Consider the following 563,864-nt stretch of genomic DNA (forward strand, 5'->3'; position numbering starts at 1 on the left):
TTATGATTCTCCCCCACTGATGAAAAAAAAAGAGGTCCAGATAGATGAAGCCCCTTGCATGGGCCACTTGGCTTCTCCGGGCTTAAGTTTGCTTTATGATCTCCAGAGTCAGGGAGACAATGAAATTTGCTTATAAGATGAGCCTAACGTCATGCTTGGGGCATGTGAAGGGCACATGAAATGTAGGCCATGATTTTTCCTATTATTTCCAGGCTCAGCCAACAAGTGGCACAATCAGGAATCAAAGCATCCAACGTTGACGTCCCCATAAGCGTTAAATGCAATCTAAGTTTCTAGAGCAGGGTTTCTCGATCTCAGCACTGCTTAACATTTGGGGCCAGAGCACTCTTTGCGGTGGGGTGCGCATGTTGGAGGAGGTCATCAAGAACATGTAACTGCAGATTTGACCCACCAGGTGGGCGAGAAGCTCCCCCTCCCCTGTCCTTGGAGTGTTCACTCCCCTGGGCCTCCCTGCACGAGATGCTCTCCCAAGGACACAGCCTTGAGATAGTGATGTGGTGTTAAGACCATCTGGATGGTGTATGGGACTGAACCCAGTTAAGGCCTTTATATACATTTTTAAGATTCTGGCTGCTATAGTGTAAGATCTACTTGTCTGCGGCCACTCGAGACAAGCCTGGTAAGTAAGTTCTCCTGCTTATCAAACCTGCCACCTACCAATCTGAAATGGCCTGACTTTCTCTGGTCTTGCCCTGCCCTCCAAGTACAGGGGCTGGTTTCAGATTGCACATGGGAAGCTCCCTTGGAGGTAGCAAAAACATTAGGATGTTGAGCAGCATTCCTGATCTCCACCAACTAGATGCAAGTAGCATCACCTCTCCCAATCACGACAACCAAAAATGTCTCCTGACATTGCCAGGTGTCTCCTGGGGAACAGAATCCCCACCCCCACCCCCTGGTTGAGAACAACTTCTCTAACAAGTTGGCATTTTCATGTTACCATCATCATGTCATTATATCATGAGGAACTCTTAGCTTCAGATGCTAATATAACCTGTTCTCTCTAATTCTCCCTGTGACTAGGAACTTCATTTTGCTACCCTGATTTACCAAAGATGAAAATAAGCTTCTGAGGGGTACCTGGCTGGCTCAGGCAGTAGAGTGTGTGACTCTTGATCTCAGGGTTGTGACTTTGAGTCCCATGTTGGGTGTAGAGATTGCTTAAAAATGAAAAAAATAGTGGCACCTGGGTGGCTCAGTGGTTGAGTATCTGCCTTTGGCTCAGGTCGTGATCCTGAGGTCATGGGATCGAGTCACCTATCAGGCCCCTTTGAAGGACCTGCTTCTCCCTCCGCCAATGTCTCTGCCTCTCTGTGTGTCTCTCATGAAGAAATAAATAAAATCTTTTTTAAAAAATGAAAAAAGAGAGAAGGAAAATAAGCTTCAGAGAAGTTCAGCAATTTGCCCAAGCTCCCTTGGCAAGGAAACGACAGGGCTGAGCCTCAAAACCCAACATTTGTCAGCTACGTAGGAATCTGCAGGGATTAAAGAATTCTTGGCAAAGTTTTCAAAGTGTGAAGATGGTATCGTGGTAAGGTTTTTTTTTTTTTAAGAGCCTGTTTATCTTGTAGAGATGCATAATAAAATATTTATAGAATAATAAGATTTCTGGAATGACTGGGACTTGCTTTGAGATAATAATCCCAGATGTCAAGGTGGATACGGTGGGGTTGGCCAGGGGTTGATAGCAGTGGAACCTGGAGCTGGCGGTTCATTATACCATTCTGCTTACTGTGGTGTTTGAAACTCTCTGCAGTGAAAGTGCAATGTACTCTTCCATCCCTGCTCTTGGGAATAGTTATAATGATCATTATGTGTTGGGTAGAGGCTGAGCCCTAGGCGAAGGGATTTCCACACCTTTTCTGCCTAACTCTCCTCCCCCCTGCCCCCTTGGAAGAGAGGAATCCCCGCAGAGAGATGTTAATAACCCAAATCAAAGTCAGCCTGGAAGGAGGTGCCTGGGCTAGAAGGAGGATGAGCGGGGAAGCGGCGCCCCCTGGAGGTCAGCGCAGGAGCTGCCGCGTGAATGGGCGAAGCCGCTTGAGCGCAGGGCAGAGCAGGAGGGGGACGCAGGAGAGGTGCTGCCTGGCCTGGGGGGCCACACTCTGCGGGGAGGGCACATACAAAGCCCCAGCAATAAAGATTAATAATAATAAATACGTTTTTCATTTGTTGTGGTGATAAAAGTGTGATCTTTTAAACAATGTTTAGAAAAATTAGTGCAGAAAAATCCACAATGAATGAACTGTCACAATTTTAAATATAGTGAGGTGAGTATATAAATGCAGGCTTGGATTCTGTTTTCATTAATATTTTATTTTTATTTTTAAAATTTATTTATTTATTCATGACAGACAGACAGACAGACACACACACACACACACACACACACAGAGGCAGAGGGAGAAGCAGCGTCCATGCAGGGAGCCCGACGAGGGACTCCATCCCGGGTCTCAGGATCACACCTTGGGCTGAAGGCGATGCTAAACCGCTGGGCCACGGGGGCTGCCCTTCATTAATATTTTTAAAAAGATTTTATTTATTTATTCATGAGAGACACAGAGACAGGTAGAGACATAGGCAGAGGGAGAAATAGGCTCCCTGCAGGGGGGCCTAGGTGGGGCTTGATTCCAGGACCACAGGATCACGCCCTGAGCCAAAGGCAGATGCTGAACCACTGAGCCACTCAGGTGTCCCTTCATTAAGATTTTGTTGTTTGGTTTGGGCACAGAGTTTTTGTGTGGAGTTTGATTTTTATAAAACATGACTTTAAAATATCATTTATCTGTAAATCAAAACCACAATGCGATAACATCTCACACCTAGTAGGACACCTATGATCAAAAAAGTAGAAAATAAGTATTGGCAAGGATGTGGAGGAATTGGAACCCTTTGTGCACTGCTGGTAGGAATGTAAAGTGATGCACCTGCTATGGAAAACAACGTGGCAGTTCCTTGGAAAGTTAAGCATTGAATTACCACACAAGGTGCCGAGTGGCTCAGTTGGTTAAGCATCTGTCTTCAGCTCAGCTCATGGTCTTGAGGTCCTAGGATCGAGCCCACATCGGGCTCCCTGCTCAGCAAAGAGTCTGCTTCTCCTTCTCCCTCTGCCTTCTCCCCCCACTCATGCTCTGTCTCTTTCTCTCTCTCTCAAATAAATAGATCTTAAAAAAAAAATTACCATATAATCTGGCAACTCCATTACTAGGTATATACCCAAGAGAACTGAAAACAAATGTTCAAACAGATTCCTATTCAAAAATGCTCAGAATGTCACTAACCAAAATAGCCACACATGGAAACAACTCAAATGTCCATCAGTTGGTAAATGGATACACAAAAGGTGATCAATCCATACAATGAAATATTACTCACCCACAGAAAGGAAGGAAGCAAGACACATGCTACAATGTGGAAAGAACCTAGAAGACATCATGCTAAGTAAAAGAAGCCAGTCACAAAGGCCCATAGAGTGTACGATTTCATTTATATGAAACGTCCAGTTCTTTGGGCTTCCAGACCACACTTTAACATCCTCAATAAAAACTCTGGACTCTCTCCTGGACAATGACATGCATGCAGTTTTGCTCACAGTCCCAGAGTCTATGGACCCTCTAATTCCTCCTGTCCTTGATCGGAGCCCGACCAGTGAAGTTCTGGTTAAGAAGCTCAAAGTCAGACAAAAATGCTGAGATACAATCATTTAAGGAAGACCCAAAGGCATAATTTGTTACTAAAGAGACACTTACCTGCATGCAGAAGAGACAGATGCTAAGCACAGCTGTCACTTCCTGAGTGTTTATATGTGCAGAATAAAAGGACTGTTCATCCTTCTTGCATCTGGCATGATGGATTGTAGGTGAGAGGAGGTAAGTCTCTCTCTTTCTCTTTATGTACTTCTCTGTAGTCTACATTTTTAATAACCAGATTGTATTATTTTTACAATTTAAAAAAATCTGAAAGATTCACAAAGTCTTTGCCTTTACAGGGCATGGGGAGCAGTGTGTTTCTTCAGGAGACAGTCTAGGCTGTTCAGCCAGGACATTTATGTGACAATCCAATAGCACGTGCCCATCTGTGCATCCAGACAGAACAGGCTCTTCACTCACTTACCTAGCTGCAATTTTGTTCCAACAGGTTCATGGTTGGGAGAGGTTCCTCTGGGCGTTTTGTCTATGGGTATATCTGTTTGCTGAAGCCGCCGTAACAAAGTACCACAGACTTGGTTGGGGGGCGCTTGAACAAGAGAAATGGATTGGCTCACAGATCTAGAGAGCAGAAGTCTGACACCAAGGTGGCAGCATGGTTGGTTCTCTCTGAGGGCTGTGAGGGGGGGGGATCTGTTCCAGGCCTCTCTCCTGGGCATGCAGCAGGCTGTCTTCCCCCTGTGTCTCCTCTTCTTACAGAGACAACCATTGTATTGCGTTAGAGCCAACCCTAATGACATCATTTGAACTTGATCACTTCTTTAAAGGCCCTCTCTTGGGATCCCTGGGTGGCGCAGTGGTTTAGTGCCTGCCTTTGGCCCAGGGCGCGATCCTGGAGACCTGGGATGGAATCCCACGTCGGGCTCCCGGTGCATGGAGCCTGCTTCTCCCTCTGCCTATGTCTCTGCCTCTCTCTCTCTCTCTCTCTCTCTGTGTGACTATCATAAATAAATAAAAATTAAAAAAAAATAAAGGCCCTCTCTCCAAATAAGGTCACATTCTACAGGACCAAGGGCTGGGAGTTCATCCTATGAATTTTGGGAGAACAGAGCTCAACCCAGAACATTGGGTGTTTTATTCACACATGGTTGTTAAAGTATGAAGTTGAGGATGGGCCTCATGGCTCCGTGTTGGGGTTTATTTATGGCCACCATCTCAGTAAACAAAACCTTCACCCCTGCCCACCTCATCCTCCCTGATCTAGGATTGCCAGTGAGGGAGATACGCCATCTCCATGGAAACCCAGGGATCCTTCCAAGAGATAACCACTGTTGAACAGTCCTTGTATTCTATGCACATATAAACACGTGTGGGGGAAACATTTTGTGTTTGGACCAAAATGGCACCTTGCTTTTGTCACATAATAATAAAACATGGATACCTTTTCTTCACGGTGGTCTCCTGGAGATATCTAGTTCATTCATTTAATTAAAATTTTTTTTCAGACTTTATATATTTACTCATGAGAGACACACAGAGAGAGGTAGAGACATAGGCAGAGGGAGAAGCAGGCTCCCTGTAAGGAGCCTGATCTGGGACTTGATCCCAGGGCCCCAGGAACATGCCCTGAGCCAAAGGCAGATGCTCAACCACTGAGCCACCCAGGCATCCCTAGTTCATTCATTTTAATGACTGCATAGAATTCTATTGAGTGGATAGGCTGTAATTCATTTATCCAATTTATTCTATTTGAGTCCCGAGGCCTGAGAATCAGGGCGCTCAAGATGCACGTATTGATCTGAGTCCAAAAGCCTGAGAACTAGGAGTGTCTATGTCCAAGGGTAGGAGAAGGTGAATGTCCCAGCTTAAGCAGAGAGGTGGAATTTGTCCTTCCTTTTTTTGTTGTTGTTGTTCTATTTGGGCCCTCGACGAGTTGGATGATGCCCACTGGCACTCCATGGGCAGTGGAGTGGAGGGCCATCTGCTTCACTCAGTTCACCAATTCAGATGCTCATCTCTTAGCATTAGACACCATCTCAGACACATCCAGAAATCATATTTGACCAGGTCTCTAGGCATCCCTTAGCCCAGTCAAGATGACACCTAAAATTAACCATCACAGTGATGGCATTTGGAGATAAGGCCTTTTGGAAGGTGATTAGTTTTAAATTTTTAGGAGAAGACAGTGGGGCCGTCCAGCTAAGATTAGCGTCCTTATAAGAAGATGAGGACAGATAATAAAAAAAGAAAAAAAAGAAAAAAAGAAAATGAGGATAGAGAGGAGAAGCCATGTGAGGAAACAGCAGGAAAGCGACTGTCTGTACACCAAGAGTTGGGCCCCGACAAGACATCAAATGTGCTGACACTTTGATCTGGGACTTCCAGCCTCCATGCTGCAAGAAATAAATATCTATTGTTTCAGCCTCCCAGCCTTTGGTATTCTGTTATAGCAGCCGGAGCAGACTGAGACAAGGAGCTTGCTGCATACCAGGTCACATCATGGCGGAGCCCAGACAGGGCCTGGTGGATGTCATAACACAGTTCCATGAAAGAAGAGGCTTAAAACAACAGAAATGGATTCTCTCACAGTTCTGGAAGTCAGAGGTTGAAATCAAGTTGTCAGTAGAGCTGCACCCCTTCAAGTCTCTAGGGGAATATCCTTCCATGACTCTTCCAGGTTCTGGTGCTGGATGTCAATCCTTGGCATTCCTTGGCTCTGTTGTCACATGGTCTCCTCTTTCTTATATCTGAGTTCAACTTTTTCTCTTCCTATAAAGACAATAGTGCTATTGGATTAAGGCCCAGCCTGGGGTCTCACCCTAACATGATGACACCTGTCAACACTCTATCTCTAAATAACACTGGATTTGTAAGTGCTGGAGATTGGGACTTCAACATCCCTTTTAGGATGACACAATTCACTCCGTAGGAGCAGATATTTTGTGTGACAAAATGGTAAGTACATATAAAGCCATTCTACTGAGAGTTAAGTTCAGTGGCTATCTTCAGGAGAAGCACTTGAATGAAGATTGGAGTCTTTTTTTAGGGAACATCATTTTCTTTTTTTTTTTCCTTTTTTTAAAATTTTTATTTATTTATGATAGTCACAGAGAGAGAGAGAGAGGCAGAGACACAGGCAGAGGGAGAAGCAGGCTCCATGCACCGGGAGCCCGACGTGGGACTCGATCCTGGGTCTTCAGGATCGCGCCCTGGGCCAAAGGCAGGCGCCAAACAGCTGCACCACCCAGGGATCCCGGAACATCATTTTCATTTGAAATGTCTGACCAACCGTGATTCAGACTTGGCTGTTTGGTAGACATTTTCTCAAAAATGAACAAAATGAGCCTGTCACTCCAAGGAAAACAACTCGGTTCTGTTGCCAATGATAAAATTCAAGCTTTCAAGGGAAAAAAAAAAGAATTTTGGAAAACTTGCATCTGTTGCTGTGAGCTTGACTACTTTCTGATATTCAAAGAAAGGCTTTTCTGATAATATGGGCAATGATTTTAATGGCTGGGACTCTCTGATATTGAAAAATGAAGTGTGACAACCTCTGTATCACCAGTGAACTAATGTTTTCCAAATGACCAATGCATGGTGTTATAATCAACATAGGAGATCCATTCAGAGTGCAAGACAGATGGCTAGCAGCTTTTAATGTAACCAAGTGTCGGGGGTTCATGGTGGCTGCCAAAAAGATATATTCAGGTCCTAACCCCTAGAAACTGCAAGTGTGATCTCTTTTTAAAAAGATTTTTTAAAAATTTATTCATTTGAGAGAGAAAGAGAGAGACAGAGAGAGCACAAGCAGGGGGAGAAACAGAGGAAGAGGGAGAAGCAGACTCCCCACTGAGCTTGGAGCTCGATGTGGGGCTCAATCCTACGACTCGGAGATCGGGACCTGAGAAGAAGGCAGACACCCAATCACCTGAGCCACCCAGGTACCCCATGCAAGTGTGATCTTATCTGAAAAAGAGTCTTTGCATATATGATTAAGTTAAGGATCTCAAGATGAGATTGTTCTGGATTACCTAGCTGGGCCCTAAACCCAATGACAAGTGTCCATATAAGAGTCAGAAAAGAAGGCATGAACAGAGAGGAGCAGAAAGCTATGGGACAGGATAGTGAAGGCAAAGATTGGAGTGATAGAACCACCAGAAGGTGGAAGAAGTGAAGAAGGATCCTTCTAGAGAGGTTGGCATGTGCAAATGCCCCAGGGGTGAGAGCACATGCTGTATTCTAGGAATTGCAAATAGTTCTGTGAGATTCAATATTAAATATAGCGAATTTAGATATAAATTACAAGAAATAACAAGATGGATACCCATGTACCCACCACCTAGTAAACTTTTTCTATAAAGGGCCAAATAATAAATATTTTCAGCTTTGCAATTCAGACAGATTTTGGCTCTGCTATTCAGCTCTGTCATTGTAACTCGAAAGCAGCCATAGATGATATCAAACAAATGGGCACAAATGTGTGCCAGTAAGACTTTATTTCTGGACACTGAAATTTGCATTTCATGTAATTTTCACATGCCGTGAAATAGTCTTTTTTTTCCCCTCCAGCTATTAAAAAAATGTGAATCCATTCTTAGCTCGAGGGTCATACAAAATCAGGCCACCTTGATCTAGCTGAAGAAATAGAGTATTTCCAATATTTGAAAGCTCCCTGCACCCTTCCTTGTTGTTTGTCTCCCTCTCCTGACAAAGGGCAGCCTTGACCTTGTATCTTGTGTTCACAATCTCTTAGCTTATATGATAGTTTTACCATATAAATATGTATCCTGAAATAATGTAACATTAGGTTTGTATGTTTTCGGCTTTCATACAAAGGGGAACAATGCTGTAGGTATTCTGATACAACTTGCTTTTTACACTCAACATGTTTTTGAGATTTGTCCATGCTCTGGACAAATGAGATTTGCTCATTTTTACTGCTGCATGGTATTCTGTTATATGTAAAGCAATTTGTTCATCTCCTGTTGATGGACATTTGCATTTGTTTCTAATGTTTTTTCATTAGAATTTTCTGGAACATTCTGGAGGAATTTGGGTCAAAGTTGGAGGTGGTCAGACTGATGGGTTAGAAAAGGAACTGCCTCACCCCCCAGCTATTTGTCAGGCAGGCCTCAGTTATAATAAGAAGCAATTGATTGTGGATCAGATGGGTGCACACATGGAGAAACAGGTCTTGGAGGTCCATTCTCCATCTGTAGTTAGGTTTTCCAGTGACTGCTTCTCTGAGAGACACTGAACCAGAACTGTGCAGGTCAGCCACTCTGGGATTCCTGATGTTCAGAAACCATGTGAGATAAGAAATGTTTGTGGTTTTAAGTGGCTACAATTTGGAATGTTTCATTACGCAGCAACAGCTAACTAATACAGAACTCAAACCTTTCAGCTCCTTGTCTAGACCATTTAGGATGCCCTGCTTTTCCCAATCTGAGTCTGTCTACCTTATTCCCACAAAGAGTCTTTAATAACTTTTGGGGAATATAAATAATAGTGAAAGGGAATATAAGGGAAGGGAGAAGAAATGTGTGGGAAATATCAGAAAGGGAGACAGAACGTAAAGTCTGCTAACTCTGGGAAACGAACCAGGGGTGGTAGAAGGGGAGGAGGGCGGGGGGTGGGAGTGAATGGGTGACGGGCACTGGGGGTTATTCTGTATGTTAGTAAATTGAACACCAATAAATAAATACAAAAAAAAAAGAGTCTTTAATAACTATTTCAGCAGCAGAGGACACCCTAGAGGACTCTAGTGCAACCCACAGAAGGGATGATAAAGGTGAGGTTCTAGACCACAAATCCCAGTGAGGGATTGGCCAGCTAGGAGGGAGTCTACCATAGATGGTAGGGTAGGGGGATAGGGGTGGACATGGGGGGCAGCTGCAGATGTATGTCTTCTTAACCAGTCTAGCCAGAGATTCTTTGGGTGTTTTCCTAACATTCTCACATCCCAGCCTATATCCATGCTCTGGTCTCTGTCTGAACATTTTTCCCAACATCTTTTAATCTTCCCTGTGTATTTTAAGACCCCAGGCAAACCACTCTCCTCCAGGAAGTCCTCATCAACCCTCTACAACCCCTCTGAATCCCCCATGGCATTTCCTTCTGTCTCTCAGGGAACTCCTTGAGAGCAAGGCTCGCGCCTTTGCATCTCTGTGACCCTGGGGTATGGCACAGGGACAGGCATACTGAGCATTGGCAAGTGTTTGTTGAATGAATTCATGCCTACTCTGATGTTATAGACTCCATTTTTGTGCCCCACCCCCCAAAATACATAAGTTGAAATCCTAACTCCCTACGTGATGGTATTTGGAGGCAGGGCCTTTAGGAGGTGATTAAGGTTAGATTAGACCATGAGAGTAGAGCCCTCGTGTTGGGATTGATGCCCTTATATAAAGAGACAGGCTCTCTTTCTCTCTGCTCCCCACCATGTGAGGATCCAAGGAAAAAGTGGGTGTCCACAAATGAGGAAGAGAGCCCTCACCTGACACCAGATCTCTCAGCACCTTGAACTTCCCTGCTTCCAGAACTATGAGCAACATCTGTCATTTAGGCCCTCTGGTCTTTGGTAATTTGTTATAGTGGCATGAACTAAGACACTCGTTTATGGTCTGCTTTTACCGAGAAAATGTTGACACTTGGGGGATGGTAAGATGTCTATTTATGGTGTGGCACAGAGTTCGATACAGCTGTTGGCTTTACCTAGTTAACTGTATTGTTCATTTCTTCTATGAATTACCAGATTTTTAGAGTTAGAGTTTTAAAAATCATCTAGTCCAGGGGTTGGCAAACTTTTTCTGCAAAGAATCAGAATAGTCAGTATTTTCAGCTGTGGGGGCCAGGCGGTCTCTGTTGTAATGACTCAACTCTGCTGTTGTAGCTCAAGAGAGGCCATTGGCAGTATATAAACAAATGAGGGTGTCTGTGTGCCAATAAAACCGTATTTGTAAGCACAGGCAGTGGGCCAGGTTTGGCCTGTAGGCCATAGTTTACCTACCTTTGACCTAATCCAACATTTTCATTTAACTAGGGAGGGGTTTGCCCAGGGTCACGTGGGAAGTTGGGAGCAAAACCAGAACTTACTCTCAGGCCTGCCAACACCCTATCTTTATGCCTTCACTTTGATCTCTTGATTGGCTTCTATGAGCTCAGTTCAACTCATTTCCTGCGCTAATTGAACTGAGACTTTTCCCAGATGCCTCTGGGCAAGTACCAACCAGAAAGGGCAATGTAAATACACTTCTAACCACCTGTGTCTGTGGTAGCTGGATGGTTGCCTTACCTTCCCAGAGGCAGAGACTCTGCTACGATCTTCCCACACATGTATCTCATGCTTCCCTAAAGAGACTCAAAGAGGTGAAGTGTAAGTGGAAAAGCATAGGTTTTGAAATGAGTTAGAACTGGGTCCTAATTCTGCTTCACTGTGAGCTCTGCGTGACTGCTGGCAGGCTACTTTGCCACTGGGCCTAAAAGTTGTCCTATAACATGGGAGGAACAACCCACGTCAAAGCCAAACCACTTGTAAAATACCTGATTTTGTGCTTGGCATGTTGTGAGCACTTAATAGGAATTCCTAGGTATGGTCATGGCCGGGATTTGCTTACAACAGAGTGGGCGGCTTCTAGGGTGGTCCTGGTACTCACACTTTTGTATAAGCCCTACCCTTGAGAGTATAGGACTTGGGATTGGCTTTTAATGAACAGAATATGAAAAAAGGGATAGTATGTGGCTCCTTGGACAATTAAATACACAGTCACCCCATATGATCCAGAAATTTCCACTTCCTGGTATAGATCTCAGTATATATCCAAAATAATACACAAGGAAACTCTAGATGATAGAAGTGTTCCTTATCTTGATGATGGTGGTGATTACATGGGTGTCTACATTTGTCAAAATTGGATAAATGGCATGGGGGGTGGAGGGAGGATGAGGATGATGGAATGCCACTTTCAAGATTAGGTTGTAGAAATCTATGACCTAGAAATTCTACTCTGAACTGTATAACCCAAAGAACTGAAAACAGGCATTCAAACAAATGTTTATAGCAGCAGTGTCTCAATGGCCAAAAAGTGGAAATAACCCAAATCTCCAACAATGAATAAAAGGATAAACAACATACCGTATATGCATGTAATGGAATATTATTCAGCCATAAGAAGGAATGGAGTTCCAACATATGCGACAATGTGGAGGAAGCTCAACGACACTATGCTGAGTCAAAGAAGCCAGACACCAAGGTCTATGGTGTGTGATACCATGCATATGAAATATTTACAACACGTAAAATCCAGAGACACAGAAAGCAGATTGTGGTTGCCAGGGACTGGGGCTGGGAGATGGGAAGTGACGGCTATGGGTACAGGATTACTTTTGGGGTGATGGAAATATCTTGGAACCAAGTAGAAATGATGGTTATACAACATTGTGAATGCACTAAATGCCACTGAATTGTTCACTTCAAAATGATTAGTTTTATGTGACATAAATTTCACTGTACTTAAAAAAGAAAACCCCTCTATGACTTCTGTTTTGCTAACAGGGAAGAAACTTCTTGTTGGCTACGATAAAGGAAGTTGTCAGGTTGGAAAGGCCCCTGTGGTGGGGAATTAAGGGCAACTTCCTGCTGAAAGCTGGTGAAAAACTGAGGCTCTCAATGCAACATGCCATAAGAAACAAAATTCTGCCAACAATCATGTGAGCAGGATCCTTCTCAGGATGAGACCTCTTCACTCTTAGTTAATCCTTACAATGACCCAACATAGAGACGATGCTTGAATTTTAAGATGTAAAGTCACCTGCTCCGGGTCACACTTTTAGTGGGCTTACATGAGCCCGAGACCCTGCTCATACCCCCAGCTCTGTGGCCTCCTGCGGCTAAGATCTGTAAGAGGTACAAACAGCCAAGGTACAGTTTGCTTGGTAAATATTATTTTGATTCCTCTTCCCTTTCTTTGGTAGGGAGGGCAGAAAGGCATCACTTAATAGTTAAAAGAAGACTTCACAGATTTCTCTCTACGGGGGAAGACTACAATATACCCTGCATTGTTGAGCTGGAATTGGAGGTTTCTAGGCAAACTCATGGCTGATGATGGGCATAGATGACTGAATACAGATATGTGTGTATCATATTCGTACATATATTTCAAAGCTCTGAGCTTTGGGATCCAGAGGCTCTGCTTCCTCATCTTTCCTGCTTCAATAACCTTCCTCTCAATAGAAGGCAGAGTCTTCAAGAGATATTTGCACACTTGTGGTTACAGCAGCATTTTTCATATTAGCCAAAAGGTAGAAACAACCCAAGTGTCTATTTATGCGTGGATAAGCAAAAATGTGGCATAGCTATACTGGAATAATATTTATCCTTAAAAAGGAAGGAAATCCTGACCCAGGCTACAGCATGGATGAACCTGGGAGACATTATGCTAAACAGAGACATAGTCAGAGGGAGAATCAGGCTCCCTGTGGGGAAACCGACGCGGGGCTCAATGCCAAGACCCTGGGATCACAACCTGAGCCGAAGGCAGACGCTCAACCATTGAGCCACCCAGGTGTCCCAATGCAACTGTATTTAATGCCACTGAACCATGCATAGAAACATGGTTAAGATGGAAAATTTTATGTTGTGCATTTTACCATAATAATAGTAATAATGATAATGATGATGATGATGATAAAAGAACATTTCTTTCAACCCAAGACAGAGGAAGCTACTGAGCATGACTCCTGCAGCTATAATTAGGCTGGACTTGAGAGCCTGGTCTTCAGAGTTCTTACACCTACAGGGGCTGGCAGGGTCAGCCTGTCCCGCCAATCATCCTCCAGCCAGACAGTGGCCTACCCACCTCCTTCCCAAAATAGGCTGGGAGGCTATTTTGGTACAATCTGTTCTCTCATAAAATGAGATCCCAGAACATCCATCCCTGCTTCCAGGAGGAGAGCGGCTTATCACCCACACCCACCAGGTGCTAGATGCGCCTCAACAGAAGTGCTCCGGGGAATTACAGATCTGGTCTTGGGAATCGGGCTCCAGGCACTCCCTCTAGTCATCCTGAGAGGAAATTGAGCCTCAGAGAAGGGGAGTTACTCCCCCAACACCAGGCACCTTGCAGACAAAAAGCCAGGATGCGAACAGGTCTGAGAAGCTTTGCAACCTATTCTGTTTTTCCTCTCTCTCTCTCTCTCTTTTTATTTTTTTTTAAGATTTCATCCATTTATTCATGAGAGACACACACACAGAGGCAGCCTGCAGGGAGCCTGATATGGGACTTGATCCTAGGACCCTGGGATCATCACCTGAGCCAAAGGCAGACGCTCAACCACGGAGCCACCCAGGTGCCCTGTTCCTCTCTTTTTTAGATGAAGGTGGAATTCTCAGCCTACATATCTGGAGGCTTTGGCAAAGACACACAGTTGTGGATTCCCCACCATAATCAAAATATAGCACCGTTCTATCCCCCCACCCTGTTCTGCTGGCCCCTTTGAGGCAGTCTCTCCCCCCACTCCTCAGGCCTGGCAACCATGGATCTGTTTCCTGTCCCTATAATTTTGCTCTTCCTAAAATATCCTCTAATGAGAGCACACAGCTCTCATAGACTCAGCTATAGTCTGAGTCTGGATGCATTTGCTGGGCAAATGCCTCTGAGACACATCCGTGTTGCTGTATCTGCAGCTCGTTCCTTTTCATCACTGAGTACTATTTCTTAGTGTGATGAGACCATGGGATGAGGTTCATCCACTCACCAACTGCTGTACATTTAGGATGCCTCCATTTTTTTGGTGATTTCCCCAAACAGCTGCTTTGAACATTTCTTGCATGAACACCAGTCTCTGTTTCATTCAGAAATGGGATTGCTGGGTTATATGGAAAACAATGTTTCATTTTGAGAGAGACCATCCAGTTGTTTTCTACCAGCACTCTGTGAGCATCCCAGTTGCTCTGAGTCCTTACCAGCACCAGCATTGTTACCTATTCTTATTTTATTTTATTTTATTTTATTTTTTAATTTATTTTACTTAAGATTTTATTTATTTATTCATGAGAGACACAGAGAGAGAGGCAGAGACACAGGCAGAGGGAGAAGCAGGCTCCCTGCAGGGAGCCTGATGTGGGACTCGATCCAGGGACTCCAGGATCACGCCCTGGCCCTGGGCCGAAGGCAGACGCTAAACCTCTGAGCCACCCAGGTGTCCCTCTATTCTTATTTTAAACATTCTAGGCAGTATCATATTAACTTGCTATGGTGGCTCTAATGACAGACTGAGCAGCTTTTTAGTAGAAATTGATTTTCTTGGGGACGCCTGGGTGGCTCAGTGGTTGAGCATCTGCCTTTGGCTCAGCGTGTGACCCAGTGATCCAGGGATCAAGTCCTGCATCAGGCTCCCTGCAGGGAGCCTGCTTCTCCCTCTGCCTGTGTCTCTGCCTCTCTCTCTGTGTCTCTTATGAATAAGTAAATAAAATCTTTTTTAAAAAAAAGAAATTTCTTTTCTTTTCTTTTCTTTTTCTTTCTTTCTTTCTTTTTTTTTTTTTTTTTAGAAATTTATTTTCTTACAGTTCTGGCAGCTAGGAGTCCAAGATGAAGGCACTGACGGCACAAGTGTTTTCTTCTGAGGCCTCTTCATCGCTTGTAGATGGCCATCTTCTCCCTGGGCCCTCAGATCAGCTTTGCTCTGCTCAAGTCTGTGTCCTAATCTCCTCTTCTTATGTGGACCCCAGTCAGACTGCAGTAGGGCCCACCCAAAGAGCTCATTTTCACTTAATCACCTCTTTAAAGACCCCTTCCAAATATGGTTACCTTCTGAAGTATTGGAGATTGGGAGTTCAACTTGTGAATTTTGAGGGGACACAAGTCAGCCCCTAACAGATATGCCTGGCATTTTGTTATAGTTTTCACATGTATTTATTTCATGGGATTACATGCCATCCATGTATTCTCTTTGATGAACTGTCTGTTCAAATCTTTTTTAAAAAAATAGATTTTAGGGATCCCTGGGTGGCGCAGCGGTTTGGCGCCTGCCTTTGGCCCAGGGCGCGATCCTGGAGACCCAGGATCGAATCCCACATCAGGCTCCCGGTGCATGGAACCTGCTTCTCCCTCTGCCTATGTCTCTGCCTCTCTCTCTCTCTCTCTCTCTCTCTCTGTGACTACCATAAATAAATAAAAATTAAAAAAAAATAGATTTTATTTATTTATTTCAGGGAGATAGAGAGGGAGAGAGAGATAATGAGAGAGGGCACAAGCAGGGAGAGGGACAGACAAGGAGAAGCAGATTCCTTGCTGAGCAGGGAGCCTGAGACATAGGGCCGGATCCCAGGACCTGAGCCAAAGGCTCATGACCTGAGCCAAAGGCTCATGACCTGAGCCAAAGGCTCACCCTTAACTGACTAAGCCACCCAGGCGCCCCTGTTCAAATCTTTTGCCTAGTTTTTTATGGAGTTTTTTCTTTCTTAAGTGAAATTTTTTTTTACATTTTTATTGAGATACAATTGACATACAATCAACCATACTTTTTTTTTTTTTTTTTTTTCAAATAGGCTCCACAACCAACGTGGGGCTTGAACTTACAACCCTGAGGTTACCAGTCCTGTGGTCTACCGACTGAACCAGCCAGGCATCCCTAAACTGTGCACATTTGAAGTATATAATTTGATAGGTTGTGATGTGCACATAAGACCTGTGAAATCAGTTATCCTTAACTACGATCAGGATAGTTAAGATTTCCATCACCCAGTTTCCATGTGCCTTTTTGGCCACCACCCACCCCCCCACCCGGCCCAAGCATCCACTGATCAGCCCATTGCCATATATTTATTTGCCTTTTCCAGAATTTTATATACAGGGGCTGGAGGAGTATATATCCCTCTTTACGCGGTCTCCCCCACCCTTCAATTGTAATGCAATTGAAGCTCACTCCTGTTGTCACTGCTGGCTCCTTTGGCTAATGGAATCGGTGAGCACAATTCTGCTGGGTGGAGCAGTTATTCATCCCCTCACCTTTTTTTTTTTTTTTTTTTTTTATTTATTTATTTTTATTTATTTTTATTTTTTTTTCATCCCCTCACCTTTTGATGGACATTTGTTGTTTCCAGTTTGGGGCTATCACAAAGCGCCTATGCGCATGGGTGTCCATGTCTTTGCAGGGACACATATTTTCATTGCTCTTGGGCGAGTACCTGAGAAGAATAGCTGGGTTATATGATAAATGAACATTTGCTTTTTTAAAGAAGCTGCCACTGTCTTCCAAAGCAACTGCACCATTTTATTGTCTATTCAAATCATTTGTTTATTTTTATTCGGGCTGTTTGTTTTACTATTGAATTTTGAGATTTCTTTATATATTCTGGATACGATCCTTTTTTTTTTTTTTTTTGATTCTATTTATTTGAGAGAAAGAGATCATGAGCTGGGGCAAGGGCAGAGAGGGAGGGAGAAACAGACTCCCTGCTGAGCAGTGAGCCTGGCCTCCATCCCAGGACCCTGGGATCATGACCTGAGCCTAAGGTAAACACTTACTGACTGAGCCACCCAGTTACCCTGGATACAATTCCTTTATCAGATGTGTGATTGCCAAGTTTTTCTCTTAACAAGGCCCTGTATGGACTCTTAACTGCAAACCTTGATTGCCCCATTAATTCACCCATCTATCTACAAAGGGCATTGATAATCATTATCCCCCGGTCCCCAAGAAGCAAATAGGCTTGGAGAAGGGGAGGCCTTGTGATCTGTCGGTGGCACGGTGAATATTTGAACCCCAAACTCAGACTCTACCCACTGGGTCCATCCCTTCTTGGTGATTGGGGGCTGTCATGAGCCTCATCTCCCTGCAAACTCTGAGTATCTCTAAGGACACAGAACCCTACTGTGTCCTGAGGCCGAAAGCAGGAATGAAAGAGCCAAGGCAATGTGCTTCTTCCATAACAGATTTATTTGCTGAACCTTCATGCCGAGCCTTGATAAACATGCAAGAGGATGAATTCGGAGCCTCAGGACCCATCCGGCTCCCAGGTGTCACCAATCAAGGCACTTTCCCAACAGCTGGGCAATACCTGGGACCCTGCTGCCCCCGTGCTGATGTTTTTTGCAGCTGTAGGCTGCTGCCCTGAGCACCCCTGTGCGGACGACAGCTCTAAGCCGGCCCCGTCTGGGCCAAAACACTGCCGGAGACTGGCCACACCTAATCTACCCATCCTCAAGGGTGTCCTGATAACAGGCTGAGATGGAGGGGTGGTGGTGGTGGGGTGCCGCTCAGCTACCATTCCCCTCACTCACCCCGAAGCATGTTCCCAGGGCCCAGCAGCAGCACAAGGCCCACCATAGAGCAAGCCAACTCCTCTGGGTGATTAAAGGAGCCCTGGAGGCCGCTAGCATGGGGGAGGCCCAATGTGTCTAGGGCCCGACAAGTACTCAGAACCCCTTTACAGACCTGGATCTTGGGGCCCCTGCCCAGCCAGCTGCATTTCTTTGGTTTAGGGGTGGCCTGAAGCCAAAGATAAGAACAAGCCTTCCTCACCCTCCGAGCTCTCAAGACTGGCCTAGATGTGTCAACTGAAGGCCTCCTCTGTGCCAGGTAACTTGTTGTGGGGGGGCGGGGGATGTTCTCTGATCCACAAACACAAATAGTCTAAAATGCAAAGCTGTTCTCAAGCACGAGGAACATCCATCAAGGCCTCCCCACCCGACTGCACGGTGCTTAAGAGTTTATAAGGCACACACCAGCACTTCCACACAGAGGAGGGCTGGGCGTCTCCACTATACAGAAGGGGAATGCAAGGCTCGGAGGGGGCAGCTTGCCCAATGTTGTCCAGGAGGAGTAGGTAAGAAGAGACAGAAGTCACAGCAGCTGCCTCACAGCAGACACTTAGGAATTGTCCATCAAATTCATGAGTCTCAACCTGACTTGAAGTTCTTTTAGAGTCAAGATGTAATTTTAGAGAGGAAATAATAGAACCAAGAATATAACTGCTAGGGTTTCTGGCTGGGGCCACTGCCCGGATGCTGTGGGCCTCCCCTCAAATAAAGCTGTGTTGCTATGGTGGCCTGGCAGAAAGAGAGGGACCCCTCCATTCCTACAAATGCCCCTCACCCCCATATCTCACTTAACCCCCCCACATCAGCCCTGGAGGGTGGACTGTCAAATGGCCCCAGTTTGCAGACTGGGAAGTAGAGGCCCGGAGAGGGGAGAGCTGAGTCCAGGATGCCCCCGCACCGGCTCTGAGGGTCTTGGGTCAGGGTTCTCTCCCTGGCACCCCTCAAGGCCTCTGGGCCACCCACTAATCTGCCTTCTTGGTCTTCTTCTTCCTGGAGCCCTCACTCAGCTCCTCTTTGGACTTAGCAGGCAGGGCTGAGTGTGGCGAGCCGGGCCCACCGCCACCATGGGACCCGCCATGGTTGTCATGGTGATGGTCGCCCCCCCAGGAGGTCCCAAACAGCACAGGGCAGATGTAGCCTTCCAGGACATCAAACGGGGAGCTGTGGGAGTGAGTGGCCGTCAGGAATACCTGAGGTGGGGTGGCAGAAGGATAGGGAGACAGCAAGACAAAGGGAGATGGAAGCGGAAAGCAAAGTGGGGGGAGGGGAGAGGAGGGAAGAGGGGAGAAAAGGTCAACTATGTCAAGGTCAGAGGTAGCACAGACCCATCCCTCTGGCTTTATGCACCCCCAGGAGGGTGACCAACTATCCTAGGCTTCCCAGGATGCAGGACTTCTGGTGCTGAAACCCAGACAGTATTGGGCACCTGGGGACAGTTGACCTCCTCCCTCCCCTTAGGGGTCCCCCAACCCTTGGGCTCAGAGAGGAACAATGCTTGGCCTGTGGCTGCTCACTCCCTTCCCCTTTTCAGTGGCCTATAGGTCCCCTCTCAGATCCATGGGGAGGACTCTGTAGTCCCCCAAGGCCCCTCCTGGGTGAGCTAACCCCAGCTCAAAGCCTCAGGATCAGACCAGGACCATTCCTTGTCTAGCCTGGGTCCTTGGTGTCCTGAGCATACCTTCTAGGGTCTGGTCCCTCAGCTTTCCATCGCTCAAGCATGAGGTCCTGATTGTCCAGACTCTATGCGCCCCTGCCCCACTCTCCAGCCTTTGCTCAGCCTGGACCCTCAAAAGGGTCTCCCCTGCTCAGAAGGCCTTATTCTCCTTACCTTGTCCCCACCTGCTGGACACTCCTCTTATCAGACCTTCCTCCAATGCACAGACCTAGTGCCTTAGGGTTGCCCTTTCTGGGACCCGAAACTGGAAACCTGAGCTCCCAAGCTGGAAGCTGGAAGTCAGGGCAGGAGGGCTTACCTTGCAGGACACCATGAACATGGTGAAGATGAAGATAAGGCTGGCTTTGGATACCGGGAGCCAGCGGGTCTGCTGGAGGGTGAAGAGTATGGCTCCGTACAAGCTGGCCTTTGTGGGGCTGGAGGGGGGCAGCCTCTGTTATTGTGGGATGCCATGTAGCTCAGGTCTTTTTCCCTCTGGCCCAGACCCTCTACTCCGCCTGCCCATTGCCACCCCAGCTTCTCCTGAGTGTGAAGCGGGATGATGCCTGCTTGCCAAGGATAAGGTGGTGTCTCCTTGCACGGTCAAGGGTGGCATATCTCTCTTTGGCCCAAAGAGAGATATGCCTTTCCCCCCGGCTCCTGGGAGGTATCCGCTAAGCCCTGGACATGCTTTGCCTGAGAGGAGTGTCTTTGTTTACTTGGGGACTTTGGGTCATACCAGTTAATAACGACGTGATTTAAGGTGGGGTCTTGGGCCACGTGGTATCAGCTCGACCTCTGGAGGGGCTGGAGACAGGGCAGGCATGCAGGCGGTCAGCTATGTCTGTGTGACCAAACCCCAGTAAAACACCGGACACCAGCACAGTGCCCCCGGAGGTGGGGTCACAACACATGGTTCTTCTTTTTTTTTTTTTTTCACATGGTTCTTCTTAACCTTCCCTTTCTTTCTTACAGGATAGGTTTTCAATATTTTAACTTGTTATGAAAGAGAGACCCGTGACTTCTGTTTCCAACGTCTGTTGTTCACTGCTGTCCTTAATGATGATAATTCTTCCGGATATTTCCAAAGCACTCACCAGGTGCCAGGGCCAGGGAGTTTATGAGTGTGATTCCATGGAGCCCTCACACTCAGCTGATGAGGTGGAAATAGAATCCAAGAAAGGAAACCACTTGCCTACTCAGTGGCAGGCAACACAACATTCTGGGGGCCCATTTCCTTGTCGGTGAACTGAGGGTGGGAGTAGATTTTTGGCAGGGACAAAATGAGATAATGCTCTTTTTTTTGAAGGGTGGAATGGGAATTTTCATTGGTATATAGGTGAGCCTTTAAAAAAATTTCTGTCATATTTTAATGGCTACCACTTTATTTATTGTAGATTGGGAGAAAATTTAACTAGTCCAAACCAATTAGGTTTTTAAAAATCTATAGGCTGGGCAGCCCGGGTGGCTCAGTGGTTTAGTGCCGCCTTCAGCCCAGGGTGTGATCCTGGAGACCCAGGATCAAGTCCCACGTCAGGCTCCCTGCATGGAGCCTGCTTCTCCCTCTGCCTGTGTCTCTGCCTCTCTCTTTCTCTCTATGTGTCTCTCATGAATAAATAAATAAAATCTTTAAAAATAAATAAATAAAAATAAAAACTCTATAGGCTAAATGTAGCATGGAGCCCGAGGTCGGGTTCTGGATGCTGCCACAAGGTCCTGTCCACGTAGTCCCAGCCACACTCCCCACCAATGCCCTGTATCCCATGCTCTGTACTCCTCATTCCCACCCATATTCTGTACCCTGACCCTGCGGAACTGGGCAGAATCATTGCTCTTTTCTGACTTGACATTGGCAGAGGTGCTCACCTCTGTCCAGAGACTCCTCCTTTGCCAGAAAACTCCTACTCACTCTTCAAAACCCAAATCAACCCAAATCAACTCCCTGCTGCTCTGCCTGTCCCTTTCCTCTAGGCAGAACCATGACTCCCCTTCTGTTCCATGACCTCTGGAAGCTTCTGAAAGACAGAATCAGGCTTCTAAGTTACCAGGGCATCCAACCCAGGGTTGGGCCCCAGAGGCACCTATACGTACAGGAAGGATGGGGCGGGGGATAGGATACTCACAAGGACATGTGCAGGATCTCATTGGTCTCTGGCTTCCAGACCCCTCGGAGCAGCTGCTCAAAGTTGGACATGAGGGCGACACCAGAGCCTACGAGACAGGGTGCTCCTGAATGAGCCTGCCACCTCCAGCTCCCCATTCTTCTTGGCTGAGTTCCCAAGGAAGCAGCTTCTCTGCTCCTAGAGTCTTTTCCAGAGGGACACTGAGGCTGGGTGTATGATAATCAGTTGCAGTGGGGAAACTGAGGCTCAGGAGGATTACATGCATACTTGGAACAAAACCCGCATGAAGGAATTGAGATCATATTCTATCTGCAAGGTATGTTTTGAACAACAGCGTTGTCTGCCCTGATCCTCCTAGTCCAGGACCCTGAGCCGTGCATGAGGCTTTTGGAAGTCTCTCCATCCTAGGCTCTCTCCTCCTTAGGGCTCTGAACTTTCAGTCCTTCTCAAGCCATTTGCCCTCTGGGAGGCATGCTATACCCCTAGGGAATTCGTTCTATAGCACAGGCTTCCTGGAGAGCGAATAAGGAGACCCATATGGGACATAATGGCTGAAGTTCTAAAAGAACCTTTCCATTTACTCCAAATGTACTGGTCAAAGAGGCTTGGACACCTACTCCAGGAATGGCCACACTGAGGTCCCTGGTATGTACCACTGGACCAGTAGTTCATATCTGGAATGACTTTGCCCCCAAGGAGGCATTTGGAAATATCTGGAGACATTTTTGGTTGTTGCAACTGGGGTGAGGCTACTACTGGTGGGTTAAGGCCAGGAATGCTGCTCAACATCCTACAATGCAAAAGACTGCCTCCACCACAGGGCATGATCCAGCCCCATGTGTCAATGGTGCTGAGTACACTGTGGCTCAGTGGAGGGTACTTCTAAGCCCTGGCATTTTGGCAGTACCCACTTTGGTATAAGGGAGCAGGGATGAGGTGCCCAGTGGTATTAGCACCTGCTTGAGCCTCCTTTCCCTGTCTTTCTGTTACTCTTGCTGCACTTCTACAATTATTGTTGGATTGTCTATTTCTCCTTTAACTTCTTTCAGTTTTTGCTTTATATATTTTGGTGCTGTTTTTAGGTGCCTATATGTGTATAATTGTTATATCTTCCCAATGGGTTGACCCATCACTGTAAAGTGCTCCTCTTTATTTTTAGTAACATTTTTCGTTTTAAAGTCTATCTTGGTCTGCCTCTTAGCACAGCTAGAGGAGAAGGAAAAGGAGGACTTCAAAGTAGTAGGAATGGATGCTGAATTCAGAGGACCTGGAGTCAAACCTAGCTGCACCCCCTTAGCTGTGTGACCATGTGGAAGTCATTTCATTTCCTTCCTCAGTAAATAGGGGGTGATGTTAGACTTCTCCCGAAGCAAAGTCTTAAGAATCAAATGAGATTAAGCTGTGTAAAGGCCTCAACTCAAGTCTGCCCTGAGTCATAAAGTCTTAACTTGGGGTCCACGAACCCACACAGGAAACAGAACTACTTCATTTTCATGTGCCTCACTGAAATACACACTTTCCTTCCATTGTGAAGGAAGGCAGTAAGCTGATAAGGATTTGCAAGGCTGTGACTCCAACACCAATGGAATTCATGGATTTTTTTCCTTTTTCACAATCCCATTGTTGCAGATGGTTTCATAATATCATTTGTGCTCGACAACACTTCAAAAGTTCAGAAATACCTATGTGCTAAATGAATGGTCTCTTACTTAATGCATTGGTAAAGATGTATAAAATTACTGTATCATATTAAAACTTTTTGGTAACTATTTTATTAAAATTTTTTTTGATAACTATTTTAAAATAATGGACCTCTTTTATCATCTCGTATATTTTATCTTATGCATTTAGAAACATAAAAGTCTTTACCGGGCTCAAAGAGGACCATGGCCCACAAAGGTTAAGGACCGCTGTAGTTATAGGGGTGTGGTTTCTTCTCCAGGAGGCATTTGGCAACACCTAGAGACATTTCTGGTTGTCACACAGGTGGGTGCTACTGACATCTGGTGGGAGGTGGCCAGGGATGCTGTTCAATATGTTACAAAGCACAAGACAGCACCCACCACGAGGATGATCTGACACCAAACATCAGTAGTGTCGCAGTTGAGAAAACCTGCTTGAGAGACAGGTGTCATTGTCTCGTTGTCCTATTTATCTCTGACAGTTAAATTCTGGAAGAACCTTCCCACTAACTTTAAAGCTCTTGGCTAATGAGGCTGGACTCCCACAACAGTCCTCTGAGCCTGGAGTAATGTCTGGCCTGACATGTACCACTGAGCAGGGGTTCTCAACTGAGGTGACTTTCCTTGTAATCATGGTCCTGTTTACCTTTGACCCAGCCAGTGGCAATCATGACGAACCACCCGTGGTGGTAGTGGTGATGGGCGTGATGGATGCCCACGGCGATCTTCCGGACTCTCACTACCTCCTTCATGGCCACGAATATAAGTTTCACAGGCAGGAAGCAGACACACTTGTAGAAAAGGTCCAGAGGGCAGAAGAAAATCAAGTACCTTTGGGGAGAGAGCATGGAATGTCAGGGGGAAACAGACTGTTGGGGGTCCCTGGGAGATGAGATGGTGCCCAGATCCCCCTCCCCAACTTGCCGGGCTCAGGAGAGAGCTGGGCAGTGGACAGCAGTGCATTCAGGTCCACCGTGGAGGTTGTGTGATGGGTCCTGTTTCCTCCAACCTCCTGCCTCCCACTTCCCAGGTGGCTGGATCACCCCTGCCCCCAACTCTGCTCTCCCACACCCCACCAGCCTGACAGTGCTTACCAGACAGCTGAGGCCAGCAGGACGCTGGAATTGTTGCTGAAGTAGTCGATCAGGGGCTCCCCAAGGAGAAGATCAGCCAAGATGTAACTCCCGAAGCAGTGCAGCATGGCACACAGCCAGGATGCCATGGGATGGCGTCGGGAAAGCTCGACTGCTCCTGGGGGGCATGGGGGTATCCCCACTGTCACCAGGGTGCCAAGGGTCTGCTTTGTCCCCATACCCTCTGGTCAGCCCATCCTAATTCAACTGCCTTGCAGCTTGCCCACTTCAGGGGAAGAACTCAGGCTCAGAGAGGGGACAATGATGGTACTGCCAGCTTACATTTAGCAAGCACTTCCAGGTCTCAGACGCTGGGTTTACTTTTATATGAAGGACTCGTTAAATCCTCATTGATAATCACAGCCAAGGGATCACTCTCGTTATCCCTATAAGAGAGGGAGGCGTGGACACAGAGCAATGTACAGATGGGAACACTTCCATGCGGCTTCTCCCGCCTTGGGCTGATGCCAAGATCCCTACAGGCTCATGCCTGCCCTCTTGGTCTCTCCCTCTTTTTAAATTCTTTTATTGTGGTAAAATATACATGAAATGTGCTACTTTAACCATTTTTAAGTGCCCAGCTCAGGGGGCATTAAGCACATTCACATTGTCATGTGACCCTCACCACCATCCATCTCTAGGACTTTTTCATTGTTCTCCACTGAAACTCTGTCCCCATTAAACACAGACTCCCTATTCCCTCCCCCAGCCCCTGGCTCCCACCATCTACTTTGTCTCTGTGAATCTGACTGCTCTAGGGACCTCAGGTGAGTGGAATCACATAGTATTTGTCCATTTGTGTCTGGCTTATTTCACTCAGGATAATGTCAAGGTTCATTCACACTGTGGCAGTGTCGAATTCCTTCTTTTCTAGGGCTAAACAATATTCCATTGTATGGATATTCCACAGTTTGTTTATTCACTCATCCATCAATGGACATTGGAGTTTTTCTCACCTTTTGGCTATTGTGAATAATGCTGCTAAGAACATAAGTGTACCAATGTCTGTTTGAGTTCCGGCTTTCATCTCTTTTGGGGATATACCCAGAAGTAGAATTCATGGATTTTTTTGAGGAACTGTCATATTGTTTTCCACTGCGGCTGTACCATGTTGCATTCCTACCAGTGGTTCACAAGGGTTCCAACTTCTCTGCATCCTCCCCAACATTTGTTGTCTTCTGTTACAAGCTAGTGGCATAGAGAAGGAGCAAAGACACAAAAGCAGAAATGGCCAAGCACAAATGCCATCCTCTGGGAAGGCTTCCTTGCTCTGCTAGGTCAGTCACTCCTGCCTCTGGGCTCCCATGACCCTGTGGACTTCATCCTATTATGGGTCTCAGTATTTTATTTAATTTTTAACACTAAGAGAAGGTAGATTAGAGATTGCTTAGGCTGGAGGGAATAAGGGAGATGGGAGGGTGACAGCTAAAGGATACAGATTTGTTTCTGGAGTTGATGGGTACACAATTCTGTGAATATACTAAAAACCAATGAATGAGATGCTTTATAATTTTTATTTTTAAAAAATATTTAATTTCTATGAGAGAGCAAGAGAGTATAAGCAGGGGGAGTGGTAGACGGAGATGGAGAAGCAGACTCCCTGCTAAGCAGGGGGCCAGATATGGGGCTTGATCCCAGGACCCTGGGATCATGACCTGACCCAAAGGCAGATGCTTAACCAGGTGAGCCACCGAGGTGTCCCGAATGGGATGCATTCAATGGGTGAATTGGGTGGTATGTGAATTATGACTCAATAAAGCTGTTATAAAATAAGGACAACAGAAAAAAGGTGACTTATTTCAGTTTCTGTAACTGAGGATACACACTCATAAATGATAGTAAACTGAGTCTTTGTATAAACCCAGGGCAACAAAATACAAAAAAGAATGGTCTGGTCTTGCTTAGCAAAGAGAAATAGGAATCCAATCCATCAAGAAGATGGCTCAGTACACTGGCCTCCAATTTGGCTGTATATCAGCATTGCCTGGGGACTTCATAAACCAGATACCGGAGATCCATCCCAGAGCATCTCAGTTGGTCAGTCTGGGGTATGGCTGAGCTTATGGACTTTTTAGTGTTCCTGGTGATTCTGATGGGCAGCAATGTTAAGCACCACACAGAGATAGAAGAATGAGCTGGCTGATGTCCTGCAGCCCTGATAACCCAAGATCATCTATCTGTGGCTAGGAGGATAGGCTCTCAAGGACAAAGGTTTTCAAACTGTGTTCGTAGGAACCCTGGGGCTTGAACTCATGACCTGGAGATCAAGAGTCATACATTGTATTGACTGAGTCAGCCAGGCACCTCCTATCTTTATGTTAATGTGGTCATATCTCCCTATGGCCACACCCCCAAGTTGCGCCCTGGGTGTCTCCTGGTGTGACAACTGTGTCATCTAGACTCCTCCCCTCCCCGACTAGTTTCACTTTCCAGAGAATGCCTTTAGGATTAAGTTGTCAGGCACAGCTATTTAGCTCTCAAGGCCAGGGCTGGTACCAATAACTCTCCTTAAGCAATTCACTTGAATCTAATGACAATTCCACTCAGTGTGGGCGTGAGATGACAAGGTTACATGTGATCTATTAATCAAAAACTAATCAAAAGATATGATCTGTTCAGGTTTGTTTGTTTTTTTTTAGATTTATTTATTTATTTTAGAGAGAGCGCATGCACTAGTGGAACTCAGGTGGGGGAAGGGAAGGAGGAGAGGGAGAGAGACTCTCAAGCAGACTCCCTGCTGAGCACGGACCCCCCCCCCACACCAATGCAGGACTTGATCTTATGACCCCCGAGATCATGCTCTGAGCTGAAATCAAGCTTTGGTGAGTAGGGAGACCTCATCAGTCTTACCTGTAGCTGCACCCCCAGCACATGGTGGTGTGACACATAGTAGCTGCCCAAAAAATAGTTGTGAGTGAATGAACTACTGCCCTCATGGAACTTACATTCTAAATGTGGACGAACACCTCCTAGGCATTGAGGTTGCTGGGTACTGTGGGTCGCGCTATAACAAAACCTCCCCTGTTCCACATATTTGTGGAGTTACTATTTTGTCCCAGGCAACTATATGCCTTCACTCTGCCCTTGAGAGCTTTTAACCACACATAATATGAGGATCAATATCCCCACTTGCAGTGAGTTATGTGGGGGGCCAGTGTCCCCCTGCCCAGAATTCACATCTACCAGAACTTTAGAACGTGACCTTATTTGGAACAGAGTCATTGTAAGGTCTTTCATTCCAAGAAACATGAAGCTCACTCCCTTCTGTAGAAGGAGCTGCCTTCTTAGCTTGGTCAACCTCACAGAGAAGTAGGGGTGGGTGGTGGAAATATCTGCCCCTCCTCCAGAGGGGAAAAAGCCCAAGTTTTCCTCTACACACACATTGGGAATTGGGAGGATCTACAGGCATAACCACCTTGGAGGCAATTTGCTAATACTGAGCGAATCTGAGGCTGTGCATTGCTTATGTCTTAGCAATTCTGTTCCTCGCTACTGACCCAAAAGAAACCAGCAAAGGAGATGTGGAAAGGATTTCACTGCCACATTGTCACAGTGGAAAAGTAAAGTCTATATCTTTCAGTGATGGGGTGGAGAGTCACACACAGAGTCAGTATTTAAAAGTGAACTGCATCTACATCCAGGCTCAACCGCATGTGTCACTGCTTTCCTATGGGGCTGGATCATTTCCTGCTGCAGTAGGGGCTGTCCTGTGCTCTTGGGATGAAGAGCAGCATCCCTGGCTTCCACCCACTAGATAGCAAGGGCATGTTCCTACCCTGGTTGTGACAGCCGGAACTGCCTCCAGATATTGCCAAATATCCCTGGGGACAAAATCTCTTCTGGAGATAAATCAACATGGATAAATCCTTTGCGGTTATTACGGAGTAATAAGGTTAAGTTGCAAACTGATATATTTACGTATATTTTATGTATATATTTAAAACACAACACACTCTGAGTAGTTCATAGACACGTATATAGTGAGAAAGTGTAATTACAGGCATGAAACAATACACGGGGATTTTAGGGTGGTGGTCACATCTAGAGAGGGAGGAGGGAAAAGGGATGAGGTTGGCTGTGTCTCTCAATCTATTTATTAATAATCATCTGAAGTGGGGCAAGTGGGTGGCACAGTTGGTTAAGTGATCGAATCTTAGTTTTGGCTCAGGTCATGATCTCAGGGTTGTGGGATCAAACCCTGAGCTGGGCTGCACATTCAACTTGGAGTCCGTTTGAGATTCTTTTCCTCTCCCTCTGCCCTTCCTCTCAACTTGCATATTCTCTCTCAAATAAATGAGTAAATAAATAAATAAATAAATAAATAAATAAATAACATCTTTTTAAAAAATCTGAAGCAAATCTATGTTCACATCTGTTAAGTCTGTGTGGAGGGGAAAGAGGTGTCTGTGATACATGTTCTGTGTGTATGAAATATTTAATCACCCAAACTAGCAAAAACAAGAGTCACCTGGAAAGCTGGTAAGCAGGAGGGACACGGGGTGCTCATCTGTTTCATCATACTGGGCTCCACAGGCTCCCTCATCAGACCCTCACTACCTGTCCCCTCTCTGATGGCCATGATCAGAGGTCCAGGAATAGGAGGTGGGCAGGGGGGAACTGTGCTATATCCTACTGGAAGAACCCAGCAAAACGTTCTGGAAGACTCTTAAAAAATCATGTTCACAAGCAGCACTATTCACAATTGCTAAAGGGTAGAAACAACCCAAGTGTCCACCAACAGATGAATGGATAAACAAAATGTGGTAGATTCACACAATGGAATATTATTTAGTTTTAAAGAGGAATGAAGTCCTAGCATACACTACAACATGGACAAATCTTGAAAACAAGCCAGACACAAAAGGTCACATAGTGTATGATGTCATCTATATTAAATGTCCAGAACAAGTAAATTCATAGAAACAGAAAGCAGATGAGTGGCTGCCAGGGGCCGGGGCCTGGGGGGATGGGGAGTGACTGCTCATGAGGATGGGGTTTCCTTTTGGGGTGAGGAAAATGTTCTGAACCTACATATTTCATAGAGGTAGAATCATATAGCCTTTTGCCTCTGGCTCTTTCACTGAGCACAGTATTTTTTTAAAACATTTTTTGCTTTAAGTTACATATCTTTTAAGATTTTTAAAAAAGATTATTTATTTATTTATTTACTTATTTATTTATTCAGAGAGAGAGAGAGAGGCAGAGACACAGGCAGAGGGAGAAGTAGGCTCCATGCAGGGAGCCCAACGTGGGGCTTGATCTCAGGTCTCCAGGACCACAGCCCAAGCTGCAGGCAGCGCTAAACCACTGCGCCACCACAGTATTTTTAAGGGCAATTTTCATTTTTCTCTGCTGTAAGATAGTCCATCTTAGGAATAGATCACAAGTTATCTACCCATTCTCTTATGCAAACTACATTTTATAATCAGGAAGCATGCCTAATAAGAGTTGTTTGACAGAAAGTTATAAACACAATCCTCTTTCTCTTCGCCACCCCCAATTAACCATGTGACCTTGGACAAATCATTTTTCTTCTGTGTCCTGCTCCTTCTGTCAGGTGTGAACCCCAATCCTTTCTTTTCCTAGCTCCTAACAAGGGCTGGAATTGAAATTTCCCTCTTCAATCTCACCCTGGAGTTACAAGCCCAGAGTGCATCTTTTCCCTGCCCTCGAAGTTGTCCTAAGTCTCAGCATTTACAAAGGTCCTACAGTATGAAGCAGAATGTTCTCTTCTCTTCTCTGGGGTGTCTATTTAAAATGCTGCCAGCTGAGAGTTAATCCTTTGGAGCAGCTGGTGGGTCCTGCAAGGGCTGGGTCAGGTGAGGCACCCATGTTTTGCAGAAATGGATACCTCTGCATCTAAAAATAACCCATAGGGGTTGAATTCTTTCCAGGGTCATTCTTGTGCCCTCTGGGACCATCCCAGGGACTGAGGCCATGGAGCCCGGGGTGGAGGTAGTTTGTGGGAGTAAAGCAGGCTCCCGTGTTTGCACCATGGGTGAGTCCTGGTGGAAAAGTCACTGACTCAGGTTCGGCTCTGCTGCTAACTCTGGTGTGGCCTTGAGCAAATAAATGGTCTCCACCAGCCTCAGCTTCCTCTGCTTTCAAAAGAAGAACATGAGAGCACCCCCTGCCAAGTTGTATCATCGATGATTCAATGGGGTGTGTATGATTGTCAATATGATTCTTAGCATTATCAAACTTATCTCAGCAACCCCAGAAAGAGCAAGGTCAGCCTCCCCATTGCCACAGAGGCCAAGACGGAGGCTGATGGGGGATGAGCCTGCCCTGAAGATCCTTAGCAAGGTGATGCTAAGAACCTTCCCTCTAGCTCTTTCCCTTTGCCATACTCCTTCCTGAGTTCTCTTGCTGGGTTTTGGGGCAGCACCAGGAACCAAGAGAATGTGGATTGCAATCCCAGGTTGGCCACTAAAGCACTCCCCTCTCATTGGGGGAAGCTTTTGACTCCTGTCTCTGGGCCTGAACGGGCGTATTTGTGTATCACGAGGGTGCTATCTAGTGACCCACCATCCCAGTTGGCCTGACCAAGGGGTTTCAGGGATGTGGGACTTTTGGTGCTTGTTCTAATGGAACCTGGGCGAGGTGATCATCCCAGTGCTATTATTCCTTTCAAAGGGCACCAGTGAAGACAAAAAGAAATTGCTTAGTGCTTAGCAATTATGCACAAGTGATTCTTAGCATGGAATTGAAATGGAAAGTACCTGTGGGTGGAAATTTTAGCTGATGGATTTCTAAAAATCAGCTCTGCCTTAGGAGGGAGGAGGAAGCCGTGACTGCGTCCCTAGTTCTGGCCTGAGATAGGCACTATAACAGTCCCTCTCTGGGGTCAGTGTCTTGTCTATGGATGGCAGGGAAGCACTAGAAGGTTCCCAGGGCTCTGCAGTGGCTCTGTGCTCTTTAATCTGAGGTCTAAACATGGGAAGTATGTTTACAGAGCTTCTCAATGACTTGAAGGCAAGTCTTCTCCTGAGCCTTCAAGCTCGGGTGTCTGCCTTGGTTTCTTCCCCTGTAAGAGATGGCAGCCCCTGCCTTGCAAGGCTGGAGGATAGTCAGCCCCCCACCCTCAAAAAGCTTACAGTTCATGCAAGATGTTTCAAAACAGGGGTCAAGGAGCTGTCTCCTTAGCCCCACATTATTTATTTTAGAAGATCAAACTGCAACCAAGATGTCTATTCAGTAGATGAGTAACTATGATGCATATATACTATGGGATATTACTCAGCGATGAAAAGAAATGAATTCTCAAGCCACAAGAAGACATGGAAGAAGCTTAAATGCCTATTACTAAGTGAAAGAGGCCAGTCTGAAAAGGCTACATACTGTATGGTTCCAATTCTATGATATATTGCAAAAGCTAAAACTATGGAGACAGTAAAAAGATTGATAGTTGTCAGGGGCTTGGCGGAGGGGGCAGGATGATTATGTGCAGCTTGGGGGATTTTTAGGTTAGTGAAACTACTGTATGATACTGATATGGTGGATACATGTTATACATTTGTCAAAGTCCACAAAATGTACAACACAAAGTAACCCTAATATAAATTCTAGACTTTGGTTGATAATATGTGGTAGTGATAATATAATTATAATGATGTAGGCTCATTGATTATAACAAATGTACCCCTCAGTGCAGAATGTTGATGGTGGGGAGGTCAGAGAGTACATGAAAACTGTACTTTCAGCTTAATTCTGCTGTGGATCTAAGGCTGCTCTAGAAAACAGTCTATTAATTTTTTTAAGAAAAAATGTTATTCTTATTTAAAAATTTTTTAAATTTATTTTTACAATTTTTTTTAAAACAAAAAAAATGGGATCCCTGGGTGGCGCAGCGGTTTGGCGCCTGCCTTTGGCCCGGGGCGCGATCCTGGAGACCCAGGATCGAATCCCACATCGGGCTCCCAGCATGGAGCCTGCTTCTCCCTCTGCCTGTGTCTCTGCCTCTCTGTCTCTCTCTGTGTGACTATCATGAATAAATAAATAAAATCTTTAAAAAAAAAAAAATAAAACAAAAAAAATGTTTGAGTAGCCAATCCATAAACATAAGGAACTGAAAATCACATTTCCAGCTAATCACTTTCCAGCTTCCCTTGAAAAATCACTTCTGGATGTCTGGATCTCACCTGGGGACAGTACCCACCTGGCTGGCTTACTGCTTCCCATATATCACCTGCCTGGCCCTTGAAAGCATTGGAGTTTGAGACTCAGTCTAGATTATTGGTTCTCAACTGGGGGCAGTTACATCTGGCGACATTTCCAGTTGTCACAATTGGGTGTGCTACCAGCATCTAGTGGGTTGAGCCAGAGATGCTGTGAAATATCCTGAAATGCCTGTAATAGCCTCCACCTACAGAGAACGATCTGGCCCTCACTGTCACTTAGGTAGAGGTTGGGCAACACTGGTGCACAGAGTTGATTCTTAGCTGGGGAACTTAAAAAAAAATACTGACACTGGTACCGTGCATAGTGCTCCTGATTCAAATGGAGGAGTGCTGTCGGAACAAGAGGAGTCTGAAAAGCTCCCCAGGTGAGTTGAATGTGGAGGCATATTTGAGAACCACTGGTCTGGAAGGTTCTTTGGTTAGGCTGAGGCTTAAAAGTGTCCAGGACTATCATTCATTCATTCAATCATGCAGCCGACATCCACTGCTTCCTCTTCTCTTCTTGCAGAGAGTTAGGGGTCCTGGAGCTGAGCCAGACCTGGTCCTCTCTGCCCTGTTAAGGAGCTCCAGGTCTAAGAAGGAGCTCCTGCCTCTTTTCATCCATCACTTCTTAAATGTTATGCAGATTCTGGTTCAGCAGGTCTGGGTTGGGGAGGGCCTGGCATTGTGCATTTCTTAACCAGCTCCCAGGGGCCATAGATGCTGTTCACCTGAGGACCACACTTCGAGCTCTGTCCTCATTCAGGATTCTCATGAAAGCCTGACCCAGAAAATGCCCGCATCCCAGGAAACACATCCTCCCATGGCCTTACAAATAATTGTAACAAGTGCCTTAGACCCTACTACCGACAAAGCTCTCAATACATCTTCACAATAGCCAGGCAGAAGAGTTCAGGATTATGTTCTGACGAGCCTATTTCATAGGCTAAAGCTCATGGAGGCGCAGTAACCAGCCTGATATTTAGTCAGTGGTAGAGTAAAACATCTGACTCTTAATTCAGAGATTTTTCCTAAAAGCCAGCTTGGCTGTCAGCTTCACAGGTGTGCTACCTTTGCAGTTGCCCAAGACCCTGTGTTTGGAAGGGTCCCACATTCAGCTTAGTGCTCTGTTGTCTCCATCTTGAAATTCTGAATTTCTGAGTGAGGGGCCCTGTAGATTCTGTAGCTGGTTCTGTAATCTGGCACATAGATTCTGGGAAGAAACCTTTATAGAGGCTCAGCAGGAACACCAAACAGGGGGCTAACAGCTAGGTCCAACACTTCCCTTTTCTAAGGGGAAGCAAGTACCCCAGGGAAATTGCAGTGAGTCTTGGGGTCTGGCAGACCTGGGTTTGCCTCCCAAGGCTGTCATCTACCAGCTGTGGGACCACAGGTTCGTTGCATATGTAAATTAGCTTAGCCACTATTTCCTATTTCCCCAGGTACAAACAGAGGGGGTTTGAATTGGGCAAGGGTTTCTGAATCTTGACAGCATGCAGTAATCACTGGGGAGGGGAGCTTGAAACATGGGCATGCAGGGCCCTATCCCAGATATTCTAATTCAATTTTTCTGGAGTGGAGATGAGATGGGGGGTTAAAAGCCCCCGGGAGACCCTAATAAGCAGCTAGAGTTATGAACCACTGAATCTTCCCTACCTTCAGGAACCTTCAGGCTCCAGTACCTCTAGTTCAGATGATTTATTTACTCTGGCAGAAATATCTAGACCCCCCTCCCTCCCCTCGCATGCTCCCAGCCAGTGAGGACCTCTTTCCTCTAGACACTTGTGTCCTACATCCTTACATGGCTCCAGCCCTCTACAGTTATAGATTTCCCAAGGTGTGCTAGGTTCTGTACTTGCCCAAGGGACTGGCCAGAGCCACCAAAAATTCATCTTAGACAAGGAAATGCAGTCCTGTGCTCATGCTAAGACATACAAAGCTTATTTTGCTTTGCAAAGTAACTGATCTGCAGAATAGCTTTTAAAGAATAGGCTCTGGCTTGTGAACGGGCAAAAATAAAATGGAACAAAAATACTTGGCAAGCAGAGTATGATCCCATTTGCATAAAATCGTGCTTTACCATCTCTAAGTACAGGGTTATAAAGGCACAGAAGAGAGGTCTGGAAGGATGGGCAATACCTCAACGTAATGATCTCTTTTGCGTTTCTCAGCTTGATTTTTAAATACACAGAAGCCCCCTTTTTTATAATTTGAAAAAAAAAGGTATTCCATTTCGGAGAGGAGAATACAGGGGTAATTTACATCTAAGTGGGAGAAAGGGTCACTAAGTTTCGGGATGACAGATCCCTTTTCTAAAGCTAAATTCTCTAGTCCGTTTCGTTTGCTGGTGTGCTATACTTGTTAAAACGCTAGGAGATGAACAAGAAACATTCAGTGAGCCTTATCTAAAAATAGAGCACATTCTAAGGAGGCTATTTACCATTATCTAAAAAAAAAAAAAACGCTTAAGAAAAAAAAAAAAAAACCAACAACAACCCAAGAACCAGAGTCTCTTTTTCCTTCTGCGATTCTCCGCGAGGGTCTGGAGCTGGCGGCCGTACGCTAACCCCAAGTCACCCTGCCCTACGGCCGATGCTGCTCAGTAAGTAGAAAGGATCCGCGCCACGGCTGGAAAAATTCCCGCCGGGAGCAGGAGACCCAGCTCCGCTCGGCCCGAGGAGGAGGGGAGATCGCCCCAGGGCCGCAGCGGAGCGGGGGCACCGGTGTCACTTTCTGCGAACAGGATTACTGCCCCCAGCACTGCCGGCCCTTATATAGACACTCAACAGCCGCTCGGGCTCTGCGCGCCAAGGGCAAGGAGGGAGGTCACGGCTGCAGGCGGCCAGGACACCTGGGCAGGCCAGCAGCGCCGACCCCCGCCTGCGCCCTCACCACGGCCTGTGCCGCTTCCTCAAGTCCACGCGACCCTGCCGGGACCCCTGACCTTCTCTCCTAGCCCCCTCCCCAGCACCCGTTCCCTCCGCTCTGTGCAGCCGCATTCCTCTCCAGCCCTCCCCCACCCCGGCCCCCCCATCCCGGGGGCTTCTCTCCTTGCCCTCCCTCTGGTCTTCTCCCTCCTCCTGCCCTCTCCCCGCGGAGGAACCGCACGATCCCGGCACCTGCTGCTCCCCGGATCCAGCCCCGGGGGCTGTGCCCCGCCACGATCGGGGGCTTCCCGCACCTCGCCACCCGCAGGTTTACCCCCGCCCCGCGATGCCGGCCCCCACGGGCTCCTCGCCCTGGCTCACCTGGCTCATACTTGAGGTAGAGGATGGAGACGATGAAGTAGCTGAGGTCGAAGACGGGGAAGAGCGGCACCCGCGAGAAGCTGAGCGCCAGCTCGCCTAGGCTCAGCGCCGAGAGCAGCTCCATGGCGCCCGCCGGGTCCCACCCCAGACCCCGGCCCAGTCCGTCCCGCAGCCCGCGGCCCGGCGACTGCGCCCCCGCCGCTGGACCCGCCCCCGCCCGCCAGGCACCGCCCCCAACCCGGCCCCCGTGGGAGAGGAGGCGGGTCGCCCCGGGGCGGGTGGTGGGGCCGTCTTGTCCCCAAAAGCCCAGTCGGTGTCCCAGACTCCGTCCCTCGGGCCATCACGACCCTCGTCAGCCCAGCAGGGAGGGTGTAGGGGTCCCTATGGTGTGATTTGGACAGGCTGGCTGCCCATTGGGGGGTCCTGCATCCAGGAGGGATGGATCAGTCAGGACTCCTTAGGACCCACGTCCCCCGGAGCCCTTGGATCGCGACCTGCATCCTCTGTGGGTCCCGGCCAGTTGCGAACCCCATCTTCCCGTGCCCTAGAGGGTCAAGACCCCCGTCCTTTACGGAGCTGTCATGACGCTAGGCCTCCGTGGGGCTCCGTAAGTCATGACCTCCATTCCCCACCGGGATCCCGATTCTCCGAAGGGACAGCTCGGTCGGCCCTCCGCCCCCCGTAGCTCCAGCCTAGTGGGGATCCCTGCCTCCCCCCGCGGGAATCCTGCCCGGAGAGCCCCCTGCGTCAGGACCCATTCATTCCCCAGTGCGGCTCAGGGGGCAGGAGGCCGGGTTCCTCCGGAAGCCGAGCGGGAGACCCCAGCCCAGAAGGAATAGTTACAGCGCCAATCCTCCAGCGCGCCGGGGCCACACGCCTGCGCGGCACGCCTCCAGCGCGTAACCCAATCCCGCCCGGGATGACCAACGCTCCCGGGTGACGTCACGCTCCCGCCCCGCCCCTTCTTCGCTACCCCCGAGGCCTCCCCAGCGAGCAGGGGCGCTCGTTCTTTCCTAAAGGGACCTGGGCCTGCGGAGGGCGGGACCCTGCCTGCCTTGGCCTTCGATTGGACCAGTCCTCGCCCGCGCGGCTTCAAGATTGGTCGGCTCTTGCCCTTCTCTCCGCCCCCTCCGGGACTTCCGCTTCCGGTTCTGACGGACGCTTCGGCCGTAACGATGATCGGGGACATCCTGCTGTTCGGGTAATTAGGGGGGCCAGAGGCTGGGGTAAGAAGGGTGAGAGGGACGAGGGGCGGTCCAGGTAACCTCATTCTCCCTTTGCAGGACGCTGCTGATGAACGCAGGGGCGGTGCTCAACTTTAAGCTGTGAGTAGGCCGCTTTGGATCGCGACTCCACCCAGGGGACCGTAGCCCCGCCCCCCGCGAGCGTGAGCCCGCCCCGCGCTGCAGGCCACGCCCCAAGCCCCAGCCAGCCCTCTGGCCACGCCCCCAGCCTGGTCCTCCAGTGACCTTTTGCTTCGAGGTGACTTGAAAGCAAGGCTGCAGTTTCTCGGGGATCTCTCTTCCCGCATCCTGGAGAGCCTCTGGCCCTTCCCCTCTCTCCCCCCCACAATTTCTTTCTTTCTTTTTTTTTTTTTTTAAGATTTTATTTACTCATGAGAGACAGAGAGAGGGAGAGAGACACAGGCAGAGGGAGAAGCAGGCTCCACGCAGGGAGCCCGACACGGGACTCGATCCCCGGTCTCCAGGATCACGCCCTGGACTGAAGGCAGCGCTAAACCGCTGAGCCACCCGGGCTGCCCTCCCCCCCAATTTCTTAGCCCTATTCTGTACCCGCGGACCAACCTCTCGACCCTGGTGGCTGCAGCCCTGTGATTGATGGGTAGTTGATGGCCCAGAAAGGGGCATTGAACCACCCGAGGTCACAGAGCAAGTCAGCTGCAGGGCTAGAGCTGCAATTGAGTGTCTGAGGCCTTCAGGGCTAGGGGACTGAGTGGACTTTATGTCCCACCGAAAGTGGACACTGTCTGTTCCTCTTTGTAGGAAAAAGAAGGACACGCAGGGCTTTGGGGAGGAGTCAAGGGAGCCCAGCACAGGTAAGGCCTCCTTTCTGGACTCTGACATTGGTCCATTGGAGAGAGGACAATTTTTTCTCACCAAGCCCTACCTTAGTTTTCTTTTCAATTGTGTCTGTGTGTATGTGTGTGCGTTTGTGAGAGGGAGAGAGAGCGAGATGGGCCTAATGATGTGCTGTTCCTTCTGTTCACTTCTATCACCCTCTTCTTTCTCCTATCAGAGCTCCCTGGGTAGCTCCTCTAACTTCTTGCAGTTATAATTTTCTTTTACGCATGCTATCATCTGCAGTTATGATTTTCCTTTACGTATGCTATATTTGCCCCTCACACTTGATCTTGCTTGCTTTGGCCCATTCCTGTGTCCTTGAGGTGCCTATCCTCCAGCATGAATGAATGAATGAGCAGGTACCTGTTCTTTCAGAGTGCTGCAGACCTGTTCTTTTTAAATTAGGTGCCAACATTAGCTTCCAGATAAATCAGATGTCATGTAAGGATTCAGATGTCTGATTTATCAAGAAAAATCTGAACATCCTAACAGCTCAGGGTTCAAGCAACTTCTTGGCACCCTTGGATCAAGTTGAGAAAAACAGGACCCCAGTGAGGCAGGGTCTGTGGCCTCTACTTCCTCCCAGCCCCAACCCCCTCATCTTTATATCATCTTACCTGTCCTGGAGGCCCTGAAATTTACACTTTCTGACGAATTTATTCATGTAACTGAAACCTAGTGGGACCTGCACATGACTCTTGTGTCCATGCATTTATTCATTCACCAAGCATTTACTGAATACTTGCCACGTGCTGGCCACTGTGCTGGATGCTGGGGACACGGCAGGGAATAAGACAGAAATTCCTGCCTTGTGGGTTGTACTACTCTGGGGTGGGACATGCAGTTCCTAAACAAGGAACCAATGGTGATGGAGGTGATGTTAGGTGAGCATAGTGTTGGGATTGCTGCTCCAGCTGCGGTGTGTGGAGGGAAGTCCCCCTGAGGGGGGTGGCATTGCAGCCATGGGTGCCATGATGGAGTGTTTCATGAATGCGATAGGAACACAAAGGCGCAGTGAATTTGATGACGATCTGACCACTCCCTTTCATTGGGTGCCTAGTTGGTGGTGGCTGCCTTGCCAGGTGCTTCCTGTGGGTGTGTCACTCCACCTCTATCCCTTTTAGATAGGAAACTGAGGTTCAGGGTTGTGGCTTGACTTGCTTGTGACCATGTAGGAAATCAGTGACTGTGTCGTGCTTCAACCTGGGTTTTTCTGCCCCCAGAGGTGGTCTTCTCAATCACTAGTCCATCCATCCATTCATTCTTTGGTTCATGTGTTTCATTCAGCAGCTGTATATATTGGTTGCCCATTGTGTGGAAGGTATTGTACCAACTCCTGGGGTGGTGGTCTAGAGATCTAAATTGGAGCTGGGGTGGGTGGGAGAGTAGAAGGACTTGATGGTGGTGAGAATGTCAGTGATCAGGATGGTCACAACAGTGACTTCTCTCTGATCAGGGGCTCTCTGCATGTTCCTTCCAGCCAGTCCTCTGTGCTTGCTGCTGCCACTGTGGAGGATGTGCCTCTCCCTGTGCCTGGCTCACCCCTGATATCGTAGTGGCTACATTTGTTGAGAGCCGTCTGTGTGCTAGGCACCGTGCTTCCTAGTGACTTGTCACCTCCATTTACACAGGAGGAGGCTGGTGTATGTATAGGCTAAGGACTGAGCAAGGTCACCTGTGTGGGAGGGCAGGAAACTCCTGCCGGTGTTTAAGGTTGGAGCTTATGCGCTTCGTCGAAGTTTTCTGACCCTTGCTCCCCGACATAGGCTAGGTTGGAATGCCCCCTCCCCCGCCATTGTATGCTCCCATGGCACCTGGTATGGTGAATAGTCAGGTGTGTGATTTCTTGTTTAGCATTTTTCCTGCGTGTGATCTTCTTAGGGCAAGGATACCTATCTTTTTCCTTTGTTCCTCCCTGTGTCCCCTGAGGTTGGCTATTGCCCAGAACAAGTGGCCTTCAATTAGCATCTGTTGATGGCAGGAGAGCCTGTTTTTGTGATGCTGGGCCCAGAGAAGGGCCTCGCAGGCAGTGCCTCTCAGACATCCTGGGGATGGACCTGTGTTTGACATTTGCAGTTTGGGCTGGGCTGCATGTGGCTATCCCAGTGGGTTGAATAATACCGGGCTCGTCTAAACTGTTTGCTCATCGTGTATTGGATGGTGCTGCGGTGCCAGGTGGCTGTGTAAATTTCTGAGCTCCTGCCTGGTATTCTGTGCTTACTGGGCAGCCCTGGTCTAGAGATGACACTTTGGTTGGCACCCTTGTGGATTACCCCACCTGGACCCATTTATTTCATTCTGGAGGATTAGAGAGGGAGGATGATTGACTTAAAACCCTGGAGGAAGGTTCTGGAACCCATGCCTCTAGAATCTTAACGTACTAAACTGCTTCCCCTTGGAATGGGTTCTGTTCTGTGGCATTGGGGGAACTAGTGTAAGTCATCATCAAAGCAGAACTCCGCTTTTACTTGCCTGAATTAGTATGCTTTTTCAGTGCCAACACCAAAAACCCAGCCCAAAGTGGTTAAAGAAAATTGAAACCTCCAAGGGTAGAACTGTTTTCAGGCACCACCCAGACTGAGGCCTTAAATCAGCTCTCCTGCATGACCCTCTCCAGCTCTCTCTTTCCTTCTGGGTTGATTTTACTATCAGTCTGGCTTGTGTTGACAAAAGATGACCCTAGAGCAGAGCTTGGCACAATTTTTCTTTTCTTTTCTTTTCTTTTCTTTTCTTTTCTTTTCTTTTCTTTTCTTTTCTTTTCTTTTCTAAGATTTTATTTATTTATGACAGAGAGAGAGACAGAGAGAGAGAGAGGCAGAGAGAGAAGCAGGCTCCATGCAGGGAGCCCGACGCGGAACTCGATCCTGGGTCTCCAGGATCACGCCCTGGCTAAGGTGGCGCTAAACTGCTGAGCCACCTGGGCTGCCCTGGGCACAATTTTCTGTTAAGGTCTCAGATCGTAAACATTTTAGGCTTTGTGGGTCACACATTCTTGGTGCAGCATGTCAACTCTGTTCCTTGAAAGCAGTCATGCGAAAGAGAGGCATACCTTGTTTTATTGTGTTTGCTTCTTTTTTCAAGAAAATATTTTATTTATTTATTCATGAGAGAGACAGACAGAGACATAGGCAGAGGGAGAAGCAGGCCTCCTGCAAGGAGCCCAATGTGGGACTCGATCCTGGATCCCAGGATCACGCCCTGAACCAAAGGCAGATGCTCAACCGCTGAGCCACCCAGGTGCCCCTTATTGTGTTTCTTTATCATGTTTTGCAGATACTGTAGTTTTACAAACTGAAGGTTTGTGGCCACCCTGTGAGCAGGTCTGTTGGCACAATTTTTCCAATAGCATTTACCCACTTCGTGTGCCCATTTGTCACATTTTGGTAATTCTTGCAATTTTTTCAAACTTTTTCATTATCACTGTATGTGTTATGGTAATCTGTGATCAGTGATAATCTGTGATCAGTGATTATGACTTGCTGAAAGCTCAGATGACGGTTAGCATTTGTTAGCGGTATTTTTGTAATTAATGTATCTACGTTATTTTTTAGACATGATGCTACCACACATTTCATGGACTATAGTGTAGTGTAAACATAACCTTTAGATGCACTGGGAAACAAGAAAATTCATTTGACTTGCTTTATTGCAATGTTCTGGAACTGAACCCACAGTATCTCTGAGGTATACCTGTATAAAAATAAGCAGGCATAGATGTATTTTGATAAAGCTTTATTAGTAGACACTGAAATATGAATTTCATGTAATTTCTGTGTCTCACAAGATACTGTGTTGGTTTTCTTTTTAACCTTTAAAAAGTGTTAAAAACGTTCTTAGCTAATGGGCCATACAGAAGTAGGTGGTAAGGGCAGGCTTTGGCTCACAGGCCATTGTTTGCCAACCTCTGCCCTAAAAGACTGGGCTTACATCTTCCTGGCCAAAAAGGGTGATAGAAAGCAAGTTCCTCTTTCCCAGTAGTTGAGACAAAAGTCCTAGGATTGACTCTTATTGGGCAGACATGCCCCTCCCTGAGCCATTCAGAGGCTGGGGGCTCTCAGGGTCTGGTTAGTGGCAGCTCCTGCCAAAGGGCCAAGGTTTGGGGAGCAGAGGTGACCCACAGGAAAAGCTATGCTGCCCCCAGAATGTGGGTCAATGGGATCGGGGCAGGCAGACACTGCAGAAACACACTGCAGCCGTCTCAGCAGAAATGTCAGCAGGGCTTGTAAAAACGCGTTCTGACTTTCCAGGTGACAACATCCGGGAGTTCTTACTGAGCCTCAGATACTTCCGAATCTTCATCGCCCTGTGGAATGTCTTCATGATGTTCTGCATGATCGTGTAAGTCCAGCCTGCCTGTCCCCTTTGTGTCCCAACCCTCCGTGTTGTTCTCCAAGGTGACCCACTACCTGGTTGTTCTCTGGCCTCTCTGTCTTCATTTTGGAGTCACACTTTCTGCTTTCAAAATAAGAACTCTCCGAGCTAGAGAGGGGAGCAGGGTCTGCAAAGGTTAAACTGTGTCACTGTGGTCTAGGCTGGAGCTTTGATTGGAACACGGTGTTCTCTGAGTCCTGGCTGTTCCTGGCACCTAGCAGAGGCTGCCAAGAGATGCCTTCCCTTGAGCCCATGGCCCTGTCCACCTCTTGCCAGCTCTGCTGTGTTTAGCCTATACTTGGTATCTGCCAAGGTGGAAAATGTGGCTTAATGGCCACTGTGCTGCTGGGTCCTGCTTCTACCCTGTCAGTAGCCAGCAGAAGTGTATTTATTCAGACTTTTTTTTATCTGTTTTCATGCCCATTTTCCATTTCCTCATTAGGCTTAAAAAAATCGAATTGGATTGGTTTTCCTTCCACAGTCAGAGCCTTAATTTTAATGCTGCTGATAATGAATTGTGAGACACAGTAGTGTTAAGCAGACTCAGGGGAAAAACAGTAGGAGAATCTGGCAATCACTTGGGCTAATCATGCTGGGCTGGTTCCATTCTTGTCCTAAAGAGGAAGAGAATGAAAAGTCAGCTCTCCCGAGTAATTGAGATTCTGAATTTGGGGTTGCTGGGTGATCCTTGTGCCAGCCCAGTGGCTGTTTGAGATGATTCCTGGACTTGGGAGATTTTTTTTTTTAAAGATTTCATTTATTTATTCATGAGAGACCCACAGAGAGGGACAGAGACATAGGCAGAGGGAGAAGCAGGCTCCATGCAGGGAGCTTGATGTGGGACTCGATCCCTGGACCCGGGATCACACCCTGAGCTTAAGGCAGATAGATGCTCAATCACTTAGCCACCCAGGTGTCCCAGGACTTAGGGGTTTCACTGGGCTACGGAAAGTGTTTTAGAGCCCAGAATGAGGACCGTGATATATGCCCAGAGAAGCCCTTTTCGGGAGCTCATATGAGGCCTGCCCGGGTACAAAGAGGGCTTGTGAAGAAATCAGGGAATTTGCACACGATAGGGAGTATCATTAGGATTCACAGGAAGTAGGACAGTGTCAGGTGGTGCTCTTCCAGCTTTGGTCTTTCCAGGTTCCCACTTGTGCTTTCCTCCCTTCATTTATTTACAACTATTCAGCGTGGGCTGTGCCTTGGGCTTATAGCTGAGACCAAGATAGGCATAGTTCCTGCCATCAGTGAATGCACAGTATAATAGATGGGACAGGAACAGAAAAATAAATAGGGAAAAAATCACTAATGAGGTGAATGGGAGGTTCTCAGTTTAGGAGATGGTCAGAAAGAGGCTCACAGAGAAGTGCTATTTAAATAGAAACCTGGGCAGCCCGGGTGGCTCAGTGGTTTAGCGCTGCCTTCAGCCCAGGCCGTGATCCTGGGGACCTGGGATTGAGTCCCACGTCAGGCTCCCTGCACGGAGCCTCTTTCTCCCTCTGCCTGTCTCTGCCTCTCTCTCTGTCTCTCATGAGTAAATAAATAAAATCTTTCAATCAATTAATCAATCAAAACCTAAAGAACATGTAAAAGCCTTGCCATTTGCAGAGCCGGAGAGACATGATAGCATGTGCAGAGGTCCTGGGGGCAGAGAAGAACACTGTGTTTTCATCATTCTTTTATGTCCATCAGCTTCATCATCCTCTCGCCCAGCTAGCTCCCTTTACTGTTCATTTGCTGGCCTGTGACCAAGATGGTCACCTTAGGCTCTGTGACCTCCTGGCTCAGCCCAAGGCTATCTTTGTCTGTAGCCCGGTGTCCTGATTTTGCTTCCTGGGAGCAGAGCCTGATTGACCTAGCTAGGTGTGACTCAGGTCCAGTTAGATTGGGGTTATCCTGATTCCAGCATAATCACTTAGGTCAAGTCAGCAAACCACAGCCCATGGGCCATATCTAGTCTGCTTCCTGTTTTCATGAATGAAGTTTTATTGTCATACAGCCACACCTATTTCTGTGACTGCTTGTGCACTACAGCAGAGGGGTTTGAAGCCATGTGACAGAAACTGCTAGGCCTACAAAGCCCAAATTCTTCATCCTGTGGGTTTTTGCCGACCCCTGACCTAGGCCATCTCTTTCAGTAGGGGCCACAAGTGAGGGAAGATCCTCTTCAGAAAAAGGTCTGTCAGGGAGGCAGTGAGTAGCTTTCCCAGGATATTAGAAAACTGGAAATCACTGGGGGCACTTGGGTGGCTCAGCAGTTGAGCGCCTGCCTTCAGCCCAGGGCGTGATCCTGGAGTCCTGGGATCCAGTCCTGCATCAGGCTCCCTGCATGGAGCCTGCTTCTCCTTCTGCCTATGTCTCTGTCTCTCTCTCTCTGTCTCTCTCTCTTTCTGTGTCTCTCATGAATAAATAAATCTTTAAAAAAAAAAACAAAAATGGAAATCACCTAAATGTCCAAGAACGCGGGAAGAGTCAGGTAACTCAAAAGGATGCCCATCCAAGCAGCTGTCACGGCACTATCACTGTTGATGTGCTGAAAGTTCTGTCTACATGGGGGGCAATGTTTTGCAGGTAAAGAAGGCTGCCTGTCACTTATATGCACACTCTGGCCTCAGTTGTGATTTGCATATAGCAAACATTGAGTACATGCCTGAAGTCTGTGGAGAAAACCCTTCCAGCCAGGGAGTTGGAAGCATCTACTCCAGGCTGTCCACAGAGATGACTGTGCTCAGATTGGAGAAGAGATTAACAGGGCCTGAGAGGATGGTTTGCGGTTCCCTGCCCCCACTTTTATATTGTTTGAGCTGAGCTACTTTGGAAATTTTTAAAAGTCCTGAAAAACATGAAATTTGGAGAGAAACGTGCCTGAGTGTTTAGGAACCAAGAGTATTGATATCTGCAACTTAAGTATGAAATGCATCAAAAATAAGGTAGATAAATGAATAGGTACGCTGTAAAGCAGAATTATTTTTTATTTATTTATTTGAGAGAATGAGAGCATGGGCTGGAGGAGGAGTAGAGGGAGAAGCAGACTCCCCGCTGAGCAGGGAGCTTGACATGGGACTCGATCCCAGCACCCAGAAATCATGACCCAAGCCAAAGGCAGATATTTAACTGACTGAGCCACCCAGGCACCCCAAGCAAAGTTTTTTTTTGTTGCTGTTTTTTAATTCAAGAGAGAGGACCCCAAGCCAACTCCCTGCTGAGCCTGGAGCTTGACGTGCGGCTCCATCTTATGACTCCGAGGTCATGGCCTGAGCCGAAATCAAGTCAGAGGCTCAACTAACTAACCACCCAGGTGCCCCAGTAAAGCAGTGTTGATTGTAGAATTGAGGTGGTATATATGTGAGTGTTCACTGAACTATTCTTTTAACTCTTCCATATGTTAAAATCTTCATGATAAAATGCTGGGTGGGAAGACAGGGAGAAAAATGAGCGTGTCAAACCATGGAGAATGATTAATAAGTAAAAAGTGGAAGTCAGTCTTTACAGTTCAGAGTTTTGTAGTATATTCATGGGGTTTTGAAACCCCTGGCATAATCCAGTTCTAGACATTTTCATCACCCCAAAGGGAAACCTCAGACCCATTAAGCAGTAACTGCCCATTCTTCCCTCCAGTTCCTGGTAATCAGTTAATCTACTTTCTGTCCTTTTGGATTTGCTAGTTCTGGGTATTTCATGTAAATGGAATCGTAACGATATATGGTCCCTTTTGTGTCTGGCTTCTCTCATGCAGTGTGATGTCTTAAAGGTTCCAGCGTGTTGTAGCGTGTGTCAGCACTGCATTCCTTTCTGTGGCTGAAGAATAGTCCATTGTGTGTCTGTGCCACAGCTTGTTTATCCTCTCATCAGTTGATGGATATCTGGGATGTTTCCATTTTTTTGGCTGTTTATGAGCATTGCTGATACAAATACTTGTGTACAAGTTGTAGTGCAAACTTAAGGTTTCAGTTTTCTTTGCTCTATACCCAGGAGTGAAATTGCTGGGTCATATGGTAACTCTGTATTTGTCCTTTTGAGGTTCTGCCAGAGTAGTTTTTAAAAGTAGCTGCAGCAATTTGCCTTCCCACCAGTAGTGTATGATGGTTCCAATTTCCCCCACATCCTTGCCAACGCTTGTTATTGTCATTATTTTTTTTTAAGGATTTTATTTATTTATTCATGAGAGACAGAGAGGCAGAGACACAGGCAGAGGGAGAAGCAGGCTCCATGCAGGGAACCCGATGTGGGACTCAATCCAGGGACCCCAGGATCACGCCCTGGGCTGAAGGCAGGCACTAAACCGCTGAGCCATCCAGGGATCCCCTATTGTCATTATTTTTGATTAGAGCCATCCTAGTGGATGTGAAGGTTGATTAGCATTTCCCCAATGGTTAATGACATCAAGCCTCTCTTCATGTGTTTATATTGGTCATTTCTATATCTTCTTTGAAAAAATGTCATATAAGTCCTTTGTCCATTTTTAAATTGGGTTATAACTGAGTTATAAGGTATTTTTTTTTATAGTCTAGAAACCAGTTCCTTACCAGATACATGATTTGCAAGTATTTTCTCCCATTCTCTGGGTTGTCTTTTTTACTTTCTTGATGGTATCCTTTGAAGTGCAAAAATACTTAATTTTGATAAATTCTAATCTATTTCTGTAGTTTCATCGTTTGTGCTTTTTGTGTTGTAGCTAAAAATCGTTGCCCAAACCAAGGTCATGAAGATATAGGACTAAGTTTTGTTTTAAGAGTTTTATTATTTTGGGATCCCTGGGTGGCTCAGTGGTTGAGCCTTCAACTCAGGTCGTGATCCTGGGGTCAGGGGATCAAGTCCCACATCAGCCTCCCTACATGTAGCCTGCTTCTCCCTCTGCCTATGTCTCTGCCTCTCTCTCTCTCTCTGTGTCTCTTGAATAAATAAATAAAATCTTAAAAAAAAAGTTTTATACTTTTAATTTTACTCGTTAGGTCTACAATATACTTTGAGGTAATTTTTACATATGGTGTGAGGTAGGGATCCAACTTCATTCTTTTGATGTGGTGATCCTGTACCATCTGTTGTTCTTTTTTCAAAAGGCCTTTTTATCTTGGAAAGAGTTTAGATTTAAAGAAATGTTTCAAAGATATATATATATATATATCTTTATGTAGGAACTCTGTTATCTTCACACACACACCCCTCTCCAGGCCTTTCCTATTCAGATTTTCTTCACTGAATAGAGTTAACTGTAATCACCTGTTTACTCAAAAATACCTTTTTTTTTTTTTTTCAATTTATGAAAGTCATCACTGACTTACATTAATAAAGAATGGGCTAAAATAAAATGTTATAGATTCTGATGAAGGAGATACTTTCTTAAATAGCTTTTTTCTTTTTAAAACGTACCATGTTGGGATGCCTGGGTGGCTCAGTCAGTTCAGCACTGACACTTAATATCAGCGCAGGTCTTGATCTCAGGGTTGTGAGTTCAAGCCCTGTGTTGGTCTCCATGCTGGATGTGGAGCCTAGTCAAAATAAAATAAAATATACTTTTTGGTAGTGTTAAGTATATTCCTGTTGTGTAACAGAAAATTTACTTATAAAATCAATAAACAATATAAAATAATCTTAAAAATAGTGACATAAAATATTTTCTGAAAGTGTTTTCCTAGCTAGAGCTTTCCATCCTTTCCATCCTCATGGCCATTTCTGCCCTCTGACTTTTCCAGGCTGTTTGGCTCCTGAGCCCCAGATACACACCTTCCTGGGAACCAGGAACCAGGAACCACCTTCCCAGATGCCGAGTCTCCCTTCTTCCGTTCCTGACGACTTCAAGAATGGTTTTGACCGGAAAACCAGCGACCTTCCCAGAAAGCCCAAGTTCTTGGTGGGTGGAAAAAATGTTTGCCAAGCTGCACACGGCTTCCCAGCCACGTCATTGTTTTCTTTTCAAAGATATTTTCACTTTGGTCTCTGCGTTGAAATGCTGTCTACTTAAGGAGTTTTAGGAGGGCTTATGGAAGGGGATGTGATAACATTGCATTCCCCACAGACAAAAGAACGTGTCTTGATTGTTTTTTTAGATTGAAATTCCTCTTCTACCAGCCTTCTACGAGAAACTCATTTCTGGATGTTTCTTGCTTTATTTTTAATAACCATCCTTTTTGGTTCCAGTTATACAGATTTTTCAAAATAATTTTTATCCAGGGATCTGAAACAGAAAGGTTGGCTTTTAAGATTGATGCAGCTTCTTTATTGGACTATGTTTAGGAATAACAAGCGGGTTCATTGTTTCTGGGCCTATGTCCAGATTCCTTTCTTGTCTCAATGGGCTCTGCTTGGCCACTGAGTGTCACTGAGGTCATCCCCAGGACTTTAAGGGTAAAGTATTACTGATTCCCATGGAAGAGAGGTACAGAACAGTTGGCAGGCACAGATGTGGGTTTTAGGAGAAACTTTGCCCTGCCTTAAAGCCCTTCTGTTAAAGTAACTCTTGGGGCCACTAATTGTATAGTTTCTGGAATGAGAGTGACATACGTGGTAATACTGGGACCCAGTTCTGAAAGCTTGAAACTTGGGGTCTTCTTTTCAAATGAGTGATTTCATGATTGAAGAGCAGTGAGCCTCATTCGAGGAAATACAGCATTTTGGACAGAAGCTTCTTTGAAAGGCAGGTCCTTTAGCGCCAAAATGAAATGCCGGTGGTCAACATCCAGACCCTACAGTGTTTCATTTGTTTGTTGTGGTTTTTGAAATCCTGATTTGTAGGTAAACCTGGTGGGAGGAAGAAGTAAATCTACGGACTTTCAGAACTCAGCATTGAAAATAAAACTCATTTCTAAAAAGGATCTTTTGTTTATACATTTTTTTTTTTTTAAACCAAGAAGTTAGTTGACTTCCAACTGGAGTTGTTTTGAATTACCCTCTGGGAAACGCTGAGGAATCATTTTGGAGGCTGTCAAAAAAGTGAGAAAAGAAGCACTGTTAGATTTCCCCCTTTTGGATTTTCCTTAAAAAATGTCAGGCCAGAATCGGGCAAATGTGCTTTTGACCTGGCTACTTTTAGAAGTATTGAAAGAGCCAATGAGAACAGTAGGGTTTTGCTAGACCAGGGTCAAATCCACTTTTACTGCTGCTTAGCTGACATTATTCTGCTCTAGTGCTCCTATAATTTAATTCCCTTGTCAAACCCCGGCCTACAGTTTGTCAGTATCAGGGAACGTAGCTGTTGAATCGAGCTTCATCTGGGCCTGTGTCCTTGTCAGCAAGAACAGGCGTGTCGAGATCTGGGCTGGTCATCCCTCCAGCTGTGTCAATGGTGCGAGGAAACCGAGGAAACCTCGCTGCCTTATTCAGACTGCTGCTGATGTTTCAATGAGGCGAGGCATTTGTAGTTATGGGGATGAATCATGCTCTGAGAAGAGAATGCTGTCATTGAGATTTTGTTTCAATAGTTGTATTTTTTCCCAGAGAACTGTTACCTCGTTGTTAAGCTCCTGCAAGCAGTGTAGCTTTGGAGGCTGCTGTCCATTTTAAAAGTTGCATCTCCCGGATGTTCATCTTTAGGAAGCTTTTCAAGAACCCTGGTTCACATAGAAGGTTATCGAAGTTTGAGTTTTGGGTGCGTAGTGTTGCCCAACATTTAAGTGCTCACGTTCTGGGCCAGTTAGACCTGGGTTCAAGTCCCATCTCTGCTCCTTGCCAGTGGGACCTTGGCTGCTTGCTTCCCCAACCCTTGCCTCAGTTTTCAGTTTCCGAAATGGGTCTGGAAGTCCCATCTGCCAGGGGTCGTTGTAAGGGTCAGCACCTCAAATGTGGGCCGACTGATTGAGCACCTGGCACCCAGAAAGCAACTGAAAACCCGGGTGTCCTCACTGCCAGCATCTTCTGTACTCTCACCCGCATTCGTGCATGCAGTCTGCACACACACCGTCAAAGGGATGTGACATCATTTAAAAGCATTAGAAACAGCTTTCCAGCATGAAAAACCTTCTCCTGTCTTCCTGTTTCCTTTCTAGCATTTTCATTACATGTATCGATATTCAGGCATACCTTGGAGATATTGCAGGTTCAGTTCCAGACTGCCCCAATATAGCGAATAATTGCAATAAAGCAAGTTAAATGAGTTTTTTGGCTTCCCGGTGCATATAAAATGTCGACACATTTATGTTTACACTACACTGTGGCCTCTTAAGTGTGCCGTAGCATCACGTCCAAAAAACCAGCGAGCTTACCTCAATTAAAAAATATTTTATTGCCAAAAAATGCTAATTGCCATCTGAGCTTTCAGTGTGTTGTAATCAGTGATCATGGATCACCAAAGCAAATACGGTAATGATGAAAAAGTTTGGAATGTTGTGAGAATTAGCGAAATGTGACACAGACACAAAGCGACCAGATGCTGCTGGAAATATGGGGCCAAGAGACCGGTGACGGCAAACCTTCAGGTTGTAGAAAACACAGTGTCTGTGAAGTGCAATGAAGTGAGGTATGCCTGGATACGACGTGGCTTGATAGGAGATAAGGTGGTGTAGGGTCTACTGTGTTCATTTCAGCGTCATTTCCTTCATATTTTCTGGGCTGCCAGACAGGCTTCATGGTGCTGGGTTTTAATTACCTCACGATGTCAGTAAATCTCTCTTTGACCTTGGCCCTCTTGCCTGTCCTCTTGTATGTGCTTTGAACTTGTACTTCGCCCACTGTTATAAATGCCATTGTGATTATTATTGTGATCTTTGTTGGCTCCCTTCACTGGTGCTTCTGCAGAACCTAGGGAGGCCACATCATTGTGTACCACCACTGGAGCTTTAGTGGCTTCTGTTTTGTTTTATGTTCAGGTTTCTTACTTACTATCAATGCATGTTCGTTGTAGACACAATTGTAAAATACAGCCTTCCTCTAAGGAATAAAACCACCGATAATCACCTTCCCCACCTTCCCTCATCACTCAAGGTACACATCCTTCTGGCTCTTTCTCTCTGCATGTGCCTTGGGTATGGTGCACACATTTTTGTTACATAAATTGTATCTTTGTATCTTTAGCCTGCTTTTGTCACCTGAGAATACATTTCTATATTTTTTCCTACAATTACCGTTCTTAATAACTGCAAATAAGTCTTTATAATGACGTGACATAATTGCTTTAACTTGTCCCAGCCAATGGAGACTTACTTGAGTTGTCTCAAGTTTTTATCTATTATAAATAACACTGTGATGACCATCTCAGTATCATCCTGAATGAATTCTGGGGGTCACCTTTTTTTTTTTTAAGATTTTATTTATTTATTAGAGAGAGTGTGTGCATAGCAGAAGGAGAGGGAGAAATAGACTCCCCACTGAGGTTGGAGCCCGACGTGGGGCTTGATCACAGGGCCCCAAGATTGCCACCTGAGCTGAAGTCGGGTGCTTAATTGAGCCATCCAGGCACCCCTTGGGGTCACTTTTAAAAAGAGATCTGTCTTGACAGCTTTGGGTTAAGAACTCCAAAGAAAAATGCATCTTGGACGGTTTGCATCTTCCTTGTTCATTTGTTCATACATATGTACCTTCATATATATAAGAACTGGGTTCTAAATCCCCATCAGCTTTGACTGGGAGTGGTATTAGGCTACTTCAGTTGGTTTTAACCTGTTAATAAGGACGAGATTTTTCAGGCTTCATCTAGATAACTTTCTTTGTGCAAGCGACTGCAGTTGATATCACACCAGTTGGCTTTCCACCTTGGTCTTGATTAGGGACCTTAACCACCATCTATGTAATAAATACCCACTGCTACTTGCCCAGAAGCATGTTACATGGGGTCACGGCCAAGTGAGAAGCTGCATGTTGAGAATGAAAACAAGGCCGCAGTTGGCCACACCTTTTCTTTGGGATTCATGTTGGAAACCCCCTTTCGTTTCCTCCACTTTGGCATCTCGAGAGGTGGAACATGTCCTTTCTTTGGTGGGTTTCTCATTGCACTTCAGTTTCAGTTGTTCTAGAGCAGAAGTCAGAAACTATGGTTCCCAGGCAGAGCCTGGCCAGCTACCTGTTTTTGTAAATAAAGTTTTATTGGCACCCAGCCACACTCCTTCGAATATCTATTGTCTAAGGCTGCTTTAGTTCCTTCTTGATATAATGGCAGAGTTGTGACAAAGACCATCTGGCCGATGGAGCTGAAAATATTGTCTTCCTGGCCCATTTATGTGATACATTTGCTGACCTCTGAGCTAGGGGACGATAGAGAATCTCAAGGTGCCCTTTCCCCCCAGAGCCACTCAAGTGGAGTTATCAACATACTTTGTGGTCTAGATTTTAATAAATACATTCGAATTTGCTGAAAATTGAGCCAGCCATTTTCAAGCATATGCTTAATAGACCAAAACATAATTTTATTTCTCTTGATAGTTAGGGGAGAGATCTCTTCTGGGCTCCCTGTGATTCTCCTGAGTGAGAGCTCCTCCGCGCCAGCCACACAATGTGATAATGAGATCGGCTCTCCTCTGAAGTGGTTAGATTTGAAAAGCCATCGAGGCTGTCATTAGTGAGGCATTTTCTTTTCATTTCAACTGTTTCATTATCTCCTCCTTAACCACATTTGTGTTTATGAAATATTTGACAAGCCTCCCGATGTTTTCCCATGTTGATGAAAGACGTACGCTGTTTGTGTATAAAGCAAAAGGCCTGGTCTTTTTTAAAGGAAGATATAAATTCTACTTGGGGGTTTGTTTTCATCATTCCCTTGATTTCCATTATTGCACAGAGAAAAGTACTTGATCCGCTTTGAGCCCCTCTGGCACTTGAGAGTTGCTGGAAATGAGAGTTTGGTAATAGTGAGCATTCCTGCATGAGAAATTGAACAGAGGGGTCTAGAGCAAGATAGAAATTCAAAGTCCACATTTTTCTTTCTTTTTTTTTTTAAGATTTTATTTATTTATTCATGAGAGAGACAGAGAGGCAGAGATGTAGGCAGAGGGAGAAACAGGCTTCCCGCGTGGAGCCCGATGTGGGACTCGATCCCAGGATCCTGGGATCACACCCTGAGCTAAATGCAGACACTCAACCACTGAGCCACCCAGGTGCCCCAGTATTGTGTTGTATTGTATTGTATTTCCTTTTATTTTATTGTAAAGACATAGGTGGATTCTGTTCATCTGTGTTTAGTTCACATTATTGTTACAGCTGTTAGTGATAAATGTGGGCCACAAGGCATGGAGTATGCTAGGGGGAGTTGTAGAAATTCTTTTAAGGGGAATAGAGCTTTAGTGCATTTAATTAGAGTTTATTCTGCGAATCAGAGGAAAACATGGAAAGGATGGTTATAGTAGAAAGCAAGGTAGAGGTCTGGGCTGGACCCAGGCTCTGTCCCTTACGGAGTGTCATGTGGGGCAGTGAAGTAGCATCTTTGTACCCCCATGTCGTCATCTATGATATGAGGACAGTGAGAGAGAGAGAGCTTTAATGTGTACCTATAACCTGCCTCACACTTGGTGGGCATTCAATAAATGGTAGTATTTTTGTTGCTGTCATTTCTTTTGTTAAAAGACCTCCTTGATGGGTTTTGTGAAGCTTAAATGAGATAGTGCCTTAGTCTGCTTGGATCATTATAACCAAATGCCACAGACTGGGAGATTTGAACAACAGACATTTCTTTTCTTATGTTTCTGGGGTCTGGGAGTCCAATCAAGGTTCCAGCAGGACTGGTTCCTAGTGAGGCCTTCCTCTTTGGCTTGCAGACTGCTGCCTTCTTGCTGTGTGTTCACATGAACTTTCCTTTGTATAGTATTTGATCAAGGGCCCACCCTATGACCTCAGTTAACCCGAGTTACCTCCTTAAAGGCCTTAAATCCATATATGGTCACTTTGGGAATTAAAGCTTTAACAGATGAATTTTAGGGGACACAGTTCAGTCCATAACATATGGTCAAAGGTCTGCCTGTAGTAGAAATTCAGTAGCTGTGAGTTCGTGTCCTTTGCTAATATGTTTCAAGGCATTAAGAACTTCGAAGAACTCCCTGTGGCCCAGGAACGCTGACCCTGATGACTGATACAGAGGGATTTGCCTCCTGATGTTCCCTAGTGTAGTATTTGCGTGAAATGGAGTGATGGCTTCGATCATAGTGTCTCAGGCTTTGGTGTCCTCATGAATCCCTGAGGGGTCTTGGCAAAGTGTGAATTTGACATAACAGGTGGGGGGTGGGGGGATGGGGGGAAGGGGACAGGCTGCGGTATTGCATTTCAATCAGCTCCCAGGTGATGCCCATGTTTCTGATCCCCAGACCACACTTTGAGTAACGATGCTGTCTGTTCAGTAGCCACTAGTACCCTGTGGGGCTGTTGTGACCCCAACCCTTGAGTCCCAAGTACATTTCAAGTGCATTTCATGGCAGAAACCTCTAATTGGGCAACACTGCCTCTAAAAAAGAGAGAGTAAAAGGCTTTCTTTGTCAGGGACCTGCATGAGTTGCCCGGTGGCTGCTGTGACAAATGGCCACACTTCATGGCTTAGAATAACACAGATTGATGACCTTACGGTTCTGGAGGTCAGAAGTCCAAAATGGGTCTCACTGGGCTAAAATCAAGGTGCTCGCAGAGCTGGTTTCTTCTGGAGGCTCTAGAGGATAATCTATTTCCTTGCTTTTTGCCACTTCTAGAAGCTGTCCACATTCTGAGTCTGCAGCCCTTCCCTCTGCCTTCCAAGCCAGCAATGGTTGTTCAGGTCTTTGTCCTGATATCTGATTCTGCTTCTGGTTCCTTCCTCCTCACTTAAGGACCCTTGTGATTACATTGGGCCTACCAACTGGGATCATCTAGAATAATCTATCTTAAGGTCAGCTGATTAGCACCCTTACTTCTGTCTGCAACCTTAATTCTCTCTTGCCATGTATCATCATTTATTTGCAGGTTCCAAGGATTAGGACTGGGACATCTTTGGGGGTGGGGTGATGTTATTCAGCCTCACACAGGGCCAGACAGTAAATACTTTTGGCTTTGTGGACCACACAGTCTCTTGCTTAGCTGTGCAACTATGCTGTCATAGCATGAAAACAGCCAGAGGCAGCACACATCTGACCAGGCCTTGCAGGCTGTATGACTTCTTTTTGTATCTTTAACTTTCTTATGGAAAACTATGAACACGCAAAAAAGTAGACCAGTGCTGTGATTTCCTGTGTACCTGTCAGCCGGTGGGTTTTGAATCTTATGCTTTGTTGTACTTGACTGATTGTCTGCACCAAACATCTGTTACCCTTGTAGTCAGGAAAGAAGAAACACACACAAAGATGTCAGCATCAGAGCATCTAGGAAACGTGAGGAAAACCACCATCATTACCACGTTTTGAGGTTAAAAAGAGAAAGACACAGATAGAGCTTATGGAACATTTATCCTTCTCCGTACTCCTCTTCCACAAGCCTGGAATGGGGAAGAGCTCGAGATGTTCTCAGGGCAAGCGGCAGCTCCTGTTAGATGGGCTGTGGGTTAGACCCTTTTCAAGTAGGACATCTGCTTGCTCCTGTTTCCTGAACTCTCTTTGTGATGTTTTACTGAGAGAAGGAAATCTCATCCAAGTTTGGTGAAATCATCCAGCTCTGAGATTCATTTTAAGACAAATGAACTGTGGAGTTGCTGGGATGATGGGAGGAGGGAACCTTAGCCATGGAGGGCTTTGGAGGGGGACGGGGGGCGTTGCAGTTGGGGGACATACAGTTCCCTGGTTTGACCACTTTGCATCAAAATTTTACTCCTTCTTGGGAGTCTGTGGGCCTCAGCAACCTTGGAAAGCACACTGCAGGTTTGGGAGAGGCCAGGAGGAATTTTGATAAATGGCTTGGTCTTGTGCATATGTGTTTGTGCGTGTGTAAGAAGGAGAGAGGCGTATATGGACAAGTACGTGTGACATGTGAGGTATGCGTATGGTATGTGTCATGCGAGTTTGTGGCCTGTCAATGTGTGTGATACATGATGTGTGTGTAGCACGCATGTGATGTGTTCTGGGAGTTGCAGTATGTGTGTGTGTGGGGCAGGTGTGGTGTGAGATTGTGAGATAAAGGAGGTGTGGAATGCGCCCATGTGCAGTGCATTTTGTGTTACATGTGCTGCGTGTGATATGTGTGAGGTGTGTGGGGTGGAGCTGGCATGTGATGTCTATTTGTGTGTTACATGCACCATTAGAGGTGGGATTGGGGTTCCTTTTTTTTTTAAGATTATTTATTTGACAGAACGATTAGAAGAGCACAAGCAGAGAGAATGTCAGAGGGAGAGGGAGAAGGAGGCTTCCCGTTGAACCCAGAGCCTGGTGTCGGGCTCTCTCCTAGGACCCTGGGATCCTGACCTGAGCTGAAGGCAAATGCTTAGAAGACTGAGCCACCCAGGCGCCCCTAGGGTTCTTTCTTGAACTGCACTTTTTCTCTTACTACATGGACAGAAGTCAGTCATCATGCTGAGGCTTTATACACATAACCTTTATGCTTTGGCACAACAAGTGGTGGCCAAAGTATCACTGTCATCCCATGTTTCCTAATGAGGAAATTGAGGTCAGTCCAGGGAAGTGACTTGCCCAAAGTCCCTGAGGTTATTAGCAGACCTGACATGAAGCGTGGTCCCCTGACCCTTTTCTCTTCCTGCTGCACTCTCACCAGAATACTTTATTTGGGCTCTACCACCTGCTTGCTGGCATGGATTAGGAAAGCATGTGGCTCGTGCCAGCACACAGTAGCTCCTTACCTGTGAGACCTGTCCAGAAGCCTGGGATACCAGAGCCAATTCCAAAGTCAGAACCTCTCTTGCTTTCTAGCAGCATGCTGCATATATGCCACGACCCCCCTGAGGCATCTGCGCTAGCGCTCTCTCATTGAAGAATAGTATTTCTTTAGCAAAACAGCCTAACATTCACACAGACCTGGCCCAGCAAAGACCAAACAGCCTTGGACAAGCTTTGCCAACCAAATGGGTGTCATGCAAAGTTAAAGAAATTCTTTGGGCTTTTTGAGCAGTGGGGTTTGGGAACAATGGAGAGGGGGTCATGGGCCTGCACTGTGAGTCCCTACCTTGTCCCTTACTTGCCAGTGATTTGGGGACAGGTCATCACTCCTATTTGTGTGTCAGTTTCTCTGTCTGTGACACCGATGGCTCAGGACCTAGTGTTGCCAGGACTTGACACTCTTCCTCTCTGTGTAGCTTGTAGTGTTTGTAGGAAATACTTTCTAGATCATATAACCTCTCATCATGTTGCTTTCAATGTCAAAGTGCAACACTGAGCTTTTGTTTCTAGGACATTCTGTTGGCCAGTTTGGGACCTTTTACTGTGGCTTCTGTCTGCTCCTGGTTGCTTTTTGACATCATTCCCTTGGTTCTTACTGCTCCTCAGGGAAATGGCTTGTACCTGATTTGGTTCATTATGTTTCTCTACTGGCCTTTGCACCCAGAGTTCTGGGTTAGGGTCATCATCTTGTCCAAAATCCAGTCACATGACTTTAGCTAGGCCACTCCTCTGAGGAACATGGACCGGGGTACCTGGTTGGATAGTTAGGTGACCAGTGTGATAGGAGGGGAGAAAACCCACTCTTAGGGATGGTGACGAATAAGGCTGACCAGGAACCCGGACAGTGTATATATGTGGCATGTTCCAGTGGGTGATATGTGTGACGTGCGGTGTGTGGCAAGCGGGCCTCACAAGGCCAAGGGCTTACATGAGATGAAGTGGGAGTCCCCTAAGTTTTAAAGCAGAAGACAAGAAGATCCAAACCCTTTGTCATCCAGAGCTGTCTGGAGCAGAAAAAAGCTACAGCAGATTGGTACTTTATCCTGCGATTCCTTTACTGAGGAAAAAAAGATGATCTTATTTCTGTGGACGCTTCAATAAAATGTTTATCAAAATCATTCACTAGAGAATTAAAACAGTCCCTGATTTTATTTCTTTGCTTAATAAGAGTCACTGCGAGAACATAAAACTGCATTAAGCAAAATGACAGCCTCTACTCTAGCAGTGATTTAGATCACTTTATCAAGTGATTAGATTATTTGAGCACTTCAAAGGCACCATTTTAGCAAGTTTTTTTTGGAGGTCTTTTTTAAAAAAAGAAAAGGCAAGAAGAATTTTATGATTACAAACCAAAACCAGACAAAATCGGTTTTACAGTCTCCCAAGCATATTACCTTATGTGTCTTCTTAAGAATTAAGTGCAAATGAAAGAGATCCATAGGAGTATACCTGTAGCTACCAGAAAAAAAAGCATGGGCATTCACCAAAAAAAAAAAAAAAAAAAAAGGCATGGGCAGCAGTGGAAAAGTGGAATCAAAAGAGAGAGTGATCCTTTATTCTCTTTGTGTGTACATGTGTGTGTTAAGATGATGTGCGCTGTGTTGTTTTTATGTATGATTATTCTTTACCCTGTACTTAGCTGAAGGTCAGCATAATAAAGGAGATAATTAAAGCTTAAAAAGAAAATAAGCTACCTGGACATGTGTGTGCTGCAGATCGGAGGAGAGAACTGTCAGCAGGCAAGATTGGGACAGGGCACAGGTTCAGGAGAGGACAGAAACAGGAGACACGTGGCCAAAGATAAACAGGCGGGAGGTGCCTGGGAGTTAAGGAGCCATGAGGGCCAGAGGGCATGGTTTGGCATTAGAAAGATCCAGCCTGAAATCCCAGCTGCACCATTTGGGGTGAAGGGGTCATGACTGTGTGTCTCTTCACTGCTGACCTCAGAGTCTTCCTTCCTTGTGTGTCACTTGAGGATTCCATTAGCAACTGTGTCTCTGTTAGCTAGCACTGAGTAACAAATGACCCCAGTACTCAGTGGCTTAAACCCTCTATTATTGAGTCACAGTTCTGTGGGCAGGAAATAGGATGGGGCACAGTGGGGCTGGCTCTGGGCTCCGAGGGCTTCTCAGATCACACGCCTGGCACCTCGCCTAGGGTGTCCCAGCCTGCTAGGATTAGGCATGTGGGCGTCAGTGTTGTCTCTCACTGGGAACCTTGTTCTTCACAGAGGCCTTGGGCCACTACCACTGGTTGAGTCCCTATATTCTGACGTGGCAGCTCCGTGTTCCCAGATCTGCAAAGGTGGATGCCACCCTGCTGCTGCTGCCTCTTTTTCATTTCTTCTCGTGCCTTTTTATGGCTAATATTCCAGCTTATGGACATACATTTCATCAATCTGTTCACCAGTTGATGGACATTTGGTGTTTGTACTTTGCACCTATCAATAGTCCTGCTGGGGACTTAAACCTGTACAAATCTATGAGTGTAGGTTTTCAGTTTTCTTGGCGAGATTGATAGGGGTGGATTTGCTGGGTTGGGTGTTAACTGCTAGGCCTTCTTAAAGCTTCAACCTGGACCAGGTAGGGCATGGTTCTCCTGCATCCTCTAAAGCAAATTGTAGGCCCCTTCCCCCAGAGTCAAGGGGAGAGGCTGACACAAGGGCCTGACTGCCCAGTGGGGTTCATCTTGGTCGTCAGGTAAAGCCCTCAGTGTGCAACCTGACACATGGTAGGTACTCAATGTTATTTTCTTTTTTTACTAAGAATAATACAAAACCAGGGCAGTAGGGAAAACATAGTCTATTAGGATTTAGATGGACATCCATCATAGGCAAATCCATGTTCAGGATTTTGGAGATTATGGGCACGCTTCAGATTAGCAGTATCCAAATCAGAAGATGATAACTAAAGGCTACTAGAGGTCAGAATAACCCAAGCACTGGATGAGGTGAGGAGGAGGCACTCCATGTTCATTCTAGAAAATGCGAAACTTCAGGGACCAGTATCAGAAAAAAGATCACCTGTTATCCTGCCTGTCAGAGATAACTACTATAAAAATTTTGGCTTCTTTCCTTCCAGTATTTTTTCTGTGCATTGGGTGCATGAAGTATAGATTTAATAAAACCAAAATTAAGATTGTAATGTATATATGGATTATATACTGCATTTTAACATGTAATATGAAGTTGGGAGCATTCCATGTTGTTCAATACTGATTTCAGTGCCTGAGATTATCTGTCATCTGGCTGTCTAAATCTTTTATTTACGTATTTTTGAAGTATAATGTCCAGCTTTGTGAAATTTCTACATGTTGCATACACCCATAAGACCACTACCCAGGTGGAATTACAGAATCCTGTGGTCCCTTCCTGTCCATAACCTTCCTGTTTGTGAGTCGACCCCTAATTTATTTACATCCTCACCTTTTACTGAACACTTGGGTTGTTTCCAGTCGTTTGCCCTTGTAAATGATGCCGCTGTCAACTTGCCCGTATGCACACATTTGTCTGGATCTGATTGCTTGCTTTGGATACATTTCTAGAAGTTGTGAAATACTGGGGCAAAGGATATGAACATATGGAAATGATGTCAGTCAAAATGCTGTTAAACATCTTTCTTAGTCCTGCTGTCTCCAGAGTGGCTTTGTCCTCTGGTGTTCCGGTCCTGCTCAAACAATATACTGGGCCCCCAACCTATTTCCAGTGCTTGGCTTCTCAGGAGCAGGCTTTGTGCCTCTTAATATGCCTTTGTGTCCTATCCCGCTACTTGAAGACACAGTAAAGTTATTTGAAGTTCTCTGGTCTGTCTTTGGAGCCATTCCTAAAAGCAGTGATATGGGGACTATTCAAAACCAATTGAAATTTTTTTCACTTTTAGAAAAAATAGGACTTGCTGCAAAGCCAAGCAGGACTCTGAAGCCCATCTCTTGGTACTTCTGAGATCGAAAAGGTTGAATGAGTTAATATATGAGTGTTTTCAAAAATTTCCCACCAGATGTTAAATTCAGAGTAAACAAATTGGTCAAAGTGGGGTAGTGGTTTGCTCGTATTCATTTTTCCTATTAATCATCAAAGCCCTCACATACTTTATTGGGATAAGTCCAATCACCTCGCCTTTGAATTGCCCAACTTCTGGGGGTGTAGGTGTCTAAGGAGGCACAGTTGCCTTTCCTTTCTGAATGAATGAGTCCACCTGGCGAGTCCCTGCCACCATGTGGTGTCGCTGTTGAAGACTGGTCCTGAGCAGTTGTGGGAGCTGACCTGCTCACAGCTTCCTTCTTTGATGTCCTTGCCTGTCCATCTGGCTTGAGCCACTGAAGTTCATTGAGGGAGAAGGAGCTGGCTCCCTCACTGCCAAGCTTGGCTAAGGATGCTCTGCACCCAGGCTCCTAAAACCACCTTCCTGCCACTTCCCATGGCAAAAGCCAAGTCATGGACTCAGAGCCTCTTACCTTTTTGTGGGCCACCTCACTAGCAGGTGTGATGTTCCTTTTCAGGGGCATCACAAGCACAAAATATCTTGTCTTCTCAGAATGGGGGCAGGATAGATGTTCTTGGGACCACACTGTTGTAATGGAAGAACCATTACAAGAGGATTTACCTTGAGCCCCACCTTTTTTTTTTTTTTTTTTTTTTAAGATTTTATTCATGAGAGAGACAGAGAGAAAGAGGCAGAGACACAGGCAGAGGGAGGAGAGGCAGGCTCCATGCAGGGAGCCCGATATGGGATTTGATCCTGGGACCGATCCTGGGACCGCAGGATCACACCCTGGGCTGAAGGCAGGCATCCCTAGCCCCACCTTTGTGTGTAACAGAAGTCATTTCAAGTATCTCTTCCTTGAAGCAGGAAGTCTTGCTAGGTGAACTGCAGTATCTGTCCTGGACCTAAGAGAAGCTAACAGTTTCTTTTTTAAAAGATTTTGTTTATTCATGAGAGATAGGGAAAGAGAGGCAGAGACATAGGCAGAGGGAGAAGCAGGCTCCATGCAGGTAGCCCGATGCAGGACTCCATCGCAGGACTCCAGGATCACGCCCTGGGCCGAAGGCAGATGCTAAACTGCTGAGCCACCCAGGGGTCCCCGAGAAGCTAACATTTTCAAGACTCTCATTGAGTGGTGATCTGATTTTTAACCACTACATCTATGTTCAATGTGGAATAAAACTATATACATATATGTGTGTCTGTGCATCCTAATGTGTACAGTATTTAATATTGCATTCATTTGTTAAATATTTATGGAGCCCCTCTATACGCCACATCTGTGGAGCTGAACTGTATACCTATGTCTTGGTGTGTGTTTAGAGCTGGCCATGCAGAACTCAGTCATCTTAATGTTTAAAAAAAGCAGGTAAGTTGAGTGCTTTCCACATTTTTCTTAAATAACATGACCCATGCAGAACAAATTGCTTCTCTGTGACCCTTGATTAAAAAAAAATAAGATCTTGTACGTCTGAGTTAGAAATTAAAAGAAAGGCAGAACCAGAATATGCTTGGGGGAAGAGCTTGTTGATTTTGCTTATCTTAAGTGAGATAAAGAGTATCTCCAAATGGGCTGGTTTCCAACCTGGACCATGTACACAAATCACCTCATTTCTACGAGGGAGAGGAAATTAAAGGAAGTATTTTGCCCGTGTTTATTTTCTTCTACAAGTGTGATGTAAAACTTTTCACATGTGCAGAAGGAAGCAGCCACAACCACGTGCAGAAACAGCCGTTTTTGCAAATAAAAATGCTTCCCAGAAGCATGACAAATGCAAGACTAACAGGTGTAGCACAGATCCGAGGCGCGCGTGTGGTTCTCATCAGCTGCCTCTCTCCTGTTTTAAATCTAGGTCTTCCTGTAACAACAACAACAAAAAGTTCTCTCTCGGGAGGCTGCGGCTAATAACCCACTCAGCCTGCCTTCTTGCCCCATAACAGTATCGGGGCTTCCAGGCAGCGAGGTGGGGGTGGGGAAGGAGACTCCACTTAGACTTGACATTGAACAATTCTGGGTTTGACCTAGAACTCTGGGTGACCTTGGGCCTCAGTTTCCTCTCTTGTGAAATGCTTTGTTCAGAGAATGAGGGTTTCCGTTTCTCAGCACCCTCCGCGCCAGCAGGGTTCTCCACCGGGGCCGCCCTGCCGGCCAGGGGACGTCCGGCGATGACTAGACATTTCTGGCTGACCTGACCGGAGAGCGCCACCGGCGTTGAACGGGTAGAGCCCCAGGATGCGGAGTACCCTAAAATGCGCAGGACGGCGCCTGCGGCCGGGGCCCGCCCACCCACGTCATCGGTGCCCAGGATGAGCAACCCCGGCGGACTCGGGTTTGCGACCTCGGGGTCGGTGGGCTCCCTGGGCGGGCCGCGGCGTTTCCCGAGCTGGCGTGACGGCTCCGCCTCCCCCCGGAGGCGCTCGGCGACCCGTTTCCGTGATCCCAGCACGCCCAGCGCCGCAGACCTCCGCCCTCGGGGGGGCGCCCCCCGCTGACCCTGCCGCGCGCGCTACCACAACGTGGACCTGTCGCCCTCGCCCTCGGGGCCGAGGACCCCCGGCTCGGAAAACGTGGCAGCCTCCCCCGCCCGCGGCTCCCGTCACCTCCGTCGGTGGGGAAAGCTTTTCTCCCCAGTGAGGAGTCCTTCCGCTGCCCCCCTCTGAGGCGGCCGCCCGGGGCGCCCAGGTTCAAGGACTCGGCGCGCTCCGCGCGTTTCCGTCGGAAACCTCAGTTCCCCACGGCCCGGCCGGGGGCGGGGCCTCCAGGCGGCGGCCGTTGCCCCGCCCAACCGCCTCCCAACGGCTCCCTCGGCCGGGCGGTGGGCGGGGCGGGGCGGCGGTCCAGTGCGCTTGCGCGCGCATGCGTGTGGGCCCTGGGCGGGGCTCGCGCGCAGCCCCGCCCAGGCCCGGCGTCTCCGCCCGCCCTATCTCCCAACCTCCTCAGCGTGGCGCCGACGCTGCGTGCGGCGCGGGTTACCCAGAGTGCTCCGCGCGGGGGCAGCTCACTGGAGTTTGGTTCTCGAGGCGGCGGCAGCAGCGGCGGCGGCTCCGGTGGCTCCTCCTCCTCCTCTGGTGGCGGTGGCGCCCCGGGCCCGAGCCCCGGCTCCCCTCTCCGCCACCCCGCGCGCCCCCTCCTCCCCCGGCGCCGCGGGGAACATGAGGCTCCGCTCCCGGAGGCCGGCGAGTGAGTGACCCCCGTCCCCCGCCTCAGCCCGCCCGCCCGCTGGCCCGGCCGCTCCCCCCCGCCTCGCCCAGGCAATGACAGCGGCTCCGGCGTCTCCGCAGCAGATCAGGGACCGGCTGCTGCAGGCCATCGACCCCCAGAGCAACGTAAGTACCCGCTGCGCGGGCCGGGACGGAGGCCGCGTGGGCCCGGGACCCTCCCCCTCCCCAGTGCCCCTCGCCCGCTGGGCTCCGGGGAACCCGCCCGACGCCCACCTACCCCCGAGGGCCGCTGCCATCCCGGTCTCTCGCCCCACGGGCCCGAGCCGGGGGCAGGTCGGGCAGTCTGGCGGCGCTCGGTACGTGAGGCCGAGGCTTCCGTGCGGCCTGGGCGGACGGAGCAGACGGGAGCTGAGGCCAGAGCTTTCCCTTCTTTCTCGCTCCAGCTCTACGACCCCTGCTGCTCCTGACGGAGCTCACCCACCTCGCCCTTCCCCGGGGACCCGCGACCCCCGGGAAGTCCTCCCGGCGTGGGGGGAGGGGAAGGAGAAAGGCTGTGGAGCAACTGGTGTCCGGGGTATGACTCGGGAGCCTATGCCGCCTGTGTCTCGGCCTTTTGGGTGATCAGGGAAGTCCTCCTTCCCTCTTCTCCCGGCTGGAAGCACCTTCCTGGCTTCATAGGGAACCCCCAGCCTACTTTGCCCTTAGCCGGTTGCCCAGGGCGCGTGGAGAGTCCCCCCTTGGTTCTGCCGGTGGACATGCCTTTGCCCGATCCCTCCTGGGAACGCTGCTGACGGTAGATGATCTCGGGGACGGTGGGATTCTTCCTATTACCTTTCTGGGCCTAAATGCCCGTTGCGTCTATAACCGAGCCAGAGCCCCGCTTCTTGGTGTGAATTAGAGGTGATTATTTTCTCTCCTGTTTGTTCAAGAGCCCTCCTTCGTCTATCCCTTCCCCTCACCTGAGTGTTCCAGCTTGGTGGTTTGTCACCTAGACGGTCAGGGTTAACCCCAGAGTGTGGCTTTCTCAGACGGAGGTCCACCGAGGCTACCGTTTGCAAAGGGATCTCCTCTGCCCCCCTTCGTGTGTGTAGGGGAAGACTCATAGTGTTCTCATATTTTCTCCAAAGGATTGTTGGCAGTAGGGGTTATTTTCCCCTGTGGCAGGAGCAGGTTGAGCAATAGGAAGATGTTGTGGTATCCAGGTATGAAGCGAGCCCCTGCATTTGCTGGGAGACCAGGAAGTGGCCATTAAGATCACTTTTTAATATGCTGGAGATCGAAGGAAAAAATATTATCTTGGGCTAGGTAACTCAGGTTTCTCTTTCTGTAGGGTTTTTGTTTTTCCTTACATGAGTTTGACTAATTACTCTTAACACTCTGTTTTAGGTTGGTATTTTTAGAGTTATTCGCCTTGGCTTGTATAATTTTGGTAAAAATTGCGAAGTTATGATCTTAAGACGCTGGTTTTTGTATCATAAGTAATCCTCTTCAGGCCCCAATAAGATCAACTTGGTGGTAATTGTCTTTAACAAATGTCGTATACATTTTTGTTATGACTTTGGGGGTGGAGTAGGCGCAAGCTATATAAAACCTTCTAGAATTTTTTGCAGTACCTGGTGCTGCTGCAGTTTCCAACATTGAAATATTAGAGGACAAAACAAGTGACACGAGAAACGTAACCTTGGTGACTTTTTGCATCTTTTATCCAGAGTGTTAATTTCTTGAATTCCATGTGCTTGTTTGCCTTCAGGAGAGTCTGAGAGGTTGCTGAGATATTAGCACTGATCCTTAATGCCACCTAGGAGAGCTTTGGGATCAGGAGGTGCTTTGACAGGCGGTCACGATGTTGTAGATTAGGTGGAGCAGTGACCTCAGGGGTTCCAGTGTTCTGTAAGGCTGTAATCTAAAAGGTTCCTAGGGAGAGAGGAGGAAGGAAGGTTAGCCAGAAGAGAGAGAAGAAAACAAATCTCAGTTTTTTTGTATTTTAGTGAGTGCAGAGATGATACATTCATAGAAGCCCATGGTTTTAATGGCATGTAGTTCACATTTCATATGGTTTGTTTTGAGGGACTACCGATGGGTGTGCATAGAGTTCTGCTAATAAAAGTGTGGTGAGTGGAATTGGGAAACATGTCTCTGAATATGAGCGATGAGGAAAGTGCCTCTTTAAATGCTGCCATTGCTAGTGACCATCCATGAGCCTCGTCAGAACCTTTTGACAGGAGTGTGGCTTTGAGCAAACTCCACTGAGAAACTGGAGCCGTGGCAGAATAGGTTACCGGCAGAGATGGTGCGACCATAATTTTGCAGTTTCTCTGGATTGACCTGGGCTCAGGTGAGAGTGAGGTAACTACAAGAAAGCATCGCTGGCGCACAGCTGCTTTTCTCTACCTTGCCCAATTATGAACTCCACTTTGGGATAGTTAGTTGACACATATTTAAGATACTCATGGAAAAAAAAATGGGGACAGTGTTGAAGAGCCAACACTAAAATTAAACCTCTTCTGAGAGAAGCGACACAGAATTGTGTCATATAATGCTTACCTTTATGGGCATGCAGTTATGGTTAACAAACTTAGCTTTTGCTTAAAAAATCAATGTCAGGCAGCTGACCTAATACCCACAAGTATCTGAGAAGTTAGTGAAGTAACAAAGTAACTGACCATCTCCTTGACAAATGAGTCCTTAAGAGGAAAGTTGTCTTTATGTTCTCAATTCTAGCCTCTGGAGTATTTGAATTTCTACAACAGCAGGCTCTGAGTTAATAATTTTGTCAACTCAGTAATAAAGCAAATCCTTTATACTCTGTTTCAAAAAGCAACTAACAGTTTTTTCAGAACAACCTAAGCCTTACTCTCCTTGTGGCATATGTCAGCCAGGGTGTTGAAAATCTCTGAAGTGCAGTGTGCGCATTTGTCCCAGCTTAATCTTGGTGCACAGAGTTGGGGGCTGTATCTTCCTTCTGCCTAGAGATTGGAGTCTGTCCACCTAAACACGGTCTCTTCAGCAGGTGATTAGGTTCTCGTCTGTGTCTGTAGAACACTCGTTTCATAGGAGTCTTCCTGACCAGAATGTGGGCTTCAGTGAGTATGGTTTGTTTCTTTTTCTAGAGCAGAAGCATTAGGTACTTTAGAGACTGGTTAAACTGACTGAACCCTAGAATCCTTCTTGGGCCTGTGAAGCCTGTGTGACTGCTATATGCGCTGAAGTTCAGTCTGCGCTGAATATTCTAATTCAGAACTCTCTAGAACCGTGAAGAACACAGATGTTAGTCCAGCATCTGAGAATAGGTCTGACAGACAGTAGAGTGGGTACTGTATCACCATAACAAGGTGAATAATGACACAAGGCAGGCCTTGCTCAAAGCAGGTGAGCATCTCTGTAATCAGAGCAGAGAGAGAGGCCAGAGAGGGCACTGGGGGGGGGGGGGGGGCGGTGGAAAGGGACTTGAACTTGCCCAAGGCATCTGTGTAAAGGCCTCCCGGTGGTCAGGCTTTCCAGCAGGAAACTTCAGAAACTTTTTCTCACAGTTATGCAGACATCAGGCGCCAAGGGGAGATGGTCAGAGACCAAGGGGCCTCTACAGAGAGGCACACACACAGTAATTTTCCCACCTAGGAATTTGAAGATTAAGATGTCACTTAGCTTCTCTGGGCTGCAGGGTCCTTGTGTACAAAGTGAGACTGGGAACCATGTATACACCCATAAAGCCCCTTCCAGATCCTGGGTTCAGATTCTAACATGAATTGTTCTAAGAGCTTTTTCTTTTAATGCGAGATGTGTTGTGTGAACTTCTTAAAATAATAAAATTCTGACAGAACTCGACAGAAAGATATATACTTTACATGACTTTGCATTATTTCACCAGGGTCTCCTGCTTCCCCCCAGCAGCTTGGTAAGGGAGGTGGAGCAAGTAGCCCATCTCCCCTTCCTGCAGGGCAGAAGCCAACAGCATTATGATAGTAGGTGCTGTTTAGTGGGCGCCTTCTGTGGCCAGGAGAGGACAAGATGTTTTTGTTTCTACTGACTTCATTTGAGGCGACTGCCCTAAGGTTAGGGACTTACCCAGAGTTTAAGTGTTGGTGCTGTTTCTACTTCTTTTTTTTTTTTTTTAATTTATTTATTCATGAGAGACACACACACACAGAGGCAGAGACACAGAGGGAGGTGTGGGCTTCCCCGCAGGGAGCCCGAGGTGGGACTCGATCCCAGGACCCCGGGATCACAACCTGAGCCAAAGGCAGACGCTCAACCACTGAGCCACCCAGGTGCCCCTAAGTGACAGCACTTTTAAACTCACAATGCCACTACACACTGCTCTCAAAGGTGGAAAGATGACTTCAGAAGAGGCCTGAGAGAGCAGTGTTCTGAGCTGGTAAGAAAAGATGTGGGGAGCCTCTTCTGTCCCACATAAGTTTATATGAGATTACAAATTGGTTTAGATTTACCTGTGATCGATCTAACAGGCTGATGATATTAGCCTGTCCTGGAAACATCTTGAGGTTTCTGTCAGGGACAGAGTCCTAGGCCAGACCATGCTGTGATGTATGGCAACTGCCAACTGATATGGAGTTTTTCATAAGTCTTGTGTGCCAGCTTGATTTTCTGCTTCAAGATTATAGCATTTATGATGTTAGCTTAAAATGCTGTTGATTCTGCAGAAAGGAGGGCTGTTAAAAATTATAAAAGGGAAGACTATTGGTTCTGATTCTCTTCAGCATGTTAAAATCTAAACATGTGGATTCTCTCTGATTACTCTGGTTGCTCAAATGCAGTGGCATTCTCATCTTTGTTCTTTAGATATGGCCAGAATGTATGGAAGACAGCAGTGTGGCATTTTATGAGTTTGGGAAACAGGTGGGTAACAAGTGTCACTTTTGAAATCAGTGTAAGTCCTTGTTCTTTCTCTCTCCTTCAGAAGAAGGTGGATTTTACTTTCTTTCTTCACAGACGTCTCCTAGTGGTCCTCGAAAGTGACTTGAGTTGAGATTAGAGTACATTGTCCTGGTTGGAAGGTCACAGAGGCCTGGAAGACTGTCCACAATCAGTTTCTGGGAAGGGGCTTCTGTCTTGATACAGATATAAAAAGGTTCTCCATGGGCTCCTGGGCTCAAGATGTAGCTGCATGTGGAAGGACATGCACCTCAAGAGTGTGCCTTGGGGTTAGGTGAAGGAGAGGAGCTGTGTTCACCTGCACCTCAGTTTTGGGGTCTAAGTCAGCATCTTCTTAGAGCTCCACTTAAACTAGAACCAGAACTCAGTCCAGTCCCTAGGTGACTGCAGGTCCTGCCCGGTCCCCACTCTAAATTGCCATCTGGAAGCTGGGGGATTTGTCTCTTCGTGGAAGTTGTGCCTCCCCCCCCTCCTCCCCTCGCCATGGTGCTGTCCTGAAGAACCCCTCAGCTGGTTGTTGGGATGGGTGACTGAGTTTGTGGTTTGATGAGTGACTGCATAGGCAGTGCATTTTCAACCTGGCCTTTCTAGTGCCCACACTTGGAGCCCCCATCTGAAACTCCTCCTCTTCATTCACTCTCTCAGGGCCTGCATGTAGAACTGAACAAGTATGACATGGGGGGGATTCTGTGAACTGGAGGATATTTCCTACATAAGGAAGACATAACCAATATTCTGCATGCGGTGTTTAAAAGTGGTCTCTGAATTCCAGGTCTGGGGAGGCCATACACTTACATCTCAGTTGCCAGCTGATTACACTGTTTATGGCAAAATATGGTAAAACTGAAAAAGGTGGCTCAGCAGTTGAATAAACATTTCTAGCAATTACTTATGGTGCTGGGTATGTGAGATTCAGACCTGTAGGTGCCCAGCTCCTGCCCTAGAGGGACCTGGAACAGGAAGAGAATTTGCAAATGGGCAGTCTGGGGTGGGGTGTGACGTTGAGGGGGCAGGGGTAGTCTTACAGGGCTACAGCTCTTAGGTCCAAATGGAAAAGTTCTTTGTGTGTCTTATTCAGATATAGATATAGAGGATATAGATATCCTCTTATTCAAAGAGGATGAAATTACTTCTTTAGAATGCTTTATAATTTGAGTTGAATGAAAAGTTTTAGAGTCAGATGCAGGAAGTCAGTTCTTGGTTCGTCTCTGACCCAAGGGAAACAGAATTTGGAGGGATAGCTGGCAAATTCTCTAACAGTTTGCCTTCTCAGTAGTGGGATGGGAAGGGGGCAAGTATCAGGCTCTGTGAAGGTCCTGGGGTCTGCTTTCAAGTATTTGAAGAGCTGTGTACCCTCGGGTTGGGTTAGCTCTGTGTGGCTTTCCAAGGCAAACCCAGAAGGGGAAGGCAGGAGTTCCTGGGAGGCAGGCCCTGCTGCGCTTGGGGGAGCTCTTGCTTATTGCCAGAGCTGGCTCGAGACAATCCAAAACCTCTGTGCCAAGTGGGTTTGCAGACATGCCTGGGCCTTCCATCTAGAACCTCTGTCTGGACCCCCAGACTCCTGCCCAAGAGTTCCTAGAGGTTCTGTGATTGTGTGAGGAGCCCACTAAAAAGGTGAAGGGTCACATCAGGTGATGTGCCACTGCCAGGCAAGTAAGGTTGAAAGCCTTTGAATGCTCCTGGGACCAGAATGAAGTTTTCTGTCTCTACCTGCTGGAGGCTGTAAAATGGACAGCTGTAGCCTACAGAGCACCTACTATGTGCCAGGTACAGAGTGAAGTACTTTGCATCATGGCTTGCTCTCTGAACTAGTCCTGGAGGTAGATGCTCCGTTTTCATTTTAGGGGAGAGCAGAGATTAATGAACTCTCCAGTGTTGCAGAGGATGCTATGGGCCTAAACCTGGTGCGGGTAGGCTTAAAAGTGGTGGGCTTAATGACAGTCTCATGCCTCCCACGCAAGCATTGCCCAGCAGGGAATTTGGACTCCACTGTGTCTTCTGAGGTTTAACCTCATAAATACAAAGTGTTTTTAAATGTTAAGTTTTGTGTTTCCATTTCCTTCACAGTTCCCACAATCTTTCCCACTTTGAAATCTTCTAGCCTAGTGTTTCCTAATCTTTTTGCCTGTCAGGATCCATTTCTATGATCAGAAATATTCAGGAGCTTCCACATAATGACAGGTGTACTTTGAGTAGCTGTTTTTGAGAAAATTCAAGGAAAGAACCTACTCCTAATCTAGTCATGCTTTGAAATGACGTCGTGTCTTATCATCAGAACAACATCTACTTAAATCTCTAAGCTAACCTTACTTGTTTGTGTGTGACACATAGGATGGGACCCTCTGTACCTCACATTTGTGGCCTTCTAGAATCCCTGCTACTCTCCTTTTCCAGGAACTTTACCTGCTTTCATCCCAGACAGTTGCCCTCAGGCACTCTGCATAACTTAAAAACCCTACATTCCTGCTGATAACAGGTCTTGTTGATTACATTTTCCATGGGCTTGCAAGCTCTTTGGTAGTGGAGCATGAGTTAATCCCCATGTTTCTAGGACTTCCATAGCAGGCTGGTGCTCAGAAGGTTGTTGATCTTCCTGTGAAAAAGGCCAATCTTAGGAGCTGGCTGTCAGTACTTACTGAGCAGGTAGTAGGAGCCACTACTTTTCAGCACTTCTCAATACATTTAATCTGTACAGCAACACAGGGAGGGAGGTACTATTGCATAAACTGAGGCTCTACAGATGCACAGTTAGAAGGGACCACACTGGGATTGGGAACCACACCCCCACCCCCCCATCAGTCCTCACGCATGTGCTGCCGCCTCCCATGTCACCCGAGAGAGCATAGTAGGTACAAGGTAGCATTCCACTCTCCTGCCCCAAGTCTGGATCCTCATGCTGGATTTCTGTAGTATGTTTTTCTGCCAGGCTGGGAGGAAAGTTGTACCTGAAATGCTTGTGCTTTCTCTTGAACTGACTGAGGAAAAGGCATGAGGCGTTTTTTTTCCTTTTTGTATTTGTCTGGCATGTTTCACCCCAACATAGAAAAGACGACTCTTAATCTTAGATCCCTGCCTCTCTATGGGCCCTGGAGATGCTGTTCAAATGCTGGCTTGGGACCCCTTTGGTCACGTGACAAACCAGACCTTTCCTAGACACCCCTCCCCGCTGGGTTTCAACAAGGCCAGAAAGTGGGTGATGCTTCCTCTAGGCCATACCTTGTGGTGGGTCAGCCTCAGGACTACTGGGGAGATCCTGGTCACCTATTTACTGTGTATAGAGTGATTTCTTAGGTGGCTGGCTGTGGCTGGCCTTGACTCTCTGGTGGTGGCAGGGTGGGGGGCGGAGGCAGTAGTTCTGTGGTTCTTTCTAGAAGATTCATGTATATGTGACTGCAGCTTAGTAGGTGGCCTGGCAGCCCTCTTCGAGGCACTGGTAGCCCCACTGCCCTGCCCATACCTGTACCTTTGGCTCCACCCGCTACCCTCACCTATGGTCACACTTGGCTCTGGGTAGCCACCTGATCCACTAAGCTGACTGCTTGCACACATGGGGACTGGGTTCTTTTTGTCCTCCCTCCAGTTCCATTAGCTCTCTTGATCCCTCTTGTCGTCAGGTCCCTGGCCCAGCTCAGATTGGAGTATGAGGGGTGACCATGTTCTATTTCCCCAGCTGACTTCCAAGGTAGCTACCTGCCCTCCTCTTCTTAAGGCCAGCCCTTCTGGAAGCTACTTCAGGTAGATACTTCTCAATTTTATTTACCCCATGCATCTTGCAGCTTTGCCAAGCAAGCAGTTGGCACGCTGGCTTTTGAGTGCTGTCTATGGGGGATGAGCGACGATGATGTGTAGTTAAAATAGGAACAGTTTACCCTTTTTGCCAATTGTTTCACTTTATTTCTTTCAAGTGTTCAGTTAGATAGATGCCAGCAGAGCATTTGTCTTCTACTTTTACTAATTTTATTGGCCAGCTACCTCCAGAGGGAGGGTCGTACTTTGCTTATGACAGGAGCTTAAATGCAAAAGGGCTGATTGGCTTGTGCCAAAGGCTTAAAGGTGATTCTGTTCTCAGGTGAGGATCTGGCTTTGCTCCATCTCTTTTGTAGTATTCCGTTCACACAGTGAGGTGTCTTCCAGCTCCCCCAGTTGGAGATTCACCTTCTTTGATCATCATCCAGAAGGAAGAGAAGGAAATGCTTTTCCACAAGTTTCAGCAGACGTTTCTTGGTGCTTTTCTGGGCTTTGGTAGAATTAGTAGGCTCTGTTGATTGATTTACTCCAAAGTCTGAGCATGGTATTAGTTCCTCCCAGAATAGAGAGGATCCCCCCAAGAAGCATCAGGGTCCTGTTGCTGGGAGGGAGGGGATTGTGGGGGGGGAATGAGCTGGCAATGTCCCCTGAGTGCATGCTGGTTTAATCACCTCTTTGACGTGATGATACCATTAAAGAGTTGGGTATTGTGCTGGCCTGGGAGACTTGAGTCCAGACACAAAATGAATGTGACTGAAACGTAAGGTCTGGAGTAAGCAGTGGAGTGGTTTGGATGATATGAGGTCACGGCATGGGGTTCTGAGTACCCACTCCTGGTTGCATCTGTAGACTCTGATTTGCCTGTAGTCACACTTGGGTACTTTGCTGTTACCTTGTATCCGTGCTGGTGCTGGGTTGCAGCTTCTGACTCCATTCTGGGCTGAGGAGCACTTCAGTAGTCTAGGAGAACCTGCCACAGTGCTGCTTGATCCCTAGTCCCCATCATTTCTCCTGGTGCTGCAACCAGCCCAGGCATAGGGATGTGCTGCAGTCCAGGAGGCCTCTTGTCGCCATGAGGCAGCACCTAGAAGCAGGCAAGAGCTGAGTTCTCCAGACTTCTCAGAGGTATGGATGGGCACTGGATGGTCTGTTCAGATCTGATTGTCCAGCCCATTTCCTCTTGCCCTTGGTTAACCTGGGTAACTGGAAACTGGTACCTGTACTTCCCGGCCTGGCTTCTTCCCCTTAGGTTAAACTGAGAAGGGTAGGGTCAGGTGATCTTTCACAGCCTTCTCTATTTTTCCCTCCCTTTGTTTTGGGGGAAGGGGCAGCTCTCAGAAAGCACCTAAAGTTGGTGATGTGTGCTCCCCCTTTGCTGGATTCGGGAAGCCTAGCAGTAAGAGAAGTGGTCCACATGTTAGGTTTTAGGCATGGTCATGGGAGGAAAGGTTTGTGAATGGGTATTTCACTTTCACTTCTATTTTAAAGGAGCTTCTCAAGCATTTAAAATTGTTGACAAGGTTGGTGGTTGGTGACAAGACAGTGCCGCCACTGAGTGCAGGAGCTTAACTTCTTACCAAAGAGCAGAAACATCACCCTACCAGGTCTTATATGAGCTTGTCCTGCCTTTGCTTGTAATGCCCATCAGACCCATCACTGAGTTAAAGTGGTATTTGTGAGTGCGTGCGTGCGTGCGTGCGTGTGTGTGTGTCTGTCTGTCTTGTGGACAGACCTCTTCCACATAGTGGGAAATGTAGCAGCTCCAGAGTTTGACTTCTTGAAAGGTAGGCCATTGAAGAAGAGGGGATTTACTCTCTTGCTTCCAGTTTGAAAACTCCTGGAGAATCACCCTGGCTTGGCTTGGGGGTGAAGGAGGCCTTGTAAGAAAATAGCAGTGCCCACAGGAAGTCAGGGAGGAGCATACAGAAGCAGGGTCTGCGGTTCAGACAAAAACAATAGGTGTCCCCAGCCTGCTTTCCTTCTCCTGTGTGACAGAACAGGAACAGTAAGGACACTGGTCCAGAGTGGGGGTAAGCCTATCTTGGGGTTTCTGGTGAATCTGCCTGTCAGCTCTCCTTAGAGGGGAGTGGGTGCCTGCTTGTCATCACAGGAATGATACTCCTGTTAGGATTACAGTGAATGTGATTTTCTATCTGGTAGGGGGTGGGCTCCTCCAAGTTGGGAAATAGGAAGTGGCCTCATCTGCTTTGTGAGATGAGCTGACCTGGGCACAGGAATGTACTTGTGTTTGTACTCCAGGTTGTCTTCTTGGGTCATCATAACTGTCTTCAGTTCCTTACTATAGGGTTGGTGCTGAGTGCACCTGTGCAGGAGTGAATGAGGCCTGAGGCCTAAAACTGATCAGTGCCCTGTTCCCCTTGCACGTTGCTGTGTTGGCTATTCCATTGTCTCCAAACCCTCTGCCTCTGCCATGGTCCCTCCTTATCCCTGAGCATTTTGGCTTTGTCCAGCACTACCCAAGGCCCTGTCTGTCTTTAAGGCTTACTCCAGGTGCTCTTAGAGCCATGGTTTCCAGCAGCACCTGAACCCTGTCTCTCCAGCTGACTGTTGTCCTGGATGTACAGCAGCCCATTCCAGAGTGGAGGCACCTTCTTCCCTCCTGCCTTTGGTATGCTGCCCTGTGGTGGTTGGCGGTGCCACCGCTCCGCAGGCTACCTCAGAACTTTCCTGGTGTCCCCCTCCTGTGGCAGCCCTTTTCCTGCAAATTGGGATCTCCTGGGAGGTCTAGTACAGCTGCTTAGCAGCTGGTCTGCCTCCTGCTGTCCTCTCCACACCAGCTGAAGAGTGAATGTCCCAAAACACAGACGTTTCATCCCCTCTGTTGGGGCTGTGTGGCTGACTGGATAATGTGAGTTTTTTAGATAGCATATAGTGAGTGAAGAAGACAGTCTTTCTCTGGATGAAAAACTTGGGCTTTGTCATTAGGCAAAACCAAGTTGGAATCTTGATTTTCCTCTTCACCTTGCAGCCTTGGATGAGGTCAGGTTTTCAGCCTTCATTTTCTCAAGAGGATATACATATGCTGCTTAGGAAGGCTCTTGAGGATGGGATGTGGCCCCAATCCCAAAGTGCCCTGGGTGCTGACATACATGGCATGGCTTGATAGTGGGCAGCCATGTAGCTGCCAGTTCCTGTCCTTCCCCTCTGATTCATGCCTGTTGGATTCATGACTGGGAACTAGCCAGTCATTGGGTTGCCTCTTCCTGGCTAGTGATTGGTTTGAGAATGGACCTGTGACCCAATCAAAGCCTGTGAAAGTTTTAATACTTTGCTGGGGTAGTAGAGGGGAGACATGAATGGGAAAGGATATGAGCAGTTGCTGCTAGGGTCTCCTACTTGGGGACAGCCTGCCCAGGAGTGAGACCAGCCCAGAGAGTTGAAGGGAGGATTAAGTCACCACGGCATGACTGGTCCAAGGTGAGCCCTGTCTGAACTTTTCAGTTAAGCGAGCCAGTGGCTTCTTTTCTGAATGAGGCCTATTTGAGCTGGCTTTTCTGTTACTTGCAATCAAGAGTCTAGACAGAATCCGTCAAGTACAGTATGCTCCAGTCTCTGGCTTAGGCATCCTCTCCCGCTGCTCCAGCCGTGCTCCGTTGCTCATCAGGCAGCTCTTGAGCTGCTAGTGTACCCACACCTGGATAGCTCTCCCTCCCTTTTTTCTCCTTCCCTCCTCACTTCTTACCTGCCTCTCTGGGCTTTGGGCCCAGGGCACCTCCCCCAGGAAGGACAGTGCCAGCTATCTCAGGAGCACTGTCTTCTGGCTGTTCTGGTATCCTGGTCTGATCTTTCCCACAGCACCTTCAACCTGTCTGACATGCCTTATTGCACCCCCTTCCTCCCACACACGCACATTGATTGTTTTGCTGGTGCATAGTGAGCCCGTTCATTCTGTTAGGGTCAGTGACCAGTTTATGAACTGATGTGGGTCCATGTCTGATTTCAAACTATAGACTAACACAAGCAGTGCCTAACTGGGGAGGGTCAAATTGGGTTGAGGATAAGAGTTCAGGTTTGATGGGGCCTGGGCAGGGCAGCTGGGATGGCTGGGTCCCTGGAGGACTCTTTGTTCCTATTAGGACTACGTGGCCCTCTCCAGACCTTAGCCTTTTTGGGTCCTCCTGTAGTATGTGAGTTCTCTTGGAACTGTAGTGGCATAGTTAGCACTCAGGTACTGGGCCTGTCCCGTGTGTGCCCCATAGTTCTAGGGATCCTGGGGATCCTGGCAGAGAGTGACAGGACCCAGCGCTCTAGGTGTCGCCACACTTGTCTAGCCTCTTCAGTGGGCAGTGAGCCCTTCAGGTCCAGCCCTGCAGGAGAGCACAGGCTGCCTGCCTCGTCTCATGAGTGAGTCTCCAGCCAGGATGACTCCTCCCCACTGCAGGGGCTTCTGAACCCTGAGCACCTACTGTGCAGTGAGAGCAGCAGCTTCAGTCCTTCTTTTGCTTTTGTCTGCTTGGCCTTGAGGCAAATCACTTCCTGTTTCTGAGGCTCGGTCTCTTTATTTGTGGCTCGGGGCTATTGGAGCCATCACCTGGTAGTGGTGTCCTGAGAGGCTAAGCATGTCTGGTACAGTGCCCAGCTTCTGTTGAGTCACTGACCATGAGGGAACAGGTACTATCTGTGTGATAGGTGAACAAAAGAGGGAGGGAGGTTGTCCTTGCTGGAGGGCATGCAGAGGGGGGAGAATAATCCTATCAGTGACCAGAGACCTGCAGATGGAGTTCATAAAGGTTATTTTTAAATTTTGAGGCCTTAATAAAAAAAATAGGAGGACCAAAGCAGCAGCTCTTAAGGTGTCCTTGCTCTCTGCTAGGTATTATCCCATTTCTCCTCCCATAGAGGTGGCAGAGTCTTATTAGCAGGTTGAAGTAGCTAGTCACCTGGCCACTGCGTAGCTGAACTCAGAGCATTTGCTTTCATCATGAGATAACACTGCAAGCCTGCAGAGCGGGAGAGGGGTGTAAGAATCCCTGTGGAGGTCTTTCCTTCCTTCCAGAGCACTGCATGCTGATGGAGATGATCAGTGTGGTGATCACACACGCTGTCCAGTGTAGTGGCTCTGAGCCACACATGGATGGTGAGTACCTAATACACGTGTGGCTGGTAAGACCAAGGAATTGACATCTAAATTTCTATTTAATTTAATGACCACCTGAATTGGACAGCGAATTTCTGGGGCCTCAGATTACTTGTGCTTCAGTTAAGAGCTTGGGACTGTTATCTTTTTCCACATGGGAAGTGGGGGAGTAGGTTGTACCTGGCCTAGCAGAGAGGTGTAGAATGGGGTTGCTGTCCCTTTCTGGCCACGCACTTGTCTCAACCCCTCTCCAGCTAGACAGCTCTGGTTTCTCTAATGTCTCTGAGTCTCTGAGCCATATCAGCTCCATTCATGAGGTCTTGTCTTAAGGAGAAGAAAGCCCCTTCTCATTTCTTAGGTTTGGGTTGATGAATGCAGTTAACAATCAAATAGAAATCCTTTGAGCCTCTTTCCTTAAAAAAAGAGAGAGAGAGAGAGAGAGACAGGTGGACAGACAGAAAGATAAAAAGAAAGTACTTAATATGCAGGGGTTTTGGAGTTAGATTCGGGGTTCAAATCTCTACTGCTCTGTCTCAGATGTTTGTCATGGGACAGTCACATCACATATTTGCTCTCAATCTCAAATTTGATGTCTATAAAATGAGAACAAAACAAGTCTTGCCTTAGTAAAGGGTACATCCTAGACACTGAACCATGTATAAGCCCCTCCCCACCTTTCTGGGAATGGGGGCAGGAACGGTTATTCCCCTGGATGAGTTTGTAGATATTTAACTTTGGTTTTCACAGATGCTGTTCTTTCTCAAAGATAGTCTTCCCTTTAGTGTGAGCAGTGAGCAGTTACCAGACAACATTGCATAATTTTACACATTTCTAAAAGCTCCCTGGGGGTGGGAAACAGGAAGAAATAGGTTGTAGAATAAAATCTGAGTCTTGTAGAACGCATGATGCACTTCTTTGGAAGAGGTGCTTTGGTTGGAACTCCCAGTCAGAATTAAAACCTGTCTGAACTTTTCTGAATCCCATTGTATTGCATTAGTAGATGCGGGTGGTCAAGATGTGAATTTGTGAGTGAAATAGCCTTTAGGAAACAATGTCCTTTCTGAATGGAGAGGGTATTCACAACTAACAGTCTCAAGATCTCAGAGACATTACCAGACAGAGAAATGTTGATGTGGTTAATAATCAGAAAATATACCTTGTACTCAGATGTGTGGGAAGAATGGCATTGGCAGGAAATCAAGACTCGAATCGAAGCTACCCTGTTGCTATTTTACATCTCTGAGTCCTTCTCCCACCCTGCTCACCTCATCCCACACCACCCTGCTGCAGGAACAGGGGATCCAGGAGCTATTTCATACTTCACTCTTTTGAAAAATTTTTATGTAGGGAGAGGCATAGCCACGTTGGTGTCCTTTGATCTAGTCATTTTACTCCTAGGAATCTATTAACAGGTACATGATAATTTTAATGACAATGTTAATAGATACATTCACATAATAATGATTGTTGATGTTATTAATTTAACGGCATGGGAGAAGCTTAGGAAACACGGTGCATGTACAGAGTCAGGTAGCATAGAGCTGTGAAGAACAGACCTAAAAGCTCTCTGGGGGATCCCTGGGTGGCGCAGCAGTTTAGCGCCTGCCTTTGGCTCAGGGCGCAATCCTGGAGACCCGGGATCGAGTCCCAGGTCGGGCTCCCGGTGCATGGAGCCTGCTTCTCCCTCTGCCTGTGTCTCTGCCTCTCTCTCTCTCACTGTGTGCCTATCATAAATAAATAAATAAATAAATAAATAAATAAATAAATAAATAAATAAATAAATAAATAAATAAATAAATAAATAAAATTTAAAAAAAAGAAGCTCTCTGGAAAAATGGACAAGTCTTGCCATGATGAAGGAGTATTTTTGTCAGACAAACACAGCTTAGGAAGGCACAAAAACTAGAGCTTTAGATAAAATGAGAACCACTTGTATTGGGGCAGTAGGAACACTTTTTGTTTTTGTTTTTCCTATGCTCCATTGTCTTTTTAATTAAACAGTAAAAAAATGAAAATAAAAAGTAGACTGCCTTAGTCTGAAGAGCACTTGAGAACTATTGAGAGCAATCAGATATGGAGTGGGCATGGGGCTGGTGTACTGCAACCAGTGGAGAGGATAGTTATTACTCATACATATCCAGGAGGTTTAGAGCAATGGTGTGCAATGCTTTGCTCTGGTCAGGGCCACTAGTCCTGTTCTTCATGTAAAATAGTAAATTACACAGCCCTCTTTCTTATCCATTCTCTGTACCAGTTGTTTCACAGATTGCTTTCTTTGATTTTTGCTGAACTTTTGTATCTGTAGTCAGCTTATGAGTGTAGTTCTGACATGGATGTCAGTTGATAGTTTTGTTTATTATTATTATTTTAAGATTTTATTTATTTTCATGAGAGACACACACAGAGAGGCAGAGACATAGGCAGAGGGAGAAACAAGGCTCCCTGCAGGGAGCCCGATGTGGGACTCGATCCCAGACTCAATCCTAGACTTGATCCCTGAGCGTGACACTCAACTACTGAGCCACCCAGGCTGTGTATTTTACTATTCATAAACTGCAGGGTACCTATCCTGAATATCAGAGTAAAATGTATAAACCAACCTGTGTATGTATATGAATACTTTTCTTTTTCCCCAGAAAAGCCAATTGCCAAACGTTTACTGGCACACCACAGGGTAAATTAGAGTACATTACTTCAAAGAACCTGAAATAAAGTTTGAAAGAAACAGAAATCTATTTGCATAATTACTGTATTTCAACATTACATACAAATTGAAAAGAAGGAAGAACCTGGATTCATAGATATGGCAACTCTTGTCAATTACTGAATGTTTACTAAAAATTGGCTGTCCCAATAGTTTTGTTTATGTTAATGCTGAATCAGATAATTTTCAGGTACTGGAAGGATATGTTCTTGTTTGTGCTATTCCCCTTTTTTTAAAACAATTTTTAACAGATTTTACTTATTTGAGAGAGAGAACGTGCACACAAGGGTGTGCTCAGAGGGGGAAGAAGAGAGGGAGAAACAGACTCCTTGCTGAGCCTGGAGCCTGACACGGGGCTCCGTCCCAGGACTCTGAGATCATGATCTGAGCTGAAGGCAGACACTTAACCAATTGGGCCACCCAGGCACCCCTGGTTTGTGCTGTTCCTAATGTAGTGGCTATAGGCATGACACACTTAAATTTAATCTGTATTATTAACATTTTCTCCATCACTTTCTTAAATCTAAATTCCAGGGGTTGGCAAACTATTTCTGTAAAGGGCCAGATGGTAAATATTTTGAGCCATAGTCTGTCACAACTCTGCCATTATTTATAGCATAGAAGCAGCCATAGACAGTATGGGAATGGATGGTTAAACTGTGTTCTGATAAAACTTTATATGGCTATATTCATGTTACTTTAATTTCATTGTGATAAAAAGTATATAAAATGAAAAAAAAAAATCCTGTATTTACAAAAACAGACATTGGACTAGATATGGCCCAGGAGTGAATGAAACCCTGATTTGTAGTGTTTGCCAATTTCCATGGTGTAAATAGTTCCACTGTGGCTGATTTCCAGACACTAACATGATGTCATCACACATGGAGTTGGAAAGAGATGCTTCAGTAGCACATCTTCTCCCTGCAGATAACAGTAGTCATAAATAAACTAAAAAAAAATCTAGATAATAGTAATGTGGCAAAATAAGTAGGAAGTGATGAGTTGTATTTTATCACCTTTTTTTAAAAAATATTTTATTGGGATCCCTGGGTGGCGCAGTGGTTTGGCGCCTGCCTTTGGCCCAGGGCGCGATCCTGGAGACCTGGGATCGAGTCCCACGTCGGGCTCCCAGTGCATGGAGCCTGCTTCTCCCTCTGCCTGTGTCTCTGCCTCTCTCTCTCTCTCTGTGACTATCATAAATAAATAAAAATTTTTAAAAAAGACTATAACTGCACCATTTCTACAAGCGTTTAAAAAAAAATTTTATTTACTTATTTGACAGAGAGCTAGAGGGAGAGCACAAGCAAGGGGAACAGCACAGGGAGAGGGAGAAGCAAGCACTCTATTCAGCAGGGAGCCTGATGCGGGGCTCGATCCCAGGCCACTGGAGTCATGACCTGAGCTGAAGGCAGATGCTTAACTAACTGAGCCACCCAGACACCCCATCACCTTTGTTTTCAGTACAACTTGTTATGAGTCTCTATCATTGCATTTTTCACTGTGTTGTGTTTAATAGCTGGTTCCCAAGATTCCTGAAAGCTTCATCCCAGGCTTTCATGAGTTGGTGTGAGCTGGCTCCGGCACAGTCCTGGATAGAGTCCTTCCACCTAGCCAGTGTGGACCCTGGCTGCAGGGCAAAGCAGTCCAGGAAGAGCAGAAGTATTGGTATGTGTGCAAATGGAGATATGGGCTCTAGGCCACAGGCTTTTTGTCCAAGATGGCATCACTGCCTTTTCAACTGGCTGTTGGGGTTGTTCTCTTGGTTCAGAGGCTGTGCTCAGATCCCATCAGGGGCATGTGGTTAGCCAGCTGCCCTGAAGGTAGGGCAGGGCCAAAACTCTGCTCCAGATCCTGTGCCATTCTGGTTCTTTGTGGCCCCTGGGACGGAGGTTCCCATCTCTCCTGGCCAGCCGTCAGAGGAAGCGTTCCTGTAACATGGCACATGATTATAGCTTTTGGTACACTCACATTGTCCCGTTAGCCTGTCTGTTGCCCGCCTTCCCCAACACGTGTGGAAGTCTCACAAGCTCTGTCTGCTTCCTGACTTCCTCTTCACCACGTGCACAATACATTTTTATTTTCCCCGTAAATAGATAGCTGCTGAATGAACGCTCGTGTCTGTTCTCTGCTGGCTGCAGTAGTTGGCAGTGTGCAGTCCAGATGGGCTTGGGCTCCCACGTCCAAGGTTTTCCTGATGTTAGAGACAGGCATTCCTTCTGAGTGTGTACAGGGTGCCCTCCCCACTGAAAAAAGCAGCTCCATGTTCTGACTGCTTTCTCCTCCCAGTCAAGGTATCACTGTTAACCTTACCTGTGGGCCATAAAAGTTGCTCTAGGTTTCAGTATGGCTAATGCTATATTTGTTTCTGCTCCCTCAAAAAAGGAAAGAATGTAACCCAAGCTCAGTGCATCTTGACACTGCCATGTGCTGGTATGGGCCTTGTTTACAGGGCGAGACAGCTTTGGAGAGTCCAGAGGCTCAGTGGTTTCTCCCCTGCTGGCCAGAGGGGCCCAGCATTCCTGCTTTATGGAGAGTCACACTGCCAGGTCAGTGAGGTAGAAGGACTGGCCCAGCTTGGAAACCTGTGTCATTCCTAATTAGATGAAAGTGTTTGTACTTTTGGGGACCCAGCCTCAAAGCCATCAAATCCCTGGTCTTGTAGGGAGAAGGGAGGTAGCCGCCCCTGAGAAACCAATCCATGGCAGCCTCCAGGTGGGCCCAGGCCTGTAGAGCCCTACTACATCCACTAAGGATGAAGTAAAGCCTCCTGTGTGCTCTTTCAAGCTGCATGGTAGGTTAGTGATCTGATACTCATCCCTTTACAGGGAGGTGGAAATGAAGAAGTGTGTGAGTTAGGTGAGTGAGGAAGGAGGAAAGCTGACCCCACTGAATGACAGATTTGCTCAGAGTTGGGTAAGAAGACAAATGTGCAAGGGTGCTTTATTGCTAGGAGCCCCATGCAGCCTTCAGCTGTTGCTTTCAGAGGGGCTTTCATTTGCAGGGTGGGCCCTGTAGGTCCATCCTTCCCAGCGCTATGGAAGGTGGGCTAGTGCTCTTTTCCCTGGGCATCTTCCACCTCACCCCTTCCTCTGTCACTGCTTCCGATGTCTCCCTGCCCACCGCTCCGCTGGGCCTCTCGCCTTTCTGTTAGTGCCAACCAGCACCAGCTGGAGACTCTACTCCTAGAGTGCCTCAGCATTTTGGAGGTGCCACCTGTTGGCAGGGTGCCCTGTGCCAGTCCCTCCTGCGGCTGCTCTCGCTGTGTTGGGAGAGATGTGTGGAGATGGACTGTAGGTGGGTGCTGGCAAAGGCCAGTGGAGTTTCCTGTGGAGGCAGGCCCCTGGGTCCCCCCCCCTTTTTTTTTTTTTAAAGATTTTACTTATTCGTGAGAGACACACACAGAGAGAGGCAGAGGGAGAAGCAAGCTCCATGCAGGGAGCTGGACATGGGACTCCATCCTGGGTCTCCAGGATCGGTCCCTGGGGTGAAGGCGGCGCTAAACTGCTGAGCCACCCGGGCTGCCCTCCCTCTTTTTTACATCCATTTCTTCTTTTTTATTCACTTGGTCATGTGGCCTTCAGACTACATCTCAGTCTGAGGACCCTAGGGTCTCACCCAAGTCCCGCCCATGCTGGTGTCTTAAACTCTGTGTGAGCTGTGTCACTTTGGGCAGGAATCTCGTTTCTGAGTCTCCTGTTTCTGAATCTGTAAAAATGCACTATGTCAGTGCAGCTCTGGGACTTGTGAGACAATGCCCTTACAGTAGTGGCACAGTGTGTAGCCTACAGTAAACATAGGAGGTGGTGGTGTACGTGAGGCCTAGCTATGATTCATTGCCCTGACCCCATAGACAGGGAGACTATATTTCTTATCCTCCATACCAGGACGTTTTTAGAGTGAACTAGGCACTATTAAAAGTTACACTGGGCAACAGGTGTAAATGTGTATTCTGGCAAACCAGGTCTAGGGTCACCTTCCACACCCCACTGTCTCTGTTTGAAAGCTGATGTCCCTATGTGCAGTTCCTGCAAATTCAGAATGTCCCCTCTGCAGAACCAACTCTGGTGAATCACAGCCCTCCAGAATCTTGGCGACCTCCCCAGCCTGCACATCCAGGTGTAGCCTGTCCTCTTATGCTTTCCTTCGCCCTATCCTCTGCCTAAAATGTTGTGTTTTCTTTCCTTTTCACTAATCTGTTGGTACACAAGCAATAAGTACTTTTTTTTTTTTTTCTTTTTAATGTGTTTAAGCTACAGCTTTGGCCTCTTTGGCCTCTGTCACTGATGCAGTTTCTTCTGTCACTCTGGAGGGGAACCACTGTCGTGAGTCTGGAGTACGTCTTTGTGTGTAGAGATACATCCTAGAACACCATGCATGGTTTTTAAATAAATGCTGGCACACAAGTCTGTCATTTTGAAGGCAGCTCATTTCCCTCAGCATGTCTTGGCTCTTTGTTACATGTGAGTATAATTCATTCCTTTAACTGCAGCATAATATTCTGATAGTATCTGTTTCATTGTCATGGAACTGGCTTCCAGAGTTAATTAATAAAACAGTGCTATTTGAATATTTGTGTGCATGTTTCCACTGAGTCTATCAGACAGTAAAAGTGTAGAGTGCTGGGTTTCACAGTGACAGATGTGGTGGGGCAACTTCTGTGGGTGCCCTCTCCGGGCAGGGCAGGGCAGGGCAGAGCAGGCAGCTGCCACCACAGGGCCCTGTGAACCCCTCCCTCCTATTCTCTTTCTCAAAAGTTGGAGTTAGGTGTGAGAGGGCAGGTGCGGGTGGAGCTGGCATTGGCTCCAGGAGGCAGGCCTGGCTGAGCGCAAGGGCATGTCTGTCCCTGACACACAGAAGCTGCTAGTGTTAGGGCCTTGCTATTTTTCCCCGGGGAGACTGCTGAAGTCTGTTGCCTGGATCTTCTGCGGCTCCTGTCAGATATGACTTAAGCATTTAGAAAAGCCCTCAAGCACTCAGGAGCACATCTGGTTTAGCAGTAGCCCAGAGAGGTGATGATTGCAATGATTCCCGTTGCACAGATTGGGACCCTCAGCTGGCCAGCACTTGACCACGTGCCAGGCAGATTCTCAGACAATCCCATGGGAGGGTGATCCCCCCCACCCCCCGAGACACAGAAGCTGATGACCTTACAGTAGAAGGCTCTGGGTTCTATGCCCCACCTCTTTGCTCTTTTGGCTGCCCCATCCAGTTGCATATGCAGCGCTTGTCAGCCACAGTGCTGTGTGAGCATGAACAGGGTGACAGGGTGTAGTGGCTCAGGGCAGAAGAGGAGCAGAGGAATGACAGTGGATGAGGTGGATGGGGCGAGCCAGAGGAGGGGACTTGAGGGAGGGCAGTCCAAGCAGAAAGGACCTCCCAGGAGCTCAGGCGTGCTGAGGCTTCTTTCACTAGGGCCCCAAAGCTGTTTTTGAATGGAGTGTGGAAAGGTTGCTGGTGGAGCTGTGGGCGGATTGGGCTGGGAGACGTGGCATTTAGGTATGGCAACTGCTACCCTGGCCCCGGTGGGAGGAGAGAGGCTGTATGCCAGCCTTAGGATCTGTTCAGACATGGTTGAGGGGAGGGGATGGTTGGGGACAGTATCTGGTCCCAGGTGGTGTGTTGGATGTGAGGGAGACCATGTATTCTGCCCACCTTTGTGCACTCAGGGTATGAGGACTGTGAGGAATGAGGTGTGTCCCTTTCAGTCACATTTTAGAGTCTCTGGGGCCAGGCCATGTCTTCCAGTTGGCCCCATTTGTCTCTCATGATTGGTGACAGAGTGGCGCATCTCAGGGTAAGTGAAACAGGATGATCCACAAGCAGTCTGTGCTCAAAACCTTGGGAAGTTAGCAAGCGTCACTGGGACATTGCCACAGTGGTTCCCTGGCATCCAGCTGCAGGGCCTCCCTTCCTGCCCTGTCCCTCTCCTCAGGCAGGCCCTGAGCCCCTGGGACCTGCCTCAGGGCCCCCCCGCCCCCTTATCTCACATCCACCCTATCTTGCCTGTCATCATCTCTGTGGGGCTGGCTAGCACCTACAGATTTTCTCTCTGCTTCAGCTGTGAGTTCTCCACCAGGTAGCTGGATCCAGCTATTTAAAACTGTAGTTTGATCTGTGTCACTCCTTGCTCTGAGCATGGCGTGGCCCCCCTCTTACTCTTACCTGGTATTCTCTGTAATCGTGCTGCTGTGTGCTCCTGGTCTGGCCTACAGACTGCTGTGCACTCTTCAGGCCTCCTCCAGAGACAGACTCCATCCTGCTCCTTAGAGGCCTCAGAATACTCTGAATATCCCAGAGCCCTGCCTGCTTGCCCAGCCACACTGGGAGTGCCTTCAAGGCCACGCTGTGCTGTATCTGTGTATTTCTGTGAGAGGCAGTGGAGCATGTGGTGAAGAGCCAGGTTTTGGTTGCCAAGCTGCCAGAGCTCCAAACCCAGCTGTGTGACCTCAGACAGAATAAGTGACCTCATTGTGCCTTAACTTCCTCCCTGTAGAAAGGGGCTGACAGAGCCTGACCCCTTTGGACAATAATTTGTAGAGCTATGTATAAGAATTTCTTTTCTTTTTTCTATTTTTTTTGTGTGTAGTAAGAATTTCTTTTCTTTTTTAATTAATTTATTTATTTATGATAGTCACACAGAGAGAGAGAGAGAGGCAGAGACACAGGCAGAGGGAGAAGCAGGCTCCATGCACCGGGAGCCCGATGTGGGAGTCAGTCCGGGTCTCCAAGATCGCGCCCTGGGCCAAAGGCAGGCGCCAACCACTGCACAACCCAGGGATCCCCTGTAGTAAGAATTTCTTCATCAAGTAGTGCCTAATTGGCCTTACCGAGGCTCTTTATAGCGCATCTTCCAGGCAGAGCTCCCACAACGAGCAGCGCCTGCAGGCTTATCACTAGGAATGACAGACTGGGGAGAGGGGTACCCAGGGACCTCCTCATGCTTGGTGGGAGAGCACTATCAGAGTTGCAGTGAAAGGAAGCCTTGGAAGCAAGGAACCTGGGGAGCTGGTCGGGGCTTAGGAACAGGGCCAAGACTTCCTGACAGGGCCTCTGGGGTCTGGTGGTGTGTGCATGCGTGTGTGTGTGTGTGTGTGTGTGTGTGTGTGTATTTGTTTCAGAGTCTTGGTCAGGCACTCAGACGCAGGGGCCCCGTTTAGGTGTTATTGGCAGACGTGCAGTTAAAGGAATCCAGTTAGGGGAGGGGGAGATTGCTGGATTTAACTGAAGAGGATAGGCCAGGCTACCCCTGCACCCTTAAGCTCTGGGTTAAAGAAGATTCTGAGGCCAGATCCAGTTTCAGGAGCAAAGGGCCCTGGTCAATGATCAGCGAAGGGGAGGCAGGGTATATCTGCTGTTCCTTCAGTCAGCCTGGTGGGAACCCAGTGTTACACCAAGAGGGAGGCAGAAGCAAAGCTGGTGCCCCTATGGCAAGTGGTGGGTAGTGCCCTTTGGTAGAGCTACATATAGGACCCCAGGGTGTGGGTTTTGTACACACTGCAGTCCTCAGAACACTTATGAGCTGGATGGTGCTGTCCCCTCAAGGCACAGACGAAGCCTGAAACAGCTGACCCTGCCCCATGGCAGAGTGCTACAGCAGAGCCCCAGTTCCAGCCCAAGGCTGAGGGAAGCAGTGTCAGCAACATGTGGAAGGGCTCTGGGCACATGGACAGATGGACATTAGGGACTTTGGCCAAGGGACTCAGATGGGCTCAGGACACTTCTTCAGGTGTGATGGGAACTGCAGCTCAACTCCGTCCCCTCCACTGCATACCCTTGGGGCACCCCAACATCTATGGACCAAGCCAAGCTTGGAGTTCCCAAATCAGTGTCTGGCACAGCAGACCCCTGCCTACTTCTTTCTCCTGGCCTCACAGTTCCCCTTACCTCCCCCTATTTTGTGTCTATGCATGCTTGGGGCTCTGCGCACCCCCCCTACCCCCGTTTTTCCCTCCTGAGCCTCATGCTCATGAAGGCCACTCTGCAGTGCCTTCCCTGGAGCCCTGCTTGGTGCACTCACTTGTCTCCACCACCAGAATATGGGCTTCTATGAGCCAGGGCTTGAGAATAATCCCCTACCCTACCCCAACACAGAATCTGGCACATAGCAGGCACTGCACCAGGATTAGATGAATGCCTGCCACCCTCAGAGGGGGCGCCAACCAAAGTCCTAGAGAAACAGGGAGGAGTGAGAAGATCCCCTCGTCAGGAGTTTGGCAGAAGCAAAAATGCAGCAGTGTTTGAGTGGTTCTTCTCTGGCTCCCGCCACCTTACTGTGGGGTTCAGGGCCAGAAAAAGTGTTGAGTAGAAGCACGGTCCTGCCCTTCCCTCTAGTTGCTGCTGCAGTCCCATTCTTCTGCTTCCTGCAGGGCCTGGAGATACTTTACGTCGTATTTACAATCTTTTTTTGTGAGATGCGTGGAATCTGTTTTGGAGGAACAGAGACTCAAGCTTATCTGTGAGTTCCAGAGACCACCAGTAAATAAAGGCTGTGGGCTGGGGGATCAGTATTGCCTGCCATACAGAAGGGCTTTATAGGTTTGTTGGAGGTAAATATATTTTATTTTGATAGCTGTGCATTTATTGTAATGGTACTAGAAAAAATACAACCTGCTTCCCAGAGCCCAGGCATTATTGCTTAGAAAAAGAGTGAAGTGGGAAAAATGTAAAGGGCAAGCCATCAGGTGGCACTTGGAACCCTGAACTGACTAGCAATCTCTTTTTGAGGCTTCTTCTGCTTCAGGGCTCAGGGGAGCATGGACTCCTTCCAGGGGCTTCTTGGGAATATTTGTGGGGCTCAGGAAGTTTGAGTGGGACCCAGGATTTGGTATCAGTTGTTTTTACAGTTGATGTACTATATTTTTTGTATTACTTCGGATTTGTTTATTGAAGTTGTTAGATTTCTGTTCATCAGTGGTGTCTGTTCTGATATGTTTGTCATCTTAGCACATTTCCCCTCTTACGGTTAGTCTTACTGCTTTTTTACAGGTGATCAGCATAGCTTGGGAGGCCTGATATGCTGGTGTCAGAAGTGAGGTCATCTTCATCATTTATCATTTGTGTTGCAGGTGGCCTGGGAGCTGTGGACCTATGGGGTCTCAGGGCATCAAGCTAGGGGCCTTAGCTCTGGAACAGCCCAAGAGACTGGGACTGTTGTCTAGTGCCATGCAGCTTGCACAGTTCAGCTGTCAGAGGGTGTGCAGAGGATGCTGATTGTAGTTGTGACTTCTCAGTGGGTAACAAATTTCACAAATTTTATTTGCTGTGTTGGGAGAGAGAAAAACAGGATTCTAGTGTGAAGACTAGGAGGCAGGCCGGGCCCATTCACCATTGTGTTCCCAGAACCCACATGGGATCTGGATCAGAGAGATAGTTGGTGTTTGGATTGGCCTGGGGCTATGGGACCAGCCTGGGCTCTGGGAGCATCAAGGAGGCAACTTGAAAACAGCCTCAGAAAGTGGCCATGTGGTGATGCTGCAGGACTATGGGACAGCTGATGGTTGAGGCCTCCAGGTAGCCCACGCAGTCAGGGGCACTTCTGTGTGCCAGTAGGAACTGGAGAGGGCAGACTCCGGGAAGGTGGTTTCAGTGTGGTTTCTCCAGGGTTTTCCAGTGTCAGTTTTTGAGAATGAACTTGTCTTAATGCTTGCCTATGCGTGATTGTCTTAATTCATTGCTTCCAGTTTCTAATCTTAAACATATGGATATTAAACAATAGTGGGAAGTTGACTTCTTACTTCCAAAGAAAGAGATTGCCAAAATAGACTTTAAAAAGTAGAAACATTAGAGAATTTTTTATTGCAGGACACAGTATATAGGGTAGAAGCACCAGAGCCCTTGCATTTGGAGTCAGGTGGGTGTGAGTTCAGATCTTACTTTAGCTCGTCTGGCCTTGGGCAAGTCCTTCTACTTTTGTAAGCCTCTGTGTCCTCATCTGTGAAATGAGAATTTTAGTTTTTATTATTTTAAGTTTTAAGATTTTATTTGAGTGCACCTGTGTGGCTCAGTGGTTGAGCATCTGTCTTTGGCTCACATCATAATCCTGGGGTTCTGGGATGGAGTCCTGCATCAGGCTCCCTGCAGGAGCTTGCTTCTCCCTCTGCCTATGTCTCTGTCTCTCTCTGTCTCCCATGAATAAATAAAATCTTAAATGCAACCACAACCACTGCATCAAATCTTAAAAAAATTTTTTTTGGAGAGAGAATGAGTGAGAGAGCACAAGCTGGGGGAGGGGCATAGGGAGAAGGAGAAGCAGACTCCTCGCTGATCAGGGAGCAACATGGGGTTCCATCCCAGAACCCTGGGATCCATGACCTGAGCAGAAGGCAGAAGATGCTGAGTGGCCTGAGCCACTCAGGCGCCCCTGTGAAATGAGAATTAAACTTGCCTTCAAAGCTGCTCTGAATAGAGATTGTGATCATCAGCCTGTAGTGCTGGGGACATAGACTGGAATGGTGGCTGGGGTTGTCATCCCATGTGATCATCAGCCTGTAGTGCTGGGGACATAGACTGGAATGGTGGCTGGGGTTGTCATCCCAGGCTGTGGCTCACCTACCGTACAGATCCTAAAAGTACCCAGAGCTTCTGGAGAAAGAGCCAGACACTGCCACCATCTAGGTGTGATGTATGGTGGACATGCTCAAGGGCTCATGCCTGCTTTCTTCATGGGCCTGAGGGTACTTGTTAACTCTGACATTCTCTATCACATGGGCACAAAAGGACCAGCTTCTTGATGCACAGTGTGCAGGATGTAGACCTCACGGTGGGGTTTCCGTCCTCTTGTGGGTTTGAGTCTGCATAGCCTCAGGCTGGCCCAGTTCATGGCTAGTTGTTTTCAGGTTTGGGGTTGTAGCATGGTGTGCCACACAAGGGTCACGGGCTGAGAGTTGGGGCCAACAGGAAGGGACAACAAGTCATACCCTGTTCAGAGCCTCACTTGCCCAAGACACCCAGAGGAGTCTCTAGAAATCCCATCCCAAGTCCTGTTGCCCCATTCTTTTTTGAAGGAGTAGAAGAGAGTGATGTCAAGGTAGGGCTATATCTCCTGTTACTTCTGCTTCAAGCCTCCTGGCCTGCCCAGATTCCCAGGAATGTCCCCAGCCCTGTACCATCGTGTTCATGTGGGTATGTCATTGCCCTCCTGAGTAGAGTGACAGTCTCATTGATAATGTGCCTGTCTCCCTAACAGCTGGGTGGTGGGAGTCCAGTTCTCTCTGTTATGTCTGTGCTGGCAGGTGGCTTCAGTGCCAGACCTGGAGGATCACTTGCACTGGGTCCTCTTTCCCTTGCCTTCTGGCAGTCACATCTGGAGACACACTGTCATACTCTTGCAGAGTTGATGGATAGATGAAATGGGCAGGCTAACAGCCGTGAAGCCTGTGTGCGGTTTTGCCAGGCAGGTGAGGCAAGTGAGCCCACCTCTCTGGGAGGCTTTGCTTTCTTACTCCCCTTGGCAATGGGATCACTGCATTGTGTAAACTGAGAGTCAAAAGTATTTGGGGCAGTATCAGTTGCTAGCAAATTTTAATACCGGGGAGTTATTCCTAAGGCAAAAAAAAAAGAGAGAGAGAGAGAGAGAGAGAGAGAGAGAGAGAAGGAAGTTGCATGTGTGAAGACCTTCACTTCGATATTGGTTGGAATAGGAGAACATGGAAGGAGATGGAATGTCCAGCAGTTGGAGACGGTGAAGGGAATTCATTGATGAAACATTGAGCTGTTAAACATCATCATTATAAAGATTATATGGCAACAGGAGAAAATAAGGGTTAAATGAAAAGAGAAAATAGCATATATAATGCAGTTTCAACTGCGTCATTTTTGGCTTGCTCAGGACAAGTACGGGAAAGTCACCCACAGAAACATTGCCATGGCTCAGGTCAGTGGAATTGCAAGGGGCTCAGGGGAGACAGTGCCACAGAGTTTGGCCTTTGGGGTTGGACCTGAGCCATGTCAGTATCTACCTCTTGGGCTGTCGGAAGTTTGAAGAAACACGTGACAAAGATGGGGGCTCAGAAGATGCTTTCAGAGGAGAGGAAAACCAAAGGGGATTAAGAGACTCGGTTTGGAAAGTTATGGAGCCATATGTAGTAGGCATGCTCAGACAAAGCACCTGTCACAGTTGGCTCAGGCCCACCACCATATCAGGGGGTTACAATGAGAGTATGAAGAAGGCATACTTGGGGTTTAATGTGGGGGGGTTTGTTTGGAGGTGCAGTGCCTGCCACAGGGAAGGGGAAAGGGAGCTGGCTAGTGGGCTTCAGGCTCGCCTACCCCACCCATGCTGTTCCTCCGGGCACACAGGCCTTGCAGGAGCAGGGTCCATCGTGGGGTTGGGGAGTTGGCCAGTGGCCTGTGGACACCCTTTGAGGGTGCCTTTGAGATGCGAAGAAGAGCTGCCAGGTGGTTGGGTGGGAGATCCGTATGTCGCACCTGGACTTGCAGTGCAGATTTGGAGTTGCCTGAGGTGGGACTGTCCAGGAATGCCTGAGAAGTGGAGACAGAAGGAAAGGGTGTGGGGCTGGGGCTCAAGGAGCACTGGGTGGAAGGAGATGAGGCTGCAGAGGGGCTGCCTGGAGGGACTGCTGTGAGAGATGAGAGGAGGCAGGGCTGACAGCTCCCCAGTTTTTGGTGACAGGTTGCCTGGGCAGAGCCGTTTTGGTACGGTGACAGGTAGGGATCCTTTTTAATGTTACTGTAGGTTATAGTAAAATCTTGCCTTCTGTTTCCTCCTCTAGTTGTACTACAGCATTTTTTCTTGCTGTGGCCGACTGTGTTTGGTTACTCAACTTTACAGTGGGGATGAAAAGGGGAAAAAACAGACTTAAAACACATTAAGAAATAGATTTAAAATATTGAGGAAGTTATGTTAGCAGATGATACGTAGAAGGAAATACAGTGAAAAGCAAAATCGTCTCTGTTCCGAGTGCTGCTTAGCCGCCTTTGCCTGCCTGCATTTAAGACAAGGAAAAGCTGCAGTAGTGCTTCTCCTGGAGCCCAGCTGGGACCCTGCCTTCCTTGAACCTTGGTAAAGGAGACCTTGAGGCTCCCTGCAGGATTTTGTCCTGTGACACTCAGCCACAGGCGGGCTCCTGGTCTCAGGATCAGTTTTGCTGCCACTTTCCTTTCTGTGAGAGACAGGTAGTTTGGGGCAAGACAGGGAGTGCCACGGGAGTCCACTCCAGCCCAGTGAGCTGCTGTTGGGCTGTCAGGCTTTCTCCCCTTTTAGGCCTCCAGCAGAGAAGGTTGTTAGGAAGCAGTTGATTTGGCTCCTGGTGGCAAGTAGCCTCGGGAGCTGTGGTGACTCTCCATTGTGCCCTCATCTTCTCCCAGCAGCCATCCACTCGTCTGCCATGCCAAGCAGTGCCACCACCTTGCAGATGATGCTGTCACTGCTGTCCCCGAGTTACCACTGTGGCTGTGATGTTTGGTTTCCATGTTCCTTTTATGTCTGGCTTTGCAAAAACCTCACATGGTTTCTCTTCTCCCTCCTTATGTAACCCCTTGGAATAATTTCAGGGTTGCCAAGAAGGTAAGTTGGAGAAAATATTTGTGGTTATAGTAACTTCCAGGCCACTGTATTGAAAATGAAAGACTCTCCCCAAAGCCACTGAGTCCTGCTGAGCAAATATGTTTGTCTGGAGGAGTAACAAAGTCTGTGCCATCCCAGCCACGGCCTCAGGAGACAGGAACAGCTGGCTTCCTCCTGTTCTTGCCTTGGCTTTCCCTCTGCCTGTCCCCCTACCCTCCACCCCATCCCCAGACAATGGTGCCTTTTGCCTTGTTCTTCCTAGGGATGCTTGAAGACCACTGAAGAGTCACCTCCCTGTTCCCTTGACCCTCGGGAGGCGGGTGGTCAGCTAGAAATGGGACAAGGTATGTTTGCTTTCTGGACACCAACTTGGAGGCAGCAGATTCTGACTTGCCACAGAGGGAGACCTTTGAGATATTTGCGATATTGGAATAAACATGGTACCTATCAACGGAGGAAAGTAAAGTGGGGCCCTCATTCATCTATCCGTTTGTTCATTTGTTTGTTCATTCATTTATTCACTCACTTTTCCAGTTCCTGTTATGTGCCAGGCGCTACTCTAGGCACTGAGGAAGCAACAGTAAACAAGACCAAGGTCCTTGCTCTTATGGAGCATACCTGCAGACAACAAGTAGGACAGTACACAACAAGCTGGAATGTTGTGTTGTGTGTGGGGGGAATGAGGGCTAGGAAAGAGAGAGCAGGCATGTGGGCCTCTCTCAGCTCACTCTCCCCTGCCCATCCACCCTCCCAGAAAAACCCAAGGTTAAGATGGTGTGTTGGCCTTACTTTCTGCGGTAGCAGTTACGGGAGGGGTGCCCGTTTCACCATGCCTTCCAGGTAGGTTCCTTGGCACCAGGTTCTTGGATCCATGAGATATTGCTGAGGGTTGTTGAAGTCCTTTCCTATTTGGGGACTTGTGCTTTTCTCCCTGCAGGTCATGGAACCTGGCAGTAGGTAGAGTTTGGATGGGTAGGAATCTGGCAGAAGCAACACCAGCTGGTCAAGTTCTGTGAGGGGTTCAGCTGTGTGACGTGTGTGAGTTACTTTAGTTGACTTGTGCTTTCAAAACTGAGTTTGGCGATGTTCTTAACAGCTGCTACCTTTTGAAACAGGTATATTCCTCCAAGGCAGGGTATGTAAGTAGTTGACTGGAACCTGGAAAGTTCTTCTCCCCTTATTTAGAGAATGTCACCAATGTTGTAATTGGTCATCAGCTCAGCCCACAGAAGCTACTTGGTCCTTGTTGGAGCTGAAGCAAAATTATTTCAGAAATGCTGGCTTTGTGGTTTGGAAGAGGGGAGATGCATTTTGGGGCAGGAGCTCTGGGAGTGGATGAGGCCTGGGCCCTGGCAGCCCTGGGGCATGGTGGAGGCTGCCCAGGTTATAGAGCTGGTGGTGACAGGTTCCACGTGTCATATGGGGTGAGTGGGTAAAGTTTGCTGCTCTTGGGCTCCTGTTTGGAAGGGACATGTGTAGTTTGATTTGCTAATGTCCGCTGAGGGGGACTGCCTGCGCACAGGGCTCTTCAGCCCTGCAGCCTGCGTTTGCCATGTGTTGTGGTTTCTGACAATGGGCACCACTGCTGGCTGGTGGCAGCACATCCCTCTCTTCCCCTCAGCCTGGCCATCAACCATCCTTCCATTCTGTGATGGTTCATCTGGACCCTGTCACACCACATCTGGGCAGGGCTTTCCCTGGGGTTGTCATGAGATGGACAGGGTCCCACAGCTGGGCCCATTGGGCTCTGTGGGGAATGGATGTATGCACAGATTCTGCAGCCCGCCACTGGTGGGGCAGTACAATGACCTGCCTGGCCTGTGGATGTGTGAACTTGAGGATATCACATCCTTGTCCAAATTTAGGTTTGTCCTCAGGATTGGAGGAACCCTGTGCTCTGGAAAACAGGATGCTGCTGGTGGTGGTGGCATTACTGCTGGGGAGTATCTGAATGGGCTGGGCTGGGCACAAGGTGCCAGACAGAACCTTCTGCCTTGGGAAGGGTGGTTCTGTCCACCATCTCTCTGTTTGTGAATTTTCTCACAGGCTTATTCAAATGCATCTCTGATCTGGGAGGTCTGGACTTGAGTCAAGATTGTGCCTGTCCAAGCAGCTCTGGGTGACACTGGTGCTACTCAGCCCCAGGTCACACTTGAAAATAGTAAGAGTCTAGCTCACCTGTCTGGAGGGAAAGTCAAGATTTCAGACAAATTCAGTTACAGGAGGCTAATTCCCATTTGGAGAAAATCATGCAGAGCTAGGAGGGAAAAGAAGCAATTAGATAGATGCATGGAAGGTATTTTCATGTCAGGAGGATGGATACCAGGTTATTTCTCACACCACTGTTTGGGGGAAGAACAGATTGTCATTTGCCTAAGATTGATTCATTTCTCTCTCTCTCTCTCTCTCTCTCTCTCTCTCTTTCTTTCCTTTTTTCTTTCTTTCTCTCTCTCTCTCTCGTTTTCTCTCTCTCTTCCTCTCTTTCTTTTTTTCTCTTTTTCTTTTTCTCTTTCCTTTTCTTTCATGTGTATGTATGCCTAAGATATTCTGTAGATGTTTGTGGCCACTGGCCTTTCTCTCATTTGAGCATGGGAAATTGGCTCCCTCTCTTGGGTCTCCAGTAAAAGTATGACAAAACTTTGAGGGCAGGATGAGGAAGGCACATGTCCTTAAGTTCAGCCTTTGATGGCTGATGAGCCTTTTTTTTCACAACCTTTGAGACATTGTTATCCAGCTTCAGCCATAGTCTGTCCTCCTGAGGGCTGGGGCCCAGCTCTAAGCCACAGATCACCTGTTCTAAGCCATAGTTCTGATACACAGTCTGTTGGATGTGCAGGTGTTTGCAGGGGCATGTAGAATGTCCTAGAAAGAAAAGCTGATATTTAGTGGTGCCTGCTGGAGCTGTTATATGCAACATTGGGTTTGTTGTTCAATCCTTATATCCCTTGGTTGCCCAGGCATGATAGTCCTCTTCATTTTACTGAGGGGAGAAGGTTCGGCCCCATCCTCCAGCCCCAGGGAGGGCTGAGCCCAGGTTGGGGGTCTTAATGCCTCCTCTGCAACAAAGAAGTGTTTCTACTCTCTGCCTACCACCACCCCTTCTTTTTCTGGGCTCTTGTTACATGTATCATTTGCTTCCACAGTAATTTACAGCTTTACTGAAGTATAATTGACATACAGTAAACTGTGTACATTAAAGGTGTGCAATTTGATATATTTTGACCTATATACATCTGAGAAACCATCCAATCAGGGTAATAACATATCCATCATTTCCAGAGGTTTCTTTTTGCCCCTTTGTAATCTTCCATCCAGCCCACCCTAGTCCCCATGCAACTGCTCATATGTTTTCTGTCACTGTAGAATTTGCTTGCCTTTTCTAGATTTTGTGAAATCATGCACTATGTACTATTTTATTTTGGTCTGGCCTCTTTCATTCTGCATATTTATTTTCAGATTCATGCATGTTGTATATATCAATAGCTCATTCTTTTTTGTTGCTGAGTATTAGTGCATTTTATGGGTATACTACAATTCATTTATCTACCCATGTGTTGATGGACTTTTGGGTTAAGAATCTGCCTGAAGGACTTCCAAGGTGGTTGTATGATGTTACACTCCCACCAGCAGTGTATGAGAATGTCATTTGCTCCACATCTTGGCCAGCATTTGGTATGGTCAGTCTTTTTCATTTTAGTCATTCTAATAGGTATGTAGTGATATCTTACGGTGATTTTAAGCATTTATCTAGTGACTAATATTGATGTGCATCTCTTCATGTGTTTATTTGCCATGCATCTCTCTTCTTTGATGAAAGACTTGAATATTCTTTTTTTTTTTTTTTAAAGATTTTATTTATTTATTCATGAGAGACACAGAGAGAGAGGAAGAGACACTGGCAGAGGGAGAAGCAGGCTCCATGCAGGGAGCCCAACAATGGGACTTGATCCCGGGTCTCCAGGATCAGGCCCTGGGCTGAAGGCAGTGCTAAACTGAGCCACCCGGGCTGCCCTTGAATATTCATTCAAACCATTTTTCCATTTTTTTCCCCTTGGGTTCTTTGCCTAATCACTGAGTTGAGTTTTTTTTTTTTTTAATGTATTCTAGATGCATGTCCATTCTTAGATATATGATTCATTTATACATTTTCTGGCTTGCCTTTTTTTTTAAAAAAAAAAATTTAAGTGTCGTGTTTTATTTATTTATTTATTTATTTTATTTTATTTTATTTTTTTAAGTGTCGTGTTTTAAAGAGCAAAGATTTTCAATTTTGATGAAATCCAATTTATGTTTTCTCTAGATTTTGTGCCTTTTCTTTTGTACTTTTAGTTTTTCCCAAACCCAAGGTCACTAAGATTTTCCTCCTATGTTTTCTTCTAGATGGTCTATAGTTTTAATTAACTTTTATATTTACGTTTGTAATCCATTTGGTGTTAATATTTGTGTATCTTATAAGGTAGAGATTGAGGATTTTGTTTTTTATTTGTTGTTGTTGTTTGCATATGGCTGTCCAATTATTCTAGCACTATTTGTTGAAAGATCATTCACTGAATTATCTTAACACTTTTTTGTTAAGGATCAGTTGACCATGAATGTGTGGGTCTGTAAATGGACTCTGTTCTATTCCATTGATCTGTTTATCTGTTTTTAGTACCACATTGTCTTGATTATAATCTTCTGGTTTTCTTTTTTTCCAAATGTGTTGGCTATTCTAGGACTTCTGTGTGATTCCATATAGATTTTAAATCAACTTGTCAGTTTCACTCAAAGACCCTGCTGGAATTTTGATTGCAATTGCATTGAAGCTATATAGATGAGTTTGGGGAAGAAATGACATCTTAACACTCTTGACTCACTCTTGACTTTTCAATTGAAAAGATTTACTCAGTATATCTCTTCATTAATTGATGATTCTTTTAATTTTTCTCAGCCATGTTTTGCACTTTTCAATGTTGCACTTTTTGGTGTTGAACTCGTTCATGTCTTTTGTCAAATGTATTCCTAAGTACTTGCATATTTTTTAATTGCTATTATAAATGGAATTGGTTTTTTGAGATTTCATTTTTCTGAATGTTTGTTGCCTGCATATAAAAATACAGTCAGATTTCCTATTGAACTTGTATCCTGCCATCTTACTAATAAACTCACTTATTCTGGTAGCTTTTTTGTAGATGCTATAAGATTTTCCATATGGACTATTCTGTTATTTGTGAATAAACAGTTTTACTTCTTCTTTTGAATCTTGATGTCTCCCCCTCCCCCACTCTTTTCTTGCTTTATTACATTGGCTAGAATCTCCCGACAAGACTGAATAGCAGTGGTGACCACATATCCTTGTCTTGCACCTGTGAGCGGGGGGACATAGAGTCATTCACCATCAAGTGTGATGTTAGCTCTGGGAATTGTTGAAGCACTTATCAGGCCAAAAAGGTTTCTCTTCTATTCCTAGTCTGCTGGAAGTTTTTTATCAGGAAAAAATGTCCAATTCTGTCAAACCTTTTTTCCATATCTTTTGAAATAAGCTAAGGCCTTTTCATTTTTGGCCTCTTAATATGACAGATTACATTGATTTTCAAATGTTATCTGCCTCCCTCACTTTAATTTCTAGTCTCCCTTACTTTGATAGCTTTTTCTTGGGTTAGGCACGAAGAGTTTCCTTATCCTCATTGTTCCATTGCCCTCCTTCAAGCCAGCTGTCTATTTCTGCCCAAGTTACCAGCATGACTTGTTAATGGCCTATTGCATGGAGTCAGACATGGGCTAACTGCATAGGATTAGCAGCTTAGATCAGTAATGAACCTGTGGCCAGATGTTTAATAGGTGCCCTGGCTTCCATCCTGGGGAAACAGCATAATACCTACTTTAGGGGTCTGTAGTTTCAGAAGAGACCATGGTATGGTAAGAGACAGATGCCCAGCACAGCACTGGCCAGCAATACCTAGGCAGTGGGTGCTGCCTGCCTGCTTATCCAGTAAGTTTAGAGCTTACTTTTCTTGAGGACACTGAGCTGTTGAGTGCTTCTTCCCTGGAACCTACAGAACCCTTGTCCTGCTCAGAACTGAACCCTGCCCAGGGCAGGAGTGTATGGACATGTTTCTCTGAGCTTTGAAACATAGTGCATGCTGTGTGTCTCAGAGATAGCCTGGGCTTGTGCAGCCCTCTCTGTGGGACCCTGAGAGGGTCTGTGCCACTGTGGGGGACCCAGGGGCTGACTCACCAATGTCTCCTCCTCTTCAACCCCAGCAGTTCTCTGGCATCTGTTTCTAGGCCAGGATGGCCTCATCCAGAAAAGCGTACAAGTTGTTAGCTTTACATTTAATTGAATGCTTATGAAGTGAACTCACCTGAGTAACCTGCCACCCAGGGCAAAGAATAGAGCATTTCCCGAGAAGCTACTCTTGTTCCCTTTCCCAGCAACTCCCCATCCGTTTTCCCTGGCTTTAGTCTTGCCTGCTTGGGAGCTTTCAATCCAATACAGAATGTATTCTTTTGTGCCTGGCTTTTTTACTGGACACTGTTTTGAGATTTATCTCTGATGTTGTGTGTAGCATAGTTTGTTCATTCTGCGCTGAATGGATCGACCATGATTTAGTCACTCATGATGCCAGTGATGGCCATTCAGGTGGTTTTTAGTTAGGGCTGTTCTGAATATGTTCTCCATGCATGGGTGTTCACGTTTCTGTTGGTATGTGCCTCAGAGTGAAATTGTTGGGTCGCAGGGTATGAATATCTATCCTTATACGATGTTTGACACAGAATGTACAACTCACCTTCCTGTTTCATGAGTGACTCTGTTCTTGGTTCTCTCCATGGCAGCCCCTGTTGCAGGAATGCCTGCTGAGAAAAGTCCCTGTGCCCAGTGGTTCCTCTAGCTCCACATGGAGCCTTGAGTTGCAGGGCAGCAGGTAGGGGGAGGAGTGGCCTTGGGGCTGATGCCTGCCAAGTGTAGGGGGTGACTTCTTTTTGAGTGCTGATAGGTGTGTCAGGCAGCATCCTGGGTGTCCATGTGTGTCTCTTGTTCCCCTTCCAGGAGCCTGTAGGAAGCCTCTGTCATCCTCCTACTTAGTGTCTGAGGGAACAGCTGAGTGGGCTGAATGGGTGGGTGGGATCAGAGCCATCTACTGATCTCTGGTGCTTTATGCCCTGGAGCACTCAGTATAGAGTTTATGGCCTAGCTGATGGCCACCACCCTGTGTAGGACAGGCACACCCACCCTTAATTATGTTTGTGGTGAGTTTGCGGGTCTGTCAGATTCCTATTTAAAAGGAGACAAGAGCTCCTTGATATTTAACCTGAGACTTGCCAAATGATTTACCCATTGTGGCCCCAACCCAGATTCTGGCAGTTCCTGTTGCTCTTTTCCTGTCCGCTCAGCTCAGAAGGGACATGGTGACCCTGTGGGAGTGCTCAGGAAAAGGAGAGCTACCAGACCCTGCATGTCATTTACATGTCAGTAACACTTTTACTGCTTACCTGGGGCATCCTGGACTTCATTTATGGTATGGTTACTTTTACCCAGCGTCCCATGGCAGCTTCTTCAAGTTCTGGGGCTAGTTCTGGTTTTGAGTCCCTCTGAGAGGGTATGTCTTGGTTCTCTACTATGTAATCCTTCTCTTCTAAAAGAGCTTGCTGGATGTTGCTGCAGTTCTGGGCTCCTTGCACCTGGGCTCCTGGCAGCTTAACTGAGCCTCAGTCATGATGTTCCCCCTATTGTGTCTGTCCTTGCCTCCGGCCATCCCTCAGGACTGGGCTATACATGCCTTCCTGCGTACTCTAGGCCTGCTGTAGTTGTTCAGAAAGCATTTGGTGACTTGTCAAGGGGAATTCTGGAATACCTTTGGCTCCCAGGATCTTTCAGCAGCCCAGGTTGGTGGACTGGTAGCCTGGTACCATGCTGGGCACTGTGCTGCCTGAAGGGATCTTAGAGACCACAGAGCAGACTGTTAGTGAACTTGCAGAGCCCACCTGACCTGGCCCCATAGGCAGAGTCTCTCAAGATGGTGGGCAGAATGCCATTCGGATTCTACAGAAATGATCTGTGGTTTTTCCAACATTCCGCCCAGGCTTCCCTGTTGATGGAGGAGGAGCTGGACTGATTTGTGGTTGGTCTTGCTTAAGTCCGAGTTGGGCAGCGTTAGAGGCTAGGTTCAGCCCCACTGTATCTTTGTACAGCTCTATTGCCTGGCCCTTCTCTACCCAGCCCCACCACTGGGTGTTTCATTTGGCAGCACAGGAGCTCACTGTTGTCACCTTGATGTTTTACTTCACAGTCTTTTGGAGGTTGGCCCCTATCAGTTCCTAAAAAGCTGGCTGGTTCTCACTTTGGATTGCCTATATTCTGCATGCATGTGGGTCAAGCATTGTGTGCGCCCCTCTCGTGGGCATTGGTCCCTTCTGTATCTGTATTCTTACTGCGAGGATGGGAGAGGGAAGTCCTCACCTGACAATGAGTGCTGTCATCAGATGCTCTGCTGGTGAGACCCTTCTGTGAGCATGTATGGCAGAAAGGAAATGCTCTGCCTGGCTTTCTAATAGTTGTGTCAGTGCAGGAATGAACCAGTTCACAGATTACATATTGAGAGCTCTTGTGCTCTCAATATGTAATTCTCTAAAAGAGAATTGTGTGTGTCCTGTGGACCTGATTCAGAGGTCAGGAAAGTTTAAGTACATAGTTTTGTCGGAAAGAGCTACTGAGATAAATAGTAGTAGGGAGAGAGGGACAGTTTGGGTGCTGGGGCTGCAGGGAGAGTGCTACCTCTCCTCCCCACATCCCCCTTCCCATCTGGTAGCCTCTTGGTGACCAAGGATGGCAGTTGCTCGTGCTGCTCATGTGTGCTGATGAGGAGCTCCAGCTGCTGCCCTGGGCTTCCTCTTCCTGCGCTATGCTGCTCATGGACACTGCTCTGCCTGGTCCCTGGTTGGCCCAGGCTGGGGTTTCTATCCCCTGGGCCGAGTTGCAGCTGCAATTACATGCTCTGGCCGGCCGCGGGTGTTCTGTGGGCTGTGTGATGGTCAGGGCCATGCAGGCAGTAGCCATGTTCCAGCTGTGGACTCTCCTGGGGAGCATATGGGCCCCGCTGATGAGGAAGTGCTTTTTTTGTAAGTGGTGAGCTTGGCGGCTACAGCTGGGACACAGCACCGCTGCCCCCTTCCCCCGGCCCAGCCATGTCATTCTTCTAAGAAGCCATGAATGAAAGAGACTTTACTCTATGGGTGTGAGGCTCCCACTGGGGTCCTGGAAGAGAACGGTACCTTGACCAGGCCAAGTGCAGATGACCTGAGGGAGGTTCCTCTTGCTCCTGCCTGGCTGTGGAACCAGAGCAAGGCCAGGAGGATGCACCTTCCAGAGCCAAGAGGAAGGGTCATGCCACACTGATGCCTTTTCCTTACTCAGGGAAATGGGGTGGGACATGCGCTGTGCTCAGCCGGGATCTCTGGGGGATGTAGGTGTTGCCACCTCTTAACACCAACTTGTAGCGGAGGCAGTTTGAACCACAGAAAGAATGGCACCCACCTGGGAATGTGTGTGCAGTTCATCAGAAGCAGGAAGACTTATGCTGTGTGCCATTGCCGGGGCCTACAGTGCTCTTGTTGTCTACTAAGTGACCTGCTGCTTAGGGCAAGCACTGGGTGGGCTGAAGCCCCTGTTGTGGGTAAGTGTATGGATCTCCCTGGCTCTAGGCTGCCTTGGAGGGAAGGCAGAGGCAGCCCAGAGATCTGCTAGGCACAAAGCCAGTGGCTCTGTGTGGCTTCAAGGAACTCTGTAACCTGTGTGTTTACCTGCTGTGGCAGGTCAGGGAGAAAATATGGGGGCGAGATGCTGACACCACCAGCCTGGTGGCATCTTGGTGCCCTCCCTCATCCCACCTAGTAAAGTACCAGCGGGGCTGTCTGTGATAGGCGGAGTATATGCCTGGCTAATATAAGACTATACTCTGCCACCTTCTGGCTGAGTAGTGAGCCCTGGATCTCCATTACCTTTCCAGACCCTCAGTTGCCTTATCTGTAAAGTGGGATTGCAAGGATGAAAAGCTAGAGAGCTTAGCTCCTGGAGGAACCCAACAAATGGTGGTCCTCTGAGAATCAGGCTGAGGTGGGCTGCTCACAGCTCACTAATCGTGGGCCCCATCAGTGCTCAGACCTCAAGGAGCACAAGGTTTCCCCTTTGCCACCATGGCTGCACACATCCAGCTTAATTTCTAAGAGAATGGGGGTTTGGGGCAGGACAGAAACCCTTGATGCATGGAGAAAAGAAGGGTGAGCAACAGGCCTCCCAGACTCTGAAGCTCAGTGTCTCGGTTCCTTGTTTCACATGGCTTTGGAAATCCCCCATGGGGTGGTAATTACTCAGGGTCTGGGGTTTACCTACATAGCCCCTGAAATAGGGGAGGAGGAGGCTGGTCAATGGCAGGTTTACCCCACTGCACTGGCCCCACCTCTGCACACGAATCCAGGATCAGACCAATGATCTGATTCACAGAGCAACTTTCAGACATGTGATGAGGGCCAGTTAAAATATTTTTTCCAGTGGGGTTTTGTTTTAAAGATGATTCCATGTACCTTGTTACAGGCAGGTTTCTGAAGCCAATCTGGTTGGCGTCCTGGACTCTGGAGGAGCCAGTGATGACACTGGGTTTCAGAGGGCTGCCACAGGGCAGCATTGGCTGGCTGTCCCTTCCCTCTTCACTCTTTACCGTGTTTCCACCTTCTCTGGTCACCCGACCTGACCTGGGCCCCACTGTGAGATGTCCCCAGACTTTGCCCTTCCCCTAGCTTCTGACCTCATGTGTGTGTGAACACACACATGCTAGCCTCTGCAGATGGGCAAGTACTTTGGTGTGGCTTGGGGCTTGCAGTCTCGTCAGAAGCCTAAGGTGCTGACTCCTCCCTCCCTGGCCTTAGCAGTCTGGCAGCCCAGCCACAGAACCTGCTTTCTCTGTGGGTGTAGCCATCCCCAGCTCCCTGGAGAGCCCCTCAGGAAGCTGTGTGGCCCATGTCTGGTTGGGTGCCCCCCTGGACCCTGTGGCATCCTCCCTGAGGGCAGGGAGCAGCTTTGGAAGCATGAAGAATCAGACATGCCCAGTTTCCAGTTCTCTGTGGGCTCTTTGCAGGGAGTTGTGGACCTGCCTCAGAGAAAAGACCCCAGACCTTGTTCCACACCAGGGATGCAGGCAGTCTTTACAGAGTCTGTTGAGTAGCAGCTCAGTTGCCTGCAGGGGGCTTAGTGAGAATGTCCAAAGGTTGCACCAGATAGAATGTGCCCTGTAGTTTGACTCAGAGGTAGTGGGGGCTGAAAGCAGGCTCACCGTGGAGGGAGACGGCATCCCACCAGCCCTTGGCCTCACTCCCCACACAGGTACCAGATGAGACAGCGAGAAGCTACCATGTGCAATTGGAAAACAGGTATTTGCTCACTTCACTTCCATGCGTTGGTGTGTCTGCCAACTGCCGTCTCATTCCATATCCAGTAACCCCTCCCATCCACGTGAGGAAATGGGTGAATTTTGTAGCCATTTAGATTTGTGGCTAATTTCAAACATAAAAGTAGAATAATGTAACTGTGCCCTGGCTTCAGTAAAAATCAGTTTACAGCCAATCAGCATCACTTCATCCATCCCCTCTCTGCCACCCACACCCAAGTGCATCATTTCTCCAGTAAACATTCTGAACTGTGTCATTAAAAGCTGGGGTGAGCAGTGTACCTTTAGCGGTTCCCACAGAGCTCAGCGTGCCATGGAGTACCACGCAGACTCCTCACTGCCCCCACTCGGCCCCAGGGGGTGGGGGAACAGGGATGTCACCAGCCTTGGGCACAGAGTGGTAGCATCCTGTGTTCCTTGGCCCAGAATTGTGCCCAGGCTGCTTCTATGGGGTGCTGTCCTCTCCTTTGTGCTGTCACCTGTGTGCATCCAGCCCCCCTTCCTCCTGTGCTCTGTGAGCCAAGCAGCAAATACCACTGGTTAGCCTGGCGGGAGTGGTGACTTAGCATGCTCTGAGGGTCTCCCCAGGAACAAAGGCCTTTCTGCTTCCTCTGTGCCTGCTCTTGGTTCTCATATGGTGGGAAGACCCTCCCTCCCCCATAAAAGCCCTGGGAACTGGGTTGGTAGTAAGGAGCATGTGTCCCTGGGGTGTCCCGTAGATGTGAGTGAGGATGTGCTTTCTCTCTCCCCATGCCAGAGCTGGGGGGTACCTTGTTTAGGGGTGCCTGTGTATCCAGTGCTGCAGACACTGGCTGATTGAGCTGCCTGTGTGACGCTGACTTTCCTGTCTTACAGAGTATATACATGATTGTGCCCCCATGAACCTCCAGTCTAGGATCTGAAAGCACTCAGTGAGGTAGTTAAGGAATAACTTCCACCAGTAGTCACCTACTGGCTTCCTGCCCTTCCTTTGGAGCAGACCTTGGGGTCTTCTCTGTGTGCCCCCCCCCCCCCCCCACTGCCCGGCCTGCCCTGCCTGCTTCCTGCACTTCCAGAGTAGCCCTCCTGTTCTGACACTTTACTTGCCCAACTACCATGGGCACAGGGTAGGGCAAAACACTACCAACCTGTGGGCTCCTTAGCTAGGTGATTAATTACTTCCAATGAAGAGGGCGTTCAAATAATAAGTGGACTAAGATGGTGAGCAGTTCATTCACATGGGAAGTCCTCATTGGTAGAAAGCAGAGGTGACACTTGGCTTTTTTAATTAAGGGTATACAAATTAAGTTGCATCTGCTGAAGGAGCCCTAAGGAGAAAATGAGACTTTGGGCACTCAGACATCCTTCAGTGTGAATCCTGCCCCTTTTGGGAAAGCCCTTTGGCAGGTGGTTTTGAGAGGTGTTTTTGTTTTTGTTTTTTGAGAACAAATCTCAAGGGATAGCCAGAGGAGGAAAGGGCCACCGATGCACCAGGCTATTCCTGACAGCAAGAGGTTTGCACATGGCCCTGGGACTCTGGCCTGCAGAAGTGCCCAAAGCCCCACTTGAGGGCAGTGCCCAGGAGCTGCCCAGAGGCTTCTTCCTCATACAGGAACGGAACAGTATCTGTGCTGTGATTATGAATGGTGAGTATATTTTCCTACAGACAGGTGCCAGGAGGGACCCAGAATGGGGCAAAGACAAATGGTCTTTTGGGGTCATGGCAGCAGTTTAGCTCCCACAGAAGCTAAAGTTGAGAGTCAGGTTGTGTAGGAGCCAGCTCACTTCCCCACCGTCTCTTCTTCCTCCTGGCATCCTGGCTCATGCCACTGTCTTCACACTGGTCCTCCCTCCCCTCTCCAGGGTTTTGGTGCCATGTCACCATCTCCTTAGGTGCTAGGACCTCTGCTGTCTACCCTGGGAGGCCCCACTCAGGTGCTGACCTCTCCATATGTATGCCTGGTGTGCCTTACACTTCACACTGACCTCCCAGGCCTGAGGGCCCTGTGCTGAGCTTTGCAGGCCTGGAACCAGTTAGGAGCTTCCCAGTGGCCACATCTCATCCCGTCTCTGCTAATCATAGGGCCCTCTCATCAAGAGTGAGAGGTCTGCCACTCCTATGTGGGTGAGTGGGTGGGTTGGTAAGGCTGGTTCAATAGTCTTCCATCTTGGCATGCCCAACCCAGGCAGAGACATGGGTTGGCTGGGGTGACACTGCTTACTGGGTCTGAGGCCCAAGCCTGGCCAGGCACTGCACAGACTCCTGCCTATTGGGTGTGGTGAGCGTTAGGGCTCGGGGCCAGACTCCTTGTAGCATTTTCTGGGTCTGCTTCCTGGTCCTCAGGGGACTGACTGCACCTGGAATGCCCAGGTGGCACCTCCCACACAGTGCTCAGTGCCCTCACCATCATGACTTTGGGGTGGGGCAGAGCCAGAGGAATGAGCCCCCAGGATGGTCCTGAACTTCTAGGCAGCCAGGGCAGAAAGAGGTAGGTGGGGTAGCATCTTCCACAAGGTTGAGAGGTGGAGAGCCTGCTCAAAGCCAAACTCTGACACGCACCTAAGTGTAGGAGCTGCTTAGCAATGTCAGTATGGCCTGTAGACTTCACCCTGTCCCATTCCTGCACGGCTTCCAAGAGGGGCTCCAGCTGCATGAGCCCTATGGTACCAGCTTGCTTCCAGCCTCCCGAGTTGCCCAGGTGTTGTGCCTCCCCCCTCTTATCTGGCAGCAGGACAGTGTCTGCCTCAAGGACAAGGACAGTCTGTGCTGCCGAGCTTGCTCTCCAGGGACTGTGGTTCAGGAATATGTGGGGACCCAGGGCTCTAAATATATCAGGGTGAGGTCACTGCGGTGGAGATAGGCCATGTGGCAAGCCCAAGACCCCATTGGGGCTGGAATCCCAGGGCTGGGGACAGGAAGTGGGTGGCCTCGCTGTCCCTGTGGTACTGGCCTCCTCACTACCCAGTCTCCTCTTTCGCTGAATCCCTGTCCCTGGCACGTCAAGGATATGTAAAGGATAGAATGTGTCTCCTCTCAGACCTATTCCCTCAGTGCAACTTGGAGTAGGTTTTTGGGGCCCCCTGGCAAAGGGGCAGCTGTGTGAGAGCTGTCAGGCAGAGTCAAGGCAACTGTTGTTGCTCTGTGGTTACTGCAATTTACAAGCAGAAAAGACACATGGAACCTGAGGTGGCAGTTGGAGGTGACAGCTGCCTTCAGCTGAAAATAAGGCAGATAAGCTGGGAATACACATGACCAGCAAGGTACCAGCCATCAAGGATGTCTACATCCTAGTCCCTGGAACCTGGGCATGTGGTACCTTACATGGCAGAAGGGACTATGCACGTGTGACTAAGGGTGTAGACCTGGATTGTCTGGGTGGGCCCAGCCTAATCAAATCATTAGAACTGGAGACTCTTTCCTGGCCGGGCCAGGGATACAGTATGAGGACTTAGCCCTGTTACTGACTTCGGAGCTGAACTGAGGTGCCATGAGCTGGGGAACGCAGTGCCCTCCAGAAGCTGGAAATGGCCTTCAGATGATAGCCAGCAAGAAAAGGGGCCCCTCAATCCTACGGCTAGGAGGAGTAATTCTATCAACACTTGAAGGAATAGGAAACGGCCCTTGAGAGCTTCCCAGAGAGGGTGGCTTGCCTACACCTGGATCTCAGCCCATGGGGACCTGAACCACACACCTGAACCACGCCCTCCACAACCTGACATGATATACACGCATGGTATTTCAGCCACTCAGTTTGTGATCCTGTATGATCATTTTGGCAGCAACAGGAAACCAATACAGCACAGTGCTGGCGAGCATGCAAGAACTAGGCTTCCCCACCTTCCTCTCCTACAGTGGACATGAAGTGGGAGCAGCCTCCCCAGCAACTAATTACAATCATTGATGACCTTGGTGCCAACAACCCCTCAAGCAGCTTGTGTTAGCCCTCTAGTAAAGGTGGAGATTATAGCTTTGTCTGTAGCAGTAAGTGAGAAAGGAGGGATACAGCACTGTTCAAGTGCCCCTGCCCCCAGCTGGAAGGAAGAGCAAAGCGGGGAGGTCTGTGATGCTGGGGGTTTCTGATGTTAGAAGAAGCAAGGCATGGAATCATACTTTGCTTTGGATTTTTTTTTTTTTTAATGTGCAATAAGTGTATACACAAGCTTCTGTATGCAAGGAGTGTTTTTGGAAAAGATACAAGGAAACCCTGCAGCGGCTGGCTAGGAGATGTACCTTTCCTTGTGCCCTTTTGCGTGCCTGCGTAGCTCAGTTCTAGTGTGTGTGGGTGTGTGATGTGCTTACTGTGTGATCTTGTGGGGGAGGGGGGCTTCCTCAGGGTGTGGGCTGCCCTGTCCTGCCAGCCCACTGAAACCAGCAGCTGCTGAGCAGGAGCTCTTTATCTCTTCTGGAGCCGAGCCCTTCACTGGGCATGCTTTGTCAGCACGTGCTCCCAGGCTGAGGTTTGCTTCTTGTAGTAAACAGAAGTTCTGAATCGTGAAGCCTAGTTTGTCAGTATTTTTCCTTAGACAGTGACTGCTTTGGAGGTCCTAAGAAATCTTTGTCTACCCCAAGGTTGCAAAGATACTTTCCTGTGTCTCCTAGAAGACTTAAGAGTTTTTGCATTCATATTTAGGTCTGTGATTGATTTTAGGAGCTAATATATACATATTATATATAATTTTTAAGAAAGCTCTATGCCCAACATGGGGCTTAAACTCACACATGCTCTACTGACTGAGCCAAGTTCGTGACTGATTTTAAATTAATTTTTGAGCATGCTCTGATGTTTGGTGTAAATAGAATCATGCAGTCTGTGTTTTCTGTGACTCTACTCTCCGTGATCTGAGCTTCATATTGTTGGTGCACTGAGGCTACTGTTGGCTTACTTCTGTTGCTCTTGAATTTTTCATTCTGTTACTTTGACTCTTGGAAAGCACTGGTGTTGCGTGACCTACACCTTTGTATGCCGTCTCCTATCTATAAAATGTGATGATAACGGGGCCTTCTCCTTAGGGTTGTCGCAGCTCCAGAGTGGTGCTGTATGGACACATATGGTACGAGGGTAGGGCCTGGCCCACAGCAGGCAGCATACAAGCGATGGGATGGCTTGGTCAGAAGGTCTGCACACGTGAGACTACCAAAGGCCATTGCTCCCCAGACTTGGCTGCGCCCCAGAACTACCGGGTATTGTCAGATGCCACTTCTGCTGGTTGGCGGGCATGTCTGTAGGGCAACTGCTCCTGGCTTCCATCTGTACTCCCTGATGCCTGTGAGAGCTGAGCACTGGGGATGCCATCTTCTGTTTTACCCAGTGCCTGTTACTGTCTGCTGGCCTGGGGTTTCTGTGTTCCAGATACAGATCCTCAGGGCTGAGTGGTATCTGTCTTCTCCAAGTTTGTGACTTTGTGGTGACTTTGCGTGAACTCTAAAGATCTGGTTAATATAGCCAAATTGATTGGATTACTGTGTGCAGGCATTCATTCCTCAGGAGATACTGCAGATTAGGCTTCAGACCTCCAAAATAAAGCGATGGTCGCAGTAAACCAAGGCAAATGAAGTTTTTTGTTTCCCAGTGCATATAAAAGTGATGTTTACACTATACCATAGTCTGCTAAGTGTAGAATAGTAGTAAGTCTAAAAAAACAAGGTATATACCTTAACTAAAATACTTTATTACTGGGGGCGCCTAGGTGGTGCAGTTAAGCGTCCAACTCTTGATTTCAGCTGAGGTCATGCTCTGAGTCATGAGATCAAGCCCTGAGTCGGGTTCCACACTGGTTGTGGAGCCTACTTAGGATTCTTTCTCTCCCTTTCCCTCCCCTAATTTCTAAAACAAAAAACAACCCCCCGCCCCCAGCTTCATTACTAAAAAAAAAAAACAAATACTAACCATTATCTCATTTTTAGCGAATCATAATCTTTTTGCTGACCGAATGTCCTGCCTCTGTGGTGATGGCTGCTGACCGATCAAGGTGGTAGTCGCTGACGGCTGGGGTAGCTGCACCAGTTTCTTAAAATCAAGACAATAAAGTTTGATGCATTGATGGGTCTCTTCCTTTCATGCCCAATTTCTCTGTAGCATGCGATGCTGTTTGATAGCATTTTACCCGCAGTAGGACTTTAAAAAAATTTTTTTTTTATTTATGAGAGAGAGAGAGAGGCGCGCAGAAGACACAGGCAGAGGGAGAAGCAGGCTCCCGACGTGAGACTCGATCCTGGGTCCCCAGGATCAGGCCCTGGGCTGAAGGCGGCGCTAAACTGCTGAGCCACCCAGGCTGCCCAGTAGGACTTCTTTCAAAATTGGACTTAGTCCTCTCAAATACTATTACTGCTTTATCAACCCAGTTTCTATATTCTAAATCCTTTGTCATTTCAACAATCTTCATAGCAGCTTCGCCAGGAGTAGGTTCCATCTCAAGAAACCATGTTTTGTTCACCCATTAGAAGTAACTCCTCATCTGTTCAAGTTTTAGCATGAAATTGGAGCAATCCAGTCCCATACTCACGTTTCACTTTTTTTTTTTCTTTTTTTTCTTTTTTTAAATTTTTATTTATTTATGATAGTCACAGAGAGAGAGAGAGAGGCAGAGACATAGGCAGAGGGAGAAGCAGGCTCCATGCACCGGGAGCCTGATGTGGGATTCGATCCCGGGTCTCCAGGATCGCGCCCTGGGCCAAAGGCAGGCGCCAAACCGCTGCGCCACCCAGGGATCCCTCACGTTTCACTTCTGATTCTAGCTCTCTTGTTGTTTGCATCACACCTGTGGTTACTTCCTCTATGGAAGTCTTAAACCCTCAAAGTCATCCATGAGGGTTGGAATCCACTCCTTCAGATTCCTGTTCATGTTGATATTTTGGCTTCTTCCCATGAGTCACAGATGTTCTTAATAGCATCTAGAATGGTATACCCTTTCCAGAAGTTTTTCAATTTACTTTGCTCAGATCCATCAGAGGAATCACTATCTATGGCAGCTATGGCCTTATAAAACATACTTCTTAAATAATGAGACTTGAAAGTTGAAATTATTCCTTGATCCATGGACTGCAGAATGGGTGTTGTGTCAGCAGGCATGAGAACATTAATCTCATTGTTCGTCGCCATCAAAGCTCTTGGGTACCATGTACACTGTCAACAAGCGGTAGTATTTTGAAAGGAATCTTTTTTCCTAAACGCGGTATGTCTCAAGAGTAGGCTTAAAATAGTCTGTAAACCATGTGGCAAATTGATGTGCTGTCATGAGGCTTTGTTGTTCCATTTCTAGAGCTCATGCAGTCAATTTGGCATAATTCTTATGGGGCCCTAGGATTTTCCAAATGGTAAATGAGCATCGGCTTCAACTTAGTCACCAGCTGCATGAGCCCCCAATAAGAGTCAGCTTGTCCTTTGAAGCTTTGAAGCCAGACATTGACTTCTCCTCTCTAGCTATGAAAGGCCAGCATCTTTTCCCAATAGAAAGCTGTTTGGTCTACATTGAAAATCTGTTGTTGGATGTAGCCACCTTTATCAATTATCTCAGCTTCTTCTTCTGGATACCTTGCTGTGGCTTCTACATCAGCACTTTCTGCTTCACCTTGCACTTTTAGGTTACGAAGTTGGCTTTTCCTTAAACCTCACGAACCAACCTCCACTGGCTTCAGACTTTGCTTCTGCAGCTTCCTCACCTCTTCCAGTTTTCAGTGAATTGAAGAGAGGTAGAGCCTTGTTCTAGACTAGGCTTTGGCTTAAAGGAATGTTATGCTGTTTGATCTTATATCCAGACTACTCAAACTTGGTCCACATCAGCAGTAAGGCAATTTTGCTTTCTTCTGCTTGTTCACTGGAATAGCATTTTAATTTCCCTCAAGAACTTTCTTTGCCTTCACAGCTTGGCTAACTGTTTGGAACAAGAGGCCTTTCTTGGTTTGGGGCTTGGGGCAGGCCTTCCTCTCACTAAGTGTACTCATTTATAGCCTTTTAAAATTATTATTAAAAGGTTTTATTTATTTGAGAGAGACGGGTAGCGAGAGAGAGCACAAGTGGGGAGGAGAGGGAGAAGCAGACTCCCTGCAGAGCAGGGAGCCCGACTTGGGGCTCAATCCCAGTATCATGACCTGAGCCAAAGGCAGACGCTTAACAGACTGAGCCACCCAGATGCCCCCCATTTCTAGCTTTTGATTTAAAGTGAGAGATGTGTGACTCTTCCTCACTTGAACACTTCGAGGCCATTTTGTAGGGTTATGGGTTGGCCTAATTTCAATATTGTTGTGTCTCAGGGAATAGGGAGACCCAAGGAGAGGAGACAGAGGAATGGCTGGGCAGCGGAGCAGTCAGAACACACACAGTATGAATCAAGTTTGCCATCTTGTATGGGTGCAGTTTGTGGCACCCCAAAACAATCACCAATAGTAACATCAAGAATCACTGATCACACAGATCACTGTAACAAATATAACAATGGAAAAATCTGAAATATGATCAGAATTACTAAAATGTGATACAGAGACACAAAGTGAGCAAATGCCGTTGGAAAAATGCCACCAACACTTGCTCAATGCAGTGTTGCTACAGACCTTCATTTGGTAAAAAACACAGTATCTGTGAAGTGTATTAAAGCAAGAACAACAAAAGGAAGTATGCCTTTATTGTTCTTTTAAACTTGGTGTTTTATTTGATAAATCTTCAGCACCCTGCCCCCCGCCCCCATGAGATGGTAGAGTAGAACACCTCTGCCATATCAAGAGCAGATCTTATTTCATGAATGTCATGGGTTTCAGCCATGTGACAACCACTTGGGCAGGCAGGCATGTCCATGGACGGGCTCATGAGCACTGGGTACCTTGTTGGCTCTGGGAGCAGGTAGGAGGAGGAGGCTGCATGGGGTGAGAACTCTGGTGTTGCTTGACTCCACTGGCCCTTGGGGAGAGAGGCCAGAATGGGCTAGAACAGGGAGAAGGGCAGAGGTTTGACAAGCGGCTCTTGTTTTGCAGATCCGGAACATGGTGGCGGTGCTGGAAGTCATCTCCAGCCTGGAGAAATACCCCATTACCAAAGAGGCACTGGAGGTGAGTGTCCCCAGGACCCAATATTGGGTGGGCAGAGCTTGGCCTCCCCCAGCCCAAGTCCTTCGTGGCTTCTTGGAGCCTTGTGCTCTCACTGGCCAGATGAGGACTTAGTAGTGCTGAGTGAGGGGGGTGCATACTCTCCTGGCCTTTGCTGTGCCCAGAAGCAGCATTTTCCTATAGGTACTGCAGGAATCGGGTGGCTTTAGTCCCAGGCCTGGGAGGCATGCCTGAGGGGTTAAGCTCCAGTGAGTGATGCTGGCTCAGGCCCTCCGTTTGCTGTTGCCTTTGCCATAGCATTTCTCCCAAAGAGCTTCCTTGGCATAGTGTCATTTCACTGGCTTTGATGGTCCACAGCCTCCAGGTCAGAAGCCTGTGGGATGGTGCTTTTTTTTTTTTTTTTTTTTTTTTAAGATTTTATTTATTTATTCATGAGAGACACAGAGAGAGAGAGAGAGAAAGAGAGAGGGGCAAGCAGAGGAAGAAGCAGGCTCCATGCAGGAAACCTGATGCGGGACTCAAGATCATGCCCTGAGCTGAAGGCAGGCGCCAAACTGCTGAGCCACCCAGGGATCCCGGGATGGTACTTTTGAAGATGCCTCCTGTGGCCCTGAGACCCTAAAGTTTAAGGACTAGATTCTTGAAGTTAGATGTCACAAAGGACACCAAATCCTTATGGGTTTTGTATCCAGGAACTCTGTGGTTTAAGGGTCAGTGGGATTAATCAAAGACTAGGGGCCCTTCCCACCGTTTCTGGCTCAGCTCCCTTTTCATGGGGGACTTCTTTCCCAAAAGCATGTCATCGTCTCTCTGGTTGTAGGAGACTCGACTTGGGAAGCTCATCAACGACGTCCGCAAGAAAACCAAGAACGAGGAGCTCGCCAAGCGGGCCAAAAAGCTGCTGCGGAGCTGGCAGAAGCTCATCGAGCCCGTGCACCAGAATGAGGCGGCGCTGCGAGGGCTGGGGGGAGGCACCGGCTCTGCCAACGGGGGTGCTCATAACTGCAGGCCGGAGGCGGGGGCGGCCGGCACGCCTAAGAGCATCCATGACCTGAAGAACCGCAATGACATCCAGAGGCTGCCTGGGCAGCGGCTGGACAGGCTGGGCAGCCGCAAGCGCCGCGGAGATCAGCGTGACCTCGGCCACCCTGGGCCACCTCCTAAGGTCTCCAAAGCCAGTCATGACTCCCTGGTACCCAATTCGTCCCCTCTCCCCACCAACGGGATCGGTGGGAGCCCCGAGGGCTTCCCTGGTACCCTGGACGGCAGTGGGCACTCGGGCCCTGAGGGCGGCCGCCTGGAGCACGGCGAGAGCGACAAGCACAGCGGCAAGATTCCGGTCAATGCCGTGCGGCCGCATACCAGCTCCCCGGGCCTAGGCAAGCCACCCGGCCCCTGCTTGCAGACAAAGGCTGCAGTGCTGCAGCAGCTGGACCGGGTGGATGAGACTCCAGGCCCTCCCCATCCCAAGGGGCCGCCTCGCTGCTCTTTCAGTCCCCGGAACTCACGGCACGAGGGCTCCTTTGCCCGGCAGCGGAGCCCATACACACCCAAGGGCTCCATGGCCAGCCCCTCTCCACGGCCCCAGTCGCTTGATGCCACACAGGTGCCATCACCGCTTCCACTGGCCCAGCCGTCCACACCACCTGTGAGGCGGCTCGAGCTGCTACCCAGTGCAGAGAGCCCGGTGCGCTGGCTGGAGCAGCCTGAGGGCCACCAGCGGCTGGCAGGGCAGGGTTGCAAGGTGGGGCTGCCCCCAGCTGAGCCCATCCTTCCCCGGGCGGGCTTTTCTCCGGACTCCTCCAAGGCAGACAGCGATGCTGCCTCATCTGGTGGCTCGGACAGCAAAAAGAAGAAGAGGTACCGGCCTCGTGACTACACAGTGAACTTGGATGGGCAGGTGGCTGAGGCGGGTGTCAAGCCTGTTCGGTTAAAAGAGCGGAAGCTCACCTTTGACCCCATGACCAGACAGATCAAACCTCTGACCCAGAAAGAGCCAGTGCGGGCTGATAGCCCTGTGCACACAGAGCAGCCCAGGACAGAGCTGGACAAGCCCGAGGCCAAGGCCAGCCTCCAGAGCCCTTTTGAACAGACGAACTGGAAGGAGCTGTCGCGCAATGAGATCATCCAGTCCTACCTGAGCCGGCAGAGCAGCCTGCTCTCATCATCAGGCGCACAGACCCCTGGGGCTCACCACTTCATGTCTGAGTACCTGAAGCAGGAGGAGAGCACCCGGCGTGGGGCCAGGAAGCCGCATGTGCTGGTGCCTCACAGCGCGCCCACGGACCTCCCAGGCCTGAATCGAGAGGTTACACAGGACGATCTGGACAGAATCCAGGCCCACCAGTGGCCGGGGGTGAACGGGTGTCAGGACACACAGGGTAACTGGTATGACTGGACGCAGTGCATATCGCTCGACCCGCACGGCGACGACGGGCGGTTGAACATTCTGCCTTATGTCTGCTTGGACTGACCAGCCTGTCGGCCTCTAAGTGCATTCCCACCTTGCAGTTAGCATGGCAGGCGGGCAGCCGGGGCCTGGCTGCCTCCAGTGGTTGGGAATCCGGGGAGTCCGGCCCGGGGCGGGAGGGAGGGGGCGAGAGTCTCGAGGTCTCTCCGTGCTCTTCCCTCAAAATTCTCCTTCTTTTGTGAAATGCTGCTACCAGTTTACTAACAAAATTGCAAAGGAAGGACCGTGTGTGGAAGGAAGGCCGGCAAAGTGAGTTCAGAACTCTATAGCAAACCAGCTATAAAAAGCGTTAGTTCCCCACCCCGGAAGAGGTGTGGACACTTCCCAGCACCCGTGAGCTGGGACCTCAGTTGCAGGCAGGCACAGAAAACCTAGGGGAGAGGTTACCTTTAAACACAGCAACAGAAGCACGCATCTCATCTATTTGCATTTTCCTTTTTTAAATTTGGCCCTGAGTGTCTGAGGCAGTGGGTGGACCTACACCATGGCCTCTGTTTGCACCCCACCTGGCCAGTGCTTCAGTCCTGACACGAGAAGCTTGTCAGCTGCAGCAAGCTGCTGGCAGCAGTTGGGCCAGCTGGCCAGCCAATACGACCTACACTCCATGGGCATCCACACATTTTCATCTGGTTTCGGTTCAAACCCCGGTTTGAAAAAAATGCTGCAAAAATTTAAGTTTCCTAGGAGTTTATTTTATCCCCCCCTTCCATCTGACCACCAGCCAAATAATTTTCCTCTTTCTCCTTTTTCAGTTTCCCCTTCCTGCACATAACTCAAGAATTTCACCTTTCTAGAGTCCCCTCCCAAAAAAATACAAAAGTAACCGCGGGTGCTACTGGTGTGTATGCTGTATTGTTGGGCAAGAAGAGACCTGTCTGTACGCTGGAAACACTCATAACCATTCCTTTAGATTCGTTTGCCTTATGGTTATTTGTCATAAAAGCGATTTGCAAAAACAAGGAGCCTTAGTGAATGTACAGTACCTAGACTTCTGTGTTCTCAGGACACAGAAGGGAGCAACTTTGCTATTTGGTCCAGTAAGTGGACACCTTGTGATATAAATGTGGAAATAAAAAAAAAAAAAAACCATTTGCACAAACCAGTCTCAGAATCGTTACTAATCTGGTCCTTTACAGTCAAATCAACCTTTCTGGATTTGCTAAGACTGGGACCTCCTCGTGTCCGAGGTTTGGGCTGCATAGCCAGACGGCAGGGTGGCCAAGCCTGCCCTATTATTCTTCTGCATGAAAACTGATCTCTGCCGGCCTTTCCCTCATTTGGGTCCAGGTTGCCTCTCCCACCTCAGGGGTCACCTGTTAGCTTTGATTGACAGAGACTGAAAGTCCACATGAAGCAATGTTACCCCGTCTCCATCTGGACCTCACCTGCCCCAGAGAAAGAAGCCCTCCAAGGAAGTTCCACGTCCCAGGTCTCGGTAACCTTGTTTTACCCCACAAAATATCAGGCTCTTACAGGGTATGGCCCAGAGCTATTTCTGGCAGTGTACCCCTTGGCTCTGCCGCAAGGCTGCTAGGTCCCCATGCAGGCCTGGGACTGTCTTAGTAACTGGCAGGTGCTACATTTTAAAAATAACTTTTCTGCCTTGACTATAAAGGTGATAATATTTCCTTCTCCCTCCATCCCTCAAACCATAAGCTAAGAATTTGGTTTTCAAACGTTTTCACTCCAGAATAGGTCATGTTGGATGTACTACTTTATTTCACAGATGAGGAAGCAGCTTCCCCTGAGGTACAGTCCCCTAGAGCAAACCAAGGGGTCCAGGAGCAGTGAGTCAACACAGAACCACAATCTCAGAAGCAGCAGGAATATCTGACCTGTCCTGAGTGCAGGGACCCACCCACCCTTAGATAAGGGCAGTGGATGAAGTGGCTTTGAGGACAAGCTGAGGTTGAACTCTGGACCTGCCATCTATCAGTTTATGTGGCCCTAACAATCACTTCACTCCTGTACACATGTCTATCTGGAAGATGAAAGTGCTTACCGGGGAGCTGTTAGGATAAGTTAAAAGAGTTTGGGGGGGGCTGTCAGGGGGCGCATTTCAGTAGAACCCTTTGTGCTATGGAGTAACTACTTTCCTAAGTTACTGTGCCTGTAATGTGGGCCAGCCCTGCTGCTGTGAGTGTCCCCAATAAGTGACTTACTCTGTGACAAAGGGTCATAAGCATAGCTGGAAGACCCTAGGGTACAGTCTGGCATCTTAGGAGCACCTCTTTTTCTCAGACCTGGCTCTCTGCCCCCACCTGCAGGGTCCAAGTCTGTGTCTGAATATCCAGATAAACATGCTGCCTGCTTTTGAGAACACAAAGTTAAGCTAAGATTTCCCTTTTTCACATTTTGGACATCAGTGGGTTGCCACTTTCTAATTTACCAAGTAAGGACACTGTAAAGGGGCATTAAACCTCTCCCCCCACCCCTACCCCACAAAAAAGTTGTCAGTACATAATTTTTGGAACAAATCACAGTCCTTTAGTATAAGACTCTCGCTGAAAACACCATGTTTTCCTCCGCTGGGGTCCGGGGCTGCTCTGTCCTGCCCTTGGTCATCAAGCACTCCTCCCTCCTGCAGAGAGCTCCAGAGACCCGTGCCGGAGCAGGCTACCATGGCCACGGCTCCCCAGTTGGCCAAGTCGCCTCCCTTCTCTGGGCTTCGGTCTGTCCGTCCGTGAAATGGAGATGGTAATACCTACCGCAGAGCACACGTCGCAGTGGTTCCCAGAACGCACTCCCGGAGACCGGGCGCTGGGGCTAGCCCTTCTGTTGAAGTCGGCCACGGAAGTCGCTCCCCTGTTTTTGCAGAAAAGAAATGAGCCTATGGGAAGCTTTTCACAATTTGGTTTCTTTTCCAGAAAGGTCTGATCCTTCTTCCTTGGTGTCCGCCGCTGCGCGCTCATCAGGAATCTGGTTGGAGGGCGCCGACGTAGCGCGGGCATCGAGGTTTGACCCCGAGCTCAGTGGCCCGCTCACACACCCTGACGCGGCAGGGCCCTTGCACGCCTGCACACTCAGCTGGAGCCGGGGCTCCAGGGTCTCCTGGGCCAACCCACAGCCGGCTCTACCCGGCTAGGAGCGGATCCATGTCCCCACCTTCCGCTTCCGCGACAGGCACCGCCCCCGCCGGAAGCCCACCAGAGGGGCGGGGCCTGCGCCCGCTACGTGGTGGCCGGCGCGTCGGCCGGCGCGAGGCGGTGACGCGAGGCAGCGGCGGCCAATGGGGAGCGGCGTTGGCCGGCGCGCCCGCCCCTCCCCGGCCCCGCCCCCGCCCGGCGTCGGGCCGTCGGACAGGCGGGAAGAGGTGGCCGCTCGGGCAGGATGGCGGCGGCGGCGGCGGTGGGCGCGGGCGCGGGCGCGGGGGGCCCGGGAGCGGCGGGCGGCGGCGGGGCGCGCGAGGGCGCGCGGGTGGCGGCGCTGTGCCTCCTGTGGTACGCGCTGAGCGCGGGCGGTAACGTGGTCAACAAGGTGATCCTGAGCGCCTTCCCGTTCCCCGTGACCGTGTCGCTGTGCCACATCCTGGCGCTGTGCGCGGGGCTCCCGCCGCTGCTGCGCGCCTGGCGCGTGCCCCCCGCGCCGCCCGTCTCGGGCCCCGGGCCCGGCCCACATCCGTCTCCGGGCCCGCTGCTGCCGCCGCGCTTCTACCCGCGCTACGTGCTGCCGCTCGCCTTCGGCAAATACTTCGCGTCCGTGTCAGCGCACGTCAGCATTTGGAAGGTGCCAGTGTCCTACGCGCACACCGGTGGGTGCCGCGGCCGGCCGGGGGGCGGCGGCCGGGGCGCGCGCCCGCGATCTCGGCGCTCGGCTAGGAGTGCGCTGGCCCGGCTGTGGCCCGACGGCCTGAGAGAAGTCCGCCTGTGTCAGGAAGGCTGAGAGCCAGCAAGGCTTTTAGCAGGGGAGGGACTCGCACAAGGGTTTTGGGGAAGGAAGTGGCCGAGGAGAGACCTGGGAGCTGAGCAGGGCAAATCACAATCCCACAGCCCCTCCCCAGGTAGGCTGGCGGGGGTTGGAAGAGCTGCCAAGCCCTCCCATTGCACTCGTGGAGTTGGGGCAGGGTCCCAGGGTGGGTTCTGGGACTGGGGCGGCTCCCTGAGAGCCCCTTGCCTCTCTTTGCAGTCAAGGCCACCATGCCCATCTGGGTGGTTCTCCTGTCCCGGATCATCATGAAGGAGAAGCAGAGCACCAAGGTAACCCAGGAGGGTTCTGGGCAGGTGGGGGCCCCAAGGGCTTCCTGGCTGGTGCCCAGCTGGTGACGTGGTCCAGGCTCCTGGTTTCCTCTCAAATCAGGAAGTCAGCTTGGAGGCTTCTGGTGGCCCTTTACTGCAAATGTTCTGTAATTGCTTTGGAGGCAGTGATGTACGTCCCTGAGTTACCTCTGCTCTGTGGTCTCGGGGATGCCCCTCTTGGGTCCAGCTTCCCTTATGTCTTGATTCCCGACGTGTGGTTGCTGGTAGGCAATGACTTGGTCCCATCATGGCCAGCCATCACGTGCCCCTCCAGGGGGACCAGGGATAGAACATCTGACGCCTTGTTGAAACTCTGATGAAGTCTCCCTTCTTGGCAAGTGACAGTAGTCAGGTTGGGGACTTCTGGGGTCAGAAGTGAGATGCCAGTCAAAATAGTCTGATTTGGGCAAAATCCAGCAATGTCTTCGAAATAGAAACAACCAGGAATTGTGAGTGTCTGGGAAGGGAAGTGAAAGCAACATGCAGAGCCTAGGACTGCATAAGGAGGATGCTTTGGGCACAATCCAGAGTCTGTTCAAGATGCCAAGCCAGGGTATTTCCTGGCTTGGGGCGAGAGAAGCTGTGGCTTCAGCCAGAGACAGCCTTGTTCCTTAAGTGGAAGTGGGACTCCTGTTGTCCCAGCTGGAATCCATTTCATGCTGGACAGAGCACTTCTTTTCTAGATGGTTGGTTTCTGGCATCCTGTATTTTATGTAACCCAGAGTGGCGGTGCCCTGGATTGGCTTATGGAAATTGGGCCACCTCTGGTTGATTTTTTGGTTCAGCCCAGCTTTCTCTCTGCAAGGACCCGGGTGTGCTCTGTAGCCTGCCCCCAGGGTGATGTCAGGTGTGACTTTTTTCCCCAGGTCGGAGTTGCCTGGGAGTTGTGCAGCTTCATCACTCGGTATCACATCATGTTTATCAGGTTTCCTTGTTGTACAGGACATTGTACCCAGCTTGGGCAAGGAGCCAGCACCTTACCCAGTGAGGAGGGACTGAGGAATGGCCTAGGCAAAGACTAATGATAAAAGCAATATGTATGGACCCAGCCTAGGAGACAGATAAGGCAGGTTATTGTCATTCTTGATCACATGGGAAGAAATGGGACGTAAAGGGGTGAGTCAAGTGCCTGAGGCCCACAGCCAATAGTAGCTGAGCCGGAATTCAGGCCCCACAGTCCAGAGCCTTTGCTCTATCCTCCAGGGATGGATAAGAAGCCCACACCCCTCCCTCCGAAAATTTCTGCAGTGCTTCAGTGTCCTTTGTAGGAGGAGGGTGAGCTGGGAGTCAGAAAAACTAGATATCAAAAATGGATCCCATTTCCCTGGAAGTTTGGAGCCATTTAGCCACCAGAGCTCAAGAACAATTGCATACACTAGGCCTTGGAAAGTCTGGACCTTCTAGAAAGCCTCGTGCCACGGCACTCTTTCTTCACTCAGCCAGCACTTATTGGATGCCTGCTATGTGTTGGGCATCAGGACAGAGCAGTGAACAAGGACTTGCCCTAAAAGAGCACAAGGATGCAGATGGGCCCTTTCAGTGGGCGGAGAAAGCCCCAGGCACCCGGGGACCTGACAGGGTCTTGCGGGGAGCGGGGAGGTGCGCTGGGGAAAGTTCTCCTGGTCTGTGAACTGAGACCTGAGGGGGAAGGAGGTCTCTAGACAGAAAAGGTGTAGAGGGAGTGTCCCAGCCAAGGGTAACTGCTGCATGTTGGAAAAGACTAAAATCAGAGATACCTGGCCAGCCTTTGGAGGATTGGGGTTTTATACCTTGGTACGTTGGCAGTGGCAGCTGGTTAGAGCTGGTAGGGCCAGCCCCAGTTCCTAATAGAAGTGATGATACAGAGATTGGGGCTGCACACAGTGACACAGCCCTGGCCCAGGTACTCTGCCCCATATGCCTCTCTCGCCCCTCCAGCATCACTGCCACAGCTAATGCTGATGCCCAGGGGGTAGGTGGAGTCCCTTTGCTGAGGGAGGGGAGAGCAGCTGAGGCTTTCCTCCAGGCATCTGTATTGGGCAGCCTAGCTCAACTCTGGCCATCAGCCCTTCCTGCCCTCCTCCTGCAGGTATACTTGTCACTCATCCCCATCATCAGCGGCGTTCTGCTGGCCACCGTCACCGAGTTGTCATTCGACATGTGGGGGCTCATCAGTGCCCTTGCTGCCACATTGTGCTTCTCGCTTCAGAATATTTTCTCCAAAAAGGTATTTGGGCACCATCTGGGATATGCCTGATGATTTGGGGGTGGTACAGGTAAAAAAGTGGTCAAGTAGGGATTTCTGTGGTGTTGGAACAAGAAAAAAATCCTGTTGCCCTTCTACTGGTTTTGTATTTGTTTCATTTTTTCTTGGAGTTTGTTACCTATAATAAAATTAGCATATGCTCAATGTGAAAACAATAGAAAAGCGCCCCCTGCCCTGCCCCCCCAGCTCAAAACTCAGAAACTTAGTGGGTGCTGGAGATGAGTAAATCAGTAAAGAACTGCCCCCTGTCTGTGGGTTTCCACTCTGAGAAAAAGTCACAGTACTGTCCCTGAAGAGAACTATTAATGCTAGGGGGCTTTTCTGTACAGTTTTTAGAATTGTAATATTATAGATTCATTTCAAATTTTTGCTTTGCTCATTTATTATAACATTCTCCCATATCATTAAAAAATATTGCTATAAATCCTGTAATATACTCTTTTCTGGCACCACAGTTCATGTAGTCAATTTCCCTACTGCAAATGCAGGCTATTTCCAACTCTTCATCATAAGTAACACAGTAATGAACATCTCTGTGCATAACATTATTCTGTCTGCAAGTTATTTCCTTACAAAGGCTTACCATTCTTGGGTCAGAGTATATGAGATATTTATGGCTCCTGGTATACTTTGCCTGGTTGTATTCTAGAACCACTGTATGCCAATTTAGACATAAACCAGCGGGATTTCGGAGTGCGTGTTTCACTGCAGCTTCACCAGTACTGAGTGTTGTTGGGTTTTTGTTTTGTTTTGTTTTCCTATTTCTCAGTCCTTCATATTTGTTTGGGGGCATTTTGTCTCATTGCAGGTGCACTCATAGGTTTGGTGGTCAAGGTCAGATGTCAGGGGCTAATGTACAGTCACTGTGTTTGGGACCTGGGTAACCGGAGCCCTTCTTGCCACTTAGAGTTTCATTTGGCTTTTTTTTTTTTTTTTTAAGTTTTATTTATTTATTTTATGATAGACATAGAGAGAGAGAGAGAGGCAGAGACACAGGAGGAGGGAGAAGCAGGCTCCATGCCGGGAGCCTGACGTGGGACTCGATCCCGGGACTCCAGGATCGCGCCCTGGGCCAAAGGCAGGCGCTAAACTGCTGAGCCACCCAGGGATCCCCTCATTTGGCTTTTTTTTTTTTTTTTTTTTTTCATTTGGCTTTTTAAAAGGTTTTTCTCTCTTTAGGTTTTGAGAGATTCACGGATCCACCATCTCCGGTTGCTGAACATCTTGGGCTGTCACGCTGTCTTCTTTATGATTCCCACGTGGGTTCTGGTGGACCTTTCAGCTTTCCTGGTCAGCAGTGACCTGGTGAGTTGGCCAGCGCAGTGAACAACACCCTTTTCTTGAATAGTTCCAGAGTAGTTGCTTTGTTGACATTTGGGGCCCCTGACAGCCAGCCCTCTTAACATTCAGCTTTGTCATGACTCATTTTTCGTGTAGTCGAGGAAGTTGGCTTCCTTTGCATTTCCTCCTCCAGCGGGCTAGATCTCAGGTGTCGACAGCTGCTGCATTTGAGCCAGTGGCATCAGGAAGAAAAAAGTGCCAGCATGGGCTACTCTCTTGTCTCGACAGCCTGGTTCAGATCTCACTCTGACTTGTTAAAACTGCACTTGCATTGCTGGATTCCTTTGTCAGTGTCATTTCTGTCCATATTCCCATGTATTATGGAGGCACCCATAGCTCTCTGAGCACAGGAAAGGGAATCTGCCCACCACCTACCTGCAGGGCCAGCCTCCAGACAATGCACTAGACACGCAGGTGACTGTGATAAGGAAAAGGTGGGCGTGGTTTTTCCAAGCATGAGTTAGAGAGAGGAGCAAATGTGTATTAGGACTTAATGAGGTCTGATGAGGTTCTTGACATTGGTCTTTAATCGTTATCGTTACCTGTAGACATAGTGCCCATTATCTCCAGTCTCTAGCTGAGGAGACTGGCTCTATTCTAACTTCCTGTCCACTCTATTCTAACTTCTTCTATTGATTAGCTGTAATTTTTCTGCAAAGAGCTTTCCATCATCGACCAGGAATAGTTGTTACCTTGAAGTACACAAATGGTCAGTGCTTCTCCTTTTTTTTTTCAATTAACAATTTTCAGAGAAGAGTTCTAGCTTACTGCAAATGTTAACCAGTGAGTTGGCAGGGGGGTAGGGTTGGGGTAGTGAAGGAAGGGCCTTCTTTTTTTTTTTTTTTTTTTTTCAATATCATTGTGGACTCCTATGTCAGTTGCACACTTCCTCTTCATAATCAGATTATCCTGTCCAGGGCAACGGAGTCCTTCCCATGGGCTCCCTGTCCTTCCGACAGCACAGGTCAGCCTTCAGCAGCTTTTGGGCCCAGCAGAATGTATGTTTTTCTCCTCTTGCACGTCTCCTGTCTCTGGCCTGCAGTCAGCCACTCCTTTGGGAACCTGGGTTGCTTGTAATAGAGAATGTGGTTTAGAGACACAGTGAGTGCTGTGTGTGCTCACCACTGTGAGGTTGTCTTTGCTTTTGAGTCTTTGCGGTGACAAGTTAGGAAGGTCCTCTTGGGGCAGAGGGGAGGGTTCATACCAACTTACTCCAATTCTGATTTAACATTATGGAATTTATAAGTGCTGTGATTTTTAAATTTATATCTTTTCTGGTACACTTGGTTCCTTGCAGTGTTTGTTCTTTGCTTATCATACCCCAATTATTCATGTACGAGACTCTACTACACACACATTATCGCTGCAGAGCGAGAATCCCCACAGAACAACTGCAGGTAGAATACTGAGAAAAGTTTAAGCTTTCTTTGCTGCTCTGTTTGTCCTTAGGACATGTTCCATTAAAGATGTACAATTGGAATGCTGTGTTCTTTTTTATTTTTTTTTAATTTTGGAGAGAGAGAGCAGAAGCAGGAGGAGGGGCAGGGAGAGAGGGAGAATCCCAAGCAGACTCTACACTGAACACACAACCTGGCGTGGAGCACAGTCCCAGGACCCTGAGATCATGACCTAAGCTGAAATCCAGAGTCAGATGCTTAACTGTGCCCCCAAGGCGCCTATGGAATGTTGTGTTCTAAGAGCAACAGAAGTAATTTTTACAATGTGCTTGTATCATTAGCTTGCCCAGTTGGGTTCATCTGCTTCCATTTGTTTTCCATTTTTAGGCATTGCTTTTCTTTTTCCACACTGAATTTGTCAGACTTTTGTATTTCCAAAGCCAGATGATATGAGAAAGTTTATTCCAAGTCTGACTTCAGTCCGTCACCTCCCCCACCCCTTCTTGTCCTTCCCCCACAGGTAGTTATTTTTATGCAGTTGGTTTACCTTTTCAGTGTTGCTTTTGACAAATATAAGCAAATCTGTATACCTACCTTTCTCTTCCTTACACAGAAAGTGACTTTATAGATAGAAAAGAGCACCTTGCTATTTTCACTCAATGATATGTCTGGGGAATCACTTACTACTGACATATTTAGGTCTTTCTCATTCTTTTTATTGGCTGCAAAATATTGCTGATAGGTTTGGTGTCAATTCTCTTATTTTGGCCTATGTTACAACTCTTTGGTGTCTATATGAATACATGCATACAAATATGTACTTCTAGGTTTTGCTTTGGTTACTTTGTTTTTATTTGTGTTCAGGGACTTTTAGTTTTATTCTAGTGATTACCTTTTTTGGAATACCTTTAATTACCTGTTTCTTTTTTTCTTTTTTTTTTTCCTTAAGATTTTAATTTATTCATGAGAGACACAGAGAGAGAGGCAGGGCCCCTTGGGGAGCCTGGTGCAGGACTTGATCCCAGGATCATGACCTGAGCCAAAGACGCTCAACCACTGAGCTACCCAGGCATCCCCTGTTTCCCTTCTTGAGGCCATATGTATTTTTTACCTTGATGGGGCCCTTGTATGCTCTAGTAGTTGCTCTAGCAGCACACAGTATTTGACAGTGCTGCAGTCTGAAGGCAGTGTTCCCACCTATCTGGGCTCCTCCTTTCTGCCCTGTGTCTCCCATAGATGTCAGGTGATTTAGTTCTGTCCCAGTCCTGTGGTTTATAGTGGTAGGAAGAAGGATCATATGGGAGAACATGCTCTGGAGTCTGCAACTTACCACATTACCAAGAACCAAAGGCTACAATGGGTAATTCCTGCATATGGGCAGCCCCACTGCTGATAGCCTGGCTGAAGCCAGGTGGGGATCACCAGACTCTGAAGCAGGCTGCCCCATTTTAAAGTTTGGACAGGATGAGTGAAGCAGCTGTTTGAGAACTGGAAAGTAAAGGGCAGTGGACAGGCTGGGGTTGAAGACCAGATTTCAGTCTACTGCTTAGTTAGCAGTCAGTTTGCCTCTCTTTTGCCACCTGTATCTATAGCCTGGGCTTGAGGCAGCCCAAAATGCAGAAGTAGGCACTGGGTAAGAACAGAGCAAGAAGCCCTCTCCTTCTGGATCATGGAATGGGAAAGGGGATTCCTGTTGCTCAGAGGGAAATTCCCTGCTGGGGATTTCTATTATTTTTGTTTCTTGGTTCTCTTGGGTCTCAGGCCCCTGCCAATCCCGTGGTGGTAGTGGCAGCAGGGTCCCACACGAGGGCAACCACCCTCTGCAGTCAGAGTAGGATTAACTGTCATTGTGTAAATTTTTCTCTTTTTATCTGCCCACTGCTTGGTCCCAAGTGGAGGTGCAGTTGTCAAAAAAACAAAGCAGAGTGGGGTCATTAAGCCCCAGCTCTCTGATTAGAGGACTGAAAAGGGGAACTCTAGGAAATAGCAAATACCAAGGAGATCATGGAGAGGGAAGAACTTGGGAAAGTGACCTCATAAAATACCATGAAATCCTAGGCTCACCCCTGAGCTGCACATGTAAAGATCTGATCCTAATAGCATAGCAAAGACTTAGAAACTGAACTATGGGATAGACTACTGCCCCGATCCCAGCCTGACCACTCGGTAGTGCACGCTCAGGATGGAGCCACATACCACTGGAAAGGCTTTGAAAACAGACTCACATTGGAACCACAGCCCACAGAAGGCTGGTCAAGCTTGTAGCCTAAACCCAACCAAGCTAAAACAAAATATCAACATTCTGTATAGGATTTAAATAAGACCTACAATCTTATAATATTCTAAATGTCCATGGTATAATCCAAAATTACTTGGCATATGAAGAACCACGAAATTTTAAGTCTTATAGGAGAAGACAGTTAACAGATGCCAACAATTACATGACACAGATGTTGGAATTATTGAACAAAGACTTTACCTTTTTTAAATATTTTATTTATTCATTTGAGAGAGAGCAGGAGCAGTAGGGAGGGGCAGACGAAGAGGGAGAAGCAGGCTCCCTGCTGAGCAGAATGCCCAGGACCCTGAGATCAAGACCTGAGCCAAAGGCAGATGCTTAACCAACTGAGCCACCCAGGTAGGTGCCCCTTGAGCAAAGACTTCAAAGCAACGATTATAATCATGTCCCAGGAAGTAAGGGTAAATACTCCTGAAACAAATGAGAAGAATGGAAGATAGGAGAAACAAATGAAAATTTTGGAAATTTAGAAACAGCAACTTAAAAACTCACCAGATGAAAAAAATAAATAAATAAAATAAAAAATAAATAAAAAATAAATAAAAATAAAAACTCACCAGATGGACTCAATAGTAGAATGGAGATGACAGAGGAAAGAGTCAATAACTTGAAAATAGATAAAGAAAAATTATCCCCTTTGACCCACAGAGAGAAAAAATATTAAAACACAAGCAAGCAAAAAATCTGGAAGTAGCCAGAGAAAAATGTGCAGTAATTATGGAACAGCAATTTGAGTGACTGGATTTCTCATTAGAAACCATGAACACACACACACACAAAAAGAAACCATGAACACCAGGAGCACCTGGGTGGTGCAGTTGGTTGGGTGGCCAACTCTTGGACTCAGCTCAGGTCGTGATCTCACCTGAACTCATGTGATCTCAGGGTCCTGGGATTGAGCCCTGTGTTGGGCTCTGCACTCAGCGGGGAGTCCATTTCAGGATTCTCCCTCCCTCTGTTTCTCCCCCTGCCCCTTGCCGCCTTTGCACACTCTCGCTCACTCACTCTTTCTCTCTGGAATAAATGAATAAATCTTTAAAAGGAAAGAAAGAGGGCAGCTCGGGTGGCTCAGCGGTTTAGCACTGCCTTCAGCCTAGGGCGTGATCCTGGAGACCTGGGATCGAGTCCTACATCAGGCTCCCTGCATGGAGCCTGCTTCTCCCTCTGCCTGTGTCTCTGCCTCTCTCTCTCTCTTTCTCTCTCATGAATAAATAAATAAAATCTTAAAAAAAATAAAAAAGGAAAGAAAGAAATCATGAATACCAGAAAGAGGTGAAATAACATTTTTAGAATACTGAAACTACCAACACATAATTTTATATCTAGCAAATATAGAATCTCCAGAACCAACAGAACTATAAAAAATTAGCAAGAATAAAGAACTGAATAATATCATCAACCAGCTGGATATCTATTTCATTGACATTTATAGAACATCCTACCAACAATAAGCATAATAGTCATTCTTTTCAGGTATTCATGAAACATTCACCAAGACAGACCATATTCTGTGCCATAAAAACAAAGTTTAATAAAAGATCTGAAAACATACTAAGTATTCTCTGACCACAGTAACTGAAAGGTAATAGGAAAATCTCCAAACATTTAGAAATTAAACAACATATTTCTGAATAATCCATGGGCCAAAGAGGAAGCCTCAAAGGAAATAGAAAATATTTTCAACTGAAGCAAAACTGACAGAAGAAAAAAAGATGACATTACAAATATCAGGAATGAGAGGGGGAGTATCACTATAGACCTCGCAGATACTAAAGTAGTAAGAATAATACTGACAACTCTATATACATAAATTCATCAACATAGATGAAAAGACCAATTCTTTATAAACCGTAAACTACAAAAACTCACCCACCCAAGATGAAATAGATAATCTAAATAGTCCCATAGCTATTAAGGAAATTGAATTCACAGTTTAAAACCTTCTAATAGAAATCATCAGGTCCAGATGATTTCACTGGCAGATTCTACCAAACACTTAAGGAAAAATAAATACCAATTCTATACAGTCTCCTCTAGAAAACAGAAGACAAGTGAACACTTTGGGACATATAACAAAACCAGTATGGTTGCATCGTGGACAATGATGCAAAAGTTGTTAACAAAATACTAGCAATATATAAAAAACATCACTATGACAAAATGGGATTTAAATTAAGAATGCAAGACATTCAATATTTGAAAATCAATATAATCTATAACAGTCTAACAAGGAAAAATCACATTCATATCAACTGACAAAGGCATTTGACAAAATCCAACAACATTCATGAAAAAAAAAAAGTCAACAAACTGGAAATAGAAGGAAGCTCCCTCAGCCTGATCAAAGGTATTCCTGCTAAATTCAGGAATAAGTTCAGGATGTTCACTCTCAACATGCCTATTCCACATCATACTTGACATCCTGGCCAGTGCCATAGGACAAGAAAAAGAAATGAAATAGATTCAAAGTGAAATAAAATTCTAACCAACAAGATCTTATTCTCTTTTATTTTTTTTAAGATTTTATTTATTTATTCATGAAAGACACAGAGAGAGAAGGCAGAGACACAGGTAGAGGGAGAAGCAGGCTCCATGCTGGGAGCCCGATGCCGGACTCGATCATGCGACTCCAGGATCACGCCCTGGGCCAAAGGCAGGTGCTCAACCACTGAGCCACCTGGATGTCCCACAAGATCTTATTCTCAATTATAAATAATTGCTTGAATTTTAACTTGAAATTTTTTCCCCTTGGAAAAGGTGATGATGAAAAAAAAATTGAGATACATTAATCTATACAGGCATACCTTGTTTTATTGTGCTTAGCTTTATCACACTTCACAGATAATACATTTCTTACAAATTGAAGGTCTGTGTCAACCCTGCATCAGGGAAATCTATTGGTGCCATTTTCCAAATAGCATTTGCTCACTGTGTGTCTATGTTTCATTTTAGTAATACTTGTAATCTGTCAAACTTTTAAATTATTATATTTGTTATGGCGATCTGTGATCAGTGATTATGACTCACTGAAAGCTCAGATGATGGCTAGCATTTGTAAGTAATAAAGTTTTGTACATTTCAGGCACGCACACTTTTTTTTAAAGATTATTTATTTACTCATGACAGACAGAGAGAGAGAGGGGCAGAGACACAGGCAGAGAAAGAAGCAGGCTCCATGCAGGGAGCCCAACGTGGGACTCTCGATCGGGGTCTCTAGGATCACGCCCCAGGCTGAAGGCGGCGCTAAACCGCCGAGCCACCGGGGCTGCCCAGGCACACATATTTTTTAAGACCAGATGCTATTGTGCATTTAATAGACAGTGGTATAGTGTAAACATAACCCATACATGCACTGAGAAAAAAATTCACTTGACTTGCTTTATTGCAATATTTCCTTTATTGCAGTGGTCTGGGACCAAACCTGCAATATCGCCAAGGTCTGCCTTATATCTGTGTGTGTGTGTGTGTGTGTGTGTGTGTGTAGATAGACAGATAGATACTACATTTTTTTTTAACATAGAAAAGCTGATTGGGAAATGTACTTAGATAAAAGAACTACAGTAGTCAAAATTAGTCTGGGAAAGAATAAACTAGGAGGAATCATCTTACTTAATTTTAAGACTTTGTATAAAGGAACATACTGGTGAAGGCAAAGAGACATGAATCGGTGGAGCAGAATAGTGTGAAACTAAACACACTCAAATTTGAGTAATTGACTTTTGATAGAGAATAAAAGGGAAAAGTAAGTCTCTGTAACAAATGGTGTTGGAACAATTAGACAACAATGTGTAAAAATCTGAGCCTTGACTTAGACTTCACACATTATACAAAAGTTAACTCATAATGCATTCTAGACTTAAATGTAAGAGCAAAAATGATAGGGGCTCTTGGATGGCTCAGTAGGTTGAGCGTCCCAACTCTGGATCTCAGCTCAGGTCTTGATCTCAGGGTTGTAAGTTCAAGACTCGCACTGAGTCCCACACTGGTGTGGAGCGTACTCTTAAGAAAAAAGACAAACTAAAATGATAACCTTTAGGGAAGAAAACCAGAGAAAAAACTTCATGACTTGGAATTAGTTCTTAGACATTACACCAAAAGTGAAGTCCATGAAGAAAAAATTGGTAAATTGAGTTTCATCAAAATTTAAAACTTTTGCTCTGTGAAGACACTATTTTTTTTAAGATTTTATTTATTTATTCATGATAGACATATCATGAATCCCCCTGGCAGAGAAAGAGAAAGAGAGAGAGAGAGAGGCAGAAGCAGGCTCCATGCAGGGAGCCTGACGTGGGACTCCATCCTGGGACTCCAGGGTCACGCCCTGGGCCAAAGGCAGGTGCTAAACCGCTGAGCCACCCAGGAATCCCCAAGACACTATTAAATGAAGGGAAAGACAGGTTACCAACTGGGAGAAAATGCTTGCAAACAATAGAGGACTTGTGTTCTGAATACATAAAGAGCCCTTAAAACTCGAGAGTTAAGAAAACAACTTGCTTAAAAATAGGCAAAATTTCAACAGACTGTTTCCCTCTGAGGATGTCAAGATGGCATATAAATAGGCAGGTAAGGTAAGTTCAACATCATTAGTCACTAGAGAGAAACAAAAGCATGATGAGATACCATTTCATACCTATTAAAATAGCTACAATAAAAAAAAATACTAAGTCAAGGATACAGCATAGCTAGAATTCTTATGTATTGTTGGAGCGAACACAAAATGGTACAACCAACCTAGAAAACATTTGGGAGTTTCTTCTGAAGTTAAACAACACTCACCATATGACCCAGCAATCTCACATCTGTGTGTTAATTTTTTTTTAAGATTTTATTTATTCACGAGAGAGGCAGAGACATAGGCAGAGGGAGATGCAGGCTCCATGCAGAGAGCCCGATGTGCGATTCAATCCCGGAACTCCGGGATCACGCCCTGAGCCAAAGGCAGACACTCAACTGCTGAGCCACCCAGGCATCCCATGTGTGTTAATTTTAGAGAAATGAAACTCAGGTTCCCACAAAAGCCTGCACACAAATGTTCATAGCAGCTCCACTCATGACCTCATGACCACCAAAAACTGGACACAACCCAAGTGTCCTTTAACAAGTAAGTGGACTAAAAAAACCCAGAACTTTGGTACATTCATAAAATGAAACATTACTTGGCAATAAAAAACATCACCAACTTTTCCTTAGGACAACTTGGATGGATGGCAGCGGCATTGCTGAGTGAAGCCTGTCTGAGAAGTTTCCATTCTGTATCATTCCACCTATAGGACAAACTCTAAAAGACAAACCTAGGGATCCCTGGGTGGCGCAGCGGTTTGGCACCTGCCTTTGGCCCAGGGCACGATCCTGGAGACCCGGGATCGAATCCCACGTCGGGCTCCCGGTGCATGGAGCCTGCTTCTCCCTCTGCCTGTGTCTCTGCCTCTCTCTCTCTCTCTCTCTCTGTGACTATCATAAAAATAAATAAATAAATAAATAAATAAATAAATAAATAAATAAATAAATAAAAATTTAAATAAAAGACAAACCTAGGAGCACCTGGGTGGCTCAGTTGGTTAAGCATCTCTTGATCTCAGCTCAGTTCTTGGTCTCCGGGTCATGAGTTCAGGCTTCATGCTGGGCTCCACACTGGGCATGGAACCTACTTAAAAAAAAAAAAAAAAAAAAGACAAACAAATCTAGAGTGAAGGAGAACAGTAGTTGCCTGGATTAGGGGAGGGGATTCATACAAAGAAGTCTAGGAGAGTGTTTTGGGGTGATGGAGCGGTTCTGAATCCTGATTGTGGTGTTGGCTACGTGAATCAGTGCAGGTGTTAAAATACATGGAACTGTGCACTGTGAGGAAGACACATTTGACTTTATTGCATGTCAGTTGACTTCATTGTAAGTAAATTTTTTTAAAAAGCTGGATTTGCTGGGGTTTTTTCCTGAAAGATAGGTATCTATGCAAGCTGGCTGGCTTATAAAAATAGCTCCTGAGTCCCTATTGGTGACCTCAGGGAAGGACTCCTGAAAGAACACGCCAGCTCACCACAAAAGCATGCTGGTGGGCTTACATGCCTTACAGAGGCTGTTACACCAACTAGGGGCAAAAGTCGGGGTGACCTTGAGCAGGTCATCTAAGTGTATCCCGCTCTCCTTTGAGAGGACCTCATGATCCCTCCCTCTCAGAGGGTGGTGGAGATGAAATCAGGCAGCCATTCGAAGACTTTCAGCTCCCATCCTGGCAGGGCCACTAAATGCCACCATTCCTGGGGGACCCTGCTGTGTCCTGTGACCAGTGCCAATGCAGCCTGAGAATTGGGATGCAGAGAGCAGGTGCTGCCAAGCAGCTGTGGCTTTGCTCCTTTGACTGAGCCACACTGGGTGTTGAGACTGCTGTATGCTCAGATGTCCATGTCCAGAGTACTGTCTCCTGAGGTCATTCCACTGTCCTGGCAGCCCTGCCCTGAAACAGCCTCTTGGTTCCCTCTGGTTCCCCAGGACTGGTATCGAGGTGGGACTGGGGGAGGTGGGGAGGCATGGGAGTGTGGCTGCAGCCCTGAATAGATGTCCATAAATGTTCAGTGCTGGGCATCCCCAGCCCTCTGGCCAGGGCAGCAGCCATCTGATTGTTGCCTGCTGCCTGTTCTGGGATCAGCAGAGACTCGAAGGTGGGGCAGGGAGTGGGTTGTTCTGTGGTCCAGATGTCTGCTAGTTGTGGGTTCTTAGCTTCTCAGCCCCCTTAATCAGAGTGCCTCATTCTGGTGAGGGTCAGATGGTTACCAAATTTCTGATAACTTGTTTTTGGCTTGGGGTTGTTTTAAAGCACTTTCACACCGTGATCCCTTTGATCTTCACAGCAGCAGCATTGTGTGGGCTCACAAGGATCAGTCTCTTCTGTTGCACAGAGGAAGAGAGTGTGACTTAAAGGGTCAAGTGGACTGGGTGGGGAATCTCCCAAGGACAGGGCAGACCCAGGGCTTCTGGCTCCTAGCCTGGGGTTCTTGTATTGCTAGGTTCTTTGCTTTCTCCAGGGCTGCCTTCCCAGGGCCTCCCCATCCTATAGAATGCATCGTGTCTGCTACAGTCTGAATGTTTGTATTCCCTCTGCCCAAATTTCTGTTGAAACCCTCTCCCCTCTCCCCCCCGCCCCCCGCCAAGATGATGGTATTAGGAGGTGGGGCACCTGGGTGGCTCAGTGGTTGAGTGTCTGCCTCTGGCTCAGGTCATGATCCTGGGGTCCTGGGATCAAGTCTTGCATCAGGCTCCCTGCCGGGATCGTGCTTCTCTTTCTGCCTGTGTCTCTGCTTCTCTCTGTCTCATGAATGAATAAATAAAATATTTTTTAAAAAGGGGGGGTCCTTTGGGAGGCCCTATCGGTGGAGCCCTTGTCCAACAAGACTAGTGTCCTTATAAAATGAGACCCCAGCGAGCTCTCTCACTCCTCCCACCACATGAGGGCACATTGAGCAGACCCTACCTATGAACCGGGAAGCTCACACCAGACACTGAGTCTCCTTGATCTTGGATTTCCCAGCTTCCAGAACTGTGAGAAATAAGTATCTATTGTTTATAAGCATCCCCCACCCCAGTCTGTGGTATTTGTTATAGCAGTTTGATTGGACTGAGACAGTGTCCAGTAAGCAGATCTTGCTCTGGTAATCGCAGGGCTCCCAGTGTTCACTGTCAGGGACGAGGGAAGCTTCAATTCCCATCATGCTCTACACCCTTTGGGCACCTGGCTTGGTGTCTTGGGAGCCTCTCCATCCTCAGTAGGAATGAACTAATTATTTGTCGTTGTGTTGTGCATGCAGTGTGTCCTGTCAGAGGTGCATATGAAGCACATGTTACTACATACCACACAACTGGGTCTGCTGCCTGCCAACACTGACCCTAGTTGGCCACTCTGCGTCCCTCCCCCCACCTCTGCCAGGACCAACATATGACCCCAGTGCTGTTCTTGCTTCCTATCTCTATAGACCTATGTGTCCCAGTGGCCCTGGACGCTCCTGCTCCTGGCTGTCAGTGGCTTCTGTAACTTTGCCCAGAATGTCATCGCCTTCAGCATCCTCAACCTCATCAGCCCTCTGAGCTACTCTGTTGCCAATGCCACCAAGAGAATCATGGTCATCACAGTGTCCCTGATCATGCTGCAAAACCCAGTCACCAGCACCAACGTCCTGGGCATGATGACAGCCATCCTGGGGGTCTTTCTATACAACAAAGTGAGTCTGGGGTGGGGGCTCCCCTTGATACCTAGGGAGGCACCAAAAGTTGGTGGAGGGGAGAGGAAAGGGACCTTACCAGGAGCTAAGAGACTGGGGCTCTGGCTTCAGCCCTGCCACTGACTGGTTTATGGTGGTGTGGCCCTACCTGGCCCGGTCTTCCTTTCCCATGTAGATGATTCTAGGTCTGTGCAACTCCAGCCGTGGCTCTTGGGTCCACAGAGGCTTTGTCAGGGATTTCATTGTCTCCTCGAGAAGGCCCTGTTTAGTCCAGTGTAAAAACCTGGATGGCTAAGAGGGAGGGCCGGCCATGCCTGAGGCCTGCTTGGGTCAGTGCTTCACTGGGCTGTGAAGGGCTGCTTAGATGCCACTTGCTCCCTTCTGTCCTGTGAGCGTGCCCTAGGGAAGGAGCCAACTGTCTCATTGCTCTCTTGACCTTGCAGACCAAGTACGATGCCAATCAGCAAGCCCGGAAGCACCTCCTCCCTGTCACAACAGGGGACCTGAGCAGTAAGGAGCATCATCGGAACCCCCTGGAAAAACCCCACAATGGCATCCTCTTCCCCCAGCACGGGGACTATCAGTATGGCCGCAGCAACATCTTAACAGACCACTTCCAGTACAGCCGGCAGAGCTACCCAAACTCCTACAGTTTGAACCGTTATGACGTGTAGAGTCTAGAGGGCAGGGCGGTACCATTGTGTGACTCCTCCCCCCACTCCCTAGCAGTACCAGAAACTTCTGACAACCAGTGAATGTACAACCCAGCCGAGGGGACGGTGCATAACCATCAGCAGACCCTGGGCTTCCCTGCCCCCTGGGGGTAGCAGGACGCTGCCCCGCAGGAAGGACCACTGCCCTCAAGCTCCAGTGTCCCAGGCCCTTTCTTCCTGGAGTCTATCATCTGAGGGCTGTGTTGGTATGGAGATCTTAGCCAGGTTTTTAACCTTTCTTTCTGGACTTATTCCCCGAGTCATGTATTTGAGAGTTCTTGTTCTGCTTTCCAGATAATATTTCCAAATAACTCTCCGGAAGGGTGAGATCGCTGTGGATACAGACCTCCAAGCAGGCAAGAGGGTTTCCTGGGGGCCAAGGAAAGGATGTAAGGAAGGGTGCTTGAGAGCGACAAACTAGCTGCTTCCATTTCACTGCTCAGATAGGTGAAGGGCTGAGGCAGGCATGGAGCAGAGGAGCGCCAGAGTTTATTAAAAGCATCTCCAGAAACAAAGACAGACCCAGTTTCCGGTCTACCCCATAGCTGTTTGCAGCTACTGGCAAATGTCCCAAAGAGAAAAAAAAGCTGCAATTAAGCCTGGAATACCTGAAGCCTAATTCTTTGACCTGCACATCAGAGCCGGTGTTGTGTCCAGATCCAGAGGGAGGGCAGCTGCGTCTCCTGTGCACTCGCTTCCCTTGCCAGAGCAGGGTCTCTCTCCTCTCTGGGGATAGCGAGGAGGAAGTGACTGTGGGGCTGTCAGAAGGAGCATTAGGAAATCATGTCAGTGTTTCAAACTCTATTTCTGTAATACTTGTGTTGTCTTTTCTGATGAGTCTTCACCACTGCTGTGAGGACTTAGTAGGATATTTGGTGGGGAGATGTTAATTTCATGAGGATCTTGCATTTTTCTAGGGAATATTTTGTAGTTGTGTATATTTATGCCTTGGTTCCCTGTGGGGGGGGGGGGACGCATGAGGGAGGACTGGCTTATGGACTGAAAACCCTCTTGTTCTTAAATGTTTAAAAACAAGAAAAGCTCCTACTGGCAATGCCTGTCTTGATACATTTCAGCATTAGTAGGAGGTGATTCTTTGATTCCATGCCCTGATCTGGCAGTGTTTGCATTAGGATCTGAATCATGTCCTGGTGAAGGGGAGAAGGGGCAAGCACCAAGCTATGATTTGGGTTTGGCTAAATCACAGATCAGGAAAATGATATGGCCCCAGCAGATAACTTGTGTGCCGAGGTTCAGGTGAGGCTCTCCGTCTTTCCCAGCATCACAAGAGGACCCTGCCCTCAGAGAGGACCTCCGGCTTGGCTGGTGAGTCTTTGGTGATGTCTGCCGTCCTCCTTCAGCACTGTGCCTAACTCGTCGAATAGGCACCTGGGGAGCAAGCAGCAGATGGGATAGTGGGTCACCCTTTACCTCCTGGGGAGAGACATCTTCCTGTCAGAGGAGGTACCATAGCATATGATTGATTCCTGGTTTGGTTATTTTGTCAGCTTATGAACAGGCTGTTCCTGGAGAGGTCACCTGGTCCCCTTCTGGCTTGAGTTTATGCACCACCGGCCTCAGGTCCCCGTGTTGTTCGTTTGCTTTATAATTATTTTGGCCCCAAGTTTTGAGACAGTTGCTGTGTAAAACTGGAAGGAGAAATCCTGAAGGTATTTGAAAAGAGCTTGCCGAGTGCTTCTGCCAGAGGCATTACGGTCTATAGCTGAACTTTTCTCACTGGGGAATATAGCAACAAATGGGGTGAATTTTACAGCACAAAGATATTATAGTGGTTGTCTTTATGATGAAAATAACAGACTCCTTGAACAGATAACCAAACTCCAAAATCAACTACACGTCTTTTCAGGTTTAATGAAATTCCTGATGTTGCTAAAATTTGTATATTCATTTGTTTTCCTTTTCCCATGCAAGATCTGCTAGTGAGGGGAAATGACTCATTTTATTATGGTTTATAAATTAATAAATGGGGTATTTAATTCTGTACATAAATCTACAGCCAAGTACATACACTGGAATGAATGAGACAATCATATTAGACCAAATCATCAGATCAAAAAACAAAGACATACTTTTTGAGACTTGAAGGTTCAGAGCTGACACTGACCTCCTGAAGGCCAGCTTTCCAGCCACTTTGGCCCTGGCCCACCAACCCCACCCCACTCCCACATGCACATTCGCAGCTCTGTTCCCCTCACCCTCCTCCCTGCTGGGGTTTGTGGTAGCAAATTTGTCTACCCATCCATGGTATGGTCTTGCCTGAGACACTAACTAAACCCAACTCCTTCATTTTACAGAAGGGGAAGCTGAGGCTCAGAGGGCATTTTTGAATAGTGTTCATTCACTATTTTGAGACTCGGTGTGGACTTTTTGAGCACCTTATTTTAAGTCATTCGTTCTAGGGAAATCAAACCCTTTTTACAAAGGAGAGAAGCCAAATATGTTGAAGTGAAGAAGCCCTTGGGATTTCTGAATTTTGCTGTGTATTTGGCATACACCATAGAACAGGCCCTTTATTATTGCTGGGACATAACCAGACCTGGATACCTTAAGGCCTCACAGCCTTAAGGGGATAAAATATTAAATTATTAAAGGAATTGAAAATTGTGGATTCTTTTTTCAATTGTCACCTGTTTTCAAGACTTAAATGCTATAAACTTCTGTGGGAATGATACTGTATCTATATTCATTGATGGCATTTACCAAAAATAAAAGATGGTCTCCAGGGAATCACGATTGGTCTTAATTTGTCAGGGTCTTTCTGAGTGACCCTGTCTTCAGTGTGCCCACCAACAAAACATAAGACATAGAAAGAACAAACCAACTTGATTCTCCCATCAGAGTACACTGCAACCTTCCCCCCCCGCCCCCAAGCCAAAAATTAAGACATCTGATCTGTAAATTTATGAGATGGTAGAATAAAATTAGAATCACAGCTTGGCAATTAACATGCCTTTATTGAACAGAACACAGAAAACCTAAGAACGTGTGGCAGCTGTGCATATGAAGCAGATTTCTGAGGAGTAATAGCTAGTACTGAGGACCTACTACGTGCCTAACACACTGGTGGATTTTTCACACAATCCTCATAAGCCCTTTATGTTAAGCTTTATTAACCTTATTTTACAGACGAAAACGAGGCTCAAAGGGGTTGTCACTTGGACTCACACAGTAAGTCGGCCTCCAGGGCCTGTTTCCCCCCCCCACATTACTCAGAAACCAGTTCCCAACAGAATTTTCTTCAGTTACAGTTAAAGGGTAGGAGTTTCTGCTAAAACCACTGCCCACATCCTTTCAGTTCATAATCCTTTCGTTCAATTATTTACTGAACACTTAATATGTATAGGAAACTGAGATAGATACAAGCCTCAGAGCACACTTGACTTAATTTATAGACCTATAACTAAGTAAGTGGTATATAAGCGCTATGCTAGATTGGAGGTATGTGAAAAATGCTAATAAGCAAAGTACAGGGAAATTAATTTGAGGGGAGCAGAATGGAAATGTTTTGACTTGCACTTAACGATTCTCAGGATATTTTATTTGCGTATTTTGTATTACATACATCTCATTTAACCATCAACACCCAAGTAAATATTAGCCCCATTTCAGAGGGAAGTGGAAACAAAAGTTGTGTTTGGCCCAGGGAACAAGCCTGGAATCCAGGAGTGTATGACTCCAAGCCAGGGCCCTTTGCCCTGCAGAGCAGCCAAAATAAAGTGAACTGTTTTGTTTTTCCTCACCTTTGTCATATATTCCTAAGAGGAGCTGGTGCCATCCAAGGTGTAGCCTTTCACTGCAGTGGTCTGGCCCACACTGCCACAGTAAGACCTTGAAGGAGCCATCCAGTCGGAGCCACCTAGTGGCTTTGTAGCCTGCCACTGCAGCGCCAACAAGTCAGGGCCTGTTCCCGCAGAGACTAGTTCGTGCTGCATGTGGCCCCACGGTTCAGACACTAGTCTAAACTCCTACCTGGGAGTGTGCTCTCCAAGGATGGGAATACTCCTGTTTGTCTCCCCAGGGCAACTCCTCTGTGACCAGAGGCTTGCTTGGTGATGCGATCAGGCCCGAGGAATGCTGCTGCCCGCTCCAGGACAGAACAGGACTTTCTCTGTTCCCACGTCATTCCTCCTGCCATGCCTTCAGCTGGTTGACCACAGGCAGTTCAGTTACTGCAGGAAACAAGGTGACAGTCACACCCAAGCTTTGCCTTTACTGAGATACAGGTCTGAATGGGCCTGGAGTTCCTTAGTCATCCACTACTTTTTTAAAATAACAACTTCTATTGCCTATGTATTTAAGTTTGAAAAAAACTGTTAAAGCTAAAAGATATCTACACTTTACAGACATCAAAAAGAATGAGATAGATCTATGTATAGCGAGAACAATTTCCAAAATAATGATATATAAATGTGCTTGTGAGTACAGAGCTTATTTCTGAAAGGACAAAAGACTGGACACAGCAGTTGCCTCCGGAGAGGATATATGCACATTTTTTTTTAATAATCTGCTTAATCTCTGAATTCCACCCAAGGCAGATCACAAATTAAAACCCTGATATAGTTCTTTACTGGCATGAAAAAATACCCACACTATCCAAATTACTGAGCTTCTTACTAAACAGACCAATCCCGTATGTTCCCTTTGCCTGGAGTATTCACGTAGCTTGCTCCTGATTAGGATCTCAGTACAAACCTCACTACCCAGAAGCAAGCCCCACTCTCCTTCCTTATCAAAAATCCTGCTGTTTTTCTTAATAACGTCGTAATGATGTATTTGTTTACTGATTTATGCCTCCTAGACTACACACTCAGGAGAGCAGAGTTCAGCCCCAATTCTATCCAGCCTCTTTTTTGTGAACCAGGAGTAGTCTTTACTGGTGGACATTTGCAAAATCAATTAGTGGCAGGAAAAACCTACTTAGAACCGCAAAAAAGCGCATTCCATTCTCCTCCTCAGTAGACCCGTATTTTAAAAACTTACTAGATTTTGAAGGCCACCAATAAAAAATATTAGGGCTGTTTCTCTCTTTGGTTATGCAAGTACCTACATGATATCTCAGTTTTGCCTCTTGGCCCACACGGCCTAAATATTTGCTCTCTGGTCCTTTATAGAATACATTTGGCAATTCCTGGCCTAGACCACTATCTCGCATACCGGAGGCAATCCCTAACCGTCTAAGCGATACATTTGTAACCAAAAAAAAAAGAAATGTATCTAAAACATGGACATTTATTTGCGTAGAAAAAAAAAGGGGGGAGCGGAGGTACAATCAAGTGTTAATTAACAAGGGCAATCTCCAGAAGGTCGGATTACCGGGACGTCCACAGTCTACGCTAACGTTTACTGCTGCTGGTCACCGTTCTCTTCCCCAACCACCGGCACACGTTCACTTCGTCATCATTTGAGAAGCGAGGTAACTGCATCTCTGAGGAAGGCGCCGGGCACCCGCAGGACGTGGACGCTCCTTCCGCGCCGCTCCAATGACTGCACGGAAGCCGGGCGAGCCCCGAGGGGCCGCAGGGTGAGGCCGGCGCGGGTGGGGAGGTCCCCCGCCCCAGAGTCTTCCCTACCAAAGCACTGCGTCGAGCGGGAGGGTCCTGTGAACCTCAACGAGCCCGGTTCCATCCCCGCCACACCCGTCGCTTCCCGGTTCTGCTTCCCGGCGTCGCGGCCCGGGGGCCTCCCAGACGCACCTCACCTCGTAGTCTTCTCACCGCAGCCCCGCGGGGAGGATCCGCCCACAGCCCCGGTCCAGGGGAGAACGCGGCCTTCCGGGCCCTCCGGCTGCGACGCGGAGGCGGGAGGCGGCCACGGCCGTGGCTCACGGTAGTCTGCGTCGTTCCAGCCGTTCCGGGGCGTAGCGCGACAGCGGCCCAGTCCGCGCAAGCGCGGGAAAGCCCCTGCGCGTGCGTATCGCTAGGCCCCACCGCGCGCCCGGCCTCGCGCGGCTCCTTCCCGCCCGCCTTCTGCCCTCACTTCCGCGGTTTCCCGGCGACGGCCGTAAGTGAAGGGCGGAAGCAGCCTGCGAGACCAGCCGTAAACGGCTCCCTCGCGCCACTTCCGGCCGGCTTCCGCAGACGGGGCTGGTGGGCGATCGTGAGGCGCCGGAGGACGTTCCCTGCGGCCGGAGCCATGGAGATGCCGCTGCCGCCCGACGGTGAGGCCCAGCCTGGGCTCGGGGACCGTTTCTCTCTCCTTGGAACCCCTTCTTGGCCCGCCCGGCCTTCCGGGGTTTCCGGGCCTAGGAGGGGGCGGGGCTCGGCCTCCCGGGCTCGCCTGCGGCCTCTCCCGCGGGTCCCCGCATCCCCGGCGCGCGTGTGGCCCCTATCGGGACCCGTACAAGGGCGGCCCCTCCGGAGCCCAGCCCTAGGGACCCCGGCCCGGCGGACGGGGGCTGGGACGCCAGGGCCCCCGGATTTGGGCGGTCCTCGCTGACGCCCCGCGTGGCCTTTTCTCCGTCTTCCAGACCAGGAGCTTCGAAATGTCATCGACAAACTGGCCCAGTTCGTGGCTCGCAACGGGCCCGAGTTTGAGAAGATGACGATGGAGAAGCAGAAGGACAACCCGAAATTCTCGTTTCTGTTCGGAGGCGAGTTCTACAGTTACTACAAGTGCAAGCTGGCGCTGGAGCAGCAGCAGCGTGAGTTCTCTCCAGCTCTCAGGCCGCCCCTTGGAGCGATTCCTTTCTCTGACTCCAGTTCGGGCTCTGCCACAAACCGCCTTTTGGGCCGCATGCTCGGACTTTGAAAATGGGGCAGCTGGGCCTTCATGATCCCTTCCGCTGTTCCCAGGGCCTTGCACCGAGCGGCTGCTGGGTCCGAGTGTAATACGGAGCGAGGTTATCGATCCTCCTCCTGGGCTCCGCATCAGGGATTTCCCTATTGTTTTTGCAGATGGGATGGCTTAGGTTAGCAAAGGTAGAGCAGCTGTTTCAATGATTTCTAGGGTGGAAGTGAAAGAAGCTGGACCGGGACCTTCTTAGCATGCATTGTCCAGCACTCTCTTCGAGCTGTCTGTGGGTCTAGCGAGATTATTGTGCATTTCGGGTGTTTGCAGTCCAGATCCAAAAGACTTGCTCTTTGGTTTAGTTTTTGGCCGTTCTTTATATCATTGTTCACTGAGCTGGTATCAGGATTCCAGCCCTGCCCTTAAGGAGTTTAAGGTGGGTTTAGGGATCACAGCTGGCCTTTGAATGATGAATAGGCACCAGGTGGTAACGTCCCTTAGGGCAGAGCCCACATCTGTCTTGTTCCATACCGCATTTCTAGGTATATTGTTTGAAGGAGTAGGGGGCTGCCAAGTAGATGAGCATTGACAGGTGAATTGTTTCCTAGACTACAAGCTCCCTGAGGTCAGCCAGACCTTGTTTGGGTCATTGTTGTTCCATGCTACGTGGTACTTAGATGTTCAATAAAAAGTTTGTGAGAAACAGCAAGGTGTGGTGGCTTGAATAAATACAGTGTGTTTAGGGAGCATTAAGAGAAATCATGAGAGGCCCAGCATGGCTGGAGCATGGAACGTGTGTAGAGGAGGGAAGGGTTTGATCTGGAGTGGTAAATGCCAGGAGTGAAGTTCAGATTTTCTCCCTCAGTCTAGGGGTTCATCTGGTGCCCAGTTAAGTTTGAGATGGGGATGGGGGAAATTTGCCTAAAATTGTAGGCAAATTGTTGTATGCACTTAAGTGTTTTTTGGAGCAACCATTCCTTAGCCCCAGCACATCGTTTTGAAAAGTGCTCCTGTAGGCAGTGGAAACTCAGAAGAGTTTGAAAGAAGGGAGAGTGAGTCGGGTTTGTGTGGCCCATGTAGAGGACAGGCTGGAGGGAGCATGAGTGGAGCCTGGGACCAGGGAGGTCTGCAGGTGAACGAACAAGGCAGTTGATGGTAAAATCTAAGTTAGATCAGCGGTTGAGTCAGAGGGAGTGGGCATGGGGGCAGGTGGGATTTAAGGGGTAGAATTCGTGAACTGGGGCACCAGTTGGATATTGATGAGGGTGGCATAACCGGGCAGAAGAGGTCAGTGCTTCAGCTCATGTGACCATGAGTTGAGATGCTTTTTTTCCCTGCAAGGGGAGCCCGTTCCCTCTCTGGAAGGTCAGAAATCAGGAGCCACTTGGTACTATAATGGGGGGAAGGATGGGGTGCTTTTAACAGGAGAAGATGGGGGCTCAGGAAATACCTTCTGCAGGTAACAATGTCTCAGCTAAGGTTAAAGAATGTGTCAGCCTCATGGAAACACAGGAGAGGAAAGTGTTCAGGTAGGGGAAGGAGCCTTGGGAGTGGCTGGGAGTGGAAGGGGCAATAGCTCAGAGTGTTTTAAGTCTAGAGAAAGAGGGACGGTTGGAGTGGACAGAGGCCAGGGTGCAGAGGAGGGAGGGCTGGCTGGCCAAGGACTTAGGAATTTTCCTGGAAGCTTCTGGGGAGGTCTTGGAGGATTTCAGGACTGTTGTAGAGCAGGCTTAACTGCTGTGTACCTGGCCCTTCACCTTGGTAGTTTGAGAAGACTGACCTTCAACACTGTTCTAGAATGGCACTTCACAAACTGGTGAAGGACTAGCTTTTTTCATTTTTTAAAACTTCCAACTGATTGTGGAACTCAGCGGTTGAGTCAGAGGGAGTGGGCATGGGGACAGGTGGGATTTAAGGGGTAGAATTCGTGAACTGGGGCACCAGTTGGATATTGATGAGGGTGGCATAACCGGGCAGAGGAGGTCAGTGCTTCAGCTCATGTGACCATGAGTTGAGATGCTTTTTTTCCCTGCAAGCCTTGGGAGTACAAGGCTATTGAGTACAAGTGTACTATTTTGCAATAGTACACTTTTGCAAAATACAATAACGTGTGATCTGTGAAACGTCGAGTTGCTATAAGTGTGACAGAATGATCCCTTGGCATTTCTTCTATCTTTTCTGGTCCGGGTTTCACCCAGGGCTGGCCCTCAGATCACACAGGCTGTGCTGTTGAGAAGTACAGGGGGCAGGACCAGAAACAGGGAGATCAGTTCCAAGGGTGATGCAGGTGACAGCAGAGTCACAGAAGTGACGGCAGGGACACAGGCTGGAACCTGACTTGACTACACGAGGTGACTTGTTAATGCAAGGTGCAAGGGAGAAAGAAGTGCTCAGACCTCCTGGGCTTCAGGTGTGGGCATAACCTTGCCAACCTTGGGGGCTGGGAGGGCCCGTGGGGAGGTAGAGCATGTGGCAGGAGGACACATGGGCCTGTTTGAGGTGTCTTTGAAAGCCAATGGGCTGTTTGGTCCGTAATCAGATCTATAGCAGGAGGAATCCATGATGGCGATTGTAGAGGTAGGAGTGGTTGCTTGCAGTCCCTATGTCCTGCTGCTCTGTGGGCTGGCCCAGAGGAGAGGGCATAACCAGGCATCCCTGCATTCAGGGGTCTGGCAGAGAAACACCGAGGGGCCTGGGGGCGGCCACACAAGCCAAGTGAGACAAGTATTAGAGACAGGGCTTGCAGGGCTAGGGAAGGATGTCCACAGCAACCCGGGGTGGAAGAAGGGGAAGGGGGGAAGTGCAGGGCTAGACTGCCATGGGGCAAGGTAAATAGAAGCTGAAGAATTGAAGATGAGTCTCAGGTATAAAACGGTTGCCAGAGGGGCATGGAACAAAGGGAGAGATTTTAAAGATGGATAAGGAGGCGGTGGGTGGGGGACATGGATGAACGGACATACCCCTGGGGAGGGCTCTTTGTCCGCCAGCAGCCATGGTCTGGGTTCAGTATAGGCTCAGGCCTGGGGGAGGGGCAGACGGGAAGGGGCTGGGTCTCCACTTAAAGGCCATTGGGCAAGGCCAGATGGTCGGCTGGAAGAGGGGCAAGGTGACGTCATGCAGCAAAGGGTCCAGGGCTGAGGTCCTGTGAGTGGAGAGCAGGGTGGGCCTGGCAGGCAGGTCAGGAGGGCCCAAGTGCAGAGTGAGGGGGCTGCAGTCTAGCACAGGAGTCCTCTTCTGGGTGACAAGTATAGGGAGGGGCGGTCTCTGGCTTGGAGCTGCCCAAGAGGCAGCTGAGGGGACCCTGAGCCGTGGCCACCTCTTCACAGGGGCCACCTTTCCTTCTCTCCCACCAGTTATCTGCAAGCAGCAGGCCCCAGAGCTGGAGCCGGCCACAGCCCTGCCGCCCCTGCCACAGCCCCCGCTGGCCCCTGCAGCACCGATCCCACCGGCCCAGGGAGCCCCATCCATGGACGAGCTCATCCAGCAGAGCCAGTGGAACCTGCAGCAGCAGGAGCAGCACCTGTTAGCCCTCAGACAGGTGTGGCACCTGCTCCTCCTCCTCTCCCTTCTTCCCCACCTTCCCTCTGCATCACTACATGTCAGCACTGAGGGCAGGGCTGCCACCACCTGGGATGTGTTCAGCTCGACCCCTGATGGTCCGCAGGTTGCTTCTTGTTTGGTGAAATCATCCCACAAGCTCTTCGACCCACGGTCTCCCTTTGTGCTGGGATGGATGCCCACAGGTCGGGCTGCACGTTAAAAACTGTGGAACAGTGAATGCCAGGTAGCCTCTGGTGCCACTGGCTCCAGGTCCTACTAGCTAGGTTGCCCCAGGCTGTCATGGGAAAGGAACCTTTTTCTCCTGATTTGTCATTGTCTGATTTTTTGGTTGAGTACAACAGGACGAATTGTCAGAAAAACAAGGCAAATTAAAACAAAGACCTCTAAAACACCAACCCCGTTTTTATTACTAGATAAAAGATGTAAAATTACTGTCATTTTGCTGAAAACAAAAGCTCTAGAATGCTCCTCAGTTTCCGCACAGAGATAGATGGTCAGGAACTGGGTGGCCCGGCTCGGCCAGCCCTGAGCTGACGGCCCAAGCCTGCAGCAGCTCTGGGCCTCAGTCGCTTTCCATTGTGCAGATCAAGAGTGCGAGGCCCTGCATCCCATTTTAATTCCTGTTTCCCTGACTGCTTGTGCACTTGTTCTCCTTTCCCTAGACTGGCGACGGTTTGCACGTCCTCTCTGTGCTGTCGTCTGGCCGCACCCATCATTCTGTTATTCTGTTTTCATTGAACTGACTTGCTGAGGTTTCTCGTTCCTCTGGGTGTTCGTTTTTTCCATCTGTCGCCTTGGGGCAGTCGTCGTCTCCTGCTCCGTCCTATCTTGCTTTATTATCCTCTACCTCCACTGCCTGCTGTGATCACAGCCGTGACTATGACTGTCCCAGATGCCTGGCTGAGGCTTTGGGTATGATCTCCTGGTGAACGACCAGACAGGCTAGTCCTAGGCTGAGGTCTCTTCCCTCACGCAGTCTCCCTCCCGCTCGGCCTCCCAGGAACAGGTGACCGCAGCTGTGGCCCATGCTGTGGAGCAGCAGATGCAGAAGCTCCTGGAGGAGACCCAGTTGGACATGAATGAGTTTGACAACCTGCTGCAACCCATCATCGACACGTGTACCAAAGATGCCATCTCGGTGAGGGCAGGTGGGGGCAGGGGGAGGTGCTCCCAGGACCTGGTGCTCCTGATGAGGGGGGCGCCCGCTGCAGCCTGCCTAGGCTGGGACTGCTCTAGGGAAGCCCCGTCTGTCCCTCCCCTTCCCTCTTGACCACCGTGGGCAGGACAGCACGTGGGCAAGGTGTGCTCCCGGCTGAGCGGGAGCTGACAGGCAGGCAGGCAGGCAGCCTCGGTGTGCCGCTGGCCCCTGGGACGCCACACCCTTGGGGTGTGCCCTCAGCCTCCCGGGTCCTGCACACACTGTGGCCCCAGGGAGCCAGTCCCTGCTCACCATCAGCCTGGCTGTTTCAGGCTGGGAAGAACTGGATGTTTAGCAATGCCAAGTCCCCCCCTCACTGTGAGCTGATGGCGGGCCACCTCCGGAACCGCATCACAGCCGACGGGGCGCACTTTGAGCTGCGGCTGCACCTCATCTACCTGATCAACGATGTCCTGCACCACTGGTGAGGGCCCCGCCAGGCTCTGCCTCTCCTCTCACTCCTCGCCCTCTGCTGGGCTGCTCTTCTGCACTCAGTAGCTTGGCCTGGCCTGTCCTGGGATGTGGGGTTCACTTGTCCAGGACCACAGAGGAGGGTTGGTCTGAGCCATGAGCCCTCCTTTGGGAGGACATGCCCCCCCACCCCCCCCACCCCGCATCTTGGCCCCTTCCCTGGACCCTGACCCGGGCCTCCGTCCATCCCTTCACTCCTCCTCCTTGGGGCCGCCAGCTTCTGGGTGTCTCTGCGCCTGTCTGTATCGTCTGCCGGCTTCTCTTTATGACCTACACGCAGACACAGCCCAGTCACCCGACTGCTTCGGGCCCTCCCTGCTCCCCCGTGGGCTCCCTTTCTCCCCTCTGTTCCACCCTGCTGAGACCAGCCTTCCTGAGGCCAGACCAGTGTGTGTTTCCACATAGCCTCTTAGGTTCCTTATGATAAAGGTTCATTTAAAAAAAAACCACGCACCTGGGCCAGAACAGGTCCAGCAGGGGGCCGGCAGAAGCACATGTCGCTGGCGAAGCTAGTGCTTAGCTATCTAGACTGGCTGCCAAGTTTGGCTTTGAGCTTGGCCTGCCTGAAGGGGATGGCTCCCCCGAGAGCAGCAGAAAGTGACTCTGCCTTTTCCCTGCCCCTTTCTCCATCTTGCCCCATCTCCTGCTACGCACACGTGCAGCCTGGGTCCTCACCCTCTGCTCTCTGTTTCCCTGTGCCACATAGGTGGCTCCCTTGCCACTTGGCTGCTCCTCACCCTGCCCCTCCCTTATTTTTCTGCTGTTGGGAAATAGGCAGCTGCTCAGAACCTTTTCTGCTCTCCTGCTGCCACCAGCCACTCTGCTGACCAGGGCAGCTCTGCAGAGACCCGGCCCCGTTTCTGGCATTTGTCCAGCCACACTCCTCTTGCTCGGCTCTATGCAGAAGCCCAGTGCCGCTCACCCTGTGCTCGGCCCCTCCTCTCCCCGTCCTGGTTCCCAGCCTTGCACTCACTGCTGTCTCTGAGCACCCTCTGGTGGACTTGGTGCTGGGAGGGCTTCAGGCTACTCACCTTTTGCCTCCCTCCTGTCAGAGGCAGCACATGTGCTGTCGGGCTCTGCCGCCTTACGCACGGCCATGGGGGCCACGGCCTCTGCACCCCCTTACACACACAGCCACCCCGGGAGGATGTGAGGGCAGGCTGCCTCACGTCCCTAGATGCCTGGCTTGCCCCACACACTCCCCCACCTCCTGAAAGGCGGGGATTGAGCTGTGGTTTCATTGTGCATAGGGGGTGACAGGGCTGAGTGAGGCCACATGGACAGCTGGGGCTCCTCAGGCCTTGGGTCTGTGCGTCCTTGTGCCACCCCGGGAGGGAAGGGTTATTTTACGGATCAGAAGACCAGGGTGACAGCCCTTTCTCTGAAGGTCCCCAGGCTGTTCTTTCCCTTCTCCCACTTGCTATCTACCTGTCACTCGGGCCCAGGCGCCAGCACAGGTCTTGTGGGGAGCCCAGCCCTCGTCCCAGCCGGGTTGGGGGCCCGTGTCCCGAGAAGGCAGAGGGTGCTGTGGCTGGAGCCGCAATGGTAACGGGCGCGTGGCCGGGTCCCGCCCCAGGGCCCTGACGCGCGGAAGGTCTCTCCCTCACAGCCAGCGCAAGCAGGCCAGGGAGCTGCTGGCCGCCCTGCAGAAAGTCGTGGTGCCCATCTATTGCACCAGCTTCTTGGCCGTGGAGGAGGACAAGCAGCAAAAGATCGCACGGGTACATGGGGCAGCCAGGAGAGACGGAGGGCAGAGTGGGGGTGGGGATTGCTGGTTTTCCTTCTGACACGGCCTCTCCTTCCTCCGCACCCAGCTCCTGCAGCTCTGGGAGAAAAACGGCTACTTCGACGACTCCATCATCCAGCAGCTGCAGAGCCCAGCCCTGGGGCTCGGCCAGTACCAGGTGAATACCTTCCCCACCCACACAGCACCGAGAAGGTGGGGGGCTATCCCCAGAGAGTGGGGCAGTTGCATTCCAGCACGTTCCCAGAAGTCAGGTGGCCAACAGCCCCTGCCTGGGGTGGCACCTGCCGGTGGGGTGGTGATTTCGGAGGCCAGGTAGCATTTTGCACACGGAACTCCCACACGTGCCTCTGGAATGATGGTGAGAGCGGGAGGCTAGGGTCTGAGCAGCAGCCTGTGGGCGGGGCTCCTGCTCTCTCCACAGTGACCAGCGAGCCCCTTCCAGGTGAGCCCGCCTGACTATTTTCCTGGTGCTCTTGTGGTCGGGTGGCCCTATTCAGGCCCTGCTCATGGCAGTGGCTTTGGCCTGTCGGCCCTGGTCCTTTGGGCTTGCTTCTGCATGATGGAAGCATAAAGCAGCCTGGACGTCACCTAGGCTGTCATGGCCACATTGTGCATTAGTCACGTCCTCTGTGTGGGTTTGTCTTCTCTCTGGGGAGGCATCTGCTCAGATGATGGTGGCGCAGGGCAGAGAGGGAGGGCCAGCCAGGTCTTCTTGGTCACTTCTGCTGTGACACCAGCCTGGCTGCCCCGTCTACAGCTGCTGGAATAAAGGCAGAGCTCACACCCCCTCTTCTCAGGCCGGAAGCTGTGGTTTTGGAAAAGAGGAGGTTGAATTTCAGAAGCTGTGCTGTCCATTTCCTCTGCGACGGCCTGGAGGCTACCCGCACAGGGGGGAAGCTTTCATACTCCCACAAAGGCATATGAGGAACGTGCATGTCCAGTTGTGAATTTTTTTATCTTTTTCATTGTTAGAGCAGGCTTATCACACCCTATCGCAGCGGCGTTAGCTGTTCCCGTCCCTCCCGAAGCTGGTGGCCGCAGCTCGTGTTTACTCAGCCACGCTAGTCACTTTATGTGGTGTTTCACTGGGTTGTCCCCACAAATCCTTGAAGGGAGGTCCTGTTATTGTTTTACAGAGGAGGAAACGGAGGCTCAGGGAGGTTATGACTTGCTTAGAACCCCGTAGCAAGTGAGCACCATGGCCCGTGCCTGCGGCTTAGACCATTTGTCTGAGTCGTATCTCTGATAGTCGTGTGATAGGACAGGGCATGGCTCCTTCCTGTTGTTAGGGAATCACACACCTCACTGCAGCCAGCGCTCTGGTCACTCGTTTTGGCAAGATTTATACACTCTGTGCTTGACAAGACCATGTTAATTGTTTTACATGACAGTCACGTGGCCACCTGCTCCGGGCTCTTGCGCCTCAGCACCTGAGGCCCTGTCCTGAATTCCCGGGGCTTTCCTGGCCCTGTCCCTGGGTTCTGCCAGAAGGGATGGGCCCTGAAGTGATCCCCAGGCTTCCATCCTGAGTGCCAGCTGCTCCCCCCTCTCTCTGCCAGGCTACGCTCATCAACGAGTATTCCTCGGTGGTCCAGCCAGTGCAGCTGGCCTTCCAGCAGCAGATCCAGACCCTTAAGACGCAGCACGAGGAGTTTGTCAACAGCCTGGCCCAGCAGCAGCAACAACAGCAGCAGCAGCAACAACAAATTCAAATGCCACAAATGGAGGCTGAGGTCAAGGCCACCCCGCCGCCGCCCGCCCCGCCTCCGGCCCCCACGCCTACCCCTGCCATCCCACCAACCACCCAGCCTGGTATGGGGACTCCTTCGGCACCCCTTCCGTGGGGTGGGGTGGTCTAAGAAGGCAGCTTCGTTCCCCAGAGAAGGGCTCTGGTTCTGTGGACCAGATCCTAAGGCCGGATTCTGACCTGTTTGCAAACACCAGGCCCAGGGATTTCACAGGTAGATGCAACCAAACCCTTAAAGCTTGGGTGATTGCTGTACAGACTATCCCAGAGAAGACAGAGAGGAAAGCTGCCCAAATCATTTTTCAAGACCAGGGTAACTTTTACACCAGATGGACAAAGAGAAAGTTTCATGGATATCAGGCAGTGTCACTTATGAACAAAGATGCAGAAATATGCCACACCTGAAATCCAGCAAGGTGTTTTAAAACAAGAACAACAAAAAAAAAAACACCATGATAAGATAGGATTTGCCCCAGGAATGTGTAAGGGTGGTTTAGCACTTAGAAGTTGCATGAAACAACAGATGAGGCGGTGAAGAAACCATCTTTCAAGTAAATGCAGAAAGGGTTTTTAAGTACAATTCTGTAAGTGATTTTGAGTGAACTAGAACAGGTACAGCAGGGTAAGGTAAGATATTTATCGTAAAGGTTTCAAAGGAGGGAGTGTGCCCCGTGTCAGGTCAGCCTCCCTGCTGTCACTTGCTTCCTGGGGGCCATCAGTTTCAGGCAGGCTCACACAGCAAGGGTTTCCCGAGAAGTAAAGGCCCAGTCTGGGTGGTTTCCTGCTGTTGCTAAACATCGTTTCACTCAGCGTCCATGGACATATGCTTCACTGACTACCTTCCTGTCTGGCACTAGATGACAGCAAGCCTCCCATCCAAATGCCCGGCTCCTCTGAGTATGATGCCTCAGGAGGAGTCCAGGATCCTGCTGCCGCCGGCCCCCGGGGCCCTGGGCCCCACGATCAAATCCCACCTAACAAGCCCCCATGGTTTGACCAGCCTCATCCTGTTGCTCCTTGGGGCCAACAGCAGGTATTTTCCCAAACTTGGGTGGGCCGTCTCCTGTGTGGGTCAGCAGGCTGGTGGTGGCTCGCTGGGGAAGCAGATTTTTGCAGCGGGGCCTGGGGTGGGCAGGTGGTGGGGACCAACCTGCCTCATCTTCCTGAGGGTGGAGGGGTGGGGGCAGTCTCCAGTCAGGACTTCATGCCCATCCCTGCTGCTGGCCATCCAGGCCTCTTAGGAATATAGGTCACTGTCTGTGAGAGTCACGTGGTCAAGTACAGGAGATGAGGGATTTTCCTCCCCTTTTTTAACTGGTTAAACATTGGTTAGCTAGCATGGTGCCAACATTTTGTCACCCTGGAAAGAACATCGTGCTTGCATAAAGAAAGGGAAGGTCAGACATGTAAGGCTGGCAGTGCTTTCTGGGGCAGAGATGCTGGTCACTCCCTCTGGTTCTTTGGGGTCAGAAACTTCTAGACCAGGGCAAGGGTCATCTGACTCAGCTTAGCATGACTGGGGAACCTTGGAAACATCCACTTGCCTCTGGCCACTGGATCTAATCTGACGGAGCCTTTGGGCAGAGCCCGGGCCATTCCTGGACATCCACCTTTCCCTTGATGGGGCCTAGTGGCTGCAGCCCTGCCAGGTGACTGTGGAGAGGGTGGGAGGGAGGCAGCTCCAGACCGACAAGTGGGGCTTGTGGCTTTGAGTCACCTCCCCCACCAACCTCAGCTTCAGGAGAAGAGATTTAATTTCACAAAAGACTGGGCATTCCTGTGAAGATAGCTCCCTCCTCTGCTAATTTTGAGCCATGTACTGTTGAGCATTTTATGGCTATCATCTGTGGGGTATGGGTTTACTCATACTCATCCCTGTTGTGTAGGTGTGGAAATGGGCCCTTGGTATCTCCAGGATCATTCTCCTTTCTGGGGACTAGTGGGATGGGCTCCTGACGATAAGGGTCCCCTCCCTGAGGGTCTGCCCAGGGGCAAAGGTACACTTGGCCTGGCCTGCCCATTTGCTATCTTACACATTTTGAAGTAACTCCCACATTTCTTAAAAAAATTATTATTTATTTTTTGGTAGACATTTCCTGGTTTGGGCCCTTGAGAGCAGACCCGAGACAGGATTTGAGGGCCGGTAGTATGGGAGGTACCCAGAAGACCATGTAGGGCAGAGGGGAAGTGACAGGGAGGGGGCAGTCGTCAGAGCAGGCTTCTGCCGTGTGTCCCTGGGGCCTAAACCCTCCCTGCACTCTGCAGGCTCTGGGGGATACACCTCTGCCCCATCTGCCAGCTTCTGTGTCCGGCAGCCGTGCTGGGAGCGCACAGATCTCCGGCACTTGGGGCCTGCCCAGCCTCGATGTGGGCACAGGAAATTCAGCTGAGAGGCAAGTGCCCTGTCGGAGCATCTGAGCCCAGGGGTAGCCTCCGCTGCACCGGGTCAGGGCCAGGTCGCCTCCATGGTTGGAGACTAACTCTGCGGATGTGTGGCTGGTGCTGGCCAGAGGAGGTCATGTCTGCTCTTTGCCTTACAGCCTCCCGAGCAGCCCCCCTACCCACACCATCAGGGTGGGCCGCCCCACTGCCCACCCTGGAACAACAGCCACGAGGGCATGTGGGGCGAGCAGCGTGGGGACCCTGGCTGGAACGGCCAGCGCGACGCACCCTGGAACAGCCAGCCAGACCCCAACTGGAACAGCCAGTTCGAGGGCCCCTGGAACAGCCAGCACGAGCAGCCGCCGTGGGGTGGAGGCCAGCGCGAGCCCCCCTTCCGCATGCAGCGGCCGCCACACTTCCGAGGGCCCTTCCCGCCCCACCAGCAGCACCCGCAGTTCAACCAGCCGCCGCACCCCCACAACTTCAACCGCTTCCCGCCCCGCTTCATGCAGGATGACTTCCCTCCGCGGCACCCCTTCGAGCGGCCACCCTATCCTCACCGCTTCGACTATCCCCAGGGGGACTTCCCTGCCGGTGAGTGCCAGGGCGCCCTCTGCGGGGCCTGCCCTCATCCCAAAACACTTCCCTCTCCTGCCCTGAGATGGTCACAGCAGCTGCTTGCAGGGGGGCACCTGACGGGCTACCCTCCTAGTGGGCTGATGGTGCTGCTTGACGTCATTGCCGCGGGACCTGGCAGGTCCCCAGAGTCGAGGTGACAAGCAGAAAGGGTCACGGGATGGTGTGGAAGCCCAGTCTCAGCCCTTGGGAAAGTGGGGAGACAGACTGGCGGCCCTGGTCCCAGCATGTAGCCCACGCCAGCCTGGCCTAGAGTGAAGTCCTGTTGCCGCTTCCTATGGACCCTGCGAGTTGGGCACTGTGTCTGTCTGGCTGCAGAGGAGGAGGGACGAGAGCCTGATGGAAGGAGGGTCACTCCTGAGCCCCGCAGCAGACGGGGCCGGCCAGGGCAGGGTGTGCAGGACCCATGGCGCCTGTGGGCCCTCCCCACTTCCTTGTCTTCACTTTTTTCACCAGTTTTTCTCTTTTATTGTCTTGTTTCAAAGAATCTCTAGATTTAACTTTTTTTTTCTTCTAAAAAAAAAAAGCAACTTATTTCTACTCTGCTGCTGCTTCTATTTTTACTTTAAAATCCATCTTTTTACTTTAAAATCCATTTACTTTAAAATTCATTACTATAAATCCAGCCAAGACCACCAAGCACATTTACCGTCAGTACACATTTCCTGGGGGTGGCTTCCCTGGTAGGGCTGCTTCCTCCCAGCTCGAGGGGCTGGATGTCAGGGGGGTGTGGGGGGGCCTTCTCTCCATCTTCACGCCATCCTCCCCCTGTGCATACCTGTGTCCTGTGCTCCTTACCAGGACGCCAGTGGGGTTGGGGTGGGGCCTGCTTTCGGGGTCTCCCTTCAAGCCAGTCACCTTGTCCAGTGCCCTGTCTCCAAATATAGTCCTGTCCATTCGGCCCATAATGCTGCTTTAATGTTTTATGATTTCCCTTGTGGGTGCAGGACAGGTCCCCCCCCCCCCCGCCCCGAACCTGGCTCTTTGCCATCTAGTGCCATCACCCTGGGCAGCGGGAAGCAGCTGGAGAGGAGGTGCCAGGCAGGGCTGCCCAGAAGCAGGTGTTGGTGTCTCTGGCACTCACTGAAGCCTCTCCGCAGGCTCGGGTCCCCTTGCAGATCCCGACTGTGCCATCGGCAGCACCCAGCTCACAGCTCTCCAGTAGGCCTGAGAGGACTTTCTGTTTTACAGAGATGGGACCCCCTCACCACCACCCTGGCCACCGCATGCCTCATCCTGGGATCAACGAGCACCCACCCTGGGGTGGGCCCCAGCACCCCGACTTCGGCCCTCCTCCTCATGGCTTCAACGGGCAGCCCCCCCACATGCGGCGACAGGGCCCTCCCCACATCAACCATGATGACCCCAGCCTGGTCCCCAACGTGCCCTACTTCGATCTGCCTGCCGGGCTGATGGCTCCGCTTGTGAAGGTAACATCGCCATGGCGAGCACCCAGCCTCCTAGTGTGCCGCTTCCGGGGCCTCCACATGAGATGCTCCTTCCTCTGCCCCGTGAACGTGACTGACTAGTCATTGCAAACATGCCCTGGCCAGTGCCTCTCCCTCCACTTGAATTCCTGAGGCCCGTGGTCCCCTCTGCTCCTTCCGCGTGTCCCCCCTGGTGTTGGACATTCTGTGGCCACCCGGAGTGAGCCGTGCCAGGCTGGGTGTGAAGTGTGGGTTCCCTCGATCCTGGCCCTGGGCAGCCACCTTGTCCAGCAGCTAACTGGGAAGGGATTTCTCAGAAGGGGCGGCCTCTGAGGAAGGCCCGCAGGGAGCATGGGGAGGGCAGTGCTGGAGACCAGGGGAGCGAGGCTGCGTCGTCGGGAGCAGCTCTAGCTTGAGAGACTTGCTGACGGAGGAGTCGCTTCCCATCCCTCTGAGGCCCCGTCAGACCAGAAGTTGAGAAGGGCCATACTCCTTGGGCTGCAAGCAGCGAGGGGTTCTTTGGGTGGGGCTGAGGCTGTTCTGACCCCGGAGGGGCCCCAGGGTAGGGAGTAGGACTCGGGAGCACAGGGCAGAAGTCTGCAGGCGGTGGCATCTGGGATCCACATCGCGTCTGAATGAACCCAGGGGTCTTTTCCATCAGTCCTACTTGGAGAACATGTGTTTTCTGGAGAGAAAGCTTCAGGCCCTCACTGGCCCCAGAGAAGTCCTCCACCACCTTACTTAGGAATCGGATCATTGGTGTGGCTGCAGCCCTAATGGGTCCCCCAGGAATCGGGAGGAGGAGCTCTGATGCCCAGGGTAACCCTGACACCGCACCAGGGCCCTGTGTCCCCCGACCTGCTCCCCCTGTCACTGTAGCACCCCGGGTGGGCCTGAGGGGGCCTCTGGCAGGGCGTGCATGACAACAGTTCTCCACTGCAGCTGGAAGACCATGAGTACAAGCCTCTGGACCCGAAAGACATCCGCCTCCCGCCCCCCATGCCGCCCAGTGAGAGGTTGCTGGCCGCTGTAGAGGCCTTTTACAGCCCCCCGTCCCATGACAGGCCCAGGAACAGGTATGACACTTGGAGGGACCGGCGGTGGGGGGATGGGGAGGCCTCTGTCCCGTCTCTTAACCTGACTTCCCCTGAGATTGCTTCATGAGACTCTTAAATGACCATGCCTTCTACCCAGGGTGGTGTGAGGCCCCGGTGAGGAAATGGGGTGTCCTGTGAAACGCTAGGCCGAGTCAGGGTCCCTCTCTCTACTGGCCATGGGTAACGTGTGTCACACTTACAGTGGCCCTCCCCACAGGGCCTCTCGTTGAGCTGTTTAGTGTAAGTTGTCATCTCAGGGGTGGGGTGTTTCAGGAGCGGCTGGCAGCTGGGTGCAGGCAGCCCCTCTCCTAACCCCCCTCCCACGGACTTATCACCAGTCTGGCTAAAGCCACCTCCTGCCCTGTGCTGGGTCACAGGCCTGTCCATCTAGGAGTCAGAGCTCCTTGTCCCCAGTTAGGAAGATCACAGGCAGGAAGAGCCACCTGGGCTACTTCGGGAAACATCAGTGTGGAAAGGCACAGGAACCAGGCGTGCGGCCTGGCCTCTCTGCTTCCCAGTGGGCCGCCCGACCTCAGCCTGCTTCCTCGTGCGGGGAAGGGCAGCCCGTCGTGCTGGGCCCTGCTCAGCCTCCGAGTGAGTGAGGGACGGGAGGGCCACATGCCGGGACGCGTGTCTGGCAGGTCAACTCCTGCCGACTTGCATGAGTTCCCTGCGGGAGGAGGCTGCAGAATCACGCAGGGGACGCCTGTGTCTTACAGCGAAGGCTGGGAGCAGAATGGTCTCTATGAGTTCTTTCGAGCAAAAATGCGGGCACGGCGGAGGAAGGGCCAGGAGAAGCGCAACAGGTGAGCGTGGAGGTGCCCGCATGCAGCCATCCTGGGTTCCCAGCTAGTGCGTCCTGGCCTGTGCCCGTCACATGCTGCGGCAGACCCACCTTGGAGTCACACTCAGGGCCATCCTGTCGTCCCTCCAGGGCAGTGGGGGGTCAGCTCGGCCTCTGTGTAGGTTGGAGGGTGGGTTTTCCCACAAGGCCCAAAGCGTTGGGGAGCACGCCTCTCTGTGGGCAGCACATCCGGGGCCAGCCGCTCACCTGGCATCTCCCTGCAGTGGGCCCTCGCGGTCTCGGAGCCGGTCCAAAAGCCGAGGGCGCTCTTCCTCCCGCTCCAACTCGAGGTCGTCCAAGTCATCGGGCTCGTACTCCAGGTCCCGATCACGCTCCTGCTCCCGTTCCTATTCCCGTTCCCGCTCCAGGTAAGCTGGTGTGCCCCGAGGCCCCCACCCCCCACCAGCACCCATGCCCACCACCTGCTGACCCGGCTGTCCTTTCCTCTCTCAGGAGCCGCAGCCGTTCCCGCTCCTCCCGAAGCCGCTCCCGCTCCCGAAGCCGCTCCCGCTCCAAGTCCTACTCCCCCGGAAGGAGACGTCGGTCACGCTCCAGGAGTCCCACCCCGCCGTAAGATTTCTGTCTTAACTGTCCAGTGATCGCCGGTAGCTCCGGAACCCTCTGATGCTTTGCTGTGAATGTTGAAACCTGTCGCTAGAAGATGTGCTCACGGTGGCCCGTGCTGAGGCGGTGCCTCAGGGACCCTGAGTTCTAGCACAGTGACAGTGGCACCTCCTCATCTCACACCACGCTCTTAACCTTTTTATGGTAGAGTTGTAACACCTGACGTAGCGGCTGGGCTGTGACCGGTCCTGGGGTTCCGCGTGGCCTGCCCTGGCTGCACGGTGTGGGGCTGGGGCCTCCTTGGGGAGCTCCCCTCCCTGGCTGGCGAAGATGACCGAGAAGAAGGCTAGAGCCCCGGGCTGTGTGTGTGACCCTCTAACACTGGTGAATGTTCACATACGCCACATGCTGTAATATTCTAAGCGTTTTCATTCCAATAAATGTCTCGACTCTTTTTTTAAAAAACGTAACCTGTCTTAATTTTAGTTCCTCGGCTGGTCTGGGTTCTAATTCAGCACCTCCTATACCTGATTCAAGGCTCGGGGAAGAAAACAAAGGACATCAGATGCTGGTGAAAATGGGTAAGGCTCCTGGGAAGAACCATCAACCACTTTGGGCTTTTGGGGCTGGGGAGCCAGGGAAGGTTCCAGCTCGTGGCCAGAACTGGCAAGGCCGAGCCTGTAGAGTTGTCGCTGGGCGCTGTCTCTCACCACAACAGTTTGACGTTTGTAAGCCACACATGTGCGTGTCGTTTGGCTCTGCACGTGAGGTCTGGTTTAACTTCATGGATAAATGTGCCGGATTTTGACTTTTGTGCATTGTAACCACCCTCCCCCCTTTCTTCCTAAGGCTGGAGTGGATCTGGTGGCCTCGGTGTGAAAGAGCAAGGGATCCAGGACCCCATCAAGGGGGGGGACGTCCGAGACAAGTGGGACCAGTACAAGGGTGTGGGCGTGGCCCTGGACGATCCATACGAGAACTACCGCCGGAACAAGAGCTACTCCTTCATCGCCCGCATGAAGGCCAGGGACGAGTGCAAGTAGGCACTCCGTGGGCAGGAGCCACTCCTCGGCTACCGCGTCGGGCTGTGGGACCTTCCTGGCTTCTTGGCAGTGACAGACGGTAGGGACACCTCGGTTCTCACAGTCTCCACCTCCGGGGAGCGACAGAAGAGAAGGAAGACCACAGCATGTGCCACCGCGTTGGAGGCCCTGGGCCCTGCCTGCAAACCAGCTCTAAAGTAGAAGCAAGAACCCACCAGAAGGTGCCCCCGGCCAGCACGGCCACGAGCTTACTTCCCCTGACAGAAGTGAGACACGAGACCCTCCACCTCCACCCCTGGATGAGAATCCCTGCCACCCGAAGGCACGGCTGTTGCGCACCCCCCGCAGGCCGCTCTGAGCTCCTGCTTAGACCGGTAGGAGCGTGTGGAGCACAGGCCCTGGGCGAGCGCCCCGGCAGCTCAGCCAGGCACTGGTGACAAACAGAAAAACAGACCCTTTCTGATTGGCAGAGTGACACAGGGCCTTCGTTTTTACTCCAGATGTTTAGTTTGAGAGAAGGGAATGTTGATCTCAGAGGATCCCAAGGAGAAGTTGCAACCTGATTCCTCTAAGACCTGCCAGCCCGTAGTTCAGTTACTTTAGTTGTTTGAGTTGAAATTTTTTTCCCCAAACGTTAGCCGTTGGCTGTCCCTGCAGACACGGGTTCTAAAGAAACTGATCTGAGGCATCTTCAGGTCACGGAGCGACGCCCTCCAAGAGCCCGCACCCTTAGCGTCTCTGCCTGTTTTTCACTTAGAGGAACCCGACACCAGCGCTCACGTGGACGGCCCGCACAGACCGGGGTGTGGAGGGCGCCCCCGGCTCTCCCTCGGCCAGCCCAGCACCCAGGGAGGCCAGGCCAGGAGGGCAGACGCCGCCGGGGCCTGCGTGGGGACTGGCTGCGCCTGGCGTCTGTGGGCAGCTCGTGTGGCGCCGTCTCTTTGTACAGAAACATTTTTGAAAAATTCTTTTCAATAAGATGCAAAGTCCTCTCCAACTTTTCGACCTGATGTGATAAAATATTTGATTTTGTTCTAGATTTCCTGTAGCTGTGAATTGTTCAAACGTGTCTGATTCAGGATAAAACGTAAACACGTGCTGTTAACGATTTCTTGTGGATTTTACTGTTTTGCCTTCAAATAAAAACTTTTTTTAAAGACCTCTTTCTCTGTGTGTTGGAGTTAGAAGTGTGCTCAGGCAGGGTCCGGAGGAGGCGTGTCCCGGCGTCCCACATGTTGTCCCTGGTGTGGACACCTGGCGCTGGCTCCGCGGAGCAGATGGGGCTTCTCGCCCTCCCGTCTGCCTCAGCTCATCAGGAAGCCAGCACCTGGCCCCCATGGCTGCTGCGCGGGGCTCCACAGGCAGCCGTCCTATGTCCTGCTGTGGCTGGTGACTGCGCCACCCGGGGTTCCGTTTCCACTGGCTTATGTGTCCCCTCGGGCGGGGCGCCGGGCACACCAAGGAGGTGGGGGCTGGGGGAGAACCACTCCGCTCTGAAAGGCTGGACCCGGGATGCCACTCAAGGGAGTCTTGGGTGCCGCCTGCTCCTGCCACCATCACCTGGGAAACAACACGTGAGTGTCAGAGCCGGTGTGCCCGGCCAGCGTGTTAGCTCAAACCCACAAATCCTGCCTCACCTCGTGGTACTCAGCTCCTTCTTCACCTCCTCCAGGGCATCCTCCATGGACAGCGGGGCAGGCCTATGCCGCCTGAGGTACTGTGGGGCACAGGACAGACATGTCACCCTGCTGCCTCGGTCTACCGAGGCCGTGGGCGTTAGAGGCAGCGCCTGTCCCCACTGGTCCCGGACAGGCGGACAGAAAATAAAATGGCGTGACAGTGCTGTGGAAATGCAATGAACCCAGACGGGCTCCAGGCAGGCAGCCTGCGAGGGGCGAGCCCTGACGGCCTGAAAGGGAGGAAGACGGTGGCTGGGGGCGGGGCTACGGGTTCCCTCAGAGCGTGGAGCCTGGGTGCCACTCCCAGCACCCCAGCACTCCAGCACCCCAGCACGTGGGCCCAGAGCAGGCAGGTGGCAGCTCCAGCCCTCCAGCTGTAGCCCATCAACCGAAGTAAAAGGATGCTGCAGGGGCTGCGGGGGTGCTTGGACAGTCCAGAATGGGGGAAACCGCCGAGCAAACCACCTGCTTCCTTGAACAAATAAAGTGCAAGGAAGCATGGGGGGGGGGGCAGGAGCAGGGGAACCTGCAGGGCACGGGCTCTCACGGTGGGTCCCAGGTGTCCACAGGCGCCCCGGCTCTGACGCTGCCCAGAGCCGAGGGCCACAGCTCTGACCAGGAGTCTAAAAAGACCCTAGATGATCTTGGTGTGTGGATCTTGGGTCTGATGAAAAAGCAACAAAATGTACAACTTTCATAAGACCAGGGAAAATCTAAAACTGGATATTAATCCCATTGGGCTTTGGTACTATAATGGTATCGTGACCATATTTTTCAAAAGTCCTTTGTTTTGAGAACCATATACTGAAGTATGTATAGGTACGAGGACAGAAAGCACCATGCAGAGCAGCTCATCTAGCATGATGCCATCTCTATAAAGAAAGAAACCATACTAAAAACATTTGGGACGTCTGGGTGCTTAGCGGTTGAGCGTCAGCCTTTGGCTCAGGGCGTGATCCTAGGGTCCTGGGATCAAATCCCACATCGGGCTTCCTGTGGGGGACCCTGCTTCTGTCTCTGCCTCTCTCTGTGTGTCTCTCATGAATAAATAAATCTTTTTTTAAAAAATGAAAATTTAAAAAATAAAACATATATTACAACCCAATAGGTATAATGTTCTCTTTATTTTTTTTAAGAGCAGGAAAGGAAGCCTGATGTGGGACTTGATCTTGCACCCCGGGATCACGCCCTGAGCCAAAGGCAGATGCTCAACTGCTGAGCCACCCAGGCGTCCCGTAATGTATATTTTAGAATATACAGTAACATGCAATGTCGTACATTTTATATACAATGTAGTTCATGTTTTACACCGGGAAGACCTAAAGAACCTCAAGGTGGTAACAATCACCTCTGCCGTCATGGGGGGCTTTATAAATCCCCTATCTCTAACAACATTTTTATGAAAAGAACGGATTGTTTATAATCAGACAAAAAGGGCAGCCCGGGTGGCTCAGCGGTTTAGCGCCGCCTGCAGCCCAGGGCGTGATCCTGGAGACCGGGGATCGAGTCCCGCGTCAGGCTCCCTGAATGGAGCCTGCTTCTCCCTCTGCCGGTCTCTGCCTCTTTCTCTCTCTGTGTCTCTATGAAGGAATAAATAAAATCTTTAAAAAATAATAATAATCAGACAAAAATTAGATTTGGGGAGAAAGAAGTGAGTGTGCCATTCTCTGCGTTTCAGCTGACTGAGGAGGAAGCCCGCGGGCAGAGCTTGGGAAGGGTCTGCCTCTGCTCCGAGGACAGAAGAGGGCTCCTTTGGGGGGACCGCAGGTGACTTGGGTGTACAGTGGCCCCAAGGCCCCCTCCGAGGCACAGAGGCTCCCGCCCTCCCCCGGGGAAGGGGTGTGCGCCGCAGTCACCTGCTTGGTTTCCTCCAGGGTGTGGTAGTGGAACGAGTCCTGATCCAGGGACCGCACGAGGGAGCCGTGCAGGTGGCGGCTGGCCTCCAGGAACTGCTGCGTCAGGCTCAGCTGCTGCTTCAGCATGTCGTGGAGCGCCAACACGGCCGGGCTGTAAGCTGTCAGGGCTGCACCGGCTCTGGTCACCGGGGCGCACCCCCTCCCCGTGACCCCCAGGGCAGGGGAGGTCAGCCGCTTTGGGCCCGTGTGCTCAGCAGCGCCCCCATGCGGCCACCAGAGGGACCAGAGCGCCCGGCTGTCCCTGCTGTCCCTGCCGATGGCTTGCGAGGGACTCTCAAGAGCTGCACACGTGGGAGGCCAGCGGCCAGGCAGGCCCACGGGTCTTAACCAAAGTCTTAACCAAACGTCCAACCCGCAGGAACAAGCCCCGTAAAGTGGCACCACGAGTGCCGCACCCGCACCACGGGCGCCTTCTCGGTGCCGCTCACCCGGCACTTAAAAATGGCCAAGGGGGTAAATGTTATGTGTTTGGAAACACAAAACTAAAGTAATTAAAAGTAAAAATACAATTAAAAATAAGAGTTTTAATTAAATTCAAAATTCATCGGAAACCGGAAGTTGTGCGCCCGCGCTGGAAAGGCCACTGGGAGGCCTCAAAACACCCCGGGCCACTCCCTGGGCTAACAGTAAGCTAAACGGGAGAGTTGTCTGCAGGGACAGAAACATTCCCGTTGTTGTGCCGCTGTTTTAGTAGCTTCATCTTTAAAAAAACTGAAGAGGGCAAAAACATAACCGGTACTGGACGGACTCTAGTTTGTGTCCCTCAAGCCGCCAGTGGCCCCATAGGGACCTAATGCAGCCTGGGCTCCTGATGGTGGCTGCTGGGGCCGCCTGGGACCCCGCCACTCCCTGCACTCGCCAAGGTGCCAAGGCCTGTGGCCGCCACTCAGTACCGGCCGAGGAAAAACTCTATGTACTCTGGACACAACGGCTCAGAGGGGAACCCACAGCAACAGCCCCGTTGGCGTGGAGGGGCAGAGGGGCAGAGGGTGCTGCCCGAAACTTCCCTGTGTTATCTGACACGGGTGTCCTTTGGCAACACAGACTGAAGGTTCTAGGATCCCAGGAACCATGGCAGTTGCCCATGACTGCAACAATGTCACCAACAGATTCCCCGAATCCAGCACTAACGTGGGGCCTGCCCCTCCCACGGTGAGCGCGGATCTGTAGCTAAGCTGCCTCCACTTCACCGCCAGGCCCCGCCGGGCTGGGCTCTTACCTTCTATCGAGTCCGCACTGATGACATGACTGGCAACGGGCACAGGATCCACGTAGGCACCTCCCAGGGCTGGCCCGATGGCCGCCACGCCGGCCCCTGTCCCAGGGACAGAGGGGAGGGGATGAGTGGGCAGGAGGCGGAGCGACGCCACTCATCAGCGGATGGATGTGAAACAGGCTACACAAGTCTGATCTTTTCTCCTCCCGACAGGACAGCCACCCTTCTCGCTCTGTTAACCTCTACCCCGTACAATTTCCCCAGGCCTGCCTCCATCTTTCTGGTAGATTCTCCAGGTACAAGTCAGTTGAGCTGGCTCAAGCAGTCACTGCAGTCACACTGGCAGGTAACCCAAACATCACGCTCTCCCCACCCTTGGCCTTCCTGCCACAGGGTCACATGCAGGCTTCAGACTGTTCCCTGGACTCTGATCAGCCCGTTTATTTAGGCTGTTTTCCTCTCCTTTCAATGTCAGGCCTGGTCTAGGAAAACAGCATCAGCTGCACTTTACAAAACCTCCCTTTAAATTCCAAAATAATGGGGATCCCTGGGTGGCGCAGCGGTTTAGCGCCTGCCTTTGGCCCAGGGCGTGATCCTGGAGTCCCGGGATCGAGTCTCGCGTCGGGCTCGCTACACGGAGCCTGCTTCTCCCTCTGCCTGTGTCTCTGCCTCTCTCTCTCTCTCTCTCATGAATAAATAAATAAATAAAATTTTAAAAATAAATAAATAAATAAATTCCAAAATAAGACAGAAATGCACATATTTGTCTGCATTTGACAACCGCTATGCTGTCGGGCAGCAGGAGGCTGTGGAGAGGAAAACAGAGGTTTCTAAGTCACAGAACCGGGTCCAGTAGCCTTGAACACCTTCCAGCGATGTGACTCGGCGCATCTGACTTTCCTCCCCGAGAAACGAGAGAATGGGCATGCCCTACACTGGGGTGCAGCCCAGGCTGATCTATGGCTAAGCCCCCCCAAATCAAAATGAACACAGGTGAGAGTTCCACCCCCTTGCACAGTCCAGGAAAAAGCTCTGGTGACACCGTGGGTGTCCATCTAGATGAGAAGAGAGTGAAGAATGTTTAAAAGAAAGGGACCTTTCCATTCAGATGGGTCAAGGCTAAAGCTGGGGATAAGAGAAATGTCTGGAAGTCATGCCTGGGCGTGAAGAGAAACGTCCCCTACACCATGGGAGGGAACCCACCAAACACACTGAGTTCAGACAACCAGCTAGACTGGCTACCCAGCTACGCTGGAAGCCCCCATGCAGGGACTCCCAAGCCACCTGAAAACACACCGTCCCAGAAGGTGGCTCTGATCTCAGTGCTGTCCCCAGGCTCACCTAGGCAGTGCCAATGTTTGGGGCTGGGTCACTGGTGGGGCCATTCTGGGCACTGCAGGACCCTGAGGAGCATTCCTGGCCTCCACCCACTCCACTGTCACCTGGTAGCGACATCCACAACTGGCACCAACCTTGAAGTCCCCCGGGGACAGGATCACTACCATGAGAAGCACCTCCTGGGTCACTGATCCTGAAACCTTTCAGGATGTTTCAGAGCTCCGCGGGCAGCGGCAAACCGCCAGGGCAGCTGCCCCTCATCCTTGGAAGAGGAAATGGGGCCCTGAGGCCCGCCAGCTGGGTACTGATGACGACCCGAAGCTCTCCACCGTGCTGCCAGGATGCCCGCGGCACGCACCTAGAGCCCGCGCCTCCCTCCTGGGGCCCGCATGCTCACCCTCTGCCCACTGGTAGGTGAAGGCGGGATCGAGGGTCTGCACGGCCATCTCCCTCACCACAACTCTGGTAACGTCCCTGACCTGCGTTTTCCAAGGCTTGACGGTCGGCAGGGGAAGGTCTGTGTGCAGGCTTGCGGAGAATTCTGACGAAGTGTCCAGCATCCTGTCGGGAGACTCCTCAGGATGGGCCCTCGACTCGGATGCCGTTGGATCTGGGGATGTTTCAAAATCTTCGGAGTAAGCCGAGCTCATTGTGCTCGCCATGGGTTCTTGGGACGTCGGCCTCGGGCTAGGAGCACCGTCGGGCCTGGCGGAGGCGGCGGATGGCTCAGTCACGCACTCTGAGACCTCACTGCCAGTGGGGGGACCCCCTGCCTGGGGGCGTTGGCTGAAGGCCTTTTCCAGCTGGCCTTCTTTCTAAAACGAAGAATGAGAGAGGTAACTGGAAAGTGGCTTTACGTGATCAATACGCTCAAAATACCCCTGCACTGGAATGGGGTACAGGGTACCCAGGGGGCCCAGCAGGTAAGGGTCTACACTGGTCCTTCAGCGGCTTTGGGCAGGCCCAGTGTGGGGAGAACTCGTTAAATGCTTCAGCTCGGGGATCCCTGGGTGGCGCAGCGGTTTAGCGCCTGCCTTTGGCCTAGGGTGCGATCCAGGAGACCCAGGATCGAATCCCACGTCGGGCTCCCGGTGCATGGAGCCTGCTTCTCCCTCTGCCTGTGTCTCTGCCTCTCTCTCTCTCTCTGTGTGACTATCATAAATAAATAAAAATTAAAAAAAAAAAAAGATTAAATGCTTCGGCTCGGGGCTGCTGCACTTTAACACTGATGGGGTGAGCACGTGCCGGTGGCCCGTGGATGAGATCTGCTAAAATGTCAGCACGGATCATGACAACGCGCATTCGGTAGGGAGGAGGTGACTAACTCGACAAGAATCACAGCCAGGCCCCGGGATGGGCACAGGTCATGGGGTGTCGCTACGGGGTGGTTTAGTGGGAGCTGCTTCAGTGGTCTGCTACACGGAGTAGCTTTATCCTGTTACCACCTACATCAGGGTCCCCGACCCGGGGCACTCTTGGCATTTAAAACCCAAACATTCGGGCAGCCCGGGGGGCGCAGCGGTTTAGTGCCGCCTGCAGCCAGGTGTGATCCCGGAGACCCGGGATCGAGTCCCACGTCGGGCTCCCTGCATGGAGCCTGCTTCTCCCTCTGCCTGTGTCTCTGCCTCTCTCTCTCTCTCTCTCTCTCTCTCTCTGTCTCATGGATAAATAAATAAAATCTTAAAAAAAAAAATTCTTTGGAGTGGGACGTCCTGTGCATCGAGGGCCACTGAGCAGCATCCCCGGCCACCACCCATGAGATACCACGAGCAGCCTCCACCCCGTCATGATAACCAAGTGTGTTCTCCAAACGCCGCATGTCCCCTGGGGGCTAAGGACCGAGGGCCCGAATGAAGCACAACAGCCACGAGCCTTTCCACATAACCTGCAGGGAGAGGTGAAGCGGGCTGTACTCACTTTCTGTTCCAAGTCTGAGTTCTCGCTGACAGCTGGAGCCAGGTCATCAAGGGACAACAGATTGATTCTAAAATCTGTAATCAAAAACGTAACACGGCAACGTTTACTCATTTATTTACCCCAACGTGTTTACCATTACGTGCAAGACACCAGGTGAAGGCGAAGGACAGAAACACAGGAAGCGTGCGGGTCTGTCCTTAATGAGCCAGCGCATGGATCTACACGCTTTTTGTCTAAGTGTTTTCCACTTTGTATCCTAGACCGTCTCACGGGAACTCCTGGTCCTTGAGGTGCCAAAGCTACCATGGGCCGTGTGTAAACAAATGGATGTGGCCGTGTTCCGATAAAACTTTATTCATAAAAACAGACCCTGGGCCAGATGAGTCAATGATGACAATGCAGTGAAGGATGCGTGGTGACAAGCGAGCTCACGGTAGGGGGGGTGGGAGTGGGGGGACAACTCATCAGACACAAGGCTAGACCCGAAGGGTCCTAGGTTCCCACTGAAAGCAAGGCAAGAGCACAGGAGGCTAAACTGAACCAGCACCGGGCACGTCAAATGGCCAGGCGCCAGCGCCTGAACGCATGGGTGCTGAGACTTGGGAGTCCAGAATCCCCTGTGGAGTTCTGGTGTTCCACACAGATTTCTTTCTTTCTTTCTTTTAAAGGTTTTATTTATTTATTCATGAGACACAGAGAGAGTGAGACAGGCAGAGACATAGGCAGAGGGAGAAGCAGGCTCCATGCAGGGAACCGGATGTGGGACTTGATCCCGGGATCCCAGGATCACGCCCTGGGCCAAAAGCAGATGCTCAACCACTGGGCCACCCAGGTGACCCTCCACACAGATTTCTGTGGACCCAACAGATGAACCCGCGCCTCCAGGCAGGCGGGCAGGAACCACTGGACCAACATGAACAGGGGCAGCCCAGGCCCTGAAGCACACTCGGGTGGTGGGGGAGGGGTGGGCATAGGAGGGAGCAGGGCCCTCTGTCAGCAGAGCTAGAGGTGAGAGGGCGAGGTCCCCCTGCCTGCCCCTGCCACCTGCCCGTCCTAAGCCCTAGAATAAATCCCCCTCATCACCCAGTCCGGGGGGCTCACCCCTCCCCTGAGCTCCCAGACTCTCACGGTCACCACAGTTCATAGGGCCGGCAGGTCCAAAGATGCATCCCTGGAAAGGCCTCTGAACCAAAAGGCGTCCCAGCTGGCCCAGAGCAAAGGCACTAGGGTGATCTGGGACTCGAGCACTTGGGACCAGGCCTGGCACTGGCTGAGGAACAATGTTATCGTCACGTCGGCCATCCCTTCCACGCTGCCAACCCCGTGGAGGACCAGTCGAGGTGCTTCACATGCACTAGCTCACTAGCGTGGCTCGGTCCCCACTGCGCAGATGAGGAAACTGAGGAACAGAGAGCCCGAGATTGCACAACCAGTTAAGACGTGAGGCCAGGACGTCCACCCCAGAAGGTCCCCCTCTCGCAAGAGCCCAAACTCAGATTGCATTTGCCACTCCCAGCTGCCTCCCCTTCCCTGAGGCTACCTCTGGACATTTGAGGGGGGCAGGGGCTGGCCACCAGGAGAGGCCCCTCCAGGCCAGCAGGGAGGACAGAGAGGCAGCGGGACTGGCAGTAGGGACAAATGGCAGAAGGGCAGGAAGGTGGGTCTGTGGCCTGCTGCGCCAGCCTACGCCCACCTTCCCATCCACATGCTGAGCGAGGCGACATAGGACCAGGGGGACAAGGACACTTACCAGCCCCTTGGCCCCCAGGATCAGAGCCCCAGTGAGTGAGGTGTCATGTGGCATCCAGTAGATGGCAGCCACTAAGGGGGCCCACAGAGGCTTCTCACATGGGCAGCCTAGAGCCTATCCCCCTGCGATCCCTGATCCCATCGAGGGCCCCTGGAAGGGGCCACCTTTGTTGGCAACACCCCACACACACACTTCGGCAGATCTGCTGCTGCCCTACCAGGGCCTGCACACCCACAAGAGTCTGTGACAGCGTTCAGGACACGCCACCCCGAAACCCGGCACCTTGGCATACTGATTAGCTCAGGCTGAAAGAACCTGAGCAACGGCAGGTGCTGTGAGTATTCTCGGCCCTTCTCACACGAAGCAGTTCCAAAGACCCTCGTGTGAGAAGGGCCTTCCCTCTAATGTAGGCGAGGAGCCTCCTCTTTCTAAGATGGACAGACGCCCGGAGGCATCCCAGCAGGCCTCACTGGGTTTGCCTATTGACCACCCTCAGCTCCTTCCCTTTTGTGCAATCATGTTTTCCCACAACTTTCCACTCCCCATCAAGCCTAGCAGAAAAGCGCTCACATACAACTGATTCTTCGGGTCTTCGTTTCCTTAGGAAGGCTCCTATGTCATGTGAGACTTAGATTGGATATTTATTTAATATTTATTTAACATCTGTATGCTTTTCTCTGGTTAATCTATCTTTTGTTGCAAAGACAAGGAAAAAGCGATTTTTCCTCCCCTACCACTGAGTCAAGGAGTTGCGGGTCACCCAGCACGCGGGCAGCAGGGTGCTCACGGGCCTGTTTGCCATCATCCTCCTGCCAACACGACACTAGGCGAGTGCCAGCGCCCAGTGGACCGTCAAGACACGGTTTAACTTGGATCTCATGATGAAGCGCCCAGACAGAAGACAGAAGTGTTGGCTGCACATTTTTTCCTGTTTTTTAAATACGTGTAATTTTTTTAAGACTTGTTTATTCATGAGAGATAAAGAGAGGCAGAGACAAAGGCAGAGGGAGAAGCAGGCTCCTCTGGGGAGCCTGATGCGGGACTCGATCCCAGGACCCTGGGTCCAAAGGCAGATACTTAACTGCTGAGCCACCCAGGTGCCCCTAAATATGTGTAATATTAAGATAAAAATAATGTTGGTGTGCCTGGGTGGCACAGTCAATTGAGCGTCCAACTCTTGGTTCAGCTCAGGTCATGATCTCAGGGTTGTGGGATCGAGCCCCGCGTTGGGCTCTGCGCTCAGCAGGGTGTCTGCTTGGGATTCACGCTCCCTCTGTCCCTCCCCCTGTTCATGCTTGGGCTCACTCCTTTCTCTCTCTCTCTCAAATAAACAAAATTTTTAAAAAGATAAAAACAATGTTGAATAATGTTGAAATGAGAAAAATGTCTAGTTGTGACTGGTTAGATTTACTTCCTTTTCTGAATTTAAAAAATGAGGCAAATTTGTCTTTCACCAAAAGGAACACTGAGTTGCCCTTCTACTGTACATGGCTCTAGGACTTTGTTTTCGGGTTATTGTTCTATAATTGGTCAGGGTCACTGGATGAAGACATTAAAGATAGAACAAAATTCTGACTTGACCCCTCCTCCAGGAAAGGTCAGGAAGCAGAGGGTGTAGCGTGAGCCATGCACTCCTCATGGCAATACCCAGGGATCCTCCCTCCCAGAACCCCTCCAGGTGGTCTCGCCCTTCCTGCCCAGAGTGACTGCGTGGCATGGGGCTGCAGGTTACCGTTCAGGCTGTCATCGGCAGCTTCTGAGGGCGATTCATCATGAGGCCCAGCCTCACTCCTTCCGGGAGAGGAGAGCTTGCCAAGCCGCGTTGAGCCTGACTGTGGAGAGGTGCCAGTGATGGGAAGCGACGCTGTGCGGGCGGCTGTATCCTCTGAAGTGTGAGTCTGTGGGGAGCGAGCTCTTGAGCGCGTGCTGCGAAGGGTCCTGTCTGTGGACTGTGAGGCTGGCAGACGTGATATCCGAAAGGACTTTGGGCTGGAAAGTTCCTCACTGGGTAGTGAAAGGATTCTTGGCTGAGTTGGGATCTGATCCTACTTTGGCGGAAATAAATGAAATTAATTACCAAACAGGTAACAATGAAGTTCTTTTTTTTTTTTTTTTTTTAAGATTTTATTTATTTACTCATGAGAGACACAGAGAGAGAAAGAGGCAGAGACACAGGCAGAGGGAGAAGCAGGCTCCATGCAGGGAGCCCAACGTGGGACTAGATCCTGGGTCTCCAGGATCACACCCTGGGCCGAAGGTGGTGCTAAACCACTGAGCCACCCGGGCTGCCCGACAATGAAGTCCTTATCACTGAACGACGTGGCCGGGTCAAGGCATGAGGCCAAGGAGCAGCCATCAAATAGTTCTCTTTCTCTCCTCATTTCTGGAAGTCAAGCTACATTTAGACCAGAAATACTCCACAAATAATCAGAAATATCACTTGGCTTTCAAATATATTTTTTTTAATTACACCTTTTCTAAATTAAGGGCCCTGTGGGGCATCTGGGGTGGCCGAATCGGTTAAGCAACTGCCTTCAACTCAGGTCATGATCTCAGGGTCCTGGGATCGAGCCCCACATCGGGGATCCCTGCTCAGTGGAGAGTCTGCTTCTCCCTCTGACCCTCTCCCATCTCATGCTCTCTTTCTCCCTCTCTCAAATAAATAAAATCTTTTAAACAATAAATAAGATAAGTGAATGAATGAAGTCCCCTGAGTACATGATCCATGACAGCTGGGACCTTCAACAGAATCAGTATGTACGTGCGGATTTTTTTTCCCCCTTAAAATACAGCCTTCCCATCACTTCACACCCACAAAGATGGCTCAAGTCACCAGTGTTAGCTCTGACCACAAGTGCTGGTGAGGATGCAGGGAAAGGAGAACTCTCGTGCACTGCCAGTGGGAACGCGAAATGGAGCAGCTGCTGTGGAAAACAGCGTGGTGTTGCTTCAGTATGTTACACGTGGAATTCCTATAGGGCTCAGTAATTCCACTCATACGGATAGAGCCCAAAGAACTGAAAACAGGGACTCAGATATGTGTACACACGTGTTCATAACAGCACTATTCACAAATAGCCAAAAGGTAGAAAAGATCCAGGTGCCCATCAACGGATGGTGGATAAAGAGGATGTAGTATATTCACACAATGGAGTGTTACTCAGCCATAAAGAGGAATGAAGCCCTGACAAATGCAAAATGTGGATGAACCTCAAAAACATTATGCTGGGGATCCCTGGGTGGCTCAGCGGTTAAACGCCTGCCTTCGGTCCAGGGTGTGATCCTGGAGGCCCGGGATCGAGTCCCAGGTCGGGCTCCCTGCATGGGGCCTGCTTCTCCCTCTGCCTGTGTCTCTGCCTCTCTCTCTCTGTGTCTCTCATGAATAAATAAATAAAATCTTTAAAAAAAAAAGAAAAAAAAAAAACATTATGCTGAATAAAAGCAGCCAGTCACAGAAGGCCACATACTGGATGATTCCTTGTACATGAAACATCCCTAACAGGCAAATCCACAGAGAGATGTAAAGCTGATTAGATGTTGCCAGGGGCTGGGGGAAGGGAAAACAAGGAGTGATTATTTAACAGGTCACCTTTGGAGCTGATGGAAATGTTCTGGAACCAGACAGAGGGTGGTGGTTGCACAGCATCATGAATGAACTAGATGGCGCTGAATTGTTCGTCTTAAAAATGTTAATTTTGGGGATCCCTGGGTGGCTCAGTGGTTTTGCGCCTGCCTTTGGCTCAGGGCGCGATCCTGGGGTTCCGGGATCGAGTCCCGCGTCGGGCTCCCAGCATGGAGCCTGCTTCTCCCTCTGCCTGTGTCTCTGCCTCTCTCTCTCTCTCTCTCTGTGTCTATCATAAATAAGTAAAAATAAATCTTTAAAAAAAATGTTAATTTTACGTTTTGTGAATTTCATCTCAACTGTAAAGGAATCGAAGTGCAGCTACAGCACGTTTCCCAGGTGGTGCCACCGACAAGCAGGTGTGGACCACCACTGGCGAGCAGTCACACAAAGTGCTGACCCGAGGTGTACACACTTCCTCCAGATATTGCGAACTGCCTAATATGTCCCAAATCCCGTCACCCACAGAGCAGACCCCAAAACAGGTAGCTGTGATTGGCTGGAGCCCAACCGCTCCTCAGTAGTTCTTGGGAGACAGCCGCGGTGGAGTCTCTAGCGCCATGGCATAAAGAGCAGAGGCAACGCTTTGTTAAATATAAGTACACATGGGGCACCTGGGTGGCTCAGTTGGTTAGGCATCCAACTCTTGATTTCAGGTCATCTCAGGGTCGGGAGATCGAGGCCCACATCAGGCTCTGCACTGGGCATGGAGCCTGCTTAAGATTCGCTCTCTCTCCCTCTCCTCTCCTCCCCTTGCTCATGCTCTCTCTTTCTCTAAAATAAATACATAAAATCTTAAAAAAATAAATAAAAAAAGTACATGCAGGGGAACCTGGGTGGCCTAGCTAGTTAAGCCTCCGACTCTTGGTTTCGGCTCACGTCATAATCTCTGGGTCGTGGGATCCAGCCCAGTGTCGGGCTCCACACTCAGGAGGGAGTCTGCTTGAAGATTCTCTTTCCCTCTCTGTCTGCCCCTCCCCTATCAAATAAATAAGTAAATCTTAGGAAAAAAAAAAAAAGAAAAGAAAAAGTGCATATGCAAACCTTACCGAGAATACTTTAGTCTGTTCTTTCTCATTGACTTTGGGGATAATGAAACGCTGATTCACGTATGTTTCTTTTTCTCTAGAAGATTCTATCAAGCTTCCCAGCAACTTTTTCATTTCCTCCTCATCGCTGTCTGGAGAATCTAGTTTTCTGGTAGGTTTTTTCTCTTTGGGTGTTTGAAAATTCCTCTCTTTTCCAAAATGTGCCTCAGGGATGATACTTTCAATGCGTGGTTCCCTCCTCTTTAGAAATCTACTGCCCTTCCCAGTCCAAGTGCTGCTCTCAGCCACAGGAATTTCCTGGGCTTGTTTCTGGGAGGTTTTATCCAGGCTGGGTGGAGAAAGTTTGGCTGTACTCCTGGGAAGGACCATGTCTGCACTCCTTGGAAGACTGTCCTCAGAGGTCTTCAGGTCAGATTCCGTGTCAGACAAATCCATCTGCGCCTTCCGATTCATGATCTTGGTTTCTATTTGAGCCAGCTTCGTGAGTGCAGCGCTGGCCCTGAGCTTCGAGGCAGTGGTCGGGGGTCTGCCCGAGGACAGGCTGCGCCAACCCTCGACAACAGCCTTGTCTTTCAGGAGTGAGTGTCCTACACCCATGGTTTGGTTTCCTTTTAGAAATCTGCTATGACCAGGAGCTATTTTGGTAAGACTTCTACTGATTTTCAAGTTTCTGATTTCTTCCATTTTTGAATCTTCTAAGGAAATGTCACTAAAATCACCAAAAATGTTGTGCACGGGATAGCCGGCTCTTCTTATGTAAGCCATTCTAGGGAGTAAAGAGAGAAAACATAGAGTAAGAACACCTGGTGTTTGAGGCACCTGTGTGGCTCAGTCGGTTGAGTGTCTGTCTGCCTTTGGCTCACAGTCCTGGAATCTCAGGATCGAGCCCCCACACCGGACTCCCTACTCAGCAGGGAATCTGTTTCTCTTTCTGCCCCTCCTCACCCTACTTGTGCTCTCTATCTCTCTCAAATAAATAAATAAAAAATTTTTTTAAAAAGAATACCTGATGTTTATATCGTGCCTTCACATCTCTCAATGCCTCCCATTTGAGAGATCAAATTCTTCGCAGGCTGGCTAGAGCCTTCCCTTCAAGCCCCACAATGACAGTGAAAATGTCAACACCCAAGAGCACCTGGGTGGCTCAGTGGTTGAGTGGCTGTCTTTGGCTCAGGGCATGATCCCAGGGTCCTGGGATCGAGTCCCGCACTGGGTCTTTGCAGGGAGCCTGCTTCTCCCTCTGCTCTGTCTCTGCCTCTCTGTGTCTCTCATGAGTGAATAAATAAAATTTTAAGAAAGAAAAAGAAAATGTCAACACCTAGTACCACCAACTGAATTATGGCTCTATGTCAGGTCTTCAATGAGACATGTTAAACCTTAAACAGAAGAGCCAGTGCTTCTCAGGCTCCAGTGGTGTGCCCACACTCTGCTCAAACTGCATTATATCATTTAAGTTTCATGCAACCCTGAGTCACTGACCTTATCCCCCTTTAACAGAGGAGGTGAAGGAAATGAAAGGTTAAATAGTCCCTAAATAAAAGGTTAATAAAACCCTGAAAGGTTAGGTCATCGGTCAAGGTCACCAGTCGAGGTCACCTGGCTAGTGAGCAGTAGAGCCAAATTCAAAGCTCAAGTCTTATTCCAAAGGCCCCCTTCCCCACCATGCTTTACTGCCTGCCCAGTTACACCATCACCACTCCAAGAGTCCTGCTCCCGACTCACTCCCCAAATCAGGGCTCTTCCTTTATCCAAGTGTCCTCAGCTCTCTCACAAACAACTGCTTGAATACAATCTGTATATTTAAGGAGCCCCCCCAGAAAACCGTACTTTACTTTAATTGTGAAAACCACTGCTCTGGAAGGGTGGGGGGGCTACAGACACAGCACCCCACCCCCTCACCACCAAATACCAGCTGCATGTTGTGTGCACATGCTTGTGTATGTTCTCTGGGGGAGAGGGGTCAGTGCTCTCATCATATTCTGAATTTCCATGAGCCCCTAAAAGAATAAAAACAACCTACTACGAGATTTACAAAGGTTTCCAAAAAGTTTAAAATCTTCAGATGGAAAAATCTGGCACGAGCGAGGGTGCGTTTGCTGCAACCCCTTTTGTAAGGAACATGGTGGCTGCAATGAAAGTGGGAGATGCAGAGACCCTGTGACCTGGCAATTCCACATCTGGGAATTTACCTACAGTTACACTTGGAAATGCATACAGGGATGAGTGTTCAAGGAGTGTCACGGCAGCATTGTTTGTACTCATCAAAAATCTGAACCCATCCACAGAGACCTGGTGCGGTCCAGAAGAGCGCATGCATGAGGGAATACGATGTAGCCATTAAAAAGAACGAGGGAGAGCTGTTTGCATAATAACGTGAGGCAGAAAAGACAAGATGTACAACCATTGCTTGTTTCCGTACTATTCGAGTGTTTTAGCAAGGCCATGCATTATTTACTTATTTTTTTTTAATTCACTGTGAGACCTGAAAAAGCCATTTTTTCCCATCCCTGTCCACTTGGAAAACAAGCTTACTGGGATTGCCAGATTAAATACAGGACCCCCAGCGATGTGAATTTATTTTATTTTATTTTTAAAAAATATTTTATTTATTTATTCATGAGACACAGAGAGAGAGAGGCAGGGACACAGGCAGAGAGAGAAGCAGGCTCCATGCAGGGAGCCTGATGTGGGACTCGATCCAGGGACTCCAGGATCACATTGTGAGCCGAAGGCAGGCGCTCAACCGCTGAGCCACCTGGGTGTCCCGTGATGTGAATTTATGATAAATAGTAAATAAGTTTTAAAATATAAGTATGACCCCAATTTTTTTTAAGTAGGCTCCATGCCCAGCAGCAGAGCCCAATGTGGGCCTGAACTCACAACTCTGAGACCGAGACCTAAGCCGATCAAGAGTTGGATGCTTAATCGAGTGAGCCACCCAGGCATCCCTGGCCCGGGCATTTTTAAACTAAAAACTAGTCTGTTCCAAACACTTTCAGACTAACAAAATTATTTGCTATTTATCAGAAATTCAAACTCAACTGGGTGTCCCACATTTTTATTTGTTAAATCTGGCAATCCTATGTCTTCTGCACCTTTCAAAGCTGAACTCAAATGTTTTGTGCAAGGAAAAGTATCTAACCCAGCACTAAGATTCTGTATAAGAGTGAATTATTTTGGGCAGCCCGGGTGGCTCAGTGGTTTAACGCCACCTTCACTCAGGGCCTGATCCTGGAGACCCAAGATCGAGTCCCACGTCGGGCTCCCTGCATGGAGCCTGCTTCTCCCTCTCTCTCTGCCTGTGTCTCTGCCTCTCTCTCTCTGTGCCTTTCATGAATAAATAACCAAAATCTTAAATAAAAAAAAAAAGAGTGAATTATTTTTCTCTCACTCTGTTTCACATTCTGCGTGGTGTGCTTGCCTGCTTATCCTCATCTTAATCACTTGGGTATTAAGGACTGCCCAGGGTACTAACAATGCTTAACACAGGCCTGACCCCAGGGGTCAGTGAATACAAAACCATACCCGACAGAAACAGTGCAGAATTCCTAGCCTGAGTGATACTGGGCAAGTTACTTGACCACTCTGTGCTTCAGCTTGCTCATCTGTAAACCGGTGGTAGTAACTATCACCCTCACGGAATTCCTATGTTCATTGTAGGGCATGGAATAAACAGTAAGATTTACAAAGTAACGTTTAGAATACCTGCATTAACTGAGCTTTGAGCTGGAACCACCCAGTAAAGGGGAAGTGGAGACCACTGGCACATCGACAGCTACCTTTATTAATATTTTTGTAACTGAGGCTCAGGAGAGGACTTGGTCCCCGCCATCCTGTGGGTCAGAGGGAAAGCCTGATCACCAGGCCGGGTTTCCCCCGCATCTAGTTCTTCTGAAAGTTCCCCTAGGTTTAAAAATAAATCAATAATGGTTAAAATGGCAAATTTTGCGTTCGGTCCATTTTACCTCAACTAAAACAGATACATTTTTAAAACATCCAATTAAAAATAAACCAATGGGCAAATGATATGAACAGATACTGAAAAAAAAACAAACATACGAATGGCCAACAAACACATGCAAAAGACATTCAACGTCACTAGCCACTGGGCAAACGCAAATCGAAAACCACCAGGTCTCCCTTCACAGCCACTGGAATGCCTATAATCCAAACTACAGAGAACAAATGTGGGCGAGGATGTGAAGAAATTGGCTCATACACTGTCACGGGGGATTGGAAAACGGTAAGCAGGCCAGTTTGGAAAACTGTCGGCGGTTCCCAAGATGATGGAGATGTACGCCAATATTCCTAGTAGCACTGGTAGTAGACAAGAAGTGGAGACAGCGCAAAGGTCCATTAACTAGTGAATGGAGGAGAGCTGAGGTCCATCCATACGAAACACCAGCCAGCAACAAGAGAACAAATGGGCACACGCGCACACACACACACACACCAGCATCCGTGCGTCTCAGACGACACATCATGCTAAGGGGGAAAAAATAGAGAGAGAGCACACAGGATCCCAAGCAGAGAAGGCAGAGCCGTAGGGCCGCAGGGCACCGCGGGGGCCGCGCGGGGTGGGAGCGAGCAGGGACCGCAAAGGGCCAGGAGGGGCCCCCGTGGGGCGGCGGTAAAGCCCAACAGCCGGCTCGCGGCGACGGCCGCACCACTCGGCAAACTTAGTCAATACAAGTACCTGAGTTATATGCTCAAGCGGGGTAAATTGCACGGTACGCCAACGAATCCTCAATAAAGTTGCAAAAAATAAATAAAGCCAACTTTGGAAACCCCGGCGCCCCTCAGACCATCGGGCTCTTCCCAGCTCCCGGAGCTCCCACCCCCGACCACGCTGCCAGGCGGGCCGCGAGGGGAAACAGGCGCGAGGCGCCGGGCCGCCCTCCAGCCTCCCTCCCGGCCCAGCTGCAGGACGCTCCCCTGCTCCCGCAACTCCTCTCCCGATTCTGGGCGCCAAGCCTCGAGCAGCCCAGCCAAGCCTTCCAACCTCCTCCCACGACGTCCATCCGCAGAGGCCGCCGCCGGGTTTCCGGCCACTCTGGCCAGATGGGACCGTTGCCCCGGGCAACAGCGCCAGGGCGGAAGAGACTACATATCCCGGCGCGCGCTGCGCTCTGAGGATCAATGGGCGCCACCACTCCGCCCCCAGGTCATAATCGCGGAGCATCATGGGAGTTGTAGTACCGGGGCGGACCCGACGTGCACTGCGCGCTGGGGGGCCAATGCTTGCCTCAGATCACAATCGCGAGGCGTGACGGGAGTTGTAGTTCTGGGACGGCGGGCACGCCTGGGAGACAGCTGGTAGCAAAGGGGCGGTTACGAGAAGTGCCACGTGCCTTCCATGGCTTTGGTTCACGTTCCGCTTTGGGCGGTGTGCATGCTGCGGGTGGCCCTGGCCACCGTCTACTTCCAAGAGGAATTTCTAGACGGAGGTGAAGAGGCGACCCCCTTGGTGGTGGAGTGGGGGTGTAAGCTCACCAGCCCATAGCCCGAGTCCCCGCTGGCCCCGATCCACCACCGCGAGGTCTGTGGTGGCGAAGCCTTGAAGCTTCGAAACTTCGAAGGTTCGAAGCCTGGAGCCTCCTTCTCCTCCCCTCCCCCCGCAACACATACACCCTCCCTGACTCCAATAAGGAGCCTCAGCCCTAACCGGTGTTGTTTTCCCCCATAGAGCACTGGAGGAACCGATGGGTGCAGTCCACCAATGACTCTCAAATTGGTCATTTTAGACTCTCGTCCGGGAAATTTTATGGTCATAAAGAGAAAGATAAAGGTCAGTGCAGGAATGGTGAGAAAATCGAGCTAAGTGCACTCACACACACACACCACCACCACCACCACTATGCCAACCTTTCAAGGTAGGTGTGGCACACTCCTAACACCTCTTACAGCCCGTTCACCACTGGGGAAACTAAGGCTTGCATAGGGTCTGGCATTACTTTTCCTCTTTCCTTTCTTTACTTGCCCAAGATCGCCTCATTGTACACGAAATTGGTCGCATGAGTTTAGAGACCCCAGGTCTTTGACCTGCAAAGGGAAAAAGGTCAGGGGATACTTCTCATTTTTGTTTTTACTTTACGAAGAAGAAAAGTGTGGTTAAAAGGTATGTGCTTTCAGGTGCATAGATCTTATGGGTACAGAAAGTTTTATATATGTACGCTCTGCTCAAGATAGGGAACATTTTCAGAAGTCCCCCTTGTGCACACACCCCCGTCTCCCCAAGTCATCCCGGTGCCAAGGATGACTTCTGTCTTCTTCTCATTCCTGATGGTAAAAAGTGGACAAAGCGCAACTCGTTTGCCACCTACTCGCACAGAGCTGGTGAGATAAGAATGATTTTTACATTTTTTAGTTGTTGGGGGAAAGTAAAAAGGGGGATATGACATAGTATTTTATGACATGCAGAGATTACATAAAATTCAATAAATATATGAAATTTCAGGGTCCATAAACAAAGTTTTAATGGAACACAGCCATGGCCATTTATTTACATAGAGCTATGGGTTTTTTCCTGCCCCAAGGCAGCAAGTTGGGGCAGAGACCATATGGCCCACAAAGTCTAAAATATTTGTTCTCTGACTTTATAAAAAAAGGTTTGCAGACCCCTGATTTAGATGGAAAGTTTCACTTTTCACCAACCTCCCACTCAGCCTCTACCTTGGCTATTACTCCAGGGTTGTCTTCATGGCAGCTTCCGGTTTTCTGTTGAATGTACATTGTTTTCTAAGTTACATGTTGACCAAAGAGTTGGTCAAAATTCACCCCATAGTACAAAAATGGAGTGAAATTAACAGATTGTTCCATCAAGCTTGTCCAAGGATGGGGTTTCCACTTAGTCATTTGGGGTTTTCCCTCACAATGTTTTTTCTTCTTCCAATCTGGAATCCCGAGATTCTGTGTTTCATTCACTCCAGCACACATCTACTAAGAGAGCACAAGAGCAAGACACTGGGGATACCAATTAATTTGGCCCCTTTCATTGTGGTCTCCCAGGGCCATTACACAGAAGTGGTAGATGGAAAGATGAATAGAATTTACTCCGACAGAGATGGGAAGTGGTGAGAGATGTTGGGGATGGTTGAGGAGGGTGGTGAGAGAGAGGAAAGTGGTGAATCTTGGCCTTAGGAATTGCCTAGATGGTAAGGTGGTAGAGAAGGGGGTGAACCTATGAATTATTTGAGAAAGGAAGGATGGGAGGGGGAGAATGAGAGAGAGATGAGTGTAGTAGTGGGTAGTCAGCTATGAGTTCAGGCTTGGACATATTGATAGAAAATGAAAATACCAAGTGCATTTATGATGGATCTCAGCATTGGCAGGTATGGGGGCAGGAATGTGGAGCAAGGAAGACTAGATTCTAGTAAGACTGGATCTATTTTCAAGTCTATCTTCTACTCCAGTATAAAATAAGGATTTGGTACAGAGCCTGGTGGCTACTGAAAAAAGAAGGGTTTAGTCTTGAAGTGAACACCTTAACTTATAAAATATGAGATGATTCATGTGACAACAGGGTGGTATCTTTGTAAAAAGAGGGCAGCTACAGGCCAGTGCATCCCGTGTAGTGAAGTACATTTTTGCAGGTCAGCACTCTGTCCTCCATTCACTGTGGTATATCTGAAGCAACTATTTCAAGATGCAATTTAAAGAAAAGATGTAGGATGCTCTGTTTCTTAATTGAGTTGCTACATAAGCCTTAATGTATATTCCCTCCCTTTGGAAGATGAATCGAAACAAAATTCACTTCTTATCCATAATTAGGTTCCATATTTATCATTTAAAGCTGAAGTGTTTTTGTAATTTGAGACATGACAGTGGTATACCAAGCAAAAAAACAACTGTGTGTGGAAAGTTCTGTGGCAGCAGAGAGGCTGTTAGTGGTATGTCCATCATGTTTTATTGTAAAAATGCGTTTTGAGGCTCTGAATTAACATAAATTATTATTATTGGGGATGGGAGGACCACTATTTAATTCCCTGTAGAACTGAGCACAGTGTCATTCCTAATCTTTCATGAGTATTTTTTGTTTAAAGGTCTGCAAACCACTCAAAATGGCCGATTCTATGCCATCTCTGCACGATTCAAACCATTTAGCAATAAAGGGAAGACTCTGGTCATTCAGTATACGGTGAAACATGAGCAGAAGATGGACTGTGGAGGAGGCTACATTAAGGTCTTCCCTGCAGATGTGGATCAGAAGAACCTGAATGGAAAATCCCAGTACTATATTATGTTTGGTGAGTTTAGATAGTACAAAACCACCATTTCTGGTGACTTTGAATCCTTCCACTTCATAGAATCCTCAGACTAAGACTTTACCGAAGTAGTAGTATCGGATATATCCAACCAAAGGTTTTTAAACTAATATAAAAAGGCAACTGTGCCATTCTGTTGTACTTTCTTTAAATATATATATATTTAAAGATTTATACATATATTTATATATATTTACATATATATAAATATTTTTATATATTCATATATATTTATATTTATATATATATATATATAATTTTTTTTTTTTAGAGAGAGAGTGAGTGGGGGAGAGGGGAAAAGTGAGAGAGGGAATCCTGAAGCAGACTCCTTGTTGAGTGCAGAGCTGGATATGTAACTCAGTCCCAGGATGTGTAACCCTAAGACCATGATCTGAGCCAAAATCAGGAGTTGGCCACTTAACCAACTGAGCCATCCAGGTGCCCCCTATTGTACTTTGAGAAAGTTACTCAACATTAATGTAGCCTCAAGTATTGGAATATATCAGGAGTCAGCAGACCTTGGCCATGGGCCACATCAGCTCACAGCCTGCGTTTGTTATGCCCCATGAGCTGATAATGGTTTTAACATTTTTAATCATTGAAAAAAAATTGAAAGAAGGATAATATTTTTGACACATGAAAATGATAGGAAGGCCAAAATGTTTCCTGTCTAGCCCCTGCTGAGCTCTGGTATGCTTTAAATATTTCCTGATAACAGGAGTAATTGATTAAAAGTTGTGCTAGAATTGGGACAGGACCATGTTGGGCCACAGGAACTAGACATAACTGAAGGATGTGGATTCAAAAAGCTTTCAGAATGAAGAGGATTTGGGGAAAATGGAATAGGAAGCACCAGGAATCCATCTTCCCACCTAGACAACTATTGTAACAACAGAATCTGATGTAACTGTTTTGGAACTCTGAAGTCTGTGGAAGGATTGCATCTTCCAGGGGAAGAATGGAAAGGTTAGTTTTAGTCAGTTAGCTCTTAGCACAGTAAATACGTAACCTCCATTTCAAGTCACTCAGCAGGCAGCTGTGCATGTGCTCCTGGAGCAGTGTACACACAGCTTACAGAGAGGGTGGACAAAAAGGACCCTGTCCTCCAAATGTCAAATCTGAGCTCTGATTGCTGATTGCTGCTTCTGATCACAGAGGTGCAGACAAAGAGGTGAACAGCAGAGTTTTGTGTGTTATTAAAGTTAAAATGGTATAAATTCAAATTAGAGCATTATAACTTTAGGATGTTAAATGTAATCCCCATGGTGACCACAAAGAAAATATCCATAGAATATACACAAAAGTAAATTAAAAAGGAATTAAACATTTCCCTGAAAAAAAAAATCAAGTAAAAGCAAAAGACAGCAATGCAGAAATGAAGAACAAAAAGCGGTAGGGCGTATAGAAAATAGAGTGACAGGTGAGTCCCTTCTTAGCAGTAATTGCTTTAAATGTAAATGGATTAAACACTCCAGTCAAAAGACAAAGATTGGCAGAACACATGATCCACTATATGCTAATCTACAAAAGACTCATATGAGATCCAAAGACACGGGTTGAAAGTGAAAGGAAGTGAAAAGATATTCCAGGCAAATAGCACCCAAAGGAGAGCAGGGTGGTTATACTAATATCAGACAAAATCGACTTTAAAGAAATCAAAAAGGCTATAAGAGACAAAGGACATTATATATTAGTAAAAAGGTCAATATAGCAAGAAGATGTAACAATTATAAACATTTACACATCTAATGAACATCATAAACATGAACAAAGAATGGTAAAATTGAAGGGAGAAGTGAATAGGGATGATAAATATTAGAGCAGAGATAAATGAAATCATGAATAGAAAAATAACAGAGAAAAACAATAAAATCAAAGTTGATTCTCCAAAAAGATCAACAAAATTGACAAAACCTTTAGCTAAATGAGCAAAGAAGACTCAAATTACTGAAACCAGGAATGGGATATTACTTCCAATTTTACAGAAATAAATAGAATTATAAGACAGTGCTAGGAACAGTTGTACACTCCAAAATTGGATAACCTTGATGAAATAGACAAATTCCTAGAAACACAAACCCTGCCAAGACTCAATCATGAATACACAGAAAATCTGAAGAGAGCTATAAATAGTAAAGAGAGAAGTAAGCTGAACTCTCCAAAGAAAAGTCCTAAATCTGTTGATCTCTCACAAATTCTACCAGATATTTACAGAAGAACCAATACCAATCCTTTTCAAACTTTACCAAAAAAAATGAAGAGGAAGGAACGTGTATTTCCTGACTCATCCTATGAGCTAGCATTATCCTGACACCAAAGCCAGATGCTACAAGAAAACTACAGAACAATGTCTTTGTGAATATTGATGCAAAAATCCTCGACAAAGTGCTGGCAAGAAGAATTCAGCAGCATATTAAAAAGGATTGTACCCCATGACCAAGTAGTCTTTCTTCCTTGTCTGCAAGGAGGATTTGAAATATGAAAATCTGGGGCACCTGGGTGGCTCAGTGGTTGAGCGTCTGCCTTTGGCTCAGGGTGTGATCACAGGATCAAGGACCCTGCTTCTCTCTCTGCCTATGTCTCTGCCTCTCTCTCTGTGTGTCTCATGAATAAATGAATAAAATCTTAAAAAAAAAAAGAAATATGAAAATCAGGCAATATTATATGATACATCAACAAAATGAAAGAAAAACACATAATCATCATAAATGATCAGAAAAGGCATTTGACAAATTTAAAATTTTTACCATTTCAAAAACAGCTGACACACTAGGAATAGCAGGAAACTACTTCAACATAATAAAAGCTATCTATGAAAAACTCACAGCAAACCTACTCGGTGGTGAAAGATAAAGCTTTTTCTGTAAGATCAGGAACAAAGAAAGGATGCATTCTCACCACTTCTATTCAACATAGTACTGGAAGTCCTAGCCAGACCAATTAGGCAAGAAAAATAAGTAAAAGTCATCCAAATTGGAAAGGAAGAAATAAAATTATCTCTATTTGCAAATGATATGATCTTATACATAGAAGACCATAGGGATTGCACACAAAAAAACTATTAGAACTAATGAATGAATTTACTGAAGTAGCAGGATACAAAGTCAACATACACACATACAAAAAAACAGTTGCATTTCCTGTATATGAACAATGAACAATCTGAAAGGGAAATTGCAAACACAATTCCATTTATAATAGCATCCAAGAGAGTAAAATACTTAGGAATTGAGATGAAAGACTTGTACAGTGATAACTACAAAGTATTGCTGAAGGAAATTAAAGAAGTTGTAAATGAAAGGAAACATATCCCATGTTCATGGATTGGAAGACTTAATAATGTTAAGATGTTAGCATTAGCCAAAGCAATCTACAGATTCTATAGCAATATACAGATTCAATTTAATTCCTATTAAAATTCCAGTGATTTTTTTTTTTTGCAGAAATGGAAATATCCATTCTAAAATTCATATGAAATCTCAAGGGAGTCTGAATAGCCAAAATAATCTCAAAAGAGGAAGACCAAGGGGCACCTGGATGGCTCAGGTTGGGTGTCTGACTCTTGATTTCAGCTCTGGTCATGATCTCCGGGTCCTGGGATTGAGCCCCGTGTTGGGCTCTGCACCTGGCAAGGAGTCTGCTTCGGGATTCTCCCCCTCCCTCACCCTCTGCCCCTCCCCCCACTTACACATACACACGCATTCTCTCTCTCTTTCTCTCTCAAATGAATCTTAAAAAAAAAAAAAGATGAAAGCTGGAGGACTCAAGTGTCCATCAGTGGATGAATGGATGAACAAATGTAGTGTAGTGTCCATACAAGGGATTATCTTTCACCTTCATAAAGGAGACAAATACTGACACCTGTTACAACATGAATGAAACTTGAGGACATTATTCTAAGTGAAATAAGCCAGACACAAACAGACAAATACTACACAACTGTACTTATTTTAGGTCCATGGAGTAGTCAAATTTACAGACATCGAACATAGAATGGTGGTTGCCAGGGGCTGGGGGTCGGGGGGAATGAGAAGTTAGTTTTATGGGTATAGAGTTTCAGTTTTATAAGGTGAAAAGAGTCAGGGGATGGATGTTGGTGATGGTTGTGCAACAGTGTGAATGTATTTGATACCACCGAAGGTACACTTTAAAATGGTTAAGGTGGTAAATGTTGTGAGTATTTTACCACAATTTAAAAAATGAAAAAAAATCTTTTAAGAATGGAGATGTAGTTTTAAAATATTCATTGGTAATTTAAATTTGAGGAATTGTTTTTTTTTTTTAATTCTTTTCTCTCACAATGTGGATGTCTTGAAGAAGTTTCCTCTGAATTTATCATGATCAGCATCAGGTTTCAGATACCTATTATGCTGTACTTGTGTTTGTATACACCGCTGGTCATAGTGTTATACAGAAGCAGACAGAATAGATATTAGATTATTTATTGGACTTAGATACAATCCCAGGGGCAGATACAGCAGATACATCCTACCCTGTCTTGGAGGGTGAGGTGACTTGTCCAAGGCCACCGCGTTACGTAGGTGTAGAGTTTCCGCCAACTGCATAGTTCCTGAGCCCTGCTCACTTCTCTCTACTCTCCCTTGCCTCCCTTTTACTCTTGAATTTAAAATGTGGAATGGAAAAGGTCTTTATTTTGATTAAAAAGGAAATTAAAATGACTTGGTTTGGGTTGTTATTATTCTCTTAAAATAGGATGACAGATATATCTGGCAAAAAAAAAAATATATATATATATATATATAACCTGTTGAACCAGAGATGATTTCACAGATATTTGATTTAGTTAGGTGTGGTGAACAAAATCACCAAATATGAGCCAGAATCCCCATCTTTTAAATATACATAGTATATTTGCTGCATCTGAATTGTGAAACCGCATACTTTGGAGGGAAAAAAAGTGAATTACCTGTATTCTATTTGCTCTTTTTTTTTAAGATTTTATTTATTTATTCATAGAGATGCAGAGAGAGAGAGAGGCAGAGACACAGGCAGAGGGAGAAGCAGGCTCCATGCAGAGAGCCTGACGTGGGACTCGATCCAGGGTCTCCAGATCACACCCCAGACTGCAGGCGGCTCTAAACCGCTGTGCTACCGGGGCTGCCCTATATTTGCTCTTAACTCAGTTACATTTAACTTAAACCCACCGTGTTACTGTTAGAACACTTCCCTGTGATGCCTCAGCTCTCCCCCTTGGTAGGAGAGCAGCTTGCTGAGGCTTGTGATGGTGAAGGGGAAGAGAGTATATTTTATGGGGCCATTGCCATGGGCCTTACAAATGCAATCTTAGATAACGTTTAAAGCCCTAGGAGGAGCACCTGGGTGGCTCAGTGGTTGAGTGGCTCCCTTTGGCTCATGTGGAGATTCCTGGGTCGTGGGATGGAGTCCTATATCAGGGTCCCCACAGGGAGCCTTGCCTCTCTCTCTATGCCTCTCATGAATAAGTAAATAAAACCTTAAAAAAAAAAAAAAAACCCTAGGAAACTGGTAACACAGCTCTATTTTGCAAATAACAAAAGAAAAAACTGAGGCTCACAAAGATTAACTTTCTTGCCCAAAGGCAGGTCAGCCTGTTTAGAGCCCTTCTGTCTGCCCCATTTCCTCATAAAAATACATGATGTGCATAAATATTTGATGATCGCTGTTAACAAAAAATGTCCAGATTTTCTGGTCATGTCTGGGCATGTTGTGAAGCTTAATTTAATATTTAAAGCATGTAGGTGCTTAGAAATAGGGAAATTCTGACCAATATTGCAGGAAAAATTTCATGGTTTAATCCCCAGGTAGTAGACTTTCATACAAATAGTTCACATACCATAGCTTTTGTTTTAAAAATTGAACTGGAATGTTTTCCAGTGATAAGAAAAAAAAAAGGAAATTACATAAACAAGCATCCTCTGAGAGTTCTGGGAGGTAGACATGGTGTTCTTTGTTGGTCCCTCAGGATGCTACTTCCAAGTTCAATGTCACATCCACTCTGGCAAATTGATAATATCCTTTAAGTAATTATATGCAGCCTGGATCTCTCTAATTCGGAAGGTTCATCACTGCAAGTTCTAGAAAAAAAATCGTAGTCATCTGCCTGTGTTTACACAGCCTCACAGAATCCCCAGGGGCCGGTGCTGGCACGGGTCAGCTGTGGTGGAATTTGATTTGAAACAGAAAGACTCTCGATGCTCTAGTACATTCCTATTGCTTAAGGTCAATAGAGCAGCGGCGGGGTAATTCCAAACATCCTCGGAAGGTCTGACAAATTTTCCAGATCCCTCTTGCAAACCTTGTTTAGTATATTCAGAAATCCTTAATCTGAATGTGTGTGTGTGTGTGTGTGTGTGTGTGTGTGTGTTTGGGGGGGGGGTGGTCTTGGGACAAAATAATAACAAATAGTGAGCTTTGCCATATTAAATGCTTTACACACATTAGCGCATTTAATTGGCAAAATAGCTTTGGAAGATTAACATCCCCATTTTAGAAAACAGGACACAGGCATCGGGAGCTGGATAGTTGCAAATATGTCTCAGCACAATGAATGAGAGCTGGAATCCAAGCCAGCTAGTCTGGCTCTGAAGCCCTCACCCGGGCACAGGACACCGCTCAGAGCTTTGGAACCAGCCCAAGCCTCAGACAGCATGTCAGGGATGCTTCCTAGGCTGTTAAATGTTTTTCTTACTCATGTGCTGCCTTACACTTGAGTCCAAAGTAGCTGCAGTGACCTGAGAAGTAACCTGAATGGAGAAGGGAGTCACTGTATCCACGACAAAGTCTGATTATGCCTGCACACGTAAGCTTCCGTCCTGGGATGTTACTCCAGGGGAACGGTTGGAGGTTTCCTGTGGTGATGCATTAGAGAAGGAAATTGAGAGCAGCTCGTATTTTTTTTTTTTTTTTGTAGGACCCGATATTTGTGGATTTGATATCAGGAAAGTTCATGTTATTTTACATTTCAAGAATCAGTATCACTCAAACAAGAAATCAATCAGGTGTAAGGTAAGCGCTCTCATAGTCAAATCTGTAATTGTGTTAGCTCTTAATGATAACATAATTTAGAGAAAATAGTTTTGATCTTAAAATACGTAATTGAACCAGGGATGGATCTTAGCAACACGCCCCTTGCCTCTGGTTTCCAGTTTAGCAGGCTCGTTAGAGACGCGTATATACTTTGGTGGCTTGTTTTCTGAAGTTTGTGCCCATCAGGAGGGCAGACTCACTTTTTACTGTGAGCGGTATTATGATTTGCCTTGTAAGGGTTACAACAGTATAGTCTCATTTTGGCTCTATCCATCCTCACTAAGGAATGAAATATTCAGGATGGGAAAAAAATGTCCTGGAGAAATTAATCTTCAAAATACCAAAGCATTTACAAATGGGAGTGTTTCAAAAATGAGAGCATACTTTCTTACCCATGGATCCTGTGAAAATAACACTTTATGCCTTGAGGCCCAGCCAGGGCTTCTCCAAAGAGGCAGTTTGCATCAGGTCCTGGGCGCTGGGCCCATGGAAGGGAAATACACTTCCTGATGCACCCTCTCTACTTGACTGTGGCCGCCAGGAAGGAGGGGCCTGTCCCCGGGAGCACTCCTAGTGCTCAGAGCTCCAACATGGGAGGCCTCCATGGATCTGGGCAATTCTGGGCAGGAGGCCAAAGTGCATTTCCAGAGCATGTTGACAGCATGAAGGGGAAGTATCCATAACCACCCTTTATTCAGTCCTGACCCAAGCCGGGGGTGTGGGGGGAGGTGAGTCTCCATCAGCAGCAGCATGGTTCTTCTTGGGGTTCCACCCACTGACTTCATGGCTACAAAAGATCATTGGGTCCCCTCTACACGGGAAGGCCTGACATCCCTCCTGTAGGTGTGAGGGAGGGCTCAAAATCCAAGTCTTTCTCCCCTGTCAGCATGCACATTTTGCAATTCCCAAGAAATTGTCTAGTTGCGCATCAGGTGTTTGGGAGGAAGCAAGGGTGATACCATGGAGGCTGTGCAGTCTGGCCTGAACTATGTTGGGGAGGTTAGAGCTTGATCAGCTCAGGTCAGCCAACCAATAGCCCTCACCACCCAGAAGGGCACCCTCAGGCTGATGACACTCTCAGATGTGTGCTATTTCTGCAAGCTGTTAGAAAAATAAAATACTTCTATTGAAGGAGCACTGACAGCAGGGAGTCTTCTGAAGTAAGGAGCAGCTATCTCCGGGGAGGGGCTTCTTTTCATTCTGTGACTCCATGAAGGAATGGCTGAGAACCTCCCCTGCAGGTCAGCCCTCAAGGGTCTTCAAGGAGAGGGTCAGATCTGCATGTTAGAAAAATACCTCAGGTGTTCTGGGGACAAGGGGCGGAGAAACATGGTGATCAGTAGGCAGAGAGAAATGTGAGATTGTTAGGCCAAGGCTTCAACGGGATGCAGAACAGGGGAACGTTTTGACAGATAATTCAGGGGTGGGACCCAGAGGACTTCACAATGTTTGCAATGTGAGTACTGGGGATGTGGACATTAAGTCTCAGCAGCATTGATTGCTGCTAATCAGCAGGAAAAGCAAAGGCCAGTAAGGGGGCCAGGGCACACTTGGGATTTGTGTCTAGAACTGTTGGTTGTGAAATCCTGGCAGGCATCCCGGTAGAGGTGTCCAGTAAGTTGTTGGAGACTGTGGTCTGAAGCTCAGGCCAATGGTTGAGATTAAAGATCCTGGCTTGGAGCCACTGTATATGTGCAGGGGTGGATGTTCTCTCTCAGGAGGCTCTGCACCTGTGGATTTCTGTGGTTAAGTCCTGGAAGGTCCTAACAACCCGGCCAATGAGGCCAAAGTCTAAATTAGGAAAGGTGAGTGGAGACCAAGACGGGCAGGGATCAGGGAGTGAGCATTGGAAGAAGTGTGTACTCAGCTGTCACAGCAAACTACAGAGGTTGAGAGGGACACAGAACAGACAGAGCCATTTGGCCATGGCGTGGACAGCAGTGGCCTATCCCGCAAGGCAGAGCAGAGGCGTACTGCAGGAACTCTGACTTTTGGCTCTTAGCAGAGGGAGGATAATCCTGACAGAACCTTTAAGATGCTGAGGCCATGGCTTCCAAACCTGAGCAGCATCAGCATCTCTGGAGGGTCTGTGAAAGAGACTGGAGGGTCCGCCCAGAGGCAGATACAGCAGGTCATGCTGACCTGGTGACGGACATTCCCCAGGCATCCCAGTGACCCCCATGCTGTCCCAGCCCCACTTCAAGAACTGGCCGCTGCTGGAGCATGATGCAGGATTCCCCTCTGCTGCTGAATGCTTCCCTTGGGTCTGGTCTGGGGCTTTACGACCAAGACAGGCACTGGGCCTGCCCTCGCAGAGCTTAAATTGTTGGACAGCTCAGAGCATTAGAAAGTTCTTCCTTGCATTGAGAAATCGACTGGGCTTCATTTGGTATCTTTCAGAGTACCGAACAGGAAGTTGTTTTCCACGTAACTTGTCATAAATCAAACAGAGCAGTGGTCCCTTGGCTTATGCCCACCACCCTGTCGTAACCACCTGTGGGGGGTCTAACTAGGTAGGAGCCATCATCTACGCCAAAGGGGATCATCCACTCAAGTCTGCTTGGCAGTGAGGAAGTTTGGTACAAAGGGGTGATTTCTTCTGTAGGACGCATTTTTTTAAGTCAAGTCAACCCTGTCCCTAGAACCACTCTCCTTGCTATTTGTAACGAGCCTTTGAAGTCTTAAACCACATATGTAGACCTGCCCTGAAATGCCAAGGATCTCATCGTTATCCTTTCTCCCCTTAAAACATGCAGGTTGATGGCTTTACACATCTCTATGCTCTGATTTTAAGACCCGACCTCACTTATGAAGTGAAGATTGATGGTCAGTCAATTGAATCCGGCGGCATCGAGTATGACTGGAACTTAACATCACTTAAGAAGATGGAGAAGACCTCTGCAGAGTCCAAGGATTGGGAGCAAGTTGAAGATAGCAAATCCCAGGTGTGGATTTTCCCCCCAAAATTCTAGAGAGTGTGCCAGTGAGGTTTGTAAGTACTCAGGTCCTGTGGGATTGTTGTGATGCTAGTAATCAATCATGATGTCAACATTATCACAAAATGTCTTCTCTGGGGGCACCTGGGTGGCTCAGTCAGTTAAGCATCCAACTCTTGATTTCAGCTCAGGTCATGATCTCATGTTTGTGAGATGGAGCCTCATGTTGGGCTTCCACGTTGGCATGGAGCCTGCTTAAGATTCTCTCTCTCTCTCTCTTTCTCTTTTTTTTTTTTTAATTTTTATTTATTTATGATAGTCACAGAGAGAGAGAGGCAGAGACACAGGCAGAGGGAGAAGCAGGCTCCATGCACCGGGAGCCTGATGTGGGATTCGATCCTGGGTCTCCAGGATCACGCCCTGGGCCAAAGGCAGGCGCCAAACCGCTGCACCACCCAGGGATCCCTCTATCTCTTTCTCTCTCTCTCTCTCTCTCTGCTCCTCTACTCTGGCTCCCAGCCACACTCTTTCTCTGTTAAAAAAATAATAAGAACTTTTAAAAATCGATCTTTCTAAAAAAAGTGTCTTCCCCAGAGCATCTGCTGCTGATCACAAAGCTTCACCCAGTGATGTAGAATAGTTTTATAATATTTGAGATGAAAGCAAGTAAATTTTATTTTTTAACCAAATTTTTTCTAAAAAGAAAAAGGAAAATGCATCAGCAACCTTTATAAAAATGATTTTTTTGTAATTTGGAATTTGAACAAAGTATTTTTTGAGCATCACACTTGTCACTGACAACCAAGAATCCATTACCATAATGGCTACGCATTCGTTTCCTAGGGCTGCCATAACAAAGTACCACCAAGTAGGTGGCTTAAAATGGCAGAAATGTATTCTCTAATGGTTCTTGAAGGCAAAAGGCAGAAATCTGGAGGTCAGCAGGTTCACACTCCTTCTAAAGGATCCAGGGGATAATCTGTCCTTGTTTCTTCCAGCTTCTGTTGGCTCCAGGAGTTTCTTGGCTGGTAGACATCATTCCCTGCCTCTGCCTCCTCATAGTCTTCTCTTCTTGTGTTCTTTCTGTCTCTTATAATGATGTTTGCCCTTGGGTTTAGAACCCACTGGATAATCCATAATGGCCGGCCTTCAGATCCTTTTCTCATTATAAGCTCGCATTCCAAGATTCTGAGATTTAGGATGTGGACAAACCATTCCTGGGAACCACCGCTCAACCCACTGCGAGCTACCTTCTGTCTTGTTTTGTTTTCAGTTTGTGTTTATTGTTGCAACATTTTATTTTGAACATCAAGCACCACACCAAACCCATGAGCCATTTATCTTAAGACAATTGTCTTTGCCATAACTAAAAGTACTGGACTATGTGGTTTGTTGTTTTTTTTTTTTTTTTTAAGATTTAAGAGTGATAGCGAGAGCCAGAGAGAGATAGCATAAGAGGGAGAGGGAGAGAGAATATGAGGCAGACTCCCATGCTGAGTGCAGAGCGTGACACAGGGCTCCATCTCACCACCCTGAGATCACGACCTGAGCCAAAACCAAGAGTCAGTCACTTAACAGACTGTGCCACCCAGGCACCACTGGACTGTGTTTACAATTAATTTCGGCAACTTAAAACTGATCGGTTGCACTGTTGATGATCAAATATGCCATCATGGACAATGTAATCAGTAAAACAAAAGAACAAAGTTTCTCCCTCCCTTGCTTACCTTCAAAACAGAACAAAATAGTAGTTTTCACCTGGAAAGAGCACTTACTTTATTTTTTTAAAAGATTTTATTTATTCATGAGAGACACACACACACACACAGATATAGGCAGAGGGAGAAGCAGGCTCCCTGTGGGGAGCTGATGAGGGACTCAATCCCAGGACCCTGGGATCACAACCTGAGCCAAAGGCAGTTGCTCAACCACTGAGCCACTCGGATGCCCCAAGAGCACTTATTTATTTATTTATTTATTTATTTAGAGCACTTACTTTAAACAAGGCAGAGAATGGCAAAGGAACTGAACCTGCAGCCCTCTGGGTGTGCAGAAGACAAGGTCTTGGGGTGAAAGTCCTGGATGCCTGAGTGCCAGCTAGCAGGGCTATGTGTCTCAGGGCCGAATGTCCGCAAGCGGGATCCCTGGTGGAGCCTAATCAACCTTTCAAAAGCTGGCCTCCAGACTGGCTGTGTTTTGTCCATATGTTTGGTTCCGTGTGAGTTCCTCAACAAATTAGTTCATGATGACATTATGATTTAATTGCCCGCAATCATAAGGAGCCAGCGACTCAGATTGAATTGTAACCGTTTCCTGGTCCCAGCACAAGAATGGTTCATCTGTTTCCAGCTGGGGTAGGGGCCAAAAGCAGTAGGGGAGGTGACCAAATCCTGGGTACCAATCATTGAGAAGTATTACATATCATGGAAAAGCCACAGTCTAAATGCAAAATGTTACTGTTTTTCAGTTATTCTAAAAGAGAAAGTATCTTTATATACAACGTTTATGTGTTTATGTTATCTGAATATTAATCCATAGCACCTTTTCTTCATCCATTTATTCAAATATTTGTTCAATACTACTAAGCCACATATATACAGAGATGTGTATGTATTATGTACATGTGTATATATGTGTATTACATGTGTGTATGTGTACGTGTACCATACATGTGTATTATGGATGTGTATACAGATGTGTTCATATGTATCATATGCCTGCATATGTGCATATATGTGTACATATGTATCTATATGTGTATAGTGTGACTGTTTATGTATATATAGAGAAGGTCTATATAACATAACTGCTTTTCTCCTGCTACCCCAGATAAGTCTTGGAACATTCCTTGGTGGTCCAGCTTCTCTGGAACATTCCATGTATGAGTGCTATGTAGAAAAACCACCTAACCAGTAGTGACTGTGTGGCCCCTCACTTCTCATTCCCTTTTGGCCCATTTTTTTTTTTTTTTAGATTTATTTACTTATTTTAGAGAGAATTTGTGCAAGTGGGAGGGAGGGGCATAGAGAGAGAGGGAGACAAGCAGACTCTGTGCTGAGCAGGGAGCCCGGCACAGGGCTCAATCCCAGGACCCTGAGATCATGACCTGAGCTGAAGCCAGGAGTCGGCCATTTAACTGACTGAGCCACACAGGCGCCCCTTGTCCCCTCATTTTAATTTCAGCCACTATTTTGAGTTTCGCCCACTGTTGTTCCTCTCACCAGCGTGGGAACGGTAGTGTAATCATGCCAAGGCTTATGGGAAAAATCCTGGCAGGGTGTGGCCCCCTGAGACCCTCGGTGGGACTGGGAACTGAGCACTTGGCCCTTTAACCACCAAATTGATTGCGATCAATGCCATGGACCCACTCCTGACTCTTGGTAGGCAAGAATTTCTTTTCTCAAATCTGGGAATCAGGTTTTTTTCTTACACACATTTAAGGACTGGGAGAAACATTTTCTGGATGCCAGTGCAAGCAAGCCAAGTGACTGGAATAGTGAGCTGGATGGGGACTGGCAGGCACCCATGCTACAGAAGCCTCCATACCAGGTACGTGGCACCTTCTCCCTGGGATGACCCTCCCTGGCCTTGGCCTGCATCCTTTGGGGTCACCACTTAGAGTTTGTTGTTGCAGGATGGCCTGAAACCAGAGGGTATAGACAAAGACATTTGGCTCCACCAGAAGATGAAAAACACCAACTATTTGACAGAATATGACCTCTCCGAATTTGAGAACATTGGTGCCATTGGACTGGAGCTTTGGCAGGTCATGTGGGTTTTTTTTTTTTGAGATTTATTTATTTATTCATTCATGAGAGAGACAGACCGAGGCAGAGACATAGGCAGAGGGAGAAGCAGGCTCCCTGCGGAGTCTGACGCGGGACTCGATCCCAGGACCCCGGGAACATGACTTGAGCCAAAGGCAGATGTTCAACCAATGAGCCAACCGGGTACCCCTGATCATGTGGTTTTAAGTTTGCTGTAGTTTGAGGACTCTGAGCATCGGCCTAAACTCCTTCATTAATATAGCTGGTACTGTGTGCCTGGCGCCCATACCTGGATCCGAGACATACAGTGCAGACAAAACAGATATCCTTTCTGCCCTCTGGGCACTTCCTAGCTGCCGCCCTGCCCCCTGGGAATTCGTCACTCTTCTGTTTGTGTGGTGCTGCCACTGCTGGCCATGGCCTACTTTGCCCAGTAAGGTTCTCGGGCAGCAGTTGGCAACCATCGTGGAATGCTCAGGTCACTTGGGTGCTCTTCCAAGTCTCCATGCCCAGATAGCACTGAGGACCAGTTAAATCAGCATGCCCAGGGGTAAGGACAGGCATCAGGAGTTTCTAAAATGTTGTTGGCAATCCCAATATGCAGCTAAGATTTTTTTAAAGATTTTATTTATTTATTTATTTATTTATGAGAGAGAGAGGGAGAGAGAGAAGCATGAACAGGAGGAGGAGGCAGAAGGAGAGGGAGAAGCAGGCTCCCAGCTGAGCAGAGAGCTGCCCGTGGGGCTTGATCCCAGGACTCTGGGATCATGACCTGAGCTGAAGGTAGATGCTTAACCAACTGACGCACCCAGTGCCCCAATATGCAGCTAAGTTTCAGAACCAGTACCTGAGAGGGAACAGGACGTTTTAGAAATGGGTTTAAGCAGGTGCTACTGTCAAGGGTCAATCACTGTGATGGCACTGAGCCAAATACAACTGTTTCTTGGTGGAACGCTGCCATATTCCTCCCACAGTAAGGAAGGCCTCATTTTCATCCACAGGTGAGATCAGGAACCATCTTCGATAACTTCCTGATCACAGATGACGAAGAGTATGCTGAGAATTTTGGCAAGGCTACTTGGGGGGAAACAAAGGTACAGTGCACACAATGAACTTTTTGTTCATTATTCATTTATGTCTGTACTTGAGTCTAACATACAGGAAAGGGCTTGATGACTTTTCAATAGTGAACATCCCACCCAGATCAAGATACAGAACGTTAGCTGGGTTCCGGGAACCTCCTTGCATCCCCTCCCAACTGCCACCCGTCCCCAAAGGAACTACCACCACACAACAATTTGACTTCCTTTTGAAATTTGTATAAATGGAGCCACCTGATATTTACTCATCTGGGCAGTGGTGTGAGATTCATATTATCAAATATGGCGGCAGCTCAGTTTTAGCGTGTGAATATTTCAGAAGGTAGGTACCCATTCTCTGTTGATGTGGCTCTGGATTGCTTCCAGCTTGTGGCCTCATGAATAAAGCCATTACCATCATTCATGTGTATGCCCAGGAGAGGACAGGCTGGGTCACAAGATCCCACGCAGCCAGTTTTCAAGGTGTCATCCTATTTTCTGCTTCCTTGTGCGGTAGGTGAGAGTCTCAGTTTACCCACATCTTTGGCTATTGCTTGGTACTATTGTTAGTTGTTGACGAGTCAGATTTCTGAAGTATAATTTAGATACTACAAGACACTCTTTTTTAGTGGAGAGGCCTGTGAGTTTTGGCAAATGAATCCAGTTGTGAAACCACCACCACCAATCTAGATGCAGAAGAGTGTCATCACCCTTAAACTCTCCTTGGGCCCTTGGTAGCCAGACCCTCTCCCACTCCAGGCCTCCACTGATCTGGTATCTGCCCCTATTGTCTCACCTTTTCCAGAGTGTTCTTAAATGGATTGACCTAGCATGCGGTCTTTTTTGAGCCTACTTCTCAAGCATAATGTGTCTGGGATCCGTCCATGTTGTTGGGGTAGCAGTCAGTAGTTAGTTTCTTTGTATTGCCGAGGGGTTTTTATCTGTTCACCAGCTGGCAGACAATTGGGTTGTTTCCAGTCTTCGACAGATGAAGGAATAATAATAATAAATAATAATAAATATTATTATTATAATTATAATATTATTATAATAATAAATATTTGCTTACATTTTGTGTGTGTGTGTGTATGTGTGTGCTTTTAGTTCTTTGGGATAAATAGCCAGGAAGAGCTGAGTCCGACAATAGATATTTAACCCCATAAGAAACTGCCAGGCTGTTCCCAAGGGCGCTGTGCTGTCTCCCATCCTCACCGGTGCTGGGGAGTGGGAGTGTCTCTAGGTAGGTAGTAGTAGCTCCAGTTTTAGCTTTAGTTGTGTTACCCTGATGACAAATGAAGGTTGGCACTGTTTTATGGCTTTTGTGGCCATCCAGACATCCTCTTTTGTGAAATGCCTGTGTTTTACTTATTGTTTTAATTGAAGTACAGTTGGCATACAATATTATATTAGTTTCGGGTGTACAACATAGTGATTCAACATGTATATACATTATGAAATGCTTGCCACCATAACTCGCTACCATCTGTCACCATACAAAGTTATTACAATATCATTGACTATATTCTCTATGCTCCACATGACATCCCCATAACTGACTTATTTTATAACTGGAACTTTATACCTTTCGACCCCCCTTCACCCATTTCACTCACCCCCTAACCCTGCCTCTGGCAACCATCAATGTGTTCTCTGTTTCTGTAAGTTCATTTTTAAAGAACAATCCATATAAATGAGATCATATGGCATTTGTTTTTCTTTGTCTTACTTATTTCACTTAGCATAATGCTCTCATGGTGTTGCAAATGGCAAGATCTCATTCTTTTTTTATGGCTGAGTAATATTCTACTGTGTGTGTATGTAGACACACACGTACGTACACATACATATTTATCACATTTTCTTCATCTGTCGATGGATAGTTGGGTTGCTCTCGTGTCTTGGCTATTGCAAATAACACTGCCATAAACATGGGGGTGCAGATGTCTTTTTGAGATAGTATTTTCATGTTCTTCAGATAAATAGCCAGAAGTAGAATTACTGGCTTATATGGTATTGCTATTTTTAAATTTGGAGAGGGTGTCATATTGTTTTCTGTAGTGATTGTACCAATATACATTCTCACCAACAGTGTAGGAGGGAACCCTCTTCCCTACATCCTTGGCCAACACTGCTTATGTAGTATTTTTTTGGTACTAGCCACTCTAACAGGTATGAGTTAATATCCCATTGTGGTTTTATTTTTTTAATTAATTAATTAATTTATTTATGATAGTCACAGAGAGAGAGAGAGAGAGAGAGAGAGGCAGAGACATAGGCAGAGGGAGAAGCAGGCTCCATGCACCGGGAGCCCGACGTGGGATTCAATCCCAGGTCTCCAGGATCGCGCCCTGGGCCAAAGGCAGGCGCCAAACCACTGCGCCACCCAGGGATCCCATCCCATTGTGGTTTTAATATGCCTTTCCCTGGGACGCTTGGGTGGCTCAGTGGTTTAGCGCCTGCCTTCAGCCCAGGGTGTGATCCTACAGTCCCAGGATCAAGTCCCACATTGGGCTCCCTGCATGGAGCCTGCTTCTCCCTCTACCTATGTCTCTGTCTCTGTCTCTCTCTCTGTGTGTCTCTCATGAATAAATAAAAATCTTTTACAAAAATATTATGCCTTTCCCTGACAATGAGTGCTGTTGAGCATCTTTTCCTGTGCCTGTCAGCCTTCTGTATGTATTTTTTGGAAAACGTCCGTTCAGATCCTCTGCCCATTTTTTAATCAGACTTTTTTTTTGCTATTAAGTTGTATAAGTTCTTATACCTCGGGTATTAATCCCTTATCAGATATGACTTGCAGGGATCCCTGGGTGGCGCAGCGGTTTGGCGCCTGCCTTTGGCCCGGGGCACGATCCTGGAGACCCGGGATCGAATCCCACGTCGGGCTCCCGGTGCATGGAGCCTGCTTCTCCCTCTGCCTGTGTCTCTGCCTCTCTCTCTCTCTGTGACTATCATAAATAAATAAAATTTAAAAAAAAATTAAAAAAAAAAAAAGATATGACTTGCAACTATTTTTCTCCCATTCAGTAGGTTACCTTTTCATTTTGTTGATGGTGAGCCATTTATTCTCAAATCTGATTTCTGCTGCAAAGCTTTACTAAAGTTCTTCAAGAAGAACTTTGGAAACCTTCTTGATGTGCCTGTACCCCTAGCCCTTCTGTTGGTCCCATGTGCCTGAGCTTTCTCAGTTAGGCTCAGAGGACTCCTTCATTGCCTATCCACTGCTCAGCTTATTGAAGGATGGGGGCCCAGATACTCTGGGAATAGAAAGAAGTGGAGGGGGTTGTATTTATTCCCTGTGACTCTTGCAACAATTACCACAAACTGGATGGCTTGAAACAACACAAATTTATCACCTCACAGTTCTGGAGGCCAGAAGTCCAAAATCCAGTATCACTGGGCTAAAATCAAGGCCTTAGCAGGGCAACGCTCCCACCAAAGGCTCTAGGGGAGCATCCTTCTTTCACTTCTTGCAGCTGCTGGTGGCTCCTGATGCTCCTTGGTTTGTGGCCACGTGGCTCTAATTTCTGCCTCTGTCTTCACATTGGTCTGTTCTTCTTGTATCTTTGTATGTATCAAGTCTCTCTCTGCCTGTATCCCATGAGGACACTGGTGATGGAAGTTAGGGTTTGGGATAATCTTCCCATCTCAACATGCTTAACTTAATCATATTTGCAAAGAGCCCTTTCCCAGAGAAGGTCTAGGGATTAGGGCCTGGCATCCTCAGGGTAGGGGGGTGCGGTTCATCCAAGCTGCCCCTGGGGCAGTGTGGAGGCTTGCAAGAAGGCAGAGGCAGGCTGAATGTGGACACCCAGTCCACTCCCTGGAAACATAACCCCCAGCAGCTAATGTCTCATGTCTCTGTTTATTTCTCCAAGGGCCCCGAAAGGGAGATGGATGCCATACAGGCCAAGGAGGAAGTGAAGAAGGCCCGTGAGGAAGATGAGCAGGACTTGCTGATGGGCAGGTTTGGTGGGCAAGAAAACATTTTCCAGAGATTTCATAAGAGGGATGAACTTTAGTCATTCCCACCTCAGATAAAGATGACTGGTAAAACCTTGCCTTTACTTTAATCGACATGTAAAAGTGCAAATGTCAACATACGTGGTAATTTGTCCAGTTTTCTTTGAAAACGTTCCTATGCTTCTCAGTGGGGTTGGCCTGGTGTTCCGTCAGCCTCAGCCCTGCGTACCAACATGTTGTCTCTCGACAAACCTGAATGCTAGGAGTCAGAGGCCGGTAAGGGTCTGGCCAAAGATACGATGCTCTTTCCTGAGCCCCTAAAATGTTTTATAAATAAAAGTTGGTAAAACATATTTTTAAAAAGGAAAAATGATGCCTTATTTCTTCAGGCTGCAAATTACCAACAGCATATGCTAACCTTTTCCAATATGAAAACTTTACACAACGTCATTAGTGTAGAAAGGTTTTGCAGGCTTCACCTGTACACTGGTTATTTTGGAAAACCCGGATGTGTGTGCACAGACCTTTGACGTGCCATACAGAAGCCACTGCTTCTTTTCCCTCTGTGACCCACTTCTGTGGCCTTTTGTTCTCTGTAAGACAGAGGAATGAAATTCATTTTCTCAAGTGAAAATAGTAATTACTTCTCACTTCAATTTTTTTGCCTTGATCAAATAATTTGCTTTTTATTATTATTATTTTTTAAAGATTTTATTTATTCATTCATAGAGACACATAGAGAGAGAGGCAGAGACACAGGCAGAGGGAGAAGCAGGCATCATGCAGACAACCTGACGTGGGACTCAATCCAGGGTCCCCAGGATCACACCCTGGGCTGCAGGCGGCACTAAACCGCTGCGCTACGGGGGCCGCCCAATAATTTGCTTTTTAAAAGTCATGCATAACAGTCTTCTGATTTTTTAAAAAATATTTTATTTATTTATTCATGAGAGACACACACACAGAGAGAGAAAGAGGTAGAGACACAGGTGGAGGGAGAAACAGGCCCCATGCAGGGAGCCCGACATGGGACTCCATCCTGGGTCTCCAGGATCATGCCCTGGGCTGAAGGTGGCGCTAAACTGCTGAGCCACCCAGGCTGCCCTAGTCTTCTGATTTGAAGGCAACTTTTTTCATACAGAAATCTGTGTTGGAAGTAATAAAATTTAGGACACTAAATTTGGACACTGGAATTTGGAATCCAGTGATATTACAAATAAGCTGGATACATTCGAAATTATATATGGCATGTTGCTGGATGATCAATGTGGAAAGTCTGCCTATGAAGTGAAATTCTGGCAAGTTTTGTTCTCACTTTGGCTGAAGTTGGCAGACCTTCAAATGTGGACTAAAAAAAAAATTATTTTTAGAGAGAGAGTGCGCATGTGCGCGTGCTCACACTCATGCATGTGAGTTGGTGGGGGTTGGGGGGCAGAGGGAATCTCAAGCAAGCCCCCCGCTCAGCACAGAGCCTGATGAGGGGCCTCTCTCACCAACCCTGAGATCATGACCTGAGCCAAAATCAGGAGTTGGATGCCCAACTGAGTGAGCCACCCAGCTTCCCCTAAATGTGGACTTTTTGACTGATGGCTAATGGTTTCTTGGGGGTTGGTTATCACTCTCAGAAATGACTCATTTCCATGAAGTACAGGGATGGGATTCAACAGTCTACCTCTTTAATCTCTGAACCAGGTAAGAAGCTACTGAGGAAAGAACTGAGGAAAGAAGCAGAAACAGGTTTAGAGGGAAAATGCTGGAAATAGTTGTATGAAGTTGGGTCAGACCAGCTCAGATCCCGCAGAGCTCATCTCCTGGAGCAGTGCCATCCTGGGGAACTTTTCTGTGAAGATAGAGATGTTTCCCACTTGCACTGGCCAGTATGGTGGCCACTGGCCACACGTGATCCCTTGAAATGTGGCTAGTGGGATTGAGGAATAATTTTTTAAAAAGATTAATAAACACTGGTTTTAGAGTAGTTTTAGGTTCACTGCAAAACTGCAGAAAGCACAAAGAGTACCCATATGCTCCCACTTGTACACCACACATCCTCCCCCACTATCAATATCTCACAACATGGTGGTACAGTTGTCACAATCATTACCTCCCAGAGTCCATAGTTTACATTAGGATTCACTCCTGGTGTTGTACATTCCATGGAGAAATGGGTTTTTAACCTTATTTAATTGTAATTAATTCAAATTGCCACTTGGACACACATGATGTATGGCCACCATGTTGGACAGTGTAGCTCTGGACTCTGACGAGAAAGGTTGCAGGATGGTGGCTCACTGCCCGGTGTGGTGGGTACAGGAGGAAAAGGGAATCACAGGCCGCTAGCTGGGTGGGACTCATAGCATCAAGCTTCTGTTTCCAGGCATGGATGATGCAGGAGAGTCTCTGTGGTCATTGCCTCTGTAGGTTCTGACACTAAGGCTGGAAGCCTGCATATGACAGACATTTCACAGACACCCTTACCCATTGGTTTCCTGTCATGTTCTGTCACAAAGACGCAGGAAGGCAGGCAGAGAGGCCTTTTTTTTTTTTTTTTTCTTTTTTCAGGCTTCTGCCAGCACCTTAGGCAGTGGTGAGAAAAAACATCAGTGACTTTAGCAATGGCAAAACAGCAGTAGCTGGGTTCCTGCTCATGGCCCAGTGATGATGGGTTTTGGGTAACACTTTTTTCCCTTTTGACCTTTAGCCCTAGAAGGGCTAGCAGTTTCCTGCAGTTTCTAGTCTTTAGGTAACCTTATATTCCTGTTCTGTTTTTCCCAAACTTTTACACTTATTCTCCTATATCAAATGGTCCTCTGCCTGAAATATCTAGAATGACATGACGTTTCCTTATGGAACACAGACTGATAAAGGAGTCAAGACAGCTAAAAGCCTCTATTACCACACCTGGACCACTGCTCTGGCTTTTCAGCTGGCCCACCCTCATCCATCCATCCATCGATGCTCAGGCCACTTTGCCTGCTGCATTGAGAGTCACCATTCTAGAACACAAATCTGATTGTGTTCAAACCCTCTGGTGGCTTCCCATTGCTCTTTACATATTGAACGGAAGGGTAAAGGAGCATGCTAAGCTTGAAAACTTGGAACTAAGACTGCAAAACAGTCTCAAGAGAGGATCAGATGACACATGGTCTTATCTCATTGCTATTGGCTCATGGGTGTCTCATTAAGACCAGCAGCAGCTTGACTCCAAAATGGAGGAGGTGGACAGGAACCTGTGCCCCACCCCTGCGATCACATGGCCTCCTGGCTTGCCTGCCTAAGACACGGTTGCCTGGCTAGGTTTACTGTGCGACCATCACAGGAGGCCAGGCAAGGGAGGCCCACCTGCCCTAAGGAAACCTTGTGCCACTGTGGTCAGCTGCTTGGCTGCCCTGTTGGTGGAAACTAGCCACAGATGAGTGTGTGTCCCTAGGCAATAGAAGACAAAACATCTAAAGCAATAAATGTCCCCTCCAGTATCGGTTCTCCAGGAAACATCAGGCCCAGCTCTGTGCCAGGCACAGTGTGAGACGTGGAGGGGGAATAACAGCAAACACCTATTACCATCCCCTCTTTTCAGAAGGGGACTGGGGGCTCAGAGAAAGTACTTAGGTGACTTGCCAAGGTCACTGTGCCAGAAAGTGGCAGTTGGGAACTTAACACACACACACCCCTATCCTAGAAACAGGGAGCGTTTGGGCACCGCGGGGTTCCTGACCCTCTGCGGGGTGGGCAACAACTCCCCACAAGGCGTTTGGCAGGTGCACCGGGAAGGGGATGAACGAGAGCGCGTCAGACTTAGGCAGCGGGCCGGGCCGCGGGTAAGTGAGCAGGTGAGCTTGGCGCGCGCTGGGGGTCCTGCGCTCCTCCCCGGCCCCGCCCCCGCCCCGCCCCCTCCCGGCTGGGCTAGGCGTGAACGGCCCCGCCCCCGGTCCCGCCCCCGGCCCCGCCCCCTGGTGTTCGGTTGCGCGTGCGCAGCCCCGCTTCGGCCCCGCCCTCGCCCGGACCCAGCTGCGCGCGCACCGCCCCTCGCCCCCGTGCGCACGCGCGGCACCGCCCCCGTCTCCCCGGCGCTCGGAGCCCGAGTCCGCGGGAAGATGGCGGCTCCGCTCATCCCGCTCTCCCAGCAGGTACGGGCCGGCGGGAGGGGGTGCAGCGCGAGGGCGCGGGGCGCGAGGCTGGCGCGGCGGACAGGCTGATGCGCGGGGAGCCCCAGCCGGGCGGCGGCGGCTCGCGCTGAGGCGCCCCCGCGGAGGGCGGGCGAGTGGGCGGGCGGTCCTGAAGGTGACAGGCCGGCCCAGCCCGCGGCCTCCCGCGCCCTGGCGACCCTCTGCGGGTGGCGTACAGGCGGGGCCGCTGCCTGTGTCTGCACGGCCCGGGCCCTGGCTCGGCCCCGCGCCCGGCCTTCGCCGCAGCTCGGGCAGGGCGAGGCGCTGTGGCAGCGGGCTCTCATTCGGGGAGGTGGGCGAGGGGAGTGAGCCTTCCTGCCGGTGCGTCGGCCCCGCGGGTCTTTGTCTCCTGCCGGGTCCCAGCGCCGGGGCGGACGGTGTCCCCGCCGGGGTGGTGGGGCGGAGAGCCCTGCCAGAGCCGGGACCCTCCCGCAGCGCGATCCCGGACTCACCGCCTCTCTTCCTTGGGAGCTGTTTCTGCCACCCTTGAATCGAGAAAGAGGAGATCGCACGTCCCCGAGACCCTCTCCATGCCGTCAGATGCGCTTGGTGGTCTTACTAAGGGGCAGGAGCAGTGGCGCGACAGATGCGTGCAACAAGGAGCCTTGCGCAGGCAGCCCTGCTCCCTGGGAGCGACGTTCATTCATTTCTCCGTCAGACGTGCAGGGAGTGCAGCCGTCCCCCAGACAGACAAGGTCGCTGCTCTCCCGGAGGTGACACTCTCATGGGAAGTGGAAACTACCTGTGCCCTGCTAATAACAGCCGCCTCTATTGACGGAATACCCGTGTCGTACCAAGCACCGTACGATAAGCATTTTGCCTGAAGTATATCTGGCACAGAGGTGGGAGTAAGAGTGAAGACACGGGGTCATTATCGTCTTGTGTTTATTTCTTGGCTCCATCATTTATTTCTCTGAGTTTCCTTGAGCGACACGTTTAGAACTCATTTGGAAAATGGATATATAAGGAGTATTGGGATAACGTGAAGATTAAGCCTGTAAAGTGCGTAGTGCAGTGCCAGGCACATCACAGCACACAGTGATACTATATTATCATCATTTAATTCTCTGGCAGATTGGGACATATGGGAATGTAGACCACAGCAGCAGGAATGCTAAACCTTGAGAGAGAGCGGATAGATGTGTTGACATGACCATGACCAGCTGCTGTTCAGAGGAGGAACACATGCACACCTGCTAAATCTAGCAAGAACCAGCCAATTTGTAACACTGTCACTAAATTAAAAGTATTAAAGACCAGTGGTTATTGACTAGCATTCTCATAGCAGACACCAAAGTGCTATGTAAACCAGGTGCTCTACAGATGTGGGGTATTGTTGTCATTGGCCAGTTGTTACAGTTGAGGGTATGTGTGTGTGTAGGGGGTACAGGTTCGATTAATGAGAAAGTGCTCCCAGTTTTTTGGGGGAACCTTTTTAGAATTCCTATCACATTTTGACAGTAGCCCTAGTTTGAACTTTAATGAAAATAATGGCTAATGTTTATTGAGTGCTTTAGAGTTTAAGTGCTTCTTAACATGTTGACACTTATCCACACAACAAGGGGAGGGGAATTCTTATTTTACTGATGAAGGATTAGCTTCGGAGGAGGGCAGTGGTTTGCCCTTGTGGGTTAAGGTAAGAAAACCTGAATCCGGTCATGTGATTCACCTGCTTAGCACCTTTTTTTTTCTTTTTTTTTCTTTTTAAATATTTATTCATGAGAGACACAGAGAGAGGGAGAGAGAGAGAGAGAGAGAGGAAGAGACACAGGCAGAGGGAGAAGCAGTCTCCATGCAGGGAGCCCGATGTAGGACTCGATCCCAGGTCTCCAGGGTCATGCCCTGGGCTGAAGGCAGTGCTAAACCGCTGAGCCACCGGGCTGCCCTGCTTAGCACCTTTTGGAATAAGATCTCAATTCCTTCTCAGGAAGCCTTGCTGGTCTGGTACCTGCCTGCCCTCTCCCACCTCATGCTTTCCCTGTACCCACACTGCAGCCATACTAGCTGCTTTTTTACTCCTCCTATAGTCCAAGCTTTCTCTGACCTCAGGGTATCCTCACTGGTTGTTCCTTCTTCCTGAAGTTCTCTTCATAGTTTCTTCTCTTGGTGCTTTCAGTGCCTGGCTCTTTTCCTGTCTTTAGGTGGTAGCTCATTCTTCCCAGAGGCCTTTGCTGACCCCTCTGCCGTAGCACTAGCAGTGTGCTAGTGTCCACACACCCCTCAGTACCAATCATGGTCTACAGATGTCTGTTTCTCCCCCATTAGACCAGGCACCCAGTGAGAGCAGGTACAGGCCTCTTGTTCCTATGACCAGCACCCAGGAGGTGTCTGGTAAACTCATGAAGCAGGAATCTGAGACTTACACCTATGAGCGCTAGTTACAGGTGGCTTTTCTTCTCCATGTGTGGAATGGGGCTAGGGGTGGGAGTGGAATTGAAAGAGGCCTTGCAAGAGACCGTCAGCCAGGAGCCTGTGACAGCTTTAGGTCTCTGACTTCTATATTTTTTTCTTGTTCCTTTATATGTCAAACAAAGGCATGACCAGCTTTTCTTCCTTAGGTAGCTATGCCAACATTTCTCTATACCTCTTCTTATGTGGAGTTCTGCGCCAGGTGTTCCTGTTGCCCTAGGTGGGAGGTGTAGCCCTTCCATGTGTTTTTAGCCCAGCTGAGGGATCACACAGGTTCAAGCATGGGTATGATTCCAGGATAGTTTCTGGTGGGTGGCAGTCAGGGAGCCCCCTGGAGCATGAGGCTGTGCTCTGGTTGGACTGAGGTGCCAAGTGCATTTGGAACACGGGTGGCCAGTTGAAGGTGAGTAAAGTGGTTGCCAGCAGGTTTGCAGAGGGAGAAAGGGGTGTTTCTTCTCTGTCCCCAGCACTTTTCCTATTGGCATCTTTCCTGGTCTGCTCTATTATCCCCAGGATCTGTGACACCTCTTTCACTGTATAGTCTCTGAATACAAATCTTTCCCGTTTGAAAAGTGAGGATTCTAGGGTTGATTTCTTCTTCCACTGGCGTCTGGGTGATTTCTGTTTCTCCCTGCCTCCGACCACAGCTCCACTGTGCTTCTCTGACCCCAGATATGACCCATGTCCCTCACCCCCTTTGTACCATGTGGTCTCTTAAGCTACTGGGCATCATGCCATCCTTAACCCCAGTGGCCTGTCGTTGGTCATCCTTGAGCCCTACCACATGGGTCACTGGAACCCACCAGTTGGCCTTCATTGTCTTCTGCATCCTTTCTCTCTGCTCCTGTTTTAGGGCCTCCCCACAGAGGATGCCCTTTCCCTACCAGGACCCTTCCAGAGTCTAGCCTCTCTTTTCTCCCTTGCCAACCCCACACCCCACCCCCATTGGTTGTTTGCTGGAATTGGCCACCTTCTTGCCACATCCATAAGTTCACAGGGCTGGGGCTGTCCCCCTTCCTACTTAGCCTCTCCCTCTTAGTTCATTCCACACAACCACCCTCCCTGCTCCAGCAACTTCCAGCTGCTCCTGTTTCACTCCCCTCAGTATGTCCAGCTCGACTGCTCCTGGTTTAGCATTTCCCACGCCCCCTGTGCCTCCACCTGACCTTGCCGGCTTGGTCTCCCACACTTGCACCATTTCCCCATATACCAGTGCTCCCCCTATGCCCTCCGTGGTGCTGTTGCTCCCTCCTCATGCTGTGACCTCCTGCTGTAGCCTTCCCCACGTTCTACCCACTGGAGGCCACTCTCGGAGGCCTCCTTGGTGGTGTCTTCCCTCAGTCCCACCCCAATGACAGTTCTCTCTGCTGCACCTTTTGTGGGTCCCTTGTGTGGCCCTCGACCCAAGAAGCACATGGAAAGCCTTGGGCTCATTGATGAAGAGAGTGCCCTGTGCAAGGAATTCCACACCCCCACCCCCAGGTGCCCCTGGGGTCCTCCTCCTCTGCCATGTGCTTCCTATGCCCAAGCACTTAAGATACATCATCTTTTTAATGGGTGCCAGGTTCTAGGAGGTTTTTGTTCCCATTTTGCAAACAGAAAACTGAGAACCGAAGGGATTTAGGTAATGGAAGTCCCATAGTTGGTGAGTTGACCCCACATCTGTCTGCCTGCAGAGCCCTGCTCTTTCCCTTCTTCCAGGCAGCCTTCTGGGCACCTCGCCCAGAGCAACACCCGGTGAACGTGTCTGCAGTGAATGCCAAGTGCTTGGGACACTTGTTTGTCCTTTCGTTCCTTGTTTTTTTCTCTAAAATAATTGCTAGTCTCTCTGTCTTACTAGAATGCTAATGGTGATGTGTTATAAATTGGTGGGTAGAGAGGAGGTTTTTAGAGTAAAGACTGGCCCTGCCCTGGAAGATCCTGAATTCCCTGTCTGTATCTTACTGACCTGCTCTGGCCTGGCATTTGTGAGCTGAGTAGCTCCCAGTTAAGTACGTTTTGCTCCCTCAGCCTCAATTTTGAACTTTATTTTTTTTATTTTTTATTTTTTTTAAGATTTTATTTATTTATTCATGACAGACACAGAGAGAGAGGCAGAGACACAGGCAGAGGGAGAAGCAGGCTCCATGCAGGGAGCCCGACGTGGGACTCAATCCCGGGACTCCAGGATCATGGCCTGGGCCGAAGGCAGGCGCTAAACCACTGAGCCACCCAGGGATCCCCCAATTTTGAACTTTAAAGCAACTTAGCTACGCCTATTTCTTTAGCCGATCAGCTGATCTGGGAAGTGAATGTCTTTGATCAGGTGGTACTTGAGAGCTGAGTGTCAACTCTCTGATGCCTCAAGCCACTTCATGTCATCATACCGACAGATGGATACAGCTGCTGTCACCTTCATGAGAGGCACCCTGTCAGCCACTGAGGGGGTGCTCTCAGGCTCTCCCCATGCAGACCTCACCTGAATATCTGGCGTCCGTGCAGAAAGCTACTACACATTCTTTCCCAAAGAGGACTTCCCCTTCCCATTTTCATTTGAGGTCCCTTTAGGGTGTGTGTGTTTTCAGTGTTAGGGTCCCCAGATGTTCTTTCAGTGCCCTCAGTTGTGTAGTGTTTTCAGTTTCTCCACGTGCGAGCTGACAGTAATTCTATATTATGTGTCTGCCTCCTGACAGTGGAATGTCAGCACCTTATGTGTGCACTGTTCATTCAGCAGATACATATCAGGCATCTTCTCTTTGCTGGGCACTTCCAGGGCAGTGGGATGTAGCTGTGAACTGGAAGACAGCCCTGTCCCACATAGCCGAGGGTCTCAGGAGCAGGGCACAGGTGGAAGGAAACAAACAAGTATGTAGTGTGTCCCAGGGTGAAGTGATCTGCACAGTGAGAACTGACTCGGAGTCTATGGTCCACGTGTGAGGTTGGGGAGGCCTCAGGCGCCACAGACTGACCAGGAAAGGCATTTTGCATTGCTCACTGTATCCTCCCAAGTCACCCTAGTCAGTCTTATTCTCACTTTATAAAAGGGTAAACTGAGGCCCAGAGGCATATGTTACTTGTGAATGGTCACACCTGGCGAGCTTGCACTGATGCAGCTCATCTAATGCAGGCCTGGGGCTCTGTGTTGCATTGTCGGTTCTATTTGTTTGTTTATTTAAGTAGGCTCCATGCCCAGCATGGAACCCAGTGCAGGGCTTGAGCTCATGACCCTGAGATCAAGACCGTAGTTGAGTCGGAGGCTTAATTGACAGAGCCACCCAGGTGCCTCTTTTTATTATTATTATTTTAACTGCCAAGCATACAACAGTGTGAGATCTCATTTGGTTTTAAACTGGTCGTGGGACGCCTGGGTGGCTCAGTGGTTGAGCGTCTGCCCTCGGCTCAGGGCGTGATCCTGGGATCGAGTCCTGCACCAGGCTCCCCACAGGGAGCTTGTTTCTCCCTCTGCCAGTGTCTGCTTCTCTCTTGTGTCTCAGTGGTTGTGCCACCTAACCTCTAGATACTGTGGAGTCTGATGGAGAGAAGATCATTTGTTTAAATTCTTATTTTGTTTTAATCATATCTCACTGAAAAGTCATGGGAGAAATGGCAAGGCAGCCTTATCGTCTTTACAGGTTTCCCTGCTCAAGTGGGTATTTGTTGCTTCACTGAGACTGATGCAGAAATGAGTAAGCCATGCCTGGCCCATGAGGAGGGTTGGTTTGATCCAGGCCACAGTGGAGGCACAGGCCATGAGTGGTCAGAGCTGGATGAGGGGTGGATAACTTGCGTCCACTTGGAGAAGGGGCATTTGGGCTGGGCTGTGGGGATGCTGGGAAGAGAGGAACGAATGCTTTTTCAGACGGAGGCAGAACAAAATGAACAGAAGCCAAGACCCTGGGATTCTAGCCCAAAGGGCCAAATGTGAGGCCAGGACTGTGTTCTCTGGGGTCCACAGCCCTCTTTTAACTACAGTGATTTAGAGATTAAAGGAAGGGGGTGGTTTGGTAAATGGAACACAGTCTGTGCTTGGCCTACAGATTGACCTGAGACAAAAGGGACTGATACGGTGTCTGCTTGCTTAGAGAGCGGCCCATGTTGGGGGAGTGGGGAATAGTGGGAAGGAGACCTGCCTGCTGGGTGACCCAGAGGGCTCCTTGGAATGCTCTGCCTGCCATAGTAGGCCCAGCCCTTAGTGTCACAAACTGCTGGAGGGAAGTAGAAGTTGCAGATGACCACAAACAGCCATGTCCTCAGACTTCCGTCTGGCCTTACCTATTGGGTGGGATTGTTGTACTCTTGATGGCAGAATCAATTTACCAATTCTGTTTCAGACCAGCCGATACAAAGTCAGTTCTCCTTTTGTAGACACTGGTTGAGAGCAGGAAAGGATGGTGCCCCGAGGGCTGGTTGTCCGTCACTGTCTGCAGACTGGAATTGGGCTTCTGCCCCATCCAGCTTCCTACTCATCTGCATCCCACTTTCCCAGTTTTGCCCTCCCTGTTTGCTCTGCCCTGCGGCCCCTGGGCCTTTTTAAAAAATATTTATTTGAGAGACAGAGAGCGAGCAAGCAAGCTCACAAGCTGGGAGAGGGACAGAAGGAGAGGGAGAAGCAGGCTCCCCGCTGAGCAGTGAGCTCAATCCCAGGACTCTGGTATCATGACCTGAGCTGAAGGCAGACACTCAACTGACTGACCCACCCAGGTGTCCCAACCCCTGGGTCTTCCTTTCAGTTACTTGTTCAGGTGACATTCCCTCTTGCCTCAGGGCCTTTGCACGTGATTTTATGGCCCTTTTCTGATATTCTATCCCCCACTTTATTTCTGGGTTAACCTCTGCTCCTCCTCATATCTCAGTTGGCACATCACTTCCTCAGCTAAAGCCTTCCCTGACAGGCTGGCCCAGCTTCTCTGTTGCTGCCTGTGGGGATACTCTGTACTTTTCCACATGCCAGCCTGTAATTTTCTATTGGTGGGATTATTAGATTGATGGTCATTCTCTCCTACCATGTAGACTAGGTCCACAAAGGCCTGTTTTAACTCGTCCCTGTTCCCCAGGTGCTCAGTAATCATCTGTTGAAGGAATGGCAGAGTGATAGGGCAGGTCCACAGTATGTGAGGCAGGTAGGGGCTATGGCAGGATCTTAAGGAGTGAAGTGACTGGTGGCATAGAGAATGGGCAGAGCTGGGTACTAGCTCAGAGACGTTAGTTGTGATGTGGGCATGAAGTGATAAAGAGTAGCCTGGCCTGAGGTGGTTTCCAGAAGAGGAGAAGGGGTTGGTGATTGAAGAAATGTGTGAGATGGTTATTTGCACCAGAGCCTTCTAAGTGTAGGGAGGAAGAAGAGGCAGGTGGGGTGTGTTCAGCCAGCAAAGCAAGACCAGCTTTCCTGGGTGTTGCCAGGTGGGTAGCTGGGTCAGTTGAGACAAGAGCCATCACCTTGCATTGGGCCCTCCGGGCTTGATGGGGCCCTACATTTAGGTGCAGTTGAGAAGCAGCCTAGCTCCTGGGGTCACTGTCACATCCCATTTGCTGAGCACCCATCCTATGCTGGTCTGGGACTAAGAGAAATAAAACGGAGCCCCCACCCTTTAGATGGCTCAATTGGAGCTGGGTTCCCAGGCACACAGATAGATAGGACCCCAGGTGGCAGATACCCTCATGGAGGTCAGGTGGCAGCCTGCAGAAGCGGAATGAATTGCCTCCACTGGGTTGGAAATAAGGAAAGGAGGAAGAGAGGGCCTGGGTCTTCCTTCCTTTTTTTCCTCTTCTGTTCCAGCAGGACTGGAGGAAGCAGATGGGTCCAGCCTTTGAGACAGGCCACTCATCATCCTCTCTGACCCTGTCAGAGCCTCCTTCCCTGACTCTGGTAACCTAGGTGTTGGGGAGAGATTGGGGGTGCAGGTCTTGTACAGAAGTAAGGGAGTGTGGTTGGACACCCACTTTGTGCCCATTCACCACTGACTCCCCATTAGGGAAGTGTCATTGTCACTGTCTGTGCTCGTTTCTGAACAAGGAAACTGAGAAGGATAGAGCTAAAATGACAGGTTCCAGGCCTCCCAGGGAGTTGGGGTGCGTGCTTGGATCAGATTGCAGCTCCAAAACCAGTGTTCTCTCCTGTGGACACTGCACCGTGGGCTCCTACGGGGTGGGCAGGAGCAGCCCTGTCCCTGCTGTGTCCCTAGTCCCTGTAGCAAGCGGGTGATGACTGTTGATTGGCGGCTGCTCGCTCCAAATAGCAGCCAGGAGCAGTCTCTAGCTGCCATTCACAGTAGTTGAGTGGAAATGTCTTATCTCCTTGGTGAAGAAGCAGGAACCTACTGCGCTGGTGAGGTAAGTCAGGGAGGCCTTGAGGGCCAGCATCCTGATGGCCAGGCCCCCACCTTTCACAGGGCTGCCCATGTCTCTGCACTTCAGCTATGAGGTGTGGGGAGGGTGTTCTCTGATTTACTAATGACAGTAATAAGCATACCTGTGGAGCCATAGAAGATGTGTCTCCCTTTTTTTTTTTTTTAAGATTTTATTTATTCTTGAGAGAGAGAGAGAGAGAGAGAGAGAGACAGGCAAGAGACATAGGCAGAGGGAGAAGCAGGTTCCCTGTAGGAAGCCCGATGCGGGACTCATTCCCTGGACCCGGGATCACGCCCTGAGCCGAAGGCAGATGCTCAACCGCTGAGCCACCCAGGTGCCCTGAAAATTGGCTTTTCTTAATCCACAAGGATGTTTGCCGCTTTACTTACCCAGTGGGGAAAGGAAATTATTTTTCGGACTGCTTTTAAAGGGGGAAACAAACAAAAAAAAAAAAAAAGAGAGAGAGAGAGAGAGAGAAAAGGCCTGTTGATGGTGAGGTCCTCACAGGGAGATTATTAAGCCAGGACTGGAAAGTTGGGGGCATGGATTAGCCCCCTAAATTACTCCACATCCTAGAAACAGCTAGAAACAGCACTGTTTATGGCTAGAGGTGCCCACATGCAACCGACCTAGGTGTGTGCTATTGAGAACATTTCTCCTGTTGGGAGTGTTCTTTGATCAAGACCAGAAAGGTCTCTGTGCCCTCAGTGCTGTACCCCTGGATCCACTGTGGACACAATCCATGGAGAAGAGGATTCCATAGGGGATGAGCAGATGTCCACGGTTGCTGAGTGGGTGCAAGTAAGTGCTGCTGTTTTTCTCGCCTACACACCAACTCAGGGAATCGGCATTTTCTTTCATGCCGAGCTCATTCTGTTGGCATTCGGCCTCTTGATTTAATTCTATGTTGCCTTTTAGCTACCAAAAATTATCCTTTAATTTACAGCTGCTAAGCACTTAACCTACTGTGTGTGCAATTGCCCACTTCTTTTAAAAAAATAAATAAGACTAAGAGAACTAGTAAAAGACTCTTGGGAGTGGCTCAGCCAGCTAGTTGAGTGAGAGTATGAGTACAACATGTACTGCAGCGTATCCAACATTTGGTGAAATATTTTATTATTTTTTGGCAAAGATCATTTGGTGTGGTGTGTTGTAAGGACTGTGATTTAATTCCTGCCAAACACGCCCTGATTAGTAGCCTTGCCTGACTTCCCTTCCCATCCCCCATGATTCCTGGTCAATAAAGCTTGCTCCTCTGTCTCAGTGATAGTATTAAGAAGGGTAATAATGGACACAGTAGCGTCTTGGGGTTTGTAGAGTGCTTTACCTACATGTTCTCATCTGGTACTTGAGGTAGTCCTCAGGGCAGACACTGTATTATTCCCACTTCATGGATGGGAAAACTGAGGCCCCAAGAGGCTTTGTAACTTGTCTTCACTCTGCTGCTAAGTAGTGGAGCTGTGTCTGCTTGAGCATCAACATCTCTGCACCCATCTCACCCACTCCCTCCTGAGGCTCCATCAATATCTTACCCATTCTGTAAACAAACAGTTTATTAAAAAAAAAAAAAAGTCTACGGAAGCTTCACTTACAGTGCCAGCATTGCAAGAGGTAGAATAAATCTGAGACTTCTACCCCACTCCCTACACCCCAGAATTGAAAATATAGGAAGGAGGGAGCCCCAGTTGTTACAGTAGCCTTGACAAAAATTGGACATTAAGAAATGTCCCATTTGTAGATTTGGGGCTATGGGAATGTGGAGGAGAGATGCATTTCTTTTGGGGGGGAATTTGGGTGGCTTTTTAAAGCAGGGGGTCGGTTTTGGGGCTGGGAGGTAATTGGCCTTGAGCCGCGCCAGCCCCTTCCCACCCCCCCCACCCCTGCCTCAGGCACAGGGAATGATTTGTGTCAAGATAAGGAGTGTATGGTGCGCAGGACGTAGGGCATCTGCCAGTGCAGGAAGGGAAAGCTGGGATTGAGTGCTGTGTGTGCACAAGTGTGTGCAAGCGTCTCTGGGTGAATGTGTATCAGCATCCAGGTGTATGGGTGTGTGTTGGATGTGGGTAGTGGAATTAGCTCAGAAGGGGCAGGGGATGGCTGAGAGTTTGAATCTTGTGCTCCTCACCAACCACAAAGGGTCTTTTCTGAGCTGGGGAGTGACCAGCTGGGGAGTGACCACCGTGTGAATTCCTCCCCCTGCTCCTGCCAGTGTTTACTCTTCAGTGTTTGTTCCCTGAGCAGATCACTGTGCTCCGCTCCCCTGTGGTAGTGGTGAGTGTTTTTTGCTCACAGTGGAATCCAGGAGCCTACTCGGTGCCTGGTGCCTAGAGGATCCAGGCTCTGTAGAAGAGCAGTGGGTGCTGGTTGGCTGCTGCTGCCACCCACAGAGAGGAGGGGAGGGGCACGGAGAGCTGCTGACCCAATCTGCCTTGGGGATCCCTGAGTCCTGGGCAGTGTGCCTGCTTAAGAGGTAGTGAAATATCGGGCCAGGACTCAGATATGGTAGAAGATGGTAGAGATGTTGGAACCCCAGTGTGGCTGATCCAGGAAAGGAATTTTGGGAAGATTCAGGGCACACTTGGGAAAAGTTGGGAGCACTGTGGGCCATGGGCAGTGGGCATTCTCAAGGAAGACAATAGGTGCCCTGCTGTGTGGGGACCCTGTCACCCCTGTGAGTCTGTTCAGGGCCTGGTCCACTGTGCAGAGAAGGAAAGACAGAATGGATGGGGGGGGGGTGTTCTGTGAGATACTGGGAAGAGTGACACCCAGAAAGGGCTCTAGGGAGGCCAGGGTTGCTTTTGATCTTAAGCAGTATTTTTGGGAGAACAGGCTAGAATCTGCCCCATTCTCCACCGGATGCTTATTGCCTGATCCTTTTCTGTCGTATCCACCTGCCCTCTGTGTGGCTGCACTAAACCCCATACCCCTCCCTACATGCTCAGCCCCTGGTTCCTTCAGGATCCCACTGCCTTGGTGTTTGCCCGCCAGTGGGGACTCTTTCCATCTGTGTTGTAGGCCTGTCTACCCCAGTGCTTCAGTGCAGGTGCTCCTTGTCCTGTAGCCCCTCAGGCAGGCTCAGCTGGGGCCGTGGCGGTCTCCCCACTCTCACAGGTGCATGTTTGGTCTGCCAAGCGCCCCCACCACCCCTGTCTGTTCCTCCCAGCACTTAACAGCCTTCAGTATGCATTGTCATGTGTGATGACATTCCCCTCCAGAGTAGGAGCACCGCCAGGCACTCTGTAGAAAGAGACTGCTTGAATGAGAATGAGATTTCCACCTTGATGGCCCTTGAGGACATCCCAGAGTAAAGTATTTAAAGGTGAACAGCCCCCTTTCTCTGTGTGCAGAGTGAGTGGCTGCATTCCTTGGCCTTCCCCTCCTGGAGGCCCACCGAAGTCTGTCCCTGGTGGCTCTTCTGTCACCTACTCCGAGTAGCTAAGTGCTTATTCAGTTCACTGGTCGCTAGCACATCTGCTCAGGTCACCATGGGGACCACATTCCGGGCTTTTCAGTGGGTGGGTACAGACTCCGTTACTCACTGGGTCCACCCTTACCGGCTGGCTGAAATTGTGCTGAATGACTCCCAAGTTCCTGGCGGCCCCCTCTGCCTTGGAGACACCTTGCCCATCCCTGACCCGTGGCTCAGGCCCTGGAGGCTTCGGCTGTACGTCGTAGACCTCATATCCTGTGGCACCTTGTGATGTAGTCATGCTCTCAACCTTGCAGGCCTGTCTCCTCATCTTGAGCACTGGAGCTCTGTCTCACACCCTTTTGTATCCTTGATTCTTCCTCATAGTATGGCCTTAACATGTGTGTGTTGAACGCACGAATGAATGAATTTACAAGTTCCAAGGCAGACCACTCTTTCAGGAAGTTGTCTGTGAAGAGTAGGGGGGAGGTTGATAGTCTAGGGTGGAACTGACCTAGGGACACATTTATAGGGATGGGATACATTTTCCCATTGGAGCTGGTGGAAGGAGAGGACAAGGAAGAAAACAGGCCTGTAAACAGCTGGCATTGGAGGAGTGCTTACCCCATGCCAGACTCTGGTAGAGGGCATGCTCATCCTTAGTTTCCAAATGAAGAAACTGAGGTACAGAGAGGTTGTTCACTCTCCCCAGAATTGTACAGTACTCTGGTGGTAGGTTGGACTTGAGTCCACATTTGTCTGGTGGCACCTCTGGTTGACCTCTCTGGTTCTGTTTCCTTTGGTGCTAGGAATGCCAGGCAAAGAGGTGTGGGTGGAGACCTTTGGGCCTAAGTCTCCTCCTTGGACCCTGCCTTCTATACAGGGCAGCATGTCAAGGTGGGAAGGTTGCCTCAGGTGACCATGGTTTCTCTTTTACTTCCATTTCTGGTAGACAGGGCCAAGGGCAGTGGTCTCCTGGGAGCACTGACGTTTTTATATCTTGAGACTGTCTTCCTCCTGATAGTTCCTGGCCTAGAACTCCCTCTGGCTGTCTTGTTTGCCTTGAGGATGCTTCATTGCATGTCAAAACTTCCAGGCATGGTTCTTCTGTTCTTTGGTTCTCCTCATAGGTGGGGAGGCCTTACTTGCACGCCTTACCCACCCCCCCATGACATGTTCCCACCCCAGGCCTTGTGTTCCAAGTGGGTTAGACAGAGGCCCTGCATGCTGTGCTGAATGGCAGGTACACATCTTCCCCTAGTCCTTCATCATGGTGGTCATTTGGGCCCCCAGGGAGAATCCTGTAGCTTTACATCCCTCCTCTTGTATGTGGTTCTTTCCTTTTCTGTCTTATTTACAAAAGCAGTATGCACTAATGTAGAACACTGACAGACTCAGCCACGGCAGAGAGGGGAGGCAGGGGTAGCCAGTTCACTGGTAGGAACCACTGTTAGAAAAAAAAAAAAAAAAAAAGGAACCACTGTTAGCATATGGCGTCCATCCTGCCACATTCTGGTCCATGTGCATATATGATCGTTATGGGCTTACCAGCCAGGTCATAACTATGTTTGCTGGTTTGGGCCCTCCCTTTGGACTTAGCAAATACATGACGATCATACCTCACTTGTAAATGTTCTGCCCGGATCCTCACCTGTTTTCAATCTTTGCCCTCACCTGGAGTCCTGGCCCTCCAGCAGGGTAAGCTGATACAACCCTCTTGCCTTTCCTCACCTCCTGCATAGTTGATCACTTCCTCAGGGTAGACTCCCAGGGCGAGACCTTACAGTAGCAGAAGAGTGTGTGTGTGTGTGTGTGTGTGTGTGTGTGTGTGTTAAAGAAGTGCTAGTTTTTATTGTTTGATAAAAGTATGACACTGCTGGTGATAAAGCTACTCTTCGTTTCTAATACTTAACACCTGAGATGGCTTGTACTATTAGGATCCTTGACAAAGCAGAAACATATCAAATGTTGGTCTTTAATTATGTAACATTTTACATACCCTCAAAGTAGAGGGAAGAGGTTAATGAACTCCCATGTGCCTAGCACCATTTACAACAAATGCCTTTTTTTTTAAAAACTGGCTCCATGCCCAACATAGGGCTTGAATTCACGACCCTCGGATTGAGTCATATGCTCTATTGAGTGAGCCATCCAGGCACCCCAACAAATGCTGTTTTGCAAGTCTCTCTGCAGTTGTCTACTATCCCTTGTCCTCTGCCATATGCATTTTTTCCACATACATTTTTATTTCTGAAGCTTTTTTTTTTTTTTTTTAGAATTTATTTATTTATTCATGAGAGAGAGAGAGAGAGAGAGAGAGAGAGGCAGAGACAGGCAGAGGGAGAAGCAGGCTCCACGCAGGGAGCCCGACCTGGGACTCGATCCCGGGACCCCAGGATCACGCCCTGGGCCAAAGGCAGGTGCTGAACCACTGAGCCACCCAGGGATCCCCTATTTCTGAGGTTTTTATTTTAAATCTCAGAAATTGAGGCGCCTGGTGGCTCAGTTGGTTTGGCACCTCAACTCTTGATTTCAGCTTGGGTTGTGATCTCAGGATTGTGAAATTAAGCCATCGTGCTCCTCACTGAGTTGGGAGTCCACTTGAGATTCTCTCTTTCTCTCTCTCTCTCCTTCTCTCCCTTTCCCCCATGCTCTCATTGCTCTCTCTGAAAATATCTTGAAAAAGGAAATCTCAGAAATCATGTTTCAATTTGCATCTCTGACAGAAAGACCACTTTTCATTTTGTAACCATAGTGCCATATCAACACCTTACACATGTAATCATTCTTTAGCATTACCTGATTGATACCAAGTCCATTTGCAGATTTCCCTGATTGTCTCAAAATGTCACCTTATTTTGTTGTGAAGTTTCCTGTCTTTCTCAGTATCTTTTTAAAAATTATTTTGAGGTAATTATAGATTTACATGCAGTTAAAAAAAAATGCAGAGAGTAATCCTGTGTATTCTTCACTCTGTTTCCTGCAGTGGTAGCAGCAAATCTGTAGTACACCATCACGGCTGAAACTTTGACATTGCTGCAGTCAGATGCAGACCAATTCCATTCCACACGGAGATCCTTACTCTTGATTCTTTTAGCCACTCCTATGCCTTCCTTAACCTCTGGCATCCACTGCTGTTCATTTCTAGAATTTCAGCACTTTATCAGTTTTTAAAAAAAGATTTTATGTATTTAAGAGCGAGAGAGACAAGAATAACACAGATAGCGAGAGAGAGTGAGAGAGAATAAGAGCTAGTAGGAGAGGGGGAAGGGAGTCTGATGTGGGGCTGGATCCCAGGACCCTGAGATCATGACCTGAGCCAAAGGCAGATACTTAACTGACCGAGCCACCCAGGCACCCTAAATTCAGCATTTTAATGATGTTATATAATAGAATCATACAGGACATAACCTTTGGAAATTGGCCTTTTTTACTTAGTATAATCCTCTGGAGATTCTTCCAGATTGTTGTGTGTATTAGTTCATTGCTAGGGATTTTTCATTGCCAAGTGGTGCTCCACGGGTGGGGAGGGGGCGTCACAGTTCATTTAACCAATCTCCCATTGAAGGACATCTGGTGTGTTTCCAGTTCGGGGCAATTATGAGTAAAGCTGCGCTAACCATCTGAGTACAGGGTGTTACATGAACCCAAGTCTTCATTTCTCTGGATGGATGCCCAGGACAATTGCTGGGTCCTGTGACAGTTGCAGGCTTAGTTCTTTTTAAGAAACTGTTAAACTGTTTTCCAGAGTAGCTGTACCTTTTTACCTTCTCACTGTCAATGTGTGAGTGATCCGGTTTCTCAGTGTAATCAGTGGTGTCATTGTTATTTTCACCATTCTGATGGCTGTGTGGTGGCATTTCCCTGTGGTTTTTAGGAAATTAGCATTTCCCTAATGACTAACGTATGCTGACCATCTTTTCATGGGCTTACTGGCCATCTGTATGTCCTCTTGGGTGAAATACCTCTTATACCTCTTCATGTCTTTTGTCCGTGTTCTCATTTGATCATTGGCCTTTTTTTTTTTTTTTTTTTTTAAGTAAACTATACCCAACGTGGGAGTTGAACTCACTACCCCAAGGTCAAGTCGCGTGCCCTACTGACTGAGCCAGTCAGGCACCACCCCACCCCCCATCATTTGCTTTTGTGCCATTGAGTTTTGAGGGTTCTTTATATATTCTGGATACTAATGTTTTGTGAGATCTGTGATTTGCAAATATTTCTGTGACTTGGCTCGTCATCCTCTTACCAAGGTCTTTCACAGAGCAAACATTTTTAATTTTGATGAGGCCCAATTTATCAATTTTTCCCTTTTTTTTTTTTTAAGGTTTTATTTATTTGGCAGTGAGAGCACAAGTAGTGGGAGTGGCAGGCAAAGGGAGAGGGAAAAGCATGCTCACATCCCAGCAGGGAGCCTGATGCAGGTTTTATTTTCCCAGGAACCCAGGATCATGACCTGAGCTAAAGGCAGAAACTCAACTGACTGAGCCACCTGGGCACCCCTCAATTTTTCCTTTTATGAGTGAGCCTTTTAGTATCAAGTCTAAGAACTCTGCCCTTGATCCTAAATATTTTCTTCTATGTTTTTTTTTTTTTTTTCTCAAAAGTGTTCAGTTTTCCATTTAAGCCTGTGATCCATTTGGAGTTAATTTTTGTAGAAAGTGTGAGACTTAGGTTGAGGCTCATTTTCTTCTGGATGTCCATTTGCTTCACTGCCATGTGCCGCTCAGGCCTCTTTCCTCCTGAATGGCTCTGCACCTCTGTCAGTAGTCAGTTGAGTATACCCGTGTGGGTCTGTTTCTGGGCTCTCCATTCTGTTCCATGGCTCTGCGTGTCTACCCCTTCATCACTGCCACGCTACCTTACAGTGAGACTTGAAACCAGGTAGACTGCTTCTCCCACTTTATTTTTCTTCTTCAAAATTGTTTTAGCTATTTTGGTTCTTTTGCTTGTCTCTGTATGTTTTAGAATAATCTTATTTTTATCTACAAAAAAAATCTTGCTGGAGTTTGGTAGGAATCAAGTGAAGCCTGCATATCAGGGGTGTACACGTTAAGTGTGCAGTGTTGTATGGCCCTCCAGAGAAGACAGTTGGTCATCTTCCCACCCACAGGACCCAAAATGCTTGTTCCCCCTTTGCTGACTCTGCCAACCTGATAGCAAACGCTGGCACTTCTGTTTTGCAATGCGGAAATTGAACATTTCCCCCAACTTTGCTGTGTCTTTTCTTTCTGAATCGCCTTTGCCTTCTACTTTGCTCATTTTTAAATTAGGATCTCTTTTTCCTTGTGATTATAAAAGCTCTCTCTCACATCAGTGTTCTTCTTTTCTCAGCAATGCTTACCATAACTCTGGTTTAGAAACCTCCGATGGAGCAGTTGGAAAGAGCTGTCAGTCCCTGGGAGGTTAGGGATGCCTCAGTGTTTTTTGATGTTTTTAAATGCTGCTGAGCTAGATCCCAGTTTCCTCAGCTGCAGAATATGACTGTGCACATAGCCAAGGTAATGGCTTTGCAAGCAGTGAGGGCTGCTAATGGTAAGTGGAAGAGAGAAACATAAGGACTATTAAGTGTGAACACTTCTTTGGGCTGCATTTAAAAAAAAATCATTATTATTTTAAGTTTTATTTATTTAAGTAATCTCCGCACCCAATGTGGGGCTTGAAGTCACAACTTTGAGATCAAGAATTGCGTGCTCTATCAACTGAGCCAGCCAGACACCCCGTGGGCTGCAGTTTTGTATCAGCATCTGGTTTCCCAAGTAGAAACTCAGATCTGGATGTTGTTTAGTGTTACCTGCCTAATTCCCACAAAACTTGGCAACCTGGTTGAAAAGCACACTATTTGCATTTCCCTGATGATGCATGATATGGAGCATCTTTTCATGTGTCTGTTGCCATCTGGTTACCTTCTTTGGAGAAATGTCTGTTCATGTCATCTGCCCATTTTTTAAAATTAGATTTTTTTCTTTGATGTTGAGTTGTATAAGTTCTTTATATATTTTAGATACTAACCCTTTATCAGATACATCATTTGCAAATATCTTCTCCCATTCAGTAGGTTGTCTTTCAGTTTTGTTGGTTGTTTCCCTTTGCTGTGTAGAAGCCTTTTATTTTGATGATGTCCCAATAGTTTACTTTTTCTTCTAGTTCTCTTGCCTAGGGAGACCCATCTAGAAGGATGTTGCTATGACCAGTGTCATAGAAATTATTGCCTGTGTTCTCTTCTATGATTATTATAGTTTTGGGTCTCACATTTAGGTCTTTAATCCATTTTGAGTTTATTTTTATGTATTTTGTAAGAAAGTGGTCCAGTTTAATTTTTCTGCATGTTGCTGTTCAGTTTTCCCAACACCTTTTGGTGAAGAGACTATTTTTTCCCTATTGGATATTTTTTCCTGCTTTGTTGAAGATTATTAATTGACCATATAATTATGGGTTTATTTCTGGACTTTTTTTTTTTTTTTTTTTTTTTTTTTTTTTAAAGATTTTATTTTTTAATTCTTATTTATTTATGATAGTCACAGAGAGAGAGAGAGAGGCAGAGACATAGGCAGAGGGAGAAGCAGGCTCCATGCACCGGGAGCCCGACGTGGGATTCGATCCCGGGTCTCCAGGATCGCGCCCTGGGCCAAAGGCAGGCGCCAAACCGCTGCGCCACCCAGGGATCCCTATTTCTGGACTTTTATTGTTTCCATTGATCTATCTATCTCTTTTTGTGCCAGCACCATACTGTTTTGGTTGCTACAGTTTTGTAATATAACTTGAAGTCTCAAATTGTGATCTCTCCAGTTTTGTTTTTCAAGATTACTGTGGGTATTCAGGGTCTTTTGTGGTTCCATACAAATTGTAGGATTGTTTGTTCTAGTTCTGTGAAAACTGCTGTATTTTTTTATTTTTAAGATTTACTTATTTATGATAGACACAGAGAGAGAGAGAGAGATGCAGAGACACAGGAGGAGGGAGGAGCAGGCTCCATGTCGGGAGCCCGACGCGGGACTTGATCCTGGGACTCCAGGATCGCACCCTGGGCTGAAGGCAGGCGCTAAACCGCTGAGCCACCCAAGGATCTCCTATTTTTTTTATTTTTTAAAGGATTTTATTTATTTATTCATGAGAGACACACAGAGAGAGGCAGAGACACAGGCAGAGGGAGAAGCAGGCTCCATGTAGGGAGCCCGATGTGGGACTCGATCCCGGGTCTCCAGGATCACACCCTGGGCTGAAGGCGGCGCTAAACCGCTGAGCCATCAGGGACGCCCCAAAATGCTGTATTTTGATAGGGAGTGCGTTAAAGTGTACATTGCTTGGGAGTGGTATAGACATTTAAAAAATATTTGTTCTTCCAGTATCACTCATCATCAGGGAAATGCAAAACAAAACCACAGTGAGATATTACCTCACACCAGTCAGAATGGCTAACATCAAAAACACAAGAAACAAGTGTTGACGATGATGTGGGGAAAGTGGAATCCTCATTCACTGTTGGTGGGAATACAAACTAGTGCAGCCACTCTGTAAGACAGTATTAAGGTTCCTCAAAAAATTTAAAATAGAACTACCCTGCAATCTAGTAATTGCACTACTGAGTAGTTACCAAAGGACACAAAATCACTAATATGAAGGGATATATGCACCCCTATGTTTATTGCAACATTATTTACAATAGTCAAACTATGGAAAAAGCCCCAAGTGTCTATCGATAGATGAATGGATAAAGAGGAGCTATATATATATATATATACACGATGGAATACTACTGAGCCATAAAGAAGAATGAAATCTTGCCATTTGCAACAACTTGGATGGAACTAGAGAGTATTATGCCAAGTGAAGTAAGTCAGTCAGAAAAAGAAAGATACCACATAATTTCACTCGGATGTGGAATTTAAGAAATAAAACAAACAACAAAGAGAAAAAGACAAACCAAAACCAGACTTTTAACTACAGAGAACAAACTGATGGTTACCAGAGGGGAGGTGGGTGGGGATGGGGGAAACAGACAATGGGGATTAAAGAATACAATTATCTTGATGAGCACTGAGTAATATATGGAAATATGGAATCACTATATTGTACACCTGACACTGATATAACACTGTGTGCTGACCACACTTGAATAAAAAAAAAAAAAAAAAAAAAGATACAGCCATTATGGGGTCTTGTTTTCTGAGGGAAATGACAGGCTGCACTGGTTTTCAAATCTGTTTATATACTTGAGTTGAATCTTGTACTCTCACCTCTTGGATTGAATAAAATGCACCATTACATAATCACATGCATGCATTTTTTCCCAGGCTTCCATGGATGGGAGGCTGTACTGTGACCAGTGCCCAGTTCTGTCATGCCTGAACTATTTTTTCCAGTTGCAAAGTAGGTTAAGGGCCACATGACCTGGGTGCTCCTCTAGCTCTCTCCCTTACTGGCTCTGTCACCTTGGGCAAGGTACCCTCAGTCTCAACACCCATAAATTAGGACCAACAATATACCTGTGCCATAGTGGTGTTGGAAGATTAAATGAGGTGTACTGGATAGGAAACATTGAGTGCTCCATAAATGTGACCCCCTATTTATCAGAGCAAGGAACTAAACTTTTTCTCCAAAAGTCTTAAAATGAGTTTAAGAAATGCCAGTTTGAAGTGAGCAAGGTTGGCAATCATTGTTTTGTTTTGCATGAAAGCACATCTTTTGTGGGAAGAATGGGAATTCTGATTCCGGGCATAAAGATTTAGGAAGGGTCCTGCCTGTGGACAAAAGTGGGGATCAGATCTGGGTGGACTCAATCCTCAGAGGTTTAGGAATGGCTAGAACCCCGATCATCAGAGGATTTCCCCTCTAAAGTGGTACTGCTGTGTCCTTAATCTCAAGATGCTTTCTCCTGCATTAAAATTGTGTGTGCTCACATGAACTGTCATGTTCAAAGCTCTCCCAGCCAAAGGCTGTGAACTTGTTCTTAGTACACTCCCTTCCCTGTCACCCTGCTTATAAATTACATCGAGGCTGGAGGATAGAGCAAAGAGGCCAAAGGAACTTTTCATGTTATCTCTGAGTATTTTAAGATACCACGAGCAACTGAAAGGTCAAATTGAAAATTACAATCGAGGGCAGCCCCGGTGGCTCAGTGGTTTAAGCACCGCCTTCAGTCCAGGGCGTGATCCTGCAGACCTGGGATCAAGTCCCACCTCAGGCTCCCTGCATGGAGCCTGTTTCTCCCTCTGCCTGTATCTCTGCCTCTCTCTTCTTTCTGTGTCTCTCATGAATAAATAAATAAAATCTTTTTTAAAAAAAAAGAGAAAATTACAATCGAGCCTCATCAATATTTCAGTCACTGCGAGTTGAAGATGGCCTCTTAGCAGAGTGGGTTGGCGAAGGAGATCGCTGTCCGGGCTGGCTGTGTCCTACTTCCATTTTCAAAGACCTCACCCAGCTCTCTGCAGCCTCTGACACTGAAAAGCCTTGTCCCCTCACTCTCCCTTTGTGCCTGTGCCCCAGGCTTGGCCCTGGGCTAACTTCGGGGTCAGAGAGAGGGGAACAGCTCTGGTGTCCACTCTCAGTGTGCTCTGTCCCAACAGCTGTAACAGTCCCACTGGGAGCCGCTGCCTGCATGGGGGAGCTGGTTGTGATGGAGATCTTTGCCCACAAGCTGGCCACATTGACCACCAGTCACTGGGCGATTCATGGTATTAGTGTCTTCAGCGCGGTCTCAGTGGCATATTGGGCAGCTTGCAGACATGATTTCCACTGTCCCCAGGATGAGGCGGGGTAGTGAGAGGAAGTGCCAGCTAGTGTTTCCCTCTTTTTCCCTTCTTTTGCTTTTGCAGTAGCTGAAGTATGAGTAATCAGATGGAAGCTTCTAACTGTGGTCATTGTCCCAGCTTAACTGAATTGATTCCCATAGAGAAGAATAGTTGAGGCACACTTTTGTGGTTTTCTGTCACTTGTGAATCGTGTGGGATTGAAACCTGGCCATAGACTGGGGGATGAGCCCTTAGCACAAATGGTTGGACCTTTGGGTCTGGTGCTTCAGTGGCCTTTCCAGACTATTCAGGGTCATGTTTTTCTTGTGTGTGGATGTAATTGCTCAGAAGCAGTTGGGAAGTTGGGAGATGGTTGTTAACTCTGTATGCCCCAAATACTGTAACTCTTTTCACTAGAATTACAGTAGCTTGGAAATTTCTTTCTTGTCTACCATGAGATATTAAAAAAAAAATCCCACTGGAAATGTATTTCAGACCTGAGCCTCTCTGATTGTTGGTGGGAAGGGAACCTTTGCCATCAAGGTGAGGGCCTCTGGGGCTTATGCAGTCCATTCCTGTGAGCCAGTGGCAGGAGATGTGCCGTCTGGCCGTGGCTGCTCTCACCTTGACAAACAGCCTGCCTGACTTGGCTTCCTCTGTGGGCCCTGCTCTAAGGAGATGTGCTTTGGGAGCGTGCCAGGGTTTTAAGCCCTAGAGGTCATGCAGGGTGTGATGGCAGGCACCGTAGTCTAAGGTCCAAAGGAGCTGAGTGAGGGTGACAGACTCCCCCAATGACCATGTCGGGCAAGTGCACCAGGCAGGAGGAAGCAGCTAGCCACGGAGGTGCTGTAGCTGTGTACTTACCTCTGGGTCCTTCTCCCAGGTGTTGTCTACTTTTCTTTCTCCGCTTCTTGTCACCTGGCCTTCCTCTCCTTTCCATGTTGCTCTGTGTTTAGTTTTCTCTGCTTTTATAAGATTTGCCCCTTTTTTGTTTTGACTTTCCCCTTCCCTCTTTCAGGTCTTCATGCTCTTCTATTTTCATTCTGTCTTGGTGGTGTTCTCTGCACTTTCGCTTCTTTATATGCTTGCAGGTGTTGGCATCCCCCAGAGAAGCTGACCGTAATCTTGGCATTATTTTTAACCTGAAGTGAATCTCTTTATGCCACAGCAGTATGCAAGTGTTAGGCTGGTTCAAATCCAGTGACTATAACTGGAAGAAACCCACCTCCATCAGTTTTATTCATTACAAAAAAATCACAGGACAGCATTCAAAGACTTTTAAAACAAACATGGTATTCCCACCTCTCATTCAGTCCTCGCTTTCCCCATCTCTCTTGTCTTTAGTGGTTTCTGTGCCTGTTCTTCTATACGATTAAGCATAATTGGGTATTCTTTACTTTGCTCACTAAGTCGACAGGCTTATGTACTGCTATTTTCCCTTCACGTGGCAAAACATCCAAAAGTGTAAGCCTTTAGAGCTGACATTTTAGTGGCTACTTAATTCCTCCCCCAGCTGACATCTCCCTTGGGGGACAGCTCGCTAAGGTCGGGAAGAGAGGCTGTGGACAGGTGCAAAGTGTGAGAGTTTGGCCGCCAACCAGGCCAGATCCAGACAGACATGGCTTCAATGAGCCACATGACCCTAGAGTGGGTGGTTCCCTTTTCTAAACTGTGATATCTTGGGGATCTGATGGCTAGAATGTGGAGTGTCTTCTGTGCTGAGCTGAGGACTTTGAACTTCTGGCCTGCCACAGTGGGAGTGGTCACTAGCCAGCTGTCTCCCAACAGGAACCAGTCAGTGTGTATCCCTTGGTGGCTGGTGGAGGACGGGATGGGTGGGGATGAGATATGGGGCAGGGAAACCAGTCTGAAGCTTGCCTGTCTAGTGATTTGTGATGACATGCAGAAACTCCTGTTTGGATTCTGGAACCAGAGAACAGTCTCAATGGATAGGGTGTCTTTTCCCTCTGAGCTCCTGGGTACATTGAAATCCCTTCATTTGGTGACTGGAAGTCATCTCGGCTGCTCCTGCTCCCTGAGTGCCAAGTTGTTTGTATAGGAATTAGGACTTGAGAAAGAGCATTAGCGTTTCCTCTTCCAGACAGAGTAAGTATGAGATCTTTGTCTAAAAACAAGCTGACCTGGGTGGCTCAGTGGTTGAGTGTCTGCCTTTGGCTCGGGTTGTGATCCTGGGGGTCCTGGGATTGAGTCTCGCATTGGGCTCCTTTGTCTCTGCCTTTCTCTCTCTCTGTCTCTCATGAATAAATAAATAAAATCTTTTTTTTTTTTTTAAGATTTATTTATTCATGAGAGACATAGGCAGAGGGAGAAGCCGGCTTCCTGCAGGAAGCCTGATGCGGGACTTAATCCTGGATCCCTTGAGCCATAAGCAGACACTCAACTGCTGAGCCACCCAGGTGTTCCAGTAAATATAAACTTAAAAATAAATAAATAAAAACAAGCTGCAGTCTGTGTAGGGAGGACCTTCAAAGTACCTACATTTTGATTTTCACTATTGTACATTTTGGTAACAGCACTTTGAGGGGATGACACCTTTTTTTAGGGTGGGGCGTGTCCACTTTTTGACCAGTGTCTGTGGTTTTGTTTACAGATTCCCACTGGAAATCCATTATATGAATCTTATTACAAGCAGGTAAGTTTCACTGGTGTCTTTTTGGATTGAATTAGAGAGGACCTATCTTGGCAGGCACAAACCTTAATAGAAGCCCAGTTTAGTCCCTTTCTATCCTCCAAGTTATCAGCCAGTAGCCAGTGGGCTATGCACTGCTTTATCTGTTGTCTGTTTGCTGAGGTCTTGTCTCAAGAGTTGTCTCCTATTCTAGGTAGACCCGGCATACACAGGGCGAGTTGGGGCGAGTGAAGCTGCGCTTTTTCTAAAGAAGTCTGGACTCTCAGACATTATCCTTGGGAAGGTACGTGAAGATAGATAATGACTTCTCTTCTGAGGCCGCCCTCAGGGCTCCCCTGGCAGGCAAAGACCAGACTTCTCTTCAAGGGGATGTGCCTCCTGGGGAGTGGGCTGGTCACTGTGAGCCTGGCAGGCTGTCACTGGTAGATATTCCACTTACTTCTTGGGCAGCAGACAAGAGGCCTGAGTGCTTTGGGGATCTTGACAGCTTATGGGTTTATTTTGGCTTTGGAGCCAAGTGGACCTGGGTATTCTCTAGGTTTTGCCACTGACTAGCTGTGTGCCCATGGGGAGCAGGCAGGTCATTCATCTGTTCCAAATTTGCCTCCTCACCCAGAGCTTGGGAGTGACCATTCCAGCTGACTTGTAAGGCTCAGACACAGGGGCATCAGTTCCTGTTCTGTGAATAAATGGGCAGTGGTTGGCAGTTGTACTTATGAGCACTTTTGTGTTTCCACAGATATGGGATTTGGCCGACCCAGAAGGTAAAGGGTTCTTGGACAAACAGGTATATATATATATATATATATATACACACACACACACATACACACCATAAACACAGCAAGTGGAGAGGCTTGAGCCAGAACCCCACAGGCTGGGTCACCTCTGCTCTTCCTTCCTTGTTACTGCCGCGGACAAGTATTACTAGACATAAGTGTGGCCATCAGACCATTAAAATTGGAAGGTTTCATTTTGAAATAAAGGTTTTTTGAAAACACTTGGAGGGAGCCATCTTTTGTGGTTAGCAGATCTTTTAATATTTTGTGTGCTTACAAGTGATGAAAATGTTTTCAAAATGTTCTATTTTGAAATAAGACTCATGGAAATTGCAAAAATAGTTCAGAGAGTTCCGGTGTATCCTTCCTCCGCTCCCCACAGCGAGAGCTGCTTACGTCACCATAGTGTGATGCTCAGAGCCTGGAGTGGTACTAAACTAGAGGCTTGCTCAGAGCTGATTAGTTTTACATGCAATTTTTGGTGTTCTTTGGTGTGTATAGTTCTGTGTAATTTTATCAGTTGCACAGATTCATGTAATTACCATCAAAGGATATAGAACTGCCTGGCCCCCAGAAGAATCTCTTGTGTTGCCCCATGGCAGTCACACCCTAACCCCTGGCACCCCACTGGTTCTTTCTCCATCATGACTTTGTCATTTTGAGAATGTTCTGTAAATGGAAGTTTATGGCGTTTACAAATGACTTTAAGTGGTTGTATTTTAATTCTGTTCAGTCTTTCCCTAAACTAAATCCCAAGGGAATGTTGTTCCTGTTGTCCTACTGTCCATGATCTGATCCATTGGGAAAGCACTATCAGCTATTTCTCCCTTCCTTGAGATTTGCACTGTATGTCTGCATGTTGAAAGATTCTGAGCGTCCTTGTGGGCAAGAAACCTGTTAACTTTGTCTGATGCAGTTCCTAGAAACTTTCTTACATCCCCTTTTCTGCATATGCCACCTGGGCATTCTTGGACACCGGTCTGAGAAGGGCTGGTTTAGTGTTTATCTCTTTGAGGAGGTTTTTAAAACTGTACTTGTGTTTACAGCTTTAAAACAGTTCATGTTCTCAGACTATTTGATCAATTTAAAAAATTAGATGATGCTGCCTGAGTTCACTAAGACTGTGGCATGGCCAGTTCTGGGTTAGGAGGAGGCAAGGAGGAGCAAAGGTCCCTGATGGCCTAGTTCAGGTCCTTTGTCCCTATGTGGGAATGAGGTCCACATTAGGCCACAGAGGGCAGGTGGGAGAGGCTATCTCCAGCAAGCCAGGGGGATCATAGCGAATTGTGCGTATCAGTTCCCTAACAACTATATCTGTTTCAAACCATTTTTAAAAAAGTCAACACATATTTGACTCATCATTTATTTATAATCTTAAACTTTAGTTTGTTACTTACCTAATCTAACATTTTCCTAAATGTTGGGAGCTTGTTATTGCCTAAAATGTATTTATTTGAGGGGTGCCTGGCTGGCTCAGTCAGTAGAGCATGTGACTCTTGATCTCATGGTGGTGAGTTCAAGCCCCACATTGGGCATAAAGCTTACTTAAAAAATAATAAAGGTATAAAAAAATACATTTATTTAAAATTTTACAGTGTCCAGAGTGTGGTGGACTAAGTCCACTTGGCAGGCATATTCATTTAAACAGTGCTCCCAGGGGGAAATTTGTTCAGCTTGACCCTCAAGTGACTTTTGCACATTCAGTCTTTCTTGCTGCAGTGAAGAGAAATCCCTCTTTCCTGAAGCCCACGACTGTAGACAGCTCTCCCCCGTTATCGCCAGCCAGCTGGTGTTCACACCTCTCCCTCTTTTGGATTTGCAGGGTTTCTATGTTGCGCTGAGACTAGTGGCCTGTGCACAGAGTGGCCACGAAGTTACCTTGAGCAATCTGAATCTGAACATGCCGCCACCTAAATTCGTAAGTATTGAAATCCTTCAGCTCATGCTCTTCTACTATCATCTATATTCTCTCTTTCTTTAATAGAGGTGGAATTTATATAACCTAAAATTCACCATTTTATTTTTTTTTTAAAGATTTAAAAAAGCTTATTCATGAGAGACAGAGACAGAGACATAGGCAGAGGGAGAAGGAGGCTTCCTGTGGGGAGCCTGATGTGGGTCTTGATCCCAGGACCCTGGAATTACAACCTGAGCCAAAGACAGATGCTCAACCATGAGCCACCCAGGGCCCTAAAATTCACCATCTTAAAGTGAACAACTTAGTGACATTTAGTCCACTGACAGTGTTGTACAACCATCACTTTTCTCTAGTTCCAGAATATTTTTATCACCCCAAAAGGAAACCTTTTACCCACTGAGTAATCAGTCACTCATGGGTCCCCCTCCTCTGGCCGCTGGTGGCCACTCGTCTCTCTGTGGATCTACCTGTTGTGGGCATTTCTGGAATCCTAGATCTGGCTGCTGTCACTCAGCATAATGTTTCCAGGGATCATCTGCCCTGTAGCAAGTGTTGGTGCTTGGTTCCTTTTCATTGCTGAGTCGGATTGCATTGTATGGCCCATCCATCCCTCTGTTGGTGGACGTGATAACTTGTGTTCCGGGATTTGTTGGTGTACCTGTCTCTTCAGTTCTCTTGGGTCTCTACCTCGGTGGGTAACTGCTGGGGCATATAGTGATTCTGTGTTTAACTTTTTGAGATCTTTCCCCATTTTGAAAGCACTTTGAAATGTGTGTCCCTTTTTTTTTTTTTTAAGATTTTATTTGAGAGAGAGTGAGCGCACAAGCAGGAGTGGGAGGGGCAGAAGGAGAGGGAAAAGCAGATTCCTTCCTGAGCAGGGAGCCTGATGTGGGGCTTGATCCCAGGACCCTGAGATCATGACCTGAGCCCAAGGCAGACACCTAACCAACTGAGTCACCCTGAAACGTGTGTCCTTTGCACAGACACATTTTCTGTAGTTGAATTCTGTGCCATCCACAGCAGAGTATTTCTCTTCCTTTACAGCATGACACCAGCAGCCCTCTGATGGTCACGCCGCCATCTGCAGAGGCCCATTGGGCTGTGAGGGTAAGTGACCCCCGGGCAATGCCCCTCAGGCATCCCTTTACGTGCAGTTGTATCAGCCATTTGTGGTGTTCAAAACGTTGGATGGGATGATTGTTCTGTTTCAGAGTGAGTCTGCCACAGAATTTAACCAAGACACTCTTTCAGATTAAAATCTTCTGAAATGGCCGTGACATTTTTGGGTGTTGCCCTGCTAAGGCCATTAGCTGAGTTTCAGGCAATGGATTCTTAAAATTTTACAGTTAATATTTTGCATTTGCAGGTCATGTTATGTGGTTTTTGCTGCCTGGGTTGGTTAATCAGGATAGAACGAGCAGTTGTGAGAATTTGCAAGTGTGAAGACATCTAAGATGTCTTTGTAACTCTCGCTCTTATTTCTAGCCAGTTTGGGTGTTGCTATTCATTCCTTTCTGATGCTCTCATTGCTTTTTGAAAAAGCTTCTTTCAGTACCTGAGGGGACTGTCTCCATGTCCCATGTCTTTCTAGAAGCAGCAAAAAGAGGCAAGAGTGGTAACCTCTAATAGGTACAGAATTAGCTCTAAAGGAAATGTGTGTGGGACATGGAGACGGTGCCCTAGAGCCTGAGACCTCCTCACTCCCCACTTGTAAGGGGTTTATAACATTTCCTCACTTTTATTTGGCTTAAATACTAACCTTAATAACAGCCTTGCTATAAAATAAAGATGTCCCTCCACCCCCACCCCACATCAAGTACACTTGTCCTGTTTTTACACAATTTTTCTGTCCTGTCCTTTGAAGGGTTTGGACAAGGGGAGGTTTATGTAGGCATAGGGCAGAAGGAGGCCTCTTCTGACCCAGGAATTGGGGAAGTGACCTCTGGGAGCAGCTGAGCACTTTGCCAGCAGCAGTCACAGTACCAAAAGATGTTCCTTCTTTGTAGTCTGCAGGGCACCTACTCTGAAAAGGAGCTGCTTTGTTGTGGAAAATGAAGCCAGAATTGCCTTGAGCTGTCCTGGCCTCTTTCCTGCAGGGCTGTGTTGAGGCCTCATGAGAAGGGCTGGCGCCAGAGGAGGCTGTGAGGCCTCGCAAGCACGGGAGGCTGGGCGGGAAAGGTGCCATTACAGGAGTAGACTGTTTTCAAGAGAGATTCAGCTGTTTTGATCAGATAAACATTGACAGAGCTGAAGTGCCAAGTGTTCTCTTCCGTTGGGAGAGCTCCTGGGCTGCTCAAAGCAGTGAAGTATGTGGGCATGATTCCAGACACTCAAGGTGGACACAGGGTGCTCGCCTTAGTGTTCCCAGTGCCTCACCCATGCAGTGTCTGCTTATGTGCTCCCTTCTGTTTTCTAGTTTTCTTTTTAATTGTGGTAAAGTGTAGGTGACATGAAGTTCATGAACATCTTAACCATTTTTTTTTTTTTTTTAAAGATTTGTTTGTTTATTTGAGAGAGAGAGAGAGGGTGCATACATGTGTGAGGGAGGTTAGGGGCAGGGAGAGGGAAAGATAATCCTGAGCAGACTCCATGCTGAGCAGGGAGCCCAATGCAGTACTCTCTCCTAGCACCCTGAGATCATGATCTGAGCCAAAACCCATTCGGACGCTCAACTGATTGAGCCACCCAGGTGCCCCCACCATCTTGATCATTTTTAAGCATATAGTTCAGTAGTGTTAGGTACATTCATACTGTTGTGCAGCCATCTTCACTGTTCCTCTCCAGAACTTTCTCATTACTGCAGACTGAAACTCTGTCCCCATTAAACACTGACTCCTCCCCTCCCTACTCCACCTCCTGGCGCCTAGAGGAGAATGTGACTCCTCTGCGGACCTCATAGAAGTGGAATCCTACAGTACCTGTCCTTTGCTTTCTGGCTTATTTCAGTCAGCATAATTTTCTCAGGATTCTTCCATGTTGTAGCCTGGATCAGAATCTCTTTTGTTTTTGAGGCTGAAGAATATTCCATTGTGTGGATGCACTACATTTAGGTTATCTGTTCTGTTGATGTATGCTTGTTGAGGGTTTCTTAATGCTCTTAGGGGCTCCAGCTCATGGGCTGAGTGGGTGGTGAGGGCTCTCTATCCCCTGGGTCCAGTCCCTGTGGGTTTCATTTCTGGAGGAGGGCAGACTGCAGGCCTCTGCCCAGACCCACCTCACTGATGGCCCCTTTGACATGTGTGGCCATGTGCTATTAGTCCTGCCCAGGGCTCTCTGTTTACGAGGAGCTTTTATAATTTATTTATTTTTTTTACTGTAAGAGGACTTCCTGTGCTTAAAGTTGATTTTGATAATTGGTTGCTTAAGTCTTGGTTTATTTTTATATTTGGTTCTTGAGCTCTTTTAGTCCTGTAGGTTGATATCCAGATTTAGTTGTTTGTCTTAAAGAATGAAAGTCCATTCACACTATGACCTTTCTTGTCCTAGTGAGCTCCTAGGAGGGAGGTAGGGTGATCTTTGTCTCCCAGGCGGCCCCTATGGTGGAGAGCAAGGCTTAGAGCCAGGTCCTGTCCCTCCATTGACCTTGGTCTCCAGATTCGTAGTTCCAGTGAGCTATTTCCTTCAGGGAAGATGTTTACTCTGGAACTGCCATAAGACCATCCTGTGCTTTTAGGCGAGCCCAGGGGTGGGTCCTCGCCTGTTTTCTCTTCTCTTCTCTTCTCTTCTCTTCTCTTCTCTTCTCTTCTCTTCTCTTCTCTTCTCTTCTCTTCTCTTCTCTTTTTCTTTCTTTTCTTTTCTCTTTTCTTTTCTTTTCTTTCTTTCTTCTCTTCTCTTCTCTTCTCTTCTCTTCTCTTCTCTTCTCTTCTCTTCTCTTCTCTCTCTTTTCTTTTCTTTCTCACAACAGACTCAGAGAGAGACAGAGAGACAGAGACACAGGCAGAGGGAGAAGCAGGCTCCACGCAGGGAGCCCGACATGGGACTTGATCCCAGGTCTCCAGGATCACATCCTGGACTGAGGGCGGTGCTAAACCGCTGGGCCACTGGGGCTGCCCTCCTTGCCTGTTTTCATTCAGTTTCGGGTCAGAGCTCATTTTGGACTCTCCCACAGTTTTTTTTTTTTTTTTTTTTTTTTTTTTTACTTACTCAGGCTATTCTTTTCCAACTAGGTGGAAGAAAAGGCAAAATTCGATGGAATTTTTGAAAGCCTCTTACCCATCAATGGGTTGCTCTCTGGAGACAAAGTCAAGCCAGTCCTCATGAACTCAAAGCTGCCTCTTGATGTCCTGGGCCGGGTGAGTGATTCTCTCACATCCTACACTGCTGCTGACTGCTGTCTGCCCCATGCATGGTTCCCACGCACACATGAGGCTTTACACAAGGCCATGCACCATTGGAGGCTTTGTTAGAGCTGATGTTCATGAAGAACTTGCTATGGTCAAGTTGGCTTAGGGCTTTATGGATGTGGCTCACAGATGCTCCCTGGGCTGTGGGAAGATGCTGGTGTGGGCCCATTACACACTTGGGGAGGCAGCCTCAGAAGTGAACTCGCTGCCTGGGGTCTAGAGACAGGCAGAAATGAGATTTGAACCCACACCCAGGATTTCCGCATCTCCGTGTGCTCCTGGGGAGAAGTATGGGAGTATATGTCCAGAACTTTTTTTCTTTTTTTAAAGACTTATTTATTTATTTTAGAGAGATGGGACATGAGGGAGAGGGAGAAAGAATCTCAAGCAGACTCTGCGCCAAGCATGGAGCCCAACACAGGACTCAGTCAGACCTAAGCCCAAACCAAGAGTTGGATGCTCAACTGACTGCACTACCTAGGCACCCCTCTTTTCTCTTTTTAATTACCTTTTTTTTTCTATCTGGGAACTTAAGTTAAAGGTACTTTAAAATCTGCTGTAAGCTTAGAAGAAATTTTACACGTTCTCTTAAAAGAAAGCCCTTAGTTTTGTTCCTATTAAATGCAAGTTCTTTTTAGTTACAGCTTTCTATTCCAGACTGTCTTCCCTCCAATGAGGTTTGCATCATGGCCCTGTGTGTTTGCTCTGTGACAAAGCCCAGTTCCACAAGGTGTCTATACTGAGTTCCCTGCTCTTTACCAAGAAGGGATGGGTGTTCTCATCTGTCTGGATTGGATTACAGTGATGTGGCAGGCACAAACCCAGAGCAGGGGACTGAGCATAGTCTCTGCTGCCTTAGGCGACACCTGTAGGTCTAGCTTACGACATTTGGGACAACCTTTGGGAAAGATGCAAATTCCTGTCCCTTGGTTTCTGTTTGAGTATGACTTGTGGACACTGGCCCATTTGAAAGGACCCAAGTAGAGCCCATCTTAATACTTTGTTTTGAAGGAAGGCTGCTAAGAAAGGCAATCTCTCAATTCCCTTTGTTTCCTCTGGGCTGTGGCATGGTATAGGTGGAGATCTGTGATGGGGACCAAGAGTCTTTACAAGGCGTGAATTTTAATTGCAGCAAAATGCGGTGACCCAGTCCTGTTCATTGTGTGCATTCATTTGGCAGGCCTTGCTAAATACCTGACAACTGGATGTAATAATTCTATAGAGCCAAATTACAAACAAGACAGAATGATGGAGGTGAAGGTAGCTTCATTACAAAGGGAGATGTGGCTAGGAAGGGTGTGTTCTGCAGATCTCCTGCCCTGGCTCCAGGTCTTGTGGCATAGGAGTCGCTTCTTATCTGCTGGGCTTTCTCCTTCCCTCCTTTTCTGCACACACCAGCCTTATGTGCACCCATTCAGGCATGTACACATGCATCCATATCCATATCCATGCACCCATCCATGCACTTATCCATATCCATGCACACATGCATTCATAACCATGCACCCATTCACCTGTGCACCTGTCCATCTAGGCATGTGTGCATCCATATTCACGTACCCATTTATCTCTACACCTATCTGTGAATGTGCATCAGTGTACTCGTGCATCCATGCATCTATGCATCTGTCCATTCATCCATGCACTAACCATCCATTCAGCCATTCAGGAAGTTTGGAGTCTGCTCTGGGTCAGGCCTTGTGCTGGGCACCGGGAAGATGAGGATGAAATTAGAAATTAGTCCAAGGGGTCAAAGAGATAAATAATGGTTAAGATTGTGATATTTATTTATTGAGGTCTTACTATATGCCAATCCCATTAGAACACTTTGCATGAATGAAGTCCTTCAGGACTTGCAGCCGCCTTGTTATGAATGGTATCACTTTCATCTTCTAGATGAGGAAAAGTGGGCTTTCAAAGTGGCTAATAAGCCTCCTGGGGTCTCATGGAGAGGGGAATAGGACCTAGGTGGTCCCCAGAGCCCTCATTGTTTCCTGGTGACCCCCTACTGCCCATTGCCTCCCTGATAATTGTGATTCTGCCCAGTGGGGACAGTGGCAGAGAGGAAGCATAAAGGGCAGGCAGGGAGGGCTGCCTAGAATAGGCCCTTCAGGGTTGTGTCCTCCAGAGTGAAGAGATGAGTGGCCGATGACAGGATGAGGAGGCCAGGCACATAGTGGCATGAGCAGAGGCATGCTGGGGAGGGCTGGAGGGTTCTTACCACGTACTTCCTCCCCTGGAGGATGTTGAGCCGTGTCTGGAAACAGTTCTGGTGGTCCCACATGGGGCAGGTGTTGTTGGCATCACGTGGGTGGAGGCCTGGGATGCTGTTCAACACCATGCAGTGCCAGGTTAGCCCCACCATAGACACCAGTATGGTCCCGAATGGCAGTGGTGCTGAGGCCCTGGGCGGGGAGAGACGTGGAGTCAGGAAGTCTCATTCTCGTTCAAGTTCCCCCAGGCAAGTGCCATATCTTTGGAAAAGTTACTCTTCCCGAACCCCTGCTTCCTGCATTGAAACCAGAGGCATAAAGCATTCAGCCTGATGCAGAACACCTCCCAAAGGCCATCTATATGCTTGAAGGGACTGCGAGCAATTTGGGCTCCCTAGAGAGTGAAGTGGATGGAGTCCCTGGAAGCTGGAATGTGGTACAAGGACCTGTATAGGCCACAGGAGGTTCCATGTGCCAGTCTAGGGGACAGGCTTAGAGTGCATTCTAGAACAGTCCCCATTGTAACCCTAGGGAAAGGATCGGAGGCAAAGAAGCCAACTGGAGGCTGTGGCCTTTGTGGAGTATTGGAGAGGCCCAAGTCAAAGATGGTGGCAGGGCTGGGGAGGGGGACTTGCGTGGGAGAAATGTCCCTGGAATGATGTTGCTCATGATTGACTGAGAGGGTAACCAGTGCATGAAATACCACCATGTTTGGATGCTAAGGGGTCTGCTTGGTTCTAGGTACTGGTGCCATACCCAGTGTTGTCCGAGTCGAACAGGCCTGCTGGTTTGAGTTGGGGCTGACTTGGGTCAGGAAGTTAGTGCTTTGATTGTGCTTTAGAAAAAAAATCTGGCACCTGACCTTTGGCCCAGTATAGAAACTCTTACCTGCCAGCCTCATCTTCAAAGTGTGAGGTGGGCCATGCATCCTCAGTGGCACCTGCCTCATCATCCACCAGCGGGAGAGGAGAGGAGACTTGGTGGACCTCAGCTCAGCACAGTGTGAAAGGGGGGGGGGGGGGGCAGTTTGTGTTGGAGCAACACCTGTGCCAAAACCAAACCATCTTTTCTGTCCAAGAATTCCTTGTAAGACAGTAAAAAAAACCAAGGTGGACCCGGTTATTATTATGATTGTATGTTAGAGAAAATGAATGTAATGTAATGGAAAGGATTTTGGAATTGACAATACTTCCTCAGCTGGTGGTTTTTCAGACAACCCACTGACTGGTTCTTAAATGTATTTTGATCGCCTTGTCGTAGCCCTGGTATGCCCAGAGCACTCGGAATCTGAGTTCTGGCAGGTATGCTTCCTTCCCCAGTAAGCCTTGCTTTCTTTCCCTTGCAGGTCTGGGACCTCAGTGACATCGACAAGGATGGGCACCTGGACAGAGATGAGTTTGCTGTGGTAGGGCCCTGCTGCAACTCGCTTTTCCCACCCTACTGAGGAAGGAAATGTATAGTTCATGTGGGATTTCTGGAGTCTTTTTTTTTTATCTGATTTTTAAAAATCAGATAAAAATTGATATATTTTGGATTTAAAGAAAAGTGGCAGTAATACAGAGAATTCTTTGGAATACCCTTCAGTAAAATTCCCCAGTGGTATTATTTTACCACATTGCTTTATCTGCTTCCTCCTTCTCTCTCTCGCCATACATATGTACGTATACACACACCTAAAATTTTCCTTTGGGCCGTTTTGGAGTAAGTTACAGACACCATACTGGTTTGTCCCAGAATACTTCAGTGTGTATTTCCTAAAACCAGGAAATTCTCTTACATACCCAGTTTCCAATTCAAAATCAGTAAATTAACATAGACAGTGTCTATCTAATAATTATAGTATCTGTTGTGTGTCTTGTCATATAGCTTCCATATTAATATGTCCTTATGTATTGTCTAAGAATATGACTGAGACTGTACCACTTTCCCCATTCTTTGCAGCTAAGAAGTTCCAGCCTCCTTTGTTACATTCCACAGTCTCTTTCCTATCCTCTAATCTGGAGCAACAGCTCTATTTATCTCTGTGTCTCATGGGCCTGTGGGCATTTTGAAGAGTGTAGGCCAGCAGTTTGTGGAGTGTCCCTTAGCTTGGGGATATCAGCTATTTCCTCTGACGATCCAGGTCATGCCCTTGTGTGTGGCAGGACTCCACTGAGGTGATGCTTGTTATTCTTGGGGTCTGTGCCATTGACAGGACCTGTGCTATCTTCTTGCCCCGTTGTCGACATGGTGTCCATCTTGATTGTGGTCAGTGGATGCTGCAGGTTTCTCCCTGCAGAGTTACTCTTTTCCTGTGACTCAGTGTCTTGTGGGAGACACTTGGAGACTGGACACTTCATTACTCTTCCACCTCTCACCCACTAGTTCTCATGTCCTCCCAGGACTCTCACCTGATTGAAGATTATGGTGGTTGCCAGACAAGTTTCTAATTCTGGCACTTTTTGCACATTTTTAGTTAGCCTTCTACTATAAGGAATCTGTGTCAGAGTGGACTCATGGCTGTATCCTCTGTTCCACGGTTTATAATCTTTTAGTTGTGTGATTTACTCTGCCCATGTAGAGCTCCTCCCAGCTGCCTCCTTTGTCCTTTGGTCACATTCCATCATTGTCAGAGCACTTGGCTTCCTTTTGGCATGGTGAGATGGCTGATGGCTCCTCCTGTATATTTCCTGCCCCAACCCTGTTTCTCCAGGGAGCCCTGGTTCCATGTAGTGGAGAATGGTGTTAAAAACCAGGATGTGGGCTCTGGGGTGCTCAGTGCTCCTGGGATACCACTGCTTCCAGGACCTCTCAGTAGACAGAGTTGGGAGTAGGTGTACATGTAGATGTACTCAGCAGGTGCTCCAAGGCACCACCGTCTATTTTCAGGTCTGCTTATGTCCAACCCTGGTACTCCTGCCTTCTCCTTTTAATGGCAGTGATGTCTGTGTGTTGATCGGGGCTCTCCTGTACTGTAGGCTGCCTTCCCATGCAGCTGCTCCCTTCACACCCTTCCAGCTCCCCACCCCCTTCCTCTTATGTGGCCTAGCGGCCATGCTCAGGTCCTCACATGCCAGCCCTCCTCACCCTGGGCCTGTGTCATTCTGTCTCCTCTTCTTCCTCCCTTCCCTCCACCTCACATCTTTGACCTTTTCCATTCATGAGATTTATTCACTCACCTTGTTCCCTTGAATCTCAAAGGAGAACAAAGTAGCTTCCTGTAGTTAAGGGCAATATGTTTTAATTAAAAAAAAAAGATTTATTTATTTCTTTATTAGCATGAATGAGTGGGCAAAAGCAGGGGGAGGGGCAGAGGGAGAAGGAGAGCAAGAATCACAAGCAGACTGCAGTGAGACCTCACAACCCTGAGATCACAACCTGAGCTGAAATCAGGGTTGGGTGCTTACTTTAACTCACTGAGCCATTCCAGGTATCCCTGTGTTTTTTTTTTTTTTTTTTTTTTTTTATTGTGGTAAAATATATAGAACATAAAATTTATCATCATAGCCATTTTTAAAAAAATATTTATTTATTAGAGAGAGCACATGAATGGGGATAGGGGCAGAGGTAGAGGGAGAATCAGACTCCCTGCTAAAGCAGGGAGCCTGACATGGGGCTCGATCCCAGGACCCTGGGATCATGACCTGAGCTGAAGGCCAACACCCAACTGACAGCCGCCTAGGCACCCTGCCATTTTCAAGTGTGTGGTTCAGTGGCATACTTTTATATAGCTGTGCAGCTGTCACCACCTCCCATCTCCAAGATCCTTCATCCTACAAAACTGAAACTCTTTCTCCATTGAATACTAGCTTCCCTGTCTTCCAGTCTCTTGTTATTTATTTTTTATATTTCCAGTGACCACACTTGTCTTAAGGTGCTTGTTTCATTGAACTGCTCTTAGGGTGATTCCCAGGAATGGGATGACTGGCCTAGAGTGAACCTGGGAATATGCCCCTCTCTGCACGGCCTCAGGAGCCCCAAGTTTCCATTATTGTTTTGTTTGTATCATTTCCCATCATTTCAGCTGAGATTTATGTTGTTCTGTAAATGGGTCTTATAATTGTGTCATTTGGGTTTCTTTTCATCACTTGCTGGGTTTTTAGCATTCTATAGCATTTTTAAGTGATGGTAAATTTTACTTATGTTAGTGATCTGGTCTAAATGCAGATAGCACCTCAAGGAATATTTTTAAGTGGGAAGGGTTAGAATTTTGATTTTGTCCTTTTTTTTTTTTTTTTTTGAGAGCGAGGTCTGGGGGAGAAGGAGAGGGAGAATCTTAAGCAGGCTCTATGCCCAGCACAGAGCCAGACATGGGGCTTGATCTCAGGACCCTGAGGTCATGACCTGAACTGAAATCAATACTGACTGAGCCACCCAAGGACCCTTGGTGTAACAAAGGATTTTGTTAAGCTTGAAAACAGACTTAAATCTTTGTTTTAGACAAAGTTTTCTTTTCTTTGCCTGTCTGAAACAGGAAGTAAGCACAGTTCTCAGTGTATCTTTAGACTTCAAATTCTAGCACTTGGGGAGTCATCAGCCCTGGAGCTGTGTGGTGAAGGGACGTGTGTGGAGTCTGGCACGATTGAATTCCTTTTGTGCTTGTGTTGGTCTTATGTGATTAAACACATCCTGGAAAAATGATGCATTGGAAGAGAATGCATCAGTAAAGGTTTATTTTTTACTTTGTTCCGCTTAGAAGTGGCCTCAAAAAGAGCAGTCATTGTCACAGCATCACAGTCCCAGAAAAAGCTTCCCTCTCCCTGCCACGGCCTGTGCCTGGCCACCTGAATGTTATTCTCTTTCGCACTCACAGGCGATGCACTTGGTGTACCGAGCCCTTGAGAAGGAGCCTGTGCCCTCTGTCCTGCCCCCATCCCTCATCCCACCTTCTAAGAGGAAAAAGACAGTGTTCCCAGGCGCTGTGCCCGTCTTGCCTGCCAGCCCCCCGCCAAAAGACAGCCTCCGCTCCACGCCTTCCCACGGCAGCGTCAGCAGCCTGAACAGCACGGGAAGCTTGTCTCCCAAGCACAGCATCAAGCAAACACAGGTATGGTGCCCTCTGCATTCGTGGCTGCTTCTCGGAGCAGCCGTGTGTACTTGCAGAGTCCCAGCCAGATGTTCCTTGGGAGCAAGTAATTTGTGACTCCAGAAAGGTAACATTTGTGATTGTGTTTTTTCAAATGATATATATGGTTGGCACCTTAGTACCATACACTCTCTGACTGTAACGAACATTTATTTCTCCCAGAAAACCTAGAGGCTAGGAAGTCCCAAGATCCAGGCACAGGCAGATTTGGTGTCTGATGAGAGCCTGATTCTGGGTTCACAGATTGAGTTTCCTCGCTGTCTTCAGGTGGTAGAAAGGACGAGGGAGCTCTCTGGGGTTCCCTTATGAGGGGAATGATCATATTCATGGAACTCCACCCTCATGAAGTAATCACCTTCCGAAGGCCTCACTTCCCAATACCATTACATTGGGATTAGGGTTTTAACAGGAATTCTGGGGTGAGAGGCGGGGGTGGGTGGCACAAACATTGAGTCTATAGCTATAGGGATTTGGAGTTAAGTTTCTCATTCCTTTGCAAACAAATGCCATCCTTCCTCAGACACACTTAGTTTGCTCTACCCTTTGGGCTCTCTATTCCTTCTGCCTCAGGCAGCACCTCTCCTGGGCTGGTGCTTTCCCAGATTGTACCCAGCACTTTGCTTTGCAAGGCCTCTGCTCACAGGGCATCTTATCCAGGGGCTTTGGTGTGATCATAGCCAGTGTGCCCTGGGCTCTTTCCACCCTGCATTCTAGATTTCCCATGCCTGGCCTGTTTCGTTGTTAATTATGTATTATCTGTCTCTTTCTCCTACTCCCCTCCCGCTTAGCTTCATGAGAGCAGAGTTAGTTCTTGGTTGTAATCTCAGTGTCAGAACAACCCAGATACTTTGATGCTCAGTAAAGATGTTGAATACCACAGGAGCAAGGGAGACATCTATGTCTTGTTAAAGACAGTGTGGGGGCTCTGACTCCCAGCGGGCAGCATCTTATATTTCAAAAAGACATTTCTTGTTCTGGCAAATGTAGCACACCATAAAGGGGTCTTTTATAAAAAGGTGCCTTTGAGATTATCTAAAACATGCAAGAATGTGACCATGAGTTACATCCTGAGTCATGCCTTGCTTTCTGCCTTATTTGTGGTTTCAAAGGGAAAGCAGTGCAGGTGACATGAAGAGGGCCAGCCAGCACTGCCATGCAAATTCAGATATGAACCATAAAAGTAGAAATGAGAAACCATCTTGGTCTCAGCCTATCAGTAAGTGACACTGTTGGCTAGGCATGGCTGTGGCATTCACTTAGGCCCCCCGTTACTTTTGGCAAGCCCCCACAGATACTTCCTCGACTGGAGCCAAGTGTCTTTGTGGCTCTTGTTAGGATTGCAAAATGTACTTCAGCAACAACCATCAGGAAAATTTTAAAAACTAAGATTTATTACTCACAGGTCCTGCAGAGTGTACATCACACCCAGGGCCACCACAGCAAAGCCAGGGGTAGAGAGAGAGCGAGCTCAGGCATGGGGCTCTACCTTTTTGGGGTCGAGGATGGGGGCCTAGGGTTTCTTGGGTTCACTCTTTACTGGTGAATTTAAAACATAAGAGTGGAAATGAAAGCATGGAAAGGGAAAAGTGGGGTCACTCAGGAGGCCATTTATCTAGGACACCCTGAGTTTCCCAGGGAACCGTCTTGGGCTGGCCTGGTTCTTTCCCTAGTCGTGTGGTTGGTAATGTTTACTCAGGATGGCTGTTTTTGAAATGGGTGCCTCAGCAATCAAAAGCGTAATGACAGACATTTAAATTACAATAAAAAATGAATTGTCAGATACTTAATGCTTCAGAAACACAGGATCAGATGATGATTCTGTTATGCATGACATATTTTTTTTTAATATTTTTTTAAAATTTTTATTTATTTATGATAGTCGCAGAGAGAGAGAGGCAGAGACATAGGCAGAGGGAGAAGCAGGCTCCATGCACCGGAAGCCCGACGTGGGACTCGATCCCGGGTCTTCAGGATTGTGCCCTGGGCCAAAGGCAGGCGCTAAACCGCTGCGCCACCCAGGGATCCCCTGCATGACATATTTTTGAAGTTAAACATTCTACTTGGTGTTGGTGGGGAAGTGAGTGGCTCATTTTCAGGAACTCGCCACACCATAGAGCAAGAGTCCTCTCTGAGAGGGTCAAGGTGGTTTGGTCGGGGGGCTAACATAGCCCCTGTCACTGCCCCAGCTGGGCAGAGGGGCAGAGGTGACAGGGCTTCCCCTCAGGTTGGTGAGTATCTATTAATAAGCCCCATGTCCAGATGGTCCAGTCTGGGCATCTTAACCAGCTCAGCAGCTCACCAGCCGTGCCTGGCACGTCCTGGGGATGTCACGGTGACTGTGGGACTGGCCTCTGTGCTTCTTGGAGAGATAGATGATAACCATATCAATAAACCAAGGAAGGTCAGGTAACTATGAAAAGCAGAACAGGGCCTGGCCTGGAAGCACTGGGGCGAGGAGAGGGCTGTGCTCCTACAGATGGGGTCAGCTAGAAGGTCACTAAGGAGATGATACCTGAGCTGACACCTGAATGACAAAAAGTCATCAGAGGACTAGTCTGTGTCAAGACTCTCAAGTGGTAACCTCTAGAAACAGGAAGAAGGGTGGGATGGAGTCAGAGAGGGGGCCAAGACTGATAACTTAGACCTGCACAAGCTGTTTTCCAAGACAAGCAGCACCTATGTCTGCAAAATTCTTGCTGAAAGTTCTTACTAAGTACTGCAGGTTAGGTTAGTGGTGACAGGTTTAACTGACAAGGAGGCAAGTGGGGCCAGAGTTGCTAACAGGTGCAGGTTGACCAGCCTTGTAACTCCTGTCCATGGTGATCTGGTGGCTCTCCCCAGACCCTGGGAGCATGCTGCTGATTACAACTAGACTTATGTTACCAGGGTGGGTGGGGGTGGGAAGAAATGGGTGCTTTCCCACCCCAAGGATGGGGACAGCTGTTAGAATCACAGATGTGAGAGCAAGCAGTTCCGGGGACCCACAGTCACCATGGTGTCCCCTCCCTCACTTCTCTCCCCACCAGGCAGGGGCCACCAGGTACTGTCCTCCTGCCAGCTGTGGGGTGCAGCTCCTTCTAGCTACCAGGTTCTGTTGCTCTTTATTGGGGGGGACCTGTGGCTGCTAAGCCAGCCTTAAACCCAGCCCGTTCTGGGAGACCAGCTCTGAAGAGAAGGCTGTCCCATGTTGGATTTGTAGCCATGTAAGCTTCAGAGTGTTGCTGCTGACATACTCTGAGACCCAGAAATCAGGCAGCAAGCTCATTTTGTTTGCAGGTTAACCGTTAGGTTAATCATGGTCAACCATGATTCTTGTCATCCCAGGGTTGTAATCTCTTGGGACTTGTGGATCACAGAAACCAGCGTCTCCCTCAACTTATAGCTTGTCTGACCCGCTGTTACAGCCTTCTCAGGTTTCTTGGCATTTGAGGTTTCGCTTACTCTAGTTACTGGGTGTAAAGGCAGCAAGCCTCTTCTTCATTAGAGATCTTTTAAGTGTATCTTTACGTCTACTCTGGGGTAGCTTACAAAAATTCACGTAATGCAACAAGCAAAGTGCAAGTCTCTCTTGTTATCTGAACTGCTGCCTGAGCCCTTGCTGTTTGAATTTGGTCCATAAATTCTGATAAAGCCTTGCTGGACTAAATCATTTTCCCTATCCAGAATCCTGAAATTGAAATAATATGGGTACCATGGTGTCCGTTGCTTCCCACCCTTGCTTTCTGGATTCCCAGTGCTCCCGTCAGGATCACGCTGGATTTGGATAGCGAGGGAGACCTGTTCAGAAAAAGCAGATGAGGAAAAACATCCCTAGAAAAAGGAGCAGAGGCACTGTAGATCTTGGTTCAATGAGCATGCTAAAGGTCAGAGGTGATGCGTCCAGAATTAGCAGTTGAAGGGGCCCCGATCTTCCTGAATTAGGAGGTGCGTGGTCCCTGGTAGACCCTTGGTGGCATTTGCCCTCTCATGTAGACCTGAGCAGGCAGCGTGAGGGGTCACACGTGTAGCAGGGGCCAAGCCCCACAGCTGCCAAAATAGCACCACATGAGGCTCTCAGATTCTCTTACTTCCATCTGCCAGAGCATTGTCGAGGGTGGTGGGGCCCTTGTGGGTGGATGGCATGCTTGTTCGGGGCCCAGATTCCCCCACCAGCACGCAGGGACCCTGGGTTCCTGCCCATCTAGCAGACACCATTTTCATGTCTGCCTCATTGGTTGCCCATCAGTGCTGGGTGTGTGCCAACACCTCATGGGGAGATTGCTGTGTCACAGAGAACTGAGTCAGGGCAAAGGATGGAATCCGCACAGAATCCCAGATGGTGGGCATCAAGGATACCTCTGGCAGCTGCAGAGCAGTGTTTGCAGGCAGAAGACAAGAGGACCAGAAATCCTGGCATGGGAGTGGGGCTGCCTGGTTGTCAGGAGACTGTCCTTCTAACATGGGCCGTCAGGAGGGTCTTGCCTTGCACACTTGGAGCCCTTCTCTGGAAGGAGGTCATCAGCTTCCCTTCGAGCCCCCTTCACCTGCTGGATCTTTACCTCCATCTAAATATAAGGAGGAGGAGATGCTGCGATGGGCTGGGAAAGGCTCACCTTGGCTGCTGGGTGAGGCTGACTAAGTGGTGTTCACTACTCTCAGACTCAGTTTCCCCACTCAGAACAGGGCTCCTATCTGCCCTGTTGGTTCATGGAGCCGTGCTACCCACAAGCACTCAGTAGTCCTCCCATCAGGAACACATGGAAGTGCTTTAATAGCACATGTTTACGGTGACGAGAAGCTCAAGACCAACTATTTTGAAACCCTTTCAGCCAACAGTGAGCTGGGTGGTGCCAGTTGCAGATAAGATGCGATTTGACGAGATATTCCTGAAGACCGACCTGGACCTAGATGGCTATGTGAGTGGCCAGGAGGTGAAGGAGATCTTCATGCACTCAGGCCTCACCCAGAACCTTCTAGCACACATATGGTAAGGACGGGTAGCTGGACATCTGTGTGTATGGGCCTCCTGTGGAGAGGCAGTGACTGAGGGTAGCTCCGAGGGCCCTGAGGAAGTGAGGCTGGTGCTGAAGGAAAGCAGGCGGCCATCAGAGTGCGGCGGTCAGGGCCACCTCTCCAGCCCCGCAGCAGGCCTCCAGATCTGCCTGGTTGGGTAGGGGCTGGTGAGGTATAAGCGTGAAGGCCCTTTCCCTGTTCCTAGGCATGGCAGCTCTCTCTCCACCTGTTTGGACCCTTTAGAGAGCTCTAGGGAGATATGCTTGAGTGGCTGGGGCAAGTTCTTGCTGTTGGTTATGCTGGTTCTAGCAGGAGGTATAGGCCTTTGCCACAGCCAGTTGGGGTGCACTCACCTGGCCCTGCCCCTGTATGGGGGCGGTGTGCAGTATAATTCCAGCAGCTCCTGGGAGACCCTGTGGTCAGTGACTTGGCTCCCATCAGGAGACTGAGCAGTCAACAAGACTCTGGTCCATGCCTCAGGGCCAGTCAGGGAGCCGTCCTCACCCCCACTTTCCTGCAGGGTAGAGCAGAGCAATCTTCACGGTGCTGGGAGGCCTCTTTTTGTAACTGGCCAGTGGGGAAAGTCACTTTCTGACTTTGTCTTCGGGACTTAGCGGAGCTTCACTTGGGAGTCAAGGAGAGAATTTCCATGTAATTCTGGAGAGGTGAACCCCTCCAAAGAAGAGCAGTGAAATTTTGCATGTTAGTAGGTTGGGAAAATAACTGTCCTCGGTAGTCATTCATAGACGTCCACATTGTGAGGGGAGTCCCCAACCTGAAAAAACACGCTGTTATCCTTTCTCTTCAGAAGGAATGTATGACGCACAGAGTTAATCACGAAACAGCTTGGGGAGGCTGATGGCTTCTGACAGGTCAGGAGCAATCATTCTCTGGCCCTTCAACTCCAGTGCCCACTTTTAGAAGCCAATGAAATGCATTGTCCACTTTATCACCTTGAAGTGGATATGCATGCGATCAACGGTAGTGATGCAGCACCCTGGTCATTGTGTAGGGATGTCCTCTCAACCTGTAAGTGGTGCAGCAACAGGGAAATGGCACAGTGAAATCATGAAATATACTTGGATTCAAAGAAGGAATGCAGAAAGCATTGCATATAAAGAGCAAAGGGAAGGGGCACCTGGTTGGCTTAATGGTTGAGTGTCTGCCTTCGGCTCAGGTCATGATCCTAGGGTCCTGGGATTGAGTCTGACATCGGGCTCCCCACAGGGAGCCTGCTTCTCCCTCTGCCTGTGTCTCTGCCTCTCTGTGTCTCTCAATAAATAAATAAAATCCAAAAGAAAAAAAAAAAGCAAAGGAAAAAGGCAGAGTGAGCAAGCTCTAAGCTCTAGAATAACTGCTGGGAAAGTAAAACGACAGTCTCAGTTTGTCTGCAGGTAGCCGGAGCTAGAGAACCATAACTGAAATCTAGATAACATGCCCGGAGGGCTGGCTGGCGGGGGGGGGGGGGGCCCGGGTGCGCACAGCCCTGGAGCCAGGGTGTGCACTTGAGCTGTCATGGGTGGGGCTGGCCAGGCACCGGGCATGCGGGCCTCAGAGCCCATGCTCCTTTAGAGATAGGGAGCAAGAGAGGGCCTAAAAGAAGAGACCTTGGCCCAGGAGTAGCTGTGGGCTGGGTGTGCGACAGAACTGGCCCTGATGTGCAGAATCCGCACATCTCGCCCTCAAACTGCAACAAGAATGAAGATGTTTCTATATTTTTAATTTTCAAAAACATTTTAGAAAAAGATCGTTTATTTCTTTGAGAGAATGCGAGCATAAGCAGAGGGAGTGGCAGAGGGAGAAGCAAACCTCCCCACTGAGCAGGGAGCCTGATGTAGGGCTGGGTCCCCGGACCCTGAGATCCTGACCCCGAGCCGAAGGCAGACACTTAACTAACTGAGCCACCCAGGCGCCCCTGAAGAGGCTTTTAAAGCAGCCTTTATCAGTGATAGTCAGTGGGGTCTCTGCCTCCCCTTGGCTCTGTTCATTGGCTGTTTGGGCCCGAGTCTGTTTACCATTCCTGGCTCTCTTCTCCTATGAGTTAGAGAGTGGCGTCATTGTTCTGCAGTCACTATGAGTAGTGGGAAGTGAGACCCTCTTGAGTGGCCAGAATGAGACAGTTTTAGACCTGGAGGCCTTGTCCAACCACTTGAAGCTTTCCTTCCCATAATGGCCAGCTCCTTGGTTACTGGGCTGGTTGCAGAGCTGCTCTCTCAGGCTTTGCAGGAGTTCTGCGTGCTGCTGGTTTACGTGCTGCCTTGCCTGTCAGCCAGGATGCCAGAAGGCCAAGTGAGCAGGGACACCTTAGCAGTGAGGGACTGTCCTGTGCGGCATGGTCAGGTGTGGCTTTCCGGGGCCCATCTCCTCTTGACGACAATCCAAAATGCTGCTGCTGTCATCTCCATTAAAAGCCAGCAGCTCAGGCTGCTCACATAACCCAGGCTACAGGGCTATGGCTAAAGACCCAAGGGTGCACAGTCGGGCCCAACATCTGTGTCTGTCAGAACAGCTGCTCCATCCTGGACCATTGCAGTTCTCCATGTACAGGCCATAGAGAGTTGGTGGCATTTCTGATTATTGCCAGTGAGCTCTTCCCAGAGGCCTGCCACCTTGGCCTGTGAGGTGGGGTTTGGTGGTTCTCCAGCCAGGTGAGGCCCCCCCTTCCTCTCCTGACAACCCCCTCCTTAACTAGTAGCCGCAGGGCAGGGTGCTTGGGTGGGAGGGGTGTCGGGATTGCTGTCGGGGTGTTCAGTAGAAAAGAAGTTGCTGCTGTGCCCCATTGTTTGTATTGTCACTGTTCATTTCTTAAAAGGATGGGTTCTGTGATTTGTACTTACCATGCAGGGCCGAATTCTTGTCTCCGATGTGTAATTAGCATCTGCACGTTTCTCCCAGGGCCCTGGCCGATACGAGGCAAACGGGAAAGTTAAGTAAAGACCAATTTGCATTAGCTATGTACTTCATTCAGCAGAAGGTCAGTAAAGGCATCGACCCCCCTCAAGTCCTGTCACCGGACATGGTCCCGCCCTCTGAGAGAGGCACTCCCATCCCGGTGAGTACTGCTGGCCACCCCATCATGTTTGTGTGGTTTCCCGCGGCCTGCCACCAGGTGGCGGCAGTGGCCCGTGTGAGCAGACCAGTGCCCTGCTTTCCTTGCCTGCTTTCACCAGGGGCCCAGGGGTGGGTCTGGGGGGGTGTCTGGGCCACTGGGATAGTGTTCCAGACTGGATGCTGGCCCTTTGGCTACTGTGAATTGGAGATACTATGATTCTGTCCTTCATACTAAGACCTACTAGGACCTGCTGGGTGGTAAGGTCAGCTTGTCAATTTTTTTTTTTTTTTTTTGTCAAACTTTTTTTTTTAAAGATTTTATTTTTAAGTAATCTCTGAACCCCATGTAGGGCTGGAGATCCAGAGTCACATGCTCTACCAGTTGAGCCAGCCAAGCACCCCTTAGTTTGTCAAATTTTTTTTAAGGCAGGAGGGGCAGAGGGAGAGGGAACAGGAGAATCTTAAGCAGGCTCCATGCTGAGCATTGAGCTCAGTCTCACACCCCCAAGATTATGACCTAAGCCAAAACCAAGAGTTGGATGCTTAGGTGACTGAGCCACCCAGGCACCCCTTAGCTTGTCAATGTTTAATTCTGTATATGAATTTGGTTCCAGGATGGTTCAAGTTGTCTCGGATCCGGGGAGTTTACTGGTGTGAAGGAACTTGATGATATCAGCCAGGAGATTGCTCAGTTACAAAGGTGGTTAAAGCTCCTTCCCCTGTGAGCCTGGATCTCACACAGCCCCACCCTAGCTTGGCACCACAAGCACCAGGGGCCTGTGAGGCGTGCAGCAGGTTGACTATCCCAAGTTTGTGCAGCAGAAATGCAGGGCTGCATGTCGCCCCGATTTCCTGAGTTGACTTAACTAAGCTCGAGTGATGGCGTCTGCGGGAGTCCCTGTGGGCTGGGGGGGTCTCAGGCAGGTGTTACTGGGCTGCTACCCCCAACCTCAGGAAGGCCTTGTTCTCCCTCTGCACATAAGACCACTGAGCCTTAGATGGCAAATTAATGGCTTCAGATTAATAGACCAAGAGCTAAACTGAGAGAGGTGTCATGTCCAGGTCTCTGGTTCCTCTCTGTCCCTACTGCCTCAGTTTCCTCACCTGTAAACAAGGGCTCTGGATGGGGTGTCTGCACTCTCAGAAGCTGGCATAAAGAAATGCATCCACTTTATGTGTCCCTGGGATCCTCTTTGAAACCACAGATAATTCTGGGGGAGGGCAGTGAGCAGAAGGGCTCAAAAAATGCTTTGCCGTCCCTGAGCAAGGTCAGTGAGGGCATGCTGAGCCCTCCTCACCCTGGCCATCGCTCTGACCACTTCCCCCTGCTCCAGGGGCTCGAGTGGTCTCACTGGGAGTGATGCCTCATCATATCCGCAGATTCCACTCATGCTTGAGGGGAAGGAATGACGTAGGGTGCACGGTTGCTGGGAGCCAGCTGAGCTGGGTTCTGTGGGTGTGGACGGAATCGGGTGTGGAGAAAATACATGATGGCTGTCGTCATGTTGTCGCTCATCTGCGCTTCCCTGAAATCTTTCAATGCCCAGAGAGAAATACTCCCTGGAACAAGACATCAGAGAAAAGGAAGAGGCAATCAGGCAGAAAAGCAACGAAGTACAGGTAAGTATAGTGCCCACCCTGGGCAGGCAACTATGACCTGCACCTCACAGGCCACGCCTGTCTGTGGGTCGGGGCTTCTGGGGGGCTTCTAGGTGGGATTTTTAAGTTTCCTATAACCATAGACAGGGGTGTCTTTTTTTTTTTTTCAATTGAGCTATATAAGTCACATTACATAAAATTTGCCACTTTAAAGGATACAATTAATTCAGTGGGTTTTAGCATATTCAGTATGTTGCTTGGCTGTTCCCTCTGTTTCATTCCAGAACATTTCCATCATCCTGAAAAGAAACCCCATGACCATTGGCCCTCACCCCTCTCCTCCGTGACCTCCCCTTCCAGCCCCTGGCAACTACTAATCTGCTTTCTTTTTCTATGAATGTGTCTGTTCTGGACATTCAATGTGAGGTCTTTTGTGTCTGGCTTTTTTCACTCAAGTCTCAGTTTTTGAAGTTTAGACAGTAGCTGCTAACCTTTTTCCAGGACAGTCCTGCTTCCTGGAGTGTCTCCTAGCAGGTGGTGGTGACACAGAGACTGGGGGTCTGACTGCTGAGCTCGAACCCAGTTCTCCTTAGCTGTGTGACCTTGGGCAAGTTACTCAACACCTCTGGATCTTGTATGACATTGGTAATGAGTGTTTTACTTTCCTGGGTTGTGGGTCTGGAAAGTGGGGTCTGGCACATGCTCAGCGCTCACTTGGGGCCCTTCTTGCTCTTCTCATAATTTGAGCAAAAGGGATTCTGCATCAGGATCAAATCAGTCAGCACTGGGCAGCAGCAGCATCAAAGAGATGTGGGTTCCCACGATGCCTCGGGTCTGAATGGACAGAGAAGGCACTGCCACTGTGAGAATACTAGATGTGGCTATGGCACCCTGAGAGTGACCCCTAGAATTGCCACTGGTACTGGTGGTCTCTACTTGAGTCCTTTGAATGTTCTGAGCTCAGACTTGGGCCAGGGGAGAGGACCACAGCCAAGTAGGCAGGACTCCAGCTCCACCATGTCTCACCTGAGTGACCTGGATGGGTGGCTTCTATCTCCCCAGCTGGCAATGAGGGTCAATGCCTGGGCTGCTCACAGAGCCAAGAGCAGCAACTGTCTGCCATGTGTACCACAGGAGTGGCCGGTTCTTTCTGGTCCACCTCCTAGGGTGTAGACCCGAGCCAGGGGAACTAAGTAGCATCTGACTCATTTGGGCTCCTGAGGTGCTGGGTGGCCCTCCCCTGTACTACCCACAAGGGGACTGGAGGACTCTGGGGTACTAGGTGGATAGCACATTTCACCGATCTGTGGGAAATGTCATGGCTATGGTCTGCGGGTGAGGTGGGGTGGATGTGCCCACCCTGCTTCAGGACACCCATCAGTTTGTGCTGTGCAGTGTCCAGACCCTTCTTTCCTTTCCCAGCATCTCACTCTCTGTGAGAAGTGAGCAGTGAGGATGGGGCTGTAGATGGTCTCCTGGAATGTTTTGGATTGGAAAGCAGGGACTGGCCTGCCTCTGGCAGGAGGAGCTTTTTGCTCAAATGAGCTGCTTCAGTTGTAAGAGCACCTTGCAGGTGATGTTACTATTTTTCTGAAAGCCCCCACAGTACTTTCATCCTGTCACTTTATTCTCTCAGGCCTCTGATTTCCATCCATGTCCTAGAATTGATCCCTCAGACACACACTCTTGCTCCTCTGTCACCTGCATCCCCTCATGCTCCATCCTTTTAGCCCTGTGGTGTGGTGGAGCTGGCCTTGTGTTCCCTCATGCCTGTGCTGGGCCCAGCCAGTGACAGGATGTGTGGCTGGTTCTCCCTTCCTGTTGTGTCTGGATTGCCATGAACATGCTTTGGTTTGTATTCTGGTCCCTGGGGATCTGGATGCTATGATGTCCTTTAACTACTGAGGAAACCAGTCATCAGGTCTCTGGTGCCTGCTCTGGGTGATTCTGAGGAAGATGTCAGGTCTTTGTGGTGACTTATTCTGACATCTGGAAGTGCTGTCCTCTCTGGTCTGCGCTAGGTGCATTCAAGCCAATTGGAACCCTAGATGGTGGGCTCTGATGGCACACACCTGCAGCCTTTGAGGTGCTAGGGTTCTTGTGTGCCCTGATAGCCCCCCAGAGCTGGGAGGGAGGGAGCCCAGCGCCAGCCAGACTGGCCCTTGTTCTGTGGGGGGCCTCATTTGTAAGCAGGCCAGCCCGGGGCTCTGCTGTAGTGCTTACTGGTAGCTTTTTGGCCATAGACAGAACACTGTGTATTTTTTAAAAGTTCCCCCTGTGAAAACCAGGTTTGGCTTTGGTTCCTGCCACCTTTCCCCACATGAGTCTGGCCAGATGATCACTTGCCACACCCGCTAGCAGTCTTCGGGTTGGGCCCCCTATAGAGTATGGGTCCTTTGTCCTCAGGCCTGTTTATGTTTGGTTTTAGGCAGCCAATGCTTTGGCTTCAGCCCCCACTGTCCTGTTCTCATGGTACCCCTTCCCCATCCTCCATTGGGGTCTCTCACTTCCATTTACATCGCTTTTGTTCTGGTGAACATCTGCAGCATCTTTGCCTGGTTTTTCGTTTTATTTTCTTTCTGTGAAAACAGCGTTACTGAGATAGAACTCACACACACACAATCCATCCACTTAAAGTGCATAATTCAGTGGTGTTTCATGTGTGCACAGAGTTGTGCAACCATTACCACTATCAGTTCTTCAGCACTTTCATTACTCCAAAAGGGAGCCCCATCCCCATTAGCAGTCCTTGTTCCCCTTCCCAACCCCCCAGCAGCCACTTGTCTACTTTCTATCTCTGAATTTACCTGATCTGGACATTGCATGTAAATGGAATCGTACATTGTGTGTCCTTTGTGTCTGGCTTATTTCACTCTGCCTTGTGTTGTCAAGGTTCACCACATCATAGGATGTCTCAGTGCTTTATTCATTTTTATGGCTGAGTAATACTCTGCGGTATGGCTGGACCACATTTGGTTCATCTGTTCATCCCTTGATGAATATTTGAGTTTTTCAACTTTTTAGCTATTGCAAATGATATTGCTCTGAACTTTCATGTGCAAGTCATAATGACATATGACTTCACTTCTGTTTTGTCTATTACCTAGGAGTGGAATTGCCAGACCGTATAGTAACTCTATGTTTAACCTTTAGAGGATCTGCTGGACTGTTTTCCAAAGTGGCTGCACCATTTTACCTTTTTTTTTTTTTTTTACCATTTTACATTCTAATCTATAATGCATAGGGGTTCCTGTTTCTCCATATCCTAACACTTATTTCCTATTTTTTATTTTAGCCTTCCTAGTAGGTATAGAGTGGTATCTCATTGCCCCCAATGCTCTCTTTTTTTTTTTTTTTTTTTTTAAGATTTTATTTATTTGAGAGAGAGAGGGAGCATGAGCTGGGGGAGAGGCAGAGGGAGAAGTAGACTCCCCTTGGATCAGGGAGCCTGATATAAGGCTCAATCCCGGGACCCTGGGATCATGACCTGAACTGAAGGCAGATGCTTAGCTGGAGGAGCCACGCAGGGGCCCCACATTTTATCATTTTAGCTCTTATATTTAGATCTTTGATCTTTTTTTCAGTTAATTTTTGTGTATGGTGTGAGGTAGGGATCCTACTTCATTCTTTGCATGTGGAGATCCAGTTGTCCCAGCATCATTTGTTGAAAAAACTGTTCTTTCTCCACTAAATGGTCTTGGCACCCCTGTTGGATAGCACTTGGCCATCGATGTGTGGCTTTATTTCTGGACTCTCAATTTTACCTCACTGATCTACCTCCATTTCTGCTTATGACAGTACCATACTGTCTTAGTGACTGTAGCTTCTTAGAGGCATACCTCATTTTATTGTATTTCACTTGATTGTGCTTTGCAGATACTGCATGGGTTTTTTTGTTTGTTTTACAAATTGAAGGTTGGTGGCAACCCTGTGTCAAGCAAATTTATCAGCACCATTTTCCCAGTAGCATTTGCTTACTTTGTGTATCTCTGTCCCATTTTGGTATTTTTTGCAGTCTTTCAGACTTATTCATTATTGTTATATTTGTTATGGTGATCTGTGATCAGAGATTATGACTCACTGAAAGCTCAGATGATGGGGGGCAATTTTTAGCAATAAAGCATTTTTTAGTTAAGGTGCGTATGTTTATTTTTAGACATAATGCTATCGTATACTTAATAGATTGCCGCATAATATTAACATAACTTTTATATGTACTAGGAAACTAAAAAATTCATTTGGCTTGCTTTTTTGTGATGTTTGCCTTATTACAATATATCTGGAGTATGTCTGTTGTAAATTTTGAAATTGAAAAGTATGAGTTCTCTAACTTTTTTTCTTCTTTTTCAAGATTGTTTTGACTATTCTGAATCCCTTGCATTTCCTTATGAATTTTGGCATCAGCTTGTCAGATACTGCACAGAAGGCAGCTGGGGATTCTGGTTGGGTTTGAATTGAGTCTGTAGGTTGTCTGGGTTATTTCTGTGTTCTCTTTGCATAAACATCTCCCCCTTTCTGACCCCAGCTCCTATCCTAACCATGGGGGTCTTTGTCCCTGTGGGGCTCTTTGATTCTTCCCTCTTCATTACAGAATGAGGCCAAGATTCCTTGATGTCCCAGGCTGCTGGCCACCTGGTGTCCCAGGCTACCACACTGGGCCTGACCCTCCTCCCTGCTTCGTCTCCTCCTCCTCCTTTGTTACTTGTTCTTCCCTCAGATGTGGCAAACCCATGTCCTGGACACCCTACCACCAGTCTCTTCTCTTCCCCAAACTTGTCAGACTGAGAGTCAGCTTCTTGAATTAAAGGGCAGGGAGACTGGGGAGCAGAGAATCCAACTTCCCAGAATAACTCAGAGGTGTATTTTGGCTGTCTAGAGAGGAGAGAGCCATGACATTTTTGTCCTCGAGGTAGAGGGGAGACCCTGTGCCTGCTTTGGGTTTTTTTCCTAAAATGGCACCAGCAACGCACAGCCCAGGCCAGCCCTGGGGGTTGGTCTCACCATCCCTATCTTTCTGTACCCCCAAAGGTCCCCTCAAGTCTTTCCTCTGCTTTGGTTCCCATGGCCACCATCTCACCTAGGCCCAGGTCCTCTCCTGCTCCCTTCATCAGCCCCCTCGGCTTCCATCTTCTCTGCCCCATCCATTCATTATTTTAAGTTTAGTTATAAGACGTTTGATAAGACGTTTGCCTGGTTGGAAACCGAAAGGCTAGACGCTTTCCGCTGTTTCCTTCGGCCCCTCAGAGATACAGTCCGTTAGCTATCATGAGGCCTTCCAGGAAGGTCATGTGCATGTTTAAGGGGAGAGATCTGTGCATATTCTTTCCTTCCAGTTTGCACGAATGCCACAATACAACATACACATGCATTCTGCCTTGTGCGTCATTTGCTTCACATTGTACCTCAGAATATGAGGTACAGCTTCCCTTAGAATAACCTTTCCCTAAGGTTAACCAGGCCTGCCTGGTAGAAATTTACATTGCTTACAGGTTTTGCTGCATGTTGTCGCATGTGCCATACATCTCTAAGATGCTTTTCCTAGAGTTCTCATAATAAGATCCAAGGGTACCGGCATGTTTCCCCTTGATAGATGCTGCCAATTTGGAGGAGTGTTAGCAGTAAGAATTGTCATGTCCCAGGCCCATACTTGAACTTCCTGCAATGGCTTCCCTCCCCAGAAGCAAGTGTGGTCTCTTTGGTGTGGCCCTGCTTCCTTTGGCTCAAACTAGAGCCCAACATCCCCTTCCCCACCTTGGGGGCCCCCTTGCAGCTCCCCACCGCCGGGTTCCTTTCCTCCTGGCTCTTCACTTGGTTGCTGCCTGCTTGCCCTTTGGGTCCATCCTAAGTGGTGCTTCTCTGGGGGTTCCCTCTGTCCATGGAGCATCAGTCCAGTCTCCCTGTGTGCACCCTGGGTCCACCCAACAGCACCCATGCATCCTTTTGGTTCCATTCCTCCCAGTTTGTGTTTGGGTAATGCCTCTCCTCTCCCCACCCCTGACCACATGTCACTGGACAGCTCTTCTTGCTGGGACCCAACCACATTCCTGGCCCCTGGCCTTTCTTAGGCCATCAGTATGTATTTACCAAGGAACTTAGTGAGAGATCAAGCCACAGCCACCGAGCCAAGATGCACACATTTACAACAGGTGTGTGCAGGATGCCTGTCGAGCAGACTGGGGACAGGGGGCAGTTTTATAGGATGTCCTGGGGGCTCCAGCCCAGGCTGAGACCATGTTATCTTGGATGTGCCCCAGTCACCTCAGTCTCAAGTAAATCGATGCAACTCTTCCCTAGGAATTACAAAATGATTTAGACCGGGAAACAAGCAGTTTGCAAGAACTAGAAGCTCAGAAACAGGACGCCCAAGACCGCCTTGACGAAATGGATCAGCAGAAGGCCAAACTCCGAGACATGCTGAGCGATGTCAGGCAGAAGTGCCAGGATGAGACCCAGATGGTGAGTCTCATACCCAGCACTGCAAGGGGGCTTCCTGTGGGCTTCTTTGAGCTCACAATGACCTTGAAACATAAGGCTGAAATATTCTCCTGGTTTAATAGAGTTGCTGGACATACAATTTGAGAAAGCAACCAAACATTTGTGGCCTGACCTCAGTCTCTCCCACTGAGCCATATGGTGAATGGCCTTAATCCCTACTAACCTGTGTGTGTGTGGACACCTCACCCTGGCCCCTGACTCACAGCACAGCAGGGCCAGCACACCCCTCTGCCCACTTTGGTGTCTTCACTGCTTGTTACAGACTGGGGGCTGCAGCCTCAGCAGATTGTAAAGCCCTTATGTCCCCTCTGCGACCTTGTACGGAGATGTTTAGCCCCTGGGAGACAGACATTGCCTTTGCTTATCCCTGGTCTCATTTTTCCTTATCCCAGATTGACTTTCTGTCAGTTACATGGGCATGAGCATGTTTGCCTTGTTTTTCTCTGTTTTGCAAGTGGAGAGAGAGCCCTAGAAGGAAGCCAGGTGCCTGGCCATCAGAATGGTATCTGCCACTGAGTTAGCTCATTCCAACAATGTGAATTAAGACTTCTCCCTCCGGGAGCCTGGGTGGCTCAGTTGGTTGAGCATCCAACTCTCGGTTTCGGCTCAGGTCATGATCTTGGGGCTGTGAGACCGAGCCCCACATCAGGCTCTGTGCTCAGCCTGGAGTCTACTTATCCCTCTCCGTCTGCTCTCTGCCACCCCCGCCCCCACACACACACACCAATTGCATGCATTCTCTCTCTTTCTCTCTCTCTCTCTCTCTCAAATAAATTAGATCACTAAAAAAGAAAAAAAAAAAAAGAATTCTCCCTGAATCATATTTTATCTCATTTCAGATTTCCTCGTTGAAGACCCAAATCCAGTCTCAGGAATCTGACCTCAAGTCCCAGGAAGATGACCTGAACCGGGCTAAATCTGAGCTGACCCGATTGCAACAGGAAGAAACCCAGCTGGAGCAGAGCATTCAGGCTGGGAAAGTTCAACTGGAAACAATCATCAAGTCCCTGAAATCAACGCAAGACGAAATCAACCAGGTATCTTGCTAAGGGTGGGTCCCTGCCTCTGCTAGTGGTGGCTGGGAGTGGTTGCAAGTGGAGTAGCTGCTGTGAATGGTCACGTTGGTATGTGACCAGCCTGCTCCAAGGCCACTTGTTTCCTTTGGTGTCACCCACTTCATTTACATTAAGTTCTCTTCTTAGAAACTATTATTCTGGCCTGGAGGGTAAGAACCCAGCAGTGTCCTCCAGCGTCATGCTAACTGTGGCCCCAGTGGCAATTTGCTTTGCCTCGCCGTTCTTCCACTTCCCCTCCTGAGTGCATGTCATTTTGGGGGAATGGACAGGATCTGCATGAGGACTTTAATGGCTCCTTTGGAGAGAGTCTTGGGTGCAGAAATTCCTTTACCAATATGGTTCTCAGACAAGCAGGAGGGACAGAGTCCAAGATCTGTTCTAGCACCTCTCTATCCGCATGCAATTTGAGGACTGGCACATTGAGGAGGCCCCACTGTATGAAGAGCATCACCCCATGGCAGGTCCTTTTCCAGTTCTTCAAGCTGTCTGGGCACTCCACCCTTCTCCTGCTCTGGTGTGAAGGGCTAAGGCCTGCAGCAGCTGCTCATTAGCAGAGAGAGGGCTCCTTTCCTGCTCCCCTGGATATAATGGCCCCTTGGTGTCCCATTTCCAGAGTGGGGGCGATGCTCACCTTTGGCAATGTCAGAATGGCTAGTCATGCTTCCTCTCTTGACTGGCTTAATCTCTTGCCCTTTTTTTCCAGGTTACAGACAAAAATTGACCACAAACATGTCAGATATTTCATACCCTGTATTGTGTTTCATTCTTAAGTAATAGGTATAGAATTCTCTTAGATTTTTTAACTCCAAGGAGTAAGAATTTGTACAGTGTAAATAGAAACCGAGAAATGAGTGTGTGTTAGTAATAATAATGGTGATATTTGCTGGTGCCTATTAACACCCCCCCTGCCAGATATTGCAGGAGGTGTTTTACCCAGCATTTGTGGTGGTCCTTTTTGGAGAAGAGCTAATAGAGGTTTGGTCACCAGTCAGAGGTCCCACCATGTGGATAAGACAAGATACATTTCTGGATCTATCTGACTTTATGGATTGTCTTTGGCCTCACATCCCTCTCTGGGGTAAGGTGGGCAAACAGGATGATAAAAACCCCATAAAGGAAAATGTCAGCTTTTGTCAGGAACAGATTGTGAATCTTGATCTTACCAGTTTCAGTTCGTTAAGAATTGGCAAACGTTTGTTTGAACATGGGCCTCCCTCAGGAGCCAAGGATACCAAAAGGCCTCGTGGAGCAGTGAGAAGGACTTCGTTCTGGTTTACAAGTGGTCTCGATTCTTGTAAACTCTGCGGGTAATTCAGTTACCCACGTGAATCACTTGGGGTCGGGGAAAAAAATGTCTTGCCTGACACTTTTCCCCTAAACCCCGTGTGATGTCAGCAATCTTTGTTGTGTAGGCAAGAAGCAAGCTTTCCCAGCTGCAAGAAAGCCACCAGGAAGCCCACAGGACCCTGGAGCAGTACGACGAGGCACTCGACGGGGCCCACGGTGCCAGCCTGACTAACTTAGCCGACCTGAGCGAGGGCGTCTCTCTGGCAGAGAGGGGCGGTTTTGGAGCTATGGTAAAGGTTGAATAAACGTATTCCAGTCCTGGAATTAGGGCCACGTTGAGGTCAGAGAGTGCCCTGCCTGCTGGATCCGGCACTTGCCAGCCTTGATTCTATCCAAATGCAGGGTGTTTCTTGTTCTTGCTGCTGCTTTGTGTGTTCCCATGGGCTCTGCAGCCCAGGGTATATGGTTGTATGCCACCCTCGCTTCCGAGACAGAGTGAAGGATGGGCCTGAATCCTCTGTAAAACCGGTTTTTAAAGGCCGTTGTCTCTGGTAGGCCAACCACCCAAATTTGGAGGGCTTCCCAGACTTAACAAAAATTGAATCATGCTCTCACACATTGTGAAGCCCTATACCCTACTAGCTGGGGAGACCAAGTGTCTGTGTGTGTGTGTGTGTCTATGTGTCTGTGTTCCCACAGGGACAATCTTGAAAACCAAATGTATTGCTAAAGGTCAAGAAAAGCGACAGCCGTTTTGAGGCACTCCTGTTTGACCTATGCACTGCCCTCTCTCTCTTGCAATTCTTATGCTGAAGACCTCAGCACTTTCTGACCCTAGGGGCCCTGGTCAAGGCCCAAGGGGCTGTTGGCCACCTACGTTTCTGTGGACTGTAGGGCTGCTGGCATCCAGCCAGTGTTACTTTCTCCTTGGTTTGTCGCATTCCCTTGTTCCTGCCAGAGCCTCCTCTCACAGCCCTGAGCCCAGCATTTCCACTTTAGTCTGGCTGATGAGAGCATCTTGTGTCCCTCAGGGACCAGTGGGATGCAGTTGGTCTCTTTGGTTTGTTTGTGCTCTGCTTCCAAAACCTTTCACTGCGCCCCCTGCGCTGCTGTCCGGCCCCCGTCCAGGAATCCTCTGAGCCTGCCTTTTCTGCTCCTGACCCTGTTGGCTTCACAGATTCCTTTTCCTTCCTTCCTGTAATAATACAGCTCCTTGCTCTCTCAACTAGACACTTAGCTCTTCCTGTTCACTTCTTGATGTGTTTCTTTCCTCAGTAGCTGAGTACTCAGTCCCGGGAATTTATGGGGGAGCTTACACCTCCTTCCCTGAATAGTTTACAAGATGCTGTTGCTGCTCTCATCTGTGTCCTGTCTCTGGCTCTTGCTGCTTCCTTCTGCTGTTCCCAGATTCCTTTTTCTCGTGGAGTTGTAAACAGGTGAATTCCATACCCACCCTTGGGCCCATGTCAACTTGATTGTCCAAATGTAGACGACCAACATCCACTCTTCGTTAAACGCGTGAGGCAGAATTGCCTGCTTGGCTGTCTGACTGTCTCCTGTCCTGGTGTGTGCATTTCAGCTGCTTTCACTTTTCCCATCTGGCGTTGGTCCCCTTGCACAGCTTTGGGCTTGTCCTGTTTCATCTTAGTTCATGGGACATCTCACTCTCAGACCCTTCTGCAGATTCGAATAAGATCGGGTTCCTTGGATGAAAAGTTGGCAGCGAAGTGGCAGTTCACAAGTGGCCAGTGATTTCTCTCCTCCCCCCGAAACTCCCAGATTTTTAATCTTTCCTGATTTTCATTCATCTTGTAAGCGGGGCAGAGTTTACATGATAGTCCATTCGTCCTGGAATGTCAGCGTCAGATATGTTACATAGAAACTTGCAACTGGTGTCTGAGAGAAAAACTATTATTTATCTTGTTGTACAAATACAGTTTTTAAAGCACTTTTTGGTTTGTTTCCTTTTCTTAATAAATACTTTGAAGAGGGCTTTTTGCTTTACTCTTGAATATTTCAAGACTGCTTCAGAGAGCTGAGTTCTCTTCGAGGTGGGCGAAAGTGAGGGGTTTATTCCCCTGAGAATAGTGTAACCAAAGAGGTGCATCTAGAACTTTCTAAGGCTGGACAGTTCTACTAAAGTTATTAACTTCTGCATTAAGCTCATACCACATTATTTGGTCTAAGAGACGGAGAGTTCTTAAAGCCAAATTTTTTTTTTGTCTCTCATCTGATGATGAAAATGCTGGCCTCTTGCCCTTGAAGACAGCACCCAACCAACCTGTCTGGTAGAGAGAAGGTAATAAATCATCCCAGACTTATGCCTCACCAAGAACTCATCATGAAAGATTAGGTTGTCTTTTACATCCAACCTCACTGGTGTGTTGGAGTCATACTTTTCTTGACTTTCGAGAGCTGATTCTTAAATAGGAATTTTGTAGCCTGATTGTTCAACCTTTGGTAACTTAGATTCAGCCACATTGGGAGTATTTACACCATGGGAACTAACAGAAGCTACCAATCAGCCCCCCCCCCCCTCGCCCAGAGAGCGGGTTCACCAGCACACCACTGCCCAGCCCCCACCTAAAGGGAAGGAAAGTCACAGAAACTCCTTTCAGAGTTATCACATCTGTTTCTTAAGTGCAGAACTTAAAACTGGTTACTGAACTCCATGTTCGAGTTTTACCTCTGCTAAGGAATCTTTAACCCTGGTGCTTGTCTGCTGTACTTGTGTCTCCCAAGTGGCACAGGTGGCTTAGTTCTCAATGATAAGTGCTCAGTGGATGGTAGAGTTTACAGCATCTCTGCACCAGGGGAAATCTAATTTTCTGCTCTGAATCTGTGAAATGGAATCACAACCACTGGTGGTTACCTCACATACATGTTGAATCCTACTGGGGTCTCTTTAGACTTCGCCTTTGAAGTGGGAGAGGAGGGTGCGTTTGCTGCCTTAGGTAAATAATTGCTCCTGAGTAAGATTGTAGACCTGACTTTCAGTTCAGGGGCTCGCAGCCAGAGCTCCTAGAATCACAGTCTTTCCCCTCTGCCATTGCCCACCATTATTTGGCAGGCTTCCAAGTGATGATTGAAAACATTAAAAATAACAAAAGCCTACCAACTTGTAAATTAATACTATTAAAAACTAAATAGAAGCTTCCAGTCTGAGACCAAGCTATCATTCCTAAATGCACACCTATATCCAGGTCATTATCTCTCTCTGTTCTTCTGGAACAGATACATCCCTTCCCCCATGGTACCTTGTGAGACATTGATTTTCCATCTTGGCCTCTCAGCTTCTTTAGTTTAGGACTTCTCCCTCATGTTTATCTGTGTCTGAGAGGCCCATCAGATGCTTGCTGGATGCATGCATCATGCACATGTTAGCACCATGATGTCCTTAATGAACCGCATGCTTCCTCCAGATGTGGTGCTTGTGCATATATGTACTTACTTGCATATATGTACCTCCTCCCTGTGGTTGGAGGCCACAGATGATCTTTCCCAGGTAAGAAAAATCATTTCATATTCATCAGAGGGCAGGGGTATTGGTTGTCCTTCTGAAGCCCGGGGCTTCCCAATGGCCCAGTGCCTCTGACAGCCACTCTGCCTTCCAAAGTCAACCAGTCCAGAGGGCTAGGAGCCTTGTCAGGAATCTTCATTTGGCACCTTTGACGTCATTGCCCTGTAACCATGGTCTGTATTTTCATGGAAGCCCTGGCTCTTTAATTATTTGGCTTTGGAATAATGGATGTTTGCTAGCCTCACGGCTGCTGACACATCTGCCAGGTTCAATGAGGATGTTGTGCTATTTCATATCACAGTGAAACCTTCGTGTTTTCACTGAGGGTGTGTCTTTATTAACCAAAATATACTCACTGTTTCTGAACGAAGTACATTGTTTCTGTGTAGATGACCCCACTGTCCTACATTTGGGTCATTTTCCACTATAAAAATGTGCTCTTCAAAAGCAAATCTTTTTCTTCTGGTTTAAACACGCTTGTTTGTTTCTAGAAATAAGCCTTTTTTAAAAAAAAATGCAAAGTGTTGTATATGCTCTAGTAGTTCTAACTGCATAAGCAAGTCATTTCCTCCCAAGATGTAAATAGCCAGCATGTTTCTTGGTGTGGAAACAGCATTTTAAAAAATGCCCACATAGGTAGACATTCTATGAAAAAGATGATTGAGGGAGTCCACACTTTTGAACAAGGCCCATGCTGTTGTCGTTGGGTGGCTTGCTAGGTTTTCTTTTTGATATTTCCAAAACTACCACTTTTTTCTCTTCTTTTTTAATATTTTATTTAAATTCAATTTGCTGACATATAGTATAACACCCAGTGCTCATCCCATCAAGTACGTTCCTTAGTGCCCATCATCCAGTTACTCCATCCCCCCACACCCCTCCCCTTCTGCAACCCTTTCTTTGTTTCCCAGAGTCAGGAGTCTCTCATGGTTTGTCTTCCTCTCTAATTTTTCCCCACTCAGTTTTCTTAGTGATTTTTTTAAAAAAATTCTAATTGTGAGAAAATACACATAGAATTGATCATCTTAATCATGCCTAAGTATATTCACATTGTGCAACTAAGCTCCAGAATGTTTTCATATGCAATAGAGACTTAACTCCCTATTCTGCTCCCCTAGCCCCTGGCACCCACTGTTTTACTTTCTGTCTCTGTGAATTGGTCTCCTCTAGTGACCTCGTATAAAGTGACACTGTCACACAATATTTGTCTTTTTGTGACTGGCTTGTTTCACTCAGCATAGTGTCCTTAATAGTCAATAATATTCCCATATATACACACTACATCTGATATATCTGTCCACTGGCAGGTGGATGTTTGAGTTGCTTCCACTCAACTTTTAAATAAACTTATTTTGTGAGAGTGGTGGACTTACAGGAAAACACAAAGAAAGTCTCCACATGCCCCACACCCAGCTTCCCCTATCATTAACACCTTGTCCCTGTGAATGAACATATGTCACTGCGAATAAACTAGTGTCGACACGTCATTATGAACTGATGGCCACGGTTCTTCAATGATTTTTTAAATCATTCTCCATAGGGTCCCACTGCTTGAAGCAGAAATACGCAAGTTGGGTAGGGAATTCTGTACTTTGCTTTAAATTTGAAATAATAAAATTCCTGTCCTGTCTCTTCACAAAATTATAGGATGATCCTTTCAAAAATAAAGCCTTGTTATTTAGCAACAATGCCCAAGAATTGCATCCGGATCCTTTCCAGGCCGAAGACCCCTTCAAATCCGACCCATTTAAAGGAGCTGATCCCTTCAAAGGTATCTCGCTTGGTGCCCACTTCATCTTTGGAGGGCTGTTTACTTTATGCCCTTTAGAACTATCTGATGACTCGAATGGTTGCAAGATAGCACCTCCTGGAATGTAGGAGGAAGTGAGTTCTTGGAGCCTCCTGGACTGCCTGTGTGTTTTGCCTCAGCCGGTTCACTACAAAGCTGAGGCATGGGCCTGTGGTGGGAAGAGTTGAGCTCCTGCTCCCAACAGAGGTGCCCACGTTCAGGGGCAGCTGGCTCTGCCCTTAACCTCTGTACGCTTTCGTACCTAGCCTCCAGTAGAGGTGGTAAGTTCTCCCTTGCTCTCCTGGCGGGATCAGGAAGGCAATCAGATGTAGTTGCAGTAATGAGACTACCCAGTGAAGGACAGATCCCCACTTAAGTCTAAGATTTTCATGGGACATGTTTACCCAGAGCCACACAGGAGTCAGGAATAACTAAGACTTCTAGAAACAAGTATTCCTCAGTGTCTGTTTTTTTTCAGAGCAAGGCACTATTTCCAGGAAAGCTACCTGTACGTTCCTGAGCTGGGAAGTGCTGGGGTGGGGAGAGGGCAGTGGGGGTGCCTTCCCAGTGTCAGATATGGGATCAAAGAAAGCACCACAAGTCCAAGGGAAGAACTGGGCAGCTCCTGAAGCTCATACACGTGGAGCTCATTGTGGCTCCAGGTTGGCTGTAGGTTGAGGACGAAGGCAGCCCCAGGGTCCTATGTTGTCGCACTGCGGGGAAGTGAGAGGGAGATGACATACAAACATAAAGCATGGAGGGGAAGAGAGGAGTGAATTCTGGCTCATTCCACATTTTCCCTGCCTCCACCACATGTTGAGAAGCCAACAATATCTCATTTCATCTTGAATGCCCCAACTAAGAAAAACTGCCTCAGCCAGTGGCTGCTCCCATGTGGCTCTGCCAAAATCATTCCTGTCGTAGAGCTAAACATTCCTCTCTCCTCTCACCTAGGTGACCCATTCCAGAATGACCCCTTTGCAGAACAACAGACAGCTTCAGCAGGTAAAAGCCTTTGTTGGAAAGACTTTTTTTTTTTTTTTTTTGGTGGACTCATCCTCAGAGTATTTCCATTCCTAGTTCAAGTTGAGGGAAATGAAAAAGCAGCTTGTCTGCCAGGCCTCCTACGATAGGGCAGCAGGGGAAGTTAGTTTCTGAAGAAGCCTGGCAGTGGCATCCTCCTCCCCTTCACGGTTGAATGCCCCTTCTTGCCAAACTCACAGCATGATGAGAAGCAGAACTAGGAAAGTAGCTCCTGGTGGCTAGACGACTTTGCAGACATGCCCATGGCAACTTGGTCCCTTGTACCCATTTGTGTCATCTGTGGTAGCATCAGGGGGCCCCCGTGTAGCACCTGTCCACAGCAGGGCTTCAGTCTATATATGTCAAAGATGGTGGCCCTAGCAGTGGTGGCAGCCCCACGGGAGGATGGCCATCTGCACCACATGAAAGCCTAGTATCTTGTTCCCTCCTGGCGACAGCAGCTTTGCTGCATGTCCATTCACTGTGTCTGCACCCCACATTCCAGGGGAATGAATACACTGTGGGTGTGGTATTGCAGTCGTGCTGTTTATTCATCTATTTCTTTATTTCTCTCTCTCTTTTTTTTTAATGGAAACAAAACTCTTATAACACAGAACTCTCCATTTTAAAGTGACAGTTCAGTGGCATTTGATACATTCATAATGTACAACCATCACCTCTGTGTAGAACTAGAACCTTTCCATCCCCTAAACAGAAGCCTCATCCCCATGAGCAGTCACACCCTTTCCCCCGCCCCTATTCCTGGCAACCACCAATCTGCTTTCTGTCTCTGTATTTATCCATGTTTTTATTAAAATCAGCCTTTTTGGGAGGTATAATTTTTACACAACAAAATTCACCAATGTTAAGTGTATAATTAGATGAGTTTTGGTAAATCTGTGTGGTTGTGTGAGATAGAGAACATCTCCATCATCCTGTAAGGTTCCCTGTACCCCCTACACACCACCCCCCAAACCCCTGGCAATCACTGACATGCTTCCTGTCATTATAGTTTCTACTTTTTGTAGAATTTCATATCAATGGCATCAATCAGCTATGTGTTCTTTTATATTTGGGTTCTTTCACAAAGCCTACTGCAGTTTACTCATGAGGTGTGTTTTTCTCCACTTTCCAAACACCCTCTAGATCCATTTGGAGGGGATCCTTTCAAAGAAAATGACCCGTTCCGTGGCTCTGCGCCTGATGACTTCTTTAAGAAACAGACAAAGAACGACCCGTTTACCTCAGACCCTTTCACGAAAAACCCTTCCTTACCCTCAAAGGTGAGTGATGCTGGGGAGGCGGAGGTGCTAAGTGTACGTGCACAGTGCTCATCCCTGTAGGGCTCGTCCTGTGACTCAAGCTGTCACATTCCATGGACCAGAGAGCCCATGTCAGGATGGCTTGGGTCCTGAAAAGCTCTCTTTTCTCTGTTCCTTTCTGGGACTGTCACTTCAGCTCAGGCCCACCGGGTGGCTTCTCTCTTCTGTCACCTGCTCCCACTGCTGCCCTGTCTCTGTACAAAATGAAATAAAACAAAGCATCACATGCTCCTTATGACCGCCCTGCCATCTTCCTGGCAGTGCTGAAAGGATGTGAGGCATTCACATGCCCCCTCTCCATCCCCAGCATCTAGCAAATCATGTGTTTTGCACGATGTTCAACGCACTGCATTAAATTGGTAGCAGCTGGGATTTAAAAAGCAAAAAAGTGACTCTGATTGAACAGAGAATTCTTGTGTCTAGGTGAGGATGCTGTATAGCCTCCCTTCAAGTTCTAGGCTGCATCTCCCTCTCTGCCCCACACAAGTCCTGGTTTTCCTCTTCTCCATGGACCTATTGGTCTGTTGTACTATTAATCCTTGAAGGCAAGGATTAATTTGCAGCATTTCTGTTGATAGACCTATTGCAGGATCCCCCATTCATTTCTGGTACTGATCTATGTGTGCGAACTCTGTTCTTACTCTGTTGACCAATTTTCTTGAGCTTGTCCATGAACTGTTTTTTGGCTGTGTTAATTTCCTCTTCTGTTTGCTTCTTCATTATTTCCCTCCTATTTATTTTGGGTTAGTACTTGCTCTTCTATTTCCAACATCTTAAGATTCAACCATAGGTCACTGATTTTAGACCGTCTTTTCTAATATAAATATTTTAAAACTACACATTTCACCCTAAGCACTACTTAGCTACTTTCCACACATTTTGTTGTATTATTGTTGTCCTTTAGTTTGAGATATTTTTAGTTTCCCTCGTGATTTCTCTGTTGAACCATGGATTATTTATTGTTTCTAGAGATTTGTTCTTTCTTTTACTTATCTTGTAATACTGATTTTTAATTAAGTCTATTGTTAGAGAACATATTTTGTATGTTTGCAGTCCTTTTAAATTTTTTGATACCCGTGTTATGGTTATGTTATGGTTCGTGTTGTAGTTCCTACCAGGTACGGTTGAGAAGAATGTTTATCTCTAGTTGTTGGGTGTCACATCCTATAAATGCCAGTTATGTCACTGTGGTTGATAATACTATTCAGATCATTTGTGTCTTTACTGTTTTTGTGTGCTTATTTTGTAGCTCTACCACTCCACTGGTCGCTGAGAGAGGAATGTTAAAGTCTATGTGAAATTGTCTATGTCTCTATTAATTCTATCAAGTTTTGCTTCATATATTTTAAAGCTGTCTCTGTTGCCTACACATTTATACTTCTTGTATCACCCTGATGCAATGACTTTTAAAAAAATTTTTTTTTAATGACTTTTTTATTATTATAAAAGCTTCCCTTTTTCCTCTGGCGATACCTCTGTCTTGGGATCGGTTTTATCACATATTGAAATAGCCTGTTCATCCTTTTTATGCTTACTCTTTGCCTGCTATATCTTTTTTCATCCATTTACTTTGGTCTCTGGGGCTTTATACACAAAGGGTCTTTTATAGTCCATGTATAGTTGGGGTTGCTTTTCTCTCCAGTCTGGAAATCTCTGCCTTCAAAATAGAGTGTCCAGCCCACGAACATTTAATGTGATTATTGATATGGTTAGATTTAAGTCTGTCTACTGTTTTATTATTTATTTGCTCTTTATCCCCTATGTTTTGCTCCTCTGTCCCTCTCTGCTTTCTTTTAGATTACTTGAACGTTTTCTAGAATTCCATTTTCTAGTATCTCTTGGCTTCTTTAAGCTCTATGTATTTCTGTTATTTTTTTTGGAGGTTGATTTAGGGATTACCATAATATGCCCTTAACTTTTTGTAGGCTACTTGGAGTTAATATTTTCTTAGTTCACGTTAAACGTGGAGAACTTGCAACCACATAGGCACATTTGTCCACCTCCTCCCCAGCCAGCAGTGTCTCCTCTTATGTTCTAGCTGTCGTATATATAAATATGCCATAAACTCTATAAGACTGTCTTATAAGCTTTGCTTTAACCCACTGTATGTGTCTGAAAGAAATTTTAAAGAGGAAAAAAGCAGTCTATTTTTACCCATATGTTTGCCATTTCTGATGCCCTTCATTCCTTTCTCAAGATCTGATTTTCCCTCGTGGTCCTTTTCCTTAAGCCTGAAGAACTTTCTTTGGCACTTGTTATAATCCAGGTCTACTTTGTTGTCATTTTTGAAGAGTATTTGTGCCCAATCTAGTAGTAGTTTTGTCCCATCCAGCACTTACATGATGTTTTCCCACTGCCTTCTGGCCTCCCTTGTCCTTGCGGAGAAGGCATGAGTCTACTGCCTTCTGGCCTCCCTTGTCCTTGGAGAGAAGGCGAGTCTCTCAGGCAGTTGTTACCCTGTAGGTACCATGCTGGTTTTTCTCTGGGTGCGTTACTTTACCTCTTTATATCTGCTTTTCAGTAGTTTGGCTGTGAAGCATATATATGTGGTTTTCTTTGTTTTTGTTTGTTTGTTTTCTTTGTATTTAAGCTGTTTGGGGTTTGCTGAGGTTCTTAAATCTGTAAATCAGGTCATTTACCAAACTTGACAATTTTTTGGCCATTATTTCCTTAAACATTTTCTTTTTCTACTATATTCTCTCCTTTCTTTGTGGGATTACAATTACTGGCATATTAGAGGTTTTGCTGATGTCTCCCTCAAGCTCCCTGAAACTCTGTTTTCTCTTCATTCTTTTTTCTCTTTTTTCTGTAGATTGGGTGAATTATACTGATCTGTCTTCAACTTCACTTACTTTTTTCTTGATCATTTGTTATTTAGCTGACCTAGTGAAACTTATTGTTGATATTCTCCTTCTTTCAGTTTTTGAATTTCCATTTGTTCCTTTGTATAGTTTCTATTTTTCTGCTAAGACCTCCTATCCATTTCTCTTAAGTGTATTTTCCTTTATCCCATGAGCACAGTTATTGCTGCTTTAAAGTCATCCTCATCAAAGAATTCCAACATCTGGGTCATCTTGGGATTGGTTCTGTCAGTTGTCTTTCCCTTGAGAATTGGCCACATTTTTTTGGTTCTTGTTATGTTGAATGATTTAGAAATGTATCCTATATATAGTGAGTGCTCTGTTGTGGTGACTGGATACTGTTACATACCTCCAGAGAGCCCACATGGTCTTGTCTTAGCAGACAGTGGACTTGGTGAGGCTCCATTGCAAACTTACTTTCTCTTGCCTCTAACTGTGTACTTGTGACCTTAGCTGTAGGCTGCATCAGGTCTGCTCTCCTGCACACAGTGCTGGGGTCAGCCCTTGTCTTTGGCAGGGCTTATCGTGAAATATCAGACTCGTGTTCTCTGCTTCTCCTTTCTGGGTCCCTGTCCCTTTCCCGTGACTGCAGTTGTCCCGGTCCACCATCTTCTGGTCTTTAGGCCAGAAAGATGGTGAATTTTCTGTTGGGGTCTTAGCATCCCGAAGCCCTCAGATTATAGCTGTCCAGATGGAAGACTCAACTTTGTGCTGTTGGCTCTTGCCAAATTTGAATTCTCATCCAGAGTCTTCCTGCTTTCGTTCACTTCCTAAGCCATCAGGTGGTTTCTTGTGTTCACTTATTTTTTTGCATTTTGTCCAGAGTTTATAGGTATGATCCACAAAAGGGGTCAGTCTGTTGGGATTTTACTCTGCCCGGGTTTAGTTTAAATCATTTTATCCTCTCCTGGCCAGCCCCAGATTCAGTGAATGCAGATGGCAGGAAAATCTGTGGTTGGAGGGATGGCTGGGTGAACGAATGAACTGCTTTTTACTCTTCCCTCTCTCCTTCTACTCAGCTCGACCCCTTCGAATCCAGTGATCCTTTTTCATCCTCCAGTGTCTCCTCAAAAGGATCAGGTGAGACTGGTGGCTTATTTACCTTCTGACTCTCCCCCAACCAGTGGAAGGAGCCCACCCAATTCACACTTTTGTTGCCGAAGCTGTGTGTCCTCAGAGTTTTATGTCATTAGTCAGTGGCACCCAGATCCTCACCTAAGGCACTTCATCCAGAGCTAGCTCCCCGTCCCAGCTGCTTATCTTTCCAGAAAGAAAGGTTGGCAGTAGGAATTAAGTCAGTAATAACACCAGTGTTCCTGGTTACTCTTTACTTATTTCTCTTTACAAATCTCTGATTTGTACCTTTGGATCTTTTTTTTGTTTGTTTTTAAGATTTTATTATTCATGAGAGACAGAGAAGCAGAGACATAGGCAGAGGGAGAAGCAGGCTCCCTGTGGGGAACCCAATATGGGACTCAACCCCCAAACCCCCGGGATCATGACCTGAGCCAAAGGCAGGTCAACCACTGAGCCACCCAGGTGCCCCATACCCTTGGATCTTTTTCCTAAAAGAATCCAAGTTTGACTGAGGGTCCTGGCTTGTGCAATAAGGGATGGGGGAGCATTTGGATCCCCCTTGCTTTGGGGAACAGGCTCTGCTTGGTCTTGCTGCCTCACCTAGCAGCTCTTGCTTATTGGTGATAGAGTTTGGGTTAATAGGTTGGTGTGTGGGTTATGCAGACAGATTGTCCCACCAAAAGAGCAAGCTCTGCAAAATCTGCACCCACAGACAACCTCCCCACATACATAGTATAGATGGTGGGTCACTGTGGAAATGCACCTCCCTCCCTGACCTGGGGGAACAGTCAGCTGTGCTTCCGCACTTGTCACTCTTTTACTGACCATGAACAATGCCACCTAGAAGTACAGATATGGAGCAAGTTCCTGTGACTTTGCCCACGGATACCATCATGGCAAGACACTTCTGGCTGAGTTGCACCAGCCATGTGCCAGAGCAGGTTGGGGGCAGGGAGGCCCTGTGGAGGGACCGCATCCAGACGCATAACCCTAGCAAGCAAATGCTGCCTTCTTGGATGTTCCGCTCTGGGGGCTGTTGAATACTGAGAGGTAGCACCTCCCCCTGCCCCTGGAGGTGTGTGCCATGAATTCCTTGTAACCCTGTCTCTGTTGATGCTACTTGCAGGTCCCTTTGGAACCTTAGACCCCTTCGGAAGTGGGTCCTTCAATAGTACTGAGGGCTTTGCTGACTTCAGCCAGATGGCCAAGGTAAAGCCCCTCCCATGGAACACGCGCACCTCTGCCAGTGTCTTTGTGCCTCTTGTCGTGGTTGTGTCGTGAGCGGCCAGGCGTAATTGTTAGCAACACGTATGTATTTCCCAGCACCGATCAGATGCTGAAACTCATCCTCATGTGAGGTTGTGAGCCAACAGGCAGGGTCTAGAAAAATGCCTGTGTTTGTGATTGGTATCGTATACCTTCCTCTAAGTGAACTGCCAGGATACCACATCCCTCCATGCGGCATAAATGTCGAGAGCTCTCCCAGTTCTACCAGTGTCTGTTAGTTGCCCGATCTCAGGGAATAAAGTTATGGCCGCACAGACTCAGAGAAGGTGTTAGGCACAGAGGACTCAGGAGGGTCATGGGTGACAGGCCTGGTGTGCAGGCAGCTGAGGCTGGAACTGGGCAACAGGCTGGCAGGCGGGAGGCAGCAGAGAAAGTGGGTCAGTTATGTAAGTGGGAGCTGCCTGAGAGAACCTGAGAAGGGTTTGGAAAGTGAGAGCTAGGTTCTGTGAACAGAGACATTGATGAAAAGGGAGCTGTTCAAGACAGATGACATTCCTTCAGTTGTCAGGCTGGGCAGGATCTGTGTGGCCACAGGTAGGTGAATATAACTCCTGATGGTGTTGGGGCCCTGTTGTGAGCAGGGGCTACGAGAGATGTAGCTAGAAAGCTAAATCTTTAATGTAGCAGGGAGTCAGTAGATCATGTCCAAAATGGACGGGTAAAGAAATAATAGTAGAAGTCCATGATTACAAATTACCAAGAAACTGGTAAGAAGTAAAAAATATCGGCCTTGGAGAGTGGGAAAGGCAGTGATCTGAGGGTCTACTGGTCTTTGTTACCATTTTTAGTGTCCCTTGCTTTTGAGTAAGAGCATATATTTCTTTGATAAGAATTTAAGGAAAGCAATGTTGGTTGTGTACCATTTTGGCCTCCGTGCCCCGTCCCCAGACCTACTTGTGCTCCACTGCTTCTTGGCCACCTCTCTGGCAGGTGAGGGCTTCCTGGAGCACAGCCTGCGGCCACAGAGTCATACTTTCTTCACTCACTCTGCCAGTCTTCAGTAACCACCTGCTCCAGCCCAGGTACCATTGGCATGGGGCGGGGGTGGCCACAAGCAGAAAGCAGTCCCCATCTCCTGATTTTACCTCCTATTGGGAAGGCCAAGAAACCAAATGGTGGAGAGGGAGCTGGGGAGGGAGTCTCTGGGGCATGTGGGTGTGGGAGCTGAGCATCTGCAGCAAGGAGTCACTTGCTTCCTGTATCCCACCAGCCCCTGCTGGGCAGCCCCGCCATGCCAACTCCATGTTCACTCAGCCTGATGGGCAGACACTTGTCTGGGCACCAAGCACTTGTGGTGAACCTGTGTGTGATTGTGGCACACAGCTTTTGAGAAACATCTGAGATTCCATTTAGGTTTTCAGAGAAGCACGTAACCGTATGTTGTTAAGGTAGCAAATCCAGCTTCTGGCCGGAGAGAGAATGTCTGTTTGCCCATCAGCTGTCGCAGGAGGGAGCCCAGAGGTGCTGGTGTAGCCGGCTCTCTCATTCCAGTGCCTGGAGGGAATGAGCCTCCATCCTCCATAGGGAAGCTGTGACACTGATGGTCGGGATGCTGTCTGGGAAGGCACCAGGGCAGGAAGTCTGCTCGAACATTTGTCTGTTTGGTGGCTGTTCCACATGCTCCTGCTCTTTGAGTAGAGCTGTGTGTCCTCTGCTTCTGTCCCTGCCCAGCAGGCAGGAAGTCAAACTCCTAAAATCAGAGAACTTGTGCCACACGATGGCAGCAATCCCCAAATGAAGGGGTCTGTATTGTACTCTTAAGCTGTGAGAGCAGGCCCTTCCCGTCTCCCTGCAGGAGGCTGAAGCCGGTGGCTGAGCAGGTGAGAGCTACCGGTGCCCAGGGCTGAGATCAGGACAAGGGCACTGATGAGGCCCCCGTTTTGAGAGGTGTGCTGATAGAGGCTGCCTGGGCGGCCAGTCCGGACGGGCTCTGGTCAGGAGGAATGGCCTGCCCCCTCCCTTCCAGGCAGTGTTTGAGTGTCCCGGAGCTGTGGAGACTCCCCGGAGCCAGGTGGTTCAGAGCCTGGCCCTGCCTGTCTTTTCTGCCCATTCTAACCTAACCTTGCATTTTCCCTCTGATGCGGCTGCCGTCTCCCTGTCCGTATGTCCCTTGATCAGGTTGCACACACACGTGCACTTGTGACTTCAGAGCCGGTGGCCCCTTCCTGTTCGCGGCGCCCGGCGGGACAGAGCTGGACGGGGCCATGGAAAATTTGTCTCTGGTGCTCCTTTGTTTGGTTTCCACGCTCCTGTCAGCGCCTGATGCTGTGCCACTTGTCCAGTGGAGCACCAAGCCCTAACCTTATAGGTCTCTGTTTTTCCCTTTGGTTCCCTTTCTGTTTTTCAAGAAAAACATCATGTGTATAAATAAAATGCTGAAGGAAATGAAAGTAAAGTGGCAAGAAGGCTTTTTTTTTTTTTTTTTTTTAGCTTCTTGGTTTTATGTTTTTTTGCGTGTGTGTTTTTTTCATCGCCGGCTTTTGCCCATCTGAGTGGGGTGGCGAGGTGATACACACTGGCGCCCTTTCTTACTCCACCCTAAATTGAGGTATCCTCCTCTGCCTGGCAGTGCTGAGTGAAGTTGACAGCCAGTGAGCTGGTTCCAGCAGATTTCCTTTGGGAGATTCTTCAGGCTTGAACACAAAGTTGAGGTCCCACCGTACCTGCAGAGATTTTTCTTTTAGACCATGTCAATCTGTCACCTTGCTCTGCAAATTCTGAGCATCTGAGAATAAAAACAAGACTCAGACATAATTATTTAATCCCTGCCCTGTGAGAATAAAAGCTATCCTTGCAGTCCTTGGCTGGTTTTCAGGGCCTTTCCATTCGTTTCTCCAGTGGTGTTTAAAGCTATCCATTCCCATTTAGGGCTGCTTCCTTAAAAGTTGAGAGTCACTTGCTTTAAACTAGCTCTTTAAACTGTGAACCCCAAACATGTTCCTCTTAGAGCTGCTTTTTATAGTGGCTTTTCTTTCTTTCTTTCTCTCTTTTTTTTTTTTTTTTTTTTTATTTTATTTTCTGAGCACATTTCACACTGCGCCAGCCCAGAGAGCCCCTGCCGGCTCTACTGAAACCTTTCTAAAAATAGCCACTTTCCCTGAAGCTGCAGCCTGAGGAAGAATAAGGCAGGTCCTAGAGGAGGCGTCTTGGGAAACCTGGAGTCCTGAAAAGTGGGATTCGGAAGTGACGTGGGGCTTGGCGGTGTTTGAAGTGCTACTACTCATGGTCGTGTGGGGAGTGGCCACTATGGCTGGAGCCCTGTCCCACTGAAGCGAGCCCACTGACTCAATGGGTTTGAACTCAGAAGGTGGGGCAGAGTGTCAGCCTGGCCTGTGGTGCCCTCTGCCAGCCGGGACCATCCTTCCAGGTTGAGGTCCAGGCTGCAGCACATGGGCTGGGTGGACGCTCAGTGGGTTGTGTCCAGAGGGCTCCAGGCGCCAGTCTGCATGCCTTCCCCAGAGCTGGTGCGTTCCCAACACCCAAGACAAAGATTGGGGTCCATGCAGGGGGCCTTTGGGCTAGTCACACCTCCTCTTTGCTAAGAAATTGGTTTTGATTCCTGCCTGCCCTGGTCTCAGGCTATATGGGAATTGTGGGAGCCCGTGCTCTGTTCCATGAATGGCAGAGGCAGAAACAGAATCCACGTGCCCTCCCAGCTCCTTTGCCCACTCCCCTGCCCCTGTTCTTCATTCCCAAACTGCAGACCCTCAACCCCCATTTTAAAGCTAAGCTGTGACTCAACACTTCCCCTCTATTCCCATGCTACCTTTCTCTGGGTAAAGTCCATGGATAACTGCAAGCAGCAGGAATAAAAGATTGGTGGTTAATGGGGCTTCTGCAGATTCTTATAGGCATCTAAAGGAATTCCAGTCATGTCTGTATCCTTGACATGATAATAATTGTGTCATCTTTGCGTCATGTTGTTGTGGTGCCTTGGAGCAATTTATACGTGACTTGATTGTGTTTTTTTTTTTTTTTTTTTTTTTTTTTGCGGCAGCCCTAGGGTTATGGTGTGTCTTTATGGTCATTTCACAGATGAGGAAGTGGAGCATGGAACAGTTAGTAGTGGCAGGGCTGGGACTCAGGATTCTAACCCTGACCACTGTGCTCTGTAGTCTGGCCGGCCAGATGTTCCAGAACTTTGAGCTGCAGGGTTTTCAGAGACTCCTCAACTTTTGTATCTGAGAGGACAAGTGGCCACAGGGTCCAGAAGAGGGAAGCAGCAGCCATGGAGGGAGGCACCTCCTTACCCTACTGCAGTCCTGCCAACCCCATCTGCCCCTCTTGCTCAGAGCTTCCTGGGGGGCCAATGTGGTCTTGGCAGGGAAACTAGTCTTCTTCATTTGACCCCTGTCTGCCTCAGGGCTTTCTGTGGCCCCCTGGCCCTAGGTCTGCTCTGCCTCTTGCTTGCATCTTTGCATGTCTCTCCCACAGGCCTGAGGATGGAGCTCTGCCTAGAACGAGGCCCCAGACTTACCTCGGGGAGTGGGCTGCCAGCAGCAGAGGGCAGAGCCCAGGAGCCCTGGCCCTGGAGGCAGACAACATGGGTTCTTACCCTGAGTCCGCCACTGAGGTGCTGTATGACTATAGGCTGTGTTGCCTCTCTCTGCCTCAGTTTCCCTGTGTGTAAAATGGAGCGGGTTGTTGGGAAGATGAGGTGAGAAGATCAGCACAGAGCCAGCATCTCCTACCCTTGAGGGTCCTAGGAGCTGGTAGAGGGGAACCAGGATGCCCAGTGGGGTGCCCAGCAGCCTTTCCTGCCCACCCCCCATACTAGACTGGCCACCTCTTTCCCTCCTGAGAGTAATATCTATGGCTGTACCTGAGGCAGAGGTTGCCAAATCAGGGTCCCTGTGACCACATTCTGGAGGAGAGGGAGCTATGTCCTGTGACCGGATCTCAGAGTGGAGACAGAGGGTCTTTCACTATCACCTGAGCTGACCCATCTGTGGCTCATCCATCTGCTGGTGGAGGTTTGTCGTGCCCAGCACTGTGCTGGCATTCAGGATATGGGGTGCCCACAGAGACAAGTCACAGCCTGCCACAAGCCCAGCCAGCAGATGTGCTGCTCCATCACCTGTGCCCACTCACAGCAGATGCGGACAGGTCGGGGGCATGTGCTTATCCAAGTTCCACTGGGATGTCAGGTGGCACAGTTGGCAGGAAGGGGTATCAGAGATAGCTCTAGGAGCAGCAGTGAGATCTGGTCTGGTCAGTGTCTGAGGGAAAGAGGGGTTTGGGGTGGATGGGATAGACTGAACTTCCCAGCTGGAGACCCTATGTGCGTGGGGCCCTGGAAACCAGGGTGCAAGGGGTTCCAGGGATTGGGGAATTGTTAAGGGGGTGGGGGTAGCTGCAGGGGTGAAATGGAAGAATTGGGTAGTGGGGGGCTGTGAGTAGGGCCCCGTGTGCTTTAACAAATACTCTGGAGGTTACCTGTGGGCCCTGGGGCTGTTAGGTGTACGTACCTACTTGTCCTCTCTACCCACCCACCCACCTGTGCATTTCTCTCCTGCTGGGATGACATGGCCCGATTTGCATTTGAGATGGGGTTGGGTAGGGGCAGGGGTGGAAGGTCCAGGCTGGAGGAGCCTGACAGGCAGCCAAGGCTGTCCCAACTGGAGTGGGGTTGGGCTCCAACCAAGCCACTGTGTGGGCAGCAGCACCCATGGGCCACCTGGGGGCGAGGAGGTCATTGCTGCCATTCTGACCCAGTGCCTGGAACTGCCCTCACTGACCAGAGGTAGCAGCACACAGGCCAGTTACTCAGCCCAGAGATGGCACAGGAAGGGATCTGCAGCCAGTGCAAGGGTGAGGATGGGGCCTCATGAGCAGGAGGCCCAGGGGACCCTGGAGTCAGGAAAGACTTAATATCCCTGTGTGGGTAGAATGGTGTGTGTGTGATAGGGGACACCGCTCATGTGATATAAGCTGGTTGAGGCAGAGGGTGGCTTGCCTGCTCTGTTGGCTGGCTTGCCCCTCACAGGCCAGAGGACCCTGGCTCCTGAGGGTGGAGGAAAGCAGAGGTCTCGTGAGAGACTTGGGTCCCGTGGGGGCCGTGCCGTGGAACCCAAAGGGTTGGGGCCTCACCAAGGCTCTCGGTACTTGAGCATTGGCTGAATGGACATCTGTTGCCTCCATTTTAATGATTATTTTTGCCTCTCTTTCATGTCCTCTTTTACAGCCCCCAACTTCTGGTCCTTTCACCTCCTCCTTTGGAGGGGCAGGATTCTCAGATGACCCCTTTAAAAGTAAACAGGACACTCCCGCTCTGCCTCCGAAGAAACCTGCTCCTCCACGGCCTAAACCGCCCAGCGGTCAGTACGCTTTCTTCTCTCACAGCCGCCTGCCCACCGTCCAAGGACGGCATGGGGAGGGGAACCAGGGGCATCTCTATTTACCAGCCCAGAGTGGAGCAGATGCTGGGGGACCCGCACTTGGAGCAAGAGAGTCTCCCTACTGCTTAGTGGCCTGGGTCCTCACACAGTGCGTGCCTGGGGCACGCCTGCGATCCCACCCACCCTCACCCTATCCTGGGGCCCTTGGCTCTAGGCTCAGTGTGAGCCTCCATAGGGGGCCTCTAGAAAAGACTGGGCTCAGCCCTTGGGGCGGCAAGGTGTGTAATCAGGATCCAGTGGCCTTTCTGACCTTCCTCCACCCCGAGCTCTTTCCCAAGTTGGCTGAGGCCACCCCCTCAATCTGGTGCTTCCCTACTGGTTAAGGACTCAGAGTGGGGTTGGGACTGGGGGTCTTCTTTGGCCGTCTGATGCAAGAGGAACCAGAGGGCTCTGAGCTCCCTTCTGCTTGGCTCCTGCCCAGTATCTCTCCAGACAGCTCCAAGCAAGGGGCCACCTCTCCTGGCTGTGGCTGGTGCTACCGATCTCTCTTGATCTTGGCCCTGGAGCTCCACTCTCGGGAGAGGGCCCAGTTATCCTCCTGAGGATGCTAAGGACTTTGAGCTTGTGCAGGGGCTGTGTCTTCTATGATGGCCATAGGCCAATAAGTCAGGTTGCCAGACTCAAAAGGAGAAGGCTATTGCTTCAAGTGGCAGTGATCCATTGCAATTTGCCAGCCCCACATCCCCAACCCCACCCCACCCCGACCCCGCTGTGCAATTTTTTCTTGGTGTCTTGGCTCCAGGCTGTCTCACTTACGCTGTCCCAGACTGGGGGTGGCCGCAGGAGACCCACATGCTCTCTCAAAACCTTGGTCCTGCCTGAGCTAGCTGTGCCCTGCGCTTGACCTGGGGCTCCACTTGATGGCCCCCATGAAACTCTCTAGTTACAGGTGGTCATTGGTCCCAGGGCCTCCAATCATCCTACATGAGATCTACCTGTTGAAGTCCTCTTTTTAGTAGAGATGAATGGAGGGGAAGTTATTAAGAGGCTGCCTGCCCACAGTGCCCCCTTTGGTGACCCTAAGGGGACACCCCTGACAGTCTCCTAATGGCAGGGCATCGAGCTTCCATGCTCCTCCTGAAAGATGGGAGCCAAGGCGTGCATACACATGCCTGCATACACACGTACACACATGCATGGATTCCTGCTTGCGTGCATACGTGTGTGCACATGTGCTGATATACTGCTCATATATGCAGATGTGTGTGTGCACATGTGCACATAGTTCCATGCACCATCACATGTACACATTCTCACAGTGCTTACTTGCACACAGCATGTATACACACTCTCATGTGAATGTACATGTGCACACCTGCACACACAGGGCCATGCAGTATTTGTCAGTCCTCAAGGAGATACTCCATGTGCTCGCTAGCAGGTGCAGAGCTTCATGCGTAGGGTTTCTTGGAAACTCTTATTTCAGCCGCTTCCCCTTCCTTGAACAGTGCTGGGTCTACTTTTGAAGACCTTCACTGTCCCCTCTCCCTTGTATTACCCTCTGCAAGCCTCCCCACCTCATTTTGGCTTTTGTTTTTAATGTATCGTGCATGGACTTAGAGAGCAGAGAAGCCATCCCCGTCTTGGGACGTTTGGGCCTGAACCCTGGAGAGTTTCAGGCTGCTTTGCTCTTGGCTCTGGGTCACTGCACCCTTGCTCTGTCATGGCTGGTGAGGTGCCATGTGCCCCCAATATCTTGTTTACATCCATGGACTCTTAGGAAATACTTGTGGAACTGTTCCATAGCCAGGTCCTAGCAAGACCCACAAGATAGGACAGATACTATGATGCTCTTTTCTCAGAAGAGGAAAGGGAAGTGAGAGAGGTCACATGGGCCACCCGCTATCACATAGCAAAGTGCAGCAGGGCCAGCCCTGGACTCAGTGACCTGCTCCACCTGGACCTCTCCACCCCCATCTTTTGTAATGAGAATCAAACCATGAGGTTCAGAGTTCTCACAAGTTCTAGAGAATGGTTGATGCATGTGCAGTGTTTATTCTATAAGTGGCCAGGACATACCTGCGTGGAGGTCTAAATGTCTCTCATCTGATTCTCTTACCTAGAAGCAATGGCTGATCAGAAAAACTCTGCGCTGTACACACTGCTGGGTGGTAGGTACAGACCGTGTGGTGATTATCGTTTGACCAGCTTCCAGTGGTGGCTCTGCTGTGATTTCATACTAACCTCTAACAACATGGAAATTGCTGCCCATGCAGATGCACCCCATGCGTGTTGACCTTTTAATAAGTTGCATTTGGGGGAAGCGTTTGGTTCTTTCGGGGGTGCAAAGGAAGGTGTCTGCCCCACACTGCTCCTCTGATGGAATCAAGACCCAGTGTCGCACACTGCCCTCTCCATCCTTGTCCATGGTGCACAGAGCAAGGCTGCTGACTCCCCGGAGCAGCCCAGGAGTTAGCTGGTTATTAGCAGGACAGGGCAGCAGTGCTGGAGGAAGTCCTGCTCCAAGCAGTCTTTATGAAAACACAAGGCACAACTCTTGTTTTCTTAGCTGTTTATGATAGGAAGCAGCCAGACTGATGGCCAAGTTGTGTTGTTTTGTTGTTTTTGTTTTTTAAGAAAACAAAGTCCAACAGTTTGACAGGGAATAGATTGTGCTCCTTTGCTCTTCTCACTAACCTGGCCTCCTCCCTCACGGAGAGGCCATGTGGCCAGCATGCTGTAGTGGCTGTTGCCACCTGGAATGCCATATGATCATACTCAGGGGCCTTCCTGGCATGTGGAGGGAGCTGCAGCCCTAGCATGGCAGAGTGGGGACAAGGTGAAGTGGGTACCCTGCTCGGGGGGCCCTGCAGCCCTCTTGATGGAGCCTTGATCCTGTGGAGATCTCAAATGGACAGACGAGACTGCCTGGAGAAAATGGTTTTTTTCCACAGACCAAACACAGCTTCAAACCTGCACTCAGAGAAACCAAGGTGAAGGGACAGCTCTTCCATAGTCTTTAGAACGCTGTCAGGCCTCTGTGCTTGGAGGTCACTCCGATATGTGAGGCCACTAGGATCTAAGAAGGTTCAGGATCTGATCAGGTTCAGTCCATGTTTCTGGATGTTGGAGCCAGGGCCTGGGTTTATGTTCTGACTCTGCCACCATCTCCTTGGGGGACTGTAGGCAAGTGTCTCAACCTCACCAAGCCTTGGTTTCCTTGACGGAACGTGGGACCAGCTCTGGCCTAGCAGGTGACCGTTGGGGTAAAGTGCCTTTCACAGTGATTACCTGTGATGTGATGTGTGTGACATGTATCCTCATCCTGTCCCTACGGTACCGGGACCAGGACACAGGTCCTTCATCCATAAAAGCCCCTTTCCCAGGGGCAGACAGGCTAGGGCTGAGGCAGCCATATGCACACAGGGTGTTACCAGGGGACTCTTTTTCCCCACGAGATTGCAGTTTGGCAGAAATCTTTGCAGTTGAAAAAGTCAGAGCAGGGGTACTTGAACTTCAAAGAGGGCTCCAGGGTCCTTCCTCTCTGGCGAAGCTCAGCCATAGTCACTTGTCCAGGACCAAATGCACATTTGGGTCTGAGTCACGAGTGGCTTTGTTTTTTAGGTACCACCTCTTGTATTCTGTAGCCTGCAGTTTTCACATTCTATGCAAGCTGTTTTTGTTTTTAAAAACTTGACCAAGCTTTACATGACAAGCGATAAAGTCACGTAAGTGTCAGCCTGTTCAGTCATAGTGGGGCCCCCCACCCGACCTGGGGGCCTCACGGAGGTTCCCTGTGGAAGGAGTCCTGGCATCCTGCATGTGTGACTAGAGCAGCCCACTGCTGGCCGTCTGCTTTCAGTGCTAAACATGGAGTTCTTGGCTTGACCCAAGCTAGAAGGCATACCCTCGGGCCATCGAGAACCACCCATGGGGGGCACACCCGAAGCTCTAGTGTCCGCACTGAGTTCTATGCGCTCGGAGCTCTTTTCTAGAAAGGTCTATCAAGGTATTGGGTAACTAGCAGGTGCCTGTTTGGGGGAGAGAGAATTGGTTTCTTCCAGGCAGATGCAAAACAGGCCCCACTCACAGCCTCCGAAACCTGTCAGTTAAAGCGGGCACTGGCACACCTCCCCCAGGTAAACAGTGGTGTATTTTCTGCAACGGATCAGAGACCGAGATCAGTCAGAACTCACCGCTGAAGAGTTTCTAGGTAAAAGTTGTTGATTTGCAAAGGGAGAAACAGATTTTTTTTTAAGGGCAGGAAATGGCTGTGTGGGTGTCAGTGATTGGGCCTCCGCACCCCAGCGACAGATAGCGGGATCCTGCGCCCGGCCCCACCCTTGCCACTTCCTGCAAGTGCAGCCCTGCGTTCGGTCCCTGCAGCGCCCGGGTGACACCAGCTCGCGGGCCCTCACCGCTAACCATCCAGTCACCTTTAACCTCTCCGCAATTTATTACCCTTTTATTACTGCTAATGACCTTTTCACCTCCAGAATAAAGCTGTGCACATGCCTGGGGTGTCTTTTTGCCCCTCTGCTCCCTCCCCTCAATTCTTCCAACGAACACAGGAAAGCAAGATAGCATTTAATCTGTGTCCTGTTTGAGTCAAATGATTTTCAAAAAAAAAAAAAAAAAAAGAAGTGCTGTCTACCCTAGAACGTGAGTCCCCTCCCACACCTGTGTGTGCAGATGCCACACAGGGCAATTGTGGCTTCTTGCTTCATGCGGTTTTCTGGCCACCGCCCACCTGCAGGCCACCCCACTTGCCCATGGGTCACCCTGCCCGTCCTGGGGGAGCTGCCCCATGGGACTTGGGCTAGGAGGGAAGCCCGCATTCCTCTGCAGTGCCAACCCATGTTCGCACTCGGCCCTCGGTGTGTGCCGCAGGGCCAGGCTTGGGGGGAGCCCAGGGTGGCCATCCTTCGCCCATACGGGTCCGACCTCTTGTTTGCTCAAGATCCAGTTTTAAAATGGCTTCTCCACTTGAGCCGTGCGGTTAGCACCTCAGCCTTGAACTTAACTACTTTAATTCCGTTCCCACGATGCTTTCAAAGAGATAATTCGGTGGGTACTTGTAAAGTTCTAGAATGGGACGAGAGTGGTTCACTGCCATCACAAGAAGCCTGGAAAATCCCAGCACTTGCGGACCAGCCGGTGTCAGGGTGCACCAGCGGAGTGGAGCCCTCCTTGCCCGCACACCACCTCTGCCAGCTGGGGTGGGGGGGGGTCTGTGTCAGGCCTGGGGGTGACGCCCTGGTAGCGCGAGCTCGCCGCCAGCCCCGCTTCCAGCAGAGAGAGAAACACCCTCTTCCTCCCAGCCTCTTCCTGGTGAGATGCCTGGAGACGGACTATTCTTTGGGGAACATTTCTGCTCTGCAAGGTCGGCTTCGTTTGAAAATAGAAACATTTGCCTATTTTAGCACACGCCCACCCTCCTGCACCCAGGAGGGAAGATTGAGTAGGAGTTCAGTGACACAGTTGTCACCCCTTGTTCAGTGGTTTAGGGTCTTGGAGCAGAGGAATCAGAGGCTTAGCCAGCCAGGCTCCCGGGGTGCTGTGGGGCCTCAAGGTGGGGGACAGACTCAGAGCTCCGGGGCCTCCCCCATCCTGCATCTCTGTGTGAACAGATAGGAGCCACCGCCCTACCGCCGCCCCTGGCCCCTCCCTAGCCACCTTGAGGGCCTCTTGTACCTGCCACCAGATCCCCCCTAACCCCTCAGTTCCATCTGTAGCAATGTGAGGGAGCCGAGGAAGATGTGCCCAGTGTGGCCCCTCATCCCTTTCTCAGATTCAGGAGACCCAGTCAGCCTCTCTTTGCCGGCCATTGTCAGCTGAAAAACAGCACATGCCCATGCATGGGATTGATGTGTGGGATGCAGGGGAATCTGTACAGAGCAAGAGTAGGGGGGCCCCCGATCTGCTAAAGGCTCTCCTGACTGCTTCCAAGCCACCCCGACAATGAGAGGGAGCTCCTGATTGGCTCTGCAGATCCAATGCATGCACACCTTTTAATTGTCTTTCAGACCCGCTGCGTGAGACTGGTGATTTTGTGAACTGTGGATTCGATACCTTTGTGCCTGTGCAGAGGTAGCGCTTTGACAGCTTTGGAGCTCCTCTGCAGGGGGTAGCAAAGGCTGGGCCGCCTTGGTCCTGTGGCACAGACCCAGGGCTCCCCCCCGCCCCCCCGTCTGGCTGCTGTGTGGCTACGAGTGTCTCCCTGTCCTCCAGGGCGCCCTGAGCCCCCGGGATGGAGACGGGGTTGGCACGCAGGGCTGCTCTGGCAGAATGTGTCGAAGGCAAAAAAAAAAAAAAAAAAAAATCAAAGAACAAATGTGATTTTTTGAAAAAGCAGAACTGTGAGACCTGCAGTCGGTATTGTTTTTGTTGTAAAGACAAATTTGGGATTTGTAAATGCATTTGTAAATCATGCATTTGTAAACTCTCTTCCCTGTTTTTGCTCAGAACTAAAGGAAGCTTTTGTTGAAACTTCTCGTAAACTGTGTCCCACTCCCAGTGATACTTGTCTTTTGAGGACCCCAAAAGCATGGCCACTTTTCTTCCTCCCTCTTTTCTCTGCTCTCTTGTCGTGGTGGGCTGACCCTGCATCCATGGGGCTCGGCACCAAGTTTGCTTCCATGACCTTTGACCACCTCCAACACCACATAGGCTGAAAAACATATTGGTCGTGGAGATGCCTGGTGGGTAATAGTAAATATTTGTTCAGCTTTTCTCAACAATTCGGTACCAAACCTCATCCTGTTCCCTTCAATGCATTAAGCAGATTTTCTTAAAATTCAGTAAATATTTTTAGTGGAAAATCTCAACGCTGTGATGGTGGGGACCTCAGATTTTATCTGCCAGGGCTGTGCTACTTGGCACGGCTTTGATCTGCCGGGTTTGCCTTCCCTCGCATGTGCATCAGCGAGAGCGAGCAGGGCTGGTGTCTGCAGGACTCCTCACTTACAAGCTGTTAACATGGTCCCAGGTGTCCTATTTTGAGAAGTTAGCTTCCCTCACTCATCTGTGTCCCACCGTAGGCAGGAGCCAGAGGGAAACACAGATATATGTTGGCAAAAAAAAAGGTCTCTTTCCATAAAAGATGCCCCAGTGATTATGAATTTGAAAGGTAGTGCTCTGGACAGCCTGCTTTCTTTCTCCCCATGTCCCCCCGCCCCCTAGTTAAGCTTTCCTGCCGAGGGCTGGGGGCAGTGGGGACAGCGGGTGGGAAGGGAGAAGCTAAGGAAACAGGGTGTGTCCCCTCCGCAGCCGCGGTTCTCCCGTGCAGTGTGACAGTCAGAAGCCTGGCAGTTGTGTGAGGGTCCATGCTGTGGAGGATGAGTGGCAGTTGCGTGGGTGTCCCCTGTCGTGGAGGGCCAGTGACAGCTGCGTAGGTGTCCCATGTCGGGATAAATGGCAGTTGTGCAAACGTCCTGTGTTGTGTAGGGTAATAGCTAAGGTGGGGCAGCTGTCCTGACCACAAGCCCTTTGTTTTTTATTTTTTTGTTGTGTTTTGTTGTTTTCGTATTTATCTCTCATCTACAGAAATGTAGTTGCATTTTCCAACTATGGCCCTGAATTTTATAAATAGAACCCAGCAAGTGTCCAGTTGGGATGAAAACAAACTCACGGTTAGATGTGTATTTTCGATATCTTTACCCATCAGATTTATTGAGACCCTAAGTCACCCAAAACCTCTTTGTCTCCTAATAAGTTAAAGACTTTCGAACAAGGGAATCTACCTTCTTTCAGAGTTTTGAGTTTTGCAGTTTTTCAAATGTGCATTCCATCATTTTTTTCCCAACGGGCGGACCAGGCTCTTGGGGACCATTCCCGGACAGCGGTTTCCTGAAAAGCGTGTTGGGAAAGGCGCAGCGAGAGGGAGCTCTGCTGCCAGACACTCACTCGGGAGCACCTGCTCAGGAGCACCTGCCTGGGGCCCGGCTGCTCCCTCGACCCAGGGTGCCTGCAGTATGGGGGCTTGGGGACACGCATGGCCTTGAAAAGTTAAATAGGAGAATTAAAGAAATTTTTTGCCAGGGTGGAGTCGGCCACCGAGTTTTTTTTTTTTTTTTTTTTTTAACAGCACACGCTGTGGTAAACCATCGGGTTCATATTGTTTTTGCTAAAGGCAGTCCTGTGTGCGGTTTCGGTGCACCGCTTGGGTAACTGTTGAAACTGCTGCGGTTTGAAATAAGCCCTATTTTGCCTTTTCTTCAATCTTGCATTCTTCTCCCCTATTAATGAGGAAGACTATGAATATTGGGGAGTCACTCTGGGGGGCAGGCAGCAGTTTCCAGCCCCTAGGGGGTCATCACTCTGTTGGTCCTCACTCCCCACCTTCCCACTGCTGAGGGGTCAGGTGGCACCCCGGCCCCGCGTGGACATCTAGGAATGGTGGTGCCACGCCTACCACATGGCTTGTGCGTCGGGAATCACCCCCAGGAGCTCTTGCAGCAATTTTTAAAAACTGATTATCGCTGCCTCCTCTGAAATGTGCCACAGTCCACATCTTTCCTATTCATGGTACCTGGAGCCGCAGAAAGCCTTAAAATGACAGTGAGTTCGCTCAGGGGCACAGAGGCAGCTGAAAATGACTTTGTCACGTTTAAGATAACCTATACCCAGAAAATCGGAAAAACGAGTAAGGCGTTAGCAGAAGTGGTTACGTAAAAGCAGGAACTACACCCAGAATGTTTTAAAAGTGCAGCTGCTAAAAATAAATGGGGGTGCAGAGTAGGAAGTTTGGACTGAGGGCAGTCAGGGTGTGCGTTTCTTGGCAGACAGCCTCTGGTCACTAGCACAATGTCAAGCCAAGCCAGGGATGCCATCGATTTTGCACGTGTCACGTCCAGTAATTCAGCCTCTGTGCCAAAGCACAAAAACAGACAACCGAGAAAAAAAACGTTCTGTTTCTTTTTTTCCCCTCTGAAATCAAGAGCAGTTGATGTGCCCTGGTTTCATATTAACACAGTCATGATTTCTAAATAACAACGGTTTCAGCAACGGAGCAAGACCAGGCCCCAGCAGTTTTGATGTGAACGGAGCTTTTCATCTCCCCGATCACCTCTTGGCTTGTCAGAAACCTCAGCTTGAAATCCTAGCAGGCTAGAATCTGAACCCCCCCCCACAAAGCAATTTAAAAACCACAACAAACCCAAACCAGGGTGGGGAGATGTTCCCAATTTAAAAGAAGGAAAGAGCACAGAAGTGGGTGATACCTTTGAACATTTGGACTGTTGTGCTCACCCTTGGGGTTGGGCTGGGGTCAGCTGGCCCCTTTATCCCTGCTCAGATATCTGCCCTTTGGACCAGACCCTACAAGAAATGCTCCAGGAAGTCAGGCAGTTGTCTACCTGGACTTACTGTAGAACCAGGAGCTGTGCCACGCCCTGAGATTTTTCAGCCCGTCCCCAGAAACTCTACTTTTTCCTGTATCAGAAGTTTTCTGTTTGGTCTGTTGTCATTTTAGTTTTTTATTAAAAAAAAAAAAAAAATCAACCCAAGAGTACATCAGTGAATAATATTGCTCTTTCTTGCAAAGGAAGGAAGCCAAATGCCTTATTCTTTCCTAGCTCACCAGAGGGGTTCCCTGAAAGGGCCTCAGGTCCCATGGGACAGTCCTGTGGCTCTTGTATGGCAGCACCTGGCCCAGAAGGAACCCCCCCACCCCCACTGAGGACAGGGATTGGCATTTACTTGTATCAGTGGTTGCTGAGCCCCACCTATGAGGAACTGACCCTCACATGTGGAGGTCAGACCAGGAAAGTCCAGTGTCATGGGAAGCAGACAAGGCATGGGGAGCCCTGCAGGGGAGGAATGAGCCCTGGGGGATGTCTGCCAGGGTAAGGGCGAGGCTGCATGCCAAGGCAGGGAGAGACCGGCTGGGCTGGATGGTACAGGTGGTCAGGCAGTGGAAGTAGCTACAGGAAGGAGGCTGGGGGTGGCCAGGCCATGAGGACCATGCATGCTTAGGTCGGCATCCCTTCCTCATGCAACCTGATCCTATGTCCCCAGCCCTCAGGACACCGTCCCCCTATGGCACCCCTGCCTATGGCCTTGAGAGTCCTTGCACATACCAGCTAAGTGTGCAGATGAAGGACAGTGTTCTGGGCCCTGAAAAGGCTGCGAGTGCCCCAGGAGGCCCCGGAGTGCCCTTCACTCAGGAATAAGTGTATCTACCTGCGATCAAGCCTTGGGTAGTGCCGCCACGGGTGTGGAAGGTGAGCTGGAGTCGGCCTCCTGGCAAACGCCACAGGGGACCTCTCCTGAGGCTGTGCATCTTCTCTTGGGGTGGCACCTGGTATGTGGCACTACTCCACAGTGGGGAAAGAGGGTACTGAGAGGTGTTTGAGGAGACGGGATGGGCAGGTGCCTGTGAAGCAGACCATGGGGAAGGTGACGTTTTCTGGAGGCTGCAGGTGCCACCATGCTGCACACAGAGCTTCTGAGTGACTCTGTCAGAGCTGCAATCCAGGGTCCTCTGTTTCCTTTGGGGCCCTCCCTGGGGCCAACAGTATCCTTCAGTGTCCCAGAAGGGCCTGATCACCTGGCAGTAGCATGTGTTGTGCTCATCGCCTGGCAGGTGCCTGAGCTTAGCGCCTGCTCCATATCACCAGTATGCGCGGGGTTCCTGCGAAAGACCAGGGAGTCACTATTTGTGCCCTTGCAGGCCTTACATTATCCGAGCTGCTCAGCTCTGCTGTTGTGGCATGAAAGCCACCATAGAGTGCACACAAATGAGTTGGCCCAGCTTACTGGCGTTGGCATGCCTGTAAAACTTGAGTTACAACAGTGGGCAGCCGTGTCGTGGGTCGACCCCTCCTCTGGGTGACCACTCTGGCAGCCCCACAGGGTGGCCTTCCCCTGACCCTGTGTGAGTGAGCTCGAGCTGCCAGAGCAGGGCCACGGGCTGTGCAGCTTAAACAACAGAAGTGTGTCCTTATCTCGTGGCTCTGGAGGCTGGAGGGCCAAGATCAGGGCGTTAGCAGGGCTGCTCTCCTTAGCTGGTAGCTGGCCATCTTCCCTCTGTGTCTTCACATCCTCCTCTTTCTGTGCATGTCTGTGTCCTAGTCTCCTCTTCAAATGGAATCACCAGTCTTAGTGGACTGGCACCCACCCATAGGACCTCACTTTGACTCAACTACCGTATCAAAGACCCCATCTCCAAACAGTCTCATTCTGAAGTACTAGGAGTAAAGACAACGTTAGGAATTTGTGCAGTTCAAAGATGCAGTTCAACCCATCACAACCCCTGAGTCTGGGAACAAGGTGGGGGTGGGTGCTGCTGTGCTGTTCCCCGTCTTCTAGGGGTAAATGTGGCCTGCCCCAGGACTAGGCTGGAAGAGATGAACAGGGGGACAGGAGTGCACAGGGGCTTCCTCAAGAGGGCAGTAGTTGGGAGTGCTTCCTGGGCAGAGGGACCAGCCAGATAAAAGCCCTGAGTTGGGGGAGTTCCCAGGAAAGGAGGTGCCACTCAGGCCCTGGAGGGCTGGTGGAAGATGAGTTTGGGAAGAGTTTGGCATGGGTTGTGGAGCTTTTGGAAATCACCACGAGATGGCGGAAACATGGGCCCAAGGCAGGGTGTGGAGGGGGGCAGGGGGCAGAGGAACTTGCACTGTGGACAGCAGGGCCCCAGCCTCACAGAGCTTACATTCTGTTGAGAGTAGAAATACACATGTGACATAAGGACAGAATGTCACTATGGCTGCAGAGCAGTAGACAGGGAAGCATCTCAGCCAGAAGGGGAGAGGGGCAGCCTCCTAGTGTTTGGTATCCACAAGGGGAAGGGCCTCCCAAGCCTGGGAGCAACAGATGCAAAGGCCTGAGCTAGGCAGAGCAAGAGGTGGCCGTGGTGGTAGGGCAAGGGGCAGGTGGATGAGGCTGCTGGGTGGTATTTCTAGGGCAACCTCAAGCCTTTGGGAGATCCAGGCAGCGTGAGGATCAGCTCTATGTTAGAAGACCACTTTGCTGGGTGGGGATGGCCTTCCAGGCAGGAAGCCGAGAAGAGGAGCAGCCATTGGGCAGCCTAACTGACCTATTGGCTCATCCCTCAGGCCAGGGAGTAGGCTGGCTGTGCATAGTGGCCATGGGGGAGGCAGGTCTTCAGGGCCAGTGGGACAAGCCAGGGAAGCTGTGGCAGGCACCCAGAGCACCCTGCTCTCTGTAGCCCGGGGGGCACTGGGATCCAGAATGGGGAGGAGGTGGGAGAGTGAATGTCAGGGAGGAGCATTTGGTGCTGGAGAGAGCTTGAAGATCTGGGCTCTGTCATGGATAGAGGAGGAGATACCACTGGTAAAGACTCGACTGGTACAGAAAGTGGGGGCGGCACCCCCAGGCCTTCGCTTTGACAAGTCATTTGCTGTGGGAGAGAGAAATCCTAATTCTTGTTGCATGGTGTCAGTGTGGCCCACCTAGGGGCTTTGGCAAAGGCTTTCCGTCAGGGACCCTTCTAGCTCACAGGGCCCACCCACCATGGGGCCCCATGTATGCCTATGATTCAGCTGGAGGCCACAGGGAGAGACAGTCCTATGCTTCAGCCTCCCCCTCTCCCTTTCCTTCTCCCCCTGCCTTGGTCCACGCGAGTCCTACTGGTACTGCCTGGGGCCAGCAGGGTGACCGAAAAGGTACAAGGTGCCAGAGCAGCCTCAGAGTGGGGCACAGGTCATGCTGCTCAGAGGAGCGCTGTGCATCAGACCCCTGCCTCTTCCTTCCCGCTTCACACATAGGAAACAGGCCATCTAGGGCCGAGGTGCTTGTCCTGGTTGAGGTCTTGGAGTTGAAAGAAGCAGAGGCAGGCTGTGGCTCCAGAGCTTCTAGGAAGACACCTTGGAGCCTTTGGAAATGTGGCATCAGAGAGAATGGTTTTAAGAGCTGGGCATGGAGATTGAGAGCCAGGTGGTCTCTCTAGCTGGCAGGTCATGTGGCAGAGGCTGGCTGGGTGAGGAAGGCAGGTGTCCCAGGATCAGGTACCCCTTGGGGCTGGGGGGATTTTCTGGATGTGCACCTAGACGTCCAAGGTCATATGTGGAATGCGGCCCGTGGCTTTTGGGTTCTTTGTGCACATAGTTTTGAAATTGTAAGAGTAACCATAAGCAGCTGGACTGACAAATTGGAGTCTCTAAGCTGGGGCTTGGACTACATCCAATATCTCACTCTTGGTGCCCCAACCACCCTGGCCAGCCACTGGACAAATGAGTGGCTTCGGGCAGGAACCTGGCCTATGAAACTGGCAGATACTGGAAGCTCATCAAGTGTTGGCTAGGCAGGCCTGGAGAGGCCCCTGGTTCCCAGTGGAATGTTCCGGCACATTGGCAGGACTTGTTAGGAGAAGCTACCTACCCTCAGGCCACTGCCCCAAGCATGGTCTCATGACCTTGGTTCCCTCTAATTCTGAGCCCGTCTATCCCACACATGTCCGGCCATCATCTGCGTTGCTAGGACCCAGGCATTCTAGTGCCACCTCTCAGCAAGAGCCCAGAAAGGCCCAAACCCTGCCTCCTGGAGCCACCTGCACCAAAAGGCAGAAGCGGGAGCTAAACACAGATCATAACCCTCAGGACAGCTGAGGCGGTTGTCTGGTGAGCTGCCTCTAGACCCTCACAACCAATGCTAACTCTTTCCCATATTGTGAAACTAATCACTCCTGTTAATTGCAAATACCTCTCCACCTACCCGCCCCCCCCCCATTCCACCCACCCCGTTTTTTTTTGTTTTTTTTTTTTTTTTTATTGTTAGAAGCTTGCAGTGTGTTTTTCTGCTCAGCCATGACTTTTTTTTTTTTTTAACTCATTGTGATAGTAAATGTGTTGCCTCACTAAAATGAGTCCCTTTGAAACATGCCTGCGTGTAAACTCGGTAAAGACAGTAAATTTTAGCTGAGCGGGGTGGGGAAGAGAGGGAAGGGGGCTGTCTGAAGTGGTTTTCTTGTATCGCCCACAACTCCGTTAAGCCTCCGAGATAAGGTGAGAGTGAAGCGAGATCCATCCAGGATGCCCCTGGGATCTGCCCCCCAGCGAGCCACATCCTGGCCCTTTCCAAAGAGGGAGAGGGCATCCCTGCCAGCTCTCGCTGCCCTCCTCCTCAGTCAGGACTCTGTTCTGTCCGTGGTCAGTAACTTGTTTTTCTTTTTTTTTCTTTTTTCTTTCTTTCTTTCTTTTTTTTTTTTTTTTTCTCCTAAACTTTCCAGGTAAAAGTACACCTGTAAGCCAGCTTGGTTCTGCAGACTTTCCCGAGCCCCCCGATCCATTCCAGCCACTCGGGGCTGACAGCAGTGACCCGTTCCAAAATAAAAAGGGGTTTGGGGACCCGTTTAGTGGAAAAGATCCATTTGCTCCCTCCTCTTCAGCTAAACCTTCTAAAGCCTCTTCCTTGGGCTTTGCAGACTTCACCTCTGTAAGTTGAGTTCCCTCCGCGCCACCCCCTCCACCCTCGGCTTTGCAGCTTCTTTGGGGTTCTTTTTTTGTCTCTTTGAAACAGCAAGCCTGGTTTATGTCTCCCGGTACCTCCATGCTCTCATTTGTGTTATTTATTCTGTACTGCTACTTTGTGTAAGAAAAACAGTTTCTCAATAAAAAAAAAAAAAAGAAAAGAAAAGAAAGAAACGAAAAGAAAAGAGCTACAGTTTGGATACTCTGTGATAAGGGCATGTTCTCTTCCAGCAGGGTGGCTAGATGTACCTGTTTCCGCCCTCCCTGGTAGACTGTATCATTTCTGCGGCCCGGAGGCCGTTGTGTTGATGGATTTTTGGAAGCTGAGGGGTCAGATGCTTCTGAAGTACACACACAAGATTGCAGAAGTCCCATTAGGGTCTCACTGTCCTCAAAAGGGTCTTTGGGCGAGAGCTGTGATGGTCCCACTCCAGGGCATTTTGAGCAGCAAGTGAGAATCGAAGGACCCTGGCAGGGCATGCAGAGGAAGAGCAATTTGATTTTTTAGAATGTATTTCAGTTCCCAGCTATGATGGAAAGAAATCCAGCCTGGAACAACTGCTCTGAAGCCCTTTTCCCTCTGCCAAACCAAAACCCTAACCCTCATGGAGCCATTTAGCAAAGCAAAGTGCCTTTTCAGAAGCTAATCCTGGGACTTGGAAAGCCTGGCTGTTGTTTCTCGGTGTGCAAAACATTCTGGATTGTGAAACGCTGTCACTGGGGGGTGTTTTTGGTACACCTTCCTCGGTACCAAGAACCTTATTCTCAGAGAGCTTCAGATGTCATCTTCCCAGAATTGGGTTCACCATCCGTTGTGCACTGTTTTTACATCCTAATTTGCAAAGTCCTTTGTTTCCTGGTTCGGTTCGGGGTGAGATATATTGTTTAATAGACGCTCCAGCTCCTAGAATCTCTCTTAAAACCAGATCTGCCCTGGCGGGGCCCAGTGAGTGCCTGATGCACTTCAGATCCACCTCGTGTGCACAGCTATCCTGTGTCTTACTGCAGTTGCCCAAGACACCACACATTCCTGGCTCTTGGCGACCTGTAAATATTTTACGACTGCAGTTAGCTCAATTTTGTTGACAGCCAGTGCACACCGTGGATGTATCCAAATGGCGACGTTATTAATAAAAGCCAAAAACAAAACCCGCTTTATCTACAGTTTCTTAAATAGTACTGCATTTGTGTTTTGGTGGAAAAAAAATTAAATGCCGATGAGAGAAAGAGAGCTATTCACGCATGATTCAGGTACTCTGTTTTGGGTAGGGACGAGGGGTAAGTAGATGTGATTGGTAATTTGGAGAAATAACTATTCTCTTTCTGAAATGCAGGATTCTGTTTGTGTTTCCCCCCTAACCCTCACCCTGATGGCTGGTTGGGGGAGAATATTTAAAAAAAAAAAGAAAAAGAAAAAAAATCCCAGGTTTTAAGCTATCATTTGGCCCACTATTTCTGGTCATTCCAGAAACATTCTCAATATTGAATCCTTGTTTCCTAGTGGTGGGTCAGATTCTGCCTTGTTGGTACCCCTGCTGTTCTTTGTTTAAAATCACCTTTCCTGCTTCATATGCCCCAGTTTTCCCAGAGGAAATACCCAACAATGAGATTTTACCCCTCTGATAGGATGGAGTGTGGGATAGGCAGGACACCTAACTGGTTTGATTTTGTCCCCTTCAGTCATACCATAGTTCAAAAATGGTCAACCTGTCCCACTTCAGGGCACTTGGGATGTCTTTGCATTTTTGTGACATCCGGGGATGCAGTGCATTGGCCAGTGGGCTCTGGTTTGCTAGACCTTGGAGGTTTGTGCTAACTCAGAAAAGGCCAGAGTTGGTCCCTCCGGGTTGTAGGTTTCCTCAAGTAAATGCTGAGAGGTCTCTTGCTGCCCAGTAGACTGGCACCATGACTCTTTCAGTGTGAATGTTCTAAGAGAGCCCCCAAGACATGTTGTTACCCATGCATAAGCAACGTGGTCCACGTTGGAGTCCAGGGAAGCTGATGTCACACGCGTGTGCAGTCCCCCCGTTGGCGCCCTGGTCCTGCCATTCTGGAAGCCTCTAATTTATGAGCCCTGAGTTTCCATCAATGGGTTACTTGTGCTTGTAGCTAGTCACAGGAAACGTCTCCAAGATTTCTTAAAAAACAAGACTTTCTGTCTCAGGCAAATGTGTTTATTAGGAAGTAGCTTTTATAGGTTAGCAAAACGACTTTTTTCCGGAAGTTTGTGTTAAGAGCAGAGCAAATCTCAGATGGGATGTGCTGTGCTGTGCACCGTTGGACAAGTTGGATGCGATTCTCACAGCATAAGTGAGCCAACGGGAGGTGCTGTCGGATGCCTCAGGCCCCAGTGAGGAATGGCCCCGGGTGCCTTCGTGTGCAGTCTTCTGAATCCTGGATTTCTGCTGAGAGGCTGCTAAAGGAAAACCGTGTAGCATCCTCCCCGAACACGGGAGATGCTGTGGCAGGGCGGCATTCTGTGCCCCGCTGTCTCAGCTCCAGGAAGGCGCCGGGGTGAAGCAGGAGTCACCTGCCGTTCACGGAGTGGCAGCTGTACCCACAGGCGCCCCAGGTTCCGGCCATCACGATGCATGAAGGTTGGAGAATCCGAGTGGCCTAGTCAAGGGGTCTCCACTGGGGCCGAGAGAGGCCTTTGTGCTGATTGGAGGCCCAGAGGGAGCTACAAGCAACCCTCTCCCTCCAGGTCGTCTCACGGACACCACGGTCCAGCCTGCTTCTCCAGCACGCACAAACAGCGCATGCTCGGTGCAAGTCTCCAGACAGGATCCAGAAGCCGGCCCCAATCCAGTCTGCTCTGAAGGCATCTGGAATGTTCCTGTCAGCACATTTCATTTGAAAATGGGGACCCCTTGAGCAGGAGGCTCTGCAGTGACATCCTGAGACTCTGGGGCTGGGCAGGAATCATAGTGTGGCCACATGATCTCCACTGATACTTGACCCCTCCTGGCCTGGCATCCAGGCTGTGGCTGGATCACCCTGGGCATTACTTGTCAGCCCCCACCCTCCCCAACTGGGCTGACAAGGGCGAGGTCCCTGTCAGCCATGCTGTCCTCTCCTGCCGCTGTCAGCATACCAGGGAGCTGTTTCTGCCAGTATTTGGTTTTTTTTCCCTTGTTTTTCTCCTGATGAGCTGTTGGAAAAACCCCAGGGAGTGTGAGGGTGGAGGCTTGCTGTGATGGGCGGTGGCAACAGGAGGGGTGAGGGCTGCATTCCATGGAGTCCTACCTGGAGACCCATCAGCCCCAGAATGCTTCCTGGCTAGTTTCTCTAAGAAACTGGAACTCAGGCTTTCTTCCTGGGGACAGCTCGTCACGCTGACCCCACACCTGTCCCCACCTGACCCCCAAGGCCACGTGGAGGAGGCCTCCTCTCCTGCCTCATCTCCTTCTCCCGGCCTCATGTGGTCCAGATCAGGCTCCCTTCACCGCACCCCTCCACCCACCTGCGCACAAACCCCTGGCAGTCTGGTCCCTCCCACCCTGTGCTCCGTTTTGGCAGCACCAGGCTTGGGTGCTCGACACCCCCCACCCACTCCTACACTCACAGAGGTGCCCTGTTGCCCCAGCCCTGCAGCTGTAGCTGACTGCCCCCCCCCCCCAGACCCAGAGAGAAATTCCAGCCTACTGAGGGCCCAGGTTCTGCAGCCACTGCCCCCATTTCCCCAGGCCTCCGCGTCCCCACCTGCCAGAGGAGCTCACCTCCCAGGTTGTCACTCAGGCTCTCAGTACATGCGTGAAGAAGTAGTCCAGAATTTGTCGTGCTTCCCTCCCCGATGCTCCCAGTGGGGTCTGTACAGGCCTCCGTGAAGCCTGTGTCGAATTGGGATTGTTTGTATGTCTGCTCCCAGGGGATGCCTTTCAGAGGACCGGCCTGCCTCTTTCTTTGGTGTCACCTGGGGCTCCACAGAGAGCTGGCCAAGCCGGTGCAGAGGAGAGAGATGCAAAGGGAGGCCGAGCCCGTGGACAGGCCGCAGCTTTGCTCTGGGGCGTGGGGCATGTGACTGGGGCTCGTGGGGGAACCAGAGACCCACACCAGGGGAAGAGCACATGAGGTCTAGCTTTGCTTTTTTTTTCCGTAGAGCTAAGATACCTTGAATGGTTTGAAACCACCCATCTTGGTGTCAAAATGGTTTCCTCCCTTGTTTAAAAAAAATATATATTTTTTTAACTGAACCTTTTGGAAAAAGGACCTCAAGAACTCCCGGATGGATCGGCAGCATTAATGCCAGGGCTTCCATAAATGTTGAAGTAGCTGGTGGCTCTTAGTGAGTCTGGTGCCCCCCGGGCCATGGCTGGGGTAAAGAGGCCACATTCAGGACCGTGTCATCCGTGCACGTTTAAACGCAAAGCCGTGCGCTGCCAGAGCTCTCCGGTCGCAGCGCCTCCCACCCGCTGGTGTCGTCGGCCTGCTGGAGGCTCGCTGTTCGAGCTCCTCGGTTCAGCTGACCTCTGCTCCACGGCCGCTCTCAGAGATGCCCCCACCGTGCCCGGAGAGGAGGCCAAGCGGAGCGGGGACCTGTCCCTCACCCTGTGAAGCCTCGGAGACTCTGACCCGGGGCTCACGGGAACTCCCCGTGTCCCCAGACCGATGCCTAGCATTGCCTGCTTTGGTTTCCCGCAGGGGGCCGGGTGGCTGGTTTCTCTGAGGTCCGAGGTGGTAGTTGGGGTCAGACTCAGCCCTGTTTCTCAGTGCATGCGACTGCGGGTCAGGACTGGGCCATGCGTGTCCCCTCCCGGCTCCCAACCAAGACCTGGGCTTCTGGCTTTGTCTGGTTTTCACGTGCACGCCAGGCAGCCCCACCCCGCCCAGTGCCCCCCAGCTCTGCATTTCCCTGCACCCTGACAGCACGCGAGGGGCGTCCTCGGGGCCCGGCCCCCACCCCTGAGCGGCAGGTTGCAGCGCCCAGGCCAAGTAACCCAACCTCCATTTTCCTTTGCAGTTTGGCAATGAGGAGCAGCAGCTGGCGTGGGCCAAGCGGGAGAGCGAGAAGGCGGAGCAGGAGAGGCTGGCGCGGCTGCGGCGACAGGAGCAGGAGGACCTGGAGCTGGCCATCGCGCTCAGCAAGGCCGACATGCCCGCCGCCTAGGCCCCGGTCAGCGGCCACGAGCGCCAGGCGGGACGGCCGCGGGGGCGGTTATGCAAAAGGAGAAAACTCAAGTCTATCTATACACACATACACACGCACACACACGCTCACAGTGGTCCCCGTTCGCGTTGTGACATGTCACAGCCACTGTTATGTCAAGGACTCGCTGGTCGGAGGGCCTCGGGCTCTGGGGGCTCGCCCAGCAGAGAGGCCCGGAGAGGTGCCTGCAGACGCTCCTCTCCGCGGTGTCCCTGTGGAGTGACAGCACCGGGTCTTCTTCCTCCACCTGGAGCACAGGACGAGTAGAGGAAGCGCGGTGACTCCTTGCCTTTCATCTGCTCGTACCAGCGCCCAGGCGCACCACCCCCATGCCTCCCCGACTTCCCTTCGGAGACAGACACCTGGGCGATGTATGCATTCGTTGTATAAAATTAAGTTTGAATGATTAATATAAAATATTTTAATACAAAACAATCTTTTTTTTTCCCCTTTCATTTAAATATTATTTTCCTTGCAGTAACCTTCACGTGTGGTGTCACAGAGGCAAACCAGCCCCACAGTGGGTGGAAAACCAGATGGAACATTCTTGCTTAAATCCTCAGTGTTTGAGCAGCTTCTAGGGCCACAGAGCCAATTTGGGAAGTTTGTAGGGGGCACCCCAGGATACAGAAGGTCTCTGAGATGGTTGGTAGTAACCTCACTGTCCCTAGAGCAGGTGGCCCTTGGTAAGGGCCCTGCAATTGGAAGAAAGATTCTTGCACAGTTCACTGAGGGCTGGTCTACATGGGGGGCGAGGCCACTAGGCAGTCCTCATACCACGAAACAAACCCATAGTCAGGGTTGGGAGGTGGGAGTTAGCCATTTGAACTCAGCTGAAATCCCCTAGAACATTCCTGAAGCTCGGACATCACTGGGGATGAGCTCAGGAGTTGCCAAGGACGTTGCAGATCTGCCCAGCTTTTCTTCTCCCTGTCCCCAGAGAGATGAGACACCCCAGGTCATCTTCTCTCAGACAAAGATGATCAATCTTTTGAATCTGAGCAGCCTGGGCACAGCCTTCATCCTGAAAAATGTGGCAGAGAGCCTCTGACCCCCAAGGCTGCGCAGGCTCGGAAGGGGAGGAGCCGGGGACGCCAGGACGGCAGGCCTACAGTGTTCCCCGCCAGGATTAGCCTCTTTGGGAAATCTCAGGGGACACGGCCCCAGCCCCTCCTGGTGGGGTGGATGCTGAGACCCTTCTCTGTTCTGTGTCTCTGGGCCAAGGTCCCTGCTGGCTTCCCTTCCCCAGCCAAGGTGGAGCTGCTCACCCCCGCCCCCTGCATGCTGCCTCTCTGCCGCCTGACTCCACGGGCTTTATCGGCTTTATCGCACCCGGGGAATCACAGGTATTTACCAACTCGTTTTTACATTTTAATAAACTTGACGTTTTAGACAGTTTTAGATTTGCAGAAAAATCACAAAGATAATACAAAGGGGTTCCCATAAACCCCGCATAACTTCCCCTGTGCTGAACACGTTAACATGGTATGTTTGTTAGAATTCATGAATCAATACTAAGAAATTACTATTAAGGTCACACTTTATTCCGTGTTTTTAAGTTTTTGTCCCAGGACCCCCACTGTGTAATGTCTAGTTGTCCTGTTTCCTAGGCAGGAGACCTGCTTGTCTTTGCGGACCCACTTGTCTTTGCAGACCGTGGCAGTGTGGAGGCGGCTGGGCAGGTGCCTCACAGCATGGCCCTCGGTTTGGCTTGTTTGAGGTTTTCCTCCTGCTGGGACTCGAGGTGACAGGTTGGGGCTGAGCACAGAGGTGAAGTGAGTCCCCATCACCAAACACCATGTCGCTGCGGATGTTAACCTTCATCTGAGACAGACGGGCTTTCCAAAAGGCAGCTTTTCAGAGCCAGGTATTCGGTGACGTAGACTCATCTCAGGGTGAGGCTGAGAGGACACCGTGAATCGAGGTAGGGTAGGGGATGTGGAGATCACCCCAGACAGTCCGGGCCCTTGGAAATTGCCCATTTCTGGGCGATTTTTGGACGAAAGGCCCCCAAGATTCCCTGGTGCCCATGAGACAGCCTTGCTTCTCCGTCACCAGCAGTGATGTGGGCCTGTGGGCTCCCTGAGCTCTGATGTGCGCCTCATCCTCTCTGGAAGGGGGAGCAGCTTCCAGTATGTGCCTTGAGATGGTTCCTAAGGCTTCCTCCAGCTGAGGTGGGACCATCGTGTATCCCCTTGGGGAAGTCACTGTGTCACCATCCCCAAGCTGGTCACGGCTCCACGCTTGAGTACAAGGTGAAAAGCTCACGGTTTTTGGGGTGATGCAACTTGCATCCTTCTGTCCTCAGAGCCACCTTACAGGTGAGGCGGGAGAGGTGAGAATGCATTTTCCTGATGGAAAAACAGGCTCAGTGTCTGTGCTCATTTGCCCAGAGCCCCGAAGCCCTGGAGAGGTGGTGGCTTGGTGTTCTGCTCGCCTTAGGAAAGATTTGTTTCATCTTGCCTGCTGCTTTTTTATGTATGCACTGCCACGCAGAAGAGGTACAGAGTCTCTTTATGTCTTAGAAATGGAGGGCCAGGCACTGAATTAGGAGTTCTTACCCAGAGGGGTGCAGTGGGCTTCAGGGAATCCTTGAACCCCAGAGAATACATTTGTGTATTTCTTCTTGTTTGTTTTGTGGGGGGTGTCCTTGAAGTTTTCATGCTGTCGGCAGCGGTTCTCAGACCACCACCACCACCACCCCAAAAAGGTTATAAGCCAATTTTAAATCCTGTTTCCTTTTTCCCCAGCCTTATACACACACTCATGGATACTCACACACAAACACACACACCTGCTTGCTGTGCAAATAACCGAGCCTCAAATCCACCGATACCATCCCAACTCCCACAGGCTCTCTCTGCCTCTTCCTTGGCAAGGAGCACACACTTTCCTGAAAAAAATAGTGTCCAGTATGAAAGCATTTATTATGAAAATCTCCCAACATAGTAGCAAGAAGAGTACCGTGAATACCCTGTACATGCGTGGCCCACTGTCACAGTCCACCACCTTCCCTCCCCCAGTCCCTTTGCAGACAGGCTGTAAAGGCTATTCTGTCCCCGTGTCACTTCATCCTTCCAGATTCAAGGACATGTCACTCAAAAAGGTGGGCACCTTCTCACACAGCTGCCAGGCCACGATCACACCTACAACTAAGAGTCACGCCTTCCTTCCCTTTAGTCACATCCTGCACGTGAGCGTCGACTTTTGATTTGGTGACATCACTGATGTACTGGCCGATGGCTGGAAGCCTGCCCCCTTAGGAGGTTCCCCCCCACCCCGCCCCACTGCAGGTCCCACCTGTGGCAGCTGCTTCCCCACCTCCTTGCCCACCTGCCAGTGACCCAGCTCCGGCTGCAATGGGGCCAGAGACCAAGGGTTCAGGGTACCTGGTCTGAGCAGCCTTTTGTAAAAGGTTGACTGTTGGTCTGCAACTCGCTCCAAGTAAACGGAATTGCATCTTCAAAGCCAATTGCATTTAAAAGGACATCCTAATCCTGGAACAGTTGTGGAAAGCTATTTTTAAAACAGGAAGCGTCTGAGAAACAAAGACCCTGCCTCTTGAAATAATGGAGTAAATATTTCTGCCCCCTTATCAGATCTGGTTCCTTTGAAACATGGTTCTTTTTTTTGTTTTGTTTTTTTTCCCCAAATTTTCCCCAGTAAAAGTTACCAGGAGCCGTACAAATTGTATCATGAGCTGTTGTTGGAAAAAACATAAAGGGAAATGTGATCCTTATCACCAACTTATTCCAGAGAAATTACGTGATGTGTGCTTGCATGGCTCGGGTTGTGTTTATGTTTAGTGGGTTTTTAAATATCTCTTTGATTTGCTTTCTGGCGGCTGCGCTGTGTGCACTCTGCTTCATGACCTTGAGCAAGCTACCTAAGTGCTCTGGGACTCACTTTCCTCAATTAGCCAAGGAGGTTGGACTGGACAACCAGTGGAAGACCCTCCTTGCTTTAGAAGTCTGAAAATTATTATTCAAGGCCGTAGAAAGACATGTATTTTAGGATTTCAGGTACCATAAGAAAAGAAAATGGAAATCGTCCCACTAACCTCATCTTTACTTAAAATATTTTGTGCACATATAGACAGCAATGTTGTATTATGATCACCGAACATGGTAAGAGACTAGAACGTAATTATTCCAACCACTAAAAAGAAATTACAATTAAGTCATGCAGGGACACCTGGGTGGCTCAGTGGTTGAGCGTCTCCCTCCGGCTCGGAGTGTGATCCCAGGTCCAGGGATCGAGTCCCACATCGGACTCCCCACAGGGAGCCTGCTTCTCCCTCTGCCCGTGTCTCTGCCTCTCTCTCTGTGTGTCTCTCGTGAATGAACGAATGAATAAGTAAGTAAATAAATAAATCAATCTTAAAAAAAATAAACCCAAACAATTAAGTTGTGTAAGAGGGGTGCTAATTATTGCTACAATGGGAATCATATTATAATATATAAGTGTATCTATCAAATTAACATGTACACCCTACACTTACACAATGTTGTACAAATTTACATAATGTTATATGTCAAATGTATTTCAATAAAAGTATTTTTCCATGCATCAAAAAAATCGAAAAAATATTTTTCCACTCTTGATAACCATTGAATAGCTAAGGGAGAGATACTAGCTTAAATAACGTGTATGTGTGTGTGCGTGTGTATACACTATTGTATATTTACTACCTATACTATTATATATACTATTATTATACAATTACTAGCTTGACATAATAGACTATTATGTATAATAGTAATACTCATATATAGTACATATAACATCAATATCACTACATTGTGTTGATAATAGATATCAAAAATAATTATATATATCTTATAAACTTTAAAAAACCCAGTACATTATAAGAAACCCAAGTTTAATAAATGAACAATTCTATGACCTTGCAATGGTTTTCCTACAACTGACCTTCAACCTTGGGAGTCGAGGCCCTTTCTGAGGACCAGAGCACAAGGACTTTTGAGATAGTGGTCTGTAGTGAATATTGTTTCTTTGTACTAAAGACAAAGGGCAGAGTTTCCATTCCAAGAGCCAAAAAAAGACCCAAGATGAGATGGAGCCATTGTTCAACCATAAACACACTTTTCAAAGGAAACGAGGATCTTGGTTCTAAGAGAACAGCATGGAAGACCGGAACTGGGATTCATTTCCGGTTCTAGATCCTGGGATAAGAGACCTATGGCTTCTCTTCCCCTAGGGGAGACCAGGGAAGACACAGCCGTGTGAAGAAACCATGGGTGTGCTGGGAAGGACACAGCCTTGAGTCAGACTTGATAGATCTTGGGGTGCCCACTTCACCCCTTGGAGTCATTGCTCCTCCTCTGTAAAGTGAAGATAATAACTCCATCTCCCCAGGCTGTTCTGAGAATCCATAGCTGAGTTCCTAGCACATTCTATGTGCTCGAGCTAGAAAGAACAGTAGTAGGAGTTTTGTTATCTAGTTTGTTACCGATTGTGGTTTTAAAAAAAAAACCAAACCCCACTTAACAAAACAACCATTTTTAAAGTACAACTCGGCAGCGTGGACTGTATTCGCATTGTTGTGCAATGCAATAATAGCTCTCTAGAACGTTTTCGTCTTGCAAAACTGAAACTTCATACCCATGGAACAACAGCTCCCCATTTCCCAGTCAGTAGTAGTGGGTTTTGTTATTACTGATTCTGATGCATATTATTAACGCTATGGTTCCTACGATAGTGATTGCTTTGCACTTTGATAGCAAAGCTTATGTATTCTAGTCCTACTACCCAGGAACCTGCGGACAGAGGTAACTCTGTCTATACTAGCTAAAAAGCTACCGCACTATTGCGCTTTTTTTTTTTTTTTTAGAGATTTTATTTATTCATGAGAGACCCAGAGAAAGAGACAGAGACATAGGCAGAGGGAGAAGCAGGCTCCCTGCGGGGACCCTGATGCGGGACTTGATCCCAGGACCCTGGGGATCACAACCTGAGCCCAAGGCAGATGCTCAACCACTGAGCCCTCCTGGTGCCCCCGCACTATTGCTTATGAAGGGAGGCTCTGGTATGGGGTCGCGGGGAGATAGGAGGCCCAGACCTGCCATGAAGCTCCCCCAAGATTGTGTCAAAGTCTGTAGACAGAAGGGGGCTCGAGTGTACCGAGGATCTTGCGTAGACCAAGTCTACTGTCAGCCAACATCCGGGAAAATGGTGCTTATGCCTGAAACCAAGGGCTACCTTTCATTCAGAGGCTTGGCCAGGGGACTTATCTCTGGAGGAGGACAGATGCCACTGCCCTTGTGTGGCACTGCTGGACTGAATCACGGGCTTGTCACCACTTCAACAGTGGTTATTTTTATAGCCGACAATGAGACTTACTGGAAGTGGCTTGGCATTCGTGCATAGAAAGCTCCTGCAGTTAAATTTGAGGAGTTGGATGGAGGATATGAGCCCCGGGATGTGGGAGCTCTTCAGGCCCTTGACCAAGACGTTCCCACAGAACAGATCCCTTCCAGCCCAGCAAGAATTCCGGGGATCCCCAGCCTTCCAGAGGACTGGTTCTTTCCGGAAGAACCGGTGTTGGATGCCACAGACCATTACCCGTACCACGGTGCTCCGACCCTCCGGGCTTACCCCAGCCAGCCTGGCCACCTGCCCCTGCCTGGCCCTCCGAGGGAAGGAGTGCGTCTGGCCAGCAATGGGAACATTCTATCATTTTCCATTTCCCACGCTGCTTTCTTGAGTTGTGTGAGCTGCTCAGCTGGGCTCTCTCTCTCTCTGTCTCTCTCTCTCCCCTCACCGTGACTGGGCCATGGAAGGTGGTTCATTTAACAGAGGAGGTGCTAGGAAGCTGATGTTCGGCTGGGGGGCTCCTTTCAGACATGGAGCACACCCCACCCTTTGCGGACGTCTCTCTGTCCCCCGGGCACGTGCCCCTGCGTGGAGCGTTTTTCCATACTTTGTCTTCAGGACACTTGCCACATTTCCAGCCACTCTTTTTCTCCGTCTTCAACTCCCCCTCTCACACCCAACCAACATTTTAGAACCCTGGTTTTGCTCACATTGTCTTGCTGACACGACACCCCAGTTCCTGGGGTGGTGCCGCATGTATTGTCTGAACTAAATTTTTTCCTTGGAAGCGGGGTTGAGCAAACAAGCAGGGGATTTTCCATTGGGCACCAGCTGGTTGCCTCCCCATGAAACAGTCTGTGGGTCCCTTGTGCCACTGTGGACTTTCTTGGGGGACGCAGGGACCCGGGACAGGTGGGGGACTTTGGCAAGGCATCTGCAAGGGTCTAAGTCAGGCCGGGAGACTCCTCCCCTGGCCTTCACGGAGGGCCTGTGGTGGCTGTAAAACTTGATCTAGAAAATTCTTCCCACTTATATTCAAAGGACGCAGAGTCCATTGGCACTGAGTCACCTCCTCCCCCCTACCTGCCAGCCTGGGACTGACTACTGTGTCCAAGCTCTGGGGCCTGGGGTGCTTTCTTACTGTTGGTCATTTGCAACTTTCTCTTAGGAGCCTCAGAGAACCGGGTAGATGTGCCGTATTTCTCCAAAAACTAGACACCCTCAAATGCAGTTCTGTTTCCAGAAACAGGAGATGCTGCCAGCAGCCAAGTGTTCTTTGAATCAGATTTAATTCCACAAATATTTGCCATCGTGTTGTTCTAGACCAGGGGTCAGTAGACTTTCTGTAAGAGGCCAGATAGTAAATATTTTTGGCTTTTAGGGCTATATGGTTTCTTTTTGGGGGGTGGGGGGAGAGGCATATGGTTTCTGTTGCAAGACTACGGTTGTAGCACAAACGCAGCCTGAGAATATATGTCAGTGATTGCCTGTGGCTGCCTGCCAATAAAACTTTATTTACAAAAACATTTAGGGGGCCAGGTTTGGCCTTCAGGCTATGGTTTGCGCCTCCAGATCTAGGGTGGGAGCTGGGTCCTGGGGAGGCAGTGGAGAGCCACGCATTTTCTCTGCCCTTACAGAGCTCCAGCTGAATTTTTTTTTTTTTTAAATTAGGGCCAAACAGTTTATGATTTCTATCTTTCTCTGGGGTGCTAGTGGTATTACTTGGAAGTATAAAAATGAAATGCTGCGTTGTTCACAATACCATTAAACCAGAGGTCCCCTCCCTGTTTCCCCATAAGTTTGAGAGTCAACATTATGTTTAAAAGGAAATTATGTGAAGTGAAAACAGCCCCTTGTGTGAATCTAATGACAATATCAAGGTCATACCACTGTTTGGATTCCCCCACTCTCTCTATGAGAGTCTCTCTTTTCCATCTTGACCTAAGGCTGACAGATGCATGGCTGAAAATAATTTTTTTAACCACAAAATGAGAAATCCGTCATTTTTCTGATGGATTTTTTCCCCTCATATATCCAAGGATACACATTAGTGGAGTTCCTTGAGTATTTCCTAATGAAACGGGGAAAGGAGTTTGAACTCACCCTTTCTGGGTATCTATTCTATTGTCTGGTTAATAAAGGAGTGGATGCTCCTGTCAGCGAAGCAGAGGCTGTTACTAGCTGGGAGTCTGAGAGGCTCCAGGTCAGCTTTCTGTTTTTATATCTGATTTTCCAAATGCTATGTATCTAGTTATTTATTTATAAAAGAGTGGTAAAATACGCATCTACGGGGCGCCTGGGTGGCTCAGTGGTTGAGCGTCTGCCTTTGCCTCAGGTTGTGATCCCGGGGTCCTGGGATCAAGTCCCGCACCAGGCTTCCCATGGGGAGCCTGCTTCTCCCTCTGACTATGTCTCTGCCTCTCTCTGTGTGTCTCTCATGAACTAATAAAACCTTTTTAAAAAAATACACGTTTATTTATATAATATATATTTATATAAAAATACGAAGTTTACCGCCTTACCCATTTCTCAGCGCACAGTTCAGTAGTGTTGAGTACATGTATGTTGTGCAGCTGCCCCTACAGGTCATCTCCAGAGCTCTTCATCTTGTGACAGTGACACTGTCCCCATTAAACACAAATTCCCCATCCCTTCCCCTCCCCCATGCCCACCCCCACTCCATCCCTGGCCTTTGCCCTTCTTTCTGCCTCTGTGAATCTGACCACCCTAGGGACCTCGTCTAACTGGGTCCTGCAGTATTCGTCTTTTGTGACTGGCTTCTTTCACTCAGCAGAATGTTCTCGAGGTCCATCTGTGTTGTAGCAGGTCAGAATTCCCTTCCTTTTTAAGGCCAAATCGTATTCCAGTGTGTGTGTGTGTGTGTATCACGTCTTGTTTTCCATTCACCCTTCAAGAGCTGGGACACTGGGTCTGCATTTTATTTTATAGTCACAAAAGAATTTTATTAAAAATGACAGTTTACGACTGAAGCCTCTATTCCCATTTTCATTTTTTTAAAAAAAGATGTTACTTATTTATTCATGAGGGACACAGAGAGAGGCAGAGACACAGGCAGAGGGAGAAGCAGGCTCCCTGTGGGGAGCCCAATGTGAGACTCGACCCCAGGACCCTGGGATCACGACCTGAGCCAAAGGCAGATGTTCAGCCGCTGAGCCACCCAGGCGTCCCAAATAAATACATCTTTAAAAATAGATAGATAGATAGATAGATAGATAGATAGATAGATAGACAAAATGTGCTCCTTTGAAGTTCCTTCATCTCTGAGTAAACGGCCAGCATTCCTTGATTGAGCGCCTACTGTATACCAGGCATGGTCCAGGCCTGTCCGTCAGAGGGAGCCCCTCCAGGGCAGCAGCTCAGACCTCCTTTATAGGGCACAGGAGATGCAACCTGAGAGCCCCAGGCTGACAGTGGTGAACTCGGGAGCCTGCTTGGCCCTGTCCCGTGTCCCCAGCTCCCGCCTCGTCGCCAGCGCTGCCCCCTGAGCCCCCCGAAGCTCAGGCCCTGGCGGGCAGGGAAGAGCGGGCCCTGCAGGACCCGGACACATGCAGGCAGAGAGGGTTGGTGGGAACCTGCTGTGCTTGATGTTACAACTTGTGAGATAAGAAACCTTTCCTTCGACAAACCTCTGTATGACTCAAAACGAACCCACGAGTCCCCGACAAGCTGGCCTGTCACCCCGGGCCGCGTTGAGGAAATGAGACATCAGGATGTGTTTGAGGTTTGGGGTTCAACGGAAACACACCGGGAATGTGGAGAATTCTGTCCTGGAGAGTCGGGATTGGCCCTGGGGCGCGTCTCAAAGCCAAGTGGAGGGACAGGGCTGGCCGGGCTCCTCCTCGCTTTGGAGCATCACAGAACCCAGAGGCCGCAGACGAGGGGCTGGGCCGAGGAGCGTGTCTTTCAGACTTGGGACAGTCCCCAAAAGGCCAACTTGGGGTCAAGGTTGAAATCAGGGGTGACTGAGGTGGAGGGAAGCAGAATGCGCTGGAGAAGGCAGGATGGCAGCCTTGAGAACGGCATCTGGCGTTGGCGGGCGCACAACTATTTCCTGAATGACTGTGACAATTTAGAGCCGCGTGTCTCGCAGTGCGGCCCGCAGACGGCCGAGCCAGAGTCCCCGCGGCGCTGTGCACATGCCAGCTCCTGGGCCCTGCGTCAGGCCCTCCAGACGGGGTCCGTCTCTGCTGGAGGACAGCGGGGAGGGGGCAGCCCGGCTGAGCTCCCACCGTGTGCCATGAAAGGACTCTCTGATTTACTCTTCTGAGCGGCTCGGGGCAAATTTGGCTCAGACGGACGGGCCGTTGCTCAGGGCTACGGCGGGAGGAGGGTGCCAGAGCTGGGGTCAACCCGGGCCACCGACTCCCCAGTCCTGTCTACACTGCACTCTGCACAGTACCCAGCATCATCTTGGCCTCTGAAGTCCTGTCAACCTGGGAAGCCCTGGATTTGGGGTTTTGCTGCTTATGAGTACCAAAAGCCAAGCCATACTGTGCCAGTTCATGGTGTTGACGGACTCCTCTCTTTTTTCTTTCCTAATTATTTTTATTATTTATTTATTTAAAAAATTTTTTTTATTGCAGTTCAATTTGCCAACATTTAGCATAACACCCAGTGCTCATCCTGCCGAGTGCCCCCCTCAGTGCCCGTCACCCAGTCACTCCATCCCCCCGCCCACCTCCCCTTCTACTACCCCTTGTTCGTTTCCCAGAGTTAGGTGACTCTCACGTTTTGGACTGACTCCTTCTCAACCACACCGCTCACTACTGGCTGCTCAGACCCAGTCGAATGGTGGAGCCAGATACCCATCCTGACACCCCCACCCTGGTTAGGTTGGCCCGTGTGACAGTGGGCGGGGCTCCTGCTGCGGAGAGTCAAGGCAGACTTCCCGGCAGAGGTGACCCTTGAGCTGGGCCTTGAAAGGTGGGCTAGGTTTGTCCCATGGACACACGGGAGGAGCTTTTTCATATGAGGAACAGCCTTTGCAAAGAAGTGGACTTGGGAAGGAGGGAGGGAGAGTGGGGTAGGGTGGGGGGACCTTGGAGATTGAGGTGCATGAGACACCCCAGGGGACACCCAGAGATCTCACGGGCACCCCAGATGTGCAGATGAGATGGGTCTCAGGTACACCCAGGCCCCTTGGGCCAGACCCGGATCTGCCCCCCACCTATCATGCAGGTCCACCTCAAGAGCTCAGGCCCCCAGCAAATCTCTTGGGGCCAGGATTTGCTCATTAAGGCTCCCAGCAGGTTCTCCAGCATCACTGTTGGTTAATTCCCATGTATTTCTGAGTTTGCCAAATTCATCCCCGGTTTGGATTTCTAGTTTCATTCCATTGTGGGCAGAGAACATGCTTGGTATTATCTGAAACCTCGTCAATGCATTGAGGTTGGTTTTGTGGCCTATCCTGGGGAATGTTCACGTGCCCTTAAGAAGAATGCATTCTGCTCCTGTTGGGTGGAGCGTTCTAGAAAGATTTGCTATATCTAGTTGATTTATAGGCGCCTTGTGCTTAAAAATAAGTTTTCAAATAGTCGGTGGGGGAAGAAGGAGGAAAACAAAAGCTTGTCAATAGAATGTTCTGTTCACTTCGTTCTAGGTTAAAACAGTCGAGTCCTGGCAGGCAGTGCACTGTTGGGGCTCCATGGGGTTTGTGTCTGTGGTTCCTGAGGGCCTGGGGACCCAGGAGGCCTGTCTGGCCTGTCCCGGTGAGTGGCCTCCACTGTCTCCGAGTGAGAACAGATGGTGTCAGCCCGTGTGAGGGCCCTGGATTTCTGGGTCCTGGCCCAGCTCAGGCCCTGGCCCAGTGGAGGGTCTCCGGGTCTGATGTTGCCCCCACCCCGAGGAGGCTGTCCTGGGACATTCGGGGCCTGGTGGTGTGGGGTGATTGCTGCACGCCGAGCAGTCTTCAGGATGAGCAGGCGGGCAGGCGGGTGTGCCGGGTGTGAGTAGCACCTCGACCGCAGGCCTGTCCAGCTCCTGCACAGCCTGGGCTGCTGCGAAACCCTAATTTTAGGGTGGCCCCAAAGTTGGGCCACTGGCAGTGCTCACCTCCCCATTGTTTCACAGAGGAGGAAACTGAGACCCAGTATGTGGCCAACTGAGGCTGACCCAGCGGTGAGCTAATGAAGAATCTGCTGGGACATTTGCAGGCCCCCAGCTCAGGCCAGCGGCACCTGGGTCAGCTGCTCAGGAAAGAAAAGCATTTCTCAGCTCCTGAGCAGCCCCGAATAAAGCTTTGAAAGAGAAGACAGGGGATCCAGCAGCTCCAGGTCTGGGTAGGCCCCCCTCCCACACACACAATAGAAAGCAGGGTCTTGAAGGGATGTTTGCACGCCCGTGTCCACAGCAGCGTCTTTCACAATCGCCAGAAGGTGGAAGTCACCTGAGTGTCCAGCAGTAGGGGAGCAGATAAACAGAATGGGGTCGAGCCGTCCGGTGGAGTATTACGCAGCCCCAAACAAGAAGGGAATCCTGACACATGCGTGAACCTGGAAGACTAAGCCAGACACAAAAGGACCCATACTGTGCGGTTCCACTTATGTGCCGCTTCTCGAGGACTCACAGCCACAGAAGCAGGAAGTAGAGAGTGGGGGGCTGGGGGAGGGGAGGGGGAGTCTGTGGTCCGTGGGGACAGTTTCAGCTTGGGAAGATGGGAAAGTTCTGGAGAGGGACCGTGGGGCTGGCTGCGCAACAGTGTGAATGTGCTTCATGCCCCTGGGTTGGACACAAAAATGCTTAAAGTGGTTTTTTTTCATTTTTAAAAAAATTTTATTTATTTATTCATGAGAGACACACAGAGAGAGAGAGAGAGAGAGAGAGAGGCAGAGACACAGGCGGAGGGAGAAACAGGCTCCATGCAGGGAGCCCAAAGTGGGACTCGATCCTGGGACTCCAGGATCACGCCCTGGGCCGAACGTGGCGCTAAACCGCTGAGCCACCTGGGCTGCCCTTAAAGTGGTTTTACCACCATGAAAAAGTAAGGAAAATAAGGGATGTACGGGGAGAAACTCCGGTGATGGGGCAATAGAGCTGGAGAAAGAGTGGGGCCTGCCTCACCTTCCTCGGTCTACAGGGGCCACTGGCAGCGCTTGGTGCCAGCCTGGATTGGGTCTCTGCCCCCAGGAAGCCCCCAGACAGAGCCAGCCTGGGACCAGGGATCCCCTCACTGGGGAATCTGGGATGAAAAATGCTCAGGGAACCCAGGGAAGAGCAGAGGAGGGTGTGAGCACTCAGAAGGGAAAAGGGAGGCTCCTCAGCTGCGGGTCACGGCACAGCAGGGGCACAAAGCCGGGGCCCTGGGCAGCCCTCCTTAGGCAGGGGGGGAAGAAGCTGGCTCTGGAGTCTGCATTCCCAGCACCTCTATTCCTGCCCCGCACCCACCGCCAAGTGCCCCCCACGCCCACACTGGCAGTGGTCACTCCTTGCCTTAATCCCTCCGTGGCCCCCCGCTGCCCTTCAGGCCTGTGCCCTAGCTCATCCCTGCCTCTCGCCCTGTGCTCCAGTCAGAACCATCTCCTCCTTCCCAGAAGCCCCAGGTGCGGCCCTCCCCCTCCACCCCACTCCCTCCCACGTGGGGCAGCCCATGAGCCCCAGTATTGGAGGCTGAGAGAACCAGTCATGCCTGCCCAGAAGGCCCAGATGAGGACCTGGGATTTGTGGAGGGGAGAGGCAGCGGGAGGCCCAGAGACTTCCAGCACGGGGTGGTCACTGGGTCTCAGCCCTGGGGAGTCTGGGTAAGGATCTGGGAGGAGGATCCCTGAGGAGCTCTAGCCTTCCTTGCTGTGTGATCCTGGGCAGGTGGCTGCCCTCTCTGAGCCTCCTCATGCATCCCTCACCTCCTGGCACATCAAGAAGTTCATCTGCCCCCCCAAGTTCCGGGAGGGGGTCGGTAATTTGCTAACGTGCGGTCAGGCCCAGAGGAGCCCAATCGTTTGACAGAAGTCGCTAGGTATGTGTTCGGCAGGGTGAGGCACTGGTCCTCCCTCCATCCCAGGGAGTGGGTGAGGTCAGCTGGACGGTCAAGTGTCTGGAGGACCGATAGCCGCTGGCCCTGGGAAGGAAAAGAGGAAAAGAATTTCCAGCTGAGGAAAGAGTAAGTGCAAAGGCCCTGAGGCAGGATTGAGGGTTGTTATCTGTTCATTCCCAGAGCCACAAATGACCATAAATGGACCCTGCCTCACCGTCCCTCTCCTCCAAAAAAAAAAAAAAAAAAGAATTGGTGAAATATGGAGGATTGAGATTTGCCTCGTCATGAGGTGGGACTGCACCCGGCCTTCTGAGCCCACACAGCTGAGGGAAAGGGCCTGACGCTCAGAGTGGGAGCATCGGCGGGTGACTCTGGCAAACACATCTGGGCCTCAGTTTCCTCTGCTGCAAGGACGAGGAGATGGTGCCTCTGAGGGGCTTAGGCCTATAGCAGAAATGATGTGCGAGGGCCAGTGTGGGGGTGGGGGGCACTTGGCAGCGGGTGTGGGGCAGGAATAGAGGTGCTGGGAATGCAGACTCCAGAGCCAGCTTCTTCCCCCCCTGGCTAAGGAGGGCTGCCCAGGGCCCCAGCCCTCTGTCCGGGGGCCTCCTGCTGTCATCTGAGCATCTGCCTCCTGGCTTCAAGCCTGAGAAACGGCCCCAGTACAGCTCGGCTAGGCTGCTACCAGCAGCTGCAGCGAGAGCACATGAATCAGCATTTCAGGCCCGGGGGATGCAAATGCAAAGGTCCTGAGGCAGGACCCGGGGAGAGTGTTTGGCTGACAGTAAGGAGGCCAGCGTGGCTGAGTGAGCACACAGGAGCAAGATGAGAGGCGGGACGGAGGAGCTGGGGCCCCTCAGACCACAGTGAAGTCTTCAGATTTATTCTAGAATGATGGAGAGCTCCTGGAGGACACCATCTGATTTTACAGGGGAGACAAAATTGTCCCCAGTATGGTGTCCACGTAGAGGAGCTATTGGTCTAGGGCCTTCGCTTCCAGATGGGGAAACTGAGGCCGGGAGACATGCAGTGACTGCCCCCTGCAGTGGGGCAAAATTTTCATTTCAAGCAGACAGGGCTTCAAGGCTCAGCTCCAACAGGTGGACGGCAGCCCTGCCTCCCCACACTGCCATTTTCTCACATGTAAAATGGGCACAAACTCCTGGAAAACGCTCATCACGGGATCTGTCGCAGAGAAATCTCACCCCCTGCCTCCTGTCTATGGAGACTCTCAAGCCTTTTTCTTTTTAAATCGTGATAAGATATACATATGTAACATCAGATTTGTCACTTTAATCATGTTTAAGTATGCGATTCTGTGCTATTAATTACATTCGCTGCCATACAACCATCCCCACTGTTTCCACACCCTTCCATCACGTCAAATGGAAACTCTGTCCCATTCAACATTAGCTCCCCGTTCCTCCTCCCCACTGCCCCCGGCCCCCACCATCCACTCTCTGTCTATATGGACAGAGCTCCCGTAAGGGTCCCCCGTGAGTGGGATCAGAGCCTATGTGAGCTTTCCTGTCTGGCATCTTTTAGTAGGCATGATGTTTTTCTCTTTTCTTTTGCTTTTAAACCTTTTATTTATTTTTTTTAACAGAGAGAGAGAGAGCACAAGCAGGAGGAGAGGCAGGCAAAGGAGAAGGAAAAGAAGGCTCCCCGCTGAGCACAGAGACCAATGTGGGACTTGATCCCAGGACCCTGAGATCATGACCTGATCCAAAGGCAGGTGCTTCACCAGCTGAGCCCCCCAGGTGCCCCAGGACGATGATCTCAAGGTTCACCCACCTTGTCGTGTGTATCTGAGTTCTGTTCCTCTTTATGGCTGAAGATTAATCCAGTGCATGGACGGACCACCTGTGTTCACCCACTCAATTCTCGGTGGACATTTGGGCTGTTTCTACCTTCGGCAGATGCTGGGTCCTGCTGCTGGGAAAGTTGGCATATGAGCACCTTTTGAGTCTCTGGTTTTCTTTTATTTATTTATTTATTTATTTATTTATTTATTTATTTATTTATTTATTATAGACACACAGAGAGAGAGAGAGAGAGAGAGAGGCAGAGACACAGGCAGAGGGAGAAGCAGGCTCCATACTGGGAGCCCGACGCAGGACTCGATCCCGGGTCTCCAGGATCGCGCCCTGGGCCGAAGGCAGGCCCTAAACCACTAAGCCACCCAGGGATCCCTGAGTCTCTAGTTTTAAATCCTTGGGGGTGGGGGCAGCCCAGGTGGCTCAGCGGTTTAGCGCTGCCTTCAGCCCGGGGCCTGATCCTGGGATCGAGTCCCGCGTCGGCCTCCCTGCATGGAGCCTGCTTCTCCCTCTGCCTTTCCCTCTGGGTCTCTGCCTCTCTCTCTCTCTCTCTCTGTATCTCTTTGTATCTCTCATGAATAAATAAATAAAATCTTTAAAAAAAAAATCCTTGGGGGTCTATAGCAAGGAGCGGAATGGCTGGGTCACATGATAACTCTATTTCACTTTTTGCGGACCCACTTGCTGCCTGGGCCTCCTTTTGCTTCCTATTGTAGCATCTCAGGGAACCCCATTCACCCATCCTGGCTCCCCCAAACATTCGTGTTTCCTGACTCTGTTTCTCTCTGTCTGGGACTTTCCTGGAAAAGAAACTTTCCACGATGTTCAGATGGAAGCCTCGAGGGGATTCCCTGGGGCCATCAGGAACCACGATCATGCTTGTAGAGGAAGGCGCTGCAAGCTTGATGTGTTTCAGGATGGAGACATTTCGAGGCCCGGGTAGGAGCTGTGACATCAGGCCGCCCAGGGTTTGAGCCCTGGCTCCACCACCTACACCTGAACGGGGCCCAGGCCAGGCTTCCCCTCTGTGAGCCCCGCTTTCTGCATCTGGATAACTGGGGTGGCTATCCTCCCGCCCACATCCCTGCCTGGTGGGAGGGTTCAAAGAGAGAACTTGGGGGAGATGCCCGGGATGAACGCACCTGCCCCAGCCCTCGTGCTCAGTTCAAGTTAGCATTGGGTTAGTCATTCAATAAACTTGTTGACACTGGCTCTGGATGTCAGCCTGAAGCTGAGTCACTTCTGAGTCACTGCTGCTTCCCCAGGACTCAGCTCAGGGCTAAGGCATTGAGTGCATCTGCCGAATGAATGAATGAGAGAGACAGAGAGGAGGGGGGAGAGAGAGGGAGAGAGGGAGAGGTGGGGAGAAAAAGAGACGGGAGAGACAGAGACCCAGAGAGAGATGGGGTGCGGGTTAGTCCAGGCCTCACATCCGAGTGCCAGCCTGCACCAGGGTAGACTCGCTGGGCTGGCCACAGCCCGGGGCTGGGTGCCGCCCCCACCCCTCTGTCATTCTGTCCTAAGGGCAGCACCTTCACTTTCCAGACAAGGAAACAGGCCTGGGAGGCCGGCGTGGGGCTTCGGTGGGAGAAAAGGGTTCTGCGGCTCCCTCCCCAGGGGAGACTTAGTGAAGTCTGGAGGCTGTCGTGATTGAGGGGCTGGGGGTGCTACTGGCATCTGGTGGGTCGAGGCCGGGGATGCTGCTCAACACCCTACAGTGCACAAAACGGCCCCCGACACCAACGAAGGCTCCAGCCTAAATGTCAGTGGTGCCAAGGGAGACAAACCCTGCATCAATTATTTGGAAAAAAAAAGTCACTTTAGCCCCGGGCCCACACTACACGGCAGAATACATTTGCCATTCGTCAGCTGATATAAACCAGGGTGATCCCGTTACTCCCTCGCTCCCTCACTTGGTGTACTCAAATGTGTGCAGTGTGGTAGGACCTCAGTGAGCCATAAAATGAGAGACACAGAGGGGCGCCTGCGTGGCTCGGTTGGTTGAGTGGCCGGCTCTCGGTTTCTGCTCAGGTCATGATCTCAGGGTCCTGGGATCGAGCCCCGTGTTGGGCTTGAGCTCAGTGGGGAGTCTGTTTGGGATCCTCTCTCTCTCTCTCTCTCTCTCTTGCTCTCAGTCTCTCTCTCTGCCCCTACCCCTACTCTCTCTCAAATAAATCAATAAATCTTTAAAAAAGATTACAGATATGAAGTCTTAGGTAGTCATGGAACCCCGAACCAGTACTTCTTGATCTGGGGCGATTATGCCCCCAGAGACACTTGGCAATGTCTGGAGACGTTTTTGGTTGTGACAACTCGTGGAGATGTCTGCCACTGGTGACGAGGGGGTGGGGCCAGGGATGCAGCTCAACGCCCCACAGTGCACAGGGCAGCCACGGCTACAGAGCATGATCCGGCCCCAAGTGTTGACAGAGTCAAGGTTGCGACTGGCTCAAGCCTGTCCTCAGCGCCCACCAGCTCAGCGTTGGAGCTGCCTGGTACTTGTGCCTTCATGAGCGGTCTCTGGCCTGTTGCCCTGGGACTCCCCAGGGTGATGCTGGGTCTGGGTGCTAACTCAGCTTTGCTGATGGGGCAGGGTGCTGAGTCAGGGACTCACCTTACCCTCTGAAAGCTCCCATTTCCTCTACTTCACACTGTATTTTGTCACCAGCCTGGGTGTCCCGGGCTCCCTGACATACAGGAAACTCCTGGCAGAAAAAGACAGCTCTTGTATGCTTCCCCCCACCCTGGAGTTACTCTTGGGAGGTCATTTTAGTGATGCCTAAAGTCCCCCCACCCCCTGCAAACCTTCATCCCTTCCAACCCCTTTACCCAACCCCCTGGAGGACAATCTAAAATATGACAATCTAAATATGACACTCAGTGCTTGTTTGCATAAGCAGCTTTTGGCATGTCTAATGGAATATTATGCAGCCATTTCAAATGGTAATAAAAACATCATGGAGGGAAAAATATGGAAAAAATGGTTTTAATCTTGCTTGGAAAAAAAAAGTGGGGGGGGTATGCTGATCATCACAACCATGTGAAAGCAATTCAACACCTAAACAGAAATCCCTCCCTCTAAAAACCTTTGATTGGAATCGGGTTGTAGAATGCAGGATAAATTGTTTTTCTTTTTGGTATTTACTATTTTTCAAATGGGTGCCAGGACTTCTTTATGGAAAGGAAAAGTGTCCAGGTTCTGTGTGTTCTCACGGTGATCTGAGATGGGGCTCAGCAGTGAGATTTTAGTCATACTTGTCTCTGGGTGATACCTGCCATCAGCGCTTGCTCCGGGGACAGGGCCACGTCCTTGATGATCAAAGCATTGAACGCTGCTCTTTTAGGAATCAGCAGTGCCCTCCACCCGGGGCACTGATGATATCGGGGGCTGGAGCATCCTCTGGGTGGCGGGGTGGGGGGGCCTGCTATATGCATCAGAAGCTGCTTAACAGCACCCCGAACCTCCCCCCACCGGATGCCAGCACCCCCCCACCCCCAGTTGTGGCAGCTAAAAGTCTCTGGACCAGCTGGTTGAGAACCACGCATCCTGAAGATGATGGATATTGTCATTTGGGTTTTCAGAAAGGGGGAGCACAAACGATGACAGTTATTTTCTTATTAATCAGCGAAGGAGGCTGAAGCGCACACGGCACCTCTTTCTAGCAGTTGGAGGCACTCGGGGAAACAAGTTCAACGTTGTCAGTGGTCCCGTTACAAAGGCCTCTCATCGGACTCCGAGGCCTCCGGGGAACCTGGGAGGTCTTTTTGAGCAAGCCAGAAAAATGGTTTTACCTGCAAGTTTAAGCTCAACCGGAAAGACTGGAGACCCTACGCAGAGTTATTTTAAAATCTTTTGTGAGTCTTTGTTCTATCCTCATGGCCTCCGGAACCAGCTGTGAGCAAAGAAGAGCATTTCCATGGGTCGGCGGGGCCCCTGCTCTGCTCTGAAACGGTTTTTTGCAAAAGCCGCAGAGTGGGTATGGGGCGGCTCACACTCACACACCCTTCAGCAGCAGCGGCGCTGGGCCCAGGCTATTCACTCGAGAAAGATGAATCAGATTGTCATCTCCCATTTCTGCTTTTTGTGGATTACCAAACGCTCTCAGCTGTTTCCAGGACTGCCTTTGGGGGGGAGGAAGGATGGAGGGAGGGAGGAAATCCCGGCCTCTGTCGCAATGGGGCGAGAGTGTTTTAAAATAGGCGCTGCTTACAAGCTATTTTCACTTTCTGGAAACAACTTGTGCAATTGTTGGTAGTCATGGTTACCCACTGGGGCCCTTGACAAGGGAGAAAATGAGGGGGAACCTGCCAGGGAGAGGCACCTCCTTGCCTGACCGAGACATTCAGGGTGCAGTGCAGGGGTCTCCCCCAGCTTACGAGCTGAGTTTCTGGAGCGGCCACCTCCAACCACCAAGGCAGGGGCTCTGATGTGATTCCCTCACACCAGGGCACCTGCAGGAGTGCGTCTCCTAGCCCTTCAATGCAAGCAACAGAAAGCCCCTGATCCCTTCTAGTGGGGTTCAGGGATCCCTGGGATGCAGACAGACCAGGCTTGCATCCTAACGCCATCACTCCATAGCTACCTCTCTGAGCCTATTTTCTCATCTGGGAAAGAGCACCCACCATACATAGCCCTCAAACATGGATTTTATTTTTTTCTAACAGGATGGGGAACTCACTCTTTAAAAAAAAAAAAATCCTGCTAAAAGGCAAGACTAGTAAAAGGCAAAGCAGGTCAGAAAATTAGCATTTTGCCCCTTTCTAAAGAAAGAAAGAAAAAAAAATAAAGGTGTGTGAGGCGTGGGGCGAGCCTGCACACTCCAGAACTTTGGTTAAAACCTCAGAAGCTTCCAGAAAGAGGTAAAGCTTTTTTCAGCCCAGAGGAGGCCACGTCAGTGGGACCAGCACTTTCCCCAGCTCAGGGGAAAAAGAGGCAATTTATGGCTCGGGGAACAACCTTAAAATAACTCTCCCTCAGTCTTAAAATGTAGTGTTTAAATTTATAGAAAAACCCACAGGTTCCTGGCAGCTGGGTGCTGCAGCTGGCAAGCCAGGGTGCTGGCTGGGGCAGGACACACTTCACCCCACCTCTTACGGGCTGCTTTCCACCCAAGCTGCCGGTTCCGTCCCCAGTCCCACCCTACACCCCAGCTTCCAAGCAGACCAGCGCCGTGATTTTTCAAAAGATGCAAAACTTTCTTTTAATTAAAAAACAAACAAACAAACAACACAACCAAAGTCTTAAAAAACTGAACCAGGGAGCCAAAATGCCCACCTGTCTCCTTATTTACAGTAATACAATATGTCACAGTTGCTATGTACAATATTATAAAAAAAATGTCGAAGACAGTACAAATTAAGGCTGTATTTCTCACAAGGCATCAAGCCTCGATCCTCTAGTGTAGACCCGGTGGGATGGGGGGACGGGAAGACGACACTGAATTATTGCACCATTTTGAAAACAAAACTCGTCAAGGAGGATCGCGGTCTTCTCCCACCGGGCCTTCAGTCTCTGATGGGGGCCGGGGCGGCAGCGTTGGCGTCGCGGGGAGGGGCCCCCTCAATGGCCACGCTGTGCCCAGCCCGGTCCTCCGGGCCCAATAAATACCAGTCACAGTTTGGGGGGGGCCGCGCCCGGCGCGTGGGACCCGCCACGGCCGCGCGCGGGGGGGGCGTCCAGGCTACATGTGCCGCTTCATGTGCAGCGCCAGGTGGTCGGAGCGCGAGAAGGCACGGTCGCAGAGGTGGCACTGGAAGGGCCGGTGGCCCGTGTGCTTGCGGTAGTGGCGCGTGAGTTCGTCCGAGCGCGCGAACTTCCATCCGCAGCCGTCCCAGTTGCAGTGGTAGGGCTTCTCGCCTGCGGGGGGGGGGGGCGACAGCGGGACTCAGTGGGCTCCCCGGGGACTCCGCGCGCGCACCGCGACTGTGGCTGCTCGGGCGCGCGCACCCTAGTCCTAACCAGCTCCCCCAAGCTGCGCGGTGGGGGTGCGGGGGGGAAGGAACCTACGTTCCGCACCTCTAGGGATCCCAGGCACCAGCCCCCAGCTCTCGAACTTTCCCGATTCTCGCCCCCAGGGCGCGCAAAGGGCGCGCTGCCCGCTCCCTGGCGTCTCGAGCCACGCCCCCAGGAGTCCAAGGCTCGCATCCTCTCCCTGGCGTTCCGAGCCCCAGCGACCTACCCTAGGTCTCAGGGCGCGCGCACCCCCTCTTCCCAAAGCCCTGAGCCACGCTCCCAGGAGGGTGCTAGCGTGCGTTCTGAGACAGAATCTCCCCTGAGGTTCCCAATCGCGCGCCCCCCCCGCAGCCCCTGGAGCCACGCCTCCCGGGGAGTCCCGAGCGTGCGACCCCCTCCCCGTCTCCAGGGCCACGCCCTCGGGGAGGGGTTCCTAAGCCCGCGGCCCTCGGACCCCCGCCCCCCGGCCCGCGCTCGCCGCCCACCTGTGTGCGTGCGCAAGTGCGCCTTGAGGTGCGAGCTCTTGGTGTAGGTCTTGCCGCAGCCCGCGTAGCTGCAGGTGTGCGTGGCGGTGCGCTTGCGCGGCCAGGAGCGGCGGCCGCGCTTGGGCTTGGCTTCCAGCAGCTCCAGCGGGGACGCGGGAGGCGTGAGCAGACCCCGGGCGGCGGGCGGCGCCAAGCCCAGGGCCGCGGCGGCGGCGGCGGCGGCCGCGTCGTCGAAGAGACCGAAGGCGGCGGGCGCGGGCGGCGGGTAGTGCAGGCCGGGGCCGGGCGCTCCGAAGCCGGGGCCGCCGAAGGGCGGCGGGAAGGGCGCGCGCGGACCGGGCGCGGGCAGGCGCGCGGGGCCGTCGGGGCTGAGCGGCGGCGTGTCGGGCGGCGGCGGCGGGCGGCCCCCGGGGCCTCTCATGCACGCCGCTGCGGGGCCCGGGGCGCCCTCGCGCTTGAGGCCCCGCGGCCCGCGGGCCAGGCCGGGCGCGCAGCCGTAGCCGCCGCCGCCGTCCGCCTCGGGGGGCTCGGCCTTCACCAGGCGGCCGGGGGGCGCCAGCAGGAAGCGGCCGTGCAGCGCGGGTCCCGGCGGCACGTCCAGCTCGGGCCGCAGCAGCTCGGACACCAGGCCGCCCGCGGGGGCGCTGTAGGGCGGCGGCGCGCCGGCCTCGGGGTAGTAGAACGCAGGCGGCGGGGGCGGCGGCGGCGGCTCGGGGGCGGCCTCGGCGCCGAGGCCGTCCAGCCCCATGGACAGGATGAAGTCCAGCACGCTGTTGAGGTCGTCGTCGGTGCCGCCCGCCTCGGGCTCTGCGCGCGGCCAGCGCTGCGGGTGACAGAGCGGGAGGGCGCGGGCGTGAGCGCGGCGGGCCCCGGGTCGCCGCCCGCCGCCTGAGTTCCGTTCCCCTGAGCCCGCGCTCCGCTACCCCGCGGCCCGAGCTTTACTTCCCCGAGCCGGCCGCCCCCGCCGCCCGCGGTCCCGCCGCCCCCGAGGTCCCTGCCGCCCTCACCTCCTGCAGGCCACGCTCGCGGCACGGACTGGCGAAAGTGGAGAAGGACGGCAGGATGGGCTCGCTCAGCGCCATGGCTGGGGCCCGGGGCCGACGGGGCTCGGGACGCCGGTGAGTGGCTGCCCGGAGCCGGGCTGGTCGGGGCGCGGGCGGGCGGGGACGCTCTGCGGCCGCGGCCGGGCCCGCCCAAGCCTTATAGGCGCGGCGCGCGCGGGGGCCGGGCCAAAGCGGCGGCGGCGGAAACGCGTCCCGGATGGGGACGAGCTCCGGGCGCAGCCTAAATTTAGCCGCGGTATATAAGCCGGCGGGCGGCGGCGGCCGTGGCCACTGCGGCCGCCAGGACTCCGCGCAGCGCCGCCGGCCCCTCGCGCACCGCCAGCCGCGCCCCCTGCCGGCCCCGCCCCCGCGCGTCTCCCCGGCGACGCGTCAACACGCGCCCCACAACAGCCGCGTGACGCCCAGGGATCCCCGGGGCGCCCCGCGGGCTCCCGCCGGCTCGGCTCGCGGACTGGAGCGGAGGCGGCATCCGGACCGGGCTACGGCAGAGCGGGGCCGGGGCCTCGGGGATCCCCGGCGCAGGGGGAGGAGTGGCCCCGGCGCCTCAGAGGGGCTCCCGGACGCCCTGACGCGGGGCGACGTTGCCCCCAGTTTCAAGGGCGTCCCCAGAATCCTGGACCCCAGGAACGCTGGCTGGCGGACGGGGGCTCGGGGTCCCCGGGGTTCGTAACGGGTCGGGAGACTGGGCCTCCCATTTTCAGGGAGCCCGCTAAGCCTGACCCGCCGGTATGCCCATCACTGCGTAAAAAAGAAAAACAAAACAACTTTGCACGATGACGTCAACAAGTGTTAGGTCCTTGAGACGCTCTCCCTCAAGGAAGCCCCCAGGGAAACTGAGGCCCCGGCCTCCAGAGGCTGGTAGGCCCGGTGACCTGCGCAGGTGAAGAGGCTGAAGACCAGGACGACAGTCTCTACTCCAACACAGACCCAGCGCTGGGCGGGAGGGGCTGGAGGTGGCAGCAGGGGACCGGAACGAGCCTGTCTGGTCCGCATCTTGAACGGGCCACAGGGGCCACCCACAGCGCAGCCCTGCCAGCAAGGGACTGTCACCGCCATCCTCACTGTGTGCTGGGCCTGAGAGGGCACTGGGAGCGCAGCAGCCAGCAGCCAGGCAAATCCCCCTGCTCTTGGGGGCTTCCAGGAGGAGGTGTAAGATAAACAACCGTACTGGGAATACGAACCTTCCGGAAACGTGAAGCAGGGGGTGCAAGATACAGCGGGGAGGGAGAAGTGTGAGCGGGGGCAGAGAGGATGATGAGCATGTGAACCCCACCTCAGCCAGGGCCGTATGAGTCCAGAGCTGGAGAAACAGGGAGCCACGTGAGTGTAGAGGGAGAGCATCTCACGGCGTAACACTGAGCCAGCATCCCGCTCGGTCTCTTGACTCCAGAACCTATGGATGTTCCTGGCCTGGAGGCACCCGTGGCGAGGTGGTGAGGGGTACACGAAGCTCCTGACCCGGATGCCTTCTCGGAGCCAGGAGGGCTTTCCCACTGACAGCAGCTGGACCACCAACAGCCCAGGGCCACTGTGTGGGGGGTGGCCTTGGCACCACACAGGGACCAAGGGGCCCCTTGGGGGTCTGTGATCCTGGACCCTCCCAGCTGCAAGGAACCTCAGAGGTGTGTCACCCCGCTGTGATTCATCCAACTGTAGAGTCGGCAAACACATGTGGATAAGCCCCATGCGTCAGGGGATGGGGATCCAGAGGGGCCCCGGTGCCAGGAACAGTGGCTGGAGGGGACAAGGATCGCCTCTGCAGCTTCCCTGGGCCTCTAGAGGCTCGGGCTGAATTCAAACATCCCTCCTGTCGCTGCCACCGTGATGCTTGAGAGTCAGCTTCAGCCACTGACCCCTGGCTGTGTGACCTTGGGCAGGTGGCTTTGGCTCTCTGGGCTTGCTTCTTCATCTGTAAAACACAGATAATGATGGTACCTGACCCCACAGCGGTACTGTAAGAGTCATGCAGTTTCTCCCTGTGTGTGTGTGTGTGTGTGTGTGTGTGTGTGTAAGTGCTGATGACATCCGGTGAGCTCTGCAGGTTCGGGTTTGATGAGCCATCTGTATGCTTTTCTCACTGCCTTTTCCTGGGCCTCTGTTTCCCCATATGACAATGAGGGAAAGATGAAGGGAATCGAATTTGGTCCCCAAGGTGTATGATGGATGGTCCATTCCTTCCCTCCACCTCTGACAGCCCCCACGGCTCCCTCCAGCTCAGCCTTCTCCCTTCTTGGATTCCTTGCAGGTTCTGGAATGCACCACGCACCCGCCGCCCTCCAGGCCTTTGTACTTGCCGTGCCCTCTACCCGGCGTTTCTTCCTCTCACTTCCCATTTGCTTGGCTCCGGCTCATCTTCCCTTCCCATCCTCTTCACTAGTGAACTTAATTTTTTAAAATTTTGTTTTATTTTATTTATTTATTCATGACAGACACAGAGAGAGAGAGGCAGAGACATAGGCAGAGAGAAGCAGGCTCCATGCACCGGGAGCCCGACGTGGGACTTGATCCCGGGTCTCCAGGATCACACCCTGGCCAAAGGCAGCGCTAAACCGCTGGGCCACCGGGGCTGCCCAGTGAACTTAATTTTTTGAGGCGCTGTTAGGTTTACAGAAAACACGAATAGAAAGTAGACAGAGTTCCCATGTACCCCGCCACATAGTTTCCCCCGGCATTATATGATTCATTTTTTAACTTGATGAGCCAATGTTGATGCATTGTCGTTAGCTAAAATCCGCAGTTTATACAAGGGTGCACTCTTGATGTAGTACCTTGTATGCATTTTGACAAATACACACCATGTATCCACTCTTACACTATCATACAGAATAGTTTTGCTGCCCTTAAAGTCCCCTGGGCTCCAACTCTCCATCCCTCTCTCCCCCCTAACCCCTGGTTCAGGTCCACAATTTTGCCTTTTCCAGAATCTCTATCGTAGCACATACAGTAGGTAGCTTCAGACTGTCTCCTTTCACTTAGCGATGTGCGTTTTAAGATTCCTCTATGTCTTTTGTGGCTTGAGAGCTCGTTTCTTTTTTAATGCTGAATAATATTCCGTGGTATGGATGGAGCTCAGTTTATCCATTCACTTATTGAAGGATATCTTGGCTGCTTTCAGTGTTTGGCCATATAGTTGCCAGATTGAGTATATATTGAGTATGGCTGCTGTAAACATTGATGTGTAGGGTTTTTCATGGACATGTTTTCAAATTAATTGGGTATACCCAGGGGTACAACTGATGGATCGTAGGCTAGGACTGTGTTTAGACCACCGAACTGCCCTCCAAAGTAGTAGTACCATTTGTATTCCCACCAGTGGTGAATGAACAGAAGTTGTCACTGCTCCGCATCTTCGCCAGCATTTGGCATTGTCAGTTTTTTGTATTTTAGCCGTTCTAATAGGTGTGTGGTGGTATCTCATTGATGTTTTTAATTTGCATCTCCTGATGACATGGGATGTGGAGCATCTTTTCATTTGCTTGTTTGCCATCTGCAGATCTTCACCAGTGAGGGGTCTGTTCAGATTTTTGGCCGGGATTTTAACTGTTTGTTTTCTTACAGAGTTTTAAGAGTTGTTTGCATATGTCGGACACCAGTCCTTTACCAGACCGGTGATTCGCAAAGATTTTCTCCTAGTCTGTGGCTTGTTTTTTGAGTCTCTAACAGCGCCTTTTGCAGAGCACAAGTTTTTCAGTTTAAGGAAGGCCATTATATCACATTTTCCCTTTAGGATTGTACTTTGGTCTTATATCTAAAAAATCACCAACCCCAAGGACATCCTGATTTTCCCCTATGTTGTCAACTAGAAGGTTTATAGTTTTGCATTTTACGCTTCAATGAATGAGTTTAAAAAAAATTTTTTTTTTTTTTGGCATGTGAATACCTAGTGGTTCCAGGACTATTTGTTGAAAAGGCCATCCGAGCTCATCTGTGCATTTCAGGGTGAGCGTGGGCTCTGCTGACCCCACCCACAACAGCCCTCCCCACGCTGTGTAGTTCCTTTTCTCGGATTCCATTTTTTGTTTGTTGTGTAGCACTTTGGTTCACTGGTGGTCATTATTTTATCCACCCAGTTGTGCTTTTTTTCCCCCTGTCATGCCCATAAGTAGTGTGTGAACTGCAGGGAAGGTGGGAACCAGGTCTGGATCCTGGGCCAGCCTAGCACACAGTAGGCACTCAATAAACATTCAGTGGGTGGTTGAACAAGCAAACAAATGGATAGATCTCCTGCAGCTCCTCAGAGGAACTTCTGTGGGTGGCTCTGTGCTTCTGCAGGCCTGTCCACAGTTTCTCCTCCTCCACCCAGCTTTAAGTAACCTTCCTTGTCACCATAGCTAATGGTTTGAACACGTCCCCAAGAATATGTCCGAGTCCTCACCACTGGTGCATGTGAATGTGACCTTATTTGGAAAGAGGGTCTTTGCAGATGTAATGAAGGGCCTTGAGGTGAGGTTATCCTAGGTTAGCATGGGCCCTACATCTAATGATCAGTGTCCTTTTCTTTTTTTCTTAAAGATTTTATTTATTTATTCACGAGAGACAGAGAGAGGCAGAGACACAGAGAGAGAAACAGGCTCCCTGCAGGGAACCCGATGTGACACTGGGTCCCAGGACCCTGGGATCACATCTGAGCAGACACTCAATTACTGAGCCACCCAGTGGCCCCAATCAGTCTTCTTATTGGAGAAGGGACACAAAGTCACAAGCACAGAGATGACCCTGGGAAGATGGGGTCAGAAATCAAAGCAATGTAGTCACAAGCCAAGGAACACCAAAGATTGCTTGGAACCCCCAGAAGCCAGGAGAGAGGCCTGGGACTGATTCTTCCTCCGAGCTTCATCAGAAGGAACCCACTCTGTCAACACCTTAATTTCAGACTTCTGGGCCCCAGAACTGTGAGAGAATACATATCTGTTGTGTTAAGCCACCCAGTTTGTACCATTTTTTTTTTTTTTGCAGCCCCAGGAAACTCATACATCATGGTAACCAGCTGTTCTCCCTTCTGGCTTCCTCTCCAGACAGGGAGCCCCCCAAAGGCAGGGGCCTCCCTTGATTCATCTCTGTGTCTCCGGGGCCCAGCTGTGGACCTGGTGTTGAAACAAACGTGATGTGAGGATGCCGGCCACCCACCGAGGACCTCCCAGGGCAGCGTGAGAGACTTGGGCAGAGCACCTGGAGAACAGAACCAGTGCTCAGAGCCACCAGTGAATGGGAAGAATGTGGACTTCAGTTGCCACTTTACCTGTGTGACCTTGGGCGTGTCATTTGACCTCTCTGAGCCCCCGGTTTCTTTGTGAGGCAGGAGAGATGGCGTTGTGTCAATACTCAAAAGACTATCTGCTGCCTGGTTATGAGCAAGAGTGAGTGAACCAGATAGGGGATCCCAGGCCAAGGGAGAAGCCTGGCACTGGGAGGGCGGGTTCAGAGCATGGCACCTCTCATGCTGTGCTCCTCTCACTCTGCTATCCAGGCCGTGCATACCCATGTGAGTGTGTCCTGGCGGCGTCTTGGGTGACGATGCCTTGGGAGAACGAGCCAGGTCCCCAGTACTGCCTCTTCCCAGCTGGGTGACTTACCTTTGGCAGAGCTTCACAGACTCTGGGCAGCCTGTCCCATCAGCTGCTAAGTGGGAGAGAACCAGATGCATCTACGAAGGTTACATGATCAGCAAGTGACCTGATAGTGCTGAGGCACAAGTGTATGACCGCCCTTCTCCCTAAGTGTCACAGGTAAGTTCCAAAAGAGTAGGGACTGGCTCTGGGTCTGTACCTTGCTGTCCTGCTCACAGTGGTGAACTTTATGCTTCTTGATGGCAATGCCCTCACTCTCATGTCATTCCCAAGGCCTCCCATCCTCTCCTAACAAGTCAATATTTATAGTCTAAGCCGGGGCAGGAGGCAGATCATGTCCCTCCAGTCACTTGATACTATTTTGACCCTGCGCTGGCACAGGTTCTGAGATTGTACCGAGGCTCAGTGCTCGGAAACGGTGCTGCGATTGATTGGTGATGTCTGTGACTGTGAGAGGCTTGTAGGATTGGTTCATGTGCTGCTTTGCATTTACCAGCTCCTGTCACCTATCTTTAAGGGCTCACGAAGCTCGCAAATCAGAAAGGTTTTTTTCTGAGCAGCTAATAAATATCAAGCTCCCTCTATGCTCCACTGGACACGGAGAGGAAACTAAGGAAGTACATAGCACCTTTCTGCCCACAGAGAGCTTACAGTCTCCTTTAACTGGGTCCTGACCATTTCTACTATCCTTCACTTCTTTCTGCTTTGCTTCTAGTGTCTAGACTGCCTCTCCCTTTACCAGCTGTTCTGCCCCAAATAGCTATTGTGTGCACTTGGCCCAACTCCCAAGAGCAAGCACTTAGGAATTCTACAGAAAATACGTCACCTAAAATACAGCTGAGCTTCCAAGACAAGTTATGAATGCTGTAGAGGAATTATAGTTGCATGACAGCAGCAACTGGACAATGACTCCCAGCTGGGGTGATTAGGGTGTTTCTGCCTAGGTTTGCGCAAGCTTTCTGTGGCACGTTGCCAAACTCCGCTCCCCATGTTGCAAAGATGTTTGGCAGCTCGGCATTTCTCGGGGATGGGAAGTAATGTGGGCAAGGACGCCCTGCAAGTGGGTTTTGTATCGTGGGTCACCACCTTGCTGTTGCCGGGCTCAGAGCAGAAACCCCACGAGAAGGGGCACTTCCCAGTTTGCCTCACTGTCTCTGGGACTCTCTTGATTCTTTTTTTTTCAATAATAAATTTATTTTTTATTGGTGTTCAATTTGCCAACATACAGAATAACACCCAGTGCTCATCCTGTCAAGTGCCCACCTCAGTGCCCACCACCCAGTCACCCCAACCCCCCACCCACCTCCCCTTCCACCACCCCTAGTTCGTTTCCCAGAGTTGACTCTCTTGATTCTTAGGAATAATTAGGAATTCTTAGGAATAATTAAGTAGTGGTATGTGGGGGAAGCTGCCGAGTTCCATTTGGTTGGTGACCAGTGGATTCCTGTGATAATCCCCCATCACCTCCTCACCAGCCAGGCCACGATGGCCTTAGTCTCATTGATACAGAGGACAGAAAAGGAAGAGGGAGCAATGTATTAAGCACCTGCTGTATGCCAAGACGTACATCAAAGAATTGCATGTGTTTTTTTGTTTAAGTCTCAAGCAGATCTGTTTAGCATGGCGAGTGATAGATGGGAAGGAGGGGCAGGCTCATCCAGATCCTGGCCCTGGCACCTGCAGCTTGGAATGAATGGCTTTCTCTTGTTGGACCGTGGTCCCTCATCCATCAAAGGAACATGAGAATGCCTCATGATGTGTTGATGAAGATAAGAGACACCACATATAAAGGGCTTTTCCTGGAAGAGGCCTTCCAGTTCTGGTAGCTGCGTTTAGTGGCCTAAATCAAGGGCTGGCACACCCTGGCTTGCAGCTTTAAAAAATAAATAAATAAGTAAAAATATATATCAAAACATCAAAAGTATTATTCTTTATATTTTACGTATATTCCAATGTTAATTATATGCATGTATATATGTGTATATAATTTTTTTATTGAGGTGAAGTTCACAGAATATAAAATTAACTTTTTAAAAAAGATTTTTATTTATTTGAGGGAGAGCGAGAGAATCTGAAGCAGACTGCACTGAGCACAGAGCCCAAAGTAGGGTTCGATCTCACAACACTGAGATCACGACCTGAGCTGAAACCCAGAGTCAGAGGCTCAACAGACTACACCACACCAGATGCCCCTAAAATTAATTATCTTAAAATGGCCTTTAGGACATTCACAGTATTATACAACAATCATCTCTATCTAGATCTGGAACATTTCCGTCACCCTGAAATGAAACCCCCACTTTTGCAGTCACCATCCCCCCATTCCCCACCCCAGCCCCTGGCAGCCACCAATCTACTTTCTATCTCTGTGGATTTGCCTGTTCTGGACATTTCATATAAATGGAATCACATATTATATGACCACAGCAGCTTTTGCTTGGCTTATATCTAAACATGGTTTTTACATTTATGAATGGTTGAAAAAAAGAGAATATTTTATAGTATGTGAAAATTCTATGAAAATCAAACTTCATGTCCATACATAGGTTTTCCTGGCAAACAGCCAAGCTCGCTAATGGATGTATTAGGACTGTCTGTACGGGAAGAGATTGGAATGGCTTGCAAGCAGAAAATGCTAGATCTCTGGCCCGAAGCTCAAAGAGGCTGACTCTACAGGGAGAAGCCAGCAGAACTGCCTTTAGACTCCAGAGTCAACTGGCTCCCCAAACCACTGCAGCCTCTCCGTGTGCATTTAATAGACATTTATGGAATGCTTCTTACTGGCCAGGTGCCGGAGAGTGAGCTGTCAGCCGGTATAAGCTGGTCCATGTCCATGCTTAGTTCCCAGGTGTTTAATCAATAACTAGCCAAATAAATATGGGGGTGAATCTGAAGACAGCCTTTAGATCAGCAGCTTGGATGTTCAGCATCAGGGACATCTCAGGCACCTGGTCATAAAGGTGCCATTTATTAATAATGATACACTTGAGAGCAATTTTTGTTTTTCCGCTTTGATTTTTTTTTTTTTTTTTTTTTGGTAAACTCTAGACTATGACATCTGAGCTAGGGCTTGCTTTTTATATTGTTTAAAATTCATAAACTTTAGATCTTTAACTTTTAAATTCTTTTTTAAAAAAGATTTTATTGGGATCCCTGGGTGGCGCAGCGGTTTGGCGCCTGCCTTTGGCCCAGGGCGCGATCCTGGAGACCCGGGATCGAATCCCACATCGGGCCCCCTGTGCATGGAGCCTGCTTCTCCCTCTGCCTATGTCTCTGCCTCTCTCTATTTCTCTCTCTGTGACTATCATAAATAAATAAAAATTTAAAAAAAAATAAATAAAAAAGATTTTATTTATTTATTCATGAAAGAGAGAGAGAGAGAGAGGCAGAGATAGAGAGATAGGCTCCACGCAGGGAGCCCGATGTGGGACTCGACCTGAGACTCCAGGATCACGCCCTGAGCCGAAGGCAGATGCTTAACCACTGAGACATCCCTAATTTTCAAATTCTGTTGAGACTTCTTTTTATTTTTAAAAACTTTAAAAAGTCTTATTTAGATGTAAATGTAAACAGTTTTATTTAGATTTACTTTTATTTGAAAATTTAAAATTTTCTCTAGATTAAAACCTCAAGTTTTATTAAGATTTCTTTTTATTTTTCTTAAAACCTTTTGATTTTATTTAGATTACAGTGTTTTGGTTAGATTTACTTTTATCTTATTTGAAATTCTACAGTTTTTCTTTAGATTCTTTATGATCTAGATTCTTTAGATTCTTATGATCTTTGGGATCATCTACGTACTGTAAAATTTACTGAGTGGCACAACCATCACAACGATCGAGCTTTGGTATATTTCTGTCACCCCCAAGGATATCTCTCTGGGACTTTTTTTTTTTTTTTTTTTAGATTTTATTTATTTATTTGAGAGAGTACAAATGCAGAGGGAGGAGGAGGCAGAGGGTGATGGAGAAGCAGATTCCCAGTTGAGCATGGAGCCCGACGTGGGCCTTGATCCCAGGACCCTGAGATCATGACTTGAGCTGAAAGCAGATGCTTAACCGACTGAGCCACCTAGGTGCCCCCTGGTTCCAGGCAACCACTGATATGTGGCTTTCTGAGTCTATAGGATTTGCCTTTTCTGAACATCTCCTATAAATACAATCATACAGACTGGTTCTTTGTGTCTGGCTTCTTCCACTGAACATCACTTGAAGTTCGCCTATCCTGTTGGGTGTTTGTTCTTCAACACGACTGACGGACGGATCACCACTTTATGGTCCCTTCCACCTGTTGAGGGATGCAGGCTGCCACCCAAAGTGCAGTAATTCTCTACTATCCTTGTCACCACCTCTTGGAGGTCAGGGACAACCCCACACTCATAGCTTAGAATAGGCAGGAACGTCTCTCCCTGCTTTGAGGGGCCTGGCCTCCCCTGCCCTCGGTGGCCTGGGGCTTCAGCACTGTTGACTGTGAGGTCACCCCTTGGGGCAGCTGATCAGATCTGATAGGCACCTGACACACCCTGGAGCTTACTCTGGTTTCGCGTCACCACCCGGAGGAGCTAGCTTTGAATCAACGTCTGCCCCTTCCAGGGTGAACCGCCTGGAGCGTGTTGCTTCACCCCCAATGACTTGCAATCGGGGTGGAAAATGATGACCTTATTATGTAATTATGTCATTACCATATATTATTAATAATGACAACAACTCAGCGAGCTGGCCCACACTCTGTCAGGGTAAATCACGGAAGGACCCCATTTAACATTATTAAAGTCTGTTTATAAAACTTCTACATCTTTTGGGTATTTCTGAATGCCTGGAATGATGTCTCTGGGAAACAAAGGAGGGTAAATACCTTTCAGATCTCTTTTTTTTTTTCACTTTCAATTTTTTTTTTCTTTACATCGAGGTGAAATTCATATAACAAAGTGAACCATTTTAAAGCGAACAACTCAGTGGTATTAAATACATTCACCATGTTGTACCACCATCTCCCTCTATCACGTTCCAGAACATTTTTATCGCCCTAAAAGGAGACTCCTCCCTTCTCCCTCCCCCTCTGCCAGCCTTTGGCAACTGTCAGTCTTCTTTCTGTATCTGTGGATTTGGCTGTTCTGGGTGTTTCACATACATGGAATCATGTACGTGATTCCACTATGTGATCTTTTGGGTTTGGCTTCCTGCACTCAGCATGATGTTTTTGCTTTCTTATTTTTTTTTTTAAGATTTTATTTACTCATGAGAGGCACAGAGAGAGAGGCAGAGACACAGGCAGAGGGAGAAGCAGGCTCCCTGCAGGGAGCCCGATCACGGAACCCCAGGATCACGCCCTGATCTGAAGGCAGATACTCAACCACTGAGCCACCCAGGTTCCCCAGCATGGTATTTTCAAGATTTATCCACGTTGTAGTGTGTGTCACGGCTGCATCCCTTTTTGTGGCTGAGTAATATTCCATCATTATGGATGGACCATATTTTGTTTCCATTCACCAGTTGATAGATATTTGGAATGTTTCCACTTTCTGGTGGTTGTGAATGGTTGTGAACAGTGCTGCTACACATGTGCATGTGTGAGGATTTGAGTCCCTGTGTTTAATTCTTTGGGATCCATAGGTAGGAGTGGAATTACTGGGTCAGATCGTGACTCTAGATATAACTGTTTGGGGAGCCACATAATCATTTTTAAAAGGCTTTGCTGGGCTGGAGAGCATTCTGGGGTCTTCTAAGTATGCTTTCACCCCCCACCCCCAGGGATGTTAGTTCTTCCTATGACATTTCTTTTGAGCCTCTGTATAAACAGTCCCATTCCCTCTCTCCAGCCCCCATGCCATGCGTGCTCTCTCTCTCTCTCTGTCTCTCTCTCTCTCTCTCTCACACACACACATACACACACACACACATTCTCTCTCCTGCTGTTCCAGGAACACTGGGCTTCTCCCATCTTGGGAGCCAAGCCATGGGACTGGCCAAGGAGTGAGGCTGCTCCTGTCCTTTTGTCCTTGCACCTGTGACAGGATGGATCTCACCTGGATGGTGGAACCAGCCCCTTTCACAGGTGAGGAAAATGTGGCTGAGGTTTGGGAGCCCCCCGCCAGCCCCCTCTCCTTCCTGGTTCTACAACATCTGTCCACCTGTCCACTGTGGGCCAATGGCCAGGACACGGTCTCGGTGCTGCAAACATTTTCTTGGCTGAATTTGGGGGGAGGGGTAGAAAACTCAGTAAAGAGAGACAGGCTCTGATGGCAAAACATCACGGTTATAGTGGGATGAATAGTGTTTCCCCAAACGATACGCCCACATCCTAACGCCCATATTGGTGACTGCCACCTTCTCAGAGATGAGGTCTTTGCAGATGTATTTAAGTGAGTTCTTGAGATGAGGTCCTCCCAGATTTGAGGCGGGCACTAAACCCAGCGACAGGTGTCTTTATAAGAAAAGAGAAGGGGTGGGCAGCCCGGGGGGCTCAGTCGTTTAGCGCCGCCTTCGGCCCAGGGCGTGAACCTGGAGATCCGGGATCGAGTCCCACCACCGCTCCCTGCAGGGAGCCTGCTTCTCCCTCTGCCTGTGTCTCTGCCTCTCTCTGTCTCTGATGAATAAATAAATAAAATCTTAAAAGAAAAAAGAAGGGGTTTCAGGTGGAGGAAGAGGCTACATGGAGGCAGAGATCAGAGAGACGCAGCCAGAGGCCCAAGAACACCAAGTGCTGCCGTGGCCCTTGCAGGCCGGGAGAGGGGTCTGAGGCACATTCTCCCTCAGAGCCTCCAGAAGGAAGCCACTCTGGCCACCCTCTGATTTCAGACCCCAGCCCCTCTAGGACTCTGGGAGACAATACATTTCCGTTTCAAGCCACCTGTTCTGTGGCCATTTGTTATGGCAGCCACGAAACACTCATACACACCGGAGCCGGCTGGAGGGGAGAGCTGGGGTCTCTGCATGCCGGGGCCCAGGGATGCACCCCATGAAGGCCCCCCACCGCGGGTTCCCTGGGCCCAGCAGGGAGGCAGACACGCCCGCAAACAGCCGGGGTGGAGCGAGATAAATGCCATGGGAGAGGTGCAATTATTACTGTTGTCATCCCCATTAGTATTATTAGTACTAATTATTATTAAAGAGCTTCTGTGAAATGAGGGGCTCGTTATCCCCCCCCTGCTCTGGCCTGATCCTCTACTCCCCACCCCAGTTAATGAAGCCCCCAACTGTGTCTGGACTTGCCAGATCCAACAGGGACGCCCAGTTCAGTCTGAATGTCACAGAGACGAGAAATGACCTTTTCGTGTAAGTATGTCCCCCTAGCACTGCTTTCCCCTCCCTTTCTCAGCAAAGAGTCATTGTTTTTACAAGTAACCTTTTTATGTTGTGGGAATGACAAGCCCAGCTGCGGAGAAGCCGCAGAGAGAATGTTTGGAGCTCCTGTGTCCCCTTTGCCAGGGGTCCCCCAACGTTAGCATCTCGCCGGACCACCGCACGTCCGTAGAAACTGAGAAACTGATGCTGGGATGGAGCTATTGTCTGGACTCAGGCTTCATTAGGTTGTCCCCCAGATTTTCCACACACGCTCTCATTCGGTTCCGGGATCCCACCTTGCATTGTCCTCACGTTGCCCTGGTCTTGTCCAGTCTGTGACACCGTCCTCGTTTTTTTCATGACCTTAGCAGAATTTTGGAGTGCTGGCCAGGTACCACGATCCCCGCGTTTGGGGACATCCAAACGTCCCCCAGCCTGGATTTATCTGATGTTTCCTTGTGATTCGATCGCGAGTATGGGATTTGGGGGAGGAAACGGCAGAGGTGGGGTGATGGGGTATCCTCCACATCCCATCATATTGGGGGTACCTGCTGTGCCCATGACTTCACCGTGATGTGCTTTATGGCTGGGGACACCAAATGAACATTTGTTGGGTGTCTTTAAGAGCCAGAGAAAGTTTCAGTTCCTTGATACCAGGATTATGACAGTAGCCTGTGCCAGGCAATCGGTCAGGCCCCTGGATGCACCCCTTCCAAGGCGCTGCTCGGCCAGAAGACAGAGAAAATGGGTGTAAACACGGGGCACCTGGGTGGCTCAATGGTTGAACATCTGCCTTTGGCTCAGGGCGTGATCCCGGGGTCCTGGGATCGGGTCCCGCATCGGTCTCCCCGCAGGGAGCCTGCTTGTCCCTCTGCCTGTGTCTCTATCTCTCTGTGTCTCTCATGAATAAATAAATAAAATCTTAAAAAAAAAAAAAACAGAAAATGGGTGTAAGAAAGTTTGCCAGCTGCAGAGCCTGGAACCCCAAAATGGTCCCCTGATCTTCCCAGTTTCCCTGACGTGGACGCTTTACAGCCTCAAGCACACGACGAGCCGCGAGAGGCGGGACTGAAGTGTGCTTCTCTAACTTACAGCCTTGAGAGTGTGGACCGAGCCACACTAGTGCTCGGACTTGACTTGATCTGCACAGGCACCTCCGGGAGGGCATCTGAGTCGCCCTGAGAATGGAGGCTCAGAGAGGCGGGGATACCTCTTGAAGGTCACAGAGCAGCTGGGGTCTGCTTACAGCACCAATTCCTCTCCCTAGCGCGAGAGGAAGTCTCTGCGGTTCAGTTGCCATGGCCCCTAGAATGTGTTCTCAAAAGGCAGGGCAGACCAGGGTGAGAACTGGGGTACCGGGCCCCCTAAGCAGGATTTTCTAACCTTGGCACTGTTGACGTTTCAGGCTGGATTGTTCTCCCGGGCAGGACCGTCCTGCCCACTGTGGGGTGTTGAGCATCATCCCTGGCCCCTACCACCAGGAGCAGCCCCCACTTGTGACCCCTAAAAGCATCTTGACGTTCTCCCCCCCAGGGTGTGTGGAGGGGCGGGTGCTAGAAGGGAGCCTCTCCGTCTAACCATAGGAGGTGGAGCTGTCCCTCAGAGCTGTGGTTTGCATTTCCAGCAAATTCTGGGGCCCTGCTTGGTGGCCGGCCCCTTCCCTCTCCAGATCTGGGAAGGAAAGCTCTCCCCACTGTCTCTGTCATTAGCGGGGCTGAAAGATCCTGGATGTTTGCAATTTAGTAAAGAAAAATCGGAGCTCTCCTGACCCAGGAGAGCCTGGCGCTCAGTGATCTGTACTGTTTACCTCAAACAATGACTTATGAACCCCAGAAGGCCCATCACATGCTGGTGTGTGCAGGGCAAGAAAAACCAGAGGGGCAGTCAGTGTTCCCAGCCTGACTCATGGGCCGCTGTGCCGGGAACCTGGTCAAGGCCTGACCCGCGACATCACACCTGTGGCCCCAGAGACAGGGCCCCCTGAGAAAATAGTGGCTACAGTAGGGTCTGACTCTTCGCTTGCACGGCCAGGGCGGGAAGCAGCGTGGGACCCGTGATGGCCTTGAACACTCAGGAGGCTTGGGCAGTTGGTAGGAGGGAGGCTGTGTCAGTCGTGGAGGGCGGTGCCAGGCAGGGACCCCTGGAGTTAGGGGATAGGGAGCAGAATTTCAGGTATGCGCCTTCTGGTTTTGTGAATTTTGTCTTTTTAAAGATTTTGTTTATTTATTCATGAGAGACCCAGAGAAAGGCAGAGGCGTAGGCAGAGGGAGAAGCAGGCTCCCTCTACGGAGCCTGATGCAGGACTTGATCCCAGGACCCTGGGATCACAACCTGAGCCAAAGGCAGACGGACGCTCAACCACTGAGACACCCAGGCGCCCCTGTGCATTTTGTTTTCAACGTTTTAAAAAATTGTGGTGCAATTCATATAACACACAATGAATCTGTCTCAGTCGGGGTGTTATAGGACAAGCTACCGTGGACAGGGTAAACAGGCTTAAACAGAAATTTATTTCTCAGGTTCTGGAGGCTAGAAGTCCAAGATCAAGGTCCTGGCGGTTCACTTCCTAGTCAGGGCCACTTCCTGGTCCAGAGATGCCACCTTCTCTGTGTCCTCATGCAGCGGAAGCTCTGGGGTGTCTCTTTTATAAGGCCACTGATCCCATTTGTGGGGGCTCCACACTCATGACCTGATCACCTCCCAACAGCCCCCACACATACCATCACATCGGGGGTTAGGTTGCCACATATGAGTTTTTGGGGAACACAAACATTTGGTCTTCGTGGTTGAGCATCTGCCTTTGGCCCAAGGCGTGATCCTGGGGTCCCGGGATCGAGTTCCGCATCAGGCTTCCTGCATGGAGCCTGCTTCTCCCTCTGCCTGTGTCTCTGCCTCTCTCTCTGTGTCTTTCATGGATAAATAAATAAAATCTTTAAAAAAATAAGTAAAGTGTACAATTCAGGGGCACCTGGGCAGCTCTGTGTGGGTTAAGTGTCCGACTCCTGGTTTCAGCTCAAGTCGTGATCTCAGGGGTCATGAGATCGAGCTCCACGCTCGATGTGGAGCCTGCTTCAGATCTTCTCTCCTTCTGCCCCTCCCTGCCTCTAAAAATAAAAAAAAATAAAAATAAATAATAAAGTGTGTAATTCAGTGGCAGGCAGTGCACTCACGATGTTACATAACCACCACCTCTATCTGTTCCGGATATCCCATCAGGCCGAGGGAAAACCCTGTCCCCTTGAACAGTTGTGCCCCCTCCCCCTCCCCTAGACCCCCGCGACCACTCATCTGCCTTCTGTCCCTATGGACTGACCTATTCTGGACGTTTTGTATGAAAGGAATTGTACACTGTGTGGCCTTTCGCGACTGGCTCCTTTCGCGCAACATAATGTCTTCTAGGTTCATCCAGGTCACGGTGTGTGTCGTTGTTTTTCTGTTTTATGGCTTAATAATATTGCATTGTGTGGACGGACCACACTTTGTTTATCCACTCATCGGCTGATGGATATATATACACACACACACATGCACTCATATTTGGTTTTTTGGCTATTGTGACTTGTGCTGCTAGGAACATAAGGATTTGTTTGAACACCTGTTTTCGATTACTTGGGGTCTATACTTAGGAGTGGAATTGCTGGATCATGTGGTAATTCTATGTTTAACCTCTTGAGGAACCACCAAAGCGGTTTCCACAGCAACTGCATCATTTTACATTCCCACCAGAAACGCACATTCCAAAACTCCACACTGGCACTTGCGACTTTCTATTTTCTTATTGTTTTGCTTTGTTTTTGGCCAACCTGGTGGCTTTGATTCGCATCCATTTTAAGCGTCTGCTGGGTGCAGATCCTCTGTGGCCAGACTGTGCTGTGCTCTGTAAGGTGTGGGGCAACACCCGTACCCCAAGCACTGGAGGTGGGGGGTCCTCTGGCCTGGAATAAATTGAAATCAGGGGTGACGATTCTTGACTTGGGACAATGGAAGCATAGCCTGATGGGACATCCAGGAGGACTTCCTGGATGGGCTTCCTGGAGGGTGGGTAGGAATTGGTTAGGCCAAGGATCTCAAACTACAGCTCCTGGGCCAACTGCCTGTTTTTATACATAAAGTTTTATTGGCACACATCCACGCTTGCTCGTTTACATTTTGTCTATGGCTGCTTTGCGCTACGACAGCAGAATTAAGTCATTTTGAGAGACTGTATGGCCCCAATAGGTGAAAATATTTGCTATCCGGCTCTTCTTAACAAAAGGTTGCTGACTCCAGGGGATCCCTGGGTGGCTCAGTGGTTTAGCACCTGCCTTTGGCCCAGGGTGAGATCCTGGAGTCCCGGGATCGAGTCCTGCGTCGGGCTCCCTGCGTGGAGCCTGCTTCTCCCTCTGCCTGTGTCTGCCTCTCTCTCTCTCTATCATAAATAAATAAATAAATAAATAAATAAATAAATAAATAAATAAATCTTTGAAAAAATTAAAAGGTTGCTGACTCCAGCCGAGAAGGAGCGGCATGGACATCACCCAGACTCACAAGGAACTGGCACCGTTGAGTTTCCTAGGTTCTCTGTCTGGTTGGGGTGTCCAGTGCCCAAGGGGATCATGAGAGAGGAGGCTGGGGATGAGGAGACTCTGGGGCAACCTGTAAATCATCCCCTACACTGAGCTAGGAGGTTGGCAGTGAGGCCTGAGCAGGCCCTGTTCTCTCTCCTTCTCCATGCGGCCCTGGAGGGAGGGCTGAGGGCAGGAGAAAAGTGACAGGGGAACTGGCCCTCTGGGGTCCCTCCTGGCAGGTGGCTGAAGGTGGTTTCATCTGCTAAGGGAGGCTGCCCTCCCCTCCCCAGCAAATGTACCTGCCCCTCCCTCATCCCTGCTGCCTTAAGGTAATAAGAGCTCATGGATGGTGCTCACCCTGGGCACTGCACCAGACCTGCTGGAGTCCCAAACTCCCGCGCTTTGCCTGTTCCTTCCAGTTACCCAGGGGCAGACTCCTGCTGAGCTGTGTCCTGGAGGATGCAGGGACCCTCCTGGGAGAGGTTTCTCCTTTTCGTTTTTAGTGGAGGAAGATGACAAAACACCTTTTTTACAGACTGAATGTTTGTGTCTCCCCAAAATTCACATGTGGAAACCCTAACCCTCAGTGCCATGGCATTACCAGGGGGCATTTGGGAGGTGATCAGGTCATGAGAGTGGAGCTCTCATGAATGGGATAAGTGTCTTCATAAAGGGGACCCCTGAGAGCTCCGTTGCCCCTTCTGCCCTGTGGGGACACCAACCATATGTCAACATGACGATTGTCCGCATCTGGGAAGTGGGTTTGCACCAGAACTGGCCCATGCTGGCACTGCACGCTCAGACTTCCAGCCTCTAGACCTGTGTGAGAGAGAAGGCTGTTATTTTTTTTTAAGATTTTTTATTTATTTATTCATGAAAGACAGAGAGAGAGACAGAGACAGAGGCAGAGACACAGGCAGAGGGAGAAGCAGGCTCCGTGCAGGGAGCCCGACGTGGGACTCGATCCCGGGTCTCCAGGATCACGCCCTGGGCTGAAGGTAGCGCTAAACCGCTGAGCCGCTGAGCCACCCAGGCGTCCCCAGAAGGCGGTTATTTATAAGCCACTCAGACTGTGTTACTCCCTTACGGCAGCCTGGGCTGACTAAGCGGGTCCCTATCCTATCCCAGACACCTGCTGTGGCACAGCTAGTCGGGGTCCTGCCAAGCCCGGCAAGCTGTCAGCGGGGGCCGGGCTCTCACCTGAGGCTCGAGCTCTTCCTCCGGGCTCCCCGCGTGCTGGCGGAACCTAGCTCCTTGCAGGCTGTGGGACAAAGGCCCTAGGTTCCCGGAGGCCACCTGCCACCCCATCTCTGACGACTCAGCGGTGAGCTTCCTCCAGAGCCGTAGGATTGGGGCTCTTCACGGCTTCCAGTCTACGGTTCAAGACCCTCGTTTTTAGAAAATGTGGGTTTTTTCATCCGGTCTGCTTCCACTTATTTTTCTTTTAATTTTTAAAAAGATTTTATTTATTTATTCATGAGAGACACACACAGAGAGAGAAGCAGAGATCCAGGTGGAGAGACAAGTAGGCTCCCTGCAGGGTGCCCGACGTGGGACTCGATCCCAGGACCCCAGGGATCATGACTTGAGCCAAAGGCAGACGCTCAACCACTGAGCCACCCAGACATCCCTAACTGCTTCCATTTAATTTGGGGTCACTCAACACCCATCTCTAGAACTTGCTCATATTCCCACACTGAAACTCTGTCCGCATTAGACACTAACCACCCACCCGCGCCCCCAGCCCCTGGCCCCCACTATCCTATTTCCTGTTTTTATGGATTTGCCTGTTCAAGGTGCCTCGTATAAGTGGAATCATACAGTGTGTCCTGACCATACTGTCCTCAAGCTTCATCCATGTTGTAGCACGGGTCAGAATTCCCTTCCTTTTGTGCCTAATGGTCCATTGTATCAATATACCACATTTTGTTTATACGTTTATCCATTGATGGGCACTTGCATAGTTTCTATTATATAGTTTAACTCTCTTTTGTAATTAAAAAATTGTAGGGTGAGGCACCTGGGTGGCTCCGTTGGTTGTGTCTGCCTTCGGCTCAAGTCATGATCCCAGGGCCCTGGGATTGAGTCCTGCCCACATCAGGCTCCCTGCTCAGCAGAGAGCTTGCTTCTTTCTCTCCATCTGCCAAGCAGCCTGCCTCTTCCTCCCCCTGCTTGTGCACATTCTCTCTTTCTCTCTCTCTCTCCCTGTCAGATAAATAAATAAAATCTTTAAAAATTGTGGGAAAAAAACCCCGCAGAACATAAAACATAGACCTTCACCTGATTATGTCAGACCCACCCAAGATAACTTCCCTTTTGATGGACTCAAAAATCAAATGATTTGAGAACTTAATTACATCTAAAAAAATCCCATCACCTTTGCTATATAATACCACGTAATTGAAGGAGTGCTATCCTAACATATTCACTGGTCCCACCCATACTTAAGAGATTATACCAGACTAGAAAGCTGGGAATTTCCTAGAGTCCCACCTACCATGAGCCTTCACCTTACCCCTTGCATTGCCCTGGGCAGTTGTGAAAGGGTCTTTTGGGTGGCTTAGAGGTAGAATTGGAGGTGAGGGACCCCCTTGTCCCCTATCGGAAACAAATAAAGACAATGTGCATCCAGTAGGTGAAAGTCCTTTGTCCTTCCTTGGGGTTGAATGGTTGAGACTCCCTGAGGCAAGAATGGAGAGATCACATTCGTGTCAAGAATTTTCTGTCCGGGGATCCCTGGGTGGCTCAGTTGTTTGGTGCCGGCCTTTGGCCCGGGGCGCGATCCTGGAGTCCCCGGATAGAGTCCCAGGTCAGGCTCCCAGCGTGGAGCCTCCTTCTCCCTCTGCCTGTGTCTCTGCCCCTCTCTCTCCCTATGTCTATCATAAATCAATCAATCAATCAATCAATCCTAAAAAAAAAAAGTCAACAACAACAAAAAAAGAATCTTCTGTCCCCATGCACAGAGGTGCATGTGCACCTTCACTTTTCAGGATTTTTGGAGGTGATTGGCCATTGGCTTTCAACTTCATCAGGTCTGAAGGGGGACCCCGGGCTGGTCCACCAACTGCCAGGGCTTTTTACCAAGGTTGTTAATTTGTGGAGACAAAGGGCCCTGTTGCTGGCAACCTGAGGCTGTGTCCGGGGCACCCAGAGGCTGTGTACTAAAGGTGGTGGCCATCGGGGAAGGCTGCATGCGTGCGGACAGCTCCCAGACACACCTTGTCCTGGCAGCCACTGAGTCACCAGGGAAGCCGGCGGCAGTGGGGACACCACCACCTCCAAGGGGCCAGCCTGGGGGCTCCCACGCAGCCTGTCTGCCTCTTCAGGGAGATGTGTTCGTGTTTGTGCCCAGTTTGGGGGCCTCGGGCACGTCCCTGGGCCTCGGTTTCCATACCTTCCTAGTGGGGCTTAGGAGGGCGCGGGGGGATCCGGATGGAGGCTGTACCGCGCCTCGCGTGTGGGGAGCACTCACTCCTGGTGCTGCATCATCGATGATGGCTCGTCCTGCGCAGGGAAGAGGCCCCTGGAGCATGGGGACTTTCAGACCTTCTCTCTCTACCACCATCTGTTTCAGTTCCACCTACAAAACCAGAACAAAGGCTTTGTGGAATCCAGCAATCAGTTCTTCCCACTGGGGCCCCTTCCAAGGTGCTGCCCGGGCTTGAGCTGGTGGGAGGGCCAAGGTTGGCACCATCAGTGCCTTTTCATGCATGCACTAAGTGTTCAATAAATGCCCATTCGATCTTTCCAAATGAAGGTAAAGCTTGCACATAGCTGAGTGTGCCAATCAGTGGGTTTTGTTTTTTTAAAGATTTTATTTATTTATTCATGAAAGACACACAAAGAGAGAGGCAGAGACATAGGCAGAAAGAAGCAGGCTCCAAGCAGGGAGCCCGATGTGGGACTCGATCCCGGGTCTCCAGGACCACGCCCTGGGCTGAAGGCAGGCACTAAACCACTGAGCCATCCAGGGATCCCCCAGTCAGTGGGTTTTGCTGATGGGACCATCACCCAGATCTAGACCTGGGGACGTCAGCACCCCTGGAGGATCCCTCTGCTAGTGAGGGAAGCTGCGCCTGGGAGCTCTGTCACCAGAGACGGGCTTTGCCCACTGCTGATCCTGCTGATGTGGGATCACAGTGACACTCCGTTTCACATCTGGCTTCTTTATTCAGCATCATGCCCAGTTGGGTCCCCCACATTCTGTCTGCAGCAGAGTGTTTTCTTTTTCGTCGATGTGCAATATTTCACTAAATTCAGCACAGTCCATTATATCGATGACACTTGGTTGTTTCCTTTTGCGGGGCATTTTTTCTAGATTTTTAAATTTTATTTATTAGAGAGAGAGAACACAAGCAGGGGGAACAGCAGGCAGAGGGAGAAGCAGGCTCCCTACAGAGCTGGGAGCCCAATGTGGGACTCGATCCCAGGACCCTGGGATCATGCCCTGATTAAAGGCAGACGCTTAGCCGCCTGAGCCACCCAGGCACCCTGGGCAGGTGGGGGGTGCATTCTGAATAGTGAAATTCCATTTCTTTTTTATGCAGACACAGGGCTTATTTCTCCAGGACTGGGATCGCCGGGTCATAGCTTTAGCAGATCCTAACGGAGCAGCCGTACTGATTAATTGCTTGCAAAAGCAAAACAACCACGGGAGGACAAAGCACAGCTGCCTAAGGGCATGACCCATGGAGTCTGCAAACAGATGAGCACGAAGCCCGGACCGGAGAGCATCCTCTCCGCCGGCTCTGGGCCCAGCCCCCCGGGAGTGAGGCAGCAGATGAGCAGAAGCGCTCAGGTTTCGTTTTGTGAAATGAGACATTCCCACTACACCTGCGCGGGAGGAGAGTCATCATCCCCACTTTTCACATTTCTCAGGTCCTGATTCCAAAGATCGCCCCGGGGTGGAGGAGGGAGCAGGTGGTCTTTTTTTTTTTTTTAAGATTTATTTATTTATTCATGATAGACATAGAGAGAGAGACAGAGACAGAGACACAGGCAGAGAGAGAAGCCGGCTCCATGCGCCAGGAGCCCGACGTGGGACTCGATCCTGGGTCTCCAGGATCGCGCCCTGGGCCAAAGGCAGGCGCTAAACCGCTGAGCCACCCAGGGATCCCCGAGCAGGTGGTCTTTGAGGAACATCTTGCAGAGACCAGACCGGGGATGGGACAGCTGGAGCTTTGGGTGCCCTCGGTGCCCGCTTAGCCTGTGTGCTGCTCCCCCGGGGGGCAAGTGGCCTCCCTTCTCCGCACCTTGGATGGCTTTGCTTTCCTGTGCAATGGGAAAGATGTTGGGGCCAGGTGACACCCTCCCCCCACCGAGGGTGCTAGGAGGACTCGGGAGCCGCTGAGAGATCCTGGCTCACCCCGGGCACCTACCAGATGTGCCCGCGGCGGGCGGGGGAGCGGTTTCCACGGGAGACCCCGCGCTTGCAAGAACGCGGCCTTGCCAGCGATATTTCAAATATGCACTTGGCCTCCCCGCGGCCGTCCGCATTCCCCTTATCACTCTCTCGTGGAGGAGTCGGGGCTCCCCGCCAGAGCTCCACTTTCCCGGCTCGCATCTTTCTGCTGCCAGCACGGCCTCCGCCCTGGCCTCCGCGGAGGCCCCTGGAACTGTTTCCAGGGGCCGGTTGCATAAACTCCGTGTTACGTAAGTCCTGAGTTGAATTTTGGAAAACTGTATTTTTTTTTCTCCCCTCCACAAGATTTTCCAGTGTCACCCAAACACCCAGCTGCAGGCGGGGGGGCGGGGGGGGGGTGGTTGTTTACGCGCCTCGGTCAGAACAGTGTGTTTGGAGGCCGGGGTGAGATCTGTGTGAGTGCTTTCGATTGTGGAAAAACAAATGTGATTTGAGAGAAAAGAGAAAAAAAAAAAAAAAAGAAGAGGAAAAATGAAACAGAAAACAACTGCTCACAGAGCTGGAACTTTGAGGCACGGCCCGGCTGGATGATTTCTGACCACCTGAGGATGAATGTTCCGGAATATTCTAGGAAGCTCCTGGTGCTCCCCGCAGGCTGACAGCTCGTGCCCCTCCCCCCTCCCCCACCACATCACTGGGGCCACTCTGGACGTGCGGTGGAAGACAAACGGCTTCTTCTTTTCCCAGGGTTGCAGGCATGTGTCCCCAGGCACTTAAAAATAGCCACACGTTTATTGCAGACCTGAGTCTAACAATCAGGTTTTTCTTAAGGCGTTAAAAACTTTTCCACCAAAAGGGCAGTTTTTGGAAATATGTCTAGTAAGGAGGATTTTTTTTCCTTTTTTTTTTTTCTTCCCAGGAGTAGATGTAAAGGTCTTGAGTTTGAAATGGCCAGTCAGCTCGGAGCGTGTGTTTGGGGGTGAGGGGGCTGCAGGGCCAAGGAGGGGGAGAGAAGACGAACATGGATTGAAGACCTACTGTGTGCCAGGCCCTGCGTGGAGCCCCTGGGGCCCTGGGACTCGGACAGCAGTGCTTACACCATGTCATAGTGAGGTGGGGAAAGGGGTCATGACTGATCCTCAGCTGGGCCAGGAGCTCGACTGCCTGATATTTTTTTTTTTAAGATTTTATTTTTATTTATTTTATTTATGAGAGTGAGAGAGAGAGAGAGAGGCAGAGACCCAGGCAGAGGGAGAAGCAGGCTCCATGCTGGGAGCCCGATGCGGGACTTGATCCGGGACCCCAGGATCGGGCCCTGGGCCGAAGGCAGGCCCCAAACCGCTGAGCCAGCCAGGGATCCCCTCGACTGCCTGATTTTGAAGGCTATGGTCCTCATGCAGTTTTGTTTCCCTGTGTGAGCCTCAGAGGGTCCGCGGAACCCCTGAAACAGAAGTTGTCAGCATCCTTATCTACACGAACATGTCTACAACATTCATCACATGGGGGCCCGGGACATTAGGAAAGGACAAAACCATTGCCCCAACAAGGATTTGTAGAGAGCCATGGCCTAGAGCTTGGTCAGGTTGCGTCTGCTTTCCAAGCCTCTGTTTTGTCAGATGAGAAGTGGGTACATGCTGGATACGTGTCGCTGTGTCCCTCCCCACACTCCGCCACATGTTGAAGCATCCAGGGGTAAAGAGGCCCGCCGTCGTGGTGCAAGCCTGTGAGGAGACCACCTTGGTCTCTGTGGGAGAAGTTCAGGGTGACGATATGACTTCCCAGGGCTTGAGGCACATTTGCTTCTGTGTTCGGTTTCTGCCCAGCTTTGAGAACAACTGTCAGGAAAATATTAGGGTGCCAGATTTAGCAGAGAGAACATGGGATGGCCAGTTAGGTTTGAATTTCAGCAAGGCCTGGGTGGCTCAGAGGTTGAGCATCTGCCTTTGGCTCAGGGTGTGATCCCAGGGTCCTGGGATCGAGTCCTGCATCAGGCTCCCCACAGGGAGCTTGCTTCTCCCTCTGCCTGTCTCTGCCTCTCTCTGTGTCTCCCATGAATAAATAAATAAAATCTTAAATAGTTTGAATTTCAGTTAAATGACATATTTTGGCATAAATATGTACCAAATATTGCATGGAACGGGACATATTTCCTCCATTTAAAAAAAAATTTAAAAAGTGAAATTCATTGAGTGGATTTTTGTAGGCCCTACTGAGGCCAGAGTAAGAAAAATGTGAGTAGGAAAACATTTCTTCCTTAGAAGTTCCTTTTCTTCTTCTCCTTATTTACAGTAAACTAAGACATTTCTGTAAACTCCTGAATGTACCAGGGCTCTGGGCCTCTTCACCCTGATCCATCAGCCAGCCCCAAAGACGGTCGCCTTCCCTCAAAGCCACATCCTGGGGTGCTCAGTGGGTGACATATACATTTTGCATTTATATGGCAGGGACCGGCAACTCCCCAGGCTCATGCCCCTGCAGGGCCCAGCACCAGGTTCTGGGAAAAGTCGAGGGGAAAAGTGTTGCCTGTCCAGGCTGACCTGCCCCTCACAGAGATGCTTCCGGCCCTGGCGGGCTCCGTTTGAATACGAGGAAGCGTGAATCAGACCTTGGTGCCCCGGGAGGCAGGCCCCAGTGAGGTGTCTTTTCACCGGGCTACCCTGGATGCTCACCCCTTTGCTCACTGGCCTTCCGGTGTCCTGGGGTTGGGGACAAATTTAGATCATGTGTCATCTGACCGACACAGGCCTTCAAAGATTTCCCAGGGTCCCAAAAATCTCAACAAAGTCTTTGTCACCAGACTGCTCTCCAGGAACCCATGGAGAGTTGAAGCTATCTCAGCAGTTCAGGTCCCAGTGGGGGATTCCCTGAAGCGGGCCAGGTGGATGCGATGCGTGGGGCCCCAAAAGCCCAGAGTCGTCTTCGATATCTGTCTGGCTGTGATTTGGGGGAGAGTTCTGTCCAGCTGTGAGAAGCAACTGTCCCAAAGACTGGCCACCAGGTTTTGCAAATGAAACACTGGTTGCCCAGTTGAATTTGGATTTCAGATGAACAGCAATTTTTAAAATATAAGGATATCCCAAATTTTGCATATTTTGAAGTACATCTCAAATTATCCAGTTTATCTGTGCCCTGTGTTTCATCTGGGAACCCTGCGCTAAAGAGAGGACAGAAATCTTGGGGAGAGCGTGGAGATGGGAGAGCAACCAGCTTGACTTGTGGTCCTAGCAGGTGCCAGGCCACTGCTGGGCTTTCCCTGTGTCACTTCCTTCAGCTGTCGCCATGGTCTGTGCCCTGATGAGGAAGCCCCAGACTGAGAGAATCTGGCAAGTGTGAGGGTCCTTCCTGGCGGGCACCTGCAAGGGTGCCATGCACAGCACGTGTCCATGAGGGCGTGGAGAGTCTGAGCTTACTCCTGCCACCATCAAATGGGGCAAGATTCCTCAAGAAGGTAAATGGAGGGACACCTGGGTGGCTCAGTGGTTGAGCATCTGCCTTTGGCTCAGGAAGTGATACCGGGGTCCTGGGATCAAGTCCCACATGGGGGTCCCTGCATGGAGCCTGCTTCTCCCTCTGCCTGTGTCTCTGCCTCTTTCTCTATGTCTCTCATGAATAAATAAAATCTTTTAAGAAAAGTAAAAAATAAAAAAGAAGGTGAGTGGAGAGTGACCATATGATGCAGCTAGTCCACTCCTGGGTATCTACCCAAAAGAAATGAAAACAGGTGTTTGGTTTGTTTGTTTTTAAGATTTTATTCATTTATTTGAGAGAGAAACAGAGAGAGTGCACACAACAGGGGGAGGGGGAGGGAGAGAAGCAGACACAGGACTCGATCCCAGGACCCTGAGATCATGACCAAAGCTGAAGTCAGATGCTTCACCAACTGAGCCCCCCAGACACTCCTGAAAACAGGTGTGTTTACACAAGTACTCGAACATATGTGTTCATAGCAGCACCATTCACAATCACCAAATGTAGAAACAACCCAAATGTCCACCAGCTGGTGAAGGGATAAACGCAATGTGGGCCATCCACCCAGGGGGATATTACTCAGTCATGAAAAGGAATGACGCTCTGACACACGCTACAACATGAATGAACCTTGAGGACATCGTGCTGCGTGGAAGCCAGACACAAAAGGCCCCTCAGTGCGTGTCCCATGTATATGAAATGTGCAAAACAGGGAAATCCATGAAGACGGAGAGAGAGCAATGCTATCAGTGCCTGGGGAAGTGCGTGCTCACGGGGATGGGGTGTGCTTGGGGTGATGGAGATGTTCTGGAACCAGGCAAAAGTGATGGTTACTTGACATCGTGAATGTACTAAATGCCACTGAATTGCACACTTTAAAATGGTTAGCATGGTAAATTTTATGTATATTTTACCACAATTTAAAAAAAAATCAGCCAGGGCAAGTCCAGGAGGAGACGTGGAATGTTATCAAATCTATGGCCAGGGCGTTCAGGAACAGCTGAGAGCAGGGAGCAGGGGCCTTTCACTGGACAGCTTCTGCCCCGAGCTGTGCTAGGTGCTTTTCAGACGTCAGGTCCCACTGAATCCTGCTCAGCAGGGACCATGGGACTGCCTTTTTTTTTTTTTTTTTTTTTTTAACAGAAGTGGGAGCTGAAGCCCATGAGGTCAGGGATTTTGACACTGGTCTGTGTGACCCCTGAGCCCAGGGGATCCTTTCAAGGACATGCCATCTATGGGCCGAGGGTGCTCAGGTCATAGCTGGAGCAGGTGGGCCCAAGGGAGAGCCCCCATGGGCCAACCTCTGCCTGGAGTGGGGTGCTAGGGAAGGGGCAGGGCTAGGGCTACTCCTCTGACAGCACTCCCCGCTGTCAAGGTGGCCTCATGGGCTGTGACCCCACCACCCCTCAGGCAGGGGCCTGACCCTCTCTCTAACAGACCCGGCATGCGGGGGTCAAATGAGGTCCTCAAGAGAGCTCGAACCTCAATAATCAGGAGACACAGCAGTTAAAAGCCTCATTCCTGGAGCCAAGCAGACACCCCTTTTGGGTTGGGGAGGCAATGTCACCTCTCTGAGCCTCAGTCTCCCCTCTGCACTTGGCTCCCAAGGTGGAGGAGCATTAGCAGGTGGGTGGCTGCACATGGGTGGCTCGCAATTGAGCCCAACCCCTTGGGAGTTCACCATCCTCCCCCCACCCCCACCAGGACTTCTCGGGGAGAACGAGAAACCTCTTCCCGGAGAGCCCTGGGCATCTGTTTCATGAAGGAACTTGGATCACAGGGAGAACACAGGCTCATCCTGAGATCTTCGAGCCGGGCCGAAGTCCACTCACTCTGCTGCAAAGTGAATCAAGGGCGCCTGCGCACACAGGGCGCTCTGGGGGTGGGGGGGTGATCTGGTCCACCGGCCGAGCAGTGATGCTTTCTCTGATTAGAGAAACTGAGGCAGGAGAACTGGTCTTCTTGTTCTTGGCGGAGAGAGCAGCTCAGGACAGAGCGGGGCACCCTGCGGAAGGGGTGATCAGAGTGAGCAAGAGTAGGAGAGAGAGACAGAGAGAGCTGGAGAGATGGAGAGAAAGAGGGAGAGCCAGACAGAGATGGGGAGAGAGAGCCAGAGAGAGCCAGGCAGAGGTGGAGACACAGAGCGGACGGAGCGGGAGCCTTGGATTGGTTGATGGAACCCGGCTCTCGGGCTACTTTGGAATTGAAGCCCCTGATGGGCTTCAAGCCTCCATTTGACAGATGAGGAAACTGAGGCCAGGGTGCCCACTGGGCGCCTCTGCTCACCGTGGGGCAGGCCTGAGGGCGCGGCTCGGCATGGAGCTCCCGGGCTGGCCCCCACGTCCTGCATCGTCACAGACGCCCCCTCTCCTGGCGCGCTCCCGGCCAGTAACGAGTCCCCTTTGGCCAGTTAAAAATAGCTGGTGGGGGACAACAGTGACTCCTGAATGGGGCCTCAGAGCCCTGGCGGCCGCGATGTGCAGGCCGCAGCCAGAGTCGGCGCTAATTGTGGCAACGCTCAGGGTACAAAGGCTCTGTTCAGGGGAACTGGCACGTCTGGATCAGATTTCTGGAGAGCAAGCGTTTCTTTCATTTCCCCGAGCCCCGGCGGGGATCTGCACTCACAGCAGAGGAAAACATCCCCCTGGAACAAGATCTCTTTGAGGGTGGGGTAGGGTGGGGGCCCCGCACTCTGTTCAACACTGTTGAACACTGGAAGTCCCCAGTGCGCCCCGCAGCAGCCCCCCGTGTGGAAAGAGTTGGGAAACCGCCTCTCCTCTTTCAGCTGCAGGAGAGCATTTGTGTCAAACTGGCATCACTCCTTCCCAAAATGTTTCGGGAAATTTACCACTGATGCCATCCAGAGCTGGAGGTTTTTTTGTGGGAAGGTTGTCAACCACACGGTCCATTTCTTTCCTAGATAATATGGCTATCCTGGCGATCGATTTCTTCTTGAGTGAACTTTGAGAATGCGTATCTTTCAAGGAGTTGGTCTGTGTCAGCTGAGCCATTGAATTGTTTATAACTTGCTCTTCTGATCCTTTTAAGATGTGTAGGATCTGTCACGGGTCACCTCTTTTTCCTTCTTGGTACCGGTCATTTGTGTCACCAATACAGCTCAGCCCAGGTTGAGAAGCCCTGGACCCCGACGTTGCGTCTGTCCTAAAATTTGGGCATTGGTGGGTCTTAGTTCTCCTCGCTGTGCCGATGACAATGACAGTCTCTTATGACAAGGTGACCTTGCCTAGCTCAGAGCACAGGAAAGCTGCCTACAAAGGGCCATCATCCTCTACCGGTTGTGCCCTCCTAACTCTCTGAAAGCTCAACATGTAAGGATGGGACAGAAAGAGCGTGAATCTCCAAGGCAGGAAGACCTTGGTTCAAATCTGTTACTTTTCATCAGGGTCAGGATAGGGGAAGGCAAGTGAGGCACCGTTTCGGGAGCTGTTCCACCGGCAGGCTCCGAGGCCCACTGGCCCGTGAGCTGGGGTGTCGCTGTGACCACACATGATGCCAATCCTCGCATTGTGGAGCATGGGGCGCAAGGGGACGGGGGTGGGGGTGGGGCGGGGGGGAGATACTAGAACGGATGAGCAGGTTAAATGAGAAAATATATGGATACCAGGCCCAGCAAAGTAAAGTCCCTGAAATAACGCGAAGTCGCAGTAATTGCTCAGCCTCATGGAACATGCACCAGCACTTCTGTTGTATTTGTTTAGTGTTTCCAGGGATGTAAGAGCTACCGTTAGTCCCACTGTGCAGATGAGGAGAAGGGGACCCAGAGTTAGGTGGCAGAGCCGGGATTCGAACCCCGGCTGCCAAGCTCACAGGCCGCGTGAGCCGTGGACGTCACAGGCCCGGCACAGCCAAAATCGCAGCTCAGCTGAGTTCCTGTCCCCTGATAGCACCCGGGGGTTGCATTCCCCGCTGGAGACAAGCGATTAACACAGGAACACCCACGGTGTCCCTGACTCTACGTTCTGGAAGCCAGGCAGCGCCGGGACTCTGAACTTGGCCGCTGTTTCCCCAGCCCCCGGCTTGGGACGGGGCTTTGGCCCGCCCGAGGCCCCAAACCACCTGCTTGGCCCTGCATCCAGCCGGCCTGCGCGCGAGTGAGGCAGAGAGGGGACCCTCCGCTGTCTTTATATACCGGGGTTATTTTTAACCCGGCCTTCCAGAACATTACAGAGTTTCCTCTCTCCGACGCGCAGGAAGCCCTACTTGGCTGTGTTTCCTGCTAACACGCGGCCCCGAGATTGCTGAGAACAACAGGCCCAAGACTGCTCGGCTCCGGGGGGAAAAAACCTGGCCCCCTTTCAAAGCCCTGACAGAAAAGCCTGCGGAGCCTGGAGCCCCCCGCCAGCCCGAGGACGGCCCCCGGGGCGCTGGCAAATTGGCCAAGCCTGTGCGTGGGGCTCCCAGGCTGGGCCCCCAGCCCCATCGTCCCTTCCCCTGCAAAAAAAAAAAAAAAAAAAGTGTGCCCACCCCCCGCACCCCCATCCCTACTGGAGATACAAATGCTTGCATTGGTGGATTTTTCTCTGCTTCTGTTTTTTATTTTGATCCCTGTCTTTTTTATTGAGGTGAAATTCACATAACATAAAATTAGCCGTTTTAAAGTGGAAAATTCAGTGGCATTTAGTACGTTCACTATGTTGTGCAACCACCACCCCTGTGTGGTTCCAGAACGTCTTCATGACTCTGGAAGAGAACCCCGGCCTGATGAGCTGTCCCTCCCCGTGGCCTCCGCCACGGCCACACGCCTCCTCCCGCCCCCCAGCCCCTGGCGACCACGGATCTGCTTGCCTTCTCCGTGGATTTGCCTGTTCTGGACATTTCCTGCAGAAGGGAGCATGCAGTATGTGGCTTTTCGTGTTGGTCTTCTCTGTCGCAGCACGATGTCTGAGGTGTCCCCATCACAGCATGAGTCAGGGCTTCATTCCTTTCTAGGGCTGAATAATATTCCACAGGACACCGCTACCTCCCCCCCCCCATTCATCTGTTGATGGGTGGATTTTATGATTCAACATAAATTTAAGGCTTGGGTGTAGAAGAAATTATTTTTTGTCGATGTTGTGTCGTTTTCTTCTTGGAAACGGGGCCGCTGCGCTTTGGCGGGAGGCGCCGACACCTTTGGCAAAGGTGCGCGGGGACAGGAGTAGCTCCAAGCTCCTGCTCTGGCTCCAGCGGCTCCTCCTTCCACGGTCTTCCCTGTGCGGGGACGGTTTCTCTCGGGGAAGGCGTGGGACGCGGCGGGAAGCCAGAACCCGGTTCAAATCCCCCCTCTTGGATTTACCCCAAAGATTCAGATGCAATGAAACGCCGGGACACCTGCACCCCGATGTTTCTAGCAGCAATGTCCACAATAGCCAAGCTGTGAAAGGAGCCTCGGTGTCCATCGAAAGATGAATGGATAAAGGAGATGTGGTCTATGTATACAATGGAATATTCCTCAGCCATTAGAAACGACAAATACCCACCATTTGCTTCAACGTGGATGGACCTGGAGGGTATTATGCTGAGTGAAGTAAGTCAGTCGGAGAAGGACAAACATTATATGTTCTCATTCATTTGGGGAATATAAATAATAGTGAAAGGGAATATAAGGGAAGGGAGAAGAAATGTGTGGGAAATATCAGAAAGGGAGACAGAACATGAGAGACTCCTAACTCTGGGAAACGAACTAGGGGTGGTGGAAGGGGAGGAGGGCGGGGGGTGGGGGTGAATGGGTGACGGGCACTGAGGGGGGCACTTGACGGGATGAGCACTGGGTGTTATTCTGTATGTTGGTAAATTGAACACCAATAAAAAATAAAATTATTTAAAAAAATCCCCCCTCCTTCCTGGGGCGCTGGGCAAAGCCGCGTGGTTCTCTCAAAGCCTACAACTGACCCTTTGCGCTCTGACTTCAGTCCCCAGGATCCAGAGGAACTCTGTGCACAGGAGGACCAGCCCATTTGCAGATGGAGAAACTGAGGCTTGGAGAGAGCACATAACTTGCCCAGGGTCTCTGGGTGCAAGATGAGTGTGTGGCCCCAACACCAGGCCCCGTTTGAAGTGAGCTTCTTTCCTGGGGGCGGGGTGATGCTCAAAGGAGCCCCTCCCCCTGTCCCTCTGGGCCTCTCCGCTGGGGCCCCTGAGAAGTCCTCAGAGAAATCCCTGCCCTCTTCTCTGGTCTCTTTTGACATCACCTCCTGGGGTCCCCTGTTCTACTGTTTCCTTCTTTGTGGCTTCATCTCGGGTGGGCTCTTGTCGCTCCTGTCCAAAGACATTTGTCTGAGTCAGGTGATTCTGCACCCCAGCAGATGTTTGGCAACATCTGGAGACATTTTTGGTTGTTACTACGGGGGATAGTGGGTAGGGGTGCTATTGGCATCAAGTGGATGGAGACCAGGGGTGCTACTCAGTGCCCCGCAGTGCACAGGACAGTCCCCTGCCCCAAATGACAACAGAGCCCCCAGTGTCAGTAGTGCCAGGGTGAGAGGCCCTGCCTTAGCACGAGAGAGACCCTGTCTGCTGTCTGTTTCTATCCATCATCTATCAACCATCTGTCCATCACAGAGAATGATCTGACTCCAAACATCAGCAATTTGGAGAGTCTGAGAACCCCAGCCCAGTGAATGCTCAGATGCCTGTAACAGAAGGAGCAGAGGTCCTTTGTGGGCTAGGTCCTGCTTGCCTCCCCTCACCCACGTGTGGTCCTCCTGCAGCCCTGTGACGGGTTATCTATTGTCTCCAGGTGAGGAAACTGAGGCCCAGGGAGGTTAGGGACCTCACATGAGAAGTGGAGCTCAGGCTTTATTCTGAGGGCAGTAGGGAGCCATGAGAGGTGTGAGAGCAGGGAAGGGATATCGTTAGGTCTGCATGTTGTGAAGATGCCTCTAGGGCCAGGATCTGGGCTTGACTGAGGCCGGGAGCCCAGAGAGAACTCCCCTGGGTGGGTTGGAGGACCCCTTGAGGGCAGGGGCAGGGGGGAGGGGTGCTCCAAGTGGGGTTGAAGAGAGCTGTGGGAGACAGAAAGGCGAGGGTCTCTCTGTAAAGCCAGCTGTGGGATGTGGCTGCAGAGGGGAGAAAGAAGCCCAGGGACTGGCCTTGTAGGACTCCTGCAAGGTGGGGATGGGGAGGAAGGATGGCATCTTCTAGGGGCCAGTCATTGCTTCTCCCACTTGTCACTGGATACACATTTGTCAATAACTTTTCCAGGACAGGTACTGTTCAGTGGGGACACGGGGCTATTTTGAGTGAGGACCTGGCATGGGGGTGGGGAGTGTCCCAGTCTGGGGGATACAGAACTGGACATGGACACTCCCAAGCCCTGTGGGGTCAGAGCTGGCCAGATGGAAGGATCTCAGTGTTGGAGGCGCCCCGAGAGGAAGCAGAGGCTCTGCCTGGGGGCGAGGAGCATGGCCACACTGCACAGTTAAGTAATGTTCAGGTCCAGCCACACACACACACACACACACACACACACACACACACACACCGGGGAAGGGCATTCCAGGCAAAAGCTTAGAATTGAGAACTCAGCGAATTTGGGAAATTGGAGGAATTTAATGCACTGGAGAGAAATCCAGGGAGGTGAGGCTGGATTATAAAAGATCTTAAGACAAATTAGAGATGATGCCATGGGCAGTGGTGGGGATCAGAGCCTCTCCCCCGGCCCAACCCCCAGCCCCAGCACCCAACAGATGGTGTCAGCCTTGTCCTGGGGCCTCATCTCAATAGACACAAGGGGCCCCTGGCTCAGGGCTCAGTGCATCTAAATGTATAGAATCTGACACGTGGAGCGGAGACAGGGGGAGATGGGTGGTCAGTCCCTGCAGAGGAACAGCATGTGCGAAGACCAGGAGAGCTGAAGTGGCCAGGGCCCGCTCACGCAGGGCAGGGCAGCCTGGGCGTGACTTGCAGGCAAGGCGGCAGGGGGGGTGTCCTTGAAGGGGTTCGAGCTGGGGAGTGGCTGAGTCCTGAGTCACACTCCATGAGGGACAGGCACCCGAGCTGAGGGGTCCTGCTGCTCTCGGCGGGTCGGCTCCTGGGCCGAAGATGGGATGTGATGCCACCAGCATCTTCTGGTTTCTCGCCTCCAGGGACGCCACCGCCAGCCTCCTGCTTCCTCCCCTGCCGGATCATTTTTGCCCCAGAGTGTCAGCTTCGACTGTGCTCCCTGCCAGGTGGGGCTTGCAAGCATCCCTTGGGGTGGCATGTTCGGATCTCAGCTCCGACGTCCCCCCACCCCCACCCCGCGATGGCTCCCTTAGTCCAGGCAATCTCAGCCTCAGGACAACGGACATTCTGGGTTCGGATCATTCTCTGAGGCTGGGCTGCCCTGTGCGCTGCAGGTCTCCACCCCCCAGCTGCCAGTGGTACCCCCCTCCCAGGTGTGACAATGTCCCCCTGGGCCAGGGTAGCTACTATAGAACACTTCATTGTTTATAAAAATGGTTTAATATTCAATTCTATGAATACATGCGTTGTGTATTTAGCTGATGCCGCAGCTGCTTCCAATCCGTCACCATTAGTAGGAATAATGTGTAACACACATACTGGCATGTAACATTGAATCGTATTTTAAATCACAAAGTCACCTACCTGAAAGTCATCCAGATGCACGAGAGATACATTATTTTGTTGTAGGTTCTTACCGCCCACATCACTGACATTTGGGGCTGGATCGCTCTTTGTCGGGGTCGTTCCTTACACTGTAGGGAGCCGAGCAGTGTCTCTGGTCCCCACCACCGGATGCCAGTGGTATTCCCTGCTGGTGGTGACAACCAAAAATGCCTTCAGACATCAGCTGGTGTCCCCTGAAGGTCAAAATCACCATTCTCACCCTCTACCCCACCCCACCTGCCCTAATGTGATGGGAGGCCAAAGGGGAGTGGGAGATCGCTCCCTCTGGCACCCGAAGGCCAACCCTGGGATGGGCTTTTTACACCCAGCATCCCTGCGTGTGAGGTACTCACCCCTTTAGCAGATAGGTAAACTGAGATTCGATGAGTAATCGAATCAGTAATCTGTTCTCCTTCTCCTTTCCCCTCAGGCTTTCTCTCTGAGCAGCAGAAATTACAGCCCTCGGAACCCAAAATAGCTCCTCGCTCTCCCTCCAAGGCCATCAAACACACTGGCCTGTGGTTCGGACTCCAGAGCTACAGGGATAAAATAAGAGATTCAAATCCCGTCTCGTGGGGGCCATAAACTTCAAACAGCGGTTTGGTCCCTGATGATGGGGCCTTGGTGAGTCTGCCCCCTGCACTGGGAAACCACCACAAGCATCTGCTGGGTAGAGTCACAATGAGCCCCTAAATGGGGGGGGGGCAGTAAAACTCTGGGCTGTCCCACTGGATCAGCTCAGAAGGAGGCTCCTATAGACTTGGTGGCAAGAACCTGAGATGCTGGGATGGCACTAGGTGCAGCCCATTTGCAGGCACAGCTTAGAGGTCCCTTCTCCAAGAAGCCTCCAAGAATGCATCCCACCCTCCCTCTCCTGATCCCCTTTATGAACCTCTTCAGGGTTAGGGAAGGGTCTGAGCTGTGCCTGGGCCCTCTTGGCTCCTTTTCACCTGGCCAGACAAGAGGCCAGGGTAAGGAAGTCCCGAGAGAAGTGTGGAGACTCGTGTCGGCAGGGCTCCACAGCTTTTCCGCATTTGCAGAAAAGAGAAGGGGATTGAAGCCAGACCTTTCCAGCTCTGCCTGGATGTTCCTGCAGAGAACATCCCTCTGGGGAGATTTTAAGACATCTGAGCCTACCACCTGAATCGGGTGAGCACAATTAACATCACCGGCAACAGGACAAGTCAGCCCCAGGTGCCTCCCCATGCGACACAATGGGGCGAACAAGCATCACTCCTGTGGATCCTGCCCTGGGATGCACAGCCTGGACCCGGTCACAAGGAGCCAGTGAGCCAGTCTGCTGGGGGAGGGGGTGTCTTTGAAACAACTGTCAGGACCCTCCAAAAAATATCAATGCTGTGAAAGACACAGGAAGGCTGAGAAACCGCTCCTGAGTAAGGGAAGCTTAAAAAGACAGGACAGCAAAGAGCAGGTGAGTCTGGATTGGAGTTTAAGTGAGAAAAGGAAAAGTTGCCAACAAAGGACGTCATCCTAGTCTGTTTGGGCAGCTATAGAAGAACAAACATAGACCCAGTGGCTTGTCAACAAATGTATTTCTCACAGTCCAAGATCCAGGTGTGGGCAGATTTAGTGTCTGGTAGGAACTCTCTCCCTGGTTCATAGAGGCCTCTCGCTCCCTCACCATGTCCTCACGTGCCGGATGGGACAAGGGGGTGCTCTGGGATCCCCCAGGGCCCCCATAAGGTGATAAGGGTGCTGATCCATTCACAGGGCTCCACCCTCATGACCTAATCATCTCCCAAAGGCTCCACCTTACTTAGTACCATGTCACTGGGGTTAGGGTTTTAACATCTGAATTTTAGGGGGATGCAAACATTCAGACCCTGGCAGATATTACGGGGGAAGTTAGGGATAGAGGACTATTGTAGATTAGATAATGTTATTCCTCAAGCTGGAATCTGGGGAGGGTAACATTCGTCTGGGGATTGGGTTGGAGAATCTTCTGGTTCTTAGGTGTCGTGGAGCATCATGTCTGCAGTGCACCCTCAAATGGCTCAAAAATGATATGATATTATATTATATTGCTATGGACTGAAGATTTGTGTCCCTGCCCCTAAACTCATTTGCTGAAAGTCCTCACCCCCAGCACCACAGAATGTGACTGTGTTTGGAGATTGAATCTTGGATGAGGTGACCAGGGTAAAATGAGGCCATAGAGTGAGCCCTAATCCAATTTACAGGTGTCCTTATAAAAAGAGGACACACAGAGACACCGGAGATGGGTGTGCATTCAGGGAAAGGACATGCGGGCACAGCAAAAAGGCGGCCATCTGCAAGCCAAGGAGAGGGGGCTCAGGAGAAGCCAACCCGACCAACACCTTGACCTTGGATTTCCAGCCTGTAGAAATGTAAGACAGTAAATTTCTGTTTTTTTTAGGACACCTGGTCAGTGGTATTTTGTTATGGCAGCCTAGAAGACTGATACCATATATATTAATATATAAATCATGTATATATGTCATTTGTATATATATTTATAAATAAACATGGATATATTTATAATAATTGTGTATGTATATTTATACATAGAGAAAGTGGTAAATTGTAAGCAATTTGGAGGGTGCAGGGTGGAGGGTACATAGATGTTCACTGTATTATTTTGGCAACATTCCCCTAGGTTGCATGTTTTTCTAAAGAAAATGTTGCAAAACAGAGCCTTGGTTTCCCCACGGCACAGAACTCGGCTAAGTCAGGTCTTTGGGCATGAAGTGGGCACCAGAATTTTGGGAAGCCACCGCCCCATTCTTCAGAACAGAAGAATCCGTGGCTACAGCGGGAGGACCAGGCGGACAGGGTCCTTCTCCCAGGGGCACCGCGGGGGCAATGCCGGGAAGGGCATAGGGCACAGGGCACAGGCCCGGCCAGCGGCTCCTGGGGCTGCTCCCTCTCCTCTCCTCTGCCCCGCCGGCCTCCTCGCCAATCTCTGCAAGCTCAGGTCCGCTTGGCTGCCTGGTCTCTGGAGCAGCCCTGTCCTGCCTGAGCGCCGTGTCTACTTAAGCTTGCAGAGCAGAAGGTGACAGGTCTGGCTGTCCTAAGTCGAGGTGCCACATATCCCAGAGGGCAGAGAAACCCGTACCTCCCACTAGCACCGTCCGTCCCGCCGACCTTCTCCTGGAGAGCACCGATCCGCTCCCCATTTCTGGACATTCTGGACATTTCATATAAATGCGACTGTATGACACGCGGCCTTTTGTGTCTGGCTTCCTTTGATAAGTCACCATTTCGAGGTTCACAAACATTGTAACAGCCTTCATTCCTCTGTACGGCTGACCAAGTGCATCATTTTTTTTTTAAATCAGGGCTTTGCTTATAGAAATGCAAAATGCTATATTTGGCAAACATCAAACAATGTTTGGTTTTATTTTTTTTTATCCCCTCCACAAATAGCTCAAAATTGACTCAAGCTGCCAAACATCACACACTCCCAACGCTTAGCCGCAAGCCCGTGGGTCTCCTGTATGAGGGGTCCCGAGCTTCGGCAGCCCTGGACGGCCCCTGCGGGAATAACATTTTAATTAAAAAGTCTTACAATGACAGGCTGGAAATGTAAACTCCCAGGCAGCAGAGGCCCCGGCCTGGCAGGGCGCGGGCCATGCCTGACATTCCAGGCCGGCCTCCTTGGAGCCCCAGCAGCCACAGAAGTCCCCAAGCCGAGCCAGGAATAGTTCTGCCTTTTATTTGGAAAGAGAATTACAGGGCGCATGGCCCAGCCCCGAGCTCGCTGCTTCACAGCCGTATTTTTGAACACAACCGTAACCGCACACTTGCTTTCGATCGCCTGCGCCAGGCTAAACGCTGCCAGCTGCCTGGACACTCAGCTCACGGCTCTAAACACAGGTTCTTTTTCATTCCTGCTCTAAGATCTCTCCGACTATTCCTGTGCAAAAACAGATTTAAAATCTTGCTGGTTTTAGAGTCTGTGGCAGCTGCCAAGCCTCCCTCTCTCTGCTCCCCCGCAAGTGGGTCTCAGGCCTTGTCCGTGCGGGTTTTCCTAGCTGGAGGCGTTATTTCGGGTTCCCCCAATTCCACCCTCCTCCCCCACCAAAGCCTGGGGAGTCCGGGGCTCTGGGATTGATAGACCCCTGGCTGGGATGAGAAGGTGATTCCTGGAAGGAGAACCTGGTGTTAATACCAGACAAAGCAGGATGCATGATGGGGAAGGAAAAGGATCATGTGGTCACAGTGGTTGGCCAAGATTTGAACTTGGGTCTTAGTCAGGTGACTTTCTTTTGGTGCAGGCGCTGAAGCTTGGCATTTCCTCAAAAATTTACACATAGAATTACCATATGACCCAGCAATTATACTCCTAGGAATAGACACCCCCTCCAAAATAAAAAACAGGTGTTCAAACAAAAGCGTGTTCACGCATGCTCGTACCAGCACCATTCACAATTGCCGAACAGCAAAAACAACCCGAGTGTCCATCAGAGGAAGAACAGATAAACACAATGTGGTCCACCCACACGATGGTATATTACTCAGCCCTACAAAGGAATGAAGCCCTGGCACATGCTACCATATGGATGAACCATGAGAACATCGGGCTGAGCGAAAGAAGCCAGACACGGGAGGCCACCTGTTGCAGGATCCCATCTGCACGAAATGCCCGGAATAGGCAAATCCATAGAGATAGAAAGTAGATTAGCGGTTGCCAGGGCCTGGGGGAGGGGAACACAGGACAGGGTCTCCCTTGGGAGCTGATGAAAATGTTCTGGAATTAGAAGTGGTGATTGCATGACATTGTGAATAGACGAAGTGCCACCGAGTTACTTACTTTAAAATGGTAAATTTTATGTCATGTGAATTTCACCGCAATTAAAAAAAAAAAAAAAGTTCAGCCCTGCCCTTGGGTTCAAGGAAAGGAAGTGTCCAGGAGCAGGTGGGGGGAGATAACGGCATATCTGTAGCACCTGTGAGAAAAGCTTTAGGGTTCCGTTGGGTTGATATGACTCAGCAGGGGGCGGGGAGGGGAGGGCCCTGGGATGCAGTGAGGCTGTGCCACATCAACAGAGGTATATGGTCCCGATAGAGGGAGGTGGGTTCTCTGGCCAGGTCACGGCCCTGGAGCTGGGCTCAAGAAGGCTGAGAAAATTTGGAAGCCTGTCCCTTCGACGAGAAATAGCACCGTGTGAACTCTCAAGCTGGGCTGACTGCATTCAAATCTTAACTCGGCCACTTAACCAGCTGTGTGACCATGGGCAAGCCACTTAACCTCTCTGAGTCTCGGTTTCCTCATCTGTAAAATGAGGATAACAATAGTACCTGTTTCATAGCTGTGAGAATTCAGTGCCTTGTAGTACTGGCCGCGTGAGTTAAGAACCCTGTGTCCGGGGACAGCAAGTTCTGAGGCACTCAGATACTGAATAGTAACTCAGGACAACTGGGTTGTGTCAGTGGGAGAGATGGGTCACAGCAAGTTTATGGGGTCGGGACTGTGTTTTCTTGGTCGACGCTCCCCTGTATAAATGTGTGGTAGCTGGATGGATACGAGAATGGGAATAAGCGGCAATGGTCTCACAGAGGAAGAGGGTTTGATCTGGGTTTTGACGGATGAGTAGGAGTTTTCTGTGTTGCCAGTGGAGCAGGCGAAAGGGTGTTCTAGGCAGAGGGAACTGCATATGGAAAGTGGTGGAAACGTGTGGCAGAGTAGTGAGCAGAGAGCAGATCTCGAGAGAGCCCGTGTCGCCCCTTCAGGGACACCTGGCACATAGCAGGTGTTCAGATGGCTCCTGAGGAAGCTGCCCATCCTTGCCAGAAGGAAGCTGGCCACTCCCCTTTGCTTCAGAGTAGCCCCTGGGAATTAAAAAAACAAACAAAACATGTTCTAATCCAAAGAAGATATACAAATGGCCAAAAAAGCACATCAGGGAAATGCAAATCAAAACCACCACGAGATACCACTTCACACCCATTAGGATAGCTACTACCCCAAACCCAGGAAATAACAAGTGTTGGTGAGGATGTGGAGACGTTTGAACCCCCGTGTGCCGTTGGTGAGGAATGTAAAACGGTGCGGCCACCGTGGAAAACAGTATAGCTGTCCCCCCCACCAAACTGAATATGGAATGATCATACGACAATGGTCCCACCTCTGGGTGGTATGTCTCTAGAAGAATCGAAAGAGATACTCGCGTGCCATGTTCACAGGAGCATCATCCACGGTAGTCGAACACCAGACGGAAGCAGCCCAGTTGTCCCGGGACAGATGGTGGGATAAACAAAGCGTGGCATCCCCACGATGGCATAATGCTCAGTCTTAAAAAGGAAAGACATTCTGACACCTGCTACAACACGCACGAATCTTGAACACGTTCTGCTCAGGGCAGCCCGCCAGTCACAAGAGAACAAATACTGTCTGGCCCCACTTCTGCGAGGTCCCCGGCATAAATGAATGATCTGTTCTCTGATAGACGCATCTCAGGATCAGCTTCACTGAGCTGGGAAGTGGATGGTGGGTGCCGGGGGCCGGGGAGGGGGCGGCGGGTCCGTGTTCAGTGGGGCCAGAGTCTCAGTTTTGCAAGATGAACAGGTTCTGGAGATGGACGTGCGGCTGGCCGCTCACCTATGGGAACGCACTTAATGTCGCTGAGCTGGACACTTAAATGTGGCTGCGAAGATGAATTTTGTGTGTATTTGATTACAGATATTACCAAAGTTAAAAAAAACAAAAAACAAAACCCAAAACCCAACACGTCCTGAGATGCATCTATCAGAGAACAGATCATTCATTTATGCACGGAGGGGGCTCCCCCTGGCAATCCCCTCTTTGATGAGGGTGAACATCACAGTGTCCGTGACTCAGTGCAAGCTCAGGAGGAGAGGCTGCCCTGCGGCATCATTGGGAAGGTCAACATAACATATAGGAACCCAGATGGGGCCGAAAGGGTTCTCGGCCCAGCCACGCGGCTCCCTCGGGAATTCGAACCAGCGTGTTCTGTTTTGGCTCAAGGAGCCCCACGCCTGCCCCTTTATGGGCTGAGGCGGAGGCCTTTAGGCAACTATAGATCTAAAACTTGCTGACATTTGTCAAGTGCTTGTCGGTGCCCGGGCCATCCTCCTGGGAGGCTGGCACCGCATCCATGCACTTTATAGAAGAGCCAACAGGCTCGGAGACGTGAAGTGACTCACTCAAGGTCACACAGCAGGGTAGGGCCGAGGTAGGACTAGAAGCCCTAACCTGCCTGACTCCAAACTTTAAGTCATGCGAGTGTGAGGAGAGCCTCTCCTGCCCCAGAGGTCCCAGAGCTCTCACGACTTGTTTGAAGGGAGGGGTCCTCTTGATGGTTTAAAACCACAGGGGCACCTGGGTGGCTCCGTTGGTTAAGCATCTGACTCTTGATCTCAGCTCAGGTCTTGATCTCAGAGTAGTGAGTTCAAGTCCCGTGTTGGGCTCCACACTGGGGATGGAGCTTACTTAAAAGTAAAATCAGGGCAGCCCCCGTGGACAGCAGTTTAGCGCAGCCTTCAGCCTGGGCTGTGACCCTGGAGACCCGGGATCGAGTCCCACGTCAGGCTCCCTGCATGGAGCCTGCTCCTCCCTCTGGGCCCCCCCTCTCTCTCACATGAATAAATAAATAAAATATTTTTTAAAAAGTAAAATCAAATCATATCACGGATGGCCTCAGTGTCTTGCTTCCACCAAACACACCATGGTTGTATGAGACGTCCACGGCGGAGGAAGCCAGGCGGAGGGAATTTGGAACTCTGTTCTAGCTCAGCAATGCTGTAAAGGCAAACTGTAGTAATTTTCATGAACGTGGAGGGGAAGGGGGAGAAAGTGCTGTTTTGAACATTGATGCCCAACTTGGGGTATCCACGTAGATCCTGGAACACCAGAGGGAGACGTGGGGAAGTCTGAATGAGGTCTGGAGTTCGGTAAACAGCATTGTCCCAGCGTTAATCTCTCTGTTCAACAAAGGTCCCCCAGCCGTGTAAGAAGTGGTTTCAGGGGAGCAGAAGGGAGGGGAGACCAGAACTCTCTGTACCATCATTGCAACTTTTCAAAAATCATAATCTGGATGATCTAAAAGTATTTTCTGGGATCCCTGGGTGGCGCAGCGGTTTGGCGCCTGCCTTTGGCCCAGGGCGTGATCCTGGATACCCGGGATCGAATCCCACGTCGGGCTCCCGGTGCATGGAGCCTGCTTCTCCCTCTGCCTGTGTCTCTGCTTCTCTCTCTCTCTCTGTGACTGTCATAAATAAATAAAAATTTAAAAAAAAAAAAAATAAAAGTATTTTCTTTACAAACCTGCTGCAGTTTGGGCTCAGACATGGGTGTATTTGTTGGGGAGGCCTCTCTCTCTGGCCATAGAGGACATAGGGCCCTTTGTCAGCATTGAGGACCAGCGACATTGGTCAGACTGCCTTGGTTTGCCAGGACTCAGGCCTGGGGTCACTCTAGGCCGAGTGGATTGGAGGGACATAAGGGACAGGCGCTCAAACCCTTGCTCTCCCTTGCCCTGTCATTCAGGCCGTTGGAACCCCCTCAGCCTCCAAAATGTACCCCAATCCTGTTCCTTCCCTCCACTGCTGCATCTGCTCTGGCCCCCATCACAGCGCCTAGACACCCCTCTGGCCAACCCACCTTCCCCTTGTTTCCCTCATCACTCTGGTCCAGCCACACAGGCCTGCCTACCCAGGGCTTTCCTGCCTCAGGGCCTTTGTACTGGTTGTTCCCTCTGCCCAGAACACCCTTCCCCCAGGAAACCACAGGGTTCCTCCCCCCTTCTCTTGAGTGGGTGGTAATCTGTGCTCTGGAGTCCCCCGGGAGCAGCTGTCCTTATTCACCCTGAATAAAACAGCCCCTCCTTGCTTAGTGCCTGTCCCCCTGCTAGAACCTGAGCTCCAGGAGCACAGGAGATGCAGGTTACAGCTTTATTGTGATGCAGTGCGCAGGCAATCAGCTGCACTTATTTAGAGTGTGCAATGGATGTGTTTTGAGATAATTGGACACCCGCAGTACAATTAGTGAACAGGGTCACCCACACGTTTCCTGGATCCCTTGTAATCCTTCTCCTCCTCGTCTCCCACTCCCTCCTCCCAGGCATCCACGATCTGCTTGCGGTCACTCCAGCATATGTACACTTTCTAGAATTTCACATAAATGGAATCATCCAGGATGTGCTCTCCTGTCTTTTTCCTCTTGGCATCATAATTCCGAGCACCCTTGGGATTTTTTTTTGCGTGGCTCGACATTTTCTCCTCCTCGTGGCTAATGAGTGTTCTGTGTGTGGGTGGACACGGTTTGCTTCTCCCTCCACCAGCTGAGGGGCATCTGGGCTCTCGCCAGTCTCCGAGATTACACACAAGGCTGCTGCGAACATTCCTACGGATGTACGTTTTCATTTTTTCTGGGTAAATAGCTAGGTGTGGACGACTGGGTCAAATCGTATGTGTGTTGTCTAATTCCTTTTTTTTTTTTTTTTTTAAAGATTTTGTTTATTCTATTTGAGAGAGAGAGAGAGCATGAGCAGGGCTGGGGGGTTGCAGAGAGAGGGAAAGGCAGACTCCTTGCTGAACAAGGAGCCCAGTGCAGGGCTCAATCCCAGCACCCTGGGATCATGACCTGAGCCGAAGGCAGATGCTTAACCAAGGGAACCACCCAGGCGTCCCCCCTCTTTTTTAATGGAGGTGAAATTCGAGTGATATGAACTTAACCCCCTTCAAGTGAACAGTCCAGTGCACTGAGTACATCCATGTTGTTGTGCAACCATCTCGTCCATCTCGTTCCAGAACTTTCCCATCAGCCCAAGAGGTTTAAAGGTTTAAAGCCTCCAGGCTGTTTTCCAAAGTGGTCGTACCCTCTTACATTCCCTCGGCAGCCTTGGAGGAGTTCTAGCCGATGCACGCCCTCGAGAGCAGGTGTTTTTATCTGCTTGTCTTCACTCAGAGCCAGCCCCGGCTCAACAGGTGCTCAAGAAATATTTGTTAAATATGAGAGTGAATGAATGACCACGATCACTCCTGGGGCAGCCTCTGAAATATGTGGCCAGGGCCTGGACTATGTCCGCTGAGTGGTGAGGAGGGAGTTGCCCCACCCCGAAGCGCAGACACCCCGGGGCATCTGGGTCACAGTGGCACCAAACAGTCTTCAGCTCATCAGCTGATGAGGCATGTCCCATTTACACAGAGGGAAATGGAGGCTCAGAGAGCCCCCGCCTCCAGGGGCACTAGCAAGGACCCTGCAGGGACTCCAGGGACAAGGCAAGAAGGCTCAGCCCGCAGGGAGGCCAGGTGAGAACGATTGGCTTGGGGACAGGGACTGGGTTCAGATCCCAGCTCTGCAGCTGTCACTCTGAGCCTAGGCAGGCCAGCTCCCTCTCCTCCTTACCCACAGGATTTATACTGAGGGTCTTGTGCGGGTAGTGGTCAGAGCTGTGACCTGGACACTTAGTGCCATCGAGTCAGATTCTAGGAAGTGAGACCAAGGAGAAAAGACACACTGGAATACCAACTGGGGCTCATTTGTGCCTTTTTGTTTTTTTAAGTAGCAAATCTGACTATCCTTTTATTTTTTAATAATAAATTTATTTTTTATTGTTGTTCAATTTGACTATCCTTGATTTCCACATAAATAATATATATGTTGCATATTTACTTGAATAAATATGTATAAGCACCTAAGTATTCATGATATTTCTATCAACATTTGTAGCTAAGTATAAATTTGTATACTATGCATCAATATTTCATATGCTTATGTTTTTATATGGTTGCAGATATTATATGCAAATATATGCCATCAATCCTCCTCATTCGCAGATTCTGTATTTGCACATTCTCCCACTCACTAAAATTCATTTGTAACTCCCAAATCAATTTTTAAAAAAATATTTTATTTATTCACTCATGAGAGACCCAGAGAGAGAGGCAGAGGGAGAACAGGCTCCATGCAGGGAGCCCGATGTGGGACTCCATCCTGGGACTCCAGGATCACGCCCTGGGCTGAAGACAGACACTCAGCCCCTGAGCCACCCAGGCATCCCTGTAACTCCCAAATCAATTCATGGACAAACACAGAAATTTGAGTTGCTGACTTTCACATCCCCAGCTGAGGTGGCCCGAGGCAAGGCTTCGCTGTCTTGTCCTGCAGCTCTCAGACTGTACACACGGAATTTTTAGTGTCAGGTTTTTCACATTCGTGTGCTTCCCGTTGGTGACTTATCTGTTTAAAAGGCCCCCATGAGTAGCTCTGGTGGGCTGTCAGGTGTCCCAAGCGTGCGGAGAAAATTCAGGCAGGCACAAGTCATCGCGCCGCTGGCAGTGTGCTCCGTGTTAACACATAAACACGGTGTCTTGAACACACATAACACAAAGTTATGGATGGACTGGTTGACGACGAAGTTGTGACGGAGGCTCGCAGGAACCTAACGGAGAATTTCCACTAGGGACGACGGTCTGCTAGTCTCTAATTCAGTGCTTTTGGTGAATAATGAGAACTGTGTGTATGTGTGGGTGTGCCTATATTATATACCGAGATAAATGTTATTATGTAAATGTGCAAATGTATGTGACTATATATGTGAATATATTATACACAAATATATACCAACATTTATATTTACATGTATATAATTTTAAAAATATGGGATCCCTGGGTGGCTCAGCAGTTTGGCGCCTGCCTTCAGCCGAGGGTGTCATCCTGGAGTCCTGGGATCGAGTCCCACGTTGGGCTTCTGCATGGAGCCTGCTTCTCCCTCTGCCTTTGTCTCTGCTTCTCATGAGTAAAAAAAATATATAAAATCTTTTAAAAAATAAGTAAAATAAAAATATATGTGTATCATGTATTTGTACATATATTTGTTTTTGCAGTTGGCTTGTTTGAATCCTTTTTCAAGCCATAGTGGCATTGGATTCAAAGACCTTTTATGTCTCTTTAACTGCTTCTCCTTCCTCCTTCCTTATTTTTCCTTGCTCTTTATTTATTATAAGGAACTGGGGACCCTTGTCATGTACCTTCCTGCAGTCTGGATCCTGCCACCAGCATCCCTCACCCGTGTTGCCCGCTGGGCTTGGACTCAGGGTTGATTTTCCAGCCTGCTGCCGTGTTGGTCACCTCCCTGTGACACTCAGTGTGTCCCTGGGCTCTGAGCCATGGGCCGGATCCCCCCCATCACCGCTCCCGTGGACACAGCCTCTGATGATCTCTGTCTGGAACCAGAACTTCACCAGGGACTGTGTTAGGCGCTGGACAGCTGTCCCCCTAAAGCCAGGCTTTCCTCTGGGAGTGGGGTGGGGAGAGTGAGGCGGAACCCGCCCTGTGCCAGGTCAGATCTGCCTTTATTTAGAATGGCCATACTTTGTTCAGGGTGGATGTTTATGCATTCATTTTGATTTTCAGAAATATTGCATCACATTTTATTTATCTCAAGGATGGGGTTTTTGGAGCATGCAAGGCCCCCACTTCCCTTCTCTGGGCCCCTGACTTTGTTCCTCATCTGCACGGGAGGACAGTGGTGGCATCTCTTCTCTCTGCAGGGCCAGGGGAGGCTGAGAGGAACCCACAGGCAAGAGTGTTTTTAACCCCCTCCCCCCAGGATGAGGTGGCCCTGAAAGGGAAGTGGTTCAAGGGAGGATATTGAGAAAGAAGATGGTCAGTGGGGTCAGTGGGGCATTAGTGGGGGGATAGGGGCAGAGGAGCCAGGCACATCCCCAGCTCCATCGCTGGGTCCGTGCATGAAGTGGCAGCCCTTCTGTCCGCAGACCTCAGGCTTCCCAAAACTGACATCCTTAGGTCTCTAAGTTTACTGAGTACCATTCACTATGTCAGGCCCCCCTTCCCCCGCACCCCGCCCTGGGGACACAGCAGTGAAAACACAGACTCAGTCCTGCCTCATGTTGCTGACATTCCAGGGAGAGGGAGTCCGATGATCTGATTACAAGTCCTGGTACAGACGGGGAAATTGAGCAAACAGGACAGCAAGAGAGGGGGGATGAGGTGGCCATTTTAGGCACTGAAGGGACTCCCCAGGGGCCCTCTCTGAGGAGGTGGCATTTGAGCTGAGACTTGAAGGAGGGGAGGAATGTACGGTGTGAGAATTTGCGAGATTGGCACTTCTGGGCAGAGGAACAGCATGTGCAAAGGCCCTGGGGCAGGAGACAACTGAGCTTCCAAGGAGCCACGAGGCTGCAGAGCCTGTGAGGAGGAGAGGGCAAGGCAGATGGTGGGAGGAGGTTGGGTGGGGAGGTGGGTGGATGTTGGCCAGAAACTCCAGGGAACCGGGAGATCAGTTTGGAGGAAAACATGCGAGGCCAGCTTCCAGTTGTAATTTCTCAGTGTCTGCCTTTCTGGGGCCCGGTGGCTATACTGGGCCTCTAACACCTCTCCTGAACAAAAGGGCCAGCCTCCCCCTGAAGAGAGAGCATTTAACAGATGGTAGCAGTCATGATATCGCGAATGCACAAGCTGGGGGCAGAGGCAGGATTCGAACCCAGGATTGGTTTGTCAGCTCAGCCCTCACTCTTGCCAATCCTCTGGGGCCCCCTCCCCAGCCCGGGCTCCCATGTTCTCTCAGCCTAGAAGGGGGGGCAACACCTGTACACCTCCCCGTCTTGGAGCTGTGCAGTGGGAAACAGATCTGTGTCTCCCGACCTTGGAAACAGCTATAAGTGCTCGGGGGTGCGGCAAGGGAAGCCCCCGAGGTTCCAGATGAGGGGGTGTAGAAACCGTGGGAGAGCCCCAGGAATGCCCAACCAGGCTCAGGCTAGGCTTGGATATCCTGGAGGCCTTCCCGGAGACAGCATCCATACCGAGGCCTGTTCCCAAGCGGCCATGTGGGGCAGGCACTTGCTAAACGCTGTACCCCAGGCCTCTGCCTGGGGCTGTGGTTGCCCTGAGAGGCCCAGTGTTCTTATAAATCTCCTCCCTCTCCTTGCAGGTAATTTCTCTGATCAGACCCTGGCTCAGGAGAACGGGCCCCGGATGGCAGGAACAGGAGCTCCCAGTGATAACGCACAGAGACCTGGAGACAAGGGTCTTTTCCCCTTTATTGATTCTGGTTTGGGGACCATTCATAGACAGGCAGGGGTGGGCAAGGTGGCCAGGGGCAAGCCTTGGGGGGGTTCCCAGGGTCCCGCTGCTCAAACTTTGCTTCTTGGAGGTGGAAGATTGGAGGTGGGGCTGGATCCAGCCTGACCCTTCCCCAAGCAGAGAATTTCTTTGAGGTTTCGGGATTTATCTGAAAACTCGCCTGAATTTTGCACTCAACTCTTTGACATTTTCTTGCTAACTTTGCTGTGAAATCACATGCAATTTTCCCCCTTGAATCTGTGAGCATAGTTTCAGCAGATTGGCTTCCTTAATCATGCAAACCATAGACATGGACCCCCTGCTGGTGCCAGGGGCTGTGGGAGTCCTTTCCTTTTACGGGGTTCTCAGGCCTGTGGGAGATAAGAGATATCTTAGTAGAGAGACACAAAATGGAATGTCAGGTACTGAGGTGCCCAGGAGAAGAATGAAGTAAGATGAGGGGGACAGAGAGGTTGCATCTGTGCGTGTGGGTGGGGGGAGTCAGGAAGGACTTCTCCCAGGAGGTGAAGGAGGCCAGGGAGAACTGTGCACCTGGCAGAGGGAGCAGCCCGTGCAAAGGCCCTGTGCCTCATAGCCATTCTGTGTGGTTGGCAATTTTAGCCTCGTTGCTCAGGTGTAGAAACTGAGCAGCTCAACTGTCCTGGAAGACCCCCTGGGAGTGGGGGGGAGCGGTCAGTGGCAATGCCAGCTCTGATTCTGGACCCCCCGTTCTAGAAGGAGGGTCTGAACTGGGCCTCCCTCCCGACATGTGAGGTCCTGCCTCCCTCTCTAGGCTGCTCACAAGGAGGCTGGACAAAGGAATCCAGGTGGGTAAGGAAGGGCAGGCCTTGCCAGGAGCCGGGAGACGCAGGTGCCCGGCGAGCAGACAGACAGACAGACAGGCAGGCAGGCAGGCAGGCAGGCGGCGGCAGCCTGTGGAGGAAGTGGCTTAGTAGGTAGACAGGTAGCAAATGTGCACGGAAACCCCAGGCTGGCCCGGTCTCGTGGGCGGGCGGGGGGCCGGGCGCCTGATGCCACATCTGAGAGGTGGCTCCTGGCACCTGTCCCGCCAGAGGAGGGGGAGGAACAGCTGGGTTGGTTGGAGTCCCTGGCGGAGGCTCACCTGGTTCCGACTTGGGCGACAGAGAGCTCACTCCCTCGCTCCTTCGGCACCTGCCCCCACAAAGCACCTGTCCGGGGGGGTCCGAGCCCTGCCAGGAGGCCAGAGAGGCCTCCCGCTCCTTCCAGCTCTAAAGAGGAAAGGCCTCCTTTGTTTCAAGCTTTACTGACGTATAAGCGCACATACCACATAATTCACCCATTTCGAGCCTCAATTCAAAGGTTGTTCGTATACTCGCAGGGTTGTGCAACTGTTTCCACCTTAAAGCATCTCTGTCACCTCAGGAAGCAACCCTGTAACTTTAGCTGTCATCTCCCCGCTCGCCCCTCCCCCAGCCCTCAGCACCCACTAATTCACTTTCCAACCCCGTGGGGTTCCCGGTATCTCCACGGCATGGCCAGCCCGGCCCCCTTCGGCGTGTCCCTGCTGGGGGCTTCTCCCTCATGCCCCTCCCAAGATGGGGCACCCCCGTGGGGTCAGTGCTCCCACCGTCCCCATTTCACAGATGGGGCCCAGGGTGCAAGTGATGGCCCTTCACGTGGCCAGGGCAGGACGGGGATCCGAACCTCACCCTTGACCTCCCCTTCCCCCTCCCCTGGCTTAAACTGCAAAATCCCGCCCCCCACCCCCAAGATGAGCTCCTGCTTGTGAACCTGAACTTGCCAGGTGGCCCTCACCTCCAGGCCTGTGACCCTGTGGGTCCCTCCGCCCCACTTTCTGTGACGAGCCCTCATTCACTCCCCTCCCCTCACCCCCACCCCTTCCAGTGTCCCTTCCTCCAGGAAGCCTTCTGGAAGCCCCCTGGCATGAGCCTGCTCCCCTGCTCCTCAGCTCTGACCCCTTGGCTGTGAGACTAGGAGGCATCCGGCCAAAAATCTTAAAAATAAGTCCCGTAAACAAGTCATTGGGTGCGTTACACACTCTAATCGGCCAGGATCGCGATGAGGAGGCCTGATAACCCGGCTGTTTTGTGCCAGCTACCCTATGATGACATGGGCCGGCTTTCTGAGAAGCACACATACTGCGAGGCCCCAAAACCACCCTCACCCCGCCACTGATAGCAGATAACAGCCTCTGAACTGTGGTTTTCGCAGAGATCAAACTTGTGGTGCCAGGTCGACCGAACAGAGCGAGATCAAAACAGTCTCTGGGCCCGGCCAGGGTCAGGGGCGGAAGGGAGCATGTGGGGTGCTCGGGGATGCCAGGGTGAGGCAGGGGCCCAGCGCTCGGCAGTAGCGTTGGGTTTCATCAAGCACACTGGGGCTTTCTGTGTCCATTTCACAGAAGGGAAAACTGGCATCCTTTTCTGGGGCTGGCTTGGCCAGTTGGGTCTTAATGCCTATTGCCTTCTACACGGGGTTCAGGAGTAGTGGAAGGAGCCCCCCGTCAGGCCTGGGACTGTTCAGGGCAAATGCATGAGGCTGGCAGGAAGTGCCACCAGCTCAGTTTCCTCTGTCCAGCGTGTGCCCTCTTTTCTGTCGCAAAGTCAAGTCTCTGTGCAGGGGCAGCGTGTGGGAAGCAGTTAAGTCTCCTTGGGTTCAGGCTTGAGCTGGGCAGTTCTCGGCTCAGGACTCGGGTCCTGGAGAGCTGTTCTCAGCTCGGCCCTGCTGGAGACAGCCTTGGTTCCTGAACACATCCATGCTGTGCCACACAGTTTCACACTGTTCCAGCTTCCTCAGGCAGGGCTGACATCTGCACCCACAGGCCTCCAAGGGCAAGTGTGAAGGGTCTGAAGCTTCAAAGGCAGGGCTGGGTCAGCAGAGCAACTGTAGTGTGTGGCCCTGTCCCGGTATGTCCACAGGCATGTTTGGAATAAGATCCAAACCCCTTACAGAGGCCCACAGGGCGCTGTGCCCCAGGCCTGGCCACCCTCTGACTCCCTCTTCTTCCATTCCCTGTTCCAGGATCACACCAGGCAACAGTTGTGTCTCAGGCCTTTGCACTGGCTGTTCCTTCTGCTGAGAATGCTGTTCCGCTACTCACTCTCTCACCTCCTGCAGCTCTGAGCTCACACGGGGAGGCCCTTCTTGACCTTCCTGGCTAAAATAACTATCCTTTCCCGTCGAGCTGAGTGAGAGAAGCCAGGCACAAAAAGCCACCTGTTGTCAGATCCCGTTTATATGAAATGTCCCGATCAGACCAATCCATAGAGATGGGAGGTGGCTGCCAAAGGCCTGGGGAGGCAGCCAGGGAGAGACTGCTCATGGGGACGGGGCTTCCTTTCTGGGGTACTGAGATGTTCTAGAATTTGATAAAGGCGATGGTGATTCCTTTTTCTGTATCACGAAGGTCTTATCCGCTGTTATTTGCATCTTTCTAGGTCTACCGTCTGTCTCCCTGCTGGTAGGATCCTGTGTGTGCTGCTCACTGCTGTACACCTGCCACCCCCACAGCTGGCACGCCTCAGCTGCTAGTAGACAGTTGTGAGTACATGTGTAAAGTCCAGCAGAGGTGTGGGGAGCAGAGGGAGCCGATTTGGTTGGGAGAGGGCAGCGGGAGGCCTCAAGGGTTCCGTCCTGGGAAAGTCGTGGCAGCTGTGCTCCAGGCGGGGTCCGGGCAGGTGGCAACTGCAAGGTGAGGGGGTGGCTGGAATCTCAGATTCTGAGATTTTGTATTTCTGCTCTCTAGATGGGATTCTGGGTGTCGCTGTGTTTTCAAATCCGGCCTACTCTTCAAATTTGTTATTTTGGAACCACTAGGCTTCCTGACCGGTCACTCAGGTAGCCCAGGGAACCCTGGATGTGCTCCTTTCAACTTTCCCCATCAACATTCAACACTGTCATGGTCCCTTGGCCAAATCGAAGGAACCCACCCCTGTGATTTTAGGTTGCTATCAACAACATGCCAGACTTTATTGAATACCACCAGCCTTTGCATCAGATTCCCCTCCAGATTCAGGAACCCACATTACATTTTGTGGTTCAGCTGTTTTCAAAATGTGGATTTTACTTATCAGAGACCTAGCTGTGATAGCTGGGCAGTGCTTGGGTGGGTACTGTGTGGTGTCCATGGGCCTCTGTGAGGCCGGCCCCCAGCAGAGATCCCCAAGGTTGGGGCCAGAGGCGGGGGCCAGGGAAGAATCGGGCTCCACCTCAGAAAGCACCCCCTGATCCTGGGAGCTGTCCGGGGCGAGGGTCCCGTCATGCAACCACATAGATAGTGAGCACCCCACAAGGGGGCATGCAAGGAGGCTCTGTTTGGGTTCTTGGAGGAGGTTTGTTTGGCCCTTGTTCTGTTGGAAGTTTGAACCTCCAGCCTGAAACATCCCATCCGGGGCTTGGATTCATTTTTCAGGAGAGTTGTCTGGCCATGTCTGCCCATAGTCCCAGGATTCCACCCCCATCTCTCTCTGTCTTCAAGTCTGGGGAGTTGAATTTTCATGGTGGGCAAGTTTTTGCCTCTCTGAGCCTCAGTTTCCCTGTCTGTAAAACAGGGGCTTCCACTTAACACTCACTAGGATGGCTGTCGTCACAAAGGAAAATGAGCACATATAGGCAAGGCTCCAAAGCTGCAGGCCTCCCACCTCGCAGGGGAGAATGTAGAATGATCCCACACTGCGGAATGGAACATATTGGTCCCTCAAAGGTCGACTGTGGGGGAGCCCTGGTGGCTCAGCGGTTTAGCCCTCCTTCAGCTGGGGTGTGATCCTAGAGACCAGAGATTGAGTCCCACGTCGGGCTCCCTGCATGGAGCCTGCTTCTCCCTCTGCCTGTGTCTCTGCCTCCCTCTCCTTCTGTGTCTGTCAAAAATAAATAAATAAAATCTTAAAAAAAAAAAAAAAGGTCGACTGTGGAGTTATCATAACTGAGGACTTCCACCCGCCAGTGTAGACCCAAAGGGTGACAACAGGCATCCACATGAAAACCTGCACACGCATGATCATAGCAGCCCCGGTGACAATTGCCCCAACGTGGAAATAAGCGGATGTCCCCCAAAGGATGAACGGATAAGCACAGTGCGGTCCGACCACACAACGAAATGGTACTCAAGACCCGACAGGGTCGAAGCCCTGACCCCCCGCCCTCCACAGTGGAGACGAACCTCGAGAATGTCATGCCCAGTGAGAGAAGCCAGGCGCAAAAGACCACCTGTTGTCAGAACCCGTTTATATGAACTGTCCCAATCAGACCAATCCATAGAGAGGGGAGGTCTCTCCCAAGGGGCTGGGGAGGCAGATGGGGGAGACTGCTCATGGGATCAGGGCTTCCTTTCCAGGGGTGGGAGATGTTCTAGAATTTGATAAAGGCGATGGTGATTTTTTTTCTGCCTCACGAAGGTCTTATCCGCTGTTAATTGCACCTTTCTAGGTCTACCGTCTGTCTCCCTGCTGGTAGGATCCTGTGTGTGCTGCTCACTGCTGTACACCTGCCACCCCCACAGCTGGCACGCCTCAGCTGCTAGTAGACAGCTGTGAGCACATGTGTAAAGTCCAGCAGAGGTGTGAGGAGCGGCGGGACCTGATTTGGGTTGGGAGAGGGCAGCGGGAAGCATCAAGGGTTCTGTCCTGGGAAAGTCGGGGCAGCTGTGCTCCAGGCGGGGTCCGGGCAGGTGGCGACTGCAAGGTGAGGGGGTGGCCGGGATCTCAGAATCTGAGATTTTCTATTTCTGCTCTCCAAATGGGATTCTGGGTGTCGCTGTGCCTTCTTGTCTGGCCTACGCTTCAAATTTGTTAGTTTGGAGCCGCTAGGCTTCCCGACCGGGCACCCAGGAAGACCAGGGATGCCTGGATGTGCTCCTTTCAACTTTCCCCATCAATATTCAACACTGTCATGGTCCTTTGGCCAAGACGAAGGAACCCACGCCTGTGATTTTAGGTTACTATTAACAACATGCCAGGGATCCCTGGGTGGCGCAGTGGTTTAGCGCCTGCCTTTGGCCCAGGGCGCGATCCTGGAGACCCGGGATCGAGTCCCACGTCGGGCTCCCGGTGCATGGAGCCTGCTTCTCCCTCTGCCTGTGTCTCTGCCTCTCTCTCTCTCTCTCTCTGTGACTATCATAAATAAATAAAAATTAAAAAAAATTAAAAAAAAAAAAAAAAAAAACATGCCAGACCTTATTTGGATATCACCAGTCTTTGCATCAGGGTCTCCTTCAGGTTCAAGATCCCATGTTCCATTTTGTGCTTCAGCTGTTTTCAAAATGTGGATTTTACGTATCAGAGACCTAGCTGTGATAGCTGGGCAGTGCTTGGGTGGGTACTGGGTGGTGTCCATGGGCCGCGGTGAGGCTGCCTTCCGAGAAGATCCCCAAGGTCGGGAGCAACCTGGCTTGGGCAGGGAAGAATGGGGGATCCACCTGAGAAAACATTCCCTGAACTTGGGAGCTGTCTGTGGCGGTCCATCCTCACGTCGGAATGGTACTGACTCCGACAGGGTTGAAGCCTGACCCCAGCCACAGTGGGGATGAACCTCGAGAACGTGGCGCCGAGTGAGAGAAGCCAGGCGCAAAAGGCCACCTGTTGTCAGATCCCGTTTATATGAAATGTCTCTATCAGACCAATCCATCGAGCCGGGAGGTGGCTGCTGCCAAGGGGCTCAGGAGGCAGTCGGGGGGAGACTGCTCTTGGGGACGGGGCTTCTTTCTGGGGGACAGAGATGTTCTAGAATTTGATAAAGGCGATGGTGATTCCTTTTTCTGTATCACGAAGGTCTTATCCGCTGTTATTTGCACCTTTCTAGGTCTACCGTCTGTCTCCCTGCTGGTAGGATCCTGTGTGTGCTGCTCACTGCTGTACACCTGCCACCCCCACAGCTGGCACGCCTCAGCTGCTAGTAGACAGCTGTGAGCACATGTGTAAAGTCCAGCGGAGGTGTGGGGAGCAGAGGGACCTGATTTGGGTTGGGAGAGGGCAGCGGGAGGCCTCAAGGGTTCTGTCCTGGAACAGTCGGGGCAGCTGGGCTCGAGGCCGGGTCAGGCCATGTGGCGACTGCAAGGTGAGGGGGTGGCCGGGATCTCGGATTCTGAGATTTTGTTTTTCTGCTCCCCTATGGATCTGGGTGTTGCTGTGCCTTCTTGTCCGGCCAACTCTTCAAATTAGTTCTTTTGGAACCACTAACCCTCCAACCGGTCACCCAGGCAGCCCAGGGAGTCCTGGATGTGCTCCTTTCAACTGTCCCCATTGACATCAACACTGTCATGGTCCCTTGGCCAAATCGAAGGAACCCACGCCTGTGCGTTTACGTTGCTATTAATCACATGCCAGATTTTATTTGAAAATCACCAGCATTTTCGTCAGTTTCTTCTTCAATTTTCAGGAACCCACATTGCATTTTGTGGTTCAGCTGTTTTCAAAATGTGGATTTTACGTATCAGAGACCCAACTGTGATTGCTGGGCAGTGCTTGCTTGGGTTCTCGTGGTGTCCATGGGCTTCGGTCAGGCTGCCCCTGAGCAGAAGATACCAAAGGTCGGGGGCAGCTGGTGGGGGCAGGGAAGAATCGGGGCCCACCTGTGAAAGCACTGCCTGAACTTGGGAGCTGTCTGGGACAAGGGTCCCGGCATGCAGCCCTGTAGATAGTGAGCACCCCACCTGGGTGCATGCAAGGAAGCTCTGTTTGGGTTCCTGGAGGAGGATTGACTGGGCCTCCGGTCTGTTGGGAGGGTCAACCTCAGCCTGAAACATCCCATCCGGGGCTTGGATTCATTTCTCAGGAGAATTGTCTGGCCACGTCTGCCCATTCTCCCAGGGTTCCACCCCCATCCCTCTCTGTCTTCAAGCGTGGGGAGTTGAATTTTCGCCCTTAGCAACAGGGTTCCTCTCTGAGCCTCAGTTTCCCTGTCTGCAAAACAGGGCCTTCCACTTCACACTCACTAGGGTGGCTGTCGTCACAAAGGAAAATGAGCACGTCTTCCCAAGGCTCCCAAGCTGGAGGCCTCCCACCTCGCAGGGGAGAATGTAGAATGATCCCACACTGTGGAGGAGAACATACTGGTCCCTCAAAGGTCGAGTGTGGAATTATCATAACCGAGGACTTCAACCCATGGGTGTAGACCCAAGGGGTGACAACAGGCATCCACATGAAAACCTGCACACGCACGCTCATTGCAGCCCCGTTGACAATTGCCCCAAAGTGGAAATAACCGGATGTCCCCAAAGGATGAACGGATAAACACAGTGCGTCCATCTACACGACATAAAGGTACTCAGCTCCGACAGGATCGAAGTCCTGACCCTGCCACAGAGGGGACCAACCTCGAGAATGTCATGCCCAGTGAGAGAAGCCAGGTACAGAAAGCCACCTGTTGTCAGATCCCGTTTATATGAAATGTCCCGATCAGACCAATCCATAGAGAGGGGAGGTCTCTCCCAAGGTGCGGGGGAGGCGGACGGGGAGAGACTGCTCATGGGGACGGGGCTTCTTTCTGGGGGACTGAGATGTTCTAGAATTTGATAAAGGCGATGGTGATTCCTTTTTCTGTATCACGAAGGTCTTATCCGCTGTTATTTGCACCTTTCTAGGTCTACCGTCTGTCTCCCTGCTGGTAGGATCCTGTGTGTGCTGCTCACTGCTGTACATCTGCCACCCCCACAGCTGGCACGCCTCAGCTGCTAGTAGACAGCTGTGAGCACATGTGTAAAGTCCAGCGGAGGTGTGGGGAGCAGAGGGAGCTGATTTGGTTGGGAGAGGGCAGCGGGAGGCCTCAAGGGTTCTGTCCTGGGACAGTCGGGGCTGCTGTGCTCCAGGCGGGGTCGGGCCCTGTGGTGACTGCAAGGTGAGGGGGTGGCCGGTATCTCGGATTCTGAGATTTTGTTTTTCTGCTCCCCTACGGATCTGGGAGTTGCTGTGCCTTCTTGTCCGGCCAACTCTTCAAATTAGTTCTTTTGGAACCACTAACCCTCCAACCGGTCACCCAGGCAGCCCAGGGAGTCCTGGATGTGCTCCTTTCAACTGTCCCCATTGACATCAACACTGTCATGGTCCCTTGGCCAAATCGAAGGAACCCACGCCTGTGCGTTTACGTTGCTAATAATGACATGCCAGATTTTATTTGAATATCACCAGCATTTTCGTCAGTTTCCTCTTCAATTTTCAGGAACCCACATTGCATTTTGTGGTTCAACTGTTTTCAAAATGTGGATTTTACGTATCAGAGACCCAACTGTGATTGCTGGGCAGTGCTTGCTTGGGTTCTGCGTGGTGTCCATGGGCTTCGGTCAGGCCGCCCCTGAGCAGAAGATACCAAAGGTCGGGGGCAGCTGGTGGGGTCAGGGAAGAATCGGGGCCCACCTGTGAAAGCACTGCCTGAACTTGGGAGCTGTCTGGGACAAGGGTCCTGGCATGCAGCTCTGTAGATAGTGAGCACCCCACCTGGGTGCATGCAAGGAAGCTCTGTTTGGGTTCCTGGAGGAGGATTGACTGGGCCTCCGGTCTGTTGGGAGGGTCAACCTCAGCCTGAAACATCCCATCCGGGGCTTGGATTCATTTCTCAGGAGAATTGTCTGGCCATGTCTGCCCATTCTCCCAGGGTTCCACCCCCATCCCTCTCTGTCTTCAAGTGTGGAGAGTTGAATTTTCATGCTGGGCAAGTTTTTTGCCTCTGTGAGTCTCAGTTTCCCTGTCTGCAAAACAGGGGCTTCCACTTCACACTCACTAGGATGGCTGTCGTCACAAAGGTAAATGAGCACGTGTTGGCAAGGCTCCCAAGCTGGAGGCCTCCCACCTCGCAGGGGAGAATGTTGAATGATCCTACACTGTGGAATGGAACATACTGGACCCTCAAAAGTCGAGTACGGAGTTTTCATAACCGAGGACTTCCACCCATGAGTATAGACCCAAGGGGTGAGAACAGGCATCCACATGAAAACCTGCACACGCACGCTCATTGCAGCCCCGTTGACAATTGCTCCAAAGTGGAAATAACCAGATGTCCCCCAAAGGATGAACGGATAAGCACAGTGTGGTCCGTCTGCACGACGGACGTGTACTGAGCTCCGACAAGGATCGAAGCCCTGACCCCCGACACAGTGTGGATGATCCTCGAGATCGTCGGGCCGAGTAAGAGAAGCCAGGCGCCAAAGGCCACCTGTTGTCAGATCCCGTTTATATGAAATGTCCCGAACAGACCAATCCATAGGAGCCACAGGAGGAGGCAGCCAAGGGCCTCGGGAGGCAGACAGGGAGAGACTGGGGACGGGGATGGGGTTTCATTTCAGTGGGATGGAGATGTTCTAGATCTTGATAATGGTGGCGATGGTGCAACATAGTGAATGTGCTAAAACCTGCAGATTTGTGTACCTGAAATGGTTGACTGGTTAATTTTTTGTTATTTTATATCAATTCTTAAAAATCAAATCAAATTAAGAACATGAAATAAAATTCTAAAGTAAAATAAAATAAAAATCAGAGCTGGCTCTAGGATCACCCCTAAAGGGGGTGCGGGGATGTGTGTCACACATGCTCTCCCCTCCCTCTACCTCTTGCCTAGCCACTAGGGCAGATTTGGAGACGTGGACCCTCAGAGCAGATCAAAGCAGGTCAGAGCAGGGGGGGTTCTGGAAGCCAGCCCGGTGGAGGCCGCCTACTGTCCTTTGGCCCTCCCACCTACCACACCCAGGTGGCTGTCACCCCAGGCTAAGGTGGTAAAGGGGGAAGTGGGGCCTTTCGAGGTCGCTGGGCCCCTGGATTTGCATTGGCCACTTTTACATAAAAATCTTTCCAAGCTGTGCCCAGTGGGCCCTGAAGCCGGCTGTGGGGTCAGCCAGTGCGTGGAGGTCAGCCTCACCGGAGGTTTCTGCAACACCCAACATACTTGTTCCTGTTTTGGGGGAATGTTATCACCACTGGCTTCTTAGAAAGAGCCTGAGGTGGGGGAGCCTGCCAGCCCCCAGCAAGTCCTTGCAGCTACCTCTACCCTTTGTTTTCTTTGGGGGTGCAGGGGGTGGTAGTGGACAGGGGCTCAACCCCGGGGTCAGCAGGGATTCGAGGTGGCCTCAAGGGGGTGACAGTGACCATTTTTGAAGCACTTCCTGTGTGCTGTGGGTGATCTCCTGGGAGCTCCCCCATAAGATCATCACCCCAGACCCCTACTTTAGCTGAGAACACTGGGACACAGAAGTCTGATGGCAGAACTGTGGGGGCCAGGCGGGGTTCTGGGCTGCTGTGTGGTGCTGGGCCAGGCTGATAAAGCCCCCCCCACCCCCGTCAAGATAAGATGGGGAACTGACCTGTCACCATTTATTCAGCCAACAAATATTTACTGAGCACCTCCCGGTGCCAGGGCCAGGCTGGGAGCCGGAAATTGGATGGGGAACAAGCCAAGGAGATTTCACCCTCCCGACGACCCATGGCCGATGGGCAGGGGACGGACAAAGCCAAATGAGCAAGGTGAGTGCGGAGAGTGCAGAGGGGTGATGGGGTGACAGGGTGACAGGGTGGCAGGGTAATGGGATGGTGGGGTGACAGGATGGCGGGGTGATGGGGTGACAGGGTAGTGGGGTTACAGGGTGATAGGGTGGTGGGGTGATGGAGTGATAGGGTGACAGGGTGGCAGGGTGATGGGGTGACAGGGTGACGGGGTGGCGGGGTGATGGGGTGATGGGGTGACGGGGTGGCAGGATGATGGGATGGGATGGCGGTAAGGGGCAGACTAGGGAGGCAGGGGTGGAGAGGCTTGGTGGGGGATGGGCCCCGGCTCTGCACCAGGAGGGTGTCCCCTGACACTCATCTCCTCTGTCACTCTCTCTTCTCTGCTTTGGTTTTACTCCCATAGGCCTGAATTTGCATTATTAGGACATTTCTCTTTTTAAAAACTCCTGCCTTCTACCCGCCCCCCCCCCAGGCAGAATCTCTCTCGGTGCAGGTTGAGGGGTGCCACCACCATCACCACCACTGTGGGAAAAGTGTTTCCTCCTCAGCTGCAGGCTTCTCAGAAGAACCACCCTGAGCTCCTGGGCTCTGAGATGCCCCCAGGGCTGGCCGGACGCCCTCCGGCCCACCGGACTTGCTGCCTGTCCAGCGCCCCCTGCAGCGGGGCTGGAGATGACCTCCCTTCGCCCTCCCAGATGCCCATTTTGCAGAGGAGGACGCTGAGGCCAGCGAGCTCAGCCTGAGACTCAAACTCAGGGTGCCTGGCTGCTCACTGGGCACGTCCCACCCTTCAGTGGCTGGAGGGTGCTGGACTGGACAGAAAGAGGCCCTGGGAGAGCCAGGCCAGGCTCTCCCTGATGTGTAGCCAAGCAGCTGACCTCGCTGGGCCTCAGTTTCCCTCTATGGCAAATGGGCTGAGCACCCCTCACTTGTTCCTGTTTGTGGCTTCAGGGGCCTTTACATGTGTCTACCCCACATTGTCAGCCTCTGCATATACCTCTTGCTGGCATTGCAGTGGTCACGGGGTAGCGTCCCAGGCTGGCTGTGGCTTGTGAGGCTCCGCGTGGCCAGTCCCGCCCCCCACCTGGGCCACATGGGCCTCTGATGGATCCCTAAACACACCAGGCTCCCTCAGGACCCCAGGCCTTTGCACCTGCTGTGCCTGTCGCCTGGAACGCTCTTCCTGCTTCCATCCATGTCCTCAAACAATCTACTTAATGCCTGCTCATCCGCCAGTTTCGGCCCAATGTCAAACTGCCTCCTCTCCTCTTCTTTTTAAGCGTTTTATTCAACAATAATGTAGAGACACCAAAGTGCCTAAACCCTACATATGCAGCTTAATAAATTTTCACAAAGTTAACACACCCATGTAACCAGCACCTGGATCAAGAAATGGAACATTCTCAGCCTCACCCTCTCCTGATAAACCTCCCTTTTGAATTGATGATTAATGATTACATGAGGGGCCCTCTGCCTGTGACATAGCTGCTCAATAAATTGCTGGGCTCATGAGTTGCATTAATAGATTATAGACTCCAGAATGAGGAGGTGATTTCCTTCCTCATTCTGGGCTGGTCAGAGTAGGTAGGCAGCTGCCCCTGCTGGTTTGAAATGGGGTAGACATATGGCAGAGGGTTTGGGGAAGACCACCAACCCCCGTGGGGTGTGTGTGTTGTGTGTGTATGTGCTTCTGAGTGGTGTCCTGGGGGAAGGCACTGGAGCCTTTAGGGAGTTCAACTAGACAAGGACAGACCCAGGTTCCTGTCATCTAGATGCTCCAGGTGGCTCAATCGCAGAGCAGGGTGGGGTGGGAGTCCACTCAGAGAGAGCCACCAACTCTCATCAGCCAGTCTCTGAACTATAAAGCAGGCCAGTTCAAATGGCACCTTTTGGGAGATAGATGCCAGCCCAGTGCCCCCTGGCAGCAAACCAAGCAGGAAGGGGGACAGGGAGGTACTTTGGGGACAGGTAGCCACACTGAGACCTTTCTTGGAGGAGTGAGGGAGATGGGAGCCCCGAACTGGACAGCGACCTGCCCGGGTCATCCGGCCAAAACCAGCTCTCCAGGCACAGGCCTGCCTTGGAGCTCCGGCTTTGGGTGGAGTTCAGGTCAGGTTATATCTGGCATGGCCGTTCCCTCTCGCCGGCTGCAGCTGCCCGGGGTGGGGACGGCTGGGCATGCTCCGCCACTCGCACTGGCTGGTGGCCCGCAGGTGCTGGGCCGGCCATTTACATAACCACGCTTGGTCTCCCCCGCCTGGCTTGCCGTCCCACCCCCTCACCTCTCACCAGGAAAAGGCTGAGGGTCTGAGAGCAGGAGCCGACTCTGAGCCCCACTGAGCTCTTTGAGTATTTTATTTCACTTCTGCGTTTCACTTTTACTGTCCTGGGCAAAATGTGCATGTTAGCCAGCACCCCAAGGGGTAGCAATGGGGCCTGGGACGGCTCTGTCCTGGGCGGCCCAGGCGTGGGGGTGAGCAGCAGGTGGACCTGGGTTTGAATCCCAAGGCTGCCCCTGGCTGGCCTGTGACCCCTGGAGCTGCCTTCTGTGTGGGGCCCGGGGTGCAGGAGGAGACCCAGGGCCAGGGCTCTGATGCAGCCTTGCTTTCGCTCTGCTGTGTGGCCTCAGGCAAATCCCTTCCCCTCTCTGGGCCTCAATTCTCTGTAAAAATGAGGATGTCTGCAGCCACATCCTCATAATGTCTCTCTGATCCAGCGCTTGTGCAGGGTCTGGCTGCGTGCAGGGCCAGGGGCTTTTCTCGGCTGGGGGTGGGGGGCGGTAAGAAGAGGCGGGTGCCACATCAGGCACGTCCGTGTTTCCTGGGACAGGACCAGGGGAAGGCTGTGACGAGGGGGATGGGAGGCACAGAGAGGTGAAAACACTTGCTCCGGGTCGCTCAGGAGGCAAGCGGCTGCACCAGGAACGCGCAGGGGGCTCCTCGATCCAGAGCTGGGGTCTCCAGTGTGCGGCGGCATTCGGCTAGCACCTGCCCCTGCAGCTCTGGGACCCTGGGCGCCTGTTCCCAGCAGCCACACGGGTGGCAGGGGCTGCCGAGGAACGTGAAAGCTCAGGCTTCCCCCGGGGAACAGCTAGGAGCGGAGTCGGGGTTTATATAGTGGCTCCCAAAATATCTGGCCACGGATAGGCCGAGGCAGGCGAGGGTGCGGCTGACCAATGCCGTGGCTTCCTGTCCTGCCAAGATGTTTCCTGCCGATAGCTGGGCTCGGTGGCCTTATCTCTGACCCCTGGGCCACTGGGAGGACAGGTCCCCCCCATATACACACACACACACACACACGGGACAGGCTGTTCTGGCCCAAACAGGAGCTGCAGGGACCCAGGACGAGGTCAGGGTGAGCAGCCCCCGGCAGGTGGTGGGTTGTTCAGCTAACACACAAGTGTTGGGAAGGAGCACTGTTCTCGGAGTCCAACTGCTCCAGAGTTGAGTCGTGAATCTGGGGTTAAACGGCGGTGTGAGCCTGAGAAGTTGGGCCCCTCTCAAAATCACTGTCATCCACTAAGGAGGGATTTGTGGTGCCTCCAGTTTCTTGCAACACTCCCCACCCCAGGCCCCTAGTCCTCAAGGAGCCACGTCTCTGGGGAGGACAGAACTCGATACAGACACCCCCTAGCCTTGCAGCATCAAGGCTCGCCTGGAGGGACCCAGGTGTCCGTCTGTCTGGGACGACTTCCTGGAGGAGTCACAGCTGGGGTTTAATGGATGGAAGGACCTCCCCAGGCAGAAGTCGTGGAAGGGACAGCCACGCTGAGGGAACAGTGTGAGCGGTGCTTAGTAATCAAAGCGCCACGCTCCCCAGTTCACAGAGCAGGAAACTCAGATTCCCAGAGGAAATGATGCTGTGCTTCTGAAACCCGACTCTTCCCCCTGCACCCTCTGCCCGAGACCTGAGCTCCTGGGGAGGTGGGCAGGGGGACATGTCCCCTCTCAGTCGAGACCCTGGGACCTTGGGAATGTTTTAGATTTCAAAATTGGTTTTATTGTATCGTGAAGTGGCCTACATGAATAACCCAGCTTGCTTAATCTGGTGCAAGTGTGACACAAGTCCTTGCCCTTCTGTGGCGGCTAATGCACCGCACCTATGCTGCTTTATAAACCGATTTGCTGAAATTAAATGTTGCTCTTTTCATTCATACTCTGACTCGCCTCTGTCACATCAGCACAGCTGTGGTGGCTGGAGAGGTCCTCAAAGTCCTGGTGGCTGGGGCTGGGGGTCGGACCGGAGCCACGGGGAGGGGAGGAACTGGGGTCAAAGTGAGTCCCCAGGTACTGGCTGCGGTCAGAAAGGGTCTCTCTGGCCCTGCCTCTGTCTTGCCCTGTGGCTTCAGGAAGGCTGTCCACACCCTCGCTGCCTTCAGAGGCCAAGGCCCCCCAAGGTGCCGGCACCCCAGAGGACCCAGCCCCCATTTGCTCACCCCATCTTTCCCTCACTGGTTCAGGTCTGGGGCTTTCGTGCACAACACAGGAAGGGCCATTGGGGAAAGAGGTGAGGGAACCTTTGGTTTGAGTCTCCTCTAATAATTTTTCAAGAGATGTAGAACAAAATGTAGAACTTTGTTCAATAAATCAGCACTGCCTCCGTGGAGCCTGAGCTACTTCCTGGTTGGGGGACATAAAAATGTGTGTCAAAGGGACTCATACAAATGCATGTACATGAATATTCACAGCAGCACGATTCACAGCAGCTGAAAAGTGGAAAAAGCCCAAGTGTCCATTGACGGGTAAATGGATAAACAAAACGTGGTCCCTCGGTATGGTGGGATAGTACTTAGCCATGAAAAGGGACAAAGCCCTGACACCTGCTACAACGTGGATGAATCCCAAAAATATCGTACTGAGAGAAGCCAGCCACAGAAGGCCACCGAGAGCATCATCTCACGTGCATGAAGTGTCCAGAACAGGCGAATCCATGGTGAAAGAGGATTGAGGTTGTCAGAGGCTGGGGGAGGCGGAGGAGGAAGCGACTGCTGATAAGGAAGGGGTTCCTTTCAGGATGATGGGAATGTTCTAGAATTAAATGTCGGTGGTAGTTGCACAGCTTTGTGAATGCACAAGATGCCGCTGAATTGTCCACTTCAAAATGGTTCATTTCATGTTGTATGGATTTCACCTCAATTAAAATTTAAAAAAGATTCAAAAAATGTGTGGCAGTTTCTTCAAGGGTGGTTTCTGGGTGGTTTTTAAAATTTTAGATGGTGGGGCACCTGGGTGGCTCAGTGGTTGAGCGTCTGCCTTTGATTTAGGTCGTGATCCTGGAGTCCTGGGATCGAGTCCCACATAGGGCTCCCTGCATGGAGCCTGCTTCTCCCTCTGCCTGTGTCTCTGCCTCTCTCTGTGTGTCTCTCATGAATAAATAAAATCTTTAAAAAGAAAATTTGTTTTAAATGGTGAACCTTTGCACTCTCTGTTTTCTGACTCTTTTTGGCTCCGGGTAGGATGGGTTCCCCCGTCACACACAGTCAGTGCTTGATAGGAAGACCAATTGCTGGAGCTGGGCGGGGTCCCAGCCCCGCTATAATAATGGCCATGTGGACACCGAGGCCTGGGAGCCTTAGCTCTTCCAGCCCGCTGGGGCCCTTCCTGCAGCGTCCCCCAAGTCCCCTCATAGAAGCGTCCCTGAGGGGCAAGGGCCGCTGTCAGCCCATTTCCCAAATGATGGACTGAGGCTCACATGCCCAGGTCACGCTCAGACCCTCCTGGGCCCCGCCCTTCCCAGCGTGGTGTGTGTGGGGGGGCTGCAGTGTGATCACACGCCTCCACCCGCACCCCCTCACGTGGCCAGGCTCCTGCCGCCCGGGGCTTTCTGGGATGCAGTGCCAGGTGCAACCTGTTTCTCTTGGAAGGGAGCAGAGCCAGGAGTGGGATGGGAAATGCTCTCAGCGGCTGAGCGCAGGCCGCACAGGAACTGCTAAGGGGCTGGGAGTGTTCTAGGCTGTGGTGGGAAGAGGGAGCGGCCAGGCTGCGGGGCTCAGGAGCTGGGACAGGCCAGCCCCTGCTGGGTGGCGCAGGCCGCGTCCTTTCTGCGCTCTGACCTCAGATCTCTTCTGTGAAGCGGGCTGTCCAGCGGTCAGTGCCTCTCAGAGATCTGAGGGATGGATGAAGCAACTGAGGGGCTCAGCAGAGGGGAACCCCCACTCTTCTTAAATAAAGATTTTATCACTCATGAGAGACACAAAGAGAGACAGAGACATAGGCAGAAGGAGAAGCAGGCTCCCCATGGGGAGCCTGATGAGGGACTTGATCCCAGGAACCGGGATCATGCCCTGAGCTGAAGGCCGACGCTCAACCACTGAGCCACCCAGGGGTCCTGAGAACCCCCACTTTTCAGACATAGGTAGGGACAGGGAGGGCTGTTTGGGTCCTAGATGGGATGACTGAGAAACCCTGGTTTTAAAGCAAATAAGTCAACACTATAGCGGTTCCTCAAAACTTAAAAATAGAATTGCCGCAGATGAAGGCGTGAACAAGATGTGGTGCCTACGTGCAGTGGGATATTACGCAGCTTTAAAAGGGACGGCACATTCTGATAATGGGCTACCTCGTGGACAAATCTGGAGGACACTGTGCTGCATGAAATAATGTCACAAAGGGACGAATGAATAGTGTAGGATCCCACTTACTGGAGGTCTCTGGAGTCGTCAGATTCACAGAGATGGTTGATGGTGGGCGCTGGGGGCTGGAGGAGGGGTGGGGAGTTGGTGCGTAGTGGGCACAGAGTTTCAGTTTGGGAAGATGAGCACGTTCTAGAGATGGGTGGTGGTGGACACATGACAATGCATGTGTTTCACGCCACTGGATTACGTGTTTAAAGATGATGAATCGTACATTGTCTATTTTACCACAACTGGAAAAGAAAAACCAAAAACCAAAAACCAACAAAAAAAGCAACCAGACTGATGATCCTTCCTGCTGGAGCTGCTGTGGCTCAGACTGCACCAGGGGAAGTTGCTGGGGTATCCCTCCCTCTGACTAGAGGATTCCTCAGCCCCCTGACAAGCTCCAGCTCAACGTACAAAACCCAGTACTAATGCCTCCTCCTCCAGGCAGCCCTCTCTGACCTCCTGGGTAAATTCCAGCTCTGCCACTGGGCCCCCCCAGCCCTTCATCTGGCTCATGCCTGACCCCCTGGAGCTGAAGTGTCTATCTCTGCCCAGGAGTGAGACGGAGCTGGGGTGAGAGGTAGGGGGGTGGGGAGCCCTGCTCTGAGGGTAGGAGAGTAGGGCAGCAGCAAGGGCAGGGACACTTAGGGAACCAAGACCCCTCTGCTAGACTCCCCTGCCCGCACCTGCCGTGTGGCCTTGGGGCGATCCCTGTGTGCGGAACAGAGCAGGATGTGCGTCGCGTGGTCAGGACCGGGCAGGGGCTGAGGGGCAGAGAGGGACATTCCATGGGCCCGAGACACTTGAGCCTGGCCTGGCCCCACGTGGGGACTTGTGGGGACTTAGGGACCCTGCGGGGAGAAGCAGGACGGGCAGAAAAGACTGTCCTTTCAAAGGCCAGATTTGAAAGGGAGCATGTGTGTCTGTGCGTTGCATGTGTGTCTCTGTGACGTGTTTTGCTGCGTGTTTATGTGTTGCAGGCGTGTGTTGTGTGTGTACATCTTTCTGGGTGTGTGTGGGGTGTGTGTGTGCACGTCTGTATGCGTCCATTGTGTAGCTGTGTTTCGTGCTGTGTTGTATGTGCATCTCTGTGCGTGTTGCACATGTGTGTCCACGTGCCTATGCGGCAATTTTGAGGAACTGAATCCCCTGGTCGGATGTGTTTGCTGCCTGGAGGGTGTGGGAAGCTCCTCCACGCCGCCCTCAGCCCCGTGGCGGGGAGCCTTCTCGGCTCTCTGGCCACACCCCAAATCTGACTTTTCTCCCTCACTCTCAGTCTCCCGTCCCTAACCTCCCTCCTTCCTGAGCTCTCCTCTCTCCTGTCAGCTGCCAGGGGAAGCTGTGCACACCTAAAACCCTCTGTGGCCCCAGCCCCTGGCCCCAAGTGTCTGCCTCTGTCCCAAGCCTCGGGCTTCACCGTGAGTTGGTGTTCAGGCCGGGCCTTCCGTGCCCCCATCCAGCCCCCACATGCCAGGAGCATGGAGCTATCTGTCACCCCCACCCCCGCCAGGGCAGGGGTCTTGTCTGGTCTAGTTGCCACCCTGCATTGAGAAGAAGACCCAGTACACAGCAGGTGCTCAATAAACACTTGAAAGAATGAAGGTGAGGGAGGGCTGGGGAGGGCAGAGGAGCCAGGCCGGGTGAGGACTTGCCTGTGGGTCTGGGCCTGGCCAGGGCACAAGTGCCGGCCAGTAGGGGAAGTGCGGTGAGCCGGGCACCTCATGGTCTAAGGAGCGTCCCTTTGGTGGCCTGGACAAAGGGGCAAATGCCAGTTGTGGGGGGTGGGACCTGTCAGGAGCTGGGCTCATCCAGTGTCGTGGCTCAGGCTAGGTGAGGTGCGAGGGGAGGTGAGATTCAGGAGGTGGAAAGAGTGGGAATGTCGCTGATTGATATGCAGGGGTGGGGGGAGTGAGCCTCAGTTTCCCCTTTGTGCCTTGGAATAGCCAAGCCAGTGTTCACCGAAGCAGGAGAGGCGCCTGAGGAGGCCTGGGGATCCAGGGGTGAGTGAGGAGGAAGGGGAGGAAGAGTGAGGAGGAAGGAGGAAGGGGATCCAGGGGTCAGGAAAGACACCAGTTCCTCTCGGGACTGGCCCACCCTGGGCTCTTTCCTAGGGGGCCCGAGGACCTGAGGACATGTCCTCGCTTCAAGGTCAAATTGAGAAAGGATCCGTCTGAGGGGTGGCGATGGAGCGGTGGGGGGAAGGCGCGGGAGGAGGTGGTGGCCAGGAGCCAAGGGCGGAGGGGCGGCTCAACGAGGGGCGTGGGGTCAGCACCCCACGGGTTCACCCCACTGGGCCGGACCGAGGGCAGGTGCTTGGGTTCGGTGTGCTTGGAACAGGCAGGAGCCCCAGCACCCCCAGCACGGCTGCCATGAGGAGGCCTGGGTGCTGGTGAGGACGTGGAGCAAGCGGAGTGCTCACTCCCTGTGTGCTCGGAGGCAAAACGGTACGATCACCCTGGAAGACTGTCCGGCAGCGTCCGCCCAAGCCGAACCTCGGTCTCCCCTCCCGCACCCCGGGCCTCCTACCCCTGGGCGTTTGCCCACAGAGAGAAACGCACGCAGCAGCGCAAGACGGGCTGGGGCACTTGTGCCTTCGCTCTGCACGCGGCCCCGGCGCCCGTCAGCAGAAGCTCTACGGGCACACCGTGGGCGAGTACGCAGCAGGGAAGGGGGCCAAGGACACGCATGGATCTTTTTAAAAAAGATTTATTTATTTATGAGGAGGGGGAGGGGGAGGGCAGAGAGAGAGGGAGAGAGAACCCCAAGCGGACTCCAAGCTGAGCGCAGGGCAGGACGTGGGGCTCCATCTCACAACCTCCGACATCACGACCTGAACCGAAACCAGGAGTCCCCGTTGCTTAACCTGCTTAACCAACGGAGCCCCCCTCAGGCGCCCCAGGGCGTGGATGAATCTTAAAAGGTGCAGAGCCCAGCGAATGTAGCCGGACCCAGAACTGGACACCCTACGGGATTCTGTTTGTCTGAATTCGAGAACGGTGGATACGAAGCAATGCTGTGAGCTCATAGCACCGTGGCTCCCTCTGGGAGGCCTTGGCAGGGAGCCTGCGGGGTAGGGCGGGGTGCGGGGTGGATGGAGGGGTGTTCTGTGTTGAGGTAAACATGCATCAGGCTTCATGCAAGATCTGAGCACCAGGCACACTTCACTGCCTGTTACGTCTCAATCCAAAAGTGAATATACAGAGTCACTTAAACAAAGAAAAAATTGGGTAGACTTTAAATATGCAAACTCTCAGTAGCATTAAAAGTGTGCAGGTCGGGGCGCCTGGGTGGCTCAGTTGGTTGGCATCTGACTCTTGGTTTCAGCTCAGGTCATGATCCCAGGGTCCTGGGATCGAGCCCGGTGTCTGCTTGTCCCTCTCCTCTGCTTGTGCTCACGTGCTGTCTCACTCTCTCTCTCTCAAATAAATAAATTAAATCATTTTTAAAAGGTGTGGATGTGAAGCAGTGTGTCGTCGCTGCTCTGAGATTTGGCAGGGTGGGGGTGGGGTCGCCGTGGGGAGGGGCCGTGGCCAGTCAGGGCGGAGCAGGGGCTGATGGGAGAGGCAGGTGGGCGCAGAGGAGAGTGCTCATCCACAAGAACTCGCCAGAAATTTCCAGGCACGGTATTCCCAGTCTGGCCAGGCGCCATGACCTTTTAACATTATAAAAAAGAGTGAAATCTCTCAAAAATTAAGCCCGAATTACCATATGATCGGCAATTCTGCTCCCAAGTATATACCCCGAAGAAAGAACCGAAGGCAAGGATGCAGACATATTTTAGTCCATGTTCATGGCAGTGCTTGTCACAGGCACCAGAAGGTGGAAACGACGCAGGTGTCCCTCAGGGGATGAGCAGTCTAACAAATGTGACCGATCCACACAGCGGCCTATTACTCATCCACGAAAAGGAGTAAAGCATCGACGCACCCTACAAGGGGATGAGCCTCGGGAACATTTTGCTGAGCAAAAGAAGTGAGTCACAAAAGGCCAGATATCGTGTGATTCCATTTACATGAAGGGTCCAGAGGAGGCAAAGGCGCGGAGGCTGAAAGCAGATTGGTGGTTGCCAGGGGCGGGGAGGGACTGCTCATAGGGACAGCTTTCCTCTTGGGGTGTCAGAATGTTCTGGAATGAAAGAGAGGTGGTGGTTGTGTAATACTGTGAATGCCCTAAATGCCACAGGATTGCTCACTTTAAGATGGTTAACTCTATGTCATGTGAACTTCACCTCGCTTGAAAAACGATGACAAATTGGCACCACCATGGTCTTTGCGCCTTCTGAAAGGACCGTGGCCCCCAGAGAGGGCGACCGAAGGGCTCCCACCTGGTTGACAACAACCTAGAACCTCCTTCTTCAAGAGACTCTTCTAACGAAGTGGCCTGTAGAAGGCCCAACACGGACATGGAAAGAGTCCCAGAGGGTAAAGAGTCTGCTCAAGGTCACACAGCAAGGGAAGCTGGGCTGGGGGGGTGCGGGGGTGGGGGGTCAGGTCTGGACTGGGGACCCTGGGAAAGCCTGGGTGAGGGATGGACCCAGTTCCCAGTTTGTTGAATGAGGAGCTGGAAGGAGGTGGGTGAGGGGCCCCTGGGCCCCCTTCCGCACCCAGAGGGCAGCTGGGGCAGGTGGGGCGGACAGCACCGGACCCAGGGGACAGCTCTGGCCTGTCTTTGGGCCTCAGTTCCCCCTGTGTACAGGGGGCTGGGTGGGGACTGCCGTGAGCAGAGGTTCCCTGAGTTTGGGAGGGTCAGCCTGACCCCTGGCTGGCCCTGACTTGGTCCCTCTAGTCGGGACAGAGTGGCCGTGGGGATCACAGGTCAGGGCTCCCAGGCTCCACGACCCCCACCTGCAGCTTTCCTAGCTTCTTCCAGCACGTCGGGCCATCTTGGCTCATTCAGAACCCATAAGCGTTCTGTGACCTTTCGGAGCCTCCCTTTGCACTTGTCCCAGTCAGCAGGGCTAGCAGGGGTGTGGGGCACCCCATGTTCAGAGAGGGCCTGCCCCGCCCACCTCTCCCAGGGCCCAGCCCTGGGTCCCCCGCGTTGATTTCTGACCTGCACGCGCCCCCTTGTGGCGACGACTGCCAGAACCTGTGGGCGTGTCCTCAGACCCTGTCCCAGCGCAGGATGGTGGGGGAGCCTGGGGACACAGCAGTGACAAACCAGAAGGGGGACCCTGCCCTTGGGGGCCTTCTAAGGCAGAGGGGGAACACAGGACGATGTGGAACCAAGGACAGTTGCATGTAGGGACGAGCTGGAGTGGCAGGGGGAAGGCGACATTTGAGTTGAGCTGTTGGTGTCAAGAAGGCAGCCCAGAGGAGGCTGCACCAGGCCCCCGCTGGACCGGCAGGATGAGGGGTCTTCCTCTTGAGGGCCCTGGGGAGCCATGGTAAGATTTTGAGCAGGGGAGAGACATGATCTGAATTGCGATCTTTATGAAGAGCCGTCTTAGGCCGTCACAAAAACACCGATGATAATTTACCAAATATCCATTTATGCACCACTGATCGGAAGAAAACCTGACAGATGAGGTCAAGGCACGTGGTCTCCGGCTGACCCTCTCCTGCCCCAGAGCGTAGCGCTGTCTAGAATTGGGAGTCAGTCTTTCCTTCATGTGTTTTATACTTTATTATGTACTATGTAGGCCACAAACAATATGATTTATGTGATTTTTTAAAAGGTTTTATTTATTCATGAGAGATACAGAAAGAGAAGCAGAGACCTAGGCAGAGGGAGAAGCAGGCTTCACGAAGGGAGCCCGACGTGGGACTCGATCCCGGGTCTCCAGGATCACGCCCTGGGCTGAAGGCGGCGCTAAACTGCTGAGCCACCCAGGGATCCCCTGAAACTTTACATAAATAATAGGACAACATTCTCTTGCGATTGGCTCATTTCATTAATAGTTTATATTTTTAAATATTCATATTTTTATTTTTTAAGCTTTGAAGAACTGAGGTGTGACACACGTAAAACATATAAAGTACACATGTGTTAGATGTACGTCTTGGTGTGTGTTACCTATGTGCACAATAGGGGGAGCAGCACCCAGCTCAAAATATTGGCTCTTTCCATCATTCCAGAAGGTTCCCTCCAGCCCACAGCCTCCTGCCCCCAGGAGTAGATGCTTCTGTGCATGCCCTCGCTCTGTTCTGCGGTGGTGGGGAGCGGGCCTCTGAATTTCATTGCTGTGCCCTATGGGGTTGAGTGGGGCCACTACCCTATGTGTTTCCAGTTTGGAGCTACTGTGAGTCAGACTGCTGTGAACATGCACATCCATGTCTTTTTGGGGGGACTTGTATGCCCCCTCCTCTTGGGTAGATGCCCAGGGGTGGAATTGTGGGGTCGCAGGCTGGGCGGATGTTCAGCTTTGGTGGGAACAACTGAGCGTAGCTGTGGGGTGTGGCCGTCAGCACACGCGCCCTGGCGGGTCACCGAGCGAGCAGAATATTCGCCTGGATGGACACACAGCAGCCCCCCCTCCGTGCCCCGCTGCGTTGGGCTGTGTCCTGCTGTTCGTCCTCATGGGGCCTTGGGGCAACCTTATTGAGCGTTTGTGCCTGTTCCAGGGGGTGTACAGGCACCTGTGATGGGACTCGGGCCAGGGTGGCGGGGCAGCAGTGACAGTGTTACTTTCACTAGCCCCTAAGTGAGATTCAGCATCTCCCAGCTGCACCCGTGACATCACGGGGCTTCGGGGGCCCCCGTTCCAGCCCTTTCTGCTTGCTGTGCGTGTGGCTGGAGAAAGACACCGACCCGACTCTCCTTCCCTGCTTGTCCGCTACAGCCTCCGAGAGGGCTACTTCCGGACGTGTGGTGGGAGACGGCATCGTTTGTAGTGGGGAGGCCTCTCCCCCCTCTTGCTGGGCCTGTTTCCATTAGGGATGTTTGCTGTGGCAACGTTTCTTTCTCAAACTTACGGATATGGTTTGGTTTGGTGGTGGGATGAGTTACATGGATTGAGTGGCCTCCGTGGAACCCATTCGTGTTCCTGGAATCGACCCCGCTGAGTCACAACATATGATACTCTTCACCCGCTGCTCCATCCTGGTTGCTAATATTTTGTCTAGGAGTTTTGCTTTGTTGTATTCATAAGTTCCGCCCACGGTTTCTTTTCTACCATCCTTAACTGGTTTTGGGATTCAAGTGCCAGCTGCCTAAAAGAATGAATTGGGGGCTTTCCATCTTTTTTTGATTGTCAGGAACTGTGAAATGACATTAAACTCATCTGATTTTTGAGGCATTAAACATCATTAGAACATCATACTGTAAGATGCATAGATCATATACAGTTCAACACAATTATGAGCAAACACCCGTGTCACCACCACCACTCAAGAACTAGCCAGCTAGAACCCCAGAGCCCCCCAGTGCCTTCCTCTCTTCCCCCCACCCCACCAAGTAGACCCATTCTACTTCCTCTTCTTTAGATTTGCCCCTCACGATGGAAGCTTCCCTAAAGAGCCCAGTTTCCCTGAAGCCTGTTCTTGAACTTCATTCTAAAGCGACCACACTGTTGCTTTGTATCTTAATTACTATTGATGGAATAAGCCTTCATGACCAAACTGGTCATTCTCCCCCTCCTTTTTTTTTTTTTTTTTTTTTTTGAGAGAGAGAGAATGGGAGTAGGGTGAGGAGCAGAGGAGAGAGAATCTCAATCAGACTCCCCACTGACCATGGAGTCCATGTTATGGCTCGATCTCACGACCTTGAGATCATGATTGGAGCCTAAATCAAGAGTCCAATGCTTAACCGACTGTGCCACCCAGGTGACCCATTTTATTCTTCAAGATACTTATTCTCAGTTCTGACCTTACATGTAAATTTTATTTTATTTCCATGAAAATTTTAGAGTTCGCTGGTCAGGTTCCACAAAAACCTACCTGGAATTTTGAATGGGAATGCCTTTGACCTATATAGTTTTGAAGTCTATTCATTTCCTATTGCTGCCAAAACAAATTATCATGAATGTTGATACAGATTTATCTGAAATGATCTCATGGGGCTGAAGCCAAGGTGTTGGCAGGGCTGTGATCCTGTTGGGGACTCAGGTGAGAATTCACCTCATCCTTTTTCCAGCCTCTGAAGGCTGCCCACATCCTTGGTCCAAGACCCCTTCCTCCACATTCACAGCCAGCAACCACTGGCCGGGTCCCTTCCACACCACCGCTTTCTGCTTCTCTGTGATGAGGACTGCTGTGATGACGTTCGACACACCAGATGGCTTGGGGTAACCTCCCCCTTATGTTCAGTTAATTAGCAACCCTAATTCCATCTGCAGAATTAATCTCCCTTGCCATGCAACTTAACATACTCACAGGTTCCGGGGATCTCAGACATCTTTGGGGGGGGACCGTTATTCTGCCTACCACAAGGAATATTGGCATCTTTGACCCAGACATCCATTTATGACCAGGGTGTACCCCTCTCTCAATTAGGTCTTCCTGAACACACTCAATAGAAGTTCACCTAGAGGCCTAGTGTGATTTTTTAATTTAATCCCAGGTACTTCATTTTTGGGGGTACTACTGTCAATAGCTTGCAGTTGGCCTAAGGGTAGTTTATCCCTTAAGGATATCCCTTAAGGATAAGGGTTGGCTTAAGGCATTCCCATTTGTTGATCATGAATGTTTAATTTTACCAAACCCTCTATCACACCCATTGAACTGATGTTTTCCCCCTTACTCTTAAGACAGCAGATTGAATTAACACATTTTCCAGCATTAAACCAACTTTGCGTATCTAAGATTTAACCTTAGACACAAGGTTATGTCCTCTGTATGCAGCACCACTTCCCCTCCAATTGTGTTTAGGATATTCACATCTATGCTCATCAGTGAGCTTCGTCTATAATTTTCCTGTTTCATATTGTTTTGAGGAAATGCTGGTCTCATAAAGTCAGTCAGGAAATGTTTCCTATTTTTCTACTCTTCAAGAGAGTTTCTTTCTTCCCCTAGATTGTTGGGTAGAGCTCTCCCAATAAAGCCATCTGGGCCCGGAGCTCTGACTGGCTCAGGTTCTTTAGCAGCTGTAGGACTACTCAGATTTTTACTTTCTTTTTGCGTCAGCTTTTGTCTTCTAGGAACTTACCCGTGTTGGTTAACGCTTTCAAGTGTGCTGGTACAAAGTCGCTCCCAGCGTCCTTAGCCTCCATTGGGGTCTTCAGGTGGCTGGGACAAGACCAACCCCTCCCCCAGGTGGCTGGAGCTTGGGGGCAGAGGCAGCCTGAATGTCCTGCCAGGTGGTAGCTGTCCTGCCCTAACCTCTTTCGTTTTTGAAAAGCTATAGTAATGTCTTTCGATCCCAATGAGTGCTACACGTGCCTCCTTTTCATTCTGATCCAACTTCCCAGCAGCTTTTGAATTCATGTTTTAAAAGAACCAACTTGTGGTTCTTTTTATTGAATGTTTGTTTTCTATTTCCTTCGTGTCTATTATTTCCTTCTTCCTAAGCTCTTAGGCTTCGTTGTTTCTTCTGACTTCTTGAGATGGATGCTTAGCCCATCATTCTTGGTCTTTCTCTTATACTAAATATCACATATATACATGCTAGTAACAGGAGGGGTTGCAGATAACCTTGTCCCAGGTGTCGCTGGGAATAGAGGGCCGCCTCCCCACTGTGGATGACCAACAGGGGCTCTGGAGGCTGCAGCTTGGCCTCCAGGGATGGCAGTGAGGATGGAAAAGGCTGTTGGAGCCAGAGTCTCCTGGAGGGAGACCATGCTGTGGATGTGGGTGTGGGCAGTGAGGGACCAGGCATCAAGGATGCCTCTAATGGCTCTCATCTGAGCCCTGGTCCCAGGCCATGTCTCTACTCAACGAGGGTGGGAGGCCAGGCTACTACTTGGGCTGATGCTCACCAGCCCTCCAAGGGGGAGCTGGGTGATATGGGAGAAGGACAGGGGAACACAGCCCTGAAGGTAAGAGGGGCTGAGCCAGGCAGGGCCAGTGGCACTGGGGGGGCAAGGAGTGTGAGGCAGGTGCCTGCTGGGGTAAGACAGGGTGCTTCCTGCCCATGTACCCACCATGATCCCCTCTGAGGACCAGGCAGCAGTTCTCAAGCTCTAGTGCACATGTGGAATCTGTTAACTGGTCTCCTGGGCCTCAATCCCAGAGACTGTCTTGGCAGGTCAGGGTGGATCTCTGGGTGTGCATTTCTAGCAAGGTCAAAGGGGACACTCATGCGGCCATTCTGAGGGCCATACCACTCTGAGGAAGACCATCGGGTCAGGGTGAGAGTTGATATGAGCCCTGTACCTGCCCCTGGTCACTCAGAAGGAGTCTGCTGTATGCTACACCAGAGGGAAGGCAGGCACCATGTTTAAGTAATGGAATTTAATGTAATTGTGACACAAACATAGACAGGGTGGCGGTGGGATGACCAAGCACAGATGTGGATGACCTGTGCCTCCAACCCTCTGAGGCCAGCAGTCCTTGCTGGACACCACTCCCTGGTGGACAAACACTGATGTGGCTGAGGGACAGCATCACATGGCACAGCTGACCCTGGGAAGGCACCTCCGCAGAAGCCTCAGGGAGGAGGCCAGGAGCCTCTGAGGAGCAGGAGCTGCTGCCACAGATGCCATGGCTGGGGTTGGCCAGATGTGGGAGGAAACCCAGCACCAGCCTTGCTGAGGAGGGTGGTGCACCCTCAGTAAGTGCTGCCCAAGAGCTTCAGGACAAGGGGCAGGAGGCGCGGACGGTGAGCTGCACGTAAACAACAATGAACGGACGAGACAGAACCGGGGAACAATCATGAACCTACAACATTCAACAGAATGGCACCCAAACAGCGGCCCTGCTGGCTGGGCCGGAGGCCGAGTGCAGCCCGCAGTCTGGTGAGTACTGCCCAGTCTCTGGGTGCCTGGGAGCTAGACAGCACAGGAGGCTGCATTTGATCTTGAGAGGGAAAGATTTTGTTCCCTTCCCTTCAAACTGACTGGGGGGTCAGAGACACAAGACTTCTCCAAGAGGAGCCTCTTTTGGGAGAAGCGACCTCAGAGACGAGAGTGGCAACGGCAGAGCAGATGCGCCTGGAAAAGGAGGGATCCCCAGGAGGAGCCAGGAGGGTGGCCAGCGGCCAGGGGCGCCCCTCCTCCACCCAGCAGGCTTGGCAGGTGCTTCCTCCCAGTCTTCCACCAGGAGCCCCAGCGCCAGGGCTGGGGGCGCTGGCCACAGAGCCCCTCACTGGGTCCGGAGCTGGTAATCTAGAATCAGGGAGGGAGGTGCTGGTTTTCTGCTCTGTACCCGAGGGGGAGGAGCCCCACCCTGCCCCCCACCCCACCCCGGCCCCCCCATCCCCACCCCCAGGGCTGCTCCACGTGCTGCACGCACCTCCGTTCTGAGTGATGTACCGGACCCATGGGAGGGCCTGGTAGCCGCTCTTCTCGATGATCTTCAGGTAGCGCACCTAGGGCAGAGGCAGCAGGGCCCTGAGCATGTGCTTGCTGCCTCCTCTCGGGCCCTGTCATTACCACCTCTGGGGCTGTGACAAGGAGTGAGCAAGCACAGGCAGCACGGGGGGCTGGGAGGGGCATGTGTCCACCTGCAGCATGCTGATGCCATAGGGGGAGGGGTCACTGCTAGCAGACATGGGAAAGAGCCAGGATGTGCACCTCCAGGCAAGGCCCTCCAGCAGCTTCTTGGGGCAGAGGGCCCAGAGTTCACTTCCCCTCGCAGATTTGTAGCGGACCTGGGAAACCATGGCCCCTGGTGGCAAGTATATAGACAGGAGAGGCTCAGCCTCTAGTTTTGGGAGTCAAAGGGATCTCTGAGCTTGGAGCTGAAGTACAAGGTCAGGTCTGAGTAGATAGGTGCAGGCCCAGGCTGGCCAGGGAGAGAGCCAGAGCCAGGGCAGCACTGCGGTGTCCCAGGACAAGCTGACTAGCCCCCCTGCCTGAGCTGGTTGCAAGGATGTCTGTCATCTGCAGCTCTCAGAGCCAGATGGACCCAGGGCCTGCCCAAGTCTGCTCTGGGGCCCTGGCAACCCTGGCCACACGTACCTGGATGCCAGAGGTAGTGAAGTAGGGGATCTCAAACTTGACGCTGATTGGGGGCTTGCCCTCCTTGTCCTCCGCCTCCACGCTGGGCAGGCCGAAGTGGGCCCGCATCAGGTACTCCTTGCCCCCCTGGAGGAGCAGATAAGGTAGACATGGTCAGGCCAAGGCCCCGGCCCCTCCTGGCCAACAGCTGCATCTGTCTAGAGAGTTCCAGGTTGCCCTGGCCACTGAGCCCCTCCCTGTGAGGCTGTGGTCACCCACAGTCTCAGCTCCTCCAACACACTTACACTTACCCCAGGCCTCACAGACTGCCCCACTAGCCATGCTGGGCAGATCTGAGGCATGCTGGGGAAAACTGGTAAACTCTAAGGATCAAGAGAGTTTCATAAGCTGTCAGGGAAAGGAGACTAGTTGCTTCAAGGAAGAGGGGGCACCCAGTGTACAGACTGTGCAGGTGCGGACCACTACGGGACACGTGGCTCCTCTGCCCAGGCCAGAGTCCGAGTGAACACCCCCAGGTGCCCAGTGTTCAGGCGGCATGTGGAAGTAAGGGGGAAAGGTCAAGGGAGGAGTGGTGAACAGGGAGAGGTATAACAAAAGTAAAAGACCATGGTTGGGGCTGACTGAGTTAGACTTGAGTCCTGCTCCCAGTGGGTAAGTAAGGGGGCAGCTCTGGCCCTGGAAGCTGAGCAAGGACTCTAGAGATGCAGCCTGAGGCAGGGCCAGGAATGACTGGAAGCCCTGGATAAGACTAAGGCATCTCGGTCTGGCTGTCCAAGTGCCGGTGTGTCTCATGTACAGCAGCCGGGAGTAGAGAGCAGATTTCTCGCCATACCCAGGGCATAGTACTCATCAATCCCTGGGGCTCTGGCAAGAGTGGCTGCTGACCAGGGCTGCTTCCACCCTGAGCAGAGCTGACCTTGTGCTTCTTGGGTAGAGCAGGGCAAAGTCATGGCTCCCCAGTGCCACACTTGTGCTCCCCTCCCCGGGATGGAGCCAGCCGGTGGCCAGTCTCTGCTCACCACCACCAGGGCCAGTGCGAGAGCGGGGACTCTGCCCAAGTCAGTGACATGTGCTGAATAAAGACTCTGGGACAATGAGAGGAGAATAATGTGCAGACAAAGCAGGCAGCAAAGGAATAAAATCAGCTCCATCAGCCTGTGTATGAGACAATAACCAGATCCCAAATCTGAGCCTTATAAAGACAAAAGGGAAAATGAAAGCCAAAGAACATGCAGAGGGCCAGGCCCTCCCAGCGGAGCAGTGGAAGTCTGCTCCCCTACCCTGGTGTCCATCATACTGATGTCAATGGGTTTAATTCTCCCATGAACGAGAAAGACCCACAGGCTGGCCCAAGACCAAAACACAGCTCTAGGCTGCAAAGGTGGAGAAAAGCTACCACAGTAGGAAGAATAGGTGAAGGCGTGCCAGCCAAGGGCAGACAAAACAGAGCAGGGCCTGCTGTCACAGAGAATTCAGGGCAAGAATTATAGGTGCAAGGGAGGGCAGGCCACGGTCCTAGAGGCTGCAGCCCTGTGATCTACAGGGAAGGTGTCACAGGCACCTATGAGTGCACCAACTAACACGGCAGCAACTTCTGATAAGCAGATGCTACATGAGATGTAAAGGGAACCAGAGGAAGGCAGAGCTGACCGGGTGGAAGCTGCCGCAGCATCACAACAGACCTTGTAGGTTCCCTACTCTGATAACAGAAGCTTATCTTCTTCTCAAGTGCATCTAAGGCATTTACAAATGCTGGCCTTCTGTTAGCACACAACAAACACTTCAAGAAATCCCAGAAGTGGAAACAGTAAGAATAACATTCTCTGGCCTCAGTGCTCCAAATTGGTAGTGAGGAGAAATGAAAATCAGAAGGCCTATCCCCTAGGAAATTTAAAAAGAACCATCAGGGCAGCCTGGGTGGCTCAGCGGTTTAGCACTGCCTTCAGCCCAGGGCATGATCCTGGAGACCCGGGATTGAGTCCCACGTGGGGCTCCCTGCATGGAGCTTGCGTCTTCTTCTGCCTGTGTCTCTGCCTTTCTCTCTACCTCTCTCTGTGTGTCTTTCATGAATAAATAAATAAAATCTTTAAAAAAAAAAAAATAAAAAAAAAATAAAAAGAACCATCAGGGCACCTGGGTGGCTCAGTCGGCTGAGTGTCCGATTTATAATTTCAGCTCAGGTCATGATGTTGGGGTCCTGGGATCAAGCCCCGTGTTGGGCTCCGCACTCAGCAGGGGAGTCTGCTTGAGATTCCGTCTCCCTCTGCCCCTCCCCGCCATGCTCCTGCTCTCTTTCTCTCTCTCTCTCAAATAAATAAATAAATCTTAAAAAATAACAACCAACTCTATCCGATTACAGAATTTCTAGATGAGTAAGTCAAATATGGTGTCAGAATCAATGGGTTATACAGCTAAAGCAGGGCTCAGAGGAACATCTATGGCTTAAATTCTTGGATCAGTATAAATTTTAAAACAAAATCATCAAATGAAAATATGTAATCTGAATAATTAGAACAAAGAAAGGATGAAGAAATTTAAAGACTTATAAAAGAAAAATATTACAACAAAATTAAAAAGTAAATCTGGGAGAAAATAAAAGACAAGCTGCTAGACAGCCTTATCCAGGGAAACAGAAGGCCCAAATACACACAAGAAGAAAGAACAAGAGAGAAAAAAAACATCGCAAATAGAAAGAAAAAAAAAGATCACTTTCTCCAACTTTGCAGATAACTGTGAAAACTTGGTTAAGATGGATAATTTTGTTGTTTTTTTTAAAGATTTTATTTATTTATTCATGAGAGACACAGAGAGAGAGTCAGAGACACAGGCAGAGGGAGGAGCAGGCTCCATGCAGGGAGCCCGATGTGGGACTCGATCCCGGGACTCCAGGATCACGCCCTGGGCCAAAGGCAGATGCCCAACCACTGAGCTACCCAGGCGTCCCCAAGATGGATAATTTTGAAGGGAAATATAATCTGCCCAAATAGTCTCCAAGAGAAATGGAAACTCTGAATGGCCTGATTTCCACAGAAAAGATGGAGAAAATAGTCGAGATCCAGAAGGTCACACAGCCAAATTCTATCAGCCTTCACAGGACCAAATGATGTCCAGGCCACTTAAACATAAAACACTGTGCCAGTGTTTTGGTGAGTGGGGTCTTCTCTTCCACTATGTCTTCCAGCAGGTAGCTGGTGTTTGTGTGGTAACTTCATGCCCTGGTCCCTCCCTGGGGGCTGCACCCGAGAACTCGGACACCGAGTAGTTACAAAGTAGGTCCATCACTAACACCCAACAGACAGTGCACCCAAAAAATCCACCTCAGTTATGATCATCAAAGTGAAAATGTTATATACAATGTTATCCACAGAATCCAACGGTGCACTACAAAGAAAATATACCTCGACCAGGTGGAGTTTACTAAGATATAGGGATGGTCCAGCTCTACCTGCTGACAGATATGAAGGGGCATTTGGATAAGCCTGTTACCCATTTGTGCCCAAACCACAGTAAAGTAGGGCTGCACTGAGTCCATGGCCCAAAGCAGCATCATACTTGGAGGGGACCTGGAGTCTCTGGGAGGGGGTAAGACCAGGAGGCCACTGTCCACGGACACGTACAGGCCCTGGAGACAGCAGCCAAAGTCGGGAGGCTCAGAGCCAACAAATGCCCAAGAAGGGCAGAGGTGAAGGGAAAACTGTATCTGGCTGGAAATGATATAAAAGAATATCATATTCCTGTTTTTAACCCATAGGAACTGAAAGAAAAACTACCCTATATCGAGCCCCCATGGGATTTCACACCATTGGGGAGATGGACCTTTTAGTAAGTGATGTTCACAAACTGGATAACCATTTGGAAAGTAAAACTGGACCAATACCTCCCCCCATTTACCAGATCTAGCTCTGAAAGGACCTAAAATCTAAGGTGAAAATGCCACTGTACAGGTTCTAGAAGCAATATGGGTAAATTCCTTTATATCTAGGAATGGTGAAGCTTTCAAAGCATGACTTACAATTCAGAGGCAATAAAAAGGAAAAGACCAAGAAATCTAACTACATTAAATAATAATGAAACAAAGAAGCAATAAAAAAGGGTCACACAACAAAACTACCAGAAACAAAGCCAAAAGATAAACATTAAACTGAGGGAAACCATTTGCAACTTATATATCAAAGAAAAAGTGCTCATCTTACCCATATATAAAGAGCTCTTGGAAACCAAGAAAATGACCAAACCTGACAGAAAAATGAGCAAGAGACAGATGCTACAGTTTCTAGAGAAAGAAATGCAAATGGCTCTCAGATGTAAGAAAAGGTGCTCCAGGGCACCCGGGTGGCTCAGTCGATTAAGTGTCTGCCTTCAGCTCAGGTCATGATCCTAGGATTGAGCCTCACATCAGGCTTCCTGCTCAGTGAAGAACTTACTTCTCCCTCTCCCCCTTCCCCCCTATTTGTGGTCTTTGTCTCTTGCTCCCTATCTCAAATAAATAAATAAAATCTTTCTAGAAAAAGAAAAGGAGCTCCATCTTGTTTATAATGAGAAAACAACAGGCCATAATCAGCGCGGGAGCACACATCCACCTTCGTCTCTCTCGGCACTACTGCTGCAAACCCAGACTCAGTGCTCAAAATCCTGAACACAAGCCTGAACAGGCAGCTGTGCCAGCATGAAGTGCTCCACATTCCTGGAATTGGTGCTGGATTCCCAAAAGCCATGCTGCTCAGGCCTCAAGGCAGTCTGGTCCCCTCGAGGGAAGCTGAGCTCTGAACCAGTGTCAGAGAGAGAGAGCAGGGGTGGCAAGTGCTGCCCTGATACTGGAGACTGGCCCGTTCACACACAAGCTGCCTCTGCCAGCTCCAGCTTGCCCTCCTCGCTCTGCTAGTTCCTCAGCGCTCCATCCACTGGCCGCCCAAAATGCCCAGGTGGGGATCCTGGCCCTAGGCCCGGTTTCAAGGCTGCCATGCTGTGATGGGCACAAGGAGCAGGTGGGGTGTGGGCAGAAGTCAAGGGGGGCATCCCACTGAGAAGGGCACTCACCGGGAAGGACTTGATGGACCACACAATCTCGCTGTTCTCAGGGACCCATTTGACACTCCCCACCGTCGTCTTGAACTTGGGGGAGTCGGCATCGTTGGGCACAGGGATGTGGATCTCCACGTTGTTGGCCGTTGACCGCCGCTTGAACTGGCTCTTGGCCTGGAGACGAGGCCAGTGCAGCCAAGGTTGTGGAAAGCACAGCCCCTACCCTGCCTGCTCCCACTAGGGCCCTACTCCATTTGGCCTGGCCTGGGGGCCCCACCCAGCTGACCCCTGGTCCTCTAGGCACAGCTTACACCCTCTCACCACTCGAGATTCCCCCTATGCTCCCCAGTTCCCTTGGCCTTCAGGGCTCCCCATCCTTCCTTCTGGCTCACAGTGAGGCAGCACAGACATCAGCCACAGGCCTTATTTCCCAGGTGAAGGGGCACAGAGCCCCATGGTGCCCCTGTCCCAGTTAGGACCCTCTGCCAAAGGCCCTGAACAGGCAGGGCCATCCGCCGGCCCCCTGCTCTTACTGCCGTGGCCCCAGGCTGACACTGTGTACGGGATGCCCACGCACCTTGATCATGTACTCGATGCGGCTGTGGGAATGCTTTTCAATCACAGACTCGATCCATATCAAGGGCTTGACCTGTTGGGGAGAGAAGGTGGCACTCACACATGGTGATTTTACAGAGGCCCATCTCATAGAGGGGAAACAGGCTCAGGGCAAGGGACCATCCGCTCAGGTGTGAGCCCAGCACGCCACTGCCCAGGGCTACTGGAGGAGTGCATAGCCAGACTGGAATGGACGGAGTCTGAGGGGCCTCTGTGGAAATGCAGAGAACATCACTGGGGCTGCCCAGAATGGGGTCTGGCCCCTCAGAAGGCTCAGAGCCCCAAGTGATTGAACATGGGCTCTGTGGAGCCTGGGCAGTCCATGGGAGCTGTTACCTGCCCTGTCACCTGGTGGATGTGAGACTCATTCTGGAGGAGACTCTCACTATCCACCCACTGGGGAGGAGATAGGAGCCTGTGTGGGGCCTCCACACACTGCCCCCTGCTGCCTGAGTGGAAGCCCACCCCAGGGGCGGGTGCCTGTGGGCTCACTCACGTGGGTGTTGAGACGGTAGGACATGAGTTCAAACTCGCCATCGGGAGGGATGAAGGAGATGGTGCGGTCATTCTCGAAGCGTGAGAGTCGCACACACTGGTGGAACTTCACATCTTCCAGCTCCACAGACTTGCTTTTGCCACCTGAGGGGAGGTGGTGTAAGGGTGGGACAGACCTTAGGCCCTCTGGCTCATTGTCAGCAACACTCCCATTGCCTGGGGCTTACCCTGACAGAGCAGAGCTGCCTCAAATCTGTGGGTCATGATGCCAAGGGGCCTGGGTTCCCAGACCACCTCTCCTGTCCCTCCTCAGCTGCTTGGAAGCTTTGTTGCATCCTGACACTGGGCACAGGCTGAGCAGGGCTGGGCGGCCTGGTTCACTCTTGAGTCCTTAGCAGCTAACCCAGGATCTAGCCAGGGCTGCTGCTCTGGGCATGTTTGGTGAATGACTAATAGACTGGGCTGGGGAGGCAGGGCAATGGTTCAGGGCTCCCAATGTGCCCTGGCCCCATCACCATCCCTTGGGTTCTGGGTTCCTGTCTTAGTTTTCCATCCTGTAGAGGAGCTGTGCAGGGCGGGCCCAGCCAGGGAAAGGAGGTATCCTGATGGGCCAGTACTGGAGAGGCCCTCGGTCCTGCTGCTATGGAGGTAGGTACGATGGTGCAGCCACTGCTCCTGAGGCTGGTGGGCCAGGAGTAGGCTGGGAGATGGGTGGTCCAGTTTGTAAACACAGAACCTCAATAAACTGGGTCTGTGGGGTCACTATGGCCCCTTCCCTACCACAGGGAGTGCTACATCCAGGCCGGGTGGTGGGAGCTGCAACCACTGTGTGTGGCCTTCCAACAGCCCAGACCCAGCGCCCTGTGTGGGGGGCAGGAGCTCCACAGGAAGGGGAGAGAACAAGGCCTAACCTTGAGGCCATAGCTCCCTTCAAGGTGGTGTAGGCGGGGCTGGTGGTGTAGCTGCATGAAAATCTAAGGCAATGGCCTATGGGGCGGTGAGGGGACTTGATTTTGGGAGCTTTGCTCTTCTGTATTTTCTATGTCCCGGTATCGATTTATTAGTTTCCATGGCTGTCTTACACACAACGTGAAGATGTTTCTAATGCAAGTGCTTGAGATATATGTGTTCCCTCATGCAGCTGAATATCCCCTCAGCTCCGTTTTGGCCACGGGAACGCAGTGGGGGTGGCAGGGTACTCACGGCCCGTGTTGTCGAAGAGGACCTTGTCATTGAGGCCCAGGCGCAGCTCGGGCATGCCTGACAGGAAAACCCGCATCTTGATGGAACCCACGATCTCGCTGCGCAGTACGTTGCCATTGGCACTGACCTAAGGGGTGGCGAGGCAGGCGTGAGGGGAGGTCCCCATGTACCAGCTGCCCCATTCTCGATGCCCTTCTCACCATCCCCTGAGCTGGGCCAGCCTCTCCTGCCTCCCATCCAGCTTCATGCCGGGGTCACAGAGGCCAACACGTCGGCCCTGCCTGCTTGGCCTCAGGCACACCTGGTGGCGACTCTACCCGTGTTTGCTCACCCACCAGGCAGGCCTCTCAGAGTGGGCCATAAACTGCTTTTCTTAAAATCTGTTTTTCCATGTGGGGCCTGAGGAGGCCACCCAGCCAATATGCCCTACTTCCTAAAGCTGGAGCTTCCGGGGCCTTGACCCCTCCCTCAGGGGTGCCCTGAAGTCTGATACCATTGATCCAAAGTAACAGTGTACAGTCACGGTAGTAACTGACTGAGCCTTTCCTCTGTGCCAGGTGGGGCTCTGTGCACCTCAACAGCCTTCAGGGCAGGGCTAGGACCCTGGCGACCCTCTATCTCATGTGCAGACCCAGAAACATCTGAGCACGATGAGAAAGGCAGAGCAGGCCAACAGCCAAGTCCTGAGACTGTCCTCAGGAAGCCAGGGTATGGAACACCTCTTCACATGCCCATTTTAGATACAAGGACACTGAGGCACAGAGCGGAGACTGCACGGTGGCTGGCACAGGCGCTGTGGCCACAGGTGTGACCACCACTCCAACATCACTATGTCCATACCCACAGGCGAGAGCAAGGGCTGCAAACGCAGGGGCCTTGGGGCCACACGGGCCACTCCTCAGAGGTGCCAGTCACATTCACATAGTGGAGGGGGCCCAAGTTGCCTATTTCTGTAGAGAAGGAAGACTCTGACCAGCCTTTACCTCAAGTGTTTGGAAAGCACCTCACGCACATCCACTAGAGCCCTTTACCTCTGAGGGAGGCAGAGAACTGAGGCTCTAAGTAGATGACAGCCCCAGGAAAGGCACAACACAGGACAGAAGGCCCTGCACGGTCTACCTTCATCACCCCGTTGCTCACTATACTCTGGCCACATTGGCCTCTCACTGGCCCCACCTGGCAGGCAGCTCCCTGACCCCACAGCACACAGCGGCTGCTCTTCCTCCTCTGCCTCTTACCAGTTCTGTCTGCCTGTCCATCTCTGTACCCCCTCTGGTGGGGAGGGGGTGTTGGGCTGCTCACTGCTGGGTGAGCACGAGCACAGCACCCAGGGCCAGGAGGTCCTCAGAGAGCACGTGCAAACGTGGGCCCTCGCTGGCTAGCCAGGCGGCTCTGGCACTCTGCCTGGCCTTACTCAGGGCGCCCTGCATGCTCCCAACTGTGACTGCTCCTAGATTTGGAGGGCTGTCTTCCCCTTGGGGAGTAGGGCCTCACAGCCCTCTATAACTGAGCATGTGAGGTTCTGGATGCTGGGAAGGCAGGCTCAGGAAGGCGAGCAGGGAAACCGTGCAGCCCACAAAGCTAATCTCAGCCCTAAAGTCAGCAACCAGGATGGTGGGCACAGAAGAGATGTTTGTTGAGCTAAGTACACCCCGACGTCCAGATTACCAGAATCTGTCTGCCAAAGTTGACTCGGCTGCCAGCTCTGCAACCAGACGTAGGAAGATGGTGTTCCAACACATCTGGGATGCCCACAGCTGCCATGTGCCGTCCCGTGTGGGGAAGAACAGCGGTCCTTGGGGCATAGCCACATGCTGGGGTGTACTGTGGCTGGACACCCCTTGAACTCCTAGCACTTTCACAGATAGCTATTTATAAGCTGCTCTTTGGGATCTGCTTTTCTACCCCACGATACTCTAGAGCCAGAGGGACCACATTCTGGGCTCAATAAACAATTCAAACAAAGGTCCTCAGACAGGAGGGGCATGTGGTTACTGAGGCCACTGTCTTGCTCCACACCTTAGAAAATAAGAAAGCAAACATGCTTATATTAAGTCCACTGGCAGAATCTTTTGGGGAAGTGCTCTCAACAATTCCAAGATTGGGCCCTCACCCCTCTAGGATTCCCACCCCCGTATGGGAGATGCCCCAAACACACACCTGAGGATGAGGAGGCTCTCTCATTTCTGCACTGTCTGCAGCAGCTGGAAACAGCACACCCAAGTGGGCCCCACAAGCAAGGCACATGATAGGATTGGCCCAGTCATGGTAGTCTCCCAGGTGAAAACAAAGCAGGCTGCAGGTGACATGGGGTCGGCCTGCATCTCCTTTCCTTGCTGCGGACTACAAGGACAAACTTGGGCAGGGTGCACAGGCAACCATGGGAGACTAAAAGGCAGAGCACGTGGATCTGGGAAGAGCCGCTCTAGGAGGAGTGCCCTCCCTACCTCCCCTGTCTCCCCCACTGTGGGAACGTGCAGAGGAAACCTGGAAATGGAAGTGAGCACTGGGGTGTATACTGAGCTTGCGGAAGCTTCTAGCTCTGGCTTCAGGGCCAGAAGGGGAACTCCTGCCTCTTTGAGTGAGTGCAGAAATCCCCTAAATCCCCTCTTCTGTCTGTTCTCTCACACCCAGGCCCCAGGCAATCTAGCTCCTGTTCCCAGAGGGTGGGACAAACCTGGGATGTTGCGGACTGGAGACTACAGGCAAGCATGACAGAATGGGGATCTAGAGCCCCCAGTTGGTCACATAACCAAAAGGGGGTGCCCCAGGCAGCTGGAAAGTGCCAGAAAAATAGCAGAGAATGAGGAGCTCAGGAAAACAAACCCATGCAGTTGTTTATGTCTCCAGGGCTCTCTAGAACAGGGCTTGAGTAACTGTGCTCCTAATTAGTATGCCAAAGATTTTGAGAAACAAACTGCACAGTCTTAGACTGACCACTGGGCGGTGCCTACTCTGGATAAGCTCAAATAGCAAACAGCAGGAAAGCTTCGAAAACAACTGATACTCATGGCCCATAGATTGGGGGTTGCAACTTGTGACCCAAACCTAACTGGGATAACTGTCAGCTGAAACACAAATATTGACATTTTGGAGATAATCTAAATAAGACCTAACATCCTATAATATTCAAAAAGTCCAGGATCTAATCTATAACACTCAGCATACAAAGAACAGTGACAATTTTAGCTCCCGTGAAAAATACAGTCAACAGGTGCCAACGCTGACAAATACCTTAAACAGCTAGGTAAAAGTCACAAACTCCCTGGCAAAAAAAATGTTAAAATAGAAAGTCTCAGCAGAGAAATAGACTACAGGAAAAAGAATCAAATGGAAATTTTAGAACTTAATAAATGCAATGACTAAAATACAAAACTTGCTGGATGGACTCAAGAGCAGAATTAAGACAAAACAGGAAAGGGTCAGTGAACCTGAAGACAGATCAAAAGGAATCATCTAATTTTAACAACAAAGAAAAAAGAAAAGATGGGATCAAATGAAAAGAGCCTAAGGGCCCTGGAGACACTAACAAATGGTCTAACATTCATGTCCTGGAATCCAAAAACAAAGGAGTAAGAGTAAAATGATGCAAACCTATTTGAGGAAATACTGGCTGAAAACATCCCAATTTTGGTAGAAGACATAAACCTGCATATTTGAGAAGCCAAACAAATCCCAAACAGTAGAAACCCAAAGATATCCATACCCAGACACATCATAATCTATCCGCTGAAAATGAAAGACAAAGACAGAATCTGGAAGATATCCTGAAAAAAACAATGTGTTACCTACAGGGGACATGGATTCGAGTGACTGTGGATTTCTCACCAGGAAGCATGGAACCCTGAGGGAATGGCAGGACACTTCCAAGGTGCCAAAGGAGAGCTGTCAACCCAGAATTTGATATCCAGTCAAATATCCTTCAGAATGAAGGTGAAATGAAGACATTCTCAGATGAAGGAAAACCAAGTAGATCTGTTCCAAAAGAAATGCTAAAAGCAGCTTTTTAGGTGGAAGGGACATGATCCCAGAAGGAAACCTGGAAAATCAGGAAATCAAGGGAGAGCGACGGAAGGGGCAAATGTCTGGGTTACATCAGAGACTGTTATTATTCTCCTCTTGATTGCTTTCAAGTATGTTTGAGAATTGAAAGCAAAAATCTTAATATGGTCTGATGTGGTTTCCAATGTATCTAGACGAATATATGGACAACTCTAGCATCAAGGGGTAGAAAAGTTTCTGGATTCCAACTGAAGTGGTAAAATATTAATTCTAAGTAGACAATGAAAAGGTAAGTATGCATTTTAATACAGCTACTAGAAAAACTATACAAAGAGGTATAGTAACAACCACAGTGAAGAAACAAAATGGAATGCCAAAAATATTCAAACAGACCATAAAAGGATAGGGGAAAAAAACCCCAAAGGAATGAAAAATACAGGGAACAAAAAGAAAACAAATAATAAAACGGAGAATTTAATCTAACAAATTAATAGTTATTATAAGTTTGAATGCTCTAAACTTATCAATTAAAAGACAGAGACTCCCAAAATAGATTTCAAAAAATGACCCAGTTTGAGCAGCAGGTAACATATGGAAGTGTTTAATCACTATCCTGGACAGCTGAAACTAATACTATATGGTACCTAACTGGAATTTAAATAAAAACCTTTAAAAAATGACCCAGTTATATGCTGTCTACAAAATAATATGATGCAGTCAAGTCAATAATAAAAAGATACAGTGCCTGGCTGGCTCATCAGTAGACCATGTGACTCTGATCTGAGGGTTGTGAGTTTGAGCCCCATATTGGGGGCAGAGGTTACCAAAATATAAAATCTTTGAAAATAAAATAAAAGGATTAGAAAAAGAAGTAAAAGGACAGAAAGACATATAATGTGTAAACACTGATCAAAAGAACTCTGGAGTGAAAATATTAACAGCAAAATAGGTTTTTGAAACAAAAAATTTACCAGGGATAAAGAAGGACATTATATAATGATAAAAGAAAGGGTTGGTTCACCAAAGAAACATAAGAACCTGAAATGTGCTTGTACCTATCAGCACAGTGCTGAAATTTGCTAAGCAAAGACATAATTTATAATTAATAGCTGAAGCTTTTAACACTGTCAGTAATAGGTAGAACCAGTAGACAGAAAATTAGCAAAAAAAAAAAAAAAAAAAAAAAGCTAGAAGAATTGAATATCACTACTCAAATAACAGGATTTAATTGGCATTTATAGAACACTTGCCCCAACAACAGCAAAATATACTTTTTTTTTCAAGTGCATATGGAACATTCACCAAGACAGATCATATTCTGGGTCACTAAAATAAACTTTAACAAACTTTAAAGAATTGACATTACAAAAAGTATATTCTTAGACAATAATGCAATTAGATTAAAAACCAGTGACAATAAGAAAACAGAAAAATCTGCAAACATTTAAAAATTAACATACTTTTTGTTAAATAATCCATGTGTCAAAAGGAAGTCTCAAGGGAAATTTGAACATACGCTGAACAAAAATGAAAATTCAACATACCAATTATGGGATGCAACTAAAGAATTACTTAGATATTTATAGCATTAAATATTTATATTAGAAAAGAGGAAAACTTTCAAATCAGTATCTTCAGTTTCCAACTTAAGAAATGAAAAAAGGAAGAGCAAAATAAACCCAAATCACAGAGAAGGATACAATAGTGCTAAGATCAGAAATCAATGAAACTGAAAACAGAAAGACAACAGAGATAAATCAATGAAATAAAAAACCAATTTTTAGTAAAGATCAATAAAATAGGTGGCTCTCACAAGACTGACAAAGAAAAATGACATAAATGACCAATATCAGGAATGAAAGAGAGGACATAAGCACAGACCCTGCAGACATCAAGAAGATTCTGCAGACATTAAAGGGAATACTACAAAAAACACTATGCACATAAACTCAATGACTTTGATAAAACGGACCAGCTTCTTAAAAATAAACTACCAAAACTCAACCAAGATGAAACCAAAAACCTGAATCGTATAACCGTTAAGAGGATTGAAATTTGTAGTTAAAAATATGCTGAAAAAGGAATGCATGGGTGTATCTGTTGGTTAAGCATCTGACTCTTGCTTTTGGCCTAGGTCATGATCTCAGGTTGTGAGATTGAGCCCCACACTGGGCGTGGAGCCTACTTAAGATTCTCTCTCCCTCTCCTTCTGCCCCTCCCCTCTCTTAAAAAAAAAAACCTGAAAAAGAAATTTCTAGACTCAGATAGTTTCACTATCAAATAAATTAATTCTACCAAATAAAATTAAAAATATACAATTTACGATACCTTCAAAAAATGAAATACTTAGGTATAGCTCTAAAGAAAATGTATAGGTAGTAAAAACTACCAAATGTTGATGACAGAAATCAAAGATGACCTACCTAGAGAGAAAAAGACACATACAGCGTTTTTGGATTGTGAAGCTTAATATACTAAAGATAACAGTTTTCTTCCATACTGATTAATACAGTTATTTAATAAAATAACAATTAAAATCCCAGTAGGATCTTTTTGTAGATAGAGACAAGTTGATTCTACAATTTTATACAAAGGGACTAAATAGCTACAACAATTTCAAAAAAGAAGAATGTTGGAAGAATCACATAATCTGATGGAGACGTAATAAAGTTACAGTTATCAAGACAGTGTGGTATTGGCAAATAAACAGATACACAGATCTGAGGCCAGATATAGACTTGCATGAATATGGTCGATTGCTTTTTGACAAAAATACAAGAGCATTTAATGGAGAATGGGATGGTTTTTTCAAAAAATTATATTGGAACAACTGCAAAACACTGTTCTACATGCAAAAATAAATGCATATAAACCTCGTACCTTATGTAAAACTTAACTCAAAATGATCATGGATCTAAATGTAAAACTACAAAACTATTAGAAGAAATTCAGGAGAAAACCTGTATGACCTTAGATTTGGTGATGAGTTCTCAGACATGGCACCAAAGGCACACATCAAAAAATCGGTAACTGGACTTTCTCAAAGTTAAAAACTTTTGTCCTGTGAAAGATACTGCACCAAAAGAATGAAAAGACAAGTGACAGACTAGAAGAAGACATCTGCAAATCACATATCAGATGAGAGATTTATAATCCAGAATATATAAAGAACTTTCAAAATGCAACAATCAGAAAACAAACAACCCAATTTAAAAATACTCAAATGACATGAAAAGACACTTCTCCAAAGATGATATGTGGATGACAAAGGAAGCACATGAAGAGGTGTTTAACATCATTAGCCATTAGGGAAATTACAAATTAAAGCCATGATAAGCTAACACGACACACTGATTAAGATGGCGAAAATTAAAACACCGATCAAGGATGTGGAGCAACCAGAATGTTCATCCACTGCTGATGAAAAGGCAAAGATGGTGCAGTCACTCTGGAAAACGATTTGGCAGTTTCTTATAAAGTTAAACATACACTTACCATATGACCCAGCAATCCCACTCCTGGGTGTTTTCCCTAGAGAAATGAAAACTTCTGTCTACACATAAACCTGGATGTGAAACATTTATAGCAACTCTATTCACAACTGCCCAACACTGGAAAAAAACCCAAAAGTCCTTCAATAGGTTGAATGGGTAAACAAGGTATGCTTCAGGATATAAAATAAATATAAGAAGAAACAAACTTCTGGTAAACGTAGTAACTTCGATCTATCTCAAAGACATTATGCTAAGTGGAAGAAGCCAGGGACGCCTGGGTGGCTCAGTGGTTGAGCATCTGCCTTTGGCTCAGGGCGTGATCCTGGGATCCGGGATCAAGTCCCACATTGGGCTCCTTGCAGGGAGCCTGTTTCTCCCTTTGCCTGTGTCTCTGCCTCTCTCTCTCTCTCTCTCATGAACAAATAAATAAAATCTTTAAAAAAAAAAAAAAAAAAAAAAAAAAGGAAGAAGCCAGACTCAATAGGCCACATACTGTACAATGCCATTCATAGGACAATCTCAAAAAGACAACATTCTAGAGTTGTCCTCCTTATCTGCAGGAAATATGCTCCAAGACCCCCAGTGGATGCCTGAAACTGCAGACAGTACCAAATCCTATATATACTATGTTTTTTCCTATATAGATCTCTAATAAATTTTAATTTATAAAATTTAATTTATAAATCAGGCACGGTAAGAGATTCACAATGAATTAATTGTGACATGGGACAATTAGAACAATATACTATAATGGGACAATTAGAAAAATATACTATAATAAAAGGTAAGTGGATGTAGTTTCTTTCTCTCTCAAAACACCTGATTGTACTGTTACCCACCGTTCTTGTGATGATGTCAGAGGACAAAGCGCCTACATGACAACGTAAAGTGAGGTGAATGACATAAGCCTTGTGATGTAGTGTGAGGTGGCCACTGACCTTCTGACAATAGTCAGGAGGAGGACATTCTGACTGAGGACCATGGCTGACTGGGGAAGAGAAACTGTGCAGTGCCAGGGACTGGAATGGTGGCTGCCAGCAGTGGGGGGAGAGGCGGAAGGGTCAGACTGCCGAGGGCGGCAGTAGGGAGGGCTTAGAGGGGATGTAGCTCCTGATTATGGCACTGGGGTACAAAAATCTGTACATGTGCAGAAATTAACAGAAAAGAAGGTCAATTTTATTAGTGAAAATTTAAAAAATAAAAGGAAAAAGCAAACATACACAAACAACAATAATAAAACAAGTTGCAGAACCACATCCTACGCTCTCGGCTTCATGGAAAGAACAGTGCATGTTTGTGAATTTACAGAATGAGGTCCAAAAGGATGCTAATAAATCTTAAATGAGGTGGTCTTTCTGAAAATGGAACACTCTGCTAACTCTCCACACTGCTTTAAAGAGTGACAGCCACGATGTGTCTGCACTGATTCTAAACAGGAACACAAGCTAGTGGAGAGAAAAGAGGCTCAGCCATGAGTGGCCTAAGCTGAACCCTGCTGATCTGCTGTCATAAAGAAAGTAAATGTCTCTCAGCGCCTTGCTAGTTTTAAAAGTCCCAGTGCTTTTATTTCAACCATGGAAAAGACAAAATTTTTCTGAAAGAAAAGGAAGGAAAGGAAGCCTACCAAGAGGTTGACAGACTCGATGACATCCAAGAACACCTCGTTCTTCCGGTACTTGATGCCCTCGGACCGCCAGGACACTGCATTGGTGACAGTGGCTGGGGGCCTCGGGGCCCCCGTCTCCAGCTTGTGGCCTTCCTGAGTGATGTACCTGTGGGACCGTGCCAAGAGTTAAGGAGTTCAGGCACTGACATTTTGAAAACATTCCCTCCCTAGAGCAGGTTCCAGAAAAGGCAGGCTCTGGTTTCACCTGAGCTGTTTAATACAAGAATATCTTACAATGTGTCCATAAAGCCCTGACAAACTTGAGTTACAATGAGCATAGAGTGTTCATTTTTCACTTGAGGGATGGTGCAAGGAGGGGACCTGAATTTGCTCTTCTGCTCGATGTGCAGAGGGGACTGACCCTTGGGGGAGAAGCTGGTGACCCCAATACCACTTGGGGAACAACAGGTGTGAGATGTGGGCCAGTTATGTGGCTTCTCTGAGTGCCCCTCTGTGCCATGTGAAACAGGGAGCAGCACTCCAGACTCTGAAAAGAGTGAAGGGGAAGTGCTCGCATGGGAAGTCCTTAATTCACCTGCCCCCAAGTGTGAAGCACACGACTGCAAAGAAGAATGTGCTTTTCTCTCATGTAGGACGGTGGAAACAAATATTGGTGACTCCCGAGCGACAAAGCATTTAGTGCACGGCCTAGCACCAGGGGGGACACTGAACTGCCGAGAGCCTACAAACGCCCCAAGGGATGGGTCAGGGTGGCAGCCCACAATGTGCTGTCGCCAGGCCTGGGTCCCTGCCCTGCCCACTCACTCCTGCAGGATCTTGCTGTCGGTGGTCTGGGGGTAGCCGAAGTCCATGAGCTCGTCCAATAGCTCGTAGATGATGACAAAGTTGTCTCGGATGCTCTCCTCCTCCAGCTCCTTGAAGTACTCTGAAAACACCTGCGGTGCAGACGGCAGGAGCGGCAGATGGGTGAGCCAGGGTGGAGGATGGGGAGCACCTGCACAAAGCCACCTGTCCTTTGTGCCCTAGATCCCACAGCCCTCTTGCCCACAAGCTGCATCTGCCCATGTGCCAGGCCTGGCGACAAGCCACAGATTAGGCCCTGGGCTCAGGGATCACAGGCAGGACGACAGCACTGGCTGACTGAGAGGCAGGAAGTGGGCTGTAGGCAGTGCAGGCGTCCTCAGGGGGCCTGGGAAGAAGCCCTGTATCTCCACCTCTGAGGACCTCTCCTCTCCTCCCTGACAGCCCCTCTACCCCCGCCCCTGGTCTAGGGCCCCATCTGAGCTTCTCTTTAATCCCTGTTCTAACTGTCACCCTTTGCCTCTGAGTCACAAGTGACTCAGGTGAGGGCCAAGAGCCACTGGGGACAGAAGTAGCAGTTCTTCCAGACTCTGCCAACTCCCCTGAGCTGCGGACACATTTCCTCTGGTTCAACAGAAGATGAAGAGGATCAGAGAAGGGAAGGGAGAGAAGTTTCATTGGCACGAACACTGAAGGAAAATCACTGAGGCAAAAAGGAAATGCCAAACGCAGCGGAGAGGACCTTCCCTCTTCCCCTGCCCCCTTGTGGTCCGATGGTGCCCCCCTGCACTCCAGGACCAGCTGCTGGGCCTCTACTCAAAGTCACTCCTATAATGGCCTCACTGCTCTGGCACAAATGCCTACACCCTAGCCCACACTTAGGGCTCCCTGGGGGGACACATGCCCTCCTGCCCCCATGTCCTCATCATCCAGACTGGCTCCCGTTCCCCTTTATTTAAGGCAAGTGGCTCCTGGCTAACTGCACATGGCACCACCTGAGGGACAACAGCTCTCCTTGGCCCATGCCAGGCTTCCTGGGTCCCATCCTCCACTTTCTTCAACCCCACAGCCCCTGCTCCAGCCAGGCCCTTCCATTTCTCCTCTGGAAGCCTATGGCAATGTCCTTACTGGCCTCCCTGCCGCCCTCAAGTTCCTCCTCCACTTCTCAGCCAGCCAGACAACCTCAACCCTAATCAGGTCTCGTCAGTCTCCTGCTTCAAGTCCCCCACCATCTCCCATCAGGCTGGAAACGAAATCCGAATTCCTCACTGGGCCCTGTGTGCCTCCGACCCCCTAGTCCAGCCCCGCCTACCTGGTTGACCTCAGCCCAGTATCCCGGGCACACTGGGCAGCCTGAGGTCCCCCAACCCCACCATACCACATGCACTCCTGCCCCAGGGCTTTTGCACCTGCTGCTCTTACCACTTCTCCATCTCGGAGCAGAATTTGGTTCTGCCCTCCTCCTGGCTAGCCTACCTCCCTAAACTCTGACTCTCAGGTGGTCATGTTCCACCCTTCCACAGCCAGTTGCAGGGCACAGCTGTCCCTCTGGGGTCAGGGTGCACTGACCTGTCATGAGCTCCACCTCTTGCTCACTTTCCTCTCCTCACCAGCGTAGAGGAACAACTAAGGCCATAAAATCCCACACACGGGGCAGGTGGAGCTCCCCTTTCCCATTTGCTGGGGCTCCAGCCCTACTACTCCCTAGGGAGGCTGTAGCCCTCGGGTGGCCAGTGTGGGTGGAGGCCTGCAGCAGAGCCAGGCCTATGGACACCCCTCCAAGGCCCCTGTGGCTCAACTCACCTGTACCACCTTATAAAGGAAGGAGAACACCAGCGACACACATGCATTCTTCTTGGACGTGGCAACCACTGCATGGCGGCCACAGTTAAGGAGTGTTCAGAGGCATGAACAGGCCTAGCAGACCCCGATGCGCAGCACAATCTTGAAAGGACCCCCACCTGCACCCCAGGCTCAGAGCCTCCCTCGCCCCAAGCCCCAGCCATTCACTTGGCCTTCAGCAGGTTACGGAGCTTATGGTCTGAGCCAGGCCTGGGACACAGTAGTTAGCAGATGTGGTCTCAGCTCCAGGGGAGTCCTCAATGACAAAGAGGCAGCAGGGGGCTGGGGATGAGGGGCTGTCCCGAGGAGGGGATATCTGGGCTGAGAGCCAAAGTCCGGGGTGCCAGTGGGGGTGCACCTCAGGTGGGGTGAACAGCCCAGGGTGGGGAGGCAGTGTGGCTCATTCTGGGAGCAGAAGGCAGGACCACAATTGGTCCTTCCCCCAAAGCTTATGTGACTCTCCTGAGGTCCAGGGCTCCCAAGCTAGGCTCCAGTGGAGGCAGCCAGGGCCAACACTGGCTCTCGCGCTTCCTGCAAGCCTTGGCTCCTAAAGCAAACCTTTTAAATAGAAGCTTCATTTTCTTGCTTATTTGATGGAGGCCCAACAATGGATTCACTGAGGTGATGTGTGTAAAGAGTGTGGCACAGACTCTCCCTCCCACACAGGGGAGGGTCCCTCAGGGGGACAGTATGTGCTGGACACTTCCTGTTCCTTTCCTTATAGGGCCTCAAGCCACCCGGGGAGTCTGGTTCCTCCACTGCAGGCCCGTGTGCTATGCCCTGGATGTGCCCGGTCATGACACGCCTTGTGGCCCTAGTGCTGTGATATGAGAGCCAGGTGAAAGGGATGGCAGGGGCCAGTCCACCACACTTCCTGCAGAGAGTGGAGACACAGAAAATGGATGCTGGGCTAGTTGAAGCAGTGCTGGCTTCCTCCCTCCAGCCTGGGACCACATGCCTGTCAGGCACTTTCTAAGGAGGGGTAGTGGGCACCTTCAGCTCTCATGGCTGTACCCTGCTGGAAACTATTACCCAACAGCGGAACTAGGGAGCAGGAAGGGGGTGCCATGCAGCAGCACCCCAAGGGATTGAGCCATTGCCATCTCCTCCCTGGCTGCCCAGGCATGAAACTGGGACCCAATTGGAAACTGGTCAGACGGCTCCTACTGAGCTCACACCACCACCACCTGCACACCTGGGAGCCACCGCCCAGACCCAGGGTGGCTTCACAGACAGCCAACTCCCAGGTTACAGGCTGCCAGCGGTACTCTGTAGAGCTGCCCCTCACAGGCCCTCTGGAGAGAGGGGAAGGAGAAAGAGAGGCTACAGGGGCTGGACCTTAGGCGGCCAGACGAGGGTCACAGGCCAGGACCTCCCTCATTGTAATGTGCACGCAAGGCTCGAGGGATGACCCCAGCTTCCTCGTCCCCTCCCCACATTAACTCTTGTCCCCTACAGTCTGGCTTCTGCTCAGCAGCCAGGAACCTTCAGAAAACGCAAATCTGATTTTATGTCACCCCATCTGCCTGAAACCCTCCAAAGGCTTCCTGTCAAAAGTGACGGCCTATGAGACCCCTTGGTGTTGCTGACCACTTGGGCCTCATTCCCACCATACCCCACTTGCCTGCCCTTCCCCCTCCCCCGATGCTCTAGCCACCCCTACTGTGGCTTCCAGAATAAGCCTCACTTCCCCTTTGCAGAGCCTTTTCCCAGGCCTATGGCTCCTGGTGTCTGCCCACTGCTCTGGATAGTGGATACATGGTCTTCCTGCAGGTCTCCTCCAGGTGTCCCTTCTCAGAGAAGCCCTCCTGGATCCCCAGACTACCTGAGGTCCCCTGCCATACCCTCTCCTCTCCCAGCGCCCATCACACTTGTTACTGTCTGTTCCCTGCTCATCTCCTCAGGCCGCGGGGAGCTCCAGGAGGGTGTGCCTGAACCAGCCCTGGGCCTGCACATGCACAAGCCCAAATGGAAGGCCCCTGGGGGCTCCCCCGCAAAGGGATACGATACAGATTGTTGTGCTTGATCCACATGAAGCGGACACCCCCGTGGGCCAGGATGGGCGACAGCATCCCTTCCTCCTCCTTCTCCATCAGGATAGGCATGAAGTGCTCCACCTCCGACATGTCCACGTCACCGCGGTAATTCCGGCAGATGAGCACCTGGGCGGAGGTGGGGGAGGAACACTGCTTTCATTGCGAGTTCCCCAGCCAGGTGCCTGGGGTGGGGGGTGAGAGCGCCAGCCTCCCTCGGCACAGGAACCCTATTCACATCCCTGAACATCAGAGACTCAGGCCTGATCTCTATCCCCCAGGGAATTCCTCAAGGACAGCAGTTTCCAAAGTGAACATCACAGGGGCCAACCGGGTGCTCTGCAGGAGAGGGGGATGCAGGGCAACGGTCCAGGACTGAGTCAAGCGGGAGATGCCAGGTGAAGATGACCTGTAGGCTCTCGCTGCAGCCTTCCCAGAGCCTTTCCCATGCTGACGCACCCTGCTCTTCTGCCTGAGGCAGGGTGCCCACTCACACTCAGGGAATACTGCTGAGTGCTGGCGTCCACCAGAACTCCCCTGTGGCTTGAGGAGAAGCCCCTCATAGAGCTGCTGTTTCTTCTTTCTCGCTCTTTCATAACCCGTGGCTTAGGACATGCAGCATCTGGAACCTTCGTCCACTACTCCTGGGGACTTAACATGGGATAAGCACTTTGGTAAAGTCTGGCAGGCTCTCACACCGGTAAACCTAGCTTCAGACCCAGCTGTTCCTCTCTTAGGTATTTACCCAAGAGAAACGAAACCGTACGTCCTTGTGAAGACAAGTAGGCACATGTCCACTGCAGCTTTATTGTAAATAGATCCAGGCGGAGAGAGGGCCAATGTCCTTCAACAGGTGAACGGGAACAAGAGCTGCGTCCATCTACAGCCCGGAGGCCCCTCAGCCATGAGAATGACTATTGACGCGGCGGCAGCACGGGGGGCTCTCAGGTGAGGGGCCAGACAACAGACGGCGTATCCCGTCCCACGGGATCCCACTTACTTTAAATCCTCGCAGGCGGTGAGAGAAAACACGTAATGGCTGCCTGGGGACGGGCTGGACACGAGGGGCGTGAGGAAGCCCCAGGGGGTGATGGAGTTTCCCGGGTTTGCACGGTGACTGAACTCATCAAAGAAAGGTAGTCTGGTCCACCTGCGCTACCCCTCCGTGAGGGGACGAGGGGGGCCCAAGGCTGCGCCAGGCTCTGTCTGGAGCCGCTGCCTAGAGCCCCTGGGACGATGGGGCTGCAGGACAGTGTCGTGCTGACAGGGGCCCTGCTGAGCAGGCGCGCTGGGCAGCACCGGCCTTAGAGCTCATAGTTCCACAAAATACACCACTTTTGTTGTGTAAAGCCAGGACAGAGAGAGAATCAGAGAGAGTCCAGACGAGAATCTCTTTCCTGGTTTCTCTTTCGTTGTCTGTGCCCTCTTCCTGCTGAGGTCCAGAAGGCCTCTTAGGGACCCAGCACCCAGTGGGTGTGAGCTCATGCGCATGTGGACCAGGCCCGGGCTGAGGAACTCCCGTGCACCCTCTCATATGCTCCTTGCCGGGGATATATACCACGAAGCGGAACATGGTACACGTTCTCTCTTTGACAGAGATACACAGTGACGCCCAGAAACCTGGCACCACCTGCTTGAGGTCACACAGCCAGCAGAGGCGAGCCTGGATTCTAACCTGTTCTTACCCCCTACATGGTCCCTTCTGCTCACTAAATGTTGCTTTCCTGGGCTTCGCAAGGCCCATCTTCTTCCCCAGGTACACAATCGGGGGGGGGGGGGGGACAGCTGTTGGCAGGGAGCCCCAAGGTCCCCAGAGTGCTCAAAGGAACGAATAACTTATTTTGCTCGCCTTCATCACCAGGGCTGCAGAGAGGCCCGCGCATCCAAAGAGCAGGCATGTGCCCCTCTACCATACACCAGGCTGGGCCTGGGGACACAGGTGGCCCAACAGGGTGCCTGCATTGTGACACTTGCTTAGGAGGAACTGAGAACCTCCCAAGGGTGTGACCTTCCAACTGAGGCCAGAGGGGGAGGAAAGATAGAAGCAGAGGGACCAGGGTGGCTGAAGCCACAGGGTAGTGAGAGGCACAGCCCATGGGGGGACCTGGGGGTACTGGTTAGGTAGAGTGAGGACAGCCTTAGAGCTTGGGCTGCAGGTCCCAGATGAGAAGACAAAGGCAGGGGACAGGACAGATTGAAGGAAGGCAGGCAACGCGGCGGCGGTGACAAACCGCTGCCCCTATGGTTGCTCTTGATCCCCACAGTTCCTTTCCCACAAAAAGCAAGAGGGGTCTCCTTCAACAGAAGGTTCTCCCTGCTGAAAGTGTCTGAAAACAAACTACAAGTTGAACCCCAGGACAAACTGGTTCTTCATGGCCCTGCCAATGCCTCTCCATTCATCTCGCCCCACCCCCACCCCCCCTCCCACTGTTCCACCCCCAGGTCATTCCATTTCAGCCATCCTGGTCCCCTAGCCACTCTGAGCCATCCACACCTACTCCTGCCTCCAGGCCTTTGTACTTGCAGTTCCCTCTGCCCAGAATGCCTTGGCCTCTTCTAACTTCTCATGCCTCACCTCAGATGGCACCTCCTCCAAAAAGTCTTCCTTGCTTGCCCTGCCAGAGAGATCATACCCCAACTCCACTTGTCCTTCACTGCCCACAACACTGGTTCACTATAATCTCTATCTTCTTTTATGGTCTGTTCCCCCTACCAGAGTCGAACACTCAAAGAACAGGGACCACTTCCAACTTGTTGAGGGCTATGTCCCAGCATCCACAACAGAGCCTGACTCCAGGGGGTGCTCAGGGAATGTTTGTGGAGTGAACGTGGTGGTGAGGAGAAAAAGGCCAGGATAATACCCAGGTCTCCAATGAGGGCAGGCACGTGGACAGTGGCGTCATTCACTGAGATGAGGAGAGCAGGCCTGGGGCGGCAGCGAGTTCATTTTGGGAAATGCCAGATTTGTGGCAGCTGTGGGACCTCCGAGATGTCCCTGAGAACAATGGATCTCCAGGTGAGTACTGTGGACTACGGTACAAACTTGAGTTCCCTGCACACTGACTTGAATCAAAACCCACCCAAGGAGAGGGACAGTGAGGGTGGGACCCATAGGCCTAAGCCAGAGGAGCCAACATCCCAGGGGAGGGGCCAGGAGACGGTGACAGAAAGGGGCAAACGAGAGAGAGCAGTGCCTCAGGAGGCCAATGGAAGCCCACTGAGGAGTGTGGCAGTGGTGTCAGAAGCTGCAGAGAAACAAGAAAGATAAGGGCAAAGTGTCGGTGGAGGGCTTTGTAGCAGCTCAACATGGCCATGCTGGTTTCCTTGGTGATCCAAGGCACTGGCTGGCTGGCTTGTGGTCATGAATTTCTTACTGTGCTACTACCTTACCTTTTATTAAATATAGTCTGCACAAAAGGTCCTTTCAAAACCTGAGGTCCATGGGGAATGGAGTAATAAATAGCACGATGGTTGCTGGGGATGAGAGGCAAGCCCATGGCTGCCCTGGGAGCTTCCCAAAAGGCAGGTCTGCTCATGCTCCTCCCAGGCTACAATCTCCTCCTTTCCAGGATCACACTGGTCCTCTCTGTTTCTCATACCCATGGGGACATTCTCAACCACCCATGGCCCTCCTGGTGTCACCCTCTAGGCTCCAGCATTACCCAGGTTTTCACCTGCCAGCCCCAGCAGGCTGCTCTGATCCCTCGGGCCAACTGCGATGCCTCCTGGCCCACCTAATACCTGGTCTGCTCCCAGCTCTGGCAAACTCCCTCCTCCAGGAAGACTTCTGTAACTGCTTTTCATCTGCAGCCAAAACTGAGGCTGGCAACTGTATTACCTGGGGCTGTGTCCATGCCCCTGCAATCTACCTAGATCTGATCATTTGGATCTGCCAGCTTCCATGTGTCTCCCCTACTAGACCTTGAGGTCCTCAATGGGGTTAACAAGGACCGTGGGCCATGCGAGGTGCTAGCCTGTCTCAAACGTTCGCTCAGAGAGTTTGTCCAATAACACCATAACCAGCCTGTGCGAGCAGTGAGGAAAACAAGGCTCAGAGAGGAAAAGGTACTTGCCTGAGGTCACACAACTAAGCAGCAGAGATGGGTTTTGAACTCAGCCCTACCTGCACAGTCACAGTGAGGTAGTCAGCACTGGGCTTGGTGCATGCAAGGTGCTCATGAAATGTTTGCTCAAGGAATGAGAGATTGAGATAAGGCAGCCTTTGGGAACTCTGCGGACACGGTGGCCAGGGTGGAAGGAAGAACAGGAGCTCCAGGCACTCTGGAATGCTGCACACACTCAGCCCCTGGGGTGCCCTGTGTCTTCCCTTGCCTGAGGGCTGGGAAAGGGAGCCCAGCACTGGGCCTCACTAGCTGTTGACTTTGGGTGGCATCCAGAGCAGGCGACCCACTCAAGGAACTCTCGGAAAGTGCTAGGGTGGGGTACCCTGGGAGTGGGGGCAGGAAGGGATAGCCACTTCACGTCTTCACTCCCCACTGCTTCTGAGCTAACTCCTGCCTGCTCCGCGAGGCCCAACGTCCACCTCTCTCCCAGGGATCTGTGCAGGACTTGTTAGCGTTGTTGCTGCCGTTCCTGTGACTCCCAGATCAAGAGGCCAATACTCACTTGCCTTCTAGCCAGGACGGACTCGGGGAAAGGCAGCAGCCCACTTGGAAAGGCTCTGAGAGCCCCTCCTTTAAGAAGTTTTCCCAGAGTCCCCTGGGAAAGGCACCTGGGTCCTAGTCGTGTGCAACTCTTCCTTCAGATCTGTCACTGCCTCCCGGAAGCCCTCCCTGACCCCCGGTCCAGGCATAGTCTCCTATTACAACCTCACTGCTCTAGTAGGGCAACTGACATTGATTTGTGCTTTCTGAGATCAGTGTCCCTTTCTCTCACCAGGCTGCGAGCTCCACGACGACTCCCAATTTTGCTCACCAAAGGTGGCCCAAGACTAAGCACCCCGTGCAGCACTTAGTAGGTGCTCCCCAAATATCAGCTGACTCCTAGACCCGCCATTCTATGGCTGGGGTGACCTTGGGCAGGTTGCCTGCCTGTGCCTCAGCTTCCCCCTCTGTAAAATGGCCCTCCCACCACCCACTTCACTTAACCCTGTAACTCAGTGTCACACCAAACGTTAAGAAATTCTAGCCGGGACTGCCAAGATGAAATCGCCGGGTAAAGAGGGCGGGGCTGGCCCGAGGGCGCGCTGTCCCCGACACGCCTCGCCACCTCCGGCCAAGGGTCGCACAGCCCCTGAGCGCCAGTCCTGGCTTCCCGGACGGCTGCGGCCCGTCCCTGCCGCCGCCTCGGGTTTCCCGATGCCCCTACGAGGCGGGAGCACCCGGCGCACAGTGGAGGGGGGAGGGGGTCATGCAGCTGTGTTACCTGGCGACAGGGCGCGGCTCGCGGATCGAAGCCCCCGCCTTGTTACTTAGCAACAGGGTGGGGCCCTCAGGTGAGGCCCAGCAGCCTCTTTGCCTAAGACTAGGGTGGGTCCCATTGGCCAGTTACCTAGCAACAGGGTGGGTCCCCCCAGGGGGCGAGGCCCCACCGGTTGCCTGGCAACGGGAAGGGTGGGGAGCCATATGTACCTTGCCCTTTAGGTCCAGCACGTAGACGGCGCTGGCGGACATGACGGCTGCGGGAAGCCTCGGCAGCTGCCGAGGGCGGCGGCGACGGCGGGGACTGCCGGGCGTTGAGCAAGGCCGGGCGCGCCCCGCGACAGTTCGCCTCCACTTCCGGTCCGGGGAGCCGCGCGCGGACCGTTATGTCCGGTCGGGGAGGGGCTGCCGGAAAGGCGCAGGCGCGAGGCGGAGTGCGCGCAGGCGCGATACGCCCGATGTGACCTTATTTCCCGCTCCGGCGTCAAGCGTCCCGGAAGTAAGGCCCAGAGGGGCGGGGCCGAGCTTGGCCGAGCGGAGCCGGGCGGGGCCGACCGAAGCGGCGCACTCGCTGGCTGCCAGGCCCGCTGGAAACCCTGCCCCGCCTCCGGGGTCCCAGGGAGGTGACGCACCGGTTGTGGAACTCACCTTGGGCGCAGCCCCATGACACTCAGAGTCCGGTGGGGGACTCTAGGAACAAATATAGTTACCAGTTGTGACAACGCCTTACGGGGGAAGGGGAAGGTGGCGGTCACTCGGAGAAAAGCCCAACCCTGAATGGCAGTCGGGCCTTATCGACAGTCACTACCTGTCACCTGTCAGTGTCAACCCTCGTCAGTGCCTGTTGATTGCCTGGAATGACCTGAAAACCACGCCCCACCGAATCCTAGAGAAAAGCACTTCTTTCTGTAGTGACTGCAGTGGGTGATGCCAACTGTGTCCCCTGCTGAAGCAGCGGAGTATCTCATTGCTTTTATGAATACTCGGGCTGTGGGAAATGCCTCCACGTTGTCCCAGGGAACCAGCACAATGCTCTGGGGACCCCAACCCTGCAGCATCAGTCCCATTTACTCAGGCTGCCTGCCTCCGACTTTTAACCTTCCCCTCCTACCTCCTTTGGGGTTTTGAAATATGGCTTTTGATTATATACACACTCTGCTTTGGATAGAGATGAAGTGCAAGAAAATCCAGAGGAGAAAACGGGAATATTTGAAGACTACTGGGCTCCACGAAACATCTGGGAGAGTTTTGACAATGTCTTGTACTGCACTCTCTTATGCCTAGCCTCATGGTTTGCCCAAATTATTTCAATGTTGTAGGAAAACAGGTCTTTTGAAAATTACAAAATTATACACCTCACTGAAAACTAAGGAAATGCCAAAAAGCCTAAGACAAAAAGAAAAACCACCCTGGAGAGGTGACCCCTCTCATTATGGAGCATTTCCTTTCAGGCTTGCTCTAGGCAATATTTAGATGTTTAAAATCAGTACTGAGGGGGGCAGGGCTAGGAGTACAAATTGGACAAAAGTCTTTTGGAGGGAGGAAGACTCCCAAGCACCAAAAGCACCATCGCGGTAAACCGTTTACACAAAATGACTCGTATCCTCCTTTTCCCATGTGTGTGTGTGGGGAATTCAAATCACATCTGAATGTCATCCTTGGCGTTTACACTTAATGTGTAAGCCAGATTTGACCTCTGCAGCATCTCAGAAAAGACCAGACCTGCTGTGGTAGACCAGGGTTTCTCAGGCTTTGCTGCCTATTGGGGTCCTCTGAGGAGCTTTTAAAAATCTCAATGACTGAACCCCACCCCAGGCAGCATCAGTTCATTCTTAATGCTCCCAACAGGGTCTAACATCCACAAGAGTCTGAGAAACACTGTGGTAGACTAAGTGATGGCCTCCATTCAACCACGTCTCCTGGTGTTCTTGCCCGTGGAGTTCTCTCCCTGATGGGGTTTGGCAATGTGACTTGTGTTGGCCAAGGGGATAGGCTACACAGAGGTTCTGAAGGAGGACCTTCTGGCCCCAGGCAAGTCAACACACAAGTGAACTACTCCACACGGCCTAGAACCATCCAGCCTAGCAGTTAACCCACAGAAGAGAAATCCTGCTGTTTTAAGTCATTCAGCTTTAGACTGGGTAGGCAGGGAGGTGGAAGATCTATCTTCCAGCATACGGACAATGGCTTTTCACAGCATCCCACCAAGCTCACAAACCCGGCTGCTGGCTCATGGATGGAAAAGGCCGCCAAGTGTCTAGCCTTTCTGCTAGACAGTGGGGGAACCTGCCTAAAGAACCACCATTAATGAGAGTACATTACCTCTCGGATGGGCTGCAAGCCACAGGTGGAAAAACAGGTCACCTAATTCTTTCCAAGTTGAGGGTGAACAGTCACTTTGCAGTATGCACATTCTACATGTGCAATAATCCCCAAAAGCAGCATTTCTAGTGGTAATCAAATAGCATATAATTAAGACACTCAAACTTCTATTTAATAATTATTTTTTGCTTTATTTTGTTCATACGTGACAGCCCCAAACCCAACACTTGGTTTTTCTCTTTTGACTTTACTACTCTGCCATTACCTAGGTCAACAGTCTTCCTCCCAGTAGTATATATGGTTTGATCCTCATCACGCAGGTATAACACAGGTCCTCAGAGATCAGGGCTCTCCAGCACCAGGACCTCCGTCATCCCCTTTGACTGTACTCTTGGTGCTGGGGCTCTGCCCAGGTCCTGTCACCCCTGAGGTGTCCTTAGGCCAGAAACACCAAGCAGGCTACATGTTCTCTGCCAACTCTGAATAAACGTGGGGACTGCTTAGAGCCGAGGGTTGAGGGTAGTGAGGCAGGCTGTGTCTGGGTCCATTACAAAGGGATGCTGTGCTTGATTAACGAAGTCTGCCACGGCGATACCCTCTAGACATGTCTGGAATGGGGACCCTGGGGGGAGACTGCGTGCCGGCTACAGGCTGCTCAGACAGGGACAAGGTATGTACTATATCCTTGCATTTGGCGATTCTTCTGCTTCCCAGGCTGCATTGTCTCACACACCAGGTGGCTGAGGAGGCATTCTGAAGGCCATGAAGGTTTAAGTGGCTTCCCTAGGCTCTGGAAGGAAGAGAATAAGCCCCAAGCTAAAGGGTGCTTGGGAGGACAGCTCACACAGGCCCCGCAGGCCCCGTGGGGTCTGTAAGCTCAGGCTGTGCTGGCATTAGCTCCTTATCCTCTGGAGTCCATGCTGGCATTAACTCCTTATCCTCTGGGGTCCGTTTCATCCCGGTAAAGACAGCTAGCTGGATGACTGTCAGAATGAGATGCAACTTGGGGGTAAAGATGCTTTTCTGTATGTGACACAGAAATAACCTTAATCTCTAAATAAACCTGTACAAAATTTCCAGTCCAAACTAAAAAAGTTTACCTTCTATGCTACCAACAAACTGAAATGGAGTAAAAGAACAGTCTTACTTTAATCAAGTTCCAGCAAGAGGGCACACTGCTTTGGAAAGCATCTGTCTCAGCAGAAAACGCAAGGGTGTGTGTAAAAGAATGTTTCTAGAAAATACCAAAGGCACCAAACAGAACCTTAACTTTGCCTTCCAATTCCCCTCGATGCCACTGCATACCCTGGGTGAGGAGGCTACTTCGTCCAGCTGACTTTGGGAATGTCATAATGCTCCGTAAGGGTGTCCAAGTGTCTGTTGAAGTCCTGGGGAAGCCAAGAAAAACCACATCAGCACTGCCTCAGACAGGGCACAAGGGTTGTGTGGTGCTGCCCACCCCCACTTCTCCACTATCCTGCCTCTCCTCAATGAGCCCCCTCCTCCCAAAGCCACCCACCTTTGAACCCTGGGCTCATCCTTAAATGATTCAGAGGGGAGGCGTTGCTTCTATTGAGTACCCCCATCCCGCTGACCCCAACACTCCAATGGCTCCCTCTGCCAGGCTCCTAGCCTCTGGGCCCAACTCGGACCCTACATAGCCTGGTCTTCTGCATGGGCATGTGACTTACCTCCACTCTCTGCTTGTGGGTTTTAGATGCTTTCTTTAGGATCCTTTCCATTTGCTGAAGATAGGAGAGAAATGGAGGTGAGTTCACACACTTGATCCAGCCCAGGCAATATGGGGTGGAAGATGGATGCCCCCACCAACTTAGCTTAGCTCTCACACTTAGAACGGCTGGAGGTCTCAGGGTATATATCTTTCCCCTCCCTTAATTCTACTCAGACTGGTCCGACAGGGACATGCAACCACAACATATCCCACCAGGAATCCAGGTGGGCTGCCTTTCGGTCAGAGTGGCAAGAAATGTACTAGCGCTGACTTGAGTCGACTCTGCTGGGAGCTTTATGTGTGCTTTCTACACCCCTGGGCAATTGACTGCATTCCCATTTTGCAGAAAATAAAGTTTCAGATGGGGTCTGAAGAAGGATGAAAAATGAGGAAGGTGAAGGGCTGAACAGATGGTAGGAGCTCAAGGGAGTAGGTGCTGGTGACGCATGCCATGAGGGCTACAAGATCCAGATCACTTTGGTAAGTATGACTGTAGAATATGTATCCTACACCACCACGACCTGCCTTACTCCTCATGCCCAACACCCGATGGTAGCTAGTGAGAGTTAAGAGCATGGGACGCAGAGCCAGACAAACCTGGGGCTACACCTGGCTCTACATTTACTGACGAGGTGACTATGGCTGACTTTGGTGGTCCCCCCACGACCCATGCTGCCTGGTATTCGTGCCCTAGTGCAGTTCTCTTCCATAATGACTCCGGGCTGGCCCCGTGACTCAGCTTACTTAACAGAATGCAGTGCCTGTGCTGGGCTGAAGCCCTAAGACCCAGCAGCCTTTGGCTTTGTGTTCTTGGGAAGCCAGCCACCATGCAGGAAGTCTGAGGACCATACCATACATGGGGAGAGAGGCCACGGGAGGAACGACAAGGCATCTAGACATGTGATGGTGAAGCTATCTTAGATGTTCCAGCCCAGTTGGTCGTCCAACCTGAGCTGCCACCTGACTGCACAGATTCCAAGTGAGGGAAGGAAAAGAACTATCCAGCTGAGCCGAGTCAATCTACAGAAGCATGAGATGACCCTGTCAGCCACCACCTAGCTGTTCCTCCCTGTCCCTCATCTCATTTTCTGCCTCATTTTCCTCTGCATCCAGCCGGCTCCCATCCCTGCCTCTTCCTGCTGCTGTGAGCCTGAGACCTGTGCCTCCTTACAAGAGGCCACACTGACTTGACTAGCTGCCACCAATGCCAGGCCCTCGGTAAGGCTCTGCCTTCCCTCTCCGCCTTCTATGCACCAAGTTCCCAGGGTGTCTTGGGTACTGTCGCCACCCCTCCTTCACAGACAGAGAAAATGAGGACCACTGTGCACAGTGGGTGATGCGGTTGGAGATGCCAAGCCCTAACCCTTCAGGCTGGGGCCCTGCCCCACGGGCCCTTCTTCTAAGAGCTGTCCAGCCTTTGCACTCACTGTGCTTAAACATCCTTCCACAAGGGAATCCGAATTTCCCAATCCCACCTACCTTTGCCCATACTTTCTGGCATCTCTCTCCTGGTTCAAACAAAACCCACAGCATTACTTCCAGTTCTCAATGCCAGCTACAGGTTCATTTGTCTATTCCTCTTGGTAGATCTCCCAAGAGTTCTTTTTTTTTTTAAAGATTACTTATTTATTTATTCATGAGAGACAGAGACAGAGAGAGGCAGAGGGAGAAGGAGAAGCAGGCTCCATGCATACAGCCTGACATGGGACTCGATCCCAGGTCTCCAGGATCACACCCTGGGCCAAAGGCGGCGCTAAACCACTGCGCCACCAGGGCTGCCCCCAAGACAGCCCTGCATCAGCCCTGCATCTTTCTGCATCTTGTCTCTACTTCTGCCTTTCCCCACCTTCCCTTGGATCCCCTCTAATCAGCCTCTCTTCCTCCTCATCCCAAATGCCAACTAAGAGCTCTTGGGGCTCATAAGACCTCTTGATAGCATGACACTGGTCATCACTTCCTCCTTAAAACACTTTCTCCACTCGGCTCCTAAGGACACACACTCAGTTTTTCTCCTTCCCATGAACCTTTGCAATTTCAGATCCTAGGCCTCATCTCTGTCACTGTGCCTCCCCAGAGGATCTCATCCAGTCCCACAGAAATTCTGGGATATTTGCAAGAGAGGCCAGACCCCTCCTCCAAATTGCAGATTCAGGTATCAAGGTGTCCACAAGAATTCTCCATTTGAATTTCTAACAGCCATTTGAACATTCAAGTGTTCTCTAAAACCAAGGTCTTGATGCCCTGCTTTAGAAACCTGCTTTACCTGCTGTCCTTCCTATTGCATTAAACAGCACCTTCATTTACTCGTCACTTGCCACCAAAAATCTTGGTCATTCCTCATTTCCTGGCCCACACCCAATCCATCAACTAATCCTGCTGTTCTTGCTGCAAAATCAATCCCAAAGCTGGTATCTTCCATTGCTTCCACTATTACTGTCCTATTCTGAGCTGCTGGTTACTCTCCCCCACTCCCACTCTAGGAGTAACATCCCAGCCCAGCCAGGGACTATAACCTCAGGGAAGGAACTTAAGTGCACTCACTTGTTAGATCCTCTCCACAAACCTCTTAGGTAAGGACTTCAGCCCCACTTTACAGTCAAAGAAAATGAGATGTGGGAGGTTAACCAACCTGCCCGTTACACCACCACCAAGAAACGGTAGAGACAGAATAGAACCCTCTGTCTTGTCAAAGCCAGTGAATCTCACCTTTTTCTTTTCTTTTTTAATGACTCAATTAAGCCTGAGAGTGATGAGTCAACCCTTCCTGATGTTACTGGACCAAATCACCCAGACGAGGGTTAGGGTTTTTCAGCCTGGACACCTGACATTTTGGGCCAGATCATTTTTGCTATGGGTGTGTGTGTGGGGGAGGAAGGGGGTGCTGTCTTCATTACTGTAGGATGCTAAGCAGTATCCCTGGCCCTATCCCACTAGATACCAGTAGCACTACCCCCAATCAACACACCCTGAAGTTTTAATAAACAGCAATGTCTTCAAACACTGCCAAAAATCTTCTCGGGAGTGGATGTAAGGTACAAATACAACCTATATGAGCCTGCCAAAGTCATCATGGAAACAGACTTTGTGAAAACTTATAGCCGGAAGCATGACCATTTAGTATCAACAGCTAACATCAACTGAGCACTGATTTTATGCCAGACCGAGTACCAAGTGCTGTATCTGCATGACTTCATCTGAAGTTCCCATCCCTTTTAGGAGAAAGCACTCTCCTGACCCCTACAGATAGGTAAGTTGAGGCAGGAAGAAGATGAGTCATTAGCCCTGTGTCACCGGGCAAATGAGAAACTGCGCTGGAATCCAAAACCGGTCCCCGGGTCTGGCCTTTCAACGCCAGTTCTAGCTTTCTCCTCTGCCATCCACTCTGGCGGGGCGCTTCCTGTCCTCGGAGCTCCGCCAACCGCGGACTCAGAGTTAAGGTCTCACTGACCGCTCACTACCGCTCCGAGAGGCCCGGGTCTGACCCCAAGTTCGAGTCCACCGGCTCTGCCTCTCCATCCACCTCCGGAGACCCAGACCTGCTGCGCGGGGCATCCCCAGCTTCCCCACCCGCCTTACCCGCTTCTCCTGCATCTTCTCGAAGGCCGCCTGGGCAGGGGTTCGCTTGTCCAGGCCTCGCCGCTTCTCCTCCTCGTTCTTTTTGCTCGTTCCCATCGCTTCCAAGAGTTTCGCCTTGTCTTTGTCCTTCTTTTTCTTCTTCCTGGGAGGGGAGAAGCGGGGAGAGGAGGTGAGGGCGGATCAGGGGGGCAAGAGCTCGAGGACTCTAGATGAGGCTTAAGGGGGCAGAAGACAAGGTTTTGCTGTGCTCTCGGGGACTCACCGCTTGGTCACACCGAGCTCTGCAACGCCTTTTAGTTTCAGGGGCCCCTTCTGAACCTGCTCGTAGGCCGCCATGATCCCTCTTGCTTTTCCGTAAGTAAACTGCCACACTTCCGGTTTGAGTGCCCTATTTGCATCCGAATGCCCGCCTCACTTCGTCTTGATTGGTTGAGCTAGGGGTTGCGCCTGCGCTCTTGGCATCTGGCGCCACACTTTCCGGTTGTGGAGTGTGATTGGACCTCATCCTTTGCATCCGGTCTCCTGCCACACTTCCGGCTTTGACAGGCACTTCCGGTTTCTCTGGGCTTGAGCCACCTGGGTCTGCAAAGCTGTTTTGAAAGTTCTCCCATTTCTTTCTTTCTTCTCCTTCTTTTTTAAAGATGTATTTATTTATTTGAAAGAGGGAGTGCACTCTAGTAGCGGAAGGGGCAGAGGGAGACGCAGAATCTCAAGGGCACTCCTCGCTTTGCATGCAGCCCACTTTGGGCCTCCATCCCAGGACCTGAGCTGAAATCAGGAGTCCCATGTGCAACGGAAATCCCCATTTCCTAAAACACAGTGTTCTCTTGCGTATTTTGTGTGCACTTGGATGTTATGTTCTATTTTACTGCTGTATTTTGAGAGTTGGGTTTTTTTGTTTGTTTCAGAGTTTTTTTTTTTTTTTTTGTAATCCCTACACCCATTGTGGGGCTTGAACTCACAATCCCAAGATCAAGAGCGTGTTCTACTGACTGAGCCAACTAGGCCTGCTGGAGAGTTTAATAGATAACCTAATTTTGTAAACCTCATCAGTACTTACTAGTTTTTTTTTTTCCCCAATTTTGATGAATGATAATATTATTCTGTGAAATGGATGTCAATTGCGTTTGAAAGAAATTTTTAAAAATACATCCTATGGAGTATAATTTATAAGCAGTAAAATACATTCGTTTTAATTGTATCCTTTGATGAATATCATCATGTTTACACACCCATGTATTGATCTCCACAATCAAGATCTAGAACATTCCACCAACACAAAGTCCCTTGTTACTCTTCCCACTTAACCCCTAAGCCCATCATTCTCCCCAGGCAACTCCAAATCTATTTTCTCTCACTATAGATTAGATTTGTCTTCTGTAAAAGTTTCACATACATGGCTTTATAGATGTTCTTTTGAGCTAGAGTTCTTTTTTTAAAAAAAAAAAAGATGTTACCTATTTATTCATGAGAGATACAAAGACATAGGCAGAAGGAGAAGCAGGTTCCCTGCAGGGAGCCCAATGTGGGACTCCATTGTATAAATATATTAGATTTTTAAAAAATCCACTCACTTGTGGTTGGACACCTGAGTTGTTTCCAGTTTGGATCCCTAATGAATGGAGATGCTGTGAACATCAGTATATAAGTCTTTGAATAAACACAGGTTTCGTTCTCTTGGGGTCACTCCTGATGCCTGCATTACTTGAAGTAGAATAGTAGCAAGGTTTGGTTTTTCTCATTATAAAATGTTGAGTCTCAGTCACTCTGTTTTGAAGGTTTGATAAGAGAAAATAGTTGCATAGGATGTACTGAAACAGAGGGAGAAGCTGACTGGAAGCCCACTGAGTGGGAAGCCCAACATGGGGCTCAATTCCAAGACCCTGAGATCATGACCCGAGCCAAAGACAGATGCTTAACCAACTGAGCCACCCAAGTGCCCCAAAACATTTCTATTTTTTGTTTCCTTCTATCATTTTAAGCATTATGTTTCCCTTTTTTTTTTAAGCATTATATTTCTCAGTGTGAGTCATCCTCTTCAGAGTCTGGGTGAAAATGCTGTCAGGCCCTATAGCTTTTCTCTCATTTTTTATGTGATATATAGTACTATTGTCACTTTATGTAGTACATAGGTCTCAATTCAATATGTGGAAGTTCTGGACCTTGATTTGGTAGGAATAGTCTCACCTTTTCCTTAGCTGGGATATACACATTAAAAAAATAAGGCAACATTGCCTAAAATGCCTTATACTAATCCCCACGTTACCGAACAGAGACTTAACTTCATTACAGTTTTGGCTCTTCAGAAATGAAATCTTAAACCAGTCATCCAGGAATTCTCTGATCAACACTGGGTAGGTTCTCTGCTGGACAGATCCCTGCTATCACATAAAGGAAAGTAACCTTGCAATAACCAAAAGGGTAAAATACGCAAAAATAAAATTTACCATTGTAACCACTTTAAACTGTGCAACTCATTGGTAATAAATACATTCACAATGTTGTGCGTCTATTTATTTTTATCTGATTACAAAAGATATACAAACATTAATTTTTTTCCATTTTTTATAATAAATTTATTTTTTATTGGTGTTCAATTTGCCAACTTACAGAATAACACCCAGTGCTCATCCCGTCAAGTGCCCCCCTCAGTGCCCGTCACCCATTCACTCCCACCCCCCACCCTCCTCCCCTTCCACCACCCCTAGTTCGTTTCCCAGAGTTAGGAGTCTTTATGTTCTGTCTCCCTTTCTGATATTTCCCACACATTTCTTCTCCCTTCCCTTATATTCCCTTTCACTATTATTTATATTCCCCAAATGAATGAGACCATATAATGTTTGTACTTCTCCGATTGACTTACTTCACTCAGCATAATACCCTCCAGTTCCATCCACGTTGAAGCAAATGGTGGGTATTTGTCATTTCTAATGGCTGAGTAATATTCCATTGTATACATAGACCACATCTTCTTTATCCATTCATCTTTCGTTGGACACCTAGGCTCCTTCCACAGTTTGGCTTTTATGGACATTGCTGCTAGAAACATCGGGGTGCAGGCGTCTCGGCTTTTCACTGCATCTGTATCTTTGGGGTAAATCCTCAACAGTGCAATTGCTGGGTCGTAGGGCAGGTCTATTTTTATTTTTTTTCAGGTCTATTTTTAACTCTTTGAGGAACCTCCACACAGTTTTCCAGAGTGGCTGCACCAGTTCACATTCCCACCAACAGTGTAAGAGGGTTCCCTTTTCTCCGCATCCTCTCCAACATTTGTGGTTTCCTACCTTGTTAATGTTCCCCATTCTCACTGGTGTGAGGTGGTATCTCATTGTGGTTTTGATTTGTATTTCCCTGATGGCAAGTGATGCAGAGCATTTTCTCATGTGCATGTTGGCCATGTCTATGTCTTCCTCTGTGAGATTTCTGTTCATGTCTTTTGCCCATTTTATGATTGGATTGTTTGTTTCTTTGCTGTTGAGTTTAATAAGTTCTTTATAGAACTTGGAAACTAGCCCTTTATCTGATACGTCATTTGCAAATATCTTCTCCCATTCTGTAGGTTGTCTTTTACTTTTGTTGACTGTATCCTTTGCTGTGCAAAAGCTTCTTATCTTGATGAAGTCCCAATAGTTCATTTTTGCTTTTGTTTCTTTTGCCTTCGTGGATGTATCTTGCAAGAAGTTACTGTGGCCGAGTTCAAAAAGGGTGTTGCCTGTGTTCTCCTCTAGCATTTTGATGGAATCTTGTGTCACATTTAGATCTTTCATCCATTTTGAGTTTATCTTTGTGTATGGTGCAAGAGAGTGGTCTAGTTTCATTATTCTGCATGTGGATGCCCAATTTTCCCAGCACCATTTATTGAAGAGACTGTCTTTCTTCCAGTGGATAGTCTTTCCTCTTTTATCGAATATTAGTTGACCATAAAGTTGAGGGTCCACTTCTGGATTCTCTATTCTGTTCCATTGATCTATGTGTCTGTTTTTGTGCCAGTACCACACTGTCTTGATGACCACAGCTTTGTAGTACAACCTGAAATCTGGCATTGTGATGCCCCCAGCTATGGTTTTCTTTTTTAAAATTCCCCTGGCTATTTGGGGTCTTTTCTGATTCCACACAAACCTTAAAATAATTTGTTCCAACTCTCTGAAGAAAGTCCATGGTATTTTGATAGGGATTGCATTAAACGTGTATATTGCCCTGGGTAACATTGACATTTTCACAATATTAATTCTGCCAATCCATGAGCATGGAATATTTTTCCATCTCTTTGTGTCTTCCTCAATTTCTTTCAGAAGTGTTCTATAGTTTTTAGGGTATAGATCCTTTACCTCTTTGGTTAAGTTTATTCCTAGGTATCTTATGCTTTTGGGTGCAATTGTAAATGGGATTGACTCCTTAATTTCTCTTTCTTCAGTCTCATTGTTAGTGTATAGAAATGCCACTGATTTCTGGGCATTGATTTTGTATCCTGCCACGCTACCAAATTGCTGTATGAGTTCTAGCAATCTTGGGGTGGAGGCTTTTGGGTTTTCTATGTAGAGTATCATGTCATCGGCAAAGAGGGAGAGTTTGACTTCTTCTTTGCCAATTTGAATGTCTTTAATGTCTTTTTGTTGCCTGATTGCTGAGGCTAGGACTTCTAGTACTATGTTGAATAGCAGTGGTGAGAGTGGACATCCCTGTCTTGTTCCTGATCTTAGGGGAAAGGCTCCCAGTGCTTCCCCATTGAAAATGATATTTGCAAAAAAAAAAAAAAAAAGAAAAAAAGAAAATGATATTTGCTGTGGGCTTTTTGTAGATGGCTTTTAAGATGTTGAGGAATGTTCCCTCTATCCCTACACTCTGAAGAGTTTTGATCAGGAATGGATGCTGTATTTTGTCAAATGCTTTCTCTGCATCTAATGAGAGGATCATATGGTTCTTGGTTTTTCTCTTGTTGATATGATGAATCACATTGATTGTTTTATGAGTGTTGAACCAGCCTTGTGTCCCATAGATAAATCCTACTTGGTCATGGTGAATAATTTACTTAATGTACTGTTGGATCCTATTGGCTAGTATCTTGCTGAGAATTGCAAACATTAATTGCAGAATGTGTCATTGGAAAAGTACTGAGAAGCCCAAAGAAAACAGTAATCACTCTCACCCAGAAATAATATATTGTAGTTTTGATTTCTCTATTTCTTTTTTTTTACTTTTTTATTATTTATTTATTTATTTATTTATTTATTTATTTATTTATTTATTTATTTTTCTCAGTCTAATTTTTATTTTTTAAATTTATTTTTTATTGGTGTTCAATTTACTAACATACAGAATAACCCCCAGTGCCCGTCACCCATTCACTCCCACCCCCCACCCGATTTCTCTATTTCTAATTGGTTTCTCTTACTATCTGTAATTTTAAAAATAAAATGAGATTTGGGATAACTGGATGGCTCAGTCCATTAGGCATCCGACTCCTAATTTTGGCTCTGGTTATGATCTCAGGGTCATGGGATGGAGTCTTGAGTTGGGCTCCCTGCTGAGCATGGTCTGCTTGGGATTCTCTCTCTCTCTCTCTCTCCCTCTGTCCCTCCTCTCTTGCTCTCAAATAAATAAATAAATAAATACATTTTAAGAATGGGATTTTATTCTATACTTGCTTTATTACTGAACTTCTCCCATCTGTATATGCTTTTGTATGTTGAGTTAATACTGAAACAGAAAAGAACCTCCAAATTTCCATAATCCATTGCTAACATTATATATATATATATATATATATATATATATATATATATATATATGCGCGCAGGCCTGTGTGAGAAAACCGCACAGTACAAAAATAGTTAAAAGAAAACAAAAAAGTAGAAACTTCCCTTCTCACCTCTTTTCAGAATGATTAACAATTTCATTTGTGTATTTTTCAGCACGAAAGTGTGTATGCCAACATTTGTACATCTGCGCAATGTTCTTTTATTTCTGTCCTCAGTTTTCATTTAGCAAAATGTCTTTTTTTCGGATTTTTATTTATTTATTTGAGAGACAGATAGTGAGAGTGAGCATGAGTGGGGCTGGAGGGGCAGAGGGAGAGGGAGAAGCAGACTCCCCGCTGAGCAGGGAGCCTGACATGGGACTCGATCCCAAGACTCTGGGATCAGGACCCAAGCCAAGGGTAGACACTTAACTGAGCCACCCAGAAGCCCCAGCAAAATGTCTTTTTTTTTTTTTTTTAAGATTTTAAAAATTTATTTTGGAGAGAGAGAAAGTGCACCCAAGTGGGGGGAGGGACAGAAGGAGAGAGAGAACTCTCCAGCAGACTCCGCGCTAAACCGGGAGCTTGACGTGGGCTCCGTCATTATCAAAACGTCTTGAAGCTCTTTACAAGGCCCCGTTACCTCCACTCACCTTCCTCAAACGCTGGATGTCCTGTGGCTGAGTGAGGCACTCCCTAACCAAAGCCCATCTACATGCCCACAGATCTCAGGTCACTTCTGCAAGTGGCCTGATTCTGTAGTAGTGCAATTTCTGGGCTCAAGATTATGTGCATTTTAATTTAGACTGCTAATGCCCAAATTGTGCCAAAGACTTGAAGGATTGTAGAAGCTCCAGAGAAGCAAGCATCCCCCTAACTCAGGCCAGAGGGCTGGGTGCCTGACATTTCCACTTCTGCCTGAAGGGGGCAGCAAGCGACTGCTCAATTCTCCAGCTCGTCGGCTCAACCCTTAGCGTCCACAGAGAATGGGTTTCCTGGTGCTACCGGCCAGGGCAGGGTTGCTGATGGGGTGATCCTTGACAGAATCAGCTCCTCAGGGACGAATAGGACAGACTCAGCGGGGGAGAGCTCTTCTTCCCCAGCCCACCTAGCAGGTTTGAAGCTCCTCTCTGGCACTTCCAAGGCTGTGTGCCCTGCAGGAAGTAGCTTGACCTCTCTGACCTTCCCTTTCCACCTTTATAAAGTGCTGCTGCTGCTGCTAACAACAGCTAATGCTTTATATGGATTTATATGGGTCATTTATTCCCACAGCCATCCTGTCACACGAACCATCCTGATTTTACAGGTAGGGAAACTGAGGCACAAACTGTAATCCGACCTATGCCAAGTGTTCCATTCCTTGCTTATGTCACATGGCCTGAGGCCATCCATTGTGCCACTATTTTATAAACCTCTATGACGGCATTTTTCAACTTTTTTTTCATTATCATCTCTTAAAGAGAACAGCCCCTAAAGAGAACTTAATTAAATTTAAGGAGAAAGGTTAAATCCCATATAATAAATTTGTGTCAAGAAGGATGAGCTTTGGAGGGCCACAAACCATTGAAATATCTAAGTTTTTTTCATCTTCTCCCCACCCACTCCTGAACCATTTTTCACCACCTTAGGAGCAATACTGCTTGCATTGATAATTTATGTTCTAAGAGAGGAATTGTGCCAAATTCCTGTGCTTTTGCTTACTTAAATTTTTAACTTTATATCCACTTAAAGACTCTTGAGCTTTAAATAGACAGATTTTTTATTATATACTACTCTTTGGTATACATACAAAGAAAATACAATAACTCAGTAGGGTTTTCTAAACATCTTCATACACAGAGAATACACATACTCATAGAAATCACTTTCCAACTATAAGTGTTGATAACATCCCTCTCTGTGCCATAGAGGACCCTGATAAGGAGCATTTCTTTAAGACAATTTGCATTGTTTCCAAAGAATAGAGTATGGAAAGGGAAAACAGTTACCAGAGGGTGGAAATACAGGGAAAACACTGCCTTACCCAAGAGTTCAAGGTCAACATTGTTGGTGACTTCAGGTGGCTATCAAGTAACTCCAGGTATGATGCGATGAGGACTTCTGAGGTCTTCCCCCCGCCAAAAAAAACCCCAAACTCCATTTCAATCATGAGAAAACACCAGACATATCAAATTAAGGGACATTCTACAAAGTACCTAGCTGGCACTCTTCAGGACTATCAAGGTTATGGAAAAAAAAAAAAAAGAAGACCAAAAAATCAAAATCAAATAAAACAAAACAGACTTAAGATCAGGAGTCTAGGGGATCCCTGGGTGGCTCACGGGTTTAGCACCTGCCTTTGGCCCAGGGCATGATCCTGGAGTCCTGGGATCGAGTCCCACATCAGGCTCCCTGCATGGAGCCTGCTTCTCCCTCTGCCTGTGTCTCTGCCTCTCTCTCTCTCTGTGTTTCTCATGAATAAATAAATAAAATCTTAAAAAAAAAAAGATCAGGAGTCTAAGATCCTAAATGCAATGTGGGGTCCTGACAGAAAAAGGGACATTACTGCATGTATACACCTATGCTCGTAGCAGCGTTGTTCATAATACTCAAAAGGTGGAAAGACACCAAATGTCCATTGATGGATGAATGAATGAACAAAGTGTGATCTATCCATATAATGGAATATTAATCTTAAAAAGGAAAGAAATTCTGACACACGCTACAAAGTGGATGAATCTGAAAGACATGCTGAGTGAAAGAAGCCAGACACAAAAGGACAAACAAATGCTGTATGATTCCAATTACATGTGGTTTCCAAATTCACAGAAACAGAAAGTAGGATGATGAGTTCCAGGAACTGGCAGGGAGGGGAGGATGGGGAGTTGCTTAATGGGGACAGAGTTCCAGTTCTACAAGATGAAAAGAGTTCTGGGGACAGATGGTGGTGACAGCTGCGCAACACTGTGAATGTATTTCATAGCACTGAGCTGTACACTTAAAAATGGCCAGAATGGTAAATATTATGGTAAAAATTTTACCACAATAGAAAATTTAAAAACAACAGGGAAATGATAGAGATCCCGTGTGCCCTTTTGCTAGTTTCCCTCAATTGTAACATCTTCCAAACTCTAGTGCGATGTCACAACTAAGATATTGGCATAGCTACAGGCAATACACAGATCAGTCAGTCCATTATCTCCAAGATCCCTCTTGATGCACTTGATCCACACCCATCCCCTTGATGCACTTGATCCACACTCATCCCCCAACCCCATCCCCACATACTGACAGCCAGCAAGCTGTTCTCATTCCTATAATTTAGTCATTTTAAGAACACTGTAAATGGAATCACACAGTTTGTAACATTTTAGCATTGGCTTTTCCCCCCTCCACTGAGCATAATACCCCAGAGATTCATCCAGGTTGTCAGATGTATCCCTTTTATTGCTGCATAGTGTTGTGCGGTATGGATGGATGGACCAGTTTGTTTAACCATTCATCTGTTGAAAGATAGATGGGTTGTTTCCTGTTTGGGGGCTATTATGAATAAAACATCCATTATAGGTTTTTGTGTGAGCATAAGTTTTCATTTCTCTGGGATTGCCCAAGAGCGCAAGTGCTGGGTCTTATGGTGGTTATGTTTTTGGTTTTTTATTGTATTTTATTGTAAGAGCACTCAACATGAGATATAACCTCTTCACAGATTTTTAAGTGTACAATGCAGATATAATGTTGGCTACAGATATAATGTCCAGTGGATCTCTAGAGCTTATTCATCTTGTTTGACGAATCTTGCTTCATGCCTGCTGACTAGGAAACCCTATTCCCACTTCCTCCCAGCCTCTGCAAACCACCATTCCACTTTCTCCTCATAGAAGTGGAATCCTACAGTATTTGTCTTTCTGTGACTGGTTTATTTCACTGAGCAAATGCGCTCAGAGGTCATTCACGTTGTGACATATTGCAGAATTTCCTTCTTTTTAAAGGTTCAGTAATATTCCTTGTGCATGTAAGCCATATTTCCTTCATCCTTTCATCCATCCATGGACATTCAGGTCGTTTCCATAGCTTGGCGATTGTGAATAATGCTGCAATGAGCATAAGAGTGTTAATATCTCTTTTGAGATCCTGATTTCAATTCATTTAGATGTATACTGGACCCTATGGGAGATCTATTTTTAATTTTTCTAGGCACTTCCATGCTGGTTTCCATAGTGGATGCACCATTTTGCCTTCCCACTCACAGTGCACAGAGTTGCCATTTCTCTACATCCTCACCTGATGGCTTTTTTTTTTTTTAATTTTTATTTATTTATGATAGTCACACACAGAGAGAGAGAGAGAGAGAGAGGCAGAGACATAGGCAGAGGGAGAAGCAGGCTCCATGCACCGGGAGCCTGATGTGGGATTCGATTCCGGGTCTCCAGGATCGCGCCCTGGGCCAAAGGCAGGCGCCAAACCGCTGCGCCACCCAGGGATCCCGGCTTTTGTTTTTTTAATAGCCATCCTGACAGTGATATCTCATTGTTGTTTTGATTTGTTTTCTCCTGATGATTATTAAAATTCTGTATTGTCATTATGATTCTGAGTTCTATGTCCTATATTACAAGGGGATATGGTTGCTTATTATTTATCATGGTAAAGCTGGAATTTATCCATACAAAGATAAAATTAATTTACTTATACCATGAAAAAATGATTTCTTGAAAATGCAAAAAGGCAAAAAATCCCATTGTTGGAGTTGGGTGTCGGAAAGGCAGCTCCGGTGGCTGACCAACATGAGCAGCAGCTTACTAGTTGACATTATTGCTTGTTGAGCTCCAACACAGCACCAGCTGCCTTGCCCTCTTCCAATGGTGTCAAACTTACCCCAGCCCTCAGGGCCTTTGCACTTGCTCTTCCCCCTGCCAGGACTCTCTTCCCACTGACTATTCCCTCACTTCCCTCCAGTCACTACTCAAATATCACTTCATCAGGGGAGCTTTCCCTTCCCAATCTATTTAACCCAACTTCTTCTCTCTATCCCTTCTCTGTTTTATTTTTCTTCCTGGAACTTAGCACTCCTGACTAATGTGTTTACCTGGTTGCTTGCCCACCAGAACGTGGGCTCATTGAGAGCACTGCTTTTGTATTATCAGGATGTAGGGCAGTGCCTACACACACCTACACACTAGGTGCTCAATAACTAATCATTGATGGGCACAGGTTGGGGGCACATAAGCAAATCACAGGGTGTCTGATGGGGTCAGGCATAGCAATCAGGACTTCAACCAGGAGGCACTAGGGAGTAAGGTGTTTGCTAATTAGTTTTCTTAATTGTCTTCATTTTTCAAAAATGCATTTACATGCAAAAAACTCACCCTTTATGGTGTTTAGTTCTATGAGTTTTGACAAATGAATACAGCTATGTAACCAACGCTACAATCAAAATATAAGACAGTTTCATCACCCCTAAGATTCCCTTGCTCCCCATCTGCAGCCCCTGGCAACCATTGATCTGTTTACTGTCCCTACAGTTTGTCCTCTTGAGTATGTCATATAAATGGAATCATCCAATAGGTAGTCTCTTGAGTCTGGCTTCTTTCAGTTAGCATAACGTGTTTGGGGTTCATTCCTTTTGTGTATATCAGTAGTTCATTCTGTTTTATGGCTGAGTAGTAGTCTATTGTATGGATGGAATTCAGTCTGTTTAACCATTCCCCAGGTGAAGAACATTTGTGTTGTTTCCAGTTTTTAGTAATTATGCATAAAGTTGCAGTCATTCTTTATGAACAAATATTTTTAAAAACTGAGATATAAGGCCCCGGGTAGTTCAGCAGTTAAGTGTCTGAGCGTCTGCCTTTGGCTCAGGTCGTGATTCCGGGATCCCGGGATTGAGTCCCGCATCAGGTTCCCCACAGAGAGCCTGCTTCTTTCTCTGCCTTTGTCTCTGCCTCTCTCTCTGTGTCTCTCATGAACAAATAAAAAATCTTTAAAAAAATAAATAAATAAAACTGAGATATAATTCACAAATCATGAAAGTCACCCTTTAGAATGAGGTGAGACTTATCACCTTCACAGAGTTTTGCAACCATCACCACTACCTAGTTCCAGAACATTTTTACCACCCCAGAAGGAAGCCCCCATCCCCATGAGCAGTCACTCTCTGTCCCCCTCCCCCGGCCTAGCAACCACTCATCTGCTCACTGTCTCTATGGATTTGTCTATTCTGGAAGTTTCATATACATGGAACCACACACTGTGTGGCCTTTTGTGTCTGACTTCTTTCATTCTGCATGATGTTTTCAATTCTCATCCACATTGTGGCATGTATCAGGACTTCATTCCTTTTTTTTTTTAAGATTTTATTTTATTTATTCATGAGAAACACACAGAGAAAGGCAGAGACATAGGCAGAGGGAGAAGGAGGCTGCCTGCAGAGAGCCCAATATGGGACTCGATCCCAGGACCCTGGGATCATGACCTGAGCCAAAGGCAGATGCTCAATCACTGAGCCACTCAGGTGCCCTGACTTCATTCCTCTATATGACTGAATAATATTCCATTGTACAAATGGACCACAATCATTTGGGTAGTTTCTACTTTGGGGGCTATTATGAACAATGTTGCTATGAACATTCACATACAATTTTTAAGTGGACATATTTTCAGTTATGTTCAGCTTGGAGTAAAATTGCTGGTCATATGGTAACTCTATGCTTAATCTTTAAAAAAAAAAAAAAAGATTTTGGGCACCTGAGTGGCTCAGCGGTTTAGTGCCGCCTTCAGCCCAGGGCCTGATCCTGGAGACCCGGGATCAAGTCCCACATTGGGCTCCCTGCATGAAGCCTGCTTCTCCCTCTGCCTGTGTCTCTGCCTCTGTCTCTCTCTCTCTCTGTGTATTCTCATGAATAAATAAATAAAATCTTTTTTTAAGATTTTATTTATTTATTAATGAGAGACACACAGAGAGAAGCAGAGACTTAGGCAGGGGGAGAAGCAGGCTCCTCGCAGGAAGCCTGATGCAAGATTTGATCCCGGAACCCTAAGATTATGCCCTGAGCTGAAGGCAGACACTCAACAGCTGAGCCACCTAGGTGTCCCTATGTTTAACCTTTTAAAGAACTGCCAAACTGCTTTCCAAAGCAACTGCACCATCTTAACATTCCCACAAGTGGTGTATGAGGGTTCCGGTATCTCCACATCCCGGCCAACACTTGCTATTGTCTGTCTTTTTGTTGTTGTTGTTGTTGTTGTTGTTGTTGTTATAGGCATCCTGGTGGGTGTGAAGTAATATCTCATTGTAGTTTTGATTTGCATTTCCCTAATGACTAATGATGTTATGCATCTTTTCATATACTTATTTGCCATTTGTATATTTTCTTTGGAGACATGTCTACTCAAATCCCTTACCTGTTCTGTTTTGTTTTAATAGACTTTATTTTTAGAGCAATTTTAGTTCACAACAAAATGGAGCAGAAGGTACAGAGATTTCCCATGTGCTTTCTGTTCCCCCCACACACAAACCCACAGCCTCCCCCATTACCAACATCCCCCACAAGACTAGTGCATTTGTTACACGCGATGAATTTACATTGACACATCATATCATCTAAAGTTTACATTAAGGTTCACTATTGGTATTGTGTCTTCCATGGTTTTGGACAAATGTATAATGCATGTATCCACCATTACAGTATCATACAGAGTAGATTCACTGCCAAAGGGACATCTGGGTGGCTCAGTTGGTTAAGCATCTGACTCTTGACCTCACCTTAGGCCTTGATCTCAGGATCATGAGTTCAACCCTCGCATTGGGCCCCATGCTGGGTGTGGAGCTTACTTTAAAAAAAAATCACTGCCATAAAAATCCTGTGTTCCATCTATTCACCCCCCCCAATCTTTGCCCATTTTTAAAAATTTGTGCAATTTGTCTTTTTATTGTAGTCTCATTAGAGTTCATTATATATTCTAGAGATCAGTCCCTTATCAGATATATGATTTGCAAGTATTTTCTTCATGCTGTGGGCATGTACATGTTTTTGTGTGCCCATAGATCTTTTCATTTTCCTTGGGTAACTACTCGGGAGTGGGATGGCTGAGTCATGTGGTAAGTATATGTTTAACTATAGGAAAGTTCTGATCCATTTTCCAGAGTGGCTAAACTATTTTGCATCACCATCAGCAATTAATGAAAGTTCCAGTTGCCCCACATCCTCTCCAACACTTGATATTGTCAGTTTTTTTTAAAAAAAAAATCATCCTAAGGGGGTGTTTGAAGCCTGATCATAGTTACATTCTACGAGATGACTTCACAGACTGGGGCTGAGGAGGGTTGATGAGAATGGGAGGAACTGTGATCGTCCAGACCAGAACGAGTGGGGATGAGGGAAAGGGAAGATCCAAGAGCAGTTTAGGGGGCCTGGAGTGTGGCACTGGAAAAGGCTGAGCAGGAGAACAAAGTGGAGAGACAGGAGAGATCCAGAACAAGACAAGCATAGAGCACTGGGTTAAAGGATTTTTGACCTTTAGGTGTTCTGCCCAAAAGGATTCTGGGTCTTAATAAAGTTGGCAGCTACTACATTGTACCTACCCATTGAGGATGCATGGTGAACATCAGCATGCTAAAGGCTCTGACAAGTCCTGCAATAAAGAATTCTGTTTGGTATCATTTAACTGATTGTTTCTCAAACTTATACCTTGGATCACTTTTCTTAAGTCATATCATCATCATCATCATCATCATCATCATCATCATCATCTCCAATGCACACCTGGGGACCTCATTTATCTCTTTCACCCAGTTATTATGCTCCCAGTGCCTAAAACTGGCTCATACCCAATATCAAAAAATTGGGGGTTTTTTGGTTGCATTAATGATCTTGTTTGGTCTTAGGGCAACTTGATGAGTTGGGTACTAATATAACTTCCATCTTACAAACGAGGCTTAGAGAGACCAGGTGACTTGTCTAAGGCACAAGGCTACTGGGTGGAGAACTGGTATTTGAGTTGGGATATGTTGCAGTCTCTTCATCACCCTGCCTGGCTCTGGAAGGTGCCCCATGCCTTCAGCCTCACCCAGTCGTGGCAGACATGGTCTGCTGTTCTGTGACCTCCGACAGTCCTTCTTGTCCTGGTGGCCATGGACATACTCAGGCTATTGCCCAGAGAGCTCAGCTGTAACTTGATCTCACCCAGGCTGGGGGTGACAGGGCAGGTGGGCAGGTGACGGCCAGGGCAGGGATATTTGCCCAGACGCTGATGTGCAGCAGCCTGGCAACCCGTGTGGCTCTGAGAAGACTGGGGGCTTGTTCCTGAGTCCCGGCAGTGGTCTTTCCCATGGGCAACAAGCAGACAGTCTTCACTCATGAGCAGCTGGAAGCATATCAGGTAGGGGTGATGGGCTAGGCCCTCAGTAGGCTTAGCAGCCTTGGTTTCCCCGGCCTGCGAAGTGGGGACAGCATCATTTGTCCTGGCTGTGCAGTCAGCAAGGGTTTCTGGTGCAGCTCTGCATGCAGCATCAGGCAGAGATGGGCATGCAGGGAGAGGGAGAGGAAGGAAGCCCCTGAGGCAGGCTCTGGGCCAAGTCAACATCTCTCTCCGCAGGACTGCACCTTCTTCACGAGAAAGGAAATCATGAGGTCGGTCTGGGGAGAAAGAGAGGAAGACCTAGGACCATTTTCTATCCGTTGCTGGAGGATGTTTGCAATTGGACAGGACTGAGTGCCTCATGGTGGTTAAAATGCAAAGGGGAGGATTGCAGGCATGGTCAGGGGATGGAGGCAGAGATGGGGACGATGAGAAGCCACATCCTGTCATATTGTCACAGTCTCTAGGTTGATTAGCTTGGGCTTTCTCCCATGGGTTGTGCGGAGCCATGGAGAATATGTGACCGGGGTTGGAGAGTTGGGGGGAGACGTATCAGCATGTTAGAAAGATCCCCTGAGCCCAGTGTAAAGAGGCTGGGACTGGAGGCTGGGAACCTGGGGGTAGAGTCTAGAGTCATCTCTGGGCTGTGGGGGTGGCACCAAGGTAAGGGTGTGGGTAGGCAGCCTGATGCTGCTGCAGGTCGCTTGTGTGAGCGAGAGAGGCATACATGAGTATCCCACATTACTGCTCAGCCTGGGGCCATTGTCCAAAGGCCCCGACCGATGAACTTGGAGCTGTGAAACCCAAGCTGGCTGGGGTTCAGATACAGAGTGATAGGGGCCAAGGCCCCAATTGTGTGGGCATGGGATATCCATTATTGATGGGCACACCTTTCACCAGTGAGCCCCATTGTCTGGGTGAGGACAGCTCGTAGGGTCATCCTGGCCATTATGATCAGATTACTGATGGGGAAACTGAGGTTTGGACAGGGGAGCTGGCCCCAGCTCTGCAAATGGGCAGAGCTCCAAGGAACTTGAGGGCTGGTGTTTTGTCCATCATGAGCTTCTTATTTGGCAGCATAATAACGAAGCTCAGAGGGGAAGAAGGACATGCTCAAGGCCATACAGAAGCCCAAACCCAGGCTGTTCCATGAGGCAGCCTGGGCAGAGAACTGGGTGGTCAGGGTTTAAATTCCAGATACCCCATTCTTGAGTTCCTAGCCATCATATGACCCAAGGAGCCCTTGGGTCCAAAGAGCTCCCAAAGAGCTCCTCATCTCTCTCAGAAACAACCCCTAGCAGCTTGGGGACCTCTGACTCACCAAGCATGGTCTCTACCAGGCTGCCTAGCCTCATGCCTCTGGTGAAAATAGAGCATCAGCAGGGAGGACATTGGAGTGGAGAGCTGGCCTCACAATCTAGGTAGTGGGGGTGGCACTTGGTGTTTTGCAAAATGCCTTGCATGCATTAAAAAAAATCCTGAATATTGGCCTTTGTCTCTGCTCTCCCCATTTAGAGAACCCTCACATTCTGGGATGAGAGGAAAATGTGAGAATAGGGAGTCTTTAGAGGCAGAGTCTTGCCAACATTGTGATAATATCCAGGATTCATAGATTCACTCAGATTCTCTGAATGTTTGGCGTGCAATGATCTTGCCTTAAGCACTCTCCTTTTTGCTGTCCCCACCTGCCTGGTCAGCTCCTATTCATTCTTCAAAGCCCAGTACCAGTGTCCTCACTCAAGTCTCCCCTAGCTCTGGGGTCCTTTATCCACTTTGGCCCTGTCCCCAGGGGGTACATGTGTCTGTGTTCGGCTCTGTGTGCCTGAGGGCTGGGCCTAGAGCTGATGACTCTTGGGCACCCATGATGTGTAGCGAGTAGCTGCAAGAATGAGAGAAAAGGGAAAAGCCCTTCCCACCCCATCTCCCAGCCTTTCCTGGTGTTTCCCTCCCCACACCAGGCTCTTCTATCGCTACCAGGACCTGGCTCCCCAGCTTGTCCCCCTCGACTATACCAGCTGTCCTGATGTGAAGGTGCCCTACGAGCTCATCAGCAGCATGCCCGAGCTGAAGGTGTGCGTGGGCCATGGGGTAGGGAGGGGGAAAATAGAGATGCTCCCTGCTGCGTTCCTATGAAGCGGATACATTTTACAGATGAAAGAAGTGAGTGAGGTTCAGAGAGGTTAAGACATTTGGTCATGGTCACACAGCTAGGATGTGACAGAGATAGGATTCAAACCTGGGGTTGTCCGAACGATGAGATGAGATAGTGCAGGTAAAGGACTTGGCACAGGGCCAATTGCATGGCAAGTGCTCAGGGAATGGGAGTTCTGCTTCTCATGGCAAGAGCCACTAAAAAAGCAGGTTCTTTTCTGCTGGATGTTTGTCATGTAGTTTGTGTTGCCAAAAGGTGACTTGTGGGGTGAGTGACTGAGTAGAGATGATTTTATCACAAGGGACAGAAACCTCATTCGAGAGGGATGAAATATAATGGAACACAGGAGAAAAAACTCTAGGGGCATAGCTAGCGCCAGGTACAGCTGGAACCAGGGTCTCTGAGGTCGTGCTCGGGAGTCTCCCTCCACCTCCCAGTTCCTCCCAGGAGGGGGCTTCAGTCTCAGGCAGCCTGTCTGCTTGAGGTAGTGAAGGGAAGCCCCAACAGCCCCAGATTCCTCTGGTCAACTCTGCGACCAGCAGAAAGCAGATCCCTCCACCTCCATCTTTCGGGAACCATCCCAGGGCAGCCTCTGGCCAGTTTGAGCCCCCCGCCCCCAGCCTCCCCCAGAGCCAATCACGGTTGTCAATGGATAGTGACCTCTGATCGACCTCAACCAGTCAGGTGGCTGCATCCGGAACCAGAAGTGGGTCAAGGCCACCAAGATCACAGGGGCAGAGGCAGGAGTTGCCTGAAGTCCTCTCCTGGGACCGCGGGAGGGAGGAAGTTTTCAGATGGGGGGTACTTGAAGGTTTCAGGAAGGTGGGTGCTGAGAGTGATCCCATATGGTGCCCTGAGTCCCCTCCCTGCTTCTTGTCCCCAGGACAACCCGTTCCGCCAGAGGATTGCCCAGGTGTTCTCTGAGGCTGGGGACGGCCACATGACCTTGGACAACTTCCTGGACATGTTTTCCGTAATGAGTGAAATGGCTCCCCGCGACCTCAAAGCCTACTATGCTTTTAAAATTTATGGTGTGTGCAGAGCTCGGGGGTAGGGGAACATGGGGGTGGGGTGGGGGTGGGAACAAGACCAGGTGTGGGGCCAGGAGCTGCCCTGCAGTCACAGATGTCTCCCCAGGGGGCTTTGAGGCCCCGCATGGACTTGTCCTGCGCCCCATATTGCTACTTGCTGACCTCATCCCCTTACTCCTTTCCAGCCACATTGGCCTCTCTCTTCCTCCAGCTCCCCAAACTCCTCCTCCCTCTAGGACTTTGCATCTGCTGTTCCCTCTGCCTGGAACAGCTCTGCCTTGACTCCTGCTTACCTTGAAGTCTAGGTCAAAAGCAGCTTCCACCTTCAACCACTCTACACCCCACATCCTATTTCCTCTCCCAGCATGGAGCAGTGCTGCTTCATTCCTCTTCATACTGATTTCTCTCTGATGAAACCCAAGGGCAGCAAGAGTATCTATTTTTGTCCCCATCTGTCTTCCGTGCCTGGGAAAAAGTAGGCATTCAATATTGTGTGACTAACTGACAGAAAATTTATCACAGCACCTAGCATTCAGTAGGTGCTCACTAAAAGCTTGTCAAATGAACAAAACTTTATCACGGTGCCTAGAACATCGTAGGCACTCACTAAATACTTGTAGATTAAAAACAGTCACATATGCCCGGCACATAGTAGGTCCTCAGTAAGTACTTATGGGGGGAATGAATGACCTCCCAGCAGGACTCTGCCCAATTCTAAAGCAAGATCCAGCTATTACCCCAGGGTCTTGGGCTCCTTCCGGTGCCTCAGTTTCCTCCTCTGCAACAAGGGGACAAGAGGCCCGGCCTGTCTACCCCCAGCTGTGCCCCCACTCCACATCCCCTCTATCCCACTGCACAGACTTTAACAATGACGGCTACATCTGTGCATGGGACCTGGAGCAGACAGTGACCAAGCTGACACGAGGGGAGCTGAGCGCTGAGGAGGTGAGCCTGGTGTGCGAGAAGGTGCTAGATGAGGCCGATGGGGACCACGATGGGCGGCTCTCCCTGGAAGACTTCCAGAACATGATCCTGCGGGCACCCGACTTCCTCAGGTGTGACACTCCTTACCACTTTGCACAATCCATTTCCATGTCTGAGAGGGGCTCCTGCAGAACTAGTGTGCGGACTCCACTTGTGAAAGCTCCTCCATTCATTCATTTGTGACTATAGGGAACTTTCCCAGCCTCCCTGGCCTCAGTCCCTGCATCTTTAAAGTGGGGATAATTGGGGGCCCCATGAGCACCCCCTGTGGGTGGACACAGCTCTTTAGGCAAATGGAACATGGCTGGTCTTCAGCCCTCTCTTGCCTGAACATTTTGCAGTGAACAGAGTGGGCAACTGTGTTTGGCAGTCCTGGGAGGAATCAGAGCCCTCACCGGAGGGCTGATAGCAAGTTAATGGGGGTGGCCAGCCACCTATTTTTGTACCTCGCGGGAGCTAAGAATGACTTTTACATTTTGTAAATGGTGGGGGAAAGGTTAGAGACTAATAGTACTCCACGACACATGAAATGGATATGAAATTCAAATTTCCATGTCCATCAACAGTTTCACTGGGACACAGCCATGCCTGCTTATGTATGTACTGGCCACGGCTACTTTTGAGCTACAAGGCTCAACTGAGTCATTGCACAAAGCTGGAAATATCAACCATTTGGCTCTTTGCAGGAACAGCTGGCTGACCCCCGAGTTAGTACATGGGAAGACTTTAGGGCAGTGCGTGGCACACAGTAGGTGCTCAGTATCTGTGTGCCGGGGTTGCTGTCGTGGCTATAATTACGGGTGGTGTCCTTATGTGCACGGAGGTCCCCCCATCCTCTACCTGGAGGAGCCCGCTGGTCTCTTAGCTGACAGAGACAGGAATAATGACAATTGAATGAGCCCTATCGCTGATAGCAGCTCTGTGCGACAGCACCCTGTGCCTTTGCCCCTTTCGCCCTCATTACAGCCCCATGTAGGAGGGACGGCTATTATCCTTCGTTTACAGAGGAGTAGACTGAAGCCCAGGGCGGGGTAGCCACTCACTTAGAGTCCCACAGCAAGTCTGGGGCGGAGCCGGAAGGTCAACTCCCATCCAAAGAGGTGTGCTTTCCGCCCCTGTGGGAGTCAGGGGAGCCACCGCCTGGGGTTCTTAAGCGGACCCATCTCCCCTTAGTAGCTCCTTGCCTGTGTCAGGGACTCCCCTTGGGAGAGTTCAGGAGGAGGACGAGCCAGGGCCAAGCTCTGCCTCATGACGGACTCTATTTCTCTTTGCGCACAGCACCTTCCACATCCGCATCTGAGAGCACCGTGGGCGAGAAGCTGGGTCAGAGGAGGACCGGGTGACCCCTCACTCCACTGTGGAATCCGGTCTCCGTGGGTTCTGGGAATAAACGCACGTCACTGAGTCACATCTGCTTGGAAGGCATGTTTTTCACCTTAAACCTGCCGGATGAGAGAGAGGATGCCTGGGATCTCACCTCTGCCCTCACTGTGTGACCCTGGGTGTGGCTGCGCCCTCTGTGAGCCATGATCTCCCCAATTATACAAGGAAGTGGCTGATTTCTAGATCTTTGTCCACCATGAGGCCTGGAAGTGCCCCGGTAGCTGTTAGTTTAGGTGGGCAGAGACCAGATGTAGAGATCTGGCCGAAGAGATCTCACCCCAGGGCCTCCCAAGGCTGAGCCCTACCCCCAACCTCCTGAGTTCCCTCTCCCCCCAACAATCCTTGAGTTCCTCAAGGGGACCAAAGCTTTAACTCCTTTCTCATTCATTAGAACTGCCAGAGGAGGCCTCTGAGGGGGTGACAGTAATGTCATTCACTGAGGCTGGCACCATACTTTACAGTTTACAAAGCACCCGTCTCTCTGCCATTGCATTTGCTGCCTATGGCATCCCAGCAGGGCTGACTGAGAAGCAATCACCCTTCATTTAGGGCAAACAGAGTGATTTGCCCAAGGTCACACCTCAAGTCGTCTGCAAAGGCAGCCTTGGATGCTGGAACCTCTTTCCAGATCCCAGGCATCTACACCTTGCAGATGCGAGAAGCCCCCCACCCACTCCACCTATGGTCTTCCTGGGGCCCATCTATAGCCCAGTCAGTCCAGAGAGTGGTCATTCCTGCGATTGAGACTAGCCCCCAGGCACCTTCCCAGACACTTGCACTGTGCATCATGTACAGAGCACCCACTCCCACCCTAACCTCCACTTACTAAGCACCTACTGTGAGCCAAAGCCTCAGCTTTGTGTGCATCCTACTGCTTCATCCTGAGGAAGAGGGACTGCTCTTCTCCTCATTTTCCAAATGAGGAAACAGGCCCAGAGATGTCTAGTGCTCATCAGGGGTCTCACAGCCCTGTGACCTGGGATTTCCTCCAGGGCCCACTGCTAACAGCGACCCTGGGTCATGTCTCTCCTTTATTTAAAAAAAAATTAAAAATATTTTTCATATATATTTTTAAAGATTTTATTTATTTATTCATGAGAGACACAGAGACATAGGCAGAGGGAGAAGCAGGGAGCCCGATACGGTCCTTGATCCGAGGACCCTAGGATCAGGCCCTGAGCTGAAGGCAGATGCTCAACCACCGAGCCACCCAGGCATCCCATCTCTCCTTCTTTAAAGAAAGGAGCTCATATGCCTCTCCTAAAGCTGAACGTGGTGTCAGGAATGTGTACTGTGTGCCAAGCCCTCTACAGGTGTCACCTCCTCCACCTGCATGAGAACCACAGGAGGAAGGTGTGAACAGCTCCATTTACAGGCGAGGATGTACTTGGAGTTGAGCCAGGTGCAAAGGATGTGGGGAAAGGGCTCCAACGGACTGGGTTTCAAATCCTGACACTGACGCCCTGTGGCTGGGTGACCCTGGCCATGTCTCTCCTGCTCTCTGACCCTTAGTCTCTTCTTCAAGATATACAGGATGAGCCTACCTACTGGGCCTGCTCAGAGGCGTAACAGAAATGATGAACTTAGAGGCTTTGGCATGGGGTCTGGCACCCAGTAGGTGCCTCAGACCCTTGCTGTAACCGATTGTTATTATTATGCAAGTAACCAGGCCACCCCATTGGCAACTGCAGGACCAGACCCAAGCAATGTCTGTATTACATTTCTCAGGTTTCTGAGGACTGGCAGATAGACCAGGGGTCCAGTGTGAGCAGCCCCTGGCAGCGAGGGTCCCAGAGCCAGGGCAAACCTCCTCTCTAACAGTACCCAGGGGCAAAGGGCGGCGGTGGGCGGTACTCCTCAGGGAGCCAGTCCTTCTGGGGTTCTATCAAGTCCTTTGTCTCTGATTTGGACACTTTTGAGGACAGGGCCCTCACGACCACTTGGTGCCAACTCCTGGTACTCGGGGTCGCCTCGCTCCAGCTGGCCAATCTTGAGGCCCTCCTGGAGGGGTCACCTCTGTTTCTCAGATCCTGGGGCTCTGAGGGGCTTGCAATGGGCGTGGCCACAAAGCAGTCTGTGTTGACATTATCTTCACAGTTTGTGTCACCTGGCCTGGCCCCCGAGCTGTGTGTCACCACCGGTGGCCCAGAACTCCAGAGTGACGACGAGTTCATAGATGTCTGGTGGGATGTCAGCTGCTGCTGGACCCTCTTGCCCATCTGTGGCAGCATCTTGAGGTTCTTCCAGAGTTTCCGGCGGGTCTCCGCAAGAGGAGCTTTCGGTGGGGAGGGGGAAGTGGCTTCCTGCGTGGAAGCTCTGTCCATCTCTGCTGCTGGCTTCCTTCCCTTCGGCCAGTGGAGGAGGGCAGGCCTCGTTGAGGTCTGAAACCAAGAGCAGGTGAGACCTGGGACCATCTCGCTCCCCAAAACTCTGAATCTGCCTTGGAGGTTGGGACATGGGTTCCACTCAGACATCCAGGGGCTGAAGCCCCAAACCTGATCCCATGCCCTATACTTCCTATCCCCACAAACAGCTCCACTACCTCCCCCAGGGATGGCAAACTCTTCATAAAGGACCAGAGAGCAAATATTTTCAGGTTTGTTGGTCATACGGTCTCTCAGTCCTCAGCCTAGCTGCTGTAGGGCAAAAGCAGCCAGAGATAGTACACCGATGAGTGAGTGCACCTGCATTCCAGCAAAACTATGGACACGGAAATTTGACTTTCCTCTGATTTTCACGGGTCATGAAATATTACCTTTATTTTTATTTTTCTCAACCATTCAAAAACATAAAAGCCACATTTAGCTCGTGGGCCATATGGAGACAGGTCAAATGTGGTGCTCAGGCCCTGATCTACTTGGTTGTTCAAGTGACTAAATTAGTGGCAGATGCCGACAATGCCCCATCCATATCCCTTTGTCCTGGGCACCCAGGGCCCCCGGCTCCACTCCCAAATGCCAGCAGTGGAGCCTACCTGGGGTCCTTCTTCGGCCCTGTGGCAGATCAGAAGTGCCAGAGAATTAAAATCTCCCAGGAACAGCACTTGGCCAGGGACTAATGGAAGATAGAGGATCAGTATCCCAGCTCCTCACCCCTAAGCTGGGATAACTGAAGTGCATGCCCCATGCAGATCCCCAGCCTTCCAAGGGGTAGTGAGCCCTAGATAACCACAGGGAACCTGCTCACTAACACACCCTTCATGGGGCTGCTTTCTCCCATCCCACTTCCCCGCTCCCTTAGTGGCACATCCTTGCCTCCCAAATGATGGAGGACCCAGGGACTCAAACCATGACAAGGTCCTGCTTCCCCTCACCCTCCACCTCCAAGCCACCAGCAGGCTCCCTTCTAAAATGGCCCAAATATCCTCTTCTTGCTCCACCCCCAGAGATCCTTCTCTTGCCCCTCCCACTGGACAGTCCCTGCCTCCTTCCTGCCACCTCCACCACTGCTGCCAGGCAGCCCCTTTTGCAGCTGGCAGCCACAGGCTCTCTGGTGGCAACTCCTCTGCACACCTGGAATAGGACGCCAGCTCCTCATCCTGGCCCCAAGGCCCTGCATGATTTGGCTCCTGCTGATCCTGGCACCTCGGCTCCCAACAACCACCCTTTCACTCACCCCACTCCATCCACACACTGGCTTTTGTTCTTCAAATACACTGAGTCTCAGGACCTTTGCATGTGCTCTTTTCTGAGCTGGAAACACCCTCCCTACATCTCTGTGTGTGACTGATTCTTCCTTATCCTACGTGTCCCAGTTCTATGCCACCTCCTCCAAGAGGTCTTCCCTGACTGTTCTCTTTACCCTTTATCCCACCGCCCCCCCCGCCACTGATATTCATCTTATCACCCTGTTTCATGTCTACTATCATCAGAACTTCCCTGCCATGTGGGAGGCATGGAAGACACTTAGCCTAGGGGCTCCTGAAGGTCCAGTCAACCCTGAGAAGGTGGGATTTGTTACTTTATTCATTCATCTACTCTACAGATTCACTAGTTGCTCACTTTCTCTGTGCCCGGTCTTCTCTGAGGGGAGGAGAGGCAGATAGATGAACAAGATAGGATGAACAAGCCGGATAGATTCCCAGGCCTCCCAGAGCTCACAGTCTGATGGGGGAGGCAGCCAGGAAATGTGAAAACTCACACATTAGCTTTTAACTCAAAAAGACCTTTTAAAGTGTGAGGTGTTCTCTGCAGTAGATAAACAGGGTGATGTGATGGAGAATGCAGAGGGGACTACTTTCAGTCTGGAGTCTGGGGAGGAGACACTTGAAGAAAGAAGCGAGGCATAGGAAATCTGGGGGCAGAGCACACACAGCACATGCAAAGTCCCTGAGGTGGGTGGCACCAACATGCACAAAGGCCCTGAGGTGAGACCAGGACATGCAAATGTCCTGAGGTTAGCTTGATGTATCTGAACAGCAGAAGAGATAGCAGAGGGGCGGGAGCTGGACTGGTGATGAGCACAAAGAGTAGTGAGGTCACAGTTGGGATCTTAATGGCAGTGTCTTGAAAAATCACTAGGTTTCATGCTTGGAGCTATAGGACCCAATTTTCACTCTAAAAAGTCTCTGGCAGCTATTGGCCATTTCTGCTCCTGCCCCTCCCTTGTGTTGGAAGTGCCAGCTGCTTTTCTGTCACATACCTCCTCAGGTGCAGCAGCCCTGGGATAGGAGGAAGGACTCTGAAGTTCCCTGGGGCCATGTGCGGGGCTGGTGACTTCCTCAGTCAATGCATTGGAGTAAAGGAAGAGATCCTCATAATCCACATTCACTGGATCCTCCTGTGGGGCAGAGGAAACCTGCAGCTCAGCCCCAAGGAGGGGGGTGGGCTGGTCCCAGGGTCCCAGACAAACTCTGGAAGGTGGTGCTCAGGAGCTGCATTGCCCACAAGCCTTGTATGGAAGCATGCCCCTCCCACAGGAGCTTCTGAGGGCTGGGACTCCCCCTGCACCTCCTCCTCAGCCCCTGACATGAGTCTTATAAGGAGATACGCTATTCCTAGAGATCAGCCAAGGTTATACCCCCACCACAAATGAACCCTTGTAAAAAAAAATTAGCCTGGGGGCCTGGGGTGAGGCAGGGAACATGGACCAGGAAGGGTGAGGCCATGGGAGGGGGGACACGGGGACCATAAGAGTGACAGATCACCAGAGGCTGAATGGGGTGTGTGGGAACAAAATGAGTCTGGGGCTTGGCCCCTGGCAGGGTGGCTATGGCTCACCACGGTCCCAACCTCACCTGCCCACAGGGCTGTGTCAGCAGGTCTCCATGTGGCCGCACCGGCTGCTGTTGGTGAAAAGTGACCAGGGCATCCAGCGAGGCATGGGTCTTCTCCTGCCCAGGGATCCTGAAGCTCCCATCATCCAAGAGCTTCACCATGAAGTGGCGGCAGCAGCTTTGTGCTCTGTGGCGGCGACAGAGCTAAGGCTGGGAAATCCCATTCCCCCTCATCCCGTCCCCATCTTCCCACTGAGCTGGCAGCAACGAGGCTGCAGTCCGACTGTTCAGGTTCCCATCAGTCTTCTGCACTTTTCAGCCATGAGACACTTGGTGGGTGACTGAACATATTCTGCCTCAGTTTCCCCATCTATGGGGTCACTTTTCATCCTGGGGCTAATGAGGCTGACCTCAGGAGTTCTCATGAAAATGGAATAAGCTACTGCAGATGAAAGCTTAGCTTGGTGCCTGGCCAGGCTCAAATGATCAATAGAAGTGATGATAATGAAAATGGGAGCCGGTCCCAGGCTAAGTCTAGGTGCCTGGCACATGGCAGGTCCTCAGTAAAAGCCCTGTTAATGAATGGATGCATTTATTAATGGTGCATTATGTGCTTACTTAATTTTCACAACAAGACTCTGAATTAATTTTAGCATTCCTGTATTAGAGGTGAGGACTTTGAGGGAGGCACAGGTGGGTCGAGTAACTTGTCCAAGGTCACACAGTATATAAGTGGCAGAGCCAAGCCTTTGATTGTGTGACTCAAAACCTAAGCTTTTCCCACTGTCGGTAACTCTGTAGTGGAGCCATTGGGTTTTTTATTCCTTTGGCCTAGAATCCTTTTGAAAAGTAGTTTGTATTGCTGAACTGGATCAGGTTTTGAGGCCTTAAGGAGCTGGACTGCCCTGAGTTTCCCTAACACGTCTCTTCCAGGTGGAGTCAGAGGGTTGCCAAATAGGTGGTTGAAGGGAGAGGGATAGTTAGGGGAGGGCAGTAGTCACTCCTGGGCTCCCAGCAGCCCCTGTTCTCAGACACACAGGCTGTTGCCACCAAGACCCCCATCTGCTGGTTACAGCCGGACCTGCAGCTGCTCACTTGAGCCAGATTTGGACAGAACTTTATACCAGTTGTTCTCTAAGAAGTTGTGGTATGAAGCGCCCCTTGCCCCCTCCAAGAAATCCCTGGAGCCCTCGTGCCCCTTCCCTGGCCCCTCACCCAGTCCTTACTTGTAGGACAGTGTGTAGCCCACGTGGCTGTGACTCACTCTAATGAGAAAGGATCCCAGTGGCTGTAACTCCAGCAAATTCTCGGCATCCCTGGAAGGACACATACAGGAGGGAGATGGCTGCAGTTCAGCTGCCCACCATATTAGCCAGACTCCTGGTGCACCCGTCATCCCAGGCCTGAACAAGCCTGAAACCCTTTGTGGTTGTTGTTTCAGACCTTGGGCTAATCAGGGACAGGTGTGTTCCCATCAGTGGCAGAAGGCCTCTGATGACCTTGACCCCAGGACAGTCTTCCTCCTATCCCCCACAGCCTTCACAGCGCCTGCCTGCTTCCCCAGTGCCTGAAATATCCCCATTAAGGCATCTTTGAGTGGATCAGGGTGTCAGAGGTAACCATGCAGGAGCTGTTTTCAGGCACACTTGAGCTCAAACCACAGCTTCTCTGTTCATTAGCTGTGTGACACCTGGCAAAGCTCAGGCCCTTTCTGACCTTCAGTTTCCTCAAGGGGAAAGAAAACCCTCACTCCCAGGGCTGATGCAAAAGCAGATCAAATGAATGGAACACGAGTGTGGGAACTGATACTTGGTAACTGCTCACCAGATGCTCACTATGATTATTACTATATTCACTACCATTATTACTACTATTATCTGGGATTCACAGAGAGGAACGTGACCTTCTATGAGACAAAATGGGGAGATCCCAGCTGTCTGCTCCAGAGGCCACTGACCACGTGTGGCACTGAGCACTTAGTGTGGCCAATCCAAATCAAGATGTGCTTTTGGCACAGGATACCAGATTCTGAAGACTTAGCACAAAATAAAGGAACGTATACTATCTCATGAATGAGCTTTTAGTGCTCATGTTAAAGTGATGATATCTTGGATATCGTGGGTTGAATAAAAGATTGGTTTAAAATTAATTCTACCTAAGGGCACTTGGGTGGCTCAGTGGTTGAGCATCTGCCTTTGACTCAGGTTGTGATTCCAAGGCCCTGGGACCGAGTCCCACATGGGGCTCCCCGCAGGGAGCCTGCTTCTCCTTCTGTTTATGTCTCTGCCTCTCTCTGTGTGTCTCTCATGAATAAATAAAATCTTTAAAAATATATAAATAAAATAAAATTAATTCTGCCTATTTCTTTTTACTTCTTTTAATCTAGCTGCTAAAAACTTCAACATTGCAACGTGTGGCTCACAGTATGTTCTTACTGGCGCACCCCAGAACTCAGAGACAATGGCCAATTCATTCTCCCTGTGGCTTTCACAATGTTCTCTTGATTTCTCTACATGCTAATGGTGGCCATAAATGTTCTTCACTTTGTTTATTTAGAACCAAGGGGGTGACTAATGAGGTGGGTTTGTTCATGTCCCCAGAACTCAGTCCAATGTAAAAAGTGCATGTTGGTCATATCCCTGACGGATTGAGAGCAGCTGTTTGGGACACTGTGTTAAGGAGGATTCGGAGGCTGCATCCTGCCGTCAGTGGCCAATGCCTGGCCTTGGGGGAGGGGTCTCTGGCAGTGCTGGTCTGGTGGCCACTTGTATAGAGAAAGCCAAGGTCTGGAGATGGGAAGTAACTGGCCATGGTCACACAATCAGTCCACAGAAAAGGCAGGACTCAAGCCCAAGACTTAAGAGTTGTTTTCACCAAGCCAAGCTGAGCCCAGAATTCTGCAGAAAATCTGCCCAGCGTGGGTGGGGGCAGACAAGGAAAGACGGTGAAGGGCAGGGTAGAAGATATGCGTGTGTCCTTACTCTCTCGAGATGGCACCGTGGAACCATGCAGGAACCCCTCCTTGGGCCAGCTGGCCCACCTGCGTCTGCACGAACCAGTCCAGCCGTGGGGGCAACGGCGGGGGCAGCTTTCTGGCCTCCGTCATGGCTTCCTGGGGGAGCGGTTACCTGGCAGTAAGATGGAGAAGAGAGAGTCAAGCCTCATCCACTGCCTGTATTTTTTCTCTATTCTTTTATTTTTATTTTATTTTTTTATTTATGATAGTCACACACAGAGAGAGAGAGAGAGAAGCAGAGACAAGGGCAGAGGGAGAAGCAGGCTCCATGCACCGGGAGCCCGACATGGGATTCGATCCCGGGTCTCCAGGATCACGCCCTGGGCCAAAGGCAGGCGCTAAACCGCTGTGCCACCCAGGGATTCCTTTTTTCTCTATTCTTACAGCTAGCTCATGGTGCCTCTTCCTTTGAGAAGTCCTCCAGGCTGGGCGGAGCAATGGGCTTGAAACTGCCTTGTGTTTCTTGAGCACCTACTATGCGTGGGCACTTGATGTACATTCATTCATTGGTTCCTTCCAAAAATCCTCCAAGAATTTGTCCTTGTCCTTTCTTATTATGCCATTACTAAAAGCGTTAGAAAGTTCCCTTTATAAATATATGTATTTAAGCTTAAAAGCAGGCTTTATTTAGGGGTGCCTGGGTGGCATAGTTGGTTAAGCACCTGACTCTTGGTTTCTGCTCAGGTCACGATTTCAGGGTCCTGAGATGGAGCTCCGCATTGGGTGCTGCGCTCAGCTTGGGTCTACTTGAGACTTCTCTCCCTCCGCCTCTGCCCTTCCTGCTTGTGCCCTCTCTCAAATAAATAAATACTGTTTTTTTTTTTAAAGAACTGACTTTATTTAAATAAATATCAACATCCCAGGAGGGATGTGGACATGGCAAAATGGTAGTGAAGAAACACTAGAGAGCTGTGGTCCCAAGTAACTCCCTTCGTTCCCAACATCGTCATGTCTGGTGGCCACTGAAGGCACACCTGTAATGTGTCAGGTACATCATTAATTCACATGAGTTTCGACAGTTTGAAGCTCAAGGTAACACTGGACTTTGTGAGCCAATGACATGGAGCTGAAGACAATTAACAGCACTGCTTTATAAAAGAGTATCAGATCAATGCAAAACCAGGTCATGCCCTGCTGGGTGGTCCACTCATGACCCTTCATGGTCACCCTTAATTCTGTCCCTAACCTAGCCCACCCCCTACGCTGGCCCTATCTAATGTTTCAATATTGCAGAAGGTTCATTGTTACTGGGTTGTTTCCAGAGGGTGGGGACATAGTAACTAACCCGGTCAATATTGACTTTCTTCTGCCAGGAGACAGACAGATGCTGAGCACACCCTCCTGGGAGAGACCCAAAGGCATTCTGGGACAAGTAAAATTAAAGAGATAAATTAAGAAATATTTAATAAAGTAGGGTGATAAAGCAATGAAGAGCCTGGAATCAGAGCCAGATAGTCTGGGTTCAAGCCCCAGCTCCCCCACTTAGCTGCTGTGGGACCTTGGGTAAGTCACTTAGTATCTCCGTGCTGTTCTTTTCATCTGTAGTTTGGGGATTTGATATTTACCTGGGAAAGTATGGTTGGTTGGTTCAGAACTAAACACTCCATGTATATAATAAGTATTCATGATCCAGTAGTGTCCTAGCCTGGGGTAATGTATACAGGTTTGTTCTTTTTTCTCCCTGGGAGAACTCCTATTTATCCTTCAAGACCCAGCAAAAATATCCCCTTTTCCAGGCAGGTTTCCTGTCTATTTCCCTGGACAAAGCCTTGGCACCCTGCTTTGTCTCCCATCTTCTCCTCTGTTCCTGCCCACGTTTTTGCCTAGCCTTACCTTGTGGAGCTCAAGTGTCTGTGTGTAGTGTGAGCCCTGACAGTTGGCTTTTACAAACATTTCTTTCTGTAATGCAAGTGCCTGACTTAAGCTTTGAGTGCCAAGTCATCTGCTTTAACTCAATGAACTCTATCTCGAATAAACACATTGCCAGGCCTACAGCTAGATAAAGAGCCAGGATGCTCTCCCTGGACCCCCCTCCCCACTTCCTTACCAAGAGGCTCCTTTGTTTTAGGGATCCTGGTTGATTTAGATAACTGGCCATTTAGGTCACTACCCCCACTTCTTTTTTTCTTTTTCTCTCTTAGCATGCTTTAAATTCCTGCTTTTATGTTTTATACTTATCAACAAGGAGGCCCCCCAAACCCTAGCCCCCCACCCTCAACCCCAGTAAAAGCAGAACCCTAGGGCCATGTGCATTGGCTTTGTCTCTATCAGCAACCTGGTTGTGTGCCCCCCTGGCGTGCCTTGTACACATCAGGGCTGGTAAGTAAGATTTTGTTTTCTTCAAAGTTTCCAGATGGCCATTGCTGATGGGCAGCTTGCAGTCATAAGAACCACAAGGATCAGTCCTGCCTAACTTTGGTTTGGCAAGGGGAGGTGTTTGTGGGAAACTCTCGGGCCTAGGTGAGTATCCCCAGGCATTTACTATTAATAAGCTGAGCACCTACTATGCGTGGGCACTTGATGTACGCTTGATGTACATTCATTCATCGGTTCCATGCACAAAGCACTGCATCTGGCTTTGACTCCCCCATCTGGCTCGCAGAGACCAGGCCCAGGGCTAGGTCTCTAGGTCCCTTGCACTACCTGATACTGGGCAGGCACAGGGGTGTCTGCTGATGAATAGCTATCCGGGGATGAATGAATTCACACTAACTTTCAACTGCCTGACTCTGACATCAGGGCCTCCCCATCTCCTCATCCCCCACATTCCAGCCCTAAGGCCACTCTTGCTCTGTCCTGAACTGACCAAGCTCTGTTTCCCTCCACACCTTCGCCCATGCTGTTCCCCTTGCCAGGAACACCCAGCCCCCCAGCCCCAGCTCCATTTTTCAATGGTCAGCTCCCACTGAAAATTCCTCCTGCTTTTCTGGTCTCTTACACTCTGTCCCTCCTTCTGGCCTAGTCTGGTTCCCATGCTCTGTCTTCTAGAAATCTGGGCTGGAGCTGAGGCTCTTGGGGCCCTGGCCTCACCCAGCATGGGGCAGGCACAGAGTGGGCCTGTGGCTGGCTGAGGGATTCCGGCCCGGCACATACCTGGGAGACTCTTGAGCGGCCCGGCACATACCTGGGAGACTCTTGAGCAGCCGAGGCTCTCACTCTTGCTGGGCTCAGAGCCTGTGGGAGCCTTGGTTTCGATTCAGGGTCTGCACGTCAGCGGGGTGGGGCTGTTGCCCCTGGCCTGTTCCTGTTTCCTTAAGCAGGTGAGCCCCAGGGGCGGGACCAGGACAACCCTGGTTGCCCTCGGTCTGCAGTCCAAAAAAGCTGCTGAGTTGCAGGTGGAGGGACACCAATTGCTTCACCCACAACAAGCTGTTATTGAGCACCTACTGTGTGCCAGATCCTCAGGGGGCAGAGAGGGGACCCCAAGAGGTGTGAGCCCCACTCCCTTGGCATCTATGATCTGGCAAGCAATGAAGAAGAGTAAGAAATTATTAATGCTGCAAAGCAGACAGCCTGTCAGGAAGGAGTGGCATCTGTTGCAAGAATCCCCAGATGGGGTCTTAACTGATCTGGAGGAAGAAGGACTTGAGTGGGGGCAGGTAGTTGTTAACTTGATTGTGGGGTGCGAAAAGGGAGGGCAATAGGTGGGGGATGAGCATGGGCAGAGGCCCTGAGGCAGGGTCAAGCCTGGACTCTCTGGGGCCTCATGATGCACATGGAGCCACGTTATGACTTCTTCTGTAACAAAACGAAACACAACAGAAAACCACATTTAAAGAACGTCTGGGTGGCTCAGCAGTTGGGTGTCTGCCTTTGGCCCAGGGCATGATCCTGGGGTCCTGGGATCGAGCCCCACATCAGGCTCCCTGCGCGGAGCCTGCTTCTCCCTCTGCCTGTGTCTCTGCCTCTCTCTCTCATGAATAAATAAAATCTTAAAAAGAAAGAAAACCACATTTAAAATGATATTTTATGACTGTGATGGTTCCTAGACTGGTATAGTCTGGGCTGGATTATTATATATTAATTATTATTGCATTCATTTTTAATTCTGATAAAAAAACAAAACAAAACAAAACAAAACAAAACATTCTAGGGAGCCCTACACACATTGTAGGCCCTGAGTGTAGGAACTTGTGTCTAACGGACCAGGCAGCCCGGATGTGTGTTAGCTACGCCTCCTTCCCCAGTACTGGACAAAACCACTTCCTTCTCCCCTTTTAGGCAGCAGTGGCCCAGATGGTCGTGGCTGAGCTGGGGGCCTCCCCTTGGGCCTATCACCTCATTGCAGGCTCCAGGTCAGTGACCTCACCGCCCCCTGCTCCAGGGGTGGGGAATGGCCTTGTCTGGAGTCTTCAGGTCTACAAGGCCCAAGCAGGAGACATGTGGAATCTGGCTTCCTACTCACCCCACTGTGAAGCCTTGGGTGGCTTTCTCAACCTCTCTGGGCCTCAGTTTCCTTAACTATGAAGTGGGCTTAACAGTCTTCCTTAATCACATGATGATGACAGGGGCGACAGCCATCAAGCATGCAGCATGGGGCTCATGTTAAGAGTAAAACCAGGACTCTTCACTGTGACTTAATCTGATGCCTTTGTGCCTGGCTGGGGAGATGCAAGCTCAGGCTCCAGACTTCACAGGCTGGGCCACCTTGGGCCACTCGTGTCACCCCCATGATCTCTGTAGCCCAGTGGGTAAGCTACCAGCCTCCATGATAAGGAGCGACACTGTTGGGGAGGGGCTTGTGCCTGCCTCAGAGACCCTCATCCCTTAGAAAGCTTGGCCTCATTAGCATGAAGTTGTTTCCAGAAATGTGGGGTGTTTCAGGCCACTTCTGGCCCACCCCCAAAGCCCCACCTCTCTGACCCACTTGGGAGATGTGGTCTTACACATATCACAACAGAATCATCCCCCACTCCGTGGTGACCACATTCCTCAAAAGTGTGAACGGACAGGCGGCCCCCAGAAGAACTCGCGGAAGAGGACTGGCAGGGGGGATATGGGGCTGGGACTACAAGGTCCCTCCTGCTTTGGTGTTAGGTCTGGACTTTTCACTGGAGGCCTCAGTCAGTGAGCAGGACTTTCATGGCCTTGTGGGGGTGGCTCTCCCAGGAGGGACCACAGGGCCTTCTCAGCTCTGGGGACATGCAGGGGTGGGGCAGCCAGGCTCTGCCAATGCTGAGCTTTATGTGTTTTCAACCATTCTATGGTCCTACAATGCTTTCATTCTTACTCACTAACTCATTGGCTCCACAAACATTGGCTGAAAGCCCCAACTGCGGGCATCGGGCACTGTGCTAGATGCTGGGGATGGAGCAGAAGACAAAACAGGCACTATCCCTGCCCTGCTGGAGCCCACAGCCCCATGCCCTTGGTTACCCCTCAAGTTTGCACGCAGCAAAGGCTTTCACAAGAGAGAAGAGCAAGGTAAAGGCTTGGGGTAGGAATAAACCTGGCACCCCTGAGGAATAGCCTGCCAACACGTCCAAAGGGTGGAAATAACCCAATGTCCACCAGTGGATGAACAGATTTTATAAAGTCTGTCCATACGATGGAATATTATTCAGCCATAAAAAAGAATGCAGCCCTCACATGTGCTACAACACGATGGATCTAGAAAACCACACTGAGCCAAAGAGGCCAGATAACAAAAGGAAAACCACAGTGTATGATTTCATTTACATGAAATGTGCAGAACAGGCCAATCCAGAAACAGAAAGACTAATGGTTGCCAGGGGCTGGGCAGGGCAGGTGGGATGGGGAGTGACTGCTCATGGGGATGGGGTGATGAAAATGTTCAAAACAGACTGTGGGGACAGCCACACAACTCTGTGAATATACCAAGGATCGCTTCATTGCACTTTGGTGGCTGGATTGTTTGGCGTGTGAATTACATCTCAATAGAGAGGTTACAAAAAAAAGTCGAGGTGTCACCTCTCCCTCCCTACAGGGGGACAACAGCCGAGGAGCCACTTCCCTGCCACCACAGCGAAGTCCTAGCGACTCTCGGAGGCTGAGTTCAAGCACCCCAGCCTGACCTGGTTGGGGGCCATGGGTGCAAAGTTGGGACAGCATGGTGCAGATACTTCCAGCTCAGAGCTGTGAGCTATGTATGTGACTTGTGCCCTGTTAAGAGATAAGATGTGAAGAGAAGTGAGTTTTTCTCTTGGGGCACAAGACAAATAGCGATGCTAATAATAACGATGACAACTGTGATGTTGGTGGCAGCTCATCTCTGAGGGCTTAGTAGACATCAATCCCAGCCTGAGATGCGCCATCTCACTGGCTCATGCCTGCTTTACAGATGAGGGGATCTAATGAGGCTCAGCCCAAAGCTGTGCTGGGGCTCAGATAGGGGTTCGGAACCCAGCACTTGACTTGGCAAACATGGGTGCCGCAGGGATCCAGATGAGAGAACCATGTGGAAGAGATGGGGTCTAATGTTGACCAGGAAGGTTCAACAGGGAACGTGGCGTCCCAGGTGGTACTGTAGGTGCGGACACCTCTCTGTTTTCCTGCAAAGTCGGGGTGGAGCTGGGGGTCGGGAAGCTTCTTCTTCTAAGTCACAGTATCATCTCAGAGTTTGGAGTAACCGACCACCTCTGCTTTGATCCTCTCTAGATCTGGGGTAGCAATGAACCTGGCACACCTCAGGTGCAGACAAGAGCCAAGCATGCAAAAGGTACTGGGTCTGGAGGCCCCACCAGCCGGGCCTGTGTTAAATTACAGGCCTCCTGAGGACCCTCAATCCAATACCCAGCCATATCCATGTATCCCATTAACTTTAACCTAGTCCAATCTCTAATTTTACAGGTGAAATTAAAACCAAGAAATACGCTATATAAAAAAAAATCTGTTAACTTTAAAATGAGCTTTAATTTGTTTTCCTTAAGTGCATTTATCGATGTAAACAGAGCATGTTAAGAGATTTCAGGGGAGAGCAGACTATTGCTGGTATGTTGGTTTTAATTGACAAAAGAAAAAACTACAACGCCAATGGCTTGGACTGACAGTAGCTTTGGGCGGGGTACGAGGGGCCGGTAGGAAAAGAGAAAGAAAGGCTCCCAGGTGACCCCCCTCTAACCTGGTTACCTGGTCCCAGTTGTACAGTCTCTACAGGAGGGCAGAGCTGTCACAACAGAACCGGGCGATGGCAGTTAGAAACCAACTCAGACTGCTCTGTGGTCAGTCTGGTGCCCCTGTGCCCCAGCCTGTGCCAGGCGCTGCCCCATGCCTCCAGCCTGTCCAGCTGGAGGTGTGCGTGAGTTCCCAATCACCTGGGTCTACCGCTGGAAATCAGAGACGGAATCACTTCATGACACTACAGATCTGAAAAAATAAAAATCTCAGCTAGAAAGGATGTCCGATTTGGAGACAGCGGGAGGGAAGAGGAGCGGTGGGGGGTGGAGGGGGGTTGCTCAAGGGCCAAGAGGCAGGTGCCCTAAGCACAGGCGGACCATGCGTGGTGGCATGTTTGGGGTCACCTGTGGCACATGTGGCATCCCCTCGGTGCTCAGGCGGGGACTACCATGAGGCCCACTGACCACGCCCGAGGCCTCGCTGGACTACAGACCAGCACCTGGCTGTGAAAAGGAAGGTGCTTCTTTCCTCAGGATTTCCGTAATTTGTGCTTCCCTTTGGTTTGGTTTGACAGTTGAGAAGGGGGGGGGGGGGGGGGGGCGGAAGAGCGGTTTTTGTCACTTGTCCAAAACTGACAGAAGAGGAGAAAGTGGGCGTCAGATGTACTAGGTGGACGCTTCGTGGGCCCGGCGTGCATCGCCTCACTCAGAGTGTAGAGCCTGGCACTCCTGGCACCCTCGCTGGCCTCTGGGGGCCTGGCTTCTGTGGTGGGGATGTGGACGGGCTTTTCGGCAGGGCTTCCGTTGTGTTGCAGGGTGATGAGGATTAAAGGCCTGGAGATGGAGGCCTGCCATGGTGGCTGATGCTGATAGCCATGCCTCACCTCCATCTTTCTCTCTGGTGACACGACGAGAGGGCCCGTTCAGCAGACATCGTGGGAAAGATACCAAATTCTTAACTTACTCCATCTCCAAAGTTGAAAAAGATCAGACAGTTACTAAAATAAACGATTTCTTAATTGTGTCTGGTGGCCATGGGCCCAGTGGCTGGCACGGCAGGGAGTATTGGAGGGGGAGGGCCCCGGCTGAGTGAGGAGGGCTCACTCAGGACAGGCACAGTCAGCTCAGCTGAGCGAGGCTCAGAGTAAGGCAGTGTTCCTCACAGAAGAACACATCGGAAAAAGCTGCTCCTCTTCTGCTGGTCTGGTGTGATTTTGACTCCCTGGTTGCTCCCTTGGGGACTGTTGCCTTCCTGAAATGGCAAAAGATTTTCTGAGGTCATGGCTGAGCATCAGCACAATGTCTCTTAACCAATCAGTCAACCCAACCAATGAACCAACCAACCATCCATCTGCCAGTCTATTTACCTATCCATTCTCCCCCATCTGTCAAACCTCTGTGACCTTCCAACCAGCCAACCAGCCAATTGTCCCTTCCAACTGACGACCCACTTTTCACAAACCCACACATCTGCTACCTGCCTCCCCTTTGCAACCATCCCATACTTGCCTGCCCATAACCCCCTATTCATCCCTTCAACATCTTTCCCATCATTTGCTCATCCCACCCATCTCAACCTCCTCTCCCTAATTCCTTTTCTCCATTCATCTACCCATCTGTGCTGAGCCCCTCCCAGTGAGGCAGCCCAGGGGCAGCAGAAAGACTGTTCCCTAGGATTGCGTTCAAGGTCACAATGCCACCCACATGTGGCTGGTCTTCACGTCCCTGTACCAAGGCTCTAGCTTACTGCCTCCTGCCTTGTCCATCTTCTGCCCCACAGCTGGTGATGTGAGCCCTAAACTCTAATTTTATCCACTCACTCCATAATGAAACCCACCCATACTCCCCCATTTTCAGGGGAATGCCCTAAATCTGTCTCCTAGCATTTGAAGCCTCTCCCTGTGATCTAGCCCCTGCCTACATTGGGAACTCTGATTCTATTTTCTCCCATTTCACCCTGGTTGCACAATCTGGTCCCCTTTTCTTTGACTAATTCCTACTCATCCTTCTGCTCTTAGGTAAAACCTGAATTTATTTAAGTAACCATCAAATGCTTATGCTGTGCTGGGTACTTTTGTGGGCACTGGGCATGTGGTGGTGCACAAAAGATCTTGCCTTTGGGAGCTTACACCGTATGGGGCAGATAGATCGCACGGGTAAACAAATAAGCAGTGATTCCCCATAGCAGCAAGTAATGAGAGACAAAATAGGCAAAGGGTGAGAAGTGTTTTTGCTGAAGTGAGGCCACGGAAAGGCCAGGGGTTGTGGTCAGAAGAATAACTGCCCCCCAGGATGTTTATGCCCTAGTCCCTGGAACCTGTGTGGATGGAAATCTGATGTGGCAGGAGGGGCTTTGCACATGTGATTGAGTTGAGATGGGGAGACTGACCTGGATCATCCAGGTGAGCCCAATCTAACCATGTAATTCCTTAAAACAGCAGAGCAACTTTTCCAGCTGTGGTCAAGAAAGAGCAGGAAGAAGGAAGCAGGGTTGGAGAGATGCTGGGTGGCTGGCTCGGAGGATGGAGGAAGGGCTCGTAAGGTGAGGCAGGTGGCAGCCTCTAGAAGCTGGACAAGGCAAGGAAGCAGGTTCTCCTCTAGGGCCCCCAGAGATGTGGGCACCTCTGCTGATACTGTGATCTTGGTCTGGTGAGACCCGTTTCAGACTTGTGACTTCCAGAACTTTTATATGTGTGTGCTGTTCAAGCTGTTAAGACCATTGGGGGAATCTGTGGTGGCAACCCCAGGACACTAATGCAGGAGGGGAGCACGTCAGGTGGAGGGGAAAGTCCAAAGGAACATGGGGGTTGCGGTTCAAGGCCGGTGTGGCTGGAGCAGACGACAGGGAAGCAGCAGGGTGCAAGGTGGGGAGGGTGACCTAGGCAGTGAGCAGGGCTGGGTGGAGGAGAGCGGGAGAACGCCAGGGATCTGGGAGTAGGGTGGACATTGGCAGAGCCTGGATTTCTAGGACACTCTCAAGAGAGAAGGCAGGGGTGGGCAGAGCCAGCCGCATCAGCGATGTAAGAGACAGGAACTTGCAACTAGTAGATGAGTAGGTTCTGGAGATATGATGCACAGCATAGTGATTACAGCCGACAAAGTTGCTAAGAGACACGATCTTAATTGTTCTCAACACAAAGAAGGAATGATAGCTAAGGGAGGTAATAAAGGTGTTAGCTAACGCTACTGTAGTAATCAGATTTCAAAATACAAACGTATTAAAAACAACATACTGTACACCTCGAACATGCATAATGTTACATGCCAATTATATTTCAATTAAGAAGACAAGACCGAGATGAAGTGGTATGGTGCATGAATATAAACAAAGGTGCCAGGAAATGAGTAGGAATTTAACTGTCAGTATTGTGCGATTCAGTTCAGACAAAGAGGACTCGCAAGGACTGTGGCTGCACCTTAGGGCTTCAGGCTCTGCTATGGAGGATACAGTGCTTCTGGAGGCAATCTACAGGCTGATGCCAAAAGCACAGGCTGAGGAAAGCAGGGTGTCATCATGACTGCTTCACATAACTGTCAGTGGGCAAGTGTCAGAAGGACCATCCAGAATCACAATTTTACTGTCATACTGACGAGAAAAGAAATGATAGAAAAACGACATGCTGTTTCTGGTCAGTGTGTTTACGTGGGCTGCTCCCTGTTTTGGTTAAAAGGCTGCTATGAAATCGGTTATATCCCTTATGACTCCATTTGCAGCACCTCAGAATGATGAAGGCATGTATTAAATCGGAGGTGAACTATTTGAGTGGCGTTTTGTGTTATACTGACACTCCTGTATGACCAGACGTAACCTGAGCAACAAATAGATGGCTTTACACTGTATCAGACGACAAGGGGAGGGAAAGGGCTGGGAAAGAGTGGCCACTGGATTGGAGGCTCTGGGTCAAGACTCACGGCAGTGTTCAGGTGCTAAACATGCCCAAGGTATATAGCCAAGTGTGTAGACATGACCAGAGGTGCCACTAGAAATGCCCAGTGCCTGGGACCGTGAAACAAAAAAGCCAGAAAATAAAAGGTTGGATAGAGAGGAATCCAGGCAGGACCCCTCAGATGCCCCAAGGCCTGGAGACCCACTGAAGGTCACAGAGCTGTCACCGGGTGGACTGAGGCTCTGGACTAGCCTTGAGAGGGCGTTCTCTCCTCACGCATGCTGTCTCCCGGATGAGACAGAAAAGGCCGTGTGTTCCCTGCTAGCCCACCGGCTAAGCAGACAGCACCTGGCATAGGGCAGCTCCGAGCCATGGAGGAAGGATGGAGCAGACCAGTGCACCTGGCTGTGGATGCCCAAACGTCTCCTGCTAAAACCCTTGCCCCTTTCCCAGAGATGCCCTACTGGGTCTGGCTGGGCCCAGATGAGTAGCATCTGCCTGGGGATGCATCACAGAGCTAAGGCCAAGTACAGCTGGCTCCATCAGGGATCCATGCAAGGATTCAAAGAGGACATACACTCACCAATTTTTTGTCCATCTTTGCTTTGATGTCTCTGGCGAGAGTGAAAAATGCCTGTGGAACAAGCATGTCATTATGTCATTAGTGCCCCTGGAGCAGGGAGCAGATAGGGGCTTGTTAGTTCCGGGCTGCCCCTGTGTAGGAGACATGGCGGGGTTGGGGGTAGGGGTGGCCAGAGTTAGGGTAGCTCCCTGGGTGTGGGTGTCACCTGTCCAGCCCCATCTCCTGCCACTACTGGGGTACTCCTGCCAACCTGGATAGCCACCTCCCTTGAACCAATGACCTGGGATGTGGGGACACTGTCCTTAACTGAACAGAGAGGAAACTTTGGTTCAAAGCAGTCGGTGACTTGTCTGAAGGCAGTCAGTGTCTAACTGTCAGAGCTGGAAGGATCCAGTAGGAGGACCTAGCTCCCCATCCCGGACTCCCGGGCTCTGTCCACTTCAGCCCCTGCTTCTGATGGTCAGGAACGGAGCAGAAACAAAGACAAGCCGTTCTTAGTCAAACAAGCTTCATTTGGGGCCCCTGTTGGCAGGGAGGCCTAGAAGGGGCGGTACCAGGTGAAAAGTTATCTCCTCATGCTTGACGAAGGCTCGCCCAGGCCCCTCTTGGGGCCACGTGATGTGGAAAGTTCTGCTGTGGCGGGTGACTTGGGGGTGCTAGGGAAGCCCAAAGCAGGGGGGCATATGGGTCTAGGAGACAGGAGACACTTTCCTGGGGAGGGCCCACCTGGGCTGGCTCCCAAGGGTAAAGGGGGTACGAGGAAGGTGCTGCACAGGCAGCCTGGGATGGAGAGCGGTGGGCAAGGCCCAAGCAAGCTGTGGGTGGCACACACTGGCTGGGGCTGGTAAGGAAGGACCTTTTCTGCCAGGCGTATTGGGTTGAGCTTGGGAGCAACATGGAAGATCCATTTTAGAAAGATTACTGGGGCAGTGGGATGGAGGCTTGCAGGTTAACTGCAAGGCTGGCATCGCCATGGCGAAGAGAGTGGCCTGGGCCAAGGCTCAGCCAGGGTTCCTGACTCCATCTAGGCAAGCGCCTGGGGCCTGTCTGTGAGGGTGGTGTGTCCAAGAGAACAAACTTAGAGCCAGACCTGGGCACCAGTCAGCTGGGCCTGTCTGAGCCTCAGTTTCTCTACCTACGAAACTGTGCCTGCTCCCCAGCATTGCCCAAAAGCCACTGAGCTAATACTAATACCCTAGGTGGCCAGCCAGAGTCTGCACCTGCTGATGTCACAACATGGCAGCGAGTGATTCCCCTGGGGGGCCTGGCATGTGGCACTGCCCAGAAAGTGTCTCCCGGCCAGCTGGCTGATAAGGCAGCCCGGAGCCTGAGGCAGACCCTCCCCAGGGGGTACAGCCTGTCCCTCAGCCCAGAGGGTCTGTGCTGCAGGCCCAGGACTCACGTTCTCCACATTGATGTTGGCCTTCGCACTGGTCTCCATGAACTTGATTCCATAGTCCAGGGCCAGCTGTGAGGAAGGGAGACACACACATGCACACCGGCCACCAGGCACTCACCCCCAAGCCCAACAAACCACCCTGAGTGGGTAGAAATGAAGTGTGGGGGGGTGTCTCAGGCTGTGGATCTGACCTCCTGGGCTGCTCCCACAAGTCCCCAGTGGAGAGCAGGTGGTGGATGTCCCTGGCAGGAGGATGGGGGGGCCTGGCTCAAACCACGGCTGTGTCATCTGCTCCCAGTGGTCTCAACACGTTCCCACCAGACACCATACAGGAGCAGAAGGACACCCTAGAAGCCCCTGTGCTTGCAGTCTTTAGACTGAAGCCCAGCTGGGTGAGTGCTTTCCACTCTCCCTTCCCAAGGAAAGCACCAGAATGGTGCAACCAATGTGTCCTGGTTTGCTTGGCAAAGTCCTGAGTCTCAGACCCCTGAAGTCTTGTACAAGCCAGGATGGCGGGTCACTGTATGCTCATAAAGACTGTGAAGGGGTCTCCCCCAAAGCCCACTTCACCAGCAGCAATCGGGAACCCTCCATGCAGAGAACCCTAAAATCCCAAGGTCCCTTTGCCATGCGGCACCAGGTCCAAACCAGTTGCCACACTCACCTTTTCTCCCCGTTCCTTGGAAACTTGTCTTTTGTCGTTCACATCACACTTGTTTCCGAGTATCATCTTTTCGACATCTGCAGAAGCATGCTGACAGGGAGAGGGGACGGGAGGTGAGGGACTACAGGCCAACATGCAGTTTGTCCCGAAATCAGCACGGTGGGCGAAGACCGCAAGCATACCCTTGTACAGGTGACAAGCTGAGGCTCAGAGGGGCTGAGTGGCCTGTCCCACATCACACAGCTAACACAAGAGCAGGGTCTAGGTTCTAATACCCTGAGCAACCACATGCCTTCTGGCTGCTGATGACAGCTTCTCTATGGGCTGTGTCACCCAGGCTCCAAGGTCATCCCTGGACTCCTGGCAGGGACTAGCCTATGGGAGGCAAGCAGGGCTGGGCTATTTAGCCCTGTTCACCTCCCTCCCTTTGTGGCTCTTCTGCCGGAGGACCCTCTGCCTCCCCACCCCCCAGCTCGCTCTGTTTGGGCTCTGGAAGTGGGCCATGCCTGTCTGGGGTGCCCCCACCCCCACCCCCCTACTGCAGCCAGTCCTGGGTGCTTCCCTATCCCTTGGCACTCCCACCACTGCCCCCGGGGCCTGAACAGGGCTCCTCCTCCAACCCTTTCTCCAGAGGAGGGGCCTGTGCTTCCTGAAGGACCAGAGTGTGAGAGCTTCCTAGTGTAGCTTAGATCTGGTCTTAGTGAAATACCCTGTACTGCTCCCAGCCTAACTTCCTGTTATCTGCAAGACCCCCTTCTTCCACAAAGATCCAACATGAGCGGTCCTTGTCCTCAGCCAGGGCCCAGCCTCTTAACCAGCAAACACAGGGGTGTCAGGAGGAGGCCTGATGCCACTGCTCACAGATGCCAGCAGTGATATGACCTTTGGCCACGGCTTTATGGATGGGTGAAGTCCTCTGGCTGCATCTCAGACCTGAAGCCCCACCTAATGAGTCATCAAGAGCCTCAAGTGCCATTGTCCAAGAAGGCTTTGCAGGTGACAGCAAGCTCTATGCAAAGCTGAAGGGCAAGGGCACTGGTTGTGGGATGGGAAGGTAGGGATAGCTGCCTTCTTTTCCCTCCTTGGTTCCAGGTCTTCTTTCCCAGCCAGGTGTAGCTGTAGAGCTGCTGCCCAAACATGGTTAGCTCAAACCAGCTCATGCCCTGCTCTGTTGAAACTCAGTACAATCTGAAATGCCATCTCACAATATCCACCAAATGCAAGGGTCATGCCTATTCTAGAACCTTCCTTTTCTAGAAAGCACCAAATGCTGATGGCAATCAAGAGCTCAGATATCCCTTCTTTCCTGAGACACTGCCCAAACCCAATAGCCTGCTGGGGAAATGGGCTCTCAGGGCCACCCTATAAGGCCAGGCCCTTGTATGGACTCCAGGGTCAGCCGCCTGGGTTCCAGTCTCCATTCTGGTTATGTTCTTAGCTACGGGGCTCTTGGCAAGTGACTTCTAGTGGTCTCTGTGCCTCAGTGATCTCGTCTGTGAACTAGGCAGCTCTGGGGTGGGGACTGAGGAGACGGCATGTATGAAGCTCCTAGGCATGTGAGGAGCAGCAGGCCTTACCTCCTCAATGTTCCGAATCCAGTTCCGGATATTGTCAAAGGATTTCTCGTTGGTGATGTCATAGACCAGCATGATGCCCTAAGGGAGAGAGACATGCACGCCGGATGAGCTGTGAGCTGAGGGGGAGGCCCCCAGCAAGGTGGGATGGCCGGGACCAGCACCAACAGAACACACCCCCCACTACCTCCCTCCACTCCACCCCTGGGGCCCTTCCTTCTGCTGAACTGCAGCACCAGCTCCTCCCCAGGCTCTAGTCCTGCCTACTTAGCCACTAAGGTCCTTCACCTTACAGACCAGATCCCACCATATTCATGCTTACAGATGAGCCCTATAGGCTCCTCAGTGCCAGCAGGATAAGACTGGCCCATGCCCTGGCAGCCCTCAAGGCCCTGCCGACCTCCTAGCGTCATGTCCCACAGCTCCCTGCCCTGCATGCTGTGTTCCATGGCCCCAGCACCCACTGGGATCCCCCTTACACCCACCCTCTACTGTGCTCAGCCTCCTCCACACCCTCCCTCACCCCGCCATGCCAGAGTTTCGTCTGGGCACTCCAGCATGACCTCTCATCTGGCACCTACTATGGGCCAGGTACTGCAGTAGGGTCTCACTGAAGCTACATAGGTGCTGGTCAGATGGGTGCCAAGGTCCCCACTCTGCAGATGGAGACCCTGAAGTGGAGGGATGGCTAGGCCCACTTGTCCCATGGGAGAGCCAAGGGCACAAATGGGGGCTGAAACCTTGATGGCCTGATCTTGACACCCTTGTGCATTCTAGTGACTCCATCTAAGTGGGGGCCAGCTTGGAGCATGGGGCTGGGCAGCACTGAGGTCCCTGAGGTTCCACAGCTAATGCATGAACACCCAGGAGATAGTCCAGGGGTCTCGAGAAAGAGCGGCAGAATGAACCCACTTCCACCTTGGCCCATGATCTTACCACCATCAAGAAGGGCCAACATCCTGTTCGATACAAGGGAAGCTGAGGCACACAGAAGTGGCCTTTAAGATTGAAGCCCGGACAAGACTAACTCTGAAGAAGCTGATCACACCAGCTTCAGTTAGGAACCTCCCTGGGTCCTCATCAGGACCAAGCAATGCTGAGGGCCACCTTTGAGGCCCATGGCCCCAGCTATCCTGCCCTAGCCTGGTTTACTGCATTCCCTCATGCCACCCCCTCCAAGGGCCCAGCCATGCACCCATGACCTCTGGTGCTGGCTAAGATGTGTCTGAGGCTGCCTGAGTCTGCAGAGTAAGAACACAGGCTGTGGGTGCCAGGAGAGCAGGGTGCGTGATGATCATGAGGAGGATGTGTGACAAAACCTCAAAGACAGGGCAAGAGAACCACCAGATCCCGCATCTCAGCCAGGAACCTGAGGAGACACATGGCAGCCTCATAGCTTGCCACAACCACGGCCATAGCCAGGACCCATCAAAATGCTATCTGAGGGCCCTTTCCCAGGGCTCTCTTGGGGGGACTGAAGAGAGGCCACTTGCAGGATAACTCAAAGGAGCTTTCAGCAGCCACACTGTCTACCATCCCCTAGCCAAGGCCAGCTTGAGTAGGAGACCCTGGCATGCCATTAATCAAGCATCATGGAGGCCTCTGCCCAGTAGCTGCCCTCTGGCCATGAGGGGCAAGAAATGCCACAGGGTCCTGAGGCCTTTCCATTCATTTACCCAGGGACTGGCCCTCTGGTGGCCCAGGACTCTGGCTACCACCAGCAAGTTGATACCCCATGCCCAAGATTCCAAGGTCCCAGATATTCACCAACCAAGGGGTATAGGCAGTAGGTAAAGCTCTACCAGGAAAGAGAAGTATCTAGAAAACACAGGATCACCCTATTCTAGGTCCTCCTGGAAACTCTCCTTGGAGCCTCAATGGACCATTCTCCCAGACTGCATTGCACACAGCACCCTCATTGGGTTGTAAACTCACGATGGGACAACAAACATCAAATGTTGCCCAAGTTTGGGACCCAAGAGTCTAGTACTGTGCAGGGAAAGAACAATGGCTTCCAGGGTGGCACTGTTCTCTGAGCTGTCCTGTGAGGTTACCACTGGCCACACGTGGCTCTAGGGTAGCTAAAATGCAACTAGTGCTCCTGAGGAGTTGGACTTCTCTTTTAATCAATTTAAATTCAAAGAGCCACATGTGGTTGCTGGGTTATATATGGGTTAGCAGAGATCTAGGACTGTAAGCCACAAACTCCTACGGCTGGACAGGGCCATACAGATGGCTCAGCCCAGGGTCACCAGGGGCTGGCTGAGGATGTGGGCAATGGAGGCAGCCAATCAGTAGTGGCCCAGCCTTCTACCCTCTGCGTGAATTTAAGCAGGGCACGGAACTGAGCTGAGCCTCAGGTTCCCCATCTATAAAATGGGGATAACCGTAGCACCTATGCTCAGGGATTAATGGCCAAGACCTGGGCCCCAGCAGCTGGCCCAGGAAGGGGCTCAGTGAATGGAGCAATAGGTGGCTATTTCAGGCCAGACAGGGATGCGGCCCACCTGAGGCCACAAAGAAGAATCTCCCCTAGGACCCCAGATCCCCAAGGCCCCTGCCCCACCAAAGCACAGCAAGGTGAGAGGAAAATTGGTAAATAAATTTTAATGAGGAGGGCTAAGGTTGCAACCCATGTGACTGAGTTTCTATTATATTTCAGAAGCTGTGTAGGATACACTAAATACTTAATGCCTCCATTCATTTCTGCTGTCCACCAGTATTTCCTGAATACCCACCACACACCCAGCATGGTCCCAGGCACAAGGCATGAGGCCGTGACCAACCCATGGCCCTGCCCTCACAGAGTTTATGGGCTAGTGGGGGAACTAGGCCATCTAGGTAGTTACAGGATGGGGTATACGCTGGGAAGGGCAGTGTACAATGGGAGCTGCCCATCCATCCTCACAGCTGCCCAGAACATAGTCCTGTTCTGTGTTCTACTTTCCAAGTGAGGAAGTAGAGCTCAGAGGGTGAACCAGGGCACTGAGCCTGGTCGTAGGGGTTGGCCTCCCTCACTCTCTGGCCCGAGTGCTCAGTTCTGTACACATCATACACATGCATACACATGTGCATGACCTGCTTGAAGCCCTTGAGGGCAGGAACTCGGCCTACCTCAGGTCCTCCTCTACATGTAGCTCAGGCCTGGCCTAGAGAAGGTGCTCGGTAAAAGTACTTGAGGGGTGAGGAACAAGTCTTCCTATCATGTCACCCTGCCTCTGACCCAGGTGACAAATGCTAACGGCCAATAGCCCAGATCAAGTGAGCTCCTGGATGATCTTCAAGTTTTCAGTAGCAAATTCCATAGAGACTACGTGGGCCACGTGAACGCTCCTAAGTGTTGGGGCATGCCATCTCCAATTTCACTGACCTCACCTGGAAGAACCGGCTTCCTGGGTCTTCCCTCATTTCCAAAGAATTAGGTTTCCTTAAACCCTGCAGAAGGGGATGTATGCAGGGGTGGGGGCAGGGCACACAGTCTTTTCCTGAAACTAACCTGGGACCAAGGACCTCTAGGAAGCCTGAGCATGGGCTCCCTAGAAGCTTTGGTATCCAGGCTTTGGTATCTGAGACAGTGATGTTCATTTTGACTTAAAAAAAAAAAAGAAAAAAGAAACAAAAACCAATCCATACCATTGCGCCCCTGTAATAGGCTGTTGTGATCGTCCGAAACCGTTCTTGACCAGCTGTGTCCCTAAAGGAGAGGAAGGGATACTAGTAACAGCAAATAGGAATCACCATCACAGTGGGAACAATGGGCATTTACCCAGGATGGACACCCCGCTTTCTCACAGGTCTCACAGGTCATCTCCTGTGAGATTCACTGTCCTGCTGTGGGGCAGCAGCCTCATTCTCTGTTCTTACAGAGAAACAAACTGTGACTTGGAAGTGCTAAGGATCTGTCCTATTGGGCATAAAGTCATGTCCCCCCATGATTCCTCTGTTTCCTGGGGATTCTCCCTAGAGTTTCTAGGTCACCAAAGATCCAAGGTCAGATATCTGAAAATCCAGGGCCACATGGGTATAGGAAGGGCTGGTTACACGGCTGAAGGGCTGAGCTGGGCAATCTCACAAGGGCCCCAGAAGTACTTTTGCACTTGTTGTTGGGGTTGAGGCCAGGGAGAAAGTCCCTCATCGGTGCCGAGGTGATACCTTGGTAAGACACCCCATGCCCATCCCAGCATCTAGCAAGGAGGGTAGTCAGTGTTTGGGGTAAAGGGGACTTTACTGATTGGTGGCAGAGCCAGGTAAAGACCCAAAGCTTTTGTCTCTGGACCCAGGGTTCCTTTCACGACCCTGCACCCCCATCCTGCCCTGGGAAGGACTGCATGTCTGGACTGCACAGAAGTGCCTCCCTTGGGGCTCTGCTGACTTTCTGATGCCAACAGCAGGTGACATTAGTGGTTATGAATAGCCATTTTATTCTCAACCATGGCTCTAGTCTAGAAAAGCTTTATGAAAGTCACTAACCCCATCAAGATTGCTGAGAGCACAAGAAGGAAGGGAGGAGGAGAAGAAAGTGAAACTTCTGGCTGCTGCTAGTGTCACTTTGGACTTCAGGCACCCGAGGCTGCTGGGAGCCACGTGTTGCAGGCAGAGGTACTTCTAGGGCTTACAACTTAACTGACAAGCCTTTAGGCCTCATTCAGATTTTGACTCAGAGGTGAACACCATGAAAGCCAAGGAGGTGCACTCAGCAAGCAGGGTGATGCTTGCGCTCTCTGAGGCTGCAGTGAGGGAGACAGGCTGCAGGGAAGGTGGCTCTGTGGTCCGTCTCACCGCCTCCTCCCCACCCCCCCGCCAATAGGTGCTTGCTCAGACTGGGAGACTACACCACCCTCTCAAATAGGACTTCTCTTTAACTTTGCTCAGGGCACATACTTCCCTGTAAGTGATGTGGCTACAGGGTGGGACACCCCTCCATCTGACCAGCTCAGCTAGGCTTCCCTGGCGCCGTGGGCTATCAACCACGGTCAGCCTCAGTGACAGGGACTTACAATGCCTCTAATTTTATGTGTCACAAGAAGTCAGCTCCAGGTAAGCAGATTAGAAATGGGTCTTACCAGTGGGCCTGGCCGTGGTTTATTTTTGGTTCTGGGGTTTCAGCTCTGTTAGAGAAGTAAGGCCTGGGCTTCCCCAGGACAGAAAAGAGGAAGCGACATCTGGCCTTCTTTAGCGGGCTGATAGGCTCAAGAGGAAACGCTGGGCTGGGGAATCTTACTGTTCCACAGCCTTCACCACTGCCTGGGCAGAGGGAGTGCTGCAAGTTCAAGGGAAGCAGGCCTCCCGGAAGACTAGATCCAGCTGTGCCCACATCAGCATGTTGAGCTAACCAGGACCAGTGGCTCTGTCCCCAGAAGGTGCTGATGCAGACTCCAGGCCTCAGTAACCAGCAGGACACATGTTCTGGGGTTTCTGAAGAAAGCCTGACGTGTACAGCTGGGCACCAAGAGATAAGAGGCCATGGTCACAGAGAAGGGGAAGAGGCACCAGAGCTGCTGGTTCAAAGCACTCACGGGTTAAGGGGGTGATGGTGGCAATGACTCTTACCATATCTGTAGCTTAATTCTCTTGCCATCGAGCTCTATGGTCCTAATTTTAAAGTCAATTCCTGGAAGAAAAAAAAGGAAAAAAAAAAAGACACATCACTGTCAGCCTGTTTCCCACGCTGCATCTGAGGAGGGCACTGCCAGCATGTACAGGTAATAGCATCCACGGCTTATGGGGCACCTGGCCTGGCACCAGGCATGTGGGCTCTCCGAATCTCCCACAACAAATCTGGAGGCACCTGGAGAGCTTTTCCCTCTTGCGGCAGGGGAAGCTGAGGTTCAGAGGGCAGACAGAGCTGTCCAGAGTGAAGCCACAGGTGGCACAGCTAGCAGGCAAACCCGGGTAGGTCAGGTGCCAAAGCCTTGTTCTAGCCCCTCTCTCCACCCAGCCACCTCTCAGGAGTAGGCCTCCACAGAACGCTTTGCAAGCCAGAACCCCACACTTTCCGGCACCCAGCACCAGGCCCTGCAGGCACACAGGGCATGGAGCCCCCAGGACACCCCACAATGTCGCCCCCTCAGCCTCTGGCTTTCCCACGCGTTGGTCCTTCTCTGTGGGTGGTCCCCACCCCATCCACCTGTCAGCCTGACAAACTCTCTCCTTTAAGACTTCCTGAAAAATCACCTTCCAAGCTTTCCTGACTCTGCTTCCCCAAGTCCCCTTTCCCTATGCCCAGGGTGACCTGGTCTTCTTCAATTGCTCTCCAGGCTTCCATCCTCTCAATCCCCTCCCCAGCTTTCCAAACCACATTCAACCCTGTCACAAAGCCAACCTCTGTTCCAAATCTTCCAGTGTGTCTGCCAACGGATGGATGGATGACCCAAATGTGGTCCATCCACACTACTAGTCAGCCATGACCAAGAAAGAAGCCCTGACACACACTGCCACATTGACGAACCTTGAGAACATCACGCTGAGTGAGAGAAGCCATATGAAAGGTCACATAGTGTATGACTTCATTCTTATGAATTCTCCAGAACAGGCAAATCCAAACAGCAAGGAGATTATCCGTCGCCAGGGGTTGCAGGGGGACTGAAGATTCAGGGGGTTGACTAAGGGGCTTGGGGTTCCTTTTTGTTGTAATGAAAACGTTCCAGAATTGCCTGTGATGATGTTATTCAAACATGTGAATATATCAAAAGCCACTGACTTGTATGCTTTAAATGGGTGAACTGCATGGTTCACAAACTGTCTCTCAATACTGCTAAACAAATAAACAAAACAAAACAAAACTTCCACTGGCTTCCTACCAGCCCACTGGCCCCAAAATAAAATGAGAACAGTTGTGTGTGTGCTCTAAGGTCCTGCCACCTCTCCGCACTCAGGGCTTATGTGACTTTTCCCAAAATCCCAAGCACAACCTGGCCTCAGGGATCTCATGCTTGGTCTTCCCATTCTTGGGATGTTGTTTCCTTCACCTCCTCCAGGGAGCCTTCCTGACCATATTTACTCTCTCCTCTCGCTTTTTTTCTTCTTCATGGGCTTATTCCTGACAGTGTACATTTGTTTATTTGTTCCATGGATCTGGGAATAAAACTTGCCCATCTGAATGGCCTGTATGGAGGGCAAATAGCCCAAATCTCTGCCTGTGAAGCCTTGAGGCTGAAGCCTGGCTTGATCCCTCAGAACTGATGATGGGGATGCTAATTCCATCCCTGCCCCACCGCAGGGACTGTCCAGGCGACCACAGGGAATATCAGCCTGCACTTGAAATGTGTCCACTGGAACATAAGCTCCACGAGGGCAGGGACTCAGATGTCTAACTCATGGCTGTGTCTCCAATAACTTAGCATGGCAGAGGCCAACAACGTATTTGCTAGAAGCTGATCACCCAGTCCTTGCACACACACCTTGACTACAGGCCTTGTTACATTTGTTTCCCTGATTCATCCAAGTTATGCAGATGCAGACCGGCTGTCATGCAGTCATTCAGATGTGCAGCCCTGCTGGCAGCCAGCAGGCATTGGGGAAAGATGGCAGGACAACAGAACTAAGAGGAACGGGGTCTACATGGTGCTGCGTGGTTTACGAAGCACTTTGACGCTGTGCCATCTGTCTCCCTGAAGGAATGAGTGAATGGGACCCTGAGGAGACGTTGGAAGCTGAGCCAGGCTGTGAAGAAGCAATTCCAGGAGCCACGGGGCCAAGTTTACACCACAAATGATTGATGGAGCTTAGGAGAATAGGCTTTGGCAAAACGAAACGTGGGCAGGAAACGAACAGCCACTTAATCCCTGATCTATAAAGCAAGCCCAGAGGTACACTCAGCACCAACAGAGAATCACCTTTATCCAGTCAGTTTGTGTCTCAGGACTCAGGGGCCCAGTGCTATTCCTTCCTAAAACACTCCCCACCTCCTGTCACAGATGCACAGGGCCATATAAAATCAAGAAGCACCGTTCTACTGGCAAGGTTCCACAGCATCACTCTGTCCTCATCTCTTCCTGCATTTCATGAACACACCAAATATAATTAGGAAGTGTAAACTTTACAAGGCTAAGAATTATGAGGCCATTACTTCAAGGCCAGGATGAATTAAATTTTCTTAGAAGACAGAGACCTGCAGGAAAACTATAAATGTAATGAGAATGCCAAGGTGGGAGGAGGGAGGGATTCCGGGCTCAAGTGCGACCTGTGTCCCCAGGTGACCTGGCCCAAGTCATATCTTTGTCTGGAAGTGGAGGCCAGTCTTCTCAGAGCCCTAAAGTGCTAGACTGGGCTTTCTGGTTGAGAATTAGAAACCGAACAAAAAAGCCCAATCTCTGAATTGATCTCACTAGTGCCTGTACTGAACAGCAAGTTCCTGAGGCTGGGAAACTGAGGTCTGGGTTGAGGACGAGCCACAGCCTGCCAGGAGTTAACATCTCTTCCTGACCGGTGGGGATGGGATGCAAGGGTTGTCCCAAAGTTTGACCTTGGGGTGGTGGAAGGGGAGGAATCAGAAGCATCTGTGTCTAGGGAGGGGATGGTGTCACTGCAGGAGACATTCTGCTTCCTCCAGGCAGCCTCTGGCCATGATGACCACCTCTTATTCACTATATAGTTCTGATCCTCAACCATCCAGGGCACTGGCCAAGGCAGAAAGCATTACTCCTAAACTGAAGGAATAGGACTCAGAGAGGCTAAGTGCTGGTTCAAGGGCAAACAACAGCTGGCAAGCAGGCATGACGATTTCCAGTGCGATTCTCTCCACTCTGCATCAGGAACATAACTGTAACGTGCAGCTCCTGGAGGAGGGCAAGGATGGAATGAGCAGCTCATCACGGGGTTCAGAGAGATAAGGTGATTGGATTCAAGTTACACGGGGGTAAAGCAAAGCCTGGTGCCCAGGTTTTCCCCATTCAGAATCAACTCCTGAGCTTGGTGACCACTCTGCAGCAAGGCTGTGGAGCTCACAGGCCACGCGATTTGATCGGCGTTACTTCCAGGTCAAATGTTTTCACATGGGCAATGGCTGTTTTTGTGGCGTCGGGAGAAGTCAGCTCCACTTTTGTGGATATCAGAACTGAGAAGCAACAAGCCAATTCTGTTCAACCACAATGTGGGCTGGCCCTGTGGGAAAGGCTGTTCTGCAAAGTGACAACTGGTGTTCTGGGCCTCCAGATAGGGAAGTCAGGGCTGTCTGTGGCAGCGGCTGATTTTGGTTTGTCACTCAAGTTTTTATCTGGCATCTCCTTGGGGGTGACAGGTCCTAGGGCAGGCAGTGGTCACTCACCCTTGACACCCTCAAGTGATGGAAGTTTGGGCGGAGAAAGGCTCCAGACTCCTTCTCACCATTCCTTCTAGGAGAAATTCACCCATAGGGGAAACAGGGTCAGGGAGCCGGGCTTACCCCCTGAACATTCCAGAGGAAAGAGCAGGAGAGAGTTGGTTGAGAGTGCTGGTTCTCAGATGGACCAGCAGTGTTTGCCCTGGGGACCAGCGCTCACATCCCTCCGGCAGGATCCTGCCTTGAGCTTTCGTGTTAGACCCACATGGATTCAAATTCCACCTCTGCCACCTGCAGACGTGACCTTGGGGGAGTCCCCCGTTTCCCTGAGCTTCAAATTCCTCATGTGAGACGGGCTCATTTAGAGCACCTAACACAGAGGACTGGAAAGTGTGATAATGCCCATAAAGCGGCTAGCACACAGTAAATGCTTAATAAGGTTCAGATGTCACAGGCCTCTTCCGATGGCCTACTCCCCAAGCCTGTTTCGCTTCTGTAAGGCGGGGACCCCAAAGGAACAGCTTCGAAGGCTGCCGTGTGAACAGAACGAGACGACCGGAGCCGGGACCCCAGCCCGAGACACATACTTCCTGACAAGCAGCCTGAGGGGTGGGGCCTCAGTCCCCCCATCTGCAAAATGGGCACTTGGTTCGCCGCCTCCCCCCGCTGCCCGGTAACCCCCGGAAGGCGGCGGAGGCGGCTGCTCTCCGCCCCTCCGGCCCCCTCGACCCTCTCAGATCCCTGGATCCGTCCGGCCCAGCCGCTCCCTCAACCCCAGCCCTTCAGGGGCGCGCCCGGCCCGGGCCTCCGGCGTCCTCCGCCGCTCCCCGGCCCCGCTACCTATGGTGGAGATGAAAGTTGAGTTGAAGGCGTCCTCGGAGAAGCGGAACAGGACACAGGTCTTCCCCACCCCCGAGTCCCCGATCAGCAGCAGCTTGAACAGGTAATCGTAGGTCTTCGCCATATTACACTCTCTCCCCGACGGGAAGTGCGGCCAGCGCCTCGCCACTGGCCGCGGGCCCCGTCCATCAGCGCCGAGCCCGCCCCCTATTGGCTCCCAGCCCGCCGCGCGTCACCGCGGCCGCCGCCCGCTCCCGCGCCCCGCCCGTCGCGGGGAGAGCTGGGGAAGGGGCGAGCGAGGCGCGGTGCCGGAAGCGGCCCGAGCGCGCCGCTCATTGGTCGGCGCTCGGGACAGGGCGGGCTCCAATTGGCCAGCCCTGAAGAGTCGGGGGCTTCAAATGCAGCCCGGCGGGGGGCGTGGCCTCCCGGGTCCCCGCCTTCTTTCCCTCTCCCCCCCCCCCCACCTCTCCCGGCTCCGGGGCGGCCCCGCCCCCCGGCGGGAGGGGAGGGCGGGGCACGTCGCCAACGGCTCCGCGCGCCCGCGGCTCGGGGGCGGGGCTTGGGACGTGCGTACGGGGCCGGGGGGATCGTTAGGCGCCAGCAGAGGGCGCGCGCGCGGCGGGCCCTGGCTCTCCCGCCCTCACGCCTGCGCAGCCTCAGTAGGCGCTGGGAAGAACGCGGGAAGGGGCCGCGCGGGTGGCCGCGTTGTGCGGCGGCTGCGGCGTCGGGCCCCGGCGCGAGAAGGGGAAGGCAGAGCCGGGGTCGAAGCGAGGTCCCCGCGAGACGTCCTCCGGGGCCTCGGCGCTGGCCAGGGGACCGCTTGGCGCTGCCGGGCCTCCGCCGCCCGAGCCGCGAGGCCCTCGGACCTAACCGGAGCCTGCGCAGAGCCCGAGCGCCGGCCGCCCCGCCGCGGATGCAGCCCCGTGAGGATGCTGGGACGTCGCTCCGAGCTTGGTGTTGGCCTGCCCGAGTGGTCCGCACTGGGAAAACAACACCAGGTGGCCCCACTCCGACCCGCCGGCTTGGTACTGGGCTTCCCGCCCGTTGATGGGTTAGAAAACCGAGCTTCAGTGATTTCCCCAGGCTCCCGAATGGGGAACCGGGCCCGAGCTCAGACGCGCAGGCTTGGGAAGCCCGAGATGACCTGCGGGTCGGAGGTGGGCCGCGCCGTCGGGGGGTGCGGGCATCTACACTCGGATCTGGATCCAGATCCGGGCGCGGCGGGGGGGGGGGGGGCCGAGGGGGGAGCTTCCAGCGGAGCCGCCGCCCACCCTCCTTGCGGGTGTCTCCCGTCGCCCACGCCTGGCCCCCTCTGGGTGCTGCTCCTCGGATTGTGTCGCAGTCCCCGGGGTCCCCGCGTGTGCTTTAGGCGTTGCCGGTGGTCCCAGGTCTGCTGGCACCCTGGGGCAGCTCGTTCACTCTCCGTACAGGTGATTCTTTGAGGAAATCCATCCCCCAGCCATCCACCAGCCGCTTTCTTGGATTTGGCCCAGGGACTTCGACCTGTCTGGCAACTGAACATGGCAACTTCTACTCCAACGGGCCTGGCCCGAATTGCCTTATGAGTGAAGCCGAAGTCATCCTTGACCCTGCTCTTTCATCGTCTCCCATCTTGGTTCTAAGTAGTTGTTGAACCTTGCTCCTCTCTCCACCCGCCTCCCTGATGATTCTGTTCTCTGATCCAGATTTCACTCCGCAGTGTACTCCTCCTAAGGCACCTGTCAGTGCCCCCCACTCAGGGTCTGTCAGGATCAGGTCTTCACACTCTGCTCCTAAGCTCTCCCTGCGTTCCACAATACACTTCACGGGATCTGGAACTCCGGGAGATCCGAGATCGGTTTAACAAACCCAGAACACTTCTTTATGTAGCGAGGCACCTGATTGACTGGAACAGTAGTATCCTGAGATTAGGTTGCAGCCCAAGGCGATGGGCAAGAGGGGGGAGAAGGAACTTCTGTCTAGTAATGGTAGGGCCCTTAGAGAAGGCAATTATACTTTAGTCATTGACATTCTCCGCATCTACCATCTAAACAAGGTCACAGGGACGCCTGGGTGGCTCAGTGGTTGAGCTGCTGCCTTTGGCTCAGGGTGTGATCCCGGAGTCCCAGGATCGAGTCCTGCATTGGGCTCTCCCCTGCCTGTGTCTCTGCCTCTCTCTCTCTCAGGTCTCTCATGAATAAATAAATAAAATATTAAAAAAAATAAGCTCACAGCAGCAGCTAAATGTTAATACTCAACATCAAGGAGATGTTTTTAATTGTACTTGGTGGCAAAAAAAAAAATGGTTTGCATACCACATTAGTTTTTTAAAGGCTTTCATTTCTCTTTTTGATTCCCTACCCCACTTCCCCAAGATCAGATCTTGAGGCAGATAGCAGAACAATTCAGGTAGTGAAACTGCAGTCATCTTTTGACACTTTTCTTTTTCAGGTCACCTGCCAGCTGGTCAGCTGTCTTAAGATTACTTCCTCCAGATCACTTCTTCCTTTTCATTCCACGGCAAGCACCATCTGGGGTTAATGGAGACATCTCCCTAACTGGCCTTACTGCCCACTGGTCTGCTCCCACTCTTGTCCTCCTTGAAAATAGACTAAGTGAATTTTCCTAATGTGTTTCTTTGTTGATTAGTCTTTAACAGCTCTCCTCCTGACCAAAGTTTTAAGTTCAGGCTTTCTTCAGTATGGACCCAGCTTACCTACTTCTTTCCTTTATATATGCAGGCAGGCCTTGTGCTTTCCTGACTCAACAGGGACCATTTTCCCTGCTCCTGTCTCATCCTAGTAAAATCCTAGTTATTCTTCACAGCCTGGCTCAGGCATGACTGGGTCTAACAAAGGATAGGGGCTTTTGAATTACTGAGGCAAAGTGCTCTCCTGAATGTAGAGATCATAATCCCCATATGAAGTCATTGTATAAAGCAAGGAACGTTTGTTAATAATCTTGGCACAGTTATCTTTCCCTCCCATCCCATTAACACTCATTGAACCAGAGTACCTTCCACGTCACCCCCCCCCAAATACATTCTAAAGTTCACACAAATTATAGTTTATGTAAAAATTTATTTGACCAAAATGTAGAAAAAGTGATACTATTACATATGATACAGTTGCAAGAATCTAAATGAAAAGTGGGTTTTATTCAATTGCACAATTTGCTAGTGTACCTTTGGGTAGTGTGATGCTTAATAAATAGGAGTGAGGGGCAGAGGATTTGGATAAGCTAGAAGCAGGGTAATTTTGTCAGCATTGTAAACTTGAGTTGGCCCCCACACTGCTGGGGAATGTGGAATGTTTCAGCTCTGAGATGTTAATCAAGAAAGCAGAAATTACAACAAAGCCAAAATGTGCAGCCCTGCCTACAAAATACTCCATATCCAGTTTAATCAGGAGTTTCTTCTTGGTCTTTTATTAACTTGGTCCTGAAGAAGGAATTAAAGTCCTACATAACTAAATCTTCAGTTTGCCATTCCTGAAGTTTAAAGGAGATGAAACTAGGCCAATTACTTTATCTCTACTTTGCTGTCAGAAAGGCCCCCTTCTGCCCAATATTTGTTAACAACTACTCAGTTATTGATGGCTAGTGGTCTTCCTGATAGGACTTCTCGAAATAAGACTGACTTCTACCCACACTTATTCCTGCTGAATAGACGGTCTCAGATCAGAGCAGACAAGCATGGGTCATTATTGGAATAAGCTATCTGCTCCTCAGAGACCAACTTTAGAATGAGAGGAACATGTAGAAGAGCGTAACATCAAGGATCTATCCAGAAAATATTTGGGTAATTATTATGATTATTTCCTAAGTATTCTCATGCTGACTGCTCAGAGAATGTTTGTTCTGCATGGTGGAGTGTGGGAAAGAGCCAAGATGATTAGGTTAATCTTTCTATGGTTTATGAATTCCCACAAAGCCAGCCCCCTCCCCCTGGCTTTTCACACCGCCCCCCCCCCCCCCCCCGGGAAATCCCTACCCATATTTTAATGTGATGGTCCCTGGATACCTGTCGTGTGACACAGTGGCCCAGAAGATTATATATTCCTTGGCCTTTTAAATTGACCCTTGACTAGATACTGGAGTTGTTTTTGAAAGTGTAGGGTTGTCTATTCTCCCAGGAACCAAATGCCCTCAGTCTTAAGAGAGTATGCTCAATATGAAATACCCTGCCTACCTTATGAATAAATGCAACTTAAGGATAAAAATAGAGCTGAAAAAGCTGGTGCCGTTTGAAAAAAAGGAAGGAATTTGATTTAACTGGTGCTCAAAGCTTCTCTGATACAAAATATTTGGTCATGTATTCGTAATTTGCTTGACATTTCCAGCAAAGCGAAGATTCAATAGCAAAAGAAACTTCTTACAAGAAAAGAGAAAGACACGGAGCTCTGGAGTTTCTGTTGGAACAAGACTCTTCTGTTTTGGTTATATACAGTTAAGTTCGTTTAGTGTCTGATCCAGTGTCTGATGTAAGCCCACATTCTCTTCCTTGGCCTGGGCAAGTTTTTCTGGTAAAGATTAAGAGTGGGGGGGAAAATAAATTAATAAGCATCTTTGTTAAGGAAAAAAAGTTTCTAAACTCCACAAACTGTCAAAGTCAGAGCAGAGAAAGTACTTTACATTTTACTTACAGTAGTATACCATGGGATAATAGAGATCAAGCTTCAAAAATATGGGAGTCAGAGTTGTAAGATAAAATACACAGTCTTCAATTAAATTTGAATTTCAAGTAAACAAATAATTTGTTAGTACCAGTATATCCCAAATGTTGCGTGAAATATACTTATGCTAAAAAACTATTCATTGCCTATCTGAAATTCAAATTTAACTGGGTGTCCTATGTTTCCATTTGTTAAATCTGGCAATCTAGAGTTAGAACACCTGCACTTAAACTCCAGCTGTGCTACTGGAATGCGCCATTTAACCTTGCTAACTCTCAGTTTCCCCATCTGTCAAGGATAACAATAGCAATACAGGGCATGGGGATTAGCATAAGGAAAAACAATGAGCACTTCAGAACTGAAGAAGGGTTACACAAACATAAGACTTTAGTCCTAGATATGGGAAACTACATTTCCCCCCTAGTGCCAGTTAGTTAGCCTTTGGTAGGAAATTATAATCCTGAACCTGATTTTCCTTTGGAGGTTTTGGGAGCGGCCATTTAAATTCCAGGCAAAACTGTGTTACTCTTATCTGTGTCCATAGCAATATATATAGTCAAACCCTAGATAAATGCAACATGCCTCAAAATCTAAGACTATAGGTGAGTTACTACGTGACTGAGCTGACAAATTTTTAAACACTGAAAAAGTAAGGTGCCCTGTAGAGCTATGCATGACAGTGATCATGACAGAACTGGTTTGCAATGAGTGATGGCTGATAACAGACTAGGCCAAGAATCATTAAAATACTGTAGGAAAGCAAAATGCCTCAACCGTGATAGGATCAGCTTGGAAATTTTCAGAAAGGAAAAAGAAAATGACTGCAACGATGGCAGTCTTTCAACTAGAACTGCTGAACCTTTCATCTGATGCAGTTAAAAACATCACGTTGCTATGATTGGGGCGAATTCTGTCAGAGAAACATACAGCGAGTGCCGTGGGCCTGACTAACATGGATGGACAGTGCCCACTCCGTGTGAGCCAGTTTCTCCACAATCTCACCTAACCCTCAGTAACTGAGCTACCACTTTTGCAGAAAAGCTAAGCAGCTTGTTGAAGACCCTCAAATGGCAGGGCTGAGATTCAAACCCAGGTCTCTCCACTACAAATCCTGACCTCCCTTCACCTTGCCACTTGGGATTCCCTGGCAGCCACTCTGTATTAGGTGTGAGATAAAAATGACTTTCTCTTAAAGTATCAATTGCCCTTGAGAAGTGTGACAGGCTCGTAGACTGTCAACGGGTAGTGGCTGATCTCCACAGCCCAAATCTCTGTAAATGAAGTTCCACTTAGGCACTTAGTTAAGCAGAATGACTGGATAAGCAGGGCTGCAGTTATTTCAAAGGGTGGAGGCTACATACATTTGGAAAAATCCCAGGAACAAATATACAGAGTGAACAAACAACACCCACCCCTACATAGTCTAACCTTTCCACGAGCGTAAGTATGTCAGTGTGTGAGGGGAATGGCTTATGGAAAAGCTCAGGGTGGATAACAGGAAACCAGGGAGCGGCTGGGGGTGAAAGGCTATACAGTTTAAGGGGAGAGGGATTTTGGAGGGATGATTATGAAGAATTGGGACAGAGGTTCCCACCTGGATAAGAAATTCTAGGATGAGGGATAAGCTATAGTGACCAAAAAAAACTGATGATCTAATTGGAGATGTTCATTCTACTCCCAGGTTCAAGGGGGAGTCTAGAAGACAAGCTGGGACATCAAGATGGCAGGGTTTCTGAGATAATTTATGGTGGTGTGGATGGGGTGCAGAGAAATGGATAAAATATTTAAAATTTGGATTTTTGTGGAAAAATCTATGAGCTTTCGGTTACTATATGCATGGTCTCTTCATGCCCATAGGCTAACTTTATGAGTTCTCACCAAACCAAACCAAGGTTCCTGCTTTGAGTTAAATTAAGGATGAGAAGATAGATGTTAGCATCTCAGGCAACTTTGTTTGGAACTCGGGAATGAATCATCTCTTTCTGTCTGGCTTTCCAGCAGCTTCCACCCCCTTTCCCTGCTAATGGGATACACTTTCATTCCTTGTGTAGTTGTTTTCTATTTTTTTTTTTTTTTTTTTTTTTGTAGTTGTTTTCTAAGGGCAAGGGACAGAGGTGAGGCTCACTGGTGAACTTCCTGGCAGGACAGAGGGCTGGGTAGATGTTCCATGCACAGTGAGGACACAGGGAAACCTGGACACCACTCTCAAAACACAGAGAAAACAAATGCGAAAAGGAAGAAATAAGGAGACCAGAATGCCGTTGCCGCTTTATGAATCCGTAGGTCAAACCCCATTCAAGAGTAGCTTCTTTTTAGACGCAAGCCTGCCAGTTTTTGCGAGTTCTGCTGACTCTACCCAGCTGCTTAAGAGGCTGGATGAGTCTCCATTCAAAAACAATTTCTATTTAAGGAAAAACTGCTATTGGCATGCAGATATAGTTAGCTAGTGCATATTTGAGAGCTCATGCCAAATTGGCTCTTGTTTCCATACAGGCAGAAAAGAATCATGTGGGCACCATTTTCCTTTTGAAATGAGCTCTTCATTTGAACCACCCACTTTCTGTTGTAGCCATCGTCAAGGGCCTCACAGCTACGGTTCAAAAGCGGCAAGTGAAGAAAATGAAAATGAGGGCCTGGGCATGAGGAACGCCTGTCTTTATTTCAGTCACACAGTCACAGACACAGCAGAGGAAAGCTTGAAAGACCAAACCAGGAGGCAGGAAACAGGCTTCTAGAAGCCCACGGGAAGCGTAGGCATCACAGTGAGAAGGCCAACTTCGGTATTGCTAGGACAGAGGGTGGCACCCCAGCTCCCTCTTAGAGAGAGGTCATGTCGTTGAGAGCATGGTCCAGTTCCTCGCTGATAGCTTTGTACTTGAGCTTCTGAGCGTATAGCTCGTCTAGAGGGTGGAGGTCCCCAGGGAGAGAGTTCGGAAGAAGAGGTACAGGGAACAGAACGCGAGGGTCGGAATGGAGTGCCATAGATGAACAATGAGAGGAAGGAAAAAAAAGTGAGAAAACAAAGCATGAACTAGAAGAAAGTTTCGTCCTATGTAAAACAAATGAAGCAGCCAAAGATCAATGGAGTGGTTTCTAAGTGATTTGAGGCTCTGGGGGATTAGCCATAATGAGCCTTTAACAGAATGGGGCTCAAAATGGACACAGCTTCTACACCCCAGGTTATTTCGGACTTTCAGTGACATCAGCCAGACCAAAGGTTATACTTTGGGGGGTATTTTCACTTATACGGAAGCCTCACCTCCCAAACCAAACACTGGGACACGTGGTCTGAGGAAGAAGTTTGGCACCCTTTCTGGGTGGGACAGATAGTTTTAGGATGTTCTGTCTGAATCCCAAGATGCTAGAATTTCCCAGTTATTTTATGAAAAACACAGGACAGAATTCTCTCTCTCTCTCTCTCTCTTTTTTTTTTTTTAGTTGGAACTCTTCAAGAGATTCTGGGATATGTGGGCACCAGACTTGCAGACTGGAGTCTTTTTTTTCAGTCTACATTCTCTGTATTTCCATTTTCTCATATTGTGATAAGCTCTGAGCTCTCTGGGAGAGAGCTTCTGTAAAAATGAAAGGCATTTAAAAAATGCAAGGCGTCTTTCAGGAATGAGCAAATTGAAGGAAATTCTGAAGACTTTTAAAACAAAATCAGCCATATTTGGGTCTCTGTATTCACATGTGGCACCAATTAAGCAAAGAGATTTTTTTACTCATTGAAAAATGGAAACCCAGGTCTGAATTTAACTTGCGCTGTCCTGTTCCAGTGCTCCAGATTTCCAGAATGTGCTGTCACTCCGCACTTCACTTTCCCAGGATGAACAAAGCCCAGCTCAACCCCTCCCACCTATCAGCAGACTGTCACGAAGTGGGAGGCAGAACAAACATAATTAGGTAGTAGCTTCATACCTTCCAGGTCATCAATTGTCTTTTCCAGTTTTGCAACCGTTCTCTCTGCAAATTCAGCACGGGTCTCAGCCTAGAAGGAAGGAAAGGAGTCACTATGATTGCTTCAGGACTAGCCGCGAGACGAACTTGAACTAGCTGAGTATGATCATGCTCACCTCTTTCAGTTTGTCGGACAAAAGTTTGATTTCTTCTTCATATTTATCCTCCTTTTCAGAATACTGTGTGAGAAACCAAAACAGTACTTTAAAAGAAAAAAAAAGTACCAAAAAAAAAAAAAAAAAAAAGCATAGAAGAATATAGGTTCTCTATTCCTTGGAGAAAAGCATGTACTTGAAGCACTATGGACATGCCCAAGAAGCAAAGTGGACGCAGCATCTTTTCAGGTAGAAAAAAAAGTGTACAAAACTCAAGAGAAAAAAACAACAAAACTCAAGAGAATTTGTTGAGGAGCCCTCTGGGATGGGACTGAGCTGAAGGCCTGGGCTGGATAACTTGAGTTGACATTGTGATGAAGTTGGAGCAGATGGCTGAATGGAAATACAAGCCACAGAGAGCCCTCCACAGCTGGCCTAATTGATGTTTCCAACCCCACTCCCCACCAGCTTTCCCAAACACGTTCTGTGCACTCTCCAGGCTCCCAGCCTTGGGCCCCCCAAACCCCCAAGCATAGGATGTTCCTTTCCCTGTGACTACCTGTCAGAAATTATTCTTGTCTTACAAGGTTCAATTCGGATGTAGTATCAGCTAATCTTTATAGCTGCTCACTATGTTGTTAGATATACTCGATCCCATTTTACAGATGAGTAAAGAGTCACAGAGAGGTTAAGTAGTTTGTTTAGGGTCACATGGCTATGAGGTGACCATACCACGACTGGAACCTGACTCTGGAATTTGAGCTCCTGGCCTTCATCATGCTTTATAGCCCTTTTAAATGTCACCTCCTCATGATACATTCCCCAACTTCCCAAGGTCCCTTTGTTAAAGTCCCTTTATTACTGGGGTCAGAGTCTACTCAACTACCGTCTGAGGCCTTGAAGAGTAGAAGCTATATTACTACTGTAACATCTACCCCCCCATGGCCCAGGACAGCATTTAGCATGCACACATGAGCTACAACTGCTCATCAACTCTCCTGGTATCCCTGTTAATACTAATGACACAACTCTAAAACAAGACAGACATAGTCCCTGTCCCTAAGACTTACAACCTAGCAAAGAAGGCATGTAATTAATTATGACAAATGTGATCAACCATCATGATAGGAAAAGAAGTATGTGGGGCTATACAGCCGAGAAACCCCTAACCTAGAGGTTCAGTGCAACTGGAGGGCAGTAGGAGGGCAGGAGACTGAGGAAGTGAGGACAGTGAATTCATAGGGCAGGCCATGGAGGAGTACGTACAGTGTTCCTCGTATGGTTCTATCCTGTAATGACTGCTTTGGGTACGATTTCAACCTAAAGAGCCCAATTCCACCTCTCATATCTGCTGCTCAATCTTTTAGAGTGTTATTTCTGAGGATCCAAGGGATTCATGAGAGTGAAGCTCTGTATACAATCTTGCTCAGATCTCCCTAAAAGGAGCCTGACCAGGTACGAATCCCATAGTCCATCTCCACCTCACAGAAAGTGGAGATAAAAGATGGTGCAAAGACCCTACTGAAGGAAATCTAACCACCGGACAGTTCTTTCTATGGGGGAAAAACCTTGTTTCTGGGCACCAAAGCTACTGTTAGGAAATACAGGTTAGACCCCTGATACCCTGGCATACTCCCAAGCATCATGGGAGAAGAAAAAAGTCCAATGAATCACCAATGCCAAGCCAACCACCAACCTTTTCAGATGCAGCCTCGAGTGACTTCAGATTGTTAGTGACATTCTTGAGTTCTTCTTCTAGGTCACCACATTTACTGTGCAAAGACAAAGAAGTTTTATGTCCCATCCTCCCTAGCAAGGCAATTCCCCTGAAAGCTTTCAAAAAGAGGAATCCACGCTGCCTAGGGCCCCCAGAAGGAATGCGGGGGAAAAATGTTAATGGCTTTTTTCAGAGCTATAGTGCTGTGCACTTATCAAAACCCTATCATGCCTGGCAAAGGCGCAGCAGGCCGAGGAATATTTGGAAGGTTTGTAAAGCACTCCTGGGCTCTCGCCAAGGGTGAGGCAACAGGGACTTGTGAAATCTATGATTGATGAGGCTAACTCCGGAAGGTGTAAGAATGAAATGGAGTGCAGGAGGCTGAGATACAGCAATCAGTTTGCACCCAACACTCCAGGAGGCAAGCTCTGAATGGATTTGCGAAACTAGATCCTCTCTCTCAGCACTGCAGGATGCTCCACTGGGCTGAACTCCTCACAGAAAGCCAAGGGGAGAGGCTTTTTGTTTGTTCAGAGCTTGCAGGACCTGTGGTCAGCTTCTCACCTCCACACCCCCCAACCCCAGGAATGTGTCACAGGCAAACAATGACATCAAGAACAAGGCAGTGAAACGCTGACAAATCAGCCTTCCATAGGTAAGTGTTCTCTTAAGAAGGCACAGCCTCCTGAGCTATCCTTTCTGGGAAAATGGGACTTCCAGGTTTCTCTGCTACTGCCTTGCTCACTTCTATTTCCCAATACCTTTGTGGGAAGAGTCAACACATAGGCAGCACTTTCCAGGGCAGCAAGAACAAAAAGACACTCTCTGTTAGCCAGGGAGGCCCGGAGGAGGGGCCGAGCTACGACTCCCAGCTGCCCATCCAAGTGAGCAGAGGCCTTACCGAGTCAGTCAATTTCCTACCTGACAAACTCCCTCCCACTGTGCCCTAGGAGCCCAGCTGGGTCCCTCTCTGTCCTGCTCTACCACTCACAGTTCAGACACCTCGGCACGCTCCTCCGCCCTCTCCAGCTCGCCTTCCAGGATGACCAATTTACGAGCCACCTGCAGACAGAAAGGATCAACTGAGACCCCCAACATCCATGTCCACTAGGATGCCCCCTGCCACCGCCCTCATAGACAGCAAGGCTTCATCCAGATCATCTGCGAAGATGTGGGCCCCAGAAGTGAGGCAGACGTCGGGGAAGCCGACTACCGAGGCCGGCAGGAAAGCAACTGAGCTTTCGTGGTCTGAAGATCTCGGATTCCCAATTTGAGCCAAACCGTACTAAAACACCCGGTAGCGAGACAAAAAGTGATCTGATCAATTGGTTTCCCTACTAAGGAAGACAAGTGTCATACAATTCCCCGGGCCTTTCTGGCATTGTGGAAAGATAGTTTCCTAGCCAAGTGGCTATCTCTGGAAGAACAGATGTGGACACAGAAGGACAGCTGAACTAACCAAAAGCTTCCTTTGGCGGCCCCAGGGCTCTCCCTATCGCAGATCCATTTCCTCCCCACTTCCTGCTGCTGCCATCTGCCAGCCCCACTCACCTCCTCATACTTGCGGTCGGCCTCCTCAGCGATGTGCTTGGCCTCTTTGAGCTGCATCTCCTGAATCTCCATCTTCTCCTCATCTTTCATGGCCCGGTTTTCTATCACCTTCATTCCTCTGCAAGGAGCAAGCTTGTCATTACCTTCACAGGTTACCGCTCATCATACAGCTGCATACATCTGCTCATCCAAATACCCCTCTGACATCTATCTACCAAGAACCATGCTCTAAAGAGTACATTGAAAAGCGGTTCTCATTCACTTCCCCTTTGCCCTCAACTTCATGAATGCCCTATGAGGGACACCATCCCCACTTTACGGAGGAATTAGCTGAGGCATAGGCCAAGTAAGTTGCTCAAGGTTGTGTAGCTAGTAAGTGGCAGAGCTGGGATTCCAACTCCAGTGATCTGGCTCCAGGGTCCATACTCCCATCCTATACAGCCTCTCACTGACTAGTAACAAGAGGTACTTATGTGCCAACAGTTACCACAATGTGATGAGGTCTGGGACAGCCTTGCTGTGGGAATGATGAGTTCTACCGCACGGGGGGCAGAGGTGTGTTATGTGTCATGGAAGCCTTTCCAGAAGAGAATACAGGGAAGCAGAGGATGGTTTCAAAAACAATGAATGGAAACCAGAAAGATGAAGGGAGTACAGTGGGAAGACCAGGTCAGAGGCAGATGCCCACAAAGGGAAGGGTGAGAAGGACCTGAACTGAAGTGGATACATCCAGTCTGGAAAGGACAGTGTCCTGGGACAGCTGGGAATGTACCGCACAGCTTGGTGACTATGAACTGAGCTCACTGGCCTGCACTGCTTGGAGTGTACTACTTAAGATCAGATACCTCCAAAGAGGCCAACCCAGGATAATGTACTGACGTGTGTCACGCCTGCCCTGAGCGGAGGACCATACAGGTCTTGCTGTTCAATAAAGACTTCCATTTGGGCTGTCACTAGTGTTTCTAACTCACTGTCAAGACGTCTTCACATCTGTGCTAAGCCTTAACCTCAGCATCCGAGCAAGCTTGGGAAACCTTTGCAGCACTGGAGAGATCAAAGTGACTTGCCCAATATGAAGTAAGCAGCAGTGGAAAAGACCTGAATCTCAATCCTCTGGTTCCCAAGTATAGAATTCTTTCTACCATAACCAGCAGCCTCCTAACAAGGGTGTCACCAAAGGTCTCTGGTGATAGGAAACAGATAAGTGAGGGGCCCTCCCAGGCTCTCTGGGTTTGGTGAGGTCCTGGAAGTGAGACACCTGGCCAGCCTGGTCTGCCTATGAACATGGGCAACAGCTAACCCAGGCCCCAGGCACAGCTATGAGCAACCTGTGACCAGATCCTCCATACTTTTTGGTGGCTGAAGCAGAGTCTCCACTGGGGTGTATGCCCTCCCCTGACACAGGCCACTCCACTGCCTGGGGAAGAAATTTCCTACATGGGCAACTGGCAAAGTCAATCTCCAAGACTCCCCAGTTGGTTCTGAGTCTCCAATTTATGGTTACAACAGCATAATCAAAAATTAATCCTTTGGAGGGGTTTATACCAGGAACCCACAGTGGATGGGTGAAATGAGAATCCTGGTGTGATCGTGTGGTAGATACACAATGACCAGTGGCCCAGCCCACACCATCACCACACAAGGAACCCATTTACCACCACACAGAGACGGCTGCTTCTGTGAATTACACAATCTGCCCTCAGTCCTCCAGAGCCTGCACCAAGGAACGCAGAATTATCCTGCTCTGGAGGACGGAGTAACCTTTTGGAGGCCCAAATGTAGAGGGCATGCCACAGAGGTGAGGGACACTGTCAGTTCCAAGTACGTTAATGGTGCTGGTTTGCATGTGTCCTTGACACACAGTTGTCACTGCCCAGCAATCTAAAGCCTGCCTGATGGGAGGGTGTTAACAATCCATCCATCCATATGGCCCATTTCAAGTTTTCACCTCCCTTCCCCCTCTCCCATTCCCCGGGGAACTTGGTATCCTGAGAACACCAGTGAGATGCACTGGCTCTCAGAAAACACACGAAATAGCCCTCTGCAAACTGGTGGCCAGTGACAGTCATATTTGTAGGCTTACATCTACCCATTTTTAAATCTTCTCTGCCGGTTTTGAGTTTTCTTCATAATCACCCCAATGACAAACACTTCTACATAGCATGGCAGCCCACAAGGCACTGTCGTGCCTTCCTATGTGTGTGCACATGAGCACGTCCATGTTGTCTCCTTCAGTTGCACCCCGGCTCTAGGTGGTGAGTCACACAGCACAATCCCCACTTCTGAGAAGCAAACACTGATGCCGCCAGGTCTAAAGCATCCTTACCTCTCGCTCTCATCCGCAGCCTTTTCTGCCTCTTCCAGCTTCTGCAGGGCTGTGGCCAGTCGTTCCTGAGCCCTGTCCAGCTCCTCCTCCACCAGCTGGATGCGTCGATTGAGAGCTGCTACATCCCCTTCGGCCTGGGGAGGTCAGAGGTGCAGCCGGGTTAAGAAGGAAAAGGCCAGCCCGGCAGCAGGGAGTCCCCAGCTCACATGGCACTCTTCCCTTGGTTGACAGGCTCCCCCCTACCCCCAAAGCCCACCCGGGAATGCAGGCAGTAAGGAATTCACACTCTCCTCTGGAGAATGTGAATTTTCCATTATGATCTTCCTCGAAAACATCCGGGAACATCCACCACTCAAGGACAAAGATGTGTATCTCAGTATAGGACAGGCAGTCAAGTCAACGCAGAAGAGTGACAAGTGTACCCCATGCTGTGAGAAGACAGCGCTGGCTGGCCTCTCTGGGATTCCCAGAGACTAAGGCCACCAGTGCCCTGGCTCACCCTGTCATATAAGGAGCTCCTCCACTCCCTGTCACCTCCATGGTAAGAGGCATGCAAGAGCATGGAAGCCTCAGGTCAACATTGGCCATGCAACATGGGAGAGGTGGGTGACACCATCAGAACACCACCCTGAACTAGGTCTGGCCCAGAGATAAAGGGACAAAAAAATCTAAGTAAGGAAAGAGAACTCGGTTACAGGCACAGAAGGGATGTCGGAACAGTGATACCGGCTTTTCAAGGTATTTTCACCTACAAGGAAGGTAATATGGCAGCATACATAAAAATAGGAACTCCAGACTCAAAGAGCCCTGGGTCAGAATCCCTTGTTTGGCCAATTTGTAGCCATGTGGCATTGGGCAGGTTGCTTCACTGCTCTGAGCCTCCCCCGTCCCAACACCACAAATACCTGTCACTGAGGGTGTGGCATCGCACCTGGTGTGTGGGAAGTCCTATGATTTCACCTCATTTAATCCTCCAGTGTTTTACAACGGGGAAAGTGAGAGGTCCAACTACGTGCAGTCAGAACTGGTGAGAAACGGCCTCAGGAACCCCAGCCCACGGCTCTTCCCTGGCTGAACCTGTTTATACCCTGCGGAGTCCCGTGGGGGCTTCGAGGGCAGCCACCCGCAGCAAGAAATATTGAAGAGTTGGTGAAATTTGACTCAACCAAGAGGAAATGTGGGAAGCTACACTGGCTGCTTCATATCAAGGCAATCTCTGAAGTGGGGAAGGCCATAAAAATTAGTAGGAAACTGCTCCCTCCCCTAACCCCCTGAATTTATAAGCCAAAAAAAAAAAAAAAAAAAAAAAGTGAAAGAATGAGGCCAGAGATGCTGAAAAACGCAGAGATTCAGGAAACTTTCCTCAGCTCCAGATTCTTAGCAGCAGATGGAGGGCATACTCCCACAGGTGTTTCTGATTGCAACTTCCTATGAAACACCAATTTGGAGAATACATTAAAACCACCAATGAACTATTTTAAGAAATTCACCCACTTCTTCCAAGGAGTGGGTGCCTTTTATTCTTTTTAATAACATGAATCTTAATTCCTTCAGCAATGGGGGCGGGTATTAATCTTTTTTCCCTCAATAGTTGTTAGTACTCCAAAAACCAACACCACAACCTAATTCCAGAACATGTTCATCAACCCCTCCCCCCCAAAGAAACACCATCCGCATTAGCAAAGTATTGATTTTTAAAATCATACAAATGTGCTCTATTCATGAGTTGTCTCTTAAAAATTAAAGTGAGACTTTCCTGATGTGGGGAGCTCTGAATCCTGAAAATCATGCATTTGGCACATTTTCAACTGTCCGGGATTCAAAGAATGCTGATCCACACAACTATATACATGCAGACATATATATGTATTTTTGAAAAACTGCTAGTCACTGCTAGTCATTTTGGGCTCCACCCCTTCCTGCAATCAAAGCTTCTACACTCTACAAAGGATTTCCCTTATAAGGTAAAAGAGGCTTGCTAGATACATGTGGCAAGGGAACAGGAAGATGTCGGTTAATCACACAAAAATCTAAACGAAACCAGCTGTTGGGAGGCAGACCCAGAAGTCTGCCACACGCCGGCTCTTGGCTTTCTCCACAAGAGACTGAGAAACCTTTTATTTTTTGCCCTCCCCTCTGGGCTCAGTTCCTTTGCCCAAGAACTTTCTTCAGACTTCCCCGTCCTGATCAAGAGGAGCATGCTTTGAAAAGCAAACTTTTGAAGAAATCCACAACTTTCCAAAAACATCTTTCCTCCCAACTGGACGGTCCTACTCCTCAATCTTGGCTCGAGGCTGAGGGCCATTTTTAAGCAGGAGTAATTGTCCTCCAGCGAGATGACTTGGGATGAGATCAGAGGGAGGGTTCTGCTGGTTACTTGTGTGAAAGAGGCCAAAGCAGCTACTGTTTGAGGTTTGCACCAGGTTTCTGAGGCCTCCTCACGCCAGAGCTACCCTGACAGGACGAAAGGCTTCCACTCAGGCCAACACTCAGGCGGTGTGGGGCTCTCCTCCAGACTTGTCAATACCTGGGGCACCTTTTCCACTTCTGGGGTCCGCACCCTTGAGCCTTGAAACTCCAGCTTTTGGGGGCCCTGGGCTTCCACCCTCTCCCCCAACTTTCTTGCACACCTAGGTCTCTTTTTCCAGCAAACTCTTATGCTATAATCATAAATGCTCAACTTCCATTTTGAAGCCTGCCCCGCCGGGTGATTGCTTCCCCGTCCTGCTCGCACAACGAACCCCCTTTGCAATGCTACCAGCCAGCCTGATTTGTACCCATCACACCCATTAGACTGAGCTCTTCTGAGGTGACAGGGAGGGCTGGAAAGACTGCCCTGCCCAGGAACTGAACACCTACTATGTGCCGTTCCTCCCGGACCCTCCCAACCATCCTAGGGGGCCAGCATTAGGGTCACCGCTGCTTTACGGATGGGGAGGCACGCTCCCAGGGGTTAAGGACAAGTGGTAGGAGATGGATGGCGTTAGAATCCCGACGCCTCCCCAGCCCCGGGAGTTGCCACCATCGGTCCAGCCCCGAGGGGCAGTCGGAGGCAGGAGGGAGGGCGGAGAGAGCCCTCCTCCTACAGCCCCATTATCTGTCTCAGGCCCCACAGCGAGGATCTGGGGCACACCAAACCGTCTTGGGTCGAGGGCCCCCGAGCTAACATCCCTAAGATCTTCTGGAGAAAGGCGGGGTCCCGCGGCCGGTCGCTCGGCTGCCGGGACCAGGCGGGGAGGGAAAGGCCGGCGGCTCCGGGCTGCACTTCCGCCCCCCGCCGGGAGCAGACACGTCGCCGCCGCGCCCCGGGAACAGCTGGGAAAGTTCAGCTGGAGCCGGGAAGCCGCGTAAGGGGGAGAAAGTGCGACGCCCCCCACCCCCACCCCAGTCCGGGCCGGCTCGTCCAGCCCAGACAATGGAAGCTCAATGTTTCCACTCTCACTTCCCGCTCCAAGGTCCAGCCGCCGGCCGCCTCCACCCCCCGCCCAGGACCCCGGCGCCAGCCCGGAGTCGCACGGCAGCGCGGCGCCCCCACCCCCCTCCCCACTCCGGGATCCTGCGTCCTCCTCGGCCCCATCCCCCCATTACCCGCTCGGCCGGCCACGCCCGATCCGGATGCGGCGCCCCCTCCCCCGTCCCAGGCTCGGGGAGGAGGATGACTGCGGAGGAAGGGGGGTCTCAGCGGCCGGCCCGGGGAAGGGGGTGCAGGTCGGCGATCCGGGAGCTGCCAGGCCAGAGGGCTGATGGGGGGGGGGGGGCACCGGGTAGTGGCCGCCGAGCGCAGGCGGGGAGCGCGGGAAGCGAGCGGCGCAGAGAGAAGGGGGGAAGCGCGCGCTGGGCCGGGGGCGCCGGGGGTGCCGGGGGTGCCGGGGGCGCGGGGGGTGCCGGGGGCGCCCGGGCGCGGGCTCTCACTTTCTCGCGCCGCTCGCGCTCGCCGTCCAGCTCCCGCTGCAGGCCCTGCGCGCGGTCCTCCGCCTCGTCCGCCTGCTGCTGCAGGGCCTGGATCTTGCGTTTCACCGCCTCCAGGGAGTTGAGGCCGGCCATGGCGCGGAGGCGCGGAGGCGCGGAGGCGCACGCAGCGGGCGGCGGGCAGCGGCGGGCGCTCGGCTCGGCTCGGCTCGGCTCCGGCGAAAGCTGCACCAGCCGCGCCCCGGCCCCCGAGCCTTTGCCTGCGCGGGGGCCGCCCCCGCCTCTCCCCGCCCCCGGCCCGGCCGCCGTCGGGGCGATGAGGTCACCCGGCCCGGCCGCCGACGTCAGCACCGCTGGGGGAGGGCCTGACGTCGGCACCGCTGGCCACAGCTGCTGGAAAGTGCCCCTTTTCGGGACTTATTTGGAGAAAGCGCCGGGAGGCACCGCCTTCTCCTCCTCCTCCTCCTCTTCCTCCGGCGCTGCCCGCCCGCCTGCCCGGCCCGGCCCGGGCCCGGGGCTCCCGCCTGGCCCAGCCGCCGGTGCCCCCACCACTGCGCACGTACGTCGGAGGCTTTCTTCTCCGTCAGCTCCAGCTTCTCCTGGGCGTCCTTCAGGTTCTCGGAGTATTTGTCCAGCTCATCCTCCGTCCCCTTCAGCTTCTTCTGGAGGTGCGTCAGCTCCTCTTCCACCTGGGGACAGACGGGGGACGTGTCAGCCTGGGGCCACGCGCCCGAGGCGCAGGGCCGTGTCCCTCAGTCACCAGGGCCCTCAGTCTGGGCCTCAGTTGCCTCAGCTGCAAAACGGGGATAGGGATACAGTGCCCCACTCCAGTGCTACCTGTTAGTATGGTTTTCACCTCCTCCCCATCTCTTGGGACCAGCTGCGCTTATCTTTTCGGGAGTCCTGGATACTCTTTCAGAATCGCTTACAGATTTTGCGAAATGAGTACCGGAAACACACTTCCCAGAAACACACATCCGATTTTACATCCCAGTTTCAGGGATGCCGACTGCTGGTGGCCCTGAGGTAGGCAGCAGTAGGAGTCTCCTACTCTGGGCCTAGACCATCCTCCGAACCCCAGCCTGCCCCCCTCTAGTTCGGCCTCCTACATTGGCAGCCAGAGGAAATTTCTAATTGTATGTTTGCCCTCCCCCTGCCTACAACTGCCATGGCTCCCCGTTGTCCAGGAGAGGAATTCTCAGACTTTCTCACAAAATACCCTGAAGGGTTGGGACCCCTGGAGGGCTCAGTAAGTTAAGCCTCGGGTTCTTGATTTTGGCTCAGGTCATGCTCTCAGGATTGTGAACTCGGGGAGGTGAGATGGAGCCGCTAGTCCAGTTGGCACTGGGCGTGGAGCCTGCTTAAGATTCTCCCTCTCCCTGTACCTCTGCCCCTTGCCTTCACCCCCACCCGGTGCTTTCTCTCTCTCTCTCTCTCTGTCTCTCAAGAAAAAAACCGAAATACTCTGAAAGATTGAAGGACTCAGGCCCGCCCCACTCCTGTACTTGGGGGCTTGGCTAGAAGAGGGATGCTCCTCAAAGACCACTTTCTTCCAAGGCTAAGGTTAAATCTTTAAAATTATTGCACATCTGGCTTGTGTTCATTTAATGCAAATGTCCCCCACATTCCTCAAATTTTTGGTTCTTTGTTTATCCTGGGAGCCTTGTCCCTTTCTTGGCACCCCAGTTTGAAAAGTTCACGTCTATGGGATACAAACCACAGACCCTCCATCTCCATCACCCTCCACCACACCAGTCACGAGTCCGCTCCGGAAGCCTTCTCTGTCACCTCTAGGCTGCACCTCCCTCCCTAACTCTGGTCCATGGTGGTCAGTCCAGCTCATAATTTGATCTGACTTATGTTTGACCCCCTCGTCCAGTCCATGCTCCCAGGGTGGGCCAGCAGCCGTCTCTGGGCCCTGCTTCATCGTCAGCTTCCTCTTCCCAGCAAGAAGCCCAGAGAGGTGGAGTGACTCTCTAGGTCACACAGCACAGAATTTGAACCCACTCTGGACAGGCCCTTATGCCAGGCCTGATTTCCTGCATCTCTTTCTGACTTCTTTTCTCTAACTTCCCGAAGAAAGTATGTTATAAAAGCTGATTTGGCTTCTAGGTCAAGCTCTGAATCTGATCTGGGTTACACATTCACCCCTGAGATGATATGTGAAATGTGCCAGATGCTTTATGTGTGTGTGCCCATGCAAATTCCCTCTCTCTCTCTCTCTCTCTTTTAGATTTATTTTAGAGAGAGAGAGAGAGCACAAGTGAGAGGGGTAAAAGGAGAAGGAGAGAGAATCTCAAGCAGATTCCATGCTGAGAGTATAGCCCAATGAGCTTGATCTCACAACTCTGAGAACACAACCTGAGCCAAAACCAAGAGTCAGACGCGTAACCAACTGTGCCACGCAGGTGCCCCCATGCAAATTCTCAAAAGGCCCCTGTCCCATCTTCAAGGCCACCAAATGTCCTACTGCTGAGTTAGGAAATGGGGAGTGGAGGCTCAGAAGAGGAGGGTGACAGCAACTTAGGCCTATGTCAGTCTCCACAGGGCCTGATCTTGACCTTCAGGCAATAAGCCCAGAAGCCTGGCTCCAAATCCCAGCTGTATGACCTCTGTCCCCTTTTCTGGCCTCAGTCTTCTCATCTGCAAAATGGAAGCCTTGACATGGTAGTCTCTGAGAGCTTAGCACTCCTGTAAAACTTCTGGCTTGACTGAGAAAATGAGCCAGCATGACCCAGCATTCACCTGACTTCCTCCTGGAAGGATCTGTGGGGTGCAACATTTACTAGGTGCCAGCTATGTGCCCAGCATAGCACTCTCTTAATGTGACAGAGTGAGAGCAAGTTCTGCAGCTTTGGGCTCATCCAGGTGGAAAGATGGTTGGGTTTTTCATGACATTTTCGAGCCGGGTTTGGATAACAAGGAGTGGGGACCGCGATAACGTGGGTAGGGGGCTATGAAGTGTTTAGAAAGTACCAGGCCCACTACATGTACTGTCTCACTGAAGCTGCATGTCACAGAAGGGTAAACTGAGTCCTAGCATGAGGAAGGGACTTGCCCTGGGCCATACAGATAGGGGACTTGAACTCTTGGCAGACTGATTCCAAAGCTGGTTCACTTGACTTCTAGGTGATGCATGCCTACTGCCCAGCACACCCTCTTCCACTCCCAGCGCCAATGTCTCCTCCCCTGGGAGGCCTGCCCTGCCGCCCTGGGCAGAGCCTCACCACCCCCTTGGACCATCCCAGTCCCTGTCCTGCCCTCTGGTCCAGCCCTGACTGCTGAGGCAAGGGGCGTCCCTCCATATTTGGCTCCATCTCTCCCAGCTTGGGCCCCTCCAGAGTTGGGCAGAGCTCAGGTCACGCTGAGCCCCTGAGCCGAGCCCCAGCATCACTCAGCGTGGGGGCTGGGCCGAGTGCTCACCAAGGCAGTCCAGAGGAAGTTTGCAGGATGAATCAATGACACACCCCAAACCCTTCAGTGGTTGGAGCCAGGTAGAAAAAAATCAGTAAGACTGACAAATCAGGTTCCTTTCCCTCGTCCGATTTCTAAGCATGAAGCGTGTGCTGGTGTATGGCACCTTGCGGGGAGGGTAGCCTTGCCCTGGCTCTGGAAGGTCTCCGACAAGTCACTTCCTTCTGTGGGCCTCAGTTTCCCTGCCGGTAAAATGGTTAAGAAGGTCACAGAATTCACACCTTAGTCCTTGTAAATGGAGCCCTAGGACAGGGCTGAGGCAGGATGTGGGGTCAAAGGCCAGTTGTGGCGGATGTCACTGCCCTGGGAGGGGAGCGAGCAGGAAACGGGGAGGGCTGGGCCTCCTGGTCCTGTTCCCACACTGGACAAACAGGACCTAGAATGGAGATTTTGCTGCAGGGTCCTCAAGGGGCAGGCTGACCCCAGGACCCACACCCTGCCCCCCTGAAGTATAAGGCACTCTAGGTAAATCAAGTCCGTCATTGCCTCCTGCCTCTGTTCCCAGGCAGGACAGGCCATCAGGCCCCTTAGGAATATGGCCTCTGCTTTGGGCTTCTGGAATCTTGGGTTCCATGCCTGGCCATCAGAAAGTAGCCTGTGCCCCCATTTCACAGATAAGAACACTGAAGGTTCAGAGAGGGGCAGCAATGTGTCCTGAGTCAAAGTTAGAAGACCCAGCCTGGATGCGACCACAAGTCCACCCCAGTGGGTGGCTTTGTGGAAAAACAAGAACAGAATGAAAATCCGGCTGGAGGCCACAGAACCTGTCCCTGCCTTTTGGCCGTGCAGCTGGCTGGAGGCATTGAGAAGCCTTCAATTTTGAATTTGTGTCTGCCTTGGGAGATTATGCTGTATCAGTCACTCACACCTTAGTGAACATTAGAGCCAGAAACTTGCCTTTCTCTGAACCCCTAGCTAAACCTCTCTCTCATGGCAAGGGCTAAATGACGGATGGAAGCAAGCAGCTCAGGACTGGTGGGAGAAGGGTGTCTGTCAGGGAGGGGAACCAGGAGGGAGGAAGGGAGTATAGCAGGGAGTGCTGGGGTGGGGCTGGCCTTTGTGAATGTGTCACAGGCTCTTAGGGAAGCCCGGGATCACTGGGGGATGGGGGAGGCCCAAAGGGGAAGTAGGGCAGGGCAGGAAATAATCCTGCATTTATTGAGTGCTTACTCTGTGCCAGGCACCAGGACAAGTGCTCCACCTGCAGTCACCTCTAATCCTTCCGTGGCCGTAAGGGAAGCACCATTGTCACTTTCCTGTCTCAAATGTGGGGCCACTGAGGCACAGACCAGCGAAGGCCTTTTGCTCCACGGTGCCCAGTGACCTAGTTGAACAGAGCCAGGCTGAGCTCAGAGCCTGCCCTTTTTACCTGCCAAGCTGGCCTGGCGTCTGGACTAGGCAGGGCTAGGCACATAGTGTCACTGTCCTGGGTGGCTCCTGGGACTTATCTGAGACCTTGATGCTCCTGAGGGCTGGGTCGTTGATGGTGGGGGAGTGGGGGAGCCCTGTGGGGGGCAGGGTGCTGCGGAGAGAGCAGCACTCCCTGTCTCCTCTTACTGGCTGATCCACCACCCAGCCCCCGACAGCTGACATCTGCTCTGCTCCAGGCCGTGGCCTTGGGACTGCCCAGCCCAGGCCTCTGTCCACTCGCTGCATTGGCTCCCTGGTGTACCCTATGGCCAGAGTCTTCTGGAAAGCTTGTCTCCAGAGCTCTAGGTCCACGGCCTCCACCTGCCACTGGCACCCTCACCTTTCCCGTCTGGGCTCCCAGCAGGGACAGCCCGGGCACCTGAGATGCACAGAGATGCATCGAGATCCTCAGGTTCACCCCTAAATCTCCAACCATCCCAGGCCCCAGATTCTCTCTCAGTTGCCCCAGCAGCTAGACATAGCTGGCCCCACCACACACCCATACTCGGCCGCCCTTCCTACACAGTCACACCTGGGACTGTCCTGACATGGGGACAAGGTGACGCACACTCACACATAGCTCCCCACTGCCCTCTTCACCACTACACATGCCCATGCACGCGCGCACACACACACACTCTGACAGCAATCACCCCAACAAGCACACACATGCCAATACAAATACAGTCACCTCGACACACACATACTCCCTGATACACACACATTCCATTACCGTCATGTCAACTTTGGCACAGGCACACACACAGCCAGCCTCTGCCCGCTGTGTCAACTTTGGCGCACACACACGCACACACAAACCCATGGCAATACCACCACCAACGCCCTCACAGACTCACGAACACATCCAAACTCTTCTCATACCCACCTTCCGACAACCACACGCTCATGCCTCTGTCTGCACGTACTGATTGTCACAGATGCATTTACTCCTCCACACTCTCTCCAGCCAAAACACACACACTCACACCCCACTTGTGCACACCCCACCTGTGCACACACGGAAGTGCCCAAACGCACAAATACACTCTCACACATGACATCAATCAACCACCCCTTCTACTACACACAACCCCACACACTCACACTCTTATCCCAACACACCTACATGCGCACTCCAGCTTGCATACTCCTCCAGCATGCACAAATACCCCTCCCTTGCCCGTGTGTGCATTCACTCTCACTTTGCTTGCCCCGGCCCTGCTAGGGTATCGTCACCTCTCTCTCCCATAAATAAAGATTTTATTTATCAGGGACCCTGGGAAGACAATGGTCCCCTCACTCTTGGCCAGAGCATCACCCCCTGTCCCTGCCGTGACTCTAGGCACTAAGGATTCTGAGATTCCCACTTGGGGTCCCAGAGCCTGGCCTCCGGGACCAGGAGCAGCCCAGAGAGGGCACTGGGTAGCCAGACCCGGCCCAGCAGATGGCACCTCACCTGCTTGCACTTTTCCTCCGCAGCTTTCTTATCCGACTCCGCCTGCTCGGCCCGGTCGATGGCATTCTCCTTGTCCAGCTTCAGCATCTGCATCTTCTTCTTGATGGCCTCCATGGCTGGGCGGTGGGGCGCGGGCACAGAGGACTCTGCGGAGGGGGCTGCGCTGCGGGCCGGGGCGAGTGAGCAGCCGGGCGGGGGTGAGGCCCTTATAGGCTCCCGGGCGCACCGCCCCGCTGCCGGGCGAGTCCTGGAGGAGGCCCAAGCCCAGGCCGCCGGGCCAGCCGCCACTCGCTTGCTCAGGAGGACTTGGCCAGCTCACCCGCCGCCCCACAGCCCTCGCCTTATTTGGGCCTAGGATTTTCTCAAAGGAAAAAAAAAAGAAAAGAAAAAGCCCGACCCGTTTCCATTTTTAACCTGGTGACACAGGTCCCTTGTGGGCGTGCGGGCACAGCGCTGGCTCAGGAGGACCCTGGCAACCTATCGGCCGGCCTCAATTTGCCCACCTGTGCTGGGGAGCACAGAAGAGGGCTTGCTTGTGGGTGCAGGGTAGGGGCGAGGTAGGGTGGGGAGGCGCCTGTCCCCCTTCTCTGCTCTGGTCCTGCCTCCAGGTGTTGGGAGTTAGAACTCCATCCCATTTCCCACTGCTCTGGGGGCTCCCTGGGTTATCCCCTTCTATCTGGCAAGTCTCTGACTCATCATCTTCTCCCCTGGTCTCCTTTCCAATGAGCGTCTCTATGTCTCTCTCTGTCTCTGTGTCTCTCCACCCCGTGTTTGTTCATTTCCCTGTCTCCCCATCTCTCGTGGTCTTGTTCTCTCGGATTCTCTCTGTATCTCTTTGTCTTTGTCTCTCTATCCCTTCAGATTCTTCCCTTGTCCTTCTGTCTTCTCCTGTGTCTGTCTCTCTGTCATCAACCCTGCCCCTGTGGGCCAGCATCACCAGCGTGAGATTGACCTGCATCATGCCTTGGAAATTCTTGGAGGCCAAGGCCAGCCCAGACCAGGCCCTGATGCCCTCCTTAGATGGCACCACCCTCGCTTCCCCGCTCAGTGTCCGTCTGTGGCTCCCCAGCACCACTGGAACAGGAGGTGGCCTTAGCTCATCTTGTCACCCAGACTCCTACCCACTGCTCTCTCCCCAGTACTGCTTCCCAGGCGGGGTTGTGGTTTCCCCACCTCCAGGCCTTTGTAGGTAGGAGTACCCTCCCGCACCTCGTTGCGCTTTTCCTCTGTCCTCCAACAATCTGCCTTCAGAAAGGTGTATTCACTCCTTTTTTCATGCGATGAACACTGAGAGCCTTTCACGTTTCAGAATGTGGCACCTCCTACTGTTGTTCTGTTGCCTGTGTGTGCACAGTACGTTGTTCTGTTGTCAGTTCTGGACTGTGAGCTGCTTTGGGGCGGGCCTGTGCCTCAGCCTTGTCTGTGGGTGTCCTCTAGGAGATCAGAGAACTCTTGTTAATTAAAGTGAACCGTTACCCCTATGCATTCACATACCACTGCCCGTACCCCATACTTCTCCACTAGGAAATTCTATTCATCCTTTATTTTTTTTTCCTAAAGATTTTATTTATTTGGGAGAAAGAGCATGAGACAGAGTGAACAAGCAGAGCGGGGTGGGGGTGGAGGGGAGAGGGAGAAGCAGGCTCTCCGCCTGAGCAAGGAGCCCAATGTGGGGCTTGACCCCAGGACCCTGAGATCATGACTTGAGCTGGAGGCAGACGCTTAACTGGCTGAGCCACCCAGGTGCCCCTCTATTCATCCTTTAAAGTCCAGATCAGATGGCTCCTCCTCCAGAAAGCCCTCCTGGACACCTAGACAGAGCCCTGGACCCCTATGCCACCCACCATCAAAGCTTCCATGTGGGATGACATAGGACTGAGGCTTCTGTGTTTCCTGCCCAAGACCACAGAAGGAGTGGGATAAGGAAGGACTGGGCAGTGGCCAGCATCGCTGGGGAGCACGGGTGTCAGGCCCAGATATAGAGTCCCTGCTTCTCTCTGCCCATCTTAAGCCAGCTTCCTTTTTTTGTCACATTGAGAAGTCCTGTCCCTCCCCCACCAGCATTGGGGCCCAAACAGTAGCAAACTGAACATTCTGGAACCTTTCTCATACTCCAAGGACATTGGCTTCTCCCCATGTTCAGGAATCAAGAGGACTCAGCCCAGATCCCTCCCCAACTCTGTCTCCATCTCTCTCCCATACCCCACCCCTCCCAACGTCCTGGCTGCACAGACCTGGTTTCCTCTTATGATACAAACAGATCATCATAATTGCGTCTTGGAGAATGTCAGTGATGATTGAAAGACTTGGGATAGATAATGACGTGCCATGCTGAGTACTCCACTCAAAGCAACTCACTTCAGTCCTCTGAACCCTGGGAGGTAGAAGACTGTATTTATTCCCATTTACAGAGGAGGAAGCCTGAGACCCAGAGTCGCCCACCCAGGGTCACCCATCTTGTGAATGGCCGAGCTGGAACCGGACCCAGATGCCTCTAGACAGAGTTGGAGGGAGATCCTAAGATGCCCTGCCCCCATGTCTTTCTGTGCCCTTCTCCTATCCTCTGACTGTCTCAGACCGAGTTATCAGAGGTCATCTCCCTCCTCCCTCCACCCCACCCCTCACCCCACCCCCTACCCCACCACCGCCTCCTGGGAGTCCCCGAGACCAGCCTTACCACAGGTGGTGTAGCTAATTCCAGGCCTGACACTACTGGCTCAGGAAAGGGATCCCTCCCTCAGGAGCTGCTGGCTAGCTCGGTGGCCTTGTAGGGTAGACCCTCGTCACTGGAATGTCCTTTTGCTCAGGGAGCTCCCCGAGGGGGAATCTGATACTGGGTAGGGGAGAAAGAGTCCGGGAATGGTGTTAGAGCCCAACTAGGCTGCCCTGCAGCCTTGGGACTTGTGCCCTCTCTGCGTGTCTGCTCCAGGGACACCCGAGGAGTGATGACCAGGGCTGGAAAGGGTCATCCAGGGTTCCTGGGGGGCTGGCCCAGCTGTCCAGGCTGTGGGGCATGTGGGGCCTTTACAGCTCAGAAGGAGTCAACTCCTGCCCCCGCCCCCAACAATGGGTTTTGTGGATGCTGGTGAGCGTCGAGTGACCAGCTGCCATCCTGGCTACCTCACAGCCGTGAAACTTGGGATCATTTATTGAGCATTTACTATGTGCCAGACACTATATGGGCTTTGAAGACATGGCAGTGGACCGGACTCAATCCAGGGGGAGAGATGACCAACAACTACAAATAGATATGGAATTCATTATAATAGGGCAAACTGCTGCCTTAGGTTGGACTCCCCCAGAAGGAGATGCTGAGGCAAGAATTCGAGGGCAAACAATTTATTTTGGAGGCAACCCAAGGAAACATGGGTAGAGGGTAGGAAAGTGAGACAGAGAAGGGAAGGAGGCCAGTAAAGGCTGCCCTACTGAAGCCGGTTACTTCTCTGGACAATAGGGTGCAGTCCCCCAGGAGACCTCTGGCAGTGCAGCACAGAACACTCCTCAGAGTCCTAGGGGTTGATGGGGGTGGGCAATAGTGGTGGGGGTCATGGGGGTGGGGGTGAAAAATGGGTATTTATCCACCAATCCCCAACCTCCTTGGTTGAAAGTAGCTAATGTGTGGAGGTGGGTGCCCTTGCATGGGGCGCCTTCCCCCTCCCCCACTCCCATGCAGGTGCAGGAAGGAGGCCTTCCATGCCAGCGGGGATAGTGGGAGCCCAGGGTGCCTAGGTAGGCACTGAGCATGTCTGATAAAATGTTAATGGTGTGTGCAGCATGGGGGACCTGACTGGTCTTGGATGGAAGTAAGGAAAGCCTTCCCTGGGGAGGTGGCAATTGAAGTAAGGTCTGAAGGAGGATGGAGAGGTGGGGTGGTAGAAACAGGTGTTGCATACATAAAGACCACAGGTGAGAAGGTCTGACAGGAGGGGAGTATGCCTTGACTGGAGAGACAGGTGGGAAGAGTGTGGTAGGTGGGAAATGAGCCCTCAAACATCAGATGGCCGAGGAGAGTATGGGGGGGCCCTGATGTGTCTCCTGGAGTTTGAGGCATGCAGAAAGACCGAGAGGGCCAGGATGAACTTAGTATTGGTGGAAAAGAGCAAAGGTCTCATCTTATACCCTCTGGAGTCTTTCTCATTGGATAATAATATGACAACAATGATAATCAAAATGGCACTGGCAAAGATGACCCAGAGTCTATACCGGGTGGGTCACATGCAGTGTGTGTGTGTGGTATTTGTGTGAGGGGAGATTTATTGACCCTTTATCCAGACCCTTGTGTAGTAAGAACCTGGAGTCCCCTCCACAGGGACGCTGCTCACCAGTCACACAGAAAGCACATGGTAAAGCCAAGATTCGAACTGAAGTCTGACTGATTCCCTGGGACCTGAAACCACCACCACTCCAGCCCTACTGCCCTGTTTATTAAGTCAGTGTGGGGAGGAGGGAGCAAAGGTCCCTGTGTCCTCCCAGAAATCTCTGAGACAGACTCCAAGGGAACTGTGTGGGTTACAGAGCTTGCCCACAAATGCCAAAAAACAGGCATGACCACAAGCTCTGTGGCATTGTCATGATAATTAATAATAATTATAGTTAACACCGACGTGGCTCTCAATCTGCTCACACTCTTCTAAGTGCCTTGCATATGTAAGCTCACATATTAATTTTCACATAACCTTATAAGAGCTATTACCATTATATAGCAGGAGAAACTGGAGCACAGAAAGGTCAAGTCCTTGTTCAAGGCCACACAGCTAAAAAGTAACAGAACCAGGATTTGAAGCCAGACTGTCTGGCTCTAGAGTCTATTCACTGAACCACTACACTGTACCCTGGGCAGCCTTCTGTGCTCCCAGACATCTAATGGGTAAAGACCAGGGCTGCTGCTGACCCCAGCTTCCAGCCCCAGTTACCCTTACAGACAATGGTCACCACCCATTGGGTGTCACTGCTACTGCTATTGAGAAACAACTCTCTGAGGCTTTGGCATTTCTATACAGCTCACAAGCAGTGGTGTGGGCAACATTTTTTTCTGGCTATCTTTTCAAGGATGTTTGTATAGCAAACAGCCACAGAAGACAGAGAATTTCTTACTGCAGAGCAGAGGGCAGGTTTGTTTACTGTCCATATAAAAAAGATAATGCCTCCCTCTGAGATATAAGTAGGGCAGGTTTGTCTGTAATCTACTGGAAAGGACTGGGATTTGTCAGCTTGGAGTTCCTCAGCTGTAGTAAAACACAATTTGCATCCAGTGGCTATCTGGGTTCACCCACGTGGTCTCTGTGGGACTTAGGAGGAACCAGGACAAATAGGAAGTTCATGCTGCCTGCACCACAAGTAATAAAGTCTTCTGTCTCTGACCCTGGAGACTTGTGTCTTCTGCAGGCATCCATATCGGTGGCCGGTTAAATTGCCAACTTGCAAGTAAGGTGAAATCCCAGACCCTTCATAGTTCTTGATACCTATTTGCTTTCTCTGATGTCACCTGTCACCAAGGTGTCTCCCATGAGATCCTGGAATAGCATGTTGAGGTCTCATCTCTGCTGCTGCCTTTCTGAGCTAGTGTAGAATGGGGCAATGAAGAATTAAAGCATGCCATCTTTTTAAGGCTTAGTTCTCAATCTTGGCACTATTGACATTTGGGTCCAGATCATTCTCCATAGTTCAAGGCTGTTGTGTGCAGTGGATGTGGAGCAGCATCCCTGGTCTCCACCCATTAGATGCCATTAGCACCCCACCCCCAGTCATGACAAACCAAAAATGTTCCCATACATTGCCAAATGTCCCCTGGGAGAGAGGGGGCAGTCTAAATTGTCCTCCTTGTTGAGGACCACTCCTTCTAGGAAGGACCAACATCTTGAGCATCCAGCAAAGCTGCCTTCTTTGACTTAGGAAGTCTGGTTTTTTTTTCTTTTTTTTTTTTTTTTGAGGAATCCCTCTATACTCCCACATTATATGGAAATGATTCCTGAAATACCCTTAGTTTGAACATTGGCATATCAAAATTCCTGGGACCTTGAATGAATGGATGATAAAAAGTAACCATAGGGGTCGCCTGGGTGGCTCAGTGGTTGAGCAGCTGCCTTCGGCTCAGGTCATGATCCCAGGGTCCTGGGATCAAACCCTGGGTCAGGCTCCCTGCTCAGTGGGGAGTCTTCTTCTTCTCTCTCTCTCTCTCTCTCTCTCCTTCCCTCCGCCCCTCCTCACTGTTGGTTCTCTCTCTCTCAAATAAATACAATCTTAAAAAAAAAAAGTGACAACAGCAGTGTGAACCCATGTTCACAGCAGCATCATTCACCAAAGCCAACAGCTGGAAGCAACCCGCGTGTCCATTGACAGATGAATGGATAAACAAACGTGGCACATCTATACAATGGATTATTCAGTCTTCAAAAGGAAGGAAATTCACAGGCTACAGCATGCATGAACCTTGAAAACGTCATGCAGGGTGAAAGAAGCCAGTCACAAAAGCATAAATGCGGTTTGACCCCACTTATAGGAGGTCCCTAGAAGAGTCAGATTCATAGAGACAGGAAGAGGATGGTGGGCGCCAGGGGCTGGGGGAGGGAATGAGAAGTCAGTGTTTAATGGGAACAGAATTCCAGTTTTGCAAGACGAGAAGAGTTCTGGGGATGGATGGTGGTGATGGTTGCACAACCATGTGAATGTGCTCAGTGCTACTGAACTGTACACTTAAAAATGATGAAGATGGTAAATTTCCTGTTTCATGTATTTTTCTATAATTTTAAAAAGTAACAAAAATAACAATAACATTTGTTGAAAACCTACTATGTACCAGGCACTGAGTGTTTTAGATGCACTATCTCAGGGTTTACAAGCTTCAGTCACTCCTACAACACCTCTGCCTTTATCTGCATGTCTTATTTTGGGTTTCCCAAAAAGTAGACCCCAAAACAAGGACTTGTGGGAGATGATCCTAGAAGCCTGTTGAGAGAATGGAGAAAGGAGACAGGGAGAGGAGGTTCATTCACGAGTAAGCCACTTCTATGAGCAACTGGGCATTGGTTCCTCTTGGGATCTTCTGAGCAACTTCTGACCTTTACTCCACAGACAGTTTAGAGTCACTTAACTGAAGATCAGGAAACAAGGGGGAGTTGCCTACCAACTGTTGACCATCACTGGCTGATGTTTACCCTCTAGGCATTGATGCCCTAGAGCTCCTGGTCTGCCCCAAGGTGGTGAACACTCTGTTGGAAATCGTAGGCATGTAATGGGAACCATGTGACAGGTGAACTATGGGTGGGTTGAAGGAATATAGGGAAGGAGCCATCTCCAGTCTGCTAAGGCCATATCTGTGTACCAAAGGTACTACTATGTACTTGATTTTTTTTTTTTCTGTAAGTCTATCATTTTAAAAAGTCTCAAGAGGATTAGTGTGGTCCCTGTGAGCTTCCACCAGGCATACTATGATGAAGGCTAAAACGCAGAAGGTGACAGTACAACGCATCATTTTCAGATACTTGTGAAAGAGATTTTGGATTCAGGAGTGGCTTTATAAGCAAGTGAATGTGTGGACAGAGGGCTACATGATTGGTTTTGATGAGTATAGGGACCTTGTAGTAGATGATTCAAAGAGATTCATTCTAAAACAAAATCAAGGGACACCTGGGCGGCTCAGGGGTTAAGCATCTGCCTTCAGCTCAGGTCGTGATCCTGGAGTCCCGGAATTGAGTGCCACATCAGGGTCCCTGCGTGGAGCCTGCTTCTCCCTCTGGCTATGTCTCTGCCTCTCTCTGTGTGTGTCTAGCATAAATAAATAAATAAATAAATAAATAAATAAATAAATAAAATCTTTAAAAAAAAGAGTCAAGAGAACAACTGATTTGGATCATGCTAAAAGGAGATGATATTATTCGGCTCCAAATGAAATGATCAGGGGTACCTGGCTGGCTCAGTGAGCAGAGCATGCGACTCTTGATGTTGGGATCATGTGTGCAAGCCCCACGTTGGGTGTAGAGATGACTTAAAATAAATACTACTTAAAAAAAAAATGACCAACGAAGTGAGAAATTGTTGAAGAGACAATAGTTTGGTTTTTTTTAGGTGTCCTTTGTTAGGAGTATAGTTCTAAGGCCTTTGTTCATGTTGTTACCCTTATTGTTATTACCAGATGACAATAAATGCTGTAGGATTGTTTTTATTTAAAAAAAAAACCCTCAGATAACTTCTTTGGCCTCATCCTAATGTAAACTTGAGGTACTAATTTGTTTTAAAAGTGAGGTGCTGCTATAGCAGTTGATGACATTATCTTAATGGCTGAGTTGTGAGGACACAGGGTTTCAGGCTAGAAAGCTGGGTATCCTCTTTAGGTCAAAGGCAAGGTGAAACTATAATTGTTGAGAATTTGAAAGATCAGTCAAATGGTTATGAAGTTTGCATCTCTAGATGAAGAGATTAGGAGGAACAAGAAATCACTGTGAGTTCTTGGCTCCTTGCCAATTTTTGCAAAGTGTTACTAGAAAGATGTGGACTTGGGGGAATGAGCATTAGCCTACAGAGGCATAAAAGTCCATAGCTGAGAGTCCTCAAAGGGTTGGAGAAGCCCCAGAATCCTGATTTCTGAAACAGTGGTATGTGGGGCTTTGCCTTCTGCAGGGTGAATGGCTGACTTAAGCCTTTAAGTGCTGAGGCATCCATTTCAAAAGATGTCCATTTTTTTAAAAAAGTGTATTTCAATCCAAATTTATTTACCAACAAAACAGGGGATGGGCTAGACTTGGCCCATAGGCTGTAGCTTGCTGAGTCTTGTCCTAATTCAGATTGTTATGTTTGCTTGCTTGTTTTTTGTTTGTTTGTTTGTTTGTTTTTTAGTTTCAGGTGTATAATATAATGATTCGATATTTGTATATATTGTGAAGGACCACAATAAGTCTAGTTAATATCTACCACCACACATAGGTATACTACTTTTTCTTGTGAAGATAATTTTTAAGACCTATTCTCTTAGAGACTTTCAGATATACAATACAGTTAACTACAGTCACCACACTGGATACTTTGCTTGATGACTATATTATAGCTAGAAGTTTGTACCTCTGACATCCTTCACCCACTTTCCCTATCACTCTCCCTCACCCTCTGGCAACCATCAATCAGTCCTCTGAATCTAGGAATTTTTTTCTTTTTTGTTTGTTTTGTTTTAGACTCCACATATAAGTGAGATCAAACAGTATTTGTTTTTCTTTACCTGACTCATTTCACTTAGCATAATGCCCTCAGGCCATTCATGCTGTCGCAAATGGCAGGATTTCCTTTTTTTTCATGGCCAAATAATTCATCCATCCTGAAGAAATGTATTGCCATCAGTATGACACGGCTACTAGCAGAACAACCAGGTGAGGAATTAGGGCACCCTCACCATGAAGTTTGTCTTTTAGAAAGCTCTGAATAATCTTGGTAACTAACCTCTTGAGAGACCCCACTTTTCCCTCCCCACTCCCTAATTCCTGCTCTTATGCTTAACTTTAAAGACATTTTTTTTAAGTTTTTAAATGTATTTTTTTAGTAATCTCTGTACCCAGTATGGGGCTCAAACCCACAACTCCGAGATCAAAAGTTGCATACTCCACTGACTGAGTCAGTCAGGTACCTTTACTCTAATGCTTAACTTAGCCAATACAGAGTGAACCCTTGAAACCCTGGACACGTCATCCAAGGACCCTAGTAAATGCAGAGGCCGAGGTTTGTGCTCTGTCTCCCCACAACCTTGCTGCACGGCCCCCAGATGTGCTGTGTACCTTCTAGGAAAATCAGTAATAAATATTTTTTCAAAGTTCCCTGGTGTTTGTTACTGAGGTGCATCCCACAGCCATAATAAGAACCAGGAAGGCTGGTTCGACCACGATATTGACTCTGGAAGGGAAATGTCTGTGGGAACTCCCACAAATAACACAGGCCAGGTGAGGGCCTCAGGCATTCCTAGCCAGAGCATCACTATTAGTAGGCTGAGACCAGCACACCATTCCACTCAAGACCTTTGTTTCAAATGACCTCAAGTAGCAAACATTAACATGATAGACAAACCTGAGTAAATCAAGGAATGCAAAAATTCTGTCCAGGAAAGACCTTTGGGTGTGGTTACTGAACTCAAAGCAAACTTGGCCTCCTAAATATTCTAGAGAATTCCTTGGAAATCAAGAGCCCAGCCTATGCCTTTTTGAGCCTTAAAACAAACCAATTTGCTCTAATTTGCACCAGAAGAATCAATCTATGATGGCTGCAGAGTTTCTAAGAAAGGCATCAACTTCTATGTTGACTTTAAATGTGGTCATTCATTAAAGGCATTCGAATTGGCAAAAAAGAAGTCAAACTCTCCCTCTTCGCCGAAGACATGATACTCTACATAGAAAACCCAAAAGCCTCCACCCCAAGATTGCTAGAACTCATACAGCAAATTGGCAGTGTGGCAGGATACAAAATCAATGCCCAGAAGTCAGTGGCATTTCTATACACTAACAATGAGACTGAAGAAAGAAATTAAGGAGTCAATCCTATTTACAATTGCACCCAATGGCATAAGATACCTAGGAATAAACCTAACCAAAGAGGTAAAGGATCTATACCCTCAAAACTATAGAACACTTCTGAAAGAAATGGAGGAAGACACAAAGAGATGGAAAAATATTCCATGCTCATGGATTGGCAGAATATATATTGTGAAAATGTCAATGTTATGTTACCCAGGGCAATTTACACATTTAATGCAATCCCTATCAAAATACCATGGACTTTCTTCAGAGAGTTAGAACAAATTATTTTAAGGTTTGTGTGGAATCAGAAAAGACCCCAAATAGCCAGGGGAATTTTAAAAAAGAAAACCATAGCTGGGGGCATCACCATGCCAGATTTCAGGTTGTACTACAAAGCTGTGGTCATCAAGACAGTGTGGTACTGGCACAAAAACAGACACATAGATCAATGGAACAGAATAGAGAATCCAGAAGTGGACCCTCAACTTTATGGTCAACTAATATTTGATAAAAGAGGAAAGACTATCCACTGGAAGAAAGACAGTCTCTTCAATAAATGGTGCTGGGAAAATTGGACATCCACATGCAGAAGAATGAAACTAGACCACTCTCTTGCACCATACACAAAGATAAACTCAAAATGGATGAAAGATCTAAATATGAGACAAGATTCCATCAAAATCCTAGAGGAGAACACAGGCAACACCCTTTTTGAACTCGGCCACAGTAACTTCTTGCAAGATACATCCAGGAAGGCAAAAGAAACAAAAGCAAAAATGAACTACTGGGACTTCATCAAGATAAGAAGCTTTTGCATAGCAAAGGATACAGTCAACAAAACTAAAAGACAACCTACAGAATGAGAGAAGATATTTGCAAATGACGTATCAGATAAAGGGCTAGTATCCAAGATCTATAAAGAACTTATTAAACTCAACACCAAAGAAACAAACAATCCAATCATGAAATGGGCAAAAGACATGAGCAGAATCTCACAGAGGAAGACATAGACATGGCCAACACGCACATGAGAACATGCTCCGCATCACTTGCCATCAGGGAAATACAAATCAAAACCACAATGAGATACCACCTCACACCAGTGTGAATGGAGAAAATTAACAAGGCAGGAAACCACAAATGTTGGAGAGTATGCGGAGAAAAGGGAACCCTCCTGCACTGTTGGTGGGAATGTGATCTGGTGCAGCCACCCTGGAAAACTGTGGAGGTTCCTCAAAGAGTTAAAAATAGACCTGCCCTACGACCCAGCAATTGCACTGTTGAGGATTTACCCCAAAGATACAGATGCAATGAAACGCCGGGACACCTGCACCCCGATGTTTCTAGCAGCAATGTCCACAATAGCCAAACTGTGGAAGGACCCTCGGTGTCCATCGAAAGATGAATGGATAAAGAAGATGTGGTTTATGTATACAATGGAATATTACTCAGCCATTAGAAATGACAAAAACCCACCATTTGCTTCAACGTGGATGGAACTGGAGGGTATTATGCTGAGTGAAATGAGTCAATCGGAGAAGGACAAACATTATATGGTCTCATTCATTTGGGGAATATAAATAATAGTGAAAGGGAATAGAAGGGAAGGGAGAAGAAATGGGTAGGAAATATCAGAAAGGGAGACAGAACATAAAGACTCTTAACTCTGGGAAACGAACTAGGGGTGGTGGAAGGGGAGGAGGGCGGGGGGTGGGGGTGAATGGGTGACGGGCACTGAGGGGGGCACTTGACGGGATGAGCACTGGGTGTTATTCTGTATGTTGACAAATTGAACACCAATAAAAAATAAATTTATTATTGAAAAAAATAAATGTGGTCATGGAGGGTAATGGAGAAGGTGACAAACCCAGAGATCAGAGTGAGCAACAGACAATGGAAACTCCCCCCAGCTAGCCCAAGAACATGTTCAGGTTCACAGGCAGGGAATTCTTTTTTGTTGTACTTTTAAAAAAATTTTTTTATTTATTTATGATAGTCACAGAGAGAGAGAGGCAGAGACATAGGCAGAGGGAGAAGCAGGCTCCATGCACCGGGAGCCCGATGTGGGATTCGATCCCGGGTCTCCAGGATCACTCCCTGGGCCAAAGGCAGGCGCCAAACCGCTGCGCCACCCAGAGATCCCTTTTTTTGTTGTTGTTGTACTTTTTTTTTTTTTAATTTTTATTTATTTATGATAGTCACACAGAGAGAGAGAGAGAGAGAGAGAGAGAGAGGCAGAGACACAGGCAGAGGGAGAAGCAGGCTCCATCAGGCAGGGAATTCTTAAATAAATCCTGCCCCATGAGACTTGATCATTATAATGGAGTAGCAGGTGGGTCTTACATTATATATTGGGTGAGGGGAGGCCAGATAAATGGACTTTTAGTTTCCAAATTATTGGATCACTGGGAAACATTCCACTGCGGTGAAGAAGGCTGTGTATCAGCCAGAGATTTTGACTGAGTTGAATGCATCAGTGAGATGGGACTTCAGGCTGTCTTCAAGGTGGGGTGGTAAGTAGATTCTCTGGGTGAGGATAAGCCTGTATGCATGTAATTGATGGCTAGAGGGATGGAAAGTGGACTGCTAATCTGGACAAAAATCTACTCTCTCTCTCTTCTGTAGTAACAGAATCACAGCCTGGCAACCTGTACCACACTTCCTGGCCTCTCTTGCAGCTAGGTGTAGCCTGGCATGGGATGTGAGAAGTATTTGGCACTTTGAGATTGAGTGCTTGCCTCCCCTGTGCTCTCTGATTCTTTTTTTTTTTTTTTGTAATAATATTGTAATAACGATTTCTGGGAAATGGGCCAGAAATGACATGGGGAACTTGCATCTGTGAATGATTTAAAGCAGAGTCACCGACTGACCTAGAACACCAACTGGTACATAAGAGAAAAATGAACTTTTACCTTACTTAAGCCATATTCCTTTCTAGTCCTTTTTTTTTAAGCAAATGTTATGGGTTGAATTAATTCCCTCCTCAAATTCATATCTTAAGTCCTAATCCCCAGTATTTCTGAATTTGAGCTTATTTGGAAATAGGATTGTTGCATTAAAATGATGATTAAAATGATGTCATACTACACTAGGTTGGGCTCCTAATCCCAAAGAACTGGTGTCTTTATGAAAAGCTGACAATTGGAGATAGACATGCATGCAAGGAGGATGCCACATAGAGATGAAGCATGATGTGCAAGTCTTGGGACACCAAAGCTAGCCAGCAAAGCACCAATTCCCACCAGCTAGGGAGAGTCTCCCTCATAGCCTCAGAAGGAATCAACCTACCAACACCTTGATTTTGAACTTCTGGTCTCCTCCGGAACTGTGGGACAACAAATTTCTGTGTAAGACACCTTGGTTTTGGGTTTTTATTTTGTTTTGTTTTTATAGAATCCCCAGGAAACTAATACAGCACATTCGCTATTCATCCTAACAAATACAGAGACTGGTATCTGAAGTGAGATGCTGACATCACAAGAATGAAAAATTAGTTGCATGAGCTGAGTGGTCTGGTGGTAAGGATACAAATATTTCATCCCCAGGGGATCCCTGCATGGCTCAGTGGTTTGGTGCCTGCCTTGGGCCAAGGGCATGGTCCTGGAGTCCCAGGATCAAGTCCCCCATTGGGCTTCCTGCATGGAGTCTGCTTCTCTCTCTGCCTGGGTCTTTGCTTCTCTCTCTCTCTGTCTCTCTCTCTCTCTCTCTGTGTGTGTGTCTCTCATGAATAAATAAATAAAATCTTCTGGAAAGCTGGAGCTGGAGACCCTTGTATGCCATGAATATCTGGTAATACCATCACTGGTGATAACTTGGGAAGTAGATCCTATATGTTCACTGAGCCCATGTTTCTAGACTGATTGGAAAAAGCTAGAATATCAGTGTGAGTTGCCTGCTTCTTGCTGCTTGAAGGAAGGAATAACAAGAAAGAGATGATCATAGACAAGAACTGGCCACATTTCAAAGTCAGAAACAACACGGGTTGTCTAACAACAAGATTAGAAGAGCCAACAGCTTCCTTTCTTTCAAAACAGTATAAATAAGGATCTTACCTCCTGCCCAAAGCTATTGTTTCAGACGACCATCAACTGAGTGACAAAAAAAAAGGTAATTCAAGGAAGCAGATATTGCAAAATCAATAAACACAAGAACTCTGGCTAGGAAACCCCATCAGATAGGTTGCCTAGCAATGAACTAAGTAGAGACAAGTAGACCAGATGTCTACTCTAAGTTTTTTGAAGGAACTATGTTGTTGAAACAAATGAGTTCAGTTTGCAAAATCATATGACTTTTTGAGCCTCTGCATTTGCATCTTTTTATAATAGCAGATTAGCCTGAATCTTAACCAAAGTGGGGCTTGTATCCTGGTCTCTCTAGTTTGCTGAGCACTTCCTTTTAATTGTGATGTGTTCTTCAGGTTGCAGTGTGAGTGCTACAGGGGTCAGCGATTTTGTTTGTTCCCTGCTGGACCCTCAGCCCTTAGAGAGTGTCTACACTGTAGTAGATGTTCAAGGAATAATTGTTGGAAGAATTAGGCAATAAACAGGAGTGAATAAGAAGGAAACATCTAAGATTGGGACTGTGGAGGGAAATTTCATACAGACGGGCCCTGGATTAGGGCACTCAAACATCTCAGTGCTGTGGTCACTGACTAAAAACTGGCTTCCTATTGATGAGGGCCCCCAAAGCCCCCTTCATGTCACTGTTGCGTAGGCTGTAGATGAAGGGGTTCAGCATGGGAGTGACCACGGTGTACATCACCGCAGCGGCTGTGTCCTTCTGGGCCGTGTGGGAGGACATTGGGCTGAAATAAACCCCAATGAGTGTCCCGTAGAATAGGGACACCACAGACAGATGAGAGCCACAGGTGGAGAAAGCTTTCTGCTTGCCTCTGGTGGAAGGGATCCTTAGCACCGTGGCAAAGATGCGTATGTAGGAGACCAAGATGCCCACAAAGGGTGTGATGATGGGTAGGGCGCCCACAGTGTACACCATTATATTATTGAGAAAGATGTCAGAGCAGGCCAACTTCAGCAGAGGGCTGAGGTCACAAAAGAAATGGGGAACCCGGTTGTGGGTGCAGAATGAGAGGCGAGTCAGTAATACAGTGTGGGTTAGGGCATTCCCGAAGGCTGCAGTCCAGGATGCAGCCACCAGGAATCCACAGAGCTGTGGCGTTACAGATGTGGTGTAGTGCAGAGGGTGACAGATGGCCACATAGCGGTCATAGGCCATGGCAGCCAGCAGGAAGCTATCGATGCCAGCAAACCAGATGAAGAAGAACATCTGGGTCAGGCAGCCCGCATAAGGGATCCCTTTGTGTCCTGATACGTGGTTGGCTAGCATCTTGGGAATGGTGGTGGAGGTGAAGCAAATGTCCACAAAGGCCAAGTTAGCCAGGAAGAAGTACATGGGCGTGTGGAGTCGGGGGTCAGTGGCGATAGCCAGGATGATGAGCAGGTTTCCCAGCCCCGTGACCAGGTACATAGTCAGGAAGATTATGAACAGCAGCTGCTGTTGCTTGGGGTTCTCTGAAAGGCCCAGGAGCAGGAACTCAGTGACTGACGTGAGATTTGCATCTTCCATGGCCATCCTGGATCAATCAGAAAGGAAACCCAAGGGTTTCCTTGGAAACCTTGCACTGCACCCGAATTTCATCCTCTCTTGTTAGTTCAGACATTCATCAATTCATCCCACTCTTTCCTGCAACGGGACCCCACCCACTCACCCTCCTACCTGTTTGCTGGGATATTTCCGTCAGTGAACACAGCATTCACTCTCCACAACCCACCTGCAGGCTGGGTGGACAGCTGCCACACACTCAGACCATTTCTCACCCTCAATCCCTACACCTCTATGCCGCAGGGTGTCATCTGGGTACAGTAGCGAGCGCAGCCTGTACTCGGGGTAGTGTGGAAATGTGGGCATTAACATCCCCAGGAGTGACTTATATCTGGCAAAGGACCTGTTCTTGTTAGGTGGCTCCCCTGGCTTCATCACTCCCCAGTAAGGCCGTTCTGAAGTGTGTTCTCTTGGGGATCCATAGAGATTCATCCCTTAGCTGCCCCACATGGGAATCTGCCCATCTGTCTCTCTTTCCCAAAGCTCTTTGGATCTCCTGGGATCACCTCCTAAACATACTATCTGTACTCAAGTCCTTAACTCAGAGAGGACCTGCTTTGGGGAGGATCCAAGGTAAGACTCAAGGATTCCAGAATTTCTTCCGTCCTTGAGAATGGAAGAATGCCATCCTTCCATTCTTTATTCCTAATAGCCCTCCAGCTTCTGCCCCCTTTCTCTGCTTCCCTGAACCTCAATATAGCTCAAAAATATTGCCTGTCCTTGCATGTCAAGAGCAACCATGACCTGCTATCACCACTCCATGGCTAGTATGCAGCCAGTATGTGCCAGTATAGTTGTCCATTTGCAAAATATAGAAGTATTGGGCACAGGCTAGAACTCTTATAGTACTTCCAAAGAATAGTAAAATTGACAACACTAATTATAAAATAAACTCAGTATTTCAAGCTCATTGTTGTCAAAATTTGGAATGAACTTTGATACACCAGAAACATCTGAAGTTTTTGCAAAACTTTTGCCAGTTTGGCCACCATCACTGTGAGAAGCTTGGTCTTGTGCTTACAAAATGCTCTGCCCTATAGGAGAGGGACCAGTTTGTCAGTATTCTCAAAGCTGAGGTTGGCTCTGGTTTTAGATAGTTAAGGTTTTCTTCAGTGTTTACATTTGTGCATTATAATTTTTGCATAAGTGTGCAATGTTTGGATAATGATCAAATCAAGTTTACAATAAAACATTAAAGGAAAGGATCCAGAATGAAAAGGCACAGAGCTTGGATTTTTTAGTGTTCCTATTAAATATTATGAGCAGGGGGCCCTGGGTGGCTCAGTTGGTTAAGTGTCTGCCTTAGGCTCAGATCGTTTTCCCGGGTCCTGAAATTGAGCCCTCTTTTGGGCTTCCTGCCCAAAGGGGAGTTTGCTTCTCTCTACCACTCTCTCTCTCCCTCTCTTTCTCCCTTTCTCTCTCTCTCCCAAATAAATAATTTTAAAGATCATTTCAAAAATATATATCGTGAACAGTACTCTGCTGAATTTGTGGGAGAACAGAGGAGGAATGTTAGTCACAGTGAATTGTAGCCTTGCAACATCTGATGCTAGAAGAAGTCCAAACAACCTGAAACAGTTTTGCTTCTGCGTAAGGCTCACTGTAAAATATGACAACTCATTTATATTTTTTGCAAACAATTATTTAACGACAAAAATATGTGTAGTTTATAGTAACAGGTGAAAGAAATAACTGTTTCCAAGTACTGCTCACAAGCTATTCACTGAGGTTGGAAATGCTGATACCTAATGATTTCATCTGAATGGCACTCGTGTTTAGTTCATTTGGGGTTCAAATAAAGAAAATTTGTTATAGTCAATCATGAAAGATGTAAAGAATGTCGTTATTAAGTGTCACACTAAAAAACACTGGAATAATAAAAAGCTACTAGAAAAAACTTTTATGTCAAAGTATGTTGGTAAAGCAGACATAAAGCATTTAGAAAGCAATATGCCTTTTAACATACTCTGATGTATGGTTGAATGTAACTGAGACTTTCCAGATATGAAATAATTAGTAAAACATCAAAAATCATACTGTCAAAATGGGCACAACACCACCATTCAGACTCGTGGATTTGCTTGTGGAAAAACCCATTTCCTGAAAAGAGAACAATTTTGGTAAACAATTACTCAACTAGGAAAAACCTCAACCATGATCAATTTCACTACAGGAGTTTTTCATAATTTACTTTAAAAAGTGAAATTATATATATATAATAATGATATAATGTAAGTCCAGAGTTTCAGGCAAAATATGCAGAACTTTCTGAATGTTTTAATTTGGTATCATTCAAATCTCTTTGTTCAGCTTTTTCTGGATGATACAGAGAAGATACAACTAAAACGGAGCACTTTAAATATGCCTCTTAAAACTTTACATATGGCACCATGCGTCCAATAAACACACAGAGAATAAAGCAATGTACCTGAAGAGCTGGGGATTGAAATAGCCAAAATTGGAATTGTATATGGACACAAATGACAACCTGAGGACCTCAGTCTGCAAGGAATAGCCTGGCAATTGTATCGGGTCTTGTAAATTCTTCTCAGTAATAATTGTGGGAAAGGAGCCAGCACTTAGTAAATAAAGGTGTATTTTTTGGTTTGCTTTTAGTTTTCAAGAGTTGCGTTTAATAGGAGTCTCTCTCTCTCTTTTTTTTTTAAAGATTTATTTATTTATTCATTCAGAGAGAGCAAAGAGAGAGGCAGAGACAGGCAGAGGGAGAAGCAGGCTCCATGCAGGAAGCCTGATGTGGGACTCGATCCTGGGTCTCCAGGATCACACCCCAGGCTGCAGGCAGCACTAAACCGCTGCGCCACCAGGGCTGCCCCAATAGGAGTCTCTCTTAACTCTGGGAAACGAGCTAGGGGTGGTGGAAGGGGAGGTGGCAGGGGTGGGGGTGACTGGGTGACGGGCACTGAGGGAGGCACTTGATGGGATGAGCACTGGGTGTTATTCTATATGTTGGCAAATTGAACACCAATAAAAATAAGTTTATAAAATAAAATAAAATATTTCAAGAAAAAAAAGAGTTGCCTTTAATAAATGCAATTCTAGGGGCACCTGAGTGGCTCAGCTGATTGTATCTGACTTCGGTTCGGGTCAGGATCTTAGGGTCTGGGGTTGAGCCTTGCCTGGGGCCCTGCTCAGCAGGGGATCTGCTTGTCCCTCTGCCCCCCCAACTCATGCTCTTGCTCTCTCTCTCAAATAAATTAATTACTTAAATTAAATAAATGCGATTCTAACAGTGTCATCAACATTTATCTGGTTTTATAAGAAAGGAACGATTGGGTTATTAAAGCTGATGATAATTTGATATGTAAAAAGGACTGAACACCTGAAAATAACTGAAAAAAAACCCCTCTGAGACAGAAGTGTGAGATATTACAGGAATGAAGATACGTAGGACACTCTCTGAAATTCAACAAAATAAGTATCGATCCCCAGGTGTGGGGGTTGGGAGACTATACAGGGTTCACAACTAAATTTTATTAAATTGAATTTGTTGTTTGATGACAAGAGTAAAAATAAATCCATTTATTGACTCCAAAGTGTGGACCAAAGTATACTTGTGAAGATCTGCGGGACAAATATTAATAAAATCAAGCTTTTCAAATAAATAAGACTATTAAACATTGCTAAAGCTTTATCACATGGAGAGGTATTGAATATATAAAAATCTCAGACGGGGTTATGAGAGATAGGACTCTGCTTTCTTAAATAGTTTGTTCAGGAGAAGGTGAGAGAGGACTTTTAGCACCTTGAACAACAGTATTGAGGTTAAGAGAAAATCTCAGTGTTGGAAACTGCAAGTGACCTAACGGCCATCACCTTGAACTGTCCCTCCCTCCATCTTTCTGTCCTCATCTCTGATTTCACCTCCTACTCTACATTGCACTCATTCTGGTGTCATGATGGTTCTTGAACAAGCCAGGCAGGCTCCTGCCTCAGGACTTTTGCACTGTCTGTTCCCACTGCTTAGAACATTCTTTTCCCCAGATATCCACATGGCTCTACTTTCCACTTCGGGCCCCTAAAATAACATCTTCATTGAGCTGGCAGGAGTAGCTCCTACAGACGTAAACTAGATCTTGTCCTTCACATAGCACCCTCCTCTCCATAATATGTAAAGTACAATTCCAACTGCTGGTGCAGCTGCTATGGAAGTCAATGTGGAGATTTCTTGAAAACCAAACAGGAAATGAAAACAATATCTGGGAGCTATCTGCAATCCCACGTTCATCGCTGCATTATTCACAGTACATGAGTTATACAAACACCCCAAGTGTCTGTAGGTGGATGAAGGGTCAAGAAAATATAGCATATACACGACTGGATTATTGTTCAGCCACAGGAAAGAAGGAAATCCTGCCATTTGTGGCAACAAGGATGGACCAAGAGGATTTTGTGCTAAGTGAGATGAGCCAGGCAGAAAAAGACAAATACTGCATGGTATCTCTTATGTGCAGAATCTAAACCAAAATAATGGAACAAGACAACTCTTACAAGGTAATCCCCTGTGGACCTCCCCAATTTCTACTTATGGCACTGTCCTCCAGCCACACAGATGTGTCCAGGTTTGGCCCTTCCTCTAAACCCATGCATTTGTTGTTTCCTCTGCTTTGAGCACTCTGCCTTTAAAAAGCCATTCTAGATGTCGGGACCCACCTCAAATCCTTCCATCTCTGAAGCCCAACACACCGTGGCTGCTGCAATCCGTCCTCCTGGAACTGTGTTCTCTGGACCTGAAGCAGAGCCTCTTCCCTGGGTCCCTCTGCCTGCTGCACTGTCTCTCTCCTCCCCTGACCTGGAAGTAAATGTGCCACGTTTTACTGCTTGTTGATTTGTTGACCATCTATGGGGCATCTTCAATATGGCATTCCCCAAGACATGGATGGGAATTCTGAGATGACAGCAAACACAACCCCCTCCTGACCCTGCACATCCACCACAGAAGAGTTCTCTAGAAGGTATGTGGTGAGATAAGTTCAAGGACGTTTGGAACGATTAGTGCTCATCCACACAATAGGGGTGCATACATCCAACGGCACACTCTTACTCAGTGAACATTTTTATAGTCACAGAAATGGAAGACATGTGGAAAGGCTCTCACCAACCTGGATGAATTTCAAAAGCACGAACAGAAGAACCAAACATAGAAGGGTGTGCATCGAATCATGTTGCTCAGGTAAAGTCTAGAGGCATGCACACAATTCTATGGATCCTTCGTGGATATGTCCCATGCAGTGAAGGTGCAAAAATGTGTATGGGAGTGAACACTAGTGATAGGATGTTTGTTCTCTCAGAGTTAGAGGAAGGAGGGAGACGGAGGAAGGGGTGTGACACAGGCAGTATGGGAGCATGGGAACAGAGGGGGGATGTAAACAGACATTTTACTTCTTAATCTGGATGATGAATATAAACCAGACTCTAGCTTGAAGTATGATCTATGTCTTTTGAGTGCCTGCAATAACACACACACACACACACACACACACACACACACACACGTCCCCACCACCCTCAGGAACTCATAGGAGAGAGAGTCCAGATGGGTGGATAAGTAAATGATGGATTCTACCTCATTCCCTGGCCAAAGTCACTGTGTCCCTTGAGGTCCCATCCCAAGTTTGCACACACACCTCTTGGTGCTCCTGCTTTGCTGAACTTACCCTGGCTCCCAGAGACCCTGTGTCAAGCCCCGCCCAGCATCTACCCCCAAATCTTTCTGCCTTCTGTGCCCAAGCTGAGCACTGGCCCTGGTGACCCCCAGGCACCTGGGCCAGAGATGTGGTCGGCGGCCTCCTCTGCTTCCTCCTACGCCCTGCATCCCTATGGTTTTACCTGAACTTCCTCTTCTTTGTCTCCTCCCAGTATCCTACCCCACCCCCAGCTTCTCATCTCACCCTCTTCACTTCATCCCTGCCCCTCCTCTGGGTGCTTTGAGGCCAGGCCTCTTCTTCTGGTTGAGCCTCCATAATGGCCACCACCACTGTGAAATGACCTGCCTCTCCCTTGCTGAGAAGCCTGCACTGGCTCCCCATCACCTGCTGGTAATAGTTAACATTTCTTACACACCTCCTGCACACTACACACCATGGTAAAGAGTTTGATGTATTTGTCTTACTTAATCCTCCAGAGAGGCCCTTTTACCTCCACTTCTAGGATGAGGAAGCCTTGGGAAGAACACCAACTACACACCTTGCAGTCTTTCTTGTTCCAAAGCTCTTCAAGCTCTGTTGTGAGGACCCAGAAGCTGGAACCTTTGAGCAGGGCTTACAGTCCCAGGACGCTTCCTGTTTTGGTTTGTTTTCATTAGACAGACAGATGAACCGAGCCCAGAGAGGCAACATCACTTCCCTGAGGTCACAGAGCAGACCTGGCTGGAGACTCCAGGGCCCCCTGCTTGCTATTTACTTACCTTGTCTAACTCCCTATCTTCCAACTCATCTATGAAAACCACCCACCATGGAGATATGTGGCCAAAGGTGAGCCAGCTTTGGCTGAGAGAGTGCTGTGGGCCACATGTGATGTAGAGGCAAGTCTTTGGGCTCGAAGGAAGAAGCTCGAGAACCTGACAGAGCCAGATTTACCCCTCTATCCCACTCCTCAGGCCTAGTCCCTCGTGCCTTGTTAAGGCACCTGCTAATTGTCTGTCCCACACTCTGTCTCTGTTGGCCTACCTCTTTGGGGAGGAGGGCGACCTCAGCTAGCCCTGGGCTTTTCCCTCTATCCCTGGGCTGGGGGTGTCAGGAGCTCTGGGCTGCATTGAGGTGACCTTCGCTGTAGGGCCCGTGCACAGTTGATTCCCTGAGCTCTGCTGGAGCTGCCTCACCATGGGCTCCAATGGTGCCCATGTCCATGGCCTCCCATTGTGGGCTCAATAGCCTACTGATGATTATTTCTTAATTAACGTGATATTTATACGACACAAGATTAACCATTTAAAGGCAAGCATGTCAATGGCATGCAGCGTATTCATATTTTAGTGCAGCCACCAGCTCTCTCTAGTTCCAGAACTTTTTTACCACCACAGAAGGAAGCCCTGTTCTTGTCAGCAGGCATTTCCCTCACCTCTCCCCAGTTTTAGGCCACCCCCAGTCTGTTTTCTGCCTATGGATTTATTCATCTGGCATTTCATAGACATGGAATCATACAGTGTGTGGTCTTTTGTGGTCTTTTGTGTCTGGCTTCTTCCACTTAGCATGATATTTTCAAGGTCCATCCATGGTGTAGTATATGTCAGAACTCTGTTCCTTTTTATGGCTTAGTAGTATTCCCTTGTACAAAAGAACCACGTTTTGTTTGTCCACTCACCATGGACTTTTGGGCTGTTGCCACATTTTGGCTGTGGTAAATCAGGCTGCTAGGAACATCTGTGTACTGGTATCTCTTCGGGAGCCTGTTTAAAGTCTTTTCAGAACATCCTTATGTGCAGAGTGGCTGAGTCATGCAGCAATTCTATGTTTAAACTTTTGAGGAACTGCCGATGTATTTTCCACCACGGCTCCAACATTTTAGCTTGCACATCTACTGGTAAAATAGATTCAGGCACATACTCCTGCTATATGAATATTTGTTTAAAAGTATTTAAAAGTATTGCACCACTATTTAGTGTTATGTTTATAGTTTAGAGTATTCTAAAACACTCCCCCCAGATAGAACTTAAAAAGAGAAGCTCTTAGGATGAAATTGGCTCTTGGTTACTTCAAATCACACTTCCCTTTACTTTTGTTTTTTAAATATTTTATTTATTTATTACTGAGAGACACATAGCGAGAGGCAGAGACATAGGCAGAGGGAGAAGTAGGCTTCCCGCAGGGAGCCTGATGGGGACTTGATCCCAGGACTCCAGAATTAAGACTAGATCCAAAGGCAGACGCTCCACCACTGAGCCACCCAGGTGTCCCTCTTCCCTTTTTTTTCTTAAATGTTCTTTATTTTGAACTCATTTCAGACACATAAAAATCACAAACATAAGTGAAATGATCCTTCACTTCAGCCTTTAGTCAGATGCTCCCAATAAAAGCATTTTATAATTATATATAAAACATATTAAAATTATAATTATATATTACATTAGATATATAATTATAGATTTATATGTATTAAAAGTACATAATCATGGTACATTTATAAAAATGAGGACATTGAAGTAGCACGATACTGTTAGCCACATATCTTTATTTGGGTGGGGGGAATTCACCACTGTTTATATGCACTCAATTTTTGAAATGCTTTATGAAATTTTGTCAATTGTATGGATTCATGTAATTATCACCATAGTCAGGACACTTAAACATTCCACCATCTCAAAGAAACTCCCCGTGCCTCCCTTTGTAGTCAACACTCCCCTCCCTAACCTTTGGCAACTATAATCTGGTCAGTAAAGTAATTCTGATGTTTCAAGAAAGTCATGTGTATACAGTATGTGGCCATTTAGATTGGCTTCTTTTACTCAGCATATACCCTTGAGAACCACCCATGTTGTCACTTGTATAAATAATCCATTCCTGGGATGCCTGGATGGCTCTGTTGGTTAATGTCTGTCTTCTGCTCGGGTCGTGATCCTAGGGTCCTGGAATCAAGCCCAGGTACAGGTCCTCACTCAGCTGGGAGCCTGCTCCTCCCTCTCCTTCTGACCATCCACCAATCTGCTCTTACTCATCCTCTCAAATGAACAGTGGAGAAATCTTTTTTAAAAATCAGCCCACTCCTTTTCATTGCTGAGTAGTGTTCCATCCTATGGCTGGACCACTGTTTGGTTACACATTCACCAGTAGAAGAACGTTTAGGACTTTCAGCTTCTGGTTAGAGCAAGTAAAATTGATATGGATATTCATGTACATAAGTCTTTGTTTCTCGAGGGTAAAACTCAGGAGTGAGACTGCTGGGTTATATGATAAGTGTAAGTTTAACTTGATAAGACACTGTCAAACTATTTTTGAGAGTGGCCGCACCGTTTTGCATCCCCACCAGTAATGTATGTAAGTCCTGGTTCGCAGCACTTGGTATTGTGGCTACTTTTTTTAAAAATAAATTTATTTTTTCATTGGTGTTCAATTTGCCAACATATAGAACGACACCCAGTCAACATATAGATACTTTTTATTTTTAAATATTTTATTTCACATATTCATGAGAGACACACAGAGAGAAAGAGGCAGAGACATAGGCAGAGGGAGAAGCAGTCTCCCTGCAGGAGCCGGATGTGGGACTTGATCCCGTAGCCCTGGGATCATGACCTGAGTCTCCCAGGTGTCCCAGTATTGTCGGTATTTTTATTTTAGCCATTCTGATAGGTGTGTCATGGTATCTCCTTCATAGCTTTAATTTGCATTTCCCTAACGGCTAACGATGTTGAACATCTGTTCACCTGCGTCTTTATCATCTGTATATCCACTTTGGTGAAGTGTTCATGTATGCGAGTCTTCTGTCCATTCTCTAATTACTGTTACCTTAAAAGTATTTGGAAGGTAAAAATTAATGTACATGAAGTCCTGAGATCTCCCTACATGCAGGGCCACTACAGAGATAACTCCCCAGGGTGGAGCATGTGGTGGAGCACCATTGTCACTGCTGCCTGTGTGAATGGCGCCCCCTGAGGTTGGTGTGGTGTGCACCACCTGCTCCACTGTTCCTAGTAGCCTGATTTTCACTGGAGCCACTTGCCTGCCCCACACTGACAATAGCTGATGCTCATCTATTGTTTTGGGGTGGGATATAGTCCCTCACTTCCCTCACTTCCTTGGTAACAGCATCCCTTACAACCTTACTGTGGACCTTGCCAGTCTCCTCTATAGCCAGTTCTTATCTCTAATCTATCCTAAAATCATGCTTTCTCAAGCCTTAGGGCCATTGCATACGTGGTCTCTCAGCTGGAAAGCCACCATGGACTAACGAATCTTTATACTCTGCTCTCCATGCCATGTTCAAGCCTCTTTTCTAGGATATTTTCCCTTTGCTGCTCATCAGCCCCCCAAACCCTCTCTTTGACCCATCTCTAAACACTCAGGCTGGAAGGTGTCTGTGTCCAGCTATGTGTTCCCAACCCAGACCTGAACTTCTCAAGAGCAGAGTCTGGGACTGAGCATTCTCTGCTACCTCAACACTATTCAGCCTAAGACTGGACAGAGCCAGCAGGGAAAGAGGGGATTCTTGTGGAAATAATAAGCATGCATTTAAAGAGAATTTTGACAGCTAATATTCAGAGTTTTGCAATGGAATAATAGGAATTATGATTTGGATTAGAGGACCAGACAATAACAGGTTTATCATTGTCATGTACCTGTTTGGTCATTTTCTTTCTTTCTTTCTTTCTTCTTTCTTTCTTTCTTTCTTCTTTCTTTTTTTCTTTCTTTTTTCTCCTTCCTTCCTTCCTTCCTTCCTTCCTTCCTTCCTTCCTTCCTTCCTTCCTTCCTTCCTTCCTTCCATTATTACTGAGCACCTACTATGCGTCAAAGCCCTGTACCAGAGGAGGAAAGACAGCATCTTTGCTCCTCATCAGTTCACCCTTGAATGGAGAAGACAGACAGAAATCCAATAGTTGCACAAATGATAAGTTTATGGTTATGATACGACATGGTCTACAAAGCATGTGATGCTAGTGTGAAGGCAATGGGAGCCTGAGTTGGGGTTAAAGAAAGCTTCCCTGAAGACGTGGCCTCAGCTGAGATAGGAAGGAAGAAAGGGAGTGGAGTTGGCCAATGTAGGGAGGGAAAAGTGACTGAGTCCACAGGAAGAGCTGGTGTGAAGGCAGGAGGCTGAACAGGACTTCCCTGGGCACCTGCACTCTCAGAGGTCCTATCCTGCCTCATAGCAAACATTGTAACAAGGCACTCACAGTTAAGTGTATTTCTTCCTATGTTTAAAAAAAGAAAGTATAGAAAATCACTCTGCTTTTGAAATTATTTAGGTGTCTTGAAAATTATTGCACGTTTTGCGGATTTGGGGGTCTATGGGGATTCTTGCAAATGGAGAACAACTAACCCAGAGATAACTTCTAAATGTAATGACATTTGGAGGGGGGATACTAAGGTTAACAATGAATAAGAAGACATTTCCTCTGTTTATTGATTTTGATTTTTGCAGCCTTGCATTTATGTTTTCAAACATCTGAGTGTGTGAGTTTTAACATTTTCTTTCAGGTCTTGAACATTTTCAGACTTATAGATAACCTGGCACATCGACGAACTGGTGCCCCTGAGCGTCCATACTTGGAAATGCACCTGCGAGGATGCAGGGTTAGGCCCATCTTGGGGCTGCAGAAAAGTCAACCCTCAAGCCACTGATGGCCTCACAGCTCAGCAAACCTCTCTGTCATTGTCCTTGCTTCGTGAAATCCAAACTCCAGCTAGAAGGAAGTGTGTTTCTCCCCTACGCAAGATTCTTGTCATACCTCTCTGCCTTTGCAAATGAAGTTCGCTCTCCATTCTTTTACTTCTTTATTTTATTTCTAAACTAGTTTTATTGAGGGATCATTGCTCTAGACAAGTGGCACATATTTAGAGTGCACATTTGATAAGTTCTGATGTACATGTATGTGTATACTTTAAAAATAATAATTTATAAGAATTTTAAATATGTAAAATACAAATAATATAAAATTAAAATAATAATTTCAAACTCACAGAAGAGTTGCAAGAATATTACAAAGAATTCTTTCATGTCCTCCTCCTACTTTGATTGTTCACTTTTTTTTCTTACATATGTTTTATAGCTCCATCTCTGTCTATAAACATACTTTTTTCCTGAACCACTTGAGGGTAACTTGCAGATATCATGTCCTTCTACCCCTAAATACTTTATGTGCATTTCCTAAGAACAAGGGCATTCTTTTATGTAACCACAGCAAATTTATGCAATTCAAGAAATTAATCACTGACACTTTTTATTATCTAATAGCTAGTCCGGATTCTGATGTCTCCAATTGTCCCTGCATAACTATGATTTATAGTAGTTTTCTCCTCTGAACCAGCCTCCAGAAGGTAGAAATGGGATCAGATGCATCTATTACTAGTCCAGGATCTAGCATCCATGTCTAGTTATCATGTTTCCTTTGTCTCCTTTCATAAAGGCTAGCCTCTCAGCTTTTCTTGCTCTTTCATGACATTTAAACACATATTTAATTTTTTACTATAACATTTCCTAATGGATATAAACATTGAGAAAGCTTTATGACAAACTCTGATATGCCAGTCACCTAGGTTCTATGGTTCCCAAAGTTGCAACATCGGCATGTTTGAAGAATCCAGGTGGATTTTTATGTAGATGCTCTCTCCATGTGGGTTATCAGATGTTTCCTCATGATTAGACTCAAGTTATATGGTTTGGCAGGAAACAGTCCCCTTAGCGCATCATTTTAGGAAGTGCACGATGCTGTTTCTTTCTCCCTCTCTAGGGACCCAGAAGTCTCATGTTCGAATGTTTCTGGGGAGGCTAAGGGATGAGGTGTCCTGAGGAAGAGGTAGCAAAGGCTGCTTGGGCAGGTGGTTTTGTGGGCAGAGGGTGTATGGGCTGCAACGTGCCGGGGCCCGAGAGGGTGTGGTGCTTCCCAGGGCGTGAGGAGGGACGTAGTCCCGTTCTCTTCTCACATTCCCCTGTTTCTCTGGGTTGCTGCCTCCTCACTTTCTAGCTGGCTTCCAATGAGTTTCTTCTACCCTGAGTGCCTCAGAAGGCTCAGAAGGTTAGAAGGAGGTAGATTCAGAGACAAGTGGCTGTCATAATGCTGGCAGTTCTCTTGGTTGCATCAGCAGGCCTCCTTTGGTTGGTATTTTCCAGACTTGGATGAAACCCTCTTGGCCTCATGGACTCCTCTGCCTGCCACTTGACTCTCTTCCTTTCCCAGTGAGTCTGCATGCACAGCCTCCACTTTCTCATTCAATCATCAAACACTTACTGAGCATCTCATTTTGGGGGTACTCCTAAACTGTGACCAGACGCTCTGATGATCAGCGTAAGCCCCCCTCCTCTGCCCTACCTGCAGCAGAGATGTGAGGAAACAATATGGTAGATAGGGGAACCCAGATGGCACATGAGAAAATACAAGGATCCTCAGTCTACCAATAATGTGGAGCTAGAAGCCATTACGACATCCCCTCTCACCCTCATCACCCCAGGCGAACGTAAATCTAGCAACAAAAAGACTTTTTCAGGATGTAAAATAAAGAAACCCTTATGCACAGCTGGCAGAGAGGGAATTGGCAAGATCACTTAGGAGAATAAGTTGATGATGTCTGGAAAGGTTGGTAAAACACATGTTCTAAAATTTAGTAATTCTTAGCTTTATAGCTACGGAGATATAGGGCATATAGATGAGCCCTATGGGGAGTGTAGGGTATATGCTTCTGTGTGAGCACATGAGAAAGTGTGATCAGGAATGTATGTGGTGGGTAAGCAAAATATGGTGCATCCATATAGTGGAATATTACACCGCCCTACAAAGGAAGGGCATTCTGACCCAGGCCACAACATGAATGAAACTTGAGGATGTTATGCTAAACGCAGTAATCCAGGCACAAAAGGACAGATACTGTATTGTTTGACTTGTGTGAGGTCCCTAGAATTGTTAGATTCATAGAGATAGAAAGCAGATAGAGCGAGGGGATGAGTCAGTGTTTCATGGGGGCAGCGTTTCACTTTTATAAGATGAAGAGAGTTCTGGATATGGACAGTGGTGAAGGTCATACAATAGTGTAAATGTACTTAATGCCACTTAACAGGACACTTAAAAATGGTTAAGATGGTAAATTTTATGTCATGTTATTTTACCACAATACAAAATTTGGAAAACAAATCAAGAACAACACTTCTCATAGTAATGGAAAATTGGAAATTGCTTAGATGTCCATCACCAGCAACATGGGCAAAGCAGGAGGACATATTTCCACCATAAAATATTGTATCTCTCTGAAAGTAAATAAACTAGATTCACGTGTATTGACTGATATGAATATTTTTCCTAAAGATTTTATTTATTTATTTGAGAGAGAAAGAGAAAGAGAGAGAGAGAGAGAGAAGAGAGAGAAACAGAGAAAGGACAGAGGGAGAAGCAGACTCCTCATGGGCAGGGAGCTGGATGCAGGACTAGATCCCAGAATGCTAGGATGATGACCTGAGCCTAGGCAGACACTTGACTGAGTGAGCCACTCAGGTGCCCCAACAGATATGCATCTTAAAATTGTGATTCTAAGAAACTCACAGAAGAAGTGATCCACAGTGTGTGAGGCACAGTAGGGGAAGTGCAGGGTGATGGAGGTCTGGGTGGAGGCCACAAGCACACCTGACAACCAGGAGGTGCCCACCATGAGCAGACAGACTTGACACCTCATGAGCACAGGATAATGCAGGGGGTGACACACAGCAACATAGCAGTCATAGGACATGAGGGATAGTAGGACACCCTCAGAGACACCCAGTAGCATCAGGAAGAACATCTGAGCTGCACAACCTTCAAAGGAGATGGAGCCCTCTCCCTGCAGGAAGTCAGCTGCCATCTTGGAGTTGACCATCTTTCTTGTGCCATCACAAGAATGAGATGATCCTAGACAAGAACTGGTCACTTTTCAAAGTCAGAAACAACACAAGTTGGAAGAGCCAACAGCTTCCTGTCCTTCAAAACAGTATAAATAAGGATCTTACCTCCTGCCCAAAGCTATTGTTTCAGATGACCATCAACTGAGTAACAAGAAAGTAGGTAGTTCAAGGAAGCAAACATTGCAAAATCAATAAACACAAGAACTCTGGCTAGGAAACCCCATCAGATAGGTTGCCTAGCAATGAACTAAGTAGAGATAAGTAGACCAGATGTCTACTCTAAGTTTTTTGAAGGAACTATGCTGTTACAGAAACAAAAGAGTTCGGTTTGCAAAATCACATGACTTTTTGAGCCTCTGCATTTGCATCTTTTTATAATAGCAGATTAGCCTGAACCTTAATCAAAGTGGGGCTTGTATCTGGTCTCTTTAGTTCCCTGATTACTTCCTTTTAATTGTGATATGTTCTTCAGGTTGCATTGTGAGTACTACAAGGTCAGGGATTTTGTTTGTTCCCTGCTGGACCCTCAGCCCTTAGAGAGTGTCTACACCGTAGTAGATGTTCAAGGAATAATTGTTGGAAGAATTAGGCAATAAACAGGAGTGAATAAGAAGGAAACATCTAAGATTGGGACTGTGGAGGGAAATTTCATACAGACGGGCCCTGGATTAGGGCACTCAAACTGTGGTCACTGACTAAAAACTGGCTTCCTATTGATGAGGGCCCCCAAAGCCCCCTTCATGTCACTGTTGCGTAGGCTGTAGATGAAGGGGTTCAGCATGGGAGTGACCACGGTGTACATCACCGCAGCGGCTGTGTCCTTCTGGGCCGTGTGGGAGGACATTGGGCTGAAATAAACCCCAATGAGTGTCCCGTAGAATAGGGACACCACAGACAGATGAGAGCCACAGGTGGAGAAAGCTTTCTGCTTGCCTCTGGTGGAAGGGATCCTCAGCACCGTAGCAAAGATGCATGTGTAAGAGACCAAGATGCCCACAAAGGGTATGATGGTCGGTAGGGCGCCCAAGGTATATACCATTGCATTATTGAGAAAGATGTCAGAGCAGGCCAACTTCAGCAGAGGGCTGAGGTCACAAAAGAAATGGGGAACCCGGTTGTGGGTGCAGAATGAGAGGCGAGTCAGTAATACAGTGTGGGTTAGGGCATTCCCGAAGGCTGCAGTCCAGGATGCAGCCACCAGGAATCCACAGAGCTGTGGCGTTACAGATGTGGTGTAGTGCAGAGGGTGACAGATGGCCACATAGCGGTCATAGGCCATGGCAGCCAGCAGGAAGCTATCGATGCCAGCAAACCAGATGAAGAAAAACATCTGGGTCAGGCAGCCCGCATAAGGGATCCCTTTGTGTCCTGATACGTGGTTGGCTAGCATCTTGGGAATGGTGGTGGAGGTGAAGCAAATGTCCACAAAGGCCAAGTTAGCCAGGAAGAAGTACATGGGCGTGTGGAGTCGGGGGTCAGTGGCAATAGCCAGGATGATGAGCAGGTTTCCCAGCCCCGTGACCAGGTACATAGTCAGGAAGATTATGAACAGCAGCTGCTGTTGCTTGGGGTTCTCTGAAAGGCCCAGGAGCAGGAACTCAGTGACTGACGTGAGATTTGCGTCTTCCATGGCCATCCTGGATCAATCAGAAAGGAAACCCAAGGGTTGTCCAGGGTCGTGATATGGACAGCCCTTGCACTGCACCCAAATTTCATCCTCTCTTGTTAGTTCAGACATTCATTAATTCTTACCACTCTTTCCTGCAACAGGACCCCACCCACCCACCCTCCCACCTGTTTGCTGCAACATTTCCATCAGTGAACACAGCATTCATTCTCCACAACCCACCTGCAGGCTGGGTGGACAGCTGCCACACACTCAGACCATTTCTCACCCTCAATCCCTACACCTCTATGCCGCAGGGTGTCATCTGGGTACAGTAGCAAGCTCCTCCTGTACATGGGGTAATATGAAATGTGGGCATTAACACCCCCCAGGAGTGACTTACAGTCAGCAAACAACATGTCCTTGTTGGGTGGCTCCCTTAGCTTCATCACTCCTCAGTAGGGCCATTCTGGAGTGGTTTTTTTTTGTGGGGGATCCATAGAAGGATCACCCCTCAGCTACTCATCTGAGTCTGCTCATATGTCTCTCACTTTCCCAAAGCTCATTGGATCTCCTGGGATCACCTCCTAAACATACTATCTGTACTCAAGTCCTTGATTCAGACAGGACCTGCTTTGGGGAGAATCCAAAGTAAGGCTCAAGGATTCCAGAATTTCTTCCATCTTTGAGAGAATCCCTTCTTTATCTCAAATAGCTCTCCAGCTTCTGCCCCCTTTCTTTGCTTCCCTGAAACTCAATAATGCTCAAAAATATTGCCTGTCCTTGCATGTCAAGAGCAACCATGACTTGCTATCGCCACTTCATGGCTAGTATGCAGCCAGTATGTGCCAGTACAGCTGTCCATTGCTAAAATCTGGAAATATTTGGCACAGGCTACACAATACCTTGATAGTACTTCCAAAGAATAGTAAAATTAACTGACAACACAAATTATAACATAAGCTCAATATTTCAAGTTCATTGTGGTTGAAGGTTGCAATGAGCTTTGATACACCAGCCACATCTGGAAGTTTTTGTAAAACTTTTGCCAGTTTGGCTATCGTCACTGTGAGCAGCTTGGCTTTGTGCTTACAAAGTGTTCTGCCCCATAGAAGGGGGACCAATTTGTCAGTATTCTCAAAGCTGAGGTTGGCTCTGGTTTTAGCTAGTTAAGGTTTTCTTCAGTGTTTACATTTGTGCATTATAATTTTTGCATAAGTGCGCAATGTTTGGATAATGATCAAATCAAGTTTACAACAAAACATTAAAGGAAAGGATCCAGAATGAAAAGGCACAGAGCTTGGATAAGCTTTTTAATGTTCCTATTAAATATCATGAGCAGGGGGCCCTGGGTGGCTCAGTTGGTTAAGTGTCTGTGTTAGGCTTAGATCCTTATCCTGGGGTTCTGGGATAGAGCCCTGTATTGGGCTCCCTACTCAGGGTGGAGTGAGCTTCTCTCTCTCCCTCTGCCCTCCCCCGCTTGCTCTCCCTCTCAAATAAATAATAAATAAAATCTTATGAAAAAATAAGTATCATGAATAGTACTCTGCTGAAATTTGTGGGAGAATAGAGGAGGAATGATATTCATAGTGAATTGAAGCCCTGCAACATCCGATGCGGGGAGAAGTCCTAACAACCTAGAACAGTTTTGCTTCTGTGTAAAGCTCACTGTAAAATGTGACAAGTAATATATATTTTTGGCAAACGATTATTTAACAGTATAAATATGGTAGTTTATAGTAACAGGTGAAAGAAATACTGGATCCAAATACTGCTCACAAGCTGTTCACTGAGGTTGGAAATGTTGATACCTAATGATTTCATGTGAATAGCAATCATGCTCAGTTCACTGCGGGTTCAAGGAAAATTTGTAATAGTCAATGACGAAAGACCAAAAGAATATATGTCACACTAAAAAACATTAGAATAATAAAAAGTTCCAGGAAAAAATTGTGTTATGTCAAAGTATGTTGGTAAAGCAGACATAAAGCATATAGAAAGCAATATGCCTTTTAACATACTCTGATATATGGTTGAAGTAACTGAGACTTTGCAGATATGAAATAATTGGTAAAACATCAAAAACCATAATATCAATATGGACATGACACCGCCATTCAGACTCATGGATTTGCTTGTGGAAAAACCGATTTCCTGAAAAGAGAAATCTGCTTGGTGAACAATTACTCCACTAGGGAAAACCTCAACCATGATCTAGTGTCACTGAGGTTGTTTCAGTAATTTATTTTAAAAAGTGAAGTTCACTGATATAATGTAAGTCCATAATTTGGGGCAAAATATGCAGAATTTTCTGGATGTTTCAATTTGGTATCATTCAAGTCTCTTTGTTCAGCTTTTTCTGGATGATACAGAAAAGATACAACTAAAACAGAGCACTTTAAATATGCCTCTTAAAACTTTACAAAATGCACCGTGTGTCCATTAAACATACAGAGAATAAATCATTGGCCTGAAGAGCTGGGGATCAAAGTAGTGAAAATTGGAAGTGTACTTGGACACAAATGGACAACCTGAGGAGCTGAGTCTCCAAGGAATAGCCTGGAAATTGTGTCGGGTCTTGTAAATGTACCGTTTCACTTGCTTGTTGATTTGTTGATCATCTATGGAGCATCTTCAATGTGGCATTCCCCAAGGTGTGGATGGGAATTCTGAGAGGACAGTAAACTCAGGGACCCCCTCCTGACCCTGCACATCCACCACAGAAGAGTTCTCTAGAAGGTATGTGGTGAGATAGGTTCAAGGACGTTTGGAACGATTAGTGCTCATCCACACAATAGGGGTGCATACATCCAACGGCACACTCTTACTCAGTGGACATTTTTATAGTCAGAGAAATGGAAGACATGTGAAAGGCTCTCACCAACCTGGATGAATTTCAAAAGCATGAACAGAAGAAAGGATGTGCATAGAAGGATAGAAGGGTGTGCATCAAATCATGTTGCTCAGGTAAAGTCTAGAGGCATGCACACAATTCTATGGATCCTTCGTGGATATGTCCCATGTAGTTAAGGTGCAAAAATGTGTATGGGAGTGAACAATACTAGTGATAGGATGTTTGTTCTTTCAGAGCTAGAGGAAGGAGGGAGACGGAGGAAGGGGTGTGACACAGGCAGTATGGGAGCATGGGAACAGAGGGGGGATGTAAACAGATGTTTTACTTCTTAATCTGGATGATGAATACAAGCCAGACTCCAGCTTGAAGTATGATCTATGCCTTTTGAGTGCCTGCAATAACACACACACACACACACACACACACACACACACAGGTCCTCACCAACCTCAGGAACTCATAGGAGAGAGTCCAGATGGGTGGATAAGTAAATGATGGATTCTACCTCATTCCCTGGCCAAGGTCACTATGTCCCTTGAGGTCCCATCCCAAGTTTGCACACACACCTCTTGGTGCTCCTGCTTTGCTGAACTTACCCTGGCTCCCAGAGGCCCTGTGTCAAGCCCCGCCCAGCATCTACCCCCAATTCTTTCTGCCTTCTGTGCCCAGGCTGAGCACTGGCCCTGGTGACCCCCAGGCACCTGGGCCAGAGATGTGGTCGGCGGCCTCCTCTGCTTCCTCCTACGCCCTGCATCCCTATGGTTCTACCTGAACTTCCTCTTCTTTGTCTCCTCCCAGTAACCCCACCCCAGCCCCAGCTTCTCATCTCACCACTCTTCACTTCTCTGGGTGCTTTGAGGCCAGGATTCTTCTTCTGGTTGAGCCTCCATAATGGCCACCACCACTGTGAAATGACCTGCCTCTCCCTTGCTGAGAAGCCTGCACTGGCTCCCCATCACCTGCTGGTAATAGTTAACATTTCTTACACACCTCCTGCACACTACACGCCATGGTAAAGAGTTTGATGTATTTGTCTTACTTAATCCTCCAGAGAGGCCCTTTTACCTCCACTTCTAGGATGAGGAAGCCTTGGGAAGAACACCAACTACACACCTCGCAGTCTTTCTTGTTCCAAAGCTCTTCAAGCTCTGTTGTGAGGACCCAGAAGCTGGAACTTTTGAGCAGGGCTTACACTCCCAGGATGCTTCCTGTTTTGGTTTGTTTTCATTAGACAGACAGATGAACCGAGCCCAGAGAGGCAACATCACTTCCCTGAGGTCACAGAGCAGACCTGGCTGGAGACTCCAGGGCCCCCTGCTTGCTGTTTATTTACCTTGTCTATCTCCCTCTCTTCCTACTCATCTATGAAATTGTCCTCTCTGGCCGTGGAGATATGTGGCCAAAGGTGAGCCAGCTTTGGCTGAGAGAGTGCTGTGGGCCACATGTGATGTAGAGGCAAGTCTTTGGGCTCGAAGGAAGAAGCTCGAGAACCTGACAGAGCCAGATTTACCCCTCTATCCCACTCCTCAGGCCTAGTCCCTCGTGCCTTGTTAAGGCACCTGCTAATTGTCTGTCCCACACTCTGTCTCTGTTGGCCTACCTCTTTGGGGAGGAGGGCGACCTCAGCTAGCCCTGGGCTTTTCCCTCTATCCCTGGGCTGGGGGTGTCAGGAGCTCTGGGCCGCATTGGAGTGACCTTCACTGTAGGGCCCGTGCGCAGTTGATTCTCTGAGCTCTGCTGGAGCTGCCTCACCATTGGGCTATGTCCATGGCCTCCCATTGTGGGCTCAATAGCCTACTGATGATTATTTCTTAATTAACATGATAGTCATACGACACAGATTTAACCCTTTAAAGGCAAGCATGTCAATGACATGCAGCATATTCATAATTTAGTGCAGCCACCAGCTCTCCCTAGTTCCAGAACATTTTTACCACCACAGAAGGAAGCCCTGTTCTTGTCAGCAGGCATTTCCCCCACCTCTCCTAGTTTTAGGCCACCCCCAGTCTGTTTTCTGCCTATGGATTTATCCATTCTGGCATTTCATAGACATGGAATCATATAGTGTGTGGTCTTTTGTGGTCTTTTGTGTCTGGCTTCTTTCACTTAGCATGATATTTTCAAGGTTCAACCATGGTGTAGTATGTGTTGGAACTCTGTTCCTTTTTACGGCTTAGTAGTATTCCCTTGCGGTTTTTTTTTTTTTTTGAAGATTTTATTTATTTATCCATGAGAGACACAGGGACAGAGAGAGAGAGGCAGAGACAGGCAGAGGGAGAAGCAGGCTCCATGCAGGGAGCCTGACGTGGGACTTGATCCCAGGTCTCCAGGATCATGCTCTGGGCTGAAGTTGGCGCTAAACCACTGAGCCACCCGGGCTGCCCTAGTAGTATTCCTTTGTACAGAAGTGTTTGTCCATTCACCATGGACATTTGGGCTGTTGCCACATTTTGGCTGCTGTGAATAGTGCTGCTATGAACATCTGTGTACTGGTATCTCTTCGAGAGCCTGTTTAAAGTCTTTTCAGAACATCCCTATGTGCAGAGTGGCTGAGTCATGCAGCAATTCTATGTTTAAACTTTTGAGGAACTGCCGATGTATTTTCCACCATGGCTCCACCATTTTATCTTCCCTCCAGCAGTGCACAAGGGTTCCAATTTCTCCCCATCTCACCAACGCTTGTTGTTCATCCTTTTTACGATGACCACTGTGTGGTGTGAATTGTTGCCTCACTGTTGTTTTGACTTGCACTTCTTTTCAAGAATAATCAAGTTGAACATCTTTTCACGTTCTAAATACTTTACAGCTTGCATATCTACTGGTAAAATAGATTCAGGCACATACTCCTGCTGTATGAATATTTATATAAAGTATTTAAAATATTGCACCACTATATAGTGTTATGTTTATAGTTTAGAGTATTCTAAAACACTCCCCCCAGATAGAACTTAAAAAGAGAAGCTCTTAGGCTGAAATAGACTCTTAGTTACTTCAAATAACACTTCCCCTTTACTTTTATTTTTTAAATAATTTATTTATATTTTCCTGAGAGACACATAGGGAGAGGCAGAGACATAGGCAGAGGGAGAAATAGGCTTCCCGCAGGGAGCCTGATGGGGACTCGATTCCAGGACTCTGGGATTAAGACCATAGCCAAAGGCAGACGCTCAACCACTGAGCACACAGGTGCCCCTCTTCCCTTTATTCTTCTTAAATGCTCTTTATTTTGAAACAATTTTAGACACATAAAAGTCACAAACATTGGTGAAAGGATCCTTCACTTCAGTCTTTACTCAGATTCTCCCAATAAAAGCATTTTATAATTACATATCAAACATATTAAAATATAATTATATATTACATTAGATATATAATTATAGATTTATATGTATTAAAAGTACATAATCATGGTACATTTATAAAAATGAGGACATTGAAGTAGCACGATACTGTTAGCCACATATCTTTTTTTGGGTGGAGAGAATTCACCACTGTTTATATGCACTCAATTTTTGAAATGCTTTATGAAATTTTGTCAATTGTATGGATTCATGTAATTATCACCATAGTCAGGACACTTAAACATTCCACCATCTCAAAGAAACTCCCCGTGCCTCCCTTTGTAGTCAACACTCCCCTCCCTAACCTTTGGCAACTATAATCTGGTCAGTAAAGTAATTCTGATGTTTCAAGAAAGTCATGTGTATACAGTATGTGACCTTTTGAGACTGGCAAATCTTTTACTCAACATAATACCCTTGAGAACCACCCAGGTTTTCACTTGTATAAATAGTCGATTCCTGGGATGCCTGGATGGTTCTGTTGGTTAATGTCTGTCTTCTGCTCAGGTTGTGATCCTAGGGTCCTGGGATCAAGCCCAGCTACAGGTCCTTACTCAGCTGGGACCCTGCTCCTTCCTCTCCTTCTGACCATCCACCAATCTGCTCTTACTCATCCTCTCAAATGAACAGTGGAGAAATCTTTTTTAAAAATCAGCCCACTCCTTTTCATTGCTGAGTAGTGTTCCATCCTATGGCTGGACCACTGTTTGGTTACACATTCACCAGTAGAAGGACACTTAGGATGTTTCAGCTTCCGGTTAGAGCAAGTAAAATTGATATGGATATTCATGTACATAAGTCTTTGTTTCTCGAGGGTAAAACTCAGGAGTGAGACTGCTGGGTTATATGATAAGTGTAAGTTTAACCTGATAAGGCACTGTCAAACTATTTTTGAGAGTGGCCTCACTGTTTTGCATCCCCACCAGTAATGTATGTAAGTCCTGGTTGGCAGCACTTGGTAATGTTATTTTTAAAGATTTTATTTTATTTATTCATGAGAGACACAGAGAGAGGCAGAGACACAGGCAGAGGGACGCGTAGGCTCTATGCAGGAGCTGGATGTGGGACTTGATCCCGTAGCCCCGGGATCATGACCTGAGTCTCCCAGGTGTCCCTGTATTGTCGGTATTTTTATTTTAGCCATTCTGATAGGTGTGTCATGGTATCTCCTTCATAGCTTTAATTTGCATTTCCCTAACGGCTAACGATGTTGAACATCTGTTCACCTGCGTCTTTATCATCTGTATATCCACTTTGGTGAAGTGTTCATGTATGCGAGTCTTCTGTCCATTCTCTAATTACTATTACCTTAAAAGTATTTGGAAGGTAAAAATTAATGTACATGAAGTCCTGAGATCTCCCTACATGCAGGGCCACTATAGAGATAACTCCCCAGTGTGGAGCATGTGGTGGAGCACCATTGTCACTGCTGCCTGTGTGAATGGCACCCCCTGAGGTTGGTGTGGTGTGCACCACCTGCTCCACTGTTCCTAGTAGCCTGATTCTCACTGGAGCCACTTGCCAGACCTGAACTTCTCAAGAGCAGAGTCTGGGACTGAGCATTCTCTGCTACCTCAACACTATTCAGCCTAAGACTGGACAGAGAGAGCCAGCAGGGAAAGATGGGACTCTTGTGGAAATAATAGGCATGCATTTAAAGAGAATTTTGACAGCTAATATTCAGAGTTTTGCAATGGAATAATAGGAATTATGATTTGGATTAGAAGACCAGACAAGAAGTCAAACTCTCCCTTTTGCATATGACATGATACTGTACGTAGAAAACCCAAAAGACTCCACCCCAAGATTGCTAGAACTCATATAGCAGTTCGGCATCATGGCAGGATACAAAATCAATGCTCAGAAATCAGTGGCATTTCTATACACTAACAATGAGACTGAAGAAAGAGAAATTAAGGAGTCAATCCCATTTACAATTGCACCCAAAAGCATGAGATACCTAGTATAAACCTAACCAAAGAGGTAAGGGATGTATACTCTTAAAACTACAGAACACTTCTGAAAGAAATTGAGGAAGACACAAAGAAATGGAAAAATATTCCATGCTCATGGATTGGAAGAGTTTATATTGTGAAAATGCCAAGGCTATCCAGGGAAATTTACACATTTAATGCAATCCCTATCAAAATACCATGGACTTTCTTCAGAGAATTGGAACAAATCATCTTAAGATTTGTGTGGAATCAGAAAAGGCCCCGAATAGCCAGGGGAATATTGAAAAGGAAAACCAGAGCTGGGGGGCATCACAATGCCAGATTTCAGGTTGTCCTACAAAGCTGTGGTCATCAAGACAGTGTGGTATGGCACAGAAACAGACACATAGATCAATGGAACATAATAGAGAATCCAGAAATGGACCCTCAACTCTATGGTTAACTAATATTCGACAAAGCAGGAAAGACTATCCACTGGAAAAAGGACAGTCTCTTCAATAAATGGTGCTGGGAAAATTGGACATCCACATGCAGAAGAATGAAACTAGACCATGCTTTTATACCATACACAAAGATAAACTCAAAATGGATGAAAGATCTAAATATGAGACAAGATTCCATCAAAATCCTAGAGGAGAACACAGGCAACACCCTTTTTGAACTCGGCCACAGCAACTTCTTGCAAGATACATTTATGAAGGCAAGGGAAACAAAAGCAAAAATGAATTATTGGAAGTTAATCAAGATAAAAAGCTTCTGCACAGCCCAAGAAACAGTCAACAAAAGTAAAAGACAACCTACAGAATGGGAGAAGATATTTGCAAATGACCTATCAGATAAAGGGCTAGTATCCAAGATCTATAAAGAACTTATGAAACTCAACAGCAAAGAAACAAACAATCCAATCATGAAATGGGCAAAAGACATGAACAGAAATTTCACCAAAGAAGACATAGACTTGGCCAACAAGCACATGAGAAAATGCTCCACATCACTGGCCATCTGGGAAATACAAATCAAAACCACAATGAGATACCACCTCACACCAGTGAGAATGGGGCAAATTAACAAGGCAGGAAACCTCAAATGTTGGAGAGGATGTGGAGAAAGGGGAACTCTCTTGCACTGTTGGTGGGAATGTGAACTGGTGCAGCCACTCTGGAAAACTGTGTGGAGGTTCCTCAAAGAGTTAAAAATAGACCTGCCCTACGACCCAGCAATTGCACTGTTGAGGATTTACCCCAAAGATACAGATGCAGTGAAAAGCCGAGACGCCTGCACCCCGATGTTTCTAGCAGCAATGTCCACAATAGCCAAACTGTGGAAGGAGCCTCGGTGTCCATCGAAAGATGAATGGATAAAGAAGACGTGGTTTATGTATACAATGGAATATCACTCAGCCATTAGAAATGACAAATACCCACCATTTGCTTCAACGTGGATGGAACTGGAGGGTATTATGCTGAGTGAAGTAAGTCAATCGGAGAAGGACAAACATTATATGGTCTCATTCATTTGGGGAATATAAAAAATAGTGAAAGGGAATAAGGGGTAAAGGAGAGAAAATGAATGAAAATATCAGTGAGGGTGACAGAACATGAGAGCCTCCTAACTCTGGGAAACCAACAAAGGGTAGTGGAAAGGGAAGTGGGCGGGGGGGTTGGGGTGACGGGCACTGACAGGGGCACTTGACGGATGCGCACTGGGTGATATGCTACATGTTGGCAAATTGAACTCCAATAAAAAAAAAAAAAACTTTAAAAAAGAAGACCAGACAAGAACAGGTTTATCATTCTCATGCAGCTGTTTGGTCATTTCCTTCCTTCCTTCCTTTCTTTCTTTCTTTCTTTCTTTCTTTCTTTCTTTCTTTCTTTCTTTCTTTCTTCCTTCCTTCCTTCCTTCCTTCCTTCCTTCCTTCCTTCCTTCCTTATTACTGAGCACCTACTATGTGTCAAAGCCCTGGGCCAGAGGAGGAAAGACAGCTTCTTTGCTCCTCATCATTTCACCCTTGAATGGAGAAGACAGACAGAAATCCAATAATCGCACAAATGATGTTTGTGGATATGATGTGACATGGTCTACAAAGCATGTGATGCTAGTGTGAGGGCAATGGGAGCCTGAGTTGGGGTTAAAGAAAGCTTCCCTGAGGACGTGGCCTCAGCTGAGATAGGAAGGAAGAAAGGGAGTGGAGTTGGCCAATGTAGGGAGGGAAAAGTGACTGAGTCCACAGGAAGAGCTGGTGTGAAGGCAGGAGGCTGAACAGGACTTCCCCGGGCACCTGCACTCTAGAGGTCCTATCCTGCCTCATAGCAAACATTGTAACAAGCCACTCACAGTAAGTGTATTTCTTCCTATGTTAAAAAAAAGGAAAAGTATAGAAAATCACTCTGCTTTTGAAATTATTTAGGTGTCTTGAAAATTATTGCACGTTTTGCTGATTTGGGGTCTATGGGGATTCTTGCAAACGGAGAACAACTAACCCAGAGATAACTTCTAAATGTAATGACATTTGCGGGGGGGGGGGGGGATGCTAAGGTTAACGATTAATGAAGTCGATATTATGCTGGTTTAAGAAGACATTCATTTCCTCCAAGTGTTTATTACACTTGATCTTAGCCAAAAGGCCGAGAAGCGATCCTCCAAGTGTTTATTTTGATTTTTGCAGCCTTGCGTTTATGTTTTCAAACATCAGAGTGTGTGAGTTTTAATGTTTTCTTCCAGGTCTTGAACGTTTTCAGACTTGTAGAAAACCTTCTGGCGCGTTGATGAACTGGTTCCCCGATCGTCCATAATGGGAAGTGCATCCTGCGAGGACGCCGGGTTAAGCCCAAGTCAGCCCTAGGGACGCTGGGTGGTTCAATGGTTGAGCCTCTGTCTTTGGCTCAGGGTGTGATCCTGGATGCCCAGGATCGAGTCCCATATCAGGTTCCCCTCAGGGAGCCTGCTTCTCCCTCTGCCTGTGTCTCTGCCTCTCTGTGTGTCTCTCATAAATAAGTAAATAAAATCTTAAAAAAAAAAAAGTCAACCCTCAAGCTACTGATGGCCTCCCAGTTCCACAAACCCTTCTCTCTTGGTTGTCCCTGCTCCATGAAACAAAAACTCCAGCTAGAAAGAAGGGTCTTTCTTCCGTACACATTCTTGTCGTGCCTCTCTGCTTTTGCAAATTACGTTCTCTATCCATTTTTTTACTTATTTATTTCTAGTTTGAGGAATCATTGGCATATGACAAATGACAATATTTAGAGTGCACAATTTGATAAATTCTTTCATGTGTATATATGTATGCTCTTAAATAATTTATAATAATAATTTTAAATATATAAAATACAAATAATATAAGATTAAAATAATAATTTCAAACTCACAGAAGAGTTGCAAGAATATTACAAAGAATTCTTTCATGTCCTTCTACTTTGACCAATTGTTCACCTTTATTTTTCACATTTGTTTTATAGCTCCATCTCTGAATAGAAATGTACTTTTTCCCTGAACCACTTGAGGGTAACTTGCAGATATCCTGCCCTTCTACCCTTAAATAGTTTATATGCATTTCCTAAGAACACAGCATTCTCTTATGTAACCACAGCAAATTTATGCAATTCAAGAAATTCATCACTGACACATTTCATTATCTAATAGCTAGTCTGGATTCCGATGTCTCTAATTGTCCCTGCATGACTATGATTTATAGTAGTTTTCTCCTCTGAACCAGCCTCCAGAAGGTAGAAGTGGGATCAGATGCATCTATTACTAGTCCAGGATCTAGCATGCATTTCTAGTTATCATGTTTCCTTTGTGTCCTTACATAAAGGCTAGCCTCTCAGCTTTTCTTGCTCTTTCATGACATTTAAACACATATTTAATTTTTTATTATAAATTTTCCTAATGGATATAAACATTGAGAAAGCTTTACGACAAACTCTGATATGCCAGTCACCTAGGTTCCATGGTTCCCAAACTTGCAACATTGGCATGTTTGAAGAATCCAGGTGGATTTTTATATAGACTCTCTCTCCATGTGGGTTACCAGATGTTTCTTCATGATTAGACTCAAGTTGTATGGTTTAGCAGGAAACAGTCCCCTTAGGGCATCATTTTAGGAAGTGCACAATGCTGTTTCTTTCTCCCTCTCTAGGGACCCAAAAGTCTCATGTTCAGGTGTTTCTGGGGAGGCCAACGGATGAGGTGTCCTGAGGAAGAGGTAGCAAAGGCTGCTTGGGCAGGTGGTTTTGTGGGCAGAGGGTGTATAGGCTGCAACGTGCCGGGGCCAGAGAGGGTGTGGTGCTTCCCAGGGCGTGAGGAGGGACGTAGTCCCGTTCTCTTCTCACATTCCCCTGTTTCTCTGGGTTGCTGCCTCCTCACTTTCTAGCTGGCTTCCAATGAGTTTCTTCTACCCTGAGTGCCTCAGAAGGCTCAGAAGGTTAGAAGGAGGTAGATTCAGAGACAAGTGGCTGTCATAATGCTGGCAGTTCTCTTGGTTGCATCAGCAGGCCTCCTTTGGTTGGTATTTTCCAGACTTGGATGAAACCCTCTTGGCCTCATGGGCTCCTCTGCCTGCCACTTGACTCTCTTCCTTTCCCAGTGAGTCTGCATGCACAGCCTCCACTTTCTCATTCAATCATCAAACACTTATTGAGCATCTCATTTTGGGGGTACTCCTAAACTGTGACCAGACGCTCTGATGATCAGCATAAGCCCCCCTCCTCTGTCTTACCTGCTGCAGAGATGTGAAGAAACAATATGGTAGACAGGGGAACCCAGATGGCACATGAGAAAATACAAGGATCCTCAATCTACCAAATATGTAGAGCTGGAAGCCATTACGACATCCCCTCTCACCCTCATCACCCCAGGTGAACGTAAATCTAGCAACAAAAAGACTTTTTCAGGATGTAGAATAAAGAAACCCTTATGCACAGCTGACAGAGAGCAAATTGGTAAGATCACTTAAGAGAATAAGTTGACAATGTCTGGAAAGGTTGATAACGCACATGTTCTAAAATTTAGTAATTCTTAGCTTTATAGTACAGAGATATAGGGCATATAGATGAGCCCTATGGGAAGCGTAGGGTATATACTTCCGTGTGAGCACATGAGAAAGTGTGATCAGGAATGTACGTGGTGGGTAAGCAAAATATGGTGCATCCATACAGTGGAATATTACATGGCCCTACAAAGGAAGGGCATTCTGACC

The 563,864-nt window shown here is 49.5% G+C and overlaps 17 protein-coding genes and 4 long non-coding RNA genes across 68 annotated transcripts; 8 read left to right on the forward strand and 13 right to left on the reverse strand.

The window, feature by feature from the left end:
- Positions 1-17,588: 17,588 nt before the first annotated feature.
- Positions 17,589-36,883, reverse strand: TMEM38A (transmembrane protein 38A). 2 transcript variants are annotated; one of them, XM_072786866.1, is made up of 7 exons: positions 35,989-36,111; positions 24,864-24,967; positions 24,543-24,699; positions 24,095-24,279; positions 21,767-21,854; positions 19,963-20,080; positions 17,589-19,179 (listed from the first exon to the last, which is right to left on the reverse strand). In XM_072786866.1, exons 3-7 carry the CDS (start codon positions 24,668-24,670, stop codon positions 18,952-18,954), a joined length of 747 nt encoding a protein of 248 aa, XP_072642967.1. In that variant the 5' UTR covers positions 24,671-24,699; positions 24,864-24,967; positions 35,989-36,111; the 3' UTR covers positions 17,589-18,951. The 2 variants fall into 2 exon arrangements, with proteins under 2 accessions (XP_072642967.1, XP_072642966.1); XM_072786865.1 differs by lacking the exon at positions 24,864-24,967 and having other exon boundaries at positions 35,989-36,883.
- A 78-nt stretch (positions 36,884-36,961) lies between these two features.
- SMIM7 (small integral membrane protein 7) lies at positions 36,962-49,255 on the forward strand. 2 transcript variants are annotated; one of them, XM_072786868.1, is made up of 5 exons: positions 36,962-37,189; positions 37,272-37,313; positions 37,992-38,044; positions 42,317-42,407; positions 48,137-49,255. In XM_072786868.1, the coding sequence occupies exons 1-5, from the start codon at positions 37,164-37,166 to the stop codon at positions 48,150-48,152; spliced, it is 228 nt and encodes a 75-aa protein (XP_072642969.1). In that variant the 5' UTR covers positions 36,962-37,163; the 3' UTR covers positions 48,153-49,255. The 2 variants fall into 2 exon arrangements, with proteins under 2 accessions (XP_072642969.1, XP_072642968.1); XM_072786867.1 differs by lacking the exon at positions 42,317-42,407 and having other exon boundaries at positions 37,063-37,189.
- LOC140610612 (uncharacterized) lies at positions 48,604-63,720 on the reverse strand. The gene is made up of 2 exons (XR_012012199.1): positions 58,840-63,720; positions 48,604-55,684 (listed from the first exon to the last, which is right to left on the reverse strand). It is a non-coding gene; the product is annotated as an uncharacterized lncRNA (long non-coding RNA).
- Positions 63,721-64,137: 417 nt separating this feature from the next.
- On the forward strand, positions 64,138-118,262 carry MED26 (mediator complex subunit 26). Of its 4 annotated transcripts, XM_072786862.1 has the most exons (5): positions 64,138-64,452; positions 105,614-105,660; positions 107,101-107,302; positions 114,622-114,696; positions 115,514-118,262. In XM_072786862.1, the coding sequence occupies exons 3-5, from the start codon at positions 107,300-107,302 to the stop codon at positions 117,164-117,166; spliced, it is 1,731 nt and encodes a 576-aa protein (XP_072642963.1). In that variant the 5' UTR covers positions 64,138-64,452; positions 105,614-105,660; positions 107,101-107,299; the 3' UTR covers positions 117,167-118,262. The 4 variants fall into 4 exon arrangements, with proteins under 4 accessions (XP_072642963.1, XP_072642964.1, XP_072642962.1 ...); XM_072786863.1 differs by lacking the exon at positions 107,101-107,302; XM_072786864.1 differs by lacking the exons at positions 105,614-105,660; positions 107,101-107,302 and adding an exon at positions 94,520-94,601 and having other exon boundaries at positions 64,408-64,452.
- LOC140610611 (uncharacterized) lies at positions 81,318-87,164 on the reverse strand. The gene is made up of 2 exons (XR_012012198.1): positions 86,895-87,164; positions 81,318-81,653 (listed from the first exon to the last, which is right to left on the reverse strand). It is a non-coding gene; the product is annotated as an uncharacterized lncRNA (long non-coding RNA).
- Positions 118,263-120,478: 2,216 nt separating the features above from the next.
- On the forward strand, positions 120,479-140,351 carry SLC35E1 (solute carrier family 35 member E1). Its single transcript, XM_072786878.1, has 6 exons — positions 120,479-120,914; positions 121,289-121,359; positions 123,467-123,604; positions 124,823-124,948; positions 136,645-136,890; positions 137,334-140,351. The coding sequence occupies exons 1-6, from the start codon at positions 120,494-120,496 to the stop codon at positions 137,562-137,564; spliced, it is 1,233 nt and encodes a 410-aa protein (XP_072642979.1). The 5' UTR covers positions 120,479-120,493; the 3' UTR covers positions 137,565-140,351.
- On the reverse strand, positions 131,474-143,928 carry LOC140610618 (uncharacterized). Of its 12 annotated transcripts, none has more exons than XR_012012211.1 (6): positions 143,318-143,925; positions 142,938-143,108; positions 141,365-141,793; positions 137,039-139,340; positions 135,852-135,979; positions 131,474-134,324 (listed from the first exon to the last, which is right to left on the reverse strand). It is a non-coding gene; the product is annotated as an uncharacterized lncRNA (long non-coding RNA). The 12 variants fall into 12 exon arrangements; XR_012012214.1 differs by having other exon boundaries at positions 137,039-138,992; positions 143,318-143,923; XR_012012203.1 differs by adding an exon at positions 136,146-136,211 and having other exon boundaries at positions 138,212-141,793; positions 143,318-143,919.
- CHERP (calcium homeostasis endoplasmic reticulum protein) lies at positions 143,622-162,226 on the forward strand. 2 transcript variants are annotated; one of them, XM_072786869.1, is made up of 17 exons: positions 143,622-143,781; positions 144,091-144,264; positions 147,704-147,888; positions 148,912-149,049; positions 149,382-149,533; positions 151,157-151,301; positions 151,395-151,484; positions 152,887-153,139; positions 153,932-154,107; positions 155,615-156,050; positions 157,284-157,522; positions 158,462-158,595; positions 159,336-159,422; positions 159,685-159,828; positions 159,914-160,030; positions 160,511-160,605; positions 160,874-162,226. In XM_072786869.1, the coding sequence occupies exons 1-17, from the start codon at positions 143,757-143,759 to the stop codon at positions 161,065-161,067; spliced, it is 2,784 nt and encodes a 927-aa protein (XP_072642970.1). In that variant the 5' UTR covers positions 143,622-143,756; the 3' UTR covers positions 161,068-162,226. The 2 variants fall into 2 exon arrangements, with proteins under 2 accessions (XP_072642970.1, XP_072642971.1); XM_072786870.1 differs by having other exon boundaries at positions 151,190-151,301.
- On the reverse strand, positions 161,524-181,041 carry C19H19orf44 (chromosome 19 C19orf44 homolog). Of its 7 annotated transcripts, none has more exons than XM_072786871.1 (10): positions 180,557-180,713; positions 179,260-179,457; positions 175,555-176,320; positions 172,616-172,928; positions 169,134-169,207; positions 167,614-168,031; positions 165,882-165,977; positions 164,603-164,769; positions 162,705-162,784; positions 161,524-162,627 (listed from the first exon to the last, which is right to left on the reverse strand). In XM_072786871.1, the coding sequence occupies exons 3-10, from the start codon at positions 176,317-176,319 to the stop codon at positions 162,624-162,626; spliced, it is 1,917 nt and encodes a 638-aa protein (XP_072642972.1). In that variant the 5' UTR covers position 176,320; positions 179,260-179,457; positions 180,557-180,713; the 3' UTR covers positions 161,524-162,623. The 7 variants fall into 7 exon arrangements, with proteins under 7 accessions (XP_072642972.1, XP_072642973.1, XP_072642974.1 ...); XM_072786872.1 differs by lacking the exon at positions 180,557-180,713 and adding an exon at positions 180,251-180,531; XM_072786873.1 differs by lacking the exon at positions 180,557-180,713 and adding an exon at positions 179,774-180,145.
- CALR3 (calreticulin 3) lies at positions 180,747-202,942 on the forward strand. 2 transcript variants are annotated; one of them, XM_072786879.1, is made up of 9 exons: positions 180,747-181,001; positions 181,241-181,342; positions 183,597-183,800; positions 190,729-190,823; positions 193,601-193,789; positions 197,222-197,329; positions 197,415-197,546; positions 198,549-198,641; positions 202,505-202,942. In XM_072786879.1, the coding sequence occupies exons 1-9, from the start codon at positions 180,911-180,913 to the stop codon at positions 202,646-202,648; spliced, it is 1,158 nt and encodes a 385-aa protein (XP_072642980.1). In that variant the 5' UTR covers positions 180,747-180,910; the 3' UTR covers positions 202,649-202,942. The 2 variants fall into 2 exon arrangements, with proteins under 2 accessions (XP_072642980.1, XP_072642981.1); XM_072786880.1 differs by lacking the exon at positions 180,747-181,001 and having other exon boundaries at positions 181,291-181,427.
- A 3,664-nt stretch (positions 202,943-206,606) lies between these two features.
- On the forward strand, positions 206,607-303,326 carry EPS15L1 (epidermal growth factor receptor pathway substrate 15 like 1). 13 transcript variants are annotated; one of them, XM_072786881.1, is made up of 25 exons: positions 206,607-206,713; positions 231,243-231,284; positions 231,475-231,564; positions 232,021-232,068; positions 233,883-233,978; positions 235,023-235,085; positions 238,145-238,270; positions 241,880-241,939; positions 245,327-245,560; positions 250,408-250,565; positions 253,487-253,643; positions 254,257-254,342; positions 255,190-255,262; positions 261,536-261,697; positions 262,576-262,773; positions 264,225-264,389; positions 269,267-269,390; positions 270,363-270,413; positions 271,578-271,714; positions 275,634-275,694; positions 276,818-276,900; positions 283,163-283,295; positions 285,440-285,487; positions 297,505-297,710; positions 302,706-303,326. In XM_072786881.1, the coding sequence occupies exons 1-25, from the start codon at positions 206,681-206,683 to the stop codon at positions 302,850-302,852; spliced, it is 2,781 nt and encodes a 926-aa protein (XP_072642982.1). In that variant the 5' UTR covers positions 206,607-206,680; the 3' UTR covers positions 302,853-303,326. The 13 variants fall into 13 exon arrangements, 12 of the variants coding, with proteins under 12 accessions (XP_072642982.1, XP_072642988.1, XP_072642983.1 ...); XM_072786885.1 differs by having other exon boundaries at positions 206,619-206,713; positions 231,479-231,564; XM_072786887.1 differs by lacking the exon at positions 297,505-297,710.
- Positions 303,327-324,206: 20,880 nt separating this feature from the next.
- Positions 324,207-326,657, reverse strand: KLF2 (KLF transcription factor 2). The gene is made up of 3 exons (XM_072786893.1): positions 326,480-326,657; positions 325,473-326,295; positions 324,207-324,891 (listed from the first exon to the last, which is right to left on the reverse strand). Exons 1-3 carry the CDS (start codon positions 326,552-326,554, stop codon positions 324,716-324,718), a joined length of 1,074 nt encoding a protein of 357 aa, XP_072642994.1. The 5' UTR covers positions 326,555-326,657; the 3' UTR covers positions 324,207-324,715.
- Positions 326,658-403,760: 77,103 nt separating this feature from the next.
- On the reverse strand, positions 403,761-432,358 carry AP1M1 (adaptor related protein complex 1 subunit mu 1). Of its 2 annotated transcripts, XM_072786894.1 has the most exons (13): positions 432,168-432,327; positions 426,549-426,705; positions 424,505-424,572; positions 422,705-422,835; positions 421,898-422,045; positions 420,275-420,310; positions 412,778-412,904; positions 411,576-411,718; positions 411,042-411,113; positions 410,480-410,638; positions 405,443-405,568; positions 404,775-404,850; positions 403,761-404,647 (listed from the first exon to the last, which is right to left on the reverse strand). In XM_072786894.1, exons 1-13 carry the CDS (start codon positions 432,207-432,209, stop codon positions 404,625-404,627), a joined length of 1,308 nt encoding a protein of 435 aa, XP_072642995.1. In that variant the 5' UTR covers positions 432,210-432,327; the 3' UTR covers positions 403,761-404,624. The 2 variants fall into 2 exon arrangements, with proteins under 2 accessions (XP_072642995.1, XP_072642996.1); XM_072786895.1 differs by lacking the exon at positions 420,275-420,310 and having other exon boundaries at positions 432,168-432,358.
- Positions 432,359-434,444: 2,086 nt separating this feature from the next.
- Positions 434,445-440,003, reverse strand: FAM32A (family with sequence similarity 32 member A). 2 transcript variants are annotated; one of them, XM_072786897.1, is made up of 5 exons: positions 439,850-440,003; positions 439,588-439,729; positions 435,971-436,024; positions 435,585-435,667; positions 434,445-435,069 (listed from the first exon to the last, which is right to left on the reverse strand). In XM_072786897.1, exons 1-4 carry the CDS (start codon positions 439,921-439,923, stop codon positions 435,599-435,601), a joined length of 339 nt encoding a protein of 112 aa, XP_072642998.1. In that variant the 5' UTR covers positions 439,924-440,003; the 3' UTR covers positions 434,445-435,069; positions 435,585-435,598. The 2 variants fall into 2 exon arrangements, with proteins under 2 accessions (XP_072642998.1, XP_072642997.1); XM_072786896.1 differs by lacking the exon at positions 434,445-435,069 and having other exon boundaries at positions 435,410-435,667.
- Positions 440,004-454,624: 14,621 nt separating this feature from the next.
- On the forward strand, positions 454,625-460,121 carry CIB3 (calcium and integrin binding family member 3). The gene is made up of 6 exons (XM_072788171.1): positions 454,625-454,675; positions 454,892-454,926; positions 456,613-456,724; positions 457,690-457,837; positions 458,697-458,892; positions 460,100-460,121. The coding sequence occupies exons 1-6, from the start codon at positions 454,625-454,627 to the stop codon at positions 460,119-460,121; spliced, it is 564 nt and encodes a 187-aa protein (XP_072644272.1).
- A 1,147-nt stretch (positions 460,122-461,268) lies between these two features.
- Positions 461,269-472,405, reverse strand: HSH2D (hematopoietic SH2 domain containing). Of its 6 annotated transcripts, XM_072786900.1 has the most exons (7): positions 471,560-472,391; positions 469,721-469,798; positions 468,401-468,547; positions 466,646-466,735; positions 465,441-465,606; positions 464,846-464,983; positions 461,269-462,585 (listed from the first exon to the last, which is right to left on the reverse strand). In XM_072786900.1, the coding sequence occupies exons 3-7, from the start codon at positions 468,523-468,525 to the stop codon at positions 462,019-462,021; spliced, it is 1,086 nt and encodes a 361-aa protein (XP_072643001.1). In that variant the 5' UTR covers positions 468,526-468,547; positions 469,721-469,798; positions 471,560-472,391; the 3' UTR covers positions 461,269-462,018. The 6 variants fall into 6 exon arrangements, with proteins under 6 accessions (XP_072643001.1, XP_072643000.1, XP_072642999.1 ...); XM_072786899.1 differs by lacking the exon at positions 469,721-469,798 and having other exon boundaries at positions 471,560-472,389; XM_072786898.1 differs by lacking the exon at positions 469,721-469,798 and having other exon boundaries at positions 471,529-472,382.
- Positions 472,406-475,288: 2,883 nt separating this feature from the next.
- RAB8A (RAB8A, member RAS oncogene family) lies at positions 475,289-493,888 on the reverse strand. The gene is made up of 8 exons (XM_072786904.1): positions 493,718-493,888; positions 489,169-489,229; positions 487,252-487,312; positions 483,622-483,699; positions 482,045-482,134; positions 481,384-481,449; positions 479,982-480,032; positions 475,289-476,763 (listed from the first exon to the last, which is right to left on the reverse strand). Exons 1-8 carry the CDS (start codon positions 493,839-493,841, stop codon positions 476,671-476,673), a joined length of 624 nt encoding a protein of 207 aa, XP_072643005.1. The 5' UTR covers positions 493,842-493,888; the 3' UTR covers positions 475,289-476,670.
- Positions 493,889-494,450: 562 nt separating this feature from the next.
- Positions 494,451-496,325, forward strand: LOC140610629 (uncharacterized). The gene is made up of 3 exons (XR_012012219.1): positions 494,451-494,742; positions 495,148-495,339; positions 496,148-496,325. It is a non-coding gene; the product is annotated as an uncharacterized lncRNA (long non-coding RNA).
- Positions 496,326-496,756: 431 nt separating this feature from the next.
- TPM4 (tropomyosin 4) lies at positions 496,757-518,571 on the reverse strand. 5 transcript variants are annotated; one of them, XM_072786905.1, is made up of 9 exons: positions 518,265-518,571; positions 512,488-512,613; positions 508,016-508,149; positions 505,690-505,807; positions 505,130-505,200; positions 504,118-504,193; positions 502,443-502,505; positions 502,288-502,357; positions 496,757-498,216 (listed from the first exon to the last, which is right to left on the reverse strand). In XM_072786905.1, exons 1-9 carry the CDS (start codon positions 518,376-518,378, stop codon positions 498,134-498,136), a joined length of 855 nt encoding a protein of 284 aa, XP_072643006.1. In that variant the 5' UTR covers positions 518,379-518,571; the 3' UTR covers positions 496,757-498,133. The 5 variants fall into 5 exon arrangements, with proteins under 5 accessions (XP_072643006.1, XP_072643008.1, XP_072643010.1 ...); XM_072786906.1 differs by lacking the exon at positions 496,757-498,216 and adding an exon at positions 501,008-501,269 and having other exon boundaries at positions 518,265-518,557; XM_072786907.1 differs by lacking the exons at positions 512,488-512,613; positions 518,265-518,571 and adding an exon at positions 511,928-512,152.
- Positions 518,572-533,398: 14,827 nt separating this feature from the next.
- LOC140611339 (olfactory receptor 1f45-like) lies at positions 533,399-534,340 on the reverse strand. Its single transcript, XM_072788125.1, has one exon. The coding sequence runs from the start codon at positions 534,338-534,340 to the stop codon at positions 533,399-533,401; it is 942 nt and encodes a 313-aa protein (XP_072644226.1).
- Positions 534,341-549,602: 15,262 nt separating this feature from the next.
- LOC140611340 (olfactory receptor 1f45-like) lies at positions 549,603-550,544 on the reverse strand. Its single transcript, XM_072788126.1, has one exon. It carries the CDS (start codon positions 550,542-550,544, stop codon positions 549,603-549,605), a length of 942 nt encoding a protein of 313 aa, XP_072644227.1.
- Positions 550,545-563,864: the final 13,320 nt, after the last annotated feature.

Source organism: Canis lupus, chromosome 19 (assembly GCF_048164855.1).
Source record: "Canis lupus baileyi chromosome 19, mCanLup2.hap1, whole genome shotgun sequence".
Taxonomy (NCBI): Eukaryota; Metazoa; Chordata; class Mammalia; order Carnivora; family Canidae; genus Canis; species Canis lupus.

What these genes read in the sequence shown, in the direction of transcription:
- TMEM38A (XM_072786865.1), bottom strand. Translation starts at nt 36,112, where the DNA reads ATGGAGCTGCTCTCGGCGCTGAGCCTAGGCGAGCTGGCGCTCAGCTTC. An exon ending in CTACCTCAAGTATGAGCCAG is followed by an intron (nt 24,700 to 35,988) that starts GTGAGCCAGGGC and finishes CATGCCCCCCAG; the next exon opens with GAGCAGTCGAGCTTTCCCGA. An exon ending in CTGCTGGCCTCAGCTGTCTG is followed by an intron (nt 24,280 to 24,542) that starts GTAAGCACTGTC and finishes CTCTCCCCAAAG; the next exon opens with GTACTTGATTTTCTTCTGCC.
- SMIM7 (XM_072786867.1), top strand. Translation starts at nt 37,164, where the DNA reads ATGATCGGGGACATCCTGCTGTTCGG. An exon ending in GCGGTGCTCAACTTTAAGCT is followed by an intron (nt 37,314 to 37,991) that starts GTGAGTAGGCCG and finishes TCCTCTTTGTAG; the next exon opens with GAAAAAGAAGGACACGCAGG. An exon ending in GTCAAGGGAGCCCAGCACAG is followed by an intron (nt 38,045 to 48,136) that starts GTAAGGCCTCCT and finishes TGACTTTTCCAG; the next exon opens with GCTGTTTGGCTCCTGAGCCC.
- MED26 (XM_072786861.1), top strand. Translation starts at nt 64,381, where the DNA reads ATGACAGCGGCTCCGGCGTCTCCGCAGCAGATCAGGGACCGGCTGCTG. An exon ending in CCATCGACCCCCAGAGCAAC is followed by an intron (nt 64,453 to 114,621) that starts GTAAGTACCCGC and finishes CTTGTTTTGCAG; the next exon opens with ATCCGGAACATGGTGGCGGT. An exon ending in TTACCAAAGAGGCACTGGAG is followed by an intron (nt 114,697 to 115,513) that starts GTGAGTGTCCCC and finishes CTCTGGTTGTAG; the next exon opens with GAGACTCGACTTGGGAAGCT.
- SLC35E1 (XM_072786878.1), top strand. Translation starts at nt 120,494, where the DNA reads ATGGCGGCGGCGGCGGCGGTGGGCGCGGGCGCGGGCGCGGGGGGCCCG. An exon ending in AGAATATTTTCTCCAAAAAG is followed by an intron (nt 123,605 to 124,822) that starts GTATTTGGGCAC and finishes TTCTCTCTTTAG; the next exon opens with GTTTTGAGAGATTCACGGAT. An exon ending in GGGTCTTTCTATACAACAAA is followed by an intron (nt 136,891 to 137,333) that starts GTGAGTCTGGGG and finishes TTGACCTTGCAG; the next exon opens with ACCAAGTACGATGCCAATCA.
- CHERP (XM_072786869.1), top strand. Translation starts at nt 143,757, where the DNA reads ATGGAGATGCCGCTGCCGCCCGACG. An exon ending in ACCTGTTAGCCCTCAGACAG is followed by an intron (nt 147,889 to 148,911) that starts GTGTGGCACCTG and finishes TCGGCCTCCCAG; the next exon opens with GAACAGGTGACCGCAGCTGT. An exon ending in GGCCAGGAGAAGCGCAACAG is followed by an intron (nt 159,423 to 159,684) that starts GTGAGCGTGGAG and finishes ATCTCCCTGCAG; the next exon opens with TGGGCCCTCGCGGTCTCGGA.
- C19H19orf44 (XM_072786876.1), bottom strand. Translation starts at nt 176,319, where the DNA reads ATGGCTTACATAAGAAGAGCCGGCTATCCCGTGCACAACATTTTTGGT. An exon ending in TGCCGATGACAGCCTGAACG is followed by an intron (nt 169,208 to 172,615) that starts GTAACCTGCAGC and finishes TTTTGATTACAG; the next exon opens with ATTTTAGAATCAATCTGTTG. An exon ending in CAGTGCGGACTCGATAGAAG is followed by an intron (nt 164,770 to 165,881) that starts GTAAGAGCCCAG and finishes GAGCCGGTGCAG; the next exon opens with CCCTGACAGCTTACAGCCCG.
- CALR3 (XM_072786879.1), top strand. Translation starts at nt 180,911, where the DNA reads ATGGCTTTGGTTCACGTTCCGCTTTGGGCGGTGTGCATGCTGCGGGTG. An exon ending in AGAAATCAATCAGGTGTAAG is followed by an intron (nt 190,824 to 193,600) that starts GTAAGCGCTCTC and finishes TAAAACATGCAG; the next exon opens with GTTGATGGCTTTACACATCT. An exon ending in CTACTTGGGGGGAAACAAAG is followed by an intron (nt 198,642 to 202,504) that starts GTACAGTGCACA and finishes TATTTCTCCAAG; the next exon opens with GGCCCCGAAAGGGAGATGGA.
- EPS15L1 (XM_072786881.1), top strand. Translation starts at nt 206,681, where the DNA reads ATGGCGGCTCCGCTCATCCCGCTCTCCCAGCAG. An exon ending in ATGAATCTTATTACAAGCAG is followed by an intron (nt 231,285 to 231,474) that starts GTAAGTTTCACT and finishes CTCCTATTCTAG; the next exon opens with GTAGACCCGGCATACACAGG. An exon ending in TGTCTCCTCAAAAGGATCAG is followed by an intron (nt 275,695 to 276,817) that starts GTGAGACTGGTG and finishes TGCTACTTGCAG; the next exon opens with GTCCCTTTGGAACCTTAGAC.
- KLF2 (XM_072786893.1), bottom strand. Translation starts at nt 326,554, where the DNA reads ATGGCGCTGAGCGAGCCCATCCTGCCGTCCTTCTCCACTTTCGCCAGT. An exon ending in GCGAGCGTGGCCTGCAGGAG is followed by an intron (nt 326,296 to 326,479) that starts GTGAGGGCGGCA and finishes TGTCACCCGCAG; the next exon opens with CGCTGGCCGCGCGCAGAGCC. An exon ending in GCACTTGCGCACGCACACAG is followed by an intron (nt 324,892 to 325,472) that starts GTGGGCGGCGAG and finishes CCCCCCCCGCAG; the next exon opens with GCGAGAAGCCCTACCACTGC.
- AP1M1 (XM_072786894.1), bottom strand. Translation starts at nt 432,209, where the DNA reads ATGTCCGCCAGCGCCGTCTACGTGCTGGACCTAAAGGGCAAG. An exon ending in CCTCTTCGACAACACGGGCC is followed by an intron (nt 411,719 to 412,777) that starts GTGAGTACCCTG and finishes ACCTCCCCTCAG; the next exon opens with GTGGCAAAAGCAAGTCTGTG. An exon ending in TCACTACCTCTGGCATCCAG is followed by an intron (nt 404,851 to 405,442) that starts GTACGTGTGGCC and finishes CCTCTGCCCTAG; the next exon opens with GTGCGCTACCTGAAGATCAT.
- FAM32A (XM_072786897.1), bottom strand. Translation starts at nt 439,923, where the DNA reads ATGGCGGCCTACGAGCAGGTTCAGAAGGGGCCCCTGAAACTAAAAGGC. An exon ending in GAGCTCGGTGTGACCAAGCG is followed by an intron (nt 439,730 to 439,849) that starts GTGAGTCCCCGA and finishes CTCCCCTCCCAG; the next exon opens with GAAGAAGAAAAAGAAGGACA. An exon ending in CCCACAAGCAGAGAGTGGAG is followed by an intron (nt 435,668 to 435,970) that starts GTAAGTCACATG and finishes TGGCTTCCCCAG; the next exon opens with GACTTCAACAGACACTTGGA.
- CIB3 (XM_072788171.1), top strand. Translation starts at nt 454,625, where the DNA reads ATGGGCAACAAGCAGACAGTCTTCACTCATGAGCAGCTGGAAGCATAT. An exon ending in AGCAGCTGGAAGCATATCAG is followed by an intron (nt 454,676 to 454,891) that starts GTAGGGGTGATG and finishes CTCTCTCCGCAG; the next exon opens with GACTGCACCTTCTTCACGAG. An exon ending in CTATGCTTTTAAAATTTATG is followed by an intron (nt 457,838 to 458,696) that starts GTGTGTGCAGAG and finishes CCCACTGCACAG; the next exon opens with ACTTTAACAATGACGGCTAC.
- HSH2D (XM_072786900.1), bottom strand. Translation starts at nt 468,525, where the DNA reads ATGACGGAGGCCAGAAAGCTGCCCCCGCCGTTGCCCCCACGGCTGGAC. An exon ending in GGCTACACACTGTCCTACAA is followed by an intron (nt 465,607 to 466,645) that starts GTAAGGACTGGG and finishes TCGCCGCCACAG; the next exon opens with AGCACAAAGCTGCTGCCGCC. An exon ending in GGGCTGCTGCACCTGAGGAG is followed by an intron (nt 462,586 to 464,845) that starts GTATGTGACAGA and finishes TCTTGGTTTCAG; the next exon opens with ACCTCAACGAGGCCTGCCCT.
- RAB8A (XM_072786904.1), bottom strand. Translation starts at nt 493,841, where the DNA reads ATGGCGAAGACCTACGATTACCTGTTCAAGCTGCTGCTGATCGGGGAC. An exon ending in CCTATTACAGGGGCGCAATG is followed by an intron (nt 483,700 to 487,251) that starts GTATGGATTGGT and finishes TCTCTCCCTTAG; the next exon opens with GGCATCATGCTGGTCTATGA. An exon ending in CAAAGATGGACAAAAAATTG is followed by an intron (nt 476,764 to 479,981) that starts GTGAGTGTATGT and finishes TTGCCATTTCAG; the next exon opens with GAAGGCAACAGTCCCCAAGG.
- TPM4 (XM_072786905.1), bottom strand. Translation starts at nt 518,378, where the DNA reads ATGGAGGCCATCAAGAAGAAGATGCAGATGCTGAAGCTGGACAAGGAG. An exon ending in CGGAGAAGAAAGCCTCCGAC is followed by an intron (nt 508,150 to 512,487) that starts GTACGTGCGCAG and finishes TGACCTCCCCAG; the next exon opens with GCCGAAGGGGATGTAGCAGC. An exon ending in GCTGCGGATGAGAGCGAGAG is followed by an intron (nt 505,808 to 508,015) that starts GTAAGGATGCTT and finishes TGCTCCTTGCAG; the next exon opens with AGGAATGAAGGTGATAGAAA.
- LOC140611339 (XM_072788125.1), bottom strand. Translation starts at nt 534,340, where the DNA reads ATGGAAGATGCAAATCTCACGTCAGTCACTGAGTTCCTGCTCCTGGGC.
- LOC140611340 (XM_072788126.1), bottom strand. Translation starts at nt 550,544, where the DNA reads ATGGAAGACGCAAATCTCACGTCAGTCACTGAGTTCCTGCTCCTGGGC.